Source organism: Phaenicophaeus curvirostris, chromosome 4, assembly GCF_032191515.1.
Source record: "Phaenicophaeus curvirostris isolate KB17595 chromosome 4, BPBGC_Pcur_1.0, whole genome shotgun sequence".
NCBI lineage: Eukaryota > Metazoa > Chordata > Aves > Cuculiformes > Cuculidae > Phaenicophaeus > Phaenicophaeus curvirostris.
Genome location: NC_091395.1, coordinates 59856095 through 60353286, shown reverse-complemented (window position 1 = coordinate 60353286; position 497192 = coordinate 59856095). Strand labels below are relative to the sequence as shown.

General features: G+C 37.1%; 2 protein-coding genes across 13 annotated transcripts; one reads left to right on the top strand and one right to left on the bottom strand.

Annotated features, from left to right (window-relative positions):
• The first annotated feature begins 13499 nt into the window (after window positions 1–13499).
• On the top strand, window positions 13500–25877 carry PACRGL (parkin coregulated like). Of its 2 annotated transcripts, XM_069854909.1 has the most exons (8): window positions 13500–13602; window positions 17200–17354; window positions 18840–18907; window positions 19858–19948; window positions 20716–20850; window positions 22523–22630; window positions 23660–23740; window positions 25690–25877. In XM_069854909.1, the coding sequence occupies exons 2-8, from the start codon at window positions 17217–17219 to the stop codon at window positions 25843–25845; spliced, it is 777 nt and encodes a 258-aa protein (XP_069711010.1). In that variant the 5' UTR covers window positions 13500–13602; window positions 17200–17216; the 3' UTR covers window positions 25846–25877. The 2 variants fall into 2 exon arrangements, with proteins under 2 accessions (XP_069711010.1, XP_069711011.1); XM_069854910.1 differs by lacking the exon at window positions 13500–13602 and having other exon boundaries at window positions 17101–17354.
• Window positions 25878–27111: 1234 nt separating this feature from the next.
• On the bottom strand, window positions 27112–442713 carry KCNIP4 (potassium voltage-gated channel interacting protein 4). Of its 11 annotated transcripts, none has more exons than XM_069856230.1 (10): window positions 442610–442668; window positions 397696–397806; window positions 396769–396917; window positions 76490–76614; window positions 47957–48026; window positions 41906–41976; window positions 35452–35559; window positions 34265–34369; window positions 33871–33933; window positions 27112–28694 (listed from the first exon to the last, which is right to left on the bottom strand). In XM_069856230.1, the coding sequence occupies exons 3-10, from the start codon at window positions 396914–396916 to the stop codon at window positions 28647–28649; spliced, it is 738 nt and encodes a 245-aa protein (XP_069712331.1). In that variant the 5' UTR covers window position 396917; window positions 397696–397806; window positions 442610–442668; the 3' UTR covers window positions 27112–28646. The 11 variants fall into 11 exon arrangements, with proteins under 11 accessions (XP_069712331.1, XP_069712333.1, XP_069712330.1 ...); XM_069856232.1 differs by having other exon boundaries at window positions 397696–397803; window positions 442610–442660; XM_069856229.1 differs by lacking the exons at window positions 396769–396917; window positions 397696–397806 and adding an exon at window positions 81507–81608 and having other exon boundaries at window positions 442610–442713.
• Window positions 442714–497192: the final 54479 nt, after the last annotated feature.

The window sequence follows — 497192 nt, the reverse complement described above, 5'->3', positions numbered from 1 at the left end:
GGAAAAGGAAGGCAAGAACTGCACGCAACAAGATTTCAGCAAGCTGCACAGTGACCCGAATCCAAATTTTTCTGAGTCCTGATCCAGTGTGGTATTTTATATATGCAACCAGGTAGTACTTTGCTTTACTTGAATAACTAAGGCACCAGCACCAATAAGACTGGAGTTAGACTCTGTCTCCAGTGGTTGTGCTTCTGGAAAATGGTATTCCAGGTGCTTACAAGTCAGCTACAGCAATGGCTTCACAAGGCAAACTCAGAGTTACATTGAAAGAAAACAAACAAAATCACATTTTTCTTGTTCTGTATTGATCCTGTTCTTATCAAAACCGCGGTACTGTCACACGTTTTTCCATGTGTTTTCTAAGCCTAAATAGAGGCTCCTGCCCCTCACCAGCAAATTCTCACCTCATTTCTGTGAAGTAAGACCCCTTCCCCAGCCAATCCTGCCACCACTCCGACCTTTAGCAAAGAAAACAGCCCTTTCTCTAGGTATTTATCTGCCTTCCAGCATCATCAGGTGAGCTTGGTCATGTGACAAGTAATATCACGAAGATGCCTATCACTTAGTCCAAGAATTTGAAGGCATCCCTAAGTCTGAAAGCAACTTCCCTCGAGGGAAGTTCTGTTAGAAGCAACTGCCATTCTGTTAGAAGCAACTAGCAAATGACTTGAATAGCCTGAGCTACTGACAAGACAATGATCAGAGAGTGTGTCACAAGGCAAACGGTTTGGGGGAGACTCCTCTCATCTGTTGATCATAAATTAATTAATACATCTGCCCAATGTGTTAATGACATTGTAGCACACTTTACCATTAACGTCTTCTATTTACAGGACCGTGACTTTCAGGTCAAGGATCTAAAAGTTCCCTGTTGATCTATTTACTTAAAACAAACAAACAAACCACTACTATTGCTCCTGCTGTCCTTCTTCGCTCCACAAAGAACAATAACCCACTTGAGATGACCAGCTGACAGCTCTGCTAAGTGCCTGATAAGCTGCCTTTCTTGGGTCACCACTGAGTGGGAACTTCTGAGCTGTGTAATGGGATTAGCTTTCCCACACCATTCCCAGAGAGCCCATTGTTGAAAGAGGAATAGTTTTATTCATGGCAACAAGTCAAACACAAACCCTTGGCAAGTCAAATTAAGAACAAATAAACAAACAAAAGCAGTTTTGGCAGAATCTGGGATTTGCCCTATTGGAAATTTCTTTGTAAACTGCTGGACAAGTTGACTGTTCTGGAATGGACCACTAAATTTACAATGGAGCTAGAGGAACTTGTTAAAGATTCCTCTTTTGTTTTGAAAAAAAAGATATTTCACTACCTCAAAGCCCTTTCCTTCACAAAGTTCCTAAAAATCCCAATCCCACGCAGCAGCACATCTTTGGAATGATGAGGAAAACCACTAACTGTTAATCCTTTCAGTGGAGGAGTCTTGCATTAGTTATTTTATAGTTTCACAAGTAAAAAAGTGAGGGAATTGTTGTGATTTAAGGATATAATAATTTTCAATGCACAAATCCCCTTTACTGAAGCATAAATGGTGCCTTGAGGGCACATAAAAGCATTGAACTGGGCCTGGCAGGATCAGTTTTATTGTATTCTACTGTGCAGAAACAACTGCTTCAGTAAAAATCGTCATATGCCATTTTTCAGCCTGATCAAGTTCAATCTTATGCTTGCAAGTTACTTTGTACTGGAGAAGTATATTCAAACATCTGTGGTTAATACTATCTTGGACCTTTTCTTTCATAATCTAAAATTTTTCTCTTTTTGTTTGGCTCTAGCCATGAACACTTTTGTTCGCATATAAAATATTACAGTTGTGTTTCCAGTCTGACCAGTTTTCACTAGTCTCTGAATCTCAATTCCATTCTCCAAACAGTTCTGCTTCAGTGCTTCAAAGAGACCCACGGAAACTGGTATTTCTTATTTTGTTTTTTTTTTAAAATCTTTGGTGGATCTGAATGTTTCCAATGTGTTGTTATCAACGGACAACAAACAGATTTTATTTCTATCTCTGCTTTTGGGGGTTTCTATTTGCCATAATGAGCCTGTAGCCACATATACAGTTAAAATTCATGTGCATGTTCAGTTGGACCTTACACTTCTTCAGCCTGGTGAATATCTCACAATTTAGTTAGTGATTATGGTATCTTCATACATCATGGGGTTTTTTGTTTTGTTCTTTTTTTGGTTTTTTTGTATCAACCAAGCACCTGGGAAAATAGGGCACCGTGCAGAGTCTCACAAACTAAGCACAACTGAGACATGGGGTGAAATGTCCTGAGGCAGGGTCATATTACTGCAGATATACTGCTGTAGGAATTAGCACAAAGCTTGTTGAAAGGAGCAGGTTATGCTATAGAGAAATATCAGCTCAGTTGGAACTAATTTGGGAAAACCTCATCAGTACACAGTGTGATTTTAACTCTGAAATATTTCAGGGACTTGCAAAAATAAGAACCTTCTCTTATTAAAATAACCTATTGAGCTTTCAGATTGCAGAGAGGATTTCTTGTACCTACAGCCACGACACCAGGAACTGGAAAAATGTGGTGCTCAGCTGGAGTTAATAAGCCCAGTCAGACCTTGGTGAGAGCTAATGAACTCTTACAGCTCCTTGCTGACTGTGTGGTGCCATGCAGTTTTCATGCTATCCTTTTCCTCACCATTTCAGGTCTAGGGTTGGGTAGTTGCTGGCCTGAGTTCATAGGCTTATTAATACCACAGTCCCTGCCCTGTGCAGCATAGGCACAGAGTGCTTCCTGGACCCACCTTAGCTTTGGAAGCAGTACTACGTTCCTGCTCTATACATGGCTTCACAGGCTCAAGATGAACAAGTACAGGCTCCCTGGCACAGCCGATACTCAAGACCCAGCTCCCAAGATTTGCTCTGCTTAGTGGTCTAGAGATTGTTCAGGAAACAGTACTCCAGAAAATTGTACCTGTAGAACTGAAGGAAATAATAATTTCAGAAGTTTTTTAAAAGCTTCATATCAAAACTAGAATACTCTGATATGCTGGGGCCTGACTATCAGATTCAGCTAAGGAGATTTGTCTCACCAATAAAATATCTTGAGCTTGTCAAAGCAGTGGACTAGTCTTTTTGGTTTTCATTTTGACAAGGTCCAGTGTCCAAGATTACTAAGAAACAATATTCATGGCTGAGATGTGAATCTTGTTCTAAGTAAAAGATCAGTTAAAAAACATAAAACAAAGAACAGGTTTAAATGGTCATTGCATCTTCAGTTTAAGAACAAACTATTAATTAAATCCCTAACCACTACTGTCACATTTCAAAGCCATATCACAAAACCAATTGAATGCAAATTTGCTGGCAAAGAATGGTGTAAATAGAATTATTAGTAGTAGTTATTTAGATTCATAGGAATAATGTAAATGATAAAAAACCCAATCATGTATCACTCCTTGCCCTTGACAGTTAATTAGTACTCACCAAAAATCACAAAGCATTAAAATACTTATTCAAACCATAATGTAGCTAGTCAGAATAAACAAAACCAACCAAACTAACAGATAGAAAAAAAATCCCAACTAGTGACCTAAACTCCCCATGCAATCACTACTTTTCTTCAAGACTTGTGGAGTACATGCAATATCTGTCTTAAGAGGAACAGTCTGTGACTGTACAACGACACTAGTGTATTTACAGCTACTCATCCCAATCTCATGGATTGTTTCACTTTCCACATGTATAATACCACTATCAATTGTTTGCTGAATTCAACTTCAGAACACAATATCAGTTTGCAAGTCTGAATGCCAAGACTATGCCTTACAGGATCATTTTAGAACTGCACTCATAGAATCACAGAATCACAGAATAACTAGGTTGGAAAGAACCCACTGGATCATGATATACATGCTAAATTATATGGATGGACACACAGAGTGGAATAATACTGAAGGACTGAGTCTGCATTGCTCTCAAGAATATGTCTTACCAATATTTTCAGTGGGATACTGTGCCTACTGTACTGGGCTTGTAATGCAAATTTTGCCATTTTCAGTTTTGTAGATGGAAATTCACACAAATAGCAGTTGATCTAAAGATCATAGAATAATAGAATGGTCTGGATTGGAAAGGACCATAAAGTTCATCTAATCCAACACCCCCTGTAGTGAGTAGGGACATCTTCAACTAGATCAGGTTGCTCAGAGCCCCATCCAACCTGACCTTGAATGTTTGCAGGGATACAGCATCTACCACCTCTCTGGGCAACCTGTGAAGGGTGAGGCTGGAGCAGGGAACAGACTGGAGTGGTCTGTCCAAAAATCGTATCTATTTCCAGAGCAGCAAAAGGAGTAAATAAGCAAAATAAATAGAAAAGGAAGGAGGATAACAGGAGAAAACACTGTGGGGTCTCTTTTATATAGTAAAATTTCTATATACAGTGTGAGCCATATCACAGTTGTAAAGCACACTCCGGACCACTAAAACTGAACTGCTTTACATTATTGCATTAGGAAAACTTTCATAATTTAAACAACCTGTATTTTTACATAATGTCTAGAAAACTTAAAACTTAAAGAAGTTTGAGACTTTAGGAACAAAGATATGATATTGAGATTCTAGGAAGTGACACTGTATTTTTCATTATCCAGTCCAAAAAATAACTGGGGTATGACATAAACTTGTTCTGCTTTTGCTGCAACCTTGAAAGAACTGCAGTAGAACTATTCTATAAGCAGTAAAGATAGCAGGTAGCAAATTCACAACCAACATAATAAGGTGAGGGTGAGCCATACTCTTTGTCACAGGCTACTGTGAATACTAATAGTCTCCTGGGGTTCAAAAGGAGAAATCCACTAGGGAAACCTATTGAAGATTACTGAACATGCAGCAGTTATCCCTAGCTCAGGATGTTCCCGAATGCCAAACACCTGAAAGCTGGGAGAACACTCATGGAAATATTATGCACAGTTGCCTTGAATCACATAGTCTCCCTAGGCACTCGCTCTGACTGTCTCAGATGGGACTTTCAATGACAGGACACTGTGATGTATTAATCTTTGACCTGACCCAGTGTCCAATTCAACAAAATCCTTTCCGTTAGAACTTGAAATACTATTAAAATATTTATTTTGTCAGATGGTAAGTTCATAGCATTTTTTTAAAAACACAGTTCTCTTGTGAACTGAATTACTTTTCAAAACTTGAAGCTGATAGCAACTATTATACTGGCCACTTGTCTGTACCTTGTCTCATGGTAAATACCTGCACCTGGCAGAGTCTCAGTAATTTTCCTCTTTTACATCCCATACTGTATAAATATTAGTGTTTATCTTACAGAAACTACCAGTTTCCAGGCTCTTACCTTCCCAGCTTTTCTGACAACATTGGCATTGCAACCAGTTCTTGAGAGACTTTCTTGCTGTCCTAAGCCTTTGAGATCTCGCCATTGCCAGAACCTGTTCCTACGCAAGGCAGCCCTTCCACAGGGACATCAGCCCATGAGATTCACCAGAACCCCTGAATGTATGAGACTACCTATGCTGGAACTGAGTAACAGCAGTGCGATCTGCAGGTGGGCAGTGCAGCAAGGTACGCATTCCGCATCCTTACTCTCCCTATCCTTTCCTTTTCCTTCCTCAAAAATACACAAGCTCCTATTCTGCTAGTTCAAATAAAGAATACAGAAGTGTACTATGACGAGAAATACAACAAAAGGTTCTCTCTCACCATGCCTTTCTCTCTGATTCATTAGGTAGTTCCTCCTTCAAATCTTTCCCATCTTCTAGTTTCTCTTTCCAGGTCTCTTCTCATACAAGAAAGTAGAACGGTAGAAAACCAAAATGATGTCTGAATCGCAGGAGCTACAATCCATGAACAGAGGAGGTCTAAAAGTCATGAACTTGAACCCTTTGCTGTGCTCAGCTTACGGCTCCCTTCTGATAACCTCATTTTTTAACCACCACCCCCCCCCCCCGCCATTCATACATCTTGTCTCACTGTTTTCACTTGGAACCCCAGTGCACTGCTCTCTGTCCTCCCCCACCTCTCACCACCTTTCCTGGGAATTTTTTTCTTTTTTTTTCCCCCCCTGTTTTGTCTGTTGTTTTTTTTCACAAAGAGACTTTAATTCATCCTCCTCCAAAATCTAGTAAAGCATGTGACAGCAGGGCAGCCTTACTCTCCCACTTGCTGCTCCTGTGTGGACAGGGACAGAGAGGCTGTGGCTGTTGCTACCCACTTTCTGAAAAGAGAAAAGATGAAGAGAAGATGTTTAGTACTACCACCACCTTTGATTCTATCCATATCACTTAATCCTTACTGTTATCACAGCTTCCATTCTCATCACTGTCACTGCTGCCAATACTCCTAGGCTGTTACCGGCTCTCAGCCACTCAACTTTAGTTGAGTCCTAAGTCTGTCTTTCAGATTTTTCTCTATATCATAAACAAAGATATTTTTCCTACCATCCCTGGACTTGCTAGGTCAAGTGCCAGTTGTGCTTGGTATGGGGGAGACATTAAGTGCATTTGTGAAGCTGTATGTCCAAGCTGTATATGCCTCAGACCACAGCCTGAATGCTCTTACTGCAGCTCTGTCCTATGTTTGGTCCAGTAAAGGGAACCTCATTGACTCATGAAAATGCTGAAACGTCTGTTAATGTTATGAAAGAAAACGTTATACGCAGCTACAGCTTCTACAGGCATACATTTGGTTAGCCAGAGCAACAGCACTTCTGCCCCAGCATATTCTCTGCACACCAAGAAGTCCTAACTACATGAATTTATTCCTAAAGAAGAAGAAAACAAAAAATAAAAAAAGGAAAGGGACAATTACTGTTATGATGCCTTGTGAATTTGTGGAGGACTTTTCTGTATTTATCATTATTTACCTCATTCTGTGTAAGGCTATAAAGTCCAGTACACTTGCTCTTAATCAACGCATTATACACCACTACTGATCTGTGCCCTGTAGCAGGAAAAAAAATTGGAAAAACATTTCCTAACAAAGAACACAATTTCTCTGACAACTGAACTATGAAATACTTCCATTTCCACTTAACAAACTCTTCTATTTTGCCACCTTTGATATTTGAAGCAACAGAAAATTTTGATTTTTGCCTTGTTTCTTTCCCCAAACCAAGAGAGGCTGCAGAATGCAGAACAGAGGCTTTCTCGGACACAGGGCAGAGGCAGGGAAGGACAGTGTATGATTGCCACCAAGTGGGAAAACACAAAACTGCAGCGTGTGCCTGTGAACTGATTCTTTGCCTACGCAACCCTGACAGGACAAACTCTTCAGTCAGCTGGCACAGCAGCATCCTAACAAGCAGCTGCAAGTTTTCAACTTCTACTTAGTTCCCTAAGCAGAATTTAAATTATATTATGACTCAAAAAAAATCAGTAGCTAGTTTTAATTTTCAAATAATTATAGAGAAATCATTTGGTGAGCACAGTTCAAGCCCTTGCCTGTCTTGTATATTTAAAGAAAATTAGCCCATGTACAAAACATTTTTGTACACCTAAAAGAAAATTCCAACTTCACAAAAATCCTAGGGAAAAGAATAATGACATTCTCTTCAGGGGAAAGAGAAAGGCTACCTTACTTCATTTTTTATTATTATTTGCATGGTGTGGCACTTCTTATGAAATTACACAAAAGTACCTGCAATATAAAATAGTGAATATTTCTCAATGTACTCAAAGATCTGACAAAGTAATCATCTTTTAAAGTCCTGTCCATTTAATAATTTTTTTAGATTTTCTTTTAAATAATTTTTTAAAATATTCCAGTTTATACAGAGAATGTCTTGCTTCTAGTTCTGTCACTATTGTCTGTGACACTGGGTACTACTTAACTTTCAGAGTTACTATGTTTATAGGTACATTCTCTCAGTATGTTCCTACTTACAGGTACCTGCATCTTTTCAGTGAAAAGCATAATTTAAAAAGTTGGTACCATGGGATAGATCAGAATAGCTTTAGGATGTCCTAAACCAGCTGAGAATAACACTTAGATATATCACCATGTGTTCATCAGGTTTGAGAGGCAGGAGAGCCTGGGTTCATGTCTATGCTCCCAATCAGGCAAAACCAAATTTCTGAACTTGAGTTCTCCATAACCCACTGAGTCTTGTAGGACTGCTTCCAAAACCTTTTGTTAGCTTTGAAAGCTTTGGTTATTGTGAATTCCAGAAAAGAATTCACAGATAGATAGCCAGCTCTGTCTTTTCTTCCCCCGGTGGCAGACAACCTATTTTTCTCTGAAAACACAGCTTTGTCCCTAACATTTTCCCGAAGTTAATGCTGGCCCCTGCCTGCTCAACTTTAGCACTTAGTTGCTTAACCATCAACAAGCTATGGCAAGGACTCCTGAAATAAATTAGGAATGAAGATTCCAGTGAACAGCAAGGAGACAGGAAAACAAGTACCGTAGACCTTTGATTTAGGTCCAGTGACATAAAGACATAGTTTCCTAATTCTTACTTTTTTGACCGTACTAGCAAGAATGGATGTCTTTCCATAAATAATCAAAGTGTTTTTAGAGAAGTAGCTGTGCTTGTGCCACCATCTGAGAGACAGCAATGGAATGAATTTTACTTCCTGAGCAACTGGCATCACCAGAATAAATAACAGAATCAAAATGCCATATTGATGGCAATAAGAAAATTTAGAAGAATCAGAAAAAAAAACAGATCCTGACATGTCTTTGTTTAATCCTAATTTCATTTTTGAGGTAGGACAGTTCTTTAATGGGTGGGTATAGACTGTTTTGGTTCCTGATAGTACTAGCTAACTGCAGGAGATAGGAGCATAGTTTTTGTATGGCCATGCATACAAGATGAATCACAAGTTTAACCAAACTGTTACAGAGCTGCTCCACACACCTCAATAAGCGATGAAAATGGGGTAATGATTGATTAGTATCTCTAGATCTATTTGGGCAGAACTCTCTCTGACTCACTCAGGTACTGATGAAGAACCTGAATTTCCTAATTATTTAAGATCAGAAGGATCTCTTTGAGAGCAATCAAAAAGTTTGGTAGAGACTTTAGCTGTAGCTGCCCATGCAACTGCTTGACCTTACTCAGCTCTGCATCTTAGTACAAGAATAGTACCTCAAACACCGTATCTACCATAATGGTAGAGACCTGTGTAGTCCATGATAGCCATAGAGAGTCCAAGTCAGTTCCTAAATTTTGGTGTCACACTTGTATGCATTTTTGTTACTCTACAACATTAAAACCTGAAAGTATTTCTGAGAGTCAGTGTGAGGGGCTAAACTGTGACATTTCTGTGTCAAAGATTGCTAGTCACTGTCAATCACAAACACAGGAACTGTAAAACCAGAAGAAAGTACTCTGCAGAAGCACCTTGGGGCCATGTGACTGCTATGTGAAGAGCAAGATGGAGGCACATGTAGCATGTGTACATGCACAGGTGTATGAAGATGTGCAGTACTTGTGGTCGTAATGAAAACCTCAGTTGAGAAGAAAAGTTATAAGAGAAAGGACCTCACACGCAACTGCCCACCACCAGCTCTTCATGGATGGGACTCTGAAACTCTGACCCTTGGGACACCATGAATGCATGGTGGTGACTTTTCTTGTGACTCCATCCGGAAAGCTTGCTTGCTTTCTGTCTTTCTTCAGCTCTTTCTGGCTGCTATCACCTTATGTTGTTGCCTTTAATAATAAAAAAGATTTTTTTGATGTATGGCATCTAACCTCAGTTGTGTCTCATATTTCGGTCATGGGGATCACAATGAAACCCTCCCGGCATTAGTTTGGGACAGTCAGTTTGCTGCTTGGGAGTCTGCCTCCAGGAGGTCTTGGTTGTAAAGGCAATATTAACCAGATGGAATGTCAACTGCAATTTGTTAAGACTAATGACTAAGGTAATGTTAACGATCCTTATCTTCTTGTCTCCTAGGGTTGTTGAGACTAACTGCTCAGATACGGCCAAGCTTTAGTGACTCTGGATTGGATTAATTTTAAATCCCTTGATATACAAAGAGGTTCAAGGAATAAGGTGTGCTTGTCATTTTGTGGAAAAACTATGAATATGAAGACACCTTTGTGAATATAAAGTTCTCTGAAACCACTGCTGGGCAGAAGCACTCTGAGGACAGGTCCTGATGCTTCTCCAGCACTGAATAAAAAGAACACCTGCCTTAATAGTTACATTAACTATTGAGTGTAAATTTCTTTGTTTCAGATTTGAATTTTACACAGAACTTTGATCTACTAATGCGAAGTCCTTGCAGCAGTTTACCACTTAATATTAGGCAAACAAGTAATTTGTCATGTATTACAGAAAAATGTAAGCAATTCAGTGGTATCTCTGGACTGTTACCTGGAATTGTTCAACTGAAATTACACAGTTTCACACCAATTTTCACTGAGGATATAAGGCAATATTCACAGGTCCATCAACTTCTGACAGGCACTGAACTAATCATTTGAAACAGCACTTGTTTGCAGAGAAGCCTGAAAACTACAATTAAGTGTCTAAAGTCTGTTCTGTAGCTTACATTTATTGCCAAACCCTGCAAAATAACTTGTCTTTTATAGAGTCATATAAGTATGTAGGATGGTTAAGTCAGGATAAAAGTTCTGGGGAATGATATTTGAAGGCTCTCTAAGGAAAACACTCCTAGAGCCTTCAGATTTAAATGTGCACTTTTTGAGAGACCAGTGAAAATTTCTAACTTTTCAGTGTTTTGGAGAAAAAAAAATAATTACCAAACATATATGGTACAAATACAGAAGGAAATGCTACAGGATGCTACAAATAAAGACAGAAATGTTGACAAGGTAAACTAATGAAATGATAACAATAAATCAAGTACTAACTCCCTCCAGTATTATTTTTATCATTTTTTCCTTCTGTATTTCCAAAAGGTATCTTCCACTAACACATTTCAAAGGTAATCAATTATGCAGCACTATTTTAAATCTGTAAATATCCTCACTTACACCTTCCCATTATTGGCAGATACAAACTATTTATGTTGGATAAAGCTTACTATGGAATGTCAGCATTGGTCAAAATCTAATGCTGACGATAGTTTCCAAATAGTTGTCAACTACTTTTCAACACTGCCAGTACATTTTCCTGGGTTTTTTTTGTGACAATCTAACAGAATGGCCTTTCTTATCCACAGAGATTTCAGTATCATATGAGTGTGTGATCTTAAAAAAAGAAACTAAAAATTCACTTTCTATCATTGTATTTGGAACAAAAATGATCACAAATGGGAATGTGACCCAACCCTGAAAAACAAGCTTCTGTCACATGTAAGTCAGAAGCAAACCAAAGTATCTCCCAAATCCTTTTTTGCCCTGGGGAGCTATTAAGAAAGTGAATAAAAATGAGTGGCAATGTCACCTGAAAATTTACAATCCCACTCTAATCACAAGCATATGAGGTAGGTTGGAAAAAATCTGCTCTTTTAACGTGGTTTTCACACTTTCTGCAGCAAATGCTGAAGCGCTGGTTAGCCAAGGCCAGTGCCTCATCCCCCTGACACTTCCCAGCACCGGGCTGGCCTGGCAGACCCACCAGCACCGAAACTGAAAATCATGGAATCATAGAACAGTTTGGGTTGGAAGAGGCCTTAAAGATCATCTAGTTCCAACCCTCCTGCCATGGGCAGGGACACCTCCCACTAGATCAGGCTGCCTAAGGCCCCATCCAATCTGGCCTTGAACACCTCCAGGGATGGGGCAGCCACAGCTTCCCTGGGCAACCTGTGCCAGTGCCTCACCACCCTCATCGTGAAGGAATTCCTCCTTATGTCTAGCCTAAATCTGCCCCTCTCCAGTTTATACCCAGCGCCCCTAGTCCTGTCACTACATGCATTTTTACAAAGTCTCTCCCCAGCTTTTTTGTAGCCCTTTCAGGTCCTAGCAAGTTGCTAAAATGCCAGCAAATAAACTCTCTAAGACTTGTTTTGGAGTTTTAGAAAGCGAGCATCCTTTATTGGGCACAGGAGACAGGAGGGAGCGATCTCCATCAACTGTGCGCAGTGAGGCAAAAGCTGGTGACTGAACACATTTCCCACTTACATGCATGTGTATGTCTTTTCCCAGAAATCTTACGCATATTCCATTACTTCCCAAGGACTAATTTTAATGTTGTTATGAACTTCAGTAGAGTGAAAATCTCTTGCTAATTTGGAGCTGGCTCCAGCTCTGCCTGACCCTGCATTGGAGACAGGGAAAGGCTGCAAACAGAGGTGATTGCAGAAGAGACATCTGTTCAGCACAGATCAGACCGAACACAAGACACCATCACCTCCAAAGAACGAACAGTGCCTGGAAAAAAGCAGACACGACACGTTATCAGAGGGACATTCTGCCACGCTTTCAAACAATACAATTATTCATAGAATCATAGAATCATAGAATAACCAGGTTGGAAGAGACCCACCGGATCATCGAGTCCAACCGTTCCTATCAAACACTAAACCATGCCCCTTAGCACCTTGTCCACCCGTGCCTTAAACCCCTCCAGGGAAGGTGAATCAACCACCTCCCTGGGCAGCCTCTGCCAGTGCCCAGTGACCCTTTCTGTGAAGAATTTTTTCCTAATGTCCAGCCTAAACCTCCCCTGGCGGAGCTTGAGGCCATTCCCTCTTGTCCTGTCCCCTGTCACCTGGGAGAAAAGGCCAGCACCCTCCTCTCTACAACCTCCTTTCAGGTAGTTATAGAGAGCAATGAGGTCTTCCCTCAGCCTCCTCTTCTCCAGGCTAAACAACCCCAGCTCTCTCAGCCGTTCCTCATAAGACTCATTCTCCAGCCCCTTCACCAGCTTTGTTGCTCTTCTCTGGACTCACTCCAGAGCCTCAACATCCTTCTTGTGGTGAGGGGCCCAGAACTGAACACAGGATTCGAGGAGCGGTCTCACCAGTGCCAAGTACAGAGGGAGAATAACCTCCCTGGACCTGCTGGTCACACCGTTTCTGATCCAAGCCAAGATGCCATTGGCCTTCTTGGCCACCTGGGCACACTGCTGGCTCATATTCAGTCATTTCAGATGAAACTGAGCTCTACTTTAGCTTAAACCAAAATATTCCACGCTTTGCAATGCTAACTACTCCGTGTATCAACACCTCCGCTTCTAGAGCAGGCGATGCCCAGGGGGACCGTCCCCGTCCCCCATCGCGTGTCCCCCCCGCACCCGCCACCAACGCGCGGCGCCCGAGGAATCTTGGGCACTCGGGTGCCCGTAGTTTCCATGACAACCGGGAGGAAGCGTCGCGGAGCCGCCCTCCTGCCGGGGCCGGGGTGCGACCGTGGGCGCGGGGCGGCCCTTCCCTTCCCGAGGAGCCCCTAAGAAGAGGGGAGATCGCTGTCCGCCGGGATCTGGGCGTCCCGCGAGGAGTGGGAGCTGTGGGGAGGGGAGAGGGCCCCGAGGAGCGTCCCTCCTCGCCGGGACTCTCGGTGTGCTGGCGTGTTCCCGAGTGTCGGTGCGTGGTAACTGTCGGAGCTTTGCTGTTCCCGCCGATCCGTTGCCCCTTCGGCGGGCACCAGGGTAAGGGAGCAACCTCGCCTACAGCAGCCTACTTACTGTCCTCCCGCCTTTCTTAAGTGACTGCCAGAAACCAGCCTCCAGGTCACACTTTTCCTTCTTTGAGAGATGTCTTTTAAAGACACTTTTTCTTTTTAAAGATTTCTGTCCTTTGCTTGAAATCTGTCATCTGCCGGTTGATTTCTGTGTCAAGCCTTATAGGACACTTGTTTGATTCACTGCTGCACTTCTCCTGTCTGATCTCTCTGTGACTGCGTGACTCTGACCAGCTCCTGACTACACAAGCCCTTTCATCTTGCTCTGAAGCCTGAAAGCTCCTTATTTAAAGCCATTTTTCAGGGAGACCTTATAGCAGCCTTCCAGTACTTAAAGGGGCTACAGGAAAGCTAGGGAGGGGCTTGCCTTTGTTGTTTTTTTTTCTCTTAGTGCAGTGGTAAGGACGAGGCGTAATGGGTTTAAGGTGAAAAAGGAGAGATTTAACTTAGATATTAGGAAAAAAAATTTTACTGTGAGGATGGTGAGGCATTGGAACAGGTTGCCCAGAGAAGTTGTGGATACCTCATCCCTGGAGGTGTTCAAGGTGTTTGGATGAGACTTTGAGCAACCTGATCCAGTGGAAAGTGGCCAGGCCTGTGGCAGGGGGATTGGAACTGGGTGATCTTTAAGGCCCTTTCCAACCCAAATGATGCTGTGATCTGTGTTTTCTGAGTTGTTTTTACAAAACTGTTACCTCGGTCCTTAACTCCTGTCTTCAATTTGTCCCAAAGGGCTAACACTGTTCCTACCTGTTGTCACATCTTTTATTTTTTACTTTATCTGAGGTTGTCCGAAAAGTCAGATTCATCACTTGTCATGCAAATAGCCAATTTCACATGCCAAGTCAAGACATTGATAACATTTCTGCATCGCACAAGTCTGGGTTCTCAGTGACTTTCCACAAATCAAGTGGCCCGACCCTTCCGGAGCCTCTGCACTCAGTTTATTGCAAAAGTTACAAAACTAATATATGCCAGGTACTTCCCTCTATAAAAGATTGATTAGTGATTTCCATATCATTGTAATAAAGCTGCATGCGGTTACATCATAGAAGTTTTCTACTGTGCGTATTCAGTGAGCAGGGCTCTGCTCTTGGAGGTGGGAAGCCCTTTACTTCCATGTGTGTTTTTGTATGTATATGAGCGTACAATGAGATAGTTCATCTAAGGCCATTTTTCCCACATACTTCTCTGATAAATTTGCAGTCTTGATGTCAAGGCCTGCTTTAGTATGTCCTCCTTCAGTCTCAATAAGAGGTTCCTTCAGATTATGAGTCTTTTGGTCTTTTACTCAGCTCAAATCCTACTGTTCCATTTAATATAAACAAGTATTAGTCCTTTATTGATTACCATCAAGATGTTCAAAGCAGTGCACTCTTTTGCAACAATGGTACAATTAGTGACTTTTCAAATGCATCTAGATTATTGTTAAGTAGAAACTTAGTAAAGTCTTTGGCATGTATATTGATCACTTTTTTAAAGAAAAGAGTTTGAATACATCTGAATTATTTCTAAATACTTCCCTGAGAAAAATATTTATGTTGTCATTAGCAAGATAACTGTTCCCATTATGAGCAATTGTGCGTTTCAAAGGTTGACACAGATAGCACTATTTTGTGATATTTAATGGTAATGTCAAGAACTTATCTGGTGTTTTTATAGCATAAAATCATTTTGATTCTTGTTTTTCTGCAGTTGTAAATGTGTTTTCTAGTTCTAATGTATTTAAAGTTTTGTGATAATAAGCTGGCACTTACAAAATCAGTAAATTCTATGTTATTGTTTGGCTTCTAAGGCTTAAATTTATTTCTGGTTTTAAAGATTTGCATTTTATGAACAGAATAGTTCCCATAAGGGTCATTTAATTTTTACTGTGTTCAGAAGAGGTTTTTTAATTTTCTAATTGTGGTGTGTTAGTTCTTCTTTTGAAAAGATTGTTGCTAAAGACAGTGTGTATTCTGAAAGTGGTATGAAAGAGAAACCAAGATACACAGTGAGTGAACTGATTTGAGGCACTGGTTCTGATTAAATTATAAGTGAAGAAGTATTTTAAATTTTCATTTTCGATTTTGACTAGTATTTATATATTAGATAATTTGGTAATCATTACTGTATGTTGTTTCACAACTTCTAATGAAATATATCATGTCTGAATAGAAGCAGAAAAAAATCCTGAAGATTTAGTAATTTAGATAATGACTTAAGTACCTGACTGGCAGTTTTGTCTGGAGGGAAGTATAAGAACCAAGATAATCAAGGACTGCATGTACATGATTCTGATAGAGATTAGGGCAAGTGGCTTATAGAGTTGAGGGAGTGGAATTACCATGGTAAAATAAATCTGCCTCTAGTTCATCCAGATCTCAGAGTTTGGAATTTATTCATGTTGACAAAAACAGGTGTTTCCAGCTTGCAAAAGGTGATGTCTGGATGGCAAGCACCCTGCCCATCCTTCTGTCAATGTTTGTTTATGTACATTATTTAACTGGCTTCCTAATGTCCTCATTTCTATTTAGTGTAATCTCTTGTTTACTAAATGAATGTAGTTTCTTATTTACTAAACTGTTTTTTTTCATCCAGAGTACACTATAGCATAAATTACTGAGCGTTAATACTATTGAAGACTAATACTTTCACACTTTATACTTTTATTAACATTTGAAATGTTAACTACTGAGGGAGCCATTGTAATTGCTCACCCAGCCACTTGCCATCATTTATCAGCAATCCCTGATCTATATTTATCCTTGACAGTAGTTAAGACACTTAGACCTGGCATTTAGGGATATGGTTTAGTGGTGGACTTGGCAGTGTTGGGTTTACAGTTGGACTTGATGACCTTAAAGGTCTTTTGCAATCTAAACAATTCCAATTCTCTGAAAATTTGGAATTATTCTCAGAAATAATTCATATTACTCATGAGAGTATCAGGCTTGCTATGTTAAATAGGCAGTATGCTATTATTTTTATTAGGGACATTTTATCCCAATTATATACATACATAGTAACACGTGTAGGTGCTTCTTGAACATTTAGATGATGTATGTACCTAAATTTGTATTTAAGGATGTATACAGAAAGCTATCTTTGCACTGTTTTTAACAAAATGCTTCCATTCTTACTGGAATTAAAATTCATTTTCTGTGTTCTGGTTTTTTTTGCTGCTTTACATTTATGTTCTTTTCCCTTATTGATTCTGCTTTGGCTTTTGTGTCCTGAATCTACCTGGGCTTGTGTTCATTCCTTCATCCTGGCCATTTGTCAAATTTTAACTATCTTCTGCTCTAACTGTACCAAACCAGCCTATTTTGCTCTAGGCTGTTCTGCTGAGTGCTGTGATGCTGCTTGGATTTCTGTAGACTACCCTAAAGGCAGATCGGAGCTAATTTCACTTTTGCTGTAGTTGTCAAAGTACAGAAGCAAGGGGGAGCAGTGCAGGATTGGGAGATGTGTCTTTTTGAAAGATGGAATGATGAGACTGTCAAAATTATCCTCAGGATATATAAGGTTTTTTTTCTGGTAGACTTGTTCAGATTTTCTTGATTGATTGTTCATGTCAGTCTTTGGACCTGGGGATTCTAACCACTCATATTCTGTCATGTAGGAATGAACGCTGTTTCATATTTTTAATCTTTTTCTATTCTAGGAAGTAATGTTAAGGAAATGTCATTGGGCATCCAAATAAAACCAAAGAATGCAGTACAGAAAAGCAAGGCAGCTACTTTTTCATGTTCTCCAGAAGCTGCAAGTAAACCACAGCCAAAGCCTAGTTACAAGTTGAATCCTAAAACTATTGATCCGGTATGTATAGGTGATGGGTTTTCCCTTTATTTGTTTAAAATGGATCTCTTGATGGAAGAACTGTTGTTAGTTCATGAAATACATGTAGGGCATACTTTTTCTGGTCCTCTATTGTAAATTTAAATTACTTTAACTCTTCTATTTTTTGTTAGTAATCATGATTTCCCTAATTTCTGCACTCAAAGGCCTAAGATGTAATGTTATTTTTTTTTTTTAAAAAAAAAGAGATTTGCTACAATTACGGCTTGGATGGTTTTTTTTTTATTTTTTCATGTACTTTTGCTCTAAAAAGAGATGTAGAATGAAAAGTTAAAAAGAGTTGAGGGATTTTGTCTTTGTATAGTTATGAATTTTGGCACCTGCTTCATTAGAAGAACTTAGCTCAGTTATGCAATGAAAGCAAGAATCAGGTAGCATCTTGAAGATCATCTAGAACTCATAAAATCTAGCCTATTAATTGCTAGTGAGCATTACTTGAAACTCTGAAGTACTGTGAGCATGCACTACTTTGGGGAGAATTTTGGCTCTAGGAGAAGACTGATGAAAGAAGTTGTTGATTTCATGCACGTCCTGTGCTTGGAAAACTAGATTTGAGTGGGTGATTAAAGCTCACCAGTGGCCATATCAGCCAAACAATTAGTAATGTCACAGACTTTTTGGCAAACAAACTAAATGGGAGTACTTTGTGAGGTACTAATTTGCCATAAACAGAGGCCAAATGCGTTCATGTGGGCATTATTTTTCTTGAGACCTTTTTGCAAATAGTACAACTACTTAATTAAGCCAAGAAGTCATCAAATCACGCACACAATTTTAAGAGTCTTAATGACTCTCAAAAAGATAAAAATTAAGATTTCATAGAATTTCCTGCTATATGCTTTGTAGTAAGATGTTTTATCTGGGAAGTAGCATTGAATGAGTATATATAATTCACTGAATGATTATATATAATTCATATGCATAAGAAGCATGTGTGTGATTAAAAAAACCTTTGTGCAGGCTTTCTTCCCATGAAGCTCCTAGTTTCCTTCTTCGTATGAACCTTCCTGCTTATTTCCAGTGCCCTCATACCATCTTGCCCAACATTTGGTGTTTCTCCCACATCTTCCCACCTTGTAGTTTTGTCTGTACTCAGATCAAGATGGAATTAGAGTAAATCTGCTTTTTGCATGTTACTAATATAACAACTATAAGAGCATCAGGAAAGTGATCCTTAATCAATTAAGGAGAGAACCCATCAGGAGAGCACTGATTCTACATTATTAATTCGTCTTTAAAACTTCCTAGCCAGACAGTTCTGAAAAGCAATTTTCTGATAAATGCACCAAATGCATGTTTTCCACACCATAGTTGCGGTTCTTCTGATTAGTTTTAAAATCGTACGAGAAAGTTCCTTTTTAGCAAACTGCAGTTTTAACATATTCAAAATAGTTATCACACATTACTGTTATGAATAAATAACACATATATTTTTTGTCCTCACAGTTTGATGCTCATACTCGACCAACTTCTGCATTTGCTGTTATATATGCTAAAGGTGGCATTCCATGCAGGTGTGTTGGTTTTGTTTATTTTTTTACCAACTGTATTATGGTTAGGTAGAATTACAGAGATTGAAATACATCAATTCAAGTTTAATCTTTTACTTAGGCTGTTTGATTTCATTCATTTCTGAAAAGATTTCTGATGCTTCACTCTTTTCAAAGCAGAAAGTAATTCTCCATTTCTTTCAAACTGTCTTCTTTTGGTTCTTTTTTATTCTGTGTTAATACAGAAGCTGCAGTTTTAAAGAATAGCTAGGCATTTGTAGATTTAGTTTGCTAAGCCTCTTTCATGACTGAAATTGATTTTGTCATATGATGGTGTTTACTTCTCCCAACAGAAATGGTAATAAAATTAGTGCCATTTTAGTAAGTAGATATCTTGCAGTCTTTTTTTTTTGGCTGAAGTAAGTAGTAGGACATTAATATTGCAATTCTGTAGTTGTCAGCAATATCAGATATTAACAGAACTACTTGTAAGTATTAGTTTGTGGTATTTTAAGTTACTTTTGTCTGTTATATATTTGCCTACAATAAACACTATATTGTTTTGTCAAGTGGATGCAGAATTACTGAACAAAAAATTAAAAAATCATTAACACGTGTATGTACATGTACAAAATAATCACTAGTATATAGTCTTTATCTGTATCTTAGGAGTAATTGAAACTTTTAAAAGGGAGCATCTTCTCTGTTGGTATGAAAGATCTATAATTTTTATAACTTTTGTTTTTTGATTCCTGTGTGATTGGGAGCAGAGTTTTGGAAACTGTCAAATCTGGGAATTATAATAATTACAGTGTTAAATACCATTACACATTTCACTGAGAGCAGTATGTGTTGAAATTCTATGTGTAACATTATAATAATATTACAAAATAATTGGTGTTAAAGTTAATAGTGTTGGCAATAGATTATATATTATTATATGTTATTTTGTTAAAACTTTATTCTTTATATAGGTTAATGCATGGCACAGTAAAGAACAGACTGCAATGGGAATGCCTTCCTGCAACTGTTCCCTTTGATCCTCTTCTTGTAACCCTGGCAGAGGTAAACTCTTTTCTTGCACAGTGAAGCATACAGAAATAGGATCCTTTAAATAAGTGAAATACTATACATTATGTTCAGGTTTCTGTTTTCTCAGCGTCATCTCTGACATGTCACCAAATATGTTTCAAGAGTGTAAATAAATGTTGCATCCAGTGTGGCAGTTGGAATAAAGTGCATACACTAGAGGTGGCTTTTTTTGTTTTCTTCTAAGATTAAACAAAACTGTCAATTTCTAAAGTAAGGTAGAGTTTCTGTTATGGAAACAGGAAAGACTTCAGCCTTATTCCTTTAAATCTTTGAGTTCTGCCAATTGGGGCTTCACTAGAAGTGCATATTTGTAACGTCTACAAGATTTTGGTGTTGCAGGAGGTTGTGTATGGTGGACTGTGTTTCCTTCTGTAGTTCACCACCATTCTTTTTTTTTTCCTTCAGTGTAAACCATTTACAAATACAGCCTATTTTTGTTCATGGCCTTGTTGAAAAATTTCCTTGGGTAGTTAGAGTAAAGGTAATGAGGGCAAATATTGATTGAATTGGCAATGTTTATAATGTGAGTTTAAATATTTAGTGTTCCAAGAGAAAAATTAATCAGAATATTCTGTAAGCAGAGTTGTACTTAATGGTTCCACATGGTGGAGTTAGTGTATTTATGTGTTGAACTGATGTAACAAAATTGAAGCATTATCTTGCTGCTATGTGAGCTTTTAAAAGGTATTTGTGTTTAAGAAAGCTAACTTTCAAGAAAATGTGTTTTACATTTGGCACAGGGTCTAAGAGAGACAAAACATCCCTACACATTTATTTCAAAGGAAGGTTTTAAAGAGTTACTGATGGTTAAAGGTGCTACTGAAAAAGCAATTCCTTTGTTGCCTCGCCTAGTTCCAGCATTAAAGGCTGCATTGGTATGTCTTACTCTTCATGCAGAGATTTTCATAATTTGTTTTGTTTTGTTTTGTCTTTCCCTTGTGATTTTGAGAATGACACAGAAAATACTTATGTGACAACTCTGTTGCATGGGCTTTTGGTTTGGGCTTTGGGGGGGCTGGGAATAGTTTTTTTTCTTATGTTAACTCTGCCTTGGTTTTATTAGATAAGTATGTCTGTAAGTGTAAATTCAGATGGGCAGCTCCTATAGCTGTCTGACAGTAGCTTTGGGCAAATTAATGGCTGGACTCCATGATCCTGGGGGTCTTTTCCAACCTAGTGATTCTGTGAAATTCTGAGGAAATGTTCTCTTAAAGTTCTGAATATAAGCATAAATAAATATATGTATTGGTGATGTTTTTATATATATTCACATAGTAACAAGCAAAAAAAAATATTGAGATGAAGTAAAATGGACATGCAAGAATAAATACTTCCCTGTTACATTTACAAATTCAGAGTATGCTGCAAAGATAAAGCCAAATATGCCAGTGAGGAAAAAGGAAGAATATAGTTAAAGTGTTTGAGGTCATATTCTTAATTTTAAAAATATTTTTAACTTTTTCATAACTTTCAGAGGTCTTTCTTGGTTCAGGTACTTGCTGCCCTTCAATCTATCTGTGTTTCAGTTCTGGTCTTATAGAGTTGTCTGAAAGTTCAAAAACTCTGTGATCTCAGATCAGAGGTGTAATAGGAGATCAGAATTATCTGTTATCAATATCTTTCATTTAGTTTGGAAGACAAAATTGGAAGAATTATTCTTGCCTGTTCTTCTAGTTACTGATGCCCATCTGCTAATTTTCATTGTCGCACTGGTTTGGTATAAAGTCTTGTTAAACCTTCTGCTACACAAGCAGTCAATGACTTCTAGTTGAAAAAACCCCAACATTCAGGGCCCAAGTGTCAGAGTGGAAAAATAACTGTTTAAATAAAGGTCAGTATTAGTACAAGAACAAAATAAATTGTCATGAATCAATTTCACTGCTCAAAGAAGAGTGAGATAACAAAACCATTAGAGAACTTGGGCATAGAAGAACCCTCGCGTGGGAGCAATAAAAATGACAAAGCACCCTAGAAGTAGGTAAGAGCTGGATAATTCCTGGCAGGTGACACAGCTGTTGTTGGCAGGGGACTAAATTAATTGAACCAGAAAGTCATTGGCCCCTGGGTTTCTTCAACAAAGACATTTGTTGTTATGAATTACACAGAAACTACCCTGAATTCATTACATTTGTAACTAAAATGTCTCTCAGTTTCAAGATACCTGCATTTGAAGGGTTGTTTCTGTTATGCAGTGAAGCATTAAAAGTTTTGGTTTAGTAAACTGTTTTGCCTGCTGAATTTTTTATTTCATCAATAGTAAATTATTAGTGTCATTGTCTTATGAGACATGCAAAACATTTTGTGAATTCTTTTGTTGTCTACTTTAAAAACATCTGTTCATTTTTAAATGTTACCTATAGAAACTAATATTCAGTCATATTGTACTTGTATTTCTAAACACATAATGTTACAACAATTAGCAGTTGCACAGTAGTTTTAATTTTTAAAAATACTATATACAATTGTAATGTAAAGATCACATTTTTGAAGAACTTGTGTATTTGTCTGTATATTACTGAGAGGCTTTTCATTTTTCCTTCTTTGAAGGCCCATTCAGATGATGAAGTATTCGGAAGGGGACTGGACGCTTTAGTTCAATTGAGTGCTGTTGTTGGACCATCTCTTAATGATCATCTTAAGCATCTACTCACAAATGTAAGTTTTAATTCTGTAGCAAAATAATCATCTGCATTTTTTATGGTACTTTGTTTGAGATACTTGCTATAAGGTCTGCACAGATAAAGTGAAGGGCTTCATGTCCATGTTCCATGAAAAACACTACTTCATATATTACTCTGTGTAATTCCATCATTCTTTAATAATATGATGACTTATAAAGTTATGGCAAGGTCTGCAAACTGCTGTTGACATAAATTGGAGAATAATGGAAGTGTTGTCTCTACTATTTGAAAGAGCTCCATCGTCGTGCCTGAGGTGAAATAGATGCTTTGTTTTGAAGAGAAGTTTATGTTTATTACAGAACGAGTTCTGCATTTTAAGTGTGAATATTTAAAAAAAAAAATCTGGAAGTTTCAATAAATTAACTTCAGTAAATATTCCCAATTATTTTGGATGGGAATTTTGCACAAGGAAGTTTCATTAAATAAGCTTAAAGTGGAATTGTGGAAAGTATTTTTATACTAAGTCCTTCTGTAGACATCCTTCCTCTGTCAGACAGGCTTTTCATGGTTCAATCTATCCTGCTTCCAGTGTACACTCATAGCAAAATAAAAGGACCTTGTAGAAGATAATGCAGATGAGAAAAATTGTAGTAGTTTTGTAGTAGTTTTTTTTAAAGTTATTTTCACTATAATAAATCTCATTAAGTGCATATGAAAAATGTGTTAACTTCTCATATGCTAGCACTTTAAGAATGACTTTTTTTTAAAAGTTGATACCACTTTAAAATTAGTTTGCTAAAAGAAAACAAAAAACAAGTAAGTTTTGGGTAGCAGTTGAGCCTCCTTTGAATTAGTGTGTCTCAACAGTTAATATTTTATTGCTTTTGCCTTGACTGAGTTCCATACTTTGGCACCAGTTACAACCTATAACGTGATTTTTCTTTTCAGCTTTAATTTTCCAAAGATAAGATGAAATAAAGTAATAAAATAGAATTACATAGGCCTCTTTGCATATATTGTACTGTGTTGTGAACCAAATATTGTTATTTTACTTTTCCAATAGCTTTCAGTGAGATTAATGAAGAAGAAATTTAGAGAAAAAGTTACTGTTGCTTTACAGAAGTTGGAGCAGTATGGTGGAAAGGTGAGTTAACTAGATGTTTGTTCTGTAATCTGCACATTTGAATAGAGCTTTGCCAAAACAACTTCCATGTCTGGCTTTCACATTAAGAACCTCATTCTGAAAACTGCTTCTTTTTACGTGTCACAACTATTCATATTGAATAAAACACAGGATTTCACAGTCAGCAGAGTTGTGTTCCAGTCCATAGTAAAATAGTTGGTTTTGTCTGTTTGATGTATTGAGTGACAATAGAAATGGCATTAAATATACTCTGGTCATCCATATTCTTCCAGTTAGGTTTTATTTTTTCCCATTTTTTATATCTCACATTTTTCATTTGTATTCTCCATTGTTTTAATTTCTGAGCAGGGAATAGAGGAGTATGTCTCAATAATATATACCGGGGGATCTGTACCTACATAAGAAGCTGCATGGCTGGACTCTTACAGCAGAGCACACCAAGCCCCATTTAGGACAGATCTTTTTGGGAGCAAGCATGCATCTGCATGGACCCCTACCCATGATATTTGCTTGGAACTTTTTATTGTCCTTGGTGGGATGCATATGCAGACTTAGTGGTTAAATGACATGAAAATTCTCCATTTCGCAAGGAAAAACTGATTTTTTTTCCAGGGTTTGAACTGGTGTGACAAATGTACATAGGGTAAGATCCAGGATGCTTAATGTAAAAGTTCTTACTGTGTTGGGCATTGCAGCACTTAGAAAGTAGATGCTTATACTGAGTAAAGCATGTGAACTTCTTGTGGAGACCACAGGATACGATAGATACCTATGAAGAATGACCCAGGAATTCACTTAGTATCAGCTAGTAAATAGCTTCTGGCCCCTTCTGGAGTATTGACACCTGACTCAGGCTGAATATTTGTCTTGCTTCAATATGCGTGGGCTGAAGGCTTTGTATTCCTTTTGCTGAGCCTAAATACGATGCTGTTTTGTGTTATTGCTGATGCCTGCCCATTCCCACTAATAGCTTAGTGTTTAGGTCACTTACTGAAGAAACTGGATACTCACATTCCAGCCCACCCTGATTAACCCAGGGGTTAGATCTCCAATTGCTATAAATAAAAAAAAAAATGCTTTAAGTAACAGATGGCAGACTATTCTGCTTAACGTTATGTTGCCATTTTCTGTTGTACTGTACTTTGTGCAGAAAAGAGGAGAGAAGACTAAATAAGAGAGTTTTGGCTTGGATATTCATCTAGAAGAGAAAATATTATTTGCTTTCTTGACCCTAATAAACATTTGCATGAATTGCATTAAATGGCCACCGGTAAAGTATTGGAAAAAACAAAGTAGTAGGGACCATAAATATAGGTCTGCCAGATGAGAGTTTTGTGCTTCCATCAGTAGGCACCCACATAATCAGTAGAGACCACTTTTTTCACTCACCTTCATTTAAGGACAGTAGCAGTGTTTGTATTGCAGACTTGAGAAGCATCACAACAATGAAAGATTTTTTTATTATTATGTAGTGAGACAAGAAAAGGAAACTTGCATCTGATTTGGTATTTTGAAAATTTAGGCCTAGACTATGTGCTTTCAAGGAATATTACATAATTCAACTACTGAATTTATCAAATTTCTATTCTAAATCTTATAATGTGTATGATTCTTACTTTTATTGGAAGTCCCTTCCAGACTCTCACTCTTTATTTAATGTCTATGTTTATGCTCAGTTTTGGGTATGAGTTTACATATCTCTTCTCTTGGATGTTTACTTTCCATCATCAGTTATCACAATGCTCCATTTTTCAGTTAATTATTTTCAACACTTTTGACAGTAAATTTCTCAGCAAATATTAACTTGTTAGCTTTCTAGTATTTGCTAATGACAAAGATAAGTAAACAAAAATTGTGAATTATACAGTTTATATAGACTATATGAGTACTCTCACATGTAGTGCTAATGCTTCTTATTTTGTTTAAATCAATTTTATTTTTATGAACAGGCGACTGTGGCTATCATCAAACGTAAAATTCCAACCTATTGTTCTTTTTCTCCTGAACAAGAAGACTGTAGTGATTTGCACTGTAAGGTGAAGTTTGGAAAGAAACTGCCTGTGAACATCACTGTTACTTATTTGGGGTATGGTCTCTTGAAATAATCACAATTCTTTAGTATGCTGGAGAATGGGAAAAAGTCCTATCAGTTTGTAGCTACGTAATTTTGGAAGACTCTTTCTCTCTGTATTGGCTGCTATTTGCATATGCATTGTGCTTACAATGGCATTGACTAAGTATTATTTCAAAAGCAGAGTAAATACTAAGTCTTATTTTATTGTAAATTAAAATTTCCTTCAATTGATCTGCAGTGCTTAATGTATTTTGTATATTTATGTCATGCAAAATAATTTGGCTTTAATTACTTAAATAGTAACTACCAGTGTTAAATGACATGTATACCTCCTTTTGAAACACCTAACTTCATTTGTGCCGCAAGCACCGTTGTATGCAGTTTATCTTACTGGGTTAGATATAGAACTATGGGAGCTCATCTAGACTTCTTGAGAATCAGTTTTTAAAGGTATGAAGCTGAACACACTGAACAGGTAGCATATGGTGCAAAACTGAACATGCTCACTGCATTCTCAGCACATTGTTTTGAGAAGCTGGAAAGGTTCTGGAGAGTAAAGTGCAGAGGCCACAGCCCAGGTTTGGCTCAACTAGCTAGTTCCAGGCCTACTGAATGTGAGCTAGAGGTAGTAGGCAACTCTGGAGTATTTACATCATGTTTCCTTTGCATCGAGTTCTGTAATGCTACAGATATGCTTGAGACTAGCTTGTGAATTCAGTTCCGGACAGCTAATAAACTTCTGCATGAGGAAGCTGTGAAAAGAATATGAGCTAAAGACAATGCAAAGACTGCAGTAACCAGCTTGCCTGGCTGTCAAGCCATGTAGGGTGCAGTGTTCATCTGTGAATGTATTTTAACTTCATTGCAAAATAATTCCTAACAATTCTTGGTATAAATATTGTTCAGGGTTTGTGTTTTTATGGATATTTGAGTTACTCTGTAAGGGAGAACTGATTGAAGTAACAAAATTTGCCACAGAACTTTTTCCCAGGAGGAAAATTCAATTCTGGAATTTAAAGTTATTTGAAAGGTGGGGTTTTTTTCTAATCAGAGGATGCTGTTGCATAGAGTAATGAAAAAGTCTGTCATGTGAAAGCAATTTCAAAATTTTTGTAAAATTACCACTGCTTGGATAAATTAAATTTACTTCAGGACTGTGTTAGGATCTCTGCTGAGATCAGAGTCAAGATCTATGCATTTAAGCCTTTTATTAAAAAAATAATTTTGTTGGCAAGAATGTTTATTTTGAAGGGATATATGTATTTAACAACTCAAAAAAACAATCATGCTTCTTGTTTTTCTTCATGTTTACTTTATTTTCTTTTTTTACAAAATGTGCACATTTAGTTTACACAAACATGCTACAGCAGATTTCAAGTGTACATGTATTGTACTACTCTTATCCTACACTGGTGATAGCAGAGCAGCCTTCAACATGCCTCTAATGTCCCATCTCTACACCAGAATAGATACCTGATTTATTTTGCAAAATAATGCTTGCAAACACTCTTTCTACTTCACTAATCCCCTTTCTGCAGCAATGTCACAATGAAAATTAGCCTATATGTGATAGCATTTCTCCTATTTTGAAGTATTGGCATACACTCAGTGGACAATATACCTTAAAAATTACATGGATAGAGGGGCAGTATTATATTTTAGGTACATACATTTTTAGAAAAATCTTTGTAGGTTCAGAATTAAGGTAGTGCCAATCTTAACAAAGAAACAATCCTAAAATAAGGTAATACACTTATCACATATAGATGATATCATATAGCTGGAGTTTCCAATTTTTTCCTGATTCTGTCTCATGATTAAAGATATTACAAAAAGCCGAAACAGATGTTAGCCTGTCTAGCAGTCATTATTAGATGTTACTACATAGTGATATTCATTCTGAGCACCAAAGTGGGATGGAAGTTTCAAAAGAAGTTCTTGCCTTTTTCTTCATTAAAGGCGGAAAGACACATGCTCATGAAAACGGTGTTAGAATCCAGTTAATGTTTCTTCATGAGAATTCAGAGTCAGAACTTCCTTAATTTTAAGGAAAGAACTTTTAGAGATGTCCAAGAAGAACCAGAAATACAGTATGTAGGACTTATGATATTTATGTCATGATAAATTAAATGCAGATTTATTAGGTGAGTGTGAATGATACAAGCTTACTCTTATTTGTTAGGGAGTAAATCTACCTATAAGCAGTTTCTTTTTTTTTGGTCTGTAACAGTTCTTCCTCTCAAATTATCTATTTTGTTAGGTTTGGGGTTTTTTTGAAGAGAAAAGCAAGTCAAAGGTAGAAGGCAATTGCAGCGAGATGCGCATTGCAGATTGATTATAGCACTTTAGCTCAAAAGTATTATTCAAAATATAAGGACTACACCGTATGAATGTGAAAAAAAATTACATGGTAATGCCTCTGTATAAATTAAAAACTAAGATTTAAGAAATACGCTCAAACACCTGGAGCTTAATCCAGTAAAAATTAGTAGCAAAAGTTAGGAGTATTTATTTAATCTCCTTGTGTTAGAATCTATTTTATCTAAGGATTGGAATGATAATTAAGCTGCATAACGTCATGTCTTACTTTGTTTGGGTTTGGAGTAAAAACCTGACTTTTCAGAAGAATCTTAAAGTAGCCACTGTTCAAGTGCTAAATTGTATATTTTGGAAAGCTTTTGGGGCGAAGTTTATAATAAAAAATTATTTGCATAATACATGTCTGAGTGTAAAGCTGAGTAATTTTATTTATGATAAAGTGGGAAATTCATCTTTTGGTAATGTTGCAGAATAGCTCATATTTGTCCATTAGTTGTAGACCTAATGTCTTCGTTAAATCACATTTTCAAAGAGCTGCATGGATCGCATTATATTCTCATCCTGTAAAAAAGACAACAAAAACCCCAAAATAATACACAATTACAAATATAGCTTGCAAATATCTATAGTGAAATTGGGTAGAACTGTATTTTAGTTAACAACATCATTATTTTTCAACTTGTTTGGAGAAGCTGTTAGCAGTAAAAAGCTGTTAATGGATCACACTTAGACAGATTTTTTTATATATATATTAATTAAACCAAAACCATTCTGTCCATAATACAATAACATGTTAAGAAAATTAAGTCTGCAGTATTTCACAGGCTATAAGTTTATATCCAGTATAACAAAATACATATAGACAATAAATACTGAAGGAATAATTGTTGTATCTGAAGTGTGAATCCTTTTGTGACATTGCTAGTCCTATGTATTGAAAAAAGGAACCTTTTTGCAATTCTAGGGCGTCCTTTTGCATAGGTAGGAAAACTCTGAAATAAAATATTTATATGGGCATCATTGCATGATCCAAGAAGTCAGTCAATTCTACAAATATAACTACAGCACTCCCAACAACTCAGCTCTAATTTTCTGTGTGCTCACACTGAAAGATGTTGACTGCTTTCCAGTGACACTGCTTTCTCATTGCTTTGCACTACGCAGGTAAAAAAACTTCCAAATTCTGCATAACACTTACTGATGCATCACTCTACTCCAGTAAACTCTCAGCACAGCGTTAAATAAAAAAACTAATTTTTTTGCTAATATTTCCTTTTCAGTGTATGGAAGCAAGAGTTTACTTGTAGCCTATATTTGCTGGTGCTTCTGCATCACTGGTTGCACAATACAAGGGTATACACCATACCTGCTCATTTAGCATTTGCTCATCCCCATTGTAACAATCCTTTTTTTTAATCCGAATGCATAGCCTTTAGCACTTTCTTGAAAGGTAATCTAGACATCTTTAATTCTAGTGAATAAAAAGACTGAATTTTATAGACTATTTCAGGAATTTTCATGGAAGAGATGCATAAAAAAGGCACTTTTTAGAATGGTTATCTCATACAATTCTCCGCTACTGATGGATATGTAGACTTTGTGTACATTGATGCTTTAATAACACGTTGAGTATCAATTTACAGTTAAATTATTCACTGTTCAGTCTAGTGGGTGATTTGCTTAGTAGAAAATGACAAATGTGAGCAATTTTCTTAAGTGATATTATGAAACATGCACAGTGGGGTTATTAATCTTTGATTCTGTATGTCATCTCAAGTGATGTTGCTGTAAGGAGGGATCTGTGTACTAGTCTGTGCTGATAAACCAACCTATGATAGCAATTACATGTCATTTCAAAAAAATACATTACACAGCTTAATGCTTAAAAAGACTGTATTGGAAATTTACTATATTAAATTACTTGAAATAAAAATAAACTTTTTTTTTTCCCACTGCATTGTTTTGAAACATCAATATACTATTGAAGATCAGTGATTAATGTAAGGTTAAACTTTGGTTTAACTGGAATTATTTGTAGTTTAGTTATTTACTAATGTTTTTTCTTTATACATTGGGAACTTAAGCTCAGCAAATGTGCAAAGCAAACAATATGCTCTTAATTTAGAGAGTGCTTTGACACTTCCTACCAATTTCATACTAATAAAACTAGGAGTTTTCTAAAATCAGCTCCATATTTCTGAAGATTGCCGTTCCTATACAGAAGACTTCCAGTGCCCCTCCTTTAGTCACTTACATTGAAAGAGTCTTCACCTATACAGGCTTGTTATAGTATTTCGAACGTGGTGACTTTTAGTAAGCTACTGAAGTCAATTTTTCTATCTTCAAAAAAGAGGAGGGAAATAGATGCTTGAATTAGAATTCTTTGGCAAGTATATCTTTCTCATTCATCTCTTTTTTCAGTACATTTTTCTAAACAATTTTCTGTAATAGATTTGTTTAATGTTTTCTAATGCAAGATATTAGGAAGTGTTTGTGCATATGAAACATAGTCCATATGAAGCACAAAACAAGAACCTTTGCCAGAACTGAACTAACCTCATGCCAACTTTTGTTATTTTCTTACTGAAGTTTAAGATGGCTTCTTTGTTGTTTTCAGACCAGACCATCAGCATTGTGTATTGAATGAGTGACTCCCGCAGAAAACATCCCAGAAATCTTTTTATCATTAATAGAAGGACTTTTCAGTCATCTACCCTTCACCTATGCACCATGCATGCTTTAGTTCTTTGCCTCTGTTCTTCATGGTGCTGCTGTAGATATGAAGCAACACCCCATTCAGACCATGGTAGTTCTCAGAGGCTGCCAACACCTGCCTGAAACATCATTCAAAGAAAAGGCTCCTGCAGCCTTTCTCTGTCAGAATAGGCTTCTAGTTAATTTTAAGATTCAGACTGGCTAGAATCTGAGCTTGATTGAAGGTTGCTTTTACTTCTCATTTCCTGACGCAGTTTTGACCCTAGTCTCACAACATGCGCTAGAACTAACAAGCAGATCTTCTGTATGCATATAGCATGTTTTCATATCCACCAGATGCAGCTCTGGCTACCATATTCATCAATGGACTTTCCCATTCCAAGGTCTGAGGTGCAGTCATTTGTTAAGGAAATTTGGAGGGAAGGTTTTAAGCAGACATGCTCTAGCATTAGCCTTAATGCCAAAGGAGGGTTCATAGATGAGGAAGCCACTGCAGCTGTCAAAGCCTAGGGAGCAGCAAGTGTGCTGTGCTTCATCCTGATTTCGGTAAGCAAAAGGTAATAGTACTGTCGGTGGTACTAGAGAGAGGGCAAAGGGGCATTAAGTGTGGACTGATTTCCCAAGGAGGAAAAGTTGAATTGAGAAGTACTTTGCCGCTTGGAAAAAAGATATTGAAGGGCAATAATGATAACCACTGTTTTTCTAGAACACCAGAACATATGGAAACCATAAAAATACTCCATGGTAGGAGTATGGTAGGTCTAAAACACAGGCAGATTTACTACAGGAAGGCTCACAGGAACATAAGCTTTTGGCATTGTTAAATGCTCATGAAAGCTGAGACACCTCGCTCCTGGAGTGACGTGACTCACTGCATGCTGAAGAAAGAAAGGAACCTTTTTAGATCAGTCTTCTACCCATCAGGATAGTAAAAAAAAAAAAAAAATTCCTACAACTGTATTTTAAAAGGAAGCAGCCACTGCTGTCCTTTGTGAAAAATGTAATCCCAAAAAGGCTGAAGCCACATTAACTCCTGAATCAAGTTTCTTGAAGGACTTGGATTGAATTCTAACCTCAAATCCCATTTCTGAAACCAAATCTTGATATAAACATGAATTACACATTTTGCCGCCTGGAGGTATTAATAGAAGAACAGGTCTTAGTAGGTAGAGACACAAAAATTTAGGGAGCGAGATCCTTTTTGTGTCAAAAAACATCATCACCTTTGAAGTTAAAAGCAAGCGAAAGTGAGGTAAGTTGCACAATGAGAATGGTGTCTCTGTCATGTAGCAGTTTAGAAAGCATCTCCCTCACATGTATTCTGAATACTTGGAAGTGGTAAATAAAAAATCTTGTAACAGATATGAGAAACTCTGAATCACATTGAAAAGGAGACTGAGTAATTCCCTACTGAAGGTACTAATTTTCTTTGTAAATGAATCACTCTGCCCATCACCATAATTGCTGTCATATCCAGGCTAATTTGTCATTTAACTTGCAGAAGTCTTTAGACCTCAGCTGGGAAATGAATCTCATCTCTCTTTCTGATGATCACTCAGCTTTAACAAAGTAAATGCCTTTAATTTGTTTTGAACAAGACTGACAAGCTATAACCATGGTCAATGCAATAGAACATCACCAGCAGATAAGACAGTACCAAATATCCATTGCTAAAGATACAGAGAAAAGCCATAGTTAAAGCTCTTGTCTTTCACCTTCCAAAATCAGTGGATTAAAATCAGAGAATCACTTACTAGGTAGCTGTGCTCATGAAAGCAACCCCAAGGAATAACTACAGATGCATATAAAAATAAACCAGTCCTGGAGCATCTTTGCTGTTTCCTGTTCAGCTTTCCCTATTCCAAATGGTTAAAAATCACTCACTAGCTGCTCTTACCTTGCTATTCTTGTCCTCTCTCTTGTTTACTGCTCTCATCTTGGATTAGGAGATAAGAAGCAATACATATGGGCTATATTGCTGGTCTATGTCAGCTTCATATTAATCAGCTTGGACAAGGTATCAGCAGAACACTACGATGATTCCTTATATTTCTCACTATAACAAATTGTGTTGGATTTATTTGCCACACCAATTTGCATAATGTAATCAAGCCTATCTTGTCACTCACTAGTTCTAGCGTGAGACCTTACAGTTCGGTAACAACCTCTTCTCATACCAAAGATTTGTCGTCATTATTTTGTACTACATCAAGTTTCTTTTTCTTGCACTACTTAACTGACAAATTTAAGTAGTTCCTTAAATTTTTGAAAATGCAACTTATCTTTCCTCATATTGTCTCCTGGTTTGAGAGCAAGCTGGCATCTGAAGGGCAGATGAGTGAAAACAGGCTGTAATTCGTGCTGTAGGAGTTTATTCTCATTAGCGGCACTAGAGGCAACAAGCAGCTTTCAGCAGTTGAAGGAAATTAACAGCCACGTGGGCAGTGTAAACAACTTCAAGTGATAATCACAACCAGGTCTGCTCCCTTACACTGAGAAAACTTGCCTGCTGTTAACACTTGCCATCCAACACTTTGCAAGCTCCTTGTTCTCCCTTTTTAAGGCCTCCAAAAGGTCATAACTTGCTCTTTGAGAAAAATTCCTACAGGTGATAAAGTTCCAAGCAATATTATTATTGTTATTGCTGGGACTATATGTCAGTTGTAACTGGAATGTGTTCCCCAACATGGGCAGAAGATAAAAATATTCAGCCGAATGCTATCGAGTATAAACAAAACACTGTTAAATAGAGAAGGGATGCAGACACAGTTCTTTAATAAGCAATGACAGCTTCCATGTAACACCTTTTCTACAAATTCAGGCCACAAATTTATTTTACAGTAGCTTTACATAATGGTGTGGATGCATACTCTACCTTAGGAAAAATACTGTCAGTGGTATTAGGATTACCATCACTGTCACTCCAGAAATCTGTGTAGCTTTATGATAGCATTAGTCAGCAGATACAGGATTGGTACTTATCAGTACAGGTTCAGTACTTATCACAGGTTCAGATACTTACTTTCTGGCAGCTTTCGATGAATTCATCTATGGTAACTACTCCATCTTTGTTTTTGTCCATTTTCTGTTCAGAGAGAATAAGAATGTAAGTTTATCCTCCCAAATCCTGTGTTAAACAAGTCCTTTTTATTATTAATTTCTGTTATATGTCAACCTAGGAACAACCAAAATTCTGTAAAGATGTAGTAAGTGATATACTAGAGTAAACTTAAGGAGCGTATTGTTGAAAATGCAAGGAGAGATATGCAGGTCTGAGAAACTTGGGATGGGACCACAGGGGAGAAAAAGGATTACAAAATTGGTAGGATTGGTAGCATGCAAACTGTTACAACAATGAAAATATTGCCATACCTGCTAAAGAGCAATCTTTTTGGCTCCTATGTTACCCAACCCACCTGAAAAAATGTTTCCACATGTTGCCTAGGTGCATCCTCCTTGAGAACAGGATAGGTGCATTTCCCCATCATATCATATATTGCTTTCATGATATCCAGCATTTCCTGATGAAAAGAAAGTGTGTTATGTAAAGTGTGCTGTAGACACTGCTTTAACTCAGAACACATAAATGATCTTTAGGATTTAAATTTTAGAATAAAATTTTCAGATGGTGCCTGCTATTTTATCACTGAGTAGCTTCAAGAAGGAACTACCACATTGCTAGAAATTTTAGCATATTATTTCAGCTTTCACACATTTGTTCAATAAATGCAGATATATGATTTTGACTTGAAATTATTGAGAAAATGGGCAAGTTCATGGATTGTGGGAAGAATCTCCTAAGGTCTTGTGAATAAAACTAAACAGGAAAAGAAATTCTGTTAACAGCAAGTGAACGGTCAAAGCACATCTGCTTCTTGCAGTTGAGTTTTCCCTAGAGAAAAGAGAAACACCCATGCGCACAGAGTCTTCCTTTTATATCAAACTTTGGATTTTGTTACAAGAATGGCTTGTGAAAACTATAAGAATAACTATAAAAACAAGCCATCAGCTTGAAATTATACTATAGATCACCGTTTTATAATGATCATGAAGTGTTTTTCCAGTAGTGTAAAAATATAACTGCAATATATATGTATTTATGTAGAGTCAGTTTTGAAAAGCCATGTATTTTTATGAAAGCACTCATTTTGCCCACTGTAATTTAAGTATGTGCGTGAATCCTTGCAAAATAAAAGAAGTAGGAATCTTTTTGTACAAAATCTGTTTCAAGTAAAAATTATAATCAGATTCATAAAACAAGTAACAATTATGGCCCATGTACTTAATTCTTTTTTATCCAAATATGCTACCCAACTACTTTATTCTAGTGACTGTATTGCAAATACATAGGCATAAATTGAAGCCAAACGTTTCTGTACCTGAAGAATTCTGTCCATTTAAATTTTCTTTGAAGATTTTCCCTTTTCCACTTTATATATGCCTTTAAAATGAGAAAATTACTTTATTTTTAGCATGTCTTGTTTCATAACATATGGTTTTTTGTTAAAATGCCTAATTCAACAATGAAGTTGTTCTTCTTTGAAAGTAGGACTTATATGTAAAATCTTGATGTTCAATGATTAGTATAAAATGTAGACCTTACCTCTTTAGTTATATATCCATCCTTATTTATATCATACAAATTGAAAGCCCAGTTCAGTTTCTCCTGTACTGTCCCTCGGAGTAAAATTGAGAGACCCATAACAAAATCCTAAAAAAACCAAAAGGTCTTGGTCAGTTTGGAACTGAGCAGTTTTTTACAAATACTCAGATATCCAAAATAATGTATTTGTCAGAAGCATGGAAGTCTGGAAAGATGTGTTGCTACTTTTTTTCGGTTTTAGGTTTTTTTGCCTCACAGTAAGTGTTAAGGAATGCTGGGGTTTTTTTAATCAATAACCATCTAGGCACTCTGTGCCTCATAATTACTAAGTAAATAAAGTAATGCCTCATAATTACTAAGTAAATAAAGTAATTTTCTATAAAAGAAACCATAATTTTCTGTTAGTGGAGTTATCCTCTGAAATGCCTCACTGAAGCGGTTCTTGTTGAACTTAATACCAGGGAAAAGCAATCCCTATGATTTAATGTTAAAAAAAAAGGCTAAGTGGGAGTTAGATTAATCTAAGCACAGGAGACTAATTTGGGGAGAAGTATCTACTAAAGAACATTAAATTTTTGTTAAATCTATACCTTTTTGGAAGTGGAATATGGAATTCCCAGACCTCTTTGATCTGCTGCAGAAAACGTTTGAAACTTTGTATATGCTACTGTACACCTCAATACTTAAAGGAAATAATATTTATTATATGTCCATGTACAACTGTAATGCTTTTGTAACCTACCAGTGCTCTGTTGCTGTAGAGCTATTCCAAAGAAAAAAATTCAGAGGACATTGAAGATAAATTGTATGTTATATTTGTTTATAGAATTTTGTTTCATAATTAATACTCTTTTGACAGCACAAGCCTCTTCTACATGTAGTAAACATCTTTCATATTGGAAAAAATATAAACCTGTCTTTTGTGGCTTTTAGCATGTTAACTTTTTTTAAACAATGGCTCTTTTTTTGCTTCTAACCATCTCCTCTACCTTTTTCCATTTAAAAAGCTATCCACCCATAAATCCACAATAGGTTGAGCAGAATATGGCAAGAGCTTATATTTAAATATGTATTCGCATCATTGGCAAAGACATACAGCAAGTCTCAGAGTAATATTAAAGCATTGCCAATAAAAGCTGAAAAATTTCTTACCAGCACCAGGAAAGTTTATGCATCTCCTTAAAACAGAAACAATGGAAAAGGCTGCACTGAAGTTAGACATAAATTACAAAGGTCTGAGGTACCACACAGTCACATAAGTACATCTGATACCGTGAAGTATACAGAGATATCATGGCCTCAGATGGTCCAGTAGGCACTGACAGCTCTTTTGACATCTGCAACCTTTTTCACAATTCAAGCAGTATGCTCTTGGGTTTCCTTAGTCTGTCATAAGTTTCTGTCTTACTGGTGTATGTGCCCCTTGGGGTAAATGGATACATGAATCTTGAAAGAGTTTTGCTCAACTTGTCTTGTCTACATCTCAATGACTAATTGAGGGTCACAGGGTTAAATCTCCAGACAGCTCTTTAACAATGTACTGTTAAGTATTAAAAAGTTCGAGTTATTCAGAACAGATTTGATCACATTACAGCATTAGCAATTAACCTTTCTAATTCAGTACCATGTCTTCAAACCTTTTCTGCACCATTTTACAGTCTTAATGTTGCATTTTCCTGAAGTCCTTTACAAAGTTATCAAATAATTTTATTTTCTTCTACTATTATATTTTACAACTCTGAATTTATTTTTAATTTGGCACCAGCTCAGTGACACACGAATCAGGCACATTATTTAGCACAGAGCATGAACCCAAGTCCCCATTACAGTGTTAGACTACCCAGATGTGTTTTCCTTCCTGGTTTCTGAGGAGAGAGGAATTCTACTTTTAGAACTATTTATTTTTTTAAGCAAAATTCACAGTACTGCTTGGACATTTATATCCCCTAAGGATGTGGAAGGGGGCATATGATCTAGAGTCACAGAGGAGCCTAAAAGTCCAGAGGATGTCTGAACAGAGACACAGCAGTAAGGTCTCTCCTCAGTTTGTGACAGTGAAGTTAGAAGCACAGAAGTCTGTGTGTTTACTCCATTCCACAGCTTCTTATTTCTAAGTTGTTAGCTTCCTGCTGAGCGCGCTAATACCTGTGAAGACCTCTATTAAATGCTAGATTGTCCTGTGCCCGTCTTTGATTCTGCAAGAAAGAGGGATGTCTCACTGAAGGGTTGCAAAATGGGGCATTATTGCACCTGTACTGGAGCTTCTGCTCAGTATTAGAGCCTGCTTACATTTTAGTTCTGCACTACTGCTGACAGAGCCTCTGGATGTGATCTGGAATTAGCTTGTATTTGTTTTATTTTCCAGCAGTGATTAATTATCTCTTAGCAAGTTTGTTGACAACTTTCTGATTGCTTTATCCTTTAGTAAATCTTTGGGTAGAACCAGACCATTAATAAATTAATTTACAAGTTTAATAGTGTGCTGTCTCAAATCCATAGGAAAGCTTAAAATTATTCCACCTTATCATGTGTTCCTTTATGTCTTGTCCAAGATCAGAAGAAGAAAGTAAGCAGGCATCTAAATCCATTTTTGGATTTAGGCCTTAGGATTTTGGAAAGGAGTCAAGTGATGAATGTTCATAACAGAAGTAATGGACCCTGGCACACATAAACCAAAGATCACAGAGAAGGAGCTGCTGTTAAGAGGAATTTTATTTCTTTGTAGGTACTTTACACCAGCTGGTATTAAAAGGCTTATGAGATCACCACTGTCCTGAGAAAAATTAGCTCATTTCTTACATGACATGACTTTTTGTGTTGAACACAGAGTATCACACTTGGATATATTCATTAAATTGCTATCCTTGTACTACTGCCTTGGGGACAATGACTGTTTATAAGTGTTGCTACACCAAAGTTGTGTTTGGTCTTATGATCTGGACTCTCCTATGGAATTAAGATAACATATTTGTTAATTTATCAATTCGTGTAAAATTCTTCAGTAACAATTCAGGAATAAAGCAATCAGAAAATCACCAACAACTTTGCTAAGAATTATTAATATTTTTTTTGAGAAACAAGTGCATCTTTTATTAAAAACCACTAAAATATTTATATATCTCCACTGCATTTGGGCAAAGCTTTGTACTATAAGGCACTAAGAATTAGTAGGACTACTGAGTGGAACAATATTCCTGCAACAAGCAGAAACCTTGCTGTCTCTGTCTGGTGGAAAAAAGAACTTCAGTTCGTTAATATACCAAAAGAGCCCTTCAACAGATGGCTCACTGAGTTTTCTGAAACTCTGTCCTTCATGATAAAGAAAAAACAGCTGGCAAAACTAATTAAATAATTTACTCTCAAAACTGATACATTCACGGCATAAGGAGAGGTAGTTTCAAGCAGATAGACTGATGAGTTTGTGTTTTATACTACATAAATTGCTCCAGTTAGAGAGCCTCACTCTCATCAGAGTATAAAGACTTAGGGATCACGAAACTCTAAGGACATAGTCATCACAGAATCACTGAATCACTTGGTTGGAAAAGACCCACAGGATCACCAAGTCCAACCATTCCTATCAATCACTAACCCATGTCCCTAAGCATCTCGTCCACCTGTCTTTTAAACATCTCCAGGGAAGGTGACTCAACCACCTCCCTGGGCAGCCTCTGCCAGTGCCCAATGACCCTTTCTGTGAAAAATTTTTTCCTCATGTTCAGCCTGAACTTCACCTGGAGGAGTTTAGGCCATTCCCTCTTGTCCTGTCCCCTGTCACTTGGGAGAAGAGGCCAGAAGAGGCCATATTGCTCTCTATAACTCCTTTCAGGTAGTTGTGGAGAACAATGAGGTCTCCCCTCAGCCTCCTCTTCTCCAGGCTAAACAACCCCAGCTCTCTCAGCCGCTACTCATAAGACTCATTCTCCAGCCCCCTCACGAGCTTCGTTGCTCTTCTCTGGACTCGCTCCAGAGCCTCAACATCCTTCTTGTGGTGAGGGGCCCAGAACTGAACACAGGATTCAAGGAGCGGTCTCACCAGTGCCGAGTACAGAGGGAGAATAACCTCCCTGGACCTGCTGGTCACACCGTTTCTGATACAAGCCAAGATGCCATTGGCCTTCTTGGCCACCTGGGCACACTGCTGGCTCATATTCAGCCGGCTGTCAACCAACACCCCCAGGTCCCTCTCCTCTGAGCAGCTTTCCAGACAGACTTCTCCTAGTCTGTAGCACTGCATAGGGTTGTTGTGCCCCAAGTGCAGGACCCGATATTTGGCCTTGTTAAACCTTATCTCGCCAAACAAAGTCATACAATGAAGTTGTGGGTTTAAGTTGGGCTAAAGTCTAACACTTTATTGTCAATGGTCAAAAATTTGAGGGAAAAAAGAGCAAAATGCCTGAACAAATTCTCTCTTCTTCCCCACACCACCAGCTAGCACTACTTCAGTAGAATAAGGAGAGTGCAACACATAATCCTGCCATTCTTACCTACATTCTTTTAGTATAATTTTAGATTTTCATATTCTTTTTACATAGAAGATAGCCAAAGACTAATTTTCATCATGTCACCATATTAAATCGTATTTACTCCTACACTTTGATATAGAAAGTAAATTGGGATGAATGATACTTTATTCTCCAAATGTTTAAATCACTCCTGTTTCTCTATCTTTTGTGCTAGATGGTTTGATTTGGTTTGGTTTTTTTTTTCCTTTTTTTCTAAAGGAAATTAGGAAACTAGTGTATGGATTAGTATGTAGAGGATATAGATAGCACAGTTGCAACAAGGATAAAAAGAAGCAGGAAAAAAAATGACATGATTGTGTTTTACTCATTTCATAATATCTATTTTCACATTTTGCAGCTACTTCTATGTGATTAGAAAAACACTAAACAGTTTTAATATAAGGATGATGCTTTTAGAATGGCTATCCTACAGTTCCTAAGTATAATACTGCTACATAGTACAAGGACACAGAAGCAATACTCTACACAGCAGTAGAGTCATGCGGGATTCACAATTAGTACAAATAATATCTAAGTCTAGATCACTCTGTCCTAGTCAGTAAGCTGTTTTGACATTGAACAAAACACTGTTTCTTTTATTTTCCTGATTCATTTCATTCCAAAGCCTACTCTGCACGCAGACCTGCTGTTTGAGATATTCAAATCCCTTAAAAAGGGCTTCATATCTACTGCATTTCTTAAGGCGTTCGGTCTAAGATACAAATGTCAACAAATTGTCCAGGAAAGATACAAAAGCTTCTTTGTTGTCATTGTTTTTAATGATAACAGCAGAAACACCTCTCAAATACTGATGGTAAGAATGTTTTTTCTCATTGTGCTTGCTGTTGCTAATTTGATCAGAATGATTCCTTCTAGAATTAGCCTATGTACAGAAGATGTGAATAAAACCTCCATTCCTGCTTTATTTTCATATGGAGCCCACTGATCTCAGCTGCCCGGAAAAAGGTAGATGGAATTCATGCCTTTTTTAAGTAAATGCAAATAATCTTGTAACTGTACCAGGTGAGGTATAGATTTATAATTGCAATGCACCTGCTTGGTGAGGCTTCTCCTTCCATGCTACATCAATAAAGAAGCAATGAAAGTGCTTTAAAAAAATTTCTGTCAGATCTCACATCAATCACTTAAGTAAATCATACAAACATTTATAGAACATTTGAAGAAATTTAAAGTGGGTATATTTTTCACAATCAATCTCAAGTTGTAAGGATAACACACATCCATTACAAACAAGATTAAACAAAGCAAAATATGAAAAAGCAAACATATCCTTTTGCAAATGAGCTTAGATTTTTTTTTAACTCTATAGTGTAAAATAATGACTCTTTCACAGTATTTTGCACATTCTACTTCCATCTAAATTATTGTAGTGAGTAGCTCTTTTTCCATATTATTGCATTGAGAACATTAACCTTGGCAGGAGATGACACCAGCCTTAGGAGGGAAAGGCAGAATTTTGAAAATAGATCAGGCAGTTAAATGGAGGAGGAATGATTTTCAAACAGTTATGCTTTTAAATACATTTGCTTTAAATAATTTTTTTTTTTTTTGTAGAGCCTTCCCTGGAAACTAATAGAGTATATGAACAATCCTATTTTCGATGAGTCACCCCCATAGCAGTAGTTGGGGTTTAGAGTCCTTCTCACCTTATAGAGGCAGGGAGGAAGATAAGGATTATTTTATGTAACTTGCATATAAATTGAGTTATCTATTAAAATATTATATAGCACCAGAGTCTGAGTTATTATTTAGGGGTATACATTTGTAAAATAATAATAATTACTTTAGTTAATACATTGGAAAAACTTGAGACACGTAAGCTTAATTTTTCATAATGTGAGTCACATGATAAAGCCACCAAATTTGACTTAGTTACAAGGAATAGCAAGATATTCAGTTGTAGAGAAAGAAGTAACAGCATCACTTACCTCAAAACTTACAGATCCATTGTGATCAGTGTCAAATGCATTAAACAGAAAATGTGCATAAGTTGTAGAATCTACAATTTAAAACAGTAAAAATAATTCATAGTAAGCACATCTCATTTATTTTAATTGATTAAAACACTATAAAATTTAAATCAATTTTAAAAAATGATACCAAAATATGTTTTGATACCAAAATTTGGTATCAAGACTAAATTTCCAATTCAATTTAATTTTCTTTTTTTTTTGCAGAAGAGGAAGGATAAATTATAAGGGCAAGCATGTGGGTAGCTACACTGTAAGGAACAGAAAATCTAAAATTCTGGTCTAGAACATCTTTATTAATTTTCATTCCCAGTTCTGCTGATCGCTGATATTTAAATGACTAGCAAAGAGGTCATGTTATTGTACTCTGAAACAGCCTATGTTTATAGGAATGCTACTTTATCAGTTAAATGACTGTGACAGGGGATCTATCTCATATGTTAGAAAAGAAAAATGTGTTTATTTCTTCACTTTAAATGAGGGAAGCAGACACTACCATCTGTGCAGCTGGTGGCTGTTTTTATTCTGAAGACAGGACTGTTACTGGGGTTGAAGCTGAGCTTGTCACTAAGTTGCTGCTGTGCATGGGTCCTATGTTCACCCACAGGTGAGATTAAATCCTGTCCACAGAAGTAGATTCTTAAAGCTGGTTTGGTGCTTAATTCCCATGAGCACTGTATAACAGCCAGGTGCTTAAAAACCTTGGAAAACCTGGCTGTGACTAACTGAAGTGGTTGATAAGGCTCTGAAAGATGACCTTAAACAAGTGATGCCTTCACTAATTATGTTTATAGTTTTCAAACCTACTGACCAGTGCATATAAACTCATTTTAGAAACACAGGACAGGATGAATATGAATGTGTCAAGCCTTTAAGTTTCTGTTAAGACCCTTATCTCCATTTTCACTGAACTCTTTCTAAGAGGCACAACCTGCTCCAGGAGTAATATATTAAGGACAGAAAATTTCTCCAGAGACTGCTCTGTTGATGCTAGTCACAACCTGCTGAGGTTACGTGACGTCAGCTTTCCTCAGTGTCTCTGCTCTCTCTCAAACCCATGCAAGGTAATGTAGGCTGAGGTAATAACTTTTCCCCCTTCCAAGACAAAACCTTCCCTACCGGGGAAAAACCTCATCAGTGTTGAGATGCCTTTTTCCGATTTCTTGGCACTAAACCGTTTTACCTTTCATATTAATCCTAAAAGTCTTTATTTGTCACAGCCTGAAATATTGTTTGAATTAAACTGAGTGATAGACTTGGCTTAGTTACCTGAAATGCCACCTTGACCCCAAGGAACCAAATACACCAAAACCTTTGTACTTCACAGATCCAGACCTGGTATTAGTAAGTAGAGCCTCTGGTCTTACTTCAATATGTTAATTTCATATAATAAGAAGTAATTGTAACAAAAAAACCCCTCTTCAACCATTAAGCCCTATATCTGTTAATGCATTTTCTGAGAACTAAAAAAATCCCACCTAACACTATTGAGACATTAATTCATTCTCCCATATATCTAGTCATTAGTGTTATTAGATAAGCAGAGTCTAGCAGGTAAATCCACACTTTATCTGAAAAATGTAAATTTGTTGACTTCAGTTTATATTTAGGATTTTAACAGTCATAACTTTTTGTAATCTTCCTAGACTTCTGTTGTTCAAAAGAATATACTATGCAAACTATCTTCAGTAAAAAACCATTGTGGAGGCATAATTACCGTAAACTGAACTTAAATAGCTTCCCATTCTCTTTGCATTCACTTCTTAAAGACATTTGAAATATTCTTAATTATTTTCTGCAGATTTACAGAAAAGACAAAGACTGATACAAAGGTTTTTTGTTGTTCATTTCCCATACATGATACAATGTTCTGCTCTTTTTGTATGATGGCATACGGAAAAAAAGAAATTTCTAGTTGAAGAATATTTTCTTTCTACTAACTCCCTCTGAAATAAAACCACCATAAAAATGGAGGTATTTTTCAGTGTTGTTTGTGCAGGTAATTCTGTTCTGAAATTTTGCCTTCAAAACCACTCCAGAGTGAGGTACAGTATTCTTCTAATTAGAGCCACCACAGTATTCTTCTAATTAGAGATCCCACTCTTCCCCCACCCCCCTAAATCTTGAACATTAATCTTATCAGACAAAAGCTTAACTTTAAATAAAATATTTTCAGGGATCTGATATCATAACCAGGAGACTAAATTGATATTTTGACAGGTTGAGACAGGAACAGATATTAAATCATAATTCCTTTGAAATACACCATTAAAGCATTTTAAACATCAGAGAAAAAAAAAGTGGTAACCATTATACACCTGAGAGTATGCCTTATCAAACCATGAACATAATCAGTTCTGTTCATAACTGAGGAGGAGTGTAATAATTATTCAGTATGTGGATTCTTATGTATAACCTTCCTGGCTGAAGAACAAAATCCAAGTTATATTTCAGGTGAACCACTGTATGAACACAGTGGTTCATTCAATCACCTGTATGGCAGTGGTTTTCTAAAAATAAATTAACTTATTTACTATCAATGCTTAGTGCACATATTACACTTGATGTTCCATGGAACATGGTCATCCCTAAACCTATTTAGGTATTGTGAAGCTTGACTGAGTATAGTCAGGGGGTGGGTTATGTGGGAAAAAACTAAGTGTGGGAACAAAACTAACTGTGGTGAGAAATAGGAACCCTAAAGTTTTCTGAGTACTCCTGCTCTACCCCCATCACAGGCTGAGTACAAGGCAGTTTTTCTTTAAAAGCACAGTCAGTGAAGATGCAAAACGCACAGGTACAGCACATTTTTCATCTGAAAGGAATGCAGCAAGGATATCTTGCTCTGTGAAGTGAAGGATGGGCATTTGGAGGCAGAGGTAGTCAGCTCCCAGCTATCAGCAAGGAGCATGGTACCCAAGGACAACTGCCCCATTGTTTTCCAAGAAGATAAATTGCAGCTGCTGCTCTGGCAGTCCTGCCCTCCAGTTGACCTGTATTCATTATATCATTATAATACTGAAACACACCTCCACACTGAAGGCTACCTGCCTTCTCCTCACCTCTGAGACAAACCCCTCCCATAACCACTCCTACTGAGTACACACAGTTAGTTTTTGGCATGTGAAGCAAGAACTTTTCCTTACCCAATCAGGAGAGGCTAACATAATTACTTCAGTCACTCAAGTTCCACCTATAATGCTACCTCAAAGGTGCAGGTTATTATAAAAATGAAAACGTAGGGGAACATTTTTTTGGGAAAACATCAAAACTTTTGGGATCAGCTGACAGGGTAGTCCCCATGGTCCCTCCCTGCAATTGGGATGCTACTGGGGTAAGACCTTTGTGTTATGTCTACTTAATATATATATATATATCTTAACATCAAGCTAATTATTAGTATCTCTCCATACTTTGACCTTAACTACATATTTCTACTTTGTCTATTGCTTCTATCTATGCTTGAGTGCTTGACTTTCAATGTTTATTGGCCAACAGTATCTTATCCCCAACCATCACCGAACCCTTATTTAGTCATGAATAGTTATAATAGAATCGTTATAATAAAATTGACTTTTTCACATTTATACAAGTCTCAGGAATCTTACTGACTGTTAAGGGGGAATTTAAATGGATTGTCAGCAAGCTAAACAAGATTAATTGCTGTTGTGAGATTGCTGATAAGAGCCCAAGTGCTCCAATGTAGAGCAAACTATATGATATTAATTGTCCTTGCATGATTGCTCAGTGTTTGCCATAACCTGACAAGCTGAACAGTTTATGTCCATTCTTGCAAGATTGTTGGAGAAAGAATTAAGCAGACTGGTAAACTCTCCCTCTGAAGTCTCTCTTATTCTAATTTAAGTTGTGACACTTGGCTAATGAGAGTAATAAAGAACAGACATTATCCCAGGCCCCTCAGAAAATGGCAGAAGTCAAAACAAGCACCTACAAAATAGCACAAAACCTATGCTAAAGAGTTCAAGTCTCAATGGGTCCACAGAAGTTAAAAGACAAGTGATGAGAGCTGTTGCTCATCCAAGGAGATTCAGCTCTTCTGCTGTTTCCACTGGATATTTTTCCAGAAGTTTTGAGGAAAACAATGTAAGGCTTTCAAATTCATTTGTGCTCTATTTATGTACTGCTAAGGCTGCAAACTGTTGCATGGAGGCTGCGGCAGATGGGAAGGGGATAGCTTCTGATGGTCACTTCTCAGTGCTTTTTCCTGAGGTCTCTGAAATGACTTTATTGAGAAAGCTGAAAATGCTGTTACTAGTACGCAACATCGGTTACTGGTAAGTGAATAATCGGGATTCAGTACTTTTCTACCCTGCTAAAAATCTTTTCACTGTGTTTTACTGAAGTTATAAGAACCAAGAAAAAAGATGGGTTTTTTTGTCAGAGAAGTGTAGCGCCCTTGTTGCAGTCAGTAATGGCATTGCTGAATTTGCAGCGAATAGTGTAACTGTGCCCCCCTGTAAGGCAGTATTGCTACTAATAAGCCACAAGTTTTACTGGGAACTTGCCCAGGATGGAGGCTCATCAGCTTGCACCTTTATTTCCTGTAGTTTAGCTATGACAGCAGTCTCTTGAATTCGTGAGAAAGAGGAAAGCACCAACATGAACGTATTATTCTTCCCAAGGAAGGACTCCAGATGCCAACAGTTCACTGTAGTCCCCACCAAATGATGCCTCTGCCCTAAAGGCCCAATAAAGCAGCAGAAGGGTGAGCATTAACACCAGGAAAATGAGTAGAATCTAATAATGAGTATATATCGATTTTAACTCCATTAATATTTTTTCCTTTCTGCAGCAATTAGGTCTGGACTGATAAAGATTAGGCTTTTAAGATTACATTTATTCTAACAATATATTTTAGCTTTACTTGTATAAAAGGTGTGCTTTCTATCTGCCCATAAACAATTCTAAGTGTAATAATATGAAATATCACATTATTATTATTATTATTACTATTATTATTATTTTAAGTGTAGTAAATTTCATGTAGAGAATTATTTTCACTGGCCAGGGTAACAAAAAACATAGTACCAGAAACTATAATTGTTATCTTGGTATAAAAAAACTTAGATACAGGGTAATCAGTAGGGAGGTCAACTCTTAGCCTTTTGTTCTTCCCTATTGAGTATGCTTAGTTGTTAAGGATTTCAGTGGCGCTAATCTATAGTGAATACCGCTCTTTACCTACTAGATCTTTATTCAAAATAAAATTAATTGGGAGACATTTTGTTCCTACTGATTGAGTGTGGTTTTTTTTAAAAAAAATACAACTGAAAAGAAAACACTATGAATAGTCCCAGGGAAGCATGGAAATCTCAAGAGCTGTGGGAGAAGATGAAGAGGCAGGATTGAAGAGCTGTAAGAGAATGTGGAGAGGGAGGATTAAATGGTAAAAGCAAGAGGAAGAAAAGAGGAAAACAAATTAAAATACTTGAGGTTCAAGGTAAAAAAACTGTTATATGTTATTGTGTTGCTTTCATTGTACTAAAAGATAATGAAGATAAAGAAATTAATGAAATCCCTGGAAATTAATTAATTGAAATTAAGGTTAGCAAAAAAAGGTCTCATTTAAGTAGAGTAATCCTATAGAAGTCAAGGGGGGTTGCCATTGATATTATAGGGTACATGTAGCACCTCCTACAGTTTTCATTCCAACTGTGAAAGATTTATGGAATAAAAGAGAATGGGAAGGACTGTGTAGAAAGTTTAAAAAAGAAATAACCTACTTAGGGAAACATGGTTTTCAAAGGTATCCGGACACAGGTAGTAACTTAATAATCAAAGACTGTCTTCTTGTAGATATCAGTGCACTTCATTCATAAATATATACTTTAAAATGTGTCCAGCCATGAAGGAAGTACCCCATGAGCTCAGACAAAGCTTGAGACAACAATCCTGTTAATTTGAACAACAGGTTCTTTTGTCATATTTGGGAACTAACAAACATGACTCATTACATTATAGTACTAATTACATTTGACAAGTACTCACCTCCCTGTGGAAAGAACTGAGAGTAAATCTCTTTGAAGGTTTCTTCATTGACAACACCACTGGGGCATTCCTGAAAAAAAGTGAAAGATAAGAAATGAAGATCATCCAAACTAGTTGAGTCAAATCAAGACTCTAGTTTTGCACATTCAAACAAATTTTAATGCGTTAAATGTGTGTGACTTTGAAGGATCTTCCTAAAGAGTTACCATGGGACAAAAATTTCTCCTGTACCATATATGATTCTATGGTTAGACTCAATGATCCAAGAGATCTTTTCCAACCTGGTGGTTCTATGATATCTCAACTTCAGTCTTGAGTCTTCAGTGACAGACATGAGCACCAACTGCTCTGCTGCAGCGCATGGAGCTGTAGGTGTCACTGTGGGCCATGGGTGGCCGCTCCCACAGCCATAAGCAGCACGTGCATATAGGAGCCAAGCAGTAATGTAAACTGCATTTACGCTTAGGTATTACTGTTACAACAGGTCATATTCTGCTTGAAGAGTTATATGCAATGATTTCAAAAGACCTTGTGGCAAAAGTTCTTATTCAAACCTTGCATGTCCTTTTGCCTCTTTACATCTTGTTCATAACCTGAAATATGTAAGAAAAAGTAAGCAGAAAGTGTCACAGCAGAGTGATTACAGGGAAAATGAAAGCAAGTGAAGAAGAAAAAAGAGGATTAGAATGGGGATTTTACAAAAATGACTTCTGTAAAGAAGAAGGAAAAGCAGAAGTACTAAGTCATGCATAAAAATCAAAGACCAGACAGCTGATTTCTAGTTCTGTATTTGCCAGACTGAGCAGGTGACTTCAGGCAACGCGCTTAATGCCTTTTGCCTGGAGAAAAAAGCCTGGCAAGCTCTTTAAGAATAAAGTATTTCTAGAAACTAAGCTAAGTAAGAAAAGGCAAATTAAGCGTTGATTTATTTTTAGTCCATTGCTGCATTATTTGGACTGATGGCTGAAGCTTATGTGCTCCTAGTCCTAAACTGGGGAAAGGAAATAGCTTTAAATGAAGAGAAAGAACAGTATGACATCTTCCACTGGTGGAATAACAGTTTTTCTTGTGAGGCCAAGATAAAATAAGGAACACTGAGATATTCATAGTTCTGACAGCTTCTGCTAGGAAACAAATAATATAATATAGCTAATTGAGAGATGGATTCAGCACCAGAAAAACACATGCCAGGTTTGTACATCTGGGGCTATTTTGATTTATTTCACTTATCTTTAGCCCAAATCAGCTCTTCACCATAACTAAGCATGTGCAAATACATTGCAAGAAGCAATTTTGTTTGATCAGATCAGACAGGCAAAGAGCTGCCATAGAGACAGAAGTACGAAATTATTTGTTCCTGGTCACGGAGGCTGCCACTGATGGAAGCAGAATTAAGAGCACAGGTCTTGGTAAGACCAGATATATACTGACTACTGGGCCACACTGCCTTCCAAACCAAAGTCTTTGGGAAATGTGAGGAACAGTGAAATGCATCTAGCATCTTTACCCTTCAGCAGGTGAGGAGCATCTCTACCTGCTTTACCAGCTTCCCCAAAAGACCATAGTTAGATGGTCTAATGCCTCTGTGGTCCCCAACAGGTTTATTATACTGCTTGCCTTTCTACATAAAGCCTTTTTAAGTTGTATAATCATATGCAAAAGAGCAATATTTTTACTTGAATTCAAGAGAACATAAATAAAACATCAATGAGGTGTTCAGATACTCACTGATATAACAATACAGTTATTCAATGTAGAAAATGGAACAAAGGTATTTCATAAATTCCTCTTAAAATATACATTGGTATATATTCTACATTATTTCCAGACTGGCTTAAGGAAGAATAACCAACCTTCTCCTAAGATAGGTGCGAGTGTGTGTGAAAGGACAATGCAGCACTTTAGAATTTAGTAAAAGAAGCCATGGCATCTCTGTTCTGCATGTAATTTCCTTTCAGATAAAAAGCTAGGCACATTTTGAGTGAACTAAAATGAAAACCTGTAAAGTGAATTTGTACAACTCAGATTTTGCATTTTTTTTTCTGAGGAGCTTAATGAATGACAAAATGTGCATTTAGGTTCATCTAACTCGATTGTCTATTAATACGTAAAGCAATTTTTCTACCTTTTCTTTGGAAGAAAAAGACATTCAAAATATGCTCATTTTGCAAAGAGGGCCACCCCCTTTTTTCTAAGAAATGCCAGCAACTCCAATTGTGTCAGTCCTTAGTCTGAAGTTGTGAAGACTAAAACTCCCATTTCCTGACTGCATTTAAATAATATGACATTAGATGAGAATTAAAGGTACTCTGGAAAAAATTGTGTGACTTCTTCTTTGTTAGTTCAGGATAAGTTAGCACCCTGATTTTAGAGATCTACATACTTCATTTAAAGGTAGTACTATTTTCTGTCACTCAATGAACTCCAGTTTCATCAAATGGTTTGAAAGAGACATTGCTTGAAAAGGCAACCTACTTTCACAGAATTGCATATTAGTAGAGCTGAGAATGACCTCTTGAGTTTGTTTAGGTTGACCCCATGTATTTTCCTCTGCTCTTTAACACAGCATTGCGAGTAACACCTTAGAGATCTGTAATAACAGTATCTTAAGGACATACACAAAAAAAATTGTGATCCTGGCCAATTATTCTTATCAGAAATATTTAGTTGAAACTTCTCTTTCTTTAACTTGGATCTTTCCTTTAAGACTATACAAGACTGCAAACACTTCTGTTCTTAAATAATTTTAATCTAAATACAATGTAGCTAACATAATTTATGTCCAAGACTGCTCTTGTCTTGACTCATAAATCTGGCTTAATTGTGTTTATGGAACAATTTCTCTAGCTCAGTGAAAGAGATTTAATATTGTAATTGTTAAGTATACCCCACGGCTTTATGTCAAGTTATTGCTGACTTCTTCCATTGTACCAACTATAATTAAAAAAAAAATATTTCTAACTTTTCATTAAACTGTTATGGAAGGAAGGAAAATAATTAAATAGTCTGAAAGAAAAATGTGAAGCTTATTTAAACTATTTCCTATATTCCTCCACTTGCATATAATTTGTTTAGTTAAAGAAAATTTCTATTTGACAGTCTTTTAAAATTGCATTGCTGATGCATTATATTTTACTTCAGGAGAGTAAAAAGGAGGAAAAGTTCATCTTGAACTGTTTTTCCTGAGTCTAGTCCTCTCTCCTTTAAAGAGAAAATAAGATAAACTGACAGAAAGAAGAGACAGAGAAGAGTAAATATCATTCTGCCTTTTGATTATCTCTCTTGCCTGCAATTTTACTGCTGGGAAATTATACCTCTAGCACATGGTCTTATGAACCACTCCAAAACCTGTAAATTATTTACAAACTTCATGCTTTCTAAGCTGTCTTTTCTTTTGATATTTCTAAGAAAACTGCAACAGATGGTTTATTCTTTACTATCTAATCAAGACCCTTTTTTAGACAAGAGGCAAACCCAAACAGTGAAATGTAGGAAAGAGAATGAAGGACAAACAAACTCAAAGCTCAGACTTTTGTCTGTATAATACAATTTTTATGATGGATCAAGCTGTATTAATAGCTTTGGTAATTTTAAATATATTTTAATTATGACCTTTTGCATGACAGGTTCTCATCTGATACGTTATCTGCTGTCAGTGTTCATTCTGCTTCATTTTAGATTTATGTTCATTTCCATTGACCTTATTATCTCTGACTAACAATATTTTCTCTTTTTGCATGTACTTCTGTTGTGACTGAAGACTTAAAGGTTCCATAAACACAAAACTTAATGGAAGAATATGTATGTAATTTTGAAATAACAAGTGTACACTTTAAAGCTAATTCTACAAACAGCTACACAACCTAAACCCACAGTGGCTTTTCCCAGCCCAGTCCTGTTTCTAATTGTTCATGTGAGCATAACAGGACTTTGATCAAAACATTATGAGAATTTAACAAATAGCCTTGATTTAATAAAATAATCTAGGTCAAATTAATAACAAAATCTAGGCCAACAGACATCTTACAAAGCTCAGCAAGAATTGCAGTGTCCTGTGTCTGGGAAGAAATTGTTCCTTGCCCCCCTACCAGCTGTGAAGTGACTGGCTGAATGGCAGCACTGCCAAAAAGGACATGGGATTACAGTGGATGTCAAGTAGACTATGGGCCAACAAAGAATTTTTACTGCAAATAAGATAAACCACCTACTGAGCCAAGGACAGCAGTCTGAGGTAGTCATTCTCTCTCTCTACTGGGGACAGTAAGGAGCACAGTCTTGGGGCCCTCCCAGGGATGTGAAGAAAAAGAAGAGGGTTCAGCAGAAGGCCAAGAAGACTACTAGGGATACCAACACATGGCCAACAAGGGGAGACTTGAGGAATTTGGGTCTGTTTAGTCTAGAGCATCACTAAGGGCAGTAATGGATATAAAGGAACCAAACTGTTCACAGGGCAGACGATTTAACAAAGTTCAGTGGCCACAGTATGAGGTTTGTGAGTTCACATTAGGTACAAGGAAAAGCTTTTTCACTCTTCTTGGTACCCTGAAGTGTGGTGATGCTTGAGGCAGTCCTTAATTTCAGTGAAAATATGTGCTGTTGAACAGACCTGGAAAGTTCTCTGTGTCTGTGGCAAAGCTTTTCTAATGGTAAGTTCTGAAGCCTGTTTTTTTCAGTCTTTAATACTTTCGAGGTTTATGAAAATTAGCTTTTAATTTTACACACTCCCTACTTCCAAAGTTGCATATGTAAGGTTGATTTAAATTTGCTATATCTAATGTTAGTTCTGCTATATGTGATTGAAATGTGGGCTTTCTTATGATTATTATATTTGCAGAAAACTGAGCCACATTACAATTACACAGTCCTCATGGGCTGCAATGCCAAATTAATTTCTCCACTAATACAATTAGAATTTTTGGACTAAATATCTGATTTTATTCAGAAAACAACCACATGCATTTTGTGTCTTGTCAGTGCACACTGATTTGAAATTAGCCTATATCGGCCTCCCATGGCATGATATCAGTGGCTATGTTGTCAAATTGCTCAGTAAAATTATCAGCAAACAATTAGTCCATGTTTTATCAGAAGCATTTTCTAGTGTGCCTACAGTAATGTATTATACCAGCTAAGTTTGTCCTTGAATTGTAGAGTTATTTTTCTAAGCTTATAAAAAATTTAACAACAATGGAACTCAGGGAATCTGAAAATGCAATTGCTTAAGCATTTAAGCACTATATAAATTATCTGGAACAAGTCCAATGATACTCGGTTCACAAATTACTCCTACCTTGATCATCCTCAAAAATAAAACATGCGTGAGAACTAGCACCTCAAAGAAACCAGAGGTACAAAGAGTCCCTCTGAGAATGGAAAAGGTAAAGACTTTAGTGAAACATATCTAACGTGATCTCAGTATGCCTTGGAAGAAGGAGAAATACCAGATAAATTTCACTCTGAAGGGGCCCTTTTGTACCCTGACACAGAAGCTGACACATTGATATCAGCATGAAATCCACCCTAAAGACTTTTGCCACAACAGCGTCGATCAGGGATTGTGTTGCAGTAACTGAGCCAAGCAGATATTTGTTGTACAGATATGACACTAGATCCAAAACCAACTAGACTCATAAATCTTACCAACTGCCGCTTTCAAAACCTAAATCTAGATCTCTGATCCTTAAAGGCCTCTATATGTTTTGCCAGTTCATTTCAGGTAACAGTGTTCTTGCTTTCTGGTATTGTTATTCAGGTAATGGCTCTGTAGCCATAGGGTAATTGCAATCAGGAGAGTAAGGAGTTACAAAAGCAGAAGGGTGTGAGGATCAAAGACAGACAAACAGAAAAAGCTCTCTCAAGCATCACATGAAAAAATTTTTGTGGGTTTGTTGAAATGATGAATATGATTCTAAGTGCTCTTATGATTAAGCTGCTAGGTCATTAAAAATGCATGTATCTCATGTTTAGCTGGCATAATTGGCTGAGCAGGGGTGGCAAAGTCATACTGCACAAAATTAAAGCTGCAGAAAAAGATAAAAATTAGAAGTAACAAAAGAAAGCCAAAGAACAACAGTGCCATATAGATGGAAATTTCAGTGTCAAGGTTTCTGAGGTGTTCAATTTTCATTCCTACAGCTGTGAATCCACAAGAGCTGGTTTCAAGTGGCTCCTTTTGTTACCTGATATGTAATGTAATATCCCAGTTTCCTTCTAACATAGGGTAGCCAAAGCTCTTTCTTCTAGATTTGCCACTCCACTGGGCTCCTTTGGAGCTGCTCAGTTCTGTAGAAGGACAGAGCTTGTTCCCAGCCATTTTTGCACTTATTCTCTGCTCCTCTGCAGGAACAGCTCTCCCCAGGGCCCTGAGACTCTTTGTCATTCCTCTGGCTCCTGCCTGTCTCTTTTCTTTTTAACCTGGCAGTAGAGCATCGCCATTTCCTTGTTCTTGGAAAAACAGGTCTATCAACCCCTATCTGAAACCCCACATCTCAAAATCTTTTCCAGATCCTAATTTTTCCTTCCCTTTTAGAAGCTCCTTCTCAGACAAACTTTAAGCAAGTTATCACCAAATATTACCTCATTTGTCAGACATAACAGTCCAAGATCAAACCAAGAAGGCATCAGAAAAATGCAAATTCATGATCAGACAGATCCAAATCCCACCTCGCTTTTAAAAGATAGCACATTCTATGAAAAGCATGAAAGAACATATTTCCTAATATTTTTCTGTATTATCACTTTGTGTTAGGTCTTGCCTTATGCCACTTCTGTAGTATAAGCTAGAGAAAGTATGCAGAGAAAGAACTCTTTTCTGAAAAAAAAAGTAGAGGCAATTCAGGATTGCCAGTATGAGGAGGCATAAGTGATAGCATCATGTTAAATTGGTATGGTAAATTCTCATGGCAAATGGGGAAAAAAGTGGTCTCAGAGCAGCTGCAGCACTTATGGGCCATGAGAAAGTTGTGATCTTAATTGGGCAAGCAGAAGCAATTGGAAAGTTACTTATGTGGACTTTAAAGAAAACTAATCAAGAATGATATAACTAAGTATGTATGATGAAAATAAGTTTTATTTTTACTAGGTGTTTTATTTAATTGCAGATAATTAATGGTTGTGAATAATGTCCTGATGCGGACCTGCACATACAAAATGTTAGTCAGGAAAAGTTTATTCACTAAATTTGTCTAAAAATCTCATAGATATAGGAAGAAGATAATTCAATGGATTCTGCACTTTATTCATCTAGGGTCAATTTAGAAACTGGCTTTTAATAGACTCACTACACCTTACGGCCTTGAAATTTAGCTAATATCCAACTGACACTGTATAAAATGATTTAGTCATGTCTGCAGACTACTGAATGTACTTCAAGCAGAATAGAAAACAAAACCACCAGCTAATACACTTCAAGACTGAACTTGTTTATATTCTACTTATACTTAATGAAATTGTTTATATCTTATAGGCATGCTGCACTTGGCTGTATGCTGAATTTTCTTAGGTAATATGATAAAAGCTTGTCTGCACACCCACAGAGAAGCACAAAGAGACAAATGGTAGGTTGGACAGCCTAACTAACGCCCTGCCCCAGCTGCTCCCAGGACATCCCAGGAGCCATCAGCCCCTCAAAGGCCCAGCTCCACAAGTCCCAAGGACGACAAGGGCACTAAGGCAAGTGGAAACGCAAATTATGGACAAAGGGGAGGGACACACTGCCTTGGCCCCTTCCAGGGTTGTCCCAGGAGAACCTCAGCACCAGAGTCAAGGTGTGATCAAGATGAGTCAACACTCAGACTGAAGGGGCTTGTTGCCTCAGGGGACACATGGAATGCAGGGAAAGAGCATTTCTGGGATTGCACAGAACTTACTATGGAAAGTTTGGTGAGGAAAGGGAGGGATTTCTGTGACTTGGTGCAGAATAAATATGGGAAAACAAAGGGATGGGGGATAAAATATCCTGATAAATGGTTAACTGTTCAGTTTTCTTATTAAATTCCTTTCCTGCTCTTGCATGGGTTGGCGTTCTCCATTCGCTTTGTGCATGGGTGTTTAGAGGGATGTGACTGCAGCAGCTGGGGCCACACTATGGGCTGGAAACCCTGCGTGTCCCTGGGGCAGCAACTGCAGTGACTGTGAGTTTCTGAGTGCTAGCAAAGACAAGCTGGACTCAATGATCTGGTGGGTCTTTTCCAGCCTGGTGATTCTATAATTCTATGACCTAGTGAGCAAGTGAACATGACCTGGGAGTCAGTGGTTCTTTTAAGAGTGACACCATGAGGGGTTTGCTACTGGGGACCAGGGGAGTCCTGGCCAGCTGTGTGTATGAGGGTGTCTGTTCCAGAAACTGGAGTGGTTCTGCAGCCTCAGAAGGTCTCATGCCCAGGCATCAGCAGGTAAGAAAACTGGGATCCAGGAGCAGCTACTGGACATCTCAGCCCAGTGTCAGAGCTCAGCTACTGGAAGGTTCCACACTGTACATATATGTATGTGTGTGTATATACATATACATATACATATACATATATATATATATGGATTCTCACTAGTGGATGTCCATCCTGCTCGGCTACAGAGAGGAGCAGGATGAGGCTGTATGTGCTGCATGCGTTCACATGAATGCTCTGTGTGTTTGCCTGTCATCTGTGCGGCTGGCCATGTATATAGGTATATACATGACATATACACGTGCAGTATGTGCATGTGCCTACTCGTAATAAATCTTTGGTGTAGCAACAGCCTCTTCTCTCTCAAGCTATTGAATCTGGCCTAATATTTTCCCTTAAAAAATGTAATAATTTATTTCATTTATTATATTCAATTTATTTATATAAGTTATATATTGTACATTAATTCATCAGTTTTGTGTTGATTTTACTTGGAAATATATTTAACTTTAAAGATGTATATACTGAAGACCAACAGTGCTAAACTTAAGTTTTGACCAACTTCAGAGATGTGTGCAGGGAATAATTAAGTTTGTGATTTATTGTAATTTAAACACACAAGCAAGAAAATTTGTAATTTTGTAAGTAATTTCTGTATAGTAAACATAAATCTATCTTGTCCTTAATATGTTAATCAGAATTTTTTTAAGTGAGTGGTTGTGTGATGAACTTCATGTCCTCAAAGTGCTCTTAGAATACAGGGTTCACTTCTGATACTGACTTTTTTTTTTCAGATCAAAAGCAGGAAACATATTAGTAGTGATCTGCATGAAAAGGGGCTGGGTGGCATTGCTGAAGATCACATTATTGGCCAACAAAGAAGAAACACCAAGAACAAGAGAAAAACCTGCAGTAGCTAGTAAAAGTGAAATTATTTTAGAGGGAATTCAAAGTAGATGATACAAACAAAATTAAGTTTCTGAGGGAAAGGTTTTGATATCATTAAAGGAAAAGCAAATGCAGTCTAAAAAATAACTCAAAAGATATGCTTAAAAGAGATGTGAAGCACTAGCCCATGAAGCAGCCTCAAAATACTAATTCAGAGAAACCCTCTCTCTTGAAATATTTGAAATGTAGCTGAACAAAGCACTAAAAACTGAGACTGAGAAAACTATCCTGGGAACAGATAGATAATTAAAAAAATCTTTTTCTTTTCTCATTATTACAGATTAAAAAAAATCCCAGGCAGATATATTTATGCTTCTTTTATTTTCTTTCTCCTTTGCTCTAAATTATTCTGGGAGAAGCAATAACAGAAGAAGATGTGGGGAGAGGAGAACAGCTGTTCTCCTTCCATAGCTAGATCCCCCCAGGAGGGAAATGAATTCACATAGACTGAGCTATAAGTAAAGTGTTGTACATCAGGAATTCATAAAATTTCAAGGGGATATTTCTCCTATGGATTAAAGGAAAAAAAAATAAAAATCCCAGGTCTTTGTACTCTATTGTAGACAGTCAATTCTCTGGAACAGCTCCTTTGAACTGGCATCTTCTGCTGTATTGTCAGTATTTGGGCTCCTGCGTTTTAAGATTTCTTTTTGAAAGTAGATGAATGACAGAAACATTTAATTTCCTTTGTATAGATTTATCATTCAACACCTCAATACATCAAACAGGAGCTTTGAGGGAGTTTTTAGGAAGTCAGTGAATGTATGAGAGAATCGCAATGACTACAGAAGAGATACCCATTTTGGTTCTTTTGATCAGGCAATTATATTACTCCCCCACCTCTGTGTTTCTTTTCAGCTTTGCTGTTTGCCTACCATAAAAGCCAGTTGGTCAAAGGACTTGGGGGATGATTGGCAGGATGGTGTCTCAAACTCTTCACAAATGATTAAAGTTGATTTTATTCTATCTTTACACCTATCATTCTATCTTTACACCTATCTGGTCAGACCTTACCTGCCTTTCTTCAGAAAAGCTGTTGAAAGAGCTGCTGTTAATTACCAAGAAATGTGCACAGATGGGAAGATAAGCAGAGGCAGGCTGTAGTGAAAGTTATGAACACTTGTGTGTTGGATGTTGATCATCAGTAGTAGCAATCAAAGAGGCTCAAAGGAAATATTTTTTATTCTGGGGGTGATCTGTGCAGATGGAATCATGAGATTGAGACTTATGGGAAAATGCACACCATGACATCTCAGATTAAACACATAAACCACACTCAATATAAATAAGAAAATGTCATTTCTTTCCTTCTGCTAGACAGAGGAGCCCCCTCTAGTTTTAAATAGTTTTATAAAGGTTTAGTAGTTGGCTTACCAGCTACTCTAGACAATAGAGCTGCATTCTTCTTCATGCCACTTACCCAGTAATAGACATCAGTTAATTTTCTCAGAGAGAAGATAATTCTTCAAACAACTCAGAAACATGAATTTTTCCCTTAAATAACTGAAGTCTTTTGCTAACTTTCCTAACATTTTTAAATTATTTTCTCTATTTATTTGAATTAATGAATTATTAATACTGTACTGATAAACAAATATCTTCTAAGCTAATGTAGATCTGGGTATACCAGAGAAAGCAGAAATGGACTCAATCAGGAAGATTATCCTTGTCTGAGTATAATTCATGCTCCATAATTATGCCATGTCTACTTAAAGCAGAACACATGTAAAGTATAAGACAAAGTGTACTTTAAACATAGTTATAGCTGAAAGAATTTAATATAATTTTTGTTCTAAAAGAGCTTCCTGGAGTAAAATGAAGATTAATTAGTATGTTAGAGAAGCTTTTCTTACTTGGTAGGAGAGTTGAGAATCCCAGTACATTAATATGTGTAAGACACATGAAGATACTCAGGGAGTGGAAATTTTCAAAGTCCAAAATAGAAGCTGGTGTGGTTTTGGGTTTTTTTATAATTTTTTATTTATTACACTGCTTGAAATTACTCATATGAATAATCTAATTCTAAGGCCAGCATAAATATTATTTTCATATATGGGATATTATCCCTACTATGTACTACAATATACGTTATATATAAATGAGTATGTTTATAATGACCTGTCTCTAGCCTGATGGATTTCCAATCATTTTCTCTAATGAATAACCCGTGTTCAATTCAATTACAATGAAAACTGCTAGTGTTTTTAATTTCAATTATCACTGCTACTTTTCATGTTACCAGGAAAGGGACAGCTATTAATTCCACCTCCTGTCTATTCAAACTGAAATAGTTCTTGGAGATTTTTTATGCTTAAATTTCTCATCTTAGGTTTCTCAGGACTGGGCTATAAAAAAAGCTTTCATGGAACCTTTTCTTTATTGAAACAGTTCTTGTTTTACATTTAAAAAAGAACTTCCATGCAATCATATAGAAAGATGCTGTAGCCAAACAGGGATGAGGAAATAACATTGACCAAAGGTATACCTTGGGTCAGACTTACTTGATGATTTCAAGAGGGTTTAAATTTATTACTAAAACAGCTTGCTACTGCTTTCAGTTACTGCAGAATTAAACCTTATAGATCAGAACATAAAATAACATACTCTAGTCTTGTATACTTGAATATACTTGTAAGCCTTGGGGGCTCCAGTAATGGAGGTGAAGAAACATTTTTCCTGTAGTTTATAGAAGGTGTACAGGATGAAAGAAGCAGGGAGTAATACAAAAGTAAAGTGTTTTACCTGAAATGGTTAGGGATGGTTATCTCAGATAGTCTTTTGTCTCAGTCCCTACTCTAAAGACTTCATATGAATTTGCCCACTTATGACTACAGGTGTAAAGCATAAGCAGTTTTTGAAGGAGGACCTAGAATTCAGGGCATCCCCAAATGGAGTGCATTAATTCCTAGGTCTGAAGGGTCAGCCTTCCATTTGATCTTTCCTCTGTGATCTAAAGTACATTAGAATTACTTCTGATAAAGGCTTACAGAGACAACACCTTGGTTTGTTGCATTCTCATTTCTGTCACAGAAGCTGTAGACTCATTTTATACCTCAGCGGCAACAGTCTACATTTTTAGGAACATCATGGAATTCAGTGGGTTTCATAGCATCAATCTCCATTGACAGCCATTGGTGAAATACATGTAGAAACTCCTTTCAAGCCTTGTCTCATCTGCTAAACCACAAAACTTCTTGCTTCTATTTAGCCACCTATAGAAGGGATTACAATAATGCTTCCCAATGGCATAGCAAAAATGTACAAGATTTTGAGCCTCCCAGTGGAAGATACTCTTATGAACAAAAGCCTATTCATACCCCCTACTCGCTATGGCAATTTCAGAAGAAAACAAGCAGAAATAAAGGAGCTGGCTCACATCCAGCATCTGTGGCTTCACACAGTAAATAACAATCAACACTTTGGCTGCTTCCACAATACTGTAGGTGAGGTGCCAGCAACGCTTTCAGTCAGCACCATTCTTTGTTTAGCAATGCCCACTGACTAATGTAATTTTTAGTTTCCTATTCTTAGCACTGGCAGTAAACCAACAGTAAACAACATGACTGAACATTTGAATAAAAAGTTCACCCCAAAGCCTGACACACTAAACTTTTATGGATGAGTCCCTAGAATCTGAAAGATGCTTACTGTTTCTCCCCTCACATGTTGCTACAGGAAGGCATTTTACAATCATGACTTCACAAATAGATGGGGGCTATAATTAAACTAAACGTAGCATAACTCATGCTTCAGAGAGAGGAGAAGAATAGCTCCTTGCTGGCAACTGCTGCTCGCTCAGGTGCACGTGCTTAGACCCACTCAAGGAATTGAGCAGAACAGCATAATGAAGGACATCACCAGTCCCTAACAGCAAGATTTGAGTACAGGTCAATTCCCTACAATGAAGACTTTTATTTTATTTTTCATACATGAGGGAGTTAAAATTTAGAAGCTCATTTGATGCTTTTGTTTTCCCTAGAAGCTCCCTGTACCCTTTAAGAGTCGAAGATTCACTGAGGAAGAAAATGTACTAACAATTGTCTGCTAAAGTTTAGCAGACTTACACCATTCTGATTACTAGTATTTCATAACCATATCTAAAAAATTAGAAAGCCTAGATTTAGCACAAGGTGGTAATGAAGCAACCTCAGTGTGTCGGGGTCAAAAAAAAGAACTATATTCTGTTTAAAATTCTGATCCATTTTTTTTGTCTGTTTGTCAGTCAACTGGATGTTGATACAAAGTACTAACACCAAATAAAATTTTCATTAAAATGATGAAGTAAGAAAACTCTGATTTTTGCATTAATGGGACACAAGTCTGCATGAAAGACACTCGTCCTGAAACTGTGTCCTAACTCATGTTATTTCCACATTTTTCAGAGTGGGGGTTCTTTGTTTCTTGCAAAGACATGCAATGGTAAAGGCAGACAGATCAATATTCGGTCAGTGCTAACTATGATGAAAAGCACTACGGAATTACAACTCCTACAGAATCCTGTCAGCTTGGAGAAATGGTGAAGAGCATAAAAGCCTATGGGGAGCAAGTTAGAAAACAGAAATCAAACATGTATTCATTATTTATATTTTATATAGTAAAACATTCATCCTTTAACAAAGTTATTTGCTTTCTCCACTACTAACAACACTTTTCTCAGGAGAAGAGCCCCAGCATTGCAAACATAAGAACAAAAGTGTTTATCTACATAAATATTCATAAAGCTTAGCCTGACATTAGCATAAATAGGACCTGAATCACAAGTGCAGTGGTGAAAATCAGAAGCAATTGAGGCAATGTCATGTACAAAGCTGCTTGTGAGTGAGAGAGATGCAGTTCGTGGGAAGAAATGCTTCTTTCCTCTTCACACAGTAAGGGCAATGTGACTCATCCTGGAGGCTCTCTGGTGTTCAATGTCTGTCACAGGCTCCCTTTTTTATGTACCAAAACTTCAGTGTCTCATCCATCCTCATCCAGTCTGCCAGCACAATGCACAAACATCTGCTTTATTCTGTTGCTCAAAGGGCTCTTCAGAGCATGGGTCCACAAGATACTCAACCACTAGAGCTCTACCATTTCTGGTGACCATGGAAGGGGCAAAGTGAGTTTTGTGGCAATACTTCAGGACATAAATCTAAATGCCTTTGAGAAGGAGGAATGAACAGTTCCATAAGACAGGACAGGAGGTACCATCGTTACTTACATAAGAGATATTGTTTCTGTTTGGTAAAAGACATAAGAAAAGCACCAGAATGGAATTTGAAGTTTAGTCAGGAATATGACCTATCCACTTTTTTAGCACAGACAAAAATCTAAATAAACTACATAAATCTTTAGACTGTTCTGAAGCTGTCCTTGTCTCATATGTGAATATCGAATAAGTTGCTTTTGGAAGCATATGGAAAATCTGTAATACAAGTTAAATTATGGGAACTGAATACTGAGATAAACCTAAATAAATAGTGACAGATGTTTGCTGGCATATTTTTGTGAAAACATGAACAGAATAAATAAACAAAAAAGAAGGAGAAGATAGTTCCGAGATAACAAGAAGGGGAAAAGAGAACTAGATAATCAGATACATCTGAAAAAGTTATCTATTGTATAGGGTAGGTCTAAGAAAGAGATTGCATTTCTTGTAGTTGTATCATTTGTTATGAAGATTCATTGAGGTTGAAATTGCTGGGCATAAAGCCTTCTTGCATAGCCTGCTAAGTTTGCGGCACAAAAAATTTGTCTTTGTTCCTTAACGGTAGCTCCTGATAACAGAGTAAGAAAGTAAAGCTGCTGTAACTTAGGCTCCACTACAGGGAATGATATTACATCTTTTGCTCAGTAAGGCAGATGCTATATGAATTGATTTATTTATTTTCAATACTAGTGAAAGTGCAGCAAATTTTTTGGAAATCAGATTCAGTGTGGTTATTTGATCAAGTCTGAGGGATGATCTGGAGAATTATGATACTTAGAGATAAGAAACAGAAGAACCTAATTGATTCTTGTGCATAACCTTCCAGCCTGTTCATGGACTGTTTTGTGTTGACAGTTACACTACTAGAAAAGGGATGGGCTTCAAATTAGGATCCTAATTAGGTCTTTATTGGGAAATGAAGCAGGAAACTTAAGAGTGCCCTGAGATTTCTCAAAAGATGCTGCTCCCAGGAGCTCTGAATGCAGAAGGCAATGACCAAACCGAGAATAGCATTTTGTTTGCAGAGCAAAACCTGAAACCTCCAGTTTTTTTCAGAACTGAGAGTTCTGAAGAGTCCTGCATACTCTCAGCTAAATGGTGTGTATACTTTTATTGGGATGCATACTCTTTCATGACTTATTAATGAAGGAGAAAAGAAAAAAAGAAGAAGAAAACCAGAAGAAAACAGAAAAGAGATCAGATTTTTCTAGCACAGGAAAACCAGGACAGATACTTGATTATCTACTGGTGAAAAATAATAATTAGAATACATTTTGGTATTACCTTATGGGGATATCTTCCTCTGGGACTGGACTGGAAGATTTTAGAGACAATTACCATAAATTACAGTTGTCTGACAGAATGAAGGAATATGCAGTTCTTTTCATCACAGATAGTTAATGTATTAGGGGCCAAATCAGCTGAACTAAGATGGAATTACCTTGTTTCTGTCTAGAGCTCTGTAATTCTTGAGACACCATTCTTATAGTGCAAAACTTATGAAAAGGATAAAAAAATCTTCGTGATATTTTAACAAGTTCAATTAAAATCAATGAAGTTTTGCAACTGACTTGTGAGGCAGGATTTTTAGCCTAGAAGACCAACAGTATTAATTCAGGAGCTAAATGTTACAAACATCCACAATTGGTGACTCTATAGAGGAAGATAAAAACTGATGAACAAATTTTCCATTATTTTGTGATACCAAGTTGAATCTGATTTTGCATCCTTTTTCATAGTAAAGTTCTCTGTTATTTCATGCTGAGTTGTTCTTCTTTCTCATCTTGCTCTTTAGAAAGGTAACAAATACTGCTTGTTTTAAAACTTTGTGAGTAGTAATGAATCACGCATTGTACTCTGATTTTTACTGGGGACTCATTATTCAGGACATGGAGAAACACTGAAAAAGAGCTTATGCCCTGAAAACTTAGGAAAGAGGTGAAAAAAGAATGTGAGATGGCTTGTTCAGCTGGCAGTTAGTTGAAGCTGAATTTCCTGCCTATTGATTTGAATTTGGTTTAACACACTTCCTGCACACCTAGATCCAGTGGTTAGCGCTGACATTTTTAATAACAAGTGTGATCATGTGTCTGTTGTCCTGATACCTATAATTGCTGATAGACAGGATGCCAGAGACAAATATTGCTATATCCAGCTACTAGGCATTTACTTGTAAAAAATAATCTTGAAGCTTCTTTTTCTGAGGACACAGTGAAGCTGGTCACAGTGTCAAGGATGCATAAATGGAACAAGGAAATAATTCTTAGAACTCACACGTAGAGTGATTCCTAGATTGTTTTTTCAGGTATAAAATTACTGTTATTTCCACTTGACAGATATGGAGCTCGGTCATGGAAGGGTAAACGGTCTCACTCAAATATACTGCCCACAGAACACACATTTCACTCTTAACACCAAGTATTTCAGTGTTCATTTCTCTCTCCTGTATGGATGAACTTTGATATCTCTAGCAGCTGGGAAAGTTCAGTCTCCCACAGCCACCAGCCCCCCTACTGGTGCACCCCACTTTGTTCCCAGGATGTGTTTGCAGAATCTTTGATTAAAGGCTGAGAAGCAATCTCTCAGATAGCCAGGGCCATTTTAAAAGGTTTTGACTGTCAGACCAGAGACATTAAATTAGGCAGTAGTCAATGTGGAGCCTGCGCAGGCAGTGAAGCACTGTTGTAATGTTCTCTTGCAATGCAGAAGGCTTCTTAGTGTGATAGTAAAAGATTTTTAAAGGTGTGTGATAGTTAATAAGCCACTCAGAGAACCAAAAGGCTAGAGACTTTAGACTTCTAGTTTTGTGCTGTGTTTACTGAATCATGCTGTGTTCTGAGTTATTGGCTCCTGTTTCTTCTGTTATATGCATTGTGTGTAAGTTCCTTTAAGTATATTTTGCAGTGGAATTAATTGGGTTGAATAAATTCTCTTATTTGAAAATTAACATGAGAATCATTCACATAATAAGACTGCAGAACAACTCTGCAAATGTCAAGCTGATCTAAAGGATATGGACTCTGTTAGCTACTGGATTTTGGACTTTCACTCCAAAATGCAGGTTGACCCAAGAATGCAGGTCGACCTTGTTGCTTTGTCACTTGTGATTTGCTTTCTTATTTTAAGATGTATCAGTGTTTATTTTTAGCACAGATACAGATGTAAAGTCATTTCCAATCTGAAATTAACTCTGTTGAACTCAAGAAAGGACTTTTGATGGTTTCACTGCTTTCTGACCAAACTTGATTGCTGATTTTGTTTAAATTCATCAGGAATTTAAATAAGAAAAAAAAATCCAAAATTACTTGGAAATTCCTGGGATCTTGAACAGATTCCTGCATCCAGTACAAATGAGATTTTTGCCTATAAATTTTTGAAGTAATCAGTACCTAAATGGTCTAACTGTAGCATCCAGAAGCATAAGAAGATGTATTCATTCCCTGTACTCTCATTTTGCATGCTTGTGATGCCCACCTAAAAGCACGTGTGTCCCCTTTGTGTCTCTTAATTACAGTGCAACAGGGAGGCAACTTAGTACAGGATTTAATAAGGAATTATAATAGTTTATGTAAATGCTCTTTAAAAGTAAGAAAACTAGTAGTAAGAATTGCAAGTAGTGGGATTTTTTGAACACTGTTTTATCAACTGATGAATTGGCTTACTAAGAGTTCTTATGCTAAGCTGTGTGTTATAAGGTGCAGTGTTTATAGCAGTTGCAGCTATTATTCATCTGACCTCCTGAAGAAAACTGCACAGGTGAGAGAAAAGAGAATAAGAATTGTCTACGTATGAAATTTTTAAATGACAACATCACCAGTGGTGCATTGCACCAAATTTTACTTCTCTCATGTTACTGATCACCCAGAAACCCAAATCCAACAATTTCATATAACTCAAGTACCAAACTTTCAATGCTCAATCCAGACACAGCAAAAAAGTAACTGCATTGAGCCATAGACAAAGAAGATATTTTGCTGCTCATGCTGTAGTACATAAACATTTCTATTCCTCAGATGTCCCATAGTGATGCACCCAAAAGCTCTGTGGTAGGGAACATCTCTACCGGCAGATGAGTTTCACTGAGCAGCTGGCTGTCAGAGCAGAAGGTATTTATGTTGTGCATCAAGGGCCAGCCTGGCATGACTGATGTTATCACTTATCATGAGTCTGGGTGAGAGCACACCAGCAAACAGAACAGGGTCCTGCCAATTTCAAACAGGATGGAATGACAAGCACACAGAGAAATACAATTCCACTAAAATATAGCATTGACTTTTTTAGAGTATAGAACAACTTTAGAGGTATTTGTTGCTCTCCACTATTATCGATACTAGATGCTTAAAATCACACTTTTTATATACTGCTTAATTAGTGAATTGGCATCTACATTTTTCAGAGATAATTCAGAAGTAAACAATCACCATTATGAAGACAATACTTGCTATGCCACGTGACCGTTTTTCCCTAGAGAACAAGAAATCAAGTATCTCCACGAACAGCAGTAAGTCATGAGATTAATAGAAATGTAGGAACTGAGTTCATTATTAACTTTCAAAAAGAAGATTTCAATCTCTGCCAACAACTGCGAGACTAATTGAAACGAGTATCTCCTCTGAATGCATTAAGGTCTATAAATTTGTCACAACTGACAACTATATGCTAGGTCTGTCAAACTGTACCTCCAAATTTTTTTTACTCTTCTATTTGAAAATTTTCAAGCTTCTTGACTAACTCCTGAAGGAAATATATAATGAATGTAAGCATTATTTATTGCTCAGTTTGTTAAAAGGTTTTCACATAGTCTTGTTTGAAATACGGAAAAGTTCCCTCTATGCCCCTAGCAAATGAATGCCACTGCTTTCGAAACATAACAAAATTGCAAGGGTTTTATTTTAAAATTTTTTCTTCAGTGATGTAAAATTGAGAAAAAAAAATGATCTGAAGCATAACTAGTAAATAATAACCATTTTAAAATATGGAGGTTTGAGCTATGTGCATTATATATGTTTTCATAAAGTTTCTCTAGATAGAAAAAGATGATTTACAGAAATCAGTCTGTTGACAGCACACACAGTATCCAGTTTCTAGGTTTCGTTGCTTGGAGTTTCACTATGCATTTGCTATTGTTCAATTTATTAAGGCTAAGCAAGTCACTGGAGTTTCCTAACATGAGGATGTGTTTATTTCCAGTTTGAATTATTACTGTCTGATTTCCTGGTAAGATACACGAATTACCTTTTTTTCCTCTGTATTTTATTGGCATTTCTGTGCTACAAATTTATCAGGTTCATATGCATGAGGCACAACCCACTCAGTTGCCATCACTGCATCTATTTGAAAAGACAAATTATTGGTGTTTCTTTGTATATACATTCTCTTTGTGTCCACAACACTGCTGTTCATACACTGTTTGTGTAAAGGAACCAGCATCTCCATAAAACTTTCAGCACAATGGACATCTTTCATGCATTGTTACCCAGTAATGGCAACCCAGCCTTTATTTGATATTCAAGGTCACAAAGGGATACAGGTCAAACAGTTTTAGTGTTGTTTCATGTCATCCAGGAGAACTAGGTGGAAACCTTTTAAGTGACCTATGTTTTTCTTCCAAAGACTATTGCAGACAGTTGTCAAATCTTGAGGGAAAAGCAACTGCATTGACTTCTGGTAAAATGAAATCTTCCTTGCTGTCCTAGAACTCCTGGAGGAGGGTGAAAAGCATGTTTAAGCTCTAAACTACTTTGTCTGCAAGAACAAGATTTGGAAGGCCAATGTGAGGGGCAAAATACTTTTGCAATACTGCCATTGTCACCCATGCCAGGTTTTGTTTTCTTCAGTGTCTTCTGATCTGTAATAATCTTGAATCTGAATTTATCCATTGCAATACAAACACACAAATTCAGTGTAGAACTGAATAGGATCACAATGAACTGAAGACATCCTATTGGCTCTGTGAGATGGGGAACACTTATGATCAGAGATAGATGATCCAAGCTAAAGCCTTATTTCTCATAGGGTGAAACCTTCTATTTCATAATACACAATGCTCCAGAGATATAAACAAAGAGGATTATGTTGTCTTTGCTCCTTCTCATTTTTCAGAACAGGTAGAGAAGGTTAAGTAAGGAAGCAAGGAAAATGGAATGAGCTTTCAAAATCTCTGTTCAGATCATCACAGTGGTATTCAAACTCTTTCTATCATCCATTTTTTTAATCTCTTTTGTAGTCAAATGTCTATGTCCCTTGTCAGCTTTTAGCATCTCACGAATATAATAAAACGGGACACATTTTCTATTTGTACTAAATGAATTCTAGTCATGACATTGGTTATCTTAGAAACTACACTTGAAAGAAAGAAGTGAAAGACAGAACAGTAAGACAGAACTGTACATCTCTATTAGTCATAGATCAGATACTGTGCTAACAGAATAGCTTTAAAGGTGTAGTAGGATACTGAGATACATTTCTCATACCTCCTTTCTTACCAAATTCCAGTTGCAATGAGCAAAACAAATATATTTGGTATTCTTAGAATATCATGCATAAATATATGTAAGAGACTGTAAACCAGTCTGAAAACTTTATTTCCAGTACTCTAAAAATTACATTGAGATGTTTCAGGTTTTGCACAAGCTAGTGCATATACTGCAAAATGCACAGTATATATGTAACCTTCATCTTCATCATTAAACAAAAATTGCAGTAATGATTTCTAAAATGAAAATAATTTTTATTCAGTGCACCAACTCAATTCTGCTCTTCTAATTCCCAAATACTTCTGTCAAATTTATATTTTTTCTTTCACTTTTTAAAACTCCCATTGCATGGGAAAATGCTCGAACTACCAGGCTGTTATAACAATTGTGGATAAATCTACCTTTTTGTTTCAGGCATCTATTCTCAGCAGATCATGGTAGCTCATGAAGATGCCTAGTATTTAGGAGGGTGAAAAGAAGCTTTGGAGAGGGGTATAAATTCAGATAAATATTTGTACCTGGTGTTTTAAGTTAGCCAGCGTAAGCAGCTTCCTTACCATCCTGAAGACTTTCTTAATTGCAGTTCATAGTCTCTGTCTGTGAACAAACTGAATGTAATGAGAGCTGGTGCTAAACTTAAGTTTTCTACATCATTCTACTGGATCTGGCACAGATAATTTTAGACAGCTTTTAATACATAATGTGAGCACTTATCATATGAGGTCTAGAACTGGAGAATTAGCTTGAAGATCAGCATCAAAACTTTGGATTTGTCTTTCTTGTCAGTTAATGTTAATCATGACATAAGATTCTGTGTCTCACTGATCAAAAATTCTTTTTTAATGTCTCCCTTCCAATATTCTCTGGATATAAAGCCATATCACACATTAGTCTGAATTTCCATGGTAATTATTTATGCAGATTTTATTTATTTATGTAGACTTGTTACAGCTAAGAATGTGAAAATTCCCACTGTAAGAGAGATTTTTATGGGATTGGGGTGCTGTGCACAATACAGAAACAGCAATTAATTTCAGTAGCTAATCCTATATGTTAAATTAATTATCTAAACTGAATGTGGGCAGTTCAGATCACAAACTGATGAAACTCTTTGCTGGAAGGTCTCTGGATGTCATTTAGCCCAGCTTATTAAAAATTTCCTATGAATATTCTTACAGGTGGGTATGTAGATATACCTAAGATGGATAAACCCACGTGACATGAACCGTATGTTTGTATTTCCTACTCATTAGATTGGAAATATAGTTAAATAGATAAAACGACCACTTTACCCTCACCAAAGACTAACAACAAACAAAAGGTATGGAATTTTCCAGAAAAGGACAATTAGAATAGTTGCATTTTTCAATATCATGCAAAACTCAAATGCTGTAGACAATCAAATAAATGACCCATAAAATAAGCTTTCTTTGCACTTTCTGTGAGACTCACAAATGCAAAACAGAGCAACATAATTCTTCCATCAAATCATAATTGAAATGGAAAAATCTTTGAATACATTACCATATTTTGGGTTATGCATAAATGTATTCTTACATGGATGGGTAGTGTGACGGGGGACCTATCTGTGAGCTGCAACATTATCAGGGTTATTACCTTACTATTATTGTTTGCCTCATTTGCTAACAGCAATAGGGAAGAAAGGTACGTTAGAAATGATGTTTTCCCAATAAATGTCACAAGTATGAAGCTACCTATTTAAAGCTACAGTATGTATCCAGGGACATTTTTATGCATGCATGACTTCAGTTTGCTCTTTCTCTGATATAAATCTGGATAAGATTAATGTTAATCAAAAATCCTTTCACTTTTTAAAGAAAGTCTAGTAGTTTCCCAACACAGAACTTGACAGAATCTTTGATGAGAAGAATCAACCAAAATTACAAGATCATTAACATTTAAGTTTAGCACAGGAGTATCTTTTGTGCAGAAAAAGCATTCTCTAAATATTTTTAAAATGGAAATGTGCCATAGCTCAGAAAGATTTTTAGAGAGAACTTTGAGAGACCTATCAGTGGACAAAAGAGAAAGAAAGACCACATATTGAGTGTACGCTTGAAAGTCTGTGCAATTTACTGTGAAGCACCACTTGTACTAGGCCTGCCACAGAGCCGTTGGATTGAAAGGTTAATGCCTGCAGCAATCACAATTTCAATTTACAAGAAGTGGGATGACAGGAAGCCAAATACAAAATGGAGAGGTCCCACTGCGATGACAGCTGAGCAGCAACTCATCAACAAAAGTGCAGAAACACTGTAAAACCAGAGCGCTGAGGGCAACCTTTCGAGCCTTGGGAGAGGCTAGGACTTCATTAAGGATGTTTCTGAAGGATGGAATAGAAGCTTTAAAATGGTTGAATTACTGAGTATAGGCATGAGTTCTCCCTTCATGTTTGTTCTTGTAATAGTTGTTAGCTCATTTGAAGGTGCTTATTTCACCTCCTTATCAAGGAGGTGAAATAAGTGTATCTCCTTCTGTATTTTAAATGTTGACGTTGGCTGCTAGCCATTTCCAACATAGGCATTTCAATACTCTTTGGATCTTTCTTGCAGTTATCCCCTACTTCTTGCTTCCTAGAGCATCAGCTGTACTACAGTGTGAACCGAGACTTTCTGAAGCTTTCATGTGTACGAAGGCTTTTCAGCTATCTGAGATGATATGCTCCTTCTACTCGAATTACTTTTTTGCTGGATTTAGTGTGTAATTTACAGACACCAGAAAAGCAAATTGATGCAAGCATCTTTAAAGGCTTACCTTTCTATTTTTGTATAAGTAAAAACCACATAATAAATCAAACTTTTTAATCACTACAGAAATACTGGAGCACTTGATGCTTTCTCATCTGAAGTCAGTCAGAACTATATGTAAGTAATTTGAATTCATAATTAATATATAACTGGATGTAACCTGTGAGAAATTCTGGTCATCCCTATCTCAGAACAGACATCCTAGAACTAGATAGGACTCAGGGAAATCTGCAAGCTGGAGTGAGATTAGACAGACAAATCCTTTTCATTCATGAAAAGGAGGAAATGTATTAGAAGTGTGTGAAACAGTCAATGTCTTGGAGAAGAAATAGCAATGGTTACGCATTTTCTCAGAGCAGAAATACCATAGATATGTTATTAAAATAAAAGCAGCAAGTTTGACACAGGAATGAATTCTTTTTTCACAGAAAGCATTATTGGCTATGGAGATAATTTCCCGCCAGATGCTGTAGATATCAAAGTACAAAAGGTTGAAAAAGTAATTATCGCAGTTTATGGAAAAAAACTTTGGTTAAAGTATGTAAAATACAAAGACAGAGTTGATATTTGTCAGCACAGGAAGTACTTCAGTAGCAGAGTGTGAGATGACAGAACAGTATGTTAGTGGAATTATCACTTTAAATTCCCATTCTTATATTCCTTCCCTTATCTGGCTGCTTTTGAGAACAGCTTACTGAGGTAAAGGGACTGAGTACGGCTTTTCTCCTGTTTCATCAACTGTTTTTTCTTTGTCCTGTCTGGGACCTATTTCTCTCTGTCATGCCTGCATAAAGACAGAAGAAAAAATTTGCATACTAAAAAAGCTGTTGAAAATACACAGAACAAAATTAAACTTTGCTATCTGATACATGTAAAGAGATACCTGAGTTCTTCTGAAAGATATGCCAGTTTTGAATTTGCATCTTCTATCACCATAGTAGGAATGAAGTCTCGTTCCTTCTAAAGCTTAAATTTGTTCATAAAAGTTATTAATATTTGCTAAATTACAGATAATTTACCTTCTGGTAGCATTAAAGTTTAACTACTAAAAATCTCCCAATTTTTTAATGCTTTATATAAGGATAGAATCGGTATCTGTTCCTTCTGTAATGAGCTGGATGATCTGTGGATTTAAGGATTGGAAAATGCAACCTGAAATCAACATGCACTCCTAGACTAGCAAGCAGTTACTAGTTTAACAGATAGAGTTGAACTAACTTAACTACTGCATGTTGATTAAAAATATCAAGCAATAATGTAGCACTAATTATTTTACAGTTCACTGAAGATGCAACTACAGCAAAAATCCATACTCAGGGCATAATTCTGTTGAATTAATCAGAGCACACGTAGTGATTATGCCAGCTGATACTAGCTACACTGCCTTTAGGACCCCAGTCCTCACTACAGCTTTTTTGAGCTCCTGCCAGTGCACAGTACAATGCTAATCCTACTGTGCTATGGGATGCCATAAATATAGTCTAACAGGACCATAATGTCAGCAGAGCTACAGCGGCTTAAATTCATGCCTTAACATATCTTGCATAGTATAGTTAAATTATTGAAGAGATAGCAAGACAGGCAAACATCAGATGAAAAGCATAAAACACAGACATAGGATTTGCACAAATTTTGATGGTGTCATGTTGAAGATGATTGCCTGTAAGTTTCAATAAATATTTTCAGTGGTGGTTCCTTCCTTGTGGATGATTAAACAGAATATCACAGATATCACAGAATTAAAGAATGGCTGAGGTTGGCAGAGGTCTCTGGATGTCAACTGGTACACATCCCAGAGGGCTCAAGTAGGGCCACCCCAGAGCTGGTTGCTCAGAATCATGTCCAGATGGCTTTTGGATATCTCCAAGGAGGGAGACTATGCAACTTCCCCAGTCAGCTTGTGCCAGTACTCCCTCACCCTCACAGTGAAATGTTATTTCCTTATGTTGCAAAGGAACCTCCTATGTTTCACTTTGTGGCCATTGCTTCTTGCCCTGTCACTGGGCACAACTGAAAAGACCCTGGCTCCACCTTCTCCACCCTCCCTTCAGGTATTAATATACATGATAACATACACATTGATGAGATCCTTCTGAGCCTCTTCTCCTCTCCAGGATCATCAGTTCCACCCCTTTCAACCTTTCATCATATGTGAGATGCTCCTATCCCTTTAGTCATCTTTATGACCCTGCATTGGACTCTCTCCAGTAAGTCCATGTCTCTCCTGCGCTGGGGAGCCCATATCTGGACACAGCATTCCAGGCACATCTTCATAACTACTGCATAGAGGGGAAGGATCACCTCCATCGACCTGCTTTCTCTTATGCAGATCAGGATATCACTTGCTTTCTTTGTTGCAGAGCACATTGCTGGCTCATGTTCAACTTGGTGTCCACCAGCAGCCCCAGGTCCTTTCCTGCAAACCTGCTTTCCAGGTGGCTAACCCCCAGGATATATTGGCGCATGAAGCACACAGGGGTGGAGATAACAGAAGGATAGTGTAAAGCTGGACCAGAAAGAAGGGAAGCAAGAAGGGAAGAGATTTGTGGCAGACAGAATTTTATGACTGAGCACTGTTGGGGGCAACCACCTAACCATAGACATGTGAGATGCTTTACTGTCATCCTGTTTCAGCACCTACCAAACCTGCATAAACTGTATTTCCTAAAAGCTAGATATGTGACAGGAAAGATGAACTAATGCACACAGGCAAGGTGCTCACTGAGCTGTAGAGCATTTTGCAGTAGAAACTGATAAATACGAGAAACAAATCAAACCCCAACACAACTGAAAATTTTGGAATCCTTAATTTCTGAAGTCTAATGCTTGGACTAAAGACTACTGCTAAAATGAATTTACTTTTATAACAGTCACCAGAACTAGGCATGCTTTACAGCATTTTTTAAAGCAATTGATAATTTTGCAATTATATAAAACATAAAAAACCTGAAGTTCATGACCATTAGCTCCAAATAGTTGAAGATATTTGTACACACAAGTCTTAAACTATCATGTACTGATAAGGAAATGAAACACCTAAATAAAGATGTATTACTGTGTATTACTATTGACATGCCTTTGATGTAAGAACTTACATCTTAGAACACAAAAGTATATGAAGTACTGGAATTCCTCTTTAAAAAAAAAAAGTAAAGCAGTCATTTAAAATACTTTCTTATATCATATTCACTTTTTCCATACTTCATTTTATGCATAAAATTATCAAGGTCCTTGATTTCTGAGACTCTAAAGAAAGTTATTCTTAAAGAAACAGATAGAAGGCTTATTTTATCCACTATACTTTGTACCTTTTTGCCTTAGATAATTAAGGACATTAGTTCATGATTTGCAGTATCTAGGGAATACTGTCATTACCAGGGGAACGTTCTCTGGTACCCTGAGGAAACGAAAAGCTTTTAAGAGCAATCACTGTTAATGACTAACATGCCAACACTATATACCTTCTGGAACTGAGGATGACAGGACACATTAAGTAACTGTATTTTACTTGCATTGAAGGCTTTTGATAAAAATGTACTTTTAAATCACCCATTTGCAAGGCTTGCTTTAATTAAAAAATACATATTTAAGAATTCTCCAAGATTTACACTTCTTCTTGTAAAAGTTATTGAAAATACTTTCTGATTCCATAGTTGAGCTTCATTGTGCTTTTAGCATTACACTTTCTTACACAATTTCACTTGCATGGAAAATACCAAGGGCAAGAAGGCAGACCTTTTTTAAAGGCAAAAGAAGAACTAAATAAAAGGTGATAAATGTAATTAAATGCATCTTTGCCTTCAGCTCAGCAGGAGACTTAGAATCTGTACAGTTGCAGTACTCACTATTGAGTACATAGATTAATATCACAAACTCATTATTTGCAAGCAATTGCTGATGTTAATTTTTTTAATATCAAGTGTTTTCTGTTCCAGGTTAATGACATATGATATCCTATAGAAGTGCTAATCATGTGAAAGCAGAATAAGACAGAAAAAAAGAGGCTTTTTTTTTAAAGAAAGTAGCTTTTTTTAGAGTATCAATAAAATGAGAGACAGCTTTTACTTTTTGAATAGAGGCAGAATTTAATAATACTTAGTAAAATCTTCTTGTGTCTTATTTCTCTGCTGTCCTAACCATGGGTGCCTTACATGTCGGCACCAAGCCTAGCACCACGGGACATCAAGTGCACACTGAAAAAGGAGGCAGACTGTACTCCTGCTCTGGGGTCCTCAGTGGGGATCCCCATCAACTAAAAACATTTGACCTGTCAACAGAGCACATATATAAACCAAAATAACATCACAAATAATGAGTCTCGGTGAAGGGATCTGAGAATTGTATATACTTGAGGAACAAGGAAGTACTAAAGAACTGAACTACTGCTGTCCATCTAACGAAAAATTCTTCTAGTGCAATTTATGCGAATGACTTCTTGTGATAGCTATTGTGAACACAAAAATAAAAATCTTACTTCTCACTAACTCAATTATTCAGGGCTTACATTCTTTCCCTTTAATTAGTTTTTTGACAAACAGCTCTAACACAATTTTCAATGTGTTGAAAATTCTGGATGCTTCGTAATTTGGCTGCATATTTTGGCCATTAAAGAAGCCAGTTTTTGCAGGGTGGTTGTTTCCTCACCTGACCAGATATGCAGTATTTATCTACTGAATCCCGTGAGCTTCATTGCCAGTCATTCTTATACTGCTGAGACTGCAGTGGCCTATCCTGTATATGTATGGTAAATTCAGAATGGAAGTGCTTACGTTCTTGAAACCTCTATATAAGATCTGAAGTTCCTTCTTTGTGAATTTACTCTGTGCTTCCAGCAGTTCAAGAGCTTCAGGTCTATGTCGTACTGTAGCCATTTCCATTTCATCTTCTACAATGTCTGCAGAATACAAGAGAGAGAGAAATAAGAAATATAGGCTGTAGGAATATCTAACCCTTGCAGACAAAAAGAAAGCTAAGTGACATTCTTTTGAAGAACAGCATTTGCAGCTTTAAAGACAAATAGCATGTTCATTTTAAACTCACTAAGAAACGGTATCTGTTTGCCTCAGTGCCTGCACAGAACGTGGAACAGCAGTGACGATCCAGTAGTCTGGATATTATTACATCAGTACAAATAGCAATAAACTGGAAAGCCAACATTCTGCAAGGGCATGCACGACACATTTAGAATTACTTTTCTGTTTCTAAGACTCTCTGAAAAAAGAAAACAATTTTATAAAACTGCAGTGACTCCAGAATACTGGAAATTTTCCCTTGGTTAGTTAATGGATGTGAATTCTCAGTGTTCTCTTTTTACCTTGAAGTTGTGCTTTGGAATATGTATGCAACACTGATGTCGCATATTGAAAAGTGCGTCTTACTTTGAGTACTGTACCTTTCAGGGCAACATAATTATTCATGGGGAGCAGCCTAAGTGGGGAACATAGGTATTTTAGTGACCATCATTAGGTAAGTAATAATAATGTGGATATATACATTTAAGGCTTACAATCCAGTGCAGCCCTAAAAGACTATGAGATAGCAATGCATTTTTTTCCAGGTAGAGTTTTAAATATGGCAGTTCAACAAAACAGTAAAAGAAACTTACAGTATACATTTTTATATGGAGTGTCAGCCATGCGCCTGATCAAAACATGAATGCAAGCATCTGTTTCTAAGTACGCCCGGCATTAAACATAGCTTATGTAGGACTTCAGACTAAATTAATCAAATCCCTACCTTATTCTGGTTTAAGATTTATACCAACTATAGAAATGCAACTTGATAGAAAATAAACAAACTTAATTGTCTCTTCTACAACGCTGAAGGTATAGATTTTATTTCATCAGTGTGCAGGACTCTGCATTCTTAAAATACAGTTTTATTCAGTTCCATTTTCATAAAAGCACAGTATTTGAACACTCCATTAAAACCGTATTACGCTCACATCTTCATATATTTTTGTTCTGCTACACTGCAGTAGTAATAACTTTCAGCTGCTTGGGAGGAACCTTGCATCAGAGAGATGGGGAGAAAATGGGGAGGAGAATCTTGCATCAGTTCAGCTAAGCAAAAGATGAACAACCTCTAAATAGATATAATAAAAATACATAAACTATTTGGATAAATCTTTAGAAAATCAGAGCCTTGAACTTTCTTCTGTCAAAGGTGTTGCTGTTGGCAGTCATCTCAAGAAGATGATCTCAGTGTCAACCATAGTCTTAACTTAGAATGTCTGTTGTGTGTTGGCTTGTGGACAAGCTATAAAATCTTTTCTTCTTCATTTTTGTTTTAGTGTTGTCTCAGATGACTCATAGACCACCATTGTCTTTGTGAAAACTTCCAGTCTAAATGCTTTTGACAAAACACCCAACTGACATAACTTCACATTGACCTTATGTTGTTTGATAATAGTTTTAAAGGAATGGTACCTGAACACACAAGATTATAAGAACATTTCAGTTATTTCCTTAAATAGGATAGCTTCTGACATGCTGAGGGGCAAAGGGTGAGTTTTGAAAATCCTACCCTTAGAGAAGAAACTGGAATAAAGCTGGTCCGGATTTAAGAAGCTGTCTTCCTAACCTAGGTGTGGCAAAGTTATGGAGTCCCATTTTAATTCTTCATAAGAACAGACAGGGTTTATTTTGCAAGGTTTTTAAAGCCTTTCCATCATGTCTCAAGAGATTTATCATTTATATTTTTTACTTAGTTGCTAAAGTCACTATAACAATGCCATGCAGTAGATATGCAGCTTAATGGCTTTTTTGTCAACCACAAGTCAACACTATATGCTTATATATAATTGACAAATGAGTCAACATGAGAATAAACACTGTTGAAAAGTCACTTCTGTTTTATGTACAAGGAGTTATATGAGATTTAATTGGGCTATTGTTTAGACAGAAAGGGACATAACTGGAAAGGAGCTCTCTAAGCATCCATTTGTGTAACATCTGGCTACCTAGAGAGACATCTGCAAGCTGTTCTAGAAGCTAAATGAATACACTTGATAAATGTGAGGCTAGAGATAAAGGCTAGACAATGTAAAGTTGAGCACAATGTTTGGTGTATCTTTAGCAATAAACATTTTTATTGTGTTTTAATCATGCAGTGAGGAATGCAGAAGACTGCAGTGTGGTGATGTTGTTTTTCTGTTAGTGAAAAGTTTAATTGTAACAGTCATCTCACACTCTATTTGGGTAATATCTTATATATAACCCAAAAATAAGATCACCATTAACTTCCATATAATGTTTCAACTATGTTGATTAACATACTATTGCACTCATGAGCCACTTCCAGGTTTTTAATTTTGTCTTCACACTCATGGTTACTGTTATTCCAGGTGGAAAAACAATCTATAATTTTAAAAATGAGCAAAAATATATCTATTATGAAGCATTCATGATTTATATGACATTAATGAAAAATTAATAATTTCAGTTATTATTATTTCTTTTTCTTACCACTCATGAAAGGCTAACATATGTCAACTGAAAAACAGAAACAAGTTCATATTCACTCATTAATATAGTAAACAAAATATTCTTACTGATTTCATTAATGAATCACTTCCTTCCACCTAAATAGTAAAGACAGTTTTAAATGTTTTTGTCTTAGGAGCTAAGTTTTAAACATTTCATTCATAAATACTTTTAGTTTCCAAAATCATCCTTGAGTCTAGTCTTACCTTTTTAAGCATTTAGCTAAGGAAGGATGAATTTAAGCTTAGGGTTACTAGGCTAAAGCACACAAATAAGAAGCAGCATTCATTGACATACTTTGTTGAATGGCAATGCCGAAATAAGATTTTATTTATTCAAGTAATCTTTTCCTGCACATATTGATAGAAGTTAAGCACAGAAGTACAAATTCAGGCTATGGATATTTCAACAAACTACTTGTTTTAATACTCCTTGGCCAAAAATTTCTAAGGAATTCATACTATGTGTTTGTTACTCTAGGTAGTGCTGGCTATGTTCCTAGTACATAAAATGTTGCTTAATTCATGCTAGCAGAAATCAAATGGCATATTATGTCAAAATGGGATAATAACAATCTGTGACTACAATGATATTTAATATAATATCATAATACAGCATTTCATTATTGACAAGAGTACAGAGAAAAATGCTGAATGCATCTTTTTTACTACTTGGTTCTCAAATATGAAATATACAATGCAAATTTTATTTTAACTTCTCTTCTGGTTTATAATACAATTATAGCAAGAAAATACTAATTTTGCATGCTTAAGGTTATTAAGAGTGACTAAATACCTTTGTCACCTGTGCAGATAAGAAGTTCACATTGAAAAGTGCAAAGAATAAGATTCTGTTGCTCTCCAACCAACTTCAAACAAACATAAAATCTTCTATTCCTTCTGTATTATTTGTTTTTCCTATTCTATGCCACTTCATTCGAAGTGTGCAAGGTCAGGTTAGACAGGGCTTTGAGTAACCCTGGTCTAGTGAAAGATGTCCCACTGCTCATGGCAGGGGGGTTAGACTGGATGTTCTACAAAGGTCCCTTTCAACTCAAACCATTCAGTGATTTTGTGATGCCATGAGTCTACGGTTTCTTTTATAGTCTAAGGCTACATTACTCATGCCACATAGCTGAAAGTAACTTCCACATAATGAATTACTAGCAGGTGTCGCAACAGTATCTGACCTTTAAAAGCTATCGTGTTTTCAAGTAAAACACTTCAGCTGAAGCCATCATGAAAAAGTCACTGTGCATCTTCATATTTAGAGCTTTTAATCTTTGAGATCTCAAATAGTAAGAAAGGAAAGCTAGTACCATAGTTGTCTTTATAGAGGAGTGTATAAAAAACAGTAAAGTGGGGTAACAAAAAGAAAACCTAGATCCATACTGCTATAGTCTTGGCACTTAATAGAGGTCTGTGTTTGTGGATAAGTTGCCTCTGTTTGTCCCATAATCACTGGATAGAAGGAGCTGCTGTTGGAGGTATTTTTTTTCCCTTGGAGTGACAGACTTTATCAGAAGAGTTTAAGGGAAGCTCACAGACCACTCAGCTTGTAATTTTAGGTGCTTAATTAGTGCTTAGGATTAAGCCAAATTAATTTAGATGAATTGGGACCACTGAGATATTTTTAAATCAGTTACAGTAGCCAATTTATATGGGAACACATCAGTGTTATTACTATAATTTATCTAAATATATACATATCTATCTAAGTGTGGATCTCTCCCTCCTCCTGTTTTTATCTGTTAACTACCCTGGTGAGATTTTCTTTCCCTGTAGCATATCAAGACACTAAAAGGCACTGTCAGCTTGTTGTTCCTTTATCTCTACCTTCACATACTTTGTTATCAGTCTCATTTTTATTTTTCTTCCAGATGCATGCTTCAGGTCTCATTCCCTAAATATTTTGCCTTTCCTTCCAGGCCAGTAGTGCTGTTACTACCCTGTGTATTGGATCGCAAGCACACACAGACATGTGCACAAAAATATACCACTTTTCAAATACAGACGGCAGGTAATTAAATTAAGCAGTGAATCACTTCTTAGCTCACTTGTGGAGCAAAACATCCAACCCAGCAGCTCCTGTGCAGCAGACCCTGGTATCTTGCCATCCTGATCTTCATAGACAAAACTGTTACCAGCCCACAAATCTGTTCACCACTTCCTTTTAAACCTCAATAGAGCATACGATTACTTCAGCAGACATCTTCTAGCTCAAATGAGCAGTTAATGAAAGTATAACTTTTGATGCATGCAAACCTAAAAAAAAAAAAAATCAAATGAAAAATAAAACTTGCTTTTAGTAACAGGAGATGTCGTTTTGGCAGCCGAGCAGGGCAAGAGCTTCATAAGTCGCTCTTTAATGCTGTGTTTGGTACTGTTCTGAGCGTAGAGGAAACCTAAAAAAATATATTATCAGGACTGTTAACATAAGCTTAATAATAATTTCTGTACATGCTGCAGACTTCATCATTATAGCAGAATTCCTGATGGGAAAAGGCCAAATAGATGGCAGCCATACTGAACTGCAAAGGACAACCAGAATTTTTGAAGAGGACAACAAAATTGGTTTGACTTTTTATCTTTCCAGCACAGGGGATTTTTCCTGTATGTGCACATCTCTTAAAAAGTTCAATAGCCCACTTCAGTTCTGCTAATATTCTTTAAAACATCTTATGGAGAAGTATCAGATTAAGTATTTGAAACAATACAAGGTAAGAGTGTTTGTAATATTTTAACGCTAAAATATTTTAAAAACTTTAAGTCTATTTGATTTTGAGGTTTAATATGAAAGCCAAAACCCAAACCAAATGAAAACTCAAAGATATCTTTTGTTGTCCTTTCTGGCAGGCTTCTAGTTCCATGGCTGAGTTTTCCCATATAATTAATTCAGCAATAACCAGCCTGGTACTTTTGCCTTTTCTGAATATTAAAATGTCAACCATGATGTGTTGCCAGTCTCACTTTTCTTTAATATTTGACATTCTAGGTACGTATAAAATAAGTATTATCTATATTATCATCTTTAAGTACTGACATGGCTGAATAGTTAATGTTCATGTGCCACAAAGCAGGTGAATAGTATTACCCTTATTTACTGCAAACTAAGGTGATAGAGTAACTGCCTGTGAGGTCTAACTACCCATTTTATATGAAATGGGTTATAGGAGCAAGCATCTCCTGGATGGTTCTTTGCCACAAATGACAGCCTAAACGTCTGTTGAGTTACCAGTTCAGTAAATGATTTATGTTCCTGAGAAAAGTAGAGCTCAGTTTGGACATTATGCAACTCCTGCAGTTCTTTTTTCAACTGCATGTGCTAAAACACAAATGCTGCTCTGTGATGGTTCTTGATACAACAGCAAGAAACAAAACATATGGGGCAAGAAATGAAAGACACAATTGACAATTCCTGTGCTAGTGGCACAGTCACCAGGATAATCCTGAGTTATCCTCACTAGTGCACTTGTGCTGAATACTGGTTTTAGCAACATGGCATAGAATAGTTTCCATTCTGTCACCAAACCAGGGTGGGAACCTCCCACCTGTAACAGTAAGTGGAGCTTGTAGGCAATCTTGAGAAACTATTTACTGTATTTGAGAACAGAAGGAAAAAGAGAGAGTGCTTTAAGGATATTAAACTTCATAAATAAAAGGAAAACTATTTCACAGTTTGTATACAAGTAAAGCATTGAAGGAAATTAAATTAAAGAATTGGGGGAAAACAGGAAAGATTTAACTACAGTAAAAAAATCAACCCACTATTACGAGGTAGAAATTGCCTCTGCAAGAGCAGCAGCTCTTGTGAATGGACAAAACAATCCAATTTCAGCACAAGGTCTGATGGACCTAAATGACCATCTCTGGTAATGTCAAAACCTTTTAATACAAATAATAAGAATTAATAAACTTCTTATCTGTATTACCATCAGCTCAGCTAAGAAACACCATGCATAAAACAAGACAATCTGTGATGGGTATCTCAAACTCGATATTTTTAGTTTGAGTACAAAACCTGAGCAGATGACTTGTGTTGTCAGCTGGCAGTGTGTGCAGTATCATGCAATGCCTGAACTGTAGGTATCTGAACACGAATGAACTTTGTTTATCTTAAAAGATTATTTTCTTAATTAAGAATTCATCTAGTTTAGACATGATCTAGAAATACTACTTCTAGCTTCTTAATTTGAAACTAAGGTTTGCAAAGGTTTTCTGCATATGTATTACTTACACAATTACATAGTTCACAAACTATGTAATTACTGAAGATGTGTACAGTGCTTTGCAAAATATAAAGGGTTGTATTATTTTCAAAGCGTTTGGAGCTCAAAGACCTGAGTAAGCCGACATTTTTGCTATGTTTATGCTCACACAAAATCTCACAGACTTCAATGCAAACCATATGGTCTTTGCAGTGATCAAGGTCAAAAATAAAATGAAACATGGAAAAAACAATGTCAGAGAAGTAACTTAGGAGGACAGTATAATTTTTGTACTCACTTTTGGCAGCTAATTTTAAATGTTGACACCAAGATCAGAGCGCAGGTCAAGGAATTGGTTTATCTTTTCACAGTGTGAGGAAGCAACATGGAAGATTTTTGCTCCCAGTGGCTGCAGTCAGTTTATTCTGCAGCAATTGCAGCCCACTATCATGACCTCCTGATCGGTACTAAAGCTTTCAATGTGATTTTTCATGAGTAAAGGATTATTTCATACAGAGAAAACATGTTGCACTCTGGGCCTATGCTGAGTCAGTGTTTTCTAAACACTGAAACAGTGAAAGTAAAATTAAGATGAAATATTGTAATAATTCCTGTGAATTCTGTAGCTATTTTCCCAGTTTGAAACAAGCTGAAGAAAAAGCAGTGGCCATCAGGAGGCTAGTTAATCTAAGATAGATTAAAATTTATTATATAGTAAGAGATTCTTATTGTATTGCTAGCCTTCAAAATGGCTTTTCATGAAACGATGAAAAGCCATGAAGCACTAACAGACTGATGATGATAGATTGGTGTTGCTTCATTCAGTCTTCTAGAATAGCATTACAGTAACTCTTAGCCTGCAAAGAGATATTCAGAAGCAGCTGAGTTTTCCAAACTCTGCTTCATGTTGTTTTTAATAATTGGTTGGCCAGAGATTTAATAGCTGCTATCTCTACAGAATTAATCAGAATTCCTTGCCATTAGTATGGAAGAATGCTCCTGATTCAGACAGTAACTTCCCAACTATGGCATTTTTGCAAAAGTTTCCATATCTTTCTGTAACAAGCTGCAACAGAACAGCTTTTCTATCTGGCTGGCTTTATTTACTTTTTTTAAAAAAGAAGAACTATTTCTTTTGAAATAATAATAATAGTAATAATGATGATGATGATGATAATATTAAAACAGGCATTAAAACACTGGCTGGTATCTTCTAAAGAATGTATAACTCAACAGTTTTCAAACATCTCCTAGGAGACAGTGAACGAAGCGTTGCTGGTGACCTATAGAACTAGGGTACTGGGGACTCTGACAGAAATTAGATTTGTTTGAAAAGGAGCAGCAATTGTTCTGTAAATTATTTCTGAAATGAGTTTCTAATGACAATTTTTGTGACTTACACATACATTCTCTTATTAAGAAATACAATCTCCCTACTGGTTCTAGCATCTTCAGGTATAAGAAAAAAAAATAGGTATACAAACTACAGAGTAAACATACTAAAACATTTTAAATATTTCAGCAAAACAAACTGTACTTTTTATGTATGAGTGCAATTTTTAAGTTGATCCTGCTACTCTAAACATAGAGTCTTACACCAGGAAAGTTTGCATGAAAGCCTCATCCTGTGAGTAGACCAGAAACCTCCTAGAAAATACCTGTTTTGCTGACCTATGTCTCAAGAAGGCTTATTAGACAGCTCAGAAAAGTAGAGTGGCACTCTCTTTCATTTTTCTTCCAGATCACTTAGGCTTAAGGAAAACATATTTGGAGGAACTGGCACTCTGGACTGCTAAATGCGTTTGAGTGGCTGCACTCCACTAGACAGTGACAAAGGCAGCTTGTAGCATCGTCTGCAATTACCTGTAAAAGAAGTCTGTGTCCTGAAGTTTCAGGAAATTATTGAGGTTCAGGAAGTGGGCCATCTGTAAGAATTTCTCTTGAGATGCCTTCTCCTAATAAAAGAGCTTTGACTGTCTGAGAGAAAAATAAAACATCTTTTGCCAATATTTTTTGAAACTGTTTGGAATAATCAATGATAGTTATATTAGTGCTAGCTAATTCAATAAAAAAATCTTTAGGTATTTGGTATGAATTTTGCCTGAGCAATTTAACAAGAATTTTTTTTCAAAGTGTCACTCCTATTTATAATTACTGATTTTCAGAAGCTCTTTATGCTCTTTAGTCTTTGTAATGAAAACCTGCAATTCTTTATGTCTATAGCAGTAGTATTGGACAACTTCATACACTTGTTAGCTACATAAATTATTAAAAACTGGGGTGGAACAGGATAAAGAATATTGAGAAAGCAGCCTGATCACCCATCGATCCATGTTTCAGAATCAATAACCATTTTACTACAGCACTTCATTACTTCATAGCTTAATGATTTTTTGAGATCAAACTTGGATATTTTTCAAGGTGCAATATACTCCAAATTATCACCTACCATTTTTCTTTCTTTCCTTGAGAAATCAGTGACACAACTGTTATGGCAGTTAATTTAGAAATAAAATCTCATTCCTCAACATACATACATATCTTTAGACATGCTAGCAAAATACTATTGAAATTATTTACATGAATATGGTTTATTTTTGAGACTGGGCTAATAGATCTGGGAGGACAATAATCACCCCAGAGTGACAAATGGCTGTGAGAAAGTACTGGATAATAATCTCTCCTGCTGGCAAAGCTGTGGCTGGAAGTGATTAAGCCTTTAGGGCCCTACTAATGTCAGGGTTGGTACAGTTTCTTTTGTCAGGCAGGATAGCTATCTGATGAAATTAAAATAAATATGCATCATTAGCAGACAGAAACTACATGCATCAACATAAACAAGTGTTTACATTTGTACACAGAAAATCCATTCCTAATTGCTGTTCAGTTCTGAGTCAAGCATTGTTTGAAACCACTCCGTTAAAAAGAATTTTATCTTTTAATAACAGTTGCAGGGAAGACATAACAAAGAAAGGAAAGCATACCTTGCAGGCAATTTTTTGTTCCTGTAATATTTCTAAATTAGAATGTTATTTTTCTACATGTGATTTCTATTATATTCTTCAAAATATTATTAAGACTATTCACCTAGAGAATTAATCATCACAGGCTTTGTCCAAACTTTATTTATTATTATGGTTATAAATTCCTTACAAAATTTGTGTGACTAACATATCTCATTGATATTTTCATCTCATCCCTTCAGACAATGATGTTACTAAACAAGATACTGCACGACTTTTATGAAAACCACTCCTGTCTTTAACATATTAACTCCACTAAGTGAATTCATAACAATAACAAAAGAAATATTTTATTTTCTCCCCTCAAATTACTAGTTTATATCTTCTAGACTACAAACTTTTTCAGATTTGCAGAAACTTTCTCCTTCTTCCTTATACACTGAAGGGGTCATTACAGCTGAATCTTATGCAAGACAGAAATATCTAGTGTCACTCCTGGCTAAAGTCAGAAGTTTACAATGTGTTTAATCGCAAGCGCAATTGTGTTCTCACAGCTAATATGTTGAATGATAAAACTGTGAATTATTTATAATTATAAAATCATATTACAAATTCTGAGCAAAGTTAGACTTTAACGACTGTTAATTTACTGGGATTGTGAGACAGCAAAGCCCTGAGGCATATAGGTTTTGCTGGACCGGGGGGGCAGAATGCTCATTGCCTCTCAGGATTAAGCTACAATTTGATGATAAGATCTCACCTTCCTCTTGACTTATGAATGAAAAGTCATGAGGAAAATTAGTCTGGAAACATGCCAGCTAGTAATTTCATTTTCTAAGCTGTTCATGATCAATTGAGTCTTCTCTTTATCTTCCCAGATTTCCATAGAAAGCCACTGAAATTCGCCACTAGAAATTCTGGTCTTATTCACAGAACACAGAACAGAATAATCAGGTTGGAAGAGACCCACGGGATCATCGAGTCCAACCGTTCCCATCAAACACTAAACCATATCCCTCAGCACCTCATCCACCCGTGCCTTAAACACCTCCAGGGAAGGTGACTCAACCACCTCCCTGGGCAGCCTCTGCCAGTGCCCAATGACCCTTTCTGTAAAGAATTTTTTCCTAACGTCTAGCCTAAACCTCCCCTGGGGGAGCTTGAGGCCATTCCCTCTTGTCCTGTCCCCTGTCACTTGGGAGAAGAGGCCAGCACCCTCCTCTCCACAACGTCCTTTCAGGTAGTTATAGAGAGCAATGAGGTCTCCCCTCAGCCTCCTCTTCTCCAGGCTAAACAACCCCAGCTCTCTTAGCCGCTCCTCATAAGGCCTGTTCTCCAGCCCTTTCACCAGCTTTGTTGCTCTTCTCTGGACTCGCTCCAGAGCCTCAACATCCTTCTTGTGGTGAGGGGCCCAGAACTGAACACAGGATTCGAGGAGCGGTCTCACCAGTGCCGAGTACAGAGGGAGAATAACCTCCCTGGACCTGCTGGTCACACCGTTTCTGATACAAGCCAAGATGCCATTGGCCTTCTTGGCCACCTGGGCACACTGCTGGCTCATATTCAGTCGGTTGTCAACCAACACCCCCATGTCCCTCTCCTCCAGGCAGCTTTCTAGACAGACTTCTCCTAGTCTGTAGCACTGCAACAATTCAAGTGGTTTTTACTGCATTTCAATTATTAAAACCCCAAACCAGTAAAAGGATCCATTGTAAGAAATTCTATCAGTTCTAATGAAATAAATACAAGTAGCATAGTAGAGTAGCTACTAGAGTTGTTATTTCTTTCCAGGTCTCAAATCCAGGAACAGATTTGTTGAGGTATCTGAAAGGCTATCCTCCTCCCCCTTTATTGCTGGCTACTTGGAATATACACTGTCCTGTGATGACAGAGAAATTTCCAATGTAATCTCTTTCCTAGGAAAGCTGTAGTCCTATACTCAAAACTGCCTGTGGTTGTGTTTTGTTTACTAGCGCCTATGTGCAAAAAAAAGTAACACATCAATAAAAGGTTTCACCCTTTTTTCACTTATTTTTACAGCCAAAAGCAAGAAAATTAAAAAAACTTATATATTTTTCTGCTATATGCATAACTTTGAAGCACTTGACTGCTTAAATTTAAGCCAATATACTCTTAGAAGATTTTCTGTGACTACCTAAAACAAAGCTCCATTTCACAAACAGCATAACAAATTAGCCTAAATTATTTCATTTTAAATGTCCAAATGGAACTCTAATAGTCTTCAAACTCCATAAAAAAGTTTTGCCTTTCAGGTCACTATTTTCCATTACATTTCTTTCTGTACTCCAATAAAAATCACACTAATGCTCTGAAATGAGCACGTGCCTCAGGGAACATTTGATTAAAATGTATAATATTGAGGAAAAATGACTCATCAGTAATCATAAATTTTTAATACTGATGGCAGATGAAATTTTTAATACTGATGGCAGATGAAATTGTATCATTTTCCATCAAGCAATATATTTACCACATACAGGTAGATTTGAATTCATTCCTAACATTGAATTATATAGACAGAAACTATATGAAGAGCACATAGAAGTAACCTTTTGTCTGATTGACTATCACATCCTATTATACATACACATTCATGGAAACTGAGGTATTTTCACTAACTTAATGGATTAAATATTGCTTGGGTATCACTATGGCATATCATTGTCCATGTAACACAAATAAGTGGAATTATAACAATTAGAAGTTGCATAAAAAGTGTTAGAGGCAGACAGTGGGCAAACATAAACCACTGTAGTAAGAGTGAAGTCCTGAAGACTATGCTGGTTTGGATTTGGTGCAGTTGTAATACAGAATTGGACCTGTAGCACTTTGGAACAGGGGATAAAAAGTAAAAAGCACAATCCAAGATGCGTAAACAATTTTCATAGTAGAAATTTTACCTTAGCTGTTAAAATATGCTAATCAGAATGAATTTTTGCAAGTCATTTAATATCACTTATAAGACAAACAATTTGCATTTTTGTTGAAGTACTTTACTTGAAGGGTTTTGATGAAGCATAACTGCAAAAAAAAAGCCAAATACTCACATAAAGTCATTAATCTTGCAAATATTTTGAGCTGAGTTTATTGATGATATCAAAAGGAAGGAAAAACCCATAACTGGCTATCTAGCATAAATGGGTGATCTTGAGATGATTGCAAGGTTTTTTTGTACAAAAACTAGTATCTACTCCAGATGATCACATCCAAGAGCAGTAGGTTACATGAAATAAATGCACAGACAGTAAAATTAAAATAACTGTTCTAGCAACTGTTTGGGAAGAACTGGAAGCACACCAGAGACAGGATTAGAATTCAAAGAGATTTTAACAAATCAAGAAAAATAATTTTAAATCCTTAACAATACAAGTCAGTTAAGACAAGTGCAAAGTGCTCCACAAAGAATGAATGATGTCAAAATTAGTAAAGCTTCAGATATGGGTTTATGTTAGTGTCAGTCGAACATTTTTCAAGGACATCCAACTGTAGAAGTTAGTTCATAGATGAGTATAAGGACTCTAACAACTTGAAAAAGCAGGATTTTTTGGTCTAAGGAGGATAAGACTGAAGGGAAACAATATCACATTCTTCACTCTGTACAAGGTTGTCACGAAAAGGAAAACAATCTTTAAGTGTTTGTTGGGTAACAGATAGAGTGTAATAAGCTTAAGTTTCAGAAAAGATTTATATAAAGTTTTATTTTTAAATCATCCTAATATAATTACTCTGATCTCCCAGGCACGTTGTGGGCTCAAGCCTTAGAGCCAGGTAAGAGACTGAAGGACCACTTGACAACTTTACCAGTGTTGTTTCTATGAAAAATGACATATGATGCTTCATAAATTAGAAATCTCTTTAGATACAGCCTATCAAGGATATTTAGTTGGGTCAAATGTGACTTTTGGATCGCAAAACCTTTGAGGCAGGGATTGTGCATCTACTTGAGTCAGTGATACATTAGCAAAGGCATTGATCAAAACAAACTAACAAACTATACCACTAACCCTAGTTCTGAAGAAGCTGGTATAGTGCTGTGAGTGAGCTCCCAGCAAAACACAATTTCCTGATGATTGGCTCTTTCCATCTTCTTCACCTCCAGATACTTGGATAATAGGTGGTTCTGACTGTTCAGTACTCCGCTAAGTTAGTCATTAGAAAACATTTATCAAGAATGTCTTATCAAATGCAGAAAGGAATGTAATGGTATATAACATAGATTAAAAACATAATATTTTTTATTTTACAGACACACAGAACTAATGAATCATGTCAACATTCACCTACATCAGATACTTTATGACCTGAATGTCATCTGAATAAAGCTTACTTAAAGAACTTGTTACTAACACTGCCTTTGAAATAAAAATATTTTTTATTCTCATTTAGAGTGACCTCCTAACCAGCATTAGGAAAAAAAATTACTAATGACCCAAATAAAGACAAAAAAAGATGTATTTTGGCAGGTAAATTTTAGAAGTTTTTATACTATTTTCTTCAATATGTATTTCTATGTTTCTGTAAAGAGTAACCACTATGGAATCAGAATTAAGTCTAATGTAAAAAAAAACCTGTGCATGATCAAATGCACAGTTTCAGTTATTAAAACAACATTCCTTGTGGCTTGTAGGAACATTAGTGCTGCCTCCTCTAGGGTAAAGGATGGAGAAAGCAGTTATTTACTGGTGTTTGAGTTTTGTAATGTTTCTCTTCAGCACTCAGAAAACCTAATTTCCTGTGAATGGCGCTTGTGTTATCATCCATTACAACCTTTTTATGCTGGCTTCTCACTAATATTGCTCGTAACATCTTGAACTGATAAGATGACTGGAATTTTCCAGGAACAGATGCTTGGTCTCAAATCAAAACAGATACTAGTCAAACAATATCTGTTAAGGCGGTACCAGAAAAACACAGCAAGCTTTCCTTTCTCGATTAGTTTCTGACTTTAATCAAAGATCTTCATCCTATTTGTGGCATTCCTGTAGTATAACCCTACTTTTGTCACCAGACTGTATTATTAGTAATTTAACAGCACTGAAAGGTGAATGAAAGCAGCTGTCAACCAAATTCTAAAATTACCCACTTATTTGATTTTTTAGTGCCATACATCATCAATTTTGTGTGTAAAGTAGGCAGAGATATTTTTTCATGCCTTTCTATACATACCTTGCAACTAAAACGCAGGTATTTTAATACTGAGATCTGTGCCTTGAATGATCAGATGCATGCAAACAAAGCTGAGAAATAACTAAAAGTTTAAATACAAAATCCATGCAAACCCAGTCTATAATGCTTAGTTCTGAAAGAAGTTACACAGGAAGCTAATTGCATCAAAAAGATATTCCAACTATTGCTTGTCCACAAGTTGGCAGAACAATCTCCTAGTTTCAGAGAGCAATAGGTAATATGCAATTCTCTTTGGTTTTGGGTTTTTTTGGCAGCTCTTTGAAAACGTTTTGAGACTTGTACTGAAAAGGAGAACAGCATCAGCACAGCAGCCTGTCACACCTCTTCCTTCCCACACAGCTGAACCTCACCGCCCTGCAGTGAGGCCTATTGATCATGGGGACCTCTTCGTGTTACTGAAAGTAGTTGCTGTGTTGCAAATATTTATTTCAGCTCCCTTGATACCTGGGCTAATGCAACTTGTAAGACAGTCTGTACTTCATTCTCCTGACAGAGCTGAAAGACAAACTATTATACTAAAATAATAAAATAAAATAAAATAAAATAGTAAAAAAGAACCACAATATAAAACATTCACAAACCCAGTTTGCTTCCTCCTTTCATCACTTAGAGCTAGAAAATTACCATTGGGGGTGATTGTGCTCTTCCTGAGAACCAGAAGGTTTGCTTGTTAAAGGCAGTTTATGATCTCCAAGCAAATTCAGAATGTTTCTGATTGTATAGTCTCCGAAGGAGCAGTTCTGCTCTCTCTGCTGCTTCTTTTGGTACTAACTATTGTATTCATTTGACTATAATGACTGAGACTGATTATTTTGCTCAGATGTTTAGCTAGATCAGTGAGCTGAACTCATCATGAGCTCACACAATCCCTACTTTCAACACAAGGAAGACAGAAAAATGTGGCAAAATGGTTACCTGTGGTCAAACATCTTGATGTACCTTTGCTTTGGTGTTCACAGTTAGATCAGATGTAGCACATTGTGAAATGGCACCCCAGTACTAAAGACAACGTTATAGGCTATATCAGGTGTGAATGGTGTGCTTCTATTTATATTCTACTGGTATCCTATGCTAAGACGAGCGCGATTCTTTACCTTATTCTGTGGACACACTGCTCACTATGATATCGAGCTGAGAATTAACAGAAGAAAGAAAGGTGTCTGAGCTAACACTATTAGAAGTCACACAGCCAGATTAATATTTTCATGGTGGGATAATCAACATTTATGTCAATAAGCTCTTCCTAGTTAGTATTTGTATCAGACCGAGCCCCAAAGTGATACATAACTTGAATGAAACTGTCTCTGCAATTTCAAGCTTTTCAGAGCTCTGAGATATTTACAAGTCTCTGTTCCTTTAGAAGGAATAATATTTCTTGAGAAAAAAAACATTTTCCACCCACAATGAGGCCCTTGCGAGACACCAAATATGTGGAAACAAAGCAAAACAAAACAAAATATTACAAAACCGTTTCTGTGGGAGCTGTATGATGTGCATTAAAACTTTACTGTAAAAAAATAATTCTGCTATGTTAGACCGAATGGATACTCAAAGAAGATGAGGTATTTGGAATTGAAAAGCACTAGAATCATTCACCTCCACCTCCTGATTTTCTGCATGCAAAGCAAATTACAAACTTATCAGCCACCGAAGCTGAAAATACACAAGGCTTGAGCCATTTTCAGACAGAGGTTACGTAAACTATTGTCATTGTCAAATAGGAATAACTTAAATGCTAATGAGAAAGCTATAGGTGCATGGATTTGGGCAAATAATGGATCTATGAAGTTCTGGCAGAAAAACACTTTCAGAAACTTCATTAATGACTGTTGCCATTGAGAAAAAAAAAAAAGGGAAACATTTGGAGGATAAAGGAAGACTAAAGCAGTATGTGTTATTGCCACTTTGCGGTTATCATATTGGTAGCTTACAGCTGTGTTTATGACAATAACAACACACCAGAATGTTTCTGAGATCTGCAGGTGGAAGCCACTGTCTTTTTCTTTGTTATTAAAGTTCCCTTCTTGTCAGTCAGGAAAAATGAGCAGATCAGTTTTACTGGAGGCTACAAAGGTAATTCAAGATAAGAACAACTCAGTATGTGAGAGAAGCGGTATGTGGTGCTTTGCTTTATTTGTTTTTATTAGCAGTACTAAGACATTTAACCAGTAAAAAATACTTCTTTACAGTCTACTTACAAATATTGCACTCATCCAACACTTAGTTACTCAAATGTTTGAGTTTCTGCAACTTCCTTCTTACCCAGAAATCACAATTTAACAGACAGCCCTATTAGGGATGTTTAGTTATATTTATTTCTCTTCTCATCTTCTCATCACAAATTTTTGCTACAGTAATCATTTCACCTTTTTTTTAATGGTTAAATTTCTCTTGTTAACAGATATTCACAACAGGACCAAATATCAGTACTGGTACAAGGTACAATACCCATAGTATCACACATGAACACTAAAATAACAAGGCTTCCATAAAAGATTTTGGCATGATAAGCAGGAGTGAGCTAAATACCCTAACAGCAGGAAAGGTGAACTGGACAAAGGTTCTTCTTATTTTGAAATGATAGCGTAAGTAAAGACATGCACATATTACTTCATCATACAATGATTTTTTTTTTTTCTATTACTGCCAGGAAACACTAGTCTTTGGCATTAGGGAGACACCCTCAGTGATATCGCACCAAGTTCTGCTCAGTCATGTTTGTGAAAGATGAACTGAAGTTGCAACAGATGAAAACAAAAATTTGCAGGCTGACCTGGAGCTTGTTTAGCTTAGTGAATGCTATGCCAAGAAAGGATATGGCTCCTGCCCGCAAATACATCAAAAATGCAAATTTGAGAACTGGATATTATGTTATTTAATCCAGAGAACAATATTGATACAAATGCATATGAAATGACTGTAAAATACCTTTAAACTAGAAGTTAACACAAGATTTTCAGCTATCATGAACCTGGAGTCCTTCAATAGCACTAACAGGGTCAAGGACATATCTAGCTTCAAGGTAAATTCTTGATTAAACAGCAGAAAAGATTACATGACTGTTACCTTAGAGTCTATGGGATTCAGTGACAAAGAATATATCCAGGTTCTTATTTCTACTTGTATGTGGTTAAAGAGGCAAGATTTTGGAAGCAGCACGAGGGCTCAAAGCTGCAGCCTGTGGAGAGACTGAGCTGGAGCTGCAGATCATAGAAAGGTCACACACACATTGCAGCAGAGGAAAAATGTAAGGAGGAAGGAGTGACAGAGGAATTGCTACGGACTGACTCCAGTCCCCCAGTCTCCATCTCTCTCCTGTTCTGCTTGGCATGGAAGAGGAGGTAGAGGAGTCAAGTTTTTGTTGAGGTTGTTTCTCGATATCCAATTCTATTTTTAATTGGCTACTTGCTGCACTGACAGACTGCTGTTGAAGTCTAAAATGTTAGTAGTTATGCATTAATAACTAGAGCAGATCAACAGTTTAGATTGAGAATTCAGTGTTAAACAGAGCTATCTGGAAGATTAGAGAAATAAATGAAGGGGAAACACTGACAAAAAAATCACATAGTCTGACATAAGACAAGAATGATATTATTTGAGGTCATCTGCCCTTGCTATACTCCATTTGACTTGTAAGAAAGAGAAAAGCACCATTTATCTCACCTTGCTGATTTGGGAGGAACCATGAAATTTGATATGCTGAGTCAGAACAGCCAAGGTAAAACCTAGGAAATCAGTACACAAACTACATTAGGTCTGCAAACTCCAGTATGCTCTAAGCTCTTTCAACACTTGCAACATAAAAACATAATGTGGCACTGAAGCAACACAGACCTTCTAAAAATCTCTTCATTCCTACAGAAGGGAACATTGCTAAGGGAATCCAGGATGTCCAGTCTGGAAGTTATAGAAGATAATCACTGTTTCCATTAGAAAATATGCAGAGATGAGTACCATAAATTATTAGTCAAGATTTTGTAACTCTTTCCCAGAGTATTTTCTCTGGAAAGGAAGCAACAGTTATTCCTCCTGAACTTTTCCTAAATTTCTCCATTGATTTTTAGTGCAAGTTCTGTCAGGATTATGTTTAACAGAGGACAAAAGCCTCTGGCTACTACCAAATCTTAAAGTAACTGCTTGAGAATTTGTTAGGTTAGCTTGAAGGTACTCATTTTCTCCTAGCAACCCAGGAGATCACATTACAAACAATAAGTTCCATTAGAAACAGTTCATATTAACAGGTGTGCTGAAATAGCAGCTGATTTAAAAGAATATTTCACTTTCCTATTTTGTCTGGTTGATTTTTATAGCTACCAATCATAACAGCTTTAGTAAATCTCCCTTTGCTGAACACTTTTTAGCCTGTTGTTTTGGGCTTAATTACATGATATTTTTTGAGTTTTCAAAGTTTGAGCATGCTGAATTGTAAATCAATTTTGTCTCCAGGTGCTGTCTCAGGATATAACGTTACCCAGACAGCACCCTATTGTGAGAGGAAAGATCTCCAATAGTCTAACTTCCTAGGTCATATGACTAAAGCAAACTTTCTCAAATGCTTTTTACTAAAAAAACCCATCCTTTTCCAGAGCACCAGTTTGACCAACATTTTGGCTTATAAATTTACCTCCTCTAGAATAAGCAACAGTTTTAGCATATAATACGTGCAAATTGTAAAAACCTCCAATATAGTTTATCCTGACTTTAGGTATTCCATCGAATATTAAAAAAAACCCAAACAAGCAGGTGAAAAATGATACTATTTTTTAACCATTTTTCCTTTCTAATTGGATCAAAGTTGTGTTAGTAGTGCAGCAGACTTCCTTGCCTCTTGGACATGAATTTTTATCCTTCAACAAAATTCCTCTCATTTACTATCCCTCTCTAAAAAACAACAGACCAGAAACTGCCTTTTACAACTCTCATACATGTTCACCAGATGACATCTAACACCCTTCTCAGATGACCAAAGATTACCTGTAGCAAAACTCAAAACTGTTCAAAACCACTTTAATGTAAATAAGGATAATCGAAGCTTGACTGTCCTTTTTTAGCTCTTTTCCAATACGGAGGTAGAAAATAAGAGTGAAAATAGAGTTTTCAGCCTGACACAGTTACAAATACAGAGTTTGTATTCTCAAAGTCATTTCAGAAATTATACATAGGCATAGTCCCTAAATCACCACAGTAATTATTGTGACCTAGAACAAGTGCCTTCATTTTAAAGTAATTTTAATTATGAACATTGGTGAATTTCAGAGATTTGGGTGAGAAACTGGGGCAGAGCTTTGCCACATCTCTGGCGCATCTCTGAGTAGTTCTGGGAAGGAAGCCTCTGTAAGGATATGTTGGACTGAAGTCCTACTTCAATCTTGGTCCATTGGGGTTTATTGTCCACCTTGCAACATCCACCTTTAGCATTTTTCAGTGAACTTCACTAAATTGCAGGTTGGCTTCCAATTCAGAAAAAAAAATGGCTCAGGAAAATAAACTACTGATTGTAAACATCTTTAACTAAGAGGTTTATGAGTCAAAATACTTACATGAAGTGTTACCATTTAAATGCCCTTATGGGTATATAAGGCTCTGAGAAAACAGCAGAAAATGTAAATAAAACCCAAAGGATTTGAGCTACTTTTTGAATATTCTTATTTTCATTTAATAATTTTAATTAACAGTCATTTCCACTGTTTTTTTTTTGGCAGCTGCATGTACAATATGGCTACTTTTCAGTCAAAATATAAACTATACTCAGTCTTTAGCTTTCTGATTGCTTGTTAGCTGAACTGGCAGTTTAAGAGGAATTCTTAAACTGGGGGTGCTGATTGATGAGAAGCTAAACATGAACCGGCAATGTGCTCTCACAGCCCAGAAGGCCAACCATATCCTGGGCTGCGTCAAAAGAAGTGTGGCCAGCAGGTTGAGGGAGGTGATTCTGCCCCTCTATTCTGCTCTTGTGAGACTCCACCTGAAGTACTATGTCCAGTTCTGGAATTCTCAACATAAGAAGCATATGGACCTGTTGGAATGGTCCAGAGGAGGGACACAAAGATGATCCAGAGGGCTGGAGCACCTCCCATATGAGGACAGGCTGAGACAGTTGGGGGTGTTCAGCCTGGAGAAGCGAAGGCTGTGAGAAGACCTTATAGCTACCTTTCAGTACCTGAAGTGGGCCTACAGGAAAGCTGGGGAGGGACTTTTTACAAAGGCATGTAGTAACAGGACTAGGGGAAATGGTTTTGATTTGGAGAGGGGAAGATTTAGACTAGGCATAAGCAGGAAGTTCTTCACAATGAGGGTGGTGAGACACTGGACCAGGTTGCCCAGGGAATTTGTGGATGTGCCGCCCCTGGAAGTGTTCAAGGTTGGATGAGGCCTTGAGCAGACTGATCGAGTAGGTGTCCCTGCCCATGGCCATGGGGTTGCACATACTACTGTATTAATAAGACCATTGAGAGATGAATACATTAGAAAATCAACTCAGTAAGCACCAGCCACTGAATAAAAGTATTAATAAAACCAGTGGGGATATCAGAATGAAAGACAGAAAGAGAGGAAAAGATATAAGCAAAACCCCCTATATTTTACTAAGCAATGTACCTAATTTGGTAGATGCTCTTATAAAATCCCAGATGTTGCACACAATTCCACACATAGCTTAGTGAAAAAGTCAAGAGAGACAATATATTTGCAATTTTTTTTTCTTCGGAGGAGGCTGTAAAACTTCGAGTGGAAATCTGCCTCTTGTGTTTTTCCTATCATGTCCTAGAACCTAGTGTACATCCTCAGCATTTTAACAGAGTACTAGAATTTCTGTGAGCCCTATGTATCTTTACTCCAATATTAGAAAAAAAAAATCTAAAAAAAAAAAAAATAATCCTCCTATCATCTAAAGTCACCAAAATGTTGCTGATTTGACAGTGGACAAAAAGATTGGCATGAGGTGAAGAAAGGAAATTGGAAATGACAGTTCCTATTAGACCAAGATAGAACAAAAATGAAATTGATCACAGATAAAATGAAATGACTGAGATAATTCAAAGCAGAAGCTCAGAAATTTGTGAAGAAATTAAAACACAGCTACTGATGGTTTCTCAATGATCTTACAGTAATATCTGCAATGGCTGTGAATCTCTCCTGTGAACCTCAGGCTGTAAAACTCTTCTCCACAACTATCAGAGAGGGGTTCTTGTCTACCCAGAACTCAAGCTTCTTTGTGGGAAACAGAATCCTTTTCAGAGGTTTGAATGCAATCACCAGAATTTCTAAATCTGAGAAAGGATCTAGTCATCCCTATATTCTTATTTTTGTCTTAGACACCTTTTTAATAAAAGCAAATGCCAACATAGTGACACAAAAATACAAAGCGATGGGGGATGACTAACTACAGCAAGTTTACATTTTCTTTAGGTGCTTTATTTTTTCCTTTTATCTACAATTCTGTCTGAAAATAATGTTTCATTCATATTTTGTCTCCTAATAAAATTCCAAGTTAGTTTGGATTATTAAATTTAAATAATGAAATTACGTAGATTTTATTTGTGATTTGTAAAATTAGGCTTATAAGTAGTTCATGAGATGAGTAAAACAAGAAAGAAATAAAGAAGCGTGATTTACAAATTGCACAATTAAAGGAAAAAATTTTGGAAAAAAAAAAAAGGTGGTGAGGCAAATTCATCTTCAGACATGTGTGTTCAAAGATGCCAGAGGTGCTTAACCTTTTGCCAAATATGAGATTATCAGCATCAGATTCCAATGACTGTCCTCATCTGCTGAAAACTAAGAAATGGTGTGCACATGACCTTTCCCAGTCCCACCACATAGACCTGTGTTTAATGAGTTCTTAGGAAAAAAGGACTTTCAGTCTTCCAAGAACATGAAATGGAGTAAAATCTTATCTAGACAGAGGGTCCTTTTGGCATAGACTGAGATGACATTGGCATGAAGTTCTGAGGTTGTGAGAACACCAAAAATACCAGAGTGATATTTTTCATAGAGCAGAATGAAAAAGGGCTAATATTTCCAGTGAACCTTGAAATACTGGAATATGCATATATTTATACATACTCTTTTATGTATCACTGTATTTATGAAACCATAATCACTGTCACAAAACCTTTTAGTGCAACCAAATGCTGCAAGTAATTTTTGTGGTGAGGGATTTCTATGCACCTTCACAAGTAACAGTTGGTTGCACTGAAAAGGAAAGTTTAGAAGCAGAAAAATGTATAGTAAAAGAAAATCTTCAGAGTTCATGGTACAATAGCTCTTCAGAAACACCTCTCATGTCTCTTCAACAGGTTATAATACTTCTTTCTAAGCACTTCATAGGCTACTGGAGTGGCTCACAAAACACCCTGGAGCTATTCTGAAAGCATTTTTTTCCCTCCTCCCTAGCCCCACAGAATACAGCCATACAGGACTCAAGTATTTGATTACATTCTCTAATAGGAGGCAATATCTATCAGTTAGGCACCATTTCTTTACCAGCAACAGCACAATACCAACCCACAGTAATACCATTGCCTAATTTAATTTTTACTGTGGCAGAGCAACTCTAACACTGCATTTTAACATAGTACAATTTTAACGTGGTTTGTTTGAGACAGATAAATTTCTACAACAATCCAGCCACTACCTCATCTCTAACATAGCCAAGTGCTCAGAGGTCTGCTGGATTTATGTTTGTTTTTCAACTCAGCAACAGAATGTATGGTTTGCAGAGCAAAGGCTTTTGTGTGTCTATGAAACAACTGCAGTATCCATGTATCACACTGCGGTAATTGTTGGGAAGGGTTGGTTTTATAATGATGACTAATGCACATTTCTGGGTATATTGGAAAGAACATCAGACCTAGTTTAAATAAGACTTTTTAATAATCAATGTGCCTTCTATCTTCCCTAATTTTTTTTGTGCCATAATACAGTCACACCACATGCTAATGACAAGTAGCCTTTAAGTTGTTTAATTTTACTGGTGCTCACTTTATACCTGTCAAGTTTATCACTGACAGGTTTCAAGATAAAACTAGGACAACACCATAAATTAGGTCTAATGGTTATCCATATATTTGACAGAGCTCTAACTACTCTGATGTTACTCTAACTTTCAGCTTTGTCTAAGTTTAAACAAAGTTCATTCCATTGGTTTTAAGTGCATAGACTTTAATGGAAATAATTACCGTTTAATTACTTATTTCTGTAATTGCTTTTCTGGGGAGAATAAATGTCATTAGCACCCTGCAGCACCAAACTCACTGTAGGTAATCTCTTCAGAAAGATACAGGTCAACTGAAGTGTTTCAAACCCCTGTAAAGGGTCTAAGTCACATCTGAGGCATGTTATTATCAACACTTGCACAACAGAAAAGCCTGTGGTAGCAGTTTTGAGGACAGACAATATCGTGACCTTATTTAGAACATACTTATAAACACTGATCAGAAAATCACATGTATTTTCTTGTTTGGTTTAGTGTGGTCTCAACTGAAAATGTCATTCTCATATCCAACCTTTCTCCTTGATAATTTTTTTTTTATGTAGACAGAAAGAATTAAACTGGAAAAAAAAGACAATATATCTCTACATAACTCTCTTTGAAATGGCTTCTCAATCTTTACCACCAGCCATTGCAACCATAACAGACATTTACAAAACAGACCAAGTTCATAAAGCTAAGAGATTAACATAAACCCTAGTCACAGACTGTTTCCTGCAATGTATGGAAATACATTTAGAAATAACTAAGGTATCCATTTTTTACTGTAGGCGAGAAACTCATGAGCAGAAAAGTCAGAATTTACTGTCATCACAAAGCTGGACCATAAGGTATCTAAAAACAAAAAGTTATTATGGCGTCATAATCTAAAGCTTCTCAAAAAGCTTTCAGTAAACTAGGTTTGGACCTCTGGCTGCAGGCAAATTCCAAAGTTAAGTTGACCCCGAGTGAGGGTAACTGATTTCCGTCTCAAACACATGCACTTTCTCTGGCTCACTGACAAATATTACTGATAAAATCTTGGTTTTGAAAAAGAACTGAAAGCCTGACAGTCAAGCTAACTTCTACATTGGTAGCTGTAGAATAACTTCCAAGCTTGAAAAATATATTTGCAGGCTGCTTCAGCAGAATAGCTAATATCCCTTTTTCTCTTAGCAGTTTGTACTTTTCACCATTTATCTTAAAAAAAAGGAATTGATTCCAAGGGAAATGTTGTTTCTTGCTAAATCAATTCTTTTTATCTCGCCTTGCTCAAAAATGAACTTTTAAAATATATTACCTTCCAATTTGTCACTGTCTTGTGAGTGTTCATATAAAATAGCTTGTATGATATATTAAATTATCTGTTATTTATGGAGATCGTCAAGGCTGCATATTTAAACATCACAATACTGTAAAATTTCTTGAACAAGTTTTCCAATGGAGCAACACTTATAAATAAATCAGGAAATTTATCTGCCTCTGTCTCACTACAGATATCTCTGTCAGTGCTTAAATTAAGCTGGATCTTTGTGCTTTAGACAGCAACTTTAATTATTCAATTTCCAAATGAGCAAAACATCCAGCAGGACCAACTCATTCTTGAAAAGTCTTTATCAGATGTTCCTACCATCTTTTTTGCCCCTACACATATTTCAAACTTATTAAGATTTTTTCTCTGTTAGTCTCAAATGGGAACTCTTTTATACTGTGTAGCAATGCTGCATTCAGGGGCATTTGACACTCACTTTGTACCTTTAGGCTTGTTTTTTAAAAATATGAAGGCAAGTAAGACAATATTAATGTTAATTAAGCTGCATTTTAGAAGGATGATGGAGAAGGAATTGTAAAAATAGAAATTCTGTTTGCTTTATTGCAGATGACTATCAGGGGAATAGAAAATGATTAAAAGAGATAACTGGGCAATGGGATTCAGGTCAGTTGAAACAGTTCAAATTTGTAACAAAGTCTGATAGAAAAATGAGTAATGTCTCCCCCAGAGAGGCAGGGAGTAAAATTCAATTATTCACCAGAATGGCTGTCTGCTTACAGGACGCATAAGGTGGTCCTCCTGGCCATTCCTCCCCTGGGAATGGAGATGCCACTTCTTTATTGTGGATGAGAGGGTCCCACAGAGGGTTAGGTACAGCTGTGCTGTCCCCAGGTGGCCCACCTCTCACAGCCTGCCACTGAAGCCCTTGTGAAAGGATGGAGGCTCATTGCTTTCTGCAAACTTTTGCTATAGTAATTTAGGCTCGTGATGTTGACCAATCTGTTCCCATCAAGGGGAACTGACTGCTGACGGAGGTGGCTTCACCTATGTTGTTCATGGACTGTGGTGCTTGGTAGCCCATATTCTTCATGGCTGTGTTCCAGCTGGGAGAATCTGGCAAAACTAGTTACTTTCGCTGAGCTATTTTTCTCTGCTAGCTTGTGACCAAGGAAAGATTAAAGGCTGCAGAAGAAGCCAAAAGGTGATGTTACTACAAATGAATTGCCCAGAATGGTAGATTTCTTCACAACTATTACAATGATTGGCCACTGTGACACAGAAGTTTGCCTAAGGGATTTGCTTAAACTAAAGATGTCTTTCAATGACTATGAAAGTGCTAGTAAAAAAACAAAATAAAATGAAAACAAAATCAAAACTGAAAGGCAATTAATATTTTATGGCAATAAATGTCTCATTTTCAGAATGCAATTTTGTGAATGGATCAATTTGTACATCATCTAGAAAGGGGATGGAAAATACTTTGACATTTAATTTTTTTTTTCTCCTCAAAAAAGTTCTTCATTATTAATAGGTCTCATTAAACTAACAGTAGAGAGTAGACAATTTCACTCTGTAATAAACAGACAGGTAGAAGCTGACCTTTATATTCCTTGAAAACCAGTAATTTATTTATATTATCTGAAGATTATTGCTTTGGTGATAACAATAAAGACTCATTCTGAATTTCTTATTTGTTCTAAACTCCTGGTGTCTTTTGCAATGAAAATTATCATCAAGGGTTCTTCACAGGAAAATTGGAATTGGCAGTAAATGCAGAACAAGCCCCAAGTAGCTACACGTTATGAATGTATACTACATACCATCACAACAGTTCTTTCTTGTTAAAAGTATCTTTTACACGAAATAGCTGTTGAGAAAATAACCAGCATATGGTTCACTGCCTTCATTTGAATGTGACAGGTAAAATGCCTCTGTGTATTAAACTAATTTAAAATAATGTTACAGAAGATATAATAAGAGGTAGGGTTTTTAAAGTAAAGTTCATTTTGATTAAGCTGAAACTATTATTCCTAACAGTCTGTGCTGTCTGAAATTTGCTTTGGTGCTGAAGCGTTACATGGCATTGCATGTATTTTAAATAGATATAGGAAAAGCTGAGTAAAGAGGTTATCTGTCTCCAGAGAAACATAACCCCCACACATCACAGGCACTTTTGTACCCCAGGTCACTGATTGGTGGCCTGGTTGGGTATTCGTCATATACAGCCAGTATTAGACTGCAGGTTAGGCTGATAATATATAGTTTCAAATAGGAACAAAGACAGTTTGTAGATCTAGCCAGTGAGTAGCTATAGGAAGTTCAGGCAGCAGCACTCCACAGTACCCAGTGCTTAGAGAAAACAGAAAAGTTTAATCCAATAAATATTGACAGAAGTTGTACCTTTTCAGTTAGCTTTGACAATGACCTTTATTCTTCAATTAATTAAATCAGCTTAGTTCTGGAGATTAATAATTAGTCATAGTTTCTTTTCTGTTTTTTATGTGATACTTTTTAATTAGAGTCCCTGGTGGCGTTTCAGAGATTTATGGAGAAATATTGTCTTGGTGGCTAACATTTAGAATACATAGATCATTCTTGCTGCAGGAAGCTTTTGTTATTCTTTATTACAATATACAACAACAAAATAAATCACCAGTAAAGGGTTCTGTAAACAATCTTCAGATAATTTTGACTCCTACATATTAAATAGATCATTAAACTGTGGTCATCAACTATGGGACTGTCATGTTATGTCATGTCATGTCTTCGACATACAGGCACATACTGAGTTCTTCTTTCCTCCTTTGAGCCTTACACTCCACTGCATATCACTTCATCACACACCTTCATAATCCAGTAATTTATAATACAGTCAGAGTAATTTTCAAGGAAAACCACTCCCGTTAGTCCCAGCCCAGCTTCTCATGAATCTGTCCCTTCCATAAACAGCTGTAAATCACAAACTTTTGAATTCATTTTTGCTATTTACTTTTTAATGTTCATAGAATCATAGCATGTCCTGAATTGGGAGGGACCCAAAAGGATCATCAAGTCCAACTCCTGTCCCTGCCTAGGATGACCCCAAAATTCACACCATGTGTCTGAGGTTATTGTCCAAATACTTCTTGAATATCGTCAGGCCTAGTGCCATTAATGCTTCCCTACAGAGCCTGTTCCCCAGTGCTCCAACATCCTCTGGTGAAAAATGTTCTACTACTTTTAGGAGGATAAGGAAACAAATTAAACATGCAGCATCAAATAACACTACTTCTATTTATTGATTAAATTAAAACACTACTTAGTACCAGGACAATAAGAAATGAAATTTTTGAAATTAATTTTAACTCTTACTTTTGTATAACATGGCCTTTAATGAGTTATTTACACAGAGGACAAGAAATAAGGTATCACTAAGGTAGTCAGAGGTTGTTCCTATCCACTTCTCATTTGCAATTCACAAACATGGCATTTCTGAGAACTGCAAGATGACAATTTAGTGATCGAAGAAAAATGTCTAAGTTTTCAATTCTAATTTAAGATAGCACTTTCAGAGATAGTTTCTGCATTCTATCCTGCTGTTGAATGACAAACATCTGATTGGTGTCAAACATAAAGAACTGACAGACATTAAATGGAATAGAGTTATCAGGCTTTTAGTATCTTATCTTCAACAAAACTAGCTGAGGCTGTCAATTGCCAGTTGAAACTATGATTATCCACTAGCACTTCGGGAGGCAGGAGAAATTTGCCACTAAAATAGATAATTAGAATATCCTAACATTTATTGCAAGAACATAAGCATAATACCATGGAAAGTAAATATGCAGTACATTTACATTCCTCCTTACTCATAGAATATGTCCCCCTTGATTTGTTAAAAATATCTGTTACATGATCCATTTCATGTACTTGATGGACATTTACACTTTTAAAGATATGGTAATTCAAGGAAGATTAATGATTTCCCCAAAGAATACCAGTCACAAACTTATTTTAATTGTCAAGAAATTACTATACATAAAAATTACTCAGGTTGCTCTCTGTTGTCATTGTAAAGCAATGTTTCAGAAATAGGAATTCTATTAATTGGAAAAAAATATGCAAGAGGAATCATGCACATACACAGCTGTATGAAAAATCAGAGTATGATTCACATTTTTATTGATGAATGTGAAGTGCACAGTAGACATCCAACTTCTGAGTTCTTAAACAGTTCCCCGTGGTTTAACTTCTATACAAGCTTAGTATAATTATTTTCAAAGAGCTTTTCAGCCTACTACTATATTTAGGCAGACAGATATATGGAAATTTCAGGACAGGTGAGTTGTCACGTAAGTGTTTGCCATTAGGAACTGCCCACTATTTGGTTTCTCTGGAATCCAGCTTAAAGTGAGTTTGGTACTTCTATCAGCTTTGAAACCTTCCATAATCTCATATTGAAAAGGCTAACTAACTAGGAAGACTGCAGGATAAATTTATATTAAGCAAATATATTTGGGATAGGAATCTAGAGATTTGAAATTAAATTCTTTCATTCATCCTTTTAAAATTCTGTTATTCTTCCAAGTTTGGGGAGTGAAAAATATGATTTACATGTAATGAGCTAATCAGTTATTAAAACAGCTATCTATAAGATCATCAGAAAACATTAAATCAGATGAAAAGTTACTATATTTTGTCAATTCACATTCCTATTACCCCATGGATTCCTGAGTTTTAATTCTGTGAAAAATTTGTATTTTCATTTTCTCTTTATAACTGCTAAATGAAATGAAACAAACCCTCGGTTCTATTAACATAGTCTTCCTTCCTCCTTTTCGTAATGAGCCAGAAAGATTTATAGCAAAAATCCTATATTTTTTTTTAGGAGCTAAGGTTTCAACTAGAAATATTTTCCAAGAAGATCACAACTGCAAAGAAAGCAATAGAAAATTTGAATGATATTACTTATCTTTTAAAATATCTAAGAAGAGGCAGCAAGGGCATTTTTCCATTCACTTTTAGAATTAGACTCTCTTAACCATTCTCAAATACATTCCAATGCAAGAGCAATGCTCTAATTTATGTATTCAATTATATGAGTATTAAAGTAATACAATTATTAAGTTCATTTTTTCTCAGGAATGTACAGCTGCGTAACACATCAGTAACACATTGTGAATCACTTCATATTAAATAATGCTTCTTCCTGTGTGCAGGGTAGGAGTAATCTTTATTGAAATAAGAATGAGGGAGATATTAAAAAAAAAAAAAAAGTTTATAAAAAATATTTTCTCAGTGTGAAACAGTTTAATGCAGTTTCCAAGTAGTTTCCTGGTCATCTGAGTCTGTACAATCCACACCAAACCTACAAAACTAGCACATGATTTAGATCTTGGATTCATTTCAGTAAAGGTGTTGATTGTACAACTTGAAAGTCCTGAAAACCATCAAAAAAAGAAAATATTTTCTGCTCAGGGTAACTAGCAAGAGAAGAACAACCAGTGCTTAAAACACATTTTCAGTTCTGGGTGTCTAAACTGGGTCACGAAGATCAATATCCAGGAATTTGAATTGAGTTGACTAGATTTCAAGGGAAGTTTCTTCTGAAATCTGCCACAATTCTCATAGTTCAACACTGCCAAAAAACAACGTATCTTTATTTATATCCGTGCATTGTTAACTATCGGCTCCTTTGTTTGAAAGCAGCTGTTGTTCAAATGTTCACTTATCCAATATAGTAAATGAGAATAACCATACTTCACTGGGAAAATGGCTACTACACAAAATCCTGAATGGCTTAATTTTTTTGGTGTGCTCCCCTCTTCCGCCCCAAATTCCTTCTGCTTTTTGTCTGCATGGCCACATATACATATGCACAGGTATGTATACATACATTTAGTAGAAAAAGAAAAGTGAACAAGAGCTATATCTTGCTTTCCCTGAGCCCATGAAGTCTGTTGTATTCTAACTGTCCTTCAATCTTAGCTACTCTTAAGACTACTAACATCCTCAGGTCCTTAACAACCCCTTAACAAATTCCTTCCTTGCAGTTCCTTAGGTGTCTAACTCTCTTAATGAATTAATCCATGATAGTTTTAAGCCCTGCTTAAAAACTACATTAAAAATGTGCTTCTCCTGAGAAAGTAAGTGATGGAGATATATATAACCTCTGTTACATAGTACAACCTCTGTATATAGTGCAATGCATTAGACTTGTTCTTTTGAGAAAAGCAATTTGAAAAGTTACAGTTTTCTAATATACCTGAGGATCAGGGGCTCAATTTAATCCCAAAATGATTACTGTGAGTTAATTGGCTGGGCTCCATTTAGTGACTTCAGTAATGAGGATGAAAAATTGCTTTGAGAGAGAAAGGACAGGAAACAGCTTTTTTTTTTTTTTAGCAACCTGAATCATATTACTTATTATTGAAATACAACAAAGAGCCATCATTATTTAAGTATAATGAAGAAGAGTCTATCTGCAATGTTAAACTATCAAAAATTTCCTTCAAATTATTATTTATTTAAATTTTATAAATTTAAATTAAAATTAGTTATATTTCTTGTGTCTGGGAAAACAGAATCTCACAGAAAATCTCCACATTTTAATAACAAAATAGCACATTGTGCTGTAATTAAAAGTGCATTCATATTACAAACATGATGTAATAAAAGACTATTCATGTAAGAGGTTGCAAAACAGGGATTGTATTTTGAAATATTTCAAAGGTAATAAAAATCAGCAAGGTTTTTTTTTTTAATTTTCAGTCTATGAAATGCTGCAAATCCATCTGCTTGCACTTAGTACACCATAAATAAAAATCTAAAATTATTTTCCATATATATTTCATGGCATCTGTGTATATAAATATGCTATATGCTATATATTTCAGAATGTATTCCTCTCTATGCATATATACAAGATTTCAAATACATTATATTGCTCATAATAAATGAACAGATAGCAAAGTTTGTCCTAAAACGAATGGGTAATATGAAGCATTTATAACTGAAGAAAGTAAATAAGAGTACAACATAAGATAGTTAATATGCTGCAGTAAAAATCTTACAGTAATTTATTTCACAACAGCTTTTCATTGGAATCTAAGGTGAGACTAACTGCTTTCTCAACAAGAAAGTATATGCTATTTGTATTAAGAAACAAAGTCTTGGGTACTGACTGGGGCTGACAAATTTCTGGTTGGATTCAGAGTGCCTTTTTTTTGAGCATGGAATGTTACATTGAATCATCATAGAATCACAGAACAATTTGAGTTGGAAGAGACCTTAAAGATCATTTAGTTCCACCTCCTCCACCATGAGCAGGAATCATTAGATTAGGTCACTTAATGTAATGTGCTTGAATATGTACATGCTTGAATGCAATAGAATTGACAGATGACATAAAAAACTAATTCACTTAAATTAATGAGACTATCTGTTTACTTTCCTAATTATTCTGTTTTGTTTTAAAAAGTTTTTGAGTCCCTTTTTCCCTCGTAACTTAGATTTTTGTTTATAAATCTCTAAGCAAACTAGACTTTTTTTCCCTCTTAGTTCTCAACCATCTCTTCTGTCCTCTAGCTCCTCTTACTTTGCTCTCCCACTCTAAACCAAGAAATTTTATCTGGTAGGAACAAACTACCTTTGCGAGCAGTGACGAAACAAACATTGAACTCTTGCATTTCATTTTGGTTAGAGTCATTTCAGTGAACAGTGATCAATTTCCCTCGTTCCAACTTATTAAAGCCCTGATGTCTGAACAATGATTGTTTTTATGACAAAACTCATTCTTTCTTAACTGACTAGGGGAAGTCTGAAAATGTACTTAAGACATGGGCATATGTCTATCAGAAATATGCAATGTCTGTTCATCTATATACATTATCAAAAATCAGGCAAATGCACATATGGAATCCATCCTTCTACTTACAAGCAAACACAAAATTATCAATCTATACAATAGCCTGCCATTTTAATATCAAAATATAGACTATACAGCAGTAATATACTTTACAGGTAAATAATGACCAGTAAAAAAAATTATTTTTTTTAACATTAAAAGTGACCTCCTAGCACCCGTGTTAAACCTTCCATTATACAGTTTTCTTTTGGGATACCACAGCAACTAAAAGTTACTTAGTGTTAAGATTCAGTACACAAAGTCTTAATTTTAAATTATTTCTCCCTCTTCAAAAAAAAAACCAAAACACACTTGCACTCCATCTCCTGTTAGGCTATTTCTAAAAGTTCATACACTACAGACTTTGGAAGGGCATATTACCTTTCTATAAACAGAACAGTCAGATTCGTGCTTCTTTATACTGCCATGGTAACATGAAGGAGTTATACAGTATTAAGAGCCCTGATGAGACTGCAAAACCAGCTTTGGCAATTTTTCCCAAATGTAATTCCATCAGAATTTTTATTATGAGCTAAAGTGCATACCAGCCAAGGAAATTATAGCATAATGTCTTTAAATTATGTTATTATTTTCACATTACATGGAACAGAATCAAGTGCTTTGTAAATCTTTGTTTCACACAGATCTGCAGGTAACCAGATACATCAATCTCTACAAAATACACTGATGTGTCATTAATATCAAAAGTCAAAGAATTCTGGTCAGAAACTCTATCAAACATGGGACAAATAATTTAAGAAGTTAAGAGACCAAAGGTGACTACGTTATTTCTCCATCAGTGCACTATTATGAATGTTTTTTTACACTCAGTCATTCCATCACTGTTCATATTCAATCCTGTTCTGTAATGTCATTTTAGGCAGTGTTTATTTATGTCTTTGCAATTATCATATTCTAAAAGTAAAGCCTTCTAGATTCTCATCCCTAAAAATACATTAGTGATTAGGCAATGCTTTTCTCTTCTCACCTATACACAGCTGACCAAGTGGAGTTATTTTTCAGAAGCGTACTTTGTCATACTTAATCTCTGTCATCTTAAAATGAATTATTTTATGTGAACCTACATCTTAAAAGCAGATTAAGCCTGAAGAAGTGGCAGAGTGCAGGGAAAATGCCTGAGCAGGACATTCTGTAGGGAAGTCCAGGTATCCATGATCTGAGATGTACACTGGTTAGACATAGACTTTGCTATAGCTATCAAACAGATATGTCACCTATCTTTATTTTGTATATTTGTCTCTACATTCTGGGAAAAGATACATCATTCCATTCAAAAGATGTATGTAATTCTGGCCAGTAAAAGCTGTTATGATTGAATACTGACTATTTTCTGTGTGATCTTTCTTTTATCATCTGATTTCCTTATTCTTTAAAGAATCAATCTATTTTAGTATTCTCTAATAGTCAGATGGTGGGTTGGTCACAGTTCATGCATGTATTACATACTGATAAAACCTATTATTCTGTTTTTCTTTTCTGACTGCCAATTAAAACATATTTCATTCCAGTTTCTTCCCAAATATGTTTGTACTCAGCACAGGTGTTCACAACGTACTTGAACAATGACAGTAAAATGGTCCTGAGAAAGGGGTAACTGATCTAGCATAGAGATGTAAGTGATAAAACCCCAGACATCTTTGGATGAATTATCTGTTTAAGATGAATACTCAGCAACTCCTGAGTAAACTTGCTCAAGAGTAGCTATATGTTTGCAAAGATGAACACAAGAAGAAGCTGCCTCACCAGCTCAGGCTAAACTGAATATCTCTAAAAATGTTTTCTTGAAAAAAAAAAAGATACTAGGAAGATAAAAGGCCAAGTGGAGGATCTAATGATTGAGGGGAAGGGTCCTTGCAGAGCAGTGTGGCCAAAAGAAATCGTCTCCAAGTTAGGATGCAAGCATACTGTGTGATCCTGAGCCAGAAAGCAAAGTCTTAGTATAGCGGGTGAATGCATACTCAAATCAAATGTTTTACCTAAGCAGTCCAGAAAATTCATAATGCTTGGTCCTTCTGTGAAATCTCATGTGAAGAGACAGCACATAAGTTGTCCTTGCAGAAATCTTCCTGGTTTCTAGCAGTATTTTTGAGATCTCTTAGACATTTCTCTCCACTTGTCACACAGCCAGCATTTAAGCTTTGAATTCAGACTGGTATGGACATAAAATGACATATTCCTTAGTGATTCAGATGATCTGGATGTTAAAATGTCCTGGATAAGTCCATGAAAAGCAGTTGAAAATATCTTCATAAAACAATAAGGCCATCCTTAAAACTCTTAAGCAAATTGTCCCATCTAAGTTTGGTAAAAGCAAATATTTAGGAAGATGCACGATTTCCTTGATTTTGACATGGTCCAAAGTAAATTGTACTACCAAGCCTGTAAGAGCCCATTTTTTGAGGGAAGGTAAAGAGTAAATAGAATACCTTCAAGAACCCTGAACTAAATATAACAGATGGTTACAAGTTTCAGTAAATTTCAGCCTGTGTTGCACTGGCATAACCATACAGATGAGGTGTTTATATAATGAGCACATTGAAATTTGCACCTGAATTTTTACATCAGTTTGCATCAACATTGGATTTAAAGCAGCAACTCAATGTAGTTTTGCATTAGGTCTGAAGTTACTATTCTCTGCTGTGTAATATGTAGATACTTCTATAGACTGACTTTCCTACAGCTACCTTGAGTCCAAAATCTCTGTCATGAACCAGAAGATAGAGAAGTGCAGAGCAAAGCTCCCATGATCCATGAGGAAATTGTTAGAGACCTGCTCAGCCAATTAGACATTCACAAATCTATGGGGCTAGATAGGATCCACCTGAGGGTACAAAGGGAGCTGGCAGAGGTGCTTGCCAAACCCCTTTCCTTCATCTACCAGCAGTCCTGGCTGACTGGGGAAGTTCCACTTGACTGGGGGCTGGCTGGTGTTACACCCATTTACAAGAACAGTCAGAGGGAGGATCCAGGAAACTACATCTTGGGTGCTATCACAAAGCACATGCAAGACAACTGAGTGATCAGACCCAGTCAGCATGGGTTTATGAAAGGCAGGTACTGCCAAACTAACCTGATCTCCTTCTATGACAAGGTGACCTGCTTAATGGAGGAGGGGAAGGCTGCGGATGTGGTGTACTTGGACTTCAGTAAAGCCTTTGACAGCATTTCTCACAGTATTCTACTTGATAAACTGACTTCCACCGGCCTGGACAGGCGCACCCTCTGCTGGGTAAAAAAAAATGGATGGATGGCCGGGCCCAAAGAGTTGTGGTGAATGGAGTTAAATCCAGCTGGAGCCTGGTCACAAGTGGGGTCCCCCAGGAATCAGTGCCGGGTCCAGTTCTGTTCAGTGACTTTATGAATGACCTAGATGAAGGGATTGAATGTACCCTTAGTAAGTTTGTGGATGACAATAAGCTGGGTGGAAGTGTCGATCTGCTGGAGGGTAGGGAGGCTCTACAGAGGGATCTGAACAGGCTGGTTTGATGGGTTGAGACCAGCAGGATGAGGTTTAACAAGGCCAAGTGCCGAGTCCTGCGCTTAGGACACAAGAACCCAATGCAGCGCTACAGGCTTGGGGAAGAGTGGCTGAAAAGCTGCCTGGCAGAGAAGGGGTGTTGGTTGACAGCCAACTGAACATGAGCCAGCAGTGTGCCCAGGTGGCTAAGAAGGCCAATAACATCTTGGCCTGTATCAGAAGCAGTGAATTCTGCCAGGGAAGTGATTCTGCCCTTGTACGCGGCACTGCTGAGGCCACATCTTGAATACTGTGTTCAGTTTTGGTTCCCTCACTACAAGAAAGACATTGAGGTCCTGGAGCGTGTCCAGATAAGGGCAATGAAGCTGGTGAAAGGGCTGGAGAACAAGTATTGTGAAGAGCAGCTGAGGGAACTGGGGTTGTTCAGCCTGGAGAAAAGAAGGCTGAGGGGAGACTTTATCACCATCTCTGGAGGTATTTCAAAGACAGGTAGATGAACTGCTTATGGATATGATTTAGTAGTGGACAGGTATGGTTGAACTCAATCTCAAAGTTCTTTTCCAACCTAGGGATTCTATGATTCTATTCTATGATTTATAAAGAGGGTTGGGGAAACATCCATAGTAAAATGCTAGTCCATTTTTTTCACGTCTCAGGGGATGAATTATGCTTCTGGAAGGATAATGTTTGAACCTTAACACCTTTCATCTAGCCATATTTGGTAAATAAAGGGGAGAGTCTAAGTGCACAGGTGATAATATATTTGATGGTGAAGGAATTTTTAGTTCTCATTTCTGGTGTGAAAGATTCACCAATCATCACAGGAAACCTAACACTACTATGTACCTTGATACCATGAATTGGCACTGGGATAGCATCTATGAACATAGTTTCCTGAGGCAGATGATAGATGCTTACTCAGAATAAAGTTCTACATTGTCTCTGGAGAAGAAGAAGAGACAACTAGGAAATGGACATTTCACAATGTGAAATCTGAACAGCTTACTGATAGGAGGCTCTAATGAGGTGTTATAAGCAACTGTTGAAAAAGGCAAGGGGACACGTACTGCTGCGTGGTATATTTCTTACTTTTCTGATTATTGTGGGATTATACTACATTGCATTCCATTTGGCTGATAGAGGTGATACTGGAGAGGGAGCACCGCAGGAGAGTCTGCTGGAAGCTGGACTTGTAGCACAGCCTCCACTACATGAGTAAGACATTCAAATTAGGATAAGAATTATCAGGTCTGTGTAGACACAGAAAAAACTACCTTCCTTTTTGTGTTTATTTTTCTTAGAAAAATATGAAGCATTACAGAATTTCTTAGCAATATGTCTTTCCGCATATATTTCATTTTCTAAGGGCGAGAGTTACACTGCACTCAACAAAATATTGCAAACTTTACTGGTTTTGCTAAGCCATAAGGGTAACAAACAACATGTTAACACAGATGGTTACAGACAGACCTAATCTAATACTCTCTGTGCTTTTAAGTTCTTGAGCTATGAAAAAGGCCACATTTTAGCATGCCTGTGTGACAGAACAGATCAACTCAAATGCACTAACATGACTTCTGCACTGGAGGTGGCTTCTGTCCATCCAAATTAGATTAGAAAGAAAAGAAAAGGTCTTTCTGTACCTGCATAGAGCAGATATATTCCAAGACAGAAAGCTACTTCTTTTTGAAGAAAGGGGTATACCCCTTCATTATTTTTAAAATTTCATCCAAAGCACCAAATTACTCTATTCACTCTCATAGCTGACATTGCAGCCAAATATATACATGGATGAACAAACTGCTCTTCACTTTGCATCACAGTAAGAGAAATTAAGGATCAAAGATTCCTGCCTAGCCTTGATGGCCTGTTGAGCTGAAAGCTATATAAGGGCCAGTGGTCCTAACAGCCAAAAGATTTTGAGTTTCAGGACTTCAATATATCAAGCATCACATTTATATCTGAACAAGCATTTGAAAGATAATATCAAGCTCTGGAAACTGTTAGATTGGTGGAAGGAAAAGTGGAGGTATAACAGGGTCTAAAATACATTGCAACATTAGTTGATCATATTCACAAGAAGAAAAAATTCTGCATGAGGTGTTAAACTTCAAAACATAATCAATGCATAATGAAGGAAGAAGCACATAGTTTGTTCTTTTAAAGACTTTGATTAATGCATGTCGCTGGTGTTTACAAAGTTGCTCACATATATTTACATAATCTCTCTGTGTGACTTCCGCTTGCCAGATATTCTGGATACATGAGTGTAAAGTCAACCCTTCAGTTTATCGTCTCTCCCTTCCAAGTCTTTGGCGGATAAATTCTCTCTAAGCCTGCTGCTGCTACTTTACTGCTCTGATCCTTTGCTTCCCTTCTGATTGCCCTGTTTCCCCACACTTCCAGCTAAGTAACAAAACAAAAGCTTTGGAAGAAAGCTGCCCAGCAGCAAAACTTTCAGGCAAAGAAGCTGGAGGGAAGATATTGATCAGTGTCAAAACACTTTCAGAGTAATGGAAGGAGTGGGAAAAGTAGAGTTTCACTCTCCTCTAGTAAAAATTGTATTGATTAAGTTCTGTTCTTATAACAGAAATAGCTCGCTGTCTCCAGTGAAGACAGTTTTCTCCTTATTCTGGTCTGTCTTTCCTGCTTAAAGGAAAGTGAAGGACAGATGAAGTAGAAAAACATAGTCCCTATTCTAATACAGAGGATCAAATCCAGTTCCTTGTCCCACCAGATGTTGAACACTGTGATAAAACTAAGCACATTGCTTAGATTTTTCTGTTTCACATGGAGAAGTGAGTGCAAGTACTTCTTCACTGTAACTCTTTTGTATGTAAAATAAAGGAGGGTGGATGTCCCTCATAGCATCCAGAGTGACCCATCTTTTTGATTGTCCAATTGATAGTCCATTTTTGCATGAGAGATGACTGCACAGGGCAAAGTCAGACTGGGCAGAACATTTCAGTATCTGTGTTAAAGAAGAAAATTTTCTGCAACTGCACAATTGTTTTATCTGCTTTTCTTTTTTTTAGAAAAATAGTACCGAAAGTGCCTGGAATACAAGATGCAGGGTATTTCATGTGTCATTATAAATGACTATCAAAATAAACAATAAACAAGCTGCTGTATTTTCACAGTACTAACAAATTAAGGAGTAGCAAAACTGAAGCCACCTCTGCACTTCTGTGGACAGAAAGGAAAAGTGAACTGAAAGGATGGAAGCACTCCAGTTAGTCAGTCCACAATGCTTTTGTGGATCACTTTATTTCTGCTCCCATCTGGGCTTCTGACTCTTGGTTTGGGCTTTGACAAGTCACTCTGCTGGTAGAAACTGCCATAATGTATCATCAAACTCTCAATAAAATTATTGGAGTTGTTAACAACTAGTAGATAGTAACTAAAGATTTGTCATTTAGCTACCTTCTCTGTCCTGTATTGGCAAACATCGGGACAAGCATGCTGCCCTATCCTCCAGTGGTATTTTCAAAATAAGTCAATATATCAGGGATATTAAGACAAACATGTTAAGGCATCAGAGAGCCTAACTACGAGAACAGATTTGTTTTATCATATAACTCATGCTCTACTTCCATGGTGTAGATGGGGAGGTTTCAAGTTTGGTTTCAAGATCAACACTGGACATCCAAACACGGTCCTCCTTGTATATCAGAAAGAAACCTGTCCTTGCATTCAGTAGGAAAACAAAAAAACATTCATTCTGAATATCCTATAAAGTATTCCTTAATCATTTGGCCAGAATTCTTGTTTAATGGTAATGGCAGAATCCAAACATGGAAGAGTTAAATAGCACAGGTCAGCCTTAGGGGAACTGGAAATCCCCCAAGCCACCACAGCTATTCACACAGTGGATGTTATAAATATATCCATTGCACTTTATAGTGTTTAACCCTTTTACATTTAGAGTTTGATGTTATACTTCAGTTGATACATTACCTTGAAGTCATTATTTATATATTTTCTACTGGGAGAATTTTTGTAAAGGTGATTTAATATAGTTGAAATTTTTCCCACAGACTTAATGGCAATATCATACTGTGAGAATTCAAGAAAGGTATGTAACGGTACATCTGCTAAAAAAATATTACATTTAAATCTTTTTTTTTCTGTCTGCTACTATGTGTTATAAAGTTGAAGCTAACACATATCTAGTTAGAGGATTTTTTAGATGTTAAAAATGCTACACATCCAGAGCATAACCCCCCATAAAACTGAGCGCCGTTATGAGAGAAAAAAACCTCATTTGTTTAGAATTCAAAAAATAATTTTACAATTCCATAACCAATGCTTTATATAGTTACATCCAATGCATTGTATTGTAACACAGCGAATGTTACACATTCTCACCACATACAGATTTAAGGATGATTTATTTCAATACTTCAGTAACTATGAAAGTGCTGTGTTAAAGATTTCACATTTTATCAGCATGCTGAACAATTTTATGAAGTGATGAAATGAATCTACATCCATCAAAGATCCTATTCCATGCTGAAAAATTAATGTTTCAGAAAACTGGAGTGCTCTCCTTGGCTGTGTGATTCTGACAGAAAATAGTTGCACAGCAAAAACTATTGGTTTGGGTTCACATGTACAAACACACTGACAAAAGCAGCTTTTTTTTTGAGCAAGGGCTTCAGTGAGTGAATAGCTTTTGTTTACTACAGCAGTCCACATGAGGCATTTTGTTAAAAAGTTGAAAAGTTGACAGCAAAAGATCTCATTAATAACGGAACTGAAATAGCCTATTTCTATAATGTGAAAAAATCCTCAATTTGTACAGAAAAAAATCTTAATAAATAAACATGAAGCCCTCATTGAGAGTAGATGAAATGATATGACCCTTATAGTAGAGAGCAGGCAGGAATCTGAGCAAGCAAACAGGAATTTTAAAACATATATTCATTATATATATTTTAAATGCCCACATTTAATGCTGGCATCTATGCCTTTTTTTGAAAGATGTCGAGCAGACTTGGTCCTGTAGTAACAGTGTTTTGCATTTATCTACTAAATGGATTTTAAAAACATAGATATTGATACAGAACAAAAGTAATTGCATCATAAATCAGAAGAGCAATGCATGTTACAAACATGGACTGAACTAAGATCCCCTTGATTGATCAAGTTTTGTAGCAGTGAACAGCTTTCAAAGGCAATTGACAGATAGGCTTTACATTCACTGTTCTCAGATTATCTAATAAACATCCACCCACAGACATTTGGAAATTCATTGTAAACTAACAAATCTTATGCTAGTGTCTTTTGCTGTTTTCAATAACAAAGTAAAACCAGCAGAAGCAAACCAGGATTTTTAGTCTGAATGTTATTTTTACTCTTCAAGCCCTTTCATTTCACGGCTTTTATGCATGATGCTCTCTAAGTCTATTTTAGCAGATCAGACATCACATCTACAAACAGCAAAAACTGCGAGTGACCACTTTACCTTCTGAAAAATCAATCAGTCCCAGCAAATGAAGCAGCTTCAGAGATGCAAATATAATCACAACAATACCCACTGTTTGCAGTCCCTCTGACTCCCACTCGAGAGTCAACATTCTTCCAACAGAAAAATCATTCCACTCCTCACACTGGTTCACAATCAGAGGGAAATTAGAGGATTTTACCAAGAGTTTGCTTTGAAGAAAGTTGCAGTGGTGTAAAGCAGTCCTGTACTGAGCTGTAGTGAGTCACCAGCCACTCCAGCTGAGACAAAATATTAGATAAAGCCCTGCATCTCATGCTTCTCTAAGCATTTGATTTCATCAGTAGCGAGTCCTCTTAGAAAGCTGAGGTGGACGACGAACTCTTGGATATGACATTGTATCCGGTGAGCGGTGTTACTTCAGAGCTGCTGAAGGAACATCTGTGTCGAGCTTGAGACTTGGCTGTGTTTAAGTGCCAAAAAGAAATGCTCCCTGGAAACTTGCACTAGAGAGCACAATGCTATCAGCACTCTGCAATCCAGTGCTCCCAAACCTAGGCTTTGTGATTCTTCCTAAGCTTCACAGCCCCTCCCCAGTTTCTCTTAGCACAATTTTTGTTAAGTTTGACAAATGACAATTTGATAAAGACAGACATCAGTGTTCACATGTGCTAAATGCTGATTGTCAGAAAACTACTGCCCTCTGCATTAGAAAGAATAATGTGCAGAGAAACACTGTCCCTTCCCCTTCTTAAACATCACCAGAATCTAATTAGAATCTTCAGTGGAAATGAGAATGGAAATTAAAGAAATATACATCAGCATAATTGGTGCCTCCAGCTAGAAAAGTATAGTGCTGTCAAGGAGATGTACACTGCCCAAACTCCTGTTTCATAGTCAGGAAGAATGTATTATTTATTGATTTAGAATCAAAACAGTGCTTTCCTGTCTAAGGACATGAACCTAGAAGTGCTGAGCCTCACACTCTGATCTGTATGAATGGGAATTAAGCATTTTCCACAACTCCTGGGAAGATCCTGCCCAGGCTATGCATCCGGGGAAACAGATAAGAAGCTTGTGATCCCAGTTGATTTATTCCACAGTCTGTATAAAATTAATTGTCCTGTGTTTATTAATGCAATAACCAAGTGGATACTCAGTAAGAAGTATAGGCTCTAAGGAATATTTATGCAGCACATGCATAAATAGCATGAATTTAGGCCTAAGTGCTTGTTCTTGTGCTCATCCTTGAAATATAACTAGATCCTGTCCATTGATATACATGGCACTAGACTAAAGTGAAGTCTCAGAAAAAAAATATATAGACACTCTACACTAAAAGAAATCTCATAGATGATGTTTGATATCGGTCACTCACCTTAGCTTATTTAATTCTTTCCATTAGGTAGAATTTTTACCAACTTTCAAGAAGCTGAGAAACTTTTATTTTTGTTCAGAAAGTTATAATTTTAAATGAGCATAACAACAAATTGTAACATTACAAACGTATTGTTTATGGACTGCCAGATAGAGAAAGAAAACTGTAATTTCCAATTTGCTATCAGGATTTTTTGATTTTTTTTTCAAAAGCTGTGTATATTGAATTATAATAACTAATTGGAGTCCTAGATTTTTCCATATAGGCAGGATTCTAAAAGATGCATATTTTTTGTTATTTGAAAAAATAATGTACGTACTTCACTTAATTTTAGGCTACATCTATGCAACATATCAGCAATGATACTTCCTTATTTTTCTCTTCTGTGTATTTAAATACTAGAATGTCATGAATGCTGTACTATGTAAATATGATCTCAGACTTAATGTTAGCTACTTTCCTTATCAGCCTGTAGAGATAAAACTATGTCTAAGAGGAAAGCAAAAAAAAAAATTAAATTAATTTCTTTAAAAAACATTATGTAAAGTAAATACAATATTATCCCATAGTTGCACTTTCCTAGTATGTCACTACCTTTGCCTCATACTTCAATGTATATACATGTTAAGCTTTGGTCCTTTTCAAAGAAAATTAACCTTTTCCCCTCTTCTTTTCAATTTCTAGTTATTCCACACTACCATCTTTTTTTAAGGCTCTGACACATTCATGTTAATTCATTCACATCACTGACTTTTATTTTCTCCTTGAGATTATTCCCATTTATTTTTCTCTTTTTATCGTTTTTCTTATTTTTCTCAAATGATGAAATATGGTTAAACGTTCACAATATTTCAGAGCTTAGTTGACAGTATGGAAAATTTGCAGTTTTACAGGCTTTACAGAAACAATAACCCTAATATAATGCAAACAATCGTACTATAACAGTGAAAGACGTCTTATTTATTATTAATAAACAGTATAAGGGAAGTATTAAAATGGAAAAGTCTCTCAGTATGCATTCTCCTTTTATGCGGAATCACAGAATCACAAGGTTGGAAAAGACCTCCAGGATCATTCACTAAACCATGCACCTTAGCACCTCATCCATCCATCTTTAACTAACTTCAGGAGTGGTGACTCAACCACCTCCCTGGGCAGCCTGTTCCAATGCCCAATGACCCTTCCTGTTAAAAATTTTATCCTGATGTCAAGCCTGAACCTCCTCTGGCGGAGCTTGAGGCCATTCCCTCTTGTCCTGTCCCCTGTCACTTGGGAGAAGAGGCCAGCTCCCTCCTCTCTACAACCTCCTTTCAGGTAGTTGTAGAAAGCAAAAAGGTAAGTACAGTCTACTTGACTTCTTAAGTTGTCCACTCTTGGAAGCAGAGTCCCTTCTACTCTACCACTGAATGTGCCAACCCACATGCAGAGAGCCACCCGGCAAGAAGTGGTGTCAGCCATAACCAGTGTTTTGGGGTTTTTTCTGCTTTCACACAAGAAGAGAGACCTGGAAGTCTTCTATAAGATGAAAGGGCTGGAGATACAAATCTGAAGAGTTTTAGGGGCCAATTCTATCTGTGCAGCAGATGACTCACAATTATTTTTAAAGAAAAAATTAACCCAAGAACATCCAATTGAATTTATATAACTGATTACTGACATCAAAAATCATCTCCTCTTAAAAAAAATCTTAGCTCTGAAAAGTAAAGTAGTAAGGACAAGAAACTATTTGGAAAGGAAAACGAAGTGATGCATTAAATGTTTTCTTTAACACACCACACAACAGTTTCAAACAACAATGTCACTTAGAGAGGTGAATTCTTCTGGAAGAGCCTTGATGAAAAAAATTCCATGCCTCAAAGCATTTGAAAACTACATCAATCTTGAACAAGGAGGTAAAGAAGTTCAATTATATGACACCCCTTTGTATTCAGATCCCATCCCAAATTCATAGTCAAGTGTAATTTCTCTCTCTCACTTTGCATTTTGTTAACTTATTTCAAAATAAATTTTTCTGTGACACATCCTTATGGGGTGCCTGTATTGACACTACAGGCAAATTTTAAAAGCTCTTCAAAGAAAAGGAATTTTTTATCAAACATCCGCAGGATACAAAAGAAAACACCATCCTGTACATGAAGCACTAAAAACAGAGGCTGACAGCTGGCACATTGTCTTTCTCCAATTCCTGCTTTCATTTTCAACAACACAATTCATTCTGTTGGTAACTTCATAATATATTTAAGTTTGCATAAACTTTCTTGTGATTCTTCTGCAGGTTGCATGGAAAAAGAAAAAAAAATGTGCTAGCTAGCCCATCTAAACTGTGTGTCTTCCACTGGCTGTAATTTCCTCTCCACAAAGATATGAAGCAGAAGCTTTTTGTTTGCCTGAAACTCAGGTACCATCACTTTGTGGGGGTTTACTAAACTATTAATTATGGAAAGCATAAGCATATAAGTATTAAAGACTCCTTAGCAATAAACAGAGGTCAGCCTGACACTATTCTTGTGCGCATCTCTCTAAATGCTGCAATGTAAGGCTGTGGTGGGTGCAGATGTATTGCAACTCATGGCGTTCCTCAAAGGATGGAGAGAAAGATATTATGGCCACGGGCATGTTCCTGACAGTGCCTTCCCTCAGTGATTACCTTTGCAAGCATAAGAAGAAGTACAAGTTTTCTCTCGTAAGCTGACAAGAAAAACCTGTGTTGAAGCACTGTAGGGGATATCTTCTCTCTGGAAGCACAGACCCACAGTGAGTTCTGAACTGGACAGTGTAGATCTCTCAAAATAAGCAGGGTCTAAAGGAATAATCCCATTTTGGAGTGCTTATATTTTTCCATAGAAAATCTCAATTAAGTACTCAAATAATTTTAAATAGAATGATTTATGTATGCAGTCCAATGAATATATATAAAAAAGTGTACTATGTACTAAGTGAATTTTAGATCTGATTGCTGTGTGCTTGTAAAATATCCATGTTTTTCCCCTAGTCCTTGGTAGAAAAGAAAAAAATACTCAGAAATATTATTTAAAAAGCTTAGATATGGGAAACCAAATTTTAATAATTTCAAAGTTGACTACAAGCAGAGAAGATCTGCCATTTCAAAACAAACAATATTCCACCTAATAACATATCAGAAGTAGCAAAAGTTTGAGAGTAACACGTAGGATGCTATGAATTCAACAGTTAAGGAACAAATCATTTTGAAATCCTAAAAATAGCTAAATAATAATTCTGTGATTAATGCATTAGAGTATAAAATCTGCCTATAATTTTATATGATTACACAGTTTTTTAAAAATTACCCAGTATTATCATACTTCTTTAATATACATTGGTAAACTAGCTTAATTCCAGTAAAATCAAGTTTTTAACTAAAAGCTGTCACTGTAATTAACACAGTAAAATGAAGTGTGCATTTTTATTTTAATTGCTTTATTTTTCATAAAGAAATTTCAGTTTATTATTTTATTTTTATGCTGACAAATTTTTATTGTATAAACTTCTATTTTCAATTTCTTCTAACTTTTGTACATGAAAGTAGAGGAATATGAATGCCTACCTGATCCCAAATACATGGAAGTGGTTTATGTCTTTCCACTATATTTTAACATCTGCTTGTAAGCAGTATCATTCTTCTCAGGCTTTTTTCAAAGAGAAATCTCGTCATAGTTACAATGATTTTCAATTCTCTTCAGTCCTGTTGTCTAATGTAGAATGGGGCTGATCAAAATTGAACAGTTTTCAAGGCACAGATATATTATTATTCATTAATTGACTTGAATGATGCTGCTTTCCTAAGTGATGAGATCTGCCCAGTATTGTAGCTAACTTAGAGGGGAGGAGGAAATCTTATTTGGCTAGCAGTAACAGTTCATTAGACTCTATTTGATATTTTCACCCAATGTAGCTGAAAAAAGAAAACTGCTGAAGAGTTAGAAACGAAATTTGGAAATATTAATTAGTTGCCCTTCTTTCTGTACTCTTTTTTTTCCAGAGGGAAATATCAGTCATCCAAAAGAGAAAGAAATTCTCAAATAAACACATCAAGGGCACCTACATACAGATCAGATGAACTGCTAATCTTCAGCTTCTTGTTCATGCCAGACCTGAGCTTATTAGGAAAGTTATCTGGCAGATAATAAACTTAATCCTCCTAATAGTTAGCCAGTAAGAAATATGTTCACAGGCAATAATCTATACTTTTCTACAAAGAAAATTTTCTATCTTAGATCTGAAGAAGAAAATAATGTCCACTAGAAAGTATTTCAAGGATCAGGAGTTGCAATTAATTTATGCAGATCCTTTCAAGAATTATTCTCAGGGTAAAACAAGTCATACTTCTTCGAATGCAATACCTCCTGCGTAGGCTGCCACAGCTAATCACAGAACATCATGTAATTTTCATAAAATACTTAGAAAAATGAGACTGATGTATGGAATCATTTTATTAGTCCCACCAGTGCTGCAGCTACTGAAAAATACAATATTGCACTAGCAGATTGCAACTGAAATTGCAGGAAAACTTTCTCTAGTTAGAAGAGCTAGGTAGAGTGTAATTATCCAAGATTAAATTTGTCAGGCTTCATATATCATCTTTAATATTTACACTTAGTGCCCTGGATCTCTAATGACTGCAAGCGAATATAGGCTGAGAAAGAAAAAAATCAACACCTGTGTAGGCAAGGGAAGATTCACTGGTTTATAATCAAGGGAGAAAATATGATATCCAAGCTTTTGAAGGTTTGATCTCAGAAATAAATTACACTAAAATAATATTGCAGCTATAGCTGTATAATGTTGATTTCCTCATTCTAATAGTCTGGTTGCAGGCTACAGTATGGGATTTTATTACTTCCCCCCGCCTCCTTTTATTTATTCCTTTCGTTACTTTCCTTTTCACCTTCTGACTCTTACTTGCTCCTAAGAAGCTTTTGTTCTTGCTTTGATCTAAATCAAAGGACTGCTGCCATTACTGATCTGAAAACAAGAGTTGCAAAGAACTGCAAAGGACAACCATTACCAACTTCCTCCATGACATAGCAGCTACAGGTAGTTTCATATTTCTACAAAATTAATTGATATAGAATGCTATACAGTTACACTTAAAACAGCTAATGTGCATATGGGTTGAAAATTAAATGGCACAGCCAAGGGAGTAATGGTAGCATTTTAAATTAATAAGCTTTAGCAAAGCATTACAGAGAAGCTCTCTCTTTCCTAAACAAGGTTAAATTAACATTTAGTAATATCAAGTAATGAAATTCTGGTTTGTTTTACTGCAAAACCCACTGGTCTACTTGACAAACAAAATTATCTCTAAATTATGTCACTATGTCCTCAGCCCACAGACCTGTTTTTCTTTTTATATTAGATCATACCTGATCTCGCAGGAAAAGTGAAGTATAATGGCACTACTAGGGCCAGTTGAACTCGACAACTTTAACTGTAACACAGCTGTGTTATCATAAAGCTCAGACCACGTTAATCTAAGCAGCAGAGAATAATCAGTAAAAGTAAACTTCCCCCAGAAAAGCTCGCTGTAGGTTGGGTCTGACATTAAATGATTGCTGTTTCTCTGGCCATTGAACTACCTGAATCACCGAATCACAGAATCACTAGGCTGGAAAAGACCCACAGGATCATCCAGTCCAACCATTCCTATCAATCACTAAACTATGCTCCTCAGAACCTCACCCACCCGTCCTTTAAACACCTCCAGTGAAGGTGACTCAACCACCTCCATGGGCAGCCTGTTCCAGTGCCCAGTGACCCTTTCTGTGAAAAATATTTTCCTGATGTTAAGCCTGAACCTTCCCTGGAGGAGCTTGAGGCCATTCCCTCTTGTCCTGTCCCCTGTCACTTGGGAGAAGAGGCCAGCACCCTCCTCTCTACAACCTCCTCTCAGGTAGTTGTAGAGAGCAATGAGGTCTCCCCTCAGCCTCCTCTTCTCCAGGCTAAACAACCCCAGCTCTCTCCCAGCCACTCCTCATAAGACCTGTTCTCCAGCCCCTTCACCAGCTTTGTTGCTCTTCTCTGGACTCGCTCCAGAGCCTCAACATCCTTCTTGTGGTGAGGGGCCCAGAAGTGAACACAGTATTCGAGGAGCGGTCTCACTGGGGCCGAGTACAGAGGGAGAATAACCTCCCTGGACCTGCTGGTCACACCGTTTCTGATGCAAGCCAAGATGCCATTGGCCTTCTTGGCCACCTGGGCACACTGCTGGTTCATATTCAGTCGGCTGTCAACCAACACCCCCAGGTCCCTCTCCTCCAGGCAGCTTTCTAGCCACTCTTCTCCTAGTCTGTAGCACTGCATAGGGTTGTTGTGCCCCAAGTGCAGGACCCGGCATTTGGCCTTGTTAAACCTCATGCCATTGGCCTCAGCCCAGCGGTCCAGCCTGTTCAGATCCCTTTGAAGAGCCTCCCTACCCTTCAGCAGATCAACAAAGATTATTTTAAAGACAGCTCAAGTCCAAGGCATATCCAACATGCAACTTTTTAATTCCCACCCCTTTTTCTGAAATGTTATCCATGTAAACCTTTGACCTACCTTCCTCTGACTAACATCACACATATGATATGGTTTTCCTGCTAATAAAAAAACATTTTTTTCCTGTACAAACCTCATCCTCTTCAGTCTTTTCACACTGGGAAAGAATACAGGAATAGTCACTCTCTCAATGCCCAAACCAACCCTGATTTAAAATTCACATCCTATCCTATGCCACTATTTCAAAACTGGTGTGTGTGGCTCCCTATGGTTCCACACATGGTTATATCAGAAAAAATGTGTTATTAAACATGATCATAAAAACACAGTAACTGTGCAGCTCCTTTCTGATGATGAACCTGTCTTTCTCTAATATAAAATAACCCATGCTCACTACAAGTTCTATTTCTTTCCCTGGCTTTTATAAAGGTGAAGCACTGTATTTTTCCATAGCAACAGCAAAGTATTATAAATGAAGTAGCTGACATATTTCTACATTTGATGTAATTGTTAAAAGATGAATGCATCTGTCCTATAAAGATGAGCTACAATAAATTAATCCATATTACATGGCTGCAGCACATTCAAGAAACAACTTTAAAAACCTTGTTATCATGATCTTGTCCCTTGAATGTTTATAAGACTTGTAGTATATGTAACATATGCAGAGATTTGACTCAAATATGCAACATATGACTACCATACAGAATTATGGAATATTCATAATTAGTCCAGAGGCCAGGCTTATGTATTATTGTTTCATTTATTACCAACTTATGAAACTTGCCATTATTTATTTTTTTATTTATCACTAACAAAAAAAAAACCAAAACCCAAACACCCCTCATTAGGTGACGCCACGCCTGGATTACTGTGCCGAGTTCCCAGTACAAGGGAGTTGTGGACATACTGGAGAGAAAGTCCAGCAAAGAGACACAAAGCTGCGTAACTGGCTGGAGCATCTCTTCTGTGAAGAAAGACTGAGAGAGCTGGAACTGTTCAGCCTGGAGAAGAGAAGGCTCAGGGGAGTCTCATCCACGCACATCAATAGCTGAAGGAAGGGTGCATAGACAACAGAGTCAGGCTTTTTTCAGTGGTGCCCAGTGACAGGACCAAAGGCAATGGGTACAGACCTGGTGGAGAAGGTTATGTCTGAACATCAGAAAACACTTTTTTATTGTTAGCGCAACTGAACACTAAGAGGCTGTGGAGTCTGCCTCCAGATATTCAAAAGCCATCTGACAAAGGGCTGGGCAACCAGCTTTATGTCATCCTGCTTGAGCAGGAACATGGGACCAGATGACCTTCAGAGGTCTCTCATACTTAAACCATTCTGTGATTTTGTGATTGACATTCCTTCTAATAACATTTTAGAACTTCCTTTCCCGAGTAGACTCTTTTTCAGGTGACCTAGTTTTACATATTATACAATTTGATTAATTTTTATGGGAAATAATTTGGGGGTTAAAATTAGTTCCTACTACAGTTTAAAATAAACCTTTTAAGGCCAGATCTCTTCTTGCTTCTGTACATTGAAGACTCATTTTTAAGAGTAGGTCTGAAATTCACACAGAGTGAATGGGTTTACTGCTGAGAAACTGTAGAAGTAGTAACAAAAATGCAAAGGTTTTAATTACCCCATCAAAAGTATAGGTCAGACAGCGTACTAATACCTCAGGAAATTTAAAGGTGTTTTTTGAGCTTAACTCCTATTCTTTCAAAAAGATAGAAAGGAAAAAAATATATGGAGAAGGGGTTGAAAGAAACAGTATAACTTGATGTTTCTCAGCTCCTCATGCATTTTTCTTGGCTTATAGCCCTATCCCAGTGTAGAAACATACAGGGATATTTGAAGATCCATGCAACATAATGAAAAATTTTCTACTCCAGCAGTTTTGCTGTTCTAGCACTCTGGAAAGCAACAGCAGTATAAAATCAAACCCTGAAGGGAGTGATTACCTTACAATGCCTTGTTATGACTTAAGTAAGCAAAAGGAAAGCTACAGCTCTTGCATGAGGAAGCATCATAATGTCAAACTAATTGCAGCATCATGAAGTTCTTGTAGATGCTGAAATCAGAGAAGCAACAAAATACAGGACACTATCTTGAACCTTCAATAGAACTTTTGTTGCCCCTTTTAATTGTGTTATGCTATTGCAGGGGTCAAATGTTTTCTTTGCTAACTTTGCAGCTTTTATACTCCTCATGCTTGCTTGGACAAATAGATAATCCATTATGCAGAGTGGGTTTGAGGGTCTTGAGAAGTTAATTTTCAGATGCCTCTTGACATGCATATGGCCATACCCAAATTCCATAAATATGACACTCAAACGTCTTCCTCCTGTTAAACTAACAGGATTTGGAGCTGGCTAGATTTTTAAGCCATTTTCAAGCCATTTTCAGCCATTTTTAAGATCAGGAATATTTTTGCTGCCCTTAATTCTTCAGGAATAATTCCTCTCTACCCCCACTAGTCACCTGTGCACCAGGCTATGAATTTTAATTTCTCTAATCTTCACAGAAGCAATTTCCCTAGCTCCCCAATCATGTTCTCTTTTCTGGACTCACTCTAATTAGACAAAACTGTTATATGGAAAAAAATTAGAAACTAGGTTTTAGCAAGAGTTCAATTAGCCATGAGAAAAAATCTATGATGTGACAGCCAGCCATAGTCTTAGCATTTGATTAGCATCCTTCTCTCATAAAAAATATTAAATATCGCATAGCATTTTTTCTTTTTTATTTCTCAAAACCAAATAAATTCTGCCACCCCTTTTCCCTCAGTGCTAGATGTTCATGTATTCCTTTAGTTTTCAGGAACTTGTTTTTCACTTGAGATACCATATGCATGTTCCAAGACTTCATCCTCTTCCCTCACTGCACTCGATACTTGTTTTGGTAATGTTTATTTTGAAACTTGTTCTTAGAGATCTTTCTTTGCTAAGAATGACAGGAACACACGCTTTCTTTCACTGAAGCAACTCCATGGTACACTAGAGAATAATTAGGCTGTTTCAAGGCTGCTTGAACAGGTCTGACGGTTTGTTGCTCTGTTCTTAGCAGATTTTCCCTTCTGCACTTGTTTTGGTCCTTGCCTGATAGAGTATGAGCTTTCACAGATCATTAAGCCAGACAAAAAAATAATTTGACATAACCAAAATGCAGAAAGTGAACACTTTGTCCCCAAGATACTTTGCAGACAGTGCTCATTTAACTTTGAGTACTGATTCATAGATGTAGTCCAAGATTAACAATCCTGTGCAGACTCAGAAGAAGGACAAAAGCCAGACCCTAACTGAAAAAACTAGCAAGCAAGGATATAAATCCCAGGTGAATTTTAACTGACAGAGCCAGCACAAAGATATTGCAAGACAAAGCCAGAGCTTGGTGTCATACAAGATGTATGCATAGAAAATCAATATCCAAGCAGCAACAGCATTCCATACTGTTCAGGATTCAATGAGATACAGAGCCTGTATGCTCACATGCAGGAGCAGAAAAACACAGTTCAGTGCAACTTTGTATTTTTAACGTTTATGATTAATTCTGATTGACGCCTTTTAATGTAAGTATACAGCACATGTTTCTAGAACTAGTACCTCTGAAAGGTATTCCTTAAATTTTCTGATTCAGATCCTGGCTGAAGGAAGATGTTGATCTTATATTATATGGTGTTCAGTCATATAACATAACTGTTCAATTCACAGTACATATTTTGAAAGAAACTCTCTATGGATCACCAAGCTTAAAAACCATGTATTTATCAAGATTGTTCTTAAAAAATAAATAATTCAAGATATTGTCTTTTTTCAAAGGTACTACTTATGCAGGATGTCTCTAAATGAGATTAGGAACAGAAGGGTGGACTGACTAAACTAAGGTGTTTTTATACTCTTCAGGAACACATGCCAGCAAAAGGCAAGTTTCAAAAAAGAAGACACAAAAGTGAAGGAACAGTCCCAACAACCTCAGCCTCTCTGAAACAGTCAGTCTCCAGTGAAAACAAAATAATTATATACTCTAGGTGTGGAGCAGCGGTGTTCAGCGCACTTTTGCATTTTCAAGCTTTCTGTTGGTTAAATCAGTATTTTGCAGAGTACGCCCTGTGATGACAAGAGTAAAAGTAAGTAGTTCTCAGGCTGTATTTGACAGGAGGGGTAATTTTAGCTTGCTTGGGGGAAGAGGAAAAGGATGGTGGACACTCTCAGGATCCAGATGCCAGACCCCAGCTGCAGCCCTATCCAGTCTTAATGATTGGTTCAATGATCTGTGCAATACAGCCTTTCGGAAGCAAAAGAAGAAAAAGTAGGTACCACCATGCACTACAGGGGATAATTGTCTAATGTTTTAGGAGTATTGTAGCATTTTGAAATACATCAAGAGCTGTTTTACACAGAATAAAGAGACTGAAACTAGACACATGGTCCCAGGCATAACTGCACACTGCTCTATGAAGCAATTATTAGCCAGTGACCCTCATGATTTGGTAACGTATATTCTTTTTAGTTCAAAAGTGACTCACATTTTGAGTGAGATTTTAGCTTTCCCCTTACACTTATTTTCATTTTGTGCCTTGAGCTATCAACTTCCCAGCAGTAAAATAAACATTGAAAATAATTTTTCAGCCAGAACCATGACTTGATATACAAAAGGACTTTCACATGTAGGATATGTACAAAAGAACAGCAGTAAGAAGATAGTTAATGCTAGAAAAAGCTTTTCAAGTTTGTGTGTTGTTTTGTTTTTAAAGGAGACTTTGTATGAGGAATTTCTTGGTTTGGATTCGGAGTTTTTTTGTTGTTTATCCTTATCCCATCCCTTACAATTCAAGTAACATTTCTATGCAAGTGTTTGAATTTTAACATGTAGAAAAGTCAATCTTTAAACAGATGCTGCTTGTATATGTAAATACAGCACGGAATGTACTTCAGAAGACTCAGACACTGCATATACTAACATATATCATAGAATCATAGAATAACCAGGTTGGAAGAGACCCACTGGATCATCGAGTCCAACCATTCCTATCAAACACTAAACCATGCCCCTTAGCACCTCGTCCACCTGTGCCTTAAACACCTCCAGGGAAGGTGACTCAACCACCTCCATGGGCAGCCTCTGCCAGTGCCCAATGACCCTTTCTGTGAAGAATTATTTTCCTAATGTCCAGCCTAAACCTCCCCTGGCAGAGATTGAGGCCATTCCCTCTTGTCCTGTGCCCTGTCACTTGGGAGAAGAGGCCATCACCCTCCTCTCTACAACCTCCTCTCAGGTAGTTATAGAGAGCAATGAGGTCTCCCCTCAGCCTCCTCTTCTCAAGGCTAAACAACCCCAGCTCTCTCAGCTGTTCCTCATAAGGTCTGTTCTCCAGCCCCTTCACCAGCTTCGTTGCTCAACATAAATAAATCCTTACCCTATATATAGTTCACTGATAAAGTTGATGTTTTCTGCTGGAATATACAGGGTTTTCATATTTTAAGAATTATTTTGTTAAAACTGGCCTCTTGGCCTTGGGCAAAATTCCTAATACCCTTACATTTAGAAATTTCAAGTTTGAAAACATAATCTTTAAGATGATGATTGAGGTAGATTTCAGTGATGACTGTGTAGATTTTGTTTTTCCTTAAGAAAAACATCAAAAAATATGTTAACAGACTGATACAGAAAAACATAAACTATTAATGAATCATGAATTTTTACTCCCTTTAGACAGGGATGAACTAAGTAACATTAGTAGACTCTTTATAGTTCTTTCTCTGCTCCTGTACTTCAACCAAACCCTTTAGGATATTTATAAGCAATACTTTATTTCAACTGTGGAAGTAAATATTGAAGATGTATACTGACAGTGGGTAAATATATATCTGGCATCTGAAGCCTACTTTTAGAGACCCAAGAAGAGATTGTATAAAAAAATGCATTAACCTATGCCAACATACTTTTATACAACTGATTGAATCACAATATCTTAGCAAACAAACAATTAGGAAAGCTAGAAAAAACATGTCTCAAGGTGGGCACTTAAAAACTTATGGAAGAAAACATCAGAATCTTAATGTGGTACCTGTAATACAACAATGCACATGTCAGAGCACCTCCAGAAACCCAGGAACTGAGCTACCTGCACTCAGGGCCAGCTCACTGGGAAGCGAGAGCTGCTTGAGGAGCTGTGAGTGGCCATGAAGCTGTTTGAGAAAAAGCCAGAAGAAATCACACTTTTTCTGTCAGGAGATGCATTTACAAGGAGTCTGTTGCTTTTGCTCCCTTCCAAGGCTACACTGCAGTCACATTTGTAAGTGAAAAGAAACAAACACCCAAATATCCTCTATACCAGCAAAGTTTGCTCATGGATTACTGATAAAGTTAATAGTAGAGTCAAGGAAAAGATATTCCTTTTCACAATAACCTTTAATATACAAGTAAATATGTCATAAATGTTCAAGAAGAGACATCTAAACCTTATTAACCAATGACTATGTTTATAAGATGAAAAAAATAATACTCATTGTGCATCACTGGCAATCTGTTTGTATATAGTACAACAGACAGAAGTTAATACATTTTTTAAATTTTTGGAATGTTAGCTGACTGCAGAATAAATACCAGAAATGATTTATATTGTTGTTGCATTGAAATATCTCAGGAACTTACAGCCAAAAAACATTATGCCACTTTCATCCATCTGCCATCCTTTATCTGTTGTTTTCATTTTCCTTGAGAACTAAGAGCAGCCTTTTTCATACAGCTGTAATTGTTCTAGCAATGCCTTGAGCACTCTGTGAAAGAGTGACTATTTACATCTGTTAAATCTTTTTATTTTTTCCCCCACCAAGTTGCAAACCAATTTATAATGGATAGCAAGTACCAATCTGCTTCTAAATTCAATGGAAGGTATATCTTCATTGTGCTTGCTGCAGCTGCTTCTTCCTTCCATCATCGCTGTATTTTTCATCTGTTAGCAGACAGTGGTCCTTCTAGTTAAGCCTTCTTCTGCTAACAGATAAAACCACTCTGGTTTCCAGTTCTTTGTCTGTGGTCACAAACTCAACAGATACCACTGCTAACTTATAAACAGTTCTGCTTGTACTTTTTTGAATTCTGTAGTTCACTTCTGCTGCTTAGCAAAGACGAACTGGTCATGCTTTACAAAATTGTACAGAAGGAAAGAAAAACAACAAAACTGATGCAGAAAACCAGACTCAAACAGTTTAGCCATTAAAATGCCTGGAGGATTAGCTCAAACCAAGGAAGACCATACCACTTTATCATATTTGGTGATCCTTCATTTATGTTTAAAAAGATTGGCAGTGCTCACCTTTCTGTAATTAATAGGTATCACTGATGTATACCCCTTCGTTTCCAATAGTCACTGCTCCTTTGTCAGTAGCTGTAGTGATGGACAGTTGATTAAAAACTTAAAGTAAAAAAAAATTAAAATATAAAGTCCTTGATTTTAAGTTATGAGAGTTTCTGCTACAGACAACTAGCCACCAAGTCCCTCAATCTAACACTTAATCAGTCTAATTAAACCACAGGCATATATATGTGAATATATATACACCTGGGCAGTCAACAACGTTTACTAGCATTGCAGATGTAGGTACTAAGAGGCCCTTGGTGAAAGTCAGGATCTGCCTTCATAAGGAGAGTCATCTTAATCCCTCAAATCCCTCTCCCAGTAGCATGCTACCATTTTTCTTCCAAATAAATTCTGACTCTAGAACACACCATTTGCCAGTGAGGGTAAGTATTGACTCTCCCATAATATTAAGTCTTTTTTTTTTTTTTCTTCAGATGTCTTTGCCACAAAGGAGACTTGATCTGCCTAAAAAGACAGACAAAAAGCTGTTGATTTCTCAGCCATATTTAATCTGTCACTGCCTTAGTTTGCATCCATAGCTATGTACAAAGAAGACAGCAGTACAGAGCCTGAAAATCTTCAGATGGAATTATTCCTGTATGAAGCAGAAGAAAGTAAGGTTTTGTCTTCCCTTGGAATCAGTAACATCTTTGATGAAGTTATAAAATTCTAAGAAGCTTTATCCTGGTCTAGTTTATTTCAAATTAATAAAGCAAAGTAAACAAAACTAGTGTGGTTTTACATCTTATTCTCTACATGTTAATCTCTACTAATCACTACTGCCAGTGCAGTTGTATCATAATATTATGCCATTTCATTTTTGTATATTCTGCTAGATAACTACTACAACTGCAAATTAGTTTTGATCAGCACTGCCACCAGCTAATAAAGAAAGCTGCTTTTGTGTGTAGCATGCTGTTGTGCCAAATACTAGTGCTGAGAATGGTATTTCTGCTAATAAAAACTAAGATAACTGATAGGAAAAAAAAGAACTACTATTTTTTCTCTTTTTTTCTTGCATAAAGAATATCATAATGAGTCATATATCAAATGGATCCTTTAAGGTTATGCTGTTTCAAGCATTAAATACAAATTAGGAAATACTAGTTTCAGGTCTGCAATTGTATTGCCGATACACGAGGAGAGTGAACCAGAGAGCTCATTGAAAGGAAAGGGGGAAATACAGCAGAAGTGGAAGTGATTAACTGACTTCTAGCATGATTAGGGTATTGCAAACTTCTGTTTAGCATAAATAAAAATAAAATTAATTATTTCTCATTCAGTGTAAGAGTTGAACTATATGCACTGAATAAAGAAAACAAACGTTATATGAATGAGCCAAGAGCAGTGCACAGTTCAGTTCATCAACAGACAGAACATTCACAGAGACAAAATGTTTGTAGCAATCCTGAACATAAAGAATAGCATGAAGTGATGCCTGGGGTCATTTATTCATATTGGAATAACTGAAATCCAGCTTCACATTTCAGTTACTGTTCATACAAATGAGTAATTCTAATAGACATATAGTCCTGTGGAGTATTCTGAAATAGGCGTTTTCTCATAATGCATTCAACCAATTCTCTCAAATGTTGTTTTTCTCTGTTTTCCAAGCAAATATGAAACACCATCCAAAATATATTAAGACAATATATGATATATAAAATATCTTTTGGTGATACAATTTACTTTCTACTCATTTTTTTAATCTTTGTAGATTCAAAATACAAAACTAACAGATTTCTATTGATGCTAAAAGGGGTTTCTATCCATAAGATCTTAATGTCTTTGTTAAGATTTTTAAAAGTAGCACAGATTAGACTATTATTCTAGATCAAGAACACTAATAGGTGTACCATGGTACATGGTACCATGACTCAGTCCCATGCATGCTTATGCTATCTCTGCCTCGAACTAAATGCTGAAATATAACTTATCAGAATGCACTGACAGTAAATTAGGTAGGCAGAGCATACTAATGCCTATCCCTTTTGAGTGATTTCCTCAATACAAAATGTTACATTTTATTGGCTTAAATAAGCAAATTTGCAGTTAATTGAAAAAGGAAAAAAAAAATCCTGCTGTGTGACTGTAATTTCTCTACTTCCTTCACTAGGAAATAAGTCTTTTGGTATTTAATTTGTTTAGGGTTTGCAGAAGGAAGTAGAATTAAAGGGTATGGCTAAATATTTTGGAAGAGTTTCATTTCTCTGAAGTTCAAGAGTGGATTTACGAGGTTCAGAAAGAAAATCAACAACCAATCTTAACAGCTGTAAAGTTACCTTGATAGATAATTTCTGCATGCTTTAAGAATTGTATTGAGAGTTTTAAAGAGTTAAAAAAAAAGTGGAAGAAAAGCCACATTCAGTGGCGTAAGTGATAGGATGGATGAACAGAACCTGAGCTGAGCTACAGGAAATACTGCCAATGAAAAGAAAGAAGCTGCATACCATGATAGGAATTCTGTTATTTACAAATACCATTCTACTTAGGTATATTGACCATAATAATTTTACATCGACACTGAAAAAAAAGAATAGTTAAAGAATACTCCTGCATTGGCAGGTTGGAATGGCTATGAATGTGGTACTAAACAAAACTGACACAGCCTCCTTGTACACAGGATAATTCCTTTATTTTCTTAATTTTATGCTGCTATGAATATTTTGAGATAAAGGATGTAAAGTATGGAAAGACAAATGTTTTTGTAAAACTGGTTTCAAATGCTACATCGGACCTTTGTAGCTTTTTTGACTTGGCCATAATCAGCACTATATTAGGGATAACATAAGCATGCAAATACCTATGCACTTCAAACAATATTTTCTACTTATGGAGATTTCACATGCAGTAGGAATTTATGTTGTACGTTCTTGTTCAAATCCTGCATAGTCCAGGAGCAAAGCAGGAGCTCTTGCCCTACTTTCAGAAAACTAAAACATACCTTTGCCAAAATACCATCACGGTGATGAACTGTTTCACGGTTTGGGGTTTTTTGGGTGTTTTTCTATTATGTTATTTCTCTCAAAGAAAATGTTCAATTGTAAGGCTTACTTACATTGACATTTGAAAAATTGTTTCAGATCCTTTGATGATAGTCATTGAAATGCGAGCTATTGCTCTTCTGTCATTGCCATCACTACCTGCTAATACTCTCAGTTCCATCACCAAAAACCAACACCATTTTTTCTCTGAATCTTGCTTCTTAATTTTTTTTTTTACCTCTGCCCATATTTTTGTCATCTTCTTAGCTCAACCCATTCCTGCACACTGAAATTAAACAAAAGTGCAAAAGGGATATTTACTTTAATTTGAAAGATTTCATTCTGTATGTTTAATCATATTAAATCAATTGTCAGATCAGTGATTAAAGCAAGTAGAGAAAAATCTGTAAAATGCGGATATTTTTCTTTTTTTTATAGAATTGACTGCCAACAAAAAATGCATTTGCTTCATTCATAATATAGCTGTTGAGGATAAAGTAAATTAATTTGTTCTATACAATTAATGAAAAATATAATGAATATATTAAATAATTCTTAACCTCCTGTTTAAAATATTGAATAACACAATAATTATTCTACAACTGAATAACATGAAACTATAATCAAACTATCATATTTTTATGTTGCATTTATCATAGCTATGACAAGCTAATTAGTCTTCTTATACCTGCTTAAAGTTTCAGTTGTCTTGACTGTATTTAGGATTATCCTTATTCAGTTCATTTAAGTAATCTTAAGTGGAAAATGTGTAGCAAGCACTAAAGAGCAGCAGAAATGTAGGACTTCTCAGTACTAGCAAGTTCTTATAGGCTACAGAATCAGGCTCCTCTTGCTTATCCTTTTCGATCCTGCAAGTATGGCTTTTTTTTACTGCTAGGCTGCTGTGCAAAAACATGTACCACTACTTCTTCTCTTACAGATCTTCCTTGTAAAGAAGATTACTGTTTTGAATACAAAGTTAGCCTGGAGGCTGAGGGGAGACCTCATCGCTCTCTACAACTACCTGAAAGGAGGTTGTGGAGAGGAGGGAGCTGGCCTCTTCTCCCAAGTGACAGGGGACAGGACAAGAGGGAATGGCCTCAAGCTCTGCCAGGGGAGGTTCAAGCTTGACATCAGGAAAAAATTGTTCATGGAAAGGGTCACTGGGCACTGGAACAGGCTGCCCAGGGAAGTGGTTGAGTCACCTTCCCTGGAGGTGTTTAAAGGATGGGTGGATGAGGTGCTGAGGGGCATGGTTTAGTGTTTGATAAAAATGGTTGGACTCAATGATCCTGTGGGTCTTTTCCAACTTAATGATTCTGTGACTACTTCTGAGAAGTCCTGAATCAGACATTTATTCAGATACATCTTAGTTCCTATTAGAGAGCTGAGATAACTCCCTTCTGCTTGCATATTGATAGGTCTACTGAATTTCAGAAATAAATAGAAGAGAGGATGGAGAAAACAAAAAGGATGAAATAGTTTTACCCTGTATGCTGCCTTGCCCAAAGGAGAGTCCCAGATAGAGATTTCATAGTTTCCTTGGCATCACTGTCCTCACAGATAACAGTTCCCCCTTCTCCTCCCTGCCCACAACCACACCAAATAACCAGTCATTTAAAAAAAAAAATTGCTCTTCTCTTTGAGATTTTTCACTTTTCCTGGATCATTCACTGTTCCACTGGGAAGGGGAATTGCTTTTCTCCCTAAACATGACCAGTGGGAAATAAGCTGGGTCCGGACATGAGCCTTTTTGGAGGGACACTGATTTCTTAGTGACCCTCCCAGAGGGAAAAAAACCCACTTAAATCTATCAAGTTATTTTTGACTGCATTACTTGCTATAGTCTCTGCCTCTTACTTTGATTCAAGTAAAGTTGGATTCAACTTCATACTAATGAAAGGCCCCAACTTCCAATCACGAGCATTCTTGCAAAGGTCTGGGCAAGCTGTTAATATATACAAAAGCACATTCAAGAGACAATTGTCTAATCAGCTGGAGTTTTGAATCATTAAGATTCAACCTCCAAGCACTTCAATGTGCATCCTGGCATGTTTTATTAAGCTATTATTGTGTTTCTCTGATATGGTTATTTAGGCACAGAATCCAGCATGATCAATATAGTGGGAAACATTACTTGCTGTAATTTGGGGTTTTTTCCACGCCCTTCACATGCATTTCAGCAAGCATATTGCTAAACTGCCTTAAATTTCATGAGGCATTTAACCATAGGAGCGTGCAAAGTTTCATATGTACTTCTCTATTTCTCTAGATTCTTAATAAAATTATAGTTACGGTCACCAGCTTCACTGCCCTTCTCTGGACACGGCCCAGAACCTCAATGTCTTTCTTATAGTGAGGGAACCAAAACTGAACAAAGAATTCAAGGTGCAGCCTCGCTGGTGCCAAGTACAGACGGCGAATCACTTCCCTATTTCTGCTGGCCACGCTGCTTCTGATACAGCCCAAGATGCCATTGGCCTTCTTGGCCACCTGGGCACACTGCTGGCTCATGGTCAGTTAGCTGTCAACCAACACCCCCAGATCCTTCTCCTCTGGGCAGCTTTTCAGCCACTCTTCCCCAAGCCTGCAGCACTGCATGGAGTTCTTGCGTCCCAAACGCAGGACTAGGCATTTGACCTCATTAAATCTCATCCCATTGGTCTCAGCCCAGCGGTCCAGCCTGTTCAGATCCCTTTGCAGAGTCTCCCTACCCTCCAGCAGATCGACACTTCCACCCAGCTTAGTGTCATCTGCAAACTTACTAAGGGTACATTCAATCTCCTCATCTAGGTCATTCATAAAGACACTGAACAGAACTGGACCCAGCACTGATTCCTGGGGGACCCCACTTGTGACCAGGCTCCAGCTGGATTTAACTCCATTCACCACAACTCTTTGGGCCCGGCCATCCATCCATTTTTTTTTTACCCAGCAGAGGATGCACCTGTCCAGGCTGGTGGAAGTCAGTTTCTCAAGTAGAATACTGTGAGAAATGGTGTCAAAGGCTTTACTGAAGTCCAAGTACACCACATCCATAGCCTTTCCCTCCTCCATTAAGCAGGTCACCTTGTCATAGAAGGAGATCAGGTTAGTTTGGCAGTACCTGCCTTTCATAAACCCATGCTGACTGGGTCTGATCACTCAGTTGTCTTGCTTGTGCTTTGTGATAGCACTCAAGATGGTCTGTAGTTCCTTAGATCCTCCCTCTAACCCTTCATTGTAAATAGGTGTAACATCAGCCAGCCAGTTCAATTGGAACTTCCCCAGTCAGCCAGGACTGCTGGTAGATGATGGAAAGGGGTTTGGCAAGCACCTCTGCCAGCTCCCTTTGTACCCTCAGGTGGATCCCATCTAGCCCCACAGATCTGTGAATGTCTAATTGGCTGAGTAGGTCTCTAACCATTTCCTCATGGATCACAGGAGCTCTGTTCTGTTCTTCCTTCCTGTCTTCCAGCTCAGGAGGCTGAGTACCCAGAGAACACCTCACCTTACTATAAAAGACTGAGGCAGAAAAGACATTAAGTACTTTAGCCTTATCTTCATCCTTTGTCACTATTATTCCTCCTAGATCCACTAAAGGATGGAGAGTCTCCTTGGCCCTCCTGTCTTTGTTGATATATTTGTAGAAACATTTTTTATTATCTTTCACAGAATTGGCCAGTCCAAATTCTAGTTGGGATTTAGCCCTTCTGATTTTCTCACTGCAAGATCTCACTTAATCTTTAAACACAGGCACTAAAAAATTATGTTTGAAAAGTTTTTGCAGCTGCTTAACTGCATTTTATTACTAAATTCCTTTGTTACAAGAGAGTTTATTGGTGTCTGACAGTAAGCTGACATGTACGCATTCATAAATCTTTTCTATTCCCATCTAAGACATTCTGTCTGTGTGGTTCATCCTTGTGCTGAGTTACTTGCTGGGTTATGGAAGCAGAGAAGCAGGATCTCTGTTAGTAGAGCTGTTTTGAAAGCACTTGTCTGACATACTGTTCTACAGAAAAAAAAATCAAAGTTTTCAAACATGGCTTTTTGCTCAAAGGCTGTTCTAGCGTTCTCATCATGAACACCTCATTTAAAGCCTCTTGACTCAACTGCTTAATTTCCTCATAAGTGAAGAGGGCACTAAGATATGTTTAGGGTGATAAAAAATTAATTAAATGAGACAAGACAGAAAAGACCAAGAAGTTATTTTAACTTGAAGTGTAAAAAAAAGTGAGCAATTCAACTCTGGGAGCATTTGTTTCCTTGTTTCATTTTTCTGAATATGTCAAAGAAAATTTTCACAGTGGATGAAATCCTGGACACAGAGACATCGATGATTACTTTCCTACTGTTTCAACTAAATCCACATTTTCATCTGCTGCAGCTAAAGATTGTGCTCATCAATACATACCTTAAAAACAAACAAAAAAGATTTTTTTTTTTACACACATACATGGCTTTTGATTATTAGTGGAAGTTTGGTGCCTAATTTATTTAAATACTGCAATCTGTAATCATTTTATATCTCCAGATATGGACAAACCTGAAATAAGTGACCATCATAGTACCATCTAAATTATCACCATAGTATTAATGGTTTTAATGACAACGCAGAAGTTCATCAACTGTCCCTTGAATGATCTTTTAGCTGTTACATTGTGGATCACTTGTTAATATTCTATTTAAAGACACATATCTTACTATTATTAGTCAACTACATTATTTATTAGTCCTATTTCCTACCTAAATTTTATTTCCATCCTGCTGTAGTATGCATCTTAAATTCAGATTTTTCATATTAGATGGTATTTCCTCTTGATATATTGCATAAGTTATGCACTTTGTTAAAACAGTTATAAACAGAAATTTTCTGACTGACCAGAGAATATCTATAACAGATGTAGAAATTAATCTGTAGAAAGTAATCTGAGAATCAACCCAAATCCATTTTTCCACTAGTCCTCTTGTTCAAGTCTCTGTGATGTATTCTAAACCATCTATCAGATCTTGAAAAGCAAAACTGAACCAAAATTTGCTAGCATTTCATTTATTCATTATATGAACAAATACACTAATATAGCACTGTAAAATATGAATTTAAAGATCTTTTAAGCCTTATGTACCTCAAGCTAAGAAGAGGATGATTGCTCAAAGTTATTGATTTCTCTCTAGATTTTAGATATACGACTACTCTGAAATCAGTTTATATTTATCATGGATTACATAGCTACATGCCACCATTCAACACAGAGTATCTAACAGGCCACACATCTTCTTCCTAGCTTGTTTTCTGTTCATTTACAAGTGCAGCATGAGCAGTATGAGCCACTCAGAGGACCAGATAAGGTATTGTCAGGTGACTCATCCAAGACAATGCCGCAAGTCACAGACTGAGCAGAACATCTCAGTTTCTCATCTGTACTTCTTCACTCAACATAACACAACTTGTACTGATACATTTCAAACAAACCATGGATTTCGTATGTATACCATCAAGCATGTAGGCATCTAAGAACTGATGAGAGATTTCTTAGATCTTTCAAAGTAGTTTAACTATTACACCTAATCTGGACTTGGACTCATTCTTAACACATTTTAATAGAAGTTCTGACTATTACAGTTCCCTTTTTTCCTCACTAAAACAAGCTGTGAGGTAATATTTATGAACTCAAGAAATACACATATTCATTTCATCTTATACTGCATACAAGAACATTTATTGGAAAAAGAAAGTAGCTTTGACTAAACTTCAAAAAGGGGAGGTTGTCCAATGCAGTTTTGAGGATATATTTGAGAAAAGATTCACAAGGAGACAGAAACGTTACTTCTTATTACCATAGGCTACCACAAATAATCACTGCTCTATTATATTATACCACAATATAAAAATTCCTTAAAAATGGGTGTAATAGATTTTCAGAATTTTGATATGGTTCATTTACAGAATACTGTAAGCTACCTATAAAACATAGCAGAGAATAATACCTAGAAGTACTGTACAGCTGATATGACAAGGACAATGGCTTAACACCACACAAAAACACCCACTGACAAGTGGGGAAAGAAATGAATGTGCACTGTCATAGATTTTTTTATGTCAAAGCCATAGCTAAAAAAGTTTATTACAGCTGAAAGAAAAACTGTGGAAAATTAATGGTGAAATAATGTTCCTGTTCTTATAAGAAAAGACCTACACTCTAGATTATATAACACTGGGCAAAAAATATCTCTTGAGAAGCTTAAAAGAATAAACAAATTGCATTCTATAAATATTTTTCAAGGGACTGCTATCTAACTTAATAAAACATTGCTGATTTGGCATTAAAAAGCTCCATTGGCACTGCTTCACCAGTGTCCTCACAAAAACAGAATGAGAAGAGAACATCCACCATTTAAAAATGTTATAACAGAAGTTAACAATGGTATAATCTCACTGACATCAAAGGGCAGTTACTACACTTAAAAATGATAATTGTAGCATTTTGCATGGAAATTTCATTATTTTCATTTCAGATTCCAGAGCTCATTTGCAATATTGATTGCAAACTTGCTATGTTTTGAATAAGCTCCTTCAAACTCATCTGTAGACTATAGTCTGATACATTCTTCACACACATATAGAATCAAACCTACAAGAATCAAATACTACAATATTCCTGTTCTCATATAGTTTTAATGCCATAGGAAAAAATAAAAACCCACAAAACCACTTTCACCCAGATTAACATCTTCAGAATAGTCCTGAATAGTTTTGGTTGTCAGTAAGCAGGAAGTTCTCAAACTGTGATGAAATGTTACAGTTACGAAGCTCTTTTGAACCAATACATTTGGGATTTAATGGCCCACATTCCCAAGCTTGAGAGATTGCCCCATTTACCTCTGCAAAACAGATGACACGGTTTTATACTTTTAATGGTATAGGGAAAAATTAATGTTAATTCTCTGTGATTAAGTAAAAAATGGAGCACAGCATGTTGGTTTCAGCAGGTAGCAAAAAGCGCAGCTTAAAGCAGGTCTGCTCTCATATTTTTAAAGATAGAAACTTTGCAAGAAGCTTTTCACCTGCTAACTTGATTTCAAATATGCTTTTGAATATCTCTGCTCTGGGGTTACTCAGTTTTCTTTTACTTCAGTTCTTCTCTTTCACCAAGATTAAGGGCAAGTGCAGAGATGTCTTGTTAAAAAGCCAAGCCAAACTACCTAATGATCAAAATGTAAAATTCATTTCGTGAAAGTACATTACAATCTTCTGTTCAATGCTTATTCATAAATAAAATAGCCTTAGTTTGAGCTACCTTAATGGAGTTCATCATGCCTCAATTTCTCCAAGGCAACAACAACTCTATTTGCTACATATGCAGCTATTGAGCCCTTCCACCGCATTGTGAACTAAGAGAAGTCCTTCAAAATAAAAACAAAAAGTAAATAACTAATAACAGGGAGGCCTACAGACCAATTTATGGCCACCCAATCTGTGAGATGATCTGTTTTCTGCACCTAAGCCTGCCCAATAAATTAAAAATACAACCGAAATGCACACAAATAATATATTTTATTGAAAGTCTTTTTTTCTGTCATTAAGAATCACGATAAATGTTTAACATGGTTCCAAAGCCACAGTTGGTGCTTTGTCCTTAGAAACTGCTCCCTGTTATCACACATTCCTTGTTCAACCTTTTTGGTTCCCTTCATAGGTGCAGCCAGAGGAGTCCAAGCAAGAGAGGGGACCATCACCCACCTGAGGACACTCCTGTTAACCACCAAAGTCTTTTGCTGAGGTATAGGTGTGAAACCAGCATCCTGCAGAGCTCTGCACATAAGGCCAAGCTCACCTTCAGATTCCTAACAAAACTAAATAGCCCAAACAAATAAACTAATTGGGGTGATATTAATAGCACATAGCCAGGGCTTTAAGTGCACTATTAGGCTTTGATGACCTTGAACAGCCTCATCTGAGATCTCCTCCTCACTTCCTTTATCCATGGGCCCAGGGGCCTCTGTTCCTGACTGGTTTTCTGGATTGAACTCCCAGACCTAATTCATTATATCACTTTCTCTGATGCCATCTAGATGGTTGACAGTGACATGTTCCATCAGCACCCCACCCCTTCCCTGCTCAGCCACTGCAGGGCTACGTTCTAGTCTGTGGGGGGACTGCATGTGCTGGGAACAGCATCAACCCCTGGCTTATCTCCTTTATGAATAGCCCCCCCTTTTTGATCTCCAGTGCCTGTTTGATGTTCCTTTTCCTCTCCATACTTCCACAACTGCTCTTTAGCAAGCTACTGGGCTCATGTCTGCAAATCCAGAGAATGATGAAGACTCAAAAAAACTTTAGAAAAGTCCATTAATGGAAACAAGTACACATACTACCTACAGTCACAGAGTGGATAAGTGAAACTTTCTTCCTCCAAGTAATGTGAGATACAGAGTACATGCCCTGAAAATTTGCAGGAAAAAGAGTCCTAAAAGCATACATAATTTCTTGCTGTTATTAGGCAGAGATGAGGCATGGGAGTATTAATCCTACATAAAATCTCTCTATACTGTGATTTTAGGCTACAAAATCAGGATCATTAACTGCCCTCAGGAGATGCAAGCACACTTCAAGCTCCTCAAGGAAAACCCAAACCACTCCATGCCCAATCCATCTGATTTATAAATAGATGGCTACCAGATAACAATCCTTTCATCTCTTCAGTTCACTGGTATTCTTTGCCACCCACGGTCCACTCTTTCTTCCCTCCGAAGCAAGTGAAACTGCTCCTGCCAATTCCTGCTCTCAAGCACAGCTCTTCAACTTACACTCTCAAAACCAAAGCACATTAATTGTTGTGTACACTCAGGTTGCAGGAATACACATTAACATACTTCAAAATATGTTCTATGTTGCCCGAGAGAAGCAAGAGTACTGAATATGGTTTTCACACAGTCTCACTCCACGCTAGCCTTTTGGCTATAAAAGACCCCTCAATGCCATGAGCAGTATGAAGAGAGTGGGGCTATCAATAACTCTGATCTTGCTGAATAAACATAGGCAACAGCAGGAGACAATAGTAATGGATGGGGTTCAGCTTCTACAATAGAATTAATGGAAGTTTCCAGTTCTGTTGATCTTAGAAGACAAAAAAAGTGGCTGCTGTAAAATTAACTGCCAATCTGGTACTTGACAAGGGTGGGTATTTTTTATTTCTTTCCAATGGCCACAGATAATCTTCTAACCACAAGAGATTTAATGATGGAATTAATTTTCTCCAGTAACAAGCAGAATCTTCCCTCACATTTACAGCATAAATGTAATTAAGTTTAAACAGAATTAATTCTTATGAATCTAAATACCAAGAACTACATTGACAAATGCGAAAAGCAGGGATATATGTGTTCCCACTTTTTACTAGCAAAATGAGTCCAGATTCTATCAGAAATTTGCATCTTAAGTTGTGCAAATATTAAATAGCATATTCTCATAAAATACATTTGATCCTTCTGATAAAAAAATCACAGGATAATTAAGATTGGAACGGACCTCAGGAAATGTCTAGTCCAACGCTTACTTTGAGCTACGAGATTGTGCGATGGTGCTCAGGAACTGACCCACTTGCATTGTGAAAGCCTCCAAGGATGGAGGACTGCACCTTTCTGGGCAGCCAGTCGCATTGCTTAGCTCTGTCTGTAAAAAGTCAGAACCTCTTTTATTTCAATTTGTGGCCACTATGACTTGTCCTTCTGCCATGAAGCCTTATATAAAGGCTAGCCGTCTTCTCCATGACCTCCTTCTAGGTGCAAGGATGCTGCTGTTAGGTCTTTCTGAAGCCATCTCTTCTCCAATCAGAAGAAGCTCAGCTCCCCCAGTGGGTACGTGCTCCAGCCTTCCACCAGCTTAAGGGTGTCCATTGAACTCCCTTCTGTTTATCAGTACTTTGCAATAGAGGACTCAAAACTGGATGAAGCATTCTAGATGCAGTCTAATAAGGGTAATAATCACTTTCCTTAATCTACTGGCTGTGATCCTTCCTGTTAATACAGCCTGGGCTGCTCCTAGCCCTGCCTTGCCTGAGACTGCAACATGTCAGGCAGCACATTCAGCTTGCTGTCAACCAGGCCCACCAGATGCTTTCCAGGAAAACTGCATCCCAGCATGAATTTCTTTCCAAGTGCAGGATTTGGCAGTTGTCCTTATTGCACTTCACCAGCTTATCAGTTCTGTGAGATTCCTGCTAGATCATTCCTCCAGTGTGTCTGGGTCTTTCCCGCTAGGGGCTTACCAAGCTCTGGTACCACCTACAAACCTGTTAACAGCACACGTCTTTGCACTTTGCAGGTTATTGATAAAGTTGTGCAACAGGACACTTCTCTGGACGGATTCATATGCTATGCCATTTTTTATCAGCCTAAAGCTAGAGTAAGACCTATATCCACTGTTAATCCAAACAGGGTGCTTTTTTTTTTTTAAATCCACCAATCCAAACTCACTTCCTTGATATGCTATTTCAAGTGCATGCACAATTGCAAAAACCTTTACCCGCAGACAGAAAATAACACAAGTACAGAGCCACAGGCTGAACCCTATGCCTGGCAGCATTACTACATCTTTAGGTGCAGCTTGGAGACCACAACAGAAATGTATTGCAGCCTGAACTAAAATAGCTGTAGGATCAAGGGTCTACTAAAACAATTTGACAGAATACTTCAATACAAATTGTGATCTTCTAAAGTTTCTAATACCCATTCCTAATCTGTAAATTTTGAAGTCTGTCTAGGAGGGTAGGACACAGTCCAAGATGCGCTTTTTATTAGAGAACTTTCAAAGAAAGTCACCATCACTTCCATTTTTATTACAGATGTCTTACTGACAATGTCTAACAATAATCTTCAGAGATCACCTAGACTACAGGATAGTAACAGAACAGCAGGATCAAATGTTTGATTAAATTTAAAGTACTTATAGAGGCTCAACATGAACATGCAGAATAATTTGCATCCCAGAAAGTAGCAAGATGAAGTAATTTGCTGCTGAGTAAGTTAAGTATATGTCTGAAACCTCAAAATATTAAAAAGACTCCTCATTGAAACAGCCTGGAAGCAGAGCACATACTCATGAGACAAGGCATTTATATATTTGGAGATGCTACAAAGTGTGCTAGATAATTAAGTTTACTACAAAACCTTAAAGTAAATCACAAAAGTAAAGAACTCTTTTTCAATGCATGTAAAGATGACACTAATTGCCACTCCCCCAAATCATCGATAGTTGATAAAAAAAGTTAAATCAATGTTACAAAATGAAGCTTATTCCAAAGTATATATTTTTCATTTGTTAAAGGCGCATTACCTAAATGTAATTTCGTTATTGTAACTTGTTTTGAACAGTGCTTGCCACCCAGCGGGGGAGCGAGGGGGGAAGAGGAACAGAAGTTCTATTGATTATCTTCTGAGGTCCAGCTACTACCTTATAGACCCTTGCCCTTGCTTGTTGCCTCTCTAGATTAATAAAAATAAAATTTAAAAATGACTATTTCTTCCACAGTTTTCTCAATCTTTGCCCGTTCTCTGCACTCAGAAGTACTGAAGTACTCCACGTGTACCAAGTTAGCACAAGAATTTTCTTTTCTTCGATAGCACTTTTTAACCGCTCTTGCTTTTAATTTATTGATGCTTCTCAGAAACTCAAAAACAGTATGTGGGAGACTTGTGGTCATGGAGTGGTAGTTTCTTGTTCCACATTTGTTTTTTCTTCAAATTTCTCCATTATTTGTACACAGCCTGCTAAACTCTATATTGCTTATCTATTAATTGCAGGATGTGTGAACTCACATGCACATTTCTAACCAGTGAATACAGAAGCACTCAGCTTTGCTACTGCTAGGCAAAAAGTAAGAGTATAGCACATGAAAATTTACTTTTCTGATGAATACGTAGCAAAAAACAGATACAAGCATGGAGTACACACTCAAAAATATGATTTGCTTTTTTAAGTGGCTCAGCTGGTTGTAGTTTTAGACGCTATAAATAGTCTCAAAAAAGGATCTAATCTACAGATTCCCAAAGGCTGTTTACATGTGAAGATTATTCATACAAAGGGACACTTGACCTCTATTTAAGTAACTTTTTTCCTTTAAGTCTGCAGGATACAAGACTGCAGTTAAGACCAAAATAAGTAACAAAGCCAAAGCCATTTTATATTTAAACATTACAACATCTTAATACATTTGAACCAAATTTTGAGCTAAGAATAAAATCACAAAAGTTATCAGAAACTCTTATATACAATTCATATCAACTTGCAAATTGTGAAGAGTTTAATAGTTGTATCAAAAAACTGCATTCCCTGCTTACTTGTCTTCTTGTATTTCTACCAAAAAGACATTTTCTTAATGAAAACATTATTCAAAGGACCTAAGAAAGGTAATATCACTGTTTCTGAATATACTGTAGTACACTTGAATTCAGATCTACCAAATATTATGTATAGCATCTGTTTATTTTTGTAAAATCCTGTTCCCAGGTCTACTACAGAAGTAAACTTTTCCTTACCATTTACAAGCTCAGACAAAGAGCGTAGCCGATGCTGCAGCTTTATTATTTATGTCAAGTGCTGAATTGTATAGTAAAATTGTATAGTAAATAAATAGTAAGTAATGTCATTCATGATAAGTTGATCCCTGTCGACTCAAACACCACAGTACACTAAAAAATGAATCCATTTTAGCTTTTCACCATAAAGACTCTACAATTTCTTAATTAATTTTAGCTAAAGCTAAGGTGGTTCTTAAGTGGTTTTTTTTGGATCAAACATTGTAAAATACTTTTTTCTTTTGAGGTCAGATCTTGTGTATAAAATGAACAAGAAAAAGAACCTCCAGGAAAAAGAAAAAAACCCAAAACAAAAAACCCCAACAAAACCCAAAATGCATTTCACATATTGATTTTGGAATGGGAACTTTCGTTTCAAAAGTCTCAGTAAACTGAAAATCAGTTAAAGCATCAAGTGACAGACTACTGACAAATTCTCCTACTACTGTTTCCTGTTAGATCTAGATTGCTTGGCTCTGGGGTCAGGTCAAAAAAATCATCTCAGTCCCTCTGTAACTGCCAAAACCTTTACTCTTGGCCACCATAGCTTGCTCTAAGGATAGATAGGACATAGCGATCAAGGTGAAGGATCTTCATTTTACAAATAAATTAACTGCATAACACTTCAGATTTCCTTCACTGATAGAGGTAAAATAACACTAAAAAAGGCAGCTTTATGCTTCCCTTTTCTATTTTATACATCAGAGGATGAAGGCAAAAATGAAGATGTCTTACCTTCAGGTACACCAGATAATGGTCCCAGCAGACAGGCCTACATAATAAAACCAGCTACTATCTACTCTTATAAAAGTTCTAAAAACTATCAGACTTTTTTTTTTTCCCCTCAAAAAAAATGTCCTGAACTTCAGGGTTAGTTTTTTTTTTTTTTAAAGATAGTAAAAACTAAATTATCACACTGAGTGTGAAATTGATTATTACTAAAAATTAGATTGGATCTCATTCTTCAAGTGTTATTCTTTTATTATGTGAGTGTTCAGAGAAACCAAGTTTACAGGTATATAATACCAGCCTCTGTGGCATCACACTACAGCATCTGGGCTGCTGAAGCAAAAATGAAGGTACTGCATACAATCTAGCTACAGATTTCTATCCCACAATTATCATCACACTGTTTGAACTCTATCCCATGGCCCCAAGGAAGTAGCATGTGGCACAATTTGAATGACGGCTGCCAACTTTTCCTGTGGTGCAACTCTTTCTTTTCAACATTTATAAACAACCTTTTTTTTGCCAGATTAACAATATGACATGCAAAAAGAAATAATTGAGTTGTTTGAGCCAGGAGGATTTTTTAAAATTCCATTATCATATTCATATATAGGCAGAAAACCACTTAAGTCCAACTTTATCTAAAATAAAATCATTCAGTATTACTATATAAGCTCTTCACTTCGGAAAACCAGAGAGAAAAGGGCATGCCTACTGTAGGTGAGTTATAAATGGAAAATTGCAAAGTATTTGCCAAAACATTTCTTCTAAGAAAGAAGTGATTTTCAAAAGAAAATTAAGGGAACATTGGAATGGGAGTCCAGGGTTCTCCATGAGGAAGGATTGCTCAGGGAGTTAAATACCACTTCTATACTGTGAAATACTCTAGCATCAAAAGATTCAAAGCTAGTTACAAAACAAATTGGCTTTAACTTTTGGAGAAATACAGCACTAAAAGTGAACATTTTTCATTATCACCACACATTCAACAATCCCTTTAATGAGATGATGACACTCTTCCTAAAAACTGTGGGATTTTTTTTTCCTCTTCCTGCTTCTATTGGAGAATTGTCTCAGAGCTTCATCAATTTCCAGCATAAGCTGACAACAGAGAGTTTAACTTACCACTCATGCCAACTTATTCATTTACCTTAGATACTATCATTTTTTCCTGCCTGTTGATCACATCTCACTCCTGCTTTCTGTTTTGCTGTGTTAGATGAGTCAGCTTCTTTCAGCTTCCTCCTGTAAGAGAGGTTCTCCATCTCCCTGGTTGTCTGAGTACATTTATTACACCTCTGCCACTTTTAATTCATCTCTCAAGCTTTAACTGGATGAAAAGAGTGTAATAAAAAAAAGCAAGCTGTCACAGGCTCTCATCCCTGTATGAAACAGGCCAATTACCCAAAAGTCACAGCCACACATGCAACAGGGCAGGAGTTACATCCATCAATCTTGAAAATTCAGCAGGAGCACCAATACTTCAGAGCCTTTCTCATCCTTCATCTTAGCTACTCACTTTAAGACTCATCACTGCAATAGCTTAGCCTCTGAGGGGAGCAGGCACACAGGGCTTGCACAGCCCTGGAGTGGAAGAGAATCTGCAGCAATATGTACAAGCTGAGGTGCTGGAGTGCACACTGGGCACCAAGGCCTCCTTGTCTTGGGATGGTAGGAAGAGGGGTGGTTGTGTTCCACATGCCAGCATTCAATACTGCATGGCCATCCACACCACTGCTACACTGGCCATGACACCATGCACTTCACTCAAATTCACCTTAACTCGAGTACTAACTGTAAAACCAAACAAAAATAACAACCAATACATGTAATCACAGTGGTGCTATATTTTTGAAAATAGGGTGGGCCCTATTCCTCTTCAGTCTCTGTTGCTGCAGCCTAAGATATTCACTTCAGCAGGACACACCTGCATTCAAATTGCTCCTGTACCCAAGAAAAAGCAAAGATCTTTTTTTTTAGAGCACCCACCACACTGACATATGAATTTTTAGGATGGCTAGTTGGTGTTTGACTTCCTTTCTGCACTTAAAAAACAAAGTCCAAGGTACACAATTACCCTTGAAATTCATTAGGCCAGATAAAAAGATATAAGTAGTAATGAGCATAATTTCATAGCCACTAAGTTTCTAAAATGTCATACACCATTCTGGATTGGATGTGAAACTGACTTTTGTCCTGGGCTGAGATCAATGCTAATTTCAAAAAAGACATTTTGGAGACTGTTAAAGTAAAATAATTTTGAGATGTCTGACCGTCAGACACATACATAGAGTCTGGAAAATACAGGAGAAAGCTGTATAGAACTAAAATGTTTTTGACTTTTCAATTCAAAATTTCAGCGGTTTTGAGCATGACTGCAATAGGCGAGATACATCTGCTCACTATCATCTGTAGTATTTCCTACTCATAGTGAGAACAGATGGATCTTATTGAACTATGCTTTGGAATAACATCAAAACTGGAATACACAATATTTCACTGATAGGAAAAAAACTCAGTTACAGGCAAAACCAAAAAGACAAGACACAAAAAGCCAGTGTTAAATAAACTTATTTTTCTGCAGCAATTCATCCCACTGAGGTCTAAAATCCTTTTTAATGAACACAAATATTTGAATTGGAGATTTTTTCCTTGGATGTTTTATATTACAGAAATAAAACAGCACGGCAAGCAAATAACCACATTTAGAGCATATCACTATTTTTGAACTGCTAGTTAAACCAAAGCAGAGGATAATCACCTTTGTTTGCTAATTGTAGACTTATACATTTCAGTTTGTCATTTATTAGGGGCATGAGAAAATTTTTCTTCAAGCAGCTTAGATGTAAAGTACAATACATAGGCAAAGGTACAACACAGTTATCCCATTCAAAGAGCACTTCAGCAAATAAAATGCAATCCAGTCTGTCTAAAGTCTTCTGTCTCCCTTACTGTTCTTTGCACAAGGAAGTTTGCCATGAGGCATGACTGGACACATCTGCCTTTTTTAAAAATTGCCTCATGTCCTGCATGAAACAGCAACTTAATGAGCTATGCAAAGGAGAAACCACTTCTGCTCTCAAGTCCTCCATATGGGTGCACCAGATCACCAATTTATTGTCTGGCCCAATGCAAGTTCCGTGTTTTCCAGGCAAGTGAAACATAGAACCTATGTGTGGCATTTAGATGTAAAGTCTAGCTACACAAATTAGTGTTCTGCCAATGCATAATAGCAAACCTTTGAGCAGAACTTACTAACTGTGTCTGATTACATGTTCCTAAGAGGCTTGTTACAGACAATAAAAGGCATGTGGAGAACAACGTGTGTTAGAATACATTTCCATAGAGAGAAATTTGTAAATGATTGTCACTAAAATGTCAATGTAGCATTTTCTGTAATCTTTAAAGATTATCTAAGACCTCACTACCCGAAGGTAAATAATTATCCTAGATGAAGTATATAAACAAACCCTGCTTTAAGTTTCCTATTTTGTGAACCTACATAGCATAAACAGCACATATTTTAAGAAGTGTAATTAGAAGAACACTTGTAATCTCTGGCTATCATTCTGTAACTGTTCCTGTTGCAACCAAGATACAGCTTGTCAGCATAAAACAGCTTAAAGTAATAAGGTCCTTGTAAAAAAAAAGCTAAGTAGGGTCTTGACATATTGTTAGATAACCTATTTGCTCAAGGTTTTTCCTCAGTTCTTTACTTTATTACTACACCAAACCAAAAGATCTAAAGGTTGCAATGTGTCTTACCCTACCAAACTATCCTAGATGATTTCAAATCCTTGCTCTAAAGCTGAGCAGGATTTGCTACCCATAGTATTCCATCCCCTTCAAGAAAACCTCTCCCTTTGATCACAAGAAATTTTAACTGCCTAGGTACTACGAACCTTCATTCAATGCACTTTCAAAGTCGTCGTCCTCTCCATTTCACTCACATTCTGTTATTAGGTTTTGGGAAATGGATTTTATAGTTTTCAAAGTTCCCTGTCTGTTTGGATGCATTTAGCACTAGCCTTGCATTGCACTATATAACATTTTATTAACTCATAAACCATAATTCCTTGAAAAGCTTAAGTACTATTAGACTTTTCCTTTTGCGTCTTCAAGTACACAAAAAATAGGAATGAGTTTACAGAAAAAGGTGTTTTAAGAAAATATTAAGCTTTGAAGTTTAGATACAAATTTTGTGTCAAAACACTTACTGGTTGCTTCATGATATGTTCTAGCCTCATTAATCTTAGAGGATATGAACAAACACGAACACCAAACCAGATATACAAGTGGTATTCAGAATTATGATCATTTCTAGAATGACTCTTTATGTACAGTGAGATGAGCTTTTTAAATACTGTAGTAGCAGTTAAACTAAGAGTAAACAATACTTGCAGGAATCTGCACAGACTTTCAGACTGCTGGACTAATCTGTCAGCTAATAGCTACAGTTAGCAACAGGTACTGTAACAACTGTTCACAGAAGCATGACAAATATAACATTAAAGAAATTGATTCAGACAGCAAAAAGTATATTTTGATTTGCCATTGCCTTCATTAATATAAGACATTATAGCTTAAAATTACTACTCTCCAATGGCTTTTCAACAATCTTTGTGAACCTAGTTCATCTAAGTCTAGTAATTAAAAAAATAACCATCCGGTTTGTGATTTTTTTTTTTAAAGACACTAATCAAATCAGAATTAATGGGTTTGGAGACTTAATTGCCACTTCATTCCAAACCCTGTCCATGGTCTATTAAACTGACAAGTATCTCTCCTTTGTCTTCAATAGATTTTGAATTGCCAATATCTATCATTGCTCCTTTGTACCATAGCTGGCCTGTTCTAACAAGGTCTGAGAGAAGAATCTTAGGCTGTTTGCTTCTGCTTTTTAACATTTTAGAAAGTGAACAGGTGTCAATTCAATCTTGTTAATGATGATTCCTTAGAAACAGGCAACCTGGTATATGTGAACACCCAGGACCTTTCCTTTTTCTTTCCATTTTATTAGTGTGTATTAGCCTACAGCTATGTCTGTGTTGATCTTTTTCTTGTCTAGTCAGTCTAATGATTTGGGCTACACAGACCTAACACTTCACTGGCAGCCCTTGAGTCTAACCTAAATAATACATATATTTTTATTCTATCAAATCACAGATAGAACTGCAGAGAGCCAACATCTGTGGAATTCAGGAGACTTCATGGCACACCCAGTACAACTAGGCAGTATTTGATTTGTATGGATCTATTTATAGACTGAAATAATAAGAAAGTCAGGTCTTAATCTGAAGAGTTTCCTGTTTCCAGCCGTCACTCAAAGCATCTAATTGGTAGCATTATGGCCATAAAAATGAAGTCCATTTATATTCCTGCTTGTTAATTAAAAACGGTATGTGTGCTTATCCACATGTATATGGTCTCCTTGTCTAAGAAGGCATGTAAAGACCACAAATAAGATATGTTTAGAAGCTGAGTTTTGCACACACTGATATGCATCTGCCCAGGTCTTTTGTTGGATTAGAGTTACTATTGATCTTGTTATTTCTGCCCCCAACCTGCTCCTCGCAGTTTCCGTTATTAGACAACTGTCTAAATACCACATCACGTAGCCCTACAATTTCACACTTTCACAATAAGAAATAAATAAAAGGAAAGTTGTTACAATTAGCAAGCTAATTGAAATCTTTTGTAAGAGTACAAACTTAGAGAAAATATGATTAAATATTTATTAGTACTAGTGTCTAAGCTGAAATAAGAAATTAACCATCTTTCTGCCAACATTCATTGTGCTTATTTCACATATTGGTATTCGTTTAAAAACTGTGACTGTTTGGTATATGAAAAATGCAATCTGGTATTTTTAGAGGTATTCCTAAGCATATCCAGAGGTCTCTCAGTTAGCATACGAAAGCACACAATTGCAGTAATTTCATTTAGAAAAAGATATACTTCTTATCTTCATAAAATTCTACCATAGAGCACAGATTTGCACACTACCATGATTTGAAACTTCATTCTATAAACCTCCCGGTTTAGCACCCCCTGCTGGCCTAATCTGCAGCTAAACAGGCAGTTCTGGACCCAATTGCCCCACTCCCTCATTTCCCTTTCCAGGGAGAAAGGGAAAGGGAAATGAGTGAGACACTTGTGGAGTGGAAATTAAAATTAAAACAGCTTTAATGAAACAATGATAATAACAAGGAAAATACTACTATTAATAAGTAATATATACACATATACAAAATTGACACTCCCACCGATGACTATACATCACTGCAGGGCAGGCACAGGGAAAGGTCCAGAGCTGGACCCAGTGGCAGATGGGAGCTGGACTCAGAAACTGATTTCAAGAACACTCAGATTGGGATCAGGGAGCAAAACAACAGTTAAAGTCTTCACTACATGCTAGCCATCAAAGACGACAGCTTTACCCTTGTGATCCTTCACTTTTATACTGCGTATGACATTCACTGAATACTTCACTGGTCAGTTTTTGGTCACATGTCCTGTCTGCTCCTCCCTGCATTATCACTTCTAGGGACAGACATTGTCCAAAAAACCATGTCCTTAACTTTCAGAAAATGAGGTTACTTAGCTGAAAAGTTATAAAATTAGTTCTGCTTTAGCTCCCATGAGAACAATAATTTATTTGGAATTCCACAATTTCTTTTCTTCTCCAGACACAGTCAGTATTAAGAAGCTCATTTTCATAAGTGCTCAGCATTCAGGTCTCTGAATAAATCAGACTTCTTTAAAAGGGTCTCAACTTTAGAATGAGAAAAGACAAAGCACTTACATATTTTTGTTGCTAGGCCTTCATTTTCACACGTGCAGAGTACCTGCTGTTCCTTGTTAGTATCAGTCATATGAGCTCGTGAAAATTCAAAGGACTTAAATAACAACAAAAAACTACTCCAGTTATACTTATTACATGCTTATACTATTACACTACTACTTATTTACTTTAACTTCAAAATAGCTTTTGCAAAGAGATAAAACCTCAAAAGAAATATTTTAATTCAAAATTACATTCAGTGGGGAGTCATCCTGAATTAAAAATAAAAAAATTCTCAAATGACTAACTTAATTAGGAAACATACCTACAGAAATTAAGAGAGTCCAGGCTTTCAGCTTAGAAAAGCTGAATGTAATTGCAGAAGTTGTTTGATTGCCTCCTACTCCACTTACATTTGGACAATTTTTGTTGTTGGTTTTGTTTCTAATCCTAGAAGACAAAAACAGTTCTGGAATGAAACCCAATTCCCCTTCCTGTCTTTAACTCTTCCTTATTTTACAACCAGAAAATTTGTATTTTTCAACACTTTTGTGGTACGCCCCTCAAATGTAAAATGTGATGCTGGAGCCTTCCTCCCTCCTATTTCCCATCAGGATACTCCTCTTTCCGGATGCATTCTCTGAAGACAGCACCTCCTACTGATAGCTATAAATTTTAACTGGAAATACTTAGTTCTAAAAAAATTCATACTATAGAATCATAGAATGGTTTGGATTGTAAGGGGCCTTAAAGATCTAGATACAATCCCCTCCCACTAGATCAGGTTGCTCAAAGTCTCATTCAATCCAGTCTTGAACCCTTCCAGGGATGGGGCACACACAACTTCCCTGGGCAACCTCTCACAGTAAAAAATTTCTTCCCGATACCTCTTTCAGCTTAAAACTGTTACCCCTCACCGTATTACTGCACTCCCTGATGCACTCCCTGATAAAGAGACCCTCTCCCACTTTCTAATAGACCCCCTTTAAGTACTGGTAGGCAGCTATAAGGTCTCCACGGAGCCTTCTGTTCTCCAGGCTGAACAGCCCCAACTCTCTCAGCTTGTCCTTGTATGGGAGGTGTTCCAGCCCCTGATCATATCCTTAGTCCTCCTCTGGACTCAGTCTAATAAATTCATGTCCTCCTTGTGCAGAGGACTCTAGGACTGAACGCAATACTCCACGTGAGATCTCATGAAAGCACAGTAGAGGGGCAGAACTGCCTGCCTCAGCCTGCTGCTCGTACTTCTTTTGATGCAGCCCAGGATACTGTTGGCTTTCTGGGCTGCAAGCGCACGCTCCTGGCTTATATCAAACCACTTTAACATAATCCAACATCTTAAGGCATGCATCCCAATAAGCAAATGGGAATAAGTCATATCATTCAGTGTCAAGGAGTGACAAAGAACAGATGACAAAGAAGAAATCCATACTGAAATAGAACTAACTTCTTGCATAAGCTGAAGTTATTACATTCTTCCCTGAACCTGTCATTTGCAATTCTTGCAAGTGTATATTATCTTTTTACTGCTACAGAATGAGTGAGATTCACTTAATCTTCATTGTTATAATCAGAAGTCATTAACCTAAACTAGGAAGGTGTGAAATTAAGGTTGCAACAGCCCCAATTTTCAGTATTTTGCAGAGGGATAATTTTCTTAGATTTTTTTAAAAGCAGCAGAGCATAGGTTAATTGCTTCAAGAGAGTTCAAGAATATATTTCCTCCAGATTATTCAACAATCTTTTAAGATATTGCTTTTAAACAAGGGTGTAATTTAATCCAGTAATTCAACTTTTACCAGCAATTTCACAGCTTAACATAACATTTGCAATTTAATTAAATGCTAATAACACATCACTCATAACAGTTACAGACCAGGATGTGGGTGGCTCAATTACATCAGTATTTACAGCTCACTGAATTGTGAAGGGCAAATGGAAACTTTTCACATTACTAAACAGCAGTTATTTGAGAATTTGCAGTAGAGGAAGATATGTTTTGTCTCAGATTCCAAAAATCGATTAAACAGAGAGGCAGAATGGATATATCAGTATTTCTTTATGATAAAGGAAGAGACAAAAAGAACAACTCAACTCTGATTAATAATTAGGACACCTTTTAAAAAAAAGAGGTAGCATTTCAATGAAAAGGAAACCTGATTTTTTTGTTGCACTATTAATCAATTCATGTCTGTATAGACATTAGTCGTATTTCTTCTGATTTTATGTATGAGAGTAAGGCAAATTTTAGGTTGTTTGCTGTTAATTTTTTTTTTTTCAGCCATTAAAATATACCATAGATCATCAAGGTCTGGTGAAGTTCACAACTATCCTTAGGACTGTCCTACCAGTTCTGAGTAGGTATAAGAAAAGTCTGTTCTACCCCAAAACACCTTTAATGTCTGCTAAGCTAAGGGAAAGAAACAGGAAGGCTTCAGTGCAAGTTTCACACTTTCCCATATAATGTTTACTATCTTGGACTGATGCTAATACAGATACTATAGTTATTAACATTTAACTGTAGTCATTTGGGGAAACACTTCATCCAGTCTGCATTCATCATGCATATCCTAGGCATTCTTTTCTTTGTTCTACTTCTCCTTCAAAAGATAACTTTTTACTTAAACAGCTAGCACTTCAGTAAACAGTTTAAGTATTTCTGTCCAGTTCTGCAGCTGCAAGGACCAGATGATGGCCATTGATGTGCTATGCACGGGACAGCAGGACCCTATAGGGAGGGTCTGAGACTGCTGCCAGGCAGTCTCTCCTGTCTCAATAAGCAACTGATTCTCAGTTGCTAATCAAGCAGCCAGCAGCATGAAGTAACTTAAGACAACTATGCTTTGAAGAGTTCTCTGCCACACAGGACTTCTGTAACAACAGAAAAGTTTAGTCCTTTGTATAATGTCTAGAAAAGAGCGGGTCTCTGGGTTATTCAGAGGAGTCTGTGGGTTGCCAGAAGATAGGCACAGGAACTGTAGGACAGTTTTGACAGGAAGGATAAGAAATGCCTTAACACACTGCTAATTGTCAACATAGGGCAGGTGAGCCGTTTCAGAGGAAGTTCAGAATAAAGAAATTGTAAAGCAGAACAACAGCAATAACATTGCTTGTACGTATGGATCTTCTTCCAAAGTGTTAAGAGAATATGGGTGTAAAAATATTGATTTGCTCATGTGGAAAAAGGAAAGTAAAATTAGTGGGATTTGATTTGAAAAAAAAAAAAAAAGCAAGCAAAGCCCACTAATTTTGCTGCAAAAAGAAAAAAAAAACACTTTCTTTTCATATAAATGTAAGTGAAGTATTATTTGTGCATCTGTTTGACTTGCATCAAGCCCAGAATCCAAGATTAAACCAAAGTGAAAATGACTTTGCCTCCAGTTCTTTGTACCAGTGAGCACTGTACTGCAGCTTATGGTTGACGAGCAGCTGTTCGCAAGACTTCAGAACAGAGATTTGAGCTTTTAGTTAAAACAAAAAGAAAAATCCTTAAACCTCACTTTATTTGGATACACTGTGGGATCTACCTAAAACCTACCAGTTGCATTCTGTTGTTGACTTATCCAAATGTTCTGCATTTACTGGAAATAGTGGTGTCTATTGCATAGCTAATGCTGTCATCTACAGCTGCTATCTTCACTCAGTTTTGAGGCCAATAAAACACTTTACTCTCTTTGGTATTTTTCTCTGCCATACTTTCTCCACTAAACATTCCCTATTTGAACAATTTTGTCAACCTCTCATTCGATAAAGGGCCATTCTTATACCCAATATCAACTGTAGTATCAACAAATTGATCCGTAGATCAGAATTGCACATACTGGATTATGCCACTAGGCAGTCCTAGGAAATAGAGTTTAGTTTTTCTTAATGTAAGCGGTTAAAACTTCATCTGATCCTGATCTAATAATCTCAGTGCAATTAAATAATACTCTAAACTAAACAATAGGTGAAATTGAGAATTACAAACTTATGTAGAACTGCATCTTCAGAATGGAAATTTCAGACATAAAATTAGGGAGGAAAAAGAAAATCATTGTTCTGGAAAGCAGTTCCTCTCTTGAAATTTGTGCTGCAATCATTAGTTATGATGTACCTTTACCAAATAACAAGGAAACTCAACAAATCATCATTAGTTACAGAAAAAAAATAATTATAGATTCTTTCTTTAAAAATAGTGGTATGAAAAGGACTGTTTAACAGTAATAGACCAAAATACATCATTTTGCAATATCTACTTCTCGTCCAGCTGATCTGAGTTCTTCAAGTACTCGGATTGATAGAAAAACAACAAGCTAGATTTTCAGTATATGATGGCACACAGAAAGCACAAATTAAAGCTTTTTCCCAAGAAAGAAAACTGTCCTGTAACTGAACTTCAGTCAGATCATTGAAAGAAGAGACAAAGGAAATGGCCACTGGGAATTTTAAAGGAAAAAAGGGGGGAAAAAACTGTTGTGTGTGATCACAGCTAAAAATACACATTGGACAGATCAAGAGCAAGTACTTAATTAGCAAATTAAGCATTCAGAAATGGGAAGTGTTATGTAAAAAGAATGAGTACTAGAACAGGCCATTGTAAGGGAAGTACTAAAAGAAAAACATAGAAACAAAAGCAGAAGAAATATTATAAAGCGGCTAAACCACCAAGAAAGCATTCAAGAAAAGATCTAAAAATACAGATATTTCTAAGTTTGTTCTTAAAACCCAACAGTACCGATTCTGATTTTATGGTTGTATTTTCACCTCATGTGGTTAGTCATATCCAGGCTGTGTGAGTTTTTATTCTTTTCTATTCCTTCCCTTTTTCCCTTGGTTCATAATCAAACAAGTGCATGAAAAATATCTGATGTGGCTACATACTTTTAATTTTGCAGAACAACAGTAAAGATAAAATATATTTTCCTGACAAACCTTATGGAAGCCTGTAAGAACTGGGAAGTATGGACTAGCAGAATTGGACCGGTCAAGGCAGAGTAGAAAGTGCTATGGCTATGTATGCAAGAATCAAGTGGTCAGGTTAAAAATTAAAACAAACAACCCCCCCCAAAAAAAAAACCTGAGACAAGGAGAAAACTTTTACCTTGAGAAGTTTTTCCTGTAGTAGAGTCAATAAGCCTGAAGATAAAGCATGCAGTACTGGCACGGGAATTTTTTTTTGACTGTGCTGCGTAGATTCAGGAAGACAATCTCTGAATAAGGTCAAACCAGGATACTTCTGTGACGTAAAAAATTATGCCCTGCTAATCTCCTGAATACTTCAAACAAATCAATAAAACAGTGGTAAAGGGACAGAAAAGAGGCAATTAAGCTAAAATTGAAGCCTTAGGGAGTCTTTAATATTTCAGTTTAATCAGATGAGGATTACCTATTTAAATAGTCGAGAAGAATTAGTTATCAGTTTCAAGATGATCTCATATAACGCTCCAAAATTTATGATTGGGAGTATATCTGATGTTACTATACACTTAACATCAGTTACAATAAAATGTCCTATTTAGAAGTGTAAACAGACAAAAGAGGCTTTGCTTTTATTTCCCCTTGTTAAAATCCAAGAATAAAAGCCTTTGTGGTGGACAAAAAAATTTTCTTGAATGTATTGTTTTAGAGTTCTGAAGTTACTGACCTGTTTGGCAATCAACAATAATAAACCAGTTTTAATGGATTTTTCAATAGGTGAGCAAATATCAACTTGTTAAAAAACTACTATAAAATTATTATAGATTAATCAACATAGAATAAAGGTTACAACAGAAGAATTACTTGATAAATCGATATATTAACAAACAAATTTATCCCAAATTAACACAACGCATTATAAACCCACCTTGGGGTCAACCAAAGAACAAATTACATAATGTTAATTCAGTATCAGAAAACTGAAGCATTTTTTCCTTTAATCTAAAATCCCAGATGATATTCTAGCCAGAACAGTAATCCTGACCTTAGTTGTAAAGGACTAAAAATAACATTTCTGATTCTCTTGCTCAAGAGGAGTTTCCAAGAGAAAGCAGTGAAATCAATTTAGCTGGTCTTAAAGCACCAAAAATAGCTCTTCCAGCTCAGCAATTGAGCCCTACCTCGTCAAATTTCTGCTCGAGTGAGTATTCTCTTCTTGCTTCCCCTGTACAGTGCAACACTACACAAGCACAAGGACCTCACCTGGAGCGACAAATGAACTATTCTTGCAGTCTATGCCAGATTGCAGTAATCCTTCTTCAACCTTGATGGAAATTAAAGGTGTCCAGATGTCAGTTGTGAACTTTCAGAGAGGTATTTAAGGTGCAGTATAAACTATGTGCCTATATTTCCATTGCTGGTTGTAATACGGAAGAAACTCTCATAAAAAAAACCCCAAACCCTAAACTAACTAGGGGATTACCCTTGATGGACCCCTATCCTGACACACGCAAGTTACAAGAGTTCTGAGGTAACGTCAACAGTTGACCAGGCAGCAGTACTATTTATTTCTTAGTAGCTTCCCAAATGTTGCAATAAATTTGTGCAGTGGCTATTGAGAGCTGCCTTGTTTTTGTACAGAATTAAAAACAACCGACCAATCTACAGAAATAGCTACATCATCTATATTTAAGTTTGTTGTAATGTGCTATTCTGCATAAGGATCCCATTTTTACTGGGGTCTTGACTTCTACCATCCATTTCTAGTAGAAGCAGTATTTCAGTAAGTAGACTGTGTTGCAAGATGCCATTTCCTTAGGTTCATGTTCTCAGCTTTTGCAGTAAAGATTTCTTGGTCTCGTGAGCATTAGTGGCAATAGTAGGTAACTCAAACATTTACAGGGACTACTGAAGGAAAAGAAGTATATGTTTAGGCAAGAAGAGGAAGGAAAAAGGTCGGCATGATTTCTTGTCCAAAGAGCTTACAATTTAGATGTTCCACGTGACCTACCAAACCAGCTTTGCTCACACATCTGTGCAATGCACAGCATGGACAAATCACTGTTAATCTAGACACAGCAGGGCAGCTGCAGAGCTTCAGTTCTGCTAGAGCAGGCAGTCCCCATCCACTCTGCAAGTGAAAGAGCACAAAACCAATTTTTTCCAGCACAACAGATTCCATGGTTATGACTTAAGGCAGCACAGCTTGGCAGATCAAACTCACATACCTCTTACTTTGCCAAAAAAATGTGTAAAAATCAGTTATGGTGAGAAATACACAGATTAAAAAAACTTGTAGAAACCAAAAGGAAACAGTGCAATAATTATAAAAGCAGAATAATACAGTAGAGGTCACATCAGACTTGCTACCCAGTCACTCAGATGTTATGCAATCATGACAAAAGATGAGCCTTCCTTCCTGAAGTGTAGCTCTGAAGATGTTTTGCCAAGTATCTTCAAAGCAAGAGTTAAAATAGTCAGCAAAATAAGAAATGCATAGGAAATAAATTCCTAGACTTTTTTACTTCATTTTTCAAGAAACAGTTGCAGTATATATAGTTGGTTTTGCTATTTTGTGCTTGCACAGTCTGTAATGCTTATAATTTCGTAAAAATGCAAACAAATTCCATTCTAGACATTTCTTCAGAACATGAAATAGATTCATTTCTTTCTGATCTAAAAAATGCCTAAGCTATGGAAAGCATTTGGAGACTGGAAAAGCAGGATTTCAAACTGTTAACTCTTCCTTAAAATCTTGTTTGTTTGAAAAAAACCAAAAAAAAACCAAAAAAAAAGCCTGTCAGAACAAAGACTTCCAAGTAGAGTTTTAAAGGAATAGTGGTTTTGGCACTTTGTAATCCCCTAGTGAGCAAGACTAGTTTTCAATGTTGTTAACAGATTGTTCATACATCCTTCAAACGAGTAATATATACCTAAAACTTAGATTTCATTATGGTGATTACAGTATTGTCAGAGCCAAATATCATTTATAGTAGAGTTTTCAATAGAAATTGACAGTGAACTTATACTCCTGAGGCTTACAGAGGGAAGGTTTTCTGTAAAAGTACTTATTAACACAAGTTTGAAGTGCAGTTCTTACAGATATTTTTCAAATGAAAATCCTTCCCACTGGAAAACAAGTTGGATTGGAAGCTTAAGATTCACTGGCAACAATATTTAGACTTTTAAATATAAAAAAATAAAAAAAAGAAAAACTACAGTGTCAACAAGTTTCATGTGGAGCTTTGTCAAATATAACATCTACAATTTTAATTCCAAATGTTTCCACATGTATTTCAGATGTAAAAACCCCATTTTTTCAGTGTGTGTGATGAGCAGTGAAGCCCATGAAACTGGTTATAAAGCTCTATGTACTAAACTGGTAAACAGTTCAAAACAAACAAAGTTATACTCTTTCATGCATTAGTTCACAAAATCACAGAAAGACCTGAGTTGGAAGGGACCCACAAGGTTCATCTAGCCCAACTCCTATCCCTACATTTGACAACCCCAAAATTGACACCATCTGTCTGTGTGTTGGGGAATTCCTTGCTAATAGACAGTCTTACAGATTAAAGAGTAAGAAGACAAAGAACAACAACAACAAAAATGCCTCCAGACATTTTACACATATCTTCTGACTATAGAAGTTCCAAAGACACATATCGCTTGGACTGGAATTCTAAGGAAGTGCCAGTATCATGGGTTTTTGTTATGTTTTCACACCTTCCACAAACATCATCAAGGCTACTCACAAAGACTGGATTCAAAGTGAGTGCAGGCTTTGACATTAGCCCTTACAATAACCTCTATATTTCTAAATCACAGCAAAGGTAAAACCAGGAGTGAAACAAACATTTAATCATCCATTTCTACAAGTAACATGTTCACAATAGGATGGTAAATGTTAAAGAAAGTATTAGAGGGAAAAATTGTAAAATTTCCTTCACTAAACTTGTAATGGGTTGCCCCAATAAATAAGTGAGCATAACAATGATACATTATATTCAACTGGAAAACTGGAGAATTATTGGCAGAAATTCCACCTCTTTGTCCTACTGCTGAATAAAGTTATAATGCACATCAAAAAGCCAATGCAGCTACTTTCAAAGAATAGTCCCGTCTGAAAGAGCTTGATAAAAGGAAAGACAAGAAGAAAACTTGCATGATCTAGGTAAATCCTGAGTTGCTTACAGACAATTTAGAGAAATTATTTTTTTTTAGGTTTCTAAGCTATTAGTTATCTTTGAAATTTTCTCTCTACAAATTTATTACCTGTGTTAAATGGTAGCTCATTTATCGCTGTGTGGGGACTCTTGATAGTATAAGAAACTTTATAACACCATATTATGCATTGTAGGAGCTGACAATGATTTTATTCACTCTATCCTCAACCAGACAGGGGAGAGAGCATCTAGAAAGGCTTGTGGGTCAAGATAAGGACAGGGAAAGATCATTCAGCAATTACAGCCATGGGTAAAACAGACTTACGGTGGGGAAATTAGTTTAATATATTGCCAATCAAATCAGTGTAAGATAATGAGAAATAAAACCAAATCATAAAAACACCCCTCACTTCTTTCTGGGCTTAACTGTACTGATTTTCTCTACCTCCTTCCCTCAAGCAGCACAGGGGACACAGAATGAGGGTTGCATCAGTTCACCACAAGTTATATCTGCAGCTCCACCCTCCTCAGGGGGAGGGTTCCTCACACTCTTCCCCTCCTCCAGTATGGGATCCCTCCCATGGGAAAAAGGGCTTCATGAACTTCTCCAAGAGTCCTTCCCACAGGCTACAGTTTTTCATAAACTGCTCCCACGTGGGTCCTTCAGGAACAGACTGCTCCGGCACAGGTCACCCGTGGGGTCACAAATCCTGCCAGCAAACTTACTCCAGCATAGACTTCCCACAGTGTCACAGCCTTCTTTAGGTGCATCCGCCTGCTCCAGCATGGGGTCCCCCCATATCCACCGCAGATGGATATCTCCCCACTGCTAACCTCCATAAGCTGCAGAGGGACAGCCTGCCTCAGCATTGTCCTCCCCATGGGCTGTGGGGGAAATCTCTGGGTGCTTCTGGGGCCTCTCCTGTCCCTCCGTCTTTATTGACCTTGGTGCCTGCAAATTTACTGCTCTCAGGTATTCTCACACCTTTCTCTCCAGCCACAATGACTGTTGCACATCTTCACTCCCCTACCCCACCCTTCTTAAATATGTTATCACAGAGGATTAACACTGTCACTGATTGGCTCAGTCTTGGCCAGCAGCGGGTCTGTCTTGGAGTCACCAGGCATTGGCACTGTTGGATACAGGGGAAGATTCTAGCAGCTTCTCACAGAAACCACTCCTGCACCCACCCACTACCAAAATCTTGCTGCTCAAACCCAATATATTGCACTCCTTACCTCTGTGAATCACTTATTTTAAGAATGATCATTCAAATTTGCATTCATCACATATTCATCACAATCTTCACAACCTTCACTCACACCAACAAAAAAATCCCTCACAGCAAAAAAAATCAAAACATCACAGCAAATGAATATGGAAAATTTGCACTTAAAACGCCACTCATACCTTCACCACGACCACAACACCAGAAATTCCCCCGATTATTTCATTTTTCACATCCTAGCTGTGTTCAGTCCATACTTTGCCTTTTAGCTCTCCCACTAAATATCTTTGTCTTTAATTTCTCATGTCCCACGTTAGGCACCAAAAAGGAGTGGGGTAGGTTGACCTTGGCTGGATAACAGGTGCCCAGCAAGTGCCTCTCATCACTGCCCTCCTCAGCAGGAGGTGAGGAGGTAAAGCAAGATGGAAAAAACTCACGAGTCAAGATAAAGGCAGTTTAATAAAGTCAAGGCAAGGCTGCGTGCAGAAGCAAAGGAAAACAAAGGATTTATTTCTCAACTTCGCATCAGCAGGTGATGGCCAGCCACTTCCTGGGAAGTAGGGCTTCAGTACATGTAGTGGTTGCTCTGGAAGGCAAACATCTTCATAATGAATGCCATCTCCCTCCCTACCTTCTATTAGATTTTAAGGCCGTGCAGAGGTCATAGGTATGGAATATCCCTTTGGTCAGTTTGTGCCAGCTGTCCTGGCTATGTCCCCTCCCAAGATCTTGACCACACCCAGCCTGCTGGTGAAAGGGGAATGTTGGAGAGAGTCTTGACGCTGTGCAAGCATTGCTTAGCAGTAGTCAAAACGTTGGTGGGTTATTAACTTTCTACTAAACACTAAAAAGCACAGCACAGGAGGGCTGCTCTGGGGAAAATTTACTCCATTTCCAGGAAGTAATTTCAGAGATACTTGCAAGTATAAATTCAATAAACAAAAAAAATTATACATTTCAGTTAATTGAGAAAACTAGCACCCACTTGCGGAAAACACAGATAACACTTGCAGTTAGGCAATATCAGTCTAACACTAAATTTTGTGGGAAGAACAAGGAAGCAGTTAGATATTTTTAAACAATCTCTTTACAAGCCTTAGATTTATTGCAGTGCACAGAGAGAAACAGCCAGCTTCCACTTGGCGTATGACTTCATCTTTCCAATCTAATCTACTCATTTGTTATTTTCTTTGAAAATTGTATTCTGGAGTGTTAAGCAGTTTTCAAAATACAAAAGCCTCTCATATACAGGAATAGATTTGCCAAGTCAAAAATAAGATAGAATGAAAATATACTATTGATCTATAAGATAGTGGAAAGCCTGTCTAGCTTAGTTGCCACGACACATTTGACATCTAAATTCAAGACACTAATTAAAGTTCCTAGTTGATTGAGTGTTTCACTGCTGCAAAAAGGGTAGTGCCTTTCCTCCCCTTCTCACTGTGTAACCCAGCTTGCTCTCTGTTATTAAGCTCTTGTACTTGCCTGATGGCACAGTAAATTTATTTAACCATCAACATAAAAGGGGAGGGGAGGACAACAACAACAAGAAAACCACACTCTCCTGGTCACTTTCCATGCTGACAGTTTCCTGAGGGTTAATTAACTTGGTTTAGCACATGAGCAGATACAGCAAGAGAACTAGCACTGAACAAGTGATGGGATTATATGGTCAGAACAGAATGAAAAGGAGAGACTGGTGTACAGTGACCCAACAGACTGAGCTATTATGCAGAGGGCCTAGACATTCTAGCTCTTTGTAGTGCAGACAAAAAAAAACCCCCAATTATTATGATATTTAACTCTAGCATTGATCCAGGTGGTTAAAATTCACTTTATGCATTTTACATAATATAGGACAACACAGATTCTCATCTCTGCTAAAGTAAGAAAAAGTCGATGTTATAATTTAGGTCTTTGCTAGCAGCTAAATTGTATACAGCCACTCTTTCACCCCTGTCTGCCCGATGGGATGATAGAATCATAGAATCACCAGGTTGGAAAAGACCCACTGGATCAGAGTCCAACCATTCCTATCAATCACTAAACCATTCCCCTCAGCACCTCGTCCGCCCGTCTCTTAAACACCTCCAGGGAAGGTGACTCAACCACCTCCCTGGGCAGCCTGTTCCAGTGAACAGTAAAAGAAGAAGCAGGAGAAAAAAAAAAAAAGGAAGACTTCTGGGTTGAGATAAAGACAATAAAATGACAATAAACTAAGACACAATAATAAAAACAACAAATAAATATATTAAAATACAACCATTCACAACCCAATGATTAGCCCACCACAAGCAGCAATTTCAGTGAGTGCCATGATTACGGCAAGCAGAACACTACATGCAGAACCTGCATTGCCTGCCACCCACCCCCTGGATAAGCATTATACTAAGCATGGTGTTCTGGTATAGGATCCTCCGTTGGCCAGTTTGGGATGGCTGCCATTGCTCTGCATCTATATGCTAGCAAAACATGGGAAACTGAAAAAAATCTTTATTTCTTAGTAACAGCTAAGAAACATCAGTGTATTATCAACACTCTTTCATACTAAATTTAAAAACCAGCAACTGCTGGTGAGAAAATTAATGCTATCACAGGTGAGCATAAATGCTACCCAGCAACAACAAACTATGAGTCATCTTTATTCTCTTATTCATAATGCAGCAGCTACTGGAAAGAAAATTAACTCTATTCCAGCCAAAATCAGAACAGCTGATTACATAGAATCTTTTTTTTTTTTTTTTTTTTTTTTACTATATGTTTAAAAAGGCTCCACCCAAGAGTTTAGAGAATACATTTTGGAGACCTTAGAGCAGTACATTTAGTAGGGAGAGTGGGTTCTGCAGATTTGCTTGAGTTCAGACCCGAGGGCTTATACAAGCATGTGACAGAGTACTTTCGGCATATACAGTGAAACGAGCCAGTACAGTCACTGAGAATATCTAAATAATCCAGTGAGCACAAGTTCAATAAACCCTATAAATGAAAAAAAATGCCTTTAATCTATGATATGCCGACACATACTCTCAGTTGAATTGCTTGAAGTATGCAGAATAACCTTAAAGTAAATGATAAAAACCCCCTCTAATCATTTCCTTATTCACCCAGTAAATTTATTGCTATTATTTTGGATGATTTTTCTTTTCCTCAGAATATTTTAGTATTGTCAATGTAATGTTGACTTTTAGCTTTCTAACCTGTTTTTATTTTTACTTTTACATGTATACATACATATAAAAATGAAATGTTTAATAGTGCCTTGGAAAGTTCTATAATTTCAGAAATAAAAATATTCTTTAAATCTGTTACTTCTCAGTCCTTGGTGCTTCAGTTGAAGGAATAAGACAAGACATTTTGTACTTAAAACTTTAAGTGCAGATTGTAAACAAAAATCCTCCAAAATCAGATAACGTATTTTAGAAAAGAAAAAAAAAAAAAAGACTGAAATAAGCAGCTGACCAGCAGTACTGCAGAGAAGGTTCTAATAACTATACTGAACTCTACATCATACAAACTGTCTCTACTCTACTGACTGTGACGAGCAGCAGGACAACCTCCACCAGATTACTCTAACAAGTTTTAGTCAAGTAAAGGCAGACAGAAAATTAGACCGAGCTGAGAGTATGAAAATAAACAAGCTTTGAAACTGATCTGTGAGGAAGTGCTGGGCTTAAGGTGAGAAAACATAAGAACATATACAGGTACAGCATTCAAGTGTTTGAAATGATATGACAGAAATAATGAACGATTATGAGATTTCTATGTCTAAGGCAGTTTGAGAAGTAACTGACCTACCTTCCAGTAAAGGAGACTTGGGTTAAGTACTGGGAATCCAGCCACAGTGTAAGCTATTAAATTAACCTAACCTACAGAAAACACAAACCAAGGAGAACAGTGGACTGTGAGAATGGAAGGTTCTGAGAAATAGATACAATCCTTGGTATTCCTTTCTGTAAGTATTCCCCATCAGCCTTGAAACTAGATTTCTAGATGTCTTTCTTGACACTGACTCCAGCCACACACTTTTGATGTTCTAAGGCCAAAGCATTGTTATACCCAAGAGTTACTGCAAGAAATTTGAAGAATTGAGGGTTGGGAGAACCCTCCAGCTGTTTAATACAGAAAAATGTACATTATGAAAAGGAGAAAAGTTTATATTGCTTGCCATGTTAAAGAAATTGCATTATTAAAGGAGAAAGTCAACATTCTTTTGGTCTTACATAGCAAACTAGGCTTTGTCTCCAATATGAGAGAAATATATAGCAGTACATTATGTTTCCAAATATATATTAAGCCTTTGCTCTTTTCAAAGGATAATCAATGAACTATAACCATTTTTATTTATTCTTTATCATGCAGCTCTTCACAGGGACTACTATTCAATTCAAATGCCAAAGTAGACTTCAAGATAAATTTGATTGATAAAAACCAAAACTAACTTCACAGATATTTGTTCATAATAAAAAGGAAAATGTGTGTATGTGTGTATATGTATTCATTCAGTGGTCATGCTGAGGGCAAGTAAATTTCAGCTATTAACCAGAGCTTAAAATAGAGTAACAGTTTTTATGACAGTCAATAAGCAGCAGCCCATTTTCTTGAGAGATATACACACTTCTCAGTCTAGAAGAGAATAAGGATTCACAAAATATATACTTTCTTCCATCCTAGCCACAGGCTTTGCACTTGGGAATGATGAACGTATGTGATAAAAGCCATTAGGTTAAATATTGGCCAAAAAAAGAAATCATGGAGGCAACACACTCCCAGGTCTAATGAAAGTTTGCATCTTGTTATAGGTTTTGCGTTATTTCTGTAGAATTCAATAAAAACTTTGTTGAACTCATATTTGTTTCACACAAAGCCACTCTATTTATTAAAAGAGGAAATAAAAAGAAACTATAAGAAATAAATTTTTTCTACTCTTCTTTATCTCCACATTCTTGAAGTTTAGAACACTATTTCTTCTATAGACATTATTTTTTAATGAATGATGGATATGTGTGTATTTGACCAAAAAAAGTCAAATCTAAAGAGCAAGATTGTTCTTAGCCCTCTGTGGCTAAGAAGATTAAGGGGATTTATTCAGAAGAAAGGCATAACTGTAGTTCCAATACCAGCTGAGCCACAGGAAGACATAGGGCCTAGAAGAAGTACACCACTGCTCTTCCTTTTCTACATGTAGCATTGTGCTCATAAGAGTTTACGAGTAGGCATTCTCCCTTCCAACTTCTGACATAACATCTGTCTTTTTCTAAACCTCATGCAGCAAGATTGCTGTCTGATTTTTCCTAAGAGCACTATGTAGCTCCAAAGTGACCATTAAGTTGTGATTTTGCGCGATATTTACTTCACTGACCATTAGAGGGTTTTTATTAGTTTTTAAAATTGTCTAATATTTTTCTAGTGTGCTCTGGAATCTTAGTAAACAGTTCTGGGAAAATAACAACAGAAAAGTTCTATAAGAATATGAAACATCAGAGTTAAATGGCTAATAAGAATGGAAAATTAACTATAATGAATCTGATTCTATTTGACATTGAATGCAAGATTACTGATCACCTCTCCAAGGACAGCACTAACTGTTTGGGTTGCAGTATTTTATTCTCCATGTATCTGAAATGTCAAAGAACTCTTTAAAAAGAAGCAGGTATAATATTAAAGCAATTTTCCTGTCCAAGTGGAAAAAAAGCATTTTTGAGGCTTTTATTTTATATGAAAGAGTGCAACTTGCTCAAAACAGACAATGAACTAATGCAAATTAATACTCCTTCCTGGGATGTCATATCAAATATAATTTAGCATATTCCATAATGCACTATCATTCTTTATTTTGAACGTGACATGCCTAGAGGTTTCCAAACAGCTAGATGTATCTTGACACTACCAAAATATTTCAAAAGGAATCTAAAACTCCAAATAGAATAAACAGAAGGCATATGATATGTTAGTAGGACCCTTGATATGGTCATCACAAATAGTGGTTTTTGGTTTTTTTTTCCATCTGAGCTAAAATTCTTCTCTTTGTTTTTCACAATTCATACTTTTTCACCAGCAAAGTCTTTTTAATGTATAATTAAACAGCTTATATTAGGAATTCTGAGGCTGTTTCTTCCTGTCAGATAGCCTCCATCTCGGAACCACTGTCAACTCTTTGGTACAGCCTTTGCAGTTAACCTTCCACATCTTGACAAGAACAGGGGGAAAAAAAAAAATACTCCTTTGATCTGGTAACTCTGCTGGCAAAACAACTTTTAACTCTTCATTGCACTCAAGGTATAAGATCTTTAAGAACTTGCTCACTCTGCAAATTCAGTTTTGTATACAAGATAGAAACAATTATTTTAAAATAAATTATATCGATGCCAGCACATGAGAAATTCTTAAAATTGCCTATATAATGACTTCTCCCAGCTGACCAGTCACATGTAATACTTATGGAACTGATAATACCATGAAATGTATTTAAAATACTTCTGCAACAACATTTTAATCTACTTTTTACTTGGCAATTACAATATAACAAGAGACTATACTATTCCAGATAACATGTCAGCTGAAAATGACAACTTAAAAAGACATAATCTGTTTATAGCTTAAGTATAAATTTATGTACTAACAAAAGTAATACAACCAATTTAAAGAGACATTAAAATGTCTCTAGAAAGCTTGCTCTACTCTAATTAAATCTTGGTTAAGCAGATTTAAATTTAATCAGAGCAGCCTGAGCATGTAAATAAATTTTGTCACACTTGAGGCAGCACATCCAAGTTTGTGTTTGCCTTTAAAGGGGCTTAAGTATCCATTAAAGAGGCTTAAGTTTTCACCTCCAGAACTAGTAAATAACTTGCCTGAAAAAGCCAGGTAGAGACACAAATTCTTGTTGTATTTCTAGGTCTCACACACACAACTGCAGTGCCAGAAAGTATTCCTCCTTCCTCACAGAGTTCCACAACATCAATAGACTTTGCAGCCTTGCTTCCTTATTGCCAGCTCTGCTTCCTTTTCACCAAACATTTTCTCTGCCACAACATCCCAGTTTATTCCCCTAGATTAAGTCTCTGGAACGAGTTCCTTTAAAGCTTGAGTACTGAAATGCACATTTCTCTTGAATTAAAACACCTGCTGTGCTTTGAGACCAGGGAAGGGTTTTCAACCCTTTCTGAGGTAAATTCAGTTATATTTGTTTCTTCTAAGGCACCTTAGAGTGCATCCATCAAGACACCTTACACAAAGCGAGAGAATAACTATGAGCATTTAGATGGATCCACTCAGCTGAGTCAAGGTTTACCTGAACAGACCAGTACCAAGCACTGCAGAGAAAAATATTTCCAATCCTACCTCTCCTCAGGACTCAAGACATTAGAAAAATCCTGCATTGATGACTGCAGTCTAAATACCCAAACCACATACACATAAACCTCTCCTTTAGAGGGTAACACAGGAATTACTTTTCTTTCTTATAGGGAGTTTAGTCCATCCCACTACTAACTTAACTTGCATTGGCTAAACAACTAGATGCAGAGTCTCATCTTCTCCTCTGTCAGTGAAAATTGGAACCTAACTCACCATTTGCCAGACAACCACCTACTACCTGTGACACTCAGACAACCTTTGGTCCAGCCACTTCATCAGCTACACACCAACAAATACATGAATTTCACTAACCTTTGATGCTTTCCTTTCCTGTTTGAACAAATTTTCTGTTGCTTGCTACCATCCTGCCTTGCTGCCACCAGCCTTTCCCCTGCAAGAAGAGCCAAGGCGACTGAACACACCCTATGAACTATAACTCACAGCTCAGGTGCAGCTCAGATGAAACCTTAATTAATGAGGAAGCAGGTGTCCTTGATCTGTCCATTAATACACCTGCTGGCTCTCCATGTTGTCTGCTTTATACAGCACAAAGGAAAACACTTTTTCTTGAAAATTATCACCCATAAACTGTGTCATTATATTTTAAGGGAAATATTTCTTTCATTGTATGGAAGTTTCTTGCAACATTCTTATTTTTAAATATCTTTAAAATTGCTTTCAGCTTTTTTTTCCAAGACGTATTCAACATTCGTCTAATGGATCCCCATTGATACCTCTGACTTTAAGAAATAAATAGTTGAGCCAAAACTGTTCTTTTTTTTAACGTAGAGGAGGTACAGCTTAGCTGGTTTGGTTTACTCCCTCTTGGAAAACATATGACTAGATAATCATACTAGAATGTATAATTAATTATATTAGAATACTTTTTTATTTTAAAAGCTTTTCAAAACCTCAAAATTTTCTGTATCTTTTCTTACAATATCCTACCTGTAAGATATTAGTGCTTTTTAAAGCAATTTTTGTTTGGTTTTTTTAACACATAATACAGGCCACCTAATTGCAATTGATCCTCTTTTTTTTAGCTTAAAATTCCAGTTCATTTTTTTCTAGAAAGGAATAAATTATTGATTTCAAAAGTTCAAATGGCAATATTTCCCTTTTTTTTTGTGATTTAATTAGATCAAACAATGGATTTCTTCTCATCTTACTTTACACTGAAAGCTTGCCCATATTGCTAATAATTTCTGTTACCCTTCACTGACTTTCTTTTTCCTGCTATAGGCTCGTAGTTTTACTATTTTTACCAGTTTTCTTCTTGTAACATTATAACAAAGCCATATGAAAACGATGACTGTACTCCAGGGAACAAGTAACTTCAGATTCTCATTATTCTCCTTTCAACCAATATTTACCAGATGTAGAAAGAAATTCTAAAGTGAAATCCTACTACACATTAGTTTCAATCACATTTTATTTGTAGAATTAAATTTTATTAAAGCAGCATAGATTTACCTCTGCTTAAACTCGACCTTCAAGTGCAAGATTTATAGGCTAAAAATTTAAGTAAATCACTGGTTTCCTTATTTTTTTGCATTATGAAGAGCTGCAAGAAGGAACTAAAACATGAAAATAAAAAAAGAAGTCAAAGTTAGTTTGTGAAGGCAGATTAAGAAAAAGTATGAGCATTGGAAAGAGTAATTTCTAAGCTTTTCAAAAGGAAAATAATTATAGTATTCTTTTATGTATTGCTCATCGGGTATATGCAAAATGTAATCCACAAAGAATAATATTTATTTGTGGGCAACCCCATGGAGAGCATAAAAATTCCAACTTGTTTACTTAAAATATTATAGCTATATTCATTAATAAAAATATAATTAATAAGAAAGCTATAATCCACCATTAATTATAGGTAACATAATTGCATAGAGTAAAAGGTAATATAGATATGAATTACAATAAGCAACTTGTTTCTGAAAGTAGATGCATAATATTATCATGGTTATCGTCACATTTTTCTTTCTATTAAAGTATTTCAAAAAGATATTAATTAATTTAAAGAAACTATAAAGTGCTTTTCCTGCATGAACAATGGAGATACTGATATTGTGTCATTTTAATAAAACAGAGACAAACAATCCAAGAATGTTTTTAGAAAAAAAATCTGTCTCAAAATGGCACGTTGATCCTTGACCCAAAATAACAGAATTTTTTACTTCCAGGGCAGTCTTCATAGACTTCATTTATTAGAACCTAGATTCAGATGTTGCATATTTTTTTAAAAGCAATCTCAGACCACAAGGACCTCCCAGGTGAGGAGAAAATGAAAAGGTATGAAATTAGAAAACCCTTTGAGATGTTTCAATTGCTTCAGAGTACCTTTAAACAGAGAGCAAGCACACATCTTCTTATCGTAACTTGACGTTTCCATTTCTGGTTGAACCTCAAAACTGTCCACCCTGATGAAAAACCAACCAAAGAAGCAAAAGATGGAAGTGTCAGGGGTAGTTGGGGCATGACAGTGGGTGGAGAGAAGGTTCATTTAAGGTCCCATATAATTTCTTATTTAATCCATAATGAATAACTGAGGCTGTGAAATGCTCTGTCAATCTGATTACGACCACTGATTTCTCTCTGCCTATCATCTCCCTGACAGACTCATTTGGTCAAAATAATAATCAACAAAAATAATCACTAAAATTGCTCTATCTGAAAGGTAGGGTGGGATTTTCATAGCAGTGTGAGACAGCCACTAGTGAGGTCTCCACAAGACAACTATCAGGCAGGGGATGTACAGGTAGCAATTTCTCCATACAGAGCCTGTCCAAGGCAGAGGTAGGAGTAGTCAACCCCAGTGCTCAGATATCCTGGCAAAGCAGAAACTGAAATGAAGCAGGTAACAACAATATGTGTTTAAACAATAGCTAAGAAACAAGAAAATTCAGAAACAAGGTGAAAATATGCACGTTCATGTTTAATCATCTCCTCAACTATGCTGTTACGCACACATTTTGTGTGCATAAAAAAATTTACATGCAGCACTAGCGAGTGACTGTAGCAAATACAGAAATTTTAATTTATTTTTTCCTTTTAAGTATATTATATTTTTATACTTTATTAATGAATTTGAAATGAAATCTTAATGAAAGCTTAAGAAATCAAGAAAGTAATGCCAAAACCATATAGAAAGTTAGGTTTACAGAAGATGCTGAAGAATCACCTTTTCCCTGTAATGTCAATTCTTTTTGTGTTCAGGTTTAGCTGCTCCTATTCCTTCATCCATTCTCTATCTGGCAGCCCATCATACTCTTCTCCCATTTTCCAACATTTATTTTTCACATCCCTGTCCAATTTTTTTCTTCTTTAAGTTTTATATAGCTAAGTCTTTCTACATAAAACACCACCTAGAAATGAAAACACTTAAGTAAACAGACAACCACTGTCAGAATCCACATGATATATGCATACACTTCATTTTTAAAGTCTCATTTTTTTATACAACTACCTTTGCTACTTGTAAAGGCAGTAATCTCTCCCCATTTGGGAATGTATCTCTTTCCACCTCTGTATTATGCCTAGCAAAGTAAGAATCTAACATCAGTTCAATACAAATACTGCTGCAACAATAATTATGTAAATGACAGTAATATATTTCTATTCAGTAAAATGATAAGTTAAGATCAATCAACAACTTATTCATGAAATGGTTCTTGTAATTTTTTAATAATCCTCCAAATCCTCATAAAATGAAATTAAATAACTAAAGGGTGAGAATAATAATAATCTAATAAAATCTAAACCCATGCCATTCCAAATTTGAGTGCATTGCAGTAAAGTAATTTGTTAAAGGAATACTACTCAGGTTGTGGTATCATGCATTCATGTGATGAAATGCCAGAACTAAATTTCCCATAGAACTCTAAGCCGGGTACTTTGGGCATATGAACACTGATATGATCTTTAATTACATGATTTCATTATTTTCCTTTAAGACCTTTGTTTGTTACATTTACAGAAAGGATGGTACTCATTTAATGGAGAGCTATTTAATATTTGCTTTTGCCCTGTTTACCCAGTCTGTGGTCTCACAACTAATTTGTTGCACACTATTCAAGCCTGCTCTAAGGGAAAAGAGTAATAATTTCCTCATTATCTTATTACAGGGTTAATCATGATAGAAACTCAATGCTCCATAAACATGACCAAATTTACTTTTATAAAATCTCTGTGACACGATTGCTCTTATTCTGCAATAGAACCACTGAAGTAAAAAGAACTAAATACAAGTTATGTTAACACCCTAAAAAGGGGAGAGCTAGCACAATTCATGTTGGATTTAGAATATAAGAAATTCATAATATTTTCCCTTTAGCATTGCCCAATCCTAGTGTAACCTAACTTCAAATAGCATTTCTAGTTTGGACCTCATAGTTTCCTGCACATCAATATTTAGACAGTAACACAGCGGTGATTCAGTGTAAGCAGATAAATGCCAGCTTCCACCTAGGCTTCTTCAAAATTTGTAAGCATGAAGCAGACGGAACTCCTATTGTTGATTTAATTTTAACACAATTTTTCCTATAAATACATGTTCATGATAATCGTACACAGTATTATCCACCCCAGTTTAGAACTGCAAGAGGATTTTGCAAGGGCAGACTCACAGTTAGGTCCTTATAAAGCATATCATTGCTGCTCTCTGCTGGTCAGAGGGATTATTTCTTTATTTAAAACCTTGCAGTGGAAATGCGGAAAATTTTGTAGGAAGCACAGTAAATATCACATGAATAAGAAAATCTTTTATGACATTTAAATCACCAACTCAGTCACAGTTATTTTTTTTCATTGGTAGGTCTGTATTTCTGAGACCACCAAAATTAGTAATAAATATTGGAATCACAGAAACAAAACTCCACCTTCGCAGGCCATGGCATTCCAATTCATTTATGTACACATCTAAAGGCACTTTCATTTCTAACAGTCAAATTTTGCAATCACAAACAAAGCAGAGCCTAAAATTCCTCAGAAATGAAGAATGATGAAAATGTCATGCTGTGATGTTCACCAGATACAATGCAACACTGCAATGTTGCAGCTGGAGACCATTTCACATGTCAAAGACAATGTGTTCCATCTCCAGTTCACAGTATTCATCACAGTGAGCAGTGTGACAATATTGCTGTGCATTAGAACAATGTAGATTCTATATTCTTAACTGCAATTTGTTAGCAGATGCTACTGCCTGAAGTTACACTGGCATCAAAGAAGTTTAATTTCATTTTTATATTACTAAAATAACTGTTGCTCATTTTTGGATCCTGTGTGGTTTCTGCTGTAGGACTGTATACCTGATTTGTATTTCAGAGTGTTGCTTTTTTTCCCCCAGGTCACCAACTAGCACGGTAAAATCATCTTTTCATTCTGTAATGTAATGTGGCCCACTTCTAAACTCAGAACTGTAAAAGTCCAGAAACAAGAATTTAATGTTGTAAGCCACAGTTGCGCAGGAGTGTGAAAAAAAAGAGGAAACCTGTCAGATTCATTCTTGATGGAGAAATCATATGGCATAGAAAAAGTAAAGTTAATAGCGAGAGGAGAAAAGTGAGGTCCACAGTGTAGTTGTAGAGAAGCCTCACTGAGAAACAAGACATTTGCATTTAATGGAAGGCAAAGCAAGAAGTGTTGCAAGAGTCAAATACAAAGAGAGTAAGGATAACATTTAAGAAGTTAAAATGTAAGCCAACATGATATCTGTTGTGCCATGATCTCACTTCAAGGAATGAAGATTTGCATAAGATTGAAATATCAATGTTTTATGAAATATAAAGACATTGTGTCCAGACCAGACCAACTACCTAGTTATTAAGGAAAATATCTAGACAAAGGAAGCTACAATTACAAGTCAGAGCCTGAAAAAAACCTCCAATTTTACAGACTATCTGCAAAAAAGGTAGTGTTAGATATAGTCACTAAGGAGCAAGAGCAAATTTTGGTTCCATTCAGATTTTCTAACTAAAGGATCTAACTCTAGCCGTAAAGGATCTAATTGAATCTGTATATGAGTATTATGACAACCAGTACAAACTTTAACAGATCTCATTTATAATATTCCTAATGTTAGCATGCAGAGCTTCATAAATACAAATTACCTAGCAAAAGCACCCTCTGAGACAGAAGGATGGCTTGTGAGTGAACATCCTTTTTTCTTAGCCTGTGTATACTTGTTACTCTTGGAAGTTCATCCCCATTTAAAAAAATATATTATCCAGCATGTACCTAAGCAAGAGCAAATGCCTGATCAGCATTATCTTGTCTTGATTCATTGCCTCAGCCAAAGTGGCAAAGAATTTTGTCAATAAAGAACAAACAAATATTTCCTACTATTTCTAGTTTCAAGCATCTCTAAGATTTCAGTGGACTGCTTAATTTCTGTTTGAATTCTGAAGTCTCACTTTCGGGTTCTGAACCCAGTATGCCTTAATTAAGTGGTCCCACTGGGTAACTACTGCTCAATAGGAACTGAGGTTTCAAAAGTGTCTAAAAAATAAACATCAAATTACCATAGTAAGAAAATAATTTTCTATTTTCATAAAGAAGTATTTTATGGTATACTAAGCTAATTTTAAAATTTGCTCAGCTATGAGATGAAAATTATACCCAATCAGTATATAAAAAGGAAGACTCTTTCCAGAGATCATATCAAATAATATCATATCTGTACCTAGCAAGAAACACAACTCAGTTTATGCTGTTAATCAAACAATTTATTTAGCAAACTACAGGAATATGAATAATTTATTTGTTTGATTGCAAACTCATGTTTTGTCTCAACAGAATGTCTCAGCACTTGTACATGGACATTTAGCCTTTGCCTGGGATTATAAAAATTGAATTGGCTTTGAGCATAGAATATTAAAAGAAATTGCCAGCTAAAGAACATATTCCCAAATGGCTTAGAGAGCTTTACTTGAGTTTGATGCCCTTCATTTTATGACAACATAACATAAATAAGATGCAGGGAAACAGTTTTCTGAATCTGTACTTAGTATTAAGTAGTTTACATACAGAAGTAACTGTTGAATATATCGCTACAGATTGAAATCTCTGGGCTTTCTGAATAAATATATAAATAATATATTTTTTTATTCCAAAAACATCATTAATGGTTAAAAAAGGCATATTATTAGAACAAATACAAAATAACATTTGACTTCTTATTTTGCTTAATTTACATTTTTATGTTGTCATTGCAAGTTAGCAAGACATTGATTTAAATTTTTAAAAAATTGTTATTGTTAAAATTTAAGAAAACATCCATATACCAACATTCTATAATGACAACTGTGAGATTTCATAATCTATGCCTCATGTGTGTCTAAACTTTGTAGCCAATTCTGTTTCTTAGTGCAGAGCTAGGATTTGAAATCCAAATACGAAAAAACATTATTTAATCCATTGTCTTTATCAAAATCAGAAAAATTTGTCCTATCCACCTCTACTAAGCAAGAATGCTTTTTCAGGTAATTCACAGAATCATAGAATGGTTTGAGTCCAAAGGGACTTAAAGATCATCCAGTTCCAACACCCCTGCCATCATAATTGGGATCACAATCACTCGCTTCACTTCTCTCTGACTGCCTGAATAAAGTATGGATTCAGAAGGAGATCTCAGTTCAGCCTAGGAGAAATTCTGAGCAACTAATTAAGGCTGTTACACAAGATTCAGAGAATTTCTGCCTTCTACTGTGTTCTTTCTGAATGCATCCAGCTATGATAATATTGTCTTAACAATCTTTACTCTTCATGACATTTACCATTCCACCTTACATCTCACACTGATAAACCATTTTGTGTCACTGAAGTCTGAGCTCAGCATGAAACAGGAAGAAGCATGAATTGCACTGTGCTCTGGGTTAGACTCAGTGGTTTTAACTAAGTACCCCAGGAGACATAATGAAAACTTAAATGAGTGCTTTTCCCATTATCATTTTCTGTAATGACTTCTGTCGTGACCGATTAGCTCCATCTTATTATGAGATATGGTTGCCATTTAAAATTTCTGTGTGGAGAGAATGAAAGCACATTGTTACTGGAGAAATATACCTAAAGAAAACTGAAAAATGAAGAAATCAATCTTGCTGACATGCTGCTAGGTGTTACTTATCATATGTGTTCACAGTGTCCTTGGGATAAAAGCACAAACATCACAGTGGAAATTAAATTCCTGCAAACATTATAACAACTTAAAACTTCCTGGACAGCTGAAGAAAACAGTGTGGAGCTGTGGCTCCAGCAGGGATCCTTGATACCTTCATGGTCCTACCTGTTCCTTCTCACTTAGGAGATTGCTTGAGGGGAAAAAAGTGATACTGACTGAGGATGGGCTTTCCTCAGTCTTTTTCTAGTAGGCAAGCACTTGTCCAGGGTAATGTACCCACTGTAGTGCTGCGTAAAGGGTGGACCCTGGCATTTTATATCTGCCAGCACTACTAGTGATGTAAGGCTAGTTTGAGGTTACGCACCAGTTTTGGAGTGCTCAGCAGACAACAGTGAGACTCTGTGAACTTGTGGTCAGCTTATCAAATGTATGCCTTCCACCATTTGTGAGGAAATCCACTGCCAAAGGCTCTGTGTAGATTGCCTCCTGAGTAAGCACAAACATAAGTTGCAAGAGCTTTCTAGTACGTTCATCTCACCACTACTTGTGACTCTTGAGCAGGAAGTCAGTTTCCCTGGAGAAAAGCAAGTCCAAAAAGTTAATCAAATGGCTTGCAGACATGGCAATCCTGTGACTACTATGGATGCAAATTGTGTCTTACACCCTTAAAAATACAAACATGAGCTGTTCCATGTCACTTGACCTCACAACCTCACTGCTGAGCACAAGATGGTCTAGACACAGTCTGAAAATGCTAAACTGTTTTATCATATACTGCTGTTATTGGCAGGATGTGCTACCTTGACTGACTTAGCAGCCTAACAATTTATTAAGTTAAATGTCAAGTGTTCTGCTTAAGGAAACCAAAGAGGAGAATGTAGAAAACTCACAGTACATAATGTGAGCCTTTTAACAGGGTGGTAGATAAAAAGCATCATGTCACTCAAGATAAGTTCCCACAGCTGATGTTATCTGATGTGCTGGCATTAAAAAAAAAACAAACAAACAAAAAAACTCCAAAACAAGTGCATTTTATTCATGTCTGCATTTGTTTCTGGCTTCTTATCTGCAAGATAACAAACAGAACTGTCTAACTACTGCAGGCCTGGGCTGAAAATCCTGGAAGTGCTCTAACACCCTGTAACTCTACAGTATATTTTCTTTAACAGGTCTTATCAAAAGTGAAGAAATTACATGCTCCGAATTTACTTTCCACTGCTGCCCTCACTACAGTGCAGGCATTAACTTTTCTCTGACATCTCCCATCTTTTAACAGTAGCTGGATTTAACATTTTAAAAAAAATTAACTAGGAAACACCTAGAGCTAAGAAAGGGAGCTTTGATCTAGTTTATCTTTGAAGACAAATCATCAGGGTTCTTCACTTACTATTTGGATAAACATGGACTTCTACCATTGCAAGTAAAAAAAAACCAAACATTTTGAAACAGTGTCTCTGTTTCCCGCTGCATTATTTAAGCCAAGAAAGCAAATTACCCGTCATCCCTTCCATTAAGAAAGAACTCTTTGACAGTGGCCTGTAACAGCAGTTCTTCATTCTGCTAATAAATGAACCACCAGAAAAGCCCTGAAGACAAAAGGGAGCAAAGTGCACATCTGCTTTCTGGAAGGGTACAAAAAGCTGTTTTCCTTTTAACAGAAAAAGCCCAGGAAACAAAAAACTGACTGAGAAATTTAAGAGCTGTCGGATAAGTACACAGCAGTCAGTAGGTGACCTTGATGTTCTAGAAGTTCACTGGAGGTGGGCTGAGTTTCACCAACAAAAGCAGTATTGGATCCACTGCTCAGAAGTGTAAGTTAATGAGAATATTTTGAAACAGCTGTATGTGTAATAACCTGAAAAGTTATCAAAATATATTAGCGTAAAAGTCATGCAGAGATGGATTATACTAATGTTAGTGACTCCAGAGGTCTCAAATGACATGTATTTATTCTGATACATAAACAGATGCTTAAATAGACTTGCCATTAAAATGACCACATATACATTTCTTTATTATAGATGTTTTTCACAGTGGGCTCTTTTTCAGTGAAGCAAGTGAAGTATTTTTCCCCCATCTGTTCTCTGAGACTTGTTAGCATATCACAGATAATAAGGTTATTTGTATTATTTCTTAGTAGTACTACATGTGTCTCAGTTTGTTTCCTTTATTTTAGCCTCTTTGTTTAAGTAACATTAAAGCAAAAAAAAAAAATCAGAGAGAAAAGAAACAAACACTATACCAAAGAAATAAGGAAATATCTGGCACAAATAACTTAGAGAAAATTATGATACTACTGGCAGATTTTGGGGGTTCTTGCAGTTTGGATGTGATGGGATGAAGCTGTGCATTCACACAACATTACGTGATGCGGGTCCCAGCTGCTGTTAATGGAAGAACTAAAGCTGGCTTATCCTTCTCATGCTCAATAAATCAGTGCCTGAGTTAGGTTAATAAAGAGGAAAAAGCTATTTTCCAGGCAACAGACATAGTTACACAGCAGGTTTGCCAAGTCTTCAAGTCTAAAAGGCATAAACAATGATAAACTCTTCTCCAAGGGCATTTGTTTTAACCTTTTTTATCTAACTTTATAGCTATACAGCACTTAAAACACATTTAATCCCTTCCTTTACTTTCTTAGCATTCATGTTAGAGCACATATATGTAAACTGAGTAAGACATGTTTTAAAAAGCACTGACTTCTGCAGTATTTTAGGGTCTCAATAAAATAAAAGTGTATTAAAATGTGGATAATAACTTCCACACAATTCTGCAGTGCCCAACACGATTTGAAATCAAGAGTTCCTGATGCCATACCCACTTAAAAACCCATCTGCTTTTATACAATTAGGTGTGAAAATTCATTATTTTAGTTAAAACATGTTTTCAGAACTGTTTATCTATTTTCTTTTATTCTTTTAATCAACAACATTAGTAGTTCGCCTAAGCCTGGGAGCTGTAAAAATGGATGCTTGAAGCAAACATAATTCGTGAAAAATACTAAAATTCTTACCTTAGAAACACAGTCTTGAGTTTATTTCAAAAATGTATAAAACTTAAGCTATTGCCTTGGCTTCTGGTATACACAACAGTGTAAGCAATAGTGAAAGTGTTCAGTTTTCATTTCCATCGAATTCTTGGCTTCTGTGCTGGAGATGACAAGATTTTTAGATAGGGACAGGTGCCCATTTACAGTTGGACAGACAATGTCAACTACTTTCACCTGGGCAACTGCAGGTATTTCAGGCATTTTTATACAAATGTTTCTGAAACTAACAAATGCAACTAACCATCTCCATTAGCAAGCATTTCTGTCTTTTACTTCTGTTAGCATCTTAATCTTGTGTATTTTAAGAGGAACTTACTAGAGAATCACTGGAGATCAAGAGTTTGTGCCTGCTTCGTATAGCTGCTTCAGCCTCTAAGACAGACCTGACCCTTGGTGACTGCATAGCCTGTACCCATGTTACCCTCTGTCTGGGATGTGAAGAAGCTGGGAAACATCCATTTACCAACATGTTAACAAACATTTTAACAACAATCATGTTGGTATTGTGCAAATCCCTTGTATTACATTCATCTGAGTGAAGCAAGAGCAGGATCAAATCCCCTCGCTCTGCTGTATAACAATTATAAAGAGCAGCAGTTCTCTCCCTTAAGCACGGTGAAGGGCACATTTTCATTAAAATCTCAATTTTGGTGCTTTAACTGTCCCTAAACTAACTGCGAAGGTCAGTAGAAAAGGTGTACTATCATAACTAAACACAAAATATGGCCAAAACGACACCTACCAAACTACATACTGTAGCATATATCACTCCCTATGATATTCCTTGGCTCCATATGTTTATCTTGGGGCAATACGAACATTTTCTTATGTTTCAGCTTTCTCTCTGCAAGGTGGCAGTAACGCATATATTTTGTTAAAGCTCCAAGGGACAGCACTGCCAAGACCAATAAAAAGCATGCTTATTGTTTATGTTTGTTTCAGTGTTATCTATAAATGTTGTCTATATTGCTGCATTTGCAGTGCCATAAATTAATGGCGCTATATTAAAACCACATTCTGCCAGATCTTGGAAGTTTCCTTTTAATTAAAAGAAAGAAAAATTTAAAAAAATCCTAAAGCTTCTGTCTCTGAACACATGGCTATACAGAGAAAATAGGCTAAATACTTATTGGCTGGGTTTTTTCTAAAGAAAAAGAATTGAAACCATAATGTGACAAAATTTGTCATGGTTATAGTTTTCACCCTACTGAATAGTGATATGAATTAATCTATAGCCTAAAGAAATAAACATTTTACTGCTTTAATTGCATAAAAATGAGTTAGAGTCATTAAAAAACGTGCCTTGATGTTCCTGTAAGGCACAGTCAACCCTCGGCACAAAACCAGAAATTTTAGTAACATTTTGCTCTCCATCAAAACAATGAATTTGGATGAAAAAAGGTAACAGTTCATTATCACTCAGGGCTTTTAAAATCGAGTCAACTTCAGAAATTAAATACACTACAGAAAAGTTAAACTATAAAATCACTGGAGATATGCAGACTAATGTTCTAGAGAAATTACAGTCTTCAAGCTTTTTAATTGTGAAGGAAAGCCTATATTTATCCAAGGCCATTGACTTCAGGGTCAGCTTTAAACAAATTGTGTCCCTGTCTTGGAAGCAGTGATGAGTTGTGTACTTTTTGCTTGCCATGAGCTATTTCTTAGAAATGTTACAAAAGTGATACCTCAGTTGAGATTATCTGTATGAATACTTACCTTATTTTTTATTCTGCTGTTCAGTAGTAGGGCTGAATAGCAGAAGGACAATCCTCAGTGACAATGGCTGCAGTCTGGAAATGCATGTATGATTCTAGTACAAAAGAAAAATATGTTGCCTCCAGGAGAGATAAACCAAGTCCTTTCCTTTACAATCTTATATTAAGGATGAATTTGGTGTTTAACTACACAAACAATTTTTGTCATTCAAATATATTTTCTCATTTTAGAATCATAGAATGCCAGGTTAGAAAGGGCTTCAAGGATCATCTGGCCCAATGTTTCTTAGCTGATACGTAGTGTAAATGAGATGTCCCAGCACCCCATCAAGCTGAGCCTTAAAATAGTCCGGTGTGGAGGAATATACCACTTCCCTGGGGATATTATTCCAATGTTTAACCATTCTCGTGGTGAAAAATTTTCTTCTGGAATCCAATCAGAATCTCCCCAGGAGCAACTTATATCCATTACCCCTTGTCTTTTCCATGTGATTCCTTGTAAAATGGCAATAAGGTCTCCCCTTAGACTTCTCCTCTAAAGGCTGAACAAACCCAGTTCTCTCAGCCTTACTTCATATGGTAGGTTTCCCAGTCCTCTGATCACCTTAGTGGCCCTGCTCTGGACCTTCTTCAGCCTGTCTGCATCCATTTTGTATATCAGGAACCAAAACTGGAAGCAGCATTCCAGGTGCGGCCTGACAAATGCTGAATACAGTGGGATAATGACTTCTTTATGTCTGCTGCTGATGTCCTTCTTGATGCACCCTAGCATCTTATTGGTCTTCTTTGATGCTGCAGCACACTGTTCACTCATGTTGCATCTGTTGTCCACCAAGGGCCCCAGATGCTTCTTCACAAAGCTGCTTTCCAGCTGGGTGGAACCCAATCTGAGCTGCCCATCAGGATTATGTGTTCTCAGATGCAAGACCTTACACTTACCTCCCTTCAACTTTATTAGGTTTCAGCTAGCCTATTCTACCAATCTGTGTAGGTCTTTCTGTCTGGCTCTTCCCTCTGGAGTGTCAGCCTCCCCACTCAACTTGGTGTCATCTGCAAACTTCATCAGGGTGCTCTTGAACCCAACAACCAGGTCACTTATGAAGATATTAAACAACATTGGGCTCAATATCAGTCCCTGGGGCCCCCACTTGTGACTAGTTGCCAGCATGAGAAAGAACTATTTACCACCACCCTCTGGGAATGGCTTATTAGCAAATTCCTTATGCAAAGCACAGACTACTTGTCTAGGCCATTGTGCATCAGTTTCTCTAGGAGAAGGCTGTGAGGAACCACGTCAAAAACCTCAGAGAACTCCAGGTAGATAGCATCCACTGCTTGCCCCACATCAACCGATTGGGTCACTTTGTCATAGAAGGTGATCAGGTTTGTTAAGCACGATCTGCCCCTAGTGAATCCATGTTGGTTTTTGCAATCACGTGCTTCAACTGACATGTGGCAGTCACTTAGGAGTATTCACTCCGTAACTTTTCCAAGGACTGAAGTGAGACTGATGGGTCTGTAATTGGCCGGGTCCTCCTTGGAGGTGGGTGGCATCCACATACCTCATGGATGTGGGTGACATTAGACTTCTTCCAGTCTCCAGAGATGTCTCTGGATCTCCACGACTTTTCTCAGATCATGTAGAGTGGCTTTGCAATGACATCAGCCAGCTATCTCAACATTCCTGTGTGGATGGCATCCAGGCCCACCAATTTATAGGCATCAAGTTCCTGTAATAATACACACACGAACTTCTTATTCACTGATAGTGGGTCTGTGTCTAAATCAACCTGGATGTTTGTTCCTGTGACCTGGGGCCCAATAGTGCTGGTAAAGACAGAACTGAAGAAGGGATTGTGGAACTCTGCCTTTTCAGTACTATTAGTGACTGGTTCACCTCTCATTTAACAGTGGGCCAATATTCTCCTGTTGTTTCTGCTTGTTGTTAACATAACTGAAGAACCCCTAGAAGTTTCTGACATCTCTGGCCAATTGCAGTTCAAGCTGAACCTTTGCTTTCTGAACTACATTTCTGCATACCCTGCTGATTCCCTTGTAATTTTCAAGGAGAAATGGTCTGCTTTTCCATCTCTGGTACGTTTCCCTTTTGCTTTTGAGCAGACACAGAAGCTTGCATATTAGCCAAAGGTGTCCTCTTGCTCTGCCTACTTCCCTTGCCTTTAGAGGTTATAAACTGTTATTGTGGATCTAGGAGACTGTTCTTGAAAAACTCGCAACACTCACTAGCTCCTTTATCCTCCATGGAAGCTTCCCATGGGATCCCTTCCAACCGACCCTTAAGCGAGCTGAAGTTTGCTCTTCTAAAATCTAAAACCTTGGTCCTTGAACTGACCTTCAGTTTGCTTGGCAGTATTTCAAACTCCACAATATGGTGATCACTGCAGCCAAAGCTATCACTAACTGAGATATTACAAACCAGGTTTTCTTGGTTTGTGACTAGCGAGTCCCTTAGTGCTCAATTCCTAGTTGGCACGTCTAACATTTTTATGAGGAAGGAGTCTTCTATGCATTCCAGGAACTCAATGGATGACACGTGAACTGCTGTGTTGTACATCCAGCAAACGTCTGGGTAGTTAAAGTCACCCGAAAGAACCAGGTTTTGTTGACCCAAAGCTTGATTAGTTACTCAAGTATTACTTCGTTGGCCTTGTCATCTTTATTTGAGAGTTGTTAGCAGGCGCCTACTGTAAGAACTCACTCGGAGACAACCCCTCTGATTTTGACTCAGAAGTATTCAATAGGGCTTCCATAATTACCATAAAGATTGCCTTGACTTCCATAAATTCAAGGTTCTCCTTAATACAGAGTGCAACTTCTCCACGTCTTCCTCCTTGCCTTTACAAAGCAGCCTGTAGCCATCCACCACAATCCTCCAGTCATGTGAGTTGTCCCTCCATGTTTCAGTTATTCCTGATATCATCGCTTTCTGATTTGGCATGGAGCTCCAGTTCCTCCTGTCTGTTTCCCAGACTGCACACATTAGTATACATACACTTCAGGCAGTTGATCCTTTGTTTCTTGTTTCGAGAGACAGGTAAGGTACATTCTACACTGCTTTGGTTGGTGTGGTTTATTCCCCAATTGGTTATGATGGTGATGGTAGCATTGGCATTGCCATACTGGGTCCCTACCCCTAAGCCCTTCAGTTTAAAGCCTGACTTATCAAGTTGGCAACATTAGACAGCTTAAAATAAAACATAAGATGACTCTTTTTTATAAAGTCTAAGAAGTAAGCTTTTAAAATCAGAAGCTCTGTGGCTTTTACCAAGGAAGGCACTTAGTTGTATTCTTTCCCACCCACACTAATTCAGTGCAAATTAAAAATGTAATTATATGTCTATTTTTTCTATTAAATTCAATCTCATTTGAAATTCTTTACATAAGATCTGAGAATGAAAAAATAAATATTTGGAAAGCCAATGTTGGGGGTTTGTCACCAGAAATCCTCCACTAGAAAGAAAGAAGTTAACTATTGGCATATAAGAGAATTATGATTTGTGAATGTAACAAAATATGGAGTAATTTATTCTTTAAAGATTGCCAGTGTAAGTCATCCCTGCGTGCATTCCTTTCTTTGTCATTTAGTACACTCAGCAGCAAAACTGCTCTACAGGGAACACAACAAAACAAGTGGAAAAATTGAATATAAAGAGAAATTTATAATATAGTGTGCTGATATGGGAGAAGAACATTGACAAGTTACTTGTTCTTCAGCTTAATTTTAAGGGCTTTTATAACAGTTGCTTCAAATCAATTCTACCTAGCTTTGAAAGGCAAAGGAACAACGGCTTTTTTATTTTTCAAATTGAAATATTTTAATAATTCTGAATTGGCGACCTTTTTTTTTTTCACTCCTCACTCAAACCCCTCTTATTCCTCAGCTTCAGCAGAGATCATGGATAAATACAGGACAGGAAGAGTGAGTCCTGTTAAAGACAATGGTGAGGATTAGGTGCTTAGGATGACAAGTATTTTACATCAGTGTAAAACACAATGTAGTCAGCCTCATGGCCTGAGTGGACTTCTTTCCCTATTAAATATCTTATTTTTCTCATCAGAAGTCTTTCAAGGAAGAGCAGGTGATGGACTCATCATTTGTTTTAAAGCATTTCAAGTGGATGAACATCAGAAAGACAGTTCTTGATATTGAAAATGTTCCATTTAATTCATAGAATCATAGAATCATAGAATAACCAGGTTGGAAGAGACCCACCGGATCATCGAGTCCAACCATTCCTATCAGACACTAAACCATGACCCTTAGCACCTCGTCCACCCGTGCCTTAAACACCTCCGGGGAAGGTGACTCAACCACCTCCCTGGGCAGCCTCTGCCAGTGCCCAATGACCCTTTCTGTGAAAAATTTTTTCCTAATGTCCAGCCTAAACCTCCCCTGGAGGAGACTGAGGCCATTCCCCCTTGTCCTGTCCTGTGTCACCTGGGAGAAGAGGCCAGCACCCTCCTCTCTACAACCTCCTTTCAGGTAGTTGTAGAGAGCAATGAGGTCTCCCCTCAGCCTCCTCTTCTCCAGGCTAAACAACCCCAGCTCTCTCAGCCGTTCCTCATAAGGCCTGTTCTCCAGCCCCTTCACCAGCTTCGTTGCTCTTCTCTGGACTCACTCCAGAGCCTCAACATCCTTCTTGTGGTGAGGGGCCCAGAACTGAACACAGTATTCAAGGAGCGGTCTCACCAGTGCCGAGTACAGAGGGAGAATAACCTCCCTGGACCTGCTGGTCACGCCGTTTCTGATACAAGCCAAGATGCCATTGGCCTTCTTGGCCACCTGGGCACACTGCTGGCTCATGTTCAGTTGGCTGTCAACCAACACCCCCAGGTCCCTCTCCTCCAGGTAGCTTTCTAGACAGACTTCTCCTAGTCTGTAGCACTGCATAAGGTTGTTGTGCCCCAAGTGCAGGACCCGGCATTTGGCCTTGTTAAACCTCATGCCATTGAACTCTGCCCAGCAATCCAGCTTGTTCAAATCCCTTTGCAGAGCCTCCCTACCCTCCAGCAGATCAACACTTCCACCCAGCTTAGTGTCATCTGCAAATTTGCTAAGAGTGCACTCAATGCCTTCATCCAGGTCATTGATAAAGACATTGAACAGGGCTGGACCCAGCACTGAGCCCTGGGGAACCCCACTTGTCACTGGCCTCCAGCTGGATTTCACACCATTTCCCACCACTCTCTGGGCCCGGCCATCCAACCAGTTTTCCACCCAGGAGAGTGTGCGCCTGTCCAGGCCAGAGGCTGACAGTTTCCCAAGCAGAATGCTGTGGGAAACTGTGTCAAAGGCTTTACTGAAGTCCAGGAAGACCACATCCACAGCCTTTCCCTCATCCAGCAGCCGAGTCACTTTGTCATAGAAAGCGATCAGTTCAGTTTGGCAAGACCTGCCTTTTGTGAACCCATGTTGACTGGGCCTGATCACCTGGTTCTCTTGCATGTGCTTCATGATAGCACTCAAGATCACCTGTTCCTTGACTTTCCCTGGCACTGAGGTCAGACTGACAGGCCTGTAGTTTCCTGGGTCCTCCCTGTGACCCTTCTTGTAGATGGGCACAACATCAGCCAGCCTCCAGTCCAGTGGGACTTCCCCAGTCTTCCAGGACTGTTGGAAGATGATGGAAAGGGGTTTGGCCAGCACATCCACCAGCTCCTTCAATACCCTTGGGTGAATCCCATCCGACCCCATAGACTTGTGGGTGTCTAGTTGGTCTAGCAAGGCTCTGACCACCTCCTCTTGGATCATGGGAGCCTCATTTCGTTCCTCTAGCTTGTACACAGACAGAACAACTTTCTTTAAAACTACAGACTGAGGCAAACAAGGCATTAAGTACCTCAGCCTTTTCCTCATCCCCTGTCACTGTTGTTCCTTCTGCGTCCAGTAGGGACTGTATTGTCTCCCTAGTCCTCCTTTTATTATTTATATATTTATAGAAAGATTTTTTGTTATCTTTCACAGACTTTGCCAATCTGATTTCTAGTTGAGCTTTAGCCCTTCTGATTTTTTCCCTACACAATCTCACTTCCCTCCTGTAATCCACCCAAGAGGCCTGTCTTCTCTTCCAGAGCCCATAAACATTCCTCTTCTTCTTGATATCACTCAAGATCTCTGTTCAACCAAGCTGTTTTTCTCCCCTGCCGCTTTTTTTCCGGAACATGGGGATGGCTTTATCCTGAGCTGCTAGGATTAATTGCTTCAGGTAACTTGTGCTCCACAAGAAATCTGATCCAAACAAAAAAGAAAATGTGAGTTTAGAACTTCAGGAAGTTGGAAGTACTCATAACTACCACTTCATTCTTATTTTTAACACAGTTCTCAGAGAAGGAAATCAGCCTAATGGATCAAGGAAGCAAATCCTTAATTTACTTCGAACCAATTGATCTTTTATTTGATGTCCCTACATATACTATTCACATGGAAAAGAATTTTTAATATGCTTCCTATTCCTGTAGACAATAAATGCTACAGTTACTGTGACACTCTTTCTAGAATTGTGGTTAATGAAAGTACACAATATTTTCACAGAATCATCAAAAATATAGCTGAAAGATAATTTGATGGGTCAGAAACCTTTCCTTTAATGAAGAAAAAAGATCAACTTATATTTTGGTAATTTCTGAAAAATATTTGTCTAATTCTTTTCTTTAAAATACCCTTTAAGCAGTGATGTGGATTTTCTATGTGCAAGATACACAAATTGTTCCTTCTACTAAGTGTTAATGTTTTAGCTGTAATACTAATGCCAAGAAAGATGTGGACAACTTGGAGAAAGATTGGAAAACAGAAGATTTAAGACTAGGAGAACATTTAAGAACTAGGAAATTTGACCTAGCAGGAAAGACTGAAAGTATTTGGGTTATTTAACCTAGAAAAGAGATTGAAGGGACAAAGAGTGGGTATGATAAAAAATTTGCTGTATCAGAGACAAACTTTAAATCCATAGCACCTAGGAAAGGAATACTTCCTTTAGAACTGAATGTGGAAATGCTCAGTTTTCATATGAGGGAAATCTCTCTAAGGTCAAACATAATGAGTCACCAGGATGGTTGAATCTCTACCCAACTATTTCCCTGGAAAGAGGCACAAACTCTTGACTCCTTATGGCAGACAGGATAGAACTAAATGAACTCGAGATTCCCATTGTGTTTTCCAAAGACTTTACCCTTTCACTAGAAAGTTACTTGTAACACCTAACTTAAATATATCTTCATCACATTCTTGATGCAATCCTACCCTGGCGTCATTGAGAACAGTTTCTCTTTTTCTACTTTTCAGCAATATTTCACTTGTTAGAAATTTTCGCTGTGCTTCTCCTCAGCCTGCTTTCAATTTTTCCTATTAGCCTCTAAACCTGAAATAAATATTATATCTACTTCCCTGCCATTCCCTTTATTCTCTATGGATAATGTAACTTGTTATGTTACATAATATTTAGCAGCACAATTACAAGTAGGGCCACAGTCATATTAAACTAGTTATTAAGGAAATTCTGGTTTTTTTACTGGACATGTAGTGACATTTTCAAAAATTCTCAACAGAAGTCTGCAAAAGAAGGATGCTAGTGAAAAACTTCTATGGCTATACTTGCCTTAAAAAAATTGCTATGGCTGTCACTGTCCTGGATCTTTAGATTAACAAGTAGCTGATTTAGAATTTTATTCTATAATAATGCACTAGTGTAATTCAGTTATTTAATAAATCAATTTGCTAACTGCTTGCTATTAGATGTTTGTAAAGGTCTCTTTTTTCTTTATTTATCTTTTTTTTATTTTCTTTTTATTAGTTGACAGTACAGCTGGAATCATAAGCCAAGAAATACTGCTCTAAAATTCCAAAACAATATAATTTGAAGTATCTAATGACCTTGTCAGCAGCATAATTTGAATGGTGTTTTCTTTAAGTAATATTTATATGCAGCTGGATAAAGGTTACTAAAGAAGTCACAGAACCTATCACAATTCTTGTAGATGATATCATTTTGAGAAGCATAATCACTCAATGTTGGTTGTTCTCTTTTTCATCTTAGCTAATTATCACTGCAGTTTTCTTGCTACCAGAACACATGCAGCTATCCCTGCACAACACTGCTCTGTGCATTGCCACTAAAATAGCTTGTTCAAAACTCCACTGGGTATGCTCAGTACCATAAAAAGCCTTATGATAAGTAGGACTTCATGAAACCTGGAGGGTCAAACGTTTAGATAGCTTCATGCATTTTTCCCTATGCTTATTTTCCTGCTTTGGATTCAGGTTGGTTTCAATAGTGGGCATGTCAAAAAGAGAAGAAAAGCTCTGTCTGTAATAACTGCGAATGATTTGACTGATAACACAAGACAGCTTTCTGAAATGTCATTTTTTTACATAGCTTCATCTTTGTTATTGTATAGATAAGAGCTTCAGTCAGTGCAAAGAATCATAAAAATTTTAGTAAGCAAGCCAGTAAGCAGCTATGCAACCTGACCTTTCGATTTACTGGAGCTTTTTACTAATATCAACCAAGCTTTCACTGGTCCACAGCATGTTAGTGTAGTTTAGAGTGTACTATTGAATAGCTACCTTATGTCTAGTTGGAGAAATTACAAGAAAACTGTTTAAAGAGCAGTGTATAAGGAATAGTATTCCAGTGCAGTAGTATAGGCAGCAGTAAGAAGTAAAAAGGCAGTGAGAAAGTCAGGTAGAGTTGAGAAAGTCAGGTAGAGTTGAGAAAGGCAGGGAGAAGGGATGCTCTCAAATTCACCGACTAACTGTGAGACTGCAAATTTATTATTAGAAGATTTTGGTATAGTGAGTGGGACTGAAATAGCATTTTTCAAAGGAATTGTAAGCGGTTGTTAGGTTTGGAAGTTGTCTTTTGGTTTAACAGCAGTAATGCAAGGGAAATAGGTAACCTCCAGTCTAAGAAAATATCCAACACACAGGAAAATGTGAATAGTTCTGGAGGTGAGAAAGAACATTTTTATCTCAGTTTCTAACTAGTGCATATGGACTAATTTGTACCAAGGTACAATTTTATTTCAAGTAATGCCCAGATTTTTTAAATAAAAACTCATTTTCTTTTGTGCCTTTTGTGTCAGCATTTATCCTCAAAGTAGAGATTTCATGCCTGTGTAGTTCAAGATACTCATACCTGTGTGATGTGTAGTTTGGTAAGCCTATATCAGTGTGATTTCACACAGCAAACACAGCTCTAGAAACACATAGTAAAGTCACTATTGAATATCTGTCAGGTAACTCTTTCCTGCAGGGCACAGACACGTTATAAGGTGTCTTTAATATGGGTGTTAAAGTACTTCTGAAATGTTTGGAAAATGAAATTCTATTCAGGTCTTTTTTTTTTTTTTTTTTTTTTTCCATTTCTCCAATTATTTTTCTTGGACCACAGAAGCCTGGAAGATTTAAGAGAGACCCTTTATGCTACAGACTGAACTTTGTGGAACCCAACAAATTTGTGATTCTGCTTATTTTGTTCTGCTAAGCCTTTAGGCAAGGAACCAATGCTGAAAATGCCAGTTCTCAGCAACTACATCCCTAAGGCCAGTAGCTGAAACACATTAACAATTAACACACATTAAGAGACAATAGATGCCACATAATGGCAAAGTGGGGATCAAATGATAGAGGATTTAGACATCATACCTATCAGAAAACAATCCAAGCATCTGCTGTGGCAACACGTCACGTGGCCACGTGCTCAGGTCGCACCAATCAGTGCATCTGTACTTTAGAAGAGGTATAGTGGAACAACTAAATGAGGACTTCTTGACAAAGAAGAGTTCCCACAAATAAAAGTATACTGAAAACATGACATTTAAGGTCACCATCGCAAAGGGGAACTGATTATGCAGTGCAGGTCTACTCGTTCAACATTGGCTTTAACAAACCCATTTGCAAAATTCTTGTATTTGTGGCAACTTCCCTCATTCTGCAGTGCAGATCTAAGTGAATGATGCTTGGCTGTGCATACACACAGAAGTATGCTAGAGTTTTTACTTATGTCTGTGTTCATAAATCTTCACATGAGAAACTGATTTAAGTATTGATTCTTCCTCTGTTAAACTGAAAGGAGATTTATTAATGAACAAGACTTTATAAAATCAGAAAGCTGGCTTTCTAAATATTATCTTCATTTCAGGAACTACATGCAAGCTATTTTATTTCTCTGTGCTTTCTGTGTTCAGATCAAAAGTAGTAACTCTGCTTCTTAATGTCTTTAAAGTAAATTGACAACATCTTTATCAATTTCTAGCCATAAAATTGATCTTTCATGACTTTTCATGTGTCACATGGAAGCAAAACAAAAGCAAAGCTAGTAGCATTTATCTTTCTTCCCTTGAAATGTCACAGCCTCACAAAGCTGAAGGCAATAATGCTCCTAAACAGGAGAAGAACTGAAATAGAAAGTGAAGATTATATTGGGAACTGACAATATGCATCTCAATGCCAGAAAAGCCACAATTTCAGAATTCTGAAAGAAAACTATAGAGAGAATCTGCATAAAGATGTGGAGAGGAGGAAGAGCAATATATAGACTGTAATGAATACAGAAAGAGATGAAACAAGTAAAGCAAATAGCTGCAATATGAGTAGATGTTACTGAACAAAGAGATAGTTTTAAGAAAGCAAAGCAGAAAATTTGTGTGTCTGAAAAAGAATAAGTCAAGTAACACTCTTTTAAAAAGAATAGAAATAATAACTTCTTTAGAGTAAATTGAGGAAAGGCAGTTATCCACAGAGATGTCACTGCTAAAATTTCAAGAATTAAGCAAGAAACAAAATAAAAATCGCATTATTCTGTTCTCAATTATGTCCCAGAACACAGACACATTCAGGGATGCATTCTCATACTAATACCTTCAGCAAAAGTAAGCTGTGGAAACAGTTCAGATAAAAAAGTAGATACTCTGTATGATTTCTTGTTTCAGAACTCCCACATGAAAGGATGACACCTCACATGGTATTTAAACAACAGAACTAAACTCAGCTGCATTCAGCCAATCTGTCCTGCAAAGAGTACAATTTCTTTATTTATAAAAATCTAGTCAATTGATAGTACTCCATGTGATTATCTTTCTTCTGACTGTACTTATTAAGAGAAGTGAGTCATACACTTGTCAGGTGTGTGACTTTTCTCCAGCTCTGGAAGAGGCAGGCAAGTCTCCTATGACTGCTTGTATATCTGCTTCTTCTATTTAGTCACAGAACCACAGAATTGCTAGGCTGGAAAAGATCTGTAAGATCACTGAGTCCAACTGCAAACCTAACATGGCCAAATCCACCAGGAAACCATGTCCATAAGTGACACATCTACATGCTTTTAAAATACCTCCAGGGAGCTGATCTCCAGCACTTCCAGGGCAGCCTGTTTCAATTCTTGACAACCTTTTTGGTGAGGTAATACTTTCTAAGATCTTGTTTAAACCTTCCCTGGTGCAACTTGAGGCTGTCTCCTCTTGTCCTATCATTTGTCACGTGGGAGAAGAGACCAACACTCGCCTCATTACAATCTCCTTTCAGATAGTTTTAAAGAGTGGTAAGGTCTCCCCTCCGCCTCCTTTTCTCAAGACTAAACAGCCTCACAGCCTCAGTTCCCTCAGCTGCTCCTCATTAATCTCATCTGGCTCCATAAAAGAGCGGTGTAGCAGGACACTAACCATTTCTTGGTGGATTATGGGGGCTCCATTCTGCTCCCCATCCCCTTCTTCCAGCTCAGGGGTCTGGGCACCCAGAGGTCTTACTATTAAAGACTGAGTCAAAAAAGGTATTAAGTACCTCAGCCTTTCTTTTCCTCATCCTTTGTCACTATATTTCACCTATGTCTAATAAAGGCTGGAGATTCTCCTTAGCTCTCCTTTTGCTCCTAATATACTTAGGGAAACATTTTTTATTGTCCTTTATCTCAGTAGTGAGATTAAGTTCTAGTTGGGCTTTGGCTCTCCTAACGTTCTCCCTGGATAACCTCATAACATCTTTGTAGTGCTCCTGAGTTGCCTACTCCTTCTTCCAAAGGTCATAAACTCTCCTTTTTTTCCTGAGTTCCAGGCAGAGTTCTCTCTTCAGCCAGACCAATCGTCTTCCTTCCAGCTTGTTTTCTGGCACATGAGGACAGCCTGCTCTTGTGCCTTTGAGACTTCTGCCTTGAAGAATATCCAGCCTTCCTGGACTCCTTTGCCCCTCAGGGCTGCCTGTTCAGCGGGTGACTGTTCAGCAATCATCTCAATAGGCCAAAGCCCATCCTCTGGGAGTCAAAAGTGGCAGTTCTGCTGATCCCCCTCCTCTCTTCTCCAAGAATAAAAAACTCTATCATTTCATGATAGCTATGCCCAAGACAGCCACCAACCATTACATCACCTCCAAGACCACCTCTGTTTGTGAGCAACAGGTCCAGTGGGTCGCCTTCCCTACTTGGCTTACTCACCAGCTGTGTCAAGAAGTTATCTTCCACACACTCCAGATACCTCCTAGGCTGTTTCCTCTCCACTGTATTGTATTTCCAGCAGACATCTGGTAGATTGAAATCCCCCACAAGGATGAGGGCTAGCAATCATGAGGCTTCTCCCAGCTACTTAGAGAATAATCCATCTGTCTCTTCATCCTGGTTACGCGGTCTGTAACAGACTCCCACTATGATATCTGTCTTGTTGGCCTTCCTCATGATTTTTACCCATAAATACTCAAACCTATTGCCACCATCATTAAGATCTAGAAAACCCAGATCAGGGTGTGTTCTTACAGAAGAAAAGGCATTGGTGAGAAAGCTACTCAGCCTGTGAAATCCAGGGCATTCAATAAATAAATAAGGACCAGGGATGGGTCAAGGACGGAAGTTATATTCTCAGTTCAAACACTTTTTGAAGTCTTATTGTTTATGCTTAATCCTCATCTTCAGTTCAGTATTATGCTAATATTGTATGTAAAGAATTAAAAAACATCCACAACTTTTTTTTTATAACCAATAAATGCTATGGACTTTTAATAGTATTATCTCTTTCTGATGAACTATGTTAATAGAAAAAGTACAATTAAAAATGTGAGATTGCAGGATCGGAGAGCTGGACCCTATTCCTAGAGACTTCCTATGCTGCCATTTCTGTGATGTTATCATGATTTACTCATAATTGGCTTGTGGCTGGCATGATCAAACATAGAAAAAGAATTTATCAATTAATAATAGGCCATGTCAATAAGCACACTGAAACGCATTAAAATGTATGTTTAAAGGCAGCAAGCAGATGTCCATAAAGGATATTGCACTTTGCTTGTTTTCTTTTTTTACTGATATGAACTTCTTCAGCCGTTGCCCATGGAAACTCATGCTGCTAAGCTGAGCGCTAGTCTCAGTACATGTGTCAGAGCAATAGCTAGTGAAGCAATATTATTTATTAATATATTTGACAGAATTAACTTTGATTTAAAACGTAACTTGTACCACAAGGAGATACACTTCCTTAAAATTAGGGCTTAGAGTTACAACCACATTTCTAAAACCAGATCAAACCTCTTGACATCCTCATTACACTGACTAGGTAGAGACAGTCCCAATAGAAGCAAATTTTCTTGAACTTGAGAAAGTTTGGCTCAGATGAAATTTGAATGACATGATGCCTTATAAGATATTGCACACAGAAATAAATTGTTCACAGTGATGTAGATGCAACCTACATATTTCTTTCTAGAATATGACACAGATGCACTAAAAAAGGTACCTATTTTATTAGGTACTCGGATGCAGAGATTATGATCATTTCAGTTCCATGGATTTTCTCTAAGGAGACTCTCTGGCTAATAGATCTGCCTAATTAACCACTGTCAAATATGCTATGGGTCAAGGACACAGTTGTAAAAACATCCTAGGCTAGACCCACATGAATTAATCTATTAATTTATTCTGATGCACATTAGGTCAGTAACAGTTTGTTAACTTCTTTAAAAATCATCTATTAAATGACTATAACCACAGGATGTGAAAAAGATTTAAACAGATGGTTACCAATGAATTGCTGGTAACCAAATGCAATAGCTTGACAGATGACAGATTGTATATATCCTGCCAATTTGGCAATATTACCTGGACTGGTTTTGAAAAAGTTCACAGCTCAGGGATTTTTACATGTTTTGTTTTGCTTTCTCCTCTCTTTTCGCTTGGAAGCTAACTGAAATTCTTGATACAGACCAAACACAAGCAGGTAAATTAAATATGCAACATATCTCTGGTGAAAAATCATTGTACTGTCAGTAGTACTCTGCCATTTACAAGAAATTTAGTAATCCCAGAGTTCTTTTCAAGAAAATACAACATCATGAAAAGCTTCATTGCCAAAGATACAGTTTGACTTTAAGGGGTAGATGAGATGAGAGAGATTTCTGAGAATTAAAAGAGTTTTCTCCTCTATTATTTTTGATAACTTTTAAAATTCAGTTATTGATGTTAAAGAGCGACAGGAAACATTATTTCAGTCTAATCTAGAGAATATTTCTTCTCATGCAGATCTCAATTTGCTGTTCAACCAAGAAAAGTTTAGACTGCATTTCAGCTACGCTGGTACAAAATATTGCTTTTCCAGTCATACACTGTTTGAATTCCATTAGTGAAAACCACTGTATAATACAGCAATAATTACCACTTCCACAGTTATCCCAGAATTTAAATAAAGGTATATCAGTCCCTCAGTTTTGAGGAAAATTGCATGAGATTCAGTTTACAAAGGAGCAAAAGGAAGTCCTATTCATCCATTCAATTCATGACAGATGTAGGAAGTAAACAGTTTGCCCGCCACAGTATTGTATTTTTGGCTACATTTTCCCCAGTATCATTCACTTAATGGACTATGTTATAAGTAAAGGTAAAAGAGGAGAAAAAATAGAACCTAGTTGTTTGTTACTGACTGCAAAATGATGCTTTCTATAAGCAGTAAAACATTAATCCTTACAGGTAAAAATATTTTTCCAGTTCAGCTTTCCAGCAGCTCATCTCTGGAATTTTAATTCTACCTTAATGTTGACTGTTTCTGAACCTAAAAATAGCCCTTTTCATGTGCCATATGATACTCGGATTCAGGTTTATTTGAACTGATTAACAGATAATCAACGTTTAGCACAAATGCTTGATTAAAAATCACATCCTGAGTTAGATGTGCAGAGCTGAATGTTCACTCCTGTCATTAGATGCTAGATGTCACAAACCAAATGCCATGACTCATAAATAATTAATAAATATGCATTTGATACCGTTTCTTTAAAGTGAGTTCAACATTCAAATGAGAGAGGTTAGTGTAAAAACCTTTAATGGAAAATTCTGTGTCAAAAATTGGTACACCATGGAAAACACACACCAAAATAAATCCTAAATAAGTTATGTGCCTAATCTTTTCCTTTCCTTCAAGAAATTATCTTTCTTCCCGTCACACATGCATGATTTTGCACACTTTTGAATAAGAAAAGGAATCCATTTTTCAATAAACACAATTCTAAACCATTTATTGTTAGTATGCTATTTCAAAGCCTTTATTATTACCTATGTAGGAAGCTGAACTGCATATGTTTTTCCTTTAATATCTTACAACATTTCCTTTATTTTATATTACCTCCATTATGCAACATTAAATAAACTTGACTTCACCACCAAGTTAAAATCTTCCATTCCATATCTAAATCTTAAGAAAACAAACTAACAAACAAACCCCCAAAATTAAGAACAAATAATTATGGATTCTGTTTCTCCACTTTATTGCAGATCCCGTATCTGGATGACTGGACTCAGATTTTATTAATAATAAAATTATAAAGTATTGACCTTCAGCCAGCTGGCTCTCATTTATTTTTTCTCCAAAACCAAATCTAAATTAGAATAAATCTCAGGAAAACATAATAAACCATCTCACTTTCTGAGATAATATTTGGTGTTCTGGAATCATTCCTGAAAACAGATCACTAAGGGTTGTACTTGTTGGAACCATCTATGTACACATTCCTAGAGAGCTCCCTGCTAAGCTAACTAAAAATTATAAAGCAGATAGCCTCCTGGCAAGGCATTATTAATTTTGCTCTGTTCCTTCTACAGTTTTTAACTTTTGAATTCAAAAAGGCATGAGAAATGCTGTGTTTCTGTAGTCACCTTTTTCTTTTCTCACTTTCCCTCCGTGTGAGTGTTCACATTCCTTGCCAAACCAGCAACTTGCATCAAATGAAAGAAGTGCTTTTCAATTTTCTGGCATGTTTCAAATTTTCAGTAACAATTTCCTTCAATTTTGTTCATATACATTGAGTTAGACCATAAATTGCACCTTCTGAATTATTTCTGGAATACATGTTGCATTCAATATCCCACCTAAAAGACCTACACCGAATTACGTAACAGCAATTACTGATACAGGCTTTTCTTGATATGAATCAGCAGCCCTTGGGACTTGGCATTTTTTCTAGACTCAGTAAAAGTTTCTTCTTCAGACTATAGCTCCAACATTGTGACCTGCATAATTTCTGTGATAAGAAATCACGAGACGTCAAACTGACATGAACTATAATCATACTTTACTATGTCTTTTAATGCAATATGTTTCATTTAGTAAATACCGACAGTAAAGTAGTAAACACACATTTTAAACGTACTAGGAGTCAGTGATGTGTGAAGACCTCGGTTTGACAAGTACTTTGTTGAACAGCTTTAACAGCCAGTAATATCTACCTCCTACCAAATAACAGTTATAAGTCTATAATTTTTGGAACACCAGTTTTTTTCCTCAAGTGAACACTGAGAAGCGGTAGAAATTCTTCATTTATTTACACTGAAATATATGTTATTCTATAAATCACTACTGAATGTATAATATTAAGAAGAAAAGGGAAATATTATCTATGAAATACAGAAATTCTGATGCACTGAGGAAGGTAACCTACTATGTAAAGAACTACCATATGTATTTGTACTATGGGAGTATTATATGGGGTTTTTTTAATATGATTGGGTCTCTTCTTTCTAGCATTCTTCTATTTTAACAGCACAGATGCAAACCTCTGTGCTTACCAAAGCATGACTTTCCCTTGTATGCATTTTGCCACTCCAGTATATCATGCTGTCAAGTTAAATCACATGCTTTTCTCCTTTCAGATTGAATCTCAAACTGCATGTATTGCTTTTAATTTTAAACTTGGAGTCACTAGTAAAGCACAGTGGGTAATCACAGGATATACTGACTATTGGACTAAATTTACTGAATAATTTTGCCAGACTTTGCTTTTTACTGCAGAACACATGCATTTAGTCACAGAAAATACAAGATAGTGAAATGTTTTCTTGTTTGCCTCTCAGTTTCTCACTTTCCTCTTACCATCCTATCCTCTCTAAAAATGCAAAGTAATTCTGTGTTGACAAAACATTATAGTGAAGGAATTCCCAGTTTCAGAATGGTGCTATTACTGCTACTGAGATCATGGGGACTCTTCCTGCAGCGTAGAGGTAAAACACTTAAGAAAGAAGAAAAAAATGCTATGCTTGTTTTAGTTATGTGTAATAAGGCCAATATTTTTTTTTCTAATACTAATTAATGTACTATTTAGAAATAAACTTGTGCTGCACTTCAGAAATCACTTTTGGAAAGGTCCAATCTGCATGATACAACCAACAGAAGAAACCTGCTAGAAAGCCAGAGATGTCTTTCTACATTTATAATGACCATGAAATAAGAGACAGATTATAACCTGATTTGCTGTGCAAGCTTGCTGAAACTTCATAAACCTGTATAGAGGAGGAAAAAGCTAATTATCTGTAATACTAAACTGTTGAAAAAATTGTGTGTACTTTAGGGTACAAACCAGCCCCAAATGGGATGATAATAAGAAATACATTAGTTTTGCCAAAAGGAGACTGAAGAAAATTAGCAATTTAAAACCAAATGTGATTGTTGGGTAACAGAGGAGGACTGAAACATGCAGTCCAACAATTGCATTTCAATTTCTGTAATGGATAATTACACATTAAGCATTAATGTGAAGGAGTTTCCTTTATAAAGCAGTCCTTTTAACATGCATTATACATCACTTGCAAGGCATTCCAGGGAAAAAGATTCTCCTTTCTCTTGCAGACACTAAGCAATTACTTCTCTATAGATATATTGGAAATGAAGCACTGCAACACATACTGGAGCCCTTGCATATTTTATTGCAAAAAAATCAAAACATACTATGAAATCTATGAAGCCTTCATGAGCTTTACAAAACAATCACGTGTGTTGTGATTTTAATTAAAATGCTGTATTTTGGAATGAAACTAGTAATTCCAAGGTCTAACTAGTTTCCACTTACTTTTTGGTAGCCTTTTCATATTTTCAGTATACATTCCTTCTTCCTGAAAGTGAATTGCTAGCAACAGAACATTAATAGAGACCTTTTGTTTGTCAGAAAGGCTCCTTAGAGGGTATGAAGTTCTAGGGGAAACCCTGGTTTTCTTTTTTTTGTAATGGTAGTAAACGAGAGCTTCTGGATATCTGTGGCTCCTAAGCCACCCTATTCCATAGACAGTCATCGTAGGATCTCCAGTTGTGCTTTATTCATTTGCTTAATGCAAAGCCCTGCCTTTGAGCAGCTCTGAAGACACTGGCTAACTACTTAAAGGGCTGTAATCAGATAGAAATATAAAAATGCAAGAGGCTTTCCAAAGAGTAAGTGTATGCTTGTTACATGCAAGAGCATCAGATCCTGTTATGGTGGGTAGCAAATTGTTGGGAAATCACTATGTCAGAGTTTGCTGATAGAAATTCCTTAGGGGACAAATCTACCGCTATTTATGCTGCAAAGAAAATGCTTCCTATCAGAAATAGTTGATGACTTCAGCTGTTTCAGTCCCACTGACCCAGATGATCTACCCCCCAAACCCAGTGTCCAGACTGCAAACATTTCTACATCAGAAAAAACATGGGTAGCTATAACTTGGTCTCTGATTCTGCTTTGGAGAATAGTTCTGAGCTCCTCCAACAAACATACATTAATCCCAGTGATTAATATGGGGAACAATAACAGTACAGTTGCAATTGTAAAATACTGTCCAATATCGTAACTAAAGAACAGCTAAACAAGGGATGGGAGTAAAAGATACTTGCTGGCCACATATAGGTTAACTGCAGCATTGTTGCTGGGCAGCGGGGGTCATTTGTGAGAAATGGAAAGCAGAGACCCCCATGGAATCGATTGACTCATCAGTATGTTTGGTCTGCACTTTTGGTTTGCCAGGACAGCAGCCTTGTTTTGAACTACTGTTGCTTTGAACAGATGGAAAAAAAAAAATCCACACAGGACATTTTTAAGAGAATGCTATTACATGTCATTACAATAATTCAGAATAGAAGAGGTTAAGAAATATCCTGTGAAGTTTCTGCTTAAAAAAAGATCAGTCTGAGAGATTGTATATTCAAGGAAGGTACAGCCTGGATTCAGAGAAAACATTGGTAAAAAAGATACTATAACATAAAATGAATGAGCACTGGCAAGTTGTAACAAATAGGATTATATCCCTTTAGTTGGGGATGTAGTGCAAACTCTAGTATGAAATTACAAAATCTACACTCTCTATAGCATGTTTCTTTTGCCAGACAAATGGAAGGCAGCAAACCTAACACCAACACTTAAGATGATCCTGGAGAATTAATAAAACTAGCAGATGCTGCTTTTCTGAGCTCTGTACACCTTTGTCAGACAGACTCCCAGATGAGAGGGTCCTTTGAAGTGACTCAAATATCTATACATCTTGAGTATAATTTTTTTACTCATCGAAAGTCTAACTAAGTTTGAAGTCCCTCCTCCCTAGTACCTTCTTAGGGTAGCTTGTAAGTTGTTTTCTCCAATCAACTCTGATAAACAATGTGTGGAAAAGAAACCTATTCTGCCTATGCACTCCATCACCAGTTTGTGTCCTACGCACAAATTGTTATTAAAATTATTATTGCCAAATTTTTGGCACTTATTGCCCAAAATAAATATTATAGACAAACAAAAGGCAAATCAACGAAAAAGGCCATTACCTCTCAGTGATCATATGCACGTGACTGTGGCTGTTAAAATACAGCAAATAAAACCATCTAAGGTCATCTCAGAATAAAACTAATGATTTATGCTTGAACCATATCTGATGTCAAAAAAGCAGATAGACATTGGGAGTTGGGCTGGGTCGGCTGCAGGATATGGAAACTCTTAAGTGAGGTTACAGAAGTGTTGTTTAAACTACACAGTTAGTACAGATGTGATGTAAGGTACAAACCATCAAGATTTATACCACAGTAAAAAGAGACCTAAGATCTATGATTCTATGATTCTATGAAAGCACAGGAAAAACATCAATGCCTATAGATCTATTAAAAAAACAAACCCTGTAATATGCAGTAGATATAAAAAAGGCATAGAGTTGATCTGTGCCTTCAGACCTTGCAAAGACATAGCTCAACTCTAAGCTGTTTAGTTATTATAAGCAGTAAGTATACCATGCCACTATACCAAATGTAACTATTTTGGGTGTAGACAAAAGCATTCCCAAATGCATTATGGATGTCATTATCTATATTGTTAATTTCTTTGCCACATCAAACAGACTGCCATAGGCTAATGGATTAACACCAGATAGTCATTTAGCAAGCTGTGTTCCCTAAATCCATCTACTTATTACACTTCGGAAGATTTCTAGCTGAACCACAATCATACCTTCAGACATTTGAGGAACAAAAACTTTTTACTTGCTTGCTTGCACCTTCCATTTACTAAGTAACTTGCACCTTCCATTGCTAAGTAACCTTAATTTCTCTTTGAGTTTCTCTAATTCACTACAGAGTAACTACTGTCATTGCTCCATCACATTCATCAGACTGGAACAAGCTAACTGCCTTGCCAAGAGCTACTCGGAAAGTAGAAACATCTGCAATTCCACAGTGTTTGGTGAGGACACAGCTGGAAGTTCAAGACAGTTTCTAAGGGTGTCAGGAATCTCTGATATTGCCTGCAGTGCACTAGGATCACATCTTGTGGGTCTTCCCTATTACTATCACAGCAGATTCCAACACAATCTGCACTGTGTGTAAATATTTTTAAATAAATAATCTAAAATAGCCAGTTTCTTTATGACAAAGACTAGAAGCAAGACTACTGACTAGAAGACAGGAAAATAAAATTATTTACCTGGATATGCATTTTTGCTAGAAGTCCCTGTTGTGTAGAAGATGCTTAAATACTCAAAGTTATTCAGCATATGTGATGAGAGTTGAGAATCACTGTGCTGAGCTGTGTGAGAGCAGACTCTGAACAGAGAAAAAGAATGAAGTATCTTCACTGGAAGACAGAGCAGATTCCTGTAAGCAAAAACCAAGCTAGCACCTAGTGATCACATTTATCTTTCTGAGGACTTCAGTAAAAGTAGGGCTGGAAGAAAGGCATAGTCTAGGAATCTTAATCAGAAAGGCATTCAGCTGGGATGCTTGGGACAACTGAGTTCTCAGGCTAAAGGACTGACACTTCTGGCTTGCTCTCAAGTAAAAAAAAAACCAAACTGGTCACAGACTGAAGAAGTGAGAAATAGTTCATCATTCTGAATAAAATTCCCTCTCATGACCTCCTTATTTGATGAGTTTGACTGCCTAAGAACACACGTCAACACATGATGCTATACATCCAATATTCTCAAGACTTGTTGATTCCCAGACCTAAAGAAGGGACCTCATACTTCCATGTTGTTGGTGCTACCTGACAGAATATGAAGTTTTCACTGCTGAAGTAATGCAAAATGTAGCTGGGATTTCTGAAGGGCCTGGTGTGTTTGTTTACTGGATGGCGTCAACACATCCTTTTTCTGCTGCTCCTGACACCACTATCCATACAGAGGTAGCAAAAGTGAAATTCAGAGGACTTGACTCCTGAATGTAACTGCAAATGTGTTTTCATCCCAAAATTTAAATGAACATTACAGCTGGATGTAGAGTGGCTCTGGAGTCTTCAGGGGTGCTCAAGATATCAAGGGCAGGTGGGCGAGCAGGGCAATGGGGGGACACAGAAAGAGGTTTGATTTTTGAGTATAAAGAGTGAAAGAGACAAGATTTAGGACCAAATGGACCTTTGCATTACCAATGATAAGTGATGTCTGATGGTACAAACTTTATGAAAGCCTTTTTCAATAGGGGAGAACATCTCACATCTTCTCTTGAGACAGGAAAAGCTATTTCAATTGATGCTGAAGAAGTTTGTGGGTATAATCAGGATTTAACTCCTCATGGGTCACAGCACGAAGGAATACCAAAGCATAGCTTTTATTTCTGTGGCACTATTGCACACAGTTCCCTTGCCCTTTAAAGCAAGATGTCACAGGACTAGAAAAATGTTCCTGCCATGAGCACAAGGACTCAACAACAGTGATTTATTCTTAAGATTATGGCAGTACAAAACAAAGTTGCAAACCAAATTGATTCACCACCTGTTGAAATTCACCATTCACTAGGATAGCCACTCACAGCTTTGTCTGCTGTTGAAAAATATCTAAAAGTCCAAGCCAGGTCAGGCTAAACCTGTGGTTGACTCAGAGAAAGGTAATCATTCCCTTCACTGATTACTTGAGAACAGACCTTATACTGACAAGCTATCTGATGGATGAGTAGGGATGTTTTTCACCTTGTAAATGTCTGGCAAGGGGATTACATACAGTCTTGAATTACTTGGCAATTACAGCTCAATTCCAAGAAACAGGCTGAAGTCAAGACTGTAATCAGCTTCAACTAGATCCAAATAACCATGCACTTGGTTACTGAGGCCATCATATTTTAAACAACAGAAAACATTCAATAATATGATAACAAAAAGTTGCATTACTGTTCTTCAATTACAATAGTAAAAGTTTCCAACACCGCTGCAAACAAATGCTCTAATCCAAGTAGTGATACTGATAGTATAAGGTGTTGAAAATGGTATTGGAACTATACTTCTGTAGTTCTTGATTCTATACACCCACATAACAAAGTGATATCTAAAAATGTTAGTGAATATAGAAAATATACCAAGACTGAATTTGTTACTTCATCATTGCAATAAATATTCACTACAGAATTTTATAAATATAAATAATATATATATAAAATTCTGTCCACAAAGAGTTAAATTTCATAATTTTTCCTGACTGCAAAAATATCTTTCTATAAATTTAAAGTAGTGATATTGCAGGTTTATAATCAGAAGGAAAATTTCAGACTAATAAATCTTTAAAAAGGAACAAACCCCATAAAAATAGGAGGAATGAGGATCTTCCAGAGAGTAAAAAAAAACCAAACTTCTTTATACTCACCTATATTCATAAAGATAAATAATTGCAGACATTTTTTTCCAAAACTAAGTTTGATAACCCAGTAACAAATGGAGCAGTTCTGAAGCAGCATTCCTAATTCAACATGTTATTTCACTTTTCCTGGTAGGCTAATTTAAGATGAACAAAACCACAGGAGGTGGTATGCTTCTACTAATCCATATCAGGCTTTACAACTGAAGGTCACATCTTTAATACAGTTATTTCAAAGGAAAAAAATAACATTACCAAAGATTTTCTAACAACCTCTTTTAATGAAAAAGATAGGAATTCACCCTTGTCATTAGTTCTGTGTAGAATCACTAATGCGAATATATCTATTTTACAAGAAAGTATAAGACGAGCTAATTATCTCTCAGATGCAAGCAGGGGCAAGGAAAGGATATTACCTCTTATTTCTGTATTACCTGAGACCAGATTTGAATCCTATGTCCAGTCTGCATATCAATCCTCTAAGTTTATTAAAAACTAGAAAAGGTTCAGAAAAGAACCACAAAACTTACTTTGTATCTGGAAAGCAAACGGTACAAGTGCTAAAATAGTTTTACTTACGTAGTTTTTAAGATTAAAAGTTGAAGAAGTTCCTAAACACAGATTAAAAATTATCTACAAAAATTAAAGACAGCTGATACTGGTATTTTAAATCTAATAAAGAATTGGCAAAGATGTTACATAAATAGCTCTTGAGCAAAACAGCAATAAAAGCCGAAAGTGGATACACTTTTCTAGCACTGAAAGTGATTAAATGCTGGGCCAGCCTGTCAAAGAATGTTGTGATGAATGTTTAACTTGTGTTTTTACAGTGAATTTACTTTTCAAATGGGAATGTTTTAGGTATAATAATTTTTTGAGTCAGTAAAAATATTCTAACATTCAGCAAGTGACTGCTTCTTAAAATAATCCTGAAAGAGAATGGTAAGAAAGCAAGTGAAAAATAAATAACATTTAAAGTATGAAAACTAAAAACAATTGCTCATATTCTGATAACCTGATTAATTTTAAATTACTTCTCCAGCCTTAACATTTGCAAGAATGTGAACTCTGAGCTTTGTGACGATGAGCAAGAGGGAAAGAGCTCTAACTTGTTTTCAAACCCCAAATGGTCTCAAGCATGGCATTTACATTGCCACATTGTGTAAGAGCAGGCCTTTTATTTGTAAAACAAGTCTTAGAAGTCTGAAACTCAAATTGAAACAATCTAGATGACATGTTGTGTAAAATATACATAATGAATATATCAAAGTAATTTTTGTTCAAATACATTAAAAATTTAGAAAACTCAAACTGTAGAAAATTCCTTTCATCACCAGCTGCAAATTACAAATGAAGCAAGGCAGAGCTCCAAAACACCTCTAGTCATTGGGATCTTGCTCGGCATTCAGTGCCGTTTTTTGAGAGTACAGGCACTTCTGCTGTCTTGCAAATATAAATTTAAATCTCAGACTTCAAAAGAGGGAAACTTAGATGACGTGTGAATATATTTTAAATATTTAATGTATATATCCTAAGGCTAAATAAAATTTGACTCTGAGTGAAAAGAAGTTCTATCTAATGATAAAATAATCAAAGACTAGTCAGGTGATTAGTTTCCAAGTAGGCAGATTACACCCTCCTATAGTAGCTGAATATGGTCTTATCCTCTGGGGAAATGCACATGAGCATTATGGATTATCTGCACAAATTTGGTCTTTCCAGATATATCAGGCTCACTATACATGCAGGACAGGACAAATCTCTGTCTGCTTTTTAAGCATACCAGATAAGCATGGGCTGCCATAGTCAGAGAAACTTACGCACGCTGTGCCTTGTTTCTGTTGTTTCTGACAGCTCCTCAGACAAAGGCAAGATGTGGTTGTATACAGATTATTTTTTTTGGCCAGCAGCAATCATGGTGATCAAGAGCCACCCATGGTGACCTTGAGTCAACTTTGCTGGAGGTATTTAAGGGACGGGTGGACGAGGTGCTGAGGGGCGTGGTTTAGTATTTGATAGGAATGGTTGGACTTGATGATCCGATGGGTCTTTTCCAACCTGGTGATTCTATGATGCTATGATCACTTGGGAGAGGCACAGTTAGAAAAAATGTTGATTGAATATGAGCTTCTGTATGCATTCAGTTCTGGAGTCTGCAGAACAGGAAAGACATGAATTTGTTAGAGTGAGTCCAGAGGAGGGCCCCGAAGATGATCAGAGGGCTGGAGCATGTCCCCTATAAGGGCAGGCTGAGAGAGTTTGCATTGTTCAACTTGGAGAAGAGAAGATCCTGGGAAGACCTTAAAGCAGCCTTCCAGTACTTGAAAGGGCCCTACAGGAAGGCTGAGGAGGGGCTCTTCATCAGGGACTGCAGTGTCAGGATGAGGGATAATGGTTTTAAACTGAAAGACGGAAAATTTAGAACAGGTATTAGAAAGAAATTTTTTTACTGTGAGCATGATGAGGCACTGGAACAGGTTTCCCAGAGAAGTCATGGATGTCCCATCCCTTCAGGTGTTCAAGACCAGGATGGATAAGGCTTTGACAAGCCTGATCTGGTGGAAGGTGTCCCTGCCCATGGCAGGGGGGTTTGAACTGGGTGATTAAGGTCCCTTCTAACCCAAGCCATTCTATGATCCTTCTACCAGAAGAATAGATCAACTTGTGGGTGGCTTTTTTACTGCATTTGAAATCCTCAGCTAGGTATTTCCCAAGAAAATGGGGCCTGACAAGCAGCAGATAGTGTGAGCGGCAAGATGACTGATCTTCTGAAAAGATCTTTTGACAAGCAAGGTAAGAGGGGAGAAGAGTTAATTTCTGGGCCTAACAGATGGGTGACATGCTGTCTCACCTCATCAGTCAAGGTGTTAAAGGTTTGGATAAAGTTACTCCAATACTCCCAATGCATACAGGAGATACACACGCATGCTTACATAATTATCTTGAATTCAAGAGAGGGCATAGGGTTTTCTGTATGGAGATAATGGCATATTAGAATCAAAGAATAGTTTGGGTTGGAAAGGACCTTAAAGATCATCTAGTTCCAACCCTCGTGCCATGGGCAGGGACACCTCCCACTAGATCAGGTTGCCCAAGGCCACGTCCAACCTGGCCTTGAACTTCGAGGGATGGGGCAGCCACAACTTCCCAGGGCAACCTGGTCCAGTGCCTCACCACTATCATAATGAAGAAATTCTTTGTTATGTCTAGTCCAAATCTGCCTCTCTCCAGCTTATATCCAGTGCCCCTAGTCCTATCACTACCAGCCTTTGTAAACAGTCCCTCCCCAGCTTTCTTGTAGCCCCTTCAGGTACTGGAAGGTTGCTATAAAATCACCTTGGAGCCTTCTCTTCTCCAGGCTGAACAACACCAACTCAGCCTGTCCCCAAAGCAGAGATGTTCCAGCCCTCTAATCATCTTTGTAGCCCTCTTCTGGACCCGCACCAATAGTTCCATACCCTTCTTATGTTGAGGATTCCAGAACTGGACACAGTACTCCAAGTGGTTACTCACAAGAGCAGACTAGAGGGGCAGAAACACCTCCCTCGACCTGCTGGCCATGCTACTTTTGATGCAGCCCAGGATACGGTTGGCCTTCTGGGCTGTGAGCACACATTGCTGGCTCATGTCAAGCTCCTCAATGAGCAGCAAGCTTCTCATCAACCAGCAAGCTTTGCTTTTTACATTAGCTTTGAAGTATTTGTAAACCAGATAACAAGAATGTTGTAATATGTGCCCTCAAAACACATCAGTGGGCTCAGACTGTTTTTCAAGAAAATGCTGATCTAGGTAACAATAGGCTTTTTACAATACTGTAGTACAGGCACACCTATAAGATCAATTATTCAGAAGTATAGGTATTGGTTACAACTACTAATGTAAATTGGTTAGTTTAGTTAGAAAAATTACGTTCTCAGCTAGAAGAGTAGTTTCTACAAGAAGACATCTCTTATCAGTTATTCATTTATGATAAACCGGAGTGACAGTGAGTTGGGATAATGTAAGGGGTCCAAAAGGCATATCTTTTTATGTGTCCCAGTAGGCCTTCATGGAACTGTGAGGTATGATACTCCTTAGCATACTGCAAATAACTTTTAATATTTTTTCACCTTGAAAGTAATATATTTTACAATATTAAGTAGTGGGTCAATAGGACTTCAGAACTTCTTCTCTCCCCTCTCCTCAGACACATGCACAGTAACCAATATCTTTATATTTGGTCAATCCTAGCAATTCTTTCAAGACAAAATTATGTAGCAACTTCTTAGCTGCGCATGTAATAGCATGATTGTCTTTGCAACAGCAAGCCATCACTGAACACAAATGGTTACCAGCCTGATGGAAAAGGGTAATAGAGGGACCAAAAAACCTAGCATGAGGTGAATTTCAGGCAATTTGATCCTGCTCTCATCCAAAAGGATATTTAAATAAAGCTATTTATTAAACATAAAAATAAAAGCTGGAAGTGAAGTTTGTCATCAGATTTACTCAAACTATAAGCTAAGGGAAGATTAAGCAGGTCTGTGCTGACACCTCCCCGTCAAACCTTCCTGATGTAGAGGTAGATCCTGAAGTACAAGAGTTTATTCTGATGAACCTACAACATTCGATGAGTGGTATGCATTATTATGCAGTGAAGATATCTTCCTTAATGTCCTAAACAAGTCACTTCTCTAATAACCCTTTCTCTTATCTGCTTCATGTGTACAGGTTTATTCTGCTGTGAGTTTTCAGTATTAGAATTTGTTGTTAATTATGTGTTAGACCTACAATCATACCGCTTCTATGTAAAAGTACACAGCATTTCCGACAATAGCTTTAATGTAACTACTGGGAAATAAATATATCATTAATAAATGGATATTCACCTAATTTAATCTCTTTTTCTTTCATTATCTCACATTATGGTAATGAGAAGATAGGTGTTGCAGCCTGCTTTGGATGATCCAAGTATTATCTGCCTGTTTGAAGAAGAACAGTTTTGGGACTATTGATCCAAAAAAGAAAATGTGCAGCGAAACAAACAACATGAATCACAAGGTGAAGATACAGGGGGAAAAAAACTGGAATCAGACACCGTTTTTTAAAAACAGCAAAAAGGAAAAGAATTATGAAATGATTACTCCTTCTTCCCTTGTCATTTTCAAAACATGTCAATCCCATCTAACTTTAGTGAGCCTGTGATATTCTCACAATTTGAGAATATCATTGACCCAAATGGATAGTTCCCAAATCAAATAAGAGATCATTTGTGCTCCCTTGCTTTTACCTTTCAACAAACAGATTTATTGTTCAGTTAAAAGATGCTATAGGGTTCATCACAAAAGCCAAGGGATGACATTTAGTGCCCTGTGGTATACAGGAATTTAAAACACATGATCTGACAACTCCTTTTTACTTCATGTATCAATAATTGAAAATTACTACTCTTTGGCTTCATTTTCCTGATATATGTGACTACATCAAAAGATAATTCTATTTACTGTTGTAAAGCATTTTGAATTCTACAGAAAAAAAAGCGCAGAAAGCATTATTAGCACTAATATATTTCTGAACAGAGCAGGTACACCTGATTTCATTACTCAGACTACTTTCTTCAGCCTACAAACTTTATTATGAAATTTTTCCCTAATCATTGACAAAACTGTGTGACTACTGTTAGTCAATAGACTATGAAACTAGTCAGCTCTAAAAATCTTGCTTTAAAAAATCTATAACATCAATTTAACTTTCATTGTTTTTGATAATTAAAAAAGATTTTTTTTTCTATTTCAGCCTTAAGCATTGAAAAGTAATAAATGCTCTCAAAACTCAAAACTTGGACTTAATTGTGCATTTTGTTTTGTAGCACCCACATTTCCTGATAGCTAAGACAGTGAATGAGTGAAAACAGAAGCCCATAAATTTAACAGAATGTTTACAGATTTTCATTAAAAGAGAATTCAGCCTTAGGGAGAATAAGTAAAAGCATTTACAGTGACAGGCAAACATTGTGCATTGTATAATTTTCCTTCACTTATGGTGACTCTTTCACAGTAGGAAGGTAGCATTTATTTATTCAAAAAGAATAAATTAAACACATACTTAAAAAGTATATATTCTATATTGATCAGCCAGTAGGAAGAAGAGGAAGTAAATAGAAGTTGTCTTCTTGGGGGAGATAATCTCTTTTTCTCTCTTTTTCATACCCAGATTACTCTCATAAAATTCTCTAAATTATCACCTAAAATTACAAAAGAGTAAAATAAGGTTCTAGTATTCTTCCATTTCATAGAGAAGAGACAATTTCCATTTATTTGAAGTCCCATTCTGTATGAGATAACTAATAACCAAACTGCAACAGGAGTGAGACTCTTGCATTCATTGAGCTGCATCACTACCCATCATGGAGGAGTTTATAGTTCTCTGATCAACACTCTGCTTACTTGGGTCTAATAATTTTGTTCCTTTTTAAAGAAAGTTTAACTACTAAGTTTGAAAAATGTATTGTATTGATGATGCAGAGTGCAGTGTTCTTTATTCCTCTAATGTATTTCCTTCATTTGCAGTTACAGTATTTACCTACTTTGGATTTCTGTGAATTTAAAGCACTAGACAGGCACATTGTCACAATCCCTTCAGCAAACACTGACCTGTGAATAGTAGAAGACTTTTCAGCAACAAAGGATGAGCCTTCAGAAGATGATTTGGAGATGTCAGACTGCTTAAAGCTGGTAACTAAGGGTTGAAGGCACCTATCAAAAATCTCCTTGGCTAGCAAGCTTCTTTCCTTACTTGCCTATTTCTGTTTTTCTAAAACTTCATCCAGCACCTGAGGCTTCTAGTATGAAAAAAATGGAAGGGGAAGTGCTTTCCTCTTATTCATTCTGCCTAGTAGTGGCCTGCTGACCAGTGATGCAGGATGAACAACCTGGTCCTGTGCTAATGTGTGTGTAGCTCCAAATCAATTATAATACATGCTGCCATCTACAACGACTTGCTGGTGTTGTTTAAGCAGAAGCATATAATGAAGAAAAACTTCACTGGAGTTCTATGTTAAAGATTTCTATCTACTGCTCACTCGTCTGCTTCTGAGTAGTTGTTTCAACAACTGTTTTAATTCAATTCATCTTGTTATATATGAAGACCTACTAGAACAAATTACAGCAAAGGAATGCCTGAAATTGCTAATATTAAAATTTCCATCAACTCTTTTTCTTTTGTACACTGTCAGCTCTGGCTAATCATTTCACATATTGGTCCATGATTGCTTTTGTGCTTTATAATTCTGTGCACAACTCTCTTTGACATCAAGACTGATCTTAAGAAAGTAAAAATGGCAGAAAACCCCCTGTGTTTATTACAAGCCATTTCTAGTTTGAAGTGATTATGAATCCTCTGAAACAGATATTCCTCTGTTTCCACCCACAAACAATGCTGCGAAGATGGACATCATTGTGGAAATGTTGAAATTCCCAGCAGATTGTAGCCTGGATGACAAAACAGCTTCAGTGGCTGCTCATTTCAAAGCAATCACAAGTAACTTCAGCCTCATTTCCAGTCATATTCAGTCCTTGTTAAAAACAGTTGTAAATACAACAAGTAACTCCTTACATGTCCATGGGTTTGCTGTTTTCCAGCTCATGAATGGGAAGTTGTCAGGATTCTTAAAACGGGATTAGAAGCTGCTTTGACATTTTAGCAGAATAAAATATTTCAGTAATTTAACTCAATGATTACAATTTTACCTGTAATGTTCTACTACTGCCACCCTCGTGGCTCCCAAGCAAGGAGTTTAGATAGATGTCAGTAATATAGAAACATGGAATCCACATTTCACAGTTCTATGTAGAATTACTTCTATGCTATTTTTTCCCTGTAAGAAGCATTAACTGCTACAAGAGTATTCCCTAAAAACCAGAGTATTCTTATGTAAATATTTTTGATCACTCGTCCTTCACATTTCTTCTCCTAACCTTATACCTAATGTTATAGGTTTCAATGCTTACATTGATAAAGACAATTTATTTCGCTGTTTATTTGATTAATAAGTGATTTAGCTTTGGAAAATCTTAAAAGCTTATTAAGGAGGACATAATCTAATTCATGAAGAGTTAAATATTTAACCTGAGACAAAGTCTGTACAATCCACAACCCATGAGAGTGAATAAATCTGTTCTGCTACTTATCACTTTAGGAGCTGTCATACAATATTAAAAGCATCTATTTGAAAATACTTCTATAACAACAGTAAAACCACTCAGCAGTTAAAGGCAACTAGGCAAAACCACAGAACGTTACCTAAGCGACTGCAGTATATCATAAAACAATATTTAACCTAGAGATAAAGTCTCTGCAATCCACAAGCTACAAAAGTGCATAAATCTATTCTGCTACTTATCAATTTAAGAGCTGTCATACAATATTAAAAACATCTATTTGAAAATACTTCCAAAACAACAACAGAATCACTTGGTAGTTGAAGGCAACTGGGCAAAACCACAGAAATGATGCTGTTATCCACATGAGTGCAATACATCAAAAAATAAACTTATATACAATTTTTATTTTGAAGATATTTTATTAGTTTCATAAATAATGAAAATAATTGCACACTATTATTATACACATAGTTTGCATTGAAGAATCTGAAGAAAGCAGAATTTCACACACAAAGAAGTTATTGTGACACTGAAAAGAGGAAAATTGGATTTTGCTCTTAATTTACATAAATTACTTCTTATTCTTCCAAATTAATGTGGAAGTGATTCACAAAGCTCAGAATCATGATAAACTGGCATAGGAAGGAAGATAAGTTAGCTTCAAGCTTTTGTTACCATGATAGGGACTAATTCTGAAAGCTAGACTTCTACGAAAGCTTATGATCTAGAGAGTTTGGATTTAGCATCCTGCTTTGGGCACACTATGTTATAGATTATTACTTAATCTATAGGTGTTTTCCAGATAGACATAGAATGTGTTTTATAAGCCATAAACTACTCATTTGTATAAAACATGCAAAAAGATTTCATTGAGAATGAAATCTCTTTAAGAAATTTCTCTTTTCTTTGAGAGGAAAAACAAAGGGATATATCCTATCCAAAAACAGACAGTTGCAAATGTCCTTATAACAAAGAATACTTCCGGAAAACTGCGACCAACTTCCTCACTGATTTCTAGAAAATCACATGGGTAGTCTAAGTATACTTGTAAAATTCTTTTCTTAACACTCTGCCTGAAAGCATCTCTAACATTTGCACAATTTTTTTCTGCATGTACTTTTCATTCATGGGAGGAAATGAATGGCCTTGGTACTTAAAGTCATAACATTTTCTCAGCTCTCTAAGAAAAAAAATGGGGGATAAACCTGCCCTGATCCTGAACTAAAAGAAGACAAATTCATAAGTCTGTATAATTCAGCTATGCCACATTTTCATACATAATTGTTTACACCTATTACTTGCTTGCCACGTAACATGCCTTTTACTTCATTAACAGCAGTTGAACACCACAGAGGAATGGGACATATGTCTTCCTGTGGTATTATCTAACCGGCAGGCTGGAAACCTGTACTGCACTAGGTCAGAAGAAACTTTAAGACTGCATACACATATGTAGTGTCAGGCTTTTGAGCACTGAGGCAGACAAAACCGGCAGCAGTGTGAGAAACTTATTTCTTACAGAAACATTAAAATCACTTACAGGCAGCTTCACTATATTTCTAATTGTCTTCCCATTATCAGCTTCTGTAACCATAAAAACAAGTACAGACAACAATCATGTGCTAAATTTTACCAGGGAACCTGACCAGTTGTGGCAATCAGCCTCAACACAGAACACCTGCCGACCAAGCTGAAAAGGAAATACCACCTTTTTCCCCTAATCTTTGCAGCCTCCAATGCTGGAGATAATTTTAACATAACATTTCTCAAGCCAGCTGACATTTATATTTACAATTGAACACATTACAAAAAAGAAAAACAGAAGTTCATACATTTGAAGGGAATCTCTCAGTTGTCATTTAAACTCAATATATTGCACTGTAATGGATACATAAATTCTTTATAAAAAAGCACTTGATAACATATTTTTCTGAGTCCCTGCAGTGTTTTCAAATTCTGTAAACAATACTAGCAAGTCCACACAAGACAGCAATACAGATGAAGAAACATTTTAGTGGACTTCCTTAGTTAAAATTACTTGAAGAGAAGACTGTGTTTCTTGAAAGGGTTACAGAAACAGGGTTACTTAGACTTTTTCATAGAGTCTTTCATAGAGATTTTGCTTATATTCTTACTTCTCAACACAAGAAACCACAATCTTTCAGTCAACAAAATTTCCCTTTTCATAGGTATAAGTATATACGCTGTTCTCAAATGCTAGCTTGTAGGGAGATTTGAGTATATAGTATTTCTTCAGTTTTGGGAAGCAGACCATATCAGCCTGGAACCTAATAAAACCCTGGGAAGCAATGAATATCATTAAATTATCAACCATACTGCAGTCAATGTTTTTTTAAGACTATCTCCTCATATGGTAAGAACAGAAGCACTTTAAGAAATTAGGTAAACATAATCAATAATCCACTAGCTTTTACAAATAAAATGCACATTTAAAATGAAGTAAGCTTCTTATCTTTCATTTTTACTGCTTTGTACACAAACAATATTGCCAGGAAGAAAGGAGGTGCTCTAATAGAAACAAAGTGTCAAGCAATAAAACTTGCACTTGATTGTCCTAACTGAATGTTAAAGTTGCTTGTTTTGAATCTGAGTATGGCAGTTCTTCCTCAAGAACATTTTAAAATATTAGCAGTAAATCAAATATTCAACTGGTTTTGAAATACTTTGAAATATGCATCTCAGTATTATAACAATACCAGTATAGATTATGTTAACATGAATAGATTACAAGACAATTTAAGGCAATATAACCCTTTGCAGGTTAACATCCTAAAATCTGCTTTGACCCCCTACTACTTTAAACACGCAGATTTAAAACAGAAATCAGAGATTCAGATTTTAAGGCATTTATCTCTGTCCAATGTATAAATCTATTCTCACAGTATTCAGGATACCAGTTTATTTCTCCTGCAAAAGAAAATCACCACAACTTTAACATCATCAACACAGCCACTGATGTGCTCGTCACTCTCGAGGTTATTCAGGTACTGCCTCACATCCACTTTACAGGTGCCCCTTGCCTCGCTGCAAGAGAACAGCCAGAATAAAAAAATGACAAGCCACCAAAAAGCACTTCCCTTACCTTCTAAACCTCCTTCAATCAGCCCAAACTGTTCCAACACTTTAACAAAAAGCACAATCACGATCAAAACTGCTATCATTTCAAGCCCTTCCAAGTTCATGATGAGTTAGGTCATGGTCCGACCACTGCCACTGAGAAAAGTGCTCTCCTGCCCGGCTTTCTTTGCAAAGCCATTAAACTAGGCGCAGAAGGCTCCTACGAGCGAAGGGGGCGAGCGGGAGGGGAGCGGCTGGGAATACATCCTGTCTGTCCGGATCAACTCCGGCCTGCCGGGACCAGCCGGCTCCGCCACGGCCAGGCAGCCATGGGGGAGCGAGGAGCCGCGGATCCCGTCCTCGGGAAGCCGCCCTGGCAGGAGGAGCGGCGGCGGCACCGCCACATCGGGGCAGGGGCAGCGCCGGGGCGGGCATCCCGTTGCCCGGGCAACGCGGGTACCAGGGCGCGCATCGGGCACCGGGGCCCCGCAGCCGCCTCAGGGGAGATGCTGGGATGGATTCGGGATGAAATCGCTGCCGTTAGGCAGGTGGATTCCCACCTCCTCCAGCTGCGGCGTTCTCCAATCTAAGGATTTGACAGGGTGTGATTTGCCAACTTCTCAGCTAGTTTCGCCGGGTAAAAGAAGCTGCCTCGGTACTCTTGAGATACAGACTGTTGCATGTGGCAAGTAATACTAGCATTTTATGCATGGTAGAGCATTAGGAACTCTTTTTTTATGTAATTAAAACAAACAAATATGCTGTTTCAAGTTCCCTAAGGCTTATTGAGTATGTGGGCTTTGGAAAACAGAAATTGAAAAGAACACAGATTGAGGAGAATGAAAAGCAAACTCATTATTTTTGATGGTTTCTCACTTCAGTAGTATTTACTAAACAATCTATTTGCCATGAAAAATATTAGTAGTGAAATACACAAATACTAACTATGGGACTGAACTGGTATCTTACACCGGGAACAGCCACTGGCCCATCTACAGGAGTCTGCAGTACTGGCATTATCACATGCAGCACACAGAGGTATTCATGGTTAAGGATTATTTACACTTTAAATCCCTTCACGATTTAGCATCTAAGAAGGAATTTACATTAGAAAAACAGGGCTTCTATTGCAGCAAAAATGAGCAAGGGAACAATTGCAACAAATTTAATCCTGTCTGGTAGAGCATTGTCCCTGACATGGTTGGAATCAATTACCACCAAGGGCTTGGTTTTCTTTCCTTGGATGAGATTCAAAAAAATCATTGTGGCATGCACAAAATTGGCAGCAACTTCTAAGTCCCCCAGGTATACTTCCATTATGATGAGACTTATCATTACTGAAAACAGTGGAGTGAAATGGGAGTAAAGGGAGTAACAGATATGATATAGGTACCCTTCTTCCCTACAACTGAGAGACAAATCCATAAAATGTAATGTTCACGTCACTATTCTGTGCTTTTTTTTTCACTTGGGACTGGACTCCCTGAAGCAGCTTAGACTTTTCCTGTCAGAAAACCTAAGGTTTAACATTCCATCCTAAATACTGTATTTTTTCATTTCTGCAGGCTATTTTTCCTTGAGTTTCTTAGCCTTTATTTGCAGCAAATGTTCTCCTTACGTTCCTCTACTTTTTCTCCTATAATCTTTGTTCCAAACTAGGCTAAATATCTTTCCCCTCTAAGTCATCTTATCCATGGCTTTTAGGACAGTAGGTACAACTCTCCTTCAATGTGGGACTAAAGTGGTCTAGTTTATCATCACCAGCAACATAATCTCTACAATCTGTATTCCTTTACCCAAAAGGCTGATACAAGTTGTGTTTGGGTACATGAAACATTGCCACTTGAACTGACACATTCATTAATAGCTTTCATTAATAGAGGCCTGCTGAAAATGTTAAAATTAAACACTTTTTTGAAAGACCAAATACTTACCACTTTTGTGGCAGTCACACTCAGAGCCGAGAGCAGAAAACTGCAAAGCAGAGCTTATGGTGGCAGTGCTGCAAAGCAGACAGCTGCCATTCATTGCTCCCAAACCTACACCCCACAGCTGGCAGCGACTAGACAAATAAGCACATTGGGATCCACTGTCTGGGATCTGCCTCCTCAAGTATGGGCAAAGTAAACGTTTTTTCCCAGAGGTACAGGTCTACTGCACCTATGGCTGACTGACTCTTCTAAGGCACAGCAGAGGAGTACAGAAGAAAGGAAAGAATTAGAATTATTCCAGTTTTACAGATGGATACCAAAGCACAATAATAATAATAGTAATTATCTCCAGGGAAGGCTTAAGACTTTGAAAGAAAGCTGTGACTAAACTCACGTTTCTTTAGCCAAAAGAATCTTTTTTTTTTTTTTCACCTCTCCTTTTGATATATATACAGGTAATCTAATATGCAGTTAAATATCCCTCCCCTGATTATGCCATTGATTTTTAGCAATACTTGATAAAACCTGACAAAAGTTTAAACTAGATATTAGGAAATATTACTTCACTGAAAGGGTTATCTAGCATTGAAACAGGCTGCCCAGGGAAGAGGTGGGGCCACCATCCCTGGAGGTATTTAAAAGACATGTCAGTGCGATGCTTAGGGACGTTCAGTGATTGACCTAGTAGTGTTAGACTTACAATTGGACTTTATGTTCTTAAAGGTCTTTTTGAATCAAAACAATTCTGTGATTCTGTGAAAATGTATTTCTCCTATAGTAACAGAACATAGCACAAAGCTAGCTATGATTCTTGAATTCCTACCTGCTTAAAGATGGAGTTGAGTCTATTGACAGCTAGGTTTACAAACTGTGTGACATAATTATTTCTGTGTCTAAGTACCTTGCCAAAACCAGTGAAGTGGCATGTTGGTTTCTTCTTTGCTTTCCATTAAAATAAAAGAAAGTGATCTTCTTTTACCCACATGATTTTATCAAAAAAGGACAGGAAGAAGGTAGCTAACATACTTGTAAATATTGAAACACTGTTTTCTCTAGTCTAACAAACTGAGCCTTAATATAATGTGGAATTAAACTTGGAAAATATTTACAAGATAAATAGGAATGGAGGAAATAGGAATGGGAGGAAAGATAATAATGCATAAATTACCCTGTCATATATGTGGTTTTTACACAACAGCACACAGTTGTGTTTTATTTAAGCATAAATGCAAATATAATTTTCAGCCCGGAAAGTGTTACAGATGCTGTCACCTTTTAATCAAAGTGTTTAGCAGGTTCTTATTTTTTATCATGAGAGTAAATATATTAAATTGAAGTCACTGGTTGTATTTTGAGCTATCAACATATGTATGGTCATTTCTCATCCTGGGATGGAGCTCTAAATGACAATACAGTGACTCTATTTACATTACTAGGACTAAGATCCTTGATACCAGTAATCTTACAGCTATTGCTTAATGCTATAGCTCATGAAATTTTAATGCTAGAAAAAAACCCAATCAATTTAGATTGAAAAGTAATAAGTGGGTCTACTGATGGAGTCCCAGCAATGGTTATATTTCTGTCTTACACTTTTTATGCATCCATCATTCATCTGGATGACATTAGGCCACTCACAGGGTTTCATCAATATCAGCTATCCACTGATATTCCTTATCACCTAGTGAATGAGTTTAGGGGAGGCTAGCCTGCATAATTCAAAAGCCGTTTGATTTGGTGAAAAAAGGTTCAGATTAGTGACCTGAGTTAATCTTGACGACTTTGTATAAAGCAAACTGGGATGCACTGCTGCACTAGCAGATTTTGGGAAAGGCTATCATTGCCAGGGGGGTAGTTAGAGCTAACTGGCAGAGCTGGGTACAAAACAGAACATCTGCAGCAAGAGAAATCATTAAAACATTTATTCTGTGTAGCTATTTAAAGGAAATTTGGGGTTTGTTTTTTTTTTTTTAATCTTGAAAGTGGGTAAAACTCTAAAAGAGGGAATGGGCCAGAAAATCTTGATGTATCATAAGGGCAAATACTTTATTATCTTATCAGATAACTGCTATTACACTTGGTCTCCCTTTTTCCCTTAACTTTACTACTAGCATAAGAAAGTAAGAGAATAAAATAAAATATAAATGTAATTTTTTTAAAAAAAGATAAAACTTAGTAAATCTCCTAACTGATTAAATCACTGAGCAAAATGATATAAACTTTTCTCTTTTAGTTTTAATTCAAGCCTCTTTCTTAGTAAATATTTAATGAATGCAAAGAAAAGATACAAAATGCTATGCTGCATTCAGCCATTACAAACATTAAATCTTATATTGGCCCACACCTTGCAACTTTCCTCTAAGCACCGAGCCAATGCAGCTTGACTTCCACTGGATCTTTCCCAGATTAAGTACTGGTAAATAAAAACAAGACAAAAAAACCAAACCCAAACAATACCCCCCAAACAACAGAGTACAGCAATCACAGTGCCTTATTTGTATCTTTTCACAACTTCTATCTAAGTTTACATCCTGATTAGTGTCTAATGTTTTCCACTTGTCTCAACTCAAGAAGTTGCCACTGTTCACACATCATGATGTTTAACTCATGTCAGAGGACTATTTCCTAGTTCCACACAAAAAGCCATTCTACTGATATGCATGATGACTCCCTAAAGAGGCACTTCAGCCCTATGTCAGCAGGCAGCAATAATTTTATGGACTGGCAAGGAGGCTATATATCACCCAAACTGACTCTGGTCATGGAAGAGGAGCAAGATGTAGTCATGAAGCAGAAGTTCTGGCTCTTCAGACTTGGCATATATTTAGATGGCAATGCATAAATCTAGTGTTTTTGCAGAACTGATTAAAATAGAAAAGTTATGTCCTGCAGTACTCATATGCTCTGATGTAAAACAGTCTCAGCAGCCAGCTGAGACATAGTCCCAGTTAAAAAGTATACCAGAAGTTCTGGATAATATCATAACATCATTCTTCAGAAGTTTTGGGTTGCTATTAATGTCAGAAGAAGCACAAAATCTGTCTTCTGAATAGTACGTGGGTATTCCGAAGCCCTTAAAATGGAATTACATTTCAAGTTTATCCCTTTCCATACAGTGAAAATATGGCTCCCTGAATCTAGTAGAGTGTATTTCTGGAAATTGATGCCAGATACCATATTAACTGTGACCATGAATGTATGTCATTAGAAGACAGAAATTTTCTTATCACATAGAAAACCACCTTTCTGATATCTCCATCTTTACATATATCTTTAAAATACACTCTGCTTTTTGTTACATATTTTGATGCATATTATTGGAAAACTGTCAAGCTCCCTGTGGACTTCAACTGTGAACACTGTATGAAGTTAATTTTATCATAAATATGATTAGGAAATTTATCCAGAGCCTCAAAATAATAGACTGACAGAAGAGTTCCTCCAGTTCAACGGATGCAGCATGTGGACTTATGCCAGACTTTTCCTCCTAATCCCTTGTTGGTTCATTAGAAGCTCATTGCAGACAACAAGAGACTGTTATGCCAATCAACAGTAAAATTCACAGGAAAACCTAGCTCATATGCCTGTGTAAAACAGCTTCAGAGATTAGAGCAAGACAGCATCTTCCATAGTCGTCCTTAAAGAAAACCCCCAAAATACCAACCAACCACAAATCAAAACAGAATCCAAAAGCTAGGGAAACTGAAGTAAACTTTGACTGAAACTTACACTCAGACTTAAGAATTAGTTTCCTCTTAGGTTGTGTTTCTAGTCCAAAGGATGAGCTTCTACTTTGGCCAGAACTTTTTATCAAAACAAATGACAGAACAAAAGAATGACAAGTTGAATGTCTTCTTTTCAGACTGGTTATACCAAGATATACAAAGGGTATAAAGTAAACTGACAGATACACTCGTATACTCAGTTTCCAACTCTGCCCAGTTAACCTACTTGGAGCACGATGAAGGAGCCCAGCAAGTTTCCTCCTAACAGCTTGACACCATCTCTTAATTTATTTTTCTGCAGACTTCTACCATGTATGAACCTGATACAAAGAAATCTATGTGCCTGTCATAGTCTTAGTTTTGCTATGAGTTTTGTTTTGGTAGGAGGGTGAATTAAGGTAACTGAAGAATCAACAAGGATTGTACCATATTTCTCCTGGTGAAAAAACATTTTACAAATAACCTGTGGTGTACACATAAAGCAGTGACATTTTCTGTTTAAATTAACAGAGATTTCTGTGCATTGACCACCAAGACTTGTAGACTTACGACACTGCTGAACTCAGCAGACCTACTCTTAACAGGCAGGAAATTATTCTTATCTAAAATCTCCCTTCTTCCCCTGCCTTTAGGCAATATACATGCCTGTCTTAACACATCCATTACACACTTTGGTGTCCAGTGAATGTTTTTCTTTATAAAGTGGTCATTTGCATACCAAAAAATGACTTCTTTTTCAACAGATCAATCATTCTATAGGGTCTTCAGTTTCCAACACACTATGGTTTTGGAAAAATTTGCTGCACTGGGAAGACTAGGTCTTGACTTAGACCTTCTCTTCTTGGGTCTGGCAGGTGAACATGCTTCTGTGTGAGTTGGGAATCTTCCAAAATGGCATGGAAATTTTAAAAGCAAAGACAGACCCAGTGGAGATACAAAGAACAAACAAGACAGTGAAATTTGTTTACATATTAATCTTTAAAAGCGTCAAAAGAGTGTTGCTCTTTCATTTTAATATCTTATGAGAATTTCTAAAAGAGGCCAGATAATATTTGCTTTGCTTTTATATTCAATGGCAATATATGATGAAGAGAGCTCAAAATGTTACAGGGAATTCAGAAATGTAAACCAATAAGAAATGTGACATTTAATGAACCTCACTTGTTGAAATAAACAAAAACCAACACAGACTGTCATGAAACAAAGAAAGATCAAGCTTTTTGCATAATACTTTTTGCTACCATTATTAGCACAGCTAGCATTACAGTGTGAAAGAGAGTCCATATTTTCTTGTTGTCTGTTGAAAACATAAAAGGACCTACTCAAGTAGCGAAGTTAAAGACTGCAAGAAGAGGTATCAGAGGATAGATGTAGTACCTCATGGCCCAGTAAAACTCTTTCATCCAACTGTCTGTCAATTTACATGATGGATAAAGGATTAATTTCCACAGGCGGTCAGGTGATTAAAGTATTCTGAAGAGTAAAACAAAGAAACAAAAGAATGCTTCCCTTCACATGGAAGAACTTAAAAATACATTTAAAGCACCAATGCTGAAATTGTGCTAGAGAGACTAAAAAGGAACTAGTTTTTAAAGAATTCTAGACCAATATTTCAAGATGGCTTGCAAGAACCAGTCAACTCTAAAACTGAACACAGCTAAAGAAAGAGCAGCATGGAAGAAGAAAAAGAGATACTGAAATACTTTCTTTTCCCCAGCCTGGGAAAAACGTAAGGCTCAAATAGCATCCTAAGATTACTCCCTAGAAATTAATTTGAGAATGTAATTTAGATTCGGGCATTGATATAGCCTTATCAGGGACAGGAGAAATGTGAGATTAAATGTGTATGTGACTATATACCAAACATGGGAGTTGCTAGAGGTAAGTGATTCTTATATTCTTCTTTAGCATTATCAATATGCTTCAAATGCAAAATTTCTCCTTTGTAACTTCAGCCATTCTCTGGGTTTTCTTCCCTCTAAGGAATATCCCTGTGATGCATTTGTAGTGTTTTGCATCAGAAGAGAAAACTTGAGCTCTGTATTCAAAGCAAATAGCAGAGTCTGGCAGAGGGGGCCCATGGGAGCAGAAGGCACTGCTAGTAGAAAGCTCTTCCACAGAAATGTAATGCAGCTGTACTGATGGCTGGAGCAGAGTCCACTGCTTCTTTTCAGTCTTGCATATAAGGAAGGCAGCCCATAGCAAGGTGGTGAGGTAAGTTTGCTTCTGTTTCCAGATATCCACCTTCCCCACAAAGTAGGCTCCATTGCTTCCTCAGTGTAAGGATCCCACAGAGCTGAGCTGTAGTACATACCCATCCAAACTACACACAAGATCCCCACAGTATGCCATTGCATGTTTTCCACCTCCCAGCAACAGAACCAGGTTCAGAATTTTCCCCATGGTTATACCTCTAGAAACCTTACACACCCAAAATGATGACTTTTTGATGCCTGTTTTGCAATCTGCCTGTCATGGCCTGTGGCCTTGACTTTTCCCAAGCTGGGAGAGTTTTGTGTGACTTTATTTTTGAAGTGGTATTTTCATCTCATTGCTTGTAGCACTTTTCATTTCAGTATAATTTTTTTCCATCTTCGACCAGCTGTTTTGTACCTCAGCACAAGTTCCTGCTGACATTACCAATCACTAACAGCATGTATCGTTCTGTGGCTTCCACTCTTGGACCAATTTCTTATTGTTCTTCTTTGTCCCTGGCATTAATAATTGAAATATGAACATCAAATTACAAAGAGAAAGTTTGCTTCTGCTTTTTCTAAGTTCTATTCTCTACTGTTAGAGACTACTTGCAGTTGAGTCACAGATTACTGTATTTTGACAATTTAGTTGTGTGTCAAGTGACAGTGATCTCATACCAGTTCTTTATCCATGTCATACACTAACCATGTTAAACATTAACTCTTCCTGTCTGGTATCTCACTGTTGAAGTCAAATATAAGTTTAATCTTTTGTACATTGCTGAGCAGTGGATGGATAAGAAACACTGGTACATTAAGACAAAATATGCTCCTTGAATTTATCGAAATACAAAACCATGCATTCACTCCTCAGTGAAAAACACATTGGTATGAACTGTGTGGGATGTTCTACTCATTCAATATTAGGTTTCTATTCTATTATCTGTCCTCAACTATGGCTGTGCGTACCATCTTCAATATTTTACCAGTGACATCCAAACAAACATCAACTCTGCTGTTTCTTTCCACAATAACCTTTTTGATAGTTCTGTCATTTCTACATAGGGAATTCCTCCACATTTTCAAAAAACAAACACGCAGATATAAGAGGCTGGTTTTGACTATAGGAAGAACTGAACTTCATCACGTTTTTTCACAGATCCATTTGCATTGTATCCTTGCTAGGTGGTCTTACAACATGTTAGTTAAATAAAACTCCATCAAGCACATGATAAAATGCTGCAAAAGAAAGCCCAGAATGTACCTTTCTTACTTAATAATAGACTTAGCCGAGCTGCTAGTCTCTGTAAAAACACAATGCCTTTTTCTGATAAGTGTAGGGAAAACACCAAAGAACTATTTGACACAATATTCAGAGAACAGCCAGAATAGCTGCTTAATAATAGCATCTTTGAAAAGTCATCAATATTAGGCATTTCACAGCCCCTCATTTAAAAAAAATAATAAAATCAAAGTACAGTAAAGGAACCAAACATTTGGCATATTACAACCTGATACTTAACTAGGTTTGAGAGCTTCTAAGATATTCCTGTAATCAAAGAGTTTCTTCAGACAGAGAGGCAAGGAAGGTTAGCAGACTGCTTGCTTTTTTTTTTTTTTCCTTTTCACACGGGGAGAATTTTCAATGAAGCAGAATAAATTCAGAGACATTTTGAAAAACTGCACAATTTGCAGGGAATCATTCCTCATTCTGATGACTGAAATCAGTGAAACTTGTTCTGTGCATGAAGCTTTGATATCTGTCCTATTCCCAAATAATTATCTCGTATTGTTGCAAAAGGAGTATAAGCGTCAAGTGAAAAAAAAAAATAATAATGATCTGAAACCAGAGCAATATTTTAGTTATCACCATCAGAGATGCACCTAGATCTGCCGAAAGTTAAATACATGTAGACCTTTTGCTTCCAAGTTTTCAAAACAGGATCACTGAAGTTCAATGAACCTTTAGAAAAAATGGCCTGTGCATCACAACAATAACAAACCAAAAATACTCCTTTGGGAAAGAAGACTAAAATACAGCTGCCAAAATTAGTTCTAAGTGAAGCATCGACTAAAGATACTTTTCAAAGAATTTTGCAGACTCAGAATTATTAAAGTTGTAGAATGTTAAGGGCACTCGGGGGTCCACCTATTTCAGTCTCTGGCATTGTACTTTACTGACAAATATTTGAAAAAAACATAAAAAGAATTAGAGCCTCCCACTCTTCAAGAACTCTAGTACTTTATCACTCTCCAGAAGTTCTCCCCAACCCCAACTCAGCGTTTCCCTCAACCTCATTTGCTGCTATTTGAGCCCATTTATCCTTCCCTTGTTCATAGATCTTGGTAAATGTGTCCCTCACAAAAGCCGATATGGTCTAAAAAGTTTAAATTGAAGCTAGAAGAATTATTTGAAACAGTCAGTTTTCATAGGTCCTTTCATATACATCCTACTTACGATGCTCTGCTGCATTTTTTAAAATCAGAAAACTGATTATCTAAAATGTTCCTACTATTTTTAAAACAAGTTTTTTTTAAAAAAGGAAAAAAATATTTTTGGGAAGTGTGTTTTTCCTAAGATAAAAAGGAAGATATTTCAGAATCATCCAGAATAAATTCTAAATTATTCCGCAGCTGTGGATAACATAACTCCCATTAAAACTGACTACTGAGTACTTTGCTTTTACATTGTACCCTTTCCTCTGTTTTTCCTCATTTCAGTTAAAAGCTTCCCTAGGCATTGACTATGTTGTTGTATACATTCAGCAAAACATCCTAGGCATATCATAATGTAAATTATAAGTGTTAATAAAATGAAGTAAAGCATCTAAGCATCTATTTAAGTGGAACATGACTGAACTGAAAAGTCCAGTGGGGACATGCTTTCTATTTTGTTTGGAAATCACTGAATACCACTGTTTCTCTAAGCTCATTAGACTCAAACTCAGCCAACAAAATAATCTGAGGTATTCAGTGTTTAATGGAGGTCAGCATGTGTTTCTGACTCATACAAATACATATTATGATCCCATTTACTGGAAAAAAAAAACCTTGTCATGGGGACTTGCAGTCTGTTTGTCCATTGCACTGGAAAAAAAAAGGAGTCATGCCAGAAATCCTGCAAATAGAAAGAATGTCTGTGGACAATAATTTTGCATTTTGAGCACTGCAATAAGTGAAAAACAAATTCAGTTAGGGGTAGTCATGACTTGCTAGAGCAATTATATATCTTGTATACAGTATTTATTCAAGAAAAGCTAGTCTGCTGTATGAGGTGCTGAGGGGCATGGTTTAATGGTTGATAGGAATGGTTGGACTCGATGATCCTGGGGGTCTTTTCCAACCTAGTGATTCTGTGATTCAATGAAATAAATTTATTATTAGTTTTGGCCAAGGAATCCAAAATGTATGTTTAAGCCATGGCCCATTTCAGGGAATTTTGATCAGAAGTAGGTATTTCTGACCCGATGAACTCTTTTGGAGGAATTCAGTATCTTAGTAAAGAAACTACGTTTTACTGAGAGAGCTGGTGGCAATTGTTCAACATAGAAATTGTTTTGCTCTTGATTGTACCCTAAATAACTGTCTTATTGCATGTTAGCAGTTTATATGGCTGGATTTCAATTCAATATAATTTACTGAATAATAAAGAGATTTATTACAAGGTTCAGGATAAATCAAATTAAAATCAAGTACAAATCAAGTATGGGTCATCCATGAGCAGAATTTGGAGAGATGCTGGAAAGCTGAATAACATCTGCTACAGCATCCAAAAAGACAGATGGATTTCCAGTGCATCTGTTCTCAGAAAATAAAATGGTTTGGCTGAGGCTGGACCATGTCTTGTTAGAGAAGAAGAAAGATGCCCAAACAAATTGGCCTAAGAATCATCTGGACACACTTTTGCCTTGGCATTGATGTAGAGGTAATTCCATTTTTAAGTACAGCGAAAGAACAGCACAAGATTTCACTGAGATCAGGGGAATAATATGTGAGATAGTGTCTCTCTTCCCCAAGCTGAAGGAGCTTAGCTAAAAATAAACAAACAAGGAAAACCCCTATGTAATCTTTTAACACAATCTGTGAGCAATAAGACCTACATAAACCAGTGATCCCAATGCTTCTGGACTTCATTTGCTATTGGTTTGCATTATACAGGTCTTTCCAAAAGTACGAAATGGGTGCAAAATTTTACAAGTTTAAACTGATACATGACATTTATTTAGTACTGGAGGACTAAATGGCATGCTGGCATTCTCATACTTAGTATTAAATATAAGCATGCAAGCATAAGAAAGAAAGTGATCAGGGTCAGCTGAATACTGCAGAGCAATACTTCTCTCTTTCTGAACTTTTTTGTTTTGTTATTGTCGTGATGCCATTTTTTCTAAAATGCTGAAGACAGCATCATTCATAGTTCTGCTTAAAGAAAACCCCCAAAATACCAACCAACCACAAATCAAAACAGAATCCAAAAGCTAGGGAAACTGAAGTAAACTTTGACTGAAACTTACACTCAGACTTAAGAATTAGTTTCCTCTTAGGGTGTGTTTCTAGTCCAAAGGGTGAGCTTCTACTTTGGCCAGAACTTTTTATCAAAACAAATGACAGAACAAAAGAATGACAAGTTGAATGTCTTCTTTTCAGACTGGTTATACCAAGATATACAAAGGGTATAAAGTAAACTGACAGATACACTCGTATACTCAGTTTCCAACTCTGCCCAATTAACCTACTTGGAGCATGATGAAGGAGCCCAGCAAGTCTTCTCTTAACAGCTATTACAGAGTGCTGTTACATTTTTAAAAATAGAAGGTACATGAACAGACATGCACTGCAATGTTCTAAAAGAATGATTCACAGCTCTTCAATTATGTTTCTTTTCTTTGTTCTTTTATTTTAAATTTAAGACTATATTTTACTTGCACATCCTATTGCATCCTTATCAAAAGCCTGTAAACATAGTTAATCTCACTTCATGTGGTTAACAGCAATAATAACACTGTGAAAAGCAACAGACCTCCTTGTTAATGTGGTTTATTGAAGCAGATAATGAGATCTAGTATTTTACCTTAAGAGGAATACGGACAAGTAGCACTTTTCACAGTAAATATTCTTGTCTGTAATTTGGATTCCATGTAAAGGAAAATTCAATTTCTACCTCGTATTCAATTTCACCAATGTATTCTTAGCCTATTCTGGAAATTTCTGCATATATGTGCTCTTCAGATATTGTAACCAATAGTACACATGATTTGTCACCTTCCTCAAAATGTCACAGTATTTCTGGAACGTGTTTTGCAGGGATATTTGTTGCTTACCTTTAGAAAGGGAAAACAACCTAAGAGGTAATGAACTGCTTTTCATAACACAGTTACAGAGTCTGCATATCCTGTTCATCTTGGTATTCAGGCAGTATGCTATAATAAAGTTTAAAGTATCTACAACAACACTGTAATTTTGTTGTTGCAATTTCTGTAATTGCCTTAAGTGTGTTAGTCTGCTGTGAAAGATTGAATAAGAGATGGCACAGTACAGCTCTTGCTGTGGAAAAAAATGTAATTTAGAAAAGCCAGAAGCAGACTTTTACTTCATAGAATAAATCTGACTATGGGGCTGAGATTAAAAAGTCTCTGAAAGTCTTTGAAATTTGTCATCTTAAAGACAAATAGTTTCTTCCTAAGGAGTCTCAACTGCAATGGCTTAATCAACTATTGACATTCAAAAACTTTTTAAAATCAAATGTGAAAAATGTTCTGGCTTAAATGGCATAGGATGCTACGTGACATAGAGGCTTCTAGGAATCCTGAAGTAAAAATAATCAGGAATGCAAAAATCAGCCTAGCACAGCCTGAGTTCCAACCTTTTCCTAAAGTGATCAAATATTGATCCAAGCATTGTGAGGAACAAGTGGAAGATATCCTAGAATGAAAGTGATGAATCCACTGTCTGAATGTTATTAACCATCTCTCCTCATTTTGCACTGCATAAGTTGGGCTACATAAAGCGTTAGAGTTAACAAACTTTATGTTTTTATATTCTGGGAATGAAAAATGGACATTTTAATACACAGTTTCTGACTTGATACTAGTAGCAGAGTCCAAACATCTTATTTCATAGCTCTCTACTGATGTTGAATATAAGAAAGGAAAGTCTGGAAACACTTAAGTATAACAGGCTGAAAATCTTCTGAATTCATGTGCTATGATGAATTTTGATTTGAATTGCACAAGCTATCAGAACACGTTCTGGCAAATGCATAATATAAAGCCATAAAATATATACAATTATTTTTGTCTTTAGTCTGAGGCTAATGGAATACAAGAAGTTGAAAGAGGGCAGGCTCACTACAGCCTCTGTCAGACTTCTCTATTACTTTGTTAAGAAAATAGAAAGTTAATAAGGAAAAAGTTTCCTATCACTACATCTGCCTTGGGTATCAACAGGTAGGAAAGTGCTATGTTTTAAGGGAGTCTTAAAAACCATTATTTCCTCCACACAGTCTGTGAAGAGTGCTCGTGTACACAAGAAACTGAGGAGTGGTTTGTGGAAGAAGTTATGGGATGCTTGCATTAAACAAAGAGGTATTTAATTTAAATATTGTATGTAGCCAAGGGAGAAAAATATATTGAAATGACCAAAAAGGAAAAAAAAATTCAGAGCTATAAGGATACTATGAAGATGGATTGAACTGAAGAGTGAATGAGAAATGGAATGCTGTTAGACTGCAAAGAAACCAGCTGAAGAGATATGAGTAAGAGATTTCACTTTTTCTTATTTTCTCAGTTTTTACTCTTTCCTTCTTTTGTTCTTCCTCACTGGGGATTTTTTACTAAAGTTCTCATTATATAAATACATTTACATTAACACAAATAAGCATTTATTTACATTTCAACTTTGTATATCTACTGCTTTTTTGCCTCAAAGACCTTGACAGAGGTATCTCCATTCTCCTACAACAATTTACAGAATACACATGGCTACCTAAATCATGTCTGACAGCTTCAGTTAATGTGGGCAGGTAGCTTTTACACTATGAAACACACTTCATCTATAACAATTAAAGTGTACCGCACAAGTTACATGAGTAAGAGGGACAAAGGGAGTGTGAAGAGTTAAAGCTTCCATGGTAACCTCAGCAGTGAGGATGCAATTGGCTAACACTCTCCCTTCTGTCACATCTTGATTCCATGCCAACAAATCATGAACTGTCCATCATTTCACATATCTATTTTTAGAGCATCCTCAGCTGCTTCCAATAAAATGATAAATGATACACGTTCACAAAGGGCTAATACTGGTCACAGAAAGGGCTGTTTCGATCTGAAATGCAAGCTGGAGCTTTGGAGCAAAACAGTGTGACAAAGGTACTGACTTTCAGTAAAAGCAGATTAGAGGTTTCGGTCAAACTGCCCTTTGCTTTTCTTAGCAACAACCTGTTCCTAAATAAAGACAAGCAAAATCTGTGTGAAATGTGATCAGTTATGCATGTAGCTGTTAAGAGAATTGTTCCAAAGGGTTAGTATATCTGCAGAGTCACTCTCATCCCATCCATTGCCTCATCCATAGCAAAGTAGCTCTTTTTTTTGTGCTTTAAAGAGGAAGACATGCTAAATACGCTTAAATATTGATGTATGACCAATAAAAACACAGAATCTTTAATAATGCATTTCTGTAGGAGACAGCTCTATTCATTCAGGATGCCCAAAACAGTCAAACAATGAACAGAAACTGCTTATGTTGTATCAGCAATTCGTTGTGGTGTCTGCACTACAACAAAATAAGGCTATATCTATATACACATATACATACAAATGGTGGAGAGGCGCTTTGTGGAAGAAAAGACACACAAATAAAGTCCTTGGCTGGTCAGATATACACCAGCAGAAGTCATATCATACCGCAGCACAGAAATAGCACAGAATTTTTCACCTCAAGTACCCTCAGTGCTTAGAGATGATAATGCCTTAAGGTCAATACCTCAGCATCAGCACCATTCATAATTCTGCTTCTGTCTTTTTGTTTGACCTTTATCACTTCTCTCCTTATTCTGAATGCTCTGCACTTAGTTTGCCTTGCTAGACTTATAAAATATATCTCCTAGATTTCCAAGCCAACTTTTATACACAGACTCAGTTTTCTGTACCATTTCATGATATATCCTGAAGAAATATAATTCCATCATTTCTAAGCACAGAGAATTATCTCAATATTTTACCAGCTACAGATACAGGTCAGCAACTGATTCTGAACTACTGTTTATTCCCGTTAACTACATGTAATTTAAAGTATGGACTGAAATGTCGTTGGAGAAGAGACTGTAGTTTCTTAAAGCTGTAATCAGTCCCCAAACTACTGAAATTTTAGTCTTTAGTCTTGCTTTTAGTGTTCAGACATGTTTTGTACATGTATACTAACGCACTTCTTATTACACTCAGGATAGCAAACTTCAGTTTTTAGAACATTTTCCTGAAAGACAGAAAAGATTATGAAAAATCAGAACAGTAGTATTTCAATTCCCCTATTTCATTTGCTAATCTGCCTATTTATGTGACAGCTGAGAGCTTTTTCATACAAATGGTCAAGTTCTTATTTTAATGCATTATGTTTGCTTCAGAAGCAGAAAATCTCATTTTTAATAGTTCCTTTTCTATATATTTTGTGTCTTTACAGGAGGATAGATGGCAAACAGCAGTACTGATTTTTTCTGAAGTGTCAAATAAAACTTTGGAATTGTTTCAGCAAAGGCACTCTCCTGTACTACTTCTGCAAAAGAAGAAGTCTTCCTCAGCTATGAACAGGGTTCATTTTAGCATTTAAGAAAATATATCTTTTGTTTTCATGCTACTGGGAAGCACTGGAAATAGATGTGCTAAGTGCATTTCATATGATGGTTCATCTTAAGTAATGTTGCATGTACTTAGAAATTAAAATAATTCATAAACTTCTCATTAAGAGTTTAAAAACAAATTAACCCCCTCCAGCAATGCCATAAAAAATCCACAAATACTTCTCTAAAACTAGCCAAATGATTTTGTAAATTCAGCTTTGTTACAAAGCTAATTATAAATGTGTCCAAATGTAATATTCTGTTAGTTCATAAATGAGTAGAATTATGTCAAGTTACTTTTCTCTCAGTCATTGTACATACTGTTTTGGCACCAGTAAGAATTAATTTTCAAAGCTTCCTAAAAAGTTTGTATTTTTGCACTCCTGTAAAGCCACTCAGGCTCTTCATATTAAGCTGACATAAGAGCACAGCAAAATTAGCATCCTGCTCATTAGTGTGATCAACAAGGACAGAGGCACTTTTACAGTACTACACACACAAAGTTTGTAAATCAGAGGGCCACCTCCATCAGGGAAACCACAGAATCCAGATAGGCGTAAAAGGGCAATGTCCTGGGCAGTGCCATGACATAAGGCAGAAAAAAATATACCCCTATAACTCCTTGTTAGAGTATGTTGAATTACACTGAGTGGATGCTTTGATTGCATGACATCTTCCTTCATAAACTTTACTTAGCTCTTCTCACTGTTGGTACCAAAGCTTTAAAGGGAAACAAGTTAAAAAAAGGAGGAAGGAGGAAACAGAGAGCTGTCCTGTTGTTCACAGGTCAGGGAACAGTCATCCGTATCTGCTCAGCTCTGTCTGCTTACTTCTGCCCTTCGCTGAAGTATCTTCTTCTCCAGGAGGAGAGGAGAAGCAACTTCTGACCACTTTCCAGTACCTTACAGATCACCAGTGAACACAGAAACAACTGAATGGAAATTACCAGTCAGTCTTTAGAAAATAGATATTTTATAGATTTATATTTTTTCTACAGTTTTCTCTGATATTTCTTTTTCATTCAATGAAAATAAGAGCATTATTTATTTAAAAAAAAATATATAACTGCTTAGCTACATGCTGACCATTCTGTCAGCGCTTCTTAGTTTGCATGCCACCCCATAATATTTTTTGAAAATACTGATGTGCAATTGATGGAAGCATTCATTTATGCATTATTGATACAGCACATATGTATAATTTAAATTCACAGGCAGCAATTCTTTGCTTCTCAAAATAGCTAGATTTATTAGCAGAATAAGTCTCTGCTCTATGTGAACAAGAGGTAAAATAAGGCTTTTGGAAAAATATTTTCTTGAAAAAAATGGATAAACATGACCTTAGTGATACTATTGTTAATAATTTGGAAAATTTGCATAAATGTGAGTGAAGATTGATGACTTTAAACAGCAGTCGCTAATTAAGGGAACGAAAGAAACAAAGGACTAATAACACCTTATAAACCAAGATAGGCGTATTAGCATACTGTATCTCATATCATTGTGGTGATGTCAAAAAGACAAATAATCCTGATTACACCTGAAGCCACACTACAAGTAATGCAATCGGTCACAGCAAGGGACCTTTGCTTGCTGTTTATTTCTTACATAAACTCTGATTTTTAAATTAGTTCTGTTGCTAAAATGTATATATGTATGAAAATGAATAAAATCTGTTGCAATTATATGCAAGCTGAAGTATTTCCCAGCAACTGAATTATTGGTTGCCATTTCCTAAAAGGAGCTGATCACTATGCAAACTTCAATCCAAGTCATATTGCTGGAAGAGAAAGGCAGTTTATTAGACAAGTCTATTTTTCAGATTTCTTGCTAGAAATGTTGTTCACTTTTTACACAACAAAATCTTTTCCAGCAGAACATTTGTGTGATTTTTTTGAATTAGCCAAAAGCTGAAAATCAATCACAAACAGGTAACTGAAAGTCATTTCACTTCAATTAGCACTGCTTGGTACTAATTAATGTGTTGCAACTATTTTGAGTTACATGCTTTAGGATACGTGCTGTGTTAAGTTAAGAAAACTAGCAGAGGCGCACAAGTGATATTTAAATATTCTGATAATTTTTCTGTAGATGACCGTTTGAAAAGCAATGATCTCATTTTTCAAGGATTTCTAAAAATTAAGGTTCTGTCTCCTTGGATAGCATGTGAGCCCCTTGACAGGATTCCTGGGGACTGAGAAATTATTACCAGTTTTTTGACAGGAGATGAGACCTGTGAGGTGATGGACATACTCTTACTCATAACTTAACAGTGAATTTTGTGAACAGTGCTGTCATCACATTTCCCATGCACAAATAGAAGGGCAGTCCATCAATAATGTCAGCTACTGTTCTTAACAATCATCTAAAATAATCAAGTCTATCTGAGCATGGTTCTTGTAGTACTTAAGGGGTTAATTCAATTTGCCTAGCAGTAAAATATAAGCTTAAATTTTACATCTCCTATACATAATGGGAGTTGGGGCAGGGAATGCGATGAGCATTCAAAAATTTCTTTTCTTTCTTGATCTCTCAGTTTTTCGGTACCTGTCCACAATACCTTTGTAAGTACCTTTGTTTTCTCTGTACATCCATACCCTTCTCCTGGGAATTTGGTCAGGCACTAGAGATCACTGCGGCTTTGGTTCTGGTCTGCATTCAGTAAAACAAACAAAAGTACATATAGTTTCCCATTGAGTATAGAAGGTGGGGGCATCAGCTTATCAGGCTTTTTAGACTGTGCTTTGACTAGACTCCTTGACCTGTCTACTGACAGCACTCCTCTTTTTCCTCATTGAGGACAGAACATGATGGTAGGTTTTTTGCACCAAAGTGGTGTTGTGATAATCACAAACTGTTTCTTCTCTTATAGTTGCATGAATGCGAAACAGACACATAAGGCTCTTAAGTCAAATTCTACTCAGAAAACTGTGGAAAACATATGCCAGCAATGCAGCAATGAGACAGGAAGCCTTAAACAACACTGTTTTATCTTGGATAATCTTCGTACTGAAATTTAAGGCTACTCTGATTTCCTCCTACCTGTTAAAAAGGTTCTGTATGAACCAAGTTTGACCTCTGCCGCATCTTTAAGCAGACAGATATTTACTAGTAATAGCGGATACCTAGTTCTTGAGAAAGATTTCTTTTATTTATTTCTTTTTATAAAAAAAAATTTAGAGTAAATTAAACAATGAGAACTGCCAACAATCAAATATGGAATAAGAAATTATTTGTTCTCCTAAATGATAACAGCTTAATTTTGTACTGTTTCACTATGGAGAAAAAATTATTACTTCGATTTCAAGTTTAACTGTGAGTGACAGGTTAAAATTCAGTTGTTCCATTTTATATGCCTCCTAGCCTCAAATACAATGAGAAGCTCTCGGAAGGCAATACAGTATTATTTCTTTTGGGGTTTTTTTTGGGGGGGGTAGTGAAAAATATCTGTGATTTTTGGGTGCTCAGTGACAAGTACTCGCCAAATGACATCACAGGTTTATAAACTTGATGTAAGTGGAGACTGGCACTGCAGGTTCTGCTTGGAAAATACAGAAATAAAAACCACTACTACTTCATTTTTTAGGTTATCTGTCCATAGCCATGAAAAGCAAAAAGAAAATAAGAAAAAGATAGGGAAAAAGAAAGAAGAAAAACAAACGGCATAGTTAATGCAGAGAGAGCATTACAAACTACTGTCTGGAAGCTCTTGTTTCTGAATGCCAGACACTACATAGCCATTAAACTGCTGGGCAAGGAACTGGAGACAAGAGTTTAAACGAATATATGACTACTATTTCTTTGCACTGACTCTGGCTAGGAAAAAATGAAATGTATATGACAGCTCCATCATGTATCTGACAACAGTGACAAGCAGTGGCATCTGACACATTTGCAGTGGTTCTGAGCAATACCAGCTCTCACTAAGTATTTTTATAGACAGCACCAGTCTGACTTTAAATCAAAGGAATTTTTGGCTAGCTGCTGGACTCAAAAAAAGTCATCTCTGGATCAGCCAAAATATAAGAATTCATACAGAGGATGATCATAACCATAAAGGAATCACTCCACTCTCAAGTATTTTTTTTTCACTCCACGCACTTCAGTGCAAAAGCACGCAATTCAGTGCAAAAGCACGCAATTACCTGTGCTGCTAGTGCTCCCGGGGCTCTCCACGTGCTTGTTATTACCATGCATTTGGAAATGCAGGGACTTGACTGAAAATCTGATCCTTTCCTCACTCCTAGATCAAAGAGTTGAAGGAAATTAGGAATCGAGTGCCTTGCTTCCTCTCCACTTTCTCCATAAATGTCGTTACCACTGTCTCTTAACAGAAAAAATTATGTAGGGCTGCCTCTGCTGCTCTCTATTATTGTCTGAACTGAAGGAAGGAGAGAGCTCTTCAGCTCAGCATCTTGTTTCTTTACAACTGTGTGGCTTGTGCTGTGCTTGGTAAAGAAAGGCTGATACTCAGTTCTCTTCCATTACTTATTTAACAATTCCTATAGATATGAACACAGTGTCCTGCTTCTAATATGGTCTTCCTTCTTAAAAATCTGATTATAAAACTCTCTACTTCACATACAGAGAGTGGAATTCAAAAGATGGCAAAGCCTTAACTCTCCTCCCAAACGCTGAATTCAGTTTAAACAAGAAAAAAAGTCTGTGCCTGCTGTTTTGGGAGAAGGAAAGAAAATTCTTTTAAGAAAAGTCATACTAATGAATCCATCCCTGCTTCAAATCAGTTTTTATTCTTCTTCAGCCTTCAATCATTTCTGCCTTAGTTTCATCTTTGCTCTTCCTTAAGTTAATGGAACTCTGCTTTCCTTACTCCCAGGCCACATCAAAAGTCTAGGAAATTCTGGGAAGCTATAGGTATATTGGTTTAATAAACAGTAACTGACAAACTCTAGAGTGAGAAATTGTGTTATAAAAAGACAGATACATGCTTTCCTTGTCCTTCATTAATGATCTTCCTTTTAGGAAGAGATAATATTAATTTTACGGTGTTAAACTGAACTACACTGTAGAGAACAAAGAGCAAAAAGGCTATTGATAACCAAAGAGTTACTTTGAACCTCTTCTCTTGCCATTTTTATTTCAGCTGACTTTGTCCATAAAACATAGATTGCAGTTCTTTTTCTTTCAGGAGCTCTCAGAATTTCAGCCATAATTTTATTTTCTTTGAAGTGCTCTTCTCAGTCAAAAACTGTTTCACTTTCCTTCTACAACAGTAGGGACTGTTTTAAATGAGGAAATTCAGTCCAAGAACATCATAGGCAACTTTGCAATTACCCACCAGGGATCAGTAAAACAACAGAATGGGTGAAATAATGGCACAGTGATCTTCCCAATTTACGTGTAATAGTAGAAATAAACTTCTTACTCAGTTTGCTGTATTTTGTAGATTGAAAGAGCAGTCCCTTAAATCCTATTATGCAAGAGTAGCTTTCTACTACAGGGCAGAAATTATCCAGGCAATAACTGAGATAGACACTGCTGTACCCTTGCAGACATGATAACTTATTTTCTGACTTGTTCAAAGTAATTAATATGAGAAGCTGATCTAGATTTTATTAACTTTTTGTGGATGAACTACTCCTGATGATCTCATAAGTTTTAGCATTTAAGTTTTGATTGAAGCTCACTTTTTTTAATGAATTAGCAATGCAGGTGAGATGCATCCAGGCATTTTTTGCTTGCAAGTTGAATCTTAAAGTTGATAGCCATACAAGAATAAGTATCTTCAGAGCCATCCTCAAACTATGTGATCTACAGTATATGCAAAATTAAGCATATATGCAGAAATAATACCAAAGTCAGCATTTTAAATGAATTACTAAAATCAAAATATAAGGAGTAAAATGATGGTAAGCACTATGAATACTACAGTAAGAAAAGTGTATGAATTGCATCGTATTTCCCTTGGGCCAAAATTCCTTTTTGATTTTACCTGCACAGAATTCTTAGTTGAGGACAATAAAGTTGATGGAGCTCATCATGATTCAAATTTTTAGGGATGATCAGTTAATACTGTACAAGGATTCCCAGAATTTCCAATTATATTTCTGTAGATGAAGGGTTCAGAAACTATGGCAGTATACTTCCCATTAGAGAAAACCTGTAAAAGTAATACTTCTTCAAAAAATAATGAAAGAAGAAATACTAGAAATATGTGGTTATAGAATATACAAGAAGAGTAACTCCCAGGAAAGAAGAAAGTATACACACCATTGAATGAAAAGGTACCGGGATACACAAAAACCTGTAGACATGTGCAGCGATCCAAGTCCAAGAAAAAATAACTTTAACTGGGTCAGAATAGGTGAAAAAAAGGACTTCACTCTAATTTAAAATCCTGTTCTCTTACAAGAAGAGACAGACATTGTAGACTTCCCTTTTATAAGCAGTCAGGAAAGGTTGGCTTGCTTGTTATTGCAAAAGAATAGATAAAGTGGGATTCTGGCAATAGTTGAATGAAAAAGGTAAGTACCAGGAAGAGTGACAAGCTATTGAAGCTGAAGGAAGCATCAATGATTAAACTGCCCACGAACAAGTTTTGACTGGAAATCAGAAGATTTTCTTAAAATTCCTGAAGACTCACAGTCCTGGCCATACTGATTTTTGCCCCCTCTTCAGGAGATTTGAGCCTGAATTGCAGTCTTCCTTGCAGCCTTCCTACCTTTGACTGACAGATATTAAATTAGGTTTTACCCCTATGGTTCTGTCCAGACTAAATACATTTATAGCACAGCATGACACAAAGAGACAAAGGAACAAGTGGCAATTATTTTGTCTATTTTTGTCTCCTTCGTGGTTAGCCATCATTTAAACACTGAAAAGTGGCTAAGGAAACCCGTGTGAGTTTGAAAAAAAGCAAATTGATAGAATAAGATCAGGCAAATTGATTCTGTTTAATCTATAATAGCTTGCAAATAAACTTCTTAAAAAAGACTTTTTTCCTAAATCCCAGGAATGGTTTTTCAATGAAGAGTCAAAGAAAGAGGTACTAAACAAGCTTGCCAAATTAAAACATATCAATATCAAGAGTAACAAAGAAGATAAAATCAGCTTGTTGTACATGACTTTCAGAATGCTTTTTATTTAAAGCACATGGGTTTAATACCAAGATGAGTTCAGAGTTCCTTCATGGAGTAACACAAAAGTGAACAAACACAATGATGTCCATCGCCATGCTCCTGCAAAGCACAGAAAACCCTTTTCTCCTTGTTAGTGACCATATTCCTCTATGGCAAGCAACCAGCAGGATATGTATGACAGGACCACAGGCCTTTTAGGCAGAAGTCTCTAGAGGACACAGCCAATTCCCATGCAGTAGATGTTTTCAGGAGGCTGCACAGAGGTTTTAATTAATGCACTTTCCCAGTCATAGAAATATAGACTAGTTTAGGTGGGAAAAAACCATTACAGGGTCATCTAGTCCAACCCCTCTGCAATGTAACGGGATGTCTTCATCTAGATCAGGTTGTTCAGAGCCCAATCCAACCTGATCTGAAAAGTTTCCAGGGATGGGGCATCTACCACCTCTCAAGGAAACCTGTTCCGGTGTTTCACCACACTCAGCATAAAAAATGCTTCCTTGTACCTAGTCTAAATCTACCTTCTTTAAGTTTAAAACCATTAGCCCTTGCACTATTGAAACAGACCCTACTCAAAAGATTGTCCCCCTCTTCCTTATAAGCCCGTGTTAAGTACTGGAAGGCTGCAATAAGGCCTTCTCTTCTCCAGGCTGAACAACCCCAACTCTCTCAGCCTGTCTCTCATAGGAGAGGTGTTCCATCCCTCTGATCATTTTTGCGGCCCTTCTCTGGACTCACACCAACAGGTCTATGCCTTTTCTGTGTTGAGAGCTCCAAAACTGGATGCAATACTCCAGATGGGGTCTCAACAGAGCAGAGTAGAGGGGCAGCTCACCTCCCTCGTATCCTGGGCTGCATCAAAAGAATACCGGGGCTGCGAGTGTATATTGCCAGCTGATGTCCAGTTTGTCATCCACCTTTACCCCCCAGGTCCTTCTCAACAAGGCTGCTCTCAATCCATTCTACACCCAGACTGTATTGATAATGGGGATTGTCCTGACTCAGGTGACCTTGCACTTGGCCTTATTCAACCTCATGAGGTTTGCATGGGCCCACTTGTCAATCTTCTCCAGGTCCCTGGATGGCATCCTGTTCCTCAATGGCTGAAAGGGCATATGAAAAGACAGAGAAATGTACATGTGCTTCCCGACGTAAAACATAAACCTCTGGATAGAAATCTCTTGTTCACATCCATCCTCACAAAGTCATTCACTCATACAATTAACTCAAAAAGACATATGCAGGCTTTGAAAATATGGCAGTGCACATACATGCTACTATATCGTATTAGTGTTATGAAACTGATTAAATAAATGGAAAAGCTAGCTAGTATATGTATGGATGGAAATGGTCATCTGACGTGATGATGGGAAACATTTTAAGAATACAACAGACCTGCAACCTCTTTCCTTCCCTTGCTCTTCTGTTGGGAGCTTCCCTCTTATGAAGCCTTGCTTGTTTGGTTAGAAATTTTAAATGAGAAGCCTTCATTAGTGTGATTTGTAGCACTAGTGGTAGACTGTATGAGGCTAACTCCGACTTGTTTCTCTCTAGCGAATCACATACACACACAAAAGCTTCAAATGTCATTTACAGTGCTTTCCTGCTAACTGTCCCATGTGCATTTCTAGAGCTCAATTTGCATGCCTCGCAGTGTTATTATGGATCTAGGTCTTACTGTTAGTTAACTCTTTAATGCAGACATGGGAAGGACATTTCTCTCACAATAATGCCGTGGTGATTTTAGGTATTTGGTGTTGATGAGTCAGAATTGCTTTTATTTTCAATGCTGAAGACATTGTTCACCTGAGACAAAAATCACAGGGCAAGTAAAAATTTCATAGGGAGCATGTCATGAGTTGCTGCTGACAGTGTGTCACAAATACATCTCTACTCTGTAATTTTTAAGCTAGTTATTTTCCCACTAGCTCCACCAGCTTTCACAGTTACTGCTTTTAATAACTAAGGCAGCTACTGAATAGCTGGGAGCCAAAAGGAGTGTGTATATTGAATCACAGCAGGGTGTTCAAGCAAATTGGATATACTAGTGGTAGCTGAAAGTAGGAATAATCTCTTTAAAATAGGTGTGATGTGCATTATTTTGAGAGGCATTATCATAACAACATGCAATTCCTACCTTAGTGGGTATGATTTAATCAAAGAAACAACAGGTGTTGGCAGACTTCCTCCTGCCAGCTAAAATCACAGGTTCCTTTTTGAGGCTATCCACTAGGCAATATCACCCAAAAGAAGGGCAAAACATTTCACTTTATCCTGCTGAGTGGTGTGCCACTGACATCATTGCCAGTGTCCACCACCTCTGTGCCTGTTAGCTCCAGTGGTCTGGAAACCACACTTAAACTCAGTTACCTGTATTGCAAAGCTGATTTTTTTTTTGTAGTTGAAACCCTTTGGTAAGCTGAGACTGTGTGTACTCTGCAGGAACTTTTAACTCTTTCTGTTATGTCCTAGCACTGAATGCCCACACTGATGCCACAAAAGCAGGAGGAACGACCCGAGGTTTAGCTCCCTGAATCTGAAAGTTTCATTTTCTGCATGCTGGGTGGGCATATTTTAATACCCCTTCAGCACCAAGCACAGATCTTCAGTACAAAATGCATTTGATACAAAAGGACAAAATAAAGATTGCCTGCCCCTTTTTTAAAACCACCTTTGAACTCAAAAGTTGCCTTGTAACTAAAAAAAAAAAAATTAATAAAAGAAAGGAGAGACACACATAGTGTACCACTTCCTTTTTTAATTCCTAAATTATTGCTTTGAATGGTGATATTTCTGGTAGCTTACATGCAGGACAAAAAAAGTACTCATCCATAAAGCCAGATTTTCAGATGATATTAATAAGGAGCCCAGGTGGTCAGCTATTCAGCAAGAACCCAGTTCCCCTGCAGTAGTTTAGAACTTGAGCTGCTTCTCATTTTTTCTTCAGGTATATTTAGACAGTACGTGAATCAATATATTAATGCTGAAACAATTTCAGAGTATCAAAAGCTGCTAATTGATAGTTAAATGTGAGCTTATTTTTCACGTGAAATTGCTGTACTATATTCCTTGTTGAAATAATGGCAATCATTTTCTTTGTGACATTCTCTTGAGGAATTTTAAACAAAGCCTTCAGTATTTGCTTAGTTATTTCAGACCTGCTTAGTTATTTTCCACTGTATTAAAAAGCATTTGTTACTGAGTGATGGGAAAAACGTACATCTGCTGGATAGAGCTTTTACTTATTTTCAATCAACATAATTATCTTTTATTAACAAACCTGGTATCTGAACAATAGCCTGCTTTTTTATTTGTTTGACTAATACTTTCCTAGGTTCATAGCTGTAGGATATCTATATCAAATTGTCATGAACAAACAAGACTGGTTATGTGGGCAAGAATATAGTTACATTTATTTTAAAGAAGTTTAATCCTAGTAACAATAAAACAATTGTGACTATATGCGGTTTTAGACAAAACCCTAACCTAACAAACTAAGCTTTTGACTAACATTTAGAAGAGCAAAAGTAGCACTACTAGTACTAAAAAACCCAAACACTTTACAGCATATGTATTTTACTCTGATGACTTTGTAAGGTAGACAATATTGAAAAGGGTATTTACTACTGAGATACTGGAGTATTGAACAGCAGGTATTAAATATCTAAAGGTCTAGATCACTAAATAATATGCAATGTAATTTATTCTTTTTATCAAACTGATTTTGTTACTAGATCCAATATTGTGATGAAATATAATACTCCTTCAAACCAATACCTTCAGTAACCTGCACCCCATATAGGGATTACAATAAGGTCAGTCAGGAGATCTCAGAGCCATGGCCAAGACCCAGGATCCCACCAATATGAGCTACAATGAATGTGAAATTGAGTCCTCATATTTCCAGCCACCCATGACTTCATTAACTCTATTAAATGAATCCTGTAATGTGTTCTGAGGCTTCACAGTAGTAGAGAGGTTTTGGTACACGTTGTTATTTGTGGCCAGCTTTTAAGAGCAGCTGCTAGTGCTTGCATTGATTGAGGTTGCCCTGAGCACTACATCTTCCTCCCTGCTGCCTCCAATACAGACCCAGGCACACACCAACAAAAGCACGCTGTTGTGTTTCCTGCTTTTCTCTCTTGCTTCACATCTGCTTTTTGTGCAACGGCATAAGCTTTGATTGCAAAAGCCTCACATTCTCTAGTAGACACTGAATCTACAGCACAAAGTCCTCCCAGCTCTGAGCAGTGCATGATAGCAGGTACGTGGAGTAGGTGGTGGGTCTGTAAACATCTCCTTCAACCTGTTTTTAGTTATCCTAAGTATGAACATTATTCTTACACAGCTTTAGGCTAAGACCATATATTCCACCTCTAGCTGCTTAGCTTCAGGTATTTCAACCTTATCAGTGATGTCTACATGTTCCTTCAGCTGTGGTCTGGCTCAAAAAAACAATCCTGTCTCCCTAAGTCAGCAGGTATGCTCTATCTGGAACAATACACGGAGCAGAATGCCATTTAATTACATTTATTGAACACTCCTACACTGCTCTGTTGATGTATTACTTATTTAGGAATATTGCAACACATTTTCAAACAAAAAAATGGTACTATTAAAGTAGGATCATAAAAAAAAGGATTCAAATTAATGTCAGACGATTTCTTTTGACTGGTAATTTAACTGAAAAAAATACAATCATTTTATTCCTGGATTTTAATGCAACCCATAAAGGCTCATTAATAATTTTTCTTATAATTTTGGAGTTATAGTTAACTTTGCCTTTTGATATTATTTAAAAAATAAACAACAGAAAAAGTAAAAAAAGAAAGTCCTAAACCAATAATGAAGAAAGAGGATTTTTCAGTGTAACCAGAAGCAATTATTTACCATGAGGTGTGTTTGTGTAATAGGTATGTGACATTTCTCATATTCAACACCTCATTTATAGTATATGCATTTTTTAGGAGATGCAAAATTTATAGACCAGGAAAGTTGATTCCTTACTTCTCAACATTAAATACCTTTTGTTCTCTATCTGTTGGTTCAAGTTTTAGAATTTCCATGCTTTTTGTCTTCGTACAAGAACAATATAAATTTATTTTGTAAGAAAAGAAGTTAGTGAACTGAATTCAATTCTATTCTATTCTAACCTAACCATTTTCTGGGTCAGCATCTCTTCCTCTAGAATCTTATTATTTTTTTCCTCCTTGCTGTTATTTTATTCAAACAGAAGTTTCCAGAAGCTGCATTGAAAAGCAAGTTCTGTTTAACTGCACAGCTGTTCTAGAGATACAGCATAAGAAGGGAAAGCAGAGATGAATTGCCACCACAAATACTGAAGTGTCACCTAAAGTTACAAATAGTTTAAACATTTAGTAAGTAGTTAAAAAGTTTTTTGAAAAATATCTTTAAAGTGCTAATTTGCCACAGGTGTCTCTCTATAACCAGTGACGGTAAAATGAATCTACTTGGTGAATTTAATAACGCGTTCAATGTTTTAAGAAAGTTGCAGCAATAAGTTTTGAGCTATTCCAATAAGGTGCTGAAACAAGGATGTGTTTTTAAGGTTGGCACAGAAGAAGATCAGAAGCAGAGGGAGCACTTCATTAAGCAATCCCAAGTCTGATGAATTGTTGTCCTGTGGTGCAGCATTTTGTAGTATTAGAGTCTCTAAAGCCTCTTTCTGAACAGTAAATATACATCTTAGAGTACCTTCTCTTGGTATTAACATGTCATGGTAATCACAGTTTCCTTCGTTTACATTCTGGGCATGGCATACCAGTCAAAAAAATAAGTTCTCCTATATATATAATTTTCACAGAGAAAAATGTGTCCTAATGATTTAGCACTACTTCTCTCCAGAAAGATATTGACATTCAAATCCTATTTAGCCACTAATACTTTCATGACAGGAGCATGTTGTTTAGGCTGAACTCAAAGTATCAAAATCTCAGTTTAGACAGGAAATGCTCATGTTTCCCCCCAAAATTGATTGCCTGATCTGGGAGGAATTTTAAACCCACTGGATTCCTCATTGGGGAGGGCAAGGGACTGTAGGAGACTCAGTGTGCTCAGCTGCAGCTCAGAGGGATGTGGGGAGATCTCACCTGCTCTAAGCTGGGAAAAGCATCCAGCGAAGTACTTTCACTCTGCTTTTACTTGACTTTCCAAAAATGGGACAGAGCAAGAAAGAAAGGAGGCAGGTGTGTTTTGCAAAGTAACTGAGTGGATCAAGCAGCAATACGGGAGGAAGCAGTGCTGAAGACCCCTTCCAGCTGCCAGCTCCTGCTCCTTTTCCACAGGACCTTTATTGCCAGGTTAAGGGTAGGACTCCAGCAGAGCACTTCTCGCCTACCTGTTGAATCAGACCCCAAATTAGGACAGCAAGAGCCACTGTATCAAAGAGCAGAGAGCATGGTGTTCAAAAGAGCCTGTCAAACTGCCTGGGATTGAGGACTTGAGGGGTTCGGTATCTCTTCACAGTATTACTTATACATTTTACTCAACAATCCTTCAGTGACTTTGCAAGACGTGTTATTTTTCATTGAGCATGACTATAAGGCAAACAGTATTATCTGACTCTACTCCAATAATCCTATTAGTGGTAATATAAATATGCAGCAGGAAGATGACTTTGGCTGTAGAAAAACACATTTTCAGGAATGTTCTATTAGGTTTACAATCATTGTTTTTCAGTTGCTTTATAATTTCAGTCTTTCCACTGAAAATGGTTATTAGTTTACACTTCTTTCCTAATAAAAGCGTTTTTATTTCTAGGAGCTTCTCTGCTGCCCTCTTAAGCATTCTGGTTGAACAGCAGAGCTGAATGAGTAAAGTTTATTATGTTCAGCAACAAGGTGTTTGAAACAGTTTCTGTTTTGACCCTGAATACTTTCAGTAACTTAAATATTTTCTGATTACATAACCAAAATACCCAATCAGAATTTCCTTAGTGTTTCTAATCATATTCTATTTTACAATACATCAGTATTATAACCTTTCTAATACTACTATAAATTAGTGTTAGAAGATGAGGAAATTAATCATACCCTCTTTATATACATATGTATATATATACATATACAGAACACTTATGTGTCAATATTAAATGATGTCCTCTTCTAAAATTACTTCCACATATTATTTCTTAATATGACTTCCTGCAACAAAACACAAATAACTTTTCAAATCTTTTTCAGGAAAGACAAAAATTGTAGATCAAATGATGGGCCATTTTTTAATGCCTTGGAAACCTGTAGTTGCTAATAGCAGAGCGGAAAAGAACACTGTAAATATTGGCAAAAAAAATGTAAAATTTATTTTATCCTAAAAGTGGAAATATTGTCAGTTGGTTCATATCCATTGTTTTCTGTATTAGCTACACATTATAACTAATTTGCATTAACCTCAGGCCTTAAACTAACTTTTTAAACAACAAAAGCTAAACCTTCTTATTTTGACATACAACTTTTGTTGCTTGCTTCTGAATTCACTATGGATAACAATCTAAAGCTCAGTGGGAGAGGGAACAGAAAAGAAAACTCATATTTTCTGTTTCCTCATACCTCTCCCAGCTTAATACTCGTCTTACAACTGACTGTATACTCTGTCACAATTGATTATAACTCTAACCTCTTCTAAAAGTAGTTTTTATTTACAGTTAAGCCTGTTGCCGCTGCAACATCTTAAACTGTCCAGTGTACTTGAACATGCATGCAGGCACAGAGAAGTATCAAGGCAGACTTGTTCAAAACCAAATATTGCCTTAAACAGGGACAAGAAAATCACTGTAATCCAGTTGCTGAAGGTGTTATCTCTGGCACCCTGTCTGCTGAGGAAACCACCCCTTGAGGATATTACCAGGAAGGAAAGCAGTGCCGATATAATTCTTTACTCTGAAAAGTTACGCTTTCAACCTATCTATCTTCCTGCAGGCAGAGAAACAGAAAAAGCAGGCATTGAATAGCAAAGTAACACAGTCAGAAGCCTGGTTTGCTTCATGATCTTAAGACCTCCTTTTGAGGTTTAGATTGAGAAAGCAGCAAGTTGATGTACCAACTTGAAACTCTCAACTTCTTGAAATGCTTCAGGCTAACTCATGGGACGCACAACACAACGGCAGTTCTAATTCATGTTTTGCCCAAAACATAAAGCAAAGGTATCCCAATACAAAATGAATTTAGCATTCTCACATCACTTTTCACAGTTGTTATATCACAGTGTAAGTCTAATCACAAGTGTATTTTTGCACCTGAAATGCATGCTGTATAGTTTAAACCTTTAATACAGGAATGCTTAATGAAGCTATGAAAGACCCTTAATTAAGAACAAATATCTTTCAGAATGTGGGGTATTTTTAAGAAATTGCTTTATTAAATTCATAATGATTGTGCTGATACAATGGTATGTGATTATACCCCATCTGAGAAGATTTCAAATTTCAGTTTTATAGAAGTATTCTATGGATCACCTAAAAACTTCTTGTTAGCAGAGCATTTTTATTGACACTGACTTTCTGTTTAGTGGCACAGATACTACAGTAAGTAATCTATCTTAGGACCAGTACTCTAATATCTTCATAAATGACCTGGATGCAGGACTTGAAGGTTTACTAACCAAGTCTGATGATGACACAAAACTGGAAGGGGAGGAGCGAGGACACCTGAGGGCAAAGAGACCCTGCAGAGGGATCTAGACAAATTGGAGAGCTGGACACATGAAGTTTAACAAGGGCAGGTGTTGAGTTTTGCACTAGGGTCACAGCAACCCTGGGTCTACATAAAGAATGCGGAGTGAGAGGCTGGAGAGCAGCCCTGCCAGAAGGGATCTGGGGGATCTGGTTGATGGCAAGTGGAACATGAGCCAACAGGGTGCCCTGGCAGCCAAGAGGGGCAACTGTGTCCTGGAGTGCATCAAGCATGGCACTGCCAGCTAGTCAAGGAAGGTGACTGTCCTGCTCTACTCCACACTGGTGCGGCCCCACCTTGAGTACTATGTGCAGTTTTGGGCGCTGCAGTATAAAAAGGATATCAAGCTACTGGACAGTGTCTGGAGGAGGACCACAAAGCTGGTGAAAGGTCTAGAGGGGACGTTGTATGAGTACTGGCTGAAGAAATTTGGTCTGTTCAGCGTGGAGAATACTGAAGAGGGACCTCACAGCAGTTTATTCCTTCCTTACAAGGGAAGGAGGGGGAGCAGGCACTGAATGGCAGGAAGATGTGCCTGGGGATGTTTAGGTTGGGTATTAGGAAAAGGTTCTTCACTTAGAGGGTGGTGAAGCACTGGAACAGGCTCCTCAGGGAAGCAGTCATGGTGCCAAAAGTAACAATATACAAGAAGCATTTGGACAATGCACTCAGTCACATGGTGTAAATTCTGGGATTGTCCTATGCAGGGATAGGAGCTGGACTTGATCTTAATGGGTCCCTTCCAGTTCAGGTCATTCTGTGATTCTGTAAGTATGCTATGTGTCTGTAGGATAATTCTGAAATCCACTTAAGTGTTTTGCTCATTACTTTGATTCAAGTCAACACTATGCGTCAGCCAAAATAACTCCACTTTGCATGACAGAAGTTAATCAGTGGTGCATTGGAAGGTTAGAGAAACAAAAAGAAGAGCTATGTATATACAATCAAAAACATAAAAAAAGATGGGCCTTATTGACATGTCAGTACATCCATTACCATGGGACAAACAGATCTTAATCTGGATCAAAGCAAGAAATACCAACCATCTGCTGTGAGAAGAGAAGCTAAAGCACATGTGTGAGGAGCATCAGGTCTGGACGAAAGCCTGTTTCCTAGAGAGAATACAATACCTGGAGGTGTTCAAGGCCAGGTTAGATGAGGCTTTGAGCAACCTGATCTAGTGGAATGTGTCCCTGCCCATAGCAGAGGGGGTTGGAACTGGTTGATCTTTAAGGTCCTTTCCAACCCAAACCATACCATTCTGATTCTATGGATTACACAGGTGAGCTGCCCTAGATGCCACTGGTTTCCTTCAGTGTTTAAATGATTAATATGAAAGTGATTTCTATATCCTGAGTTTGTAGACAAAACTATTCACTAGAACGTAAGAGATCTGTTACACATATAGGGAAAAAAAAGTCCTTCAAGGAGAAGATGTGTACAATTAAAGTTTTTAAGATGGAAATAGTAAGAAAGTGAGCACAGCGTGGTTATATTGCTGGACATCTAGCAAAATTTCTGGAGATTGTAGTTAGAGCTTTCCTGAGTGGGAGAATGTGAAAGTGATGGTCTTAAGAGTCATCCCTTAGGGCCACTGAGAAACACTGAAAATATATGTTAGTTATATATTTAAGTCTAAATGGTAGCTGTCTTTATCTGCTATTCTCCTAGTTAAACAATGTTTGTTATGATTTTATGCTTTTGCTGCTCAGCCAAAAATTTAAGAAAGAGATAGAACAAAAACTCTTGAAGCAATGGAGGAATGTGTTCAATTGATCACCTTACTAATTTTCATGAAACTCAGTGTATTTAATCAAGACAAAGACTTAATATTTTTGGTGATAATGTAAGATAGCAAAATAATATTCCCTGAAGTACATTTCACAGAGTGCAGTAGCTATTCTATAAGAATGAGATTTATACTGTATTCATTTAAAGTAAATCAATTTAAAGTTCTTAATTAAAACAGCACAACGATTAAATAAACTGGAAAATAATACATGTAAAATTATTATATCTTATATTCTATAAAATGGATTAAAACTCGTGTTTTAAAAACACATTAGAAAGGATGTGAAAATTATGTTCCCTTTTCCAGGCTTTAATATCACTAATTTAAACACTTTAATTAAAATGCAAATTCATCTATAGAGCAGATGTAAAGACAAAACCTTTGGTGAATATGGAATATCTGAGAAATCATTAGCCAACATCATAGCACATTAGATTACTGCTACTGAATTGGAAATATAATGTTCACTGTGATGAAAAGATTATAAATTAAATCAGATGGCTATACCACCTAGTGTTTTAATTTCCGCAGACTTCACTCTGAAACACTTTCTTATCTGAATAATAACTTCCATCATCATCAAAGGACTATTAAACCCTTAGCTTAAAACAGTGACTCCTTTTTGTATGATTTTTCAGTTTCTTATGTCACTTTCTGTCATCCGGCAAGCAGTGCAATGTAATGCATTTTGTGTCTTATACATATAGCCAAACACATGCATGATATTTCTGTGCAGACGTGCAAAAAGAGCAGCACCCACTGCTACCCACAGCTGCCAAAGCACCCACAGCTGTGTTTGTGCTGCTCAAACAACACTGCTGAGATGCTTATGGTGACTGGCACTTTGCAACAAGTCGCCTTCTGCTTTGTTGTGTTCTCTAAACAGGCACCTTAAATATTACTTAGATATGAATATTGCTCTCCTTTCCTCCTCACTTACGAGGACAATGTAACTAGGTGACATAGCTTTACTTCCACAGAAGCAACACATCTCATCTCTCACCCACCCACCTGCATATGCCCACCATTTCATCTCTCATTTATGCAAGCACAGCTGCTTGGGAGTTGGGAGCTGCTGTCAACCAAGACATGAACTGATCCAGCTTAACATGCAAATGGCTGTTCTGGGAAAAGTGAGGGGATAGCCCAGGCTGGAAGCCAAGGTGTGTTTCCCAAGGCTCCTGGGCCAGCTTAATAGTCCTCCCCATGGAGGTTCACAAGGCCCACTCCCCCTCCAGTTGGTGACATGTCCTACTACTCATTTTGACTTCAAAGATCCAAGCAATAACAACTGCAGCCAGACTTTCAAAGTTAACTGCAAACCTTGGGCACTTTGTTTTGGAAGTTTATATTAATGCAATGTCAAAGCCTTTAATACCTTTGCTAAATAAGTGACCATGAGCACAGGGATGATTTTTTTAGTGTTGTTAGATCATGCTAAGTGTTGACTGCATTTAGTTCCTGTTATCAAACTCAATTGCTCAGTAATTCACAGCATCCTTTAGAGCACAGAAGTAAAACATAACACATGGTCTGGTGTAGGCAAATACAGCCAGGAGGTATATCCCACACATGGGATGTACATTTTAAGTGTAAATGCCAATATACCCTGGCTTTCTTCTCACAAATATGAATGCCAATCTCAATTAACCCCCTAGTGTATATTTAGAAAGTTAAGATCTTGATTTCTGGCAGACACTTACTATGTGAGCCACTTTCTTCAAATACAGCCAACTGCAGTTCAGGTTCCCTTATATTACTTTTCCAGACTCAAACCTGATAGGTGAAAATAGATCGTAGGGAAAAATACATCTCATTTTCATGGCCCACTCCATCTTTGCTGACAAGGGCAGACTGTGGCATCATTTCATAGAATCATAGAATAACCAGGTTGGAAGAGACCCACCAGATCATCGAGTCCAACCATTCCTATCAAACACTAAACCATGCCCCTTAGCACCTCGTCCACCCGTGCCTTAAACACCTCCAGGGAAGGTGAATCAACCACCTCCATGGGCAGCCTCTGCCAGTGCCCAATGACCCTTTCTGTGAAGAATTTTTTCCTAATGTCCAGCCTAAATCTCCCCTGACGGAGCTTGAGGCCATTCCCTCTTGTCCTGTCCCCTGTCACTTGGGAGAAGAGGCCAGCACCCTCCTCTCTACAACCTCCTTTCAGGTAGTTATAGAGAGCAATGAGGTCTCCCCTCAGCCTCCTCTTCTCCAGGCTAAACAACCCCAGCTCTCTCAGCTGCTACTCGTAACACTTGTTCTCCAGCCCCTTCACCAGCTTTGTTGCTCTTCTCTGGACTCTACCAGCTGTGTACTATAGTAAAATTTCAAAGGATTCTCTTTAGTCATATTTAATACAACTAATGCCTAATAAAATATTCAATATGCTACTGACATCAACTGGACGGAAGGAGACTTTATGCTCATAATGTTTTGTAGAGTAAAATTAATTCCTTAATTCATCATCCTGGGTTGTTGTCCCCACTACAGTCTAAACCCAGCTGCCGTACCCACACAAATTTTACTTATCAAAGGAATGGAGCATAGACTTTTTACTCCTAAAGCTCTACTGGAATAAGCACCTTTTGATTCTCTATCTTCCTTTTCTGGATCTTTTCCCAGTGCTTCCTCCTCCCTGTGCACTCTGCTGGCACAACAGTGCAGCTAGATGCCTCAGGGATGGTCCAAGTGAAAAACAACTTTTTTTTTTTTTCTCCATATTTTTCAGAATAATTAGTTGTCTGATCTAGACCACCATGTGTGCTGCACAGTCAACACTTTGCATGTGGTAGTGCAATAAAATATGAGTGCAGAAAAGCTGGGGGCTTGCTGCTGTTGGAGAAATTGAAGCCGAGTTTGAGCTTCCCTTAGTTGTTTGGATTTCACCAGTAAAGCCAAACATAGCTGGGTAAAACAAAGACTCAAAGAGGTAATAAAAGGAAAGAGTTTTCTCTGCCGTAAACACGTGTAACAAGTATCATTTTCTGAAAGAGACTCTCTGTGAAGAACCAAATACTAAATGTTAAATATGTAAAAGGAATACAAAAGAATACAGTTACGAATGGAAAAAAAAAGGATAGTATTTTTATTTTGTTGTAATTATCCCCTATGTACTATAAGGAATATAATATAAATATATGTAGGGGATATATATGTATCCACTATTAGTACTACCTTAAAAAGAGAAAGGACATTGAAAAACATTAACATGCTATTTTGTACCAACAATGGTAAACAACAAAAAAAAAAAGGAAAGGAAATCTTAAAAGGCTCAAACTGTCTGAAATTGTTAGTAAAATTCTTAGAATTTTCTAACAATTTCAGACAGAACACTGACAATTATTTCACTGATTACTTGGGTCATTTGTGTGTTGTTAAGTCTTGTATGTCTGTTATAAGGCAATTGTACATTGGAATAGAGTCAAGGACTCCATATCAGCTACTAAGTCGGCTATTTAAAAATTCTCAGTTAAAGATGCTCAACTATTTTCACCTCAAATATAAATAAATATGTACTAATCAAGATAAATACAGCTCTAGATACTTAGCAAAATACCAACAAATAGGACACTCTTGCTTGGGTTGCAGTTTGCAGCTTTCTGGACACTCCTAGGTGATATTTTATTGATCCTCTCTTTCTCATGGCTTTTCTCTCTGTACAGCTACTAACAAGCTCCTTTTCCCCAACCAAGAATTTTCATGAAGCAGGTGGAAATGTAATACTTTTGTGTAATTTACCCTCCATCAAATCTGAATGAATTTAGATTTTTTTTCAAACATTATCAAGTCAAAGACTAACCCCACACAATGCATGCGTGCATTCAATTAAACACATGCAGTGTAATAATACCAGATACTTCATTTCCATAGGAAGCAAAGTTAATTAGATTTCACTTAAAAGCTTCACCAGAGGTGGTAAGCAGTATCACTTAAGGTATGATCAGAACATGACAACCCGTTATTTTACTTTTTTTTCAATTTAAGGCATGAAGACAGTTAAAATTTCCCTTTGTTGGTGTGCCAAATATTTCAGCACATCTCTCTTTGTTTGCACACATTCCCTGTTAACTTTACTGAATTATTGTACCTTATAAATTTACTATTTCTCTTTAACCTGACAAGCAAATGATGGAAAACATATTGATGCTCCATATGGCTTGAAAGCTCAAAAGAAACCTTCTTCCTAAAATTAGCGTATTTCAATGTTTTTAGAGTTGTGAAAGGCTCTTCTGTTTGCCAGTTTTCTATACCGTTATTGCAGTCTTGAAGCAGTGTTTATCACTGGAGAATACCACCTGGTCCCAGGACCCTATATGCTATTCTTCCACATTTCCCTCCAATGAATCATCTGCCAATGAATCACCAAGGAAACTCATTACCAAAAGCAAAAACTACACTGAACAGTACAGCTGACTGTCAGCAGATAGTGCATTATTCTCTGGACCATTCAAGCCTGTTATTTCTTCAAATGCTGCACTTCTGTCATGTTGAAAGGCTGTGCTACACTGTCATTCTCATTTGCTATTTAATTTTAATCTCATCTGACTCACTGGTGTGAGTACAATGTCTGAGCTGCTGTCAAGAAGTTTGTATGAGGCTATTTTATTAACAGCTATGAAAAGACAAAATGCAGTTCTCATTCTTTTCATTTGTCATTTATATTGAAAAATTTGCTCTTCTATTAACTCAGCTTGGGCATGTGATGTTCTGGATGAATGAATAAAACAATGAATCCTTCTTTTCCACTGTTTAATGTTTACCTCCAGTTCATATCAGGCTGTGATTTTCCTATTTCTGCACTGCCAGTCTCCAGAAAGGTTCAGGGACTACTATACATAAAACACAAATATCATGACTCATCTAGACTTCGTCCCAAGGCAGAAGCTGTGACCTGAATCCTTGTTTCACGATTTCTGCCAAAACCAGGTAAATATTTTCAGTAAGAGCTTGAGGACTTCCAGAATACAACCTTTTAATGCTTGGGTCAGTCTCTGCCTTTCCCACCTACTCTCTATAAATTCCAGTGTTCAATCCCTGTGTTTTGGACACCCAATTGTGTCAATTTTCCCAAGGACTCTGAGGGGACTGCAGCAGCTGGTTAGGTGTCCTGGCCAGCTATCTGCACTGTCCCACTGTAGCTTATTTCTTTTTATTGAGCTTCAGAAATAAGGAACACTTCATTTGCTCCTGGACACCCACTCACAGGTTCAAGGCAGAGGCTTCTTATTTAGTCAGTGTTCCCTTACTCATTACAGCTCACAGTTCATCAGTTCACCAGATACTTTAAACCAGTGAACATGACTACTCCCTAACTTTACTGAGTACAGAGTCCTTCACAGACAGCTTGGTTACCTTTCATCCTGATGAAGCTCTGAACAGTTTTCAGAACTCTTCTCCGGCTTAAATGAATCCATCGTATTAATGCAATAATATAACACTGATTACAGTTTCCAGATTCCCAAATTAAAATTAAATAGATTTTCTTTTTTGTTATAGCTGTGTTTCTATTACTACAAAACCAACCATTACTTCTTATTTCAAAACCTCAGACTTAGGTATTAATAGTACTTGCTATTTTTCAGGTATTGCCTTTCTCCACTTCTACATTTACGTACAGCAACTGACTAAATCTTTGTTTAATGATACCAACTTTATCTTTTTTTTTTTTTTTTCAAAAATCCAGCAGTTGTGGACACTGACAGAAACAGTTTAAATGAGGGTAAAATTGGAGTGAAAAATGGAGGCTAAAATGGCTCAGGGACACTAACTAATCTGAGGTACTCACTGACCTGAAAAGCACAGCATTTGTGGAGATAAAAATCTATTTAATTTATTGATAGATTAAAAACTTAGATGACAGTTATCATCTAACCCAAGACCACAGTTTTTTAATAGCCATGAAGAAATGAATGGTGACTTTATATTAAGATTACACTAAAAATAATAGTATTCCTATATGGGGTGTGCATTTTATGCTAGCAGACATCTAACAAGATACTGCTGAAAGCTGTGTCATCATGTCATCATTTCAAAATGTCACCATTTTATTCAGAAATTGTCTGATAAAACTGATAAACACTTACATTCAGGATAAAATTAAACAACTGTTTGTTATTCTTCCTATCACTGATGATAATGCTAGTTAAGAACTGTATTTAAATGTGATGTAATTCAGGCATCACTATAACAAAATGTAAGGCCTAGATTCTTTCTCAATACAAGATCTGATGGTAAATTCACTGTTTCCAGCTTAAAAAATACGAGAAAACACTTGTTTTCACTCTTTTGACAGGCACTGAGATTAGGAGGTTGGAAACAATATTCTCTGGCCTAAGGTCCTTCACTGCTTGGGACATTCTGTCTGGTAAAGGATATAACAGAGCCTCATCAAAGCAAATATCAAAACTTGTACTGACTCCAGCATAGCCACAGAGCTCATAAAATACTGCTTTCCACACATATATTCTCATTTATTTCTGTAGGTCTGTTTAAGTGTATAAATTTTGATTCAGCTCTCTGGTTAACAGAAATAATAATAATGACAAATGAGCAGTGCGGCAGTGTCCCTAATGAAGGCCATATCTGCAGCGCTTATTTTGAGTGGAACATCCTCACAGAACAGAAAGTTTTAAATTACATTTGAGACCAGTAAGAATTGATACACGTAAGAGAAATAGACTGAAGACCTGGCACAAATTGCTTGTTTGTAATGAAGAAAAAGCTATGATTATAAGGCTGGGAACACTGTATGATAGCCTGTAAGTTGAAGGAATGCAGGGAAAATTCTGAACAGTTCCAAAGTATCAGAAGTTACTTCAAAGATAATGACTGTTGAGCAGAAGTAGCATTATCCTTTAAACTTTGGCATCTTCATTTTCTTCCTAGGGAGAAAAAGATCCTCCCGCTTATCTTTTTCCTCAGTGATATGCTTTCTTTCCTCATAAATGTTTCAATGGGTTTTCATTCACTTGAGTAAGCTTGTATTTTAAGACAACAAGACTGATGTAAACCACAATATAATACTCACAATCTCTGGACAAAAAAAAGATGCTGGCAAGTTGAGTCTACACTAGCAGATGTAATGTTGGATCATGGGCCTCCAACACCCCGGGGTTTCATCACAACTGATATTGTTCATCCTCCCGTGTAGCATAAAAACAGCATCAGAGAAAACAGTATCAGTCTGAATCCAGATTGTCCCTCTGCCTAAACTAACATAATACATTGACAAACCCAAGTCTGATCAAGACTAACACGGTACTGCTAAGTAATACAGGGTGGCCGATATTGTCATCATAAAACCATGGCTGTCAGCAGCTGAGCTTAGATGACATTAAAGACTTAAAAATATAACATCCAAAATCCTTTGGAAGTTATATTTAATTTGGTAGTCACATGCAAAGTTTAATTTTTAATACAAAGTTTGTATTGTTAAATATAATAAAGCAGGGAAACGCTCCCTTCTTACCCTTTCCTTCCTTCCTTTTGCTTTCAACCATGGATTTATAAGATGTGGCATTTACAGAGGATCGAATGTCAGCTATTTTAGGACTCATTCCTTTATTGTCCACATCACTATTTAGTGAACCTGTTCTGTATGTCAATTATTGAATCCTAAGATGCCTATGCACAATTCTTATTAAGAAAGCTAACTTGGATTCCTATTCATTTTTTATTTATGTCACTATGACAGTTTTCTGCTAACAAGTAATTTGTAATTATTTCTGAAACAGGAAGGTCTAAATAGCAGGAATGTTGCTTAGATAATAAAAGAGAACATTCTGACAGTTTGTCTTTTACTTAGCCTAAATTTTCCAGGACTGCATGATACTGTAAACTAATTTATCACATCACATCACATCACATCACATCACAACCTTTTAATCTCTTAAGTAAGAAATTTCCCAATAGTTTTATTAGTTTTTGATCCACTTAGTTACAGAGTAGCAAAGATTTTAAATGTGGAAACAACTGTTAAGAGAAACAATACTAGGCTAAACTTGCTAAGAACGATAGAAATCTTTGAAGTCTTTCCATTTTTATAAAAACTCTAAGAGCAGAGGGAAGACAATATCTGCTCTCTGTAAAAACTAGAAGGCACTACAGGCATCTGAGCACTCTCTTCAATAGAAAGAATGCTATTGACTGTGACTTTAACGCATCTGTGCTTGCACATCTTATGAAAACTAAGGTTTTATAGATTATTCACCATTTAAAAAACAAATGCCTTTAGGGAAAGTCCTAAAGCACAACAGACTCTTTACTGTTAAACACAGTTATTATTTTCTCATTCTGTGATAGGTGCTATCAATCAGAAAAATAAAAAAAAAAAATTGTATGTAATGCTCTTTATGCTCTCTGGAGTTCTTCCTGAATCATCCCCTTTTTGGCTGCATGTATATATGCACACATACATACACATTTGCATATATACCTATGAGATACACTTGGAAATGTTTCAGTGCCTGTTTGGCCCGGGAAACTCTCTATTGAATGACTTCATTTTAACATTTTACTTTCTCTGCTTTATCTTGTGGGTTTTTATAATTAAAGTGTTGCCATCTTTCTGTGATATTACCGTAACATTTACTGCTGCAGCCCAACCCAAACTGCTGGTCATCAATTACAGAACGTGACAAGGACACCTGATTGCCTGCACCCAGGGGCCTGGCAGCTGTGACTGTGTCTGTAACAGCCTGCTAGAGTGTCCTTACTGAAGTCAGTTTTGCTTTTATTACCTATTAGTTATGGCTTTATAAATGGTGAAGTCAAAACTGAAGAAGCTCAGTTAGAAACCCTAGACCAATAATCATAGCTTCCTAAAACCGCAAGCATAATTTCTACAGCATCATGGAGTCAAATTTCAACATGCTGGACCTTGACTGATAGGAGGAAATTTACTGTGAATAATTTAGAATGGAGTAATTTGCTCTTTAAGTCTAAGTAGTTGGCATTTCAATTTCCTCTGTAGATGTTTATGTTTTTTCTCATCCTGAAGAAATGCTACAATAAAACAAAAAAAAATTAAATTTAGTTAAAAATTATGCTTAACTGTCACAGGCAATTTCAAACTCTAACTCCATATGAAAATCAAATTTGTATATATATTAAAATAATATGCAAACTTACAGAAAATCACAGAATCGCTAGGTTGGAAAAGACCCACAGGATCATTGAGTCCAACCATTCCTGTCAAACACTAAACCGTGCCCCTCAGCACCTCATCTACCCATCTTTTAAACACCTCCAGGGAACACGACTCCACCATCTCCCTGGGCAGCCTGTTCCAGTGCCCTATGACCCTTTCCATGAAAAATTTTTTCCTGATGTCAAGCCTGAACCTCACCTGGAGGAGCTTGAGGCCATTCCCTCTTATCCTGTCCCCTGTCACTTGGGAGAAGAGGCCAGCACCCTCCTCTCTACAACCTCCTTTCAGGTAGTTGTAGAGAGCAATGAGGTCTCCCCTCAGCCTCCTCTTCTCCAGGCTAAACAACCCCAGCTCTCTCAGCTGCTACTCGTAAGACCCGTTCTCCAGCCCCTCTTTTTTGCTCTTCTCTGGACTCGCTCCAGAGCCTCAACATCCTTCTTATGGTGAGGGGCCCAGAACTGAACACAGTATTCAAGGAGTGGTCTTAACAGTGCCGAGTACAGAGGGAGAATAACCTCCCTGGACCTGCTGGTCACGCCGTTTCTGATACAAGCCAAGATGCCATTGGCCTTCTTGGCCACCTGGGCACACTGCTGGCTCATGTTCAGTCGCTGTCAACCAACACCCCCAGGTCCCTCTCCTCCAGGCAGCTTTCTAGACAGACTTCTCCTAGTCTGTAGCACTGCATAGGGTTGTTGTGCCCCAAGTGCAGGACCCGGCATTTGGCCTTCTTAAACCTCATGCCATTGGACTCTGCCCAGAGGTCCAGCCTGTTCAGATCCCTTTGAAGAGCCTCCCTACCCTCCAGCAGATCAACACTTCCACCCAGCTTAATGTCATCCGCAAACTTGCTAAGGGTGCACTCGGTGCCTTCATCCAGGTCATTGATAAAGACATTGAACAGGGCTGGACCCAGCACTGAGCCCTGGGGAACCCCACTTGTCACTGGCCTCCAGCTGGATTTCACACCATTTACCACCACTCTCTGGGCCCGGCCATCCAACCAGTTTTCCACCCAGGAGAGTGTGCGCCTGTCCAGGCCAGAGGCTGACAGTATCTCAAGCAGAATGCTGCAAGAAACTGTGTCAAAGGCTTTGCTGAAGTCCAAGAAGACCACATCCACAGCCTTTCTCTCATCCAGTAGGACGACATATTCAACATATCCTTCTCAGCATCTCTATTAACTGACCTTCCCACTGCTTTTGCACTGTTTCAGTCTTCACTTGCACACCTCTTAAAAAGTGATTTCGTGTGTTCTATAGATATAAATACAAAAAAATTTTTATATTGTAGTAGCCTGGGTAGAGTGTAGCATGTAGTAATTTAAAGTAAATAGGTCTAGATTGTGGTATAGAGCTGGATACATAAATGTAGAATCAATTCCTTCTTGTTAAAAGTTTCTAGGGAAAAGAAACCATATAAAAAAAAAAAAGTAAACTTTTCTAATCTTTACTCTGAAATTTTCCTGGATGTTGTATGGCCCACAAAGACTAATATTCTACCCAGATACAATCATCAAGTCCATTTTCTTTGATGCTTTTTAGAAAGAAAGTCTGGCAGCGGTCAGATTCCTTTGCCTACAACCTCAGTGGGACTGAGCACTCAGAATTCCCAGGAAAAGTAACCATCATCATTTCTAAAATGTAAGCCCACTGGAAAAAACAAAACTTGATCAAATATTTAATAAAAGGAGCGAGCAGATGTACAATTCACAGGTCCCATCATTGTAGCAGAAAAAAAATACTTCATCTCCAACTAGCCAAATTTCCTGTAGCTATCACTAATGCAGTGTGTTTTTTTCAAGTGAATGTGAGAATTACATCAGAAGAATTAAGAAAAAAATGTCACAAAATTTCCTCCTTGGGACCTTATTTTCAAATACAGTAGAGCAAGGCAAGTTTTAAGTATTTTTGGCTTTAATCTTTAATAGCATTGCCCTATAAAGTATATAAAGACTACAATTACTCTGCAGAAAAATATTTTCACCCTCAAATCATGGACCAGAGGAGGGAAATGCTTGATGATTTCTAAATGCCTTAGAGTACCATAGAAAAGCAGCTATTTTTAAAATAGAATTAATTACATTCCACAGTTTTGAAGCCGAGACTTCACCTTGCTTCCCAACAATTTTAAAGCTCTTGATTTAGAGAATTTATATTCAACATGCTTGCTCCACAGAACTGATGTACAACTAGACTTTGGATAACTCTTCCTTCTGCTAAAGAAACTTCAGTGTACGGCTGGCCATGAATTGCAATCAATGAAATACAAACACAGGCATGGAGAAACAGCTGTTTTCCCAATATAGCAAATTCTTTAGGGAAATTTGTGCAGAAGGAAGTAATAAATGCAGCAGCAGCCACTAACACACTCTGATAATTACTGCAAGGCAAAAGAACATCTGCATGCAAGAAGGAGTAAAAACAACACTAGAGCTAATCAAAAGAAAAATTAAAGAAAAAACCAACCATATGATGGAGAGTGGAAGCAAAGCATCCTCTTCGTCCCAACAACATCACTAGCGTATTATTCAAGAATTTAATTCTGACATTTTGTTGCTTGATCACTTGTGATTTTTTTGACTGAAATACATTATGCTTCTTTCAGTAACAGAAACTTCTCTACTCCAAAAAACCTCAGCCCTAACCAGGACCTGAAAAAGCCAGCTGCAATATGCAGTGGAGTTGTTTACGACCTGGCAAACCCACAAGCAAGTCAAATTCACCCTACAGTTTATTTAAATCTAACAAGCATTCCAGATTCATCCAAAGACAGGACATGAAAACATTATGCAAAACAACAAATCAAAGTATACACTATGCCATCTTATCTGCCTAGATAACTGCAAAGTTCACAGGGGAATGTAAAGCAATATACTGAAGTCCATGTTAGAAGATTTGAATAAACCAGCTGATTGGAAATCTTACAACAGTTTTCTCAGAAGAATATTTAAACTTTCCAGTTGTAGGTTAGTTAGGGGAAAAAATGCCCAACTAACTTAACTGATATGTTTCTGGCTTGCCTTTCCAAAGAAAGTTGAGCCAAGGGACACAAAATGGATTATTCTGGATGTTCAGCTACTATCATGGTAACTCTGTCCACAGAGTGGTTTGTAGGAGGGCACAAGCTATCACCACTTTTTCACATTTTATATCACTGTGAACTTAACAGAACTGGACTATGACTTGAACTCACCTTGTATCTAATTTGGGCCTAGGATCTAGGATTTTATTTCCTGCATATTTTTTCCTCACATTTAAAATAGTTCTAATAGTTATACTGGAGATATTTAAGGAAGTAGGTATAGATAATGTTTAAGATCCAAATCAATTTGAACATTAACAAACATTAATAACTTCTAAAGTGCAGAAATAAGTCACATGGAGAGAAAAAAGAAGAAACAATTGTTTTCACAGCTGTCACAAATTCTACATTCTGCAAATGTGATTCAGAGTGAATGGTGATGATAGTAACAATCTTAACCAGTGAATAAATGCTATTATTTCATAAATGGTTTTCATTTTAATCAAGTGGTATTTTCCCTACTTGAGAAAAAATTATGCATAATTTTCATTTTAGATGGTTCACCGAATCTTACCTGTTTAAGATTATTTGCACCTCTTTTACACATACAACACTGTCAGTTTGGAATTTTAATTTCCATGAGCCAGAGATGGAAAAAAGAGCTCTGAAAAGTAAGGAAAAAAGTGACATTTTCTGCCAGATGATTGACTGTTTTTCTTGTCTGCTTTGCCTGTTTATATTGGTAGCTCTTGTGCTGGTTTCTCTGTACCCAGACAGTACCTGCAAAAACCGAATCCTGGCACTTAGTGTGCCTTAGTTCCTAGGCACTGCTGTAAAAAGCATGATTATTGCTCTTACAAACATCAAATACACTCTTTTTGAAGCTGTAACTCAGTTACGCACTCTTGGATCATGAGAGTGCTAATACAGGTGATCAACATAACATCTAAGCCAATCTTCACCTCGGGATCCACAAATTTTCTTATCACACTACAAACGTGCACAGACTTGAGGAAAGATGAAGCTGTAATAGTGGCAGGAAAGCAGTAGAAGGGAATGCATATATTTTCCGAAATATGCAAGTACATGTTAAGAAGTTCATCACAAACTTGTATAAATTGGAAAGTTAATTCTAATAAAAAAACTCACATGGTTGGTTTGGGTTTTTTTCTGATACCATATTAGTGTTAAGGTCTGTTTATTTCAAGTTCCCTGAAAATGTTTTGTCCATTGTTGAATTTTCATTCACTATCCCATCCTTCAGAGGTGCTTACTACTGTCCAGAAACTGCACCAATATTATGTTTCTGAACAGAGAATTAAATTGGGCATGGCATTTTTGGTATAGCTAGCATTTAACTGTCTTAAATACAATTTGGTTTAATCAGTTGTTTAAAGGCAACTTGTTTAATGTACTTGGCACAGCTTACTTTCAAGAAAGAAGAATGAGAAACTGAGCACAGTATTGATTATGTTGATAAACAAAGGTGCTTTCGAGCCACTCTTAAAGTCAGTCCAAATGTACTTCAAAGGCAAATATTCTCAATCAAGCTCTTCTGCCTAGGCATCTTGTGTTAAATTCTCCCTAGACATCTTCTCCTGTGCTTTGACTGTCTTTCCAAAAAATATTTGGTTGTGGCACAGTCTTCAGGCCAGAAAAGGCAACACAGTGATAGTGGATGAGGATGAATGCACAGAGTGTGGGCCAAGAGGATTTCTCTGTATCAGAAATAAATATAACCCCCTTCAGTAAAGATAAACCCCAGAGCCCTCAAATATTATTCTACTCAGCTGCTAAATGCCCAGAAAGAGGTTGCAGGTGTTCAAGCAAAACCTAAGTAAAACACAACTGACATCTTTGGCCAGACATTTGGGGGGCGGGGAAACAAAACAATCAAAGAATGTATTAAAAAAAGCTGACCTAAGCAAAATGTACAACTGGAATATGGTTCAACACACTGCGACCATTCAAACACTCTCGGCACCTTGCACTGAATACTGTGATTACATGGGCTGTTCTGAGCATCAATGCCTTTTGAGAATGAAAAATAATCCTGCTTTTTAAATCATTTGCACACAAATTTTATCCACATGTTTGGACTGAAGGACAGAGCTTTTGCTGTGTTTCTTTTATTTCTTATTTGTCCAGTGTTAATTAGAGAGTCTCAGGGAGACTCCGCAACTCCTTATTGCTTAAACTGCTAATGGGGCCTTTGAGTGGCATTGCTGCTAAGAGGCTAAGTAAGTTCTTAGTTTACTCTAGCATGGACACTATATGTATATTATATACATAATGCACTTCCAAATAAAAGATTAATGCTCAGATCAGACTTCTTTAATTTAGGAGGAACTTTTTTTTTTATTATGTACTATCATGCGAAATTGAAAATTATCAGAAGTTAAACCAGGAATGCCTCCCCCATCTGTATTGGAAAGTTTAAAAGAGGTATCACAGAAAACAAGAAAGGAAAGTAAATTAGATTCCTGGAGTGTTTAAAGGGCAGCAATAAAACTTGCAAGGAGGTGTTTCTACACAATCTCTTGATGTTCTCTTCAGTGGAAGTAAGCAATCCCAAATTCCAAATCACTCTGAAGCTACGATCAAACCCCACTGGAGTAAGACAAATCATATACAGCAAATTGAACAAGTGCATAAGCAAGGAAACCAACTGAAAGGAATCAAAGGAATACTCCTTGCTGGAAGAGAGTAGCATAACATAATTTCTTACAAGCACAGAAATGACAATTATCTCAGTCCCACGATCCTCATTCTTCCAACAACAGAAAACAGTTTATTTGCAGAACACCATCGTTTTTTTTTCCCTAGTTAAGGAGCGCATTTGTTTACTATACACCAAGATTTCATCAGAAAGTCATGTGAAGGTACATGTGAAAGTCTAGGGGCATTTTATCTTCCTTGTCACCTCAGTGAGGAAGCTCCTTTAGGCCTGGCTAAGTATCAGAGAGGTTCATCAGGAATACCCAGCAGAGATTTACCAGGACTTAGCAACCATTCCTGACCAACTAAATTGCTTTCTATTATTAAATGACTAGCTTAGCTAGTGCCATTTACCATGACCTTAGAAAGGTTTTTCAGATGGTCTCTAATAGAACCCTACCAGCCAAACTGAAAAGGCTACAATGTGAATGGAAACCCCAAGCAGTGGCACCAGCCAAGAGCCAATGGGCTGCAGAAAGCAGCTTTGCAAGAAAGGACTAAGGGCCCTGGCGGACACCAAGCCAACACTGAGTCATTGTTGTGGTGTTACAGTGATGAAAGCCATCCACCCCCTCAGCTGTATCAGGGAGAGAGTAAGTAGCAGGGAAGCACTTCTTCCCCTCTTTTTGGCACCTGTGGAACCTTGCCAGGAGGACTGTGTCCAGTTTGGGACTTTGCAGTACTAGGAAAACACTGTCAAATGGAACAAGTCCACCCAAGGCTACTGAGATTGTCAGGGGGACGGATTATATGACACTGAGGAGGTGCTGAGAAAGCTGGGATTTTTCAGCCTGAAGGAAAGACTATTAAGGCTCCTCCTTGGTAGTGACCTAAGAGCAGCCTTCCACTACCTAAGGATGCTCATAGAAAACATGGAGCCAAACTTTTCTTGGATGCAGACAGTGAAAGGACTAGAGGAAAAGAAGAAGCTATGGTAAGGAAAATTCTGAGTAGGCATAGCAAATTCCTAAAACATATCGTTTTAAATTAAAGATCACCATGAGAGAGATTAAGCACTGGAGCAGTGTGCCCAGAGACACTCTGAAAGGCCATCTTTGGGGATTTTCACAACTTGATTGGACAAAGTCTTCTGCAATTAGATCTAATTTCTAAGTTAGCTCTAATTTCAAGAGGAGCAGATGACCCGCAAAGATCCCTTCCAACCTTAAATATCGAATTCTGTTTCAAAGACTTGAAAACACTCAGAAGTTCAGCCTTAACAAGTTTGTTATTTATTTATCGGGTAAGGAGGACAACATGTAGATTCAGAACTGCTATAATTCCTTTCCGAAGTTCTGAGAAACTTAAGTATTTTTCATGACAAAATGTGCACGCTGGTGAAAAAGAACATTGTCGTTGTTCTCACAGTAGAGATGAATTCCAGACTGGTTGACTAAAATGTTTCTTAAGGTCTAGAAATCACGTTATACCCCCATATTACAGTATGTTTGTGACTACTTCTGAAATTAGTTACTAAGACAACTAAAAACCAAACAAATATAACATATTCTAACTACAAAGTTACAATTTCTCCACCCATATACTTTTATGATTTAATCATAGAATCATTAGGTTGGAAAAGATCTTAGAGATCAACCCCAACTGTACCTGTCTACTACTAAATCACGTCCCCAGGCACCATCTACCTGCTTTTTAAACAACTCCAGGGATGGTGACTCAACCACCTTCCTGGGCAGCCTGTTCAGTGCTTGATAACCCTTTCAGTGAAGAAGTTTTTCCTAATACCCAGTCTAAACTTCCCCTGATGCAGCTTGATGCCATTCCCTCTTGCCCTATCACCCACACCCACCTCCCTGCAATCTCCTTTTAGGTAGTTGTAGAGAGCAATGAGGTCTCCCCTCAGTCTCCTCTTCTCCAGGCTAAACAACCCCAGTTACCTCAGTCACTCCTTGTAAGACTTGTATTTTCTGCAGTAATGTTCGCTAATAATGGAGTAATTTATTTTTCTTTTTCTCCATGGTATTAGAAAGAAAATTCTGTTTTCCCAGAAAATCCTAACAGATTTCTAGGTATCTTTTTTCCATGTAAAATTTGTCTTGTTTCCAAATCTAATATTACTCATGTCTTTACAGGCAGAACAATCTCTTTTCCTACACCTTACAGCTATGATGATCATAGGAACTGGCCACAATACAGAGAACCAGAATACTTCATCAAAACACCAGCTGATTACTGACAAATACCTTCTGTTGCAAACCTCTTTCCAAAACAATCTAACCTTGAGGGAAGTATGTTAAAAAGTGCACTTATCACATTCTACTGTCTCACACATGCTCACAATATACCAGGATTAACATTATTTTTACCCCTTTAAGTTTTTAAGGTGATTTGAATCCCTAACACCTTCATTTTTTTTTGGTTTTTGATTTTTAATGAACATGCATAGTGAAATATAAAAAATACCATTTCAAAAGCTTCACTTAGCTTTTACCTTTATTTTCTCCTCTAAAATCTGCATTTAAATTTTTTTCTCATGAACTTACTCTATATACTTACCATTATCACTTAACGTTATACTAGATAGCATATAGATCTTATGTTTAGGGATATGGTGATAAATTTTTCACTGTAACACATTCCTTCTAACTTTATTTTTGTAAAGAGATAGTCAAACATATTCTGTTTTTAGACATGGACATCAAGGAGCTTTGTGAAAATTCATGGCTATTTTTACAAGCATATTCATCAGTTGTGAGATTTTGTTATTTAAGTGGCTAAATTTGGTTCTAGTATTTTTAATTTTAGAACTAGATTACATTAATATTTAACTGTTTGAGGTTCCAGTTGCCTTAATTGTATGGCTACCTCTTTCGATACTGAGGTGTTTATAAAATGTCTAGAATTACCAGGTTTGGGAATCTAGACATTTATTTCACTCTTTATAATCAAAAAATACATCATAGTTTTGTGTGTTTTCATGCATTTAATTCCTTTATTAAGAACTCTTAGAACAGTGTAGATAACACTTTCAAGACATCTGTACAAATTAATACAACTCAATTGTGTCATCTTCAGCCTAAATTTTACCAGTTTATTGTGTCTTAGCCTATGATTAATAGAGCCAACACTTGCTTGAAGCCTTAAAACTGCTCTATTAATTTCCACTTTCATGCCATGCACTGAAGAACATCACACAGCCTGAAGCACACTCCTCTCCTCTTTAGCTTAACCAGAAAGTTCAATTTAAAAAATATCTATAAAAGAAACTTGGAGAAGAACAGAAAATAAAAAAAAATATATGTAGCAAGTAAATTTCACAGCCTGTGAAATGATAAAATTTATTAGGGTAACAAGAAAAAATCATTAAGAACAATCCTTTTTCTTAAGTTTAAGGTTGAGTAGTTATTCATGGCAGGAGTTGCTGCACTGCCCAAGAGTCCTCTCACGTAACTTTTCTTCACCAATATCCTGTGTTTAATGCAAATTTTTAAATTAAGAACACAGAGAACATCTTATGTCAGACCAGTAAGAAGACACAGTGCTTACATCCTGGCCCCTAGGTGTAGGTGTGCTAATGGTAAGGCATTACCCATGGAAGAGAGAATGTTCCACCTGCCAGGTGACCCAAGTGTGGCCCATGGCTCTGCCATCCTCTCCCCTGCCCCCACCCAGCACTGACCACAGCACAAACTCCACCAGCTGTTCTTATCTAGGGAGCCTGCAGGTAGCTCCCATGTAGCATCAGCAATTACTCCATCTCTATGTGCTTATCTTTATCTTGATGTGAAGCAGCATGTGCTCATGTTAACATTTGCTTGGCAGTAGAAACAGTACACAGAATTGCTCACTGCTAGGAAAATCCTCTACAAGAGCTACAGTCGGGATCTGTGTAGTGTTTTCCCCATTAATACATCTACAGCGTATGTAAGAACATCTACGCTATGCTCTTTTTTCCTTCTAGTGTTAGTGCCATTAAATGGTATTTTTACTCAGTACTTCACAGAGTTTGAGCGCCTCTTGTACTGAGATCTGTAACAAGCACTAGCCCCCATACATCACAAGAGGCTAGCAGTCTGGTCATTGAACTACTGTATTGAAAATGGAAAAAATACGACAATAAACAAACCAAATTAAAACAATGACAGAAAAAAGAAAAAAAGCATGATGAATTCCTGCTTCTGGATATGCCTTACGTTGCACATACAGAAATCAGTGTCTTGGCTTACTGCAAGCAGAAATAAATCTAGGCTGAAAAAAATGGAAATGTGGATTCAAAAGAACCACATCTGAAAAAATCTTTTGGTTCTACTTTTTTTTTTTTAAAACATATCTTCAGTTTCTTCTTAATATCTACAATGAAAGCACCTTTGGATGTCTCTTCTTCTATATAATCCCTTTTCTGGACCTGTCATCTACAAATAGGAGGAATCCTTCTATTAATTTCTGTCAGTCTTCTATTAAAATAATGTTCTTCGTTTTATTGCCATTAGTTTTCTTCCTTAGGATATATGACTAACATCAAAGCTGAAACTGAAACTAGATCATTAGATTGCCCAACATTGTATTTTTAGTTTACAGTTTTTTGGCTGTCTTTTTGATGGTGCGGTAGATGTTGGGGAGACAGAGGAACTGAGCTTTTGTATAATTTATAACAGTATTTTAAATGGAATAAATATTTTTTTCCACAGTGTGGCAGCAAAGCCTTTTAAGAGGAAGAGCTGACTGTCTCAAGAACTTTTTGCTAAGTCAGTTGAAAATTATGAATAGCTAAAGTCACAGCTCATAGACTCCTTGTCATCAGTGAACTGGATTCTTTTTGGAAGACTGATTCTTTGTGCTAGAATGCCAAATCACTGCAGGGTCCTTTTCCTAACCTTACTATAGTTATTTCTTTTTTAATGTTTTTTTTTCCATAATAAATGCCTTGAAATACAAAACAGCTCACAAAAAAAATTGAAATTATGTTTTGCTGTATTATACAACCATGCTGCAGACCAACAGGCAAAAATATTAAAGAAACTATCATCTATAATGTCTGATTAGAAGAACTTAGTAGCACACATGCAGGCAGTAAGCATCTTGCTGTTCAGTGAATCAGAATCACCACTTAAAAAAGCAAAAATCATGACCACATTTCTGTGACCGATGGCTAAATCCCTCCTGATTGCTGCAATGTTCCAGCTCAGTTTTCCATCTCATTTGACACAAATTGAGGAACTTAGCACTTTTCATTCCTTCTACTCTCCAACCTTACTTACTAGGTAGTACTTTTTTTCTGATTAGGTTAAGGCTGTCTAATTTTGAATATGAGATAATTACTTTGATCATCAGTTGACGTTTTTATCTTCTCACAACACTATTTACTCATTCCTGCTTGAGGTCAAAGGGTGAAATTCATCCTCAAACAAAGTGATCTCAGTTTCTTAAATGCTTAAGAGAAAATTGTTCTTCTTTTGGAAACGGTAAGAATTATTTTTACCAGGAAAATTAGTTATTCATTTGAGTATGTTTCAAAGCAATTCATCCAGGAAAAGACTTTGTATAGCCATGAAAAAAAAAATCAAAAATTTAATTATGGCTATAACAACTAAGCAACACGAAGCAGTATGGCTAATGTATTTTCTGCAGTAGACAACAGAAAGGTGATTACATTTTAGTAATAACGTCTAATGTGTAAATGACCTAAGACAGAGAAGTGTTTGCAATATAATCAGGTAATTAAAAGTACTATTTTAGATGTATATTATCCTTTGTGACATCTAGGATATGGATTATATAGTCATGTTTACAGTGTAATTGTATAATTAAATTACTGCAGGATGTCCTTAAAATGTATGTGCTCAATAGGAACAAATTTTTATGTACTTTCATATGTACTAGCTGGTATTCCTAAGTGTGGATCTAAACCTTATTATGCTAAATTTGTACTTATCGAAATTCAGACAAATCAAAATGGATACCATCTGTGACATTAAAGAGGTTAATTTCTCATGTGGGACTTGCTGACTCATGATTTGAATATACAGTTACAAATTACTCCTGGGAAAGAACCTAATGGTGTGTATCAAACAGAAGAAGCTGTTCAATTCTAATATTCAAAACTGTGTATATATTTGGCTACACACAAAACAGTCGTGAAAAGAAATGGGGAGGAATTTCTTTTAATTAAAAGTATAGCAATTTTCTTCAACTTTTAGTCTCAGCAATGCATGTAAACAGCGAATGACAGATCATCTGTAAGCACCTTTTAAATTCAACATATCTTAAAACATTTCAATTTAATTTCAGAAATGCTTAAGTAAAACAGTTAAAAGAACAAAGCATGGCAGCTGCCTGTGTGCTGCCTGCAGCTGTGATATGACCTATTGATTTTATAACAAAGTATTACCTGTGTTCAAAGGTTCGCTATTAAATGTCAGAAGTTCTTAGTCATTTGGCCTAATTTGAAAAAGGCATTTTGGCTAATACTTTTTAGGTTTAATTTAGCATAAATGTTCTACTCTACAAAATATCTGAATTTGACAGGGACGAGAAAGAATATATAGCAAATATTTTGACAAGGATTCTATTGATAGCTCCTACTGCTTAATGAAGAGAGTTGGAATGATGCATGTATAGAATCACACACTTGAACTTGTGTGTCCAACAGCCATGCATACAAACACACAAATATACCTGCTAAAGTAGACATATAATTTACAAACATAATCTTGACTGATTATTTCCTGAGTCTACTAAATGCTGCTTCATTTTGCTGAATTAAAGGAGACTGGAATCTTTTACGAACTCCTGGAAGTACTAGGAGTGCTCCTAAAGGTAAGCAAAAAGAAGACTATAAAAGAAAATTAACTACTGTGATGTGAAAGTTCTCTATAAAGCAGTATATTCCACTGCAAAATACATCCACAGAAAGAAAAAAAACCTGAAATCACTGTTTCAGTAGGATTAACTAGATCAGCCACTTAGCTGATTATCAAGTAATCACCATGTGCAGCCACTGAAATGGAAAGTGCTTGAACTTAACGAGAAATTGGATAAGGCTTTGGTCAAAACTGTACTTCTGTATAGTATGAAACAAAGTCTTGCCACTGCTTTCAGTGTCTGATCTCCAGCAGGGCAAACTAGAGCTAGTACTTGAATAACTAAGGAATGTACCCAAAGCACTGGAAGCACACTAAGCAAGTGAGATATCAACCTCATGGAGCTCCATCCTGCTGCAACTGATTAGTTTAAAGTTAAGTCAGCTATATTTATACTGTCATGTATTCATCAAGATGAATATTCATCAAATATCCGTGCAGTCTCTTTAAGCAAGTTGTCCCTATTATGCTTCAGATGAATACCAGTGAACCTGTCCATCACAACCAACCATATGCTCTGGTGATTTGTTCCTTTCCACACTGGGAAATATCACCACAGACATCTTCCTGACTACTGAATAGGTTATCTTTACTTCCAAATAATTATCAATTTAAAAATATACACATAAAATATAAGAATCAAGTTCAGGTGTTTAGGGGAGGCCTACATTTCTATTTTTCTTTCATCCTCTCTAAGCCTGGGGATTACTTAGCTTCAGGATAGAGACGGTCATTCAAGAAAAACCAAGCCAAAACAAAACACATTTATATCTTAAAGTCATTTAATGATAAAATAGATTTAGATTGCATGAGGAGGAGTTGAAGTCTACCTCAGAGAAAAGCAATTAACAGATTCCTAGGATCTTGGGAAAGACTATAATTCCTCTAGAGAGGAACAAGTGTTCCGCAAAGGGGATGCGATGGCTTAATGAAATGAGAAATTATTTTTTAATATATATAACTTGTGTGTGTGTTTGCACACAAACACCAAATACAGTTTTCTTCTATTGGCTGGTGTTGTGTCCACAAACAAGCTTTCAATAAAACTAACAGCTATAGTTTATAGAGTTAGTAGTCTAAGCAGTTTAATAACATGCAAAATAAACTAAGGAACAGCATAGAGATGAACAGTAAGTTAAAACGTTTTGAGAGAGAGCATTACAGACATTTTTCAACACAAAGCTAGAGTTCATTAGGTAATATTGCCCTATTATTCTATAAAATTACATTATTATACATATATAAAGGTACTCTATATAGTTTAACATTGCAATAAGATTTTTATGGTACATGGGCCTAGAAGATACCGTGAAGCCATAATTTTGGTCTCACAAGCAGCGCCTCTATTTATTTCAATGTACAGTTTGACCATCTTCACAAAAGGAATGTGACATTGTGTTCTTTTAACTCTATTTGTTTAGTTGCCCCAACTTCATTTCTGTACAACCTAAGAGTATACAACGGATCCAAACCCATCATTCCATGTGGGCTCTCCCACAGTTGTCATCACCACTGTGTTCAAGTGTTTCACAGACCCTGTTGAACGTGTCATTATATGTTTAGCTCAAGGCAGAAATGGTCACCTGCCTGTCAATACAGTGTATCAGGTTAAAAAACAGATCAGGCAACAGGATCACTTAAATTATATGAAAATTAAATGCGCATAAATCAAACATTTAGCTGCACTTAACCACAACTAAGGGAGTAGTGAGTAGTAAAACTTTTTAAAAAGACCTTTTTTTTTTTCTGTTTCTCCATAACTGAAATAAGAGGAGGGTACTTCATTAGATATTGCAAAACATCGCCTGGAGTTTACCCTTGATCTCCTCAGTTTGCTTATTAACACATCATCTTTAAATAACCGTGGTTTAGCATATTTTATATTCATCGACTTCAAATAGAATGTAACAAAAATCTTAAAAACAGTCAGCATCTAAACAGATTTGCAGAAAGAAAAGGTATTTCCAGAGCCTAAACTTCTTTCCCACCCATAGTCATAGCAAGACAGTTTTTCTGAAGAATTTTTTAAATTCAAAACAAATACAGAGTCCTGAAGAAAATAAAGGAAGGAAGTCAAGACTGAGGTGGCACAGCCATCTGTGAGATTCAATATTTTTAGCTCCAGCTCCCTTATCTCAGTGTTTCTGCTACCTACACTTTAGAAAAGTAGGTCTGACAAGGCAAATCTGAACATTGCTTGACGTGAAAATAGACCATTATCGTGTATTTTTATCACATTTTACTCACTGAAAAGCTAAAAGTTCTGGATACACAATTATCCAGAAAAAAAATACATTAAAAATTAGGAGAGATTTTTAGAAAAGCAGGGCAAAAAATACACTTAAACTTATCCAGAAAAATTAACACCATTACCCTTGAAAAACAAAATAGTTATGTACATCTCTAGCTACAGAGATGCTACTTTGTAAAAAAATCAAAACATGACCTTTAAATGCATGTTTGTTTATCGCAGCATCTTTTTCCTACATAGTTAAAAACTTTCCACTTTTTTAATGGATTTTAAACTTCTTCATGTTTATCAAAGGGATAAGAGAAAACAAAGGGGAAATAACTATGTTTACTAATTTTATGTTATCTTATTTCTCAGTAAAACTTAATGAGCCCTGTCTTTGTTTCTGTAACAGCAAATAACAGTGAACACTTAAAGAAATAATCGTATATATTCATCTTTAATTTGTAAAACAATTAAGTTCATGAAAACCAGGAATATGCATGGGTTTTGCGAACTTGGAGGGGAAAAAAGTTACTACTAGTACACTGGAAATCAGATGAATGAGTATGCCAAGCAGTAGTACGTTCACGCTCAAAGAGCAAATAAAGTGTAGAAGAAATTAAGTAGTGTGTTACAGGTGTGCAAAGGCTTTTGAAGGATTCACAGTACCTGTGATGTTTCGGAAAACATCTAGTTTTGGCAGAAGACAATTTGTGGCTGCAATGCGGTCTCCAGGTGAGGTAAAGTGATGCTTATCCTTTGGCAGGGAAGCACCACATGGCCAGGATAAACCACGCAGAGCAGACGCTACAATTTCTCCTTGTCATGTTACAGGACAGTTACAGACTTCCAGGGTTTTATTATAAATCAGGTATTCTTCCCAACATGGGCTGTGACACACAAATACCACAAATACATCACCAGCTCCCCTGCAGCATGCTCACCTCATGATGGAAGTGTCTGTAGTTTGATCCCATGGAAGATATGCTTCCAGCCACATGAAGGAAGGCTCCCCTAGGAAAAAAGCAGCTGGGATCCGCAGGTCATTGGAATGACTCAGCTTGCCCTGTCTGCTGTCACTGTCTTCTCCAGTGCTGAGTAAACCTGACACATACAACCCATCTGTCTCTTCTCAAGTGTAATAGGTATGCTACTTTCATTCTGTGTTAAGAAAGAATGCCAAAGGGGATGTATATTTAGAAAGTACCCGCAGCTCCAATAACAGAAGTGTTTCAGAAAAAGTGGCATATTCGCCTATTCCATTCCATTTTTATTCTACTCTAAGAGGGTTTAGCTCACAGATACCTGTATTCCTTTATGAATACTACTGCATATTTGTGAAAATAAGCAGCTATTGTCCTTAAAATATTCCTCTCAGAAAATCATGAGGTTTTTTCTGCAGATATTAATAGCTAACCCACATTTACTTTCTTCTTCCCAACTACTCCTGACACTTTTGGCAGAAGACCATTTGACACAGGCTCCTAAAAGCACAAACCTAGTCACGCTGCCTTCATTTGAGGCAAGAAGTACGGAGCACTCCATTGCTTTACAGTGTTGTTGTCTAGCGCTGATCACAGCACTGTCAAAAAAGTGCTTTATTTATAGCAGGCTGCTGAGTCTGACTGAAATTATTTGTATCTCACAAATATATGGTACGTAGCTGACTTTGTTATGGGAAAATATGTCTGTATAATTGATAGCATAACAGAGGAAGGTGCTAATGACTATCAATTTCTGTTGTCAAAACAGCTGAGGCTGAAATGTGCTGCTTTATGTACTGGTGAGATTAACTGATACATACATAAAATTGTCTAAAATCCTATCATTTGGAACCAATTTTATACATTTTTTAAAAATATGGAATAAAAAAAATTATGATATCTACTGGACTTCTGTCCAAAGTTTCAGAAATGTATTCTAATTCTTTCTGATATAAGACTTTTCAAATGTAAAACATTTATCAAAGAAAGGATACAGTTACAAATGTAATTTCATACTAGAAGTGTAGAAGAAATGAAAATACAAATATTTGTTGCTTTGATCCAATGAATGCTTAAATATTGGATCAGGAGAGAGCCAGAACTCTTGGGGCAGAGCTAAATGTGCACAAATATTATACTGTATTCAAAAGAAAAAGTTACTTTGCAAAAAGTTAACCTTGCATGGTATCGCCAAGTAACAGCTAACCTGGCACTGTCACCAACAGGAATAACAGAACAAAGATCTTAGTTTAGCTAAGCCAGAAACCTGCATCAGTTATGTGATAAAAGGTATGTCCTCATGGCTGTGAAGCTTACTGAAGACTGAATGTATTTAACTGACTTGGTCAAGTCCTAAAAGCACAATGACTGTGTTTCCTTACGCAAGCAGGAAGAGTAGCATGACAATCTCATGAACCTGAGAGGGACTTCACAAGTGAAGACATAACTACCATGGCAGAAGCTACGATGGGAGTGGTTAATTTAGATTTGGTGCTACCTAACAGGAAAGAATGGATTAACAATGGGAAGAGTGGTCTTCTGGGGAAAGCAGTCACAAACTGGCTGGCTAAGAAAAGTGAGATACAACAGCTACAGATACAAACCAGTAGCACCCTCCCATCGCATCACCACCATCAAAACCAAGAGATTTCAGCAATCTCTGGAAATGTTTAAAGGTCTTTTTTGAAAGATGACTTGAACATCAACATCTGCAGGTACAGTGGCAGTTTATGCAGCATTACATTTTGTCCCAAAGAAAGGAAAGAATACGAAATCTTCAACTGGCTGTCAAAAAGTAATCATACAAGAAAGGAAAGCAAGGTCATACAAAAAGAATATACAGGAAAAGGATATACAATGCAAAAAGCTGAATTCGAAAATAAGTTTCAAATTGTAAGAGACAAAAGGGGGGGGAAAAAGGAAGAATTTAAAAATACCTGATAAATAATAAAAGAAAAGAAGCAGAGGTCAGTGGTAACAAAAAAAAAGGAGAGAAAACAATGGAGGGAAAGGTAAAATTTATTATCTAATACCTCCTTCACTCCAGCCTTGGAGTGGTAAATGGTAAATCCTGACAAGACATTCAAGACCAATTAAGAAAAAAATGGACCTGCAAGCCAAAGTATGCAAAGAATACATTAAAGAATATTTAGATAAGATAGATGTGTTCCAATTGGCTGGAACTTATTAAATTCACCTTGGAGAAACTAGACAGCAATTTCTGAATCATTAACAATTATCTTTATGAGCTTCTGGAGGACAGGGGAGGTCCCAGAGTACTGGAGAAAGGCAAATACAGCATCTGTCTCTTAAGGAGGAGATAAAGGAGGACGGATGCAATGATAGACCAATCAGCATAATTTTGATTCCTGGAAAGATCTTACAAGGAACTATCAGATAAATCTTTTGTCAGTGTCCACATAATTTTCAGAATAGGCTCCTCTTATTGCAAACTGTAATATTAAAAAGAAAAAGAAAAAAATCCACAAAAACCAAAAACACCCAAAACATGTTTGTTTGTTAAACCAGTACAAAAAATTAATTATTTTTATAGGCTAACTGACAGAGTACAGGAAGTACAGCAGTTCACAAAATAAACAAGTCAAATATAGTAATATTTTATGGGAAGCCACTTTTAAAACTGATCCAGGAGAATTACTATAATTGCCAAAGACAGGCAGAACTTAGAGAATAATGTCTTTTTCCCCAATAACAAAGTTTTGTAAACTGATTTTAAGCCCAAGAGTAATAGGGCAGTTGCATACTCTCCATAGGCTATGTAGGGCTAGATTACATAGGCTCATGAGTTCACACAACCGTAAACGTTGGACAGAAACCTTTGGAAATTACCAACTTCAGGTAACTTCAGGGCCAACTTCAAAGATAGATACAACTTTAAAGTTAGGGTAGGCTGCTTAGGACTTGTCCAGCCAAATTCTGAAAACCCCCCAGGATGGAGATTTCACAGTCTTTCTAGGCAACCTGCTCTGGCATTTGCTCACCCTCATACCCAAGAAGTTTTTATTATTTCCACGCAGGACTTCCCTTACTGCAGCTTAGGCACATGCAAAAGTCTTGCTCCATCTTCTGTGTAACCAGGCTTTAGGTAGCAGAAGTTCCTGTTTAGCCTTCCCTTCTTCCAGCTGAAAAAGTTCAGCTCTCTCAGCCATTCCTCAGTATCATATAATTCAGCCCCTCAAACATCTTCTTGGACTCAGCTGGACTTGTTTCAGTTTGCCAACACCTTTGTTTACTGCAAAATCCAGTTATGCACAGCACTTATCCTCTGCTCTCACAGGACAGAGGGGAAGAAGCTCTACTACAGGACAAAGAACCTGCAACACCGATAAAGCTAACTGCTTCTACCATCTTAATAAACCTACTGCAAATGTGCTGGAGATGAGCTTGTTCCCTTCCTCATATTTACTGACAGATTACAAGCAGAGAAATCACTCTCAGTCCTACTATAATTTCCCCTGAGGGGAATTATAGCTAAAGGACCAATGTTGCAAATGTTTATCAATGCAACAAATGTATTTTTAACTGGTGAAGGAAATCAATATGTGCTTTAATCACCTTATTGTCCCATATGATTCTGTAGACCAGTATACAAGAAGCCATCTCAGGTAAACTGCTGATTCTATTTTTTTCCTCTTTCTGATGCTCAGAAAAAAAAATACCACAAAATAAAAATAGCCTCTCTCTTGTACTGCCTTGGACAAAACAGTGCAGAAAACATCTAGCAAATTCCCAGGTCAGTGCAAAGAAATCAAGCAAGATTGCAAAGTTTCTCCTACAGTTGGTCTCTTCAGAGGCAATGAGCCTTCAGCTGCAAAAGGACTGAATTCACAGTAACCTTTATACACATATGGTTGACGTATTAAAGCTCATAGTGCATGACTAAAGGAAAATCAAGTAATCCCTATTTTTAGCCTCTGTCTCTGACATTCAGTCTATATTCTTCCATCTATATTTTAAACTCTTTAGGCTCTAAAATGCATGATTTTTGGCACAGAAACAAGGTGAAAAAAAAAAACCAAAACAAATCAAACCCCCAAAACAGTAGCTTGTCATGCATCTTTCCGGGCCATGATCCATGTAAGCGTTCTTAATACTGCATAAGCTGTGGACACAAGCTATTTGCAGCCCCTTTGTAAAACGCACAAAAAAATATTCTACAAAAGTCATAGGGATTTGCAACCTGCATGGTTTGAAAAAGTACAACCAAAGACATGGATGAATTATAGGAGTCATAGAGAACTGTCTGTTGTCTCAAACAGTTTCAAGCTGGAGCATCCAGCATAATGGTATTTTATAGTGGAACAGTAAATTAATTAAATTCATTGTGTTCACCTCCTAGCACAGACTGTAGGAGTTGTATTCAGGTTTATGTCCAAAGTTTCTAAGGCAGGTATTCATCCTCCATTCACATGACTTCAGAGCCAGCACAAGCCAACTCTATAAGAAATTTTTGCATGGAGGTAAGGCAAATACACCTCCAACTTAGTATCCTGTCTCCATTAGCAGCCAGAAGTAGATGTGTGAAGAAGACTGTAAAAGAAACATAAACACAACGTGATACTTCCTTCTAGATATCCTTGATGGTTTCGGCCAGTGTTTTCTAAGCCAGAGGTGAACTTGTTACTCAGTTGCCCTGTTGGATTTCTCTTCCATGCACTTATAAAATTGCTTTTTTGAATCCTTCTAGGCTTTGGCCAAAATCAATATAATTCACAAGTTGACTATGTGCACTCTGATAGGCACATCCCAGGTATGTTCTGAATTTGCCACATGATAATTGCACTCCTCATACTTAAATTACGAGAAACGTAAGCCTCTTTTATGTCTCTTCATACAACTCGCTTATTTAACTTCCTATCTCATCTCCCACCTTCACTCTCATTTGTTACGTTAAGGCTGAAGAGCCCTGATCTACTTAGGCATGTCCTTGTACTAAATCCCTTCCATATCTTTGATCATCCATGCTACCTTTCCCTGTATCCTTTCTAGCTTTCTTTCGTCCTTTTTGAGACATCGGAACAGCATACCAGATCCAAGATAAAGGAAACAGATTTATACAGTGATATAATTATATTTATTTTTGTTCTCTTTTCCTTTCCTAATAATTCTTAATGTCATATTCGTTTTTTTGATAGCTACTCAGCAATGAGGTGACATTTTTAGAGCAAAACCTATTATAATTCAGATCTTATTCTTGAGCAATAGAACAAAGAACACAGCATACCACTGCAGACAGGAGGACTGTTTCTAACACATACATTACTTTACATTTATGACTACTGACGTCTTATCACCCATTCATTCACATACTTCTGAAATTCTCCAGTACTGGCCTTTTGCCCATCCCCAAGAGGAACTTCTCCCTCTCCTTTCACCCCCTTTTGCCAGGAGTGGTATAGCAGCAATGAGGATGAGATTTATTTTTAAAGAGATCACTTCAAAAAACCAGTTGTAATAATCACAGAATCATTACGGTTAGAAAAGTCCTCTACGATCATCAAGTTCAACACCACCATGACTCCAAGTGCCATGTCTACATGCTTTCTGAACACCTCCAGGGATGGATACTCCACCGCTTCCTTGGGCAGCCTGTTCCAACGCTTCACCACTCTTTCAGTAAAGAATTTTTTCTAATATCCAATCTAAACCTCCCCTGTCACAACTACTTGGGAGAAGAGACCAGCACTCACCTCGCTACAACCTCCTTTCAGGTAGTTGTAGAGAGTGATAAGGTCTCCACTCAGCTTCATTTTCTCCAGACCGAACAAACCTACTTCCCTCAGTCTCTCCTAGTTAAGACTTGTCCTCCAGACTCTTCACCAGCTTCACTGCCCTCTTCTAGACACTCACCAGTGCCTCAATGTCCTTCTTGTAGTGAGGGGCCCAAAACTGAACACATTATTCAAGGTGAAGCCTCACCAGTGCCAAGCAGATTGGGGTGATCACTTGATCACTTCCCTACTCCTGCTGACCACACCATTTCAGATACAAGCCTGGACATGGCTGGCCTTCTTTGCTACATGAGCACACTGCTGGCTCATTTTCAGCTGATCGTCAACCAGCACCCCCAGATATTTTTCCACCATGCAGCTTTCCAGTTACACTTCCCTAATTCTCATGTATAAAGCCTGGAAGCTACTTTAGCTTATCTGGTTAATAGGAGCTATGTTCTACTATATGCATTTATGAATCAAAGTGTTAAGAAAATAAGGTGTTTGGGTTTTTTTTATTAAAGGCAAAAATAAATTTCTGAAATAACAGATGAACAGGGTGATGGAGATATTCTTAAGCATAACTACAGTAAGAGTGTATCACAGCCTTTCCCTTTGGAGAGTCAATTGCTGTTTGAACTGTTTTCCACTCTTGTATAATACTTTAATCAATGCTTAAATCCTACTGGGTAGTGAAGTGTTTTAAAGATCATTTGATCCATTACTTTAACTTACTATGAGCTAGTACCCTCTGTCTGCTCCTCTTGTTTGCCCTACACCTTGTACCTCTTCCTTCTCCAACAATGTCTTTTGCTAGTCATGCTTTGAGCTGTGATTAGCTCTGATAATCACTCACATTTAGTCAATTCCACCACCTTTGCCAAGTGCTGCCATTTCAGTTCTTTCAATATTGTGTGTAATGTAAAGTATGAAATAGTTTCTCATTTCATAGGCGTCATTAAGTTGGTTTTACTGTTCCTCTGGAGAAAACTACCATACAGGTCTTCATTTCAGCCTTTTCACTCCCATGCTAGATGATACTGCCTGGATTTAGGGACACCTAAGATGTATAATAGAATCTTTTGAATCCTACTGTAAGAACAAAATTTCTTGATAATAGAACTTCATTAGGTTTTTGGGTTTTTTTAAAAAAACAGCTCTTTGTTGAAGATACATATGGAACAGAAGAGTATTTCAGGCCTGTCATTAGCAATCTCAACTTCTTTTCTTTATTATTTCAGAAAAAAGATATGATTTCTGAGGCATGATTTCCCCTTAGAAAAGCTCTGTAAACTCTGCTTAGCCATATGCTACAGACCTAACAGTCTTCCCACTTTACAACCTTTTATGATTCATATGATTGATATGTTCTTCTCCTTGCCATGTGATTTGAAATATATCTTCTAACCCACAACCTGCAGTAAGAGAGTCCTGTACAGGGAGACACCCTAAACCCTTCCCTTGCGCTCCACGCCAATGAGGAAACATGGATTCATTTAGTATTTCTACTTACTGATACATAAGTATTCTGTAATTATCTATTGGTCCTGTAGAATATCTGAAAGTTTTTCTTGTTCCTTATACACAGCAAACAATATTTTTGATATTTTTTATGCCTTTAACAGGTTATTTTTCAGAATTTTATTGGATTGTCATAATATTTTTATGTTAAGCACAGCAGGCAGATTTTTCTAGTATCCTTTCTTGAACTTTCTAAATATTGATTTCCTAGTTAGGAATTTGTTTGATCCTCTATTTAAGGGACATCTCCTATTTTGCCACTAAAATCTGTTTTGATATGGCAGCGTGGATTTTTACTGAACCTCTAGTTTGGTATTTTAAAATTAAAATTACCCCCATTACATCTCAATCTATTTTACCCTCGTGAATGGTCCTTCCAAATTCCTGCCAATGACCTCCTCATTTATACACAGATCATCTTTTTAAGTTAGGCAGTAATATAATGAATTCTGCTGTTCTTGTCAGAATACTGAATGTAATTACATTATAGTGACCTAAAGAGTTGGAGAGCAACTCTTTGACAGCAACATTTTTAACTGGATCCTGTGTACTATTTCAGATCCACTCAAAAATTTCTTTTCTTTTGGTTCCCTGCAGAGCAAATTTACATTTGGAATAACATTTAACCTATTTTCAAAGGGGCCTTTTACTGAATGTATAAAAGAAACACTTCGCTATTTGAACACACATATTCTTTTTTTTTAAAGTCTAAAACATGTTATTTTTTGCTTGATTTGAGCTATTGCTTGATTTTCTTCACTGCTGACCAAAGCAAAAATATAGTTTAAAAAAATATTTACATTGAAAATCCTTTTATTACAGCAGTGAAGACTGAAGCTGCAGCTGCAAATGCCTTGATGGATTTATATAACCTTAGAAGCCTAGCCTGTCAATGCATACCTGGTATATCTGACCAATACCTTAAAAGAACAAAGCACAGTGCTTCATTAACCTCCAAAAAACTATAGAACCATCGGTCTATGTGACCCCACAAGAAGGAGAAAGGTAAGATAAAAAATATAATTTTAGTTTAATAAAAATGTTAAAATATTTAGTTTAATAAATAGATTAAAAAGTTATGTCTGTGTGCATTCTTATGTGCGTACCCTTAGAAAAATGTAAATAAACTCTATGGCAGACAAAAACTACATAAAAAATTACAGTTTAGCCCATAAAAGACAGCAAATTTCTATTTGTTTGAATCAGAGAACCCTTAATAATAATAATGTATAATAAAAGAGTTTACTTCTGTTCTCATCTCTCATCTTGCCTCTTAACATTTATTGAAAAGGTGAAGTATTCTAAGCTCATTCAAAATAAATAAATATATACTATTACTTAAATGCTCTTGAAGGATAACGCATTTGATAACATCATTGAAGAGTGAACTAACTGCTGTAAAGCAGATCAAGTTACAAATAGGACTTATTCTTAACCCTTAATAATGTCTGAAAAAAAAAGAAATCTTTATGAAGATATACGCTCTTCAGCACACCGTTTTTTTTGCAAAAGATACCCGTACTACATTAAAAAACTAAGAATCTTTCTTTTAAAATTATAGAAGGATGATTTCAAATCCAAACAGCCCTTGCTCTTCTACAAAAGAAGTGACTTGGAGAAATGTAAAACTAGCTAGAAAACAAAATTTTAAAAAATGTTAAAGCATTTTAAAGTCCTAAGTTTCAAATATCCTGAAATAAAGGGGAAAAAACACGTAAAGTAAATTGTTCAGTTTCAATCTATGGCAGATATATTAGAGCGAAAGAGAAGGGCAAGCAAGGAGAGGCTCATTAAACATAGCATCCCTGTTATAATATTTGGATTTTATCATCACATATTGCTTTCCCAATCCTCCTAAAATAATGTGCTAATTATTACTATGGTATGAAACTTAATTTAGTCTTTACCAAAAGCAAAGACTGAGAATTGTAACCTGATGTTTCTTGGGTTTAGGTTTTCACCTATATTACATACACCCTCTAGCTGACCATAACTGAATCCCCATTTTGTCTTTTCCTCTACAATGAGAAGCACACCAAGCCTTTTATGGCTTCTAATCTTAAAAACTATAGATCAACTTCTTGTTACTCATAAAACTACTGTAAAGTTTGAAGAGTTACCAGCATTAAGCCACTCTCACAGTTAAGAGTCTGAACTATAATACAATGCGCTAACATTGCAAGAAAATATTTGAGGAATCAGAATTTGCAGACAGTAATCCTGTAAATCCTGGCTCCACTGGTTTTCATCAGCAGTTCACACAAGAACATACAGGCTAAAATAATAAGCCAACAAAATTAAAGCACTTAAATCCATTATTAGCATACTGAGCATAAGATGGTTGTTATTCACAGTGATTCACATACATCCATTCAGAACAGATGGAGGGGTCAGTTATCAGAAAGTATCATCACAATGACTGACAGTGGTAAAAAAGCAAATACAACATCATGATTTGTTAGGAAAGGACAAGAAAACAGAGCATCATTGTGTCTTTGTGTAATGTACTCAGCTCCTGAACACTGTGCACAGTGCTGATTGCCCAGTCTTCAAACAAAGAATGACAAGAAACTTTCAGAGGAAAGGATAGGAAGGACAGCCAGGCGTAGAGAGTAATTTTGGTGAAACAACAGTTCATCCCATAAAAGAGATCTGTGGAGAAATGGACCAAAATCATAGTACATTCAACGAAAATATCAAGTAGCTAGTTTAAAACAAAGGCAAGGGAGTCCATTTCCTACCTAACATATAACTAACTGTGGAATTCATAACCACAGGATTTTGTGAGGTCAAAAGTCTATTTTGGCAAAAAGTAAATCACTGAAAAGTGCTAAAAAATTAGACAAAATAATGGAATGCTCACTGTGATTACCATCATAAATTAAGAAAAACTATGGCTTGATAAGTTCTTAAATGTCTGCTTGCTGAAGGCTAAAAAGCCTTGGAAGGATCATATTAAATTCATCCTCAATTTCTTCTATACTTTCCATGACTGCTCAGTGTATGAATTTCATGGAATACTTAGTCTGACACAATGCAACTGCTGTCATGTTTTCATTTCATTATTTTATAATAACATCTTTATCTTTTTAAGTACTTTCTGTTCTTATCTTCATTGCCACTTCATTATATTTATTCTGAAAGTTTATCTTATGTCCTTAATATATTTCCTCCTTGGCCAAACAGATTTTCTTTTTCCCGATTTAAAAAGCAAGAATCTCTAAAAACCACAAGAGTACAAATCAGTATTCCTGAAATCCTCTTCTGACCTCCCTCCCACTCACTGCAAGTCCTCCTTTTCTACTTAACATTCTTCCCTGACAACTTTTCTTTCCTTGAAAATCATTGATCCACCAAATTTAAGTGACAGCTATCCTCCGTTAGAAGATTAACTCTGCTTTAAAATTAATCTTTATTAAGAAGTACCATTTCACACTAGAATGAGATGCTTGGATTAACATTGTAAAGTTTAGAAACATGATTATTGTCTTATTATCATTTAATGATTTTAATTTTACAGCTAACTTTTTAATAAGAAAACCATTTCTCCATTTTACGCTCACACTGTGCCTACTGACTTAGAACTATACATCTAACTATTGTGGAACAAAAATAGCATAAAAAAAGAGTTGGCTCAGAAAGAGAAATTACCATATTCATGACTTTCTAGATCAACTTTTCAGAAAGCAACAGAAGGCAGAATTTGAACCAGAAAAAGTTATTGTCAAGTTTCCCGATCAAACACACAGCTGCTTAAAATAGCAAAACTTGTTAAAAAATATAAAAGAACATTTGTTGAAAGCATGGAAACAAATTACAGATCCAATAGGTTGAAAATCCACATACAATTCTGTTAGATAAGACAGATGTATTTTGTACACTCAAATCTAGTTCATTAAAGACTATAAGAAAGGAATAAAAGATAAATATACATATTAGGAAAGCAAAGTAGATAATGAAAAGCAATTTTCCAAAGACACAAACCTAATAATGAAAAAGATTATTTAAATACAAGTCTGATGAAGTAACGGGGTGCAAAGCAAGCAAGTGACGTATACAGACTACTTTGCTTTTTGGAGCACCACCTCATTTCTCTGCTTTAAGTATCTCTTTGTAAGTGTCTATCATGAGAGCTAAGGTAAAAAGGATCCTAGAGCTATGTCACAAGAGGCCAAGAAATTCAACTTTCTTTTATGGCTTGAACATCTATTTAGAGTCTTAGCTACTAAGTTCCTGTAAAATGAGGTAACTGCAAGAACATCCTTGTGTATTCAAAAAAAAATCACTTGGTCAATACCTTTCAGAAAGCAGGCTGAATGAGAAAGCTTGTCCTTTTTCAATCTGAGATCTTTTTCATAATGAAAAGAATCCAAAGACTAAATCACAAAATAATCCTCTAATAGCAATTACAACAGAGACTTTAAAACCCACTGGCAAAATTACTTATTTTAACAGCCTTAGATTCACCACGTAAATCTCCAGATTAGTTTAGTTTACTACAGGCAAGAAACAAATTGAAGAGATAATTTGTTCTCTTTGGACTATAAAGACTGTTACCTAGAGGAAACAAAACAGCTTTGGTCATTAGGTGACAAAAAAAAGGTATCTGTACTACAGTACTGTTAGTTTGGCACAGGTTTTGACCTGTGAGTACAAGACCCTCAACTCTTCACAACATCTGATGTTTGGGTGCATTGCTTTGTTTTGCTCATGAGCATTTGTCATTTCAGTTTTAAGTATACATTTCAGTATTAAGATAATTTTCTTTTTCATACGTTAAGTTTCTTGAACTCTCTTGATTCCTAGTTTTTGCATGAAGTCCAACAAAGGAAGGAGGCTGTATTTAGACATTTAAGATGGAACAATATTTTTGAACAAAGACCCTTATGCCTTCCCTCAGTATCTAATGGATCATGACTTGCATGACAGGGAAAGAAAAAAATATGATCATCTACATGAAATAAAATGAATTGAAACAGGACAAGTCAGACAGACAACTATAGTATAAAGGCTATTTCTAAAGAGTCTGTGCAGAGGTTTGATGTCTGTGGACAGCAGACCCTCATTACTTTGGTACAAATATGTCAGTAAGCATTGCTTTATTTATTCATTCCACACTAGATTTGCTCACTTTGCCATTGAGAACATCAGCATCAAATGAAGAGAAAAGTGAACTGCAACACATTAGTGTCGCTATTTTGATATTTCGTAAAAAAAAGAAACTTAAAAAGCACCTTTTAAAAGGGTGCCGGTCATCTTAGAGAACGACTCAATTCACTGAACAATGTTATTATTTTAACAGCTAAAGCTGACATTCCCTCAAGCTGAATTTATGTACTATGTCTACAATACATTTTCAATTTATTTTTTATCTAACACATTACATTCTGTCACCATACTTGCAGACATATAATCTAAACCTATGGAGTGAATCAAGTTTTATAAATATTATTTTCCAAGCCAGGATTCTAGGTGAAAGCTGAAGCCCTTAAATAAAGTAGAAGTATTTATTTTTGCGGAAACTCCACATCAGAATCTATTTCCTAAAACAACACAGTTCCCTCAGATTTTCAGAATGTATGATTATATACATTTAGGGGATATTTCACTGCAATGATGAAATAACTGATCCATCAGATCCATGCCACTCAAGATTCACAAGAGATAAGTATAACTGTTGTCCTCACAGTATCATGGCTGAACCTGAAGACTGACAAAATACCTTAATTATCTTCCTACCAGCACTATTCATTTTCCTCAGAAAACTCAATAACTAGCAAATCACACCTTAAACTAAAGGCAAAGTAAGTACCAGAATGGTGAAAATAAAAATTAATTTAGTAACACTGAACTGTTACTAGGACACTGATGTGCTGCTGGCAGAATCCGAATCCCTGTACTTCAGGAATATGCAGCCATCTGACCACAGTGTCTAATTTCTCCCTGTGAAGCCATTTGTCTGATGCCTTGAGGTGTAAAAGCACTCAGATCTTCCTACAAAATCTTCACTATACACCTTGTAACAGAGACATCACCTGTCCAACATCAGGGCATATTAATATTCTATTATACGAACTGAGCACATTAGTATCTTTTGACTGATGAAGGAGGTTTGCCAGACTTGGGTGGAAGGACCTCAACAGGAAAGTGTTCCACAGAAGCATCTAACGGGGTATTCATGGAGTACCCTAATAGGGTATTTATTTTATTTTATTTCTTGAGAATACTGTAGTCAGCCAAGGAACTGTCATTAAGCCTTCATATACTCTTTGAAAAACTTGCCCAGATATTAACCAAAAGGAAAACTCATTTCTCCTATGCGGACATTTACTCTGAATTGTACTACCTATTCAAAAGTGATCTCAGACATCTACAAATGCTTACGCTGACATTAAAAAGCAATAAACATAGCATGGTTTGGGTAGAAAGTGTCCACAGCATTAGATAATTCCATGCATCTTCTAAGAAATACATCTGTTATTGCATTTCCCTGGATGGAAACCAGTGCAGGAAATTACTCCCAGTGAAATAACATGACTTTCACATTCCTGTGGAAGAGAAACAGTCTTCTCATTAAGAAAGACCAGGCTGTCTTCCACAACAGAGCAGACAGAGTCTACAGTACTCCCCTAACAGAGAAAAGTAATTTCACCATCAGAAATAGAATTACATCTTGTCTTGAGAGAAGCAAGTCATATGCACAAAAGCAAGAGATAACCTTGTTTACTGCCACCGTAGTGGAATTTAAGCATAGGTGTTCTGCTATGCTCGTTTGTAACTGTGTTGTTAGTCCATACTTCGCTGTATGCTGAAATAGCTCACTGTGGGTTTAACAAACCCTCTGTGTGTCTATAAGTGGGGTTCTGTGGCACCTTTACAAATACTTCACTTCCAGCACACTCTGTGCAGTGCCTGGAACAGTACCAGAGGGGGTTTCATGTGAACAGTAGGCCAGGCAGAAAGTCCACATGGTAGGAGCAGGGCAGGCAGGAGCATCAGGTTTCTTTTGGAGTGTACTGTCATGTCATAACATTTCATGGTACGCATACAAACGCCAAGTTCATGAAGGATGGTCTTATTCTTAACAAGTACTGCTTGTTAAGAATAAAAGATATTTAGCTGCTGTGAAACTTTTTCTTAGACTGTTACGTTGTGAATACTAATAAAGAATCTACTCAACAGCTGAGACGCAAAACCAGGCAAATGTTTACATGACCAGAATGTGAAAGACAGATAAAACCGTGCAGGTTCACTACCTTTGCATTATTCTAAGCTCTTAGGATATTTTTCCTTGATGCACTGAATTGGAAACTTAGGAATCAGGCTAAGTATAGTTTCAGGTGCCTCATTTAACCGACACTTAATTAGCAATAAAATAGAATAGACTATTTCAGTTGGAAGTGATCTACAAGGATCACCTAGTCCAACTGCCTGACCAATTCAGGGATGACTTGTTTGCACAGTGAGGTGACAGAAGTCTCTTTGGTTATAATATAAACTGAAGTTTGTCATTAAAATTCTAAAGAAATATATTTAGTGGTTAGCGAACAGGACTTAATAAAATGCATTCAATGATGGGCACACCCTCTGCTCGGTTAAAAACTAGCTGGATGGCCAAGCCCAAAAAGTGGTGGTAAATGGAGTTAAATCTAGATGGAGGCTGGTCACAAGTGGTGTTCCCCAGGGCTCAGTGCTGAGTCAAGTCCTGTCCAATATCTTTATCAATGACCTGGATGAGGGGATCGAATGCACCCTTAGTAAGTTTGCAGACGACACTAAACTTGGAGGAAGTGTCGCTCTGTTGGAGGGTAGGGAGGCTCTGCAGAGGGCTCTGAGCAGGCTGGATTGATGAGCTAAGACCAGCAGGATGAGGTTTAACAAGGCCAAGTGCTGAGTCCTGTGCTTGGCACACAACTCTGTGCAGTGCTACAGGCGTGGGGAGGAGTGGCTTGAAAACTGCCTGAAAAAGAAACACCTGGGGGTGTTGCTTGACCACTGACTGAACATGAGCCAGCAGTGTGCCCAGGTGGCCAAGAAGGCCAAGAGCATCTTGGCTTGTATCAGAAACAGCATGGCCAGCAGGACCAGGCAAGTGATTCTGCCCCTGTACTCGGCACTGGTGAGGCCGCACCTCAAATACCATGTTGAGTTCTCGACCCCTCACTACAAAAAAGACACTGAGGTCCTGGAGCGCGTCCAGAGAAGGGCAATGAAACTGGTGATGGGGCTGGAGAACAAGTCTTACAGGGACTGACTGAGGGAGCTGGGGTTGTTTAGTTTGGAGGAGTATGAGGGGTGACCTTATTGCTCTCTAGAACTACCTAAAAGGAGGTTGCAGGGAGGTGGGTGTTAGTCTCTTCTCCCAAGTGACAGGTGATAGGACAAGAGGGAGTGGCATCAAGCTGCATCAGGGGAAGTTTAGATTGGACATGAGGAAAAATTTCTAAAAGGGTTATCAGGCATGGGAACATGCTGCCCAGGGAGGTGGTTGAGTCATCATCCCTGGAGGTGCTTTAAAAGCAGGTAGATGAGGTGCTTGGGGACATGATTTAGCAGTAGACAGGTACGGTTGGAGCTGATGATTTCTAATGTCTTTTCTGACCTAATGATTCTATGATTGATTTATCCTGCCTCGTTTATTACTGTCTCTGTTCATAGGAGATCCTCTCTATTCCTTAATAACAGCTATTCCTATAGTGTTATATATTTTGAAATATAATATAAATACTTAGATTGCTTCCCTTCATAAAAGCCTCAAAGAGAGTAAAAAAGAGGTTTTCTTTCTGGTGTTTCATCTACACTTCAACATTTGCAAATATGAATACGCTAAACAAAAATTCACATGCAGAACTGCAAAAGCTGTTGTGGTGTTTTGCAGAATCAAACTCTATAACTCCGTTAAGGGTTATAAAGCCTGCACATCAGTGGCAGATTTCTAACTGCATAATTTGAACTCTGCTGGCCTAAACAAAAAAAATGTAGGCCTTTTCTGGTGTGTGTAAATATACAGAAGATTTGTTTCAGTAGGCCTTTCTCAATACATATAATGCTCCACTGCACACTTTCCTTTCATCGGGGAGGGGATGGAAGAATGAAAAACAGTCGACAGATGTTAGTCACATCAACCAATGCACCAGCAGCAGGCAGATATAGACAGCGCAGACATGATCACAATATGACACCTTCTGTATAGTAAAACACTGTGTTGATTAACTTACTTGTAAATTTTGACTTGGGTCACTTAAGTAATCATGTACAGTGACAGCCTCACTGAAGAGATATATCAGTTCTCCTGTCAGTTTCTTTTCCCTCTCTACTATACCACAGTAGTCAGGAAAAGTACATTTATGCTTACAACTGTAATGTGCCAGGGAACATCCCTGAGTACTGAGCTGGTGTGGAACGACTCATGGCGCTGTTAGCAAACGCTCTTACACTTCAGGTTAGCATAGCTGTGCTTAAACTGCCATTAGGGAGGGACTTCTGAAAAGTTTTAACTCCTAAATGACATCCAGGAATTCCTAGCAAAAAAATGAGTTAGCACACATCAGAAGCTTCCTAGGGACCATGATACCATTGCAGATGATTAAGTTATCCATTAAGACATTCCTGGGTAATGTTAAATATAACAATACAGTAGCTGGTAAGTAACAAAAGGAAAGTCTTGTACTTCAAAGCAGACTTTATTTCATTTTGTCACAGTGCATACACGTTCTGCTTGAACTATGGGCGCTGAGTCATGGCCATGAATCACGAGGTGAGTATCCTTCACAAAGCAGAAATGTCTAAATGCTGGCCAGTTACTTCAGAGTCATTTTGGTGCGTGCATTACAAAACTGTGACAGATACTAAAAAGAGCTTCTAAAATAAAACCATTCAGGAACAAAAATGCTGCAAGGCTATTCCCACTAATGGTTAAAGACTGCTATCAATGGAGTGCCTGAGGTTGTACATACCACTTCTATTGCATATGATGGTGGAACAACACTGAACACATCTGTCCATATTAAAATTTATAAATGTATGAGAGCAGACATCCTTTAGCTAGGATAATGTGAGCAAGGACACGTGAAAGATAGATGATTTATCACGCCAAACAGACACAGGAGACTCCCTACTAAAAGCAATAGGCCCAGTGGGGATAAACACTTAACAGCTGCAATTCATTGAGTACAGACTCAATAAAAGCAGCAATGTGACATTTTTATTGGTATCCCACTAATGCCAGATCCAAAAGGAGTAATTTAGTTTAAGCAACAGGTCATGCAAATAATCATGGTGGTAACTCAGTCACAAGCTTGGAAGTTATTATACATAGCACTTCAGCATGAAAGGATGCTTTTTCGATATTATTCCAAAAAAAAATCCTTTTTGGTATTCCAGATTTTTATTTAGCTTGTAATCTGAATGTAGAAGTTTCTCAGAATCTTTGAATATCAAAGCAACTGCCATCCAGTTAAAGCATTACAGAAGCCGAGATAAAACCTCCCTTGACTGAATTCATGTTTTCCTTGAACAATCCTTTTATTTCCATATGACTTAAATGACCATCAACTTCCAGTAATCATTATTAGCTCAAAACTAGCTCAATTTAATAATAACATAAAATCATTATTTTAGATAGCTGATGGATAATCCTAAAGTTGTTTCGTGGTATCAGTCCAACTACTAATGAAGAACAGAAAAATCAACACCATCCCTCTCCCCTATCAGGCAAGCAAGAATTAAAAAGGTAAGGTGTGACGTCATTAATCCTGCTTCTTACTGTATATGCAATAGAATTAATGACATTATTCATTCCCGTTTTCCAATCCACGGCCTCAAATCTGCAGCAGATTATGGAATGGTGTGGATTTGTACCTACATTGTTTACACTGAGTTTTTTCCTAGGAAATGTCTTGTTTCTTTCTAGTACTGATCTTCAGCATCAGTTGATAAAGACACTTAAATGAGAACTTGTGGTGCTAACTAATGTAGAGCATCTCTGAAGTCTTAGCATAACAAGATCTCAATCCATTTTCTTGCATTCACCTAAGTAAAATTATTCTGCTTCTCTCCCTTTTACAGGCTGCAATGTTGTTCAGGTGTTCATAGGGTGTCAACACTACCAAACTACTAAATTTTCAGACAAACCTTTTGGGCACAATCTAATTTCAGTGTATCCAGTGGATCTCTGTAAAATGTCATCTGGCGTCTGAAAACTATGAGCATGTAAAAACTGTAAATATATGCCATATATGCTCCTCAAAAAAAAAATGTTGCAAGAACATGGTCACACTGCAGTTGCTAACAACTGTATCTTTTTTGTATTGTAAATGAGATCCAACATTAGCCTGTCTTGAAAATCTTGGTTGAGTTTAACATGTTTCAAAGTGCAAAGAAAACAGTGTTACCTTAAAACCACACAGTTCTTTCTAAAAATAGAAAGTGCCGCAGGTCACTGCAGTGGATAAACAGCAGAAGAGCCCAAGTCATTTCATAGGCTACATGGAGTCTAGTTTTAACATTACATTAGTGTCAGTTTTGTAATTTCCACCTGCTTTTTTCCATGCATCATTTAAAACTTTCTAAAGGATATCTGAGAAACTGAGTCTGTTTAAAAAAAAATAAGCCAAAACAGTTTCTGAAGTAATTAATTTATTAGTACTTTTAAATATTTTTTTTTTACAAAGTAAACCTTTAAAATTATTTTTACAAAGCAAAACGGGCACTAGTGTTATGTTGTGCACATTGTTGTGCAAATGGAAAGATCTGCAAGAAAATGGAATGAGGAAAGAGGTACAGTGTATACGACATTAGACTAAGTGAAAATGAATTACAGAGGTTTTGTTATTTCCTTTTTATACGTATACTTCAATAAAAGTAGTGGAGCTCCTAGAGGAAAAAAACAATGAAGGATGATTGTGTCTAGACAACTACTGCCCAATGATCACATACACACATTTTTCTCCCTGTAGAGACTTACACGCAGGGTCAGATCCAAACCCACTACTGGTTTTGTCAGTGTGTTCTTCTCTTTACCAATGATTTAAATTTCAGACCTTAATTAAATTACATTCCCTTTCTTCAGTAACTGCTATTATCTAATCCAGTTTGTATGAATTGATTTTTTAAGTTGAAAACGTCTGTATGAATCACAGAACATTTGGTATATTGGAAAATAAATATACTGAAAGCTGAAACATTTGAAAACTAAAGAGCTGTCTGGTACATAAATACAAACCAAAGTAGGATTATATTCATGATGCAGGCTTCTGCTCTTCAGAGGATGGTCCTCCTCTGAATGCAAGAATTCTGATATTCCCAAAGGACATTACCCTCTAGCCTGTTTTGTTGGAATGGATGTGCCTCTGGGGGAGCCATTCACTTGAATCTACATTTGGGGGAGTTTGCTCTTATGATAGTTTGCAGAAGTTGAATAACTTAAACATGTTTAGCTCCTTTTTCCTTTGCCTTAAAGAAAATCATGACTCTCCCATGGAAAAACATTTTCTTTTCATGATACTTTCAACCCAGTAAGATACTAATCTGGATTTAGAAACAAAAATTGAGAGTGAATTAGGTATGTTGCAAGGGCTTTGCACAGAAAGGAATCTTAGGGAAAAGAAAAACAAAATAAAATTACTCTAGTGGCTGCTAAAATCCAATACCTATCAAAGTACAGAGCTCCCCATCCACACTAGCATGTTGCCACCAGTAGTAGAAATAAAACTGCTTGGGTCCTGTGAAATGCATCCTGAGGCAACCAAGGTTATGCATCTGGGAAGGCAGTGTGTTGCATTAAAATGACATCACCATAAATGGGGAATTTGAGCAACTAGAACACTTCACCTAAACTTTTGGAGAAAATACTGGAGGAGTCCTACTCTCCTTACCTCTCTGTAAGTGATTGGTGACTCCAGCCTTTTAAAAGGCATTTAGAGTCTCTCCACATTTAAATCCTGCCTTCTCCTTCAGGAAATTTAGCTCATTCCATAGACTACAGTGTACAAACCTGCATCCTTCACTTGCTATAACACCAATGAATTAAACCCAGAACACTGCTAGATTCACTTTCACATCTAGACAGCTTTATAAACAATTTCAAGTGGCAAGATTACACGGAAGCTTATATTTAGCATCATTGACCTTGTAAACTAATTACTAATCTCATTTTAAAGTGGCAAATTTAAATATGCCCTCAAAACTGTCCTCTAGGTTGTCATGCTGAGGTCATTGCTCACTAGCTTCAGTATTTTCTGCAATCAGTTCATTTAAGCTGTTCTGCTTTCATTGAGATAGTTATTTCTTATATCAGACAAACAGTGATAAGCAGATACTTTCTAAAACACAGCATCAGATTAAGTGTAGAGAATGGAATACATGACTGTATTCATGCAATCCCTTATGCAGTCAAAACAGGATTTCATATATGAAATCTCAGGAGGACCAAGGGTGTAGAATTACATTAAATTCAAATAGACTTGGAAAGTTACAGATAAAAGCCTAAATTTTCTCTCCATAACAAAGATGTGTGATTGTATTGTGCTGTCCAAGAGCTAAACCCCATAAGGGAAAACAATCCAATGTTTCCTCAAAGAAAGAATTCAAAGAACTCAAACATTCAATAGGCATGTAAATTCCTCCACTAGTACAAATCCTAACAGAATGAAAGAATGAAATAAAACCAGAACTATCCAACAAAAAAGTAATGTTCCCATTACTGTTCCTGAAGATACTAGCGTGAAATATCATAAATCCAGATCCATACTTTGTGTTTCAGTACCTGCAAACTATCAGGTAATCTATCAACTTATTAAAAAAATTCCATCTGACCAAAGGTACTAACATCTAAACCAAAATCACTGATAATATATAGATTTTACGTGGGAGCACTCCTAGGACTGCAACATACTGAAGGTATCAACTTCTAAGCAGTTAAAACAAAATTCTGGAAACATATCCTTCAAGGGCATTCACTATTCTTTCTTAGACGTAGCTCAGACACTGAAAAAGTTTTTTTCATCATACATAAAACATGAGATGACTCCTGCGTGATTTCTATTGGCAAAAGGCATCATTTCTTTGAAAGCAGGACAATATACACTGACATCTTGCCTATATCTGTATGCAAAGTTTGGTTTACCATAGTGAAAGGGCCAAACAAAATGTATATAAAATGAAAGCATAGGGCAACTACGCAAAAGTGTAATAGGAAATCAAACTGTGTCAGAAAAATTGTTTCTAAATCTTGGCTGCAGACTATTTTGCTACCACGATTTTAAATGTGATCAAGACTACTGTGAAGGGAAAAATGAACAAGAGGCATTTGTTTGCGGTGGACGTAGGAATACTGTTTTGTATATATCTACATTCACAAGAAGCATGTCAGTGAGGAAACTGATCCTGAAATGAGATTCATGAACTCTGAATTTATAATGGCTTGAAAATGTACACTAGGAGACATTGTAGTGTGATGAAACAGTTTATCAGTAGGAGAATTTATTTTTATCTCTAATCAAGCAGGTATAAGTGTACATAATCTAGTATTTCAACTCTCGCTCCCCAATAAAAGCCTATCCAGAGCTCATTACCATAATTGCAAATATCTTTTTCAACTTTGCAGGAGAAAAAAAAAAATACAAGAGCTTTTTTCAATGCATGCCACATGTAAATCTAAGGCTAAAAAGGAAGATCCTCATATTTTTATGCTTAAAAAAACCCAAAAAACATGGATTAATCTCAACGGGCAGTTGTCTCCCATGGATTACTAGGTCTCTCAAGAAAGCTTACATAACACACACAGGTCTTATGATTAGCTGGAAAACCCAAGGAGACATATTATTATCCTCTTAAAATGCTATATTTGCAACAGGGGTTTGAAGATAAGAGTTATTCCAAGTTTTTCTGATTTCAACATTGCTTTTCACTTCAAAAATTCTCTTGACTCTTACCTCCAGCATGTGCAGAAAGTTATTAGTGGGTGAGCAGAAAGCATGACCTGTAGTACTAGACAGGCTGTAGGTTACTAGGCTGCTGTAACCATCCAGGAACTTTTGCTATGACAAACCTTTACATAAACGTCAAAACAGGTGACAATTTCAGCTCACAAGTCCAGGTGAACAACATGACCAAATCACAACTAATCTGTTCCCCTGCACTACCACTGAGAGGTTATCTTGATTCCTACCAGATCTTGACAGGGAGAGCAAAGGTAGTAGGTGTCATGCTGAAATGACTAACTGCAGCAAAAAAAAGACATTTGCCATTTTAGACCATGCTGATCGCTAGATGAAAAACGAAAAAAAAATGTCTTCAAGTCAAGATGGTAAAGAACTGCTGTTTCAGCTAAGGATAAGTGCTTGTAACACAAAGGACAGAGCTGCGACAGCATGATTTCCAACCCAGAGAGGCAGGGAGAGGTCACTGGATTTCCTCAATCGCAGAAAAGCATCAGGGCTGTAAACAAATGCTGGAAGGCTGAATAGTTCTTTTGACTGGCTCAGTGAAGATCTGCAGGTGTTGAATACCAGTTTGTATCTGAGATAGCATCAAAACTTTCTGTACAAAGACTACTCAAATTTATACTTGGAATTTAACAGCCTAAAACAAACAAGCAGCATACTTTACTGAATATTTTGAAGCATTAACAGGACATACACACTTATCATAAATACTAAATACTTTTCAATATTGCCAGTCTCCAAGATAGCAGGTGTAAATTATGACCCTCGAGTAGGTCACATGAGATCAGTGCAAGGATTAAGGATGACACAGTTTGGAAATCCTGAGGGAAATAGTATACTCATAATGAAAAGACATGTAGTGATCCATTTGTGAAAATCAAAACTCTCATCAGAGGTGAAAGCTTGGCTACACTGAAAACAGTGCAACTGCCTCATTCCTGTAGATGTAGCCTTTAATATTACTCATAAGCATGCATCACAAAGTATACTAAATGTTAAATGCTCTGAGAAGTGACTGAAATTATCAGAGGATTTAAAAATGTAATCAAAGCTAGACTTGGCAGACTTAAGATAATCCTCAGTGATGCCTGCAACTTCCATAAACAAAAAAATATCCTTCTAGTTTGAAAAATAAATCCATTCATGTGAAATTAATCTACATTTCCCAATCAAATTTGGCTCAAGGGTGTTCTGTGGTTTTCTTCTTTTGTAAGCATTCATCCAGCAGATGCTGTCATTTTAACTTCTATTAAGTGATTCTTATCGTAACTTGGGTACTGTACATTGTTTCTGTTCCTCTTAAGAGATCTGTCTGGGAATTCTAGCAAGGAGAAATCAGTATTGCTGCAAAACCAGCTGCTAAATGCATGAAAAGAATTCAAGAAGCCATTTCACAGGATATTTTCTATGATAGCATCTGCACTCAATTATTTCACCAGCAAATTTTACAGAGGTAAAGTGTTGTATCTGTCTGTCTGGCTATACACATGCACACATTCCCTAGTGCAGCATAACTGAGAGTCAGAAACAATACTACTGAATAACAAATAAGACAGATTTTTTTCAATATAGCTGCTAGAACAGAACTCAGAAAAAAATCACATTAAGAATCACTGATGTAAAAAAAAAAATAAATTTGTGGCTTGTAAATTTTTCAGTAAGTCATGTTTTCTGCTCCAAAGAACACAGTAATCTTACCTCAAAAACTCCAAGGAGGAGATGAACTCTGTAGGTCTTTCTCTGCTAACCAACTAAACATCAGAAAGGTCAAAATATTCCCTCATTTGACCCTGAAGTTTCTTTCACCTGATAATTCTTTATCTCTTAAAGCAAACTCTCTAGAGAAGAAAATGGGAAGGATAGCTCCTCATGTTTTTTCTGGGACAAGTCTAGAAGGGAGAAACTGCTGTATTGCTTTTAATAAAAAAAATAAATAAAATAAAAAAAGGAAAAAGCCCATATCAACCAAACAAACTCTACCTTTCTGGAACTCTTCATCTAGTCTCAATAGACGAAAGGTGGGAGGAAGCGCATTTGTAAGAATCATATTGTCAGCAGTTAGCAGTTCAAGCCATAATTGATTCAATAAAAAAAAAAACCCCAAAACCCCAAAAAAACATGAAAGCACGTGGCAGCATTTTTTCAGTACTTTTCAAATGGAAATCAAGAAAAATATGCTCAAATTGTTTTGGTCTTTTCTGTAAGAATAAGAAAAAAAGTGGTATTGCTTCTTTATAGACACAAAATGCTAATATATACTCATGGGATTTTTGTTGTTGTGTGGGTACATACCCATACGTACGTGTATTTTGGTCTTACAGGCTATGAGAGTAAAAGGCTTGCCATGACAAATCTGCTAGAACTGTTATGAACCACATAACTGCAGCAACAAAGGCACGAACTGGCCACAGACAGTGAATCTGCCATCAACATGTTGCAAGTTCATCGCCCTCCTTTCTCAAGAATAGGAAAGTAAAGTTGTCTGCAGAAAAAAATCACAGAACCAAATGCACAGTTGTTTCAAGTCTCCTATTCCAAGCAGTAGCAATACATGCAAGGAAGAGAAAAACTTAAAAGGTCAGAATACATAGCTTCTATTGCATTACTATACCTAATGTATGTAAATTTGAAACAGTCAAGTTCAAGAAGAGAACACCACTTTTAATAATTCAGTTCAAAAGAAATTGCTGAACAACATACACATACATACTACCTGATATTTACACTCTATTATTTAATTTGACCACTTTAAGGGTAAACAGCTGAAGGCAGTCATTTGGCTGTACTGTGCCATATACTGAGTGCAATATGAAGTCCAAGAAAACAGAAAGCTGAGCTGCTTCTACTCTGTCACTATTCCATTTCACTAGCTAAGAGAGTCCCTTAAAGGGGAAGAAAAAAAAATCAAAATTAATCAGAAAAAAAAATGTACATACAAGCTACAGCTATGTAGGGATAGTCTAAATACAGATAAACTAGGCCTGACTGAATTATAATTCATGTAAAACAACTTTACAGGACTTTGCGTATCTCTTACTTTAATAGCAGAATTTTGTTTCCTAAAAGAATATCTTTGAGTAGCTCTGACAGATTCATCTTCATGATAATATGCCCCCCACTCCTGTCCTATTTTGCATAGTACTAGTAAGACTATAGAGGAAAATTTAAACAAGCAAAACCAGTATTAGCCTCTGTTACTGAGCCCTTTGTTCACTGTGCTTTATGGTGTGTATTTTAAAATGAGGGCTCTGCAGAGAAGAATGGAATCATGTAGGAAGTAAACTTAGTTTTCCATTAAAGATTAATTAAGAGAAAAGCAGATGATGGTGAAAATTTAAGACTACATTTATATAACTGCAGTTAGAAAGAGCAGACCATGTTCTCCATGTCCCTTATCAAAGCAATCATGAGTACTGATTAGAGGAAGGAAAATTCTGCAAGCAACTTAACAGTGTCCCCCTAGAAAAGCTCCTTTCCCAACCATTTGTAGAGCACAGTTTTTTAATCTAACTGAACTCAGTGCTGAGATTGACTAACAGCAGCAAGCAGCTCTGTGGATCTCTGTGGGTCTCTGAACCTGCTCTTATCGACAGCCTCCAGCAGAACTCATCCAAACTCCTGTCTGGCAACCAAAGTCAAGCACCTGTGTCCTAAGATCCCCTCTGAAAAGTCACTGCATAGATTCACATCCATCATAACTGTATCCTCTGATGAAGGGGAAAAAGAAATAGCAGTATGTGAAGAGTGCCCTAGAGTATTCAAAGATTATGAATGCTGGAAGAAGAAGTAGATGTTGAGCAATTCTTGACTTTAAAACCAAACTTCACTTTTAAACTGACCTGGAATTAGGACATGGAGGTAAAGTAATCTTTTGCCCACTTGTGACCTGAGATGTGTCCCAGGAAACCCGGCTACTGCTCACAATTTCTCCTAGCATTTACTTAAGTCTTCATGTTCAGAGTCATAGCATTAACTCTTTACCTACCTCAAATAGGATGTATAAGGATGCTTAACTTATTAGTAAAGTTTAAAAGGTATATCTATTCTTAATACACAATATTGAATAAGGGAACACCTACAGAGAGAAAATTTTTGCTTATGTAAATGCAAGTTAATATTTCACTCAGGAGCAATGGAGACAAATGATTTTCCCCGTTAATTAATAGCATATGAAACACCCACTGAGCAGCCACAACCTGGACAGAAACGTGAAAACATGGCAGTGGAAGTAGCAGTAACAGAACAAGTCTGAGTATCTGTTCCTATGTGCTTTTACATTCTAAAAGATGAGTTCACAAAGTGATGTGGCATGCTATAATCATCTGCTGCAGCTGACCAAGGCATTCTTTCAAAAGAAATGAAATGCACAGTTTGAGCATCCTTCAGTCCAAAACCCTGCTTATTATTCTATTCCAGCATATAAACTAACCCTTCAACCACACAGTTACAATTTACTTCAGAGACTTATTTGTGGTTATTTCCTCCTTCCCCATGCAATATAGCAAGCCTCCCCATATACTTTCTGACTTCATTCTTAAATGGCACTTTTCTTCAGATAAGATCCACTTATATAACTTCAGGATAGGAACTAAATTTTCCATTTTCCTTAATTTTAGTAAAACCTTGTTCTCCTGGATGTCTCTTCAGTTCAGTCTAACGAAAATGCATAGGACATCTGTTCATTCATAGCTAAACAATTTCTACCCTGAAATTTTCTTTCTGCTTAAAAAAAAACAGTGCAACAAGCCCATTATATTAAGAGATTCTCCCAAAGATCATAGTAAATTATCCACTTCCTTGTGCTTTTTGCTATCAGACCTTATTAGCCTCATCATTTCACATGCTTCTGAAAACCGGTTGTCCTTTTCTGTCTCTCCAAAACAAGCCATAGATTCTTCTTTCACAGTTCCCTGACATTTTTCAGGTCAACATGAAGAGCCATCTGTTTTCCTTGGCATGTAATTCCTATTCTCTCACTTTAACAGAAACACTGTTTACTAACAAGTCTTGAGCCTGTGGCCCCTCTTCATGTTTTTCCTTCAAACTTTTATATGATGTCCCATTCACCATCTTTGTCAGACTAACGAGTTTTACTTTGTAACATAACTTACTTGCATTAGTCTTGTATTTTCAGGTTGTGGTTGAAAGAATTTGTGATGCATTTTGTAATGAAAATTATTGTCTAGAATACTCAGAAGTCTATTTCTCAAAGAAAGTCCTTGTTTTTTTCTTAGCTTACATAATAAATTGCATTTTCTGTCTAGTAGTTAAATGCTTACAGACATTTTCCTGTAACCTCTGCTCTCCCTTTCTCTAGATCTCAAGCAAGAAATATGGCAACATCATTAGAAAGATTTTACGGGAAAAAGACACGCAGGGATAAACAGGCAAGTTTACTGTCAAAAACTGCCGTAACTATTTTGAGCCTCTTTTTAAAGACACCATAGTAACCCTTACCAAGTAGTTCAACATTCCGGAGAAAACAGAGAGAATGATAGCCACAGTACTAAGAGACAAAATATTACAGGAGAATTCTAATTTTTTTGTACTAGCTTAACATGAAGTTATACTTAATCCAAGTGTCACCAGCTGCCTCAAATCTTTATCCTATGCTTGTTTCCACACAACTGTGTTTTGATGGATCAGACAGAACAAATGAATCCTACACAAATGTATTCAAAAATACGCTATGTGGTAGTATTAACCCAAGTCTTCACAGCAGTGATGGTCAGTTTGAGTTATTCTTAAACTGTTCCATACAACCAGAACCAATGCCATTGTTTCTAGATGCAATTAAGTTCCCTTGCAGCACTGTTAATTAATGTATATATTAGTTCAGAAGGCTAAGCAGGCAAATGGCATAGGTACAAATGGCATAAGTGAAGCAAAGATTTAGGGGAGAAAACATATATAAGTGAACCAATAGTCTGGAAAAGTAACAGTAACCTCAAAGTAAAAGGATATGCTAATTCAGGTTATTCTTATAATGACAGATTGCTAGCAATGTGGGAACAGATGTACGGTTCACCATACAGAAATGGCCACAACATCTACTCAATTAACTAAATGCTTCAAATGATGTCCTCATTAACCATAATGTTCCCAATAGACTTGATGGAGTGTGGAATACACCTTGAAAAATTAATGTGTCTGTTTTCTAAAAAATGTAAATTTGGGTTAAAGTAAGCAGCATTAGAACTGCTTAAAGTTCTAATTTAGTGAAGATTGGGGAAAAAAGAAGACAATTATTCTGGATTTTCCCAGAGATTTTCCCCATCCAGGAAGCTCTGTTTAAACACCATGCAAACAGCAATTTTGTAGTTTATTGTAGACTTCTCATTTGGAATGAGTTTTCATTTGGGTTTCAGATTCATTAAAAGAAAATTCCATGCAAAAATTAGTATCTTAGTAATAAAATGTCACTTAAATACTGAGACAATTAATGAAATAAACACTTTTAGACAGCAATAATATAACTAGGTCACAGAAACATCAGCATCTTTTCCATGGACTTACACTACTCTGCCTTATTGTGTGGAAAAGTTCTGTTTCCAGTTTCAACTTTTTTTCCCCTCAAATCCCACAGTCTTACATGACCGCAAAACTGCTGTTGTTGAGTCCCATATTCAACTTTATATGACATTTGCCTTGATATGATGTGATCCTGCAAAGAGCTAGCTAGTTTTGTACAAGAAGTGCTTTTTCCTGATAAAATTATTTGGCATTATAGTATAAATAATACTATTATATAAAAATATTATTAAAATTATTATATATTTTATATCTACATACATACCATAGATCTCACAGCAGCAAAGACACTAAGATCTCAAGAAAGGGGAACCAGATTTTTCCTGTTGCTGAACTCAGCTACAGACATTTCTTGACACAGGCGGGAATAACACTCTTATCACATTCAGAAGACAACCTGACACTTCCCCTGATATGCTGTTAAATGTAATACGGTGTCTTTTTTCTTAAAAACTTGCTACAATCACCCAGTTTATGAAGCTAGAAGTGCACTTTGTTTTCTAGGACAAAGGGTAAGCAGCATTTAGTCTGAAATTTTCAAACAGAAATATGATGCTGAAAGAAACTTCTGTTTCAAGCAGCAGTAGGAATGAGACTGTACTCTATTCTACCTAAATTTACTTAAAACCTTTAGAGCTGTTTCCCATCCAGTGCACTTTTTTATTCTCTTCTGCCTTCACGCCTTTCATGTGGATTTCCTTCCACATTTTGCATGACAGGATGGTCACTGTCAAAGCACTTTTATCGCCTTGCTGCTTTAAAAGCTGCTAGAAGCCTTAATGCATTCTCTCTACCTTGCTTTCTATCAGCAAAGAAGCAAGTTCCTTTACCCAAAACTCAGAGGAGTAATTGGCCTGAATTAAAAACTGGCAGAAATCCCAAGCCTATTGATTTTCAAAGCACTCACAAAAAGGCTAGTTGTTTACACCAGGCTTTTCAGAAAAGGTAAGTGAGGATGGCTTGTAAATTAAGGGACAGAAAAAGCAGGGCAACTAATCTTTGAGAAATTTGACATAACCATCTTCTACAGAGCTTTCAATTACCCAGTGTGGCTTACTCAAAAGGCAGAAGGGAGGCAGCTATTGTAAGGCTGCTTGGCTTGGAGCAATTCCCAGACAGCATTTAGTATCAAGAATGAAATCTATTAAGTAATCAAAAATAATTCTCATAAATGAAAGAATGAAGTGCAATTTCTTTAGAGACAGGGAAGAGAGATCGGCAGAGTGCACAGAAACTTTTTTTTTCCCCCTAAAAACACATGGTGGAAACAAAGAAAGATATGGACAACAGCTGATCCCAAAACTAGGTGGCTTCTATAGTTTCAAGTTAGCTTATCACGAGAAAGCTAGAAGATTTTATCGCTGAAAAGCATATAGTATAAGAACTGAAGAATAGCATACATACATAACCAACTTCTCTGTCTGTGCCTCTTCTAAGTTTACAAAGTTAATTTCATGAATTTGAGGAGTTAAAATTCTGACAACAGAGCAGACTGTAATTTAGGACGAAACAAAGACCAGTAAGACTCCAAATAAACTCTTATCATGGAAAATTTGTCCATAGGTTCACTATCAAGCTTTCAGAATTGAAATGTTCTTTGTATGTGACATAAATATACAGGAAACTGGTCATGAAGCAGAAATGCATGCTTACCATTAAGTCAAAAAGCCTGTAAAGCCAAAGCTCAACAGCAATAGACAAAAAAAAAATTTTAAAAAGCAATCTTTGCAACGCTTTATAGTAAAACACCATAACTTGACCTAGCTAATGCTTCATACACATCATCTTTCATCACTGTTATGTCCAAATTACTTTGATTCTAACATTCTGCAATATTCTAACAAGAGGGTCACTGCATGATTGTCATTTCACCTCTGATTACCAAACATACTGCTTGGGATATCAATCAAGAAAGAAAACAAGACATACATTTTCAGTGGTCAGAGTTGTACAAGCCAGTAAGAGCAAGAGAAATTTAAAAGCAGCGAAGAGTCAGGAGATTAAACTCATTGTTTGCAGGCAGCATCTAAGGAATATGTGAGCTTAATATATGACTAATAAACCGAAAGACAAAAATAGCCATCGGTCTGCTACAAAGCAAACCTTTCACTCAGTCAAGGAACTGCTTGCACTGCAGAGTCAAGAGAGCAAGAGCACAAGGCATGTGAAGAGCATTTCAGGTAACAGAGCTGTCAAATACAGCAGAGAGCTGCTGAAGCTAAGCCATCCAGAAGCAAAGGGTAGAAGGGTGAAGGAATGAATCCTTCATTCCTATTTAAGCATCAAATAAATCAACCAAACAATGCAAAAAACCAAGTCTTCTCAATAAAAGATATTTTGGAGGTGAAAGCAGATGAATATTGTTAGATGCTACTCAATACTTCATCAGAGTCTGCAAGTCCATTCAGAATACAGGCTGCTTAGATATATTCTGAAATGTTTCTTGCAAGTTATTTATAAATTCTTAGTTCAGTTCTACTTTTTAACTGAGTAGTAACCAGTGACTGGAGGTATAGCACTGGGAAATAAGCTTTGATGGTATAGATAGTACTACACAGGATTGGCAGAAATTAAACGCTACTTGAAATATTTATTACCTGTTTATTAGATATCTCAAGAAAATAGAGAGTGAGCTACAAAATCCTTGGAATTTGGGTGCAGGGAGATCTGAAGAACGTACTCTGCATCTAATTTTTCTACTTCCATTAAGAGAGAGCAGGATTACACAATCGGAATTTATTTATTGGAATAAAACCTTAAGAATTTTAGAAAATGATGTGATATTAAAGAAACCCCCAGGCCCAGGGTTTCCAGTCAGTAAATATACAACCAATTCCATGGCCTATAATGTGCTGGAGACATTTCTAATGCAATACTCTAAGTATGCCTTAAAATATATACTTTGCATTTTTCATAGTCTGTACTTTATTAAACTCACTGCAGTTTATCCTAATGCAGATTTAACTAATGAGGGCAGAAAAAATAAAAACCAAGTTACAGCATTTTCTGTCACTGAACCACTTTTTTCTATAATGTAAAGAAGCTGAGTTTCTGGGAGTAAACCCTTGTTGCCCATCATAGGAGAGATCACACAGAAAAACAGCCACGAGTTTTAACAGCTTATATGCCTTGTGTATCAGTAACAGACATCCATTTGGGGGCCTATTCTTTGGTTTTGGGAAACATTTTTCTTACTTGGTCCTTGCTAATTAGATGTTCAAGACTAAGAGCAACCTGTCATCCTAATGTCACTCTGTAGCTTGACATAGGAAAAAAAATGCAGCAGAAACTAAGGCCATAAGCATGTGTTCCTAAATATACCAAGAAATAAAAAAAAAGGGAATATATGGCCTTTGTGGTTAAAAATATGCCCCTGGAATTTTTTTGCTCTGCAGTTCCATACTGCGTACCTATAGAAAAAGAAATGTCCAAATGTAGATTTTGAGTCAAGGCCTGTGTACTTCATCTTTTCCCTGTACCTGTAGTGCCAAAACACCTTTGCCTTCTGGAATCCCGGCCTGCAGTATAAGAGTCACTGCAACATGAAGGACATTTGTGATAGTGAAAATGGAAGGAGAGTTCACATCTGAGAGGTAGGTGCCCTTGTCAGCAGTACTATAAACTTAAAAAAAGCTCATAACTCTATTTAACCGTCAGTTCTACAGTTGACTAAAGTCTTAAGGGAGGGGCAGAATTCTTCACAGTTTCTAATTTTTCTTGCAACTTATGTATCAAATTATAATGCAGTATAATGGAATTGTTCAAAATAGTTTTAAAAGAAAAACACAAACCCTAGTAAAAATTATCTTCTAAAAACAATGAAAATTCATTCACTTTTAGGACATTTAATTCCTTTTATTTTAATAGTACAGAGTGAAACAAATTAAATTTTATAAACACCCATCTGGAATTTAGGATATTTGATTGCATTTTTACAACAGACTGAAATGAAAATAAGTAGTTTAGCAGTTGGTACAGTTCTATGCCTGGAAATTTATCATCATTTCCAAGTAATTTAACAACTTAATTCCCAACAACTAGTGCTCTCAGCCTGGGGAGACAATGAAGAGAAAAAAAATCTACAACAAATTACAAACAACAAACTTTTAGTAGCCTAAATACGGGTTTTTTGTGTCATTAGGAGACACAGACATATACCAGACTGCCTGCGAGAAGAGACAGTTAACAGACTGGGTAGTAAAAAAAAAAAAAGAGTGTATGTGGAAGGTCACCTTCTGAGATGAGGTATTCCAGCCTTTGGCTGGGATGAGGAAAGGCTGTGGCTGCTCTAGAATTATATTAGAAGTAGCTTATTCACTTCTGAAAGAAAGTCGTCCTGGCAACTTTTCTTTGTATTGAGGTCATGTGCTATTGCACTTAGGCATTTGTATGCCTTTGACGTATTTTCTTGATTGGACTTTTCAGGACTCCAGTGCTAGGATGTTAAGTCTTTAATCCCACATCATAAGACGGACATCAAGCTACTTAATTCTACTAAAATGACTTCTGCTCCAGGACTGCAAAGCATCAAAGCACAGGCAGCAGTTTTATGAATGTTTTCTGGACTTCAGCAAAATGTAGGCACCAGAGTCCCAATGTACGTACACATGGGCTGAAATAACTTGTCCTTGTCAATGGAACAAAAATCTCAAATCACAGTTTGACTAGCTGGTAGTCAACCATGACTTAGAATGATAAATCTTTATGATTGTCAGTAGAAGAATCTTTGCAAGGTACTAGTGAATCTCCCAAAGTATTGGATAAAGAGATTCATATTTTGGCCATACTCTATTTAACAGAAATTTTGGCTTACGCGGATATGCTCTCCATTGCTAATGTGTTTTAAGATCTTGTTATTCCAGTTGATAGCAAAGAGAAAAGATAAAAAAACCAAACCAAACCAAAACTTAAATTCATTTAAGCAAATGAGTGGCATACAGCAGACTGGATGTAAGGAGAACACAGAATTCTCGTGCCTTCACTCTCCTTCAGGATATCTGTGACCTCTCTCTTTGGATTCAGTACTTCAAGGAGACATGCAATCTTCAATGTCCTAGTTTCAATTTGATCTCTTAGCTGAAACTTGAGAGGGCAACAACAAAACAAAAGGCAAGACTTACAGATACATTAAGAAAAAAAAACCAAAGGCAGGAATAGAGCAGAAGAAACTGGTCAGACGTCATAGCAGAAGTTGCACAAAAATACAGGAAAAAGAAGATGAATACTGAAGCCAGAAAAATCTGTTTACAATATTCAGTCACTCACTAAAGTGAAAGGTTAATACAAGAACTGCAGAAGTACCACATGCAATTGAATGACTGGGTGACGAAGGGATGAAAGACAGCAAGCAAATGAAACCACATAGACAAACAACATGAGGAAAGGGCTGAACTCACCACAGACTACAGCTACTGAAAAATGGGAACTTATTCTCGCAATTCATACTTCTAAGAAAATATCAGAAAAAGCAAACATAGAAAAGCAAACAAAATGTTAAGAATTACTACAAACGTATTAAAAAATGAAAAAGCAAGTATACTGAAGTCTTAGAACAAGGGGTTTATACATTTTTTTATACATTTTGGCTACTTCAAGACATCCTGGTTTCTCTGGGCTAAAAAAGACTTCAAAAGTGGCACAAGACAAAGCACTTAACTGTATGTGAACAGATGCCTGCGCTATCTGAAGAAACCACTGCAAACATCAAGAAAAATAATCTGAAATCTTAGTATACAGTATCAGTTTTGCCATTTCCTACTGGAGAGCCACAAAAAGTGATACTTAAATAGACAAAGGTAATTCAGCAAATTCAGAAAACCTAAGCTGAGCATTGGACTCCTAACTACTGACCTTCAGCAGTATTTCCTATACCAAACCAAATCTGCAAGGAAATGTAAGTGTAGTGAGGATCTTCCATACCACTTCAGGCATACGTATGAAGAAACATGAAGCAGGGTGTATCAACCATAGATTCTATCAGTCATTGTTTTTCCCATGCCCTCCAGACACAATTATGTGTAGTCAAGGGCTTTTTCCTTCAAATTCATCTTCCCTATGACTTGGTCTGCTAAAGTCCCAGCACTGCATGTCCCACTCACAGAGCTCCCAGGGCCATACACATCCCACAACCTGCACTCAATGTTTCTGATTCACTGTGCTGCAACCGTTTCTGTCTCTCATCCCTTGCCTAGCCAGACTCTAAAGCTGTCCAACATACCTCCAGGTATATATGTAGTTACAGTGTCCTAGAGCCTTACTCAGTCTATTTAAGTGTGGAACATCTCACCTCCAGATGTACACTTTGTTGATATTTTTAGGTAGTTATGTTGCAATATTTCACAATACTGCTTTGGGACTCCACATCTGGCATTTGTTGCACATTAACTAAAGGTAAAAAATTAATACAGAATATAAGCTAAAATATGGCATTGCTTGGAAAGAACAGTGTTGTAAGAAAATGTCTAGAACAAGTTTGTTTCTTTCTTTGTACATTCATACATACAATGAGACAATACATATTCATCTTCTGGGTAAGTAGTAGGAGAAAATCTAAATTTCCTCAAGCCTAAATATGCTTACTTTGATGAGCACCCATATAGCTAAAATCGCATGCTTAAATATCTGTTTTTAAATAAATGTCCTCTTTATATTAAACAGTCAACATAAAACACTAAAAATTCTAGGTACTCTATTTTCTGTTATGACATGGTATTTTCTTACTGTCTTTACTGATGAACTCTACCTAGCAAGGTACAAGATAAATTAATATTATTCATAAACTTCAAGGGGGGGGGCACATAGCAAATTCACTGTTTACAGTACCAAGACTAACATTTTGAAGAATTTTGTCACTTCCTGGAGGGTAGTTATCTCCCTGATGAAAATTAACATCTTTTGCTATACAGCATGAATTGATAGATAAAAATATTTGAGCAGACTAGTCATGAAAGAATTGTCCTTATTCCTACACTGTCTCAAAAGGATGACATTCCAATTACTGACACAGCATGACAGTCTACACACAACAGGTATGTAATTTAATAGATCAGCCTAGAACATCCTGTAAGTAATACGTACAACTCAATTAGTTTCTCACAACAGACTACAGTGGTTATTTGAGGAACTTCAAGCACTTCACCTGATAAGCCTTTACGGGGGCAGGAATGCCTCACTGTTTCCATTCATACCTGTCACTTAGCATTAAAGTTTGAGAGCGCCGTGAATGTGGACACTAGGTATGTAGCAACACATGGATTCACCAGCACATGGCAGGAGGGAAAGGGCATGGATTATGATGAAATTTCCAAAACCAGCAGCCAGAGTAACTGTCATGTGTCATGCTGAATGGAGCAGTGATTGTCAGGTACAATCAGCATTTCAGTCTTCCCTGACCTGGATTTTAGTTACCTGGATTGGAGCAGGATTGAAGACATAACACTATGCTATCCCTTATTTCTTTTGGTCCAAACTCTTAGTTAGAATCATAGAATAACCAGGTTGGAAAAGACCCACAGGATCATTGAGTCCAACCATTCCTATCAAACACTAAACCATGCCCCTTAGCACCTCGTCCACCCGTGCCTTAAACACCTCCAGGGAAGGTGACTCAACCACCTCCATGGGCAGCCTGTTCCAGTGCCCTATGACCCTTTCTGTGAAAAATTTTTTCCTAATGTCCAGCCTAAATCTCCCCTGACGGAGCTTGAGGCCATTCCCTCTTGTCCTGTCCCCCGTCACTTGGGAGAAGAGGCCATCACCCTCCTCTCTACAACCTCCTTTCAGGTAGTTGTAGAGAGCAATGAGGTCTCCCCTCAGCCTCCTCTTCTCCAGGCTAAACAACCCCAGCTCTCTCAGCCGCTCCTCATAAGGCCTGCTCTCCAGCCCCTTCACCAGCTTCATTGCTCTTCTCTGGACTTGCTCCAGAGCCTCAACATCCTTCTTGTGGTGAGAGGCCCAGAACTGAACACGGTACTCGAGGAGCGGTCTCACCAGTGCCGAGTACAGAGGGAGAATAACCTCCCTGGACCTGCTGGTCACACCGTTTCTGATACAAGCCAAGATGCCATTGACCTTCTTGGCCACCTGGGCACACTGCTGGCTCACGTTCAGTCAGCTGTCAACCAACACCCCCAGGTCCCTCTCCTCCAGGCAGCTTTCTAGACAGACTTCTCCTAGTCTGTAGCACTGCATAGGGTTGTTGTGCCCCAAGTGCAGGACCCGGCATTTGGCCTTGTTAAACCTCATGCCATTGGACTCTGCCCAGAGGTCCAGCCTGTTCAGATCCCTTTGCAGAGCCTCCCGACCCTCCAGCAGATCAACACTTCCACCCAGCTTAGTGTCATCTGCAAACTTGCTAAGGGTGCACTTGATGCCTTCATCCAGGTCATTGATAAAGACATTGAACAGGGCTGGACCCAGCACTGAGCCCTGGGGAACCCCACTTGTCACTGGCCTCCAGCTGGATTTCACACCATTTCCCACCACTCTCTGGGCCCGGCCATCCAACCAGTTTTCCACCCAGGAGAGTGTGCGCCTGTCCAGGCCAGAGGCTGACAGTTTCCTAAGCAGAATGCTGTGAGAAACTGTGTCAAAGGCTTTACTGAAGTCCAGGAAGACCACATCCACAGCCTTTCCCTCGTCCAGCAGCTGAGTCACTTTGTCATAGAAGGCGATCAGGTTAGTCTGGCAAGACCTGCCTTTTGTGAACCCATGTTGACTGGGCCTGATCACCCAGTTCTCTTGCATGTGCTTCATGATAGCACTCAAGATCACCTGCTCCATGACTTTCCCTGGCACTGAGGTCAGACTGACAGGCCTGGAGTTTCCTGGGTCCTCCCTGAGACCCTTCTTGTAGATGGGCACAACATCAGCCAGCCTCCAGTCCAGTGGGACTTCCCCAGTCTTCCAGGACTGTTGGAAGATGATGGAAAGGGGTTTGGCCAGCACATCCACCAGCTCCTTCAATACCCTTGGGTGAATCCCATCTGGCCCCATAGACTTGTGGGTGTCTAGTCGGGCTAGCAAGGCTCTGACCACCTCCTCTTGGATCATGGGAGCCTCATTTTGCTCCTCTAGCTCCTGGGTTTGTACACAGACAGAACGACTTTCTTTAAAACTAAAGACTGAGGCAAAGAAGGCATTAAGTACCTCAGCCTTTTCCTCATCCCCTGTCACTGTTGTTCCTTCTGCGTCCAATAGGGACGGTATGGTCTCCCTAGTCCTCCTTTTATTATTTATATATTTATAGAAGGATTTTTTGTTATCTTTCACAGACTTTGCCAATCTGATTTCTAGCTGAGCCTTAGCCCTTCTGATTTTTTCTCTACACAATCTCACTTCCCTCCTTTAATCCACCTAAGAGGCCTGTCCCCTCTTCCAGAGCCCATAAACGTTTCTCTTCTTCTTGATATCCCTCAAGATCTCTCTGTTCAACCAAGCTGGCTTTCTCCCCTGCCGGCTTTTTTTCCAGAACATGGGGATGGCTTTCTCCTGAGCTGCTAGGATTTCCTTTTTGAAGAGCTCCCAGCCCTCATGGGCTCCCTTGACCTTAAGTACTGTCTCCCATGAGACTTTGCCAACCAGCCTTCTGAAGAGTTCAAAGTCTGCCCTCTGGAAATTTAATTCTACTGTCCTGCTAACCACCCTCTTCACTTCACCTAGAACAGAAAACCCTATCATCTCATGGTCGCTTTGTCCTAGACGTCCACCTACTGCCACATCCCCCACAAGGCCTTCTCTGTTCACAAACAGCAGGTCCAGGAGGGCACCTTCCCTTGTTGGTTCATTCACCAGCTGTGCAAGGAAGTTGTCTTCCACGCGCTCCAGGAACCTCCTAGACTGCTTCGTTTCTGCTCTATTGTACTTCCAGCAGATATCAGGCAGATTGAAGTCTCCCACAAGAATGAGAGGCATCAATCTAGAGATTAACCCCAGCTGTTTATAGAAGAGCTCATCAGCATTTGGTACAGACTTGCCAATAGATTTATACCATGAATGAAGCTGGTATGCAGTAACATAGAAGTATCATTCCCTGTGCACATACATACATTTTTACACATAAGCGTCACTCCTACTGCTTCTTATTTTTCTTCCATCTTCTCATCCTTGCTTTCCTGGGTATGAATAACTTTTACTTCAGGTAGGTTTTTCTTAAGGCCTTATTTTATATTTTCACTTCTCTTTAGCATTAATTTGCATCTAATTTTCTTCATTTGGCTGTATTTTTAAAAGTTATTAGCTGGTTAAAGAAATGAAAAATCTTTTTGCCCTCACTAAAAAGCCTTTTCAGGGTTCCTGAGGAGCTGTGCACACAGGCTACCTAGAAAAATTAAACACTAATTAATCAGCAAGGTGGAATAAAAATATAAATTAATTCAGTCTCTGTAGAGATCCTCTCACTGAGAATTAAAATAGACTTTAATTGGTTTAATTTCCTTAAAAAAATTAATTATGTTAAATTAAAATAAGGTAATTTTCAGTTGATTCTTCTGAAATGTCACAGCTTTACTTAATATAAATGAAATCTGACAACGAAGACCATTTCTTAGATTTCTTTCATGTTGCTACTCCTTTCCTGAACTGACAATGGAAGAAGTGTATAAAATTGGTGTTAGGCTGCAGTAGAGCAATTCAAGAACAGCTTATCACTGGTGGCTAATATTTGTTTAGACAAAAACACATGATATTTTGAGGTAACTGACAAAATTATTAGAATCATAAGACTCACATTTACAGTAATTAAGCAATTCTGTATGTATTTTTACATAAATTTCTACAGTTTTTACTGACATAGATTCCAGAGGCAACATTACTAGTGAACTAGACTGTTAAGAGTAGTGATCATACCTCCCACAAAAGATGCTTGAACAGGAGTGCATTTAAAACTCAGCAGTGGATGAAAGTTTAAATTGTTTGTTTAAAATATACATATGTATAGATTTTGAATGCAGAATATAAGTAAAAATCATAATTTTCCCATAATCCACAAAAATCTACATTATCCACTTTAGCACTTACTATATGTACTCTACTCAATGAAAGATGAACCCGACTTTTTTTGCTCCAAGCTGGATGCACCTGAGCACATGTGCCAGTAGCATGTTTGAACAGCCACTGTGCTCTCTCAGCTGCTGCAGAAATCAGAGCCCCAGCTCGCATCTTGTCCAAGTCCCAAGAGACTCAGCTGAAGATAAAATCTGATTCAGGATTTTTAAGAAATTCTTCTCCAAATCATATAATGAAATGTAGACATTAGGTTGAAGAACACATAGATAAACTTTTGAGGAATATATGACATAAAATCTTAACTAATTCATATTTTCAGAGTTCACTAAGGAGACTGTTCACAAATTTTGCCACAAATCAAATAAAAATGATCAGCTGTCACTTATTTTTCCTGAAATTAACTGAAGTTCACCATGGCTGTATGCAGAAAAGCCTGCACATCACAAATGCTAAACAGTACTTGATTTTAATCACCAGATTTCAGACTTACAGAGACACAAAATTTAGTACCTCATCTCAGATTTATTCAACTTTCTGAATTAATGAAGTATGTGTGCTGTGAAAACAGACTTCTTTCCCTATCCCAGGTACTTCTAATTTATATTTAAATTCAGTTACTTTGCCTAAATGAGCACTCTATAAAAAGTTCAATAGAGCAAACCAGTTTTAAAAGCTATTGAGCCTACTTGCACCCCCCCTTCAATACTACTGTATATGCTTATTTTCAGATGATGTATTCTGATGGATATTAGGAAGAACATAGGGTCCCTCAAGAATACCTTCTGTTAGCTTTTAAAATGTGTTTGGAAAACAAATTCTTTGGTAATTTCTATCAGGTTTTTTGGTGGAGTGATCCCTATATACACATACATCGACCATGCTACAGACTTCGGTTAAAAACACAGGGATGTAAATTGGTACTCAAAAACCAGAATCTAAAGGTAGTATCTTCTTGAATGTTTAGAGAACAAACTGATTTAATTTGGACAGGTTTTGTAGTGGAATGTTTAAGGGTTCAATTGCAGATAGTTTTGGTCTTTTTTTTTTTTAAATTAGATATTTCAAATTTTGGAACTGAAAGAGATAATGCAGTAAACTGTAGCGCCTTTCTTGACAGGCAGTCATTATGAAGAGAAAAGAGGCAAATTAAGAGTTCAGCATCACACACGGTGTGTCACTCTGTTTAATCAACATCTAAAGAAATTCAGAGATACATAAATACCTACAAGTAGAACTTAAATTAATTGGGTTATACATAGAAACAATAAATGTTAAAAATACACATAGTCTGAAAATACATTATAGCAAGTAAAGGCCACCACCATACTTGGAAAGAGAACAGTGGTGTGTGATGACTGGTGTCACTATGTTATTGCACATAAACAGGTGTCTGTCAATGTAATAGGGCATAAGGTTGGCCTTTGCCATGGCCACAAAGTAGCTTTAAGTTGTATAGTTTCTACCCTTTCTACTTTGCTGGACCAGAGCCAGTCACATAGAATAACCAGTTAAAGACTGAAGTGCTGCTAGCATGTAGTTCTGCACCCACATATTTCCACAATAACATATTACTGCCACTTTCCAAATTGTCCATTTACTCTATACCCAAACGTGGTATTGAACTGACCATGATCTCTCTCTAATGTTCTCACAGAATTAAAAAATTAACCTATTAAATGGGGAAAATACTTTGTATTAATGCAAGTGCACATTCAAGATAGCCTGCTCATTAAGAATGAACATGTGGTTATCCCAGTTTTGAAAAAGAATGTCATTCATTAAACAAAAAGTTCAATTACACATTATTACTGCAGTCAGGTAAAAACATATGCATATATAGTCATATTTAGGTGAATGAGATAGTTTGCATCTTTCACTTAGCAGCCCCCAAAAATTTGAAAGCAGATACAGATATACAGGTTTTTTTATCATATGTTTTAATACCTTTACATGAATGATATGAATGATAATCTATCAACATTGCTACTACTAGGATGAGTCCATTCTTCCCTAGTTACCTCTGCTTTAGCTGTTACATACTCATATTTTCTTCCATTAGTATGTTTCTAACCCATTTTCAAGACATTAAAGAATGTAATTGCCTGAGGGCATAGGGAAGTATTTAGACTTAAGGCTAGTCTTTTGAATTTGCAATAAGACTTCAAACATATTCAAACATTCATATTCTCATTCATAGTCAAAATATGACAATAGAACAAAAACATTATTTTCATTTCAAGGGGGGAAATATATATAGCTATAAAGTTCCGAGAACTTAGAATTCTAAGTCTATTCAATATTTCCATATATAAAGCATAATAAACCCAAGATATTAAAAAAGCACATGAGATGATTCCTGTAATTGGACTGTAACACACTGAAAAAAATGTTTCAATTGACTTCACAGTTGGTTTTTAACTCCATGGAAACTACCTATTTTAAAATTCTGGTGATTTGAGAAAAGTGTCTCAGGAGACATGAGTTAATCAAGAACACTTCTTAGAAAGAAGCAGAGGTAACAACTATTAAGCTGTGATATTCTAATTGCAGGGAAGTTTGTTTCAATGTGGATACTTAAGAATGATCTTATTGGTTCAAACTAAGGATCCACCAAGCAAGATATCCTGTCTTCAGCAGCAGCTATTAGTTGTATGTCCAGAGAGAAGCAGCAGGACAGGCATACTGAATGTTTTCATCTAACAGCTTCCTAGCCACAGGCTATTTTCATCTCAGAGGATTTCTTATATGTACTACAGTCAACCTAGTTAGTGACTCTCAACAGATCTGTTTTCCAAGTGCTTGCCCAGCTTGTCCTTCTGAACTCATGCAGAACTGTTTTGCGCTTAGAACACCTGTTAGTAAGGAGTTTCACGGGTTCATCAGCTCCAGGGTTCCATTCCTGACTGGTAATGGTAAGCTCATTTAGACATAAAGCTCATTTTGCTCAGCATGCACCACCTCACATTATTGAATTTTATCTGCCATTTTACTGTCTTTGAGAGTCACTGCACAAAATCCATATATAAAGTGTCCATATACAAGGAACAAAAATTCAACAGCAAAAGAACAGTCTGCGTACTCCAAGGCAGTATTCATCATGGTATGCATCCCAACTTCTACTCTAAGTATACTCTACTTATTATTACTTTAGGTTACTCTGTTCAAGGAAAAGTACACACACAGTTAAGAACTGTATCACGTAAGACTGACATAGTCTTAATGCTGCCATTTCCTAACATTTTGTGTGCATGATTTGATAACTTTCAATGAGTTCCTTTAAAAGGATTCTTAAATATCATGTCAAGTGCAGTGTCCTACACTATTAAAGATGAAGTTATAATTTCATCTTTATAAATTATGTCAGTAGTTTGCAATTTTACAAGAAAGTTATAGAACGCACGACTTCCAAAGGGAGATCATTAAGAATGGCTACAAGATGCTTTTCAATGTGTCACTTATAAGAGAAGCTGAACTGTATCTTTCATTATAATTAAGATTCAGACTTGGAATGACAGAATAAAAACTCAAACATTTTTTTCAAAAGAAATGGCTGGCAGCATGGTAACTTTGTCCTTTTCCCCATTAACATACCACAAGAAATCTTCAGACTTGAAAGACTTTTGCAAGCATCTGGGAAAAAACTTTTTGAAATAGGTTATATGATGGAGTTCATGTGTTAAAAATACGGGCTGTTTCAGAATAATATTTAAACATATTCACGAGAATATGTTCAAAGATTAGGGCAGTGCCTTCAGATCCCCTACTTCAAGAAATCTTTCTACCCACACAAATTTTTCACTACTGCTTCAGACTTCTGTGATAGTCAGTCAATCTGCCACATGCAGGATTATAAAGTTGGAAGTTGAGACATTTTGCACAACGCTGAGTTTTGTAGATACTGCTGGAAGGGAGGGAGAGGTATGCAAATTGCGGGAAGCAAAGGCAATCTATGGAGATCCTTTTCTGAAGAAGGGAAGATTTATAACTTGTGAGCAATTAGCAGTGGTTTATTATCATATATTTTCAAATTAATTACATTATTTAAAATCTGACTGACCTACAAAATTGCTCTAAGTTCACAGTAGGTCTGCAGCTGCAGTGTGTGAGGTATATAACTATGACAGATTTTTTTGGATGAACAAAAGAAATACTTATAATCTGCTCCAGCTTGAAGTAGAACAAAGCATAAATTCCCTAAATTATGGCATTCTCAGCATTTTCCAGAATTTCTTTTAAGCTAACTGCTGTTAAGTTCAATACATCTTGGTCTTTTGTCTCAGAGTACTGTCTGTGGTACCATCTATTTCTAAATAAAAAGCCTACTTATTTAGGATAACATAGGAAAAAGGTGTTTTCAAAACCCAAGTACCCAACCATGCAATAAATCAAAAATCCCAACAACACTGTAAAAGGACACAGGCAAAACCTCAAGTAATACATTTGCAAGTCGACTTGAAAAAAAAAAAATTTAATTTTGGGTGATTATTATTTTTTGTTAAGGTATTTTTCTCTCAGTTCCTGGTATTTTACATTAGGTCTCTCAGTCAACCAGCATTATGAAACCTACTCAAAATGCAACTTCATAACACTTCTCCATCCACCACACCCTTCCTCAAAAATGATTTCTTTATGAAGTAAACTAATACCAAGATTGCACCTGCAGAAGTTATCACTAATAATGAGGAAATTGAGAAAGCATAAACTACAATGCAGAACTTCAAATGAAATCTTGACTGGTTTCATTCAAAGTGATGAGGCTTCTTTCCCAAAAGAGGACGTGACAGAGATTTCACCCTTGCACATTAGAACTTTTGCAATTATACATAGAGAACATCACACTGCTATATATGAAAAAATACTTGAGACCCTAGAGGTTCAAACTACCTCACAGGCAACAAAGACACAGACCTTATATCTGGAATTCTTTTCCATTAAAAAAGAAAATAATTTAAAACTACTCATCAGGTTGATGAACAACACTGATTCAATAATTTAAAGAGAAATATTTCAGAAACACGAACTGCTGGTGTGGCAGCAGGAGTAGGGATGTGATCATGCCCCTGTACTCGGTACTAGTGAGGCTGCATCTCGAATGTTCAGTTCTGGGTCTATCACTACAAAGACACTGATGTGCAGCAGCACGTGCAGAGATAGGCAACGAAGGTGGTGAAGGGTCTGGAGCCTAAGTCTTACGAGAAGCTGTTGAGGGAACTGAGACTGTTTATAATCTATAGAAGAGGAGGCTGAGAGGAGACCTTATTCCTTTCTACAGCCACCTGAAGGGAGGTTGTAGTGAGGTGAGTGTTGGCCTCTTCTATCGAGTAACTAGCAATAGGATGAAAGGAAATGGCCTCAGGTTGCACCAGGGAAGGTTGGACTTGATGATCTTGGAGGTCTTTTGCAACCTTAATGATTCTATGATTCTATGAAACCTATGTTTTCTCATTCATGTTTCCATTTTAGCTTTGTTATGACATCTTCAAGCTAAAAGCTCCTCATAAAATAATTTTCTTTTAGATTCTATTTGCATAAATAGGTGAACATCCTTTTAATCTGCTCCCTTTGTCTCATGTTGTTTAGCATAATTTTGATATTTTTGACTATCGTTTTCTTCAATTTATTCTAATTCCCATTTTATTTTACATATATTTCCAATAGAAGTTAATGGAACATTATTAACCAGCATTCAAAAATGCTAATTCATCTTCCCTGGTTATTAAGGTTCCCTATTAATCTCATAATAACAAAGCAGTCCTGAATAAAGCTTTCAAATCATTCTTCTACTTCTGTGTATGGATTTTGTCCAACAGTCACCTGTAACTGGTGCTCCGTCTTTGGATACTGATAAGCACCATTGTTGGATGTTTAGTGATGAGCAAAGTCTTTCTATATATAGTTTGGTCCTATATTTCAGAATTTTATCCCATGAAATCAAAGTAAAAACTGAAGAAGACGGTAAAAATTCTATGGTAACATTAGAACTGATGAGGAAAACTTTAACATGTCATCAGGGAGACTGAGATGAGATGTCATTAGAGTAGTTTGTTCACTATGCTTCCTTCATTACACACCGTAGTATAATTAAGCAGCACAATTTTTTTATGGATTTATGCAAAGTAAACAGTGCTGTAAATTCTCTTCTCTCAAGAGTCTACCTTGTACTATTTCTTAAATAAAAATTCTATCTTTGTGCTACAAGAAAATAGTTAAGACATGAAAATTCATTACAGTGGACATAGATCAGTGCATCACCATTTGAAAATTGTTTCATTAGGAGATCGTTGAAAAGAAATGCACAAGCATTTTTAGGGGGTTCATATAACAGTCTTGCAAGACAGATATTCCTGTTCTTAACATGACAAAGCAAAAGCTTTTTTTCTCATTTACCTTGTCTGAAATAGTTTGAAGTGCCAGGAAAAACAAAAAAAACCCCCAAAACACAGACAACTCCTTTCTTTCTGCCCGCTGCTGCTTTTTAACAAGAATTTATAAATACATTGAGATAACAAAGCCCAGTTTACTCAGTTGGTAGCATACTCCCGAGTGCTAAAGTCATTCTTTATCAAAAGACTTCCAGCGTGCACAGTGTGCCCTAAACTCTTAGTAATGTGTCCCTGCAGGGAACAGCACAGTGACTGTTCCATTGCGACTGCAAGGCGGGAGCACAATTAAAATGCCTACGTGATAAGACTCATTTTTGTACTTAGTCAAATTCACAGTAAAGCAGAGACAGCTCTGCAGTCGCAGCACTAAAATCATCTCATGAAATCATACAAGAGTGCAGAAGAGATGAGCGTAGTATGTCGCCTGCTTAGGAAGGAGCCCATGATAGTATGAGAATAAGTCTCGGAAGGGCTGAAAGAACAAGCAGTGAGACTCATGCCTACAGCTCTTGGTGCTCTGGCAAAAAGCAGGATGCCAGTGTAGTGATGGGGTCCTCAATCACTGGGTCTGCTCACACTTTCATTATAAGATTTGGAAAAGAAATGGAACCAAGTGTAAAAGCACAATGCACTGAGTGCTGAAAGACAGGGTTCAAATTACATATTGGCTGAATTACCTTAATTACTCACTATGATAAATCAGCATTCTACTGCCCACTCCCGATGAAATCCCAAAACAAACTTATTCAAAGATATCTGATGAACTACAGATCCTTAAATGCATCTAATCACTGTATTAGACAAGGGCAAATGTAACACCTAGATACACACTGACAACAGTTCATCTTCTGATGCTTCATACAAGTTTCTCAACATTTGTTGATTTGCCACGTCCTTTGCTTGGAAGATGTTGATTTAAGAGTACTGACAGAAGACAGAAAGCTTGATTTTCTTAGCTGACTGCAGTAATGTCTGTGAGTTGGTAAATGGACATCCATGGAACAGTTCTGGGAAACATCAAGTTCACTCATATGGGTCTCACTCACTTTATTGAAATGATAAAAACTCCCATTTTTTTTTGTTACCTAATTGTATTGACTCACTCTGGGTTAATATATGTATCAGCCTTGTTTCATATCAAAATGCTTCAACACGTGCTCCACAGCTATGTTGAGAGATCCAGTTGCACAACTTGCTTTAGAGACAATTTTGCTGATGTGCAGCTGATGGCTTAGTTTACTTTATACAACAGGATATATTACAGCAATATGGATTTTGCACTTCTGTTTCTTTTCTCAGAGCAGCTGGAAATTATTTATTCCCTTTCATGCTTTCTCATGAATAGCTGCAGTTCTTACATAATATACTTTAATCTTCACTTTCAGAAAATACAAAAATATTTCTGTGACTCAGAGGTGGCCTTAACATACAAGTGTAGTTTCTCATTCATTTATTTCACCATGTATTAAGCTAATAAAAATCTGAGTGACACAAAAAACATCATGGGTCTTTCAGAAGTTTACATCAGTACAACTAAAGATTAAATATAACTAAGCCAGAATTTTAATAGTTTGGTTTTACTTGTAATTTTGTTCCTTTTCTTTCAAAATTAATTTACCAAAACCTTCACATATTCCCATTTCTTTTTTTACAAGCACGAGGGTTTTTTCAGTCTTACAAACTTTACCTGAAAAAGGTTTCAGATGCTGAAGCCCTCATGATGAAAAATATTCTCTTGCTAGAAATCCCATCTAAGGGAAAAGATGCAAGGAAGTTTCACTTGATAATTCTTTTCAGTTCTTCATATCACTTTCAGCAAAAACTGTGTCAGGAAGTTTGAAAATAAAAACTGACAGCCTTTTTTAGAACAACAATTCACAGTCTCTGAAGGAAACAGATTTCAGGGTAGATGCTGAAGGGCCATGTGAATCTGTTTTTCCACATTATACCACACAAAGCATCTCAGAAAAAGCACCACTCTATTCACTGAAGACATGAAGCACCTCTCGCTTTCAAGCTCAGAAATTCTAAAGACTAGAATTAGAGAACTATGACTTTTAAATTCCTCAGCCCACCTAACTGTCATGTATTGCTGGCCCAAAAGGTGTTTGAGCAACCCATTGATCAGTACCTGAAGTGCCCAGCCAACCCTCTGTGCAGCACAGCAAAGCGGCATAGAGGCAGTCGCCACACTCCCATGCTTGCAAGGATGGGACCTGGAGCAAGGCAGAGGTCCTCAGCAGCAACTTGTATCAGAGGCAGGCAGATACCTGGGATTTGTAACTGCTGCAGCCTCCTGTTTTTTATCCTCCACTGCTTTTCTGCCAAAATCTTCAAGTTCCTCTGAACTTAATTAAGCAGCACGTATTAGAATTGGCAACATGTATGTAGACAACCTGCTCCACAGTTTAAAATCCTATTACATGAATATTGCTAACTATGAACAAAACAAAAAAAATATATATACTGTCTTCCACTTGGGAAACTGGAAGCAAAATGTCTTGTGAAAATTCACATTAAATAATGGTAACAGTAATTCAAGATTTTGGCTTCATTTTTGTGACTTCGTTTTTGTGACTTAGAAGAAACAAAAATTAAACAATCAAAACAGACTAGAGGAAAATGTACAACTAGAAAAAAGAAATAGTCAAATCAACATCGATAATTCAGGAACATTTCCCTAACTATTATTCAACCTCAAGTTGTGAAGAGACCATCCGAGAGACAGAGAGACAGTTGTTCCATATGCCCATTTAAAAAATCCAAATTTTCAGTATCACTCATTCATAAAGCTATGCAGAACTGACTATATAGAGAAAAGTACACAGAATTACAGGATCGGTTTTATTAAAGGAAGAACAACTTTTGCATTTGAAGTTCAACACTTTTTTTTGTCTCTAGTAGTTCTTCCCAAGACTGAGAAAAAAATTAATCAACTGCTTAAATAATTTCATTTGCCATATTTAAGATCACTGTGCACAGCTGAAATACGAAGTGCTTTTAAGTTTTGTACGCTAAATCTGAGAAGGAAAAGAGGAAAAATACAGTTAAAGTAAGTGCAAGAATTAAGAGCTAATCGTCTCAATATTCTCTTTCATATAATCTCTTAACCGTAAAAAAAAAAAAGTTCTTCTGGAATACTTACCTACTACCACTAACTAGTCTATTACATTCCCATAAAATATTTTAATTAATCTCTAGGTTCTTAAGCATTCATTTTTAAACTTACCACAGCTTAACTGCAAAACTTTATAAAGGGATAACTCTGACATATTGCTGTCAAGGTTAAGAGCTTTGTATTCAAAGCCCAAAAGCTAGATCCCATCTTACGCTAACTTCTGTAGAAAGCATCACCTGAAGAGTAAAAATTCCATTACATCACCCTGATTTCCAAGAATTATTCCATATAACTACAACACATACACCTAAAACTGAAGACTTAAGCTGATTTTTTTTTTTATTATATTAACTGTGGAATCCACAAAACACACTGAACCTAGCCTGAAATTTAAGAACTGCCTCATGAAATTGTTGTTGTAAAATGTGGTAGGAAAGGGAACGAGGCAGGAAACTTGTCCAGTGAGACATTCAGTATCTCCCTCTCTTCCTGAACTGGGTCATGATAACGGGCACCTCCTTTAGGGTGATTTGATCAACCCATAACAGAGCCAATGCAGAACATTGGTTCTCCATGTGGTTGGGATCTATTCTGACAAGCTCTCTGCTGAAGGTGAACATCACTAAGTGGTATGATGATGATACTTGTTCTTAGGACAGATACAGAACTCTTTATTCAGTCACTTCATTAGAAGTAGTTTAAACACCAGGTCTACCCTCTGCCAGTCGAATTCACGCAGCAGCAGAAAAGACTTAGGACCACAAAGAGGTATTAACAGGGAGCCTGTGATATTTACATGCCTGGCTGTATGACAGATTAAGAAGTGGAATGAATTCTTTTCCATACTAGCAGATTTTAGAAGTAGGAACATTCTCCTCAGACATGGAGGACACATTTCAGACCTCTTCAGGCTAAGCAGAGTCAGCAACACAAACCATCTTCTTTTCTGGCAGACAGCCTAACCAATATATGTTTATATACCTCATATTTCCAGAGTACTCATCTAATGAATTTACGTCTCAATTAAATGTGCTGCTTTGGAAAGCATTCATATTAAACTAATGTCTCAAACAAGAGGAGGACACACTGGTAGGCAGGTGAACTGTGACAAAGAAGTACTGTTGTGAGCCCTTTGATCCCTCTCTGCTAGTTCCTCCCGTACCTTCAGGTCCATGCTCAGATGGTATCTTCCTCTTGGCAGCAGGCTATAAAATATTTCTGTGCACAAACAGGCAAACCTTAAGACTAAAGAATTATTTCTGGTAATCCGGTTTCTCAAAGAAAGTACCAGCAAGAAGTACATCCTACATTCATAAATACTTTTTTTTTTTAACTAAGAAAAATCTCAAGCCCAAAATCAGTGTTGTTTTACACAAATGTCATCAATCTCTAGGTTAAAAAACTAAAAACCAATCGATAGCTCAATCTACACAAACCTAGAAGATTAATTCTGGTTTTTGGAATGCAATTTCAGAGTCAGAGTTGTCCTCTTCCTTATTTCTTTGTCACTAGGACTTTGAATCTGTACTGGAAAATCTAGCCTCCTTTATGGCATTTAACATGCCATGTTGGGCTTTTAGTATAAACATGCCTGAAAAGGACATACTTGTGAAAATCTACCACGGAAGTCAATGACAGTTTTATTTCGATCATCTCTTTAATCCCCATGCTTTATCCCCATGCAGCAGTTAAGAAAAATTTCTTAGTCAATTGTTTTCTCCATTTCAAATTAATTTTCAATCTATTTCTTAAAACCCGCAATGATTGATCTTGTTATTTCTAATACACAAATTCACATTGCAACTAAAAAATTGAAACCTCCTCATGCAGTGTTTCAAAGACTGGGCACTTCCAACACACCTCAAGAGGCAGCAGGCAATAAAGTAGGAATTGGTACAACATTTGAAAAACCCTATCTTCAAGTATTTGAATCAGTTTTAGTTGTGGAAATATATCAATTTAATATATAGCAGAAATTATGGAAGTTGAAAAACTTCGTTTAAGAGATCTTTTCACTACATTTCACTACATTTTGCTGTCAGAGCAACAAAGCCACCCCAAAATTTTTCACAGAAAGGGTCATGGGGCACTGGAACAGGCTGCTCAGGGAGGTGGTTGAGTCACCATCCCTGGAGGTATTTAAAATACAGGCGGATGAGGTGCTGAGGGGCATGGTTTAGTGGTTGATAGGAATGGTTGGACTCGATGATCCTGTGGGTCTTTTCCTACCTAGTGATTCTGTGAACTTGTTAAAAAAAAAAAAAAAAAAGGAAGAGATTTGCATGTATTCAGGCACAGATTGCCACTAAAAACCTATTGTGAAGATATATGCAGCATTTGCCTTCAAGTAAGCGGGCAGTTTCATCAATATCGGTCACAGCTGAGTTGAACATTAATCACAGGTCCTTGTTTATGTACTAGCTCGGACAGCTATACGAGATAATTTTTATTTTAAATATTGAGATTCACCACAGAACAGGTCTGCAGCATTGTAAGTGGTTATGAACCATTAACAGTAAAACCAGTAAATCAACAGTGACTTCTTTGCTGGGCCCATAGCTAGTAAACCCAGCCTCCCTCCTAGTTCACTTTCTCTTGTTTTCTAATCAGTGTAGTCACACCAGCTGCAGCAGAGCTTGTACCAATCTCTACTGATGTAAATGAAATCTATATTCAATATGCCTACCCATACAGAAAGGAGAAATTGATTAGATTCAGTGCATGTGCTTTCAACAATATGTAGTTCCAACTTATTAAGCATAATTTAAACATTAAACAACACCTGGAAAAGAAACCAGGGGCCAAATTGTGTCAATTAAGAATTTACATTCTCTTCACCATTGTGCTCCTTAGTATATTTCAAAGATAACTGGTCACTCAAGCAAGCAGATTTTCTACTTGTAAAAGGCTAAATAAGCACACTTGTTTGGTTTTGATAGCTATCCTACATTTTTCAAATGCTCAAAATGGAAAGTTATATTTGAATTTGTATTTTAAAGATACTGCTGTTTCTAAAACTTTTAACTAGGCTTCCTCATTCATCTTCATCAATTTTCAACTAATTAGCAACATAATGAATTACACATTAGATTTTGCAGAGGAAACAGTAACTAGCATTGCAACAGTTGAGGCTAATGTGCAGACTGGGCTATGCAAGAAGTGAACAGGAGAGCTCTACCTCCCTTAGCAGTTCAGTTATTATCATATTGTATTGATCCTATTTGCTACATCATTTGAAAAGGACAAGGTCTATTAACCTAATAGTAGTAGTAAGATACTGTTGCCTGTAGTGAAAATGAACTGAAAATCTCCCAGGAAGCGTCTCACTTTTTAAGAGTCCCTAAGAGTGTGTGTGTTGGGGGTGGGGGTTGTTTGCTTATTTCCTTTAGGGAAACAGTTTCATACCACTCTACTTGGCTTTCCAGCATTGAGAATGTGCTTCTTAATTATAAATAAAATAACTTCTTTTAGTAGTAACATAAGAATCAGCATCCACAACAGTTCTTGAAAATGGTTTTGAATTATGAGATTAAAAATCTTGCAGTACAAAAGTCAGTCTGAAAATTATTGTAGTGTGCATCAGTTCATAGATAGGAAAGGAAAAGCTTGCATAACTTTTTGAAAAAGGAATATTGGTGTTCCTTTCTAACGCAGCTTCCTTCTTGCATCGTATACTATTTAATTTCTGTAACAACTCACAGAGGCAAGAAGCCAGCATTTCAGAGAAATCCGAATTGATACCACTCACAAAAACAGAACCATGAAAGGCTAGGAGTAGTACAGAAAAAAGATCAGGGAAATTCTGTATAACTAGACACTTAAAGTTATGAAAAAGCTGTACCAGAATTGCACATTACAAACATCTATAAAGTACTTGTAGCCAATGTTTATGCTGCAATAGTTATAGCATTACAACTTCAAATCTGATAAACTGCATGCATCAATACTTTAAATTACTGAAGAGTCAACTTTGCTTTCAAATATTTCCATCAGTGCCCAAACTGGGAAAAAAAACCAAACCAAAACAAAAACAAAACAGCAGAAACTTTCAGACTATTTGTAGTAAAACAAATGGCCTTTAATACTCAGAGTTCATGTTAGCATAACTGGTTGTTGTCTGCTGATGCCTGACTCGTGTATCTGCTTGATTTTTCCAATGGAAAAAAACAACAACTTTAACCCTAGAAAGAAGCACAATTATATTCATAAATGCAGAATGACATTGTGTAAGCCATCATATTTGTCAGCCACTGGGAATAGCTACAGAAAATGATGAATTGTAAGAAAAGTATATTTTCCGAAGTGCTAGCAAGAAAACTATACTGTATGGTCAGTCTAGCATAGAAATCTTATCTGGTACTGTAGAATTTGTCCAAGGTTACAGAAAGAAATTATCTAAAGAAAGTTGACAGCCATTTACATTTCAGATTCTTTAAGGGCAAAAAGCACAAGCCTTAAAGTTTGCAGCAAGATACTGTAACATCATATTAACATTTTGCAGTTGATTTACATCCTAAGCAAACACACGTGTCGGAGAGAAAGAATGAAGTCAGATTGTCGGAGTGAAAATACAAAGATTAGTTCAAGAAAAAGCGAAAATACACAGAACGAGATCCTTGATCGGGTGGATGCCCTGCGTTGCTTTCAATGAACGCCGGCGAGCAGGTGAAGGCACACACCCCACGCTCCAATTTGGATTCGGGTGCGTAAAAGCTTGGAGAATCCCTCACGCCGTCCGACACTGCAAGGTAAGACTGGGTGTGCTACTGGGTTTGCTATGCCCAGACATAAAATAGTTCAGAACTGTTATTACTTACAGCATGAAAGGAATGACAATACAGAATAACGACAATACACAATAATGACAACAATAATAATACACAATAATGACAATACACACTGACAATACACCATAACGACTTCGGCAATTGTTGTCACGCCGCACAGCCCGGCGATAAAGAAAACCGCTGGTTACCTGCGTGAAGGGAACCTGTGATCAGCCTGAGGAGGTACTGGGCAAATTTCAGTATTTCCCGCTTGCAGCGCTTCCTGCAGCCGCTCATCTTAAGCGCCGAGGAGCCCTCCGGGAAGAGCGGGGAGAGTCGGGCGGGGAGAGCAGCCGCTGCCCGCACAGTCGCCGGGGCAGCCCGGGCCCGGCCCGCCCCGCGCCCCGCAGCCGCCCCGCGGCCGGGCCCGCCGGCACGCGCTGCCCGCGCCGGGGCTCCGCGCGGGGGGGAGGGGGGAGGGGGGCGGAGCCGCGGAGCCCTCCGCGAATCGGCGCCGCTCCGGTTCCATCCCGCCGGGGAGGGGAAAGGGGGAAACGCGCCCAGCAGCGAAGCCCCCGGCTGGCTGGAGAGCAGCGTCCCAGCACCTGCTGGGGGCGGGGGGGGGAGGGGGAGCTCGAGCCCTGCCAGAGGGCACGGGAGAGAAGGGACAAACCCCGAGCTGCCCCGTCTCTACAGACTGCTGCCCTGGGACACCCGAGAAGTTCGTAGGATCATAGAATCGCTAGGTTGGAAAAGACCCACTGGATCATCGAGTCCAACCATTCCTATCAATCACTACACCATGCCCCTCAGCACCTCATCCACCCGTCCTTTAAACACCTCCAGGGAAGGTGACTCAACCACCTCCCTATTCCAGTGCCCAATGACCCTTTCTGTGAAAAATTTTTTCCTAATGTCCAGCCTAAATCTCCCCTGGCGGAGCTTGAGGCCATTCCCTCTTGTCCTGTCCCCTGTCACTTGGGAGAAGAGGCCAGCACCCTCCTTTCCACAACCTCCTTTCAGGTAGTTATAGAGAGCAATGAGGTCTCCCCCCAGCCTCCTCTTCTCCAGGCTAAACAACCCCAGCTCTCTCAGCTGGCATTGACACGGTTATAGAATCACCAGGTTGGAAAAGACCTCCGAGATCATCGAGTCCAACCAAACATTAACATCTTGTGGTTAGACTCTCTCCCAAGAAAGTCTCTCTAGGAAGCTGCATGCATTTGCTGAATTGTAAAATAAAAACATCATTGCCTTTGCTTCGAAGACTTTGTCTTTTTCAATATTTTACCAGTGAATGAGTGTTTCTCACACTTGCTATTCCATCACTACAAGGGCACAGGTTGCCCAGGGAAGTTGTCAGTGTCCCATCCCTGAAGGTGTCCAAGGCCGGGTTGGATGGGACCCTGGGCAGCCTGGTCTAGTGGGAGGTGTCCCTGCCCACTGCAGGGGGCGGAACTGGACGATCTTTAAGGTCCCTTCCAACCTAAACTATTCTATGTTTCTGTTATAAATTCATTATTTCCCATCTTGTATGAGGAGTGTTTCCTGTTAATAAAAATAATCTGCTAAAGTCTTTGTCCATGGCCAACAAGCCTAAAGAGTATGCTGAATTGCCCTTGGAATACTTCTCTGTACTACATAAACACAGAAAACAACTCTATCGCATTAGATGGTGATTCAACATGTAATGCCTAATACAGTTAAAAGAAGACAAAGAACCCATTAAGGAAAAGCTTAACAGAAGAAAATCACTGTGTGATCTAATTTTAATGACAGCATTGACCATAAAACATTTTAAAAATTACAATAAACACAAATGCACATCTTCAAGCTATTCCTTATATTAGGCACTGAGCAGAGATAAATACATTATAGACACAACACATCAAAGGATTATCAAAGTTGCAGCTACGTGACATAGTTTCTGTGCCTGTTACCTAAACCATAAGCATGCTGTCATGCTTCCAGTGAGATTGCAGTGTTATGGAAAGAATCAAAATGAAATAGCTCTCAGAAGCCCCCAGTTTAGTCTGAGTAGGAACTGGGCAAATGTCAGTATTTCATGTTTACACTTCTTACAGCCACTCATCTAAGCAGTAACTCTTTTTCTGAAAAGAGACAGAAAACATTGCCAAGGAGAGTTTGAAAACAACAAGAGAAAACAAAAACAAAAACCAACCAAAAAATTCTGAGGCATTACAGATCACAGTCTGCATAGTTTGTCTTTCAAGTTTCTAAACACCTTTGGTGTCTGAAAAAGAAATTCTTTAAATAGCTGGTAGAGGCAAAGCGATACTGAAAACAGAAGTGTTTATCTCCTTTAGAAAAGGACAGAAGAGGCCAATGTAAATGGTTCTCAGATAGAATCCTTGACCTTCTTAATCCTTTGACATTTTTAATTGCTTTATACAAATTTCACTAGCAGTGTATTACTTGATAATGAAGAACGGAAATACTGGTTTTCTACAGCCTTATATAAGCACATATCACCAACACCATGTTTTGTCATTGATTTTTGCCCCCTTAAAACTAAGCAACATAATTTCTGACACTTTTACATTTCAATACAACAATAACAGTAATTGCTACCTTAGGAAAGTGATGCTGAGATCCTAATTGTAGTTCTAAAAGCTTCAGGAAACCGGTTTAACTAAGAAGCTTTTAACAAACAGTGCAGTAGTCTGATAGAATCAGATCCAAATCTACCTCCCAACATTTCTGTGTTCAGCACAAAAGGCTGACTAATCTTGGGACTAAAGTTACTTATCCATTATCAGAAGTGCAGATCAGGGAAAAGCGGACAGGAAAATTACAGAGTAAATCTGCAATAAAACCACCATTTGTTGACAAATATATTAAAGTGAAACAATATGAAAGACATAGAAAATCAGCTTCTATGTAATGGTCATTTTTTTTTAATTGATGGGGCACGTGAGAGTCCTCAGTCAGAAACAATCTCTTTGCTATGAAGTATATAAATACTTTTTTATATATATAAGCTATGTCCATCCCTAATACTGCAGTAGCTTTAGTCTCACACTACAAAAGACAAAACTATGCAAATCATGTAGTTAAGAGCTGGTCAGTATTAGGTATGTAATCAGTGTTTCTTTTCTTCTTCCTGTGTTTGAGTAGATTTCAGCAAATGACAAAACACTCAAAACCAAAGCAGAAATCAATTAAAGCAATATGACAATACATTTTAAAAATAAAAAAAAACCCTGATTTTTAGATTGCATAGTTTCTGGGACAATCTAGTCTAATCTTTCTTCCAAAAAATCTTAACCGGCCTGCCTCAGAACAGAACATTGTGATGGCCTGACATAAAATAATAAATAATAATTAATCAGTTTCTTCTTAAGAGAGAAAGTTACTAAATAAAGATTATTTAATAATAAAATAAAACAAAATCATTTCCTAAAGTACTCAAGAAGAAATTAAATTTTCCTATCACCACATTAAGTAACAATGGCAAAAACTGAGCTTGCAGAAAGCACAGCATAGTGGTTTAAGGAGAAAAAAAGCCATCTCAAATATTTGATGAGAAGAAGAAACCTCTGCAACAAGGATGGCAGTGCACGTCAGGTATAAATCTGCCAGTCTGGTAACAAAAAAGCAATAGCGCAAATTGAAGTGACATATCAGAGTGCAAATTGATCAGCTTTTTGCAGATTATTTGCCTTGTATATTTTTCAGTTGCATGTCATTTCAACCTTCTTCCAGTTTCAAAGACCAAAGTCTCCTCCTGAACTAGCCTGTATTATTGACTAAGAGCAAACTGGAATCTCATAACAATAACAAAATCAACCCAATTAGACACTTCCGCCTCATCAGGAAGTATGTCAACCAAGAACACCTCAAAAATCTGTGTATACAGTTCCCTTGCTGTTGACTCCAGAGGTTTGTGAGGGCTTTTGCAAGCTGAATTTCACAACTGAACATTTTCATCAGAGAATTTCTAACCTCCTTATTTCAGAGAGCTGGCATAATATTTACAAACTAAGAGCATGGCAAGAAATAACAGATGAGTAGACCCAAACAAATTCGTGAACATAAGGCAATCATGAGATGTTTACAATCAGCATAATAAAGAGCTTCCATAAGTGGATGACTATCATCAGATATCCTTTTGCTTGCTCCTTGTCTGTCATAAGATTAACAGGACTCTCAAATCACAATCCCTAATTTATTTAATAGCTCCTCTCTGGACTTTGACTTCTTGATTCTATAGAACTTTGTACCAAAGTGTCCAAAGTTGGCCACTATTATTCTAAAGTGGATGCAGCAAGATAAGAGTCCTTCATCATAGAAATCACTGGAAACTGCACAACTATTTCCAGATTATTCATCATGTTTATGAAAAAACAGCCACCACTTTAAGCCACAGCTAGTGAATCACAACAAAAATTCTCCTGCACCTCAATTGCCCAAATTTAGTCTTGGATATTAACACAAACCAGCGATAGTTATATGTTAGAATGTGAGCTAGGGAAATTGAGATGCAGATAATATGTTCCCTTCCTAACTGATATATAAATTTTCACAGTATAAAACAATTATTGCTCATTGGTGTCCGTCCTGAATGTTACAGCAACAAGGAACCCAGAACAGCTTCTGCCTCATCCACTCCATATTAAAATGGATGTCCATGTGGGAGGTGGACATGATTTGTTTTGTCTTGTGTGGGAACAGTAACTTCCACAGAGCCCAGGGCAGATAGTGAGGGGACTGCCAATGTCCTTGGTTATGAAGGCAGACTTCTTTATTTTTTAATATTTTTTAAAACCATAGCACAACTAAAAAGTTTCTAGTAGCCCAGTCATTACTTATCCAAATACATGCAGTGTTTCTTTATATAGAACACAATATAGTAAAAAATCATTATCCTGACCTATGTCACTGAAAATTAATACAGTCTTCCTGCTTTTGTCTATAGTATTTAAATTCTCCTGAAAGCTTGCTAAGAATAATATCCTCAAAATCAAACAGTTCTATTGCTGTGCTTAAAATAGTACTTCAAAGAAATGACTGCTAACTCATGCTGTTTGCATAATGTCAACAAATTACACATGTGCTCCGTTTTGATAGTTAATACCTGCATAAAATAAATTACTTTCATTGCTGTTATAGTTCCAGACCCCATAGGTTCAAACAATTTTCTATTACATTTATGGAGCTTAATAAAACACAGTGGCTTAGCCCACCAGAACATAAAACCTTTGGCCAGTGTTAAAAAAAAAACACTTAAACCTTTTGTCTCTATTCTTTCTAACTTCCCTGTAACTAGCTGCTCTGTCAAAATGTCTTCTTTTTACCCACTCAGTGTCCTTGAAGCTTACCCCAAGGATTCATTTTCACACAACACACTAAAATGATACTGCAGACAGTCAACTAGGAGCTTTGGCTGCCTCAACCTCCTACACAATCCTCACCTGCCTAATTAAATATTCATCACTCCAGAATGTTGCAGTGTCAAACCCTACCAACTTCCCAGCTGGACCTTCCACAGCCAGCTTGTGGTTTGTGCTGGAGAATAAACATGACTACGACTTAACCTGCTGAAACACAAAATGGCATAATGCAGTTTTCATGTTGCACATTAATTTCTGTGCATGGACTGTAAAATTCTCACTGCAGAAGCTGGAGTACTATCTTTTAACTTTCAATATAAATTGAATAACTGTATGCAAAAGCTAACTATAAAACCTGCATGAGAAGTATTATTAATAATCTTACTACAGAACAATTTTCTTCCTTATTATACACAACCATTTTGTATGTACAGTCATATCTTCCAACTTAAAGACCAAACCAAAGCTGATTATTATAATATAAATCAAAAAAGATTGAAATATACTACTATCAACAAGTATGTGAGATTTCTATAGTGTGTGGCTCTGGACTCCTATCTTAGTTTCACATACCCCCATTTATAAAAAATTTGCATTGTGCTTCCAAGGCAAAATAATTAATTAATACCAAACTTTGCCCCTCTATGGAAAGAATATCTGGAGTTATTGTAACTCATTTTACTTGTAGCAGACTATGCACATATTTACATCAATATTTAGTGCAAGAAAAAGATGAACTGAAAAATTCAGGAGTCCATTTCCCTGTTACAGAAACCATTGCCTTAAATAGTCTATAGGTTCCACAGATCTTTTGAGATTTGATACAACTAAAGCATACTCATATCATATCCATACACCATAAGAATATTAACTACATTTATTTGTTAAAGAAAAAAATGTAAAAGAAATTGTGTGCAAACACCTTTTATTTATGCACACTAGGTGTGCAGCATTCTTAAAGATGGAATAGTCATTGCACTAAATCAGCTATGACAATTTTGTAAGCATAATGAATGCATATGTTCACTAAGTAAAACTATTCACAAGAAGTATGCTTTTGCTATGTGTATATGTAGCAACACATATGTATGTGTATATAATTACATAAAATATTCATTTGGATTAAAAAAAGTGATTTTGTAGATTGAATAGTTTATTCAGTCATCTGTGAGAAAGTTTTCACCCCTTGGATTTACCATAAATGGTCAAAACTTACATTTAATCTTTTGAGTCAAGGGCTTCCCCACAGTTTACAGAGATTTTTCTTCCACCTGGCATTTTCTGCTATACCAGAACAATCAGGGATGCTGTAAAGGTTGCAGAAGTGGCTTGATGGCCTGATTAAACTAAAAATTAAGACTTAATAGTACAAGTCCTTAAGCCTTCACATTGTTAATCTGTAACACTTTGGGGTGAATATGCTGCAGCTAGTACATTAGGGAGGAGAGAGACAGAAGACATGCTATACACCAAACAGTTTTTCAAAGCCTATGTCGTGGTTGTAGTAATTTTGAAACAGCTGTCCATCATCCAAAATTTGATTCTGTTAATTATTTTACATGATGCACCAGTGTTGAAAGCAAGTTAAATTACCACACTGCTAGGGCTGTGGTGTCTGTCTTTTCCCTTCTAGCAGGGTTCTGCAGATACAGAGAAGAAAAACAGTCTGACAGCATTCCTGTAGGATCATTTAGTAATGCCCTTTGGAGAACACAAGCAGTTATTTGTATATTCCAGGTTTTCCAGAGCTGCTGAGATTATAACACTGGCCCATAGATCTTGCTCCCACATAATACAGATGATTAATTCTCCCAACATATGCAAAATCTAACTCCGACAGACAGGAAAATAATTTAAGATAGACTTAGAACTGATCTGATCATATCTATGATCTGCTAAACCCGAGCTAAATCTTGTTCAAAGGTTTCTCTATAGAACAGAATATATGCTCAAAACTCTGCTACTCTAAACCAAACAGAATTTTCTTCACTCTGGACCGTTATTTTCATTATAAGCAAATTAAAAAAAAAATCCAAAAATTATTTATTATAATATCTGATCAACTGGAAATTCATCTACATTCCACGCGATGCATAAAGCCTGAAGAAGCTACCCACTGTGTGCTTCAGGTAGGAAACAGTATAAATAGGACAGCAGCATCCCCACTTACCACTGCTGGCCCTGTAAAGGAAACATCTAAGGCTCAATTACAGTCTTGAAGTTACATACTATATACAGCTAGTAGATTTTGGTGTCTTTATACAATATCTATTCAGTATCATCATTTGTCTTCCTACCTACACGTTTTTGCAGCCATTCATACCATCAATTCTCCAAGAAATATGGCCACAGCTACTCACAGTTTCAGGCAAGACTCTCTCATCTGTCCTTCTAATACTACTTCAAATCGAACCCCAAGGACCACAGATAGAAGGAAGCAGAGTCAAAGTAAATATAGGACAATAAAAGCACGATAATAGAGCAACCAGGGAATTCATTCTTATATGTGACCCACAGGCCTTCATGAAAGACAGAATTTTTGATTTCCAGCTGGGAGCACTCCACAGGAAGCCAAGCACTTGGGACCATATGCTTGAGAACTCAGGAAACTGTATAAGTTGATTATGAAATCACTGCAGTCTTTCAGTGAAAACAGTCTCTAAGAGATCTGATCAAACAAAGGCCTTAAGCATAAATCCAAATACTTGTCCAACTCTGTAGCCTGAGGAAGCAAAGTAGCTTTTATTATGAACTCTGCTATTATGAAGTTGCAAGACAGTGATAATGATGATAACCTGTATGTGGTCTAGGCAGGCAACAGAAAATTTCATTCTTTGGCTGTAAATGAATTTCCAGCTCTGAAGCCTTGAACAAGAAGTTAACTGCAAGGCTGGTAAGGAGCCTTTCTCCCATCTGTACAGAACAGTACAAAGAACAGCAATTTTTATATAATACACACATACTTCTTATATAATCAGCACTGATGCTCAGGAACATCAGTACCATAGGGGAATACCACTACTTGATTCCCTTTATGTGAGGAGAAGGAATACTACTACAAGAAAACAACTCCTTAATACTAGAAGAATGATGGTAAACTTTTAAGGTCTTATACAGTATGGAGTGAATAAGAATATTAGATCTATTTAAGCCCTGAAGACATTTCTTAGTTCATACCAGTTGCTCTGTGTGCCTGGATACAGAACTTCAGTCACCAAGCAGAAATCATGTTTTACATTACATAAGTTATGATCTCAAACTTCTCCCCCGTTAGAATAGGGCAGCTACCTCTACTGCAGAGACTGTATTAAAAATGGAAGAGATAAGCTCTTCAGTCAAAAAGAATTCCATTAGAGTTATCTTATTTCCAAAGAACTATATTGAGAAAAAAAATACCTCTACAATTTCCAATACGCAGGTAACTTGTCAGATGTAAGCATCTTAACAGCAAAGATGCCCTTAGCGGTTTTGGTCAATAACGAATTTATGGCACGTCAGAGTTTTTATTCTTGTCTTTTGATTAAACTAGGTATTTCCACACTCCTCAACATCAAGTTGCTTCTGATTCATTTTTGATTCATCATTCACATTTTTCCAACACTATTTTATATTATCATCACTCAGACTCCCCCATACGATATCTTCAGAGATAATTCAGATAGATCACATTTTAATAGTTTACCTCTTGTTTTCCACCCTATGAAAGAGAATAAATAGAAGATGGAGGTACGTGGGTAATAGATGTTTTAACCAGTTGATTTTCTCTGAAGCCAAACATTTATCTGAAAATACCTATAGGATTTCCTCATCTTTCTAATACTAATGGTTCTAAATAATGCATTGTTTTGTCTTCCCCAGGAACATTCCATCTTTCAAGAGACATAGTAAGGGGGGGGGAAAACTCACCAAAACCCGCAGGAGTGGTCTGTGTGGCAGCCTGCCTTGAAATGATTTATAGAAGTAGAATGGAATCAATAGGAGAACACCTTATTTTAAAACATCCTATGGTCTTGGGGAAGATTACGATACTATCTAGCAGGACGATACCTCAGCAAAATTATTCCTGAAGGTCTCTAGTCATGAAATTTGTTGCACTATGTGACATTATTATTATTGCTATTGGGGTAACATTTTTTTTTCTTCTGTTGATATTATTAATATTTTAATTAAGCTAAAAATAAACTCTTGGCTCTGTAAACATACGGATCAGGTATATGGCATGTTCCCTTTCTTCTTCATAGAAATATTTCATGCATAACACCTTCTCTTATTAGAAGAATCTGTTTGCAGTTTGCTTTCCTTTCAGTGGCTTTTTTCAGGAAGGTGTTTTCATAGTCTAACCCCTGTCATCATTTAGGGGCACTGCCAATTCCTAAACTTGCTTAGCAGTATAAAAAGAATTTCCCAGAACTGCACCCACTCTGAACTTGCAGTTTACACTGGTCACCAGAGCACACATACTTGTCCACAGACAACAAAGGCTGCAAGTAGTAGAACAATTTTTACTTTAAATCATGCAAGACATTCCTGCATCTTAAGTAATTAAGGTACGTGCATAGGGGAAACACACAGTTTCTATACCACTCCTTATTTTTTTCAGGGTAAATTATTGGGTTGGGGCTTCCCTCTGCCTCATCCTGAACATCCTGTCCTGGTTTCTTTTCCACAAGATGGACTGTGAGAACAATTCCTACTCTTTACAACGTAGAGCTAGCTTATTTCTGTTGAAACATTCAGGTTTTATATACTTCTCCAAAGAGGAGTTGAAAAAGAAAGCATCTTTACCAGATAATCTGATGCATAGTTGTTACAATCCAATATTTAAACTAAAAAAATCCAACTCTTTTTTCCTTTTACAGCACTGCTTTATTTAAAAATGAGGTGATCAAATTTTAATGATCTTTTTTGTTTGCTTAAACCAAGTGCAAAAATTCCTTCCTTCACTTCCCTTGGGTTTGAAGGGTATCAACAATGTTAACCATTTTAAATAGCACGAACCTTTTGGTGATGAACATTCAGAACTTTTACTTTTAAAACAGATGATAGAAGTTGTAACAAAAATGCTACAAAAAAATCTAAGAATAAGCAATCTAATAATTAGGGCCAAGGCATTTTTCCAACAAAAAAAGTTAAGAACCCTTCGGAAAACAAAACTGAACCCTCAATATTCTCCTAGATTTTTTTTTCTATATGTGAAAAAACTTATGTAATCTGCATTTAAAGCTGAAATGGAAGGTAAAAGTCTAGCCATGATTATTAAGCCCTGTAAACATGTGCAGAATCTGGGAACTCTAAACAAAAAGTTCTATGAACTTTAAAAGGACACAATATGAGTACCGTTCTTATTGTCCTCCTCTGCCACTTTGAAGAAGAGACCATAAATTACTTCCTTCTTTTGGGGGTTATTTTGATAACTCAGTGGGAAGTCAAATGGTAGAATGATATCCAAAAGTTCATAATGAAAAAACCAAATAGTTTTACTTATCTGTAGAGCTGCATATGAAAGTGAGCTATGGAATAAAAACACTTGACAAGTTTTGGGAGGCGTTTGTAGCTTGGGTTGAATGTTTTTTCCCTTTTGCTCACAGGAGTATATGCAGTAGTATTAGCCTGAGGTGACATCCTACTAACAAGGAAATATTATGTGATAATTTGAGGGCAAAGTGGCATAGCTTCAGGATTACACTGAGAGCAGAAGTGGCAACCAGGAAAGCATGGCTGGAACAACCACAAGAGAGCTTCAGAAATGTCTGTTTTCTCCGAGAACGGTTCTCATTTTCATCATGATAGCATCCACCACTGGTCACATATTATTAGTCTTCATTGTGTTAATTGTCATTAAAAACTGCATCAGCTCAATCTGAGCTTCTGGAGGTCTGAAACCCTGTTTGATTGCTGTTGATCTCAACCCACAACACACTGCTTGTGCAGCCACTGGCTCCAAGGCACAGACTGAGATGTTTGCCAACATCTCATGCAGAAACTTGTGGGGAAACAAACGACCAAAAAGAAATCACATTCTGCTCATGCTGTAACTAGAGAGAAAGGTCCAATATTTAAGCATATTACATCAAGAAGATAGTTATTATTGAGATTATTTCTTCCAAAATCCCAGCAATGATTAGACCATCAGCCCCATTGTAAATACAAGCAGGCACTGAAGCATTGAGTTCAGGAGATAGAAATCTTGGCATCTGAGTCCAGAAAAATTAAATTGTGAACAGAGAACTGGAAAGGACTCTCTGGGATAGCCACTCTTAATTATGATGATGATGATGATGAGATCGATCTCTTCAGCCAAACCACTTGGCTTAACATGTTCCAGACTAATTTGGTATTACTGCCATACAGTTGAGACTTGCTCCTTGCTGCTGAATTTAAGCAGAGCACTCCTTACCCCTCTTTCAGCCCTCCTCATTTCTACCTCAGAGTTCAGCCCCAGACCCGTAGTGAAAGGGAGACAGGAGGAGACTATTCTGTTCTGCACGTCTACTCCCCATTCAGGCTATGACTGAAAACCTGTGGCCAGAAGTGAAAGAACCAGGATCTGCAGCAAATGGAGTACTTGATCTATGATACAGACCTATGAGACAACTGCATCAGCTTTTCTTCCTCCTCCCACCCTCTTCTTTTCAAGAGGGTTTCGATGAAGAAAAAAATGCACATTAAGAGCATGGAGGACTCTATAAGATAGGAGGTTAAGTGTATCGTATTGCGTGACAGAATGGTCCCAAGCTACTGAAGCAGAGTATCATAATTGACAATATACCACGACTGACCCTAGAATTACTTCCCAGATGTGATATGTTAGAGATTATGCCAGCTTCAAAACAACAGAAATGAAGTTCAGGGCAAACATCACTTATTGAAATTGCAGAAGATAGATACATAAAAATTACTGTGAATTTTTTTATTTTCTCTTTTTCCAGTATGGGGGACAGGCCAAGTAGCAGGCATAACCAACAAAAAACTCAGCAATGATTACAAGACTGTGAACAATACAGACATGAAATACCAAGTCTTGGGAGACAGCCATGGAGATATAGAAGCACTCACTTCACCTACACTAGCTGTAGTATTTAAAAATTATGTGCAAAGGAGAGCAAGAAGTCCATGAAATGAGACAAGACAGTGAGCACTGCTTTGAAAGGAATGGCTTCATCTTGTATCTCATAGTGTTTTATCTTCTTCTGTCTAGGCTGCAGAAAAGGAAAGACACTTCTGCAGTTCAAAGTATTACTATTTTAGTTTCATTTTTCTAAACTGCAATAAAAACAATTTTATTTAAGCATGTAGTAGTCTAGCAGATCTTATATGTATTTCCAAAATTGAAAACTAAACAAGAATGCTGATGTGTAAACTTCGTGAAATTACATTCCAGCCTATGATGAACATAGGGGAGGAAACCAAGGAGTAGGCAGAAGATGACGAGTGAAGACATATTGGACACAGACTCCTAAGCCAAGTCTCTGAACACAATGTTACAAGAAGCAGATGATGTAAGGAGAGAACAAGAGATAAATATTCATGCAACAATTAGTTTAACATTGTGGATCCAAGACTTGTTTTCCTGTGCATTTTAAGTTAGAATACCATTTCAGATTTCTTTTAAAAGGATCTGTCATAGTTCACAATTTATGTTAGCTCAATTAGATCATTTCTTTCCCTCAGGATCTTATTCCTACTGAGAACAACATATGCCTTCAGTATACAGCCTTGTTGTTTTACGTATCTCTCATAATGTAACTATTCCCATATTTTAGGTGAAGTGTATAAAACCAGAAGATGAAATTATCTCTCAACAGACATTTTGAGTATTAAACTGCAGTTAATTCCAAATTAGAGTGAAAAATCTAACAGCTGAAGGGAAAGTTCCCATTTGGTAAACCTGGCTACCTGTCCTTGATTTTATTCTTCCTCACAGCTGCTATAAGATGTGAAAAGCCTTTATACTGATAACCTGTAAAATTATTCTTATTTTCATGACTATAAGTAAAAATCAGTACCAGCAGGTTCTTGAGAAACATTTTACAAAATAGCATGTTCTGCCATAAAGATCCCCTCTACAATTTCCTTATGTGTTAATTTAATCCAGTACTCCAGCCTTTCTTCAGCATTGCAAATTTTCCTCAGCTTCTCTGATGTCACTCCACTATACTGAGCTTCACTGTTTTTCACTTGTCTCCATCTAATTATTTCCCTGCCTCTCCCCAAGCAATATTCAAAGCTACTCCAGAACATTTTATTTACAGATAGCAAGTATTCTGATGCAATCTATTACTCTTTGCTACATGCATCCATTTTTGGTACTGACCAAAGAGATGTTAGTAATTTGATAATGTGCTTTGATAAATTTATATAAATCGCTAAAGAATACACACAATTTGTGAGGTAGCTAGAATAATGCCCTATAGCCATGAACATGGGCACAATTAACAAATCAGTCTCCTTATATATCCCCATATCTACATCATCTGTGTATATCCCTGAAGCATATGGATGGAGGAAGTTGAAGAGTATGTCTGTAGGTTTCACTGGGATAGAGAATGATCAAAAAAACATGTTAATGTAAAACTGAGTTTGGGATTAGAGAAACAAGCAAAGGCTGGAAAGAGGGCTCACAGGGAAATGGATTTTATTTTCTTTTCTTTCATAGCCATACAGAAATTCATTTGCACCAGGAGAAACTAAGTAACTTAAATCAGACACAACCTTCCACAAACCTCAGTATGCATCAGATCTTAAAGATCAGTTCTTGAATCAACATGGGTATCTATGCATTATGAGTGCTCTTTGCAAGCTTCTTTCCCCCTGGGGAATTTTCTGGAAGAAATATGAAATTCAGAAATAATGTTTACCTCCATCCTTCCTTTAACATTAACAACACTGTAGGAATGCATTTCCTCTTCAAGAAATTTTTCTTCTATTAAAGAATATTTATGAGTGCTGCTTCAAAGAAAACCACTGGAATGAAAAGTCAAGCAAAAACAGAGTGTTAAGATTTGCATTTGCAGCTATTTATAGGTTAACTCCTAACAACTCAAAAAGCAACGCCTAAAATATATTAAATACTTAGATTAAAAAAAATATATCAGTGCACAACTATGTTCTATTATCTGTTACATGTTTCAAAACGTTATACTAGAGTACACCTAGGGAACACACAAAAAGGTTAAGATATTACTACAATTTAAGTAGGAGGAAATTAATTCACAAATCAATTAAACTGAAGGCAACTAAAATTAGTTAGAAGTTTAAAATCTTTGTTTTGTTGCGTTGAAACTTACTGCTGTCCTATGTAAGCCTTTGACAAATGATTTCGTGAAACAAAGATAATAAGCAGTGTCAGAACTGATTGAGAGGGTTTATAAATGTTGCCATTCATACACATCATGAGCATACACATCCAGAATAAAACTGCCCTTTAAAATGCTAAATTCAATAAAGGGTTCATACCCTTGAATTCAGGGCAGCATTTGAATTTTTGATCTAGTGGGCTGAGGGGAGACCTTATTGCTTTCTACAGCTACCTGAAAGGAGGTTATAGTGAGGTGGGTGCTGGTCTCTTCTTCCAAGTGACAAGTGACAGGATGAGAGGAAATAGCCTCAGATCATGCCAGGGACGGTTTAGGTTGGATATTAAAAAAAATTTCTTTACTGCAAGAGTGGTGAATCATTGGAACAGGCTGCCCAGGGAAGTGATGGTCTCCTTCACTGGAGGTGCTCAAAAGATGTGTAGACATGGCACTTCATGACATGGTTTAATAGGCATGGTGGTGTTTGGCTGACAGGTGGACTGGATGATTTTAGAGGTCCTTTTCAACCTTAACGATTCTATGATCTGATGGTAGTGTACAAAAATTCTACACCATTCACTCCAATTCCTGTTACAAAAGTTTACTGATATCGCTATACCACTGATAGACTGGCCTTGGAGCTGCAAGGTGTTTGCTGCATCTGTTGGTCCCAGGCAAGTGAATATTAAGTACTAGAGGGACAGGCTATGTTTTCAAGAAAGATTAGGGAAGTTACTTATTTAAAAAAGAGAGAGCCTAATCTTACCATTGTTAACAGCACCATACTGCACTTACTTATTCCCAAAAAAACCTAATTTCAGAAAAAATAGAGCAACTTTCCGTGCAAGACTGCACTTGTTAGAAGTTTGGGCAGAAAAATCAGGCTCCTATAAACACCATCTGTGCGTATCTGCACATACCTTTTTTGAAAACAATCAGAAATTCCAAATGCTCAGCTTTTTTTTTGAAAGGGAGTGGAAGTCAAGCAAATGCACTCAATTCTGAAAGTTTTGATGAAGACCATCCTACAGAGTAACAACATAAATACATGAACTACAAAAATGGGAGTCACATTTATCTAACTATACCTAGTGAAGCTTAGAAGCCAATGGGGATTAAAAAAAAAGCATATTTGGCTGATTTAATTGACTTGGAAGACTGCAATATTTGTATCATGAAACCCAGCAGCTTTCTGAACAGTTGGTGCACTGACATTTTAATGCCAATCCTAAGAACACTGTTTCCAGCAATAACATTTCTAAGAAAGTGGTTACAGTTTCACACATTCAAAGGCAGGTACAGAATCACCTTATTAAAAAGTTAAAATTGGAAAAAAATCTATATTATAAAAAGCCTTTGTTAAAAACTTCTGGCGAATGATTATTCATCGCAGTCTTTAATAAAAGCTAAGAAGGCAACACTATTTTCAACCAGCTTAGACTTGGATATTAACTAATTAAAACAACATTAAATATCACAAGTCATCTTACTATCATTTATTTAGCATCAGTATAAAAATTACACTTCCCCCAAACACAAGTCATTTCTCACTATATTTATTGAGATAGCATTTACTTTGCTAAGATATATATTTAGGAAATTGATGAAATGTCCTAAGTTTTTATAATATGCATTGTGCTTTTATTTTGATAAAAAGCATACTTGAGTTTTTTAATCATACCTCCGTAAGTGTTCTAGGTACTTCCGTGCAATAGAAAGACTTTGATTCCTCCTATCCAACACAAGTATTTTGTTTGTAGTAATTAGAAAGCCTCTAAGTACTTTGCAAGTTTAGTGGTTCCTAATAAATCTCACAGAAATGAAAAACCACACAGAACTCTGGCACTGAAGACTAAGATACATAAGGAAACTAATATCTCTAATACATTTATTTTATTGTATTATTATTCAAGGAGTGGCTTACTCATATCTGAATTGATTTTCCAATATAGTTAAAACAATGTGGAAAGTCTTGCGAGTGCCAACTACAGTGAGGACTTAACCCTGTTTATGACTGGAGGAAATTAAAGAGCACATTTCAGGTTACAGATGGCAAGGAGGTGAACAACTGGCAGCTTTGAGCAAACATGTATCGCTCATTAATTAATTATGATTTCTGGAGGTGTTCTAGTGTACTATGTATTTTTTAAACAAAAAACAAGAGGAGAATTACCCAGTCTGAAGAACTTATATTCTTGCAGAAGCAAAACAGGTAGACTGACCTTATTAAGAGAAAGCAAATAAACACACAGGACTGAGTTAATTTAGTAGAAATTGTGTGTGATAAAATGAGGCTACATGCACGGATATTGTAAAAGCATTAGACCTCTACTATCCCAGCCAATCAAGGAACCAGTATTCCCAAACCACTATCATGTCATTATCTATACAAATAAATACAGTACTTGATCTATGACTACTTTTTAACAAACAATACGCTCTTTGCAGCATGCCAAGGCATTTTACAGAAAGCCAGATAAAGCCCAGGTGGAAAACACTTAGTAAAAGCATAGAAAAACCCCTTTATTCTAGAAAAGGGGAACTACAGATAGAATCCAATCCATAAAAAGATACATATGGAAGATTGATGAGGAACAAAAGTAAACAAAATCTCAGGGTAATGCAATTGTCTCAACATAAAAAAAGAAAAGAGTTAACAAGGAAAGTATTTTTGAGAATGTTTCAGAAAATTAAAAGTTTCACGCCTCTAAAAATTTTTGTGTATTTTTTGAAAGATTTTGCTCAAATATTAGTAATCTTTTACTAAGACAAAAAGTCAAGGGTCCAAACCATGCAGATGACATACTGGAAGATTTGCCTGCTCTGGGTGATACCTGTTCTTACAATGTTTTTCAATTTCTTCTTCAGGTACGAACAGGCTGTTTTAAAGGTTAGATTTTGAATTCTTCTATCTGTACCATCCAGAGAGAATCAGGGAAAGCAAAATCACTAAAGAAATGAATTAGCTATAAATTACTATTTATTCTCTGTTTGTATGTTTCTGTATTACATAATACTTGCATTTTACAGGCCAAATCTCAAATTCTTATGGGCTTAGCTATATAAGTCGTGTAGTTCTCATGGAAAGCATCCAGAATTAACTTCCCTTCTGTCAGTAAAGTTAAATTACTGACAATTTAATTGATCTCTCAGTATATAAATACAAGGTAACTAAATTTCTAACAGCAACCTTAGTTTTCGAGAAATACATGTTTTGAAGAAAATAAGTTGCCTGTAAAATTTTCTAATATTAATCAAAAAACACAAAAAAGCAGTTTGATTTTACCACTGTACTTAAAGGAAAAAGTATAATTTTATACACGACTTTAGCAAGCCACAGCTTTTAAGGAAATACGACTTGAGTAATAAGTGTCAACCACTATCACAGGTAGAAACCGTGACAAGCTCCAGGAAAGAGCACAGCTAAAGGCTTTTATTACTTTTTATGTACCATCACCCAACTGTTGTTAAGGAAATTCAATTATCAGTTGAAGGGTCATTTATCCAAATTATTCAGTGCTACAAAGGAAATCTGACTTGCAAACAATTTAGGTAAGGAATCCTAGTGATCTAGTATTCCAAATTATCTGCAATTTGTCACTTGGATTCTACTTTTAAAGGTAAACCCACATTGCCCTTGCAAGAAATAATTCCATTAAATGTCCACTGACAATGACAGTAGCTGATGGAAAAAAGACAGGCAAATTTCTATACATCTTATAGTATTTACCAGAATGTTTCCCAGTGTAAATACTGTAAAATAATTTTGAAAGGTGTATATGGTACCTTGCAGGAATACTATATATTGGGTGCTCTCTCATACTCTGACAAATATTTTTTTCCACAAGTATGTATATTTGTATACGGTTCTATATACACACACAGAGAGAAACTTAAAAATACTTAGAACAATTTTTTAATAACTGTGCATCATTACTGAGGCCTTGCACATCTCCCCATAGCAAACACATGCACTGCACGTGCACAGAAGCAGTTTAAATTGATCTTTTGAGTTCTCCAGTTCCCATCTTTCACCAAATTTCTTGCTGACAGAGTTAAAAAAAAAGCTACAAGTGTGCAACATATTCTCTACACAGGTGCATCTATGGAACTAAAAGCTCAGGACTAAAAGATGACCATAAACTGAGGGCATCACAGGACTTGCTTTCTTCTCCACCCCGACCTCTTTTCTACCAACGCTTTTCAGAAGAGAAGCTATGAGAGTACAAAACCCCTTCAACAATTTTATGCCACTACAGGTATCATTCCTGGGCAAGTTGCACTCCGCAATAATCCTTCACCAGGAAGGGCACAGAGGAGGGCTAGCTAACACTTTGAAGAGGCAGATGACCACCAAACATCCCTTACAGCCTAAATTACATGTTGGCTTTTGGATGCTCATGAAGCCAAACACTAGCTAATTGCCCAAGCAGCACATGGAAAGCTCAGTGCTGCCTAACATGTCATCTCTTGTCTTTTTGCTACCAATTTCTGTTTTGTTATTAATGCAAACAATAATTAAAAGATCAGTTTCCTGGGACATTTATTTCCTTTGAGGGTCATCGTATGTTCACATTCAAGCATATTCTTAAGTGAATAGGTAAAAAACTCACAAGTCCTAAATCTGAGGAACTGAACATATTCGTAAGGAGGACTTAATTTACTCTGACAGTTTATTGGTGAAAATAAGCGGAATATGTAAAGAAAGTCAAGTTTAGTTTTCAATAAGACTTGAAAACACTTTCACAGTAAAACAAGCATAAAGTACAGTTTTTCTATTGCAAAAGCTTATACTTTAAAAACATTGAAAATTAAGGTTAAAGCAAAGGTATGCAAATGTAGGAGAAAAAGCATTATGTAAAATTGAAATAATTTTAACAAAGCCTAACGTTGACTCACAAGTAGGATGTTTATTAATGTAATTGTTTTCTGGACATTTCTCAGTATTAGAGCACAAATAAGAAATTATCTCTTGATTCCTGAAGACAATAGAAACTGTAGCAAAGTGATAATCATTCTTAAAAAGAACTATACTTATTGGTAAATTCTGAACTGTAAATTTAGTGAGTAATAAAGAATCTGTATTTGCTTACATATCACTGCTAGCATTCTAAATTAGAAATTACAAGATTTTGTAAGGGGAAATACTGTATCATCAAAAAGGTACTGGCAAATATTAGACAAAGAAATAGCTCCTTTCAGAAATAGGCATTTAATACTAAAATATGCAATGCTAATTATGTTTGCATATTTTAGTCATTCATATGAATAAAGGTTACTGCCAAAATTAGGAGAAAAACTAGGACAGACTTCTTGTTCAAAAGTTTATCAAAAATGCATATATGTGTGAAGAATTGCATGGTTATCCACAGCACAGTGCTTGCAATACATTTGCCAAGCTGAAGGACACGGGTTTTGACAGAAGCCGTCTGCGTGTTTGGGCTGAAAGGAAGAATCGGTTCAGCCAGAGAAAAACACAGGGGATGAGGGACAAGAGAGTTGTGTGTTACTACAACATTTACAAAATGACGGCCAAATCTCACTGCTGCTACTTTTTCATGTCTTGTCAATGAACTGACAAGGTAGCTATGCCACTTTACCCAGGGAGGAAGAATTTACCCTTTTATCAGGATAAACTATAAACTGAAATTCTTTTCCAATTTTAAATAGGAAACAAAGATCACTGAGCATCACTTTTTTTTGTAAGTTAGCATGTCTACACTCACAGTAATCTCTGCTTTTCACAACTAATGCATACAGAAGTTGTTCTGGTAGCAGATACCTTCTATCTTTAGTAGTTAGGCTTACAGGATAGTGTTCTAGAAATAAAGATAGCAGAAAAATGTGAAGGGATTTTTGTGACTTTCTAAATAGACTACGTCCCCTAGACATTTATTCCTGCTTTCTAAAGAAGATGTAACATTGGTTTACATGTCAATTCATTTTTTTGATACTTCAAACTCATTGTTCCATCCTTCTCCTGTTTTTCCTCTTTTAGTTACAATGTGCTTTAAATTAAATGTGAATCCCACAGATGATTACACATAAAAATCCCTTATGGATTTTACTGTGAATCCAGATAAATGCAGCATGTATCAGCATCAAACCTCCTGTCCTGCATGTGACCGCATTGTAAGTGTCTCTTCCAGACCACAGGTGACAGCTGTCTGGGTAGATAAGAAGTCTGTTGGTCCAGGGTATGACCAGCACTGACAGTGTCAGCATTCTGCAAACCTCAACTTCTACAAGAAAACACAGCTTAATTTTAATAGTTCAATAGTATCACACTAGTTTCCTATGACACCAGCGCACAAATGGCTCTGGGGAAGATCTTGCAAAGTGATGGCCAATGACTGAAACTGGTATCATCAGGGTTGTGCCTCTGGAGAAAATGAGACAGGAGCACATCTCTGCCTGCATATGGAAAATGAGGACCACATTTTGTTTAGAAACAAAAGTGATGGGTTTACACCCTGGAAATGCATTTTTGAAAAATCTGAAGAAACTTAACAAAATGTTCTAGAAGCTGAGATCCAGATGAAAGATTAATGGATAAATCCATAGAACATAGTACAATATAAACAAAATCAAATCGGGAACAGATGACAGCCAAATGCATGTGGCCTGTCAACTTTAAACAGCTTCCCATGGAGCTGGCAGAAGAGTAAACAAAACCTGCTGAGTGCTCTGAGCAGAACTAAGCTATATGTCAAACGACAAGAAAATAAGGACCATGAAGTCTGTTTATGAGCAGCTGACACTATAGAGCAACAGGACAACAAACCAATACGGACAGCAGCACAATTCTTGGGTGCACCTGAGAAAATGGTCTGCCAAGACATCAGCACTGTAATAGTGGGATACGTTTTCCTGTTAAACCAAGGATGCATCAGCAGTACATTGCACAAACAAACCAGACCACACAGATAATAACATCCAAAGAACAATTTCCTCATACAGTTAAAAGGCATGGAATACAGACATTTACAGACCCATGTTTGTTGACTTTGTTCATTGTCTTGTAAAAGGTGAAGGAGCCTGACACAGGAGAGTGGGAACTGAAACAATCTTGACTACATCCAAGAGTGCTACTGATTTGCTTTTTTATTACAGTGCATGCTCAGTTAAAAAATTAGATGATATCAGTCACCTAAATATATTCTTGGAACCGAGTTGATGGGTTTAGCCATTAATGTAGTAGGAAGGGAAAAAAAAAAAAACAGAAAAATCAAGTTGTATTTTTAAACATCAGCTTTACTTTCAGACAGTGCACAAGATCTAATTTTTACTTTAAAAGCACTAAAGATTCACTACTTGTGCAGTGAGGTTGTGCTGGTTTCATCTAATGTTATTGTAGAAGTCTGGAAGACGGATGGATGGACACAGGATGAGAAGGGTGTTAAAACCGGTAAAACCAAAAAGATAAAATATACAAGAAAGACAAATAGTAAAAATATATTTTGGTAAGGTAACTGATAGGATTATTTCTGGTAGAACTTTAGAGAAAGTTGTCACTGATTAAGAAAACCTCCAAAATTACCTGTGTACAGAACTATTCTACGATCAATTAATATGCAAATAAGACAAGTACATTTCAAAAGCAGATATGGAAAGTTAAAAAGACACCTAGTAATCAATGGTCATAGATATCATAAATTGTATTTAACTAGTTATCCTATTTTTAACCTCTCTTTTAAATGAAAAAGATCAACAAGCAAAAGAGGTAACAAGCCCCAAATCCTCCCCAATCTGTCTGGGTCTACAAACCATAGCACACCTGTAAATCACTTTCTGGAAAACAATATCACCTGCCTTTCCAGGATCTGGTGGATTACTGGTGACATTGAATACTTATGAATATGTTTAGCATTCCAGGTGATGCTCATAAAATAGATTTTCTTTATCCTAAAAAAAAAAATAAAAAAACCACCGACTTTCTATGGAAGACTTTTTAGATAGAATTCAAGTTGAAATCCTTTTGATTATCTAGGATCTTCATTAGACTGAAACTTTTTTGCATGCATCTTAAATTTATCTTCCATACTTGTTCTGGTCCCAAAGGATACAATTAAGGTATGGTTCTAGTAGATTACTAACAACTTTCTTCTTTTACCTTTTCTTTTTATTTTTTTCTTTTCAAACCTTGAAACATTCTTCCACTCGAACAATGCCAGTTCATTCAAACTCAGCCATCTTGTGGAAAGATATCCCTCTTTAGAGGGAAATCTGCCTAACTATCTACATGCTTCACCAACTCTCTAGTAGCTCACCCTGCAGGCTTCCATGCCTTTCTAGGGCTGTTTCCAAACAGTTTGCAGGTTTCCCATGAGCAGCTTAGCACCAGGATTCATGCCATGGTTCACTACAGTTCCCGTTGAACCTACCATCCTCTGGTACCCCAGGGCTGCCAGGGCGCAAGATTCTAGCTTCCACAGAAACTTTCCACAGATGAGCAAAGCAGACCCATTGCACAGTTAGTGTTAATTCCATCACAAGACCCACAGCTCAGATCACAGCTACAAGATAACAGAATTCACCGCTGCCATGTGGCTGCTTTGGACACCTGTAAATCTGGGTTTGCAGAACACTTCTCTGTAGCAGGAGAAACACTGGGAAGCACAAGCTGGCATACATTCATCTGCCTGCCAAGGGAACATAATTTCTCAGTACCTTGCCAAGGCTTTTGTCAAGTCTAATTTTAAGCCTTACAAACAACCTGGCTTTTACCACTTCCTTTGGGAAATGAGTCAACACTCCAATATATTTCACTGACAGCCACCCAGCATCAGGGTAGGACATTAAAATAGCACCTCAGGACTCAGTTCAAAGATGAAACACAAGGACTTTCCTAAATAATTTGCCTATAGCAGATACATGGGTTCCTCATCTTCCAAAGAAGCTGCAGATTTTATCTATTTGCTCATCCCCTCCACACAAGCACCCCAGTTATGCACAACTCTTCTGTGTGCCTCCAGCACTGCGATATGTACTGCAGCTGCTACGGCTTGTATATGACATTTGCTTCCAGGCATGATTTCCTAGGCAACTTAGCACCAAGGATACTACAGCGTGCTAAAAAAGTTGGCTCATTACAAGTTTTGTATGTAGAAAAGTCTCTCAGATACTGAAGAGACTTGTACGTTGCTACTACATGTTTGGGCATGGGCAAGAATCCAAGAGAGCTGTGGCATCCAAATGAACTGAGTTTCCCTCTGCTACATCCCACTGGTCAGAGATGCAGTTAAAAGGCTTCTGCAGAGTTTAAAGAAACGACAACCCTTCCTCTGTGCACGGAGCCATAAAGCAGGTCACGCAACTACACCACCATAAATTAATTTAATGTTGTTTGGCACAGATTTAGGAATTGTGGTACTGTAGATTTACAAGCTACGCCATTAGGAAGAGACACTTATATTCACAAACAACAGATGGACATTAAAAGTATTTATAATACTATATACAATGTTGCCCACAGGATAGAGCCAGAGAAACTGCTGTAACTCATCTCCATCCTGGTATATCTGACAGGATACATATATATCATACAGATACAATTACATTTCCCTATTCCTAGCATTACAGAACTTTTTCTTTTTTGGGGGGGTTATGCAGGGAGGGACAACACCACCACTCAGGTGAAGAAATTGCAAGTGTCACTGAAACCTAAAAGCATTTCAGTAATGCACTGAACACAGACAAAGTTGTTTTAGTGGAACTTTAAATTCTACAATCAGCATTTTAGAAATTAACTTTAGATCCTCTTTATTATTAGACAGCAATAATGAGCCTTTTTTGTTATTTCACGGTTGGATAATTAAATTAGACTAAGTTTTTGGCAGATTTTTAGACTTCTCCCTGAAGCTGTAAAGAAATGCTTAATGGCTTCAAAACCAAAACTAAATAAGATACTATCTGAGAAATACGCACAGTTTGTTGAGGCAACGGAACCTCATCTCAGATGACAGTCCTGGTTTATGATTATTTCTGCTATTTATTATTGCCTTGGGCAATGTATCAGTAAGTTAAAGTCTTAATTATTTCCAAAATAAGTGAAGCATAATTTATCATCCTGGACTATGTTTAGAGACATTACATTTTTCCTTGGAAATATAAAGGAGATGTTTTAGCAAAGATGGCAGATAAGTTTCAAAAGTACTTTTTGATATGTTAATGAGCATTTTAAGGAAATATTTTATGTTGGCTTATTTACAACATTAAAATACTAGCATGGAATGACATAATCACTTTTATATATTTATTAGGGAATAGTCTCAGATTATCCAAATTACTGGCATGAATGAAGCAATTTCAAGTATACTGTGCCAGTCTGCTGCTGTGGCCACTTAAAAATTCACTGAACAGTATTAGCATTTCTGAATGATCTCTGGGACAGCAGCCAAGGCTTTTAAAAGAAGAGCTCAACTTCTGGATCTGGTCAGCAAAAGCTGTTTCAAACGTCAAACAAAATACCACTTAATTGAATGATATTTATTTAGCTGAAAATGTTCAGTGGGCGATACCACTTTTTGTTAGAAGATAGTGTATGATATAACCAGAAATGCTTCTGAATCTGGCTTTGTGCTTGGTCTCTTTTTCCCTTCGAGGAAAACTCTGTTCAGCTGCATCTAAGAGGTCCCACAAGTAATTGGCTTGAGGAGCTGCATCAGCAATGCACACAATCTCCGGAGAAAAGATGCAGATGCCTGTGCCAGCATTTCTCTTATGCCCTATTGCAGTGACTAGACTGAAGAAAGTTTTCACCAGCGCTACACTCCCCAACACCTCTGCTGCCCTGAACACATAAGCCTCAGTAAAAAAAACCCAACTGTTTATATCCCAGACAGTTATCCTCAGCATCGAGCAACAGCTGTTGTTTATGCTGCAGAAGCTGGCAGACTGGAAAGGACGATGTTATTCTGGCACCTGAATAATAATTGTACTTTTTCTTAATGCTAGCATTTGACATTGAGGCACTAGGCACAGCGGCAAAGTCACGATGCTGTTATGACACATGAAACTGCACTGCATGACCTATAGTAGGGTAATTTTCTGATGCAAGAAGTTAAAATACATCATTTGTATCCAGGCAAGCACATTTGTACTGCAATGTGACACCTAAAAAACCAAAGTTAGCCCCTGAATGCCTAAGCAGTGAGGTATGGAATGCAGTATACTGCAAAATAGTTTCCATTATATTTGTTACAGCACAGCTCTGTAAACAGCTGTGCTAGCACAAAGTCCAGATAACAAATACAGAGTGTGGAAGCACCACTTGCAAGTCATTTGATTACATATATATACAGAGAGAATCTTTTATATAAGAATCTGAGATTTTGATTGAATTCTGTATGGTAAAAGCTACCAAAAAAACCTTGTTTTACAAAGACTTGCAAATACACAAAGCTCTGGCACTTCCTCTCAGTTATTTTGTTCCCAGTCAGAATTCTGACCTCTGCACTGTCTGCCTGCTTCTATCATCCTTTCTAAAACGGTAAGGGAAAAGCAGTAGAGACAAAAAAGGATTCAATAATGAAGTTTCCAATGGAATGGGAGAGGGCAAGCAGAGCAATTCCTTAGATCATAGAATGGTTTGGGTTTGAATGGACCTAAAAGATCACCTACTTCCAACTCCCCTGCCATGGGCAAGGGCACCTTCCACTACATCAGGTAGTGGACACCTCATGGGATGGGGCATCCACAACTTCTCAGGGCAACCTGTTCCAGGGCCTCACCACTCTCATAATAACGATTTTTTTTCCTCAGATAACAGTTCTATTTTGAATATCTGCTTACTCTCTAAATTCCAGAATTGCCAATACCACTTACTAAAATGTTATGAATCAGACCATGAAAGAAATATTGAAAGAAGTTTCTATATGCCTCTGTATACTTTAATCCTTAAGAATTTACAGTTTATTTTTAATTTAGAGAAGTTTTAGCAATTTAAAAAAACAAAATAAAAGTAATATAAACAATTCTCTATTTGCCTGAAATCAGTGGTTCATTTTAAATCTCTGAACTATCTTACATTAATAAGATTTTGTTTTACCAAATTCAGGTCAGCAAGCAGAAACTGAGACCAAGCTGAGTCTACCAAGCAAGTCTCTAGTTTGTAAAGACATACATTAAAATTCTAGACAAAGGGCAAAAGTTGCAGAAAGCACAACTAGGTGAGGCTGAGCAGATCTTTCTTCCTGCCTCTTCCATTGTCCTTCAAGCACTAGCTTCCTATTTTCAGTATTATAACAGGAGGCAGTTAGAGAACATTTAACAGATAATGAGAGTTCTGAGTGTTTTGAATATTAAACCATGCAAAAGCTCACAGAAATCAATAAAATCTGACAGCTTCTCTCCTGTACCGCATTTTTCAAGGAAGGGGTAGAGACAAGGAGTTATACCAATTTTCTTTTGGAATATCTTCCCCAGCATCATTCAATTTAACACAACATGAGTGACCCAGGTAGTCTCATTTTATCACGTTACTTTCAAGTAGCATTTAGTTATATTTTTCTGATTCATAAAACTATATGTTTTTTTATAGAGCTGTTTTGGTGTGAACGTACTCAGAATAACATTTCTCATATTTCAAATATGTTACAGTTAGATACACAATTAAAGCAGAGGTGAGCTCTTCTACTTTTCTGTACCTTTTGAACATAGCCCAGCCCTCCATATACAATGAATGTTATTTCCATAGATTTGGTTCCTGCTTCAGTTTCTCCATCCTAATAGGAAGCAAGTTGGTGATCTATCTTACGTTGAAATGTGACAAGCAGAGATAGAAAACTTCCATATGTTTTGTTGTAAAAAGCACAAAAGAATTTTATCCCTAATGGATATGTCCACAAAGAAGATTACAAAGTGAAGAACAGATGGAAGGAAAAAAGGAAAGCAGGACAGCCTGCAAGGACAACACAAATGGCCACTGTCAGAACCTCCCCGGTTCTGCTTGCTACTGCCAGGGAAGATCTCGGGGTTAACCTGACTGCACTTCACAAACACAGTTGGGAAAATTAAGATGAGAACTGCTGCCTTCAAAGCTGGATGCACGTACTCCACCAGGGGTAGGAAGGAGCATCTTAGGGCCTCTACAGAAAGATGCACCAAAAATTCACCAAAAAGACACAAGATAACTTTCTAACTGGCACTTATGTGACAACCTTTGGAAACTAGCAAAATTGTCTCAATCTCTACCAGCTGCTCCTCTGTGTTCTTTAGATAATCAGGGCACTTAAAGGTCCAGTTACTCAACACTGCCTCACGAATAGCTGACTATTCTTTGGAAATTCCTTTTTCCAGTACTTGTTTTTGAAGAATCCAGTTTTCCAGCTACTTCAATAAAATCATTATTGTCCAAATGAAACCAACAACTTTTAAGAACACCTAGACCAAACACTAACTGTAATTGAAATCCCGAAAGAAATAAACAGAGAAATTATTCCACTATCATGTGGGAAGTCTGTGCAACCTGAACAACCACACAACTTTTTGCAACAACTTAGAAACTTGACTAAAGGCTAAATGGATGATGTCCACTATATAAAAACCGATAACTCGGAGCTCTACTATCTTTTTTGAAAGTAGCAATCCAGGTAGTCTGCCAAAGTCTATATTTGTGAAAAATGAAGTTAGATGATCACATGCAGAACTCAAACATAGCCTTCAACACTGAAAATGATGCAGTCAAGTCAAGCAACGGCAAAAAAAAATAACAATTTTCAAAGGCCTTTTCTGAGTGATCATAAAAACTACTTCTCAATGTGCATTTAGGGATAGAAACCATAGAAGCTGACTTTAACTCTGGATCCCCCAGGGTCCCTTAATAGGAATCCAGAAATTCTACTATCCTGACCAGCCAAAATTAAGCTGAATGCCATTAGACCTAATATTTCCAAAAAGTAAAATCTTAAAATGTACAAATGCATATTTTTAATGCTAATTACCTTTTTAGAATGGCAATAATGAAGATGATGTCTACTAATCTGTTTTACTAGAATTTTAATAATTCTGCCTTATTTGTTTATCAGGATTTACACTGCAGATTTACATGAGCCTGTATGATAGAAGCCTTGAAATCTTCACATTATATACACCTGCTAAATGTTTCTGAATTAACCACACGTGCATTTAGGATGACTACATACCTCTTTCTATTAAAGAAGTAACATGATAATCATTTACTTTTATTTTCTCCTAGCATTGCTGCAGAACAGGCTGCCCATAATTAAATTACCTATAGGCAGCATGGTATGTCAGTATTAGTGTTCCACTCTGGAAAAAGCACACAGTTAGGTGTTTTATTCAGCAGTCACTGAGCAGCTCAGCAAAACATAACCAAAGGACTACACTACAAGAAACTACTTGCCTTGCATTTACACTTTATGGTAGTTTACACTACTATATAGTATTTTCCTTTTTCTTTTAATGTTCAGATAGATAATGTCTCTTTCCTTCATATATTCTCATAAAAATCATAAGAACTCCATGGGGGGATATGCACTGGGCTCATTTAGTACTATCCACAAATGAGCCAGTATTCGTCGCTTATTTTATGGACAAGCTAAAGCTGGGGACGAGGGATAATCTAACTTTCTAAATGGATTTCAAGGGAACAAAAATCATGCATCAGCTAAGGTTTTCCTCAAAGTCAGTCAACAGGAAGCTAGTATATACGCATATATAACCAAACGTCTATTCTCTTAACAGTCTTTATAATCAAGGAATTAAAATTAATTACAAGGGTCATGCAATAACATGTCATTATTAATAACACTTATAAGATGGCCTAGTTATTTTGATTATGGCAATAAGGACTTAATTTTTCATATTGCATTTCACATTCCCTATTCTGGTTGCACAGTAAAGCCTGAAAAGTCAGACATCACATTAAAAAATAAAACAAAACAAAACAAAACAAACCAGGAAAACCAACACACACCAACCTAAAAAGAAACTACTATTTTCAAGAATTTTAATGGAAAAATTAAGAGAAGTCATACAAAAAAAGGAAATCTGGGAGGGGCTGGGTCTGGAAGATGCAGCTCCAAGTTGGAGCCGAGTTCCCTGGCTGAATGGGCCCACAGGTGCTGCCAGCCACAGGCCAATTGCTTGGTCATCTTAAAGAAGCTTAAAGCCAGATATTCAGATATTCAGATCTTCAAACATGTTCTTTCTAGCAAGCTGTAGTCAGACACACCTTTATTTCATTGCTCCATAAAATGGCCAGAATTAAAACTTTCTTACAGTAGCCAAAGACAGCCACTTGATCTGTTTTTTTTCCTCTCATAAAAAAGTCAGAGGATATAAAGCCATGAAGTACCTCAGGGCAGGGAGTGTCAAGAGCTTACAGGATATACAGTAATTCTTGTGTATCACCTCCAATACAGCAGAAAGTATTAGTTTAGTTCAGAGTCAGCAAAAATGTAAAATATAATTTTGAAAGGCCCCATGACTGCCAGCTACTTGACTTGACAGGATTCTGGGGACTTGATGAATATGGACATTCATCTGCAGAGGTGCTGGTCAGATCACATTAAACTCAGCATCTAGCCTGCTGCAGGTTTAGCTACAGTAATGATTTTGGGGCTGTGATCTCCAGTTAAGAGCAGACTCCCAAACATACCCAGATACAGGACATGGAGGGAATCAAGAAACTATAAGTTATTCACATATTGCTTGAAAATTTCCAATGTGGACCCCTTTCCCGAACCTGAATGAATCAATAAGTAAACACAGAGAACACAAACAAAAGCTCATGTGCAAGACAGAAAAGAGGGCAAGCACATCTATGATGAAGATATTAACTGATGAACTTGATTAAAGATTTTCATGCAAGATTTCAAAGAAAACCAGGGCAAATGAACAGCTTTACTTCTTCCTGTGTACCCTTACATGATCAGTTATTTGTGGCTTAAGGGTAGAAAGGGGCTTTATCAAAACACTATTTTGAATACTTGAACCCATCTAATGGCTCCCAAAGCTATTAGTAAGTGGTTTACAAAAGCGAACTCTGCTATTTAATTGTGCTTTGTGTGGAAAGCTATTTATGCCTGGCACTTAATACTTTCATGAAGTATTCCCTGTTTTGTCTGTTGCGAGGAAAACTGAACAATTTTTCCCTATTTGCTTTCCTTGTTTCATTTATATTTGAGGGTCCACTATCCTGATGTTTGCTTTCCAAGCAGTGGTCTAAACTTTTTAATTTCTCCTCTCACAGAAGCAATCTCATTCAAAAATGAAACAAAACACAAAAAAACCCAAAAACCCCCCCAAAATAAATCAATGATGTGCCCTTTTGCTTACCCTTTCTGATTTACCACATCCATTTTGAAACAAGTGGACAAAGAATTTCTGAGGAGCAATAGGGATATTTTATTATATGCTTCTTTTCCATCAAGGCTCCCAAGGGCATGCATGCTCCCAGAACTGAGTGACAAATTCTGCATAAATACATTCTCCACTTGAATAATCTACATGTATTAACTGATTTTTCCTCCAAACTGGTTAGCCATTACGATTTGGAATAATCTGCCAGGAACTCTACCAAGTTTTAGATTCAAATAAGCTGATTAACTTGAGGAACTTCCATTAATTTGTTATTTTACCATTCATCTTCTCTCCCAAGCATGAATACCTCTCCATTAATTCTTATCCCTTTGTTTTTTATACTTTTAGCCTCTTACCACTAGAAGAGCACCTTTCCTGTTATCCCATTAAAAGTATCTGCTGAGAAAAATTATCTAAAATTTTTCCAAATCTTTATCATGCTTTAATCACTTATATACATTTTACCCAAAAGCCTACTCTAGATTCTAACCCAGTTGATACATTGGTGTGCAATTTTTCTCTATAAAAGTAACATGCCTTCTTCCCCTTCCAACACATTTCTACTAGTCTAATTACTTCCACATTTTTTGTTCTATACATCATATTTATTAGCATGCAACTTCTGAAATGTTGTTAAAGGCCATTTTTACTTTCTCCCATCCCTCTAGTACTGGAGACAGTTTAAGCCAGAAATTATGCACCGGACTGAGCAGTTTGGCAACATCACACACCATGTAACTCCTCTGGCAATTTGTTGCTCTCCATTTTACCAGATGTCTCCGCTTTCAGATGTCCTAAATCTTTTAGTGATATTGCATTTGATACAGGCATACACAGCAAGAATGGAAGATTTGTGGGAACATCAAGAAGTTCTAATAGGTAAACATACCAATGGCTAATGGAAAGTAGACTTAAAACATCACTTCTCTGCCTCCTTTTTTGACAAATTATTTCATTTCACATTTCTTTCATGAAAGCAAATGCTCTAGCCATGAACTGGCTGGGAAAGTCATGCATTTTCTCCGATTCAAATAATTGCACCTTTCACAGTTAAATATTAGATTGGGGCTACACACAACAGACACCAGTACTGATCTCAGAGTGGATGGATTATCAGTCTGCAATATAATAATATCTGATATCCTGTGTCCAAAAAAGGGAAACATGCTGATATCTTCTTTAGAAATATCAATTAAGAACACCCTACATTTTTAGTATTTTATACATTTTGCTATTTTAAATGCAAGATAAGAAGCTTAATGCCATCAACTTAATTTTCTCCATCTGTTTCTCATTTGTCTTAGAAAATAAGGTAACAAAATTACCCTGCTTTTATTTCTCCGCACCGTTGCATAAAAAACCCTACAACAAAAATAAGAATAAAACTAACCTAACTCCACAAGCTTTCCATAGTTCAGTTAGTATTAGGCAGCAGTGTTTTGGAAGCTTTATGTTACATCTTACCTGTGACTTTTGGTTTCACATCGCTTTTCAGTCTTACTGTGCAATTTTACATATGGAAGAGGTATGACTTCAGGATAAAATGAAAGCAAAGCTTCATCCATTTTTCACTAAAACCATTATGAACCCCTTTAGTGACTATGAAGAGACACCATTATACAAGAATCATTAACACATTAAGGCATTAATGACTCCTTTGAAACTCTTCCTGATATGTTGATTTCCACTGAAGCAGCCCATGATGCTTATTAACAAGATTACCCAAATTGCTATATCTATAGAGGTATCATTACTCAGACTGTTACCTACATGAGTAGGTAATTTTAAATTTAAAAACCAAAAACTCTCAAAATAATAGTTCTGTAGTAAACTCTGACTCTCTTGTAAGCTAAGTGTAGCATTAGGTAAAACTTTGACCTGCAAATGTTAATAGGACATAATACTAATGCGCAAGACCCTTAAAGAAAATCTCATACAGAGATCAGAGAGGTTGGGGTTAATGTTACTGGTCTCATTGGTGAGGTAAGTAGTGGGGATAGAAGTTATGACTGCCTGGGACTAGCTCTGCTGTACAACTACTATTCCCTTGCTTCCATCTAATCTCAGTCATCTAACACCCAAATCACACCCTGTCAGTGCATGAAATACACAGCTTACCCCAGGGCTTTCAAATTTTTCCCCAGAAGCAGGATAAGAGAGTTTTGGAGAAAGTGAGGGCCCAGGGTCAGTCAGCACGACAGAGGGGAGCCAAAGAAAAAGAGGAAGAATTTTGGAGACTTGCTTTGATTCATGTGAGTGAGGTTCTGGAGCAGGCTGCAGTTGGGAGGATAAAAAGACTTCAGGATGAGTTGAGGAGAAGGGAAAGGAAATTCCTTCAATTGAAATGGCATGTGTCCTACCTCCAAGACTTTTTGAGCCCTGCTTAGACTGACAGCAAAAGACAAGGCTACAGAATCATGTATCAAAGAGTACATGTAGTAAATCAATAGTAGGATAGTTTCATTTGTCTGCACTACGTGTTCTAAATCTCCAATCTGTTAATATATTCACTTTGTAAAAAGAGAGATGAGAGGCTGTATCTCTCATCTGAGTACACACTCAGGAAAATTAAAACTGTAGTATGAGGTACAATAAGGCAAAGTGTCCATCCTGCACCTGGGTCACAACAACCCCAAGCAGTACTACAGGCCTGAGGAAGAGTGCCTGGAAAGCTGCCTGGCAGAGAAGGACCTGGGGGTATTGGTTGATGGCCAGCTGAACATGAGCCAGCAGTGTACCCAGGTGACCAAGTTAGCCAATAGCATCCTGGCTTGTATCAAAAATGGTCTGGCCAGCAGGAGTATGGAAGAGATTGTTCCCCTGTGCTTGGTACTGGAGAGATCTCACTTCAAATACTGCATTCAGTTTTGGACCCCTCATGACATGGATGACACTGAGGAGCTGCAGTGTGTGCAAAGAAGGGCAATGAAGCTCATGGAGAGTCTAAAACATGAGGAGTGGTTGAGGGAACTGGGGTTGTTAAGTCTAGAGAAAAGGAGGCTGAAGGGAGACCTCATTGCTCTTTAAACTATGTGACAGGAGGCTGTAGCCAGGCAGATGTTGGTCTCTTTTTCCCAAGTAACAAACAACAGGACAAGAGGGAAAGGCCTCAAGTTGTGCCAGGGAAGGTTTAGACTATTAGGAGGAATTCCTTCACCAAAAGGGTTGTCAAGAATTGGAACAGGCTGACCAAGGAAGCGGTTGAGTTCCCCATCCCTGCCAGTGTTTAAAATATGTGCAGACATGGTGCTTAGGGACATGGTTTAGTGATGAACTTGGCAGAATGAAGATTATGGATGGACTTGATAATCCTGAAGGCCTTTGCCAATCTGTGATTCTATTCTGTGAGACCAGAAGAGTTACTAGAGGATAGGGTCCCTTGAGAGTGATTGGAGTTTTGCAGTAGGAAAAAAAAAAACCCAAACAACGCACAGAACAGAGTAACAGCAAACTTCCAAATGATCCCACAATTGCTGAATAAAAATAACTTAAAGCCAGACAGCTGATGAGGCATATAATCTCTGGTCTTGAAGCTATTATTCATAAGTATCTGCTGTTGTGCATAATTAAGCATACATTAGTTTAAGGAAAAGGTAGACTTATTTGGTTAGCACCTCACTGTCTCCAGTAAGACAGTGGAGAATACCACAGAAAGTATAAAGCTGTTTTTATATAAAGGAGCTGAATCTGACTCTGATCCATTCTTCATGCTGCTGAATTCAAGAGATCAGCAATGAAAGCATCCAAAAGCTTAGTTAAAACTGCAAAAAAATAAGGAAAAAAAAATCAGTATTGGATGCTTTAGTTAGTTTTATTCCAAAATCAGATAAAAAAAATTAATATGAAAATAATTCTGTGTTATCTGAGCCTTAAGGAGCTACTGCAATCTCATACAATCCTTCATCACTGCTTCAGAATTAACAGTATAGATTCAAATTAAGTAAGATAGCTTCAAAAATTAAGTCATCATTATCTGTGCTCCGAATAAAGATTTTGGGGGTTTTAATTTTTCTTTTTAATCCACTCACAAAGGCAGGAAGGATAATATAAAAATACAGCATTTGCATGGTATGTGCTATGAAGAATAAACATTGAAGCCTGCGTACAAATCTAGGGAATGAAATAATGTAGAGGTCAATTACCAGTGGAATACAACAAAATGAAAATAAGTAAAATGCTACGCAGCAGCTTTCATTTACTGCAATTATCTCAGAGTTATTAGGGATGTGTTGTTGTTGTTTTTTTTCACTAAATGCACCATAAGCTGCTTGAGAAAGCTATCCTGCTGAATATAAAAAGCATTTTCATTTTTCTTGCTGCGGCAATGATTAAGGCAACGTATGGTTATCTAGAAGCAAATGAGGTGGTATGTAAATTGAATCTCTAAGTTTGCAATTTTAATTTACTGCTGGATAATAATATTCAAGAATTAGAAACAACTACAAAACTATAGAGATACAGTCCTCCTGCAGTTCCAGGCACAAGAGCTGACAGTGTGATTTTATCCATGACACTCTTCTGGGAAAGATATCTCAAATATTTTTTCACTGTATAGTTCAACCACATTTTCAGTTATACTAGTGTATGGTTGATGAAAAGCTGTTTTAAAGTGAATATCTGTGTGCAATTTTACTACATTAAACCCTATTTTAAAGTTATCTCCTAGTGGGATATAGCTTTTATAGTTGTAAGATAGTCTAGGAAACTTATCTATTAGATCCTTGGATAGTCAAGGAAAGTCACATGGAATTCAACAGTAGAAATCTTTCAAAGACATCTTAAGTACTCTTATCTATGCAAAATAATAACAAATAAACCCCTAAGATCTCCAACTGATCAAAAAATAAAATGATGCAAAGAGGTAGTTTGGGTTGGGTCAGTTGTGTTTGCCTCTTTGTTTACATTTATGGTTCCTAAAAGGATTGAGGTTATCATTCTGAAACGACAGAGAATTGTCTTAGTTTCCCCTTCTATACTAAAATGTTCTTGAATAATAACTGTCAACTGCCCTTCTCCCTTAGTCAAGCAATACCAGAAGTCCAACAGAAAAAGGCATGCTTTACTACAAACTAAACATCACGTTTAATTGAAAGCTTATGGTACTGTACTTAACCTTTGACAAATATTACCTTTTTCCATTGCTATCCAAGGTGAAAACTGCAAATCTGTCAAGCAGTCCATGCAGGCTGACAGATTATGCTGGAGTTTTACATTTTAGTATAACCTATTTCTCAATAATCCTCAGACAGTACATTATCAAACGTTACCAAAAGCCCCATTACACTATTGCATTTTACTTATCAGAAAATGAACAGTAGGCTTTCAATCAACTAAACACTTTTTTTACTAAACACTTCTGCATGCACATATATGCAGCCTGGCCCTGCAGACTCCCATGTTTTGTGGTATTTTGTTAGTTTTAACTACACAAGGATATAGTTAATCTCCGAACAATGTACCTGTAATGGAACATGTTCTTAGGTAACAGTATTCCTAAAGTACTTAGTTAATTATCACAATTCTGCATGGACTCCAGTCAACAGAGCCTAAAAAGGGATAACCGCATACATTCCTGGTTCTGACCTTTCCCCAACCACACTTTTGTCTTTCAAAGAAAGGTGTCACACTGTACATTCACTAGCCCAAGACAACCCCGTGACCCCTACACTAAGAGCGCTATCTAAGCTGCAGGAAATCTCAGCTTTCTTTTTAGGAAAATGTGACAAATGACAGAGATGCATGAAAATAATTAGCTCCTTGACGAGCAAAACTCCAGAGTGTTGAAAGCATCAAGAGCTGCAAGATAACCCTTGTGCACTATCAACAATGCAGAACATTTTGAGCTGGCTAGAATACTACCCGCTCTTCATACTGAAAGAATCTGAAAATGCTTCTTTCTCACTCAAAGGGTAACTTTTTCAAGGTATATCCTATCCTTCTACCAGTCACACAAGTACAATTCTAAAACTCTGTTGGCCTCAGAAAAACCTCATCCCATGCTGGGGTGGGTGGAGAAGGGGAATCATCAGTAAAATAAAACTGCAGTAATCATTTCTCATCAATATCATTTAAAGGTGTCAAGCATCTTTCAGTAATGTGGCATTGATTGAATATGTCAGTAAGCCGGAATTACTTTCACACTAAAAAAGGCCATTCTAAAAAAAAAAAAAAACACCACCAAAAAACCCCCAAACAAACTGCTTTTCACTATTTTGACTCATTTTGGAAAACAAAATCACATTCTCTTTCTTTAAAGAATAAGCCAGTAAAGTGGACTGGGTTTCCCCTCCCTTGTAACAGCTCAGCAACATTAGAAATAAAAAGCAGTGAAGAGAACAAGATGCTTTCTAGGGAAAAGCTACATTTGTTCTAGCAGTCTCAAAGATTCCTGCAGCTTGGATGTCACCTCTCATGCAGCCTTGGGAAGGCAGATCACATAGACAACACTATTGTGAAAACTCACATAATTGCCAAGAGTGTCAAAAAATGGGAGCAGCAGGCCAGACAATTAACCTTAGAGATAAATTTTCACTCAAGACATCAGAAGAACTTATAGCAACTTCAAACAGCAGTAGATTTTACCAGATGGTACACAGTGCTAGGGGGTGCCACCTAAAGGGCTTTAATTTATGGTACACTGACCTAAACTTGTGCTCTGTTTCCAGAGCAAAAACATTTGGTCACAAATGTTTTCAGAAAAAGTGCATTGCTGTAAACAAATCTATTAATTAAAAGAAATATTTTTGAGAATTACCATTTAAGTCATGGGACGCTGTTCTAGTAATTCATTTTCATCCTTTAACTATATTCCTTTCACTGAATGTTTGCAGACTAGTAGAAATAGAACTGTTAAGGCCTTCCTTTCTTGGGACCAATAAAATTCAGCAGCCAGATGTCCCAAACTTATCTGTTTGATAGCATGCAAGTTGATGCAACTTTGACTAAGAACTTGGGGTACTGCCAGTACAATTTACAGTTGCATTAGTAATTATCATATGTAGCCTGATTAAATCCTTGCACTTTACCATTTGTGAAGGGCAAATTAATTCACTCCAATATGATGGAGAGAGGCCCTTCTACTTCACAGACCCTGCTATCATTCCATCAGGTACCTTTCCACTGCCCTCAGCCCCATCAAGCAAACCGAGTCCAGTAGATATCAGTAAATCTACCCCACTTGGCTCTCTGCTGGATGTCACTGGGGCAGATTTACAAACACACAACACTACCTTCCCCAAAGCCTTGAAAGACATCAAAGTGGAGAGAGAAAGCAATTAGGAGACTATGAAGTTGTGGCAAACATGGCAGAATACAGCTATCAATTAAAAGTTTTCTTCTATTACTTTGGTTAAAGAAACAGAGAAAAATAGAGGAAGGACACATTTAAGACGGAAAATAAAAAAAAAAAAAAAAGGTATTCAAGTGTATAGATGGCACATGACAATTCTGAGGAAGGAGAACTAGGAGTTAGACCAACCTGTAGTATTAAGAAGCCCAAACTGTAGTGTAGCGTTACCACTATCTGGACACAAGTGATAGTCAAAACTCTTCCAGAAATAAGAAAATATAAATCCCTTGTTCCTACATTTTATACAATGCTAGGCCATCATCGGTGCCTCCAGCAGACACTAACCTGTCTTGCCTTCTTCTGCAACCTGCTGACTTCATATATCAACACAATAGTGCATTCAGGTGGAAGGGGAATGCAGTGTAATGTATGTAACTTGTACGATGGGAAATACCTACCACAACAAGATATATAAATCCATTCACACAGTAAAGTGCTGAAAAGCATATTGTTAACCTCTTCAAATTCCCGTTTTGTAACATGACAGCAGCTAAAACTCTTATAAAGATGAGAGCATCAGAGAAGAGTTCCCAGGATCACAGGCTCTAGCACATTACTACAGGAATTCATGTCCTGTTTCTTCCATAGATGCACCAAACTGACTCTGAAGTAAACACCCTTTGTGCACCATCACTAGTTAGATGTTCACTTCAGACAGTCATCTCTTTAATGGTCATAAACCTAGATTTATTTACAGCTAGATTATTCTTACTTGGATAACCTTACTCTTCAGCTCAATAGCTTTTTCCACCTTCTGCACGTTACCCCTACAAGGCATTTAGAGTCAGTGTCATGTTACCTATCCCCCACAGCTCAGCTTCTCTAGGCTAAACAAGTTCAGTTATTCTAGACATATCTTCCTTGCTTTTCCTACAGTTATCTCAATCAAGGAATAATGAAAATGACGGTGTTATACAGTACTAATGAGGATAACTATTCACATTACAGAACCGAGAAAAACCAAGCTCCAATAGTTAGCTTAACAGAGATGTGAGCCACAGTCTCCACCCTAGGTGAATACAGAGGATGGCAGGAATCTAGAATGATTACTCTAGGAGGCACAGAAAATGGAAAATGTAGTATGCAGACAAAACTCAGACATTCAAGGTGGTAAATTCCAGGACCCCCCACTCCACCAGACTACTTCCATTACTGTTCACTACTAATGAAATTGATTTTTATTTTAAAAACACAAATAATTTTATATCAAGCAATATATGTAGTGAAACAAGTCAGAATAAAGTAGGTATAAAATGTAGTTAGCTCCATTTAAGTCTTTTTGTTACAAAATACAAGAAATCTCACCCTCTTTGGTTAAGTGGAGCTTTGATGTTTAAATCATACAAGCACGAACACAAAACTTGTGGATTAGCTAATTACATCTACCACAAATATTTAAAAAGGAGAAATTATTAAATGAGTAACTACTCCTTAACAAGTTATCACACAATACAGAAAGAAAAGCCATTAAAAGATAAGGCTAGTAATGGATCACTACCCTATTTATTAATTTTCATTTCTAACGAAGTTCATCAGTTCTATTGCTCCTGCCTTTCCTCCAACACTTTACAAAAGTGCAACAGCTAACAAAAATTGCTAGTCTCTGGTTTTGTTCTTTTTATCGCTTCTATTTTACCACTAGGTGGGGATAGCACAACACAGATCAGCTCCAAGCCTGTTAAAATAAGCATAAACTGCAACCAGGTGATGCAGTTTCAAATGAAATTTAAACGTGCTCTTTGTGCACTGAGAAAACATGAAACACTAATATTTTTAACTGTATAAGCTGCTGTAGCAAAGCCTTACCTGCTTCAGCTGCATCCTTTCACTCTGTTCTTCGAATTAAAACACTCATAGATGCCTTGAAAAACTCTTCCTAGGTCATGCCTTTCACTTTGCTTCCAGCTGAGTTACACAGCTATTGTGTACTCTGCAGTCCTGTTGTGGCAGATGCTTCTAAAAATCATGACAGCTTTATCTTTAATTCCTGTTCCACAGCACTATTTGTAAGGCTCCTTCCACAAGTCTATTAAAGTCTTCAAAAGTGAGACTGAGCTTTTTCTTGCCTCAAACTCTCCCCTAGTTTCCTAGGACAATTGAAATACATGGCTTTCAAAGAACACCCACGACACTGCACTTTTTATCAGAATAAACGTCAAGTCATAACTTTCTCCTCAGATCAGTCAGCCACAAAACCTAACCGTGAGCTCTACTACCCACAAACAACTGAGTTCAACTGAACTCACTTCTACTGAAAGGCTTGCCCCCCAGCAGGTACATTGGGCACACCTGTGCCATGCACCCTCACTGGATGCAGCTGTAAAACATTGCTTGATTTGTGGATGGATAGGATATACTATCTAACTCTTGCTGCAAAGACTAGCAGAACTTTTCTACCCAGTTTTAAAAATCATCTCTTAATGTTTACATTAAACATTTTGCATTTTTGTGAAGCTGCTTTTGCTGTTAATGTTCCTGCCTGACAGACTGCCAGTGATGTTTGTACCCAATTCCTACAACACCCCCTGCATGATGAGGCTGCAGCTCCATGTTCCAGTGTGCTCCCAGTAGCCCTTAAAATAGATCATTTCCTTCAGTACTTGCACTTAAATTTGAGTCTACACCATACTTGCTCATTTCTAGGCATTTTATAAACCACATTAGAAGTTGCATCTTGATGCCATCCATCTGTTGAAACTATAAAACCTGAAAATATGGAAAAAAAACCCATGGCTTTTCTACTGCTCACAACTGTACCCATAATAGATTAAGCCTCTGAAATATGATTATGCTTTTTGTATGAGTAGAATCAAGTTAAGTTACTTTGTTTCTTACCAGCCTTATATCTAAATAGCTGAAGCCAGTTAGTTTTAATTACATTCCCAAATATAATACTCTATATATTAAAGGAAAATGAGTAATACAACAAAACCATAAAAATATAAATCAATATTTCTACCTCCATCATCTTCATAATTTACTGCACCACTGAGGGCACTCAAAGCCTTACACTGGTAAAAGAGACATGCTAAGACTATTTGGTAGAATTTCTTACAGAAATTTAGTAGTGGGGGGAGGTACATGGCAAGGGTAAAGACAACACAAGTTACAGAAGATACATGACATGGAAAACAAAGAAAACAAACTGAGTGAGTTTGTATTTCTTTTGTGTTACATCAGCCTTTGCCTGACTGTCTGCATGTAAGTTAATAAAATCTTTTCTAGAATACTTGTCTCTAGCACACACTCAACTGCTGCCCTGTAGTTTATAGCTCAGTGCACATAAGCAGCTTCGAATGAACTGGCTAAGTACAACCTATGTCAAGAAAATGGGGAAGAAGGATATAACTGGTATATATATTAGCTAACAGCATGGCTCATATATAGGTCTCAAAGTGAAGCAGAGAAACTCCCACTTAAACCACAAGCAATCCAACGTGAAAAATCAATAGTAAATCAGAGTTACAAAGCAGTAAAATACATGCCATTATCCAAAAGGGATAGGTTTTCTCACTAGGCTGTGAAAGGTCCCATGCCATTCTCAAGTCTCTATCTGACCATGATCCTGAAGAGCACAAGAGAATTATAAAGTTATGAAAAAAGAGAAGACAAACCTAAATCCTTGATTAAATAACCTCATCTCCTAAAAGCCTGGTATTTTTTCAAATAACCCCTAAAATCATCTGACATTTCTTAACACTTTGTTTTCTGTTCCATCTTGACCTGGGATCCAAGCTTATGCCTCTTCCACATTCTAAGTTACAGGGTGTGAACTGTACAGTACTGATGTGCCACAACATTTACAGCCTCTCAGACTTCCCACCTGGCTTCAAAAATGGAATAGACATGGACTGTAAGCTAGCAGCAACTCAAGACCTTGGCCTGAAGCAGCAGCAAGGAATTCCATGGATTAATCATGTCTTCTATAAAAATAAAAAGCAAAAAAATAATTCAGAAAATCCAACACACAAGTCAGGCTTGTATAAAAAATAAAGCAAAACACACAAAGTCAAACTTGTCTTCTTCCAGTGCTTAGAATCTGTTTCCTTTCAATGCATAGATTTTCTTCTTGGCCTTGTATTGATCTAAAAGCCAGTGAAGTTAATGGAACAATTCTCACTGGTGGCAAAGTTAAACTCTCTACAGAAAGGATAATTAGAAACATTCAACATATGTCTGCACCATACAGCACTTGGTCCAGTCTCTAGTATCTCTTACTAATCCTCAGTTGTAGAAGACCTATTTGATCATGTTGGGATTTCCAGGCAAGTTTTCCACACAGGTAACCATTTTCACTGGCCATGTTTCTGCTGCATTTTTATAGGATCTTGTTTCAGTGAGGAAGTTTAGGTTGCTGTCTTTTTGTTGCCACCTGAAATGCTCCCTTACTCCATTTCCAAAGAGAAATAGGGGCCAAACCTCATTTCTTCAGGCAAAAAATATCACCTGCTTTTCTGGGTTGGTATGATATGTATTTTAATTCAGAATTAAACTCACAGTACCGTAACTTAGTGTGATTAAGGAACCAATGAGAGCATTTTGAAACATTAAAAGCACAAAATAAAATAAATAAATGTTTGAATAATACTCTGAAATGCTGCTTATAAAACATAGCCATGAGGGAAAATAATAATGACCTCAGGCACAGTCCTCAGTGAACTACAACGTATAAATAGCTCAACTGAAAGCAGAACAAAAGTTGGTTCATGCTATCATTCAGCTGAGCCCAAAATAAAGCTTCTTTGGAATTGCTTTAGAGAATCTCATAATTCTTACAAATCTTAATACCTTAATCTTTTCCTTTAACCTTTCTCAAGCTAGATAAAAGAAATTAAAATAAAGCTTCTGATTCCAAGGAACAGAACGTTTGGTATCTAGCATAGATAAACAGAAGAATATTAAGCCTCCGAACATTGCTTGACCTGTCCCATTGTACCAATCTAAAAGCATTTTTTGTATATGTTGCATAATTTCAGCTTTAAAGTACAAAAGTTCTTTAACAGACATTTTCCTTGGATCATTTTTCCACAGGAATTCATGTAAGAAAGTCGAAGCTATGAAATAAAGGGTATACTTAAATATTTTAATATTTACCGTGAATTTCTGTTGCTAAACAAGCCAAAGTCAAACCACTCAAGTCTTAAGAGAGTTCCAACTAAAAAAGACTCAAAGAAACTCCAGATGTTGATGCTTCCAGAAGGAGAAAATAAAAATTCCTCTTTTTCTTCTCTTTCATATGAGAAAACTAGAATTATTTAGGGTAGATTACATTTCTTTTTGATACCAGGAATAGGGTCTTCTTCTTAGCTTAAAGAACACAGTGGGTCTTTTAATTCATTAGTCGTGTATACTTTTGTCTTTATCCTGTTCTCAAACCAGATAGCAAAAGATTCTCACTAAAATGATGCCAAAGATATACAGGATGTTTATGATAAGAAATCTGATGTCTCAGAGCAAGATTATATTAGTCCATTAAGTGCTCTCAGAAGCACAACCTGGTGGAATATCTGATTGATTCTTAAATCAGTCACTTCATGAACAAAGCAAAGTGGAATACATTACCAATAACAAACAATGGTTAAACAAGTCTGTGTACTAAAAAGTCTATGTACTCATTCCTCATCCAGAAAATGCACAATGAACCAGCTTCAAACAGTGAGGCAAAGTTGATATTCCTGAAGGGGAGTATTTCAGAGGGGCCAATTCTTACCTCTTTTTCAGAGTTAAAAGGACTCCACTTTACTAAACAGGTGACCAGTCCACCCTTTCTCAGAAATAACATATGCAAGATTTCCATAAAAACCTCCATTTATCATCCTAGTAATGCTGGTAAGAGACAAATAGATTGTTTTCTGTGGGCAATGATGATGCTGGAGCCATGGAGGACACCTCTTACCAACATCACCCAAGATAGACAGGGCGCCTGACATGGAGAGACAGCAGGACCTCCTGTCATGACTTGGGAGTTGTTGAAGGCCAAAAGATACTATCAGAATGTTTCTTGTTGCATTTTTAACTTGCAAAATGACTTTTTCCCAGGTGAAGAACTTTCTCTATATGTTGTATATACCACTACTTGCTGATTTCTTGGTGCATAGGATGTATGCACTGTGGTGCTGCTGTAAAAATAAAGGCAGAGTAAATAAGTTATTATTCATAATTTGCATCCATTAATTTCTTCCCAAAGTCTTTTACCAGCTGGAAATTATGTCAGGGCTTTTCAGAAGATGATTAATGAAATACAACTCAGTAAAAAAAAGGGTATGGAAAAAGCAATATATATCTAAATCATTAAGGTAGTCATTAATATTATGATAGACCTCAGTATGAAGGAAAATGATCTCTTCTGAGCACAGCTTACCCTAAATAGCTTCATTTTTGGTATGGCCACAACCTACTCATTATAACTGCTCCAAAACAACTTCTAAGAACATTTTCTGAAACTGACTTACATAGCTGGGGAAAAAAAAAATATCCAGAACTTTGTTCACCTAAAAATTATGATTTGGTTCAATTGAAAGATTTTGTGGCTTTACATTGACATCAGTCAAATTTTCTCACTGTAAAGAAACAAATTCAAATTAATCTATTACAACTCTTTTGGTTTTAAGTCATGATTTGTACAAAATATCAATTTTCCTAGAAAATCAATCCTAAAAAATTATCTTCAGGATGCGTTATGTAGCTCTTCTTCCAGCTGATAGAGACCCCCACCCAAGGAGATGCAATACTAGGCCTTATGGTCACCAATACAAGCAAACTCATCAGTGATATTAGGATCGGAGGCAGCCTGGGCTGCAGTGATCATGCACTGGTGGAGTTCAAGGTCCAGAAGGATATGGGACAGGTGAGAAGTACAGTCAGGACACTAAATTTCAGGAAAGCAGACTAACAGCTCTTCAAGGAATTACTCGGTAGGATCCCCTGGGATGTGGTCCTCTGAGACACGGGAGCAGAACAGAGCTGGAAAATATTCAAAGACACTTTCCATAAAGCACAAGAGTGCTCAGTCCCTGTATGCAGAAAATCAGGCAGGGAAGGGAAGAGACAATAAGAAGCTCAACATGAGCCAACAATGTGTGCTCGCAGCCCCGAAGGCCAACCATATCCTGGGCTGCATCAAAAAAAGCATGGTCAGCAGATCGAGGGAAATGATTCTGCCCCTCTATTCCTCTCTTGTGAGACGTCATCTGGAGTATTGTGTCCAGTTCTGGAATCCTCAATGTAAGAAGGATATGGAGCTGTTGCAATGGGTCCAGAGGAGGCCTACAAAGATAATCAGAGGGCTGGAGCACCTTCCCTGTGAGGACAGGCTGAGTGAGTTGGGCTTGTTCAGCCTGGAGAAGAGAAGGCCCCGAGGACATCTTATAGTGACCTTCCAGTACCTGAAAGAAACCTACAAGAAAGTTGGAGAGGGACTATTCATAAAGGCTTGTAGTGATAGGACAAGGGGGAACAGGTATAAACTGGAGAAGGGCAGATTTAGACTAGACATTAGGAAGAATTTCTTCACCATGAGAGTGGTGAGACAGTGGAACAGGTTGCCAAGGGAAGTTGTGGATGCCCCACCCCTGGAGGAGTTTAAGGCCAGGTTGCATGGGACCTTGGGTAACCTGATCTAGTGGGATGTCCCTGCCCATGGCAGGGGGGGTGGAACTAGATGATCTTTGAGGCCCCTTCCAACCCTAACTATTCTATGATTCTGTGATTCTTTCGATCTCAAATCATGCCTTTCCAGTAGTTTTGGAACAATCGTCAAAAAAAATAGATGGCTGTTTGCAGATCCCTACCCACAGGCACTAGCAAAGTTGTTACTAAAGTCTCAGTAAAGCTAATTATAAGAAAAAACAGAGATTTCTTTGGACAGTTGTTGTGGCATCTTCCTTCCAGAGCTGCAGGGCGCTCCCCAGTTTTAGATGCGACTGATTTAGATTGCTCTTACTCATTGAGGAAGTGGCAGCCTGGCAGATCTGCCACTGAGGCAGATCTCAGCAGTGATGAGTTTGAGACTCTATCTCTCCAGGATACCCAGCCCACAGGTGAAAGAAACTCAATGTCATTTCTCTCTCTTAAAAGTTTTTCTGTTGTTTGAAGCAGCCTTCTTCCTTCCCCGCTCTAGAGGGGAGCCAGATGCATGCAGCTAGCTTTGAATAAGTTGTGAAGAGTTCACAATTGCCAAAAATAGCATTGTGTACAGGCAGTAACTGTGTCTCAGAAGTAGCACAGCTCTGCTTATGTGGCATAATGCCTGCTATAGTTAGCATTGCTTACTCAGCTAATTAGCAGAGCGAAGGCCTTGCACTAGGACTTGCATATTATTTCCCACTGCAGAGTTATCTCAGCTGTGGTATCTCTTCATAGTACATCACTGCCCAGAAAAACAGCTGGATTCCTGGTATATCTGTATGGTGATGATCAAGCAGATAAACAACGAGTGTATATATATGTATGTATATATATGTGTGTGTGTATCTATATATATATATATCATTGTAGTTGGTGCCGAGCTGATAAAGTGAAAGAAGAAATTCTGTCCTTAGATTACATGTCTCAGGGTAACATTTATCTGGCAAATATTTTACCTTACATACATCAGAACATATACTTGTACACTAGAAAAATTAATTAGTTATTACAGCTTCAGAAACATAAATTGTCGCTTTTCAACACATTTTCATAATGTTAAACAAACTACTTTGTCGTAAATCCATCCTCACTCTTATAGTATAGCATATTTAAAAGAATATTTGTATTGTATGATAGAAGAGGAATCACAGAACCTTTCCAAAATTAATTATGTGGTACTTTTACTTCTGTAATTAATTCAAATATTACTGCATTCTAACACGGTGTTGACACTTTAATTACTAAAATAGTACATGATAATGATCCTAAAATCTTACCTGGGGAAATTTCTCAAAGTAGACATTTTTCTCCTCTGGCAGCAACTACATTATATAGAATAATTATAAATAAAGGAACTTATGAATTCACGCAGTACTTTGATTACTAATTATTCACTTGAAAAAAAATGTAGACTAGTAATTGCCTAAAACAACAGCATTTATTAAATTAATGAAAAACAGAGATAGCCAGCTTCTCACCTGGAACTTGTGAACATCAACTATGAAATCAAGATTACTTAAAAAAACTATTAAAAAATTCACCCAGAGGATCCAGTAGAGCAATGCCAGGTGTTAGGAAAGCTGACAGATTCAATGTCTGGAATGCAGAAGGTGTATTTCCCCACAAGACTTATCCTTAGTGAAGTAATATATTTCTGGCACACATAGGGGTTTAAGTGTTACTTCTCATTTGGCAGATTTTTTACTCAATTTGCAGAAGCATGTCTTACTATGAAATGTGAAAGGCAGCAAAAATCTGAGCTCAAACTGTGCTGCACAGCAATGAGAGGCAAGAACAAAGGTATCTGAATTTCTCCAGGAAAGGGTAAAGATATTTCTTTAACTGACATTGAGCAAAAAGAATAAATGATTTCCTGTGGACCTCTCCAGGAGCATGATGCAACAAAATGTAGCTAATAATCAGACCTTCTACTCTTACAACAGATGCTGTATTCTATAGATAACTTCAGAATATTTTATGAACTACTAGAGCACATTGACATATGCCCCTGTTACATTAAGATTCAGTAAGTTTTTATTTTATTTCTAGTTCAGTTCGAGTTGGGGAAACTCAAACCTCTAATCCTAAAAAATATGAGTAAGTAGGATATAAAATCTAACTTTGGAGTTTAGCCTGGAAATTACTCAAAAAAGATCCTATATATATCTTGCACTTAGAAAGAGGACTAAGGTACCCTGCTGGTTACTGTAAACAAAAAGTTAACAACTCTTTTTGAGATCTCATGCAGAAGATGATTCCTGCAGCAACTGCACGCAAGTCTGTTGTGTGAACTAGTGGCTCAGAGGACAAAGCCTTTCACTGATTTTTTTCTGCAGTTCCCATTTCTTTTGCCAGTCCTGGTGTGAATGAAACTCTGTATTATGCAACCAAAACATCCCAGCCAAAGTGCAACTGTAGGATAGTTTTAATAGTAAGTATAGCTATTGTGTGGAGAAGAAGCAAGACGTATGTTTTTCTGAAAAAATGACCAAGAAAAGAAGATTCAATGGCTTCTTAAAAACTGACATCTCATAACTGTTAAGGAGATTCATACAAGCTGAAATAACTTATACAACATAAGCTTTACAAAATCAGAAAGCTTACAATAATTTATTCTGAGACATTTAATAAACTAAAGATTATTATTTTTTATTATTAATGACAAGATTACAAGACTGGAATATAAAACAGATGGCATTTCAGAGATCTGATAAAAAATGGATCAATGGGTTTTATGATATTGAAGAGCTCTTCTGAACTCTTTTCAAAGATAAGATCATAACCTGTAGTTTCTGAGCAGAGAAAGAAAAAAGACTAAAAAATGTAAAACAGTAACAAAAGGTTAATCTTTCATTTCCTATGAATAAAATGGAGACATTTCACTAACTCTGAATCTAATGCACCCCAGTGAAAGGGAAAAAGACCAGCGGCAAAATAATCACTTCACCTTTACTCTTACCCACATTCCTCCTCCTCTGACTTAGCAAATGATGTTGTTGACTTATTTACTAATATATCAAACAGAAATCTATTCTTAATAATACAAAACCACTAAGAATCAGATTTTAGCTTATGAAAAGGCAAGAACTTCAAATTACAACAAAGGTATTTTTCCTAAACAACTGCTAGTATTGTTTTGGCCTATGTCAAAGCAATTCAGTCCCTATACAAACAGTGGAGTCAGCAGGATCTTGCTTCTAAAAAAAAAGAAACAAGAAAAACTGGTGCTATTACAGAAACACATCATGCGTGGGTGGACCCACTGGAACCCAGTAGAGAATGACAGCTTCTGAAATATAAATGAAAGTAGGGTTTTATCCCTCACCCTACCCACAGAAGAATAATAACACTTCTTGCAACTTAGTATTTAATCATTTTTCATTTCATAATATGTTTGTATATGGAAAAAAATGTTTCTGATATAATGAGGGCAAATGGGACAGACTAGCTGAATGTGCCTCCAACGGGACTTTTAATAAAGAATCCATATCCGAAAATTTTCAAAGCCATCATTTACATTTGCTAAGCATGCAAGAAATCTGCACGTCTGTTGTACAATCCACATGCTCCACTGCCTTCTGTAGGGCATACTCACTTATTTCTCCTAAGCCACTTGCATTTTGTGATTTATCAGCTTGTTTATTGGATTCTGTCAACTTCTCAATACAGAACTGATGGTTTGGCATTCCCAAATAGGCATAATCTCCTCTGTCTAATGTTCAAGGTTTACTTCAGTGCATAAACTCAAAGACCTCTAAGCCAGGATTCAGGAGAGAGTTTAGATACTGTCTTTATATGTATTTTCATCCAATGATAAAAGCACAATGACATTAACAAAGGCAACAATCAGTCCTGTCTCCTTGATACTTATATGAGGACCATATGACTATCGCAGCCTTAAAGAACACAGAATTTCAAATTACAAGTGGGATTGTCACACACAAAGAAAATAACGTACATCACTCTAGGGGGAAAAAACCACAAGAAAATTCTCCTTTGTCATTGCAACTTTTAAGGTGTCAGAAGAGCATATTTTGGATATGCCTCCTGTCATGCCCATTCAGAGGGTGCATTGCAGCTCCTGGTAAGGAAATCAGCAGGGTTTGTGTTTTCCTGAGGTGTCCTCCATCACAAGTTTTCCCTTGGGTCATTAAGCTATATAGTTTTTCTTTGAATGGAGCAGGTTGTTATCTCAACTAAATAGTTTCTACTAGGTTTGTCCTAACAATCATGTCCTAACAATATGTCCTAACTATCACCTGGCTCAGGATCTGTGTGAAATTAATTACTAATAAGGGTTTCCATCACTAAACAAATCCTAACAACTTTAGCCATATTTCTGTATGATCTGGAAATGGCTGTAAATACTGGAGTAATGAGGTTTTGGGTGTAATATTCTACTAAATATGCTTAGCAATCCAGGTGTGTCAAAGAAAAGCTTAGACATTTTTAGAGGTTTTGTCTAACCCACAAAGACATGAGAATCCATTTCTTATGAATACAGCACTTTTTAATATCAAAGACTATGGAACCCGGATGCAATTGGCTAGATTTTCAGCAAAGTACCCACTGGCAACTTTTGTCAGTAGCAGATAATTATTTATTTCACAAGGTAAAACCTATTCGTCTTGCCAGCTTCATGAGTGAAAGCACCACTGTAGATATTCCATGTATAGGTTATGTTCTTATGTCTTGTGCAATGTACACAAAATAGAAAACTAATAAAATGAAGTTCTGAATCGGGTAAGGGTGATAATATATTGAATTCAACACCACTTTATAGGATATCCTATGAAAGAAAAGAAATCGCATCCAGTAAAACCCATACTATCCAGTGAGGCCCCTCTGCTACTGTCAAGAAATACCCAGCCACACTGTGGATCTTCAGAGAAAAAAATTAGGATGATTCCCTGATCACTAACCATCAAGACTGGTCATTACTAATACCACTATCATACTTTTTGCCATATCTACACCAATATCAGAGCTCACAAGAATAAAACCTTTCTGAGGGATTCATCTGTTTCCATAAATATCTCTATTAATCCCCTTTAAAATTTCAGATAGTCCACATAAATAACATAAAACTTGCCTTGCAATTCTTTTAAACTACGAGGTTTAATAGGTTATTGCCTACTCTGGAATATGAGATTTTCCAGTACAAAGTAAGGTTATACTCATGTCACTGACTGCAAAATATTGATCTTAGAATTTGCCCAGATTCGTGGAACACAAATGTATCAACTGTGTATCAATTAAAATTACACTGATTAGGCAGTTTATAATGGGAAAGAAAAATCACATGTTCATATACTCAACTCTCTTTGTGCCAACATATTATCTTTATCCCATTAAAGAGCCTTATGCCATCTGTACCATCTGTGATACCAGCTGGTACATTGGTCCAAAAATATCTCCCCAGTTATAGTATACTGATTAGTTTTTAGTATAGCATCAATTGTAGCTTAACTGAATTATAAAAATAAACTGGTATTATTTTTTCTCATTTCTGCGATTTGATTTTGGTAATGAAAATTCAAAAACTTGCGTTTTTTTCCCTAAGATTTGGAGATCATAATTTGATTCACATAAAATGAAGTAAATAAAGTATTAAAGAGGGGATATCAGTTAAATAACTTAAGCACTGAGACCTCATTCAAAATGGGACACTAAGCATTTCTAGCAAACAACAAATAAGGAGCTCTTTTTCCCAAAAATTCTCCTTCTATAAAAATACAGCATACATTAAAATTTAACTTTACAAAGCCAACAGATGACTGACATTTCTTTTTCCTACATAAAGATTGAGCTTATTTAGTATAGTTATTTTTATAAAGCAAATTGAATTAATTTCCTGCTACAATGAAACCTACAGAAAGATTCTCATTCATTTCAGCAAGCAAAGAATTAGCATTACACAATTAATTGAAAGGTGTACATCCTTCTGTATCCCTCACATCTTTCACACTTTGTATCTTAGGGCACGGTGCTTTGATCAATCGCATTATCCCTACTTCTAAGCAGAACTATAAATCAAGATCTGAGTTTTATGCCATAAATTCTTCACACTTGGAAATTTTGCTACCTGTATTAATTACACAGGAAGTACACATCAAAAGAACTGTGCTGTGATCATAAATACTAACAGTATTAGTTCAGCTCCTTTCTGCATATGCATTATGGTGCAACATTTTATGATACAATCATGTCCTATAGTTTGAACACGAGCTTCTTTTGCTAAGTTAGCTTATTTATTGCATATTACTTACTTATCAAACTCAAAACTTGACTCTTTCCACGTTTTGTACTCCCATAATTTACCTACCAAACATAGAAAATTTGAGCTGAAAATACACTTTTCCACGATATTTGTCACTACGCTATGAATGCTTCACAAACGTTACTACATTTATATTCACAACAATCCTGTGAGATGAGAGGTTATTATTATACCTACTTCATGCAGAACAGAGGCACAGTGAGATTAAGATCAAAGGTATTGACTAATTTGGGCACTTGGTAGGAAACTCATGGAAGCTCATTTTCACAAGGCTTAATACATAGTCTTTCATATATGTTCAAAGCCAAGTTAGCAAGGCTGTAAATGCTCAATATTCGGCAAATCAAACCCCATGGATCCACTCAGAAAACAAGAAATACACAGTGATTCCTCTAACATCACATGGGAATTCTGTGGCAAAAGAACACCAGTTGTCCTGTATAAATTAAGCATATGGATTTCTTTTATTTTCTATATCCTGTTTTGTTCAATACTTTATAAACTGTTCATCCAACAACTAAGGAATTTCACTGTTACCTTATTTACAAGCGTTTCTATAAATCTTTTCATCAACCAAGAATTTCCACTTTGTTTATGAAAAGGTAAAGGTTTTTTAATTTCAGGCAAAATCAACAGCTTAGTAAACTGATAGCTGCAGAACATTATTGTGCCCCCATATAATTCAAAACAAGAGGGAGATAGAATAATTTCTAGGTCTACAGACATTTTATCACAGCAGAGAATACTGAGATTCATAAACACAAAGATCATTTTAAAGTTATTGTAGGACATCCTTTCCTCCATCTAAAGTTATTGTAGGACATCCTTTCCTCCATCTAAGTTCGATTTTCTCATTGGTCATTTATCATCTCAGTTTCACGAGAAATGGTATAAACTAATGGACTTAGTTAAAGCAGTCAAACTATCACAGCTTGGGAAGGTTGCTCTTGTCTACTGAAGCACCTTAAGTTAAAAAATACTTACTTCTCAACCAGCATAGATAAACAGAAACTTGTGCAAAGATAAACATGGAGACATTTTAAAAAGCTCAGCTTATCAGTGTTACCATCAAAAGCTATAGTATTTTTATGCCTTTAAAAATACATATATATAAAATAAAACAAAGAAGTCAGATGAAGTGACGCTAGTTATAGTGAGAAGAACTTGCTGATGTGGATTGACAGAGGTTTAAACACTATGTATTCTAGCTGTTAATCACTTTAATGTAATGAAATCAGCTTCACATTTCTGTTGTCCTACACTTTGAGTTCTTGTATTGTCAGAAATAGGTTTTCTCTACTGTTGGGAATGATGACCCAACTGACTCAAGTATCTTGCTTTTGCACCCACAGGGCCAACAATATCACAAATTAAATGGTGTAATGGAAAAGGATTTTTAATATTAAAGGCATTAAACTTTTTCACATTGTTTGTCTATTATAATTCTCCTTTTCCCAGCTTGTGTAACAAAGAAATCAGGTTGGCCTCAAAGGTGGAGGGTTACAGAGAACAGTACCAAAAGTGCTTTCCAGCACCATTTTCAGTGACATATGTGAAATCAAATATGCCTTCTGCTTTGCTGCACAGCACAGGTTTGTTGGCAGTTGGTTGAGGTGATCCACAAAATTCAGTTGCAGTGTTGCCACTTATGACTAATACACTCATTGCGCCCACAGAACATTTAGATGGCTCAGTGAAGAACTCCAGTTCCTTACAAACTTTCTCTAAGTCTCTTGAACACAAAAAGGGTGAATTAGAAAATTAAAGAACAACTGAGAACACATCTCCTTGCCAAGAAGATAATGCTACTCGAAGGAACAGCAGGAATGTCCCAGCAGGAGAGCATAATTGCAGCAATGAAGAGCACGAAGTCCTCCTACTTACCCCTTTTGGGCTGAAAGGAGGGCAAATCTATACTGTCAGAACTAGCGCTTGCCAGAAGAACTGTCAGGACCACACTGCAGACTCCAATGTCAAAAAGCATTTAAGAAAAGTGATGGCAGCAATAAATTATTAAACATTAAAAAAAAAGCCAAACAAAGCAACATGTAATTTTGATGTTTTAGGCATTCTCATTTATTTGTTTCTCACTGGTTTTACCTCCCTCCTCCTTTCCTAGCTTTCCACTTCTAAGATATGTTGGTTTTCTTTTTAATTTGATCTTTTGTGAAAAGTTCTTCAGTTATAATGCATGATCATCACATTAAAAAAAAAAAAAAAAAAAGAAGAGGCGAGGGGAAGAAGGTGCTTGATTTGCAGTAGAATTGCTCCTTCAAGTCACAGGACTTTTTACAAGGATAGGTTCTTGCAAACACAGTTGTCTTATACGGCCCTAATATACAGTACACTTTGGTAAATGAAACATAGATATCATTAACCACCACAACAAATTCAGTTCTTTATGGGCCATACCATTTATAAAAAGACATTCAGAGCTACCATTTAATCTGGAATACTCTCGATATATTTAGTCATTTAAATTGCTGGAATAATGCCCAGATGGAAAGTGGCAAGATATTTAAAGATTGATTCCATTTCCCAAGTATGCCATGAATATAAAAGTCCTTCCACTTAATCTAATACAATTTTTCAGCCTGTTAGTTTTTGATTGATAGAATGTCTTGAAATAAAAAAGTAGCAGTTGGCAGACAGAGTAGAAATCAAAGATACTGTGAGTACAGGAACTAAATAGAAGTATATTTTGGTTTCTTAAAGGATATATTTAGTTTTCCAAAAGTGGTGATCCTCTACATTTATTATATTCAAACATTTGATGGTTAGAACTTCATGTCTAAGTAACAGATTTTCAATAAATTAGCAACCAATTTTTATTTTTTTTTAATGAGACACTGACCTTTATATAACAACGAAAGAAAATCTGGGGAAACAGACATCAGATTTTCAAATGGAGAGGTCAGAACTTCATCATCTATTTTCATGTTCAGGGCATATAGTTTCTATATTGCATTCCAATTAATCATTTTTAAATATCTGCATGATATTGAAGCAGCAACTCCAATTCTTCTAGGGAAACAAGGAGAATTAGATAAATTATATTCTGATAACTAGTTGATTAAAGTGCAGTTAATCAGCTATTCCTTTTATTCTTCAGCCAAATTCAAGAATACGCTAAGATTACTCTTTCTAAGAGTTTGAAGAAATTTTTCTAAACTGATTGAAGAATATGGTGGTCACTGGTAAGTAGGATTAATGACCTCCCACAAAATACCCTTCACCTTACAAGCACATTCACTCTAAGGAGAACTGACTTCATAATCTGCATTTTGCAACTTGCTGTCTTTGTATTAAGGATCTTTAAAAACTCAGTTACAGATAATACCTTCTTTTATAAGCACTAATAAGTGTTTCATGTGCTCTGAAGAAGCATGTTTGAATTCTCCCCAAACAGTAAACTACTGGTTATTGCAAGATGTGTGCAATTTTATTTTCAAATTTGCATAAGTTTAAAATCCTTCATCTGTGTATGTACAAAGCATCAAGGGCTTTTGTTGTGACTGCAGCCTTTAAGTGTACATTTTAAAACTTTAAGAGGTATTAAAAACTTCAGAAGGTATATGTTTGGTTTTTCTCTAAATGAATTTAGGAGACTAATTATCCAACTTTCTTCAGCCAAAAATGATGTTACATAATTTTATACGTACTTGTCAGAGCCTCATATTTTCAATAGCTACATACATTGCCCAGTTTATCATGTCTGTACACAAAAACATAGTAAAAGCCCTTTCCAAAGCATTAATTACTCTGGAATAATCCTAAATTATGAGATGAATATTTTTTCCAATGCTCCTTTTAATGGCCTGAAAGATAACAAACATTCCTGCATAACACACTTTCCTGTTAATTTGTGCTATTAACTATTACTGTTACCACGAAGAGAGTATCAGAAGTCTTACTGAGATTAGATCACTCCATGCCACAAATTTAAAAGAAAATTACATTCACTAGGGAGAGGCTCTAATTTTATTGCTATGATTTGTCTTTCAAAGTTAGCATTTGGCAAGAAGGGAACAAACTACAAGGCTCCCCTTTTTGCAGGCCTTTTAATGCAAACTCTTTATCTGAGATTATAGTGGTTGAACAGGCTTAGGTAAAAAAAGAAAACAAAAAAAAACCTCAACAAGTTTATTATTTTCCTTTACCTTTTTTCCTTTTCTTTACATCAGTTTTTAGCATTTTTTAAACCATCTTTTCATATCTAGTAATTATGAACAACTATATCTCTATTCAAATACTTCAAAATATTCAGCTCGGAATGGAGTCCTATATTGCTTTTAGGGAAAAAAAAATCTGAAATAAATAAAAAGGTTCATTACTTTCAACACTTTTACAAATAAATGCAATATATCCACATTTTCCATCCAGTTCAGTGACTTGATAAGTTATGTATATACAATGTATGCAATATTTGTCAGACGATGTAATTTTTGTAGCATAAAATGGAACATTTACAGAGTGAGACAGAAGTTATAAGGCACAACAAACCCTCAAATTATTAGAATTGACTAGGAAAACAGTACTAATTCATAGTTCGCTGTACTTAAAGAAATACCTAGAGCAATACTAAGCAATGCTCATTTTCCCTGGAAAACAGTTATTTAAAGACACACAGTAAAAAAGGTTTTAATCCTGTAACTTTTCCTAGGTTTAGTAGCTAGTTTAAGATTAGCGTGTACAACAGGAGAAGCATCATCAAATTGTAAAATATTTTCATAAATATTTCAAATAGACAAAATGGGCTAAACATTGCTCATTTTTAATTCCCAAATAAATTTCTCTTGCAGTTTTTACAAAATAATGCTTCTTGTATTTTGTAAAACCATGAAAGGTTCTATTTTTTTAGATGGATTTCTGTGTTTTTCTTCAGAGCATTAAATCTCACATATGTTACCCTTTTCAGTGGTTCATACATGTAGTAACAGTCTACAAAATCTTATGGAGCATTCAGGAAAGATTTCACATGGTATGGTCAAATTATTTTACACATTCACCATCTATAATGGAAAGGAGTAGAGGATTTGGCAAGGAACATGGTCCTAGGTCTTTCTCTTTCTCCCACCTCTCCCTCCCTTTCTCCATCTCTATCTCCTTTTTTTTTTTATTTTAGAGGCTTCCAGACTCAAAACAGCAACGTCATATTAACTTCAATTCTAGAAGCACATTTTGATCTACACCTTTTATTTCATATTGTTCAGGTAGGGAAGGGTGACTAGGACCAGGCAGATTTCAGTAACTATCACTCCATGCACAAGCAAACAAAAAGAAGATGCTTTTGCTTCAGTAATAAAGTTGTCTTTATTATTGACAACTAGGACACTTGTCTCCTAATTAGTAGCCATGATATTTTGTAATTAAGGCACTAGAGGGCTTTGATATTGGAAAACACATATACTTTAATCCCTGTATTTATTCCTGCTGTCATCATCGTTTAGCTTTCAGATTGTCTTTGTTCCATCACTTCACTCAATAAAAAAGGGACACAAGCAGGTACACAAGAACTAATGCTGAGGCACACTTTGGAAGAATGTTTTAGTCGCAACCTCTGTTCAATACTAATAAAGACTTGTGTTAATTTTGAACAACTGGGAGGAAAAACTCTTTTCATGGTCTGAGATGTGACCAGATTTCAAAGTACTACTCAAGATATTTCCATAGAAGATGAAACGGCGCATGGACCGCATGAGACGAACTATTCTCCTGTTCACAGTAAGTCCAGAAAAAAAAACCCAAACCAAAAAAACAAACAGTACTGAAAAACTCCAAGGCCTTAGAGTATATGAAGTACACTATGGAGAGCAGAACATTTAACAAGTTTTCAAATAACTTGGATTATTTTTTCCTTAGATATGTCATCAAGTGTACTATTTGACAGGGAAAAGTAAACACATTGATTAACAGCTTGGAATTATCCCTAAATTATTCATATCTTCACTCATAAGTATGTAGTTTGAGGAAATGCAAACAATATTAAAAACTTTATAAATAAATAGTTGATAATCTATAATCATTTCAGCAGTATGTAAAGCAGACTCAACAGTACAAAACCTCCAAATTTATCTTTGTTACAGACAATTTGTCCTCCTGGTGTGTCTCATTTACATTTTATAAATACTGCAGCACAATGTACATTCATGGCATGGAATAATTAGGAAAGACACTAACTACCCTAGGTTAACTGAACAGGTTGAAAATTTAGTGAAGAGACACTTCATTGCTACTCATTATTTAAAATTAAATCCTCCCATTTTTCAATGCATGCTTTAAACCTAGTCCCAGAGGTCATAGCAGTGTGGAGCTCTAACTGAAGTATACCCAGCAGTAGTCATAGTTTGTTCCAACTACCCTTAGTAAGATGATACATGCTCTCTGAAACTACCAGGTGAGGAATTAGTCAAATTACTGAGACTTGAGAATTGATTAATATCGTAACTTTAGCACAGAATTGTTTCCCATTGACAACTACTTTATTTCATTTATTTTTCTTTAAAATAAAACAAGCTATCTTTTTATGCTCTTATTTTTCATTTGGAACAGTCACTACTGCATTAGATTAATGATATTTAATTACTGCATAGAAAAGGGTTGAATGTAATTATCTTTCCAGTATTTATTTTATAATATTCTTCTTATTCCTATGAGAGATGCTGAAGTGGGAAGAGCAGGAAGACATCCCTAGTGCCAGGACGTTCTAAGACTTTATCACAACAGTGAAGATTATTCATTCTGAAAACAGAGTTAAATCATCTGAACATTGCACTTAATCAAATATTTATTTGCTTGCTCCAAATTCATAAATGGAAATTGTCTCTGAAAGTATAATTAATTCTATAAAGTTAAAAAACATGTTGACAAACTCAGTTTCAAGATCATACAAATAAACTAAAATATGAAAAACAAAGTGTAAAGGAGAAATAATCTGTTTTAAAAGGAAGATGAAATATGTGTTACCTTACAGTGTTTCCAGCTGCAAACTGTTAGAACAGCAATGATTTTCCAAATAATTCAGTATTTGCAGTTTTCATTATTTTAAAAATAATATTAACAAAAACATCTCAGCTGTGTTTTAAGTACTAAACAGTAAGCTTCAACTGCCTAATGACTATTTTTATACCACTTTACCTAGTGTAAGGTACTTAAGACATCCAATGGCGACTCTGATTTGCATAAAGGAATATCTAAGTGGGAATGAACCATAACTGTATCATTTGCAAGCCTACCTTCACCCTGCTGCCAAAAAACAGTAGGATAGACCAAGTATCTCTGTAGCTACCATAGCACCATCATGGGTACTAGAAGGAAGTCTAATTTACAGCAGAACCCTGGCTGATTTAACTTATTTCAGAGAATGGATGAGCAGTTCCATGGCCAAGCCTAGCAGGTTTGAGAAACACCCTACTTGTTTATATGTAAGAAATCTTACCTAGCTGCAGATCATTAATTCAGTGGGATATACCATATATGCGTGTTACAGATGTCAGTAGCTCTAGTACTGAAGTCCAAGAAATCCTGTTCAGCCAGTGAGATCGCCTTGGACAACAGAATAGTGTTGAAGAATGTACCTCAGGACGTCAGTCCTGTTGATCATGAAAAACATTCAAAGGTTCTTGCGAAGGTATCCCTATAGGAATGTGCTTTCTATCATTTGGTACCAGACAAAGAAAAATTAATAGCTTCATTTTGAGTTAACTGTGTGTCAGATTCTGATTTTGTTTCTGTTGGAGTAACCCAGACTAACTTAATTGAGTCTGATTTTACAGTGATTTCTATATCTGCTAATTCACTTTACCAAGACAAAACATATCCTTAATTCTACCATTACTTATCAACTATTTTAAGAAACTATTCAGTCACTTTAAAGATACTGAAGACTCAGACCTACTAGTTTCAGTGCAAATTGCTTTAGATTCACACACCATTTCTAGAGAGGTGATTCCTTAGGCCTACAGAGATTGCTGATAAATAACCCAATGAAAAAAAATCCTAAAATTCTCATGTAACAAAATGATTAAAGTATTGAAAGGGTTACAGCAAATTCATTTTTGCTTCATTACCTCCAGTAACAATATAAAAAATAAATGAAGTGTAAAGAATTATATGTACAAATTGATACAGTAATCAGAAATCAAATATCTATTTAGTAAATCATAATAGGCATGGTGATTAAACCAGCCATTTCCTGGAAATATTAGTTGAAAACTTTAAAAATGAGTGGGCAAGAACAGCTAAATGATTATTCTTAGATTAAAAGGTGTATCAAACACATTTACTTGGATAAAACAACTATAAAGGCAGTTTTAAACCAGAAGTATGTTGTGTTTAACCAGCTCATTTTTTCTAAATGCTGAAACAAAGCTAATGGAGTAACTGCTTCAGAGTAAATATGTAAATAAAATAACATATCACTGAGGATACGGTGACTTAGCTCTTCATGACAAAACACTGTCATGCTTTTTTTTTTCATTCTGTTTGCCATAAATTCAATATACTGAGGGCTTTTATTGTCATAAAATGTGCACAAAGGGATGAAAAATGCTGCCAAAACACAAGGGAGTTGTTTGGGGCAGTGTTTTTGGTTTGTTTTTACATAACGTTGAGAATCAGTGCTGAATAAGATCCTTAACGGTGTGTATGCTCCTGAGGAAAATAATGTAAAGCAGATTAACCATCACTTCGGGATAGTTGCCATTTATTATTCATAAAACAGTTATACTTTCTGTGGGTGAGATATTTCACAGCCAACTTCCAATTTAAAAGGAAACATATCTTTCAGTATTTATTAATAAGTACAGTACATAGCATCATTATGCATAAAAGCGACAGGATGTTACCTTCTCCATTTCCTCAAAGACAAAGGGATCAATCATGTAATTTCCAAGTAAATACACTTTGACAGGGATCAAAGGAGTTTTCACTCATCAAAACAGATTTGGGGGTTGGGTTCTGATAAATTGATAAATATAATTACTGGGATTTTATATTTATTCATTTATCTCCTGATTGAAGATAGAGTTTGTCTGCAGACCTTTTCTGCAGATGATGTATTTTGATGTGCTGCAAAATGATTGCTCATGCAGTACAATTATTTATATCGCATTATAATAAAGCACCTTCAATCAAAGCTGTACCATTTTTAATCTCTTTGCACAATAGACTCATGACAGTAGAGACTTTTTGTACCTGCAACTTGACTGATGCTAAATTCAGTAATACCACTGTATCAAAAAAAAAGAAAAAAAAAACAAACCAGAATTCTTGGAAAGATAGCAATTTCTCCTACACAAAAAAATTTCAATAGGAAAGGTACCTTTAGAGCTCAAACTTTTCCAGGCAAAAATTCGCTTTATCAAGCAGCAATTTCTTAGCAATTTCTTGCAGTTTGCAGGCTTCTGATGATACTGTTGCAAATCTTCATTTTCATCATGTGTTTTCTTCTCAGGGGCTAACACTTCCATCCTAAACAAAAACTTAGCCTTTAGTTTTCCTGAAGGGTATATACACAACTTAAATCCATAGACTGAGGATAAGGAAGATGGGGGGAGAAGGGAGGAGATGGGATTGGGTTAAAGGGAAAAGCTTTAGGATCTCCTAAACCATTATTCTTAGCTCATATATTCTTATATTAATTAACTTAAATGAAATTATTGTATTAATTATTTTTTTGTATTGAATTATTTATCTAGAACATTAATGCATTTGTAAAAAAGAAAGGGAGAAAATCAGATTTTATCTACCATTTTACAAAACTGATTTTACTTATATGATATCAATTATAAAATAACTTTAGACAGTAAATAAATATTTACCTCTTACCTTAGTCAGTTGTTTAGGTAAAGGAAATAAAATATTCCTCTATGCATGAACCTATTATCCTTCCTATCTCAGCTTCCTTTACATCAGTGTCATAGAGGAGAGCTGCATTCCTCTAGCTGTTATTGAAAGACAGCTGCTCTACCCAGAAAAGATGAATAGTTGGGTTTCTGTGCTGCCTTAATGCCACTGTCACTCAAATGCAGAAAAGCAGCTGAGCCACTTAAAGCCAGTTGCACACTTGGGGACCATTTCTCTACACTATCCTCTCATTCACACAGGCAGACCAATACACTTCTATATGACATTTTTCTTGATAGATTGCCTCTTTGAAGGAGCCGGGGGCCATAAGCAACACCCAACACTGACTAGGACCTAACCACAGCCCTACTCAGGGGCCATAAACCCAAGAAAAGGCACCTACCCAGTGCTTCCGGACTTCTGTGTTACTCCAAGGTCATGCAGTGGTCCTAAACAGCACTCCCATTTGCTCTTCGGCGAGCTCCAGCCTGAGATGCTGAGGAGATGACTGCTGCTGAGGACAGAACCAAACTGTGAGCTGCGGCAGCCCTTTGACAACCAGCCATAGACTGCACCAGGGGAGCTACTCTAATTACAAACAATAAGTGCACCCAGCCAGGAACAGGATACCAAAGTAGCCCCTATTTTACTTTTCTCCTTTTCCCTCACACTGCACTGTCAGCCACAATCTCAACCTAAGAACATTAAACACAACTCAAATTCTGAAGACAGAAAGTAAGAAAGAGTCAAAAAAAAAAAAATAAACTTGCATTGGTCACAGTACATACCAGAGTTTGAGCAATGAAGCCAACTTTTCAGTTGTGAACCTACTGCTTCCTAAAGAAAAGAAACATGATGTAACACATGACTTCACTGCATGCATTTGCATCAGAAGTTTCTATTGATTATGCAAAACAACCAAGGAACAAATTTCCATTTCCTGAAATTTATTTTTTAAAAGATACTGGAACTCCAAGGTTTTTTTAATCAGTCTGCTTTCCATCTAACCAGATTAATCTTAACATCAATTACATAATTTTGCAAGTTTCAGGTATGTGAAATTTCCTGCACACATTTGAACCATGGCTTAACTATTTCACCTTGTGCAATATGTTACACCCAAACCCCCATACCTATCCGTAACAAATGAAGACGTGTCAAAGCTATCACCACAGGCTAGGGTGAAGGCTTTTAAGCAAATTAATACCACGCCTGGAAACAGGCTATCAATCACCAGTGAATTCTATTCTTAACAGCAGCCAAAGTAAAGGTGAGCACATCCATTCAGGTTCATATCTAGGGATATATTTCAGGCACATTGCTATTTAGAACTGAACAAGGCTTGAATTTGCACTATTGGAACAGTTCTTGCTGGTACAGAGTCATTTGATGGCATGATGCAGCATTCCAGTCATGGCTGTATTCCCATCACAAGTCGCTACCAAAGTGAGCTGAATTTCAATCTAGCGACACATTTTTTCAGAAACTTCTGAAACTTCAGCAAACTTGTAGTTTAAGCATATTACATAGCTCTCTTATCATCTTTCAAAGGTACTATTCTGAGAATACATATTAATTTTACACTGGTGTTTTACTGTGCTAAGAAATACATTTTCACCACAAAAGATAAAGTCTGGATTTCCAGATGAATCATGGAACAGAATTTTGAGTTGCAAGAGGAAAGCACGAATGTAAGTTATTGCACAGTAATAATACCTATTTTTAAAAGATAATTCTCTCAACTATTTCTGCATTCCATCTTTGAACAAAACTAACATACTCTAGAAAGAGCTTGTCCCTCAGAAAACCAGAGGTTTACTCCTGATCAGAACCTGTGCAGGGCATCCACAGAAAGTCACCCTGGTGGAACACAACTATATCACTCCTGTCCAATGCAAAGCGAAAATCAATACTATGCCCAGCAGCACTCGAATATAGCATCGTGTAGTATTGTCCGAAACACTAGAAAGAGTTATTGAAAGTGTTATTGTAATATTTTAAGTTCATGCTTTCTTGATGTAAACCCTGCCTGCCCACATAAAGGTCAGCTACAAAATTCTTGGTCCACGTCCTCAAACACTAGTTCTCATGACATATTCTGTCACACTCCTCAGAGTGCCATTTCAGACCTGACTCATCTCAGAGATTTGTTAATACAAAAGTAATATGAATGGAGTAGTCCACATAGGAGCTGAGACAAGCATCTGGGAAAATTATGCCATGACACGATAGCAAACAGGACTGCACGCTGCCTAGACATGGAGCAACTCTTCACAGTCAATGGGAGAGGGTTACTGGGCATGCCCCCATATCAGCATTTGAATAAGGTCTTCAGGAAGGGCAAGAATACAGAGGAGCTTTGCCAGAGATGGGATATATGAAAACAGAAATTCAATTACACTACTCAAGAGGATACAGACAGGCAGAACCTTTGTTGAAATCTTTAGGATCTGCTTGTGTGCAGCTGAAACTTTTGTCTTATTTGCTATGACATGAAGAGCTTCACATGACATTTAACTCTAGAAAGAAGTATTTTTTCTAAAAATCGTTCAGAATATGTCAACAAGGAGTTTAGATTACACTGTATCTGTTTCCTTACTTCAAACTTTAATCAACTCCATAGTAATTTTCTTCTATAACAGAAGTATACATGAATCTGATTTTCTTTGAGGCATTAATCATTATGCTAGAGTTTTGCAGTGAGATTAAAATAAACTTAAGGTGCAGAATAGTAAAGGTCAAGGCACCATTGAATTTTTCCAAGCAAATTACACTCTACCTCATGCATCCATAATGTTTATTTTATAAAGGGAATTAACATCACTATTCTGAAGCAATGCACTTGGTTTACCTCTTTATCCTCTGTGAATCATGTGCTCTGATTGACAAGAGGAAATGGATTGGTAGTGAATTCTACATTTACAGACCCAAGGCCTGTAAAAAAATTGTTACATGCAATATTGAAGAAAAACTTTCCTGTTGTAAGTAACAGGAGAAAAGCATCACGTGTGAAAAGGATTTTAATCCAGACTGCACAGGATCATCCCTTTCCCTAAGTACACTGAATCATTGAACAACTTTGGTGAAATGAAGAAGGGAGTCAAAGAGCATTTGGAAGTGTATTAATTGTGGGCAATCAGTGGAAGGCTGAATCCTTCAGTACTTTCAGATAAGAATCTAGCTTATAAAATTCATGCACAGTGTTCAGGAAGCACTTACTGGGGACTGATACATAGACATTATGGAGTCTGAGCAACTCCAGGATCTGGGGATGGAAAGATCTTCCAGCTGAGACTGAGTAGTGAAACAGGTAAGAAATAAAATAAGCAGGACTATGTTATCAACATAGTTGTATCAACAAGACAAACGTGGAGAAATGACCTGCAAAAACTGTGCAATGCTTCTGCTGTGAGCTTTTATTTACATGTTAATGCAGAAATAATTGGGAACCTGCACTCATCTTGATCGCATGCCTATAGTGATGGAAAGCAAAAATTCTTATTGCAGCAGTAATAGTGCATGGAAATGGGGACTGCCTAAAGAAAGCGGGTTGTTCATTATTTCACATTACTTGATTTCATCTGTAATCAGTTACAGCCAAAAATAAAACTGGGTTTCTATATAAAAAGCTGCTAATTTCCTATTGATGGCTAATGGCGTTTATGAGTGATCTAAATCATGTCAGTGAAATACTTCAGAGTCACAAGCAGATGAATCATAAGTGCTATGAGATGTCCCACAGCTACAGACACTTTGAAGAATATTTATTAGAGCCAGAAAGGAATGTCTTTTAACTGGGAGTACGTGAACGTGGCTGCAATAATAACATGTATGTCAGTTGCCTCTTACTACTGCCTGTTCCAATCTAAACTTTGGGAATATGAAAGTGAACTTTAGGTGGACTTACTGAAAACTAAGTAATTCTTCACTTGATAATGAAATAGCAGTTGGAAAGAATAGCAGCATCATTATAGAGTGAGAAATGGCTCAGGAGTCTTACAGATGAAACAGTCAAAAATTATATGGTATCTATATGCTTTTTTGGCAGAATCTTTACAGAGCTGATTAGTTGCATTAGTTGATTACTGCAGCACAACTACTTCAACTACTACATGGTCTTGTAAAAGTCTTGAAGAGAGAAATAAGGATAAGGGAAGATCAACTGATATCATCTACCTGGATTTGTGCAAAATATTTGACACTGTCTTGCATGACGTCCTTGTCTCTAAATTGGAGAGACGTGGACTTGAGGGATGGAATTCTCGGTGGATAATGGATTGGCTGATGGTCACAGTCGAAGAGCTGTAGTCAACAGCTTGATGCCCACGTGGGGACCAGTGACAAGCGGTATTCCTCAGGGGTTAGTATTGGGACTGGCTCTAACTTTTTTGTCGGGGACTTGGACAGTCAGACTGAGTGCACTGTCAGCAAGTTTGCCGATGACAGGGAGCTGTGTGGTGCGATCAAAATGCTAATGGGAAAGGATTCCACCCAGAGGGACCTTAACAGGCTTGAAAAGTGGGCCTCTGTGAATCTCATGAAGCTCAACAAGGCCAAGTGCAAGGTACTGTGCAAAGGTCAAGGCAATCCGAAGCACAATTACAGTATGAGCAGGTAACAGATAAAGAGCAGCCTTGAAGAGAAGACTTGGGGGTCTTGGTTGATGAGAAGCTAAATGTGGCCAGGCAATGCGCGCTTGCAGCCCAAAAAGTCAACTTTATCCCGGGCTGCATCAAAATAAACATGACAAGCAGGTCAAGAGAGGTGATTCTTCCCCTCTACTCCATTCTTATAAGACCCAACCTGGAGTACTGGATCCAGCTGTCAGGGCCCCAACATAAGAAAGACATGGATCTGATGGAGCAAGTCCAGAGGAAGGCCACAAAGATAATTAGAAGGCTGGAGCACCTCTCTTATGAAGACAGGTTGAGAGAATCAGGGTTGTTCAGCCTGCAGAAGAGAAGGCTCTGGGGAGACCTTAGAGCAGCTTTCCAGCGCCTAAAGGGGGCCTACAAAAAAGCTGGAGAGGGACTTTTTTTACAAGGACATGTAGTGATAGGACAAGGGGTAACAGCTTTAAGCTGAAAGCAGGTAGATTTAGATAAGATATTAGGAAGAAATTCTTCATTATGAGGGCAGTGAGGCACTGGAACAGGTTGCTCAAGTAAGCTGTTGATGTCCCTCCCTTGAGTTGTTCAAGGCTTTGAGAAACCTGGTCCAATGGAAGGTATACCTGCCCAGGGCAGAGGGGTTAGAACTAGATGATCTTTAAGATCCCTTCTAATCCAAAGCATTCTATGATTCTATGAAATTGTTAATGTCAAAAATGAAGCTATGTTAAACCAGTGATGTCTCCTGAAGACTTTAGGCCACTACAGATTGTAGTTATAAAATAAGAAATTAATACTGAAAAATAGGGCAAGGATCCAGTCCTGGATGAATCCAGTCCTAGATGAACGAGTCGCTGACTGGTGACATATTAAGGAAGATTATAGTGAGATGCTTCAGAGAAAATGCAGGGTTTGGGTTTGTTTTTTTTTCAGCAGAAGCAGTTTTTAATAGTATTTTATGATAACCAGTTTTGGCAGATGAAGGAAAGGACTTGTGAGTGGAAGGAAAATCGCTTTTTCCTCTGTAAAATGAAAGATGCAACACAAAAAGATTAGAAGCAAAAAAATACCAACTATTTATTTACTTTCATTGTACAGTGCTCTCTAATGTTTTGCATTCCTTGGAGCTCCATTAACATCCTTTTATGAAGACCTTTTCAATGTGGTTTTTTTTTTTTTGAAGACGTCCATCCTCCGCCACTGAAACGGACACAGGCAGAGAGAGGTCAAAAGGATGGCTTTAGCAGGGTAAACATTCCAAGACTATAGTGAGTTGATCCATTTTATTGTCAGAATGATATGCTCTGATACTAAAAAAGGAAAGGTTTTGGTATGGTCTTGTGTATAATTAGTTAGAAATACTGATATATCAAGATGCTACTTTAGAACTAACAGAATGTGAGACTGGTCCTGTATGAAATCAGGGTATCTATTTGTATCAAAAGCAATATCATGAGTGTATGACATGGGGTAGGATGAATAAAAAGTAGACAAAACAAATATAAGTAGATTATTTGATTAACTCCTGTAAACTTATGGAGTTGCCAACAAATTCTGACTGGGAATTCCAGAATTTGCTTTTGGAAATTATCTACTCTTGATTTAAGTCATTATTTTTACAGAATTATACAAGTAATTTTACTTATCAGGAACAGTAATAATTACATTCTGTAATTTATAGTGATCAGTAAGTTGTAAACAATGTTCTCTATAATAAAAGTGCATGCATTTTGCTTCCAGACAGCAAGAGGTATTTGTTTTTAAACTGGATTTGAGCTTCTGATACGGACAGGATACAATCTCTCCCTGCCACTGGCTCTGAATTCCACTGTGGGCCCTACATCTGTTGTGCTCAAAGATATTAACATAAACAGCAGAAGACTCCTAGTTAACTACTAACTATTGAAGCTCAGTTCCAGATTATGATCAGTGATATATTTGCTTTTGTTCAGGCTCCTAATTAGACAAATATTTGTCAGAATATTCCTAGAAACTCTCTGTAATTTCCTTTCTTTGTGGACCTTTATAATTTGCACATCATTTATAAATAAAGAACCACAGAACAAATTGTCTATCTTTATTTTCTGTCACGGAGTTTTCAAAATGCAACGAGAATAAATTTGTCCAGGACATGCAAATGTTTGGTTTTTTTTAACTCCAAACTTCCAGGCCACTCAGTACAGCATAGAGATAAGGTGATCAGTTCTCACATATCAATTTAATTCACTTTTTATAAAGCAGAATTAAGAACATAATCAGTAAACCTCAGAGGGACAGTGACTTATTTATGAACATCTAAATAAGCAAACACATATTAGATTACTTTGCAAAGCTTTTACAGACAAATTAAATACAGGAGAAACAAACTACCTTTTCAGCACAACTGAGGGTTCTTCTCCTGTCTACTGGATGTTACATGTTTCAGCCACCTTTCGGCAACAGTGAGTAACACCAAGTGGTAGTATAGCACCAGTTAACAAAAAGGGGCAGAAACCTCTCGTTCCTGTCCAAAAAAAGGCCCTGCTCATCAGAAAGTGTGCTGGAAATAGGGCAGCACTAACAAATGAAGCTAACTGAACAATGACAAAATATTTCCATGCTTCCTTTTTTTTTTACCTGCTTGTTTTTATTAAAAAAAATATTACTAGTATCCAAAATGATCTTGCATCCACAGTACTATATATCTTATACTTAAACAGCTGAGAATAAGAAAATGCTATAATAAATCATCTATAACATAAGTTCCTAACTCATACAAACTAATCATTGTTGCTGTCTTTTACTCACTGAAGAACAGGAAGAAAATCTAAATTATTTTAGATGCTATAATGCCATGCTGACAAATACAATCCTTTAAATGGCTAAAAAAAAAGATAAATAAATAAAAAAAGCAAAAAAGAGTGCAACCAAACAAATAATTCGAAACTGAAATCAGAAGCTCCTAGAAATTATGGTCACTGAAGAAAGAGCTTAAGGAGATTACTGCACAATAGCCTTGGTAAAGGAAGCAAAACAGGTCTCATATTACAGTTCAGCACCAAATAAAATTGCTTATGAACCAGAAGATGAGATGTTTTATGTCATATTTCAGCAGAACATAACTCATACCTTCCTCAAAAAGTCTCATTTACCAGGGACATATGTAGTGCATGGAGTTAGTACTTCTGAATCCGTATGAACACGTTTGTCACTTGGCTTCCTGATAAAATATCAGCTGAAATGATCTTCCAAATTTTGGAGAAAACAATACAGATTGGATACAAACTTGCATTTAAAGGCTGCCATATAATGATGCTCTAAATAAAACCCTGTTGAAAACTATCATCTCATTAAACTTCATGCCTATTACCTTATGCTCAGCAAAATAAAGATAAACATAAACACCTCAAGGACAACAGAATAGGAGATAAAAACTGTAAAGTATTATTCAGGCCTTAAAGCTCTGTTCATTTGGACACATATGCAAAGTGAACAAACTTAAAAAGTAGATGAAATAAAAGTAGTAGATATTTCTGCATACACACAAGCTTTCAAAGGTTTACATAAAATTTTACTCTTAAGAAACTGTTCTCAAATAATTAGTTTTCCTAGATATGAATAGTCTCATAGATTGAATAGAGGCTGAGAGAATAAAAATTGAGAATATAATCAACTGCACTAGACTGCAGTCACATAAGCAGCGAGTCTTGATTCTGCGATATGCTGAGCACTTCCACCTCTTACTACGGCGAACAGAAATGTACTGTTCAGCAGTTTGCAAGACAGCTTCAGGTGATTATCATACACTGACATATTATCATTTTGGGGTTTTTGCATGTATGATTTCTTCCTTAACCGTCCTGAAGTGAGACTAGGAACTATAGCAAGTGGAAATTCACATTGTGGTAAGCTGGCAGGAACTTAGGAGGCAGAAACAATGCTAGCAAGCAAAAAAGTCATTTATTATTTAAGAAGGTAATAGAAGAAACCTGTTTGTGCAGCTTTGGAGTGACTGCATTTTACATATGGTATTTCACCGCATTACTATTTAGTAAGTTTAATTAGTAAGTGTCAAGTTTTTTGCTGCCTCATGCAAATACGTTCACCAGAACTATTGGATGTATTAACAGACAGCAAGTTAAAATTGTCTTTTCACAGACATATAGCATTCTCACATAGTAACTTTACCTATTTCTAGGGCTGTCTGGCAGTGTTTAGTCTTAACTAAATTAGACAACATGCACAGCAGTCAAAACCAGTTGTGTGTGCCATGGATATTAAGAAAAGGGTTTGGGTTGTTTATAAATACCCAGAAGACAAGCTGATCAATACTTGCAATTCAGGTTCAAGCTGAATCAGCATCTCATAGGCTGAACGCCCCAACTACTAATCACTCGGGCCACCCATACTGTTTAAAATGGTTACTTTACAATGATTTAGTGTTTGTTGTGAACATCCCTGGCATTAATGGGAACAAAAATCTTCTGGTTTGTCACAGAACAGGGAAAGCACAACCACTGTACAAGAGCAATACCTTTAGCTTTCCACTGGAACAGCTACATTTAATGCCAATGTTACTTTCCTTCTTCTAAATTCTTGGCCTAATTGGAGAGACTAATAGGGCAGTTAGCAAAACTGATAGGTGTGGTTACGTCTGTGGATGCAATTGCTCTGAGGAAATTAATGGAAAACACATAAAGTGGGTTACCAACTACAGATTTACCATTAAAAGAGATAGCTTTCCTCAACAAGTAATGCACAGAATATCAGCAACTAAAGAAAGGCCCTCTAGCCACGTCCTAGCAACTGATTTTCTGTAATAGCATAATGATTCTTATGCAATCCTAGAAGTGTGGATTAAAGACTGCCATAGGAGTTGGAAGCGTCTCATCAGTTTACTGATCCCTATCTCAGACTCAAACACACATTATAATAATTATTTTGAAACTGAAGTACAAAAACAGTCTTATATGCTTATATAAATGTACACTTATGCACTTATATAAGTGCAGTTATACACTTGCATAAGATTGTGTTTTCATACTTCTGTCCACCTAAAGTTCCCTCTAAAACATAGTGTAATCAAAATGAACAGCACAGACTATCTACAATTGTCAAAATTTTCCAGAATTCTCGTAACTGGAACAGCTGGGAGACTTTTCTTCCTCAAAATAATCTTAAAATATTAAACTAGATCTTTTCACTACAGAAAGAACTTTATCAGCACAGGTCTTAATGTAGTGATATATTTATATGTGGTCACATCAAGGAAAAACTGATTATAGTATTACTTGTGGGGGAAAAAACAGCTTTTTAAAGTGGTTTACCAGGCCAGCACTATTTAAAATGAAAGTTTGCGATTTCATAGATTCATAGAACGCTTTGGGTTGGAAGGGACCTTAAAGATACCTCCCACTAGATCAGGCTGCCCAAGGCCCCATCCAACCTGGCCTTGAACACCATCCACAACTTCCCTGGGCAACCTGTTCCAGTGCCTCACCACCCTCAGCATGAAGAATTTCTTTCTAATGTCTACTTTAAATCCTTCCCCCTCCAATTTATACCCATTCCCCCTCATCCTACCACTACATGCCTTCGTAAGCAATCCCTCTCCAGCTTTCTTGCACACCCCCTTCAGGTACTGGAAGGCCATTATAAGGTCTCCCCAGCGCCTTCTCAGGCTAAACAGCCTCAACTCTCTCAGCATGTTTTTGTATGGGAGGTGCTCAAGCCCTCTGATCATACTCACGGCCTTCCTCTGGACCCATTCCAGCAGTTCCATATCCTTCTTATATTGACGATTCCCAAACGGGAGGCAATACTCCAGGTGGAGTCTCACAAGAGTGGAGTAGAGGGGCAGAAACACCTCCCTCGACCTGTTGGCCATGCTTCTCTTGATGCAGTCCAGGATATGGATGGCCTTCTGGGCTTTGAGCATGCATTACCAGCTCATGTTGAGCTTCTTATCAATCAGCACCCCCACATCCTTCTCCGCAGGGCTACTCTCAATCATGTCATCTCCCTTCTTGTACTGAAATCGCAGATTGTCCAAACCCAGATTTAGGACCTTGCACTTGGCCTTGTTGAACTCCATGAGGTTCACACAAGCCCACTTCTCCAGCTTGTCCTCTGGACAACATCCAGTCATTCCAGTGTGACAACTGCATCACTCAGCTTGGTGTAATTTGCAATCTTGCTGAGGGTGCACTCAATCTAGCTATATCATTGATGAAGATAGTAAACAGCATCGGTCCCAGTATGGACCCCTGAGGGACACCACTTGTCACAGACCTCCATCTGGACATCGAGCCATTGACCACTACTCTCTGAATGTGACCATCCAACCGATTCCAATCTCTCCAATTTAGAGAGAAGGATGTTGTGAGGGACCGTGTCAAAGGCTATACAGAAATCCAGATATATCAGATCCATTGGTTTTCCTACATCCACTGATGTGGTTACCCCATCACAGAAAGCCACTAGGTTGGTCAGGCAGGACTTGACCTTGGTGAAGCCATGCTGGCTGCCTCTAATCACCTCCCTGTCCTCCATGTGCTTTAGCACAGCTTCCAGGATGATCTGTTCCACAATCTTTACAGGTACATAGGATTTGTCAATATTTAAGGCATGATTTTATGTTTGTTTATGTACTGTCAAAATACATTAAGTGCCCTCCAGGTAGAGCAGTGACAGGGTATTTACAGTGTTACTGTGGAATTCTCAAAGGAACTAGTGATACCACAGATACCTGGAAACTACAGAAATAAATTGCATCAACAGCATGCCTTATTCTAACACTTTGCAGCGGCAGAAAACATTCTGGAAGCTTATAAATCCTCCACTGCTATCTTCCTGAAGATTAAAGTTGTCATTTCCTAATGAACTAGTAAGGTCTCAGAATTCTCAGACTATGCTGTTACTACACAATAGCAGTGCAGGGAAGAAACAGAAAAGCTGCAGTTTAGCAGTCTCACACTTTGCAGTTCAGCAGGTTATTACATCATTTTAAAGATGTATTTGAGAGACAAACAAAAATCTCATCTTTATCTATATTTATTAACTGAGAGAAAACTCAGTTATTTCTCATTGTTAATGAATAATAATTTCTTATTTTCTTCTTTAGGTACACACACACAGAAAGAATAATTTTGTTCCAAAAAAATGAGACTAGAATTCGACTGTGATAACAAAGGATGGAAAATAAGCTAAAAATGTATGTATTTTCATAATGCTTATGAAGGAAGTGCTGCTGGAGACTGTTTGTATTTGATGAATTGTAATAAATTTCAGATTTAGTAACTACACAGTATGAGCATCTCCAACAGCTTTCATGTCTGTTCACTAAGTTTTACTGTTTCATAGTTAAGTTCCTATCAGACACGAATGGCAGGGGTCACTCATTAATGAGAATGCATCTTCAAATGGAGACTTGGCTCTTGGACCAACTTTTCAATGATTTTATCAGCAATTTAAAGGACACTAATAATTCCTTCTATGGACAAATGTAAAGATTAATGGATTAGTAACCAGGAAGACATTTTACTGTTATGGGATAAACTGAGTAGTTCTTTTTAAGTTTAGTAGAACACAAAACAGCACTTCTAGGAACAAAGAATAGAGACTCTATTTTCATTTAAACAAGAAAACTTAAGACTATACCAGAACAGCATTCTGGTTTAGAGTCCACACTTCCAAAGAGATAAGAAAACAGAGGAAGACCTTCAAAGGATGACTACAAAGTAAAGGAAGTTAAAGGATGACTAAATCTTCTGTGAAGACACCCATAAATGGAAAACAGGTCTGACCACGGAAAATTTCAGGCTGATGGACACAGATAAGTACAACACAAAAGGTGAAAACAGAAGCTAGACAAATCTGGAAAATAAGATGAAATTTTAAAGTAGCTGAACATTAGTAGTGGTCTCTTTATTGGTTGTTTTGTTAAAAAGACATAATCGTATTTTGAAGATAAGTTATGATCCAATCTCTGTGGAAAAAAGAACTCAGCCTGAAGAAGGACAGCTTAGAAGATTATTGCAATCATCTCAGGATTTACAAAAATGTTATTTTTTCGAGATGGAAGGAAAGAACACTATGTTGTTCTCCTCTCATTTCACAGGCTGATTGCAAGGTTACCTAAATTGTCATTAAAAGCTGGAAATGTAACAATAAACATGAATATGGAATCCAGTTCTCCAGCAATTCTGTCAGTTTTTCTGGTAAATTCCAGAAGTTTTAACAATGCTTCTAACTATAACTACATTCTAGTAAATGAATTAAAGATTAATCATTTTTTCCTGATTGAGTCATTTGTCTGCATTTCCCATGTTGTCCTTCAGCAAAGAGAGTGTCAAAGCTCCATAAAAATTTGTATTTAATCAGATGATCATCACTTACCGCTATGTTAAATGCCCAAGTGATTAAAACACCTGAATAATTGAAGGAATTCCTAATGGAATAATTACAATATTGTTCTTTAATACATCCCTATTTTCATAGCTTCAGGCAATATCAAGTGGCTCAAATTAATAAACCATCTCACAGATCAGGTGGCTTTCCAGCACGTACAGTTCAGTGCTTGAAGCTATTGGTTAGGAAGGAAGTCATAAACACTGCAAATAATGATAATGAGATTTTTGACCTTCCAGTGTCATGTCAATTGATGTATGCCTGACATAGGCAGACTTTGCTGCTAAACTCAAAAGCTTTCAGCTTTGTCATTGTCCCCATCTTGTAATTGGATGTGTTAATTATAAAGACAACTAAAATTTAAGAGTAACAAGGGAATAGAATTAGGAAGAAAAGAACATTGCTTTTCAAAAATATACATATTTCTACTTCTTGCAAAATAATAATGATTGTGATGTCTCAGTTAAATACTTTATATCAAATGACACTGTATAACGCATGCTGGCGATTAATGTATATAGATCTACAGCTTATTCTTCAGTACATCAGTAAGCAATGAAAAATACTGAGTATGTGTATTGGTAATGATAAAAAAAGACACAAACACTCAGGACAGTATGCAGGTACTGTAAGGTATGACCAGCATTCTGGATAGAAAGCATCATAGCAGTACTTGGTATGGCTAGCAGAATGACGCCACACACTAATACTAATAGACCATGTTAATAATGCTACATAGAATTGTAGAATCATAGAATCATAGAATGGTTTGGGTTGGAAGGGACCTAAAAGATCATCTAATTCCAATCTCCCTGCCACATGCAGGACACCATGCTGCCCAAGGAACCATCCAACCTGGCTTTGAACACCTTCAGGGATGGGGCATCTACAAATTCCCTGGGCAATCTGTTCCAGTGCCTCACCACTCTCATAGTGAAGAAATTCCTCCTTATGCCTAGTCTAAATCTGCCCCTCTCCAATTTAAAGCCATTAAATTGCAGTATAATACAGTACGATTAAGAGATATATCAGTATCTGTATATATTAAACAATAACAAAAAAATTATTTCAATAGACTTAAAGAAACTCAACACTGTGATTCTATAATAAGGGAGGGAAATTGAAACAGGGATAGGAAGACAGAGACTGAGAAAGAAGTGTAAAGAAGAAATTATGCTCCAATTCGGATTCTCCCTACCATACTTTTCTTATTCAATTGAAAATTCAGTTTGTGATGCAAAATAAATATTGAGAATGACACCTAAACATTTGGGATATGTGGTGTTATCGAATTTCTTTTTTAATTTACCCGTATCAAAATATTCATAAGGGGAAACCACCCCATGTAATTAATACGACAGTTGTCTCACAGCTCCCTAAACTCTGTTTCTGGTTTTGCTGTTTGTCTAAGAAGAGATATAATAAGGGTTCAGCCCATATTTTGAGAAAGTTAACACCTAGCAGAAGGATGAGAAGGTTATTTAGCATCCAGATACTTTTGCCAGACCTAATTCTGTACTGTGCTAGTATATAAAGCTAAGGATCTTCTGGGGTTCTGATAATTTAGGGTATTTGAGTACCATGGCATTTTCTATAACAACCGGGTCATTATCATGAACAAATTCTAATTTAGGTGACTGTATCTTGCTTTCTTACATTTCTTTGACAATTCATGGAAACTATCTTGTAGTACTGCAAGAGGTTCTCTTCATATAACCATCACAAATCCAAGGGGACAGTTTGTTATTTAATATCTGTATAATGATCCCACAAAGTAATGATGTATGAACCTTTAGTAAAACAATGAGAGACATGGTAACTCAGTCCATCTTCAGGAGACACCACATTAATCTTCTCCTTACCACACTAATACATACTTTCTACTAATTCAAAATGGCCAAATTAATCTAAAGAAGAAATACTTGCACTACTGAATGACCTCCAAACTTGCTAAATACCTGTAAAAGTACTTCATGTTCTCATTTTAAAATGTTTTATTTTCTCATATATTAACATACGAATATATACAGATTTTTACATCATGACAAATTATTTTTTCCCAAATACTAATTTTGGACAAAGTGCTTATTGTATGAAGAACTCTGTGTTAAAGGATCATGTCAGAAGATCTTCAAAGGGTGTCTCCTTATAAAAGCTATGAAGCCAAACCCATCACTACGTACCCTATCTCATCTGCAGGCATTTATAAACTGCACAGTTTTTCATAGTTGTAGCAAATTAAGTTTTGGTGTTGGAGAGAAACACACACCTGAAAAAGATAAAAAAATCAAAAATTGCTGTGTTAGAGAAGCCAACTAACTTTTAGCACACAACTTCCCTTGTTAAATTGAGTGGCTAAATTCCCATGGTTCAATCTATAGTCCTGCAAGGAGATGCTCTGATAGAGGATGTTGCAGAACTCCTGAATGTTCTGCCCTGAACTGCCCTCTTCTGGCTCCATTTTCGACCTTATCAAATGCCTAAATTTAGGCAGCATGAATGCACTTTGCTACGTCCATTCAATTTCTATCAAGTCCTAACACTCATGGGCACTGTGGGATCATGAAATGCTAAAGAGCCATAAAAGTGAAAGCTGTATTACTAGCAATGCAATGAAAACCATTAAAAAGCCACTATCTATCAATAGTTGATGTATGCTAGCTACTTATAATGCCCTATTATATGGGTGTTTGCGAGTGGAGAGGGTAGGCAGGATGGGGGAACTCAAACAATAATTCCTCAGGGTGCCAAGTACCAGTAGTACTAATACTTTATGGCAGACACAAAATGGTAACTAAACAATAAAATTTATAATCTGCCAAAGAGACAAGGAGTTCTACACTGTTTCACAACTGGGCTGAAGCGGATTGCAAATCCATTTTGCAGAACGTACATTACTGCCTAGAGGTGGCCATCCCTCATGGTATTACAGAAGTACCTAATGGCTTCAGTATATTAGGTACTATACAAACACATTTTAAGAAACATTTCCTTTTCCTCTGAAACACAATACAAATAGGCAAAACCAAGGCCAGGCAGAAGTATGCAACAATTGTCTCCATCTGACAGATGGGGAACAGAAGCCCAGTGAGACAGACGGATTTGCCTGAGGCAGCATGCAGCAGAGACAGGAATTTGACCTAGAGAGCTTGAGTTCCAGACCAATGCCTTCTCTCATTAATATCTGCTTCTTTATGTATTTTATTTTGCCATAATCTAGCAAGTAAAGGACCACTCTTTTGTCCCAATTTAACAGCATCATAGTCTTAAAGCGATATACAGAATTCAGTAACTTCAAAATCAGCAATAGGTTTTAGGCTGTATTGATTTTAGTTTCTTCTCTCAGCTCCTATGCTCTTTAAACCAAGTTCAGTAATTTGATTCAAGCCTTGGAAGAAAGTCCTTTAAGAGCACAAGAAACAGTATTTCAGTTAAACCACTAATGTGATTTTTCATCAATCAAATATTAAATACTTGAAAATGAACTATTAGAAATGCTTCTGACAGCAGTTCAAAAGATGGACATCAGAGCAGTTCTGCAAATAGAAAATACATGCAGTTTTGCATCGCAGTACTGACTGATTAGGTTTCGTGTATCATACATCCATTTTCTGAAGTGTGAGAAATGAAAATAACTGTAAATATGGATGAAATAGAAGTACAACTTCAGATAAGATAGCTGCAGACAATATTTGTACAAGAGATCTCTTTACCAATTGCTGCAAGGCAAAAAAAAATATATGACAGGTAATGGCCAAATTTCAAAGAGCTCAGGGAGTCATTACTTTCCTAAGTTCTAAGCCTATAAAAAGTAATGAATTACATATCTGTGAGCTGTGTTTGATACAAAGAGAGAGAGATTTTTAAAAATAAATTAAAAAACACAGTGTCCTCCATGTTCAGTTGATAGCAATCAGTGGAATTGGGGGTGTGGGAAACAAAATCCCTAAACAAACACTAGACTAGTTCATGATTTAACACTATGTAAAAATTCAGAAGAAATTAACATTATGAGATGTACTAAAAATGAGACCTAAGTGGTTTTTGTTTTAAGAATAATATTGTTTCTCTGTCTTGAGAAATGCACAGTAAACTCAGAAGTCCTACTTCTGGGATATCTGCAAAGTGATATCCTCATCTAAAAAAAGTAATGATGGAAGAAGCAGGCAAATAAGACTGTAAAAATAGAGGTTACACAGTCACTAGGCACCTATTGATTTTCATAAGCAAGTCCTCAAAATTTGATCCCATTTACTGCAAGTTAATTATCCACACACCACTCAGTATATGAAAGACATCATTACCATTGCAAAAGGAGTGAAAACCCTTTGAAAAGAATATAATAAATGCAGGTTTTGCACTTACACTACAAATGATAAGCAAATTTATACTGCTAGTAAAGACGGTGAGAGAGAGAGCAACCTGATAATAAAACCTTCCAAATATGAGGAAAAAGTAATAATCTTCTACCTTCTAATTTTATCACAGTCAAAAGAGGCCTTGTGGCAAAAAATGTCAATTCTAAAGCTGTGACTTTGTCACTGTGACACTTCTTACAAAATCTAAAAATGAATTTTCTAGCTCATGCAACAGACTGGGGGACTTGAGTGAGAGACTGAATGAAGAGAAATGCTAGTACAATAATTGGTTACAAGTAATATTTATCAAAACTTTTGGACAATTTGCAGAGAATAATTATCCATGAATAAAAGTAGGTCCTGCCTAGGCAGCTCAAAAATAGGAAAATAATTGCCATCAGAATATTATTCACTGTTTTGTTTGGGCTTTTTTCTTCTAACAATAAAAGCATTCAGACCTGTGCAACCTTCCAGGGAAAAGGTAAGGAACTATCAGTCATTGGTGTGGGAGGAAATCAACATATATATTCCCATCTCCTAGATAATTCTTACTGCAGTCATACTTCTGCCATGCTTGCCAAGATGATTTGTTTCCTGGTGTACCTGAGTTAGGCAAATGAACCAGTTTCAGTTCTAGGCTGCCTATACGGCTGGAGGGGGCTCTATAGAAGTAGTCTGGGGGTAAATAATTTATCTTTCCTGTCTATTACCAATAAAAACTCTTGATTCTTTCTTTATAGTTGTGGAGCTTATACTTACGAGTTTTAAGCCTAGCAGTAGTTGGTTCTAAACAGCTGGGTCTCATATGCGCATAAAGCAGCTGGGATTCTAAGCTGACATCAGCGAGACCATCCAAAATCTGCGCTGATGAAAAGTATCATTCAGTTCCAACCTAGACTCATTTTCACTAAGAAACTCGAGTATTAATTGTAGGCAATTTCTTTTTAGACAACTCTCAACTTTCTGTCTTAATCATATTGCTTCTTACTAAAAAGAAAAAGTCTCTCTCCATCCTTCATGAGGAAGGCTGAACACCTCTCTTCATAAAGTGAAGTTTCATCCCAATGTAATCAGAATTTAAGAAAGTCATAAGTAGAAAAGAAACATCTGCAGAGAAGCATTATAGTTCCTCAGTTGTAACAGTAGGTATAGTTGATTACTGGATTTTGAAAATAGAAAATATAATGGCAAAGTTTTAGATTAAGTAATTACAGTAAAATAATGAATTATATGGTACTGAGTTCAAACAAGGTAGTTTGAACATCTGAGCCATTTAAAAATATATGCTGACTAATACTGAAGTTGAAGTCTTCATCAGATACAATATAAAAAGCATATTAGACTAGAATTCCAAAAATTTCTCTGTGAATACAGTATGTTTTCTAACCTAGTCCAACACAAATTTAATGCATGAGAAGAAACTGGTTTATTGTATTACATATGTAAGTTCAAAAAGATATTTAAAGTAAAAAGTATTAAACAAATCAAAATACATCAGAGAAACTAATCATGTTTTGGACTAAGAGCAAAATATGAAAGAATTATTGCTTCAATTAGTGGAAAAAGATACCAGTCTTCTCATATTATCAATTCTGGCAATGTTCAAGATCAATCACGATTATATTAGAAAACACAACTTTTAGTACAAATGCTTTTGAAGGGTATTGAATTCCAGTGTTATACACCTGTTAAGATTCCTGATTCTTAATGTTTATTTAACTCAATCACTAGTTTAGGGGGGAGAGAAAACAATCAGTCGTAAGAATCTGCTTAAAACTTGATGATGTCAATAACTTTTGAGATCTCATGTACTTTCCACATTTCACAACAGTTTGTAAAGAACATTTAATCCTCTTCTGGTAAGTGTAAGACCATCCCAGAATTAGACCCTAGTGAATCCTCTCCATCATCTGGATCTTGCAGCTGTTCTCTTCTGAGACTTCATGGGAAATCCTTCTACACCTTCACTGCTCAGAGGTTTTAACAGCTTTGATTCACTGTAGGAATTTAGAAAGTCCATTGATTCCAGGGTTTAGCAAATCCTTAATGCCCACAAAAGACAGTTTAACAGAAGCACATTTCTCATTGTTATCCTAGGTAAAAAGAAATGGAGAGAGAACGTTCTCTTCATGACTCTTCTGTGCATATTAATATACAAAGGGTTAATTGAAAACTGATGGATTTCATGTACTTAAACTGCAGTCTTATGGTGCCTAGAAGATCTGCAAATATAGGAACCAAGCAGGAGGACACTTTTTGCCTTTTCCTATAATCAGTTCTGAGTACAGAAAATTTCTGAACAGTAATTAGCACTCAGTTAACTTTGTGCCAGCCACCTCATGTTGGCACATAAAATCCCTCCTTTTAAGTAAATAATAAAGGGAGAGATGTGGGTTTCATGCTGCAGAGCATTAGAATACTCATAAAAAGAAGAAAGTAAAGTTCAAAGAAGAATCATTTGTATGAGCTCCAGCAGCACCTATTACCAATAGCTTTTCATATACTGTGCACTGGATGGCTACTGTATTCTCTGACTTAATTTGCACTCAAAGTGACACAACAGTGAGTCTCAAAATAAGAAGCAATCTTTTGCCTTAAAATAATCTCATACATTGATATGGCTAGGTGGTAACAGAAAAACTAAGAACCAAGCAGCAAACCAAGACACAGAAGTCTCTTCATTTGCGATCTGAAGTGGCTTTTCTGATTTCTCAGGAGCCATCTGCAACAGTTCTTCCACTGTCTTTAAATGGTTTTGGGAATCGTATCTTTGGCTGTAAGGGAGCTGTGGAAAATAAATGTCTTTCCTTAGAGTTTAAAAGAACTATTTTTCCTTTTGTTCTGATGGCATAGTGCTAGACATGTCTTCCATCTCTTCTAAGAAAATAAGTAACATTTGCTCTTCTTCATCTAGACCATATTTTTACCTTTTTCCCCATATTTGCTTGTAAAGAAACAGGGATATTTTATTTTACATATATTTCAGAATGAAACAAGCATTGCTGTGGCAATAAATCCCACGTAATTTTGATTTTATTTGCACAGGAAATAAAAACATGTTTCTTTATTCCAGATTTGTATTCAAATAGCCGTGTATTCATCAATATGTTTCCAATAATATCTGGAAAAGTACAATTATATGGGAAAAATATCCAATATTTTCTATCCATATTTTTATTATAGTGTGTTAACTATTTACAAAAATAAACTGGATACAGTTCTGAATACAAGTACTTGCTCCACTTAAAAAGATTATATCAAGGGCTTCAAAAACTGATTTGCTGCCCATTTTCAATGAACATTTCTTACACTGGAAAAAGCAGTGCAGTAATTATGAACTCATTTAGTATCTTGTTAATTCTCTGGATTATTAGAAATTCCATTTAATATTTTGATAATAAAATTACCAATATTTTTGTATGTCCATTTTAATTTTTGGGTTAACTAAAAAAAATATAGTTGGAAACAAATGAACCATTGTGTCTCCTGATGTCAGCATTTCCACTAAATTTAATACACAATTTTTTATATAGAAAAATTATGTATTACTATTTTTAACCAACCCTGAACTTCATTCATAATCTAATATTTTGAATAATAACTAAGATAAAAATATGCAGCAGCATCAAAGAAATTTCCAAGGCCACAAAATCCACTAAAATCTCCATTAACAGATTTCCAATAAGGTGTTCAAGATGGCATTTTCATCTGTTAGAGGAAGACAAGTCAGTAAATGCTGGCGCTCTTCAAAACTCATCACTAAAAGCTAGCAATCGGGTTTACCACACCTTTCTAAACAATGGACATGTCCCAGAAATGCCCAGATCCTTGCCAAAGCCACTTAATATGAAGAAATTACTTAAAAATACAATAAAGGGCTTATTTCAGTCTTTGCAAAGCATCCAGTACTACCCAAATATCACTTGGCTAGAAAAATATTGTATAAGAAACTTCTCTGGAACTGAGCATTTCTGCTTCTTTGAGGCATCCATCTGATGGAAGCCAGAACAGTCAGGCATTAATGATAACAAGGTAACCATCTTTTTGAAAATTGAAAGATTAGGATTGTTACCAGTGCTCCCAGTGATATGAAACAGCACTGTAAAGTTTGCTTGAGCATCTGAAGAGGATCTGAGTTGTGGTACTTTCCAGCAGTTCCCTCCCCAACCTTGCCATGAGGCTTGACAATGGGACAGGAGTGCAAGAAGCAGGGGACAGCACATAGCTGTATGATCACAGGGAAAAGCATTGCCGTGCAAATAACCAGGGCCCTTGAAGCGCCCACAGCAGCTGGAATTAAAAGGCTGCAGATATGACTGAATACCCGCTATAGTTTTCAGTCCTCAGGCCTGCACCTTTTAGCTCCCCTCCACAGGCTCTCAACCCTAAATTTTGTGTAAATTTTTAAGAGTCTGCCTCATTGAAAACCAGGTTCAAATGAATTCTGTGAACAGTGATTTTCTTATTAGTATATTTAGCATCACTTCAAAAAAATCCTACGTTATCAGAGCTTGGTTAACACACTTACAGTTCTCTTAAGCTGTGGTGTCTCCCAGTGAACTGCATGAACTGGGCAGAATAAATTTTTTTGTGTCCAAAAAGCATCCAAAGCAGATTGTTTTCGTATTTGAACCAGTTCAGAGTATTGCAGTTTAATCACAAAATTATGTCAATTGTGGTCTCTTCCTTTGTCTACAAAATTCCAGCACAGTCCTTTCTTGTACGTATTTAATATTCTTCTCCTTAGTCTTCAAAAGAACGAGACCAAGCAATGACAACAGTTGTAGAAACAGAGGTTAAAATTACTGGTTATTTTCTGCCCCTAAAAAATTCAAAGCAAACCCCATCTCCTTTACACAGAAGGCTGAACTTGGCATGGCTATAAAAATAATACTAGGTCTTAATACAGATAAAACAGTATGTTGTGAATGAATGGTTTTCAAATGCCCACGGGAGTTTCCTAAGAGACAAAACGAAAAATAATTTGAAATAAATAAAAAATGAATAAAAAATAAATGAAATAAAATTTCATTCCATTAAGAATAACCAGATGGTATAGAGTTAACTAAATTAGTCATAACTCTGTGATCTGACCAGTAAAAAATGGTACTTTATTTCTTCCTCATATTAAATCTTTACCCAGCCTGAAAACCTTTAGTATTCATCCCAAAGAACAGACATTTGTGTCTGCTACATCTGCCAAAACCATGCATACATGTATGAGGTACTGCTCAATGTCTCAATCATAAATCAAAACATATAAACACTTCTGCTACTCTTGCCAGGATGATCTTTACTTTATTTGAACTTCGTCTTACAAAATAGTTAATAATCTCAGAACTGAGTCTCAACCTTCTTTATATAGAAGGAAAACTCACAGGAGAATTTAGGACCCTGTAATGCACTTTGAACAGTACAATTTTATTTTAGAACAACTGCTACTTTCTGCAGAACCCTTGAAATTTTATGTCAGCAAAAAAGAGTCATTATACTTTAAGATTTCCACAGAGAGAAGCAAAGGATTCAGGATACTACTCTACCTACCACTGCCTACAGATATTTTTCTTTTCTTTTTGCTGTTTAAGTAAGCTGCCAACATTAAGAATAGGAAGAAAATTGTCTCTAAAAATGGGATTAATCATCAAGAGAAGTTAAGCACCACAATGCCACTGAAAGTAAGTCAATCATTCCTAAGTTATCGCATTACAGACCGCTGAACTGTATCTGGCTTTAGTAAGTTTTAAGTTTGCAAGTCTCCAAGGGTGCAGAACTCTTACATGAATCCATAAGAGTTCTACAAATACAAAATTTGTAAGGGAAGGACTTATCATCAGTTTATGATTGTTTTTGTTGAAGGGGTAAGTATAATTTGATTGGAACAGTAGCACATCTGGATTATTCCAGCTAACATGCTGCAGAGCAGTGTGCCCTAAACTTTGCTAGCTTATATAAAGTTCTTACGTTAATTCAGCAGAAGAGTGAACCAGGCAGACAGGTAACTAGCAACCCATTTTAAAATTCCCCATTACACAGAGACTGTGCAGCATCAGACCTATCCTCCTTCTGCCTGGTTTCTCCTATTTTTATTAAACAGAGTTACACGTACAGCACACATAAACTTCTGGATTAACATTTTAAAGACTAAGTCACATAGACATCTGGTTATTGTAACCATATAAGAAAGTAATTATGATCAAAAAGCAGTGGTGAAGACAGGAACCTAGACAGGCTTCTTTGCATCTTTTCTTCTCAATCATTCAAATCTCCCCTCCCCCCATTTTTCCTTTTAATTACAGATCTAGTAAGGCCTGATACAATGTGTGTTCATATCAGATACGGAGGATCCAGGGACCTACAGGCCTGTCAGTCTGACCTCAGTGCCAGGGAAAGTCAAGGAACAGGTGATCTTGAGTGCTATCATGAAGCACATGCAAGAGAACCGGGTGATCAGGCCCAGTCAACACGGGTTCACAAGAGGCAGGTCTTGCCAGACTAACCTGATTGCCTTCTATGACAAAGTGACTCGGCTGCTGGACGAGGGAAAGGCTGTGGATGTGGTCTTCCTGGACTTCAGTAAAGCCTTTGACACAGTTTCTCACAGCATTCTGCTTAGGAAACTGTCAGCCTCTGGCCTGGACAGGCGCACACTCTCCTGGGTGGAAAACTGGTTGGCTGGCCGGGCCAGAGAGTGGTGGGAAATGGTGTGAAATCCAGCTGGAGGCCAGTGACAAGTGGGGTTCCCCAGGGCTCAGTGCTGGGTCCAGCCCTGTTCAATGTCTTTATCCATGACCTGGATGAAGGCATCGAGTGCACCCTTAGCAAGTTTGCGGACGACACTAAGCTGGGTGGAAGTGTTGATCTGCTGGAGGGTAGGGAGGCTCTGCAAAGGGATCTGAACAGGCTGGACCGCTGGGCTGAGGCCAATGGCATGAGGTTTAACAAGGCCAAATGCCGGGTCCTGCACTTGGGGCACAACAACCCTATGCAGTGCTACAGACTAGGAGAAGTCTGGTTAGAAAGCTGCCTGGAGGAGAGGGACCTGGGAGTGTTGGTTGACAGCCGACTGAACATGAGCCAGCAGTGTGCCCAGGTGGCCAAGAAGGCCAATGGCATCTTGGCTTGTATCAGAAACGGTGTGACCAGCAGATCCAGGGAAGTTATTCTCCCTCTGTACTCGGCACTGGTGAGACCGCTCCTCGAGTACTGTGTTCACTTCTGGGCCCCTCAACACAAGAAGGATGTTGAGGCTCTGGAACGAGTCCAGAGAAGAGCAACAAAGCTGGTGAAGGGGCTGGAGAACAGGACTTATGAGGAACGGCTGAGAGAACTGGGGTTGTCTAGCCTGGAGGAGGCTGAGGGGAGACCTCATTGCTCTCTATAACTACCTGAAAGGAGGTTGTAGAGAGGAGGGTGCTGGCCTCTTCTTCCAAGTGACAGGGGACAGGACAAGAGGGAATGGCCTCAAGCTCCGCCAGAGGAGATTTAGGCTGGACATTAGGAAAAAATTTTTCACAGAAAGGGTCATTGGGCACTGGAACAGGCTGCCCAGGGAGGTGGTTGATTCATCTTCCCTGGAGGTGTTTAAGGCACGGGTAGACAAGGTGCTTAGGGGCATGGTTTAGTGTTTGATAGGAATGATTGGACTCGATGATCCGGTGGGTCTCTTCCAACCTGGTTATTCTAGGATTCTATGATACAATCATAGAACCACCAGGTTGGAAATGGCCTCTTCGACCATCGAGTCCAACCATTCCTATCTGCCACTAAACCATGTCCCTGAGCACCTCGTCTACCTGGCTTTTAAACAACTGCAGGGATGGTGACTCAACCACCTCCCTGGGCAGCCTCTGCCAGTGCCCAATGACCCTTTCAGTGAAAAATTTCTTTCCGATATCTATTCTGAACCTCCACCAGCTTAGCATGAGGCCATTCCCCCTAAACAACCCCAGTTCTCTCAGACGCTCCTCATAAGACTTGTTCTCCAGCCCCTTTATCACCTTAGTTGCTTCACATATTTGTGTACATACAGAAAGTGAAAAAAAAGACATGAAAATTATCTCGTTTCAAAAGTTCAAAATATATGTGCTTTAAGCAAGCATTTATAGTACTCTAAAAATAGAAGAGGTATTATAAAATAATCACATAAAACCACAAGAAGTGGCTTTTCAGTAAAAACAATTTCAAATATAAGTGCTTCCACTATTACTAGCTATCAGAGTATTTTCCTAGCTGAACTGCAAATTAACCACGGGATAGCATCCAAGTCTGTTATCATCAACATTAAAGTAATTACTGGCTCATTAGTAAAAAATTTCAATTTTAATAAATAAGACATTAAAAATGGATGCTATCAACTTTTAGTACAAACTATGTACCAACCTGAAAAGTTAAATTTGGTTTCAAAACTGAAGAAACAACAAATTGTTTTAATAGCTCCCTGCTCAAAATTACTGTCAGTTCACTACTTCCAGAGCTTTATAATGCATTTCAGTGCTTTTAGTTCCTAAAGGTGATGCCCGCACATAACGCTTAGCACTAGCTTTAATTAAGGTTTCATGTATCCCCAGATTGCCCCAAGCTGGTGTTAACAGTCATCTTATTTAATGAATGCAGAAAACATGGTCTAATATAACCAGACTCTTCAAAACTTTCTTTTTCTTGCAGTCCACAGAAAAGATTTCCATCTTCAGGAATGATGATCATGTCTTGGATCTTGAAGGAGCTAGTCAAGGCCCTTCCCTCATCAAAAATACTGATTATTTTCAAGCATAAATCCAGTCATATTTTACAACTTACCTCTTCTGTGGATGGCTCTGTATCTTCAAATAAAGTTAATAGCAAAGGAGTTCCAAAGGCCCACATCTCCACTTTGAGATAGGACAGTCAATAGCGTTTTCCAGAAATAACTATACTCAGCTTGGGTCTCTGTAATTCCATGCACACTGTTCTATGCAGTTATGACTTCGCTGTTTGGACACCTGTCCCAGGCAATTGTATTACTCCCTGCAGAATCCTAACAGCACTTTCTTCATCCCTGGCCATCCACTTCCTGGGAATTTACCAAGCAGCACCACAGAGGTCTCTGCTACAAATACAGTGTGTTCCAACAAGCTGGGGCCACTCGGCCTGGGGGGAAGCTATTTTCCTGACAGTCCGCTGTCCACGGGAGACTGGTCAGTAAATGCCATTTTCCTTTACTAGTGTGGAAGGGTATGAACATTTATAATATAGTTCTACGGTTCTTATGATCAAAACAAGAAATCAGTGAAGAGGTTAAAGCATTCTGAGCATAGTTCATACAAACAAAAACCAAATGCATACTTATGGCAGTCAATGTAGTTTCTCTCTTTTAGCCAAAACAGTACTACCCAATTAGCAGATCTAGTACAGTTAGTTGGCATTTACTAAATGCATAGCATAGTAGTTGCAATATTTCTTGAATCTCCTTTTTGTGGTTTTAATTCTTATATTTAAGGCACAGCTGTAGGTGTGTTTTATTATATGGAAATCCTAATTTTCATCTTTGAAAACTAAGGATCTTGTTAATATTTGTAATATTTGCTCTTGGAAAAATATGTTTTGTTTTTTTTAATAAGCAAACTGCCAATTGAAGTGACTGGATGTATATCTCCTTTTGACTAAAATAACTAGTATAGTATTGACAAGTTCTAACAGAATGGTTTTTCAGCATGGAAAGATACTTTGACCAAATGCCCCACTTAAGCCTTTGTTACGGGGCATATAGATCTGCAATACTGCTTTTGTTTACAAGAAGAGAGTTCTGAAAAGTACAAACATTCCTGCTTATGCTCTTGCCTCAAACATTTTTAATGTGGTTTTTATTAACACAATAGTTTTCAGTAAGAAAACTTAAGAATCAAAGATTCCCTTTTTCATCGGCATAGAAAAAGGAACAAAACCATAATCACGCTATCAGTATCCCACCTAGCATTAAATAAGGGCCTGAGAGAGACAGAACTTCTGGCTGGGTGAAAATCTCCCGTATCTTCAAATAAAGATGAAGAGAAAAATCTACTCCTATAAATCTAAAGTAGTAGTTCTGGCTTATGTTATAACACAGTCATTAAGTATTTTTCTTTAAAAAATAGCCTAACATTGACCTGAGTTCACTTGTGCAGCTCCCCATGTTCAACTAGTAACTGCAAAATTCATTGACTCAACTGGATATATCTTCTCTAGGCAAGTTAATACACTACATTACAGCATCTATTCTGACTGCATTTCTTAAATGCGTCATTATGTAATACCTAGATTATATTGCTGCGGGCTATTACATATGAAGAAACTTTCAAAATCACTTAAAATGAAAAATGTGAGAGGTTTCCAGAACTCCCAATCTGGGAAAAATTTGTAAAACCCAGTATGAATAGATATGTTTATTTTACCCCACCTGACCTACCCAGTTAATTTAGGTATATTACAGATGTATAGCACTGTCAAGTGAGTACCATAGACACAGAGTGAAACAGGAAACAAAAATAATTTAATTTTCTTGCATGCTATGCATGCACATAACATTTCCACGGTATAGCTCAAATCTCCAGCTCCTGATGCTCACCTAGGCCACCGAAGGCTTTTTACAAAAGCAGGACTAAGAAGGTTGAACAGACAGATCAAGAGCTTTAGAGAAAAGGCAAAAAGTATAGAACCCATTCTAAGTGTTTTATGCACAAAACTAGCAAGAGTCCTAACAGACAAACTCAAGACTTTATTCTCAAAATTAGTTTAATATGCATCATGGTAATAATATGTGATGCTTGCGTGCCTACATCTTTGGGCACATATTAAAGAAAACTGTTCTTTTTGGTGTGTCTATGCTTTTCTCTGGCAACTGAATTGCTTAATAGTGAACACCTAAAACCATTATTTCCAATTCATGAACAACATTAGTTACATTGTGTTATCTTACACTGCAGAACCAGTCTTTCAATTACGTAACTATAGTTTTCCCTGCCACTTGCTTAAAAATATTTGTCCAATTTTCTCCTCCGTGAGAAAAGTTATTCCCTGGAATAACTTTTAAATACAAAACAATGCATAGAAATGTAAACAAAGATGAAAAAATACAATTTTTTTTTTTGGCCACTAACCCCCAAATAATCTTTTAAATTTATTTACAATGTAGTATAACAGTTCTTTTAAAAAATGCTGTCCATTTCAGTCACAGCATCACAGAATGGTTGAATTGGGAGGGACCTCCAGAGGTTAATGTGGTCCAACCCTCTCCAGTCAGCAGGGCCACCTAGAGTAGGTTGCCCAGGACCACATGCACCTACTCTAGGTTTTGAATATCTCTAAAGATGTAGAATCCACAACCTACCTGGGCAAGTTGTGCCAGCTCTCAGTCACCCTCACACTAAAAAAGTGTTTTCTAATGTTCAGAAGGAAGCTCCTTGTGTTTCAGTTTGTGCCTGTTGCCTCTGGTCTTGTCACTGGGCAACACCGAAAAGAGCCTGGCTTTGTCGTCCAAGCAGTCTCCCTTCAGGTACTGATTTACATTAATGAGATCCCCTCCGTGCTTTTTCTTCTCCAGGGCAAACAGTTCCAGCTCTCTCAGCCTTGCCTCACAGAAAAGATTCTCCAGTCCCTTAGACACCTTTGTGGACTTGTGGACCTTCACAGGACTCTCTCCAGTATGGCCTTGTCTACTTTGTACTGGGGAGCATCGCACTCCTTCCAGGTGTAGTCTCACCAATGCTGCATACAAACATTCAGTCACTTTCAAGTTACACAAAATGAATCATATCCATTTTAGCTTCAGTCATGGAATATCTTTCAATAAATCTGTGTGGCTTTTCTTAAGTTAATTGATCATGGAAGACAAGGAATGAAGTCTTCACGTATTCAAGATTTTAAAATGTTTTCCATCCTAGGCTAGCACTTACTTCATGCTGAGATGGTGCTTACATAAGCTAAGAATAAATCTGGTAGCTGCATCATCTCTGAATTAATTGGATTTAGAAGCAATTTAGCAATGTTCAGAAGAAGTATAATCATTCTGAACATACATATGATTCCTTAACATAGAAAGACATTGCTAAGTTTAGTTCTCGATCTTGAAAATATGACAAAGACTAACTTAAGTTAATTTGGCTTTGTGGCCATTCTATAGCCAGTAGGAGTAATATTAGAAAGGAAAACCCTACCCAATTGCTGTGATCAAACGCAAAATGTCCTTAGAAACATTCTTTATATATTTAGTGAGCTACGCTTTGGCACGATATTTTAAAAGTTCTAATTCTAGTGCCATAACAAACTAATGTAATTTATAAAATTCGCCAACCTTCACACAGATTTATACTCTTGGCAGTGCTATTGACTTAATTTCCTCTCTGGGTTTTTATTAACTTTGTATATTTGCTCTAGACAAGCAATTGCATCCTGAAACACAGCAATTACAAAAAGTTATGAGGATGTGTTTGCATCATGCTGCAGCACGCAGTCTGTGGTACAGCCAGTGCTAAGTCCAGCACTGAAATTTTAGCACACAGGTATTCTACTTTTTAAAATGGTGATGTTTATTTTTGACACAGCCATACATTTTCGTATTCAAGAAGTCATTTACCTGATGGTAGTTCTGTACTATATTCTGCACAAGTGATGTTCCACAGTCACAACTAAACAACAAGCCTGAATACACACAATGAGAAATACATGCAAATTGTCAATCAGGCAAGTGATAGTAGCTATCAAATAGTGAGGAACAGCTTCTGCTCAATGATGCTGATGCTTGGTAATGGTGATTAGATGTTCAGAACACCTATGACAGAGAATTCGGCTTTAACAAGACATAATTTTGGTGGTATTAATATAGTAAATCCTAAAATACACCGGCCTAATCTTTAGCAAACATCCCTAAGATATTAGGACGGTCCCTAGGAAGGATCAGATTTGAATTCTGCAAAAGAGATAAACCTATAATTCAACAAACTCACCCAATTTCTGAGCCCCTGGAGGATGCAAAAACTCCCATGGTACTGCCTGACACAGACATATTAGTGTTTCCATTCAGGTCAGGAATGTGCTTTCAGAAGTCACTTAATAGTCCCCCATTACCATGTTTTGGTTCATATCACAGAATACAGTCGGAATACACAAACTGGATTCTGTTAGATTAAACTAAGAGGGAAGATGTGCTCCAGAAGCTCATCTAATGCCTTCCAACTACTAGCAAGCATTCAGTCAATTAAACTAGACTAGAACTAGTCTGCAGTAAAACCCTGTAAAAATTCTTATTCATTATTACTCAATAGCCCTATTTCACACGGCAAGTCTGAGTTATCATTTCCAAAATTTAGGCACATCCCAAATGCATAGACCGAGATAGCTACAATCTTACGGTTGGACTTGATGATCCTGTAGGTCCTTTCCAACCAACTGATTCTGTGATTCCTACTAAGACTTCTCAATTTCATTTCTCTATCACTTACAAATTATTCTAGCAAGACTTCAGAAAATGTCCAGTAATTTTAAGTTGTTGAGCATTCTGATTAAAAAGCATTGTGAACCTATCATCCAAGAACAGTGCAGTTCTCCTCACGGGACTATCAAAGGTACTTGATTACTGGCTTAATTGCTCAATAAAAGACTAATATTGTGATGGGAGTCTGTTATAGACCACCCAGCCAAGAAGAAGAAGCTGGTGAGCATTTCTATAAAAAAATGGGAGAAGTCTCAATATCGCTAACTCTTGTCCTTGTGGGAGACTTCAATCTTTCAGACGTCTGCTCGAGGTACAATACAGCAGAAAGGAAGCAGCCTAGGAGGTTCCTGGAGTGTGTGGATGACAACTTCCTCACATAACTGGTGAAAGAGCCGACAAGGGAAGGTGCCCTCCTGGACCTGCTGTTTGTGAATCGAGAAGGCCTGCAAAGGGATCTGAACAGGCTGGACCACTGGGCTGAGGTGAATGGCATGAGGTTCAACAAGGCCAAATGTCAGGTCCTGCACTTGGGGCACAACAACCCTGTGCAGTGCTACAGACTAGGAGAAGTCTGGCTGGAAAGCTGCCTGGAGGAGAGGGACCTAGGGGTGTTGGTTGACAGCCACCTGAACATGAGCCAGCAGTGTGCCCAGGTGGCCAAGAAGGCCAATGGCATCTTGGCTTGCATGAGAAACAGTGTGGCCAGCAGGTCCAGTGAGGTTATTCCGCCCCTGTACACGGCACCTCGAATCCTGTGTTCAATTCTGGGCCCCTCACCACAAGTATGTTGAGGTTCTGGAGCAAGTCCAGGGAAGAGCAACGAAGCTGGTGAAGGGCCTCAGGCCTTATAAGCAGCGGCTGAGAGAGCTGGAGTTGTTTAGCCTGGAGAAGAGGAGGCTGAGGGGAGACCTCATTGTTCTCTACAACTACCTGAAAGGAGGTTGTAGAGAGGAAGCAGCTGGCCTCCTCTCCCAAGTGTCAGGTGACAGGACAAGAGGGAATGGCCTCAAGCTGCACCAGGTAAGGTTCAGGATGGATATAAGGAAAATATTTTTCACAGAAAGGGTCACTGTGACTGGAACAGGCTGCCCAGGGAAGTGGTTGAGTCACTGTCCCTTGAAGGTATTTAAAAGACGGGTGGACGGGGTGCTCAGGGACATGGTTTATTGGTTGATAGGAATGGTTGGACTCAATGATCCTGGAGGTCTTTTCCAATCTACTGATTCTGTGATTTCCAGCTAAGGTCAACTGTCCAACAACACTGTGCAGAAGGAAACAGGCAATGTTAGGCTGATTTACCTGTAAAACATTTAAAATAATATTCAAAGGAAAGATAAATGCTGTGAAGACAATGACATACAATGTATGAAATACACTAGTTGTGATAAACATTAATAAAGTAACAGTCAATTAAAACACTGTGAAGTTGCTGAAGTATACAGAAAATAGAATTATTTTATGTATACACATAAAAATCAGCTATTGCTTTTCTCCAGCAAGGCCAAAACAAGGAATGTTGAATGTTATAAATCCAGAGCACCAGCTCAGAGGACTGCCTGACAAAAGCCTAGGCCTGAGCTTGTTAAAACAGCTTTATCACATCTCACAACTGAATTCAAACACACAGATTAATTTATTAACATCCACAGACAAGCTATCACAGAACTCTCTTGGAACTACAAGCTTAAAGAACCATATCCTAAACTATCAAACCATGAAAATTAATTTGGAAAAGATAGATAATAAATCCTCTATGGTCATTTGTATGCAAGTGCCATGCTAATGGTGGTTTCAATTCAGGCACTGGACAAAAGTTAAATACTTTTGATGTACACCAGAAATTACAACCAGAAAGGTTTAAGCTGGTTCAAAAGTTAAAATACATGACATCTTTCTTGATTAAAGCCTCCTAGATATATCAGCCTTGAAAAATGAGAGAGGAATGAGCACACTCTACTTTATCATTACAATAACATTTGGTAAAGACACTCATACAAAGCGGAGGCATTTCTTTTCAAGTGTGAGATGGTACAGCACTGATAAAAATAATCTGAATAAGAAGTGTTTGAAACTTCAAAAGCTTTGCTATTGCCTGTGACATTGACTTTTCATGTTAAAAAATTGTTTAAAGTAACTGTCTTCAATTTTTATTTATGGAAGAGAGAATTAAGACATTCACACTACATATCAAATATTCAAGAGCTAAAATATCCTTAGAAAAGATACAGTTCATAGAAAGGTCACTGACAAAGTTTCCTTTCTGAAGATCCAAATTCAAGAGCTGGAGAACTGTGCAAGTTGAAGCTGTACTTACCTATTTTATTTATTTGGAATATCTGTTCAAATCATAAACAAGACAAGTTCTGGAGGCCCCTGAGGATCCCTACAGTCTTTCATCAAGTTTCTCAATAGAAATGAGGGAAAGTCGATGACTCCTACCCCACTGCAAATTCTTGAGACTTGATTAATACAAAGGTAAAAAATCTGCTACACTGCAAGGTGCAACTTAACACTACAGTGATTGCTCCTCAGACCCAACAGAAACTGGGAGCTACTGCTTTCACTCCGTAGAAGCAATAACCTCTACAGAGCTCTTACAGGATGGGAAGAATTACCATCTACAGGGGCAAGCTGGAATCTCTCTTTTGTGCAAGGCAGAAACTCCTGGAGCAAAAATGAAATTTGTATTCTACTTTTATTTTTCCAATTTCAAGCTCTGTAGTCAGTAAGGTTTGAAAGCTTTAAGAGAAAAAACAACACTCAAAGACCGGTTATAATTTGTAAAGTAGAAGACATCAAGCAGAGTTCCAGAGAAATAATGTATTTTGCAGAAATGAAATGGAGAAAATCTATTTAGGTAACACCCGTGTATGTGGGGAGTTTGATACTGCTAAACATGTAAAATCATAGGCCTAAGACAGGTGGAAGGCTGAGGCGGAAGGGGCAGCAGTTCCCTTGAAAGCATAAAAAAGACAAAAGTCTTCAAGACATACCACATAATATTTTTGTCCTACTCAATACTGTAAAATCTTGGCTACGTATTTCATCCATTTTGTGTACCAGGCTTTAAATGTAAGAAGATTTATTTTAGAACTAGGAAAAAGTTTGTACCACGAAAGATACATTCTGGAGTGGATTACATAGTGATGTTACGAAGCACCAAGTACTGGCAGATTTTAACGACATTAGACAAAATGCTGTCTGAACTAACATATAAATATTTGACCCTGCCTTGGACCATAAGGATAAATAATAAGAATTCCCAACTTCTCTTCCAAACTATTTCTCTGTGACATCATGTTTTTAATAGCTTTTATCTGAAAAGTACAAATGAAATCCAATGTAACAGAAATTTTGAGCTGAATTTTGCATAAGCCTTCTGCCCTCAGTTGCCTGTGTATAATCAGCCTGGTTAGTCACTTCCGTCTCGTATTCAGAGACAAATATAAACCCAGAAACTTGACTGAGTATGGCTATTTATTTTATCCTCAGCCAGAAGATCCATAACTTTGTCAGTGGTGGTGGGGTTTTTTTCTTAAAATACAAGTTTCTCAAATGACGATATTAAACAAAAAACTTAGCATTCCTTGAAGAAGTTTTGTTTCCCAGAAAGCAAATAGTTAACCGACTCTTAAAAAGAAAAGAAAAAAGTTCCATTTTGGTTGTTTGGAGTGGAAATACTGTCCAGTATTCTGAGCAAGGAAACAGACTCTTTTGATATCTCTTATATACCAGCATATATCTCTGATATACCAGCAGGTCCAGGGAGGTTATTCTCCCTCTGTACTCGGCACTGGTGAGACTGCTCCTTGAATCCTGTGTTCAGTTCTGGGCCCCTCAACACGAGAAGGATGTTGAGGCTCTGGAACGAGTCCAGAGAAGAGCAACAAAGCTGGTGAAGGGGCTGGAGAACAGGACTTATGAGGAGCGGCTGAGAGAACTGGGGTTGTCTAGCCTGGAGAAGAGGAGGCTGAGGGGAGACCTCATTGCTCTCTATAACTACCTGAAAGGAGGTTGTAGAGAGGAGGGTGCTGGCCTCTTCTCCCAAGTGACAGGGGACAGGACAAGAGGGAATGGCCTCAAGCTCCGCCAGGGGAGGTTTCGGCTGGACGTTAGGAAAAAAATTTTCACAGAAAGGGTCATTGGGCACTGGAACAGGCTGCCCAGGGAGGTGGTTGAGTCACCTTCCCTGGAGGTGTTTAAGGCACAGGTGGACGAGGTGCTTAGGGGCATGGTTTAGTGTTTGATAGGAATGGTTGGACTCGATGATCCAGTGAGTCTCTTCCAACCTGGTAATTCTATGATTCTATGATTCTTTTTGTTTCTGATATTCTTTCAGATTATATTAGCATTACAAGGTGTGTTGTCAATGTAGTTGGCTACCCTCTGATGCCACAGCCTATATTTTTGTTCTATGAGATTAAGAATATGCAGGAAGAGAGAAAAGCTTTATTTCTTCCCTTCTCTGCAAGAGGCTTCAGAATCTGTAGGACGAATGACAACTCTTCAAACACTTATGACCAACTACATTTCTTAAGTATAAAAGGACCAACTATATTTCTTAAGTATAAAAGGATAATTCTCAGTTATAAACACCACACTGTAAGATCAGGCCTTTTAATCATAATGAAACATCCACTTATCGATCAAGAAGATCTATATTAATTGCCTCAGTGCAAGGTGTGTTTAATCAATACACACACTTCTGGGAACACAAACCATTGGTTTAGTGTTACTGCAACAAGAAACCTGTATCAGTTTATCTAATTAATGATATGTTTACTATTGAACACACATATTTCTTGTAACGCTACTCCTGCAAAATGGATGATATACCATCTACACAAACAGCACTGTAACTTGAAAAAAAGTTACTGATTCTCAAGAAGTCTGGGGTGACTCAAATACTTTAATAAAGAAGTGATTTTTATAAGTCTATATTGAAATATAGAATTTTTACCCTATATTAGTATCAGAAAATTAGCTGAATGAAAGCAAAGGGCGCAACTGAAACAAATATTTTATGAGTCTAAATAATGTCTAAATGCTGAACAAACTTGCAAGCTAAATAACTAAGCAAAGTATATATTTGTATAATTTTAAATCCTGGTAGCTCATACGTTTATTGAAGATTTGAAGTACTACAGGAAAACTTGACAGTAAGTGTGCCACGTAAAGAGCTACATCACTTTATACCCTCAGTTACGTCTCTTCCCTCCTCACCTTAACCTCAACGTACTATTTCCCCTCCAGGCTATTGGAATTTTGTTTTGTTTATAAACATACATTGCAGACCCAACAATTCCACTGGAGGCACCACATACTCTCCTCTCCTTTGAATGACAATCGACCAGCCTAGAAACAAGTGCATAAACAAAAATATCATCATTCAGAGGTAAATATTATGCAAGAAGGTGAGAAAGTGCTTGTTTAGCTGAGGGGTTCATGCACACCTTCCAAGTGGCAACTAGTGGGGAGCCATTGCTTGAAAGAGTTTGAGGTTTAAATCTAAAAAAAAAAAAAAAAACCAAACTAAAACCAATCTTGCTATTTGACCTCTTTTCTCCTGTTTTCCAGGCAAGGAAACAAATAAGTAGTCCTACAGAGATTGACTGAAAGCACTGGCTTTGAAGCAAACAAAGTGGGTTCATAGGTCCTAGCCACAGTAGTAGTTCTCTCATTTTCCCAATTCTGGACAGTAGAATATCTGGAAGATACTGCACAATATTCAAAAAAAGCAAAATAGGAAAAACCCATCTCATCATCACACAAAGACTGAAGAATCAGACAGTATATAAAGTAGACCTAGTTACTGGAACAGTAGCATGAAATTCTCTGTACCTTAATCATACTGTACACTCTCACAACTTGCAGGTGCATCTACTTCGTTCTAGCATATTTTTCCCTTAGGTATCTTATTAGATTGGGTAGACTGCAGACCCTGGGCATGCAGAAATCAGGGCAGCACCTAACAGTTCATGTGTGTATGTGTTCAACTACAGCATCTTCTTACAAATAACAATGAACTTTATCATGTACTTGTTTCAGTTACCAACAGGTGGATGCTGCCAGCACACAATATTCCAGGGGAACTGCCTAGATTTATCTTTCTCTATAGACAGCATTACAACAAGTGATTCTTTTTATAACTTTGCATCTCAGAACAAAACAAATAACCTCAGATGCCCATAAATCGAAGTAGAAAAGGATACATAGAACAGAAGGGGTGAATCATTACATACATAGGGTACCATTAACTTACTGAGCAGTGGAATATAAGTCAATAGTCAGAATGATTAAGGACATCTAGGCATCATATGGTTAAAACCAGCTACATTGTCAAAACTCAAGACCTATGGTGATCAGAGGAAACAGCTATCATATTGTTACGGGCACACAATTAAGCAAAACCTGACTCTGTGGCTGGATGTGCTTGATATATGTATTTTATATTGTTTCAAAAGAGTACTCTCTAAGGACTTTTCCCCTACTTATTTTAAGATAAACAGGATTCATTTATCTCTAGCTAAATATAACAGCACAGCAGATCCCAGAGTCTGCGTGTTCAGATACCACTGATGCCACACACAAGAAGGCATTTCTTGATCATCTTCCCCTATTTTCCTTTAACTGCTCAGTCAGGGGCTGCAATCCCACTGCCTAGTTTCCTTTCTCCCAATATCCATCCACACTGGGAAACCACAGGCACATACCCAGCATGGCCAGCACTGCTGCTAACTGCGTGTGTGTTTAGGGGCTTTCCCTACCCCATCTCACTGCCTGGACAGGGAGGGGGCACTTGCTCTTGCAAAATACCCTGGAGTGGTTGGGACAACACACTTTGATATGCTCTGAAACAAACTGTCTCAAAAAAAAGTCAGTCTTTTCTAGTGTGTTCTTTGAAACTATGAGCAGTAACATTCATGCAAAAAAGCATTGCTGTGGTACTGTTTCACTTTGAAAATGTGATCATGAATTGTTAATTTATGGTACTTAGCATGTACACAGTCACCTCTACATATTATAAAATTCCAAAGCTCCCTGTTCAGTTGCAATAATGCCTGCCTCTGGCAGATGTTATATAGAGTGTGACTTTCAAAAGACCATCATTTCAAATGCAACAGGTAAGTATGTTAAAACTTTTTTAAAAAAAATAAAAAACCTCTTCTTTTCCTCCATTCTAACTTACTGCATGCATTTAGGGTATTCTACCCTTAGGACAGATCTTTTCACCATACTATGTTTATTTTTTGTTTGGCACAATGTTATCTTTCAATATTTCTTTATTATAACATATGCTGTAATATCATTAAAACCCCCAAGTCAAATAACTACATTTAATTTTAAAATTGATAATTATGTACATTTTGAAAATTGTTCTACGTGTTCTTCAACACCAATTAAACCACACTCTAATGATGCTTGTGATAATACTATCAAAGAACAGAACATACATAATAACTCTTAAGTAAACGAAGACTGTTTTGGAGAACAATCAACAAAACAAATACATTTTTAAAAAATCAGTATTATTGCTTTTGATACACAAACAGGGATATTTGTCAATACTGTAGACTCCATGTCTGCAGTGACTCAATGATTTCATCTGAATCATATTGTTTCTCCTCTACTTAATAAAACTGTTCAAGGATTTGGAAATAAAGTGGTACATATTACCAGAAATATTTCTGTGACAGTGTAGACAGTGTAATTTCTTACCAAAAAAAAGCTTGTTAGCTATTCGACCTAAGAAGTCTTCAGCTAGCAAAGTGCTAGAATGACTAACTTCAGCATTTCTCATTGCAGTCCTTACATAGCATGGAAAACCAGCCAGAATAGATTATTGCAATGCCCAGTCAGCAGCTGAACCTTTGGCAACATCAGCTAGGCGACACAAATGAGGGAAGCCCCCCAGTTATTGTGTCATGAAGATATTAAGAGACTGGAGAAGGAGAGACTAGATGCAATGTTCATTTTACTGTAAACCATGTAGATGATTGGTTCAATGAAAGGTTTTGGTCGTTTGACTTTTTTTTCAAGATATAGCAGAGCTATAAAACTTTTAATTATGCTATTTCCAGCATAGTGTTTGCCTTCCTTTATCTGGAATCACAAACTTCACCTGTTTCAGTTCCAAATTTAGTGTTCTCCTGATTTTCACAATTAGGGCAAAAATCCTCAATCATTACAATTATTCCTATAGGTATCAAAGGGTTTGTAGAAATAGCCATGATAGGCAAATGATTTTCTGACTGTGAAGAATCAGACCCATTATCGTGTTTTATAGCTCTGCTTACCTTTCTAATAGATCCTGACTATTTCTTCTGGATTGTTAACAAATGTAAACTTTACTCATATAAGAAGAAGATTTGTTATGCTAAAGCTTAATGACTATAGTGATTTTCAAAAAAAGGTAATATACCTGAAAACTGTGAGAACAATACAATGTATCAGTAAAACTGGTCCTTTTTTCCTATCCCTGAAAGAGCAAACCCTTTCTTAAGTGACTGCATGAAGTAGAGCAACCACCTTGCAGTCTATGTCTTAGGAAATTCAAAGCCTTTAATTTTGTATAATCATTTCTGTGCTGTCATTGCTTGGTCATTTTGTAGCATACCGATATAAGGTGCTGTACAGTGCCAGACACTTCAATGCGCTCAGGGAAGCTTCTGGGTTTAATCTATTTGGTGGAAATAGCTGGCCTACAAATAAAGAAATTCTCTTCTATAATAAAATCCAAACAGTTAAACATGAATCATTGTTCTTAACAGGGCAAAATATTTATAGTTGAATATTCCCTATTACCAGTCCTCCCACCTGTAGTTTGTTTCTCTAGTGGACACAGAAGATTCCACATCACTGTATGTGTTGCTGCAGCATTAATTATAGACATACAACAGCAGATCACAATTATAAACTGAAGCTGCAATGAAATTTCTGTATACATGGAAAAGAATGTAAAAGAGCAATACTATATTAATTTTCAGATCTCTGACTGAAACTTCCTTTTAATACCATATCAAGTCTCTGCTAGGCTGCCAGAAATATGCACAGTATGTGTTCAGATCTATAGCTTTTATTCTGTGTTTGAGTTTATTCTTAGAGGTGAATGGATTCAATATACTCTCAACCCAACCACATATTTTAAAATGCTGCCAGTTTATAGTTGTCTACAGACCTCCCAAATTCATAGCAGCAAGTCCAGAGCCCAATCTCTTCTGCTGCTGCTGCATGCATGAAGGCGGTAACACAAAAACTATGTCTTATAGAGTGTGAGAATGGAAAACAGAAAGGGAATTAAAAAAAAAAAACCAAGCATGATCTATATGACCCTCAGACTCCTGTAATACAATTACAAAAATAATTATTAAGAACGTCACAAAATAATTGAATTACATGCTTTCCATAGCTCCATACATTTTCACTTCCACATTCCATCTAGCGTATTCATGGGAAATCTGGGCCTAATACTGCCTAGCCACTAAAGCAACAGCAAGCAAAAATCTTGCCAGAGAAAAGGGAATTCTGAAGGGACCACTACCAAAAACTAACACATCTATCAACCTTTTGTCCACTTACTTTTGACACAACCACACATAATAGTTCAGGCCAAACATTATGGAGAAATAATGTCCAAACTAGCCCTTTATCCTCACTATTAACTGTCTCCCTCTTGTGCTGCCACCCTATGCTCCAAAGAAAGATTTTTTTAATCTGCACTCCTTGTGCCCCAGAATAAGTCCAAGCCTTTAATTAATAATGTGTGCTAATAAATTAGAGTCTCTTACTTCATTCAGATTGTACTGACTACCACTACTGAAAAACCGATTTGGCTCCCAGCCCAGCCCACAACCTTTTGCCAACATTTTCTCTCTCATCTCAAATGGGAGTAATGGCCTCTGCTAATAGGAAACAATAAATGGCCAGTGTTCGTGTGGCAAGCAAGATTTCTAGTACACTCTATTTCAGTAGGTGCAAGAAAGACAGGGTAAGTAGAATTGTGGGAAGAAGGATTGTAGGACATCTGGGCAGGAATGCACATATCTATGAAATAGTGAAGCAATCAGGTGGTGGTGTATTTTTAGCTACCGGCTTTTTCAAGTTCCAAAGATTCTGAATAAATCACAATGGCAAACTGAGTGGCTGAGATGGTATAGACTACAGCTGAATGTTGCACAGATCAAATATGCAGCTTCAATCCAAAACATGAGTCCTAAGTGCTTATCCGATATACTATAAAAGCTTTCCATGACACATGCTAGCTACCTCTCTTATGACTACCTTAACTGCTAGATACCATATCTGCCTCTGAGTACTGCATAAAGACTAAAAACACCTGGAAGGAGTCAGTTGTCTAAGCCCAATATACATGAAACTTGTCCAGGCGTTTGTTTATTTGTATCAACTCTCTGAGCACTGGTAGTAAATTCAAAACACAGAGTAAAGAAAAAGAAAGCTGCTTTCTTGTGCAAAATGTATGAAATTGGTATTGGTGGGGAGCCAAGCATTTCAGCATTCATATCAAATATGAATCTCTATACTAGAATTTCACATAATTACTGCTTCATGTGCTCAACAAATACAGGAATTGGAGATTGAGGCAGAGAAAAAATTTTACACAGAGACCTACACTACAGTCAGTTCCCCGTTCTCCCAAAGTGTCAGTTGTTTCCTGCATCCTACAGAAGCAGGCTGTATATTTTAAGCTTAAAATATTTGCATCTATTTGCATGTGGATTATAAAGATACCTGTTCGATTAGATCATGAGTCCATTTAATTTATTCCTTCCCTTGTGTATTTGCAACTGTCACAGAAATGTGTGGCATTTGGAAGCACCATTTCTAGCTGACTGTGGCTCCTATGAGAACACGTCTATGTTCCAGAAGACAGGCTCAGATAGAGACAGAGGATCAGGTATCCACGATAATATGGCCAGAAGGTCCCTCATATCTAAGAGGACACGAAAAGCGTTTAAAGACAACAGATCACTAGCAGAGAAAGGGCTACTGACTCCTGACTGACAGCATGTCCTATGGATGGAGGTCCTAGACAAATCAAAGCTTTCGCTCTGATACAAGTATTGGTGGAAGTCACCAAAGAGAGTCACTGCCTGCTTTTCATTGTGTCAGACAAATCCCACTGGGTTATGAGGGAACTAATGCAATGCATACCTCCCTACTCCAGTGTCCCTCAATGGGACATAATTTTGTTTAAGATCAGTTGTATCTCAAGGTGTACAAGAAGCTTCTTCCTCATTCTCCTTCTAGTTTCTCCTCATCTTTTTTCCTGCAGTTGTTTTCCTGTGCATTTTTCCCTCACTTCTGCCCTTTTTCTCACCATCCTTTTTCCTAAACTCCTATTTTTAGCTTTTCTTGTACACAGTTTCTTGTCCTTCTATCACACCTTCCTTTGTCTTCTAAGAATGCCTCAAGCAACAAGAGCAAGCCATTGATTAAAAGCAAAAGTGAACACTATTGCACAAGGATTTCTCAGAGGTATGGCACAGAATATCAAACTCTAAGTAAAATAAAAGTTAGACAAACACTTTTTAATATTACTATTTTGACCATCTTCTGCACATAATGCAGAAATTACAGCCTCTTTCCTGACATACAGAATTTGCGATTGCTCTGTCTAGTCATAAAAAAATCTTCACTACTTGTCATAAACGACTCCATGGCCTTTTTTACAGATTTCCATTGTTTGAATAAGGACGGGTATACCGGTCAGCATAATCTCCATTCCTAACTCATGATACCCCAAAACAAAGCAACCAGTGCTGTGATAGTATCTTATTCATATTAGTATTCTGAACAGCTTAAGTTTCTCCTACATATTGAACCCACAGTTGCAGTTAAACTCATTCTTACCCAGATAAACTTTTTCTGATAATCTCCTCCTGCTCTTCTGGTTTTGCCAAGACCCTTCAAGCCTTTAGTTGGTAGCAGACGAGTCTTGGCTTTTACTAGCACAAACGCAGCTTCCTTTTAGCTAAGACGTTGATAAAGATTGTTTCATGGGGCAGAGGGATGAAACAGTTCATCCTTACAATGGCTGAATATGTAGGAGAGGAAGTATTTTGTTACTTCAACAAGTCTTCAATGCTGCTCCAACTGACATTACCTTCAATGTAAAAGATGTCCTGCAAGTTGTTTTATAGTAAATGTAAGGGGATGAGCAGCTGAAGGGCCATTACTCATTAAAAGGTACAAAATGATTCCTTTGTCATTAATAATTTTCATAATTTAATCTGCTACTATAATTCTTGAGCTTTATATCACTTAAAAGAACTGAGTGGAGAAATAGGTGCACTTGTGCTCATCTCATTTTCTGATTTTCATGCACTCCCATCACATCCCTGTAACAACCCTACGGCAGGTATTACCATTTAAAAATAAGTAATGTTGTTCATATTTGAAAATAAATACTTAGAACAAATCTGCCAAATGCTTTCTCACAAGGTAACCAACAGGCAGAAATGCTGTTGGTACTGAAAATGAAAATGAGCTTGGGAGTCTGGAGAGAAACAGCTAGGGAAGAAAAGGGCAAAAAGGGAAGTTTAGATGAAAGAGAGCCAAAATTTTGGGAAGATGAACATCCATGTGCTCTCTCATATAAAGACAAAGCCCAAAGCAGTGAAGCTAGATGCCTGCTTGAAAAATAATCAAGTCAGTGGTGACATGTAAGTTGAGTGGAGCTGTAAAATATGCCATTCTCCAAAATGAAGGAGGTATTTTCTTTTAGCACTGTCATTTTCATCTTTCCATTTTCCATTTCTGGCATAAGAACATATTTTTGAGAGATGTTTTCTTCCCAGAGCAACTAATTTTTCAGTTAGATTTTGTTTTTTATTCTGAAACAGTCAAATATATCTCACTACCATTACAAGCTTAAAGTGAATTAAAGCCATCATTCATTTCTAAAAGCTAGAATGCATGCATATCAAGAGAAACAAAATGGAACACATACCTAATACACAGTTCAACTGAAAACATTTCCTGTCAAAGTATCATTTGAATGACACAGATTCATATTGTATTCTCTCAGTTTTTGTATAGACACCTTCCCATTACTGCTAACTATACCTATAAGATGAAGCGTTAAGCTGAAAACTCTTTTTATGCTTCAACATCTATAGTAATGGTCCGTAAACCAAATTATTCCTCAATAGCAGCTGTGCAAATCCACTGTGTCTAAATCATGACCTTAGTTTTGTTTAGCCCAAACAGTTCTGTACGGTGGTTGCACAGGTGTAGCTATGAGCCTGCCCAGTGTTTGTCACTGATTATATATGTATTATGGATAAACATTTCAGATTTGTAACAGACTGGAGCTGCAAGGCTGACAGTGGTATGTGGAGGGAAAAGCCTTTATTATGGCTTGAGGGCTGGGATCTGAAAAGCAGTGAGAAGTATTACAACATCACTTTGCTGCCCGAGTGCCTTACTGGGTAACCATAATGACTTTAAGAATGTATTTTTTTCTGAAGCTTTGAAGAAATGCAAAGATGGGTTAAACAATTGAACTGATAGCCTAAAACTAATTGCATACTCAATTACAAAAGGTCCCTATCCCCAAAGCAAATGAACAAGTATTGTATCTGAAGAGCTACAAGCCGTAACACCTAAGAAAAGCTTGGACATAAAGAAAAAAGAAAAAAACAAGTGCAATCCAACAGAGGACACGTGGCTGTGAGCCTCTTCTAGTAAGCAAAAAGACTATTCTGAAGTGTCAGAAATCAAGCAAAGGGTGTGACTCCACTACATCTTTCAAGCAACTTTATGGCAGGGCTGTTAGTCTACACTGGCACCACACAGTTTGTGAGAAATCTAGCAACACAGTCGGAAACACAGCTTTCCATCCCTTCCTAGAAATCAACTTTCCCCTCTTTTTGATTGGCTATTTTGCCAAGTTTTTCATTAACTGTCTAACAACCCTCTGCTTAACCATCTTACCTTGAACCAGGCACCTTCCTCATAAATAACATGTCACACAGGCTGCACCCAAGCAGCTTCATTTCTAAACAGCTCCGTTTCCTACACATGCGGGGAGAAATAACACTCCAGGAGTCACAGAGGAGGACAGCAAAACACGCTTTTCTCCTCCCTAAAAGGCAAGTTATTTCGTAACTTTTCTCAGGTGAATTTGCAACCGCAAATTGCAAGGCAGAGAAAAGCAACACACCAGGTAGCCTCCGCTTTACCAGAAGCAGCCGGTCTCCATCAAACAGTTGTTGCCCGGGCATCAGGGAGGTAAAAAGGAGATCAAAGCAAGAGGGAGCGATGCAAAGAGCCTCCCGGGAGCCAGCAACCGGACGGGTTGCCCTCGGGAGGTTCCCACCGAGCCCCGGGTCATTTCAGCGAAGGCAAAAGTACCGGTCGGGTCACCGCAGGCACCGTACGGGGGGCTCCACGAAGCCTCGGACGCTTCTCACCCCCGAGAGCCCCCGGCACTCGCGAACCGCCCCCCGTCCCGCGTCCCCCCGCCGAGCGGCGAGGGAGGACCCCGCGTCCTACCGCCGGTGGGGCCGGCCTCCTCCAGCCGCGCCGAGATGCTCTGCACCCTCCTCGCGTTCATGCCGGGCGGCTCGGGGCCGGGGCCGGAGCGGGGCGCGGCGGCTCGGGGCTCCGCCTCGGCGGCTGCGGCGCCTCCCGCCACCCCCGCCCGGACACCGGAGAGCGCGCGCACAGGTGGCGCCGCGCGGCGGGGCCGGGGGCGTCCCCGGGGACCCGGGGAGAGCGGGGGAGGCGCTCCCAGAGACCCCAGGAGAGCGGTGGAAGCGCTCCCGGGGCGTCGCCGGCGCTGCGGGCAACCGGCGTCAGCTCGGAGCGAGAAGGAGCTCGTAGTGTATCACACCCGTGGCTTTCGTGCGGAACGCCGCCTTTAATCGAATCGCGGTGAATTGTAGTGTAGGATGTGATGCTGGAGCACCTCCCATATGAGGACAGGCTGAGAAGAGTTGGGGTTGTTCTGCCTGGAGAGGAGAAGGCTCAGAGGAGACCTTATAGCGACCCCCCAGCACCTGAAGGGGCTGCAAGAAACCTGGGGAGGGGCTGTTTACAAAAGCTTGTGGTGACAGGACTAGGGGCACTGGGTGTAAACTGGAGAGGGGCAGATTTAGACTAGACATAAGGAGGAATTTCTTCACGATGAGGGTGGTGAGGCTCTAGCACAGGTTGCCCAGGGAAGCTGTGGCTGCCCCATCCCTGGAGGTGTCCAAGGCCAGGTTGGATGGAGCCTTGGGCAGCCTGATCCAGTGGGAGGTGTCCCTGCCCAGGGCAGAGGGGTGGAACTGGGTGATCTTTAAGGTCCCTTCCAACCTAAACTCTTCTATGATTCTATGATATGGAATTCTAGGAAACCACATAGTGAAAGCAGAAATCTGCATATGGAGAGCAGAAATCCACGTATGGAAAGCAGCAATAATACCAGATGTAAGTGATTTACCTGGGCGCTTTGAATAGCTCTGGTGAAAATTCATATAGTCCACAGAAACAACTGTGTTCTGCCTTGTGGTAGCAGGAAAGATTTGGCTGTTGTGCATAATGAAAAATGGAAAGGGCATTGTAAGACACCCTCATAACTCATCTGATTTATAAAGGCCTTCTGCGACACACCATCAGAAAATGCTTCTATTATGGCAGCACTCCCAGTTCAATTTTATACAGATAACTTTTTTGTCTTCCTTACTATTTCTTTTATTCCTATGTGAATAATGACTTGTTTTAGAAATCCCAGTTATTCTTCTCTTTGTGTACATTCCCCCAAAAATATAGTAAATTTTTAAAGGAACATAGAAGCTGTAGGCTTAACTACCTAAAGCCTTAAATGTTATTTTTGATGCCTTATTTCATATTATTTCTTGAACCAGATATTGTAAACTTTCTTATCAACTAAAAGATAAAGTAGTAATTCGTACACCACATGCCAAATAATGCTTTAGGAGAAGACTTTTATCTTCCTTTCTACCATGGGACAAACTTAAGTCTGTTTTCACTCCAAAATGATGGAATGATTGAGGACTTGACAGAGCAGACAGAGATAGTACAATGACATATAACACTGGCCAAGAACAATTCCACTTTGAGTAGTTTCTGCCAAATGTTCTTTTTCGATAAAAATGCATTCAGTGCTGAAGGTTTAGGAAAGACTGTGAAGATACAGGATTCAGAGTACTGTATTTGCTACGTGCCCTCCCTTCTGTAAGGTGAAACATCAGGCAGCCAGGGTGTGGTCTTCCTCATCAGAGAGATTCAAACTAGTCAGAAGAGAGATCAGGCTTGATTTCACTGTTAGAATCATAGAATCACCAGGTTGGAAGAGACCCATCAGATCATCGAGTCCAACCACTCCTATCAAACACTAAACCATGCCCCTCAGCACCTCATCCACCTGTGCCTTAAACACCTCCAGGGAAAGTAACTCAACCACCTCCCTGGGCAGCCTGTTCCAGTGCCCAATGACCCCTTCTGTGAAAAATTTTTTCCTAATGTCCAGCCGAAACCTCCCCTGGCGGAGCTTGAGGCCATTGCCCCTTGGCCTGTCCCCTGTCACTTGCAAGAAGAGGCCAGCACCCTCCTCTCTACAACCTCCTTTCAGGTAGTTGTAGAGAGCAATGAGGTCTCCCCTCAGCCTCCTCTTCTCCAGGCTAAACAACCCCAGCTCACTCAGCCGTTCCTTATAAGGCCTGTTCTCCAGTGAGAGCTTACTTATTATCAAGAAACTAAACTTACAGGTAACTGTAATTTATCAGAATTTTGAAGGAGTCCTTGTTTCACATATATATATAGTTTTCAGACTGAGGCAGTTCTGATTTATGTCTGCCACCTCCCTTTGCTCGCTTTGCTCTACCTCAATGTTGTCTCAGAACTCTGTGCGTTAAGAAAACTCTCTAAATATATGTGAGCGTCTGGTCATAACAGAGTGGAGTAAGGTAGGAATGGTAGTAATACATCAAAAAAACTTTTGCAGTTGCCAGTTAAGCTAGACATTCATCTTGTGTCTTGGGAAGAATTACAGGTACACACCATAGCACAGAACAGAAGCTCCACAAGCGTCTACCAAGTTTGTAGAGATAAGATAGCATATGTCACCTCTATAATCAGTTGTGTCTGAGGCAAAGTAAAAGGAAAGTGACCCAAATAATCTGAACTGTCTCCATAAATCTGCATGTTTCTCCCAAGCTCAACATATTTATTTTTTGGCTTGATCTGTTTCCATTCTCCTGCTCTCCATCCTCTGGTCTTCTCAATGGATCTAGCTTAAAATAGCTTGATCAATTCCCTCTGCATACTCTTACCTTTTTGTTCTCTTGGGATTTAAATACTTTTCTCGGAAAAAGCCATAGTCTTTCCCAAACTTCCTTTTGAACTTCCATTTCTTGACTGTCTAGACATATTAGTTTTGTTTTGCCTTTTAGATACATATTTTCCTTTTTCACCATTCCACTAGAGAAATCTAAATGTCAGTATAGTATTTACCATTTACTGACAAATTAGGGGTGCCGTAGATAAAATTAAAGCCTATTTAAAAATTACTGGAAAAATCCTCAGTTAGTAAAGATTTATAAAATTTTCTGACTCCATAGCAAATTTAACAATACACCTGTGCAGAGTTCTAACCAATGAGCATCTGTTTTAATTTTATCTAACTAGAGTATGACAATTACTGGCAGAAATTGACAAACATAAAGATTAAATATGTGTAATATTTTATGTTTTAGGTAAAACAAAAGTATTATACGTCAGAATGTGGGGGGGAACAGGGCCCAAATTTGCTTTAAAGAGTAAATTCTTTATCGTTTACAAAACCTGATTCAGTTTCCTCCAATTAGGATGTCAAGCCCATGTATCTGCTCTATATAACATTCAGTAAAAATTGGCATCAACTGTGATTTCATCCCTTCTGTATAATTACATTTCTACATATAATTATATTTCTATTTTATTCCAGTTTATACATTTCAAAACATACAGCTCCTTCCTTTCTTCCTCATTTATTTCAAATATTTATTTTTGAGCTAAATGCTTATAATAACTTGAGCACGTATTTAAAAGGTACGTGTATGGCTGAAGATTTCTTCCAGTCACCTGTGATAAAATTTTAATATCATCTTCTTGAAATAGTTGATGTAGTTTCCATCCGATTTCTTTAATTAGAATTTAAATCAGCATATTTCTGTTAGCCTTAAATGTAAACTAATTGAAAGATTTAACATGATTATGGTTCTGTGTGTCCAAATCAAGATCAGACTTCCCCAGCAGTTTAAAGTATATAATATGCAAAGTTAAGTGTTAAATAGTGAAGCTGGACTAACGATCAATGAGGCATTTTCATTTTTGGTGAATAAAAAAGTTCATGATTTCTAGTGGTAGCACCCTCTTATCAGAGAGGGCCTGATTTTTTCCTACTTATTTGTATGGATAAGAAAAGGCTCAGGCTCAGGAAGTGTATAGAAATACACAAAGATTCAGTCCTTTCAGTCTCTTCAGCTCCCCCACTGATCTTGGGAAATCTGCAGAGGGCTAACACAGTAGTTCAGCTACCCAAATTGTATTTGCGCTAAGGAACTGAATAATTTATAATTAAGCGGTTGAATAGAACAAATGTAAGCTAAAATGATTCAGTGTTTCCATGTTACTTTCTGGGCCTCCAGAGAAACCATTTATTTTTGCAGGGCTTCGTCTACTGGACAATGGCCCTCCAGGTGGGAGCCTTCTTGATTTCCAGAAAAATTTGTCATTAAACTTATACTGCATGTCGCTTATATTTTGCACAGGAAAAAAAGACCAGATAAATCAGTCTGTCACTTGCTTCTAGGACAAATATTCTTCCTCCTCCAAAAACTGATGAATTTCTATTTTGTTATTTTTTATTCAGGCATGAGAAACTGTTCTTCACACTACAATAAACTTCTAAAAGTATTTTTGCTCTCAGAATTGTATTTTATTTATTTTTAAATCATACTGTGTAAGAATGTATCCCACAAAAACATTTTATAAGTAGTCTAAATCACAAAACATTAACTGCAATTTGGCCATACTCAAGTACTTAGTGTCTATGATGAAAGCACTTAATGTAAGTGAGAAGTCTCCTACACCGTTGAGGTCACCTCACACTCTGTTGTAGTGCGTGCAGTGGGTGTTAGCAACAGGGTGTTGTTAGTGGTGGGGCTGCAGGGTGGCCTCTGTGAGGCTGGAGTTGCCCTGTGCCAGACAGTTGGTTCCACAGGGCTCTGCACTGGACCCACCGCAGGGCACAGGTGAGCCCAGTAGCCAAGCTGGTGGCACTTCGGGGAAAACATATTTAAGGAGGGGGAATGAGGGAGGGAACACCAAGGTCAGAGGAGGAGGTGCTCTATGACAAAGCATTTACAGTCCCAAAGCGACTGAGGCCCGTGGAGGACCAATGCTGGAGGATGCACACCATGAAAGGACTGTGGCGCATGGATAAGCCTCCGTCAGAATAGAAGAAACAAGTAAGAATGAAGGAGCAGCTCTAGAAAGGAGTGAGAAACAAGGACAGGTAGAGGGAAACCACTACACGCTCGCCCCAGCCTTCTGCATTGCTCTTCATCTCGTTGGGTGTTACCTGCAGTATGAACAGGAAGGGGAATGAAGTGTCTGGAGTGAATTTCAGCCTGAAAAAGAAGGAGGAAGTGTACTTTCCTTAAGTGCTTAGATGTTTTTCTTTGTTTCCCAATACCTGAGTCAATAATTAAATATTTATGTTGACTATCAATAAATGAAGTTAAACTCTCCAGGTCTGTTTTGCCCATGAAAGTAACTGTTGGGTTATTTCTCTGTCTTTATCTTGACCTCCAAGTTTTCACCCTCTTGTTCTTCCAGCTTTCTCCCCCATCCCTTGGGCAGGAGCAGTGTGTAAGCAAACAGATGTGTGGGTACTTGGCTGCCAGCTGGGGCGAACCCACCATAGGATGGACATGGCAGAACTGAAAATACAACATGAGGTTGTGCATGTAGGAAAAGTGTCACAGACAAGCTGTGTGTCCCTAACAGAGTGGAGCGGCAATGTTAAAGATTTCCCGTAAGCACCCAAAATTTTAGAGAGTATTGATGTTTTCAGAAAGAGTAATCTTGAATATTCTGATTTTTGTGCCTATTAAACCTTAACCAGGATGCTTCTTCAAAGAACATTGTGCACTGTGTATCCTTATCCTTGCACAGAAATAAATAGTGGAAATCCAAGAAAGCTAGCCCTGGAACTTGGCAAAAATTGGCTGTTAGCATTACCACATGTTGTTACTACAAAGTTGAGAGAAAAGGGTGAGAGCCTGCTTTCCTTGGAACTCAGTTTATTTTTTTAAAGTTAACATTTTGTAATAAGTCTCTAGAGGTCAGAAGCAACTTGACTTACCATAAATGAGTAAACAAGTCAGGATTTGTATGTGGTAGCCAGAAAGAGAAGATAAAACCAATTATTTAACAACCTTCCAATTTAAATGTTGTCTCCAGATGTAAATCTGCCAAGAGATGGATTCACTTCATTGTTGGGGCTTTTAAAACAAAACTTAGGAAAGAAGGGGTGTACTACTCAGTGTCAATGGGAAATAATATTCAGTTTCTTCAGACCTAAAATTTAGCAAATTTTTTGTGCTCCTATATCTGTGTTTGTTAGTTTCACTTCAGCGTGCTGCAAGTGACTGGTGTGGCTTGGTTGTTGAGTAGCAGTATTTAGACATTTAAGTTTTGATTTGTGAGAGTCTTCTGGTTTCATATCTCATTTTAACTGTGATTTGTGGTTCATAATGGCCACACTGCAGATATTTTAGAAGAAAGTCATTACAAACTAATGCAAGGTTATATTTAAAAAGAACACATGTAATCTTCAACAGAACTTTGATGTGCTGCTTAGAGACTTCCTTGGCATAATCTGTATTACTTAATCTACATGGCTCTTGCATTGTGTGTTGTCATTATTAAACTGTCCTGAAGTTATTTCATTAGTTAACCTGAGTCAATATATGGTTTCATATTTGCATAAACTTCATGTAAAATATTAGCACTGTAATTTTAAGCACCTCATTCTTAGCCTGGTAGATCACAAAATATTTAAAAAATAAAAGCATACTGGGAGCAAATGCACATGCTGCTGAAATGTAGCCAGCTTCAGAGGAGACACAGCTGAAAAACAGTGCATTAGACAGGTGTGGGTTGAAAAATATCAGCGAGTTATTCTGTAGCTAACCTATGTTCTTGGGGAAAAACATCAATAGAGTTTTTTTAATATAAAATAGATCATAGGCTATAAGATCATATGTGAAATACCTGCCTGTAGTGATGTCTGCTATGCTCTGAAGAGAAAGAAAAATAAAAAACTAAAGAAAAAACTGCCACAAAACCCCCTGAGCTGACCCTGGTGTCGGACAGTGCCCAGACTAGCCAGTTTATGGCATCATGATTCTCAGCATTTTTTCTGGCAGTTTTACAGTCACCTGTATGTTGGCTTGCTGTTGCTTTTAGTCCTCAATTCTCATCAGGTAACTCTGCACTATACTGCTCCAATATACCCTTCTCCCACACTGCTTCTCTATCTCCTTTCCCTCCATTTTCTATCCTTTTCCTATTTACCTCACACATCATTTCTCATGAAAAACTGAATAACAGCAGAAAGGATAATGGCTTTTATATTCAGCTAGTGGAGATCAGAGTGCAGTAGCTCTCTGTGCAGCCAGCAACAGGATGTAACTGAATACAGTGCTTCATACTTTCTCTTTTTAAATCCACATTCACAGAGTTACCAGTCTATAGGTTTTAAGAACAGAAGTCAAGGGAGTCCTAGCTAGCTCAAAAGCCAGTTCACAGAACATCAAACAAATGTTAACCAAACTTAACAAATTTCAGAATGTTTTAAAAAGCATTTGTTTCCAATGATATTTCCTCCAGGGAACAAGATTACTGGATTTATGGCACTAATGATTCATTTATGGAAATATGGAAAGACAGTAATCTTATCTTTTGCTACTGCATCTAAATACAGAGGCAGGATGCCAAATTCTCTTTTCAATGGCAACAACAGTCTTTTTTGAGTGAGCCCACTTTATGTGGGGAGACTAAAAGAAGTTGTTCATCCTCATATAAAAAAGTCCAAAAGGCGATATGGTTGCTATATAAATACATCAGACAGGTAAAAAACAGCGAGAGGAAAAAAAAAGTCTGTTTTAGCTGGCACCAGAACAAATTATATACTCTATAATCTGTAAATTTATGTTGCATATTAAACAAAAGTTGCTAAGCATTAAAGAATTCAAGTACCAGAATACCCTCCCAAAGTGAATGGAAGGAAAGGCAAAATAAATGTTTTAAGGCAGAGCTTGATAAGTCTGTGAATTATGTGACGTGATGTCTATGATAACAGAGAGATCTATGATTATAAATCATATGTGTTTTCCTTTCCTTAACAAGTAAAGCTCTTCAATGTAATACCAAATTCAAAGTACAGCATGGGTCATAGGAAAAGGGCTACAATAGTTACTGTAGAGATTACATAATACAGTGTGTATAATAACGAAAGCCTCTACAATAAACATTAATCCCTTTATATAATATCCTGAAAACTTACAGGACACGCTAACAGTCTTCCATGGTTAAGTGGTTGCTACTAGGAAGATAAAAAGCCATTTTTCTCCGAAGCCAACAGCAGACTGTCACAGGTGAAAGGAATGTAGGCTGCAGCAAAGAAGTAGATAAATCTAGGGAAAAAATTCTAAGGTAGTCAAATATTAGAACAGTTTTACAAAGAGGTTAGTGGAATCTCTATTGTTAAAGAGGGATTTTTTTAGCTGCTATATAGAGGACCTAATGAAGATACTCTAGAGCTTTTGATCCTGCCATAGCACAGCATTACTATAGATATTGAGGTATCTTGTGCCCATATATATCCTTATGGTTGTATGATTAAAAGAATAGAACTGATTTAGGTGAGAAGGGAATCTGGCCAGCAATGACCCTATTTTCTCAGCTTCCCACCCCTATTTTTCCTACAGAATCATGCTGCTAAATTTTTCAGGTTTCATTCTTTGAAAAAGAGATGTATTTCCTGATTATTTTTTAAGGTGGTTTGTTTCTTAATTTGCATACCTAAGTATTCTGTTGTCATGGAAATCTCATCTCTGAAGCCCTAGAAGACCAGTGCTCTTGCTTCAACTCTGTTTCAAATTTTCTGCATCAACTAATTTTAATTTTTACTCCAGGTTATCTGTATATTCTTGCCATATCTATGTGACGCAGTCTTACCATCTCTTGGGCCAAACTTCACCCTGTCCATCTGTAAGATACAAGCTTGACTTCAGAAAAGAGTACTAAGTCTAGTACAATGCCCTTTGTTGACTAAAATGATTCCAGATTTTAAATTCTTTCACTGGAAGAGATCCATTTTGATAAATGTTTGGCAGCTCAGCAAACAAGCAGGAAGTTATAAAAAATACATATAGCTATAATGTAATTCAAATACAATTGTTTGAATAAGCCCAGTATGAATGTCTTATCTATGCCTATTTTTTTACATTGGTTGGAGAGAGTCTCCCAGTCTCTCCTGAAAGCTGAAATACTGATTAAGGACAAAACCTAATCTTTCCTTCCACATAAAAACTAATCTACCAGTCTTGAACTTTTTACCAGTTGCAGCCAAAGTGGGTTCGGGTGTCTTTAGTGATCATAGATAAAAATATTGAAGAGATTCAGGAAGGTCAGGTTAGGACTTTTGTGGTTGTTCCGTTAGGTATTACTTGAAGCTTGGAAATAAATAGTATCTTACACAAAAGAAACGTATGCTTAATATGCCTATAGGAAAAAGACAACTGTGTAAAAAAGTAGGACACCAAACTAACAGGCTTTAGTTTCTGGAGGGATTTCAGAAGTTGATTCATGCTGAGTTCATCATAAGGTCACTTAAAGTTCTACATTAGAGAAAAATAATCTTAGTCTCTGAGCATCAGACAAAAGGTTCACTTGGTGCTTAATGTTCAAGGACGTGCTAAGGTCAGCCTTACAGCCAATGACCTAATCAGCTAAGGCCAAACATACATCCTTGATGAAACATGCAGGAATGAATCTACCTTACTGCCTAGTTGTTTCACTGGTTGCCTGACCCAACGTCATCTTGATTTTCAGCCAAATCGTCTTTATTTGTGCCACAGTTCCTGCAGAAAGGTAACAATGTAATCTCTTTTCATCAGGAGTTGGAAAGGCAGATAGAAAGCTGAGTGTTAGCTGCATGTTGAAGCAGAACCTGATTTCTCATTTTTTTCAACATATAACTTGATTAATCAATGACTGAATTAGAGTATAAAGCAGTGGCACTGATCATATTTTTATTTATTATTAAATCTATGAGGCAGGCTTTGGTCTCTTAACTGCTGTCATAAGCTTTCCCATTTTCCCAATTTGATCCTCCAGACTAGGCTAAGAGCCAGAATTCTCTCTCTTAATTACTTTGTCCCTTTACTGTAGAATTCTAACTGCTACCAATCAAGTCAGTTCAATTATAGTAGATACTTATTTTTGTTTCCATAACAAAAAAAAACCTATCAGCACAGTAAAATTTTAGTTAAGACTGTTGGTCTAACAGGTTTTCCCTACCTTGAAGTTATTATCATAACAGCACACTGTAATGAATAAATATAAATTCTTGTATTTATGACACTGTACTTCTTAGGCTTCCAGTTTTAAACACTTTACTCCTCCATTATATATATTATGTTACCATCAATTTGCTTACTCTGTTGCCTCAAATTCTTCTTCAGATTATCCTTTATGGCTTTCAAAGATTATAAATACATTTTATTTTTACATCTTTCAGAAGAGTATTAGGATCTTAAGAATACAAAGGTAAATTCCCAAATACACCATTCCCGCCCCAATGTGCTCATTTATCTACTAATGCTGAATGTCAAATAACTAATACTATGTATTAAGAGCTTAGTACTGAGTATTGCCGTTCTGACCATCCAAAACCCTCAGGTTAATTCCTTCTTCGCATCAACAAAGCATGGCATTGTCTGAAATGCTATAAGCTTGAAACTCATTTTTGTTTCCACTTGCACATCCTTAGTGTACACTTTTTCACACTTCCATGCTCTGCTCGACAGCTCCGAAAGGTTTAACAAGTGCAAAGATGTGCCTGTAAGAAGAAAGAGTATCGTGATACAGTTTATGGGAATACTAAATGTGGCATTGCTTGCTGCTTTTGAGATTTGAGAGGAGCAATTCGTTAGCACCTGTGAATGTTTATATTTAAGAGAGACAGAAAAGAGAAGTTATTACCAGGTCATAGGTTAGGTTAATATGTAAGGGCATCCTAGTTTATCCTACACATAATGTTGAGCTCACTTAATTGCATTTACAAAGTACAGATTTAAGCAGTGCTGGAGGAAATGGATTTATTGCCAAGTGGTAGTTTGGAAGGTCCAATAAAGATAAACTTCCCTCACTGCTCCTCATTTTTGGGGGTCACTAGAAAGAAGCTTCATAGGCATCATTCTCTATCAGTTAGCCAATTTATACCAGCTCTCTCAATTCCAGTTTCACTGCTCTTTTGAAATAATCAAACTTGATCCCAAATTACCAGTTTTAAATCTTAGGCCTGCTTTGCTCTTGGAAATACTAAGGACTGATTATCTAAGATTCATGCCACTTCATATGAGGCCTTTGTTTACAGTAGTCACACAGAACATCTTCATTTTCCTACGTAAGAATATTTGTGTTAGGACAGAGATTGCCCAGCAGTGGGTTTGCTTTTATAGATTCTATTTGCTCATGTGCTTAGCTCTTCTATTTTCCTCCCCTTTCTGCAATACAATTCCTATTTAATTATTATAGAGGTAGAGTTGTGCAGTAAATGATTCACCCAGTCAGCTGAGTGACAAGTACTATTATCCTAGGCTAGTTCCAGCAAGATAAGGGCACATATAAACTCAAGAAATGCAAAGGATCTGTGAAAATAATTCCCAGATGTGACATAGACTCTGGTAGGAGCAAGGGGCAGGAAGCCAGGAAAGCACAGGAAAACTTAGGAAACCAGAGCTAGGAAGGGACTGCAGCAACATTCTAATTCCTGAAAGCACATGTAAAAGATAAAATTGGATAAGTGAACAATTAATTCACAACTTTGAACAGGTAGCACAAACATAGACAGCCATAGCCACTGACAACTTTCCAACAATTCTACACCTTACTATTCTCAGCTTTAAATGGAAGCTAGCATGGAAAGGGAATGCCTACTTTCCACATCAGTCTGGCTTTGAGGTAAGGCCGACCATGAAGACAATTCACTTCTGCTGCACTTCCCTCCCACTAAGGTTGAAACACTATGGAGACCATTTCAGGGCTTTTGCATTCTTTATGTTCAGGGGAACCAGCAAATAAACAAGAAAGTGAAGGTCAAGAGAGAGTATGTGTAACCTTTTCTCAGCTTAAATCAAGTGATCCTTAGCAGGACTTGATCCATGCATGTAGGGCTACTGCAAGATATAGTGAAAATATTAACTGGTCTATTAGCATAAAAATTAATATTTATTAACTTCCATGTTATTCCTTTTCCATGTGAGCCTGAAGGCACATGATCAGTAACCACACTGCCTTGTCACATCAGGTACCTCAGTTCTGTCACAGAAGTGACAACAAATCTCTAGAAAAAGCAATTATTTCTCTGTAAAGTAAACTTCTGGACTTGTTCCGAATAAACCTCAACTAAGTCTGTTCTAATATAAAAAAAATACTGCCACTCATTTCCTCTGGATTCATCTGACCTAAACTACCTATTGCATATGACTTTTTTCTTTTGTATTATGGAGAGGGGTTGTGTCTGAAATGTTGAATCAGAAATTAAAATAACATGTTTGTATTCTTTAAATTCTGTTAGATCTTCTCAATCCTACTTTAGCAGGAGAAACAGAAGGACAGTTTACAGAATAAATTACTTTTTAAATGGCATATATTCACATTTAATGCTATTAGGGCACAAACTGTCAGACAAAATGGAATCAGAAATGGAGATGGGAAGTTGCTACCATGGCCAGGGCATGTAAGGTCAGTAAATAGGGAAGAAATTAATTCCACAAAGTCAAATATTGCCAGGAACTGTGCCAGAGTATAGAAAAGCAAAGATTACATAGGGAGATCAGGACAAGCACCAGGCAACAGAACTGAGTAAGTAGGTCATAACTTTAGCTAGGAATCAAGTTTAATAAACGAAAGAAACATGTGTAATAGCCTTGAAAATCTGGCAAGTTTGTGGTAAACAAGCAATCATGTTCTCAAGGACACCTTCAGCTGCCAGAATTTATCAAGTCTTCATTCTTCTATGGCACTGACTGACCAATGAGGATAAAAAGGCCGTCTTGCCATGTGGATCCTTATATATTGACAAAGGTGATCAGCAAACTAGTAGAGGAGACCACAAGCTCATGTTAGCTATATGGCACCACACTTTTTAAAATTGAAAGGGTCCTTCAAAGTATAATGTAAAGCCTACTACGGTGCCTACCCTGCCACTGATACCTCAGCTACCAATACGGCCATTGCAAGTCCTTCTGCATGGAGTCCTTCTGTATTATATACGGCTCAAACTACTATTTATTGTATTCCATTTGCTAAGACGTCAGAAAATAAGTATTATAATGCTCAGAAGAAAACTAAGAGTTCATGTATATGAGGAAACATCTACTTAACTTACAAATCTAACAAGAGAGAGGCAACAATTTAAGTAGTTGATTCCTATGTTACGATTTACTATTCAGGCCAGCCACTTTCTACCAGAAATAATCAGAAGACTATATGGACTTTGTAGATATGATATGATATGATATGATATGATATGATATGATATGATATGATATGATATGATATGATATGATATGATATGATATGATATGATATGATATGATATGATGGAAACAATATTTTATAAACTGGCGTAAGAATGAATTCCTGGTGTTTTATTCTAGAACCTTTATTGTGTATTGCAGTTATTCTGCCGTTCATATGATTGACTATGTACAGTTTTCCATGGAAGTAAAACACTAGATTTTACTGCGCTTTTTATGATAGCTGACTGATAGCTATGAAACTCAGCCAGTGACAGTAAAGAATGACAGAATATGCCAGAAGTTCATTTTTTATTTGGTTGGGGTTTTCTTACATCTAGGGACACCTGTTCTCAATAGACTTTCATGTTATGATTACAACAGAGGAAACATGAAGCATCATCTGCCATAGTACTCTCAATTAGACTGAAGTCACCAAACTTGAAAATCAGAGGGAAAATTGTCTAGTCTAGATGGTCCCAAAACCACAATGGTTGAAAAGAAGTGTATTGGCTTATCCCATTCCATGAACATCATCGAGGCTCGACTCGATGATCCTGGAGGTCTTTTCCAACCTTGTGATTCTGTGAAGCAGTTTAGTGTGAATTCCAAGCATTTTACCAGAGTAGCAAATAATACATGCATTTTCTTGCCAGGAAACTTCTCTTAATCCTTCAGCTACTTCCCACAAGCTGATGGCACTCATACACCAATTAACTGCCTTCTACTGCCTAGCTTTAGCCAAACGTTTAGTAATTCAGCTGTATCTTAGGTGGCAGATGATGACTGTATTTCACTAATAAATAAGAAATATAGTGATAACATATTTCTTGAACGGAACTGATGACAAACTAGTATCTATACAAAAATGACCTTCTGGAGCAACCTGTCCAGCATTAGGAAGCTGGATGCATGAGAAACAGTTCAAAAAATCAGACAGAAATCTAGCTCAAAGTAATTCCATTTCCAAAAGACTGCTTGCATTTCAGAAATGTATGAGACAGACAGCAGATCTTAAGATATAGCATGAAATTTGTTATTTGTTGTTTAGCATGATCGTCAAACATAAAAGCACAGGTGTCAGAATACTGCTTGAGGGAGAAGTTTTGATGTAGCCTCCTGAAGGGAAGACCTAATAGTGTCCATCAATTACTGAGCCAGAGAGCCATGCTACACTTTCTAATCAGTTCAGAGAAGGTAATCTGAACTCTTTGGAAATGTATTTGATGCTAAGAGTAGATTCAGCATTTGTTTCTTCAATATATGCCTCTGTGACACAGAAACATACAGCATAAGTGAAGTCCCTGGGCATGAATCTACTATCCAGCAAGAAAAATCTTTATTACCATACTATCTGATTACATTCTATGAGTTAAAAAGTAATCTGAAAATAAGACATAGGCACAATATGAAAGGAGAAATTTCCTTTTAAAGAGCTTATTGCTAGGAGGATAAATTATCTAACAGTTAATACAGTTATATAGCATGGAAGTCATTCAGTGAAACTAATCATCCAGGCCCCAATACTAACTGCATGTGGGGTTTTTAAAAGGTATGCATACAGATTTCTTTCTTTTTAGCTTTAACTTATATTAGAATGTCTCTGAAAAGGGAGCTGAAAAAAACCATTGCTTTCAGTGCTCAAATGCTGTTTTAGGCATTTTACACAGCAATAAGAAGCATAGATACTAATGTCAACTCAGCTCCAGTGACAGGCAATGTGTTGCATAACTGTCTGCAACATGCTGATTCAAACTGAGAACATCATTATAATTGTGCATTATCAAGTATTTCTGAAGACATTGAATTCTGGAATAGGTGTAAAAGTTTAACAAACCAAAAAGTCACATATACAGTAAAACATAGCAGAGGATGCAGTAAAATCTCCATTTATGTCAGATGCTTCAGTAATGGGTATTGGAGTGACAAGTAGTTTTCCTGTCTAAATGCATTAGGAAATTACATCTCCAGAACAATAATGCCCAAATCACCAAAATTATTGCTTTTTTCCCCCTCAAAATATTACTTTTCACCTGGGTTACTCATGATTAAAATATTTTTTATTAATGTATCAGAAGAGATACCTTACTTATTATTTCCATCCCTTACTAATTAAGTACTCTAACTTACTAAAGGATCACTTAGCAGAACTGCAGTTTAAAACTGGGCTTGTTCACCAATTCCCATAGTGAAGCCTAACAAATCTTACTTCCTCTGTTTCCTTATGTGTAAAATGCAGCCAGCTTGAGTGTAAGCAGAAGTCCTCTAAATTCTTACTGGAGCATTCATGTTGGACATTTTTAAATATATGAAGAGATCATATAAATCTTTGGGTTGGAAGGGACATTAAAGATCATCTAGTTCCAAAACCCCTGCCACGAGCAGGAACATCTGCTATATCAGGCTGCCCAAGGCCCCATCCAACCTGGCCTTGAACACCTCCAGGGACGGGACATCCACAGCTTCCCTGGGAAACCTGTGCCAGTGCCTCACCACCATTCCTCCTTATACCTAATCTAAATCTTCCTGTCTCAAATTTATAGCTGTTCCCCCACGTCCTATCATTACAAGCCTTTGTATACAGTCCCCCTCCAGCTTTCTTGTAGGCCCCCTTCGGGTACTGGAAGGCCATTATAACGTCTCGCTGGAGCCTTCTCTTCTCCAGGTTGAACAGCCCCAACTCTTTCAGCTTGTCCTCGTAGCAGAGGTTCTGTAGCCTTCTGATCATATTCATGGCCCTCCTCTGGACCCATTTCAGTAGTTCCATATCCTTCTTATGTTGAAGATTCCAGAACTGAATACAATATTCCAGGTGGGGTCTCACACTTCTTTTGATATAGTCAAGGATACGGTTGGCCTTCTGGGCTGCAAGGGCGCATTGCCAGCTTATGTCGAGCTTCTAATCAATCAGCATCCCCACATCCTTCTCTGCAGGGCAGCTCTCAGTCACGTCACCCCCCATCCTGTACTGAAACCTCAGATTGTCCTGACCCAGGTGAAGGAATTTACAATTTGTCCTTCTTGAACCTCATGAAGTTAACACAGGCCCACTGCTCCAATTTGTTCAGGTTCCAGTATGACAACTCCACCACTTAGCTTGATGTCTTCTGCAAGTTTGTTGAGGGTGCACTTGATCTTGCTGTCTATATCATTGATGGAGATATTAAATAGCATTGGTCCCAGTACTAATGTCTGAGGGATACCACTTATCATGGTTCTCCATCTGGACATGGACCATCGACCATCGACCACTGCTCTCTGAATGCAACCATCCAACCAATTTCTTATCCACTGAACAGTCCGCCCATCAAGTCCATATCTCTCCAATTTAGAGAGAAGGATATTGTGGGGGAAGTCCAGATAGATTACATCCATTAGTCTTACTGTGTCCACTGACATCATTACCTCATCATAGAAAGCCACTAGGTTTGTCAGGCAGGACTTGCCCACAGTGAAGCTTTGTGGGCTTTCTGGAATCACCCCTTGTCCTCTATGTGCTTTAGCACTGCTTCTAAGAGGATTTGTTCCATGATCTTCCCAGGCACAGAGGTGAGGCTGACAGGTTGGTAGTTCCCAGGGTCATATTTTCTACTCTTTTGAAAATGGGCACAATGTTGCCCTTCTGCCAGTCACCAGGGACTTCACCTGACTGCCATGACTTTTCAAAGGTGATGGAGAGTGGCTTGGCAACTACATCAGCCAGTTCTCTCAGGACTTATATATTCCCTATAGACTTACATATGTAGAGGTGGTCATGAACCTAATCATCCCCTACAGTAGGAAGGGCTATACCCCAACTGGACTCAACCCTGTTGTCCATTGACACAGGAGGGGTGAGGAGAACAGTTGTCAGTGAAGACTGAAGCAGAAGAGTTGTTGAGTACCTCAGCCTTGTCCTTGTCTGTTGATACGAGGCCACCACTTTCATTGCTCAGTTGGGGTACTCTTTCTTTAACTTTCCTTCTCTGATTGACATACGTGTAGGAGCCCTTCTTCTTAGTCTTCACTTCCCTTGCCAAGTTTAGCTCCAGCTGCGCCTTTGCCTTCCTGACCCCACCCCTATGCAACCAGGCAGCATCTCTATACACTTCCCAGGTTACCTGTCCCTGTTTCCACTGCCTGTAGCAGTAGACAGGTACAGTTGGATTCAATGATCTCAAAGGTCTTTTCCAACCTAGGGATTCTATGACTCTATTAATATACAATAGGGAATTCCTGAGAAATATTTCAAATGAAATAATGAATTTAATTACCTGAAGCGTATGGGAAACGTTTAAGACCAACCTCTATAGCGTGTTCTATAGCTATACGGAATATAATTTCTCAAGAATTTCATTCTTTCTTTCTTTTCTGTCATTAGTAAGATTTCTGTAGGTAATTGACAGCTTCTATTTTAACAGATTTCTTTTAATTTATTTTATCAGAATTCACATTATTCTTCTCCCTTAGAAGGAATCTTGAGGTAAAATGAAAGTAAGGCTCATTTCACATGACAATATAGCAGAGCACAGCTGTTGACCAACTAGGCTTTGATGTAATAAACATATACAGCAGTCAGCACTTGAAGTTATTCTTTGTGTTCTAGCAATTCAAAATAAAATATTATGTGGAAACTATGTTTACCTAGATAGCATTGCTTCAGGAGGAAAAATTTAATCATTGGAGAGATATTGCTCTGTCACTTCTGCATCTGCCTCAAACAAGAGTTTTTTTGACACATTTTCCATTACAAGAGTATCTCAAGAAGTTGTCCTATTTTGAATTCTTTGGGGTAATTTCCAAGAGTTATCATACATTTATACATTTATTAACAACAAAAAAAATACAGAATTGATCATACTCCAAAATGACCTTTTGGTGAATTACTATTCAATGAATATTAAATAGAAATTCACTCCACAAAAGAGTTCTGTTTCACAGTAAAATTTGAGTAGCTTAAACGGGAGCTTATGAAAAGGTTTTTACCTGAATTATCTTTCTATAAATTAGAAATTTTTCTTCCCTTTATTAAAAGATCTAAAACTACCTGATAAAAGCAGAAATTAGCATTTCCACATAGAATTGGGAGGATTGTTTTTTTTTCATTTCTGTTTTTATTTCAATGAAAAGGAGCAAGATTTTGACCCTGTATAACAAATTCTAAAGAACAAAACCCCTGGAATATTGGCAAAAGAGTATTTTATTATATTATCAAGTATGTGATAGGCATGGAGAACTTGGCCATTTAATGAATAGCTCTGTTAACTACACTAATTTTTGATTAAATCTGTAAATTAAAGATGAACACAACTTGACTGTTATTTGGAAGGGAATTCTGTGCAGAAAGCCTTCTTGTTTGGTGGAAGCCCCATTGATTCAGTGCTTTTTAAATGAACACTAAAATTGCTTTTCTCTTTTTTTGATCCATGTTTAGACTTAACTTCAGGAAATAGCTAGATTCAGGTTAGTCTCAACTGTAGTCTCAAGGACTGCTCTGTGCAGTGACTGAGGTTTCCAAAGAAGTACATTTATGTATAGACTCACAGGAATCAGAAAACAAAGGAAGATTTACACAAGGAAATTATTTTCACATAGTGAATGGCTAGTGTGATTTTCCTGAAAACAGGTGTTATATGTGTGACTGCTTCTGAAAGTACTATGAAGTTCCTAAATACCTTTTAAAAATCTTTATCTTAGGATTCTATTAATAGTATTTCAGTGCACATTCCTAAATCAGCTTCCTCTCACTTCTTGAAAATGGCAATTAAGTTTTACTGTAAATATTATAATGACTTCAAAGAGGCTTCCAAAGCAGTCATATAACTCCATCAGAATCCCTCAAATATTCCCAAGATCTACTTAAAGACTCGATTTCAGATCTATCCTACACTTAAGAAAACAACCTAATAAACTGAACTTTGTACTTTCTATTGCAAAGCTACTTAAATCTGTTTCTAACCCTTTACTCCAATTAAAAATACCAAAACAACACTTCCATCACTGGTGGGAAACAATCCATGCTGCCATATTTTGTTTTTGAGAAAATAGTTACTTACTGTGAAATTAGAATTATTTTAGAAAATAACACGTGGGTTTCGGAAGCTATGCAGTAACTGCTGTACATTTGCATGACTCAAGAAGCCTGTTACTAGTTTTACTAAGAAAACATTGTTTATTGATGACAAAGGACGAAATATAATAACTAAAGAGATTGCTTATTTTCAGCCAGACATCTTAGTGCTTCACTGTACTGCAAACTTTTAGGTGTGGACTGATGTTATGAAAGTGCTTCCATTTTTTTATGTCAACTATTTTTAGCTTATATACTTCAGTCATTCACATTTGAAAAACAGGTTTTATGTCTAGAACCTCTTAAAACCAGAAAAAAATTGTTCCAACTCTTCAGTGCCTCCCTGATCCCTATTCCCATTCTGTCTCACTTGTCTCAGTGCTGTCTGCAGAATAAGGGGTTGAAGTCTAATAACCAGTGTAGCAGAATTAACAAAAACTGCATGGTGGTGTAGTGGTGGTACTGTTTCACAGTGTGGGAATAAAGCTAAATGTGGGAATAAGGCTAAATGTGGGGAGGAATGGGAACCATAAAGTTTTCTGACTACAAAGCAGTTTTTCTTTAAAAGCAAAGCCAGTGGACATGCAACATGCACAGGGCTAGCACACTTTTTGTCAGAAAGGAATGCAGCAAGGAAGATTACCCTGTGAAGTGGGTGACGGGACATTTAGAGACTGATGTCTCTGTCAATAAGGGTCAGCCAGAAGCCAGGTACCTGAGGACAACTGGCCAATTATTATACAAGAAGATGAATTGCAGCTGCTACTCTGATAATCCTGCCCTCCAGCTGACCTGTATTCATTATAACATCATTGTAATATCATTATAATACTAAAACACACCTCCACACCAAAGGCTACCCACCTCTGAGGCAAAGCACTCCCATAACCACTCCTACTGGGCACACACAGTTAAGTTGTGGCAAGCAAAGCAAGAGCTTTTTTAACTATCTTTCTCAGTAGGGTTTGACATAATGACTTCAGTCACTGAAGCTCCACCTAAAACTCCACCCTAAAAGTGCAGGTCATTATAAAAATGTACACAGAAAGTTGTGAGGGGAAAATATAATTGAAATTCTTGGGATCAGCTGAAAGCCTGGACCCCATCTCCCCTCCCCCCCAGCTGGAATGTTATTGAGGAGAACCTTTGTGTTATGTGTGCTAAATATTTATCTTAACATCAAGCTAATTATTAGTATCTCTCTATACTTTGACCTTAACAACATATTTTTTACCTACACATCGCTCCTATCTGTGCTCGGGTGCTTGACTTTCAATGTATTTTCACAAACAGTATCTTATCCCCAGCCACTAGCAAACACTTATTTAGTCACAAATTGCTATAATTGATTATTCTTAATAAAATTGGCTTGTTTGTACATATACAAGTCTCAGGAAACTTACTGTTACAAGGCATTTAAAGGCAACTTCTGATTTAAACTCAGCAAGCAAGACAAGATTAATCGTCTTTGCAAGATTGCTGATAAGAGCCCTGTAAAGCTGTACGGAGAGCAAGCTGAACAATATTAATTGTCCTTGCATGACTGCAACCAAGCAAGATGGATTGTATATTTTTGTTCTTGCGAGGTTGTCAGGGAAAAAGGGTTAAACCTGAGTAAGCATTGGAGAGACAGGGGGATAATGTTAATTGTCCATGCGTGATTACTCAGTTTTTACTGTCACCTGACAAGCTGAACGATTTATTTCTGTTCTTATGAGATTGGTGGAGAAAGGGTTAAACAGATTGGTAAACTGTGCCTCTCTTCCCTTATGAAATCCCTCATATTTTCAAATTTAAATGGTGACAAACAGCTCAAAGTTATAATGTTCTTGTCAGTCTTCTCCCAGACACTATTTTTTGCAAGGCTTCAAGCAAGAACACAGAAAAGAAACATTTCTGGGCTATGCATTTTTCTAAGGAAAACAAATCTGAGATGAAGTACATGTACCTCACCTTTGGCTGAGTTATAAAAGTGTTTGGCTGGTCTGCTACTCAGGTGAAAAGCCCAGAGTGCATACACTGCCTTAGCTGGCAGACTGGGAGAGATGGGGAGGAATATTTGGATGGTTATGTCAGGCAGCTGGAAGGATGAGCCCGCAAGGAAAAAAACCTTCTACACACTCAAGTTTTTAAACACATTGAGGGGGAACAGTTTCTAAAATAAAAGTAGAACTCTTAGCCAAAGGGTAAATGGGAACCACTGTGGAAAAGTAGTCACAGCTCTCTGTTATGCAGCAATACTCAGGAATGGATTGCATTGTGGCTATAACTGCAATAAACAAACAAAATCCACTAACACTGGGAAATAATAAGATATTATTTATAGTTAAACTTCCATTCTACCCTGGTTTTAAGTTTGATTATCGTCACCCCTGAGGGATTACGTTATAACCTTACTGTAAGCAGGTTTATAATATTCATATTTATTTTATTTAATAAACAAAGGCTGTAGAGTCAAACAAATTATCCTTTACCATAAATATCAAAGGTATTACAGTATTTTCTAAGAAGGAAGATTGTGATACCGGAACACAATGAAAGGGTTCCACTGCTGTAGACAGTGGATATTTTTTCAGCCTCATTTTTAAGTTTCAGTTAATTTACATTTTAATGGTATCACTGACAGTGCCCAACTCTAATTTCTCTAAGAAGGTCAAAATAGAAAAATAAAGGACTGGATTAGGTTATTTTTATACTACTTTTATTACATCATGAGGACTTCTTTCCTTAAAATGTTATGAACTGATGAAAATAGGAAATTAGCAATCAAGCTTTTTACAACCCTCGTTTCAGTTCTATATTGCTCTAGTTGTCATAGCCAAGTTGTAATCCATTTATTTTCAGAGGCTGGAGATGGGGGAGAGATTTCTTGGCCAGTCGTAACAATTTTCTTTCATATCACGAGGTCCTGCTAAGAGGCAACTGATTTTGTAAAGCCTAAATCCGAAAGGTGAAGGCATATAGTATAATATTTAACCAAAACTCTCTGTTGGCAATATTTGAGGACAGCTCTCAAAATCAAATTGCTTTGATGTTTTTCTTGAAACTTAAATGAAGAATTATGAGACACTGCTTCACCCCTAATGATTGGTATTGTTAGAAATACAATATCGAGAGTCTCTCTAAAACTTGTCATTAAAACCTTCTTTATTGTAAGTACATACTAAACCCGCACACTTAAAATGCCTTTTTCCCTTTTCACATGTAGCTTAGTCTAGATATATTTTTCTTAATGCATATGCTTTACACACAGTATTGTTTTGTTTGTTGTTTCCCCTCGGAGCTAGAGCTTCCCTAAAATTTGTCTCTTCTCTCTCTCTCTCTTTTTTTTTTTAATTTTTAGGTTTATAAGATTGCTCCTTACTATGCTTCTGGGAAGCTGTATAGTTCTGAGTTACGGTTAACGTAAGGATCTAGAGTCTTCCTAATTAGAATCTGAGTTAATAGAGTCAGGTAGATGCCTTACACAAGACCCACCTCAAACTCAAGGGAGCACAAGCAATTCAGTAAATCACCATTTGAAGGCATCCAATACTTCTTGCTGAGGCTTTATACATATTTCAAAGTGGCTAAATGGAATCAGTCAGGTGCAGAAAAAGAGTAACACTATTTTTTTTTTTGCATAACAGAGAAAGAGGGCAACATGAGAATGGTGAAGAATCTAGTCTTCCATTTAGTTTTAGACCTTTTGCAGGCATTGATGGAAATTCAAGTGCAAAATAAGAGTTAGGAAACTCCAAATATAACTATGTACATTTAATTTAATGATTCACACTAATTTGAAATACATATTTCTATTGCTTTGCAATGGAAAAGTTATGATATAACTACAGCACGCAAGGTTGTTATATGTAATATCTACATATGTAAATATTTTTTATATATGCACGCATGTATATGCCTATGCACTATATGTATGGATACTTGATATGTATGATACTTGAAGTTCGATAGTGATTATAGGGGGCAAAAATGAGTCAGATCTTGGACAAGCCTTTTCAGCAAACAGAAGCTTTTTCCTTGTTTAAGAGAAAGTTCAATGCCAATCTTTGTATATTACACTAAACAACAAATAGCGCAATATGGAAAGAGATATTACTGGCGGATGTAATGTATGTATGTGTGCTATACATATGCTAATTCTATGTAATCATATGTAAACAGTTTTGATAAAATAATCTACAGAGAAATACAGAATCTAAAAAATCTTGAAAAGACCAGACCAACTTGGGACATCATCTTGGGCAAAGAGAATGACTTGACATGGATGCTGTACATCACCGACAATAATTCTTAAGAAGGCTGCACATCCCTAACTCCTTTGGAGACACAAAAAACATCCTGAAATGGAGTAAAATAGTGAGGTATCAATAAAGCAATCAGTAAATAATTAAATCCGTTTATCAATATTAGCGGTGTAACTAAGTTGAAAGAACTTGATGTCTTGATATCAATAAATACAACAAAAAGGTTAATGATAATGGTGAGTAATCTGATATGATAAAAAAAAGGAAAATAGTGAAATAAATCCAAATAAATGCATGCATACTTAAGTGCTTTAGGTTGTTCTGCCATTAGATAATTTTGCATAGTTGATTTACTAGTCACAGAAGAAAACTGATCATAAAATAATGTTAGTTAATGAGCTAACAAAAAATCAGCAGTGGATTGCAGACGCACAGTTTTGATACTGTCCTTTGTTAGTCAACAGACTAATTGACTGGATTGTATAATGAAGTTAATGAAGAGCTATAGAAATTAAGAGCAAGGGGGGAACATTGTCATCAAGGATGAGGAAGATGCTGAGGTACTTAATGCCTTCTTTGCTGCGGTCTTTAATAGTCAGACCAGTTATCCCCTGAGTATTCAGCCCCCTGAGCGGGAAGACAGGGATGAAGAGCAGGATAAGCCTCCAATAGTCTAGAAAGACTATTGAGGTGCTGGAGAGTGTCCAGAGAAGGGCAACGAAACTGGTGAAGGGTGTAGAGAACAAGTCTTATGAAAACTGGCTGCAGGAACTGTGGCTGTGTAGTCTGGAGGACGCTGAAGGGAGTCTTTATCACTGTCTATAGCTACCAGAAAGAAGGCTGTAGTGAGGCGAGTGTTGGTCTCTTCTCCCAAGTGACTAGCGACAGGATGAGAGGAAATGACCTGAAGTTGCATCAGGGGAGGTTTAGATTGGATAGTAGGAAAACATTCTTTACTGAAATAGCAGTCAGCATTGGAACAGGCTGCCCAGGGAAGTGGTGGCCTTCTTCCCTGGAAGTGCTAAAAAATGTGTAGACATGACATTTACAGACGTGGTTTAGTAGGTATGGTGGTGTTGGGCTGATGGTTGGACTTGATGATCTTTGAGGTCTTTTCCAACCTTAATGATTCTATGATTCTATGAAAATCATATTGGGAACATTCCCTTTGTATTACACTGGTATCTGATTAAGCAAGGGCTTCTCCCCACCCCTCTCCAATCTAACTGACAAAAAAAGTGTCTGCTCTTTAACTCCAACATCTTTTTTTAAAATTTCAGTCTGTGTATAGATGGAATCATCAGCCAACAAATAATACACATTTGAAAAGGCACTTACAATCTTTTCTGTATCAGAATTTAAAAAACAATTGCTACTTATTTTTAATATTGCTCTCAAAGGCTCCTATTGCCTTTAAGTCATAGATCCAAGCCCACATCCTGATCAGGATAGAATTATGGAAAACTAAGACCTGCCCCTCCAGTTAGACAGAAATTAAAATCTTGGTTCAATGTAATTGCCATGAAGAAATATTAGCTTACACTAGTTTCTTGAAGTGTTACCTACATTATTCCAATTAATTTGAATTATTTTTTATTTGTGGAGAACCAGTCAACTTACTATTAAGTAGTAAATTATAAGTTTCAGCCCTTTCTAAATTTAGTGGATGAGAAAAGAGGATGACCTACAGACTGAGAATCAAAGATAACTAAAAACAAAACTATATCTTAGAAAGAACTCAGAAAACAGTGTAAACAATAATTGAATTAGACTAGCTGACAACGTATCATTGTGAGAAAATGCAACTATAGGGCAGCCAAGATAGCTAATTTTATGTGCAAAAATATCATTTGACTACGTGAAAGAAATGGGGAGAGACAAGTTGATCAATTCAGTAGAAACTAAACAATGCTGAAAAAAAAATGTTCCATTACTTTAGAAATGTTAAGTGGAAAAGTGTAAGACCCTAAGGCACCAAAAGAAATCTTCAGGAATAAACACACCAACCCTGAGTTTAGCAACATGAAAGTGCAGCTTGCAGCAGCTGCTACCAAATTATTTTGATCACCCTGTGAAGCTGAGTATCTCCTAAAGCAGTGGGGCTCAGGGTTTTTTTATTCATGGGAAAGATAGAAAGCAATTCTGAAGTTTTGGCAAATGCAGTACTCTAATCAAACAAAAGTGGGCAAATTTTTATTACCTACCAAAATTTTAGCCTGTCTTCACACAGCTCCGTTATGATACATAATGTGAACTGAAAATATGTAATATTTGTTTCAACTTGTAACTGTTCAAGTTGGTATAGAACTAAGAGAATAGTTTGAATCACTGAAAATGCATTACTTTTCTGCATTTGGAGACCAGTAATGAAAATAATACATACTTACTAAAGTGTCAAAAGTTATTATGTTTTCCATGAATAGCTTACGAGTATGAGAACAGAACTTACCTGCAAATATAACTCCCTCTTATTCAGCTCCAGCTACATTTCTAGTCACATTTTGTAGGTGTTTTAAATAACACCTGGTCACAGCACAAAATCTACTTCAGAACTGGTGCTTTAGTAATTGGATGGTGATGATTTGTATGCATTGAAATACTCCATTGACAAATCCTTAGCAGCATCTGACATAAAAGATAACTTTTGAATTGATTCACTCGATTTATAATGTTACAAGTTTCCTTATATGTAATGAACATATTAAATTCAATGTTCTTGAATATTTATAATTTTGTAATAGTTTACTAGTGTGCACAAGTGGATAGAATATTGAGGAGAAAAAAAAAAGTACTCTTAGAGGGTCTCTACATCCTACCTGTCAAGATAAGAAATTATACTAACTTCATAAAGGAAATTCAAATTTATACTTTCAGAAACTGTTAGGTCTGTGTAATATTGTTCCTGAAGAATGCAGATAGGCAAAGACTCCACCCATCCTTAACACTTGAGAAAAAAAGCACATAAGATGGGGGTACAAATTAATTTCTTTATTCTTTTTCATATACATAGCTCATAAGCTCTATCACTTGAACTCATAATAATTCTTAAAGAATGACAAAATGTACATCTAATGGATTTTCTTGAGCAGTATTAAATCACTGCAGATTTGACTTTTTTCCTCTCTTTTCTTTAGTGAAGGAAGTTGTGGCAAAGCCTTCGTTTATCATATCTTGAGGAAACAAAAGCAGCCATATCAAACTTTTTAACCCACTTGCGTGGGAAGGCATCCCGTATGACAAACACATTGCTATGTCATGCACTGAGGCTGGGAATGGCAACACCTATCACATCTACAAGCTTTGCCAAAGACTAGGCTCTACAGAGCAGAACTGAAAGGTTTTATTATAAAAATAAGAGTGAATAAGTTATGGGTCATTCTTGTCGACATAAACTTGTTTGTGCTAAAGCAACAGATCTGCTCATATGTGAAAATTCAAGATGAATATTGTCTGCTTTCAAAGTACATAAACATTTTCACTGACAGATATTAACATTCACTCAAAAAAAATGGTTTTCCTTAACCATTAAAAAAAATGGTTAAAAGCAAAATTAAAAAAAATGGTTAAAAGCAAAATAAAATTCTGAAAGAACAACAACAGCTGTGAAATTGTTATTAGGGGAGATTACTGCACTAGTGTCATAACTGAGATCTTCCTGCCAGCTAAAAGCTTTGTTAAAGTAGCAGAAGAAGAAATGGATTTTAGTGAAATTGCCCATATTACCCACTGTCTTTTTCTAGGAAATTTGTATTCTTACGGTAAAAAGTCATAAATTACGTTTCTGGACTCTTCTTGAGTAGTATCTATATTTAATGCATTGAAGCAGTATCTGGTAAAATGTAATTAGAGTTAGGATCACAGTAATTTTGCTTCCCATTCTTCATTCCCCTGTTAGACAATCTGCGCAATATGGATTCTTTTAAGTTTTTTTTTTTCAGATAAAATAGTGCTTTGGTATTCTTTTAATTTACTTCTTTTCAGTATCTAGAAAATCATGCATTTTAGCACCAATTAGTAGACAAAATTTGAAGCAGATTACAAGATCTATGAAATGAAAATTATTTCAGGGAAATGCTGTGAACAGATTGATTTTTTTTTTGATAACTTAGTAACTTCAGTCTTAGTCAGGGCTGTATTACCTACATTAGAAATCTCTGGGGTTTTCTCTATCAGTTTATTCTGCTATTATCAGATAAAACAATGTTCTGTTCATTACTATTGCTTGTTTTAAACTGAACTCTTAATTGGGTAGTTTGAAATATGTGGACTAAAATGCAAGTATATGCTACTCCTGTTTTCTAGGAGATGGTAGCTGGCTCTACGCTTGAGTAATAATGATAATTATAAATTACAAATATTTCCACTCTAATCTCACAACTGCTAATATAAAGTATAAGCAATTCTGAAAGCGTGGAGTAAAATCCTGGTTTCTGCTTTAATAGGCAAAACTCTAATAGCAGCTGTATAGAGACACCCATTGCTTTGAACTCCATGCCTCTTGGCTTCTTGCTGTAGTGTGCCATGACTTCAGTGATAAGAGTTTCCCATTACATTAGTTGTTTCATAGCTTGAAATAGTTGTTTCATTATGATTTTTTGTGAATCCCCATAAACTGTTGGTGAGCTAGTTGATGATGATGATAACATTCACGGGAAATACACGATTTTAAGTCCCTTCAGGCAAGGAGGAAACTGAATTCAGTCCTGCTTCCTGAGTCCATGATCTACCTGCTAAGCAATTATTTAAAAGGTAACCTTCTCATCCAGCATTTTAAAATGAAGATTTAACACTCTTCTGATTTTACAAGAATAGGTGTAGAGACATATCCTCATGAAGAGATTGTAGATATTGTCCTTGATTGGCTGAATCTATCTTTACAAGCAATACAGAAATCAGAGGCTTGACTTTTACCTTGGGCTCACTTATACACAGATACTCTAGCTTAACTTGAAGAATGCTAAAACATTTATTAGCTGGAGACTTTCCATGGCTATAGCAATCATTTATATTGACAAATTTCTAAGATTCAAGAAGATGTATCATTTCAGATGGTGTCAACTCATTGAATCAATAACAAAACAGGGAGCCACAGCTGTGTGCTAGTGCATATTTCTCCCTGAAATATATGGGGCTACAGTTTTTGAATGACTTAAATGCATCTCAGTATGAATATCATTAGCCTAATGTAGCATATGTTCCTACCACTTTTACATGTCCCTTCTTTCCAGTTCATTACAGCTTGTTTCCAGCTTGCTCCATTTCAGCTCTGATACTGATGCTGTTTCTGCAAAGACAGCACTTCTATATTATGTTCTGTTGGTTTCAACAGAATTCTCTGTATGTTCACTTGTAGAATTAGGACTCTAGTTTATAGTCTTCTCTCCTGCTATGTGGTAATTAATTCAATAAAAGTGTAATGTCTTGTTCTCAGTTACAGTTTCTTTACAATATTGCAATGACTTTCTAGTTACAGTGCCATTAATAACAGATCAGTTTAGGAAAAATTACAAAACCAAGCTCAGTTGACATGACAGTTGAAATATTAGATGAAAATTCATTCGTTCCTTCTGTGATGTTTTGTGACATTATTCATTCCTTACTTGAGTTCTAAATTAACTACCTTGGTTCTCTCTATTCTTCCCAGAGAAAAATGTTAAGTTAGGGTGATGCTCATTACTTTTTGGTATGTTTAGTTGTTGAAAGGACTGCATTACTGTTAAACAAGAAATAAATACCTATATCCTATGACCAAAATCACATAAAAAATGGATAGAGAAAATGTTGGCAATACTAGCTTTTGCTGATACAGGTTTAAGTTGTTAGAGACATCTTATCAGCACATGAAACAATGCTGGGTCATGTCACATCATGGGAGTAAGGTCTACAGCAAGATTTGCCTTTGCCTGTTTCCTGTTTCATCAGGCCACTGTGAACTGTAGCTTAGCAATGCTTGGCAACTTTTCCAACAAATCAGAAGACAAACCCCAATACCAAGCTGCAAAACCATGAGACACAGCACTATTTATGAAGAAGTCAGTAGTGCATTCAAGATCAATGCATACAGTTTGACAGCTCTGTTTTTAATCCTAGATTTAGCCTTCTTGTTGCACTTCTGACCAAAAAAAAAAAGAGCTGCACTGAATGTATTTGGGGAAAAAGAATTTGTCTTCTTGTCTGAAGAAAGTATACCTAGAAAAATCTGCAATGCTTTTACTATGATATAGTTAATATTTATTTTGGATAAGTTATAGCTGCATTTTCAGTAATACATGTGCTCTTCATCATGCAGAATATACTGTTTTGCATCTCAGTCCCAGGTGAGACACATACGATATCACATAGAGTACCCACATTAATTTCAAGGAAAGTTTATAAAGACTTCTGATTTATATTTTATTGGCCTTTAAAATTTTGTTATCTTTGGGCAGTTCACGCAGAATTATTTTTTTATTTAATTTTATCTGCATCCTTAAAGAAAATTTCAAAATTATATATACACTACTCTGTTCTGGTTTACATTGTACGTCATGCATCTCATCACTATCGATAAGAGGATTTCTAGAAATGAACAGAAATACTGGTTACCTGAGTTTCAGGTGACAAGAATCAGCAACAGCTCCCTTGGAGACCATTTAGCTGCACAAATATTAGTGTCAAATTTGACTGAAAAAGATTTACTTAATGTTACTACTATGAGGTTTATGTAAAAAAAAGAAAAGAAAGTATTTGTTTAATTCAGCTCTACTTGCTGCAATACTTTATTGTCTGTATTAATTTCAGTTCTTGTTTCTGAAGCAATACTTGATGCTGAAAGGCAACACGTAAGTAAAGTTGATGAAACAATGTACAACTGCTTAATTTCCTGTTTCATTTTCTTCCCCTCAGTTTTTTTTGTTTATAGACTCACCACTGCCTGAAACAAGGTAACATTAAAAGTCATTTGCATCTGAAATTTCTACTTTTAGCTAGAAGTTAAAGGAATTATATAGTACAAAGAACTGGCATCATCTTGGCTAGTATACTAGAAGGTAAAATAGCTTTACTGCTAGCACAATGTATAGTAAGAATTCTATAATAAATATGTATGAATAAACATCAGACATCAATAATTTATAGATAAATTTCTTTTACACCTTTCTTTCAGTAATGCTTGAGAAAACAAATAGTTATTTTGTTTCAAGTGCTGCATGATTAGAAGAGCCTAGACTTCTACAGTACCTCTCACGCAAGCTGTTAAATATACCCTCAGTGCCACACAGAGAATGCAGTTATTCTGCTATGGCAGAAGGTTTAACTGCTATTCCATAGCCTATCTGGATTTCCCAAAGCCCATAAATTAAAAAAAATATTTTTTTCAAACTTAGAAAGCCTACAGCTTTTGCTGCGCTCTGTTTCTGTTCCCCTCTTCTCTTTTAATTGCTTAGGGAGATTAGCAAAACCGGCCCAGAACCCATCCTGCAGCAGTTCAGAGCGCTCTCTCTTCTTGGTGACGTAGCCAAATTGATTTTACCAATTATGTCTACTTTTAAATATTCTGATACTATATAGTCTCTAACTTTATGTTTTAATTTGAGTTTATTTGGCTCCTGTTCTTAAAAGGATCATAAATTTGCCATTAATCTTTGATTGTATTCCATCTGCTCTCAAGGTGACTTCTATGGCTTCAGTATATACTATGGAGCTACCTGCCAAACAACCTTTCGGCTGCAAGGCTGTGTGTTTTTCCAGGAACAGTTGTACCAGGGTATTGCATTCTTGTTTCATAAGCTGATTACCAGCAGCACTGGATCATAGCATTCGATTCATTTGAAGCATTACAATTCTGCTTTAGAAAGCATCTTTAACTTCCCACTTTTTTCAGACTGATTCCGCCCCGTGTCTAACTAAGGAATCTGTAAGAATTCCCTAGTTTAGAAGTTGAACCTTGTCTTCTAGTGAGGGGAAGGTAAGAACATGTATATTTCTTGGCATATTTGAAACCAAATGCAATGCTTCTGGCACAGGTAACCTGAATCACAAATATCTGGAGCCGAAAGTGTATTTTGGGAAAACTCACTATAAACTTGCCCTGTCCTTATTGCCTTTCTTAGACAGTATTGTGTTGGCCAGAATCACTAACATAAGACTAGATGAAATAGACTGTGGGTTTAACATGGCAAAGGCATTTTGCTGGGTTTGTGTTAGCTTTTCCACAATAACTGCCTCTGTCTGTGCTCATTTATCAACCCTAGAGAGCACACTGAGGTCTAAATGAGGCTTACAGTGAGATTGTCTTCCTGCAGCTGTAATCCAAACCCTAACCTTAGCAATAACATTCCACTCTAGGCAAGAAACACAGTACCAACAATGGAGCAAAAAGCACTGACAGTGAGCAGTAACAGTTTATAATTTGCTTATAAAGAATGAACTGAAATGCAGCAGTTAGTAAACAAAACTAGAACCTTCGCGCCAAAGTCTTTATTCTTAGAATCACAGAATCACTAGGTGGAAAGGACCCACTGGATCATAGAGTCCAATCATTCCCATCAATCACAGTGATGCATCCATGTGAGCAAGATTGTCTAAAACTGAAGGTAATAGTCTCATACCAGTTGGCAGCAGGTTTTTTTATTTTGGGGTTTTTTTTTAAGTATGAACTTAATTCAAGACATCAGTCTGGAACCAATACCCCTAACTCTATACCTAATATTTCAGGCAATCAGAGACACTGTAAATTAAGAGGAAGCTTCTCCTGGAAACAGTTTTTTAGTCATCATTGAATTTATCTGAGCAGATTCCATTAGCCTAACTTTCTGAAGCCTGATATGGAAAAAGAAAATCTAAACATGACATCAGCCCCAATCTGAACTTCAGCTTTCTAGATAGGCAAGGTTCTCCAGACTTCTGTGTACTGAGAAGAAAAATAGCTCATACAAACTGACTTCAGTACACCATTTACCTCTTTGAGCCTGACAGTTTTAGAATAAAATTTCTACACAGACCACAGTCTCTGTAAACAAAACTCTTAAGATATTACTGGATTTATTTAAAGGAAACGTTCTCCGAACATCTCAAATCCAGAGAATAAGGCTTTTTTAATTACCCTCTAACAACTGCATACTCGTATGGCTAGCCTACTTAAACTGCTATCAAGATCACAGCTCTCAGTCTCCAGGACTTTAACCCTGACTATAATCCTAAAAAATAGCTTCCAGATGGGCAGGAAACCCAGGACTACTAGAAAATTAATGGGAATTAAGTCACAGCTGCAGGTAGCATCTCCCAAATTATATCTTCCAGCCCATCTGAATTAATTAAATTCACTTTAGCTGCTACATTAGCCCTGCGGAAGCGATTCTCTACTCCGCTAGTCCAACCATCACCTTATTGTTCAAAGGGAAAAAGCTGCCTTCAAGTCCTTGAAATTTCAGAAGAAGCTGTTCTCAATAACTGGCAATCATCCTTCTTTAAACTGTACACACACATGGCTTTGCAGACCCTTTATGAAACTCTTGTTTATACTTCAGCAAGACATACAACATGTCACAGAGTTTGGGAAAGTAGTCTTGTGTAACCTACTTCTTGCCTCCGGCATGACAGTTGTTTAACAATTGAGGTAACTTTACTGTAAACCTAGACTTTCAGATAAATATGTTAATAAGGAATAGGTGAAAACTTAAGAAAAAGTGGATTCCCAGAGACTGAGAACAACTATGAGTGATGGATTAATAATTACATGGGATCAGAAGGGATCAAAATGGGAGAGGAGCGAAGTCCTGCCTTTTATTTAAGCACAGAGTGAGCTGGGCTCAGAGATGCTAGAGACTGCTATCAGTTCCTCTCATGGAGCCCCTCTGGAACCCTCTCACAATTCTCAGTCGAGGGTCTGAATTCATCCACAACATCTGTGATCTCTTCCCCACTGGAGGCTCAGGTGCCCTTAATCAAGCTGGGTTAGGAAGACTGGCTGCCTCACCACACCTGTGTGCTCAGTCTGTGATGCCCTGCTCCTCAAGCTGGGCTTACATAACCCACACAGCACCAACTAAAGCTGCCTTTGCAACAGCAGGCTTTATGTTCATCACTTTCTGTGCTTTGCCTTTGTAGTTATAACATTAGATTAACAACTTACAATACCTTACAGAGAAGCAGGGTAAGGCTTGTTCTGAGCACAGCATACAGGGACTGGCTGGTTCTCTGCTTGGTGGTTCATCTCCTCATGGATACAGTGTCATCCTGGAGCTGTCCTGCCCACATCTGTGCCAGAGGTTAGATTTGGGATCTTACTGTAATCAAGGGAAATCTTCCTTTTGCTCTCAGGCTTGGCATTTTCAACTGAAAGAGTGCAGATCAAGTGAAGCAGCTCAGGTGCATGCACCATGCCTGGGATCAGGAACACCTCCTGGCAGGGAGTCCCCAAGCAAGGGAGTGGGGCAGGTGCAGAGATCGTGACCACATCCAAACAGGCACCCACATCATTGAGCAAGTCCTGGGATGCCAGCCTGTGGTGGGGGTCAGGATCAGGTCTGGTGAGGGGATCTGGAGTCAGATACAGACCTGGGCATTGTCACCTCCCTCAGGATGGGAAGAGGCCAAGGTCAGGACAGGACAGGGGGCCTGGGTGTAAATATTTGTTGTGTTAAAATATGGAAGTTAAGATGGATAATGATCACTTGCTGACTAAAATGGGGGATAGTTTCTGAATAGACAGAAGGCAATTGTAAGCACATTTGCCTATTTTCTATAACTATTTATAGTTAAGGTCTGTGCCATGCCCACAAATATAATACAAGTGGTTTCCTTAGCAACCATCAGGTTCTGAAGGAAAACGTAAATTCAGGATTTCCAAGTAACAATTCTAGAGAAAAACAATTAATTCCAGAATATTACTTTATATCTACCCTAAAGTTATTAGCAACTATTCCAAACTGAATTACAGTATATATTATGCTCCTTCAGAGAATAAATCTCTCCAAATTAGTTTAGTAGTTTTTCCAAATTAGTTTAGAAAATGAAATGAAAATCATTTGCATATAGGTGGTAGTAAACAACTTTCCGCTTTCTGCCTATCTATTGGAGCCTTTTAAATTTCAATTAGTATTTTAAACATCATTAAAACCTATTAATGATAATCAAATCTTTTCTGTATTACTAAAGCAGCATTTGCCAGTGTTTTGCTCATTAAATCACAGAAGCAGACAACAAGCTGGCTTACAATCTCAGTTTGCCTTTGCTGGATCCACTAATGTGAATTTACAAAAATTCAGTGTAAAACTGCTACCTCCCATTTATATGAAGATAAACCTTCTAAATGGAATTGAACATATCCTTTGTAATGAGATTTTCCCAAATGTGCAAACAAACATGGTGAAAGAATAAATGCTCTAAAATTCCTCAGTTCATCTTAGCCCACTTCTGACTTTGAGGCCAAGAATAACAGATCATGTTAACTCTTTAGCTACTGAGGAGTTTAGTAATCTGAGGAGTTTTCTCGATTTAGTAAACAGTTTCATATCAGCTAAAGGAAATTACAGAGATTTTGTTTACTCTGAGAAGTGCAAACATTGATTTTCATTTTCTCAGCATTTCAGCTTGCCTAATTTAGACATGAGAAAAACCGGCTCTGCTCCAAGCTTCTTGAGGAGGCTAATCACAGACATCAAGAAAGACATTACTGATTTTTTATCATCCATTACCGCCATTTACCCAATTTCATTTGTAATACCCTATAACTAATCCAGCAGATTTTCCTCCACCCCAGTCATTGGAATCAAGTCACTATACCTCACACTGCAATTTTCAGAAAAAAAGATGCCAACTCTTAGCATGGACTAAGCTGATGCCATGCTCCCAGGTCTCAGCTTCTGTGATCTTGGGTGTACCTTCAAGAAACAAGGCCTGTTGACAGCTGATGGGGCTCAACTGATCAAGTAGGGCAAGAGTTTCCTGGGCAACAAGCTGGCTGGACTTTTAAACAGAGCTTTAAACTAGATTTAGTGTGGGGAAGGGTACGGATTTCTAAGCACTTGAGAAGATTCATGGACTGCTGAGATGTTAGGAAGCAATAGGGAAACACCTGTGAATTGCCTCAAGGGAATTAAACTCCTCTAGAAAGGGAGCGTGGCTGGTTGCCCAGCTGAAGTGTCTTTATACCACTGCATGCAGTATGTGAAATAATCAGGAGTTGTAAGTTGCTGCCCAGATGGAATAGTACTGGCTATCTTGACATCTCAAAGATTTGGTGGGGTGAATCACGTGATTGGAGGGCTGCATTGATAGCTATAAACTACTCAGAAGGGACAGGCAGGGAAGGAGAGGTAGTCCTGGTTCATCATCATCATCCCATGCTACCTGTGCTGGTATTTTGTGTATTTTTCAGACAGGGCTCAGTAGGCATGAGCCAGGCCCCAACACACTGCAGTGATGTGCATCTCCCTGTAATTGCCAGGGTGACTTCACAGTTATTCCAAATATTCTACTAGATTTTCATGTTCCTACGCATTGTCCTGGACATTTTGGAGTTTTTTTTTGTTTTGTTGTGTTTTGTTTTGTTTTTAATAGCTGTTTAACCCTAAACAAAACCTGAAATACATTCAAGAAACACAGCCATAGGAACATGCTGGACTGAATATCTTGAGGACATAATCCTTTTGCCCCATTTCTACCTTCCCAACTTTCCTGCCTTTTCTCATTCCCACCTTTCCCCCTTCCACATTTCCCGTCTTTTCCCATTGCTGCTTTTCCCCCTTGCCACCTTTCCTGCCTTCCCCCATTGCTGCCTTTCCTCATTGATGCATTTCCTTCCTTTCCCCCTTGCCACCTTTCCTGCCTTTCCCTTTTCCCACCATTCGCTGCTGCTGCCTTTCTTGCTTTTCATCCTTGCTGCTTTTCTCATCTTTCCCCCTTGTTGTCTTACCCAGCTTATCCCTTGTCACCTTTCTTGCTATTCCCCTTCCTCGCCTTTCCCCCTTACCACCTTTCTGCCTTACTGCCTTTCCCTCCTTTCTCTCTTACTGACTTTCCTGCCTTTTCTGCTTGTAGCACTGACCATTTTTTTCCTTTTCCTGCCTTTCCCCGTCACCGCTTTCCCAACCTTTCCCACTTTCTGCCTTTCTCCCCTTTCCTGTTTTTCCCCCTTGCTGCATTTCCCACATTTCCACTTTGATGCCTTTCCTTTCTTTCCCCCTTGATGCGTTTCCTCACTTACCACCCAACTGCCTTTCCCCCTTGCCACCTTTCCCCCTTGGTGCCTTTCCACATTGCCACCTTTCCCAACAGTGTTCCCTTGCCACCTTTTCTCCCCTTCACCCTTGTCTATTTTCTCTTCTCCCTTTCCTACCTTTCCCCCTTACTGCTTTTCCTTCATTTCCCCCTTGCTACTTTTCCCCTAGCCGGGTTTTATGCCTTTCCACTCTGCCACATTTCCCCATTGCCATCTTTCCTGCCTTTCCCCCTTGCTGCCTTTCCCACCTTTTCCCTTTCCCACCTGTCCTCCTTGCCACATTTCCTGCCTTTCCCCTTTCCCCCCTGTTCCCCTTGCTGCCTTTCCCCATTGCCTCCTTTACTGCTGGTTACCCTTGCTGCTTTTTCCTCTGCTGCATTTCTGCCTTTGCTGCCATTTCATGACTTTGCCCCTTTCCCATGTTTCCCTCTTGACCTTTGCTGCCTTTCCCATTATTTCCCTCTACTGCCTTTTGCTCTTGCCATGTTTCTCCTTTGCCACCTTTCCCAATTTCCTCTTTCCCAGCTTTTCACCATTCCACCTTTCCATTTTCCCGTATTTCCTTCTCTCCACCTTCCCTCTTTCCCGCCTTTCCCCCTTGCAGCTTTTCCACCTTGCCACCTTTCCCGCTTTTCCAATTTCCTGCCTTGCTGCCATTCCTGACTTCCCCCTTTCTCATGTTTCCCTCTTGCAACCTTTGCCACCTTTCCCCTTTCCCACCTCTCTCCTTTCCCAGCTTTCCCCGTTTAGACTTTCCCCCTTCCACTTTTCCCACTTTTCCCCCTCGTCACTTTTTCCTCTTGTTGCTTTCCCGCCTTTTCCCCTTGCCGCCTTTCATGCCTTTCCCCCTTCCTGCCTTTCCCCAGTAACACTTCTCCTGCATTTCCACCCAACCGCCTTTCCCTGTTGCAACCTTTCTCACCTTTCCCCCTTGCCACCTCTCCCCCTCTGCATTTCCTACCCTTCCCCTTTGTCGCCTTTTCCGTCTTTCTCCTTTCCTGCCTTTTCCTCTTGTAACCTTACCTGCTTTTTGCAGTTGTCACCTTTCCTGCAAGGGGGAAAAGCAGGAAAGGGGCAATGCGGGAAAGGCAGTAACGAGGAATGGTGACAACTGGGAAAAGGAGGGAAAGGGGAAAGCGGAAAAGGCAAGAAAGGTGTCCAATATGGCAAGGGGGAAAGGCAGGAAGGGAGGAAGGCAGTAAAGGTGGCAAGAGAGAAAGGCTGCAAGGGGGAAAGGTGTCAAGTAGGAGAGGCGGAAAAGGGGTAAAGCAGAAAAAGTGGCAAGGGGGAAATTTGGGAAAGGCTACAAGGGCGAAGGCAGGGAAGGCGGCAAAAGGGGAGAGGAGGAAAGGTGGCAAGAAGAAAAGGTGTCAACAGGGAAAGGCAGGAAAGGTGGAACGGGGTAAAATGAGGGAAAGGGGAAAAGGTGAGAAAGGCAGCAAGGGTGAAAGTCAGGAAAGGCAGCAAGGGGAAAAGGCAGGACATGGAAAGGGGAAAAGCAGAAAAGAGGGCAAGGGGGCAAGGTGGGAAAGTTGCTAATGGGGAAAGACAGCAACGGCAAAAGGCAAGAAAGGTGGGAAACATGGCGTATTAATATGGGTGCACTCAGCTTTCATTTCACAGACTCACTAGGTTGGAAAAGAAGTTAGAAATGGGAAAATCAGCAAAAACATCAAAGGTGGCAAGGGGGAAAAATTGGGAAAGGGGAAAACACGAGAAAGGCAGCAAGGAGGATAAGTAGCAAATGTGTCAAGAGGGAAAGTTGTGAAAGGGAAAAAGCAGGAAAGGCAGCAAGGGGGAAAGGAGGCAAGGGGAAACACAGCAAGGGAGAAAAGCAGGAAAGGTGGCAAGAGGGAAAGGCAGGAAAGGAGAAATGTGGAATGAGAGAACGTCAGGAAAGAGGAAAAGGGGAAATGTGGCAAGGGGTAAAGACGGCAATGGGGAAAGGCGGGAAAGGTAGCAAGGGGAAAAGGAGAGAAAGCTGGAAAGCCAGAAAGTGGATAAGGCTGGAAAAGTGGCAAAGCTGGAAAGGGAGACAGGCAGGAAAGGGTAAACGATGAAAAGGCAGCAAGGGGAAAAAGTGGGAATGGCAGAATGGGTAAAAATTGCAAAAGGTGGCTGCACTCAGAGATAAAGAGGTGAACAAGAGTGGGGAGATATTTAAATGTATTTTTCTTAGGACAGAAGAGCTCTTCATCCCAGCATACAAGAAACAGAGGAAGGGAGGCAGGAGGCCATCTTGGCTCAGTCAAGACCTCTTAGCCAAACTAAAACACAAACCTGAAATGCATAGGCAGTGAAGGCAGTGATACACATCCTGGGGAGGCTATAGTGATGTGGGCCTGGAGTGCAGGATGGGGATATGCAAAGCTAAGACACAACAGCTGGAGCTGAACTTGGCTAGGGACATGAAAATAACAAGGATTTCTTCGGGTACACAGGACAACAAAGGAAGATGAAAGGAACTCTACCCTCCCAATGAGCAAAACTGGAGGCCACCCAACTCACAGAATCCAGAGGCAGACACTAAGAGAATGAAGTGCTTCCCACCACAGGAGAAGGTCAGGTTCGAGACAATCTAAGGATCCAGCATGTGCACAAGTCCACGGGACCTGATGAGATGCATCTAAGGGTCCTGAGGGAGCTGGAAGATGAAGTTGCTGAGCCACTATCCATTGTATTTGAAAAGTCATGGCACTCTGGTGAAGTTCCCACTGACTGGAAATGGGGAAACATAACTCCCATTTTTTAGAAAGGAAGACTTGGGTAGCTACAGGTCAGTCTCACCTCTGTGCCTGGCAAAGTCCTAGAGATCATCCTCCCAGAAACTATGCTAATGCACATGGAAAACACACAGGGATTCTCATGGAGGACTTGATCTAAGATAATTTCCAATCAGTGGTAAGACTTATTTTAATCTCTCCTGTGTTTCACTAGGTGTCTTTGGATTGGAAACCTCTCATACAGAAGCTCTGAGATTGCAATTTCTTGGGGTAGAATTCACCAAGTTTAGAGGATTGTTAAATCAGAAACTTCTCCCTAACACCCCATAATCTCAAACAGTAAACTCTTACCTAAACTTAGACATTTCATACAGGAATTTGCATCATCATTCATAAAAATAAAATACATACCTGTGGTTTATATGACAGCTAGAGCTTGATGATTTCAGTTATGATCCGGTGGGTCTCTTCCAACCTGGTTATTCTGTGATTCTGTGATTCTGTTAAAGCATGGCAGCATGTTTCAGACTCTAACTTTTTTCTGTGAGTGAAAAAACCATTTATGTAATTTTTATGACAGCTGACAAATGCTGATTCTTCTTCTGTCTCAGCTATGTATGGGATGGAAGGAGTTGCCATGAAACCTGTTGCACAGCAACCCAACTCAATTTCTATTAATTTAATAGTACAGATAGGGCTGTATTTCCATCAACAGCTTCAGACATTTCAGGAAGTTCTTACTAATCTAATATGAAAAAAGATTTACAAGTTCCATATGTGTTTTGTCCAAGAAAATCTTTCCCCACCTTTGCGTTCATTTGGATATGGCCCATAAATTAAGCTTCCATCCAAATGTTAATTTGTGTAAGAACCAAGAAGAATTCACGTCTATATAAGAATAATTTTGCAATGACCTTCTCTGAATATTTTAAGACTGGTTTGTGCTGCTAGTAATCCAGCATGGGATCATACTTCACAAGTTCAAGAAAAGGCCAATGGCTTAAACAGGTAACATCATTTTGTACGTCCTCCGTTTTTTTAAATCTTACATTCACTCCCTGTGTAGCAGATGATATCTTAGCAATGGAAATACTAGAAGCACCAAAAATTAAAGAAGTCATAATTTTTGCAGGTACAGAATCAAACAGTCTTTTCTCAATGTAAATTCTGAACAGATTACACAACAGGACAGGGATTTTTAATACATATAATTACCAATTTATCAAATATTACATTTTATTTACAGAAAACTTCATTCTAACAGTCACAGAGCACAGAGTAAGCGAAATGTAATTTATATTAGCACAAAACCTCATAATTTTTAATCTCATAACAAAAAGAAGGTGCTGGGAAAAAAAGACAGAACTAGGTCAGTCTTCACAATGGTGCATTAAAATGTGATGATGTGGTATATGCTAACTGGTTTTGAATCAGGGAAAGAGAGTTAGTAGCTATTTTTACTGCACCTGGTTACATAGGTATCTTTTATTCTATGTATAGTTCATAAAAACTGGTTATATTTCTGATGTTAATAAGGACATATTTAGAAATATTTTGCCTAAAATAATGGATTGAGCTATTCGTACTCATAGGCAAGATATTTCAGTAGATCTGTACATTTTCCACAAGATAACAGGACTCTATGAAAGAACTAATAAAACAGCTGTAATTAATTTTCCTTTGTTCAAAACAAAATTTAGAAGTACTAAATAAGTGGTTGTCAGAATACAGACCCTCAAAGAACTCTGATATGGTACACATACTTAAAAGTTACACTGGAGCAGGCCAGACCCTTTCATTGTAGGATCAAATTAAGTCAACTGAGTTATACGAGAACTAAAATTAAATTGGTCCATTTATTAATTCCTGCCCCTACACATTTGCGAAGAGGTATCAAGTCAAACCTCTGTTCATCCTTTCAATTGAAAAAAGGTATTTTTGGAATCTCTCCTTTCTTTTGCTTTGATATTACTGACTACAGATTGTCAGCAAAGAGAAAGTTTTATTCGATGAAAGTAATTTTAGTTGACACATCTTCTGCAGAAAATATCAACATTTTCCCTGTTCTTTCATTAAAAAAGTGAGAGTTTTCAGGTTTTTCATAATATCTTGACATTTTACCAGATAAAAATACTTTTTCCAAATAAAATTCCTGTCTTCAAAATCAGCTCTGCTGTAATTATTTTTAAAGAGGAAAAAAGTTAAAGAGCAAGCCATGCCTCTATTATTTTGTAGTATAGATGGCAGTGGTTTTAGACTTACCAGAAAATCCAAACGCTCTGCTAATAACTTTGTACACTTTCTGTACTGAATTTAGCAGTCAAAACGCTGAAACTTTGTGGAACTTGCTGCAGTCAGAGCTGTGTCAACATTTTATATCAGCCACCACTTTTATGTCTTTGTGACTCAAAAGGCAGACTGGAGCAGTTTCCTGAGCAGCACATCTAATGGAATTTATTTTCCCATGGATCACATCTTCTGTTTGATTGCAGCATGCTTTTTCCATAGATGAAGTATATATAATGACATTTTTCCATGAAGACTCATAAGTGGCTGATACAATTTGTTGGTTAATCTGTAGCTTTTCCTCAGTCAAAAAAATCCCAAGCAAACTTACTAATTTTTCTGCAGTTTGTGAGACTGTAAGTAGCAAGCGACAACAAAATAGCAAGAAAGACGGACTCTAATGAAGGAAAATAAAAGTATCAGTGAAATACTGTGGTTTGTTCTATGCTCACATGTCATTCATCCACTAGAATAAGAGCAGCATTTTGTTTATAAAATTCCGTTAATATTCCTGGGTTATGAGCAAAAGAAAACAGACCTAGCAGTATAAAATGTAAACTTCAAATCTTACAGAAGGTCTAGCCTCCCAGTCAAAATAAGCTGTTCTTCGAGGTCATGATATCTCAAATTTATGCATTACTGAAATGACAAATATAGGTTAAGAGGAGCTCCGAATATTTCTGTGAAAGAGAGTTGCTATTAGGTGTGCTTCTTAATACCTGCAACTGCAGCTACAGTTATTGGGGTTCTAAGGTACTTACTCTGATGCTGAGTATAAAAGACTGATAGCCTCCTTTATATGTCTCCTATGTCTCCATTACATAATACTTAATAGCTGAAAGACATATCAGCATTCTCACAAGATCACTAACATTTTATTTCACTTAATAAGTGATAATATTTCACTCATAACATTTTCTTTTTCCCTTATTTTGCAATTTCAGGGAAATTACTTTAGAAGCAGGAGTTCTCTTACTCTAGAATATACATAGCCCAAGCAAGGCCTGTTTATCAAAATATAGCATCTATTTTTTTATGCATTTTGATCATGCAAAAGTGGGTCCCATTAGGCTACCATGTTAAAATTCTTCCTGCAGTGCAGAAGTTAATAATTTGCCTTAAGATGAGTCATTCACAATTAAAAAATGAAAAGTAATCAGAATATACAATGTCAAAACATTAGAAAGTTGTTCGTTTGTTTGTTGATTTTACTTTGCTTACTGCAATAATGCATAAGGGAAAGAATGTTATTTACCGTATAAGCTATTAATTCCTACGATACTTGATAACGCTTTGGAAAAGATTAATTTTATAATGCTGCTTCATTTTAGTACTAAGTGCTAGAAAAACTGTAATCCATCAGCAGATAAAAGGACCAAGAAATAGTGAAAGTATACATAAAGTAACAAGGACCTGTATGAAAGTTTGCTAGAGGTTTAGGTAAGGTTAGAAATAAAAGGAGCATTCCTCTATAGCAAACAGTTTTGGCAGTAGAATTTGGGAACTAAAAATACTTATTAAGTGTAAGTGACCCATGCTAGTGTAAGAGGGCAGTGCTTATAACACAAGTCATTCCTGGAATGCGAGCATCAGAAGAGATACATTATTCAGAAAAGTATTAATAGAAAAATGAATGTACAAAAGGTGATAGTAAAACGAAATAGTGTAAAATACCAGCAGAAGTTTATGGAAAAGACTATTACAGGCTGCTTCTAAGGTTCTTTAATATAATAAATGCTAAGGGTTGTTAAAAGTAGCTGCAGTCTCCAGCAGCCTGGGTCTCAAGATTCCTAGACCCGGTTACTAGACCACAGCCCAGTGTGCCAGGATGTCCCTCTCCCAGGCCAAGGGATACCGCAGCTGGTTTCCTATTTGCGTATTCAATGAATCTGTACCCCAGAGGCACACATGCACGCGCAGAGGATGCTGACACGCAGCCAGCCACACGGAGAAGGCACTGCCTTCAACAGCATCTGCATACAGGACTCGCATAAAACACAAGCATGGCCAGCCAAGTGTCCTCTTCCTCTTTGACTGGAGAGGGCAGATGATTCCTGGTGAAAGCACACACATATCCAACTCTGTAGGTTCACAAACACACACACATTCACAGATCTCTTGAGCACTGGCACAGATGTTCTGTGCATCTAACACCCCTACCCAGACCCAATGCCTCTTACACACTCCATAGATCTGCTTGACTCCTCATCCAGCTTGCTGCTCGCTGGCAAACACACACTCTCTCACACACCCATCTCTCAGGCACTCCATACTTTTGGTTCCCCCCAAATACTAGCAGGGACCCTATGCTTGCCTGATACCCCTGCCCAAATGCACAGCCTCCAGCTCACCAGCAGGTCCAGGTTGAGGTTTGCTAATTAAGGAGATCTGCACAACCCATGCACACTGTGTTTGGGGAAGATGCAGACAGGCATAAAAATGAGGCAGTCCCAGTCTGTTTAGAGTTCATTAAAACGTTGACTGTGTTTCATTGAAAGGTACTGAGATAAATAATGTGGATATTGGTGCAAAATTTTAACAAGGATAGTGAACTGGCATTACAACAAGTTGTGGCAAAAAAAATCTGTACTAATGCAAATTTGCAAGGTAGCGTAAAGTGATGATCTGAAACAGTATGTACCAGTCACCTTCATACAGGATGGACAGAATGAAGGCTAACATTATAGCTGTTGCCTACAAACTCTTTGAGAGGATAAAATCATGAAGGATGGAGCTAAAGCTGAGGTCAGGGAAAAAGCTGGCACAGGAACACATGGGCATGAACTACACAGTAGTAAACTGAGGGTGAAATAAGAAGGCACTGTATTTATCAAATTTGCAGAAACAGAAATTTTCTTTTTAATAGACAAGGATTATAAGCTTGAAGATGAACAGAATTATGGAAGAAAGTTGAATGTGAGAACAAGATGATGAGCAGAGCTAATTCCTTTCCCTGTTTCCTGTTATTTAATGTACATATAATATGCAATTTCAGTGTAATGATACCCATATACAAAAGCAGCACTGAATATCACTGCTCCATACTCTATTTCCAAATGGATTCAGTTTATCAATGTGTGTTTATAAATATTTATCAGACATAACATGACTGGCTTGACAGGAAAAAAACAGATGGCGCATATCGAGTTGTAAATATAAATAGTAAGACACCGAAGTACTAAACTCAACAGTATTTTGCCATTGAATTCAGGCTGAACTGAGGACAAGGATCAGACTTCAAAGCATGGCAAGAATAGAACTGCATATGTTTTTGTAGTACTTCTCAACTGTTTTAAATGCACTATCAAAGCGCAGAAAAAGCGAACAGTATTGCAATGCTTTGAAAGGTTTGGAGTTCTGCTGGTGACTGGCCAGATGCCATGATGCTGACAGAGCTGCAGCGAGTGCCCCCTTCTTGGCCTGATACACAGTCTTTCCTATCATGGAAACTCTGCTATGCCTAGTTTATTGCCAAGATTTTCTGAAAGGAATCACTCCTGTCTTTTCATATGGATAGGTATACTGGGTCTGGGATGGAGTTATTTTTCTTCATAGCAGCAGTAAGCTGTTGTGTTATGGATTTGTAACCAAAACAGCGTAGATAACACACCAGTATTCTGCCTATTGCTGAGCACAGCCTGGAGGGTTTATCTTTTTGACACCTGCCCCTGCTCCCAGTGACTAAGCTGGTATTGGCCAAGAAGCTGGGAGGAAACATAGCTGGGCCAGTTGGCTTGAATTAAACAAAGGCATGTTCCACACCTTATGATGTCGTGCTCTACCATAAAAGCTCAGGGAAAGAAGGAGGAAGGGAGAACGTTCATGATTATAACGTTTGTCTACCTAAGTAATCGTTACTCATGCTAAGGTGTGGCTTGCCTGGAAGTGGCTGGACATTTGCCTGCCCACGGACAGTAGTGAATAAATTCCTAGTTCAGTGGGAATGAGCACCAGCTGAAAGAAAAACAATGGAAGAGAACTATCAACATAGTTAATTTTAGTGTAACTTGGTTTCTTAGCATGTGCAATAGTTTAGCCAATAATATGTTAGGAATAGCTTTATGGACAGCTATCTTTAACCAATAAGACACTGTAGATACCCTCATGGGCACCCAGTAATGTAACTAAAAAGGGTTTATAAAGAAACAGCTAAGCTCAATAAAATGAACATTCGCTGATCATATTGATCTCTGCGTTTGATTCCACGATGCTCCCATCAACACTTGTGCATGCAGATTTTGCTTCACTTATTAAACTACAAATGCACTACTCTACAGCAAGAAACTGATTTCTTTTAAATATTTTCACACCAAATTACATGATTGTTTTTCTTCAGCTCTGCAGTCTAGTTGCATACTCAGATATTTTCTACTAAAAGGTACCCCTCTGACAGCCATAGTTATGAATCAAACTATTGAATTCACTGCAGAGTTATTAAAATAAAACTGTGTGATGACTGTGTGTTACAGAAAGATTCTGTCTGGCCTTGAAATCTGTGAGTTTGTGGCTACATGGCAGAAAGTCAGCAAAATCATGTGTACATTTACTTTGTAAAATAACTATCTGTTCAGGAAAAAAATTATTAAAATATCCAGTAGGCATGCATCCTATTCACAACAATCTTTACAGCCTTTTAGTTTTAACATTCACACTGTCCACACTTTATGCACTAACCTTACTAAACATAGTTTTTAATTCCATTAAAATCTTCAGCTTCAAGTTCTGCATAAAATATCAATATTATTGATTCATCCTTCTCAGGACGTGGTTTAATTTCACATTGATTTGTATAATGAAAAAAGGAGTGACTCTACCAGAAATGTCTGTGAAGAGAAAATGCTAAAAATCAATTAAAATGTCTTATCAGCTACAAAGATAGTCATATCTTTTTACTAATGAAGGAAGATATATTGCAACATAGAAAATCAGAGCTGATCTGATACCTATTTCCACTAGCAGATTTTATACTTCAGTTGGCTATGATGATTTCATGCTGATGCATTACAATTTAATTTGCCACTATCAGCATTAAATTTGTGAAAGATTAAGTAGGCAATTATGTCAAATTCAATGCAAATTTAATTATATTAAATAATTTTTAAAAGTTTATACTTTTGTATTTTGTTAGATGTTTATTTTTAATTCATCATCAGAAACGGTTTGTACACTATGACTTCTACTTACAGCCTCGACAATCAAATGTAAAAACAAGTGTATATATTTTAGATACTTGAGAAGTCCATTTTAACAATAGTAGGTACTTTTTTTCTCAGAATGAAATCTTGCTTTTAATTAATGATTGAAATCCTTGCCACTGAGATCAGTAGTGGCAAGAGTTTACCCCATGAATTATGCATAAAAACTTATTCATCTTGTAGATCCCTAGAGTTATTGGCAGGCAGAAACTTGTCCACTTGTCTAGCCAAGTCCTGAAAACTTCCAAGGTTGAAGCTTTCATAGTCTCCCAGAATAGCTGTTAGACTGCTGCTGGATCAAAGTGATGCTTTTAGAAGTCTAGCCTTCAAACTCCTTAACCCTGGAAATTTATATGAAGGTAAGAGCAGCAGGTGTTTAGCCCTTCTGAAAAAACATATGCTTCTTTTCCTCAGAGAGCAAAGTCATAATTTTTTCAGTTGCAGTCTCTCTGTTTCTTTAATGTTTGTTTCCTGTTATGATTGGCGTATACTTTGTGACCATGATGGTTGTGTCAACCTTCTTGTTAGCACAGCCTGTTTCCAGGACCCATTCTGTTGCCAAACACCAACACCATCAGTGTAAACTAGTATTTTCTCAGGGTCTAGAAAAGACAATCAAAGTGTTGGGTGAGAATCCTTCACGAACTTCTGTTGCCTAGATGATGGGTAGCTAAGATCTAAACCAATATTCCATTATCTGAGACCTGTGACAGAATTTTATTATTAGGAATGAGATTTCATATGGAAAGTTTTCAATATAATTCAAGAAGTTGTCTTCATAGAATCATAGAATCACCAGGCTGGAAGAGACCCACCGGATCATAGAGTCCAACCATTCCTATCAAACACTAAACCATGCCCCTTAGCACCTCGTCCACCTGTGCCTTAAACACCTCCAGGGAAGGTGACTCAACCACCTCCCTGGGCAGCCTGTTCCAGTGCCCAATGACCCTTTCTGTGAAGAATTTTTTCCTAATGTCCAGCCTAAACCTCCCCTGGCGGAGCTTGAGGCCATTCCCTCTTGTCCTGTCCCCTGTATAATGTCCTGTCTTGTCCTGTCTTGTATAATGTGATTTGTTCTTAAGCTGTCATTGCATTTTACCCCACTGGTAAAGTAAAGGGAAAATGCAGTAAATGGGAAAGGATCCCTAAGTATATGTGATATTCTTATTGTTTGGTATGTTTCATCTAGGTAAGGCCATGAACAGTAGTATTTCAGAATAAGATTTTACTGAGTCAACAAACATAGGCTTTGAGAACTTACTTTTGCTAACTTTTAAAAACAAACATTGAACATTTTATTCCGTTTTACTGCAACTTATATGAACACTAACCCTCAAACCTTTGTTCTTTTACATTTAAGCCTACTGGTGTATCAAAGTGGAGAAAAATAGTGCACAAAAGGTAAGATTTTACAGTAGCAATTCCAGAATTCTATTAAGTAAAATTACTAGGGATTTTAAAATAAACAGGCAATTTATCTCAGGCTAGGAGTATCGTGCCAATTTCATTAAACAAGAATTTTACTTGTTATTCAATACTTATAGGTGCCCCTATGCTGCACTCTCAAAAGTGTTTTAAACCTTTGAATATGAAGATCTGTTGCCTGTGATATTTTCAATATCACTGTAACAGATTTGACATACAGTGTTTTTGAAAATCCCAATAGAAGCCGTCTACAACTTCTGAATATCTAATCGCAACAACCTGCCTACCTAACATGTTACAGTAGTGCACTATCACTGAATAACCAAAACATATACATGGGTTTTGTCCCTTCCTATATCTTTGTACCTCCCTTTCATTCTGTACTGCAAGAAAATCATCATCTTAATTCTGAAGCTTATCAATAAATCATGAATACAAATGCATTTCAATGTAAGAAAGACAAATATAGAAATTAAAGGTAGGCTTCTTTCTTTTTTTTCTCTTTCTTTTCAAATTGATATAGCTTCTTAGAGTTTAACATCAAAGAAACTTTTACAAATATTTTTAGTGACCTCTTTATAATGTAGTTCATAGGAGTTTCCTGATTTATCCAAAGGTATCTCAAGGGAAGAAAGTAGTTTTCTGTCAAATGTAAGCTAGCATAGAATACAGACAATTCAAAATAGGATTTAAGGCCGTAAATTTTGTCTGTGGCAGCATGAAATCTGAAGCTAAAGTATTCTTCTGTCACATCTGTGCACTAAGTTGGAATTATTTTGATGATGATCTGAATGCACCTGATCTATCCTTGACAAAGCAGTTCAAGTGTGTTCACCAGAATGTTTTTACGGGACAAACTGTAGCAATCCTTCTAAGACCTCATTTTTTCAGAGATCTTATTGGACTAGATCATGTTCTTTGATTTTTCTTTACATTTTATGTTTTATATAGAAGACATCCCAAGCTAGTGTATGGTATATTTACAAAATATTAAATATTATACATAGGTATTTTTAATGATTTTTACTCAAATCTAAGAATTTAAGAACTTGTTTCTTCAGGCTTTTTGTCTAGTTCGCTTTCAGAGCTTCCACTGATGTCAGTACTTGCACCACGACAGCTTGAGACTGCCAAAAACCAGAATAATTGGGTTTAAAACTATGTGGAAATAAGTCATCATGAAATAAGTTTCTGAAACACATAGAAAATATATTTAGGGTACCCAGCTATGAATGTATAATTGCCATTTTTATATAAACTATATATGTTTCCAAACAGTCAGAAATTGTGAATTAATATAGAGGATACTAAGCCCAGAGCTGAGTTAGTTGTAAATTTACATGATTAAAACCAGCAGAAAACAAGTAAGATTGACAAGGTGTTTCTATCAGAAGCTGTTGATTCAGCAAAGACTAAATGTCTGGAGGAAGTAGTCTAAATTTACCAAAATGCTCCATCAGTTTTCCGGTGGGGATTTTGCTTATGCCAGAAACCAGCCTGGCAGGTGAAGGAATAACTCACTGTTTCCAGGTTCCTACTCACCATGTGGACAGTACCAGAGCCAGAATGCCTCCTTCATAATGTTTTAGCATTTTAGCTAGAACAGAATAATTCTTCCTTGTGCTGTACTAACTGGTATATATTTAGCAAGAAATAAAGCTTGAATCCCTGATTCAAGTGGCAAAATCCTCTTATGTTTACAGAGTTCCTGGGTCAAAGTTGGTGTGAATATTGACTGCTGCCTAATTAGAGATCAAAGATAGAAAATGATAGAAAAAGGTAAAGGCATTAAAGGCATACAGTTTTATTAAAATTTACACAATCCTAGAGTTACAATGGAGCAAAGTCTTTGAATGTGAAGGCTATTTTAGGATTATATTCAACATGTACAATTTTAGGTATAGGATTGACAGTTTTCATATCAAAACCAGCATCTAGGCCTAAAACCATTCTGCACTTAAATTTATCCTGAATTGGCTTGGTCCTAATTTCCATTAAATTGCTTGAGAAACACAACACTAGTTTAAAAACAGATAAACAAGAGTTACTTGTATGATCCAAGAATCTTTAATTTATCATAGAATCATAGAATCATAGAATAACTAGGTTGGAAAGGACCCACTGGATCATCGAGTCCAACCGTTCCCATCAATCACTAAACCATGTCTGTGAGCACCTCATCCACCCATCTTTTAAACACCTCCAGGGAATGTGACTCAACCACCTCCCTGGGCAGCCTCTGCCAGTGCCCAATGACCCTTTCTATGAAAATGTTTTTCCTGATGTCAAGCCTGAACCTCCTCTGGTGGAGCTTGAGGCCATTACCCCTTGTTCTGTCCCCTGTCACTTGGGAGAAGAGCCCAGCTCCCTCCTCTCCACAACCTCCTTTCAGGTAGTTGTAGAGAGCAATGAGGTCTCCCCTCAGCCTCCTCTTCTCCAGGCTAAACTATTTGATGGTCTACAAGTATTTAAACAACTAGTGCTTTCACATCTTTTTTGCAACAAACTAAATATATTACATTTATATTGTAATACTACAAAAATATCACAACATAAATGTTTAGGGTTTAAAATGGAGGGGTTTAGTTCTGATAAAACTAGGGGAGAAGACAGAGGGCTACCCATAGATACCCACAGGATACCTACATGACTGAGAGACAGAGATTCAGAAGGTGATAAAAATGGTACTTCTGTTCAGCATGCAGAATGAAAGAATTCAACTTACTTAGCAGACATTTCCTTGCAGTTAGCCAATCTCTCTCTAAAATCCCATCTTCTGCATGATACAATCAACATTGCAGAGAAATATATTTATCCAATAAAGATTCAGATGCTACACCCTGCAAATGTGCTAGCCCACTTAGTTTGGAAAAAAAAAAGAGAGAGTTACATTTAAAATGCATATTTCTGCAGTAAACTAATACAGGAAGAACATATTAAGGAAGTAGGAAGCTCGTGTTTCCATCCTCTGCCTGCAGAAATTGAAAACCATGTCTCCTGTTTCCTGGAAGAACATCCAGGCTCTCAAACTATAGGGTTTTTCTGTGCTTTTTACTGAAACTGTGCCAAAGGCAGGAAAACAAAAGATTCATTAAGTACAGATGAGAACCTTCTGATACCATGAAGCTGCAGCATTTTTCACCTTGAAGGAGAGTTCTGATTTCTGAATAATGAACTGTTTGTGTGATTTAAAGCAAGCAGCTCTAACCACTAAAGTATTAAATGGGCATTTTGAGGATTAGATGGCAAATCAGTAGGGTTTTTTAGAAATTAAGGATTGAATTAAGGCAAAGTACAGTCTCCCTGCTTTTGTCTTCTAATAAGCGTGGCCACCAGCAGATAACTTTGAAGATATATTATAATACAAATCAGTAAAATGACTAACAATTCAGAGATGTTCCTTGTATTTTCTGATGCCACAACAAACTTTTAGTGTATAAGAGGAGACCTATTCAGCTAGTTCCTTAGCAGATATATATTAATTAAATGTGAATTGATGGTCATCTTATTTCATATTTTGTAATGCAAATGGCAGTGATGTCACCATTTAATAGCATCCTTAATGGCTGTACATAATTAAATTACAATGTAATTGATAGCTAGCTGAAAATACATATAAGAAGATTACAAATACTACTTGGTTCCTGCTTTGTTAAAATATGGCATTTCAGTTTTAATTTTAATTGACCAAAGCTTAGGAATTGTTCTTCTGAAAGTGATGAAGCATAGAGTCTTGAGGCTTCTTATTGAATTAAATTAGGAGTTCCGATGTCCTTTTCAGTATCCAGAAGTCACCTAAGCTACCTAGTATGAAAATTGGAAATGAAGAAATGAAGGCATCCACTGGAGTATGTGCTGAAACCAGGATACCCTACTTCCAGATGAATATGCTAACATTTACTTTCTTCTCTCTTCTTGTCCAATATTTGGTTCTGCAGATGTATCCCATTTGTTTGTTACAGCATTCTTCTGAAACTTGCACTTCTATTACCACAGAAAGAAAAGAAATTTTAGCATCTATGTTCCCACATTTTCTCCCTACCCTTTTTGTAGGAGAATAGAAGTCAGGGCTAAAGGACTGTGGAGAAGATATATCTTTTCTGGAATTAGGCATACTTTGAAAATGCATAATAAAAAATGCTTTGCAAGCAAAAATATGGAGACTGCAAGGTAATCCTGGCAGAGTTAGATGCAGGTAATACATTTGGGTTTTACCAATATTTCCCTGCTGCAGCAAAATCTCTTCATTAATCATTTAGGTGCTGTGGCAATCAACTTAGTGGAAGTGTAAAGGTCAAGAGACTTTAGATACCAGTATACTATAATCTCACAGTATGCATGTACTGCATGCTAGTATTTGGCTGTGACTCCAGAGCATTTCCCAATGAACAGCTGAAATGCTGTGTTGGTAACAGACATGACAGTATTTAAAAGATGAAAAATTAGTATACATATGAACCCTATGATGTACTGATGGAAAACAGTGAGTATGTGGAAACTGATATCTGGGATTTAGAAGACGTAAGTTTGGAGACTTAAACATACCCTATTTCTAATGGAATAACCAGAATTTGTATATAGTTCAGTGCAGGTTTGAGGTCCCAGAAAACTTGCAGAACATTTAATAGATAATTAATTTTCATGCCTTAACATTTGCATTCTTTTTATGCAGTTGCAGCTACAGAAGTAACAGTTGCAGAGGAAAATTACCATTTACTTCGAGACATCATAGAAATGTAAGAAGTTTCTTTAATATATTAACATTTTCATTCGTTTTGTAGGATTGATAGTTATAAAACATTGCGTGTAGCATTTAATAGACATATTCAAAAACGAAAAAAATATTTTACTCTAATCAAAATAATTAAATAAGATTACAGTAGCTTTCATGACATTAATTAATCTTATTCAAAATATACAACATGTCAATATAGTTTGTTTATCTTTTAATGTTTTTGACTAGTATAAAATATTCTGCAAGACGCCAGACGATGTTCTAGTTGGTATTAATCAACCACATACCAAAGAATTAATTAATTTATGGCAAAATGTGTCCACTGATGTTCTTGCTCCCTGACAGTGATTTTCTCATACCCAAGGTTCCCATGTTTGCAAAAATTCACCTACGGTAAGCAAAGTATAGCAAAATATAGCAAAAGTATAGCAAAATAAACATCTCACTTGGGTCTGTGGGTTTCTGAGGTGTGTGAGCTATTTCTAGTTTGAGCTCTCAAAGAAATTTCTCTTTTTGTCTCATGTCACTAATTAGGAGCCAGTGATATATGGGTCAGCTGGTATCTGTTGAGCATTACCAGTCTGTTACAGACTTTGCTCTAGTGACAATTAATTGTAAATTTTAGCTCAATAAAGTTAATATCTCAGACAGAAAGAGACAGTATATGTCATTCTATTCCATTCAAAAATGAAAGCCCTAACTCCCATTAATACATAACATTGTCCAGGTCAGCAAGAATACCAGCAGGATGTTCAACAAACAGTTCATTCACTCTACTATATAGTAGATTCCCAGCATACATTCATTGTCTAATGCGTGTAACAAAAGCAGAGATTTCTGATGCTCTTACAGCTCAAGACAGAAGGGGCCTTTGAATAGTTGTATCTCAAAAAAATCCCAAACTCCCTAACTTTCTTTACTATTAGAGCCTTTTCTACTTTGTTTCTGTTTCAAATGTTTGCTTGTGGTAATCAAGCAAAACTGCTAGTTTTTGTCAGTCCTGACTGTTTGTCAGAATGAGACTTGAGCAATTTCTTTCTACCATCTCTTCCCCCCAGTTACATGCACAGAGCACATTCACAGAAAAACAAATTGGCTTGCCCCCCAGTATGAGCTGTACCCAGTGCCTACAGCCTGAAAGCAGGGATGATGAATGATGCTAAGCTGCAAGTAGCATTGTACGTCCCCCTGGGTCCATATGTTCCTCAAGGACTCTGGAAGAAATACATTTCCAGTCATTGCAGTCCTGCTATTATCTGCTGTCAAGAATGATCATCACCTAATCTCAGCAACCCAGGCAACCTCTCTCTTGGACGATCTAGCTCCCTGTCTGGATGCATTTAATTGGCTGTTGACAGTCACTTGTGCAGAAGGTATGATGGCCTTGGGAGTGGCTGATGGCCAAGTACGCT

Bases quoted from the DNA above. Each gene is read 5' to 3' on its own strand.
- PACRGL (XM_069854909.1), top strand. From the start codon at position 17,217: ATGTCATTGGGCATCCAAATAAAACCAAAGAATGCAGTACAGAAAAGC. The intron at 18,908-19,857 runs GTGTGTTGGTTT...TTCTTTATATAG, and splicing joins AAAGGTGGCATTCCATGCAG to GTTAATGCATGGCACAGTAA. The intron at 23,741-25,689 runs GTGAGTTAACTA...TTTTATGAACAG, and splicing joins TGGAGCAGTATGGTGGAAAG to GCGACTGTGGCTATCATCAA.
- KCNIP4 (XM_069856240.1), bottom strand. From the start codon at position 118,789: ATGTTGACTCTCGAGTGGGAGTCAGAGGGACTGCAAACAGTGGGTATT. The intron at 33,934-34,264 runs GTGGGTTGGGTA...CTCTCTGAACAG, and splicing joins ATGTGGAAACATTTTTTCAG to AAAATGGACAAAAACAAAGA. The intron at 28,695-33,870 runs GTAAGTATCTGA...TCTTTTTTACAG, and splicing joins TCATCGAAAGCTGCCAGAAA to GATGAGAATATAATGCGATC.